This window comes from Agelaius phoeniceus, chromosome 6, assembly GCF_051311805.1.
Source record: "Agelaius phoeniceus isolate bAgePho1 chromosome 6, bAgePho1.hap1, whole genome shotgun sequence".
Lineage (NCBI taxonomy): Eukaryota > Metazoa > Chordata > Aves > Passeriformes > Icteridae > Agelaius > Agelaius phoeniceus.
In genome coordinates this window covers 2519659-3060000 of record NC_135270.1, presented here as the reverse complement: position 1 = coordinate 3060000, position 540342 = coordinate 2519659, and the positions used below count along the sequence as shown (strand labels likewise).

Genomic DNA, 540342 nt, shown 5'->3' with positions numbered 1-540342 from the left:
GGTAAAAACTGGGAAAAAACCCAAACAGTTTTCTGCGTCATTCCCCAGAAGCTACTATATGTAAAACCAGGACATTTTTAGATGTAGACAAGGCTATTTCTTCTTGACTCTTCCAAGAAACTTTCATCTATTCTAGTCCTGCAAGCTTGGCTGCTCTGTTCATTGGGCCTTTTCCTGCGCTCAAGTAAAGTTATTATCCTTTTTTTTATATACTGCACTTCGTGCCCTTGTGAACCTGTTGAAATGTAGTGAAAGAGAGTTGAAAAGTACCACTGGCTCCTAAAAATAGTTCTGACTACGAGGCAGAAAGGGGGAACTCCGGTTTTATTCAGTGCTAAAGATAACACCATACAGAATGATAGACTCCTCTGAATTGTTTGTTCCCCTTCAGCTATTGTTTGCCCAGCACTGAATGAGCCTCTTAGCCGCACTTGAGGGCCTGTCACAGGTAGGCAACCAACAGAGATAATTCCCAGCCTATGCTTGATTGCCCCCTTATAGACATTCACTCATGATTCTGAAAGGCCTCAGACACTGTTGAATAAACTCCTACTCGCTTCCATAAACTTTTTCTCCCATTGAATTTTCCGGGGATGTGAGCAGCTCCCAGCCCGGCCCGAGGATGCCTCTGAATGCACTCCTGTTCTGAATCAAAGCTTGACAACCCCAGGCTCTTTATTGAACCAGAGAAGAAAACGGGGCCATCCCTCCATGGGAGGAATGTGCTTTCTTCTGCAGGTGAAGGCGCTCTCAGCAGCATTTGAGTGCTGGGGTGTGTGTGTGAAAGCCAGGGAGAGACTGTACTCTTCTTTAAAACTTTGCTTGCACTTTGTTGTCTCTGCTGCTACATCGTGCCTTCTGGCTAGAGGTACTTTATGGTACTTCTGTTCCTTTTATGCACTGCTTTGAGTGACTTGAGATTGCTTCAAATGCATGCTCAGCCTTTAAAATTTTAATTTCTAAGTAAAGGGGGAAATTCTGCTGGCTTTACTGCCAAAACAATACTGTTTCATTAGGGCAGGAGTGGTTCAATATCTAATTTTCTCATCTGTGTAGGGCTTTGCCCACAAAATCTTGTATATTCAAATGCACCTGGTTCAGACTGATCCTGAATGACACATACCTATCCTTAGCATAATCCACCCATATAATCTTCTTTAAAAAAACCCAAACAGCAGAAAAACAGCAAACAAAACATTTTCACAGAGCTTGTAAACATTACTTACAGTGTGTTAGGACCTTTCTTAAAACATACATGGAATCACTGGCAAAAGATCAATAGTAAAACTTCGCTATTTACAGATACTATTATTGTATCCAATAATTCTTCATGATTTTTCCAAGTTAGTCCTTTCTAAAAAGCTACCAACGAGGGAAAACAAATCAGGTTGCACAGCAAATGACACAATTTTTCTTTCTGTTTCTAATGGTGTATCAATAATATTTCAAAATCTTGGCAACCCAGCCACGAGTCAACTGCAGTTGACATGTAAAAAATGTTCAACAAAAGGGATGAGTGGCACAACAGACAAGTCAAGACTTGTGCATTTACCATCACAGTCAGTCCTGGTCAGTAACAAAAAAGAGATGTCTGCATAATTTAATCTGTTCTCTGGTCACCTATGTTTCACATGTACTGGGTATTGTAATAGTTTACCATGGGATCAATCCTGCAATTCCTTTCTCCATTTCTTCTGGAAGAATGCCACCCAACTCTTCAAAACACTCAACTCTTCCTGACAGCAGGGGCAGTAGCTGTATTTTCTTTTGTATCCTATGGTATTGGAAAGAACACTGGTCCTCAACAAATTAATATTAATGGCAGGTCAGCCACTGTAGTGACGAATGAAGCAACATTTTAGTCACTGTTTTCAGAGCCAATATCTTAACATCCCAGGTGCAACACTGAGCAGATACTGAAGTTCCTAACACTGAATAAAATTAGTTGGAGGCTAAACTATGAGAAAATCCTTTCCTGGGCACAGATGCTTCAAAACCACCACCAGGCACAATCAGCCTCCTGAGAACATGCTTTAGGGAGCTGCTCTTTTCCTCTCACAGGAGGCTGAGAGTGCCTAATACAGTCTGAAGTTTTGCTGATGAAATCCACCAATCTATCAGCAAATCCATAGGAGCGGTTTGGCAGCCCTGGAGAGGGAAGGTGGGGTCACCAAGCCCTCCCTGCAGCATTGCATCATGCACTCTGACATGCACTGAGCTCCTCGGGAGGAGTTTAACCCCCCCAGCCTCTGCAACAGCTCTCCCTGGGCACAAGGTAACTTGAAATACTGAAGGGACTTTGGAACATATGGTTTGGACTTCCTCTGTTCCAAGAGGATCATAGGAATTCTATAGGAAGCAGACCTGAATTAAATCCCGTTCAAAAAGTCTGTTTCTGAAAATCTAGAGATGTCTATTTTATAGGTGCAGGGTTTGATTCCTAACTACTTTCTCTCTTCTAATTATCAACTTTGACACAAATTCTGCTACTACTTGAAGCACTAAGAAGCAGACAACGTGAATCTTGCCTTGCTGGGTTATCTACAACCTGTTCTTCAAAAATCACCTGTATGGATGGTGGGGGGGAGAAATAACAGGGAGAGGAAGAGCAATTTTCATTAGGTCCACGAACAGCTTGTGGCAGAGCAGACAAACAAAAATACAGCACAAGAGGTATAGCACAAGAACAGACTAAGTCCATTTAACATTCCCTGCTAGTGCAGCTAAGATAATATTTTCAGGCAGATTTACACTCTTTTTGAAGTTAATTAATTGACTAGTATTTTGCTCTTCATTCTGGCTCACGTTATTTAGTTTGAAATAAGGCAATAATTCTCATTACAAAGGACAGAACAAACCCTTTCATAGTTGGGAGGCTCATAACACTGAAATTTAAGGCCATACAGTGTTGTTCATCCCAGGGAAATTTGCATATTAATCCAAAAATTTTCCAGCTCTTCTCCCTCAGCTTCAGTGATACTGATTTCTCTGGAGCACCTGCATGGAGCTGTGGGGGGTCAGACAGTGGCCTGCTCCTGATTCAGGACTTTTGTTTCCTAGTCTGACAGGCACCAACCCAAAGCCGAGAGAAGAAAAGAATGGAAAACATTATCCGTAAAGAAAAGATGGATTTGAGCCTGCAGATGTTATTGCTCATCTGCTAGCTCTGCACCAACACCTTGCTTGTTAAAAAAAAACCCCATAACCAACCACAAAACAAGCAGTCATACCTAAGGGCCAGGTTTCAAACTTTGACCAAACCAAAGGCTGATTTATTAAGCATCTTGGCCGGTTGTCATGATTTTATGGAAAAAAAGCAGAACTGTGATCATTAATGAACATCTAAAGGGGTGCATTACTGGTTTTATTTGTAGTTGACTCAAGGCTCTAAAATGATGTAACAAGGGATCATTTTTTAATCCATGCCCCATTTGTTTCACTGCTCTGTCAGGGATTCTAAATGGAAAACGAGTGCTTTGCAAAATCTCTGCAATTCTTTGCTTGGATGTTTGTTTCCAAAGCTTGCTTGTCTGATTAGTGAGGCAAATGACACGCAGAATAAAAGAGGAGTGTAACATTAGTTCTTTGAACAGCTAAACATCTTCCTGTCTCAGTGATTATTTCTCTACTTTTATTTTAATTTTAATTTTTTTAGCAATAATTTCCTAATTTACATTGCCACCATGTGACCTATAGGGAAAAAAGTCCCTTCATTCCCACTTGACCAAGATCAAAAGCCAATTACAATCTGACTCTTTGATCCATTTAAGCACATAAACCAGGAATAATTCATAATTGCCCAATTTCAGCATCTCTCTGAATTGTGACACTCATGGTTTTTAAACCCAAAAAGAGGTTTTAGGTGTGTATCAATATGGCAGTGGTGGAAGATGAAAAGACTGACTTGCCAAGCAAAGTCCAGCTCTATAGAACAAGAGAAGCTGTATTGCTCCTGGGGCTCCTGGAGCAGCAATTAAGACAAAGCCACAATTAAAGAATATATCTGCTGTAACGTGTTACAATTATAATATTATAATAATATTATAATTACAATTGGTGACTGCTAACAGCTGTGAAATACATTTCAAGGTGGTTTTGGTTCTGCTTTTTTTCAATCAGCCATCATCCTTACACTAATAATTAAATACTACCTGTTAAAAGTATTGAGGTAGCATAAATTCTGCCTTAATGAACATGCCTACCTATATATTAAAATTCTTGATTTCATTAATAGGATAAAGACCAAACAGTGGTTGTAAGGTAAATTGCATGAATAATTTACAGGAGTACAAATAGCACGTTGTCTGCTACAGAATAACAGTTCATGAAAAGCATTACCAGCGGTCAGCAGCTCAGTTAGGAAAGATTTCATCTTTTTTAGAAGGAAAACTTACAAGCAAGTTGAATACAGGGCAGAGCTGTAAGTCAATAAACTTTAGTCTCAAATCATAGAAGGTTTGAGATCTAAAAGTACCCTAACAAAATTTTGAGTTTTCTTTAATAAATACTCACTTTTCACCTGAAAAAAAAAATGGGGAAAACTCAATTTTACCATGAAAAAATTCCTCAAAGTTCTCCAGCCAGTGCATGCAGGATAGCACAAGCTGGAAGCTCTTAACTGATGTTTCTGGGCTGTAATTAGTCAGTGGCACATGCCAAAATCTGAGCTGTAATGAGTCAGTGGCACATGCCAAATGTGCTGGTAGGTGATGTCATACTGGGTTTGCAGATGCTTTCTCTGAGTCAAATGAAACGTGGCACGTCCTTGATGCAACACCACTTCAGCATTCTGGGGTTTTGCTTATTTTTATTGCAGTTTATTTTTATTTCTGCTGGGCTCAGGCAGAGTTAATATTTGCCCTGCCAGGTGCTTTTCCTCCTCAGCCCCTGGCTGGCAGTGAAGGGTGCAGCACCCCAGCCTCCCCTCCCAACATCTGTCTCAAACAGCTGCAAAGAGAGGGGGCCCTCAGGAGAACAGGAGCACACCCCCAGCATTCCCCCGGTTTGAACTCCACGATTTTCCCAGTGATTGCAGCTCTTGTGGAGCTGCAGTTATTTTCTCACAGAGAGCAGATGACAGGGCAGAGACTGCAAGAGCTGGCACTGCCTTCAGCACAAAGCAAAGCAGAGTTGTCAGCACCCAACCATCTGCTGAGAGACAAGACAATTCAAAAGAAACAGCCAAGAAAAGCAGGTGCTGCACAAGCTACTTACTGCCTGCTCATTTAGCCTCATAAAACCAACTCTGAAGAGCTCTGGCTTTTCAGATTTGGCAGTGGAATCTGGCACTTTGGCAGTGATGCTGGTGCAGAGAGCACGAGCGCTGCCCTTGACTCTGTTTGCTAGAATCCAGCATGGAGTATTTCTGGCATTGATAACAAGAAGTGTCACTTTGGCCCAGCTCTGTGGTAAACTACCAAGGCTTTGCTGCTAAACTATTCATTTTATGGAATCCAGTGGCCAAGAAGGCAGGGTTTATTCCCCTAAGGAGCAGTAAGGTCTGAATCTCTGCTTTTGTACAGTTTTTGTGAGTGAGTCAGCAGCTGAAGGTAAAGCAGGATGAGGTGTCTCTCAGAGCTGAAAACTTCTTTCCCAAACACTTTGGACTACAAGCAGAGATCATACAAATAATAAACCTCTGTCATCAAGTCCTGTTTTCCTCACTTGAGTCTACACACCCATCTGGAGAAGTGATGAAGGAAGCTGTGGGAACAAGATTTGATGTCTGGGAGAGCCTGCTCAGGCAAAGATGTGAACTGTGCAACTTCTCCATCTGCTAGGAATGATCCTTGCTGTTCATCTGCTGTGGTTCCATAACTGTGAGCTGGAGGGACCTGTATTAACAGCTTATGCTTCTGAATGCTTCCTCGTGTATATCCAGTGGATCCCCATTGCTCTGTGTGTCTCCATTTATTCAGAAATGAGGAGGAAGCAAAAAATGTCTGAGTGTGTGCCAGTGTCTAAGAAACTTCACACGTCAAGGGTTTTCAGGTGCCTATTTTCAGCCTAAGAAAATAAGTTCCCCTTTCCATCTTCCACATCCAAATCACCTCCACCCTCATCACAGACTGTTGATCTGCTTTACAGTGCTAGGATAATTTCATTTTTGACAGCCAGCCTATCAGCAAGGGATCCTTAGTCACCAAACCCTGATGCACAACCTTAGAAAGGCACGACCCAGACTGCATGTTGCAGAAATTATATCATAGCCCTGCCTCCCAAAGCAGCCTGGAACTCACTTCTCCTCAAAACATGGCCAGCTCATTGTGCTTGATTTGAAAATGCTTCGCTCAGGGTGGAGTTTATGCCTGACACAGACCAGATAAACTCCCGTCAGTGCCTCACAATACTTTTTTTTTTTTTTAATTTAATCTTTAAAAGGACAGGCTGCTGGTTAACTGAGAGTCCCCTGCTTGATTGACAGTATCTGTCAGAGGCAATGAACTCCACTTGAACATTGCCTTTATGTTCCTGTGTAAAGTTGTTCAACTGTGACCCTTCCATCTGTTCCAGCTAATCTGAAAGTCATTTAGGCCCGCTTCTCCATTCATCCCAAACACAGCACATTCTCCTGTTAACACACATATGCAAAGTTGTCAGGCTGTCAGCCACGTAAGGGCTTTTTTTCCCCTCTTCTTCTTTTTTTTTTTTTTTCCAGACTCCCACAACATCTGTGTATACATTTCCTCGCAACGATTGTAATCGCGAAAAAATAAAACCAGAAACTGGCTCAAATCTTGCTAATTATAATGAACATAGCAGTAAATGACCCAGCATCACTTCAGAAAATATTCACAGGGGTTCTTTAAGGAAAGGTCATCAGGTAGCTGACTCCAATGTGCATGTGCAAACCTCCATATTTTAAACACTCGAACAAGTTATTGCCTTGAAGGTGTAAGATCTTTACCAAATATGTGTTTTAAGATTTTCAGACTGCTACTCATAAACAGCTGCTCAAACCTACTTCAAATACCTAAGTTTGTCATCTCCTATTTGATTTGCAATTTTAAAATGCATATGAACTTATGAAAAATTGTCTGGAAATTCTTAACAATGTGGTACTCTCAGTTAATTTGCTCTTTAAAATTCATCTTACACCAGTAGGAAACTATTCCACTCACAATGTCAGCACAGTTAGCATTTATCTTGAGAACAACTAATAAATCACCTGTTCCTTGCACACAAAGTTAATGCTGACAATATAGTTGACTTTAAATTCAGGAGAGTAAGTATTCATTATGGTCCTGCTCAGATATTGCTGCAAAACTATGAAATACATCCAACAAAACTAAGAAAAACCCAAGAGGCAATTTCTGATGAGTCCAAGGAAATACAAAGGGAAGGTTCTCACCCAATCAATTTGTTATTGCCACAGAAGAAAATATTTTTAGAGACTTCGTAATTCATTATTCACTTCTGGTACATGCACACACCAAAATCTTTACAAAAGACCGGGTTTTTTACAAAAAAAAAAAAAAAAAAAAGCATAATACCAACTCTTGTAAACTACTTCCATAATAAAGAGGAGAAAAGTGCTAAAATTTATGGAATAAAAACAAAATCACAATCAGAGGGGGAAAAAAACAATATAGGAATTACTATGGAGTTTGTTGTGCTTCTCAGAAAGATCATGGCTGTGTGCTGTACACACCCACACTGTGCCTCCAGTAATTTATTATATGGGATGTGTACTTCTGGTAGAATCTTGACTTCTTGGTAAATGTTAGCACAAAATGAGTGACACTTGTAGCAAACCTTTGTTCTCGTGGCTGATTTCTCTGACAGAAGTTATACAGAAGAATAGAATTAGGAAAAAGAAGGAAAAAAAACCCAACAGAAAAAAAAGCCCCAAATCTCCCCAGCCTACTGTTCAGCTCTGTCATACAGAAGTAAAGAAACTAGACCTCCTATTCATGTATTACCCACTCTGGTTGTCATGCAAGCTTTTTGGCCATTCTCATTGTACTTGAATGGTGGTAAAGTAATAAAGGCAATGGGATGAACTTCTCTTTTTTTTTTCCTTTCTTTTTTTTTTTTTTTGCACTCACAAGAAAAAAGTGTTCTGGATTCCTGTTATGATGTGATGGAGGCTCAGCAGTGAAAGTCTGCCAGCCTCACATTACAGACTGAATAGTACAAGTTTAAGTACAAGGTTGCCATTTGTGCTATGATTTCTTTTAATTCTTTTAAATAATGTGCCTTGAGCTTACATGAATTATCAGCAATAAACTGAAGTAATCCTTATGTGCCCAAATGCTTTCCTGCTACAATTATAGGAATACTGCTTGTAAAACCTGATCTAACAAACTACTTCAAAGTTGCAGGTTTAATTGCAAAATGCTCAAAAATTACTCCAAAAGGCTTGTCTGTCTTTTCATGCATATAGTCTCTGCTTACAATAGAGAGCCTCTTCACCTATCCATCAGCAAAGACTTTAGGATGAAGTTCCTCTGCTGTCTTTTGAGCTCTGGAGAACAGACAGAAAATCTGAACTGGCCAGGTCTGCAGAAAAAATGTCTCCTTTTAGGGTGTTGAAATGGCAGCTTGTGCTGATGTGGGACACACTTTCAGATGTGTTTATTTCTCTCGCTGTGAAGTCCTTGAGGCAGCCAGCCTGGCCACCTGTCCAGGTGGGGCTTTGACTGATGAGTGCAGTCTTGATTTGCCACAAGTACCATTAATGGAGAAGCTTTGCCTTTATTCACCATTAATACCATCAATGAGGAAGCTTTGACAGTGCTCCCCAACACTTCTGGACCTAAAAACTTGGTGTAGAGACACCTCCTGTTTGCTGTGGCACTGCTCTTCATATCTTCTTGCATTGCTAATGGTCAAATTAATGTCTCAGGGGTCTAATAATGCAGGTTTTCTAATTAACCCAGGAAAGTGCCATTAAAAATACAGTTAAAATAGCTTCCTATTTTCCTTGACATGAAAATCATGCTGGACTTCAGGGATGGGTTCTGAGTGCTGCCTGATATGTATTGAGCTTTTGCTTTACCACCTGGGGATCACTGTTGCTTTCCTTTTATTTAGGATAAGGGAAAAGTAAAATGAGTTTGCCATAACACAGGGCAATAATTTCAAGAGAGAAGATGTCACAAAAAGGAATTAAATTTCCTTAGAGATGGAAGAGAAGGTGGATTTTCACGAGTAAGGGATCTATGCATATATAAAAGACCTTTAGGGAGAATGTGTGTTTTTGTGTTTTCCCAAAATCTCAGAACAGTAAAAAACAACTACTATAGCACAGTGAGAGAGAAGTTATGACAAAACTGATATTGGAAGTCCAAGAAGGCTGCAAAGAACAAAAAGTATCTAAGATTCACTGAAATCTATGGCTCATGCCAAGTTCGAACCATAAAAATTCAAAATTCCAGTTTGAATTTTTGGAGTACTCATGCTGGTTGTTTTTCCAAACATCAACACTTTGTAGGAATATGTAGCAAATTGTTAGTGTGTTTAGTCTGAAAGAAAAATTCATGGATTTACAGTCCCAGGGAAGAGGCCCTGAAGGGGAGTTCATGGGGAAAGAGAAAAGAGAAAAGGGAGAGGTTCCAGCTGATAATAAATCTCATTTGTAGACATATGTTTTACTCTGACAGCAGCACTCCTGGCTTTTCTAGGGTCTGGTTATTTCTCTGTGTCAGAAAATGAGTACTGAACATGCAAGGTGCAAATTACCCTTTGGCTTTTTACCCTGTCTAGCTTGTATTGAATCTTTGCCCAGTCCTCACTGTGGAAAAAAAAGGTTATTTTATTTTACCCTTATTCTTTATGATACTACTTTTATCTGAACACACAACGGATAAAATTATAAGAAAATCTGTTTGTAAACATTACTATGTCATCTAGTCTGAACTCTCAATGATGAAAATTAGAAAATGCCTTAAAAAACAAACCTTTTTTAAAAAAAAATAGAAATTCTTATTATTTGCCTTTTGAATTTTGCCCCTAAAAAAAACCTTCAATAAATGTTTCAAGATTTATTTCACAGTCAAAAGGCCCAAAAGTGTACATTTAAATGAAAAGAGAAAGAAGGCAGCAACTTCTTTGTAACTCTATGACTCCAAGAGCTGGGGACTAGAAAAAGAACAATAACAAAATACAGATTTTCTGAGCTGAGACTGGGGAGCTTGAAAGTCAGTGAGTCCATTCCCTTCCATACAGCAACTAATGGGAGGAGATAAAATCATTCAGCTCTTTGCATGATCCTGTCATACCCACAGAAAGAAAGGTTTTTCAGTGGACCAATGTCTGTCTTTAAAAACCAATTCTGCACAACAGAAATTTTAGAAATAGAAACCATTTTAGATATGTTCACCCACTGAAAAGGAGAAACCAGAAAGTGAATTCTTCGACTTTCATTAGCAGTTCTTGCAATTTTTGAATGTGTAGTGACATTACAGAAGTATTTCTTGTGGCCCACAGAAAATGATACAAATCTGCTGATATTTTCCCATGCCCAGATTTAGGTGTTTAATCTTTGCACTCTGAATTGCCACTGACACTCATTTTTGAGCTGATCACCTCAGGAACTTCTTGCATCTCATCTGCATGTAACAAACGAATCCCTAGTGAGGAACAGTTCTGTATCTCTGTTTGCCTGCCCTGGTGCTTAATTTTTAATATTTTTTTAAAGAAATTGGTTTGATCCAAAAGAGAACTGGAAATAAAGAAAGGTACATATATTGCCCAGGTTTGCCTGCATATTTACAAAAATCAACATTTTCAGCTACAATGCTATTTTTGCTTTGTATAAACTGAGCTCCAGGACACTCCCTGAATCTTCAAACAGCAAGGTGAAATACTTTCTCTTATTATTCACATTCAGCTCAAAATCAGAAAACAAAACTGGCATTGGAAAACAAAATTTGTTACAGTTTGAATGTGATCACATCACAATAACAACTGCACTGTATATCTGACAGACATTTTAAGGCACAAAGAAAACTCTTTAGTAAAGACATGGATGTGCAGTAGAGACAGTGGAAATAATTATCCTATTAAAAAAAAGTTTAATCTAAAATCCCAAATTAAGTTTGGTTAAAATCCTGTATTTGTCACTTGAGGACGGCTGAGCTGCAAAAGAAATGTGGATGGGAGGGAATAATCTGTAGTGCAAGCAGAGCCAATTGAAGGATGCTAAAACAAACAGTCCTAAAAGCCAAGGAAGCTGAAATAATGACAGAAATGAGATGTAGGAATATCAGCCATGTTAACTCACATGCACCATGATCAGTCAATACCATCATCAATGTCCTTCCTGTTTAAACACTCATTATTGTTTTTGCATGTGACAAGTTACTTGCAGTGACTTTAAGATATTTGAGAACTTGGAAAAACAGATGCTGGGTGAAGTACAAGCATGAATTAATTACTGCAAAACTTCAAATATCACACAGCAATCACTTTATTTTACATCTTCTTTAAAACCTACAGTGGACGTTATTATGGAAATAAATGCTTTCTGGGATATTTAAGCCATATTTAATCTTTTCTCTTGACTTCCAGTGAGACTGGTTTTTTTTAATGAAAGCTGATATCCTTACACAATGACATGACTCCAGGAGCTGTGGCTCCTGACAAAAAGCACCACTTTGAAGAAATTATCCAATCCATGAGAACAGCTGGTTGCACTGGGTAATAACTAGTAACATGATCTGTCTCACTGAATAACTTTGAACACAAGTATTTTTTAGCTCTAAAGGATGGTTTTAAGACCTAAATATAAGTTACAGACACAGAAGTCAGTTTAATACATAAAATTTAATAAAAGAAATAGGAAAAACAGTAAAGACACGAGGCAAATAGCCATAGTGCTTTACTCACTCTTGAGCTTTACTCACAGGAGTATTTGCTGCTGCTCCTGTGAGAAACATTCACTCACTGTCTGTTCATCAATCCCACTTCCTTTCTCCCAGCACAGCACAGAATCCCCCTGGGAAGCACCCTGTTAATTTAAATGCCACTTTCCCATGTCAAGCCACACAAACAGACTCATTTCTGGAGCTGGAACAGGCTCTCTTCTGAAGAGAACACGCTGAAGGGCAGAACTGGCAGAGCAGCAAAGGTGCTCACACTGGAGCTCACATCCAGGAGGGAAATTTGGTAGAAATCCCAGGTTTCAATAAAGGAAGATCTTGATGAAATATATATATATATGTCCAGAGATTTCTTCCTCAGCCCAGTGGGAACCATCAAATGGGTTTGGGGAGCCTGTTCCAATGGGTCTCTGCTCTCTTCTGAACAGAAGCCTCAGCACTTGTCAGACCTCAGTTTTCCAGGGATTCACCTGGACACCCTCTCTTCTTTCACACATGTTAAATAATGAATTCACCCACTAATCTTTTGGCATGTTGACACAGATTTATTGCCAGCTTTTACCAGTGTCACAATCCGTCCCTACGAATGGGGTTCGTGATGGTTCATGGACTGATCTCAGGCTGCAAAAAACCAACACGGCACAGGGGGTTTGCAATGATAATCAAAACAAATGCACCTTTATTGAATGACCACAGCAAAATGGGATAGAGGGATTAAGGGAGAGAAAAATATAGAGAAAGAGAGAGAAAAGAGAGAGAGAGAAAGAGGGGGATAGAGCTACCAAACGTAGAGACGAAGTCCTTTGGTCCAGTCCAGTCGAGGATCCGCCTGTTACGTCGGGGAGATCTCGAAGTCTCTCGCTAACTCAGAGGTTTTTATTATGATAACTCTATTGGAAATTGTGAGGGGGGGGAAACAGATACAATAAGGAATAGATGTAACAGGTAGTCCATGTTCTCAGCAGTAAACGAGAGCCATTGTTTTCTTGGTCCAGCGGTCACAACCTGCAGGCAAAGATCTCGCTTTGGTCAGCTTGCCTCCCCCACACACCTGCCCCGGGCTGGGGGTTTCAGTGCCAGTCCTTGGAAGGAGCAGAGGGCCCTTTTCACATGGGGGTTTCGTGTCTCAGTCCTTGATGGAGAGGCTCCTTACATCTCAGTCTGTCTGTCACGGTGGTTGTAAAACAAGTGAGAGTCTTCTGAGGGGGACCACCTGAAACTCAGGAGAATCCAGCCAGGCCGAGAGGTGGGACAGCTCCCAAGGCTGTTGTTGCAAAAAGGGCACAGTGCCCCCTTCTTCTTCTCATTGGGCTCAGTGTAGCATGCAGCAAACAACACCTGTGAAAACAATAACTTAGCACTGTGCTCTCAGGTCTCGGGCCCGTGGCGTGTGTGACTTTCTCCTACAGAGAAGACAGGGGGGTCTTCTCTTCAGTGGTCCTCAAATGATGATTGTGAGGCAGATGAGGGAAAATTCAGACAGACTCTCACACCAGTCAAGTAGCCAGAGTGTCTAAGAGCCTTTGCTGGAGTCACAGCATGAGCCAGAGGCACTGGGAGGGAGCATCCTGGAGCTGCAGCAGGGCCAACATCCAGCACAAGTCACAGCAAGAGTCACAACTGGGCTTGTCAGGCTGAGCAATGAACACAAGCACAGCCTCATCCCACCAAACTGAAACAACCCAGCCTCCTAAACATATGGAGAAAATCATTTTAGAACAGCAGTAGCATTTAAAAAAATAAACTCGTGTCCAGGAACACGCAGTTCCGACTCAATTTTAGCACAGCCCTTCCTCCAACACCCAGGCAAAGAAAACATCAGAAAATTTTGTTTCAAATTACCAAAGTTGTTAGGTCTTCGAATCTATTTTCTTGAGCTAACCAGAGATGGAGTGTGTTTTCCAAATCCTTCACCCAGAGACAGAGCAGATTTGTAATCTCCATGAGGTCCCTGTGCCCCACAGATGTGTTTTGGCCACCTGAAGGTTCTGCTTTGCCTGCCCTGTCTGCAGTTCTTTGCAATCATTCCTCCTCTGCTGTCTGAAGTTACACACTGTGGTACAATATCTGAGCAAGTGACTAAATCCTTCTGGTACTTCCTTTTGTGAGTGGAAGCTAATGAATTGATTTGGGGAGCACTTTTGCCCAAGAAACTCAACAAGATTCATTTTGCCCAAGATTACAAGCAGTTTATAGCTGCCCAGGATCTGATGCTAATCAGAAACTCCAGTGTTGGTGATTTTTATATTACTTCTCCAATTACTGCAATGAGACAATTTTTTATATTACTTATCCAATTACTTTTATATTACTTATCCAATTACTGCAATGAGGTCTAACAGTCTTACATAATTGACTGCTCAACACAAAAAAGCCTAAATTCAAAGGCAAATGCAACAGAGGACTATTGGGAGGAAAAAAACCTCGACCAAGCACAAGTTTTGTTTGTATCTCTCACTTTAGATTCATTCATGCAACATCCAGAAGTAACAGGTATCTGTAGTACACAGGCACAGCAGCAGCAGGGCTGTCTCTGAATCACAGCCTAGAAATTGTTTGGGTTTTGAGCTAAACTTTCTCCTCTAAGAATTTTTAATTAAAAAAAAAAAAATTAAATTTTTAATTAACAAAAAAAAAAAAGCCCAGCCTGGTATCAATTAGCACCATCACCCCCCTCCTCCTCCTACCCCTGTCCCCCTATCTAGTTTGTAAAGCCCCATTTAATATATTTTCTTAAAGCTGTGTAGTGGTTTCAAGGACCTCTGCAGGGGGAAGCAGCCAGGCAGGTTCTGTGACGCTGGTGCTGGGTGGCAGCAGCACAGGGTGGGAAACATTGAACTTCATCCTCAACAAGTATCAAAAGGAGACTTCATTAAAGCCAAAGATTTTTTGCAGTGAGGTAACAGCTTATAGTGTATTGCAAAGAGATATGAGAAAGGGCAGATTTTTCTTATCTTTTGTTATTGGAATTGACCCTCAGGGTCCTTAGGCCTTGGTGAGAGCTTAAGCAAGCTTAGATCAAGGAAGGATTTTGAAATTGAATTTATTCAGATTAGCAAAACCTTCCATGAGAGGATTTACTCTCAACAAGCTGTTGCCAACTCGGAGCTTAGAAAGCCCAGCACATTTTACTGATTTACAATCAACTTTTTTTTTTTTTTTTAAACCCAAGGCTAGCCTCATTAAAATGTTTGCCATCAACATTCACACAGTAGCAAAGATTCCCTGCCAAATGTTTATTTATGGGTGTTTTCCTTGCTTGTTCAGATAATTTTCATTCAGATGACGTTTCGGGGTTTTAGGAAGAAGACATTGTAAATAATGATACAGGGGGAAGTATGAGAGGAGGAATGCAGTAATGAAAAAGTGCTCTATTAAAATGAAAGCTGCTTCTCAGTCACTACTTCATTTCACAATAAAAACATATCCAGGCTGCACATAAAAAACTTTGCTCTTGCACTTGATGTATTGATTTTGATGTTTCTAGCTCTAAAAAAGGGAATTATATGTTCCCATTTCTGTGCTGTGACATGCATGGAGCTCTCTCTCAGTCCCAGCTGTTTCATTTCAGCAGGGAAATAAAAGTGTAATGAGCTCCAAGAGAAACCCAAGCCGTGCTCAAACCCCCCAGCATTTCAGCATCCACTTTGCAGGGACAGGACTTTGTCTCACAGCTCCCAAACCCAATTTGCATGGTTGAAATTCATGATGTGCTTGCCCTGGGAAATCTCTTCAGGCAGAGGAAGAAGGTGCAGCAGGACTTGCTCAGAGGTCACTCCTGGATGGCTCTGCCAGCTCTGTGCCACCCCTGTGTTCTGCAGAAATTCCATTTTGGCAGAGTGGGAAACCTCCCCACCCCTGGGGAGGGCTTGAGGACACAAATGCAGGAACTCACCTGTTGGGTTCAGCATTGTTTTGGTGCCTCAGACAACAACTGAACTGCAACAGTCTGGCTCAGTCAGCTTCTGTTAACACACTCTAAACAGTACTTTTATTTTTTTTTTCAATTAAAAAGTTAAAGCCAGAGCAATACTGAACTGTTTGTTGGAGCTCCTCAGTCTTGTGGCTTCCTTCTTGGCTGAACCTTAGAAATGTGTTTTGCATTTCAATGCTAGCTGTGAAAATCCATCAGGGAAAAATAAAAATATATTAATACTGAAATAGTGTATTAATATAATAATATTATATTAATATATTAATATATTATATTATGTATTAATTATAAATATAAATATTAAATATATTTAATATTTTCTATAAACTAAATTATATATTAATATTGTTAATATAATATAATTATATATTATATATTTATATATAATATAATATATATAATATAATAATATTAATATATATAATTAATTGTGTATTAATATAAGGTGAAATGGTGCAAGGAGCCAAACTCTGCAGCACTTGCTAAGAGCTCTTACACTGAGTGAATGCAGGAACTATTTTACCCAGATTTAATTTCCTCAGCACATTCAAATTTCTCCACACGTATCAGTGCTTATTTTATTTCTCCAGCTAAACTGGTTTTCTTTGACTTAGAGCTTTAGAGTTTCTTAGTATAAAAAGGAAAAATAAGTATGAACCTTTCTTAGTGTGGAAGATTTTTTGTAGTATTTATCCTGAATTATATCTGTTTTGAGAAACAAACAAGCATAATTTTATAAAGCCTCATCAGAAAAATCTTCCAATATCAATCCATAAAATGTTTTCACACCTTTAAAGTGTTTTGGGTCTTTTTAACCTGAAAAATATGAGAAAAGTATATTTAACAAGGAACACTTCTACATAAACAAAGCTCAAAACTTGTAGAATATTAGAATCAAGAATCAAATAGAATCAAGAATCAAATCGAATCAAGAATAACTACTTGATTTTATTTAATAATCCATTGTTTTCATGTATTTCTGATTCTGATTTAAATTTGTTCCTTGGAAATGAAAGGATTAACAATGAAATTTTATCAAGTAAAGACACAGAAAGCTTTTTTTTTTTTTTTTTTAATGGAAGCTTTTAAGAGAAACTACTACAAAGGACTTTGAAGTCAAATCTTACATGCAGCTCCCTTAAAGATGGACTGGTAAAGGCACTTGTGAACTAGAACAATTAATGAGATCTCAGCCTTTGCACCTCTGGTGTCTGCAACAGTCCTGCTGCCAGAGAGCTTTCTTCTTGTGATTAAAAAGCAAGTAAACCTTCTGTAAAAATGTACATAAATTTTCTTTGCATTACCAAAAAAACTGTAAATTTTTAATTAACAGAATTTATTTTTTCCTGCAGACAAATGGGATTTTCTTTTTAAGCATGCATATATTTTGCACTACCAGCAATTTCTGAAAAATCATCTTCCCTGATGCATGGTGTGTGCTGAGAATATGCTTAAGGTACATGGGATTCCCCTTTGCCCTCTGCCAAAGTGTGCCCATGCATGTGTTAGGGGAGCCAGGTTTGGAAACTGCTGCAAATTCGAATTTTGTGTACTTGCCTAGCCCTAAGCCCATTGTGCGTGGCATTAGGCCATTTCTTGTCAGAAAGATTACTGTTGTATGTATACTACCTCAAATGGTCTTTTTGTGACCTTGCTTTGCGCCCTGAAACAAATGAAGCAGGTTTCTGGCAGAGGTTTTTGGGGTTTTTTTTTCCCCCTGATGGGCATATTAGGAGTGGGGGGGAGAAGAAGGACAAAAAAAAAAAAAAATCATCATTACACATGCGGTGCACCAAGGCACACAGAGTTCCTTGTGAGCCCACTGAGAGAAGCAGGCACAAAGAAATAGTCATTGCAGCTACAATGGGGGAGATCTAGTATGCATTTCCAAGGAATCACATTTTGGGGAGAATTACAGAATAATTACACATATGCTTAGATCATGAGCATTCAATGAAGCGGACAATATTTTGAGGATTTAAGATGTTGGTGTTGTGGTCGTCTCTAAGAAACCAGGATAATTCAGACATTCAAATGCAAAAATGCACCATTTGGAGAGTGTAATGCGCTCTGTTCTGGTCAGTGTTACAAATTCGGAAAGGATTCCCCGGCTGCAGACATCAGCCACTTAATACTTAAATCTGTTTCCAAATGTAAAGCATACAACAAAAGTCCTTTGCATTAATGAAATGGATCCTAACACCAGTGGAGTGACACATTTCATTAACGTGTCACATTACAGATGTAAAATATAATTACAACAGATATGCCTGTCCTACAGCTTGATAAAACCCGTGGATGAAATGTTGTTTAACTGATTATGCAATAAACCTCCATCTCAGTCCCGTCATTTTCTGGCTGTAGACTGAGCTAATTTCATGCCAACATGCTGAATTTCTCAGCCTTGCAGCTACACTTAGGCCTGGCTCAGCCACATCAATTTGATTTCTGCTGGTACAACAAAAATATCAGGCCATGATAATTGTCAACTGCTAATTAATTGTAAGGAAGCGCCAGCAAATGAGTGCAAATATATTTTGGGTTTCCCTACCAGCATCACAGCATAAGCCATTGCCACTCAGGCTGGCTGTGCTTTTAAATACAGAGAAATGCTACTGCACATGTTTAAAAAACTTCATGTTGTTTTCTCTCATATTTCATAAAAGCAGAGCCACTGAGACACTGAGTACAGCAGAGAATCAGAATCTAACTCTTATTTCTTTTCACCTTCTACTTTCTTCAAGTCTGTTTCAATACTCTTTAAAACATGGGACAGGTTTTGATCTTCTACTTCCTTCAGATATCTTCCAATACTATTTAAAATATGGAGCAGGTTTTGCTTCTCTGCATCTGGTCTCATTATAGCTGAGAGCAAAAGAACAGCATAATCAGTATGCAAATGAGTGTTACAGCATCACTCATGTGAGCCAGGGTGTTCTGCAGTCACCAAAGGAAAAACAAATGTATTATTATTGCTGTTATTGTTATTACTATATCTAAAATATGCTAAAATTACTATATCTAAAATATGCCTTTGCAAATTGGTGAAACCATGGCTGTAGTCTGAAATCTTGTCCTTGGAGGAGCACGCTGCAGAATTTATGGGGCTGTTGGTGTGACGAGAGCCTGCTTGGAAAATGATGAAGTCTGGCTGAGTGTATGTCATTGTGGCTTCTGCAAACATTTACTTCTGGGAAGTCCTGATACAGAGCTAGTTTATGGCAAGAACAGCCTTCAGACTGAGGCACGGGAGGGCTGGAAACCCAAGAGGGGATTTTCCACAGGGAACCCCATTCTGGGGTTACAGAGGCAGCGCAAAGTCGAGCTCAGTGTTTGAAGGCTGAGCCACCACAAAATGCAGCCTAAGCAGAACAGTTACACCCCTTCAGAGCTTCTGTCCAGGCAATACAATGAATCTGAGACAATTCCTCTAGCTCTTCTCCCAAATCACACCACCAACATAAAATAATAAGGTCTTTTCCAAGAAATTAGGAGAGATTTCCCTTCATTTATACTGTGGTTCAATTAGCCTCTCTGATCCCCTTTGATTGTGGGCTTTAGCACTTCTCTTGGTGCATTAGCATTGAGGTTTAAAACTTTTGCTTCAAATTAATCTAATTAAATTTATGAAAGCAAATTAAACTCAACTTATTAAATGTACTAAACAAAAATTATCCACCGAACTGTCTTACAAGTCACAGGATTTTAGAGCCTGAAGAACCTGCTAAAAATCTCCTACTTGGATCATTCTAGACTTGAGGGGTTTTAACACTTTTCAGTGGACTTTTTATATCTTTGTGTTTCTTGGCAGAAGAAAAGAAATTAATAGACCTCATAAAACTCTTTAAAAAACAACAAAGAACAAAACAACAAAAAAGAGAACCCAAACCCACACGACTTTATATTTCTCTGACAGTGCTGATGTAATTCTGCCTATCAGGAGATAAGGTCACTGGGCAGCAGTGAAGCATCATTTTTGAAACTTTGAAATTTTTATGAAGCACAGGCATTATGTGTACATGAAGTACTCAAAAAGAAAGGAAAAGATGGCAAAGCTGGTAACCAGCAACAGGTCCCTACTGTGTGCAAGAATATGGAACTCTCAACTTGTAAAGTTTATTTAAAATCCTGATTTTGTTTTAAACTGCCATAATAAGTGAACAGTAATTATAATCAGGAATAATAAAATAATAATAATAATTTAAAAATTCAGGACCCTGTGGACCATCAGGTTCATATGAGCTGTGAAATTCAAGTGTAGGTCACAAAATAATATACATATTATTTGTGTGAATAATATACATAAAGGTAAGCAATTCCCTTGATGCAAAAATTGTAAATGCCCTTGAAAAAATAAACAATTATCTTTCTATAATAGAACATAGAGAAAAACATGGTCTAGTATACATTCAGTCCTTGCTAAAACAAAAAGGAAATAAAAAGAGGAATATACTAAATAAAATAACAAAAAAGTTGAACTTCATGATTAAAATAAGTTGATAAACATAAGGTTACATCTGTAGCATTCTATTACACGAGGATATAAACCAGGCAGAATTCACTTGACATAAATGTTTGGATTGAAGAAGCTTCTGCTGTGAACATGAAAGTGGAACAGGCATTTGCAGTAGCAAAGAGCAGCTTGCCAGTGCTGTGATTCCCCACTGATGAGACTGTGCCAAAGACTTGGCTGATGCACCATCCTAATGGATGGACTCATTTTCCCCCCAGGATCTTCATGTTTCTCTCTAAAATGTAAAACCCAAGGGCTTTTCTCAATACATATATTTTTAATTTGGCTATGCTTTGCTGGCAGCACCCCTTCACAGGATTTAGATTGATTTAGAATATGTGTTGATTTAGAGTATGACTGTGTTGCTTAAGTTTCTTTATGTTTCTGCTTATTATTAACCGTAAGTCATGAAAGAATGATGAGTTAATTACTTTAAAAAGAATGTTTTTATTTCCTTGTAGTCATGTCACACTTTCATCCACCATAGTTTATTTGCATACTTTTTATGTACTTTACTGTGTTACAGTGACTTTCAAGCAGCACCATGCATACTTCCTTAGATGCTACCAGAGCTGAGAAATATCAATAAAAACCTTAATTACTGGGACCTTAGTCTGGGGAGACCTAAGGCAAGATTTTTAAGCCATCCATTATCAATTCAAGCTCCCCTGTTTCAGCAGTGACTGAACAGCCCTCTTACCTCCTTTGTGTTTGTGGAGTCACATCTCAGCCATTGTCATTCCAGCCCAAAATGCAGCATGGGCTGAACCCCCACCTTGCTGCTCTCGCTGTAGTGGAAGGATGAGAGAGATGATGGGGAGCAAGGGAAAGGGGGAGAGTCATCCTCCATTGCCACCATACAGTGCCTGGAGCTCTTTCTGCCAGCACATTCCATTGCCAGAGGCCAAACCCATCCCATTCCAGTATTCCAGCCAGTATTCCCTGTGCTCACACCAGACATGGCAGACAACAGGCAGGGGTTTATAGGGAGCATTTACACATACTCCTAGGAGTGTTCCCTCCCACCTGTTGATCCTAGACATCTTTGCCCCCACTAGGTCCAATAGGAATAAATTCCATGTAAATGTACAAGACAGAGGTAAATCTGATCATATCAGCCTAAATGAAACAGCAGCCACTCATTCTGATGGGACTGTATTCAATCCTTCCTGTGGTAACTGCAGACTTTGAAGCAAAAGCTCCACAAGTAGTGGAGATCTGTACAGTCATCTGTAAAACCTCACTCTTCCTACTGTGCCTAACAATATTTTGGTGATATTAACCTTAGCACAGCACTGGAGTAGATGTCTGAGCAATTTATGTTTTCCATCAGCATTGCTTTTTGCACTGTGCTGAAAGATTATGGAAAGGGAAGAAGCAGGACATCAATCAAGGCTCAGCTGTCAGACAAGAGGAATTAATTTGGGAGTCTGATTTAATTTCATTTTCACAGAGAGTAAAACTGCTATGCAGTTTTGTAGCTCAAGCCTTCCCACAGGAGTTATTTGTTAGGCCCTGCAATGCTTTTGCTTAGTCCAGCTTTATGTTTTAGGAGCTGCTGACCTGAGTGAGGTTTCTCCTTATGCACACCAGCACAGGCAGCCAACTCCAACCCTTCCAGTCCCAACTGAAGTGCTCCATGGGAGGAGATACACAGCTATCTACCAGCAAACAGAGCAGTGGTCCCTGTCTCACACTTGCTGGGTCTCTGTTGTTGCCTCAGAAAAGCCAGATCCATTTCTTCCTCTTACTCAGACCTTCCTTTTGATTAACAGCTAAAAGAATTTCCCTGTTCAATCATGAACTGGTTAACTAAATAAAACTTCTGCTAGAAATGCAGAAGAACACTAGAAACTCAACATCCTCAGAAAACAAGAAGTGCAACACATTCTAAAAAGGATTTATTGAGGTCTCAATATGTCTTGGCTGTTCTTTGACCCAAAAATATCTGGTGGCTTGGGAAAGCATATTTGCATTATCACATCCCCACTGGCAAACAAGACTCCATAGGCTCTACTGTGGCTTCCACATTCTCCATAAAAAGAGACAGGAAAGCTCTCCCAGCACGGCTCAGTTTGCTCTCTGTGTGTCAGCCAGTCAGGATACATATTTCACCAAGCACAAAAGCAATGTCATGTACTCCTTCCACAGAGCCACAGGAAAGTGCAAGGGCAACTCTGACAGAATCACCATCACCTCTGTCAGAGATCACCAAAGAAGTTTCCTCAGCAATGAAATTCAGGCTACAAGGAGTCTGAAGCTTTCTAAGGTCACTCAGAAACATCCTGTTCATTATTATGGGTTCAGGCAATGGCCAGATCTGCCTGGCACACACGAGTTCCACACTGTAAAGTAAAGAATGTGATACCCATCCAAACCCACCTGCCTATTTGTTAGGATGCTCTTTGCAGATGGTCCCTGTAATGTACTGGAAAAGTCCGTGACCTAGAAAGATTTGGAGTTGCATCTCTGCCTAGCACTAACTAACACAGCCCCATGTTTATTCAAACAGCCTGAAGGTAGAATCATGGAATGGTTTGGGTTGGGAGGCACATTCAAAGATCCTCTAGTCCAACCTCCAAGATGAGCAAGATCTAGCCTTGCAAATATTTGTGTGCCTTCCAAATACCCAAAGCCCTGAACATTGCATTCTTGTTCAATCTGAAATGTTTAATCACGTTTACTCTGAAATCTAATAAATCACCCCTCAGATGCAAACCAGCAAACAGTTAAAGTAGAAAAGCTCTGTGTGACTTCAGGTCTGTTCCAAGCGATGACCAACCCAAAACATAAAATACAAATTTCTCCACAACACCATCTTGCTGTGGAACAAAGGGCGCTGCAGCACTCCACAATTTGGCTGGCTTTTCACGCTCTCCCTATTCTTCCAGGGAAATCTTAAGCCATGAAATTTCTTTTTTGTTAACGCAAAGACATGGTAATGTCAAGCATTCATGACCATAAGCATGGAAAATTGATGAAATTACAGTGTGTTCAGGAAAATAATGCAGTGATGACAGAAAGAATCTCTGCTTGTATCTGTGTCCTGGTGGCAGCTTTTTGAACAGGTGAACATTTTTTCCTCCCTCTATGCAAAACATCTCTTTGCATGAATACATCAAATAGATGCCCAGGGAGAAAGGTCAAAGGGAAATACTCACACAAATAATTAAGATATGAAGAGACAGTGTATTAGGTTCAATCATGCTTTTTCCACTGTCTCATTCAGTTGAGGTGCACCTTCCAACATGACACAGGACACTGTCTGCAAGGCTCTATAAAAATGGAAAGCAACAGAGCTGGGCTTCTTGTGCCCCAAAACCAGGACAGGCAGAGGGTGGATAAACAGGGTATCCCTCTTCCAGAGGTCCTCACAACCCAGCAAGGGCCATCTGGAAGCTCCACAACCCCATATTCTGGGCACTGCTTATTTGGTCCTGCAGCTACAGTGGGATCTTCACACACCCTGGTCCCACAGAGTGGCCAGGTGAATAAATAAATAAATGAATACATCAGGCCCAACAGTCACGTGTGACACTATCTTGGGCAGCTCTTGAAAGAGTCAAGAGCTGGTTGAAACATTAATTACACTAAGAATTCCATCAGTAACATTAAAGGCTAAAATTAAAACTAGAAGACTAGGGGGAAAAGAAAGAGAGTTAAATGAAACAATAAGGAAAACTAGAGAGAATGAATACAGGTGAACACTTTACTCTAAGAGTCTGCCAGGATCCCCTCAGACTGGGGGGAGCACTTGGCTATGTCCCCAGTCCAGCTCTCCTATCAATGGGAGTTCCTCCCCACAAAGAGTGCTCCCCTAATTTGTGTGTCAGTTTGCTCTGCTTGGGGACAGAGTCTTCTCTGCTAAAGAGCAAAGCTCACAAGCCCTTCTGACCAGCACCTAGCTTTCATCATAGACCAGCAATGTGGAGAACTTGGTCATAAATGGGAATACTACTCCCTCAAGGATGGGATTGCTTTGCTGGGAAGATATCCACCATAGTAACTTCAGACACTCACACAGACAGGGTCTCCTCCTTTAAGGGTACCCCAGGAAAAGGCATTTTCTTCTGGTTTTTTTTCCTAAATTATTCTTTCCATGATGGCCACACCCTGATTTTAAAAGAATGGTTGCAAAGAATCACAATGACCATGCTGAAAGCATAAAATTAATCTAATAGCAACACAGTTTCTTCTAATTCAAATTAATCAGGGCAGGAAATACTTCCAGATATTTCTCGGAAATCCTAGCAGTAATATGTAGTTTCTTAAAATTTTTCAGTCTTACATGAATGTCTAGATTTCAGATTTCCCACAAAGGCATCTTTTCCCCAGGCAGACAGAACACACTCCTGTTTATGTGTCCTTTCTGTCCAGTAGGTGCACAAGTATTTAGGAAGGGGTCACACAGTCACAGCCTCCCTCCCATGCCCTGGACAGCTCAGCTGCAGCTACTGAACACACAGACTGAGGCAAACCTGCCACCATTTGCCTCCTCTTTGGCTTCAAACAGGAGACTGCATGTCACAGAAGCTCATGCCCATATTCATGTTGGGGAAAATAAATGCATGACTAAATTTCCCCATGGTTCAGTTGCTGCAGGCTGACACAAACCTAAGCTTTGGTTTTAAGGCAGCTCTTCATTTGCCACAAATTTGCTTCTCCTTCAGTCTCTGGGCAGGGACACTGCAGTGAATCAGGGCAACCCAAAGAGGGGGAGAGAAAATCATGCATCTGACTCCATGGATATCAGAAGGCTAATTCATTACATTACTATACTATATTATTCTATATTATATCACACTACATCTAAACTGAATCTGCACAAGCACCCAACTGCACTGAAGTGCTCAGAATCTCATGGTTGTCACACACACACACACACAGGCCCTGACAGGCCAAGGGAACAAAACACCATCACTATGGGTGAACCATCTCCATATTGCACCTCTGTGGCACAAACACAGGCACAGCAAGTGAGATAAGAACTGTTTGGATCATTCTTTTCTCTGCTTCTCTCACTGCTTGTCCCAGGTTCAGGGAATATGAATCCCACAGGGCCCTGCAAAGCTGCAGTTCCCTGGGCCAGTTTCCATCCAGCCCCCAGGTCTGATGCATCCCAAGGTTTCCTTGCTAAGGATATCTTTCTGGGCTTCTTAGCCAAGCCAGCTGATTTGCAGGCAGCTGCCATCATACTGCTACTACTTTTTAAAAATCATAAATCCTTCTTGTTGTCTTTTTGGTTGAAGTCACCTCTTAATGATTTCCTGCACACGTCTGGGGAACGGGACTATTTTCTTAAAAATCTGGAATCCATATATAAGCAGAAGGCTCCAGAAGCAGATGTACCTCACATCTAAAGCTCTGCCATGAACTGGAGAGAAGCAGCACCACAACTCCAGATCCCAAATCTTACCCAAGCCCTGCATTTGGAGACAGCAGGAGTGAAACTCTGCCATGCCAGGCAGTCGTGCTTTACCTCCCCCAGGCTCCAAGCAGCTTCCCGAAGCACAAGGCAAATGCAAACAGGGAGAAGTCCTGTACAAAATAAACAGGAGCTGAAGGCAGGGCGGGCTGCACAAGTGCTGCAGGAATGAAAGGCAAGCTGTGTTTTCCATCCTCACCATCGCTCCGCTGTGCTCATGCTCATGTTGCCCTCTCGTGGCTGCTGGGACAAAGAAGCAGCCCCTACCTCAACCCACTTAGGACGGAACTGTGATCATAGATGTATTTTTGGAAGTTTAAGGCCAGCTTTTTAGCCCTAAGAGTAATCCATTAGAGCAAGGATTTGTTACGCTGGTGATTCTACAAACATCCTTACATCTTTCACAGAAGGTTCTGTGGGGTTGGAAGGGACCTTCAAGCTCACATAGCTCCAGCTCCCCTGCCAAACCACACCAGTTTGTCCAGAACACCATCCAGCCCAGCTTCCCTGGGCCTCACTGCCCTCACAGGGAAGGATTTTTTCTGAATATCTCATCTAAATCCACCCTCCTTCCCCTTAAAGCCATTTCCCCCATCCTGTCACTCCATGTCCTTGTCCAAAGCCCTTCTTCCTGTCCCCATGGCAGCCTCATCTGCTCCCACACACACAGCACCATCACCTTTGTGATGCACACTGAGCACATTCATACTGATTTTGCTGCTTTGCTCCACTGCTTTATCCCAGCACGAAAATTCAAAGGCTTCTCTCACTGACACAAATGAGTTTCCTCAGATCAAGTGCAAGCAAGGGAAGCCCCTCAAGCTCCCAGCTGAGGTTCCTCTGTCAGTGCCAGGGAAGCCATGGAAAGCACTGTCACACCAGAGACCATTCAGCAGTAGGAACTGGTCTGTAAGGGCACCACCACCACCAACAGCACCCAGGGCCTCAGGGCTTCTGTCAGGCAGTGACTGCCACTCTCCCTTCTCCCAAAAGCCATTCAAGCTCTCAAAGCCCTACAGCCTCCTCTAATGCCCACGGATTTCACCCGCAATTAGCTGGCTTACCAAATACTCTAGAGATGAGCCTTAATCTCCTGGTGGGTCAGTGATTAAGGTACAAAGTGTGAATAAGCCCTTATAATCAGAGGACGCTTAATATACATGAGGCATAGATACTGTATGCAAAATAAACTTTGTTTCAGCAACAAAAAGAGCATCAGGATGTGGTGCTCAGGGGGGGAAAGAAAAGCAGTTTCATTTCTGAGAGGTTTTAGTTCTTACTAAAAGCTGTCTAAGTTAATTCAGGAAGACAGATAATTGCTACAGATGGACAGAGTGCCAGAAGAAACGGGATCCAAAAAACCACAAAATTGTCAGAACTGGACAAGACCCACTATTCATCAATTTTGAGCCCTGAGAATACAGTGAAATTATTTTTCCTAAACTATTTCTATAGCGGATGCTGTTGCATTTCTCTCTGTAAACACAAAGAAAATAAATAAATAAATAAATAAATAAATAAATAAATAAATAAATAAATAAATAATGTTTACAAATAAGCACAAAGAAACTAAATAAATAAATAAATAATGTTCGCAAATAAGCACAAACCTTTAAAAAAAAAAACCAGTGCTGTGTGACACTGACCAAGAAAAAAAGAAATTCACATAAAAAAATAAGTATGAAAGCACATTAATTTATGTCCCCACAAAAAACTAAGAGAGAAGAGAACCTTCCTATATTTGCTAAAGCAATGTTAAAGCTTCCACAGCTAAAGCCACTAAGTAGGCACTGTTTACAATTTGATTCCACCACTACTTAAGAGACTCAGGAAGTTAACTTGAAGAGTTTCCACTTCAGAATTCCCTTTTAAATATTTCTCCCTGTAAGGTTTGACATTTCTTAGAGCTCTCGCTTCTGCAAATGCATGGGACAGCACAGAGCAGACACCTGGGACAGTAAATGGAATGAAGTCTCTCTGGTCTAGATGGATGGAAGAGGAATCAGAAAATGTCTCAATTCTTCCCAGTTTGTTTCAAAGCAGCTAACAAATTTTTTGGGGGGGAGAGAAAATTAATCTTGTTAATTGGCAAGGCATGACATATTCAAATGTTCAGAATCACAAGTCCGTGGCTTTATCCAAACTCACTGTGACGTAAAAGAGAACCTGTAACCAGCCCCAAGCCTTCCTTTTTGATACTGGGCTGATACTCTGTGAACCCACAGACATTTTTCTTCATAGATTACTAATTAAAACTTGAACTAAATTTACACCAAGACTGAAAATTTGAGGGAGGAGTGTATGACAGAACCAAGGGCCACCAGCTGCAAGAAAGCACCCATAAACATGGAGCACCTTGGTGAGCTCTTGGGTCACTACAGGCTGATAACTCTACCCTAATAAACCACTCCAAGTAGAGATATGGTCTTTTCACTTTTCTGCAGCATGAGGAGAAAATTGGTGAGTTTAGAGTGAGCACGTGGTTGCCTTTTTCATAGCACTGTTGTCATCATTGTGGCAGCATTGTTTTCTCCAGCCCTGCCAATGAAATTTGATCTCAGTCTGAAGCAGTCAGTGGTGGCTGAAACGCTGCAGTGTTCATGGAGTGCACAGGCCAGCTCTCAAACAATGCGTTTCATTGATAGGCAGTGGACGTGAGGTTTTGTTTCAGAAGCCAAATCCTCCCCCACAAGAAGAAACATTCCTTTCTTAAGTGTTCTGGCAAAAATTACTGTGCACAACACTGCTGAGAAGCTGGGCAGAGTCTGCAGGTTCATGAGGACTTGGGAACCACCTTGAGACTTTTTGTCCCCCTGCATTGAGTTGTCTGGGGCTGACACAACTTTGCAGCACTCTCTTTGATTTTGATTTAAAGCTGTCCTCAAAAACCCATTTCAAGTTAGTTATGAGCAAACCTCTGCAGCACTTCAGCTGAACTACAGCAGAAACAATTCGTCACAGCAACAGCTGGAACAAGATGTGTCAGCAAGATGAATGTCTTGTTCATGCACACTGCAATGCTGATCAGCACCAGAGGGAAAAAAAAAAAAACAGTCTGTTTCCAGCATGTTTTAGGCAAGAAGAAATAGCAGTGAAACATTTTATGTCAGTAAAGATGGATAAATGGATGTATCTTATCAGATTTCTTAAAATAATCCTGGGCTAAGTAGAGCAGAAAGCTCCTGAACCAAGTCAAGTCTATTCTCAAGATCATTAAATGATGATCAGGCAGATGTCATCCAAACATCCAAAAATCTCCATTGGGAGGCTACCTCTTTCTGACAGAAGTAAGTAGAAGAATTGGACTTCTCAAAGTGTTCACTCTGAGATCATTTTTTAGATTTCATAATTATTTAGCACCTATTTTAATTGCCAAGTACTATCCCTACGTAGTCTTAAAATTTGCCCAGGTCTTTATTGCCCAGTGAGATTGTGGCAGGCTTTGCACTGAAATTTCACACACCATGCCAAAGTAACTATGGTTCCACAGAAGCAGAGCACAGAGCACATCTTTTACTTTCTGGAAGTTAACATACACCTCTATTGGTCTCCAGGCATTAGGTAAGTACAGAAACAGACCAGTCTCTGCAGCTTTTGGCTCTGTGCACTCACTGAATTCCAGAAAAAGAGGAAAAACCCCCAACATTTTTGGACCTTTACCAAACATCTTGTGGCCAAATGTGATTGAAAGCAAATTTTGCCTGATTTTAAGTTTTGTTTTGAAACATTTGGTCTGGTTCTGAAATCCTTGAACTTTCTGTTCAAGGAAACTCCTTGCAACTACCACCCTTTGCTAGGAGCATTGTTGCTATTTGTTCTTCACCTAACTTACTTACCCTTTACTAATTAAGCTTACTATTTGTGTAGATTTACCTTTTTTATCTCACTCTTCCCCTGAGTGCATCTGTGTTCCTATCCAGCACAAACCCAAGGCTGGCCCAGGGCATTATTTTCAGATGAGTTTCAAATCATGTAAAATTTGAACTTGACTGATATGGGAAGTGCATAAGGCATACTTGTGTTTGGGAGATTAGAGGGAAGGCAGAGATGTCCCATTTGACTTTTGCCATGAGTGGAAGATGAAACCATTGCAACTTCTTGCCCTTGGCTCTGATGTGCAGGACAAGCAGAGGAACAGAGGAAGGCATCTCCTTTTACAGCTGGATTTGTTATTACTTCTAGATTAATTCATTCAGTAGGATTCTCTTCATCTCCTTCATGTTCCTTCTGCCTTTCTCTCCATTCCTTTGCAACTCTCAAATGCCCTGAACATTAAAAAGTCAGTTAATATTACCTTGAACAAGTCACTCAAGTTTGAACACTAATTCTTAGACCTAAGAGATATAGATACACATACACAGATATCTCTATCCCATATAAATGTCTGAAAAGAGTCATGTATTGTGAAGCTATAATTCTATTTTTTTAGCAGCATACAAAATCAACATTAAACGCCTTTCTGCTAGCTTTCCTGACTCACAGGTATCACAGCTCAAGATTTTTTCCCCTAGCATCTTAATCCTCCATCCTGCACCATGGATTTAGAAGGAGACAAGATAACCAGGGCAGCTGCCTTCAAGCTTCATGTGCTTCAGCATGGTACAACCACCAAAACTGTAAAATCAGTGCAAACACACACGGGCAGGCTTGCTCTCTTTTTGCCTTCTAAAACTTCACGAGGAAGTTTTACAAGGTGTCTGCAGAATGCAAATTACCACACATCCAGTCCAACCCTCCTGCTTTGCTGCTGCCCTAATCAGCTTTGCCAGTTGCATCCATGCAGTAAAAGAATCCTGATTCCCTTGAACTCAGCACCCCCAGGCTGGGGATGACAGGGTGGGAGTGTGCCACCTCAGATTGTCTCAGTGGTAAAGATTTGTGGGAAGTAATCGGGATCAAAAGGCATTTGCTTAAATTAGCCTTATCATTATGACACAGAGCCCAAGAAATCTTCACAAGGGAGAAAGTTTTCCCTTGAAACTTTGAGCTCTAGGGGTATTCAGGCCCTAAAAATTTCCAAAATTCTCCTCGTAAGTAGTTTCAATGTACATATGTCATTAAATATCATCCCCAGTGTATTTGTCAAGAATTTAAAAAAAAATTAGAAAATTCCAACTTTTTGCCCTTCCTAACAGAAATCATTCCATTTTGACCACCTGATGGGCCCTTGGGGTTAATTAGAAAATCCCCATCAAGAGCTCAGAGGCCAATATCAGCTGTCAAAATCCCACATTCCCCTCTTTCACCTCTTTCAAGTGCAAAACAACCTGTGTCTGAAGATGTGCCAGAGAATAAAAGGGCACACCACAACCACTGTGGGCTCTGACTTAGACCTATTCATGGCCTCACCACTATGAATACAGCAAAATCTCAAATGAAAGTTTTAATCTCCCCACTGCATTCAATCCAAAGAGAAAAGGGCTTCCCTTTTAACAATTTCCCCCCTTAAATCTTTTGTGCTGCCGTGCTCCTGAAAAAGCTGAGATTTTGCTCAGCCCCAGCGAGGGCTTTTGCCACAGAAAGCACTGCACCTAACCCCTTTGTGCTGACATAAGAGTAAAGGTCTGCTTAGACCAAAAGTAACTCATGCAAAAGGCCTTCAGAGGGTCTAAACACAAACTGAACAAGATCAGAGTTAAAAGTGCAGGCATCTGATCTCACCCAGTTTGCCTTCCGTGCTCCTTTCCCTTGTTTCCCAAAGGTGTGTGGTAAATACAAAGACGAGTGGGGAAAAACAAACATTGGCCATAAAAAAAAAATATATATATATATATATAAAATAAAATCAGATGTTCTAATGCTGGAAGATGAAGACAGAAAAGCCCTGTTATTCCATGTCCTCTGCATCTCTGCATCTGTGTCAGGATGAGATGAGATCTCTCTCACATGTTCAGGTGAACACACCAGACCAGAAAAGTGCAGGCTTGCTGTTACCCCAGCCATCACCAGCTGCTTTCCTCTCCCTGCAAGCAGACCCCACTGACAGGAAAGTCAGCAATAACTTCATTTTGCACTCAATTTCATGAATGCAGGAAAACAGCAAAGCCTATGATTTCATTAATGGCTCAGCCACGTGCAGGCACATTAATGGCCTGAAATGAAAACCAGAGCAAACACTGAGCATCTTCAGATGTGCTACTCCGTCTTTTGGGGTGCTTTTTTGCCATTTTACCACAAACACACTTTCCATCCCACTTCACTTAGAGCAGATCATTCTTGGCCCAGTGCCCCCAGCCTCCCTGGTTGTGCCCAGCCCCTCTCTCACCCACGGGGGCAAGGAGCTTTTCTATCCTGGAGGGACTCCAGCACTCCTTCTCCCCCCTTCCAGGGATTCTTGTTTTTTTCTCCTGGTGAGCAGCAACACCTACATTGTATGGGCAGAGACAGGGAGCATTCACAGCCCTCAGCAAGCCATTCACTCCAGGGCAGCTGGAGAGGCTCAGGGCTCGCCTTGCCCTCTTCACTCTTGGATGAGTTTTGTGCAAAGCTGGGGCTTGGGGTCCTTTCCATCCCAGAGCCAAGCAATTAGTGAGAGGTGGAAAAAGGAGAGAAAGTGTTTTGTCTTTCTTCACTGTTTGTTCTTTTTATGTTTGTTTGGAGCTAAATTATGTTATCTGGTTGCACTGGAAGGATGTAAAAGCATACTTGGGGAGGAAAAAGGAAATGAGGCTTGATTAATTAATACGTCCTTGGGCTTTTTGCTTTTATACTAAAGGTTTGCAAATAGCATCTCCTATTCATGGAGCAGTGAGTGGAACTGCTGCTAGAAGAGAGGCCACTGGCCAAGCAAGATTAGGGGTGTTTTAATTTAGTATTGCCCTACTTCAGACAGTGACTCACCTCTTTTCAGAGAATGTTTTTGCAGATCAGAGTTCTAAAGATCCTAAGAGGCTGCTAACAACTTTTGTCCCCTGAGATTTGTGCTGTACTGACCAGGATCACATTCTAAAGCAGCACTGTGGACCTTTTAACAATAAAACCTATGAAAAAAACTGAGAAAGAAAGTTTTAAAAATATCCCCCCCTCACAGCTTTACCCATCATCCCATCTCCTTTCTACTTTATTTGCTGTTGATGCAAAACCCTTGGATTTCCAATTGCATGTTATCATCATGCTTTATTTCTATTAGAGATGCACCAAATACCTCCCACCCCCTCAAAATTACATGGGCCACCCTTCCCTAGGAAGTTTAAATTTTGGTGTTCTATTTGGTGAACGAGATCCTATAAAAATGGAATAAACAGTGTGCTTTGTTTCTGGTGAGCCAAGCACTAAGATCAGTGAATTGGTTTCGTTGGTTTGTTAGGGATATAATTCATCATCTGTTTTTAGGAAAATATGAAAGTAAAAATATCCATCATTAGTGCAAAATGAAAACATACACACCAGGGATGAATTACATCCTTGGGTTTTCCTTTGGAGAAGCTGACTGTGCTAAGCCACTGAAATAGCACAGTGTGATCACATTGTGATGAATCCAGTAAGGCAGGATAATTTAATGTAAGTGTCATGGTACAGCCACTTCCTACTGGTGGCCAAGGCAATGTGCTTCACACCCAAATACAATCACTACAAAATAATTTCACTAGAAAATTGATCAATAGAAAATGCTGTTGTTTTCCATATGACAGCAAAATTTTTTTGTCCTCCTTTTACCTTTGCTAATACTAAAATAATAAAATATAATTAAATAATTATATCTTTAGGACCAAATAAATAATGTGAGAACTAATTACAGAAAATAATTTTGTCCTGTTGTTTTCCATAGTAACATAGTATTTTGCTATTCAAACCTAAAAATAAAAGTAAGTAATGGCAGATGTTTCTGGATGATTTAGAAGGCTGTGCAGCCTTGTCCTGGTTGACACTGAGCAGCAATCAGGAATATCCCTGTCAATCCAGAGTAAGAGTCAAACAGTTGGTAAAACACAGAACTCCAAAGAGTGAAACACTCCCTTCATTCCCATTGCACAGACAAATGGGGGCAAAGAAGGAGCCTGGAGGCCTCACTCAGATGGTGGCTCACTGTTGCCAGGTCAGGTGCAGTAAATACAGAGCACATGGGAGTCTTTCTTCACAGCTTGTGTAACTGAGTAGAAAGTTCAGTTTGAAGGCTTCAGTTCAGCTCTTTCCATCCTCTCTCCTTTCTAGATCCTGAATTTATCAGACACCATTAAAAATCAGCAATTACAGCTGATGTATGCAGGCTTTAAGGAGAGTAGCTATAAATAAGCTGGTAAATTGTGTTTTGTGATCCTGTTTGTTACATAATTAGAGACCTGATGGTACAGGACAGCAAATGGAAGCAGAGACTCATTGACCTGGATATTGAGAAATATCTCCAGTGTTTATTCTCAAGGGGCATTTTAGGTGTTCATTGGACAATTAAGCTGCCAATTAATTGACACAGGCAGTCTCTTGGTGATCTCCAGACAGCCCTTGTTGGAGCCCAGGACATTGCTCTGGCTGCCCTGGAGATCCTGGCTCAGGGGGCTCAGGGACCTTGGCATGGAGTCAAAGACACCTGTGCCTTTGATTATAGCCCATGGAAACAATTCCCAACTTTGTGTGAGGAGTTATGAGCCACAGGAGTTTGAGTAGAATGATAGTGAATTTGTCCCAGGGTGAAAAAGTAGAATTTTGGGGTTTTAGAATGGGGGTTCAAGAGACAGGGCGTGTCCTGTCCTTCTTCTCCTTCTTCTTGTCCTCCATCTTCTGCTGTGATGGTGACACTTCTGGATTGGTTTAGAGTAGAGACAGACTGTCTAACATAGGTGATGGGTATTGGGAAATTATTGTAAATAAAGCACATGTAGTTTGTAGTATGAAAAGCCAACACCACCCCAAGGGCAGGGACTGTGCCACAGCCCAACCTGCTGGACAGATCTCAGCAGGTCAGAGAAGGAATGGAATAGATAAGAGAAAATAAACAGCCTTGAAAAGCAGAGCTGAGGAATCTCAACTTCTTCTTTGGTTGCAAGGCTGGGGAAAAAACCTCTTTAGTGCCTCAGGAGCCATTTCAGCAACACAAAACCCAAGAAGCCCCCACCTCCTGGCCCGTGCCTGGTGAGGCTGTCCCCATCCACCCCTCAGGTCAGTCCTGGTGGCAGCAGAGTGTGGCACTTCCTTTGAGGGTTCCCGGAGCACAGCATTTAAATAAAATGTCACACACAGCAGAGCAGGAATGCCCAACTCCCAGAGGCAGCAAAGCTGCTCTGTGCAGCTGCTGATGGGAACCCCAAGTCCAGGAAGCCAGAACAAAGGAGACCAGAGGGGCCACTTGGATAAATTCTCAAGAAGGTTCAACCTCCAGGAAAGTCCAGGGACAAGCGACAGCTCCAACAGAATAACAGCAACTTAAAAACAGGGGAGGCTACTAGGGAGGATATGTGACCATGTTCACAAGAGTTCTTCTTCCCAAAACACCTGATACCAAAAATTTCCCTCTGATGTATAACCCTCCCTTTTCATTTTTAATTCTTATAGAATTTAGGGGTTCTTCTTCCCCATTGTTTCTTTCATCTCTTAATGTCTAATTTCTTTTATCAGCAAACCCAAAGTTTATTTGTAAAAGCAAATATCTTTTTCCATTCATCAATCAGTGGAATCCTTCCCATTTTTTTATTTTATATTCCAGAGCTATAGTTTTATCTACCAGCAGACCCACAGCTTGTTTGTAAAGACAAATCCACTATTATTCTCATAAGGAAGGTTCTAGAGAAAGGGGTGGGGTTGCAATTGATGGCCAGGGCAAGAGGGCAGTACTTCCAGGATTGGCAGGGAAAGGTGTGGAAATCAGGGAGATTGACACGGGGGCTGACATAAAATTAGGTGGAAAAATAGTAGTAAACAACTTCAGGGCAACACCATTGGGGAAACCAAAGGGGGTACATGGAACAAACAACTTAAACTCACCTTAAGAGTACAACAGAAAAACAAATCTACCACAGTGAATGATTTGGGAGATAGGACAGAAACACAATTGTGATCAGCATCTAGTCGCTACAGCAAAGTCAAAATCTTGGGAACCCTGGGAGGAAAGGCATAGTATCAGCAGAGTGGGATTTGCTGGGATACGCCCTAGCAAAGGAATCAGTGTGGCCAAAATTACAACTCACTTGGCCCTAGGGCAGGATTTTAACAGATATCTTACATTAAAAACAACCCTTTCATCCTGTTCAAGGGAAAAAAAAACTCTCAGGACAGCTCTACTTTTACCTGATTTCAATAAATGATTGAGATCTCGGTGAAAGGCAAAAACCCATAAAATTTTATTGCAGATTTTATGCAATTACTTTTGGCCTCCAGAAAACTTGAATTATTCTTCTAGTATGACACAAAGATTAGATTTGGCAATTAATATTCTAAATATTACTCCTGTAAGTCCTTTTTCCTAAAACTTTTGAGGATCTGTCAGCTCAAAAAAAAAAAAAAAAAGGTATATTCTCTCAGAATTGAGTTTGATGAGTACTGAAGGGAGGTAGAGAATCAAGAGTACCTTTGACTTGGATCCTTTACTGGATCTGTGACTAAGTCAATAATCTGTTGCCATTGACTTTGGACTTCCATTTAGCCACCATTTGAATATCACTGCCAAAACTTTCTGTCTGGATGTGATCAGAGCAACCCTTCCACTCTTCTGTAGTTTCTACATCCTTGAAGTGGTGAATGGCACTTTGCTGTTTTGTGCATGCAAAATGTTTTAGGTGAGATTGTGCCGCAGGTGTGGCACAAACTCCACTCCTTCCAGGAGAGATTCTCTGTGAAATAAAGACAATTTAGTGAAAACTCTAAAGCTCACAGTGATGGGCACAGTATAAAAACAACAGATAAAGACAAAGTGAGCAATGTGGCAGGGAATTGCCAGGGGATCTGCCTGTTTGCAGAATGTCTCCTGTTTGCACATGAGCACTGCTGAGAAGCCAGAGCCCTTGCTTGGGACTGGTTTAATTTATACGCCCTCAGAATGAGGTCATATCCATATCATGCATGATCTCTATTAGCTTTCCAGATGCCTTAACCTGAGAAGGTTCAAGCTCTTCAAGAGCTATTCACACTTGGCAGATTGATATAGTCACTGACAATTCACTGCCATCCAAGTGTATCTGGGAACACAAAGCTCACATAAATATTGTCGGGCATATCCCATTGTCAGTCACTCACTTCTGCCCCTCAGCTTCCTGCAGCCCTGAGAGGAAGATCATTTCTCTCAGTGTCCTATGTCTGACTGAGCCAGCAGGCACAAAGTGGCTTCCTTTTAACCAGCTCAGAATGTCAGACACAGGTTTGTTCAGCCAATAAACAATGTGAAACCTCTGAGGCCGGGTGGGCAGAGACTGGTGAGGAAGCCTGGAACAGCTCCTAGTGCTGTTCCTACCCTGGAAAAGCTCCAGGAGGAAGCAGGAAGGCCTATTGATGTTTTTTCTTCTTTAGACCTGCCTGCTTGCTCAACCTAAGCCCTTACCCAAGACAACTGTGAGCAGAGCACAGGGTTTTCGTGCTGTACTCATGGCTTTCCAGCCCAGAAATTCCCTTGCTCTGGGTTTACTACTCCCACCTGAGCTCCCCTCTCTCTGTGACAGCTCTCAGATAGGAAGGTGTGAAAGGAATAATAAAGGATGAGAAAAACAGGAGAAATAAGTGTGCAGAACTCATGGCTTTCAAACTTAGCCTGGACCAAATTTTCTGACTGATAAGTCTGGTTGGAAAAGGTCGGATGTGCTCCATTCCAAATTTGCTGAGTAGTCTTTCTTGCAATTGCCTGACATGCATCTCTCTCACACACTAATTTGGCCTGAAAAGAGTAATCAAATTAAATTAATATATGCTCTTAGCTGCACTAATTCCTTTTATTCAGTCATAAGCCCCTGTTTAAAAAAAATACTTTCTTTTTCCCTTGTTGAACTTCCAGGTGAGTTAATGAATGAAACTGGTTCACAAAGAAGGAAAATGAGTGGCAGAACTGCCACAAGTGAAACCACAGACTCATGTGGCCCAAACAGGAGTGTAATTCCACATTCCAGCACTGCTGGCAAAGCTCATCCTCTTTGTCTGAGCATCACCTTCATTTTCAGCTGGGCAGCCTGGACACACTGGTTTATTGGAAGCACACGAAACAACCTGGGCACTGCCCATGCAACATTTTATTTTTTCATCCTAATTATTGTCACATGTACTGTTATTTGGCAATTTTGACGTGGCAGACACACACAAAAAAAAGCCTCTTTTCTGCTGCTCCCCTCTAATGCAATGGGAGTTACTGGAAGTAAAGTCAGTTAATATCTAAACTGCAAAAATTGTATGCTGAGTACCAAATGCACAAGGGAGAAACAAGAAATCCCAAGCTAAAGCTTTCCTTTAAACTGTAAGCACAAGTAATTTAAAGTCTGTTTCTGGTAAAGTATGGAAACAAGTAAATCTATTACTTCACTGTCAAAAAACCTTCTTGATTTAAGTACTATGAGCACTATAGCCAGACCTGATAGAAGGAACAAGAGAGGCTGAGTGAAATTTATCCACTTACATCATTTTGTGTTGCAAAATGGGAGCATGAGAAGAACCCAGGTGTCACTGTGATATCTTCTGAAAAATCCCTTCACCAGGATCTCTTCTCCTGGGAAGCTTCAGCTTCTCCCTCTTTTGCTGCTTTGGAATGTGATTTGGAGAATGGTTTACCCAGCATGTGAATTGTTTTAACTTAATGACCAATCATGGTCCAGCTGTGGGAGGCTCCTTGAGGCTCTGAGGAGTCACAAGTTTTTATTATTCATTCTCGTTAAGCCTTTTGTCTGTATCCTTCTCTTTCTTTAGTATAGTTTCAGTACAGCATTCTTTTAATACAATATAATGTAATATAACATATATAATGTAATATAATGTAATATTGTAATATAATGTAATAATGTAATATGATGCAATATGATACGATATAATATAATATGATACGATATAATATAATGTAATGTAATGTAATGTAATGTAATGTAATGTAATATAATATAATATAATATAATATAATATAATATAATATAATATAATATAATATAATATAAATAATATCAGCCTTCTGGGAGCATGGAGTCAGATTCCTCCATTCCCTCACCCTGGAGACCCTCACAAACCCCACTCCCAGGAGCCTTGGTGCCCTGAACTGTCTTCAGGCACCTCTTCCTTCCATGGCATCCAGGTAGGCAGAAGTCCTGGCCTTGCCTGAAGTGCCCCTGGCTAATCCAGAGGGGCACATTGCATCCCCCAGGGCAGTCAGACAGACACAGAGGGTCCATTCCCTTTGCCTTCCCCCGGATTAAACCACCAGCCCCACATCAATCACTGGCTGTAAAAGACATGGAGTAATTGGACCAGGAGGTTGTCAGCAGGCTGAGGGCTTCTGTTCACAAAACAGATGTCTTGGCTTTTCCTTGGTCTTGTTTATTCCTCATAAATACCAGAGCAAGGCAGCAGAGTCACCATTCTCTCGTTACCACGTTCTGTTAATCAGGCATGACATCTGCTTGTATGGCCCAACCTTCTGCAGGTCCCAGACACTGCCCTTCCACAAGAATTAACCACAAAAATGCTGCAGTGGGGCTGCTTTATGACCTTGGAGAGGATCAATTTGTTCTGTGCTTTCAGACACTGATCTTGCAGCAGCAAACATACAGACACTATAGCAGGTTTGGGTTTTTTTACATAAATAAGGGGTTTTGACCACCACCTTTCCTTTTTCAGGGGCAGTTTGTCAAGATCTCTTGCCTAATTCCCAGCTTCATACAGAGACAGCACTGAACTGAGGAACGGCACATCCTTCCCAAATGGCTCTGAAAAGCAATCAGCAGAGTGAAAGCCAAGTTAAAATAATAATTAAACCAGGAGCATAAATAAAATAATAATTAAAATTAATAATAATGATTAAAATAAATAATAATTAACATGAATAATAATTAATAATTAATACATTTATTGTTATTATGATTCTATATATAATACTATATAATTATAATATATATAAAATATATAATATATAATATATATAATATATAATATATATAATACTATATAATTATATATATAATACCATATAATTATTTATATATTAATTTTTATATTATAATGATTTATAATATATTTATATATTAATATATAATTATTATTACAAATATATAATGATTATAATAAATTAATAAATGAATAATAATTATATAAATAATTATTTTTAAATAATAATTAAAGTAAAAATAATAATTAAACCAGGAGCCTGGTGGGCTAAAACCAGGAAAGAAAAGGAAAAAGCAAAAAAAAAGGAGAAAAAATGAGAGAAAGAAAACAGGCAAAACAAAATCAGGAGTTAAAAGAAGTAACCAAAGAATTCAAGAAATAATTATGAAGTAACAAATTACAGCCTGAACTCGAATCATGGCAGAGAGGACCCATGGGTTTGGCTTATGCAGAAACCAGCAACAAGGACCAAGAAGGGGATGAGGCAGGAAGAACCCCATTTTCCATCTTTGTGCACACTTCCAAGTGACCCACAAATCACAATATTCCTGCCTAGAGTGCAAACTCCTCCTGCCCTGTCATTTGCCTTGGCATAATTATAATCTGTGACATTCAGCCTGATTCCCCCAAGTATCTGGATTCAGAGGTTTCATCAGGAATAGCCCCTGTGAGCCTCCTCAGCCCCTCACTGAAGGGGGTAGGTGACACATCTCCTATCCCCACTGTCTGTGATGGAAATCTTTATTTTAGCAGGAGCAACTGACCTCAGAGTGAACACCTTGGTGCTCTGCAGTGGGGGCAGGTTCAGCACACAAAACCCTGACATCTTGAATCTCAGTGGATGCTTTAAAACTCAAGTGAATCCAAGAAGCAGCCCAGATCTCCTGCAAATACTCAACTGACTCTGGAAAATGTGCACCTGGGGGTTGCCTCCCACTCTTCACACGGACTCTGCTCTGCTGTGACTCCATCCTGACACCCTTGCTGCAAGTTTTACATTTTGCCTAATTAGGATGTGTGTTTTTCTTGCTGACAGAATGTCTACAGACTCCAATAAGAGCAAGATTTGGACCATTTTTTGAAGCTTCTCCCTACGGTGCCTTGTGAATTTTACACACTTCTGTCCTCAGACTGGTTCAAAACCAGTCTCAGTATCTGTGTGCAAACATAACATTCTTTGCCACTCAAGCACTACAGGTGTATAGATAGTAAAGGAAAAAAATAATCAAAACCAAACATTACACTATTATTAACTGCATTTTATACATGCATTGGAGATGCACAGTATTTAGGAAAATTAAGGAAAAGATGGGATGTGATAGAAAAATATTTGTGTGACCTCCCCATGTATTGTCCTCTGTAGGGGTGTGCCCCAGGTGTCATCTACAAAAGTGAAATGGAGAGGCTTGGTAGGAGGGGAAACAAATTTTAAAAAAAGGGGTTTTTTCCTTTTTTTCCTCTTTTTTTTTTCCTTTTTTCCCTCTTTGAGCCTCTGCTTGGTGCCAGCACTGATGTTAGACCCACTCCTCGCTCAGCACTCTGTGAAGTGCAGGTGGCCAGCAGGACTGGGATCTTCCACTCCCATGTCTCACAGGATAACCAGGCTCTCAGCACTTACATTTCAAGGGCATTCAAGTCTCTCCTAGTTCTCCATCTCTGCACAGAGCTCCACTGCAGTCCAACATTGACTCCCCCTACACACGCTGCAATTTTGTTTAGGCTTCCTTTTTATTAAATATCAAAAACTGTAAAGGATGCCATTGTTAGAATTACAATGAGAGCAGCATCAAACACAAAAATGGAAGTGTAGCTAGACATCAGAACACAGGTTTGTTTCAGGATGGTGTCAGGCTCCCCAGTGAACAAGTTTAGCTTTCAGTTTTGCACATCAGGGTTGGGGGGAAAACGGCTTGAGGAGCCCCATAGAGGTGCCTTTGCTTCCCTGACTTCTCACACAATATTCTTTCAAATGAATTTAAGGCTTTTTTTGTCCAAATCCCCGCAAAAGTAACCACACTGCAGTTTTTCTACTATTATGCAAATAGATTAATCAGCCAACGCTCCAGTGAGAATTAATTTATATTTGAATCAAATGAGGCCTTGGATTCTTTATAACCCAGCCCCCAGGCCAAGGCCTGGGCTAGGTAGCAACCTCATATTATTCATTTGACGAAATGTGAACTGACATAAATACCATGGCTAACTTTCAATCCGATTACCCCGTTACCTCACATCAATGCTCTCCCAGCCATCAGCCCACAGCGTCCCTCCTTTCAGCAGCACAGCCAACAAGTGACAACTCCTCCCTGATAAACAAGCACCCACGCTGCCACCTCGGACCCCCACTCTTAACCCATCATTCCTGCTCAATGGCCCTTATTCAGCAAGGTACTTTATTTTGTTTGTAGGAATCAGGGCGCTAAACAACACAAAAATACTGTTTTGCCAGGGCTGTGATTCAAAGCTGCCCTTTCAGAGCTGCTGAGCACTTGAGGCACGAACAATAAACATCCAAAAAAAAAAAAATATATGGGAGCATCGTGTCCAGCCATACATAGGATATTTATAACAGTCATGCACACAATTTAATACTGTCACTGACATCTGTTATCTTTCATACTCTCCTTAACCCTTAAAAAAAAATTAAAACAATGTTTGGGGCTACTATGTCCAAAGGTCAATGTAAAGTGAACCCACATTTTAGACAGCACCCTTATACTAAACTCATGTTGACAACCACTAAATTCTTTCTATTGCCTTGCACAGGAACTTGTTTTTTTAAAAAGGCTTCCCTCCCCCCCACTTTAAAACTGTAAGCATTTAAAAAGCTTGGCTAAACAATCCACCAGGTGTGAGAAAAGCCTTTTCTGTGCAAGCAGCTCTGTGTCAGAAACCTACACTTTGTAATTAGATTAGCAAGCAAGGACTGAATAGCTCTGATCAAAACATCCCCCCTCTGCATATTGTTTATAGTGCATAACTGATAACTAAGCTTCTCTAGTCATGGTTAAAATCTACTTAAAAACAGGAGTCCTGTGCACTCTGGAATTTAAATGAAGAGGAAAAGAAAACAAAGTGTACATTCTTAAAAAGCTGTATGTAATTACTTGCCTTTCTTGCTTAAGTGCAGCTTGATTTGAAAATATGTCATAAAACAAGCCCTATGATTTACCAGCAGCTCCTCATGAAAACATTACTTAAAACACAGCTAAGAAAGTTAGAGATGTGGGGGTTTTACCTTAAAAACATTCTTCATGGTGAACTTGGGAAGAGAAGGAGGAAAAGCCTCTTGGGCCACATGGCCCCAGCACTGAGGGACATCCCAGATCCCTGTCAGCAGAGCCAAAACCTCCTCAGCCCAGGAGGATGGCTTGACTTGTCTGTCTTTGTGGATTTTTCCATGTGGCCAGGTAATCTGCTTGTGGACTGGATCAGTTTCCCAAGGTAAAGAGCAAGTTTGAATGTGCTGACATCCTGGACACGCTAAAAGTGGGGTGAAGAAGAGTTGCAGTAGGTTAGAGAGCACATCATCCCTCCTGTTCCTCCAGAGCAGGGACCTACACTCACCTGGATATGATGCTAAATGGAAAATAAGGTGCTCCCTAAACCTTTCCTACAGAGCTTTTATATTTTTTCTTGGAAATGGTGAGACTGTTTCACAGCCCTGTTTCATCTGCCCAGAGTGCAAATATCCCAGTTATGAATTTCAAACCCAGCCAGTCCAGTCTGACATCGGTCCCCTTTGGCACTGTGGGACCAGGTGCAAGTCCTTCCTTGTGTGCACCAATCTTTCCAAAGAGAGACCTCTGATTACTGGTGCTTCCTGCTGAGGTCAGCACACCCCATAAATCCCATTGTTACTTCATTCTTCCTAAAGCAATCTTTTAAATATTAGGGCTGGACAACCAGAACTGAGACCAAAAAGCTGCCTTTTCTTTGGCCAGTAGATGCTGTGGAAATAGCAGAAGATAACAAGACCTTCTCTGTTTCTTCTCTCACAGATCTGGACACAGTTACTATATACACAGCAGTGGATGGAAAATTTTCCATGCTGTCCAGCCTGCTCCTGCTTTAAGTGCAGAAGCAGGGAAAAGGCCCAGACATGAATTGTCCTGGCACAGAAGTCCAGCCTCATTGCTTGAACTCTGCTGAGAGAGAGGGTCTGATCACAGTCAGCAATGTAGTCCTGTCTCTACACCTTCCCTCCTGCTGATCTATTTACCTGTAAGAGCAGGAGACATTCACCAAAAAAGGAGGATATAAATTTTTCTGTGTACTACCATTAGGGAAAGTTAGATGAATGGTGATAGGTGAGGGACTAAGTTTCAGTTTAAGACCTAAGACACCAGAGAAATTCCCCTTATCTAGTACATTCGTGAATCAGGAGGTTGCAAATGCAGCTTAAAGCTACAATTATTTCCTCTCTCCTGAGCTTTCTGGGTCTGACAAGTCACAGCCAGAGTATGGGGCCTCAAAAGAGCCCTGTCCTGTGCCAGGACAACACAACCTTACCAGATTTCATCAAGTCAAACTTTAAATCTGATAATCCACCTGATGCCCCTAAAGATCTTAATAGAGACATGTAATTTTATGTTCTCCACCCTCTTACATTTTTAATGGACAAGGAAAAACAGAGAAAAAAAAAACTATAAAAATCATGACATGATGAGAGCCAAAAATGGGAATGCAACCACTAAACCATGGTTTTTTGTAAAGTAGTTCTCATTGCTACAGGTATGACGAGAAACCTGAGAAAAGCTGTTTCACCTTATGAAGATCCTCTTCAAATATCCTGGCTGTCTCATTCTAAACTTCAGTTGTCTTTGGCATTTCCCCCTGCAGTACCAAAACACTCCTGACAGAGTCCTGAAAGGAGACAAGTACATTCTAATTCTGCTAGGGCTTAACCCCACCGCATTGAAATTACCATGAGTTTTGCCCCTGACTTCAGCCCTGACAGAACGAGCAACATTCTCAGGCCAAAGGCATGGGGAAAAGCTTTCCTACAACTCTCTTTGCATGCTCACCCTCTCCTTAGTCCCAGAGATTTCTGTTTTGCTTTCAGAGAGCTGAAGGCACAAATGAGCAACACACAGCAATGTGTGTGTCTGTCTGATCTTGGGGCTGCTGGAACACAAGTAGGGAGTTTTTCTTCTGTTTGTCCAAAAGAAAAACAATTTTCTGAGAGGGGATGTGCTTTCTGCAGGTTGGGAAAGCTCCCAGGAGAGAGGCCTTGGCTATTTCAAGAAAGATTCTCAAGGGCCAGGATGCCATCAGCTTTTCTCGATGATGAAATGGAAGAGCCCTTCATCTCTGGACATCAGGAAGCTGCACTGCCTGCAAAGCAAAGCCCAGCAGAAGGGTGGTCCTGTTCTAGTCTCCAGGATAAGCAAAGTGTTCTCTGAAGAGAACAGCTCTTTCTCATGAGTGGAGATCCAGTGGAAAATCCCCTGGCTCTGCTATCTATATATCTATATATCTATATATCTATATATCTATATATCTATATATCCATACATCTATATATCTATATATCTGTATATCTATATATCTATATATCTGTATATCTATATATCCGTATATCTATATATCCGTATATCTATATATCTGTATATCTATTTATCTGTATATCTGTATATCTATATATCTATATATCTATATATCTATATATCCATATATCTATATATCTGTGTATCTATATATCTATATATCTGTATATCTATATATCTGTATATCTATTTATCTGTATATCTGTATATCTATATATCTGTATATCTATATATCTATATATCCATATATCCATATATCCACATATCTGTATATATCTATATATCTGTGTATCTATATATCTATATATCTGTATATCTATTTATCTGTATATCTGTATATTTATATATCTATATATCTATATATCCATATATCTATATATCTATATATCATCTATATATCTATATCTCTATATCTGTATATATCTATATACCTGTATATCCATATATCCATATATCTATATATCTACATATCTGTATAGCTATGTATCTGTAAATCTATATATCTAGATATCTAGATATCTGTAAATCTATATATCTAGATATCTATATAATCCAATCATCCTGAATTTAGATAGCTACCCTTAAGAATCCTGAAGAGATGTCCATGACACCTAAAACTATGAAGCTGTTAATTCCTTGGGCATTATTGCTCCTTGGTTTTCTGTACCTGAAATTTGTGCCTGTACTTGGTGAAAGCATCCCCATGGGACACAGAAACACAGCAATTTTCATTCACCTCACTTCCCATTTTACACAAAGGAGCTGGGAGCAGAGCACATGGACCGCATGGACCAGGGCTTGCTGACTCGTTCCTCCGTGTTTCTGTGAAGGTGAAACATGAGGGGTAGTTTGTCATTCTTCTGTCAGAGCCGCAGAGATCAAACACACTCCCCATCAGCATCCACAAGAGCAGCTTGGTATGTCTGGAAATCAAGCATTCTGTCTTTATCACAGAGGTCCACACAGTTGCTCTCATCATCTGTGGATGCAGCACCTTGTAGACATGGACATGGCTGTGCTCAGGGCTTGGTCTGTGACCGAACCACTGAACTGCAAACCCATCACCTTAAGGAACAAGGTCACAAATGCAATACTTACAAGAAAAAAACACTAAATGCCCAGGGAATATGATGATCAAAACACCTTGGAAATCACTTTTTTTTTTTTTAAGCTATTCCCCCATTTCAGTTGTGAGAGCATTAAAGTATCCCAGTGTCCCCCTACACCAGGACACCCAACAAGGAAATTTTGCACTTGTGTTTACTAAAGAACTGTTACACAGTGTTTGAGTTTCCTTTCCTTCCTTATCACACAGCTTTGGGTCCCTCCAAATGAATCACAGGATTTAAGGACCTTTCAGCACCTTCACATAGGACTCAGAGAGAAAAACACTCACCCCACAACCCCACAGCTGTTTTCCCCACTAAATCATGAAGTCTGAAGGTATTTTCACCTAGAAGGAGCAAATTGAGCCTCCCAGGCTATCACCATCCTTCTGGCTACCAGCACCTCCCTCTGGGGAGGCCTTTCCATTGGGAAAAGTGCTTACTTTTCTCATCAGCATCAGCTTACTACTCTCATCAGCATCTCTCCTCTGAGTCTCCCAGCCCAAAGGAAGTGAAGCATCAGCTGGCTGGCATGGAAGAATTCAAGGGGTGGAGGGTTAATGCCCTTTTAAGAAAAGGTGTACAAACAAGAGAAGGTCCTGGTTTTATCCCACAGGTAGTCAAACAGTAAATCTGTTCTTTCTCTGAGACACAGGAGTCCTTGTGTGATGTTCCATCAGGCAAGGGGGTAGAGAGCAGCCTTTAGATCCATTCTTGTGGCAGACATCAAGGGAGTGTGTTGGCTCCAGGACCTCAGTTCAAGGTGACAGCAAACTCTCAGATTTTGTGAAATCCACCCCAGGACATACTCATTCTCCTGCTGAACTGTGCTGGGAGTCCTGTCCTGCAAAGAAAGTTGTCCTTCCTGTCATAACCTGGAGGGTGAGGAACAGAACTGGGTCTTAGAGGAAAACTTTCCAGTCACAGCACTTATGAGTGCCCACTGCAAAGAGATTTCAGCAGATCAGTCAGCAGAGAAATTTGCCACTGCCATAGGCAAAGGATCACAATTCAGTTTGCAGGAAAGAGGCAGAAGTCCTCTTAAGAAAATATTTGAAAGACAAAAGGATTTTTAATTCTTCTGACCTCCTTGAGCAACATGAGAGAAACACGTTTTTGAGAAAATAAACGGGCAAGTTTTGTGTTCTGTCATCCTCTTCCACATTTCATCTGTACAGTCTAATTTGGAAATCCTTGGGGCAGAAACCACAACTGAAACAAGCAGGACCCTGCCCACCAACATCTGAAATCCAAACTGCCTCTGTCCAATTCCCAGAAAGGTTCTACTGGGCCAAGAAATCATGAAATTGAGGCAGCAAATAAACCATCACGTTGTATTTTGCAAATCCTAGCTCTCCAAAATGTGCCAGTCTCATCTGGTGAAAGGAGTTGTTTCTAAGGAAGTTGTGTGGTTGTTTATTAGACAGATCAATGGAGAAGAAAGAAGAGGGATTGTTCAGCCCCAGATTATTTTTTTAAAACAAAGGTGGAGGTTGGGGAAAGCCATAAAAGGACGCAATGGACAAAAATAATCAAATTGGGAAGAAAGGCTGCAAATCAAACGGGCTTGGAAGGAGTTAGTAAAGCGCGAGCAAGAGCCAGGGACTAAACTAAAGTTAATTACTTTTGACATGATCAGATCATCTGGTTGCATTTCAGGCTGTGTGCACTCCGGGCTGGCCAGCATGAATGGCGAGGCTAAAGAAAGTAACTCTCCCCTCGAGGTCCCTTTGCCAAGTCTGGGCTGTGCACTCTGTCCGAGATCCCTCTTTCTTTGCGCCGAGAGAGAGAGGGGGAGAGGAGAGAGAAACACAGTTAACCACCTGTCAGGGCTGAGGACACAATAAGGCAGCCCCCAAAAGAGCTTTTCATGCATGCGTAATATATTTGTTCAGCTATTCACTTAATGAAGCTGATAAATGTGATGCAAAACAATAGTCAAGTTAATCTATTTAGTAAAATGTTTTGAGACTCTCAGGCGATGTTAAGGAGGGTAGTGTGCTCGGGGACATTTTCATTTCAATACGCTCATCTCTCCCCTCTTAGGGGGGTTTCAAGCAACCTATGTGAATATAATTTCTTATAAATGTGTCTTTAATGGGTTTAATTCACCCTTGCCAGCTGTTTTTTTAGCTATTTTGTAAGAGCAAAACAAACGTGCCAGGCTTGGAAAGCTAGTTAAAATTAGTTTCGGTCACTGGGGCCAAGCTATATTTCCTGCAAACCATCTGCTTGATTGGCACAATAGAAGGATTTTCAAGAAAAGGGGGGATCTAGAAGAGCTTTGAACGAACCAACAGTTACTGTTCCTTGTGCTTGAATTCTAAAGGTGAAGACTTAGGTGTCTTAATACAGCCTCGCCCCCGCAGCCTCCATTCAAGCTGCCGGCGTGGTCCATGAGCATCGTTAGGGGGCTGGGACACAGCGGGGAAGGAGCATCCCTCCCCCTCTCCGGCGGAAAAAAAAAAGAGAAAAAAGGAGAAAAAAAGAAAAAAAAATGAAAAGGGAGTGTGTGTGGGGGGGTGGGGGAAGGAATAAAAAAAACAACCTTAGAGGCGCCAACCCACCGCTTTCGGGAGGGAGGAAGGAGCGGGCGCCGTGGGCCGGGCAGCCCTGGGGTGTTCGGCCGGTCCCTGGGGCATTGGCTCCGGGAGGGGCAGCGGGAATTGCGGCTCCCAGCCGCCTGCGGGAAGCGGCCCGGCAGGGAAAGGGACAGGGACACAGGGACACAGGGATAGGGGCAGGGACAGGGACAGGGACACAGGGACAGGGACAGGGGCACAGGGACAGGGACAGGGACACAGGGACAGGGACACAGGGACACAGGGACAGGGACAGGGACAAGGGCAGGGACACAGGGACAGGGACAGGGACACAGGGACAGGGACAGGGCACTGGGACAGGGACAGGGACACAGGGACAGGGACAGAGACACAGGGGCAGGGGCAGGGACACAGGGACAGGGACAGGGACACAGGGACAGGGACAGGGACAAGGGCAGGGACACAGGGACAGGGACAGGGACACAGGGACAGGGACACAGGGACACAGAGACACAGGGACACGGGGACACAGGGACACAGGTACAGGGACAGGGACACTGGGACAGGGACTGGGACAGGGACACAGGGACAGGGACAGGGCACTGGGACAGGGGCAGGGACACAGGGACAGGGACAGAGACACAGGGGCAGGGGCAGGGACACAGGGACACAGGGACACAGGGAAACAGGGAAACAGGGGCAGGGACACAGGGACAGGGGCAGGGACACAGGGACAGGGACAGGGACACAGGGACACAGGGACACAGGGGCAGTGACACAGGGACAGGGACACAGGGACAGGGACAGGGACAGGGACAGGGGCAGGGGCACAGGGACAGGGGCAGGGGCACAGGGACAGGGACAGGGACACAGGGACAGGGACACAGGGACAGGGACACAGGGACACAGAGACACAGGGACATGGGGACACAGGGACACAGGGACAGGGACAGGGACACTGGGACAGGGACTGGGACAGGGGCAGGGACACAGGGACAGGGACAGAGACACAGGGGCAGGGGCAGGGACACAGGGACACAGGGACACAGGGACACAGGGACACAGGGAAACAGGGGCAGGGACACAGGGACAGGGGCAGGGACACAGGGACAGGGACAGTGACACAGGGACACAGGGACACAGGGACACAGGGACAGTGACACAGGGACACAGGGACACAGGGACACAGGGACACAGGAACAGAGGGACACAGTGACACAGGATGACAGTGACACAGGATCACAGGGACACAGGGGCACAGGGACAGGGACCGGGGCAGGGACACAGGGACACAGGGACACAGGGACACAGGGGCATGGGCAGGGACAGGGACACAGGGACAGGGACACAGGGACACAGGGACACAGGGACAGGGACACAGGGACACAGGGACAGTGACACAGGGACAGGGACACAGGGACACAGGGACACAGGGACACAGGATGACAGTGACACAGGATCACAGGGACACAGGGACACAGGATCACAGGGACACAGGGGCACAGGGACAGGGACCGGGGCAGGGACACAGGGACACAGGGACACAGGGACACAGGGACACAGGGGCATGGGCAGGGACAGGGACACAGGGACAGGGACACAGGGACACAGGGACACAGGGACACAGTGACACAGGGACACAGGGACACAGGGACACAGGGACAGTGACACAGGGACACAGGATGACAGTGACACAGGATCACAGGGACACAGGGACACAGGATCACAGGGACACAGGGACACAGGGACACAGGGGCTGTCCCGTCCCGCGTGGGGCCGTGCCGTGGCGCTGATTGAGACGTCCGGGGATGCGGGAGAGCCGCGGGGCTCCGAGCGCGGCTCCGGCCGCCGGGGGGGCGCCGGCCCGGCCCTGCCCAGCCCTTTGGTGTCCGGATTTGCAGTGCTGGCTCTCCCAATTTCATGCGGATTACCGGCCTCGGACCGGGACACACGCAGCTTCAGCCCTTACCTCCCCCTCCCTGCCCCACCCGCAGGCAGTTTTCAGTTTGGGCTCTTTTCCTATTTTTTTTTTTCCTTGACAAAGAAAGTGAGTGACTTTTAAGAAATAAATTTGAAGATAACGACATTAAAATGAATGGCAGGAAACACAAAACTGCCCGAGCATAGGTCAAACGGCATTAGTCACAGGTTTTATCCTGAGACATTAGAATTCCCTTTCTCTTAAATGATCACTGCCTTTGAAAAGAAACTTCCAAAGGAGATCTCTTAAAATAAGATCCTTTCGTCTGATTTCTTGGTTTCTTATGGTCTATCTTCCCTTTCAATAGATGTCTAGTCCCTTTTGCCGTGGTGCTTAAGGAATTCTTTATGAGTGTGCTCAGACGCATCGCAAGGAACCGGGACCACGCGTGCCCCAGCATGCGTTTGACCCAACCTTCCAGAAAATGTCAGCCCCTCTTCTTTAAAACCAGAGAAATTAGCAGCAGTTGGTCTATAGCGAGACAAAATGCCCCCAATGTATATGTAAAGAAAGGAGTAAATCATCTCAAAAGAAACCTATAATGACTGTAAAAAACGAAGTGTTCCCGGAACAGCCCGGGCGGAGCTCGTTCGGGAAACGCCGGGATCGGGGGGCGGCTGGAGAGGGGCAGGGGGCAGGGATGGCACCGGCAGCTGGCGGGGTGCCAGGTAATTATTTCACTGGGCAGGACCCGTTCGCTTTTGCCACTCGCTACCGTCCTAAGCGACTCCCCGAGACCAGCGCTGCTCAGAAGCGGGGCTGGAGATAATCCCGGAGCCGGGCCGGGGTGCGGGGCGAGCTGAGCGGGGCAGGGGCAGGTGCCGCCGCTCGTCCGAGCCCCCCGCGCTCTGCCCACGCCTTCCTCCCCCTTCTTCTGTACCTGCTAAGCACCAAGACCAACAAAACCTCCAGCGAGGTTTTATTTCAAAGCGATGCTTTCAGGCGGCGGACGGACCTTCCGAGCCAGGTCTGCAGGTGCTCGTCCGCTGGGGGCCGGCGAACAGCACCGGGAAAGCTTGTCAGGATCATCAGAGTTTCCAGGGCTGATTCCGTCCTCTCCGATAAATAACTTTTTGATTTGAATCAAGGGAGAGGTTTAACAGACTTTCTTTCTTCCCTAATGTGATATAAATCGCAGATGCACTTTTATTGAATGGTTAAAGCATCGACATGGAGATAATCAACACAAAACGTCCGGACAAAAACCATCGAGAGAAATAAAGCTGGTTAATAAGATTTTTGAGAAAGCTTTGTGTTAAAAAGTAAAAAGGGAAAACAGCTGAAGGTGACAGTTAGTTCATGGTTAATAGGATAAAGGCTGCATGGTTGAGCTGCACACTTCTGCTTGCAAAGGTTCAGACACACCAAAGGGCTGAATAGGGTGCTTTTAAAACATAGGACATTTAACACATCTGTTATAGTCTTTAACAGAGAAATCAGGTAAAACCGCTCTCAATAGTCGCTTTCATCACGCACCTCCAAAGGAAACTAACTACACTTGCGCCTATTTCCACCACAAACAAAACCTCTCTGCCAGAAAAACCCCTATTTTCTACTTTCCCCTGAGACGATGCCGCTCGTCCCTCGCACCAAAGTTAGGGGACTCCGGGCTCTGTGGCAGAGACACCTTCCGAAATCGCGCACACACGCAGATAAAAAGCGATTTCAGGTGAATTTGGCTGCTTCGAGCCATCGACACCGACAGAGCCCAGAGTAGCTCGGACAGCTTCAGCCAAAAGGATCCAAATGCTCCAAAGCCGTCTTCATTTTCACGGCTGGAGGGTGGCGATTCCCGCTGTTTTGAATGTAGAGAAGCTACAGAGGAGCAGCAGACTGCTGGTCCCCCAAAGGTGCCCAGATCTCTGCTGTGTGCGATATTCAGATTTTGTGGGAGCAGAGTTCTCGCCGACCACACCAAGGCTCGCATTTCGGTCTGGGCAAACCTCTCTCCCGAGCACAAGTACACGAGACTTTTACGAAGCTCGGATCTCGAAAGGAGAGGTGGACACCGCAAATATGCCTTATTCCGGACCTTTGATGTGCAGATAGAAAACCAACCCCATCTATACCAATACAACCCCACTAATTCCGCCTCACACTAATAGCAGGAGCAGAATATGTTCAAACTGCGGTGGGACACACTCTCCAAACGTGTTTCTCCCTCAACAGAGCTTAGTTCCGCGTTTTGTAATTCGTATTTTCAAATCCACAAAACCCGTGCTTTTCTGAGAGTCCGCAGATAAGTTTCTATGAATATTTATTGATTTATTTCCTAAACTCAGCAGGGGAGCGGCAAATAAATTTAGTGCTTTCTTTAAATAATTCCCTTTCTACGAGGCAAGATGTCATTTGAAACTTTTAAATAGGCATTTAATTAGCCTGTGTGTGTTGCCTCTGAACAAAACCCTGCTGGGAGCCTTTGGAGCGCTGTATTCCAAAGAGGCGGTCAATATGCAAAATTGATGACTACACTTTCTTTGTGGCGGGGCCATTGTGCCCCGGTTGCTTATGAAGTCTAATCCAATCATAAATTGCAGCCCCGGACCAATGGAGAAGCCGGGAGCTCGCCCTGAATGAAGCTCAAGTGGAGAACTTTGTTGAACCCCATTGTTGGGGCTGTCACTTTTGAAAGAGCCTCAGCGGGGCTGACCACTATAAAACCCATGGTCCACGAGGAAGGGGCAGAGAGAACTCCGCCGGACTCGCTGGCTGGATCTTTACCGACCCAGGTTCGCAAAGCAGAAAACAAAAGCAAACAAACAAACGAGGCGGCGGCGAGCGGCCCCAGCGCGGCCCCTGCGATGATGTTCCCCAGCCTCATCGCCCCTCCGGCCGTCTACCCCAGCCTCCTGCGGCCCACCCCCACCCTCACCTTGCCTCAGTCGCTGCAGTCGGCTTTTTCCAGCCATACCAGCTTCCTGGTGGAAGATCTGATCCGCATCAGCAGGCCCACCAGCTACCTGCCCAGGACTGCGCCCCCGCCCAGCATGTCCCCGCCGAGCTCGGCGGCCCGGACGGACGCGGGGACGCCGGAGCTGCCCAGCTCCGCCACCGCCGGCTCCAGGAGGATCTGTTCGCCGCAGACTTCCAGCAGCGACTCCACTTTCCTCAAGTTCGGAGTCAACGCCATCCTGTCCTCCACGCCCCGAGCCGGTAAGCGGGGACAGCCCGAGCGTCGCCAGCGGGGCTGGGGACACAGCGGGACGGGGTGGCGGCCGGGGGAGCGCAGGGAGCCGCGTTAGGAGAGGGCGGCAGGAGCCGGTGCCGAGCTGCAGAGCCCTCCTCGGGCATCGCTCGGCTCGCAGAGCCCTCGGGCATCGCTCGGCTTGCAGAGCCCTCCTCTGGCATCGCTCGGCGGCCGGGACGGACGGGAGGAGCAGGCGGAGGGAGGGGTCCCAGAGCCGAGGGGTGCCAGAGCCCGGCCGTGTCTTCTGGCTGAGCCTGTCCTCGCTTTGTGGGGCGCCGCTTTGCTGGCAAAACCAGCGAAAGCGCCTCTTTCCCTCGGCCCTTCCAAGTTCGGTCTGATGCCTTTATTTTTTTCTAAAAGTACCCAGCGTTGGTCTCCAGACCGAGCGACAGAACCCAGCCTCGCCATCGGTCGAATCCAACTGGCGGTTACCTTCCGATTAATTTGATTTTATTTATTTACTAGAAACCTCCCCTGCGTTGCTTCAGAGCGTCCCGCCAAAGACTTTCTCCTTCCCGTACTTTGAAGGCTCCTTCCAGCCCTTCCTCCGATCCTCCTATTTCCCAGGTGGGTGTTGGAAGCGTCCCTGTGTGCCGGCGCATCAGCCCGCTGGTTTCTCCCCGTCCCCGCGTCCCCCCCGGCGGGGTTATGCCGCAGTTCAGAGGTTGGAGGGAGTACAACATTCAAGCATCAGTCGCGCCAATTTGCTGCCCGATTTAGCACAGGCAGTGACTGCCTGACATTCCCTGCCCGCTCCCCCCGCCGATCCGCAAATTAGCCGGGATTGTCACGGTCCCGAGGCGAGGCGGGTCCCCGCTCCCTCCCTCCCTCCCTCCTTGGCTCCCTCCCTCTCTCCCGCCCGGCCCGGGGATGTTTCAGCACCACGAGTTGCGGTCAGCTCCGCGCAGGGACACAGGGAAGAGGGAAAAGGGGAGAGGGAAAAGGGACGGAGGCTCTCGGTGTCCCCCAAAGCTCTCAGCGGAGCGCTGCGACTGCCTCACCCTCTGCTCCATCACCCTCTGCTCCATCACCCTCTGCTCCATCACCTCCGCCGCCTACCCACCCTTCGCTCCTCCGCCTCCCCGTCCAACAACACGGGGAAAGGAGAGAAAGCAAGGCCAGGGAGCTGTGGTTGCTGCAGCGCCGAAATATTGTGGTGGTGAGAGAACAATTTGTGGGGTTTTCTAAATTTTAATATTTTTTTTTTAATGTTAATCTAATTACACAAACAAGCTATGAATTTAAAAAGAAAACAGGGAAAGGGAGAGAGAAAAAAAAAATAACCCAAGCTCTTCTATTCATCCTCTGGATAATGGAATTTGCTTCCTTTCTCCAGCATGTGAATAGCCTAACAAAAACAACTTGAGCTTTATAAATAGCTTTTCATGTCCATTTAATGAAAATGATTTGGGGAAAGAGACGATTGTGCCATCAGTATTCTCCCGAGGAGCCTGGCATGCCGTTGTGTTTAGTTTGAAAGTGTAAATCTCTTTTGTTCCAATAATATATGGCGTTAGCTGCTTGTCCTCAGTCTTTTTCTGTTAGTTCATTACTACACAATTACCATTCACGCTTCATTAGCATCTCTGTCTCTCTTGGGGAGGTTCCCCCCCTCCTTTTTTTTTAAGGCGAAACTCTGCCCTTTTTTATCATACTAATGCCATTGGGAACCAGGCAGTGTGCTAATTAGCTGCAACTTTTCATGTCTTCGAATTGAATTCTCCAACTTTGGAGCAGGGGGGAGGGAGAGAGAAGAGATTATTATAAAAAGATGAATACTGATTGATCAAAACTGCATCTGAAGAGGAGTGGTTTTGTTCGGAATCAGAAAAGTCCTCATTTTCATCTCCAGCATAATAAAGCATCTGAAATGATAAAAGCAGCTGGAAAAAAAAAAAAAAAAAAAAAAAAAAGAAATCGAATGCTTCTGAGTGGGAGGGAGAGCTTTTTTATTATACCTCTATCTTAGCCGGTACGCCTCGCTTTGCCTTTTCAGGCCGGGGGACCTTTGAATCTCCCAACAAAACCGGCCACCACTGACCCATTTTCTCCATGTGAGCTGATAGATCTAATCCCGGCCACCGCTGCCTGAAAGGGGACGCTCGGATAAGCCCAAAGCTCCTTTTTCGCGGGTCGGTGAGGGCAGGGAGGGATGGCGGGGGCCGGTCCCGCCGGCTGAGCGCAGCGTGTCCGTGTGTCCGTCCCGCAGCTGCCTCCGCCGTGGTGCCCATCCCCGGCACCTTCTCGTGGCCGCTGGCTGCCCGCGGCAAGCCCCGCCGGGGGATGCTGCGCCGCGCCGTCTTCTCGGACGTGCAGCGCAAGGCGCTGGAGAAGATGTTCCAGAAGCAGAAGTACATCAGCAAACCCGACAGGAAGAAGCTGGCGGCCAAGCTGGGCCTCAAGGACTCGCAGGTGAGAGGGAGGGCTGGGGCTCTGTGGGGATCCCCCACTGGCCGGGGGCTGCTTGAGAGAAACAGGGGAGAAGGGGATGGGAGCAGGGAGAGCACCCGAAGCCAAAAATGTCACCATTCCCAGCTGGGTGAATAGGACCAGCCTGATTGCCCCTGAGCTCTCTCCTAGGCTCCTCCAAAGATCAGATTCTATGTTTCCTGTTAGCTTTGCACAGGGTTTTGAGGATGCAGCCAAAACACCACCTTTTCTGGTGCCTGTTTCGCTGAACCGTTTCGCTCCTTTGTTGCTTTGTCCCCTAGGTGAAGATCTGGTTCCAGAACAGGAGGATGAAATGGAGGAACTCCAAAGAAAGAGAGCTCCTCTCCTCTGGTGGCTGCAGAGAACAGACCCTACCCACCAAGTTCAACCCTCACCCAGACCTCAGTGATGTAGGCAAGAAGTGCTCAGGAGAGGAGGAGGAGGAGGAGGAGGAGGAAGTTCCCCCTGTGTGCCCGCCCAGCCCCCAGCACCCCCTGACCTACCACCAGTCCCCAGAACATCTGCACCTGAGGGACAGACTGGACTCCCAGATGTCTCCTTCTCCATCCCACTCCAGCAGCCCCAGCAAACCCTCAGACTTCTCAGACTCAGAGGAGGAGGATGATGAAGGGGAGGAAGAAGAGGAGGAGATAACGGTATCTTAGATCGCTTGCCTCCCCCTACCATCACACGAGGACACTGCAAAGATGTAAATAAACCAGAGTGCTATAAATTGAAGAGGTGCTGTCCCACCCCAATGTCCACATGCTGCTCCAGTGCAGGTTCTTTATCACAATAGCTGCGAGACCTCCTTCTCACTGGCATTCCTCATTTGTTGCCCTGTGTAGAGGTTTTCATGTTCATGATATCTGCCCAGCTTTTCATAACTCTCTCTGCTTAGCAATCAATGGTTGCTCAATCAGCTGCCTTCTTCCAAAAAACAGACAACAGGCAGCTCCTGGCCATACACTAGGGAGGAAAGGGAAATTTCCCTGTAGGAAAGGAAACAGATTAAAAAAAATAATCAAAAATACAATATAGACAGCATGACAATTTCTGTTAGCTTTCAAGTGAATTTCCAGCTACAAATTACTTCAGCTGCTACTGAAGACTTGTCTGACCTAGCAACACTTTCTTCCAAAATAAATAACCTTGAGGGACCCAGAGCAAGCTCTGCCTCCCTCCTCACCCCAAATGGCACCTTGCTTGTGCAACAAATCCATCAAAATCCCTGGAATGACTTTGAAGGTATAATGCAAGCATGCCCTGTGTAATGGAGATCTTATATATTTATGATTTTTGTCTTAATTTATTCATCAATATTGTGTTCAAAGCACTGTCCAACCCACCTTCTTGCCTACGTTTGTGCTGATTTTCCACTTTGCTTCTCCTATCCATGGTGTGGACAGAGGAAAGTGGATACATCTCTTTGATTTTTAACTGAACTTTGCTGTCTTTGCACAGCTTATATGAACTGTACACTATTTTGTACACTTACTCTGTATGGGTGTTTTATACCAAGGTTATTGTCAATGATTATAACAACAGCTCAACAATGCTTCTCTCTTTTATTTTTAATTAAATGACAGCTAAACTACAGGTGAATGCAGCTGTGTAATTGTGTAACTTATAAAGAAACACTTTTATTTTGTATTTTACCATGTACAGACTCTAAATATGTATATATATTAAAGTGGATGATTGTCAAATAAAAGAAAAAAGTAGATTTCCAAATTTGATCATTTGGTAGTACGTGGTTCTAGATAACAGGTTGTTATAGTTTGTGTCTTTATCAGTTTCTAAGTAAGTGACTTTACAAGAATATCTCTCTGCCTTTTAGCTGGGGAACAACTCTTCACACATCATTGGGATACTATGGTTTATAGACTGGGAGCAGGTAATTCATTAATTCATCAATTCTTACAGGGTAGAGAAACAGAATGAAAGAGACAAATGTAACTCTTCAGCCTCAGGTCCAGCCAAGGATCATTATTGTAACACCAGGCAAATCCTTAACCACCCACCTGCTTTTTGTTTTTACATTTTTGTGATACACTACCGAAATATCAGTGGGTTTTGCCTAGCAGAGTTTTTCTGAAACAGAGATTTCATTCCAAAATTGCATTTATTTTCTGCCCCATGATCTTAATGCCCACCATTCATAACACACCAAAACAAAAGGAACAAATGCAGCAGATGTCCCCTGGATCCAGATCTCCCTCTGTGAGAGGAGAGCTCTCCCCACTTCACTGCCACAGCCACAAGGGAAGGTGTGAAAGGAAGAAGAGACCTACAAAAATCATCTAGCCCAGCTTCAAGGCTGGCCAAAAATTAAAAGTGCTATTAAAGGGCATTGTCCAAAAGCCTCCTGAACGCTGCCAGGCACAGGGCATGACTGCCCCCTGCTAGAAAAGCTGGTCCAGGTCTTTAACCTCTTTCCAATTGAGCTGGGACACATTGTCACATTTCTCATCTTCTACCTCTCTGACACCTTGAAGCCATTAGCAATTGATAACATACAGGTGGAATGGAAAAAGAGATGGAAAAGACACAGACAGTATTTATCCCACAGAATACAGTGAAACAGCAAAAGGGCTTGTTGGGTTTGGGTTTGTTGTGTTGCTGTTTTGTAAAAGCCACGCACAAAGGAAAAGCTAAACAAGGAATTCATTCACTGCTTCCCACGGGCAGGCAGGTGTTCAGCCCTCCCAGGAGAGCAGGGTCCCATCACACAGAATGCTTACTTGGGAAGACAAACACCATCACTCCAAACATCCCTCCTCTTCCTCCTTCCCCCCACTTTATGATGCCACATGGTCTGGAATGTCCCTGTGGTCACTGGGGTCCCCTGTCCTGGCTGTGTCCCCTCCCAGGCACCCCCAGCTCCCTCAGCAGTGGGGCTCACAGAAAGCAGAGGAGGCCTTGGCTCTGTGCAGCCCTGCCCAGCAACAACAAAACCATCTCTGTGTGATCAACATTATTATTAATGTCTAAACTATTATTAATTCAGCACAAACCCAAAGTACAGCCCCTGACCAGCCACTGCTTCAGTCTTTCTTCACAGGACAGCTTCTCATACCCCTCCTAGGTTTAGCCAAGCTTAGCCTTGCTAAATACAACTTTGTACACCCCACCAAGGTCCTTGTACTCCTTGGTGGTATTTGGCCCCTTCCCATGGTCAGTATTTATCTTTTTTTCTGGTGTTTAAGCACATCCCAGAGCTCCCTGCTAAGCTAGGGTGGTCTCTTGCTCTGCTTTCTCCCTCTCCCTTTGTAGGGGTGGGACTGTTCCTGAGTAACTCCCAGCTCTCACAAGCTGCCTGTGCTCCCCATGGATGCTTCCCACAGACCCTCACAGCTGGGCTCTGAGCACATGGAAGCTTCAGGAGTGGAAGTTTCAGTGCTTCTGAAATCCGGAGGTTTTGTCCTGTCCGCTGTCTTCAGTGTTCTTAGCAGGATCTGAAACTTCACAATGTTGTTATCATTATATCCAAGGCCACCACTGATAGCTGTGCAGTAAAGTAAATACTATCAGGCAGGTTGTGAGCACTAAATGCAGCCAGCAATGGGCTGTTCTGAGTCAGCATGTCCAGCATCTGCAGCAGGAAGCATTTCTCAGAGCTTTCCAGGATCCTCTTGGATGATTTGGGCACTCCTGTGCAGACACAGATTGTTCAACAGTTGTCACAGGCATCTTTTATGGAAAATCCTTTCCTTAGGATTTTTTCTCCTGAGAAGCTGAGAAGCCTCAGGAATAAAATGCAAACAATGGTTAGCTGCTGCTGTGGAATGCTACAGGTGGATCTGGGATTGGTCTCATGTTGGATGTTTGTAATTAATGGCCAATCACAGTCAGCTGGCTCGGACACAGAGCCCGAGCCACAAACCTTTGTTATCATTCTTTCTGATTCTATTCTATTCTTAGCCAGCCTTCTGATGAACCCTTTTCTTCTATACTTTTAGTATAGTTTAATGTAATATATATCATAAAATAATAAATCAGCCTTGTGAAACATGGAGTCAGATCCTTGTCTCTTCCCTCAACCTGAGACCCCTGTGAACACAGTCACAAAGAGTCAGGACTGATTTGGGACTGGAGGTTGGTGGTCTGGCAGAAAGTGTGAAGCTGAAAACTGCAATAGCACTGTCAGAAATCCTGTTGTGGATGAGGTTTAGTGGCTCACACAGATCTGAGCTCATGAGCTTGTTCCTTCCCCCCTGGGCTTGGGCTTTGTGTCCTGACTCCTCTTTTGCACTGGGTGGTGCTGGTTCATCACAATCCCGATGGAAAGGCACTCAGGACTGGTGAGGTCTCGGGTTTTGGTTGATAATTGCTGCCCCAAGATGTGCAGGGTGTCTCTGCTCCAGCCCAGGCAACTGCAGAACGAGTCTGGACTCTTCACTGTTTGGTCTTGAGGTTGTTTATTAATTCTTATCTATCAAATTTTCTTTCTGCTCAGCAGGGCAGCCACAGGCACTCTGACCACCCCTGAGGTGGTGTTGTCCTTTCATACTACAAACTACATATAACATATTGACACTAAATTCCCAATACCTATCACCCATGTTAGACAGTGCACCTCTACTCTAAACCAATCCCAAAGTGCCAACAGCACTGCAGAAAGTGGAGAACAAGAAGAAGAAGAAGAAGAAAGGCTGGACATGCCCAGATTCCTCCATCTTGTCCCCATAACCCCCATACCAAAAATCCTAAAATCTACATTTTCACCCTGTGATCATTTTATTATTATACTATTTAAACTTCTGTGACTTTCATGACCTCATACAAAGCTGGCAACTTGCTCCAGGGGTCAGAATCAAATCCCCAGGTGTTCTGGGCTGCATGCCAGGGTCCTCAGCAACTCTGGACACCCAGAGGGATGTACTGAGTTCCGACAGTGAGGGAGGCATCAAATGCAGTTTGTTAGAGAGAGCACTGCAAGGTGGGAACACCTTCTGTCCCTTAGATGCTGAGCATCACCCACACACAGCATCCACGGGTGTGGGCATTCCAGGTATGACAGGAGGGGTTTTCTCACAGCAGAAGGGCTCTATTAACCCTTTCTGCTGTCAGACAGAAAGGATGTACCCATGAGGCCTTCCTGCTGCAGGGTTGGACAAAGGACACACAGATGGCTCAGCCCCATTGCCAGCAAGAGCTGCTTGTCTCTGTTAGAGTGGCCTGAGCTGGACAAGGGCTCTATGGCCAAGCCCTGGCCACACTCAGGCTCCCTGACATTCAGAGCACCAGAGCCTTGACCTACAAAGGGCTTCCAGTCAGGATCTCAGTGGAAGCACGGCCTCTTCCCATCTGCCTGTGGATCCCATCTCATGTGGGATCCTTCAGACCTCCTAATTTGGCTAGCCCCACATGGGTGAACTTCCTGGAGGAGAAATTTTCCATATTTAGCCAGAGCATGGTCTCCACCCCCTGTAACATCTCTCAAACAGCCTCTGAGCAAATCAGACATACCTGTGACTGAGCAAGCTGCTCTCACAGAAAATGTCCCAGCTCATTGCAGGGGGTTGGACAAGAGGACCTTTAAAGGTCCTTTCCAGCCCAAACCATCCTATGATTGAGGAAGGAGAGAGGAACATGGATTTCTGTGTGTGGCTAAACCAACCAAGCTGATGATGATGGGGAAGGATTTAGAAGCTGTCCTCAGCTGCTGTGCTCTGCTCTAACCCCCAGAAGCCCAGATTAAACATCCACATTGGTCACCACAGAGCTCAGAGTCAGAATCCTGGTGAAAGGGACAGAAAGTGAGGGATGCAGGATGGGAGCCTGCAGGGTACCAGGAGCAATTTCCTCTCTGGTTCTTGAGGGGACCACTCCAGAGCAGCAGTGGAAAAGGGCAGAGGAATGAGAGAGGTGTCAATACATCTCACAGGCCAGAGGCTGAGTTTATAGAAGGACTCCAGAGAATTTCCCATTTCCACTGCAGAAAGGAAGGAGGTCAGCACTGATCCCATGGCACTGAGAAATGATGAGATGCATCCAGGAAGGACATAAAGTGAAACAGGATGTTGGAAACAAAAAAAAGTAGGAAAATAAAGGTTAAAGAGAAGATGAGGTAAAGAAAAGATAAGTGTAGATAAGATAAGACAGTGTGCATAGAGCAGAGAAAAGAATAATGCAGGAAAGGGACAGGGCAGCCAAAAAAAGGAAAGGAAGAATTCCTGAGAGATAATAAAAATTTTGGCAGTCCAGTATGGATTCAAAAATTGTCCAGGATCACGGCTGAAGCATTTTCCAGGACCAAGTCTAGGACATGCACTTCTGTGAATCAAAGGAAGCTTACAGAACACAGAAAAATATGCTTGAGCATGTCCAAGGCAATTCTGCCTGGAAAACTGCTGTGGGGGACAGACAATGCCCACATTACCAAAGACCATTAAGAGTCACTTTTGGATTGAACAAACAATCATCAGTTTTCAGCAGAGCTTCTCTTTCTATTTTCTTTGACATTTTCTACACGTGAACCTGTCCTACCAACATGAATCATTCAAACTGTCAAAAAAGAAATATGAAGCAGTAAGTCTCCAGGAAAAACACCCCAAACTCCCTGGATTTTAAGTGCAGAGGTCTTTCCATTTATCCTTTTTGAATAGAGAACTTTTACTTTTTTTTTTTTTTTTTTTTAGTCAGAGTATTTATTTGTCAGGAGGATAACAGTTTCCTACATATTCATTCCTGTATAACCATAATGTCTCTATCATATGGGTGAAAATGGGGACACTGTGTGGAATGTGAAGGTTGTCCAGAGGGGTGGGAGATGCCCCTGGGAACATTCCAGGCTAGACTGGATGGACAGGTGAGGGCTGTTGGCACCTCCTCACCAGCACTTAATAAAGCCAACAAAACCAAAGGAGCGAACCCCATGATCTGCAAATGAAAAAATTATAAAATGGCGACTGGGAAGGGACAAAAAGTTCTGGGGAGCCACAAATCTGAATAAATAAGCATTAATTTTATTGAATCATGAATAATTTAAGACTGGTACAATCATCAGCTTTATTCTCCATGACACGGGGTGGGGAAGGGGTAGAAACAGGGAGAGTGAGAAAGGGGAGGCATGATCTCAAACAGACCATTCACAAATTCCAATCCTAAATGAGAACTGAAAATTAAATAGGGAGAGGAGCAAATGGAAAACATCATAAACGTACACAAAATACTCAATTCCTAGTTTTCTCTTTAAAAATGGCTAGAAAAAATTCATCAAAATGCAGCACTTTTAATCAAATATTTACATTTCTATGTTACAATGAAAAAATGTACATCTTATAGAACATATTTCATAAACTGTTCCACTGGAAACGACTAGATCAAAACAGCAACCTTCCATTTAATATCAACAAAGATTTTTTTGCTTTGTTTTTGTATATTATTTTTTTCTTGAAAGAAAATTGCCACATTTAGACAAGATTTCATACACATAATATCGAAGTTAAGCATCAACAATGAAATATCAAGTTTGCTTCTTTCAAAATGTACAAAAAGGCTAACCAACCCCCTCCCTCCCCTTCCCCAAATAAATCACATCTCATTTATGGCCTGTATCATTCTTGGCAGTTCTGAAGGAAAGAAAATGGTTTATTCTCTCAATTTATAACTCAACATGAATGTTGCATAGAATCTTGCATTTCTTGTTGACATTTTTTTTTAAACAAGCCAACTTTGTAAGAAGGAGAAAAAAGGAAGGGAAAAAAAATAGAAAAAAGGAAGTGTTTTGAAAAAGCCTTAAATGAGAAGAAAGTCACCTAAAGAAAGACTTAATCTATGAAAAGTCTTGATAAAAACTAAGACGTGTGCACAACAGGTAACCCTGCTTCCCGAAGTTTCAGAAAAGACATGGAATATTGTGATGCTCAGAATGACTAGCCTATTCAAAATTGCCTCTCTCACTTTAAGCCAAGCTAGTGTCAATAAAAAAAGAAGAGATAATAGAAATTTCTTCCTGAGCTTAAGCACAGGATTAAACATGAGAAAAAAAAAAAATACCCCGTTCCCCACAAATAAAACACTACTTTAAACATGTCTTTTAGCACTCAGTTAAAGGTCAACCAAGACATTTTCTAGGATATTAAGTCCATTTAAAGCCCTAGCCCTGCAACTGTTTTTTTTTTTTTACAGGCACACGCTCTGTCTGCATGGATTCAGTTGGGGGATTAGGTACCAAAATTCACAGTAGTAGCAGGTAAAGTCAGTGCTGGGAAGCAGAATTGTCAAGACTACTGGAAAAATTAACTTCTCTCAAACTCATCATCAGCATGCTATGGATTTGATTCCATACAGATCTAACCCATTTTTTTACAGTACCAAGAACTGGATTAGGAAAATTGGCTTTAATTTAATGGAGTAACCTTTGTTACTCCACTCAGTGAAATAATGAAATCAGAGTTCGTAAGGTTAAAACAGTAACAACACCAAGCTCTTCCCCCCATCATTAAAATATTTAAATTTTTCCTTTTACAATATTTTTCTTTAAAAAAAAAAAAGTCATCAGCACTTAGAAGTTGTAACAGGAGCAGATTCAAGACCAGCTTAGTAAGACAAAGTACAGTTATATTACAGAAAGTCATGAGGTATAATAAAACCATCCTCTCAAGCTGAGCCACAGAAGCATGAACTTGTTTGTTATGGTCCTTTAAACCCACAAGCTATTGAGAAAGTGTTTGCAGTAAGATTTCTTTCTGTACATTGAAAAACCAGCATATTCCTGTAATTTATTAGAGTTGAAAAGCTTCTTTGTCCCTTCTGCATGGATAAAACAGCTCTTCAGTGATTCGTTAGCTGGGGATTGATATGAACCTGAAACGTTATCTCATTTCCCTCCTTTTTCTGTCACATTTAAACAAATTCTAGTATCTCATACAAACAATATTCACAGCAACTTATGATATTTCAAGAGATGACTTTAGCCCTGTTTCTTTAAATAAAATCCCATAATGTACAGCACTAATTTAATCAAACACAATTAGTACAAAATAAGGCATCGCTTTTAAAAGTCAGCACCAGAGGAGAGCTGGAAAGGCTCGTACAGATCCCTCCTGAGGAGTGAGGTGTTGGCTGAGGTACAGCTGATGTGCTGGGGGGGATGGTGTCACCAGGAAAGTGCAGCTCTTTGGGAGGTGTTCTTGCTCCCCAGCACAAGTACAAGCCTGAACACTGATCGTGTAGGTGTGTGCGTTCACAGAGGAGGGGAAACCAAAGCAGGTTCACAGCTCTGCCACAGCTCAAGAGCATGGCACAGCTAAACTCAAAGGACACAGTACTCAGTACCTTATCTTTTTTTTTTTTTTTTTCCCAGACCTGAATACTGCTGAAATGCTATTTTTTAATTTTTTTTAAACTTTGCAATTAAAAAGAAAATTCATGGAAGTATTATCACCAGAGTAGCACTGGAACTGCCACAGAGCTGAATTCTAATTAACCCCGTTGTGGTTGTGCTGATTGGAATGAAACCTCTGAACAAAAGCCGAAGTTTTCTAAAAACAGCTGTCACATTTCATGGCAAGAATTAAAACCTGAAAGTCTGACTCATCCCTTTGCAGGGGTGCAGCTCACCTCTGTGTACAGAGCTCACCATGCCCGTGCACTGCCAAGGGTCCTCTGGAGCTGCAGGACTCCATGGGGCACAGCCCTGCCACTGACTTCTGTGAAGGAGGGAAGCCCCCTCTCCTCAGGGTGGATCAGTGGGGTGTAAACACCACAGAAGTCAGCCCAGCTGGTGGTGTGGATGTAAGTGGGAAGAGAATTGGGCCCTGACTAGCAAAAGGCTACCTGATTTTTCATTTGTAGCAGGATTGATTGCTACACAGTGTTTGAAAAAAAACCTGATTTGTTCAGACTGTATACATATTTTTATATATTCCTATTTATATATATAATCTTTATAAACACACAATGAAAGAAAACCAAGGTCTCAGACTGGCAAGGAGAGCAGCGCTTTTTGTTTTAGTTTTTTTTTTTCCTTTTCTCTTTTTTTTTAATATTTATTCAAACTTCCCTGTTTTGCAGCTTTGCCTTCATTGAGTATTATTAGGAGGCAGGTTATAGATATTGTTATAGCACCAGAACTATATGAAGCTGAGTTTAACCCACAAAGCTGACTGGTAAAAGTCCAGCCCTCACGTGAATGTGTTTGGTCAGAAGCAGCATAGGCAAATATTCCCTCTCCCCTCTCTTTCCAGACAGTACATGGCACAAAGCTGCTTGCTTCACAGCTGTGAAACTGCCCCTCACCCCAGTCCCTTCAACTTGGTAATGATGATTATTTTTAACATCTTCAGGATCTTAGGCATGAGAGCTTACAGCAACTAAAAAGAAGGAAACAAAGGAGTAGTGCAGTTCTCATCATTGTCAAAAGAAAAACAATAAAAAGGTCACTTGGGTTGCCTGCACCCAGGTTCAAGATTGCTCCAAGTGTCTTGTTCTTGCAGCTCTTAATACTGAGATCCCAGCCCAGGAAGGTGTTCTTTTCATCAGTCTGTGATCAGGGCTCTTGCCAAGAGGAAACAGCTTCTGTCTGAGGGAGATCACAACGTGGACTCCAGAGAGGAATCCAGGATGTCATCGTGATGGCTGTTGCTGTTGGAGTCGCTGTCATAACTCTGGGGACTGGAGTAGTTGGCTGCCTCCTGGAGTCTCATTAGCATGTTCATCTGCAGAGCCAAGGAAGTTCATGATTATTTGTATTTTTGGGGTAGGAACAACATTAACTCCACATGACAGCTACAGCGGCGTTGGCTTTGCCAGTGGGCAAGGAAGGAAAGGGAGGAAGGAGCAGGGGCAACAACACTGAGACTCAGAACAGAGGTACTGACAGTGATTTACTGGGATTTCCCTAGAAACAAGGCAAATGGAAGAGTTGGGGAGCTTACCAGAGGATCTCCTTCAGCATCACTCACTGGAACTTGTTTGCTGGTGGAGCCTTCCCGGGACACGGAGTAGCCATCGAAGCCCACGTCCTCAGGCCTCAGCTGGAGCAGGGGAGGCCACTCGTGGTGCTGGGGGCTGGCTGCCCAGGGGTAGGTGTCCATCACCCACTTGGCAGGATCCTCCCAGGGCGCTCTCCTCCCATACAACTGAAAGAGCACAAAGCCATGTCAAACATTCCGACCATCTCAGCCACTGCCTACCTAACCAAAATGAATGTGCCACGGCTCTTGTGCTGCAGGAAACACTTTGCAAGCAGGACTGAATGGGAGAGTTTCCTTGCCCTAAACACACACACACAAAGCCCTTTGTCATGGCACTGATTTGGAAGGAGCTGACCACCTTCTCCAAGACTGCAGTGCCCTTCCCTTGGCAGCTGAAGGAAGAAATGCCTGAAAATAACATCACCTAATTAAGTCAACTGAAACAACGTCAGCACACAAAAGAAGCCATCAGTGCTGACATCTGGATTGCACTGGCAGCTGCCTTACAAACTGCCATGCATGGAATGTGGAGGAGGAAACGTGAGATCTGTCATCAGGCAAGAATGATGGATGTCAAGGCATAAAGTTTTCCATCAGATTTTTTTTGTGTTCAACCAAGAAAAAGCACCAGCAGCATTTGTCCATGCTCAGGTTCCTAAGTAGGCAAACTCTGCTTCAAAAACATTTTTCTGGATGGAACAGACTGCACTAGTGAATAATCCCAATGTATCCTCCCTGTTCTATTTTATTTGTCTTAGCTATTCATTGTCTTAACATCCATTTGAATGCTTCATGACTTCCAAAAGCATAAATACAACTGCAAGTGGCTTTAAAACATTTATTTCCACTTTATAAATATCACCATCAACATCCTTCAGCAACTGGTGCTTGTCTCTGACATTTTGTCACTGTCCCCTTCCTGTACAAACAACGGTCTAGCAAAGACATTCACCAGCTCTCTGATGGATCTAGGAATATCTCACTCTCCTCAATACTATTTCTCCATGGTATGTTTTTTGTGGGTTTAGATTCTGCATGCACAAAGCATTGAAGTGCTGTGAGGCAGGAGGAGCAGAGGCTCCAGCAGATGGTGCTAGGCAATCTGAAACAGACCCTTCATCCTTCAGCCCTGCTACTTGATCTTCCCAGCTGCATTTCCTATTTTAACCTTATTCTCAAACTTACAATGATACATGTCATTTGTATCATTAAGTGGTGAGGATTTTGTATTTTTCGCACCTTTTCTCCTGCAAAACTCTGAGTGGATCTGAGCTCAGGAGGGATTAAATGACTCACCAACCATGGCAACCAGGTCTGTCCACCCCTCCCACTGGCACATTTTCCAGGGAGCAAGTCATGGGACAAGGATGCAACAGGTTGCTCCACAAAGCATGAAAGAAAAATCACTGGAGTATGAGTGACAGTGGCAGGAAGCCACAGGGACTCTGTGTCCTCTTTTTGCTGGTGCTGCTTTCTGTACTGATACACCAAGCAGGAAGAACTTGGGTTTTATACAACCTTCTAATTTCCACATCCCTGTTTCGAAGAACAAAACAAGCCAGCTCCTGTGGGAGCAATTATTGTAAGGATTCATTTGGTTTGTTTGCATTTGACCCAAAATAATTCTCTAAATGAGAAACAGAAATGTAAAAAATAGCTGAGAGCAGATCCACAGAGATCAGAGCAAAATTAGGAGTCCACCTTTCCTTTCTGGAAGGCAATTTCAGGAAAGGAGATGTGCTCTCAGAGGAGTCTTTGTGGGTGTGAGGGAGAGAAAACAGCCCCAGATGAAACCCACCTTTCTAGCATTAGCTTGTTCATTAGCACCACTCTGGCTACTCCTCAAGTACTAAAGTGCATCTTCTTATCCATCAACCAAACAAAAGAGGAATTATTTAAATAGGGATGAATTAGTGCAATTTGGGGAAATGGGGCTGAAGGGTATAGAGAATCTAAAGCACAGTGAGAAACTGAAGTCCTCACACCTGGAAAGATGGAGATACTGGGCAGAACAAGGAAGCAAAAGGATGGTTTTATCAATTACCCTCTCTCCACTTCCTTTACTAATTTTCCAATGGTTTCTACACGTACTGATCAATGATATGAGAGCTCCAAAACCCAGTAGAAGGAGCCCATCATTACTGTGAGTATCAGTTCTCTCCATTTCAAGAGCAAGCAAAATCACCTGCTCTCCTTTCTCTTGTTTTAGGTTGGAAAGATTCCTGGTTCCCATTACCTTCCTTTAAAACAAGTTGCATGTAAAATGGTTCTCTTGTTCTATTTCTAGCAAAGTTCCTGAGTGTGTTTTGTACTCCAGGACCTATTGTTTTCCTTATGGCTAATAGTCTACACAATTGTAGACTAATTCCCAAAAAGAATGAGGTCTGCAAGTACTGGCAAATTTCAAATGGCAGCTGCCCAAATTGTACCCAAAACTTGGAGAATTCATGTATTTCACAATTTTTTAAGAAGCCATTAGTAAAAGATTAGTTCTAAACCATATTTTAAAGTAGGTGCTGATGGGCTTATTCTGTGAACAAAGAGCTGATTATTAAGAAACCTCTTTTTTTCTCCTACCTAAATGGCAAGTCCATAGCAATTCTCTGCTGAACCCTCCTCCTCCTGATTCCAACAAATGTCATAGGGACACCAAAAACTATTCTAAATTGCCAGATTGTCTGTGTTTAGTAATTGAGTCACAATCAATGATGATTTCACTCCATCCTCTGAAAGAATTATGAAGGAATCTAGTAAAAAATAATCTTAAATACTGAGAAGTTTTCAAAATGTCACTGATACTGCTCCTGTCACTCATGTATACATTCCCTCCATGCAAAGCTTTGTTCCTATGCTGAAAGATTTGATTTCCAAAGGAAAATCCTGTGTAACACAGTTAATGATGACAAGCCTATTTCTCTGATGCACAGGATAATTTTAAGGTCTGCATTTGGAACTCAATATTGAAAAGTATTTGTACGTCTAACTCCCCCTACTGCAAACATCAGCAGTTTGGCATCTAATCACTTCTTCCCCTCTCCACTTCAAAAGTGCTTGAAGAGACTAATTCTGCCTGAAGTTATTGACAACTCTGGTTACATTTTCATAGACATGTGAGGTTGTATCTACAGAAAATGTTGCCACCACTGAGTTTTGTTGCCTTTTGAACAGATGCCATTCTAGACCTATGATTTTTCCCTGTGCCTGCTCACCTGTAGCCCTTCCCTTACTGCCTCCAGAAGATATGGAATGATGGAGTAGTTCCACAAGTCAGTGAACCAAACTCTAGAACCATCTACATCTATTGGACACGAAAGGAAGAGCCGTGGACCTGGAGAGGGAAATTCAGATATTACACTCAAATCACAAGCACAGTAAGCATCAAAAAAAAGGTGATGACATCTAAAAATAGGGTTTTAAGGAAAGTCTTTTTTATGTGACACAGCACAAGGAAGTACACAAGGAAATAAAATACATATATTTATATATGCCTGGGCAGAGCACTTACCAATAGTAACATCAGAGGAGCTGTGAGCCTCCAAGAATTTGTTCAGATGTTGCCAGACCTTGGGAATCCAATCAATAATCTTAACCAGCTCTGCATTCCTCATCCTGCCACTGATCTCTGTTTCAATCAGTTTTCTTCTCAGGAAGCGGCCGAGAAAGCCTTTGACTGGCTCAGTGTGGTTTGCACACAGCACCCATCTATGGCACAACAGCAGAAATGGACTTTATTTCTCTTCTGTGCTACTAAAGGTAACTATTCCTGACTACATTTCTCTTCTTATTTCCAGATTATCAGGATCAAAAGGGGCTATTCCAGTCACACGTGTTTTTCAGCAAAGGTTACTTTGGAATATTTCACTAGATGAGCCAGTTTTTATTGTATATTGTTTCAGCTTATTTCTCAATAATCTGCTTTGCCTAAATATTGTCTTGCTGAAAATCTGGTAGAAAATCAAATATCTTAACAATCCTCTATAAAATAAAAGTTTTATGAACCCAGTTCCTTTAATGACAACACCATAACCAAGCTGAGCATGTCAGGGCAGCAACAACATGCTGAACAAATGGCATTTCACTCTCACTTTGCTATTTCAGCTGATAAGAACAATTGCAAATGACTCAGTAGCCATTACTCCTCTGCCAGCCCACAAACATAAACGAGAGACATGAATAAACAGTACCTGAAATTATGGTGAAGTTGAAGATTAGGTGTGGAGGAGGTGGCTTGGTTCATTGTTCCAATAATATACGGACTATTGGGAGAAAAAAAATCGAGCAAATCAAACTTGTGAACTTTGAAAAGCAAGTTTTAAGTAAAACCTGAACATTAAGAAAGGTCATTCAAAACTCTTTTGTCAAAGAAGGTTTTGTAGTTACTTATCACCAAATTCTCTACTGAGATTCTGTGAACATCAAATTCTGGAAGCAAACCAGAAGTCCCAAAACAGGACCTTCCACTACAAATGGGGCTTTACTACTAATGATCTACATCATGAAGCACATACAACTAGTTTTAAATTACTTATTTCAGAAAAATAGATTATTCTACGAAAGAAAAAAGCACTGAAGCACTGTCCACAATATGGACAACCTGGTCATCTTCCTCTACATTACTAAATTAATGCAGACTTTGTTTTTGTGTGACTGGATTTTGCAGGAGCGGTGCTCTGAGTACAGGATTAACATTTGCAATGTGTTTTGATACTATTTCTTTACCATTTGTGGTACTTGCAGTTTAGGAGTCCATTAAAGATCTCTCCTAGGGAGCTAACATGGTGCAAATTATCCAAAATGATGACAAGAGGCATATCCACAGCATTATTTTCACTGTTGCACTGGTCTGCCAGGTTGGACAGGTACTGGCGGAGTTCCTGCAAAGCAGATATAAAGAAAAGAAGCAAAAAATATTTTTTTTTTCTTCACATTTCTTAAAAAAATCAATTAAGATAAATAAGCTTGGTAACAAAATCTAAAGCAAAAGAGTCTGACATCTAACAAGTCACATTTCTCATTAACAATTTCTCATTTTCTATGAGAAAACACAAGATATGGTTTTCTTTCTCTTTTGCAGGTAATGGTGAAGACCCAGAGACTGTGCCAGAAATCCTGTGTGAGATAAGGGCTTAAAGAGGGGTAATATTTTGTAATTTAGCTTGTGCTTTTTATTCATCAATGTCAGACCTAAGAGGTCTGAAATGTATGTTTTGTTTCTTTTCAGGAACTGGATCAACTCTCTCCATACTAAACCAAACTCTGCATTCCAGCTAGATTTGTTGTATCATCTTGCAACTGTTTTTCCATCAAAATACAGATGACAACATTAATCTGGAACAAGCCATCCCTTATCACAGGCCAAATTTGGATGCCTTCAGCAATGCTGCAATGAAGGATGAGCTTTTGGTGCTGCTGATGAGTGGTTGAAATGCTCTCAGCAGCTTTAAAGCATGTCTGAAATCATACCAGTGGCTTACAACCACAATTCCAACCATCCCTTTCCTCCAGAGGAAAATATGCCTAAGGCCATCAAATACACAGATTTTTATTTTTTTTTCCTTTTCTTTAATCTAGATGATCACTGGAAATATATTCATCAAAACCAGCAGCACATAAAAAAGCAAAGACACGCCTTACCTGCCCAGGAATGTGTCTGCACAACAGCCCCTCCAAACCCAGCACACGATTACAATGCTGATACCTGCAGCTGCAGAAGCTCCTGACAGCCTGGAGATGCATTTGAGGGTTTTGGGAAAAATGCCCACATGCAATAAGGATTGCTTAAGTCTCTGGGAATTTTATGCAGGTGTTTAACTTCCTGGGCAATTCTCAGGCTCCTAAACACTTGAAAATCACAACACCTTTAGGTGTTTAAATACACACCTGGAAGCCTGCTGTTCCAGACCCATAATCAAGTGAATCTGAAAACCTTTGAGTATTGTTTCCTTCAGGATAAACATAATGCCTTGAGAGTGAAGGTGAGTTCAAAATGCCCGGCTGGGAAAGGTCTCTCACGGTGGGCGGTGCGGGAGGGTTTGCGCGCGCTCACCTTGCTGGATTTGTGGTCCACGTTGAAGGTGGCGATGATGCCCTCAGCCAGCTCCCTGCCCTCCCTGAGCACCATGTACTCAGACAGCCTGTTGGCCAGGTAGGTTTTGCCCGTGCCACTGGGGCCCGACAGGATGATCCTCCTGTGCTCCATCAGCAGGGACACGTAGCGCTGCAGGATGGCCTTGGGGATCAGCGACTCGAACACCAGCCCGTCCAGGCTGTTCTCACAGACACCTGCAGCAGGGAAACAGCCTCTGTCAGGGGCACTTCCAGTTCTTAGCCAAATGGACCTGAGCAAGCTGCTCTCCACTTCAGAGCTCAACACCTTCCCCAGCCCAGTATCCCTCACGGCTGAGAGAGGCACACATATGTCACAGACATATTTTTATGAAAAATCCTTTCCTTAGGATTTTTTCTCCTGAGAAGCTGAGAAGCCTCAGGAACAAAATGTAAACAATGGTTATCTGCTGCTGTGGAATGCAACAGGTAGATCTGGGATTGGCCCATGTGGTTGTTTCTAATTAATGGCCAATCACAGTCAGCTGGCTCGGACTCTCTGTCCGAGACACAAAGCCTTTGTTATCATTCCTTCTTTTTCTATTCTTAGCCAGCCTTCTTATGAAATCCTTTCTTCTTTTCTTTTAGTATAGTTTTAATATAATATATATCATAAAATAATAAATCAAGCCTTCTGAAACATGGAGTCAGATCCTCGTCTCTTCCCTCATCCTCAGACCCCTGTGAACACGGTCACACACATAAAGTGGAAAACAAGTGCAGGGGTGACCCATGGCCCTAGCCTGGATCCTCCTCCAACCTGTTTAAGTCTTCAGCTGCATCCCTGAGGCCCTTTGGAAGCTGCCACACCAAAAGATTCCAGGCTACACTTTTCATGCACAAGCCATCCATTTTACAGCATTTCACCACGCATTCACCCCGAATGTACCTGTTTACTTTTGGATCATCAGACAAAAAAAAACCCCAGCTATCATCAACTCCCCCTACTTTCCCAAATGCTTGTAATTAAACTCCTCCTCTGTATGCTGATAGTTATCTCCTTTAACAGAAAACTCGTACTGATAAGCATTTATGCCATGTCAGCAGTCACTTTAGGCAGAATTGGCTTAGGGAAAATACACAGTGCTTCAAAATAAATAGCAGGAAGGGAAGTTGGCAGATCACCCAGAGAAATGTTTGCACCTCAGTGGTTACTTGGAATATTAAATATTTATATAGGCAGCTTTATATCTCAAAGGTATATGTCAGTGATTTTCCACAAATTGATTAAATACATTTCTATTTTATTGAAAACTGTTATCACTTGTGAACCTTCAAGGCACATGTCGAGTCAGTGCAAGTTAAATGTAAACTCAAACTGCAGCCTTACAGACACAGTTAGACCTTATGCTATATTTCATTCAGGATTTATGACTGGACAAGGCATTTTATGTAAGTAGAATATCCTGGGTTCATGTCAAGCCTCAGTAAGTTGATGTATTTCACAGTTTATTTTGTCTTCCTGCCCACTGCTTTGCTATACAAGGTAACCTGGTTCTTATATCAATATTCAAAAATCTGCTTTCAGTCAAATTTCCAAGTTGATCTGCAGAATGTTTGGCACTGCTCTCAAATACCATCTGTCTGCAGATTTCACAGGTCTAACTTTGAGCAAACTGATATATGTTCAAAATGCAGCAGTTGAGAGTTTTACCCCTGAACTTAGTTTCATAGCATAGTTTTCACAAAAAAGTTTTTCCCTGAGAAACGAAACGAGAAACACAAATACTAAATTTTTATCAGTCTTACAGAATAAAATTGATGGGAATTCTGAAAACCATACATTTTGAGAAATCCACATTTTACAGAGTTTCATAAAATTTGGGCTCCCTCCTTCCTGAGGGACTTAAGGAGGGACCAATCAAGCAAATGAGTCAAGATCTATTTTTTTTTTAACCCCTACATGAAGGAAATAACAACTATAGCTGTGATAAAGAGCCAATGAAATTTTGAGGCTTGACTCATTTGGAAAGCACTTTGCTGCTCAAACAGCTCCACTGCATCCTTTGTGATGTGAGGTCTCCTCCAGGACAACTGAAGATCTGTGGAGTGTGTACCTTTCCCTAGAGTTACAGGTTGAAAACTTGCTGAAATTACAGACTTAGCATGCCCCAAGTGCCGACTTTATCAAACGAAAACAGCGGGAAGTAAATAAACGGTAGGAACAGGAACAAGCAGCGCAATAAAAAGTCTCTACTCCTCTGAGCTCCTTGACACAGCAAGTTCTGATAAACCTCAACAGTGAGAACTCCAGCAGGCAGGTCAGGTGAGCTTACCTTTGATGGTAACTGAGATGGTGTTGTTTTCTCCCACCAGGTAGCCACAGGGCAGCAGCTCGGGGGTCTCGGCGCTGCTGGTGCGCCTGATTTCCCCGATGCTGTAGCCCAGAACACTGTCTGAGTTCAGCCCCAGCTGGCTCAAGGGATCCACGTGGATGATGTACTCCTGGGGGGGGAAAGGGACACAGGAGCTCAGGTGTAGCAGACCCCAGAGAGTTGACCAAGACTCCATGAAGGGCTGAGACTTAAGGGTAGGTATTGCTGGGTCATGATGAGACAGCAAAATAAGCCCCTGTCTTCTGCCTCTTGGACCTTAGCTTATCTCTGTAACCCCAAAAGTCACTTTCCCCTAACCCCTACTATTGGACAGGTTTGGATCCCTCTGCACCCTATTAATGCACAAAGTTCAGCACAGCCTGGCACCACCAGAAGCCCCTGGAGCTGAGAGATTTTGTACCCACTGACCTTGAACAGGCGCCTCACAACCCCATCCAGGACATCCCACTTGGTCTTCCCACTGACTCCAATGCAGCCTATGAGGAAGGAGCGAGGCCTGGAATCCTAAAGGCACAGGAATAACTCTATCAGACAAGTGTGATTAATGGATTTAAAATGCTGGCTTCCCTGCCCCCTCCCCTTTTACTTCTAAACGATGGTGCATCCTTACTGCTCTATATGGTGAATTCTGAATGGAATATGGAATTCTTTTCACATGATAAACATTTTCTACAGTGTTGGAGTCACAAATCTAAACAATACTTAGGTGGCTGTGACATTACATTAAAGGTATTTATTAATCAATTCATGAACAATTAAAAAATCTCTGAGAGGATTACAGTTTAGCAAAGAGACAGAAAGTCTCTTAGGAATATTCTAGACAGAAAAGTAGATGCCAAGTTCATTCTTCCATGGCTTCACAATCAAAGATGTTACATTTGCTAGGTTTATCCTATTTATTTTCAGAAATTCTGCTGTGGGCACAGAAATCTATATATATATAGATAAACTATACATGGCTCTAATGTATACATGGCTCTAGTAATATAGAAATAGACTTTATATTTATATTCTATATTTTATGTATCACAGAATTTTGCATTTTTAAAGTGATTTTTAATAATAATAAAATAAAAGAAATCAGAATAAATATAATTTTTCTGTTTTTCTACAGCTACACTCACTGTGAAACATTAACTGAAAACTAATTTCTGTCATAAGATTTGAAGTGTTACTAAAACTTGCTGTGATTGCAGTCAACCAGCAGCAGTTTTACTATTTATCCAGGGTTGTAATAATTAATGCAAAATAGGTATTTAATGGAAAGAGCAGCTGAGTCCATTTTATTTCTGATCATTCAGATTTTTGCCCATCCCTCAGGAAGACATGAAGTTACTTATTAAACACACTTTTACAGCTGCTCAAAATTGTGAGATAGCAAGGCCATTGCTTGTCAAGGACTGTGTAATGCATTCAAGCACGTTAAACACACAAGATAGGATGCAACTTTACATTATTTGCAATTTATTTGGGTATTTAGGACTCTTTCATGTATTTGTGGATGGAAAACATCTGAAAGATGTCATTCTAAACAGGGCACTTGTGCCAGAGGGGACAACCTAAACTAGAATGATATGGTTCAGATCTCCCAGTTTGGATTTGTTAATTTGTTAACTCTCTACCATAAGATTGGTGCTTATGGCATTTTGGTCCCTCTCAGCAGCTCCAAGGAAGCTGCAGGTAGCCAAGTGCCCTCTCTATCCCTATCAACACACAAATGAACCATTTTCCTGAGAAAAACCTTGCAAGTTCTTTGCAAACTTGAGTTCCCTCACACATTCTGAAGTCACCTACATTTCAAAGCTGGGGATGAAACACAACTCACCTCCTTCCATTTCACCTCGTCCTGGAAGTTGACGACTATTTTGACGTGCCTGCCTCCTTCCTTCCGGGCAGAGCCATCTCCAGTGTCATCCAAGAGCATGTCTGTGGACAGGAAACATCAGCAGCCTCACAGCTGGAGCTCAATTACAATGGGGACTATGCTGGTTTATTGTAGTCAAACACAACACGTCTGGGCTTCACACGCCCCGAGGTAAAACACGAGAACCAGGCTGACTGACTTCCCCGCCACACAGCCCTCTCAAAAAGGGAAGGTCATTGAAAATGATTAGCCAGTTACTCTGGATTTTCCTTCCTATGATATATCCCCTGGGAAATGTGCACCATTAAATGGCTTTAAACAGGACTTTTCAGAGCTGAGGTCATAATTGGACACCTCTGACCGAGGGTGTAGCAGACCTACGATGATATTTAAAAGAGGGCTCTGTGCCAGCTCGTGACATATTTCCACACCTCAGCTGTTAATAATCCTCACGCTCTCATTTTTCCATGGCTAACCAACCCAAGCCTTCCAAGTGCAGGATAAAACCTGCCCCAGCACCCTTCTCATTCAGCTCACCGAGACTGGTTGACTCCGTGAGGTTCAGGCTGTGTTGAGAGAGACCCACGGAGTGTCTGGGAGAGGAGGAGATGGAAACCTGAGACTGAGCCCTGCTGCAGCTGCCGTGGTTTTCAGACTTCAGCCGATCGTTCTCTGCTTTTAACTTTTCAATCTCGCTCTGCAAGAGACAAGTCAGACGTTAGAAGGCACAGTGAAAACATGATTATAAGACAGCAACGTAAGAAAATTAAGGATAAATGGCAGTTTAGCAGAAATGCTGTTTCCATCGTGTTTTAATTATTAAAATGTCTGTTCTGTGAAACTTTTCAAAGTATCCTAAAATACCTCAGTATGTGGGAATTAACTAACACTGAAATGCAATGACCTTAGGGCAGAGAGCATGGAAACATCCTGGCCTGTATTAGGTGTGGCCAGCAGGAACAGGGAGGTCATTCTGTCCCTGTGCTCAGCACTGCTGAGGGCACACCTGGAGTGCTGTGCCCAGTTCTGGGCCCTCAGTTTGGGAAGGATGTTGAGATGCTCGAGCACATCCAGAGGAGGCAACGAGGCTGGTGAGGGGCTGGGAACACAAACCCTGTGAGGAAGGTTTGAAGGAGCTGGGGTTTTTTAGCCTGGAGAAGAGGAGACTCAGGGGTGACCTTATTGCTCTCTACACCTTCCTGAAGGGAGGCTGCAGACAGGGGGGGTTGGTCTCTGACAGAACCAGAGGACACAGTCTCAAGCTACATCAGGGAAGGCACAGGTTGGATATCAGGAAAAAATTTTTCACCGAAAGAATAACAAAGTACTGGAATGCTCTTCCCAGGGAGGTGGTAGAATCACCATCTCTGGGTGTGTTTAAAAAAAGACTGGATGTGGCACTGGGTGCTACAGTCTGGTTGAGGTGTTAGGGCACAGGTTGGACTCGATGATCTTAGAGGTCTCTTCCAACCTCATTATTCTGTGATTCTGTGATTTTGACAGCCAACAAAATGCTGTCCCCAAAACGCTGTCCCCCAAAATCCCGTCCTGGGGCTGAAACAGCCGCAGCCCAGGGCAGCGATGTCAGGCGTTCAAGCTGACTTTTAATGAAGGTCTGACCCTGGCACAGGCTGCAGGGTGTGAGGGGCTGCTCCTCACCTGCATCCTGTTCATGGCCTCGCGCAGCTGGTCCAGCTGGTGGGCAGAGCTGAGGGCCTCCAGGCGGATGTCTGTCAGCTTCATCTCCTTGTCCCGCAGCTCGTTGCGCAGCTGCAGCACCGTCTCGGCCTCGCTGTCCGTGCACTCCGAAATGCTGCGCGACACCAACAAACACACACTCCTTCCTCTGCTGCTGCTGCTGCTGCTGCTTCTCCAGGATTTGTTAGCAGCAGAGGAGTTATTCTTTTTATTCTGCTTGAAGCAGGTAGCAGTTTTGGCTTATTGAATTAAGTCAGATATTAAACAGGCCATGGAAATTTTAGAGTCTGATGAAATAAAGATGTCTGAGGGTTAATTTTTTAATCAGCATCTGAAAGAGAATTCTCTGAAATCACCTACTATTGGATAGTCTTCATTTTTTTATGGTAGTTGCTATAAAGGAAAACTTCTAAAGCCAAAATCTAAATAAATTAAGGGGGTGCAGGCATTTAACAGCAGTTGGTTGGAGATTGATGAGTTCACAGACAGATTTAAAGCTCACCAGGTGTGCACAGCTGGGTTTCCCTGAACTGCTCTGGAGGGTGTTGGAACTCTACACCTATTCAAGCATGATGAATTCCTGCTCGCTTTAAAGAACTTATGCTTAAAAAATTTATGGTGGCATTTTCCTTCCCTCCACCCACAAAAAAAAACAAAACAACAAAACCAAACCTGAGTGAGTAACAACATTTCAGCACATTTGTAACTGTATCTGTATAAAGATCAACCACACAGCTGCACGCTTTAGGGGCAATTTTACCTAACATGTCTCTCCCTAAATCAGTTTCATGAGAGATGTTTTCCCCACCAAAAAGCCAGTAAGCCAAGACACACCAGTTTTACTTGTGCTCTATCCTTTCCCCAGTTCACATATTTACTCTTTGTTCGTGTTTATCCTTTTGGCTTCCATAGCAAGGTGAGATGTACCCACACAGCATTTTGGCTGATGACAGATGGGATCATCATTTGACAATTTTCTGGCCTGAGAGCTGTAAGGCACAACTTGCTGTAGCCACCAGAAACACACTGAGTTAGGCTCAAGAGACAGAAGAAGCTTTGAAACAAAAATCATGGGGGGATTATCTTCTGCTACTGACATTTCATCACTGTTATACAGCTGGAAACTATTGCTATTGTTTTCACTCCTTCATGTGAAAACAAGTGGAGGGGAACTACTCCAATGCATTTGTTCTGGAATCAGGCTGGAAGCTCTGCACCACCTCCCAAGGTCAGGAGGCTGTCTGCTAATTACAGGTTTCACAACACTGCCTGTTACAGCTTTCTGTATTTATTTAACCTGCTCAAGTGACAAAGCTACTGATGAAATTAACATAAAAGCCGTTTCACTAAATTTTCCACGTACATTCTAAAATGTGAGTTCAGACTGAAAACAGCCTGGCAAGGGAATTGTTAAACTTTATTTCACAGGTGGCCATGGAAAGGACCAGGCACAGGTGGCTGGGAAGCTACAGAAGGAAAGAGGAGTGGATCATCTCCATCCACCAGGCACAAGCAGTTAGATGAGTTCATCTGTATCACTAACCCACAGTGTTCGAATTCCTTTCCTTTATCTGTATTTGTCAATAGAATTGGGAACTTATCACAGCAGATGAATACAGTATGTGCTGTGTTTAGACAAGAGAAACAAGATCCCAGATTTGACCTGGTTTGTTTAATTAACAGCAAGAGATCAAATTAATTTGGCACCTCAAGGTCACCCTGGTTATAAATATTCTTGATACTCAGTACATTCTGCTGAGAGAGCAACCCAATGAAATATTTACACTTCGGTACTGACACAATGATTTTTGGCTTCCTGGACACTAATGGAAAGGTACTGGGTTGGGAGTCAGCTCAAGCATCTTTAAATCTTTGAATACATGAATTCAGCATTTCTGTCCTCTGCCTTTCCTCTACCAATGCAGCAAGATGCCTTTCATGCCGTTTTCTGTCTAAAAATTACAAAAAATCACTTACAGGGAATTGGAATGGGAAGCTCTCAGCAGTGGTGTTGAAACAGTGGTGTTGTGGTGTGGTAGCTTTGGTGAGGAAGGTAAGGAAGAATCAGTCATCTCCTCAATGTCTGAATGAGAAGATGCTGACTTGGGAGATTTCTTTTTCCCAAAAGCTTGCTTGAAGGAGCTGCGTAACTGGGAAAAAAACAAAAGACCACAGCAGCACATCCATCATTAAGAGTGAAACCAGGCAAAAAAAGCCACAGAGTAAAAACTCTCAACATGCAAATACTCCAGATGCTACAGCCATACTCACATACACAGTAACATGGGTGAAAAAAAAAAATTAAAAAAAAAAAAGCTTTTTTTTCCCGTAACTATTTTATCAGATTAATAAGGTCAATAGGAGTGGCTATGGATGCTTCCTATTTTTTAAGAGCTATATGACAGCAAACTCTGTTGAGTGCAACAAGCTTTCCAGCAGCACGGTGACAGCTTGCAGCTGTGCTGGCACAGGGCCCAGGCCAGGTTAATGGTGCTGGAAGGGTTAGTGGTGTCAATGGGGGGTTAGCTGCCGAGTTTAAAGAAGGTCCTCCTTACCTCATTGACCTGCCGGAAGAAGTGCAAGCAAAAGGAAGTGGGGGAAGGAAAAAAGACATGTTTTAACAGATAAAGCCACTGATAAGGGAAGTTTTGGATTTCTGAGACAAACACGACCAATGATTAACAAAGACAAACAGTTACTTTAAAACCAGAACCCTGTATTTTCCAAGACCAGGTGTCTCAAACCACATACAGCCACTGTTTTACATTACCTGAGGAAGACACCAGATCCAAACTCTTTAACTATTTAAATTACATTTTTTACTTAGCTCAGGCAGAGTGCTTTGGCTAAGAGCCAAGTTAATAATGTATTTTTCCTTGCAGGAACAGGTATTTCACCACGTGAAAAAACTGCAACTTCTCTACCTACCTGCGACTAAAATAACCTTTAGTAATGTGACTGGCATTTTCCAAACAAGAATTAATATTCAAGTCATTATAAACTGCTGCGACCCCAAAGTTACAATTCAACAGGCAGTGCTCAAGAAGCATTTGGACAGTGTTCTTAGATATATAGTTTCACTTTTAGGGAGCCCTAAAAGTGAAACCCCCATGGAATCCAGGTCTGGACTTGATGATCCCCATGGCTCCCCTCTCACTCAGGATACTCCATGTACACCTTTTAATGCCACTGTAAAAATTGCATACATACACAGGCTGGCTTAGTATGAGCTAAAACCAGTTTTTTTAAGCTAGACAAAGACTCCTACAATGAGAAATGTTGAAACTCTGATGTTTCAGCTCTGAATGGACATCTGCATTGCTTCTACACAGAACACAAAGACCTTGGCTGAGAACTTCTTCAGCACTGGTGGAATAAAGAATGTGTGAATCAGATTCAACTCCCATATTCTTCGTTGTAGTGTTTTAATTTCCAATCTTCATTTCACAGCAATGATGCACTCATTTTTAATAACAACATAAAAATACTGTCCTGTTTCTTCTACTTCATGAAAATTTTATTTATTTAACTTTATAATAAAAAAATGTTCCCTTAATCTTCTTCAAAAATAGTTTTCTGATGAGTGAGAAATGTGGGCCTGATGTAAGACCATATCCACCAGGTTACAGTAACAAAAAATAGAAGCTAAACAAGAATTTAAAAAAGTGTTTATCTTAACCAAGACTTAATGACTACAAAAGTTTTGTGTCACAAACTAAGGTTGCTAGAAATTTAAAAATTACAGCAATTTACTTTGTCTATATACTAACTTACAGTACAAGAAGGATTTGGACAAGATGCTATTTCCATTCTACCAATTATTTAAGGGGCAGAGTGGAAATGCCTCTTTTATGAAGCAGCTGGCAATACCAAGAGATACCGCAATGAAACCTCTGAGATAAGAGAGAAACAAAAATAAGAACTTGTTCAGGAAGCTCTTTCTTACAGTTCAGGAGTTTCATCAACATTTCTGAGAGAATACTGAGCAGATAGCTTTTACCAGCTCTAACCACATTTTGCATCTCTACAGATTTATCTGTACACCCAAGAGATACAGGGAGATTTAAATTCAGTGGGAAGAAAGGGGTGGATTGTTGTACTGACTACAATAAAGGATCTAGGGACTTCAGTCCAAACTACAATCAGACTAGGTCACTAAGGAAGTTATGGTCTAATTGAAAATGGAGTTGAAGATAATGTACCTTTCCTCCAGTACAGGGTACCTTGTACATAGTACATGATGAGCAAAGAGGGAAAAATGGGAAAGGACAGGTAAGTAATGCAAAAACTTCCAAAAGAGATGTCCATCACGAAAAATTTTCAAAGATCAGTATTTTTTATATTATTCTTAGCAGTCCAAGTTAATTCTGGACAAAGAGTTCTTAAACTGTTTAATATGTTCACTTATAAGAAAGCCCTACAAGATAAAATCAAAAGAAAACCCACAAGAATGATCTTCTCTTGTGAGCTTGTTTTCCTTTAATGACAGATGTCACATTTTCCTAAAGGGACTGGACACCCTATTAGCCAGACCTGATCTTTGACAGCTGTCAAGCTAAAATTCAATCCTATGCAGAGTCAGCACAAGGACATACATCACTTACAAATCAGTTAAGCCTTCACAGGAGAGTTTACCATGATTTAAGGAGTGCACAGTCCTTGTGCTATCCTGCTGCACAAGGCAGGAAGGAGCTGCATTTCACCAGACATCTTTTATAAAAAATCCTTTCCTTGGGATTTTTTTCTCCTGAGAAGCTGAGAGGCCTCAGGAACAAAATGTAAATAATGGTTATCTGCTGCTGTGGAATGCAACAGGTGTATCTGTGATTGGTCTCATGTTGGATGTTTCTAATTAATGGCCAATCACCATCTGGCTGGCTCGGACTCTCTGTCTGAGCCACAAGCCTTTGTTATCATTCTTTCTTTTTCTATTCTTAGCCAGCCTTCTGATAAAATCCTTTCTTCTATTCTTTTAGTATAGTTTTAATATAATATAGATCAAAAAATAATAAATCAAGCTTTCTGAAACATGGAGTCAGATCCTTGTCTCTTCCCTCTTCCTGTGACCCCTGTGAACACGGTCACACCGTGCATGTCCTGACAATTTCACAAAAACCTCACACAGTCTCCTACAACATACTCACCCAGTTCTTCCTCTTCTTTTTCTTGGAGTCACTGTCGATGTTGCTGCCCACGCTGGAGTGGCTGGTGGCACTGTTGATGCTGGAGACACTGTCTGAGGAGTGCTGCCTCCGGATCCGCAGGTCCGCGGGCTGGGCAGCTCCAGGACCTGGATATCAATGCAGGCAGTGTCAAAATTAGCTAGGAAATTGGATGAATGGCATTAATAATGCAATCCTGAAGATACATTTTGGGAAACCGGCACTCTGGCAAGCCCTTATCCCAATGGATGGATTGTGGATTTCAAATCCTTGTTTCTTGTGACAAGATTAAAATCGGAGATGCTTCAAACTTTTCCTTCAGCAATTTATCACAGTGTAAATTAGTGGGTTACTCTGGTCTCTGAGCCACCCTGATGGTTACATCAGCTGTTACCCAGAGGACTGAGGTCTCACTGGAGAGCCCTGGAGTCTGTGTATGTGGTGCTTGTCTCTCACCTTTGCAGTTCAGCTCAGGTGTGTTGATCACTCCATTGATGGCAGCCTGAGCAGCAGCATTTTGTTTCTTCAGGAGTTCAATTGTCTTCCTTAACTCATTCAGTTCTGAGTCCTTGAATAAGGGGAAAAAAACATATGATAGTACACAGGAGAAGAAAACCAAAGAAGCTGCTTTTCCATCTAAGTTTTGATAGTTCATAGTGACTTTATGGAATATATATGTACAAGGAGGTGAAAATGAGGTTTGGGATACCTGGGGAAGCACACCCTCAACAGGGTGCAAAACAGCTTAGGTATTATGATACCAAAAAAAATGCATGTATTCTGTAATGCAGAAATAATGTCTATTCAAGCATACTGTCCCCAAAAACACAATGCTGCCAGTCTTGTGAGTATTCTTCTTGGTGTTTCTTTCAAACATGCCCATGTATGGATGCATTGGGATGAAATGTATTACAGAAATATTCAACAATCAACAGGAATAACCTGATCAGTTGCCACAAAATCCCAGTTCAGAAAATTAGTGTTTTATACAAATTATTTTTTACATTTTACTCTGTCACCACAAATGAGGGAGCTAAGTCAAATTGACTTATGCTTGTGACTTTTTCCCCCACACAACTACAGAAGGAGCAGGGGCAACAATGCTGGGAACAGAAGTGAAGACTTCCAAATGCTTTTGAAGCTTGCCTTTTGCTCTGCTGTCATGGTCAGGCTCTGCAGTCGGATTGTCATGTTCCCCAGGCTCTGCTCAAACGCTGCCACCAGGTGAGCCTGAAATCAAACCACACAGGAGGAGTCAGTTCTCTTCCCCCAAAAAGGAGTATTTCTGCAGGTATTTAATCAGTCCACCCAGTGCATGGCATTGTTTGTTGTGTAAATGGTGCAGAGAAAACAACACTGCCTAGAAAAGGTCAAATGAGTAGAGCACACATTATGGAAATGCTTGCCAACAATAAAACATAAATCAAGTTTTCGTATAGAGAAGAGTAAGGCAGAAATTTCCCTCCAACTCAATCAGTATTTTCCTTTGTGGATAATTAAGGCAAAAAGCTGTTGGCAGTCACAGGGGTGGAGGTTCTCACTGTGTTTATCCCACCAGGAGAGCAGATGCTTTGTTAGAATGATGCACCTGCATCTAACTCCAAGACTTCTCCCCTGTTTGAGTGCACCTCACTTCCAGCCAAGGTCAGCTTGCTACACATCATCCAAAATTCCTGCTGCTTGGCCACTTACCCTCTTTTCTTTTCCCAAGGAAAGAAAAAAAAAAAAGTGCTTCCTGAGAAAAAGATTCTACATTCTTCTCCCAAGAAGCATGGAGAACACAGTGTCCATTACATGAAAGACATCAGCTAGGAATTGAAAATGACTGAGAAGCAAAAGGAAGGAAAAGTAGATTGGGAAGATGGAAAAGAATGTAAGAAACTGTATTTCTACAGCCATGACATGGCACTGTTTTCTAGGTGTTCATATGTATACATAACTGATCACAGGTGTACTTCAATATGCATTTGTCTCATTAGCCATAATAATCTACACTAACCATTAAAAAAATAGCTTCATTTATCTATTAAAAATAATTCTACGTGCACAATGACAAGTCAAATGGTGAAATCTTTCCAAGCAGAAAAAGATATTTTCTCACCTAAAAAATACAGAATAGCAAAACCTTTCACAGACTCATTCAGCAGCAGCACACAGTTGACTTATCCTAAATAACTGTTCTCACATTCACAAAGAAAACAAACATGAGCAGTACAATAACATGGGGATGTGCAGCTCTCATTCCCATCAGCCCCTATGAAAATAAGCAGAGCTGAGACTGTGAGAAAATGGCAAAAAGTAATTCAAAACCTAACACTACACACGTAGGAAAATCTAAATATTTATTTTAAAAACACCGAGTGCACAGCTTCTGTTGGGGAGGATGAACAGGGAACAACAAAGCTGATATTCAGGGATCCTCAGCAATACTTTTCAAAAGCAAAAAATTAATGGGCAAGCAGGAGTGCATGGATTAGTAACAGATACAAACCCTTAATGCTTTGACCTGAGCCTTAAAAACCAGTTGCTCTTTCAAAACTGGATCTTGCAATTATTCCTATCTTGAAATCATGCAGTGAGCTAAGGAAAAAAATGTAATCTTCATTTTCTATAGCGGGAGCAAAATGTTTTCAAATTCATGCCCTTGATAGCTTGAGAAGCATCAACAACTGCAGTGTCTATGCAAGGAAATTCAGGAAAAAACCTGTTAACTGAAGAGATTAATTTAAATTGTTGAAGTTTGAATTGCCTTTTTTAAAAGGAATCATGAATAAAGGAAATGTCCAAGTGTCTTAACTAACAGCATTTATTAGTCTCGATCTTTTTGGGAACAGACCCTGCCTTTTACATGGAAAAAGGATGTTCTCTGGAAAGAAGTGGCTAAAGACTGAAATTTAATAGTGGGACAGTTATAGCAACATCTTTGTTGCCAATTTATGGACAGATCAGGAAGATCAGGGGCAGGCTCAAGTCTAAGAAGTTTAAATAGCATGAATAAAACACTGTAAGATTTTAGCAAAGTGAACTAAGCAAAAATGGAATATTATCAAAATAATAAATTATATGCTTTGTTATTTTTGGGTTGGTTTTTTTTTTTTTTTTTGAGAAAAGCCCACAAGAAAAACCCACAAAAACCCAAATGACCCCAATCTAAACAAAACCATACAGGAGTGCACACTAAAAACTGTTCTCCACAAAGAGAGTGGTAGTAACCACAGAGAAATTCTTGGGCAGATGAAGAGCAGCTGGGCCAGGCAGTGAGCAGCCCGTGCTGAGCACCAGCCCAGTGACCCTGAACTGTGGGAAGGAGAATGCAATAAAGCCACAGCAGAGCCAAATGAGCTGCTCAGCTGACAAGGTCTTTGTTTGAAGGACACAAGCTGGGTTATTTAACAACATCATTAAAAACCCATGCAAGAAAATCTGGTCCTGCTTTCCCACAAGTAAAAGAATCTTCTGGGGGAAAACCAATTCCTGTATCCATCCCCTTTGTATTTGAAAGGCAAAGATAAGATTTAACTTTTGAAAGATGTTGAAACTGTTTTCTTTTTCTCTTGGGACAGTAACTAAGTGGTTTCATTCAGCCAAAGCCCTTTTATTTGACTTCCCTGTAGTAACTGTGTTCTTAGTTTTCTGGCCCCATTTTCAAGCTGGATGAAGCACTGTGATGCCTGGAGTGGACAGCACAGATTTCCCCTCAAATCTTTCCTGTGATGCTGCTCAGGTGAACCTGTCCTTTCCTGTCCCAAGCTTTGCACTGCCCCAGTTCCCAGAGCTGATGGACAGGGAAACCCCCCTCAAGCAGCACAAGTTCTGATGTTTATTCATTCCCATAAACCAGGATGTCAGGATGATCTGATCTGCTATTCATCTCCAGCTTATTTACTCTAGGATTGCTTATTTTCCTTGCAAGCTTCTGTGTTGCAGACTCCTGCTATCTGTGACTGCAGCACAGAACACACAAATAAACTTGCTCAGGGTCATACAGTACTGCCTCAACACCTCCTGGATTCCAAGTATTTTTCTTTCCCTGAGTGTCTTAAATTACTTATCCCTCAAATTCCTGAAAGGAACAAGCAGAAGTATTGTCTACACTGACAAAAAATCAGGTATCTCAGTTCTTCAGGCTTAACTTTAAATCAGTTTCCAAAGCCCCTTATGCCAGTATTATTTATCATGCCACATCTTTATGCAACAGAAAAACATAATGAATTTCAGTCCAAGTTTCTATCAACTTTTATTCCTACCAATTAAAATCTTTATCTGTATCTCATCCTACCCAAATGTCAAAGCAAGACATTGTTTTTTAAAAAAAGACCCTGTCCTCAATGATCTTCTCAGGACCCTAAGATGGCTTACACAGCTACAAAGCCAAATTCTTCTTATTATAACTCAGTTTTTAAAGAAAAGTGTAAGATAATTTATATCATTTAGTAGGGCAGAGGATGCTATTTTTGGACATGTCAAGAAATACAGTTATTTCTTTAAACACATCAGTAATACAAACTGAATGCTATATACATGAAATCTTTTTGTCACTTCAAGGACCTGGGTGGTAATTGTTGCATTAGATGCATTCCAGGTTAATGTTTGCCCTCAGAGCTGTACTCACATTAGCAGTCAGCTGAGTTGTCAGAGCTGACACTTTTTCTTGGGATGCATCCAATTCTCTCCGCAGCTTGCGAATCTGAGGGTTTCAAGAGAGCACTTCAGTGCATCACAGCAAGGAGAAATAAAACAGCAGCACAGAGAATGCACAGTGGCACTTCTGCTTGTCAAAGAGGATGTGCTCTTACCTCTGACTGGCACTTCTCTTCAGGCTGTAAAATAAAAGGAATTATGTGAGGATATTGCAACATAACCAGCCTGACACATTGATGCAAATTATCTTTTTGTATTTCAAGAATTCTAATATGAACTCCACATTTATGGAAATTATCTTTTTGTATTTCAAGAATTCTAATATGAACTCCCTATTTTGGATTCCCTCATCCATATTCAGTCTAATTTAGCCTCCTAATTTATTTACTCTCAAGGAAAAAGAAAATAGGCTGCTGGAGGTACTTCCTTCTGCAGGAAGGAATTTGGGCTCCACCTCAGCCTGCTGACCAGTGCATGTCAGTCATGGAAGAGTGAAGAAGTGCTGGCTCTGTCCACAAGGGACTGCAGGAGGCTCTGAGGAACCAGGACTGCCACAGAACTTGGCTGATCCTGGGCAATTCCCTTCATCCCACACTCAGCTCTCCATGGGAAGGAGGTCGCATTTTTGCATTCTAAAGTGATGTGAAAAAAAAAAAAAAAATTAAAAAATTAAAAATTCCTCCCATTTGGGTGCTGCCAAGGCACTGTGGCAATGAAAAAGTGGGCACACACAGCCAGCTGTGAGGATGCCAAGTGGATGCTCTGAGCATCCACTGTGGTCAGCATGACAGAGTTGTGGCTGCTATGGCCTGTTTCTAACCACAGCTATCAGCTAAGGACAAGCATGGGGTAGGAAGTCACACACTCCACTGTTTCTAAGAAAACATGCCCACTTCCAGCCACCAGGAAAATTACACCCATCCCAACACTCTATTGCAGCAAGCACAGGAACCTGAAGCTCTGAGTGCTCCCCTGCTGTTTTCAAACTCCAGCAAGCCTTATTTTAGGATCAGATAACCAAAATGAATACATACTTGTGGGGAAAGTGTTACTGGCACAGTGACTAAATTACCTTTTTTTAGAATTATTAATATTTGTGCATTGAAAAGTGAACTTCTTTAGTAGTAAATCATTAATATAAGGATGGGATGACTTTATTTAGCAAATTTTGGGATGCTGTAAGTAACAAAGTTAAAATCTCCTCATATCTACTAAGGTGCTTTGTAGCAAAACCTCCCTAGCATGGCATAAAACACAGACTCCAAAAATCAGTGGCTGCTTTTAGGCCATTGAAGTCTGTGTTTAATGTGCTAAATATCCACAGGCATCTTCAAGAACATAAACATTCCTTTTCCTAGCTAGCATTCAGAACACAGTCAAATGAAAACTGCTTTTTTCCTGCTCCTTGAATGGCAAAACTAGCGCAGCAAGACCAGCCAATTCAATAATTTTGATGAATAAATATACACTTAATTTCATTATACTCACTGTGGAATAAATAGATGATGTACTGGACACCAAAGAGAGAGAAGAACCATGCACTAAAAGAAAGAAAATAAACACAATGAATTTAAGTGCACTAACCACAGGGTGGAATCATCATAAATCATCCCCTGTAAACAACCAATCTGCTGCAGAAATACTTTCACAATCCACAATTTCACCATCCATCATAAACTTAATTATATTATTGTACCAATAATGTATGGTTTGAAGCATGCATTGCCAGCTGATACAATCCATAACCCTGGATTTGGTAAAGCTGTTTCAAAATTCTCATAATACTTGTTTTTTTGGGGGAAATTAGGTGTGGCCAAAACTTTACAAAAGTTTTGACGAAGGTCTGTTCAGAGATAAATATTTCTCTGGATAGTTTATATTAAAATTTTTGCAAAAGGGCTTTCTCAAGACTAAAAAAAACCCCAAGAAATGCAGAAGAGATTACAAAATTAAATCTAAGTATTTTATCTTTAGTTTTAGGTGAGACTGAGGTTTGTTGGTTTTTTTTAAGCAACAGACCAAGATGGGAATGTCCTGAGGAAACCACAACTCCCAGCTCCAGTGTGTAACCAGATGCTCCAGGAGAAGATGTGGAGGACCCAAGGAAAAAAAAACATTGTCCAATTCTGGGGCTGTGAATTCTCCTCTAAATGCAGCTGTGTCTTCCTTCTGCTGACTTAAGGGAGCTGCATCAGTGCATCAATGAGCCCAATGTTCCTTTTCTCTGCAGGGTTTCTTGGTGTTTCTTTAAAGCGAGGACGTTTTTTTAACAAGGCAAAGTTTGTTCTCTCATAAAAAATTAACAGTGAAAACATAGCTACAAAACTTTCTGGAAAAGGATTCGTTTCAAGCAATTTTTGCATTTCAATTCAATAAAGGACATACATATACACTGATGACCTAGATGATCTTCAGAGGTTCCTTCCAACCCTAACTATTCTGTGATTCTCAAGGTTGTTGCCATCCTGATGCCTGTTACATCAGGATTTACATACAAATATAGCATCATCTCATTCTTTATTACATATTGAAAAAAGTACCTGAAGCTATTCTTTCTGTGACTGAAACATGCAAAATTACTTTCCCCTTATTTTTAGTTTTAGAAACAAATAGTCCTGAACTGAAACTTTCATTCAAAATTCAGGTAACTGAACACAAATCATATGAAATAGCATAAAATAATTTTTTCTTTCTTCTAAGTCCTCCAGCAAAAAAAAAAAAAAAAGTTTAGAAAAGCTGCCATTTTGCTTTAATTACCTAGAGCCATTCTACATTTGTAATAAATGGGTTCTGCTTTCCCACTGACATTATATCCTAAGGCAATACTGGAAAGAGAAGTAAACAAAGTCTAAGTTGGCTTCTGAAGGAATTTAAGATAATTTAGAAAACCCACAAGAAAGTGAAAAAAAACCCTCACATCCATTTGCTTTCTCTGGGTAATCATATTTTCAATTAAAATGATCTTTCTAGTTACACATTAAGGACTATCCTGCACAAAGAACATAAAATAAGTGGTGTGAGTCAGAGCCAGGCTCTGTCTAATGGTGTGCTCCAGCCCTGGCTGCAACCACAGCCCATGTTTGCTGAAAAGAATGAAAAGAGGAGACAGATACACAGTGATTATTCCCCAGGTACATCTTTGCACCCTCTGGGAATCAGCAGAGAGGGAAATTCCAGGGGTGGAAACTGCAGTCAGACCATTATTTTGGCTGCTGTGACCTGTCTACCATTAACTCCCTTAACTGCTACTGAATCCACTGACACATTTTGTCTGCAATGAAAAATTCTCTTGAGTTCAGAAATATAATTCTTTGCAGCTGTTTTAGACCTGCTACTGAATTAGTAAGTTCCTTGAGTGCCTCCATGCCATTGTGCTAACAGAAGGAATGGATGACCAATCTCTTCATAACAAACAAAAATTCAACACACATTGCTTCCACCATCACTTTCCACGCTGAAGACTTCTACTTTAATTTTATATCACAGATGTTCTGTGCTTAAGATCTCCTTCTCACTTTTCTTTACTTGCATTTTCCCCGTAAGATTCTTAAGATGGAAAGTCCAAAGTGAGGCAATATTGCACAAGGCCACAAATGTGCAATTCAGAGAGGGAATATAATATATTTTCTGGTCTGCTTCCCTATGTTCTTCCTTGTTGAATTTTTTTCCTTATAGAGATATAACCAAAAAAGAGCCCTACCAGCTGCCCAGAGAGGAAACAGAAACTTTATCATGGACTTGGTCAGACACAACACAGAGTTAGCATCAGCTGGAATTTTTAAGATCACATTGGGACTTTAATATAGGAGAGAAGATGCAAAATAAGAAAAAAAGGGGGAAGAACATATAACTCTGGGAATCCTACTCCTGCCTTGTGAAACACCAACATCACATAGAATCACAGATTTATTTGGGTTGGAAAAGACCTCTAAGATGAAGCCAGCACTGCCAAGGCCATCAGTAAACCATGTCCCTAAGGACCACACAGACACAGGAATGGTGACTCATGTGCACCATTTGAATGTGCACATAATTTCAGATTTCTCATTTTAAGGACAACTGAGGAGTTAATATACTTGTGCAATTTCTTTTTAAAGGATCTGCAGATGGCTACTTGAAGGCTATTTAATTAGGAGCCTGAAGGCAGTCATGCTCCTGATGCAATTCCTGTTTCTTGCAGCCAGCATGCAACTGCATGCAGCCCACAATCCCAAATTGGTCTGGAGCTATTATTTTAAAGCACTGTAAATGCACAGGCAAGCATGTATCATTTTTAATGCTAGAAAAGAAAGGCTCTAGCTGTGACCATCTGCCCAGAGAGCAGAAAGAAAAACTGGTATTGCAGTCAGTGGCACAAAAAGGAATAACAATTTATATTCCAATGATAAAGAATTTAACTTTGCTTTTCTCTTGGAGGCTGAAGTATCAGGGTGGAGCCAGTGGCAGCCCAGCTCCTGGGGAAGACTGTTGGCTGGAAAAGTGGGGAAACTGGAGAGCCAGGAGAGCACTCAGTTCTTATGCTGTGTTTTTTCCCCAGGAGGTTCTGGTGAGTTTGGAGGCTGCTCCTGCTGGCCCTGTCTGTCACAAGAGTTACTGCAAGGCTGAGCAACCTCCCCACCTACCTGCTGTGCTGTGAGAGAACATGACTGTACTTCATACCCAGAGACAGGAGAAGAAAAGGCTTGAAAGAATAAATCCTGGCCCTGCTTTGAGGTTAATGAGAAACAAATGCCTTGTAATACTATGTGCTAGGAAATAATTAAGAAGTAGGTTGGTAAGCTTCATTTAAGACCTGGATTTGCTTCATTGACACTGGATGATTGTATAAAATCAATTTGTTCATTAATCACATTTAAATTTCTATAATACTTTTAAATCTATTCTCTCAAGGTGAAGGCAAACCTCTGCTATATTCAGAAACACTTAACCACTTAGACCCTGAGAAATAAGCAGGAGCTATAAGCAGGTTAGCTTAGTAGTAAGCCTTCTCTACAGCCAGGGAAATGATGGAAGGCCTTCCTCCTGAAGACAAAAGTACAGAGACTACACCTAAACATTCAATCCATATGGTAAAATATTATTATCCTTTTAGGTGTCAAAAATTGAGGAAAATCTGAAAGGGATCTTCAGCATGTCCCTTGTAGGGTCAAATTAGTTCCTCAGATACAAAAGTGGTATTTTCCAACCACTTGCAAGTCCATAACTTAGTGGATATTTCTTGGACTTCATTTTTATTACTTTTTTCAAATGAATAAAAAGCACTTCATAGAACATTTCACCTACGTTTTTTTAGATTTTCCTTTTCTTCTTTTTTTTTTTAATGGTTTGTCTTCAAACATGCAATACTTATTGAATGTTTATCCAAACCAGGCTCTCTGCTGGAAAAGAACTTCTGAACTACAAGAGAGAGTTTAACCTCCAATGTGCCAAAATGGACTTGCTGCAATCTTGAGCACAGTTAAAAGACTAAGGCTACAATTTTTTGGAGGATGCCTTCAATAAAACCCAAGCAAATTTTGCTGCAGTAGCTCTTCTGGTAAATCACTGAAGTGTAACACAGATACAGAGACTCAAATTCCTTCCCAGATTATACTGACTGACTGAGCATCTGGCAGCCTTTGACTGTTTCTGATCATTCAGCTTTCTGAGAGCAAACAAAGGTTAATTCCTGCCATGACCCAGCTTTTAGCCCTGTAGCATTATTATAATAATTTTCAACCCCTAATAAAAATCCTTAGCCACAGACCTCTAAAATACAATAAAATTGTATTTTATTGTATTGAAGTTAGACTAACTAAATTCAATAACCAATTAATTAATTAATCTTTCCAGAGACACATCCAATACATATTCTCTACCTTCTCCAATGGCAAAAAACCATGATGGGATAACTAGAATCTCCAGGAAGACACTTTGCAGCTCTCAAAGGTTTCTGCAAGCACTGAAGTGTGGCTCCCATGCAGGCCTGGTTCTGGGGCAGCAACAACCATGGGGCACTGGTATTAACAGTGCTGAGTAAGAGCAGGTCTCCAGAAGCACAGGAAAGAGCCATCAAAGGCTTGTGAAGTGCAACCAAGATCCTCCCAACCCTTGCCAGAAAGGAGATTTAAGACTCAAAGGGTTAACGTTGAAAATGCTTCCTATGAACCCCTCCACGCTTGACTTTTCAAAGTGCAATGCCTGAGGATTTTAATGTGTGCTCACAGCTGCTCCTCCTACAGCTGCAAGGATGCCTGATCAGGAGCAACCAAACTAAATATTCCTTTCTAGGTAAATGCTTTTTCTTACCATTTTAACATGGGTTCTTTTTATCGGGTGTGGTTACATATTTGAAAAGATGATGAAGCACTAAACAGACAAGCCTAGATGTTTCAAAGAACTACTCAATGCCCCTTGGAATATCTGTTGTATCAAGCCAGGACATTCAGCAGAAATGAAAAGCAAAGGCTATTTGAGTACAGTTTAAATACTGGAAAAATTACTGGGAGAGAAACAGTCCAACTGATCACTTATCTATACTATAAGCAGAAATGTGGAAGTGCAAGTTCAGAATACCCCTAGTGAAGAAACACTGATGTGCTGACTCTAAGCTTGAAATAGTCCTTCTGAGAGCACAAAAAATTAAGCACAGGTTATGTTTAAGCCATTTCTTGAACAGTCAAGGTCTAGGTACAACACTTATTTCCTGTGTCTGACCAACACAATCACTGAAAAAACATCATTCTCTCTGTCATCATTCACATCTGTCTCTGTGACCAGTGACAGGACCCAAGGGAATGTCCTCAAGTTGTGTCAGGGAGGTTCAGGTTGGATATCAGGAAAAGGCTCTTCACCCAAAGGGTGACTGGGCACTGAACAGGCTCCCCAGGGAAGCAGTCACAGCAGCAAGGCTGGCAGAGTTTAAGAAGTGTTTGGACAACGCTCTCAGGCACATGGGGTGATTGTTGGGGTGCCCTGGGCAGGGCCAGGAGTTGGATTTGATGATCCCAGTGGGTCTCTTCCAACACCCTGATTCTACAATCAGAACAGCCACAAACAGGACTATGGTTTTAGCTAACACTGAGAGCTCCACACTGAGAAAGCTGTGCTTGAACAGAGAAGGGCCCAGTTCCTGTGCAAAGGCCACCCTCTGTGTTGGCAGTTCTGGACACTGAGAATTTCAGACTTTCTGTGTTGAGAGACTCTGACTCCCAGGAGAGCACTGTATTTGACCTGAGGCCATGGAAAAGGCTTCAAAAATTGTTTGATAGCACTGGGATTACAGGTGTGTAGTTGATTAGAAGTGTGTAATGTCACAGGGTGGGAAAACATAGAGTTTGGGGTTTTGGAATATGGTAATATATATATAAAGTAAGATGGAAGTTTTAGGGCAGAGGCTGATGCTTCTTCTTTACCTTCTTATTCCTTCCTCTTCCTGGGTTTGGGTGGTATTTTGTAATTGCACAGAAAAGTCCACATTGCAGACTTTGAGTGATTAGTCACTGGGTTAAAAGTGAAAATAATTTAGGTGTCATTTCTTAATTGGATAGGTTAGCCTTAAAAGACCTTGTACAGAAAGATAGATAGCCATTTTGTAGCTTGTTAGTAGAACACTGCAGAACTCAACTTTTGGGTTTCTGTGGTTGAGGTGACCCCAAGGTATTAAAAAGTCCTTTTTTTCTTAGCCTTGTGACTGAAGAAGTCAAGATTAGTTGGTTTTGTTTTTCAAGGCTGTTTATTTTTCTTTTCTATGACATTCCTTCTCTGACCTGCTGAGATCTGTCCAGCAGGTCGGGTTGTGGCACAGTGCCTGCCCTTGGGGTGGTGTCAGCTTTTTATACTACAGACTATGTGTATTTTATTTACAATAATTTTCCAATATCTATCACCTATGTTAGACAGTTTGTCTCTACTCTAAACCAATCTAGAAGTGTCACCATCACAGCAGAAGATGGAAGGCAAGAAGAAGGAGAAGAAGGACAGGACACACCCAGATTCCTCCATCTTGCTCTTTGAACTCCCATTCTAAAACCCCAAAATTCTGCTTTTCCACACTGTGATAAATTCACTATCATTCTACTCAAACCCTTGTGGCTTGTATCTCCTCACACAAAGTTGGCAATTTTCTCCATGGGCTAAAATAGAAGGCACAGGTGTCTTTGACTCGGTGCCAAGGTTTTTGAGCTCTTTGCCAGGGTCTCGAATCACCCAGGGCAGCCAGAGGAATGTCCTGGCTCTTGACAACGACTTGTAACACAGACAAGAAACAATGAACGCCCTGAGTGCGAACATGGAGCACCGTCTGTAGCGCCTCAACCGCGACCTTGGCGGAAGAAGCAGAAGAAGCAGCCAAACCCCGGCCCCCGTGAGCACGCCCAGCCCCGTGGGCCCGCACTGACCCTCCTCGAAGCCGTCGCGGAAGGAGCCGGAGCGGCTCATGGTGCGGCTCTTGTCGTCCAGGGACACGGAGCTGTTGCGGAGGCGCGTGTCGCCGTAGGGCTCGTAGGCGCCGTCGGCGTTGGACAGGCTGTGCGTGCGCAGCATGCTGGGGTTGGACAGGCTCATCTGCGCCGCGCTCGTGGGGCTCGCTGCAAAGCAAGCAACAAACACACGTGTTGCTGCGGCGGTTTGCAAGCAGTCCCGACATGGGAAGAAACGAGTGTCTTGAGGAATCTTCACCCCGTGTTTCAGAAGGTTGATTTTGTTATTTTATGATATATGTTATATTAAAAGAGAATGATATATTAAAGCTATACTAAAAGAATAGAAGAAAGGATTTCATCAGGAGGCGGGAAAGGGAAGGGGAAAGGGAAGGGGAAAGGGAAGGGGAAAGGGAAGGGGAAAGGGAAGGGGAAAGGGAAGGGGAAAGGGAAGGGGAAAGGGAAGGGGAAAGGGAAGGGGAAAGGGAAGGGGAAAGGGAAGGGGAAAGGGAAGGGGAAAGGGAAGGGGAAAGGGGAAAGGAAAGGTTAAGGGAAGGGAAGGGGAAAGGGAAAAGGGAAAAGGGAAAAGGGATGGAAAAGGGAAAAGGGATCTTGTGACTGACCAGACAGTCTGAGACAGCTGGACTGTGGTTGGCCATTAATTAGAAACAACCACATGAGACCAACCACAGATGTGTTTTGCGGAGATAAACAAAACTCTACAACTCTGTGCAAGTTGTAAAGCCGGTATGTTTATTACAGCGCTGGACGCATGTGGAGATTGCTTTCTTTAAAAGACATGCGTACTTTTGGGGATGTCAGGTCTTTTTTTATCTTCTTCTTAAATACATATGCATACAATTTCACAATAGTTTCATACATATTCATTTTTACTAATTTCACATGACATTTGCTGCTAGTTCTTTATCAGAAATAATTTCTAGGTCAGGTTGACCTGCTCTTACAGCAGTCTCTGTCCCTCTTTATCACTCTTTGTCTCTCTCTCCCTTATCTCTGTCTTTCACTGAAGCAGTTTCTCTGAGCTTAGGCTTTTGCAGTCAGGCTAAATAGCTATGTCTTCAAATTATAGACTCAACTCAAAGACGTACATTTCACTTAAACCAAAATGGATTTCTACTCTGGAGAATTTCTACTCTGTCTCAGATGCACCTGTTGCATTCCCCAGCAGCAGACAATTATCGTTTACATTTTGTTCCTGAGGCCTCTCAGCTTCTCAGGAGAAAAATCCTGGCGAAGGGATTTTTCAGAAAATATCATGGCTACACATTGTCACTGTCACACTATCTAAAAAACCCCTTCACCAGGATTTCGTCTCCTGGGAAGATGAGAAGTCTCAGCTTCTCCATCTTTTGCCTGCTCTGGAATGTGGGCTGGAGATTGTTTAGCCAAACATGTGAATTGTTTTTAATTGATGGCCAATCACAGTCCAGCTGTGTCAGACTCTCTGAGTCAGTCACGAGCATTTATTATTCATTTTTGTTAAACCTTCTGATGTATGCTTTCTCCTTCTTTAGTACAGTTTTAGTATAGAATTCTTTAATATAACATAGTGTCATAAAATAATAAATCAGCCTTCTGAGAACATGGGAGTAAAATTCTCATCTCTTCCCTCGTCCTGGGGACCCTCACAAACACCACACACACCCTTAGTGCCACCAACACGGCCTCTCCTGTTCTCCTTCTGTCATCCTCCACCAGCAAAGGTGCTTCCCCCCCGCCCTCCACTTCAAGACACAAATTTTTGGTATTGTCTTCTCCAGGCGCCATTGGTTTTCAAGTAAGGGGTATGCAAACAAGGCTAGTGGATGTGGAAACTCAAGTCAATTAAGGTCATTTTAAAAACTGTCTGTGTGTCCATAATGTCCATGTGTCCGTAATTCCACAAACAAGCTGAGTCACCTCACTAACACCTCCCAGGCATGGGAGAATGAAAGAAAATTATCTTGTCATAAACTAATGCATTAATCAGTTAATTAATTAATTAATTAATTTGGAACTGTTCTTCCACAAAAATTGTAGTATTTTGTCTCTCTAGAGCAGGACTTACCTTCTTCAAAGCCTTCGAGTTCTAAGAAAATGACATTTTTCTATGTATTTTAGTCACAAATATAAAGAGCTTTAGTTTCCTAATAATTACAGTTCAGAACTTTCAGCTATGATGTCCTGAGAACTGTAAATTACTAATTTTGCCTTAAAAGCCAATATTCTTCGAGCCAGTGTTTAGAGTACAAAAGTACTGTAACCTCACATTTCTCAAAAGAGCTTTTGTGCTAAAATTATGCCTGCTATTTACTAAGAATTAGTTCATTTGTGGGGAAAAAGAGAGAACAAAATCATTGCTCATCTGGTTCCTCTTGGTGTGCTGTCCTTGCCTGGTTTTACATAGACCACCAACTGATACAGACTATTGTAGAAAACAGGATAATTCAGTTCACAGATTCTTGACTTCCATATCATCATTTGCTCTTAAATTAAATCCAATGACCTTTCTTAACTCCAATATCTCTAAGCTCTCATCTTAAAAACATAGAAAACATAGGAAAACATATTTTCTTTTTTTTTTTTTTTTTTGGTGTTCATTGCAGTTTGTGGCCAAAGAGCTTTTGAAGCTAATACAAATAATCTCCAACATGGTACATAAAGAGTTAAGTTTCTGGGCTTATGACAACACTTTTTGGTTATTTTTTTTTAATTTCATGAATTTTCCTGACAGTTTGCTAGCTGTTGGAAATGCAGCCATGCTGTGTGTAAATTCAGCTGAAATTTTGCTAAGTGTCAGTTTATTTAAAGCCACGTATTGAAAGTGTTTCTTTCCAGAACACCCAAGGAAAGGCTCTAGAATGTCATTACTGCAACTCAAAACGACACTAGAAATAAGTGACTGTGCAATCTGCTCCAAATTCCCATAAGAAGTTCACAAGTGCAAGCTTAACTATTTTGCACATAATTATTATCTATAAATTAGTTACTGTAAACAATATATTTATTCTAAACAACAATATTAATTATTATGGAGGGGCTTTTGAAAGTCATAAACAAACAGGTATTTTCTTTCCAAAAGTTCCTTCAAGATTAAATTTACAAACCTGAAGAAACTGAAAGCAATGAAGTCATATTTAAGCAGCCCAACAGAGATGAGCACCACTAGCACTTTAAATCAGGTTATTTCAACTGCTGATACAGTCAACTAGAACCTGCAATGCTTCATGGATCCTGCCAATCAGCATTTATTGTTTCCTTAATTTAAAATGTGTTTATCAAAGACATTAGGTGAAGGAATGGCAGTTTTTCTGACTTGAAACTCCCCTGATTTTTATATACTGCTTGACTGAGCTTTCTGCAATTTTCCAACGAGCCATTTGAAAAAGATAAAATACCAAACTGATGAGATTGGCACACACAGTATGTAAAATGCTTGGATTTTAGAGGATTATAGATGTTGCAACATCTGCAGGCAACATCATATGTCCTCTAAGCACCCCAATGGGTGATACCAACCAACAGCTCTACTTAACATTTTATAAACCTCACAGTTTATATTAAAGAATCTGATTAGTCCCAGAGAATCAAAGTTACTGCAAGAATGGCACCTTTGGGCATAGGAGATAATAATGCTAATTCGTCACACTCATTTCAGTGAGAGTGCTTCCACAGGTTCAATGTGGGCCTTGGAGCTGCTGAAAGGAAATTATCTTGTGCAACATGCTGCTTTCAGGACACACAATGCATTGCTGTGATTATTCAAACAGATAATTATTCACCAAGCTGCGAGAAGTTAAATCTGGTTCCAGAGGGTGATGTTATGCTGGATCCAGATGAAAATGGAGAATTGGCAGCAGTATCCTGCAGGCCTCCTGCTGAATGGGACCGGAGCCATTCCTTTGCATCCTCTTGACTACGGAGCTGGGAGGATGGAGTATACCTGCAAAAACAAACAGGTTTTTCACCATGAACTTTATTTTTTATCTGGCTTTTTTGTTAAAAAAGAAAAAAAGACAACAAAAAAAAAAAAAAAAAAAACCAACCATGAAATGTCACAAGGCTTGGGGTGGGAGAGAGAGAGAAAGAAAAAAAGAATCCTCATATGAAATTAAAGGATTAAATAATCTAAACCAAATAGAATTCTGGATTAAGGAGCTGCTCCAAGCTCTTCTAACATGTTCCTAATTCATTTCGCCTCTCTTTGGTGGGGGGAAAGACCAAACCACAAACTTCATTCCAATGGCTTCAGATGTAACCAAACCAGAGTGAACCAAAAGTTACAGGTAGAAGTTGTGCTGTGTAGCACTGTAGGATAAAATGTAGTGTGTGCTACATCACATGATTTAAAAATAAAACTGTAACTTGGAAAACCTTTCCCTCAGTTATGCCAAAATTCTAACACTATTTAAATACTTTGGTACATCAGTAACCTTAGCTGACTCTTTGTGATATTATAACCAAATTCAAGTCAACAAAGCCATTATCAGGATTTTTTTAAACAAGCTGTGACCCAATATTTCATATTCCAGAGACATCCAAATAAGGTCTGTGGAGGCGTATCCCATTTAGTTCAAAACCAACAGCACTGAAACATCATAAAGCAGACTATGTTTAGCCTTTTCTGAAGGGAAAGAAAATAGCAGAAACGTGGTCTATGCCAACATCAGTGGCAAAAAAAAACCCCTGGCTTCAGCTTAGGTTTCATTTATTGTGTCTATGTGTGAAAAATAGGTATGTTAGGACAGGTGTTCTGTGAGCTACGTGATAGGGCACAGGTACCAACAGCCAGAGCTTCATGGAAACACTTCTCTGCTGATGGAATTCAGTGTCTGTCTTGGGCTATGCCATTGCCTTTGGACAAATATTTATGAGTTCTTAGCTCTCCTTCCAAAAACTTACAGCCCTATTATTTGCTGATATTATCTATTTAATTAATTTGATTCCCTTCAAGTAAATGCCCTGCAGTAAGATATCACTTATTAAGATTATTTTAAATCAATGGGAACACTGCAATAATTTTAAAAGTCAATCTGCTTTCAAAAAATGCATTCATTCTTCTGCTTATGCCTCAACACTTCAGCAGCAATCCCTGACAATCTGCATCTCTTAAACTTTGCATATAAATCAGTTTATTTAGAAAGGGGCTTTAAGCAGTCATGTTACCTTAACACACTACAGATTTATTTTTATTGTCAGCATTAATACCTACCTCTTCAGCACTCAAATGTTTTGATCTTAGAAGAGAGTATTTATTAGAGACACAGTTGACCATAGAAACATTAAAACAAATTGCCATTTTAAGAAAGGCTTTAGTACTCAGCTTCATGGGACAAGGCTGCTCTGAAGAACAAGATGCACAGCACAGAAAAAAATCACAGATGCAGTCTCGAGGCAGTGATCACAGATGCTGCATTAAGCAATTCAGAATCTGAATTTTCTTAATTGTCAGAGATACCTTCTGTAAATTCTCTAACATGTAAAGCATTTAATTAGCATAGCTAATAGTAATTCTGGTTAGAATTGCTTGTATCAATGGGGGAAAAAAAAGTATGTTATAAAAATCACTACCTCACAGATGTACAAAATATGTGAGAAGACAACAGCTTAAAGTACATTTGATGATTTTTTTTGTTATTTTCTATGAGAGTAGAGAATAAGGTATAGATTAAATAGATTATAAATTATAATATATAGATTAAGGTATTATGATGCATTTTAAAAAAAAATTTAATATGTCCAATTTCATCCTGAAAGTTTTGGTGTTATCTTGTAAATCTTTTCTATTTATATCACAACACAAGGTTCTCAAGGTTAAAAAAACTATTTCAGGTCATTCCATGTAATAGGCACAGAAACAACAACATTTCTGTTTTTAAATCAAGCCCAGGGATGGTTTGAGATGCTTTCCAGCAAGTAAGCCAGCAAAAGCCACAGTTCTTGCTCAAGCAGTGAGGCCACTGGATGAAAAAAGCTCAGTTGTCAATGGCTTTCTTTGAGGATTGAAAGAAAGCAAGAAAGAAGGAAGCAAAAAGGGAAGCAAAAAGGGAAGCAAAAAGGGAAGCAAAAGGGAGAAGAGAGGGAGAAGAGAGGGAGAAGAGAGGGAGAAGAGAGGGAGAAGAGAGGGAGAAGAGAGGGAGAAGAGAGGGAGAAGAGAGGGAGAAGAGAGGGAGAAGAGAGGGAGAAGAGAGGGAGAAGAGAGGGAGAAGAGAGGGAGAAGAGAGGGAGAAGAGAGGGAGAAGAGAGGGAGAAGAGAGGGAGAAGAGAGGGAGAAGAGAGGGAGAAGAGAGGGAGAAGAGAGGGAGAAGAGAGGGAGAAGAGAGGGAGAAGAGAGGGAGAAGAGAGGGAGAAGAGAGGGAGAAGAGAGGGAGAAGAGAGGGAGAAGAGAGGGAGAAGAGAGGGAGAAGAGAGGGAGAAGAGAGGGAGAAGAGAGGGAGAAGAGAGGGAGAAGAGAGGGAGAAGAGAGGGAGAAGAGAGGGAGAAGAGAGGGAGAAGAGAGGGAGAAGAGAGGGAGAAGAGAGGGAGAAGAGAGGGAGAAGAGAGGGAGAAGAGAGGGAGAAGAGAGGGAGAAGAGAGGGAGAAGAGAGGGAGAAGAGAGGGAGAAGAGAGGGAGAAGAGCGGGAGAAGAGCGGGAGAAGAGCGGGAGAAGAGTGGGAGAAGAGCGGGAGAAAAAAGGGAAAAGGAAGAAAAAAAGAAGAAGGGAAGAAGAAGGGAAGAAGAAGGGAAGAAGAAGGGAAGAAGAAGGGAAGAAGAAGGGAAGAGCATTGTTGCCACCTCTTGCAAACTGCGACCATCACCACCAGCCACAACAGAAACACAAAGCAAACTCCAAAGCCACCACAGAAGATATTAAACCATGTGGAAACACCAATACCTGAGTCCCTTCTTAGGCAAAGTGTTCCTATCAAGATGTGGGTCGCTGCAGAAAAGTTAAAAGAAAAGAACTTCAGAGAAGAACAAAAGGGAAGGAATCAGATCAGGACGAAGGACGCACAAACATCTGCATCACCTTTTCAGAGGAAAAGGTGCTGGGGCCTCCCTACAGAAACATGCACAGACCTCCTCACCAGGTGGGGTTTGCACAAACATGCAGCTGCTACCATGCCAGTGAACCACATCTCTTCACAACCTCACTTCACTGTTTCTCCTAGCCACAATGAACAAAAATGGCTCTTTAGACATCAAATGGGTGTTTAAAAATACACTTTTCAGCAGGCTATTGGTAAAACCTCATGGGAATATTCAAGTCCAAACCACCTTCCCATCATTTCTTTCAGCAGACACCCTTTAGGGAATGCACCTAATTACTGTAAAGAGGTATTGAGCCCAGACTGTTTGAATTTCCAAATCTTAGCCTAAGTTCCATTAGCAAAGTATAATAGACCGATCAGTTGCCCAAAACTCAACTATTTCAGTTTATGTTTTTACAACTGATGAGCAGAGCTTGTTAATTTGTTTTTAAAGAAAATACCCCCGTGGTAAGTAAATGAATTAAATTACAACCCTTATAGCTAAGTTACAGTATGGGACTAGGATAAAAATGACATCAGTGAGAAAAGGTGAGCTTGAATGTTTAGATTTGTGTCATCTTTTCCCAACTTTAACATTCATTTGTACAAGGATGACTGTAAAGTACCAAAGTACTTGGAAAACACTCATGAGCCAAGCTGCAGTAAGAGACTGACGACACTGAATGACACAGGGACTTCACAACAAAAGGGACAGGCCAGAAAGGCAGTGGGAAAAGCAGCATGCCAGAGGAATGCTGAAATGCTAGTGAGAGTTTAGATTTGCAGGAAAAAAAAAAAAAAAAAAAAAAGGGCACGAGTTTCAAATTGCCTTTGGCAAAGATATGAAGGGTGGGTTAAAAATAGCCCCCCAAACCAAAGGGCATTCCCAGAAATGAGAGCAACACCAAAAACATGCCAACTGTGCTGTATGCCACTCTCCAGATTGATTTGGGTGGGGAGATGGGTGTTTGCAGGGACTCTCACTGGCATGTCTTTGTGTCAGTTCACACCTGGATGATGAACACAACAGAGCACTCAACTGAGCACAGTCTGGCACAAAACAATTTGCTTCACTGAGATGGGCAACAAAACCTGCAGCCTTGAGCATACTCCTGTCCTGAGACAGCATTACCTGTCCTGTCTCCTGGGCAAAGTATTTCGGCAGAATTTGGGGCTAGCAGCAGGGGAAGAAAGAGGGCTAGAAAGAGCAGTCCAACAAGACAGAAAACAAGAGAAGGACTATTAGAATGAAAAGATGAAGGAACAAAAAGGAATTATAATAAAACACAAACAGAACCCCAAACTGTCAGAACATTACATTCAGGTGCAATTTTCTCCATTGAGACGCAGCTACAAATGTCTTGCTAGCCGAACTCATCACTACTGGTCAGGACATAGCTGAAATCCAGTGCTTGGAAGGGTTCTGCTTGCACCTACAAGAGGTCCCTCAGAGACCTGCAGAGCTCACCCCAGTGTCAGCTTCAGCTCAGTGTGCCACCAATCCAGCTCTGATACTGGAAAATCCCTGTTCCCTCCTTCCTGCTCAGCCTCCTCCCAGGTCCTACCCTGTGTCCACACAGGTACCAGTGAATCTCATTGTACACAGAGCTGGGGAAGTGATCAGTCTGAAATACAATTCAGCTGATTGTTTTTCACTTGGAACCAGCTTCCAATAGGATTCACTAAGCATTCACACGAATGCTTGTGCTGAAATATTGTAGTGAACAACTGGAGATAGGACAACACAGCAGGGAGAGGATGAGAAGGGATCAAGTGACTACAGAGATGGGGACTTGTCTTTTCAGCATCACCTCCAGTTTGAAAGTCATCAAATTCTACAATCAAAAAGCTTAACAGGAAATGGTTGACTTTTGAAATCAAAATTGGAGGGTTTTTAAAAATACCACTACCAGCTCAATTAACAGTAGATCTTTGGAAGGATCTGGTAGTGAAAAAAAGTTGTCACATTGGCTGCAACAGCAAAACAAAAACCTGTTCTGAACCCATCCTCCTGCTCTGACCTGGGCTCCTTTCTGGGAATAACTTATCTGTATGTTCTAGTCTGCACTGCCTGCTAAGAGGCATTACTTGATCTGTATCTGGCTACTGCTGCCAGGACTTCATTCCCACTGGAGATACAAACATATGGAAAGAAGAGAAAAACCCACTAACCTTTCAGACAACGTGGTCTTAACACTGTTGGTTCGGACGAAGGGAGTCAGGGAATCATCCTTGGAGGCTGGAATCAAGCCACTGGAGGAGTTGTGGCTCAGCCCACCTCCACTGCTCAGGGAGATGTCTATGGACTCACAGCTGGTGTGAAGGCTGCTGACAGACTGGTATCCCATGCCATCCTTGCTAACTGCAGAAGAACTACTGGCGTTGGTACCCCATGTCAAGCTGTTGGAAGGAGCTGAGTGTGCAGAGCTGGGGCTGGAAGCCAGTGGAGACTGGTTGAGATCTGTGTTTTTACCATAGAGGGGACTGCTGCCCCCACTGCTCAGCACACCACTGCCAGATGGGGAGTCAAGGTTACCCTGCTGGTTCATGGTAGCATGAGGGTTGGAGATGACTACTGAGTTTTTCATATTTTCAGCTGTTGTGATGGGAACTTGTTTACTAGGCTTGCCACCAAAAAGTCTGTAAAAAAGAAGACAGCATGAAAAATACATAAAATGGAACAGTAAACACAAGGATATCTTATATTTCATCTTAGCTTCAGAAAACCAGTACTGAGTACCTGATCCTAGATTGTACATATGCAACTATACATTTATAATCTCCTTGTGTTCACTGTCCCTTTCAACAAAGCCCAGAGGTAACTACAACAGCTCCAAATCTATCTCAGGTGTGTCACCTTTGAATCACCAACCAATACTTCCACAAAGCTAAAATACAGCTCCACAGAACTAAGATATAACCACATCCTCTTCTATTCCTTAAAGAAAAAGGACACCAGAGAAACAATCTGATGTATGGAATACTAGAGATTGGAAGCTTGCTGACCAGGTAAATTCTGCACAAATCACCAAATGCTCTGCACAGAAGCAGCTTTTGCTGGGATGCAACAAAGTACTCATACCAAATGTAGGCTTGCTTCATTCCAAGCTGGCTGGAAACGGTATTTTTTAGTGGAGAATGTGATGCTACCTGCTTTTTGGCACCTGGAACTGGCTAGTAAAAAGCTAGGTGAGTTCCAGAAGTTGAGGAGGGAGGAGATGGAGGAGGCTGACCACAGCATCACTGCTGCCTGTGATGCAGCTCACTGCCAAGGAAGCAAAGACCCCCACTCCCTCAAAAACAGTCAGTGGAAAACTTCTCAGAAGTGCCCAAGTGCCTCAGTAGTAAACTAATCAATCATTCCAAAACTGATCTTCAAAATTAGGAAGGAAGAGTATCTTCCACTCCAGCTTCAAACTCCACCCCAAAACACTGCTTTTGTTTCTGCCTCTTGGCTCCTGTAACTACCTTTGGAACCTTGGTTTTCCTCACACATACCTGCACAGATTTGCTTTTCTATCATTCACTGTGGATGAAACCTTTCAGAATAGAGGACTACAGCACTTAGACACAAGTGCTCCTGAAGCCTTAGGGGTAGGCGTGCTCCAGGCAGAACTTTCTCTGCTTTGGAGCATGTCCAGGTTGTTGGGACACCTGGACACTAAGTCCCACTGTCCATCACTTCCCAGAAACACAGTCTGTGCTAGAGCTGGGCACCTGCAGCACCTGGAGCAAGCCCACATTTTCAAAGAAAGAGCTCCTGTTGCCCAGCTATAGCAGGGAGAGGGAAGAGTGGACACATAGGAGCTATGAAACCATCAAGCTGATGTTGCCTCTCATTCCCAGAGCTCGGGAGGAGAAGCTGATCTGTTTCCCTTCCTCTCCAAGGACTTATTTTTGGGTTTAAGTAGTCAAGAGGCTTCCTCACCAGAGTTTTAGGCAGCAGCAGTAGGAAGCCTTGCTAGGGCCCAGCTTCTGCCAGCAGTGGTGGAATGAATGCTGTGAATGGCCCAGCAGCAGTGTCCAGGCTGCATAGGTGCTTCCTGCAGCTCCAGTGCATGAAACACACCTGAGCTGGGCAGCTGCTGCTGCATACTTGCCACAAGGCACCTGGACAACACTTCCAACTGAGAGGGCAGGTTTAGATCAGACATAAGGAAGAAATTCTTCCTTGTGAGGGCGGTGAGGCCTTGGCACACGCTGCCCAGGGAAGCTGGGGCTGCCCCATCTCTGGAAGTGTTCAAAGCCAGGAGGGGTGGGCCTTTGAACGAGCTGGGATAGTGGAAGGTCTCTCTGCCCATGGCAGGGGAATCAGAATAAAATGATTTTCAGGGTCCCTTCTGACCCAAACCAGTCCATGATTCCATGGCTCTCAGCAGCTATACAAGCTTAGGGCATTCCCCAAGGTATTCCTGTGCCAGAGCATACAACCTCTTCAGCTGCACTGGGGAAGCCACTCTGAAAGAAAGCATCCCAGAGCTCAAAAAACTCCAAATACCCACACAACAGTTTGATAAACTGTTTTTCAGCTACCCCCTTATGTATGACAACATGGAAGTTATATATATTAGTGAACTTATAGGTAAATCTGTACCATTACAAAGGTATGGATTCTAATTCAGCGTGTAACACCAAAAAAAATATACAGGGCCAAGAGGAAATATGCAAAAAACAATGTCTGCAACTCAACTACAAAAATTAAGCTCAAAATCTTCTTTACTGTCATCCTAGAAATCAGTAATAAGCAGACGAGGCCCAATTCAACTCTGATGCATCTCAACACATGACAACTTTGACAGGCTGGTGAAAATTCAAGTGTGAAATTGTAAATCAAATGGGGGAATAGTTAAATTGAGCCTCAGTGTCTGCTCTTTGAAGTTTCATGTATTTCTAATGTAGCATTTCAATTACACAGCCAGCAATGCAGCTTTTTAGTAATAAAAAATTCCCAATCACATTCCTGAGGCACACTGAAATCACTGAAAACACTGAAAATCTGCATTTATCATTGTGTATCCTATAGAAGTGAAAGGGCTACTGGAGTTTTTAAGTAGCCATTGATGAAAATTACATGTTCCAAAGTACATGGCTTATCTATTGTTAACCAGGTACAAAATAAAGTATCTTCAATTGTCCTCACACAGACTCTTCAAATAAAACCACCCATCTAAAAGCAGTTTACAGCATCAGCCTAAGCTGCCATCACAGCCATTATGCTTGCACTGGTGCTTCAGATGGAATGTGGCTTTCTCACATCACTGGAAGCAGGATGATGGAGCATAACTGTATGGGTATTATGGGCGTCACGACAAAATGAAATGCAAAACACTGCAACTTGAAACACACAAGCTACTCAAATTCAGTTGAAAAATAATATTAACAGAACTTTTCACCAATATCAAGGCTCTGATATATACTGCATCAACAATTAGCTCCTCACTAACTATTTGTTAATGTTAGTGTGGGGGGTACTCTCGGAGAAACAGAAGACAGAGAGGATTTTTGTCCAAAAAATAGTATTAAATAAGAAAATTTAACCCAGCTTAGACAGTAATTTTATTTAGGGTTCTTCTTCACAGGCTAAAATGTTGAGTCTTGCAACATACTGGGCTAATCCACACAAGCTATAATAGTTTGCTTTGGGTGAATCCAAGTGTGGCAGGTCAATGCCACTGTCATCATGAAAATCTGAGATAACCCTCCAGCTGTTGGTTTATTTGATCCACGACTGGAATATTTCCAGGTTTGTTACATATACATCTGTGCAAGAACTCTTCAGTAACCTTCAGGTAAGAAAATTCTTATATCTGTGATATCTGCACAGATGAAAGCCTCCAGGTATGGCTTCTGCAACAAGGTGACTCAGATTGTAATTGCCAAAGCTTCTGCCAGACAGGTTTGGTTTTTTTCCTGAACGTTAGACTTCTGCTGCTGTCGCGTGACGCCCTACGTATCCACAACACTGGCCAAGCTGTTTATGTGAAATTAAATGTAAATACCAAGACCCTGAAGTAGGACACTACATAGAAAGTGCTGCACCGAAGCCAGCCGGGCCTGGCTGGCAGAGTGCTGCTCATTGAGCTCCCACTAACACCACTGCAGAAGCGAGGAATTTGTTGCCTACCTGCGCAGGGTGGGAGAGGCCACATCGGGGTACTTGACTCCTTGCTGGTGGGTACTCTGAGCTCCGCTAGCAGCAGGCTGTGATGCAGGGTTCACTTTAACAGAATTACATGAAGCCACGCTTTCGTTGTCAGACGAAATCCCTTTCTCTTTATCAGTCTGATTGACTAATCCTGGCAGAGAGCTTCCAAGGATTACCTTGGCAGGCTCTCTGATTTTAGGGACAGGCAGCCCAGCTGACTTGCTGCTTATGTTGGAGTCTATGCTACTCGTGCTAGATCTATTCCCAGCTCCACTTCTGCTACTGGATTTACTGGGCCGGGGTAAGCTACGGTACTGAAGATTAGTTCGTGCACTAAGTGCTAAGTAGCCATCATCCTGGTTCTGGGAGCCATCAACACTAGTCTTCCGACCAGTGGTCCTACCCATGAGTCCAGATGACTTGGGGATCTTTCCCAAGGTAGCCGATCTACTGGTGAGAGTTGCCCCACTGGCAGTGATTATGGTCATGCCTACGGCTGACCCGCTCTGTTTCTTAAATCCAAATGTATTAGCATTAGCAGCAGCTGTCCTAGAGTTACTTGTGGGAAGCTTTTTGGATTCATCACCACTGCTGCGTCCTGCATCTGATGGGGAACGTTTAACATGTCCAGCTTTAGGAGATAGTCTACCCTTTTCTGATACCTTGGCGTCATCAGTTTTCCCTACAAAAATAGAAAAAGAATTCTAATATTTAATGACTTGAAAACATCAAGCAAATGATGAAACTCAAAGCAGCATGAAAAGCAAAAGCGTGTTAGCCACTGCAGTGCGGTTCAAAGTTATGATCCAGTCTGCACTGAGCTTACATGCCACTCTAGTGAGTTACACATGCAGACTTGCCAAAGAAAGTATGTGGTGCCTTTGCCTTTGAGAATATGAAAAGCAGAACAGCCTCACGTAATAGTGACAGATAAGAAAAAAAAGTTTCTCTCTGTAGCTACCACAGATCGATCATTTCTATCATTACGCACTAGTAGTGTTAGGTTGATAGTATAATTTCCCTAAAAGGCATTGTTAAAGCATTTGTATTGTTCAAAACAGTATATAACGTTAACTTTTTGATATACAATTGTGTACAAGACCTAATAAAAAGAGAGATATTAAATTATATTGCTTGATTATGCAAATTCAATCAATTTTCATTCACACATCTGCAAGTGCTAAAATCATTAATACACTTAAAAGAAAATTCAGAAATCATGTTTAGTATAAACAAACATGCTTATTTAGTAAGGGGGGCAGGGGGAAATCTCCTCAACCATATATATTGTATGCTCTTGGTTAACAGTGATTTTCAAAAACAGTGATTTTAATATAAAAAATTATATTATTTATTCTTCACACAGCAATACTGTGCCAAATAAATAGTTCGGCTTAAGACCAGAGTTTTTCATGAAAACAACTGGCAGGGTGTACTAATTCGAAATACACATTTTCAGACAGAAATAGAAATGTGGACGTACAAGATGCTGCTTAGGTTAAAGCAATGCCTAAAAATACAGACAGGATTACCTGAAGTTCAAGTTCTGCCTGTGCAAAGTACTTAAAACTGTTTTCACACCGAACACATTTTTGGCTTGTTTACATCTCACGCCTTTTCTCACCTGTTCCAGGTGTCTTTAACGTGCCTGAGGTGGTTGAAGGTTTGGGCCTTGGTGTGGTAATGCCAACCTGAGCTGACATGCCCCGTCGCCAGGAGCCCGTCTGGGCAATAACAGTGTTCTTCCTACCAGAAGTGCTTTTATCAGACTCATCCGACACATCAGAGGGGTTCCGCCTCCATTTGGATCCCGGCTCCATTTTTATGCCGCTATCAGATCCCCCATCGGATTTCTTGACTTCATCACCCGACCACAAGGAATTCCGCTCCACCTGGGAATGCTTCTCTGCGTCGGTCTAGGACAGATAAGGAATTGCAAGGCAACTTTCAGAGCAAGTCTTTCTTTTAAGAAGCTTTGTAAGTAGGAACCATCACCCTGATTAATCAGCTCAGCAGTCATCTCTGAGTACCAACACACATTACATGCTTTTGATGAAGAAATGTCACAGCAAGAAATTAACCCCAGCAATATTTTTTGAATATGCTTTATAAGAAAAATACAAAAAAACACAACAGCCACGCTCCTTGGAATAAATAAAGGGGAAAAAAACCCCTACTTGATGTATAAAGGACATATTCAGCTCCATGACATTTATAATCCTCCATCTCAAATTTCTGACAAACCCTTTTACTGCAATGCCAAAAAAGCATTTCAAACCTGTGCAGCCAGCCTTCCTTTGTTCCTGCTGCTTTCTTATCTCTTGTCTGGCAATCTGATCTCCAGAGCATGAGGAGGCAGCTTTTGGAACAGATCCGAATATGTGGAATGCTCTTAATTCTAACCTAACATGGTAGAAGGACACCCAAGGACTGAAGAAAAACTTTCTAACAATACTTGAGACTGACTTCAATACATAAATTACTTTAGTTTCTCTTGCAGACTGTTTTTCCCCTACTCTTTGCACAGATTGATAGTGTTACCAGTCTCTTATGGAGAATTTTGCTAAGCTCAATATTAAATAGAAAAATTTCTCATTAGCAAACCTTTGCCAAAATGTCAGAAATACCTAAATTAAATATATTACCCTACATATATGTGTATACTTTATACATTCCCCATGCATTAATATTCCCCACTGCTAAGGATTACTCTTCTAGAATTCTACTCCTGTCAAATGCCGTTGATTAAATTTGGTGAATATGGTAACACAACAACCAACCATTTTGTGATCAAGCAATGACAAATATCCACACATTTGACTCTGATCAGGATAAAAAATTCATAGCTGAAGTGTTCTCCAAGCACCATGAAAGAGACTGACAATTCAGCACCTGACTGCAGTTCCCAAGTACAGCCTGATGGGTTTTGGTGAGGTTTGATGCCAACCTTCTGCCCTGCAGCCTCAGCAGAAGGTGAATGTGCTCAGAACTGTGTGGTAGGCAAAAGGAATAATTTATTTAAAAGGAAATTATTTTAAATATCCCAAAGCATTATAAAGCTCACAGCCTTTATTCCTTTTGGAAAATCAGAAAAACACAGCACAGGAGAAGCTGTAGGATTATTTACCACGCTTTTCAGCTTTTAAGTTCCTAAAGAATGTTTGAAGTTTATGACTTTCCTTTACCTATCAGATCACACCATTAATATTAAAGAATTCAGGGGAACTGTGGTTGAATTTCCTCTGCTTTTTACTGTAACTAATTTTTTTTAAAGCCTGAAAAACTAGTTAAGCAATCAGTGTGTGAAAGCTGACACCACATATCACAACGGTCTTTCTTCAGTCAGGAAACAGGGCTTGAGTTATTTATCTACATATTGAGTCATTAGACTAACATGCATTTTGAATTATGGATTTAGGTAATATTATATTCTTGTATTTTCCTTGTGCTACGCAAATGTTGTTTCCCTACCTCTCCATTCAAAGAGAGCAACCCAGTGTAGGCTTGAGTGGATCTCTGCTTTCTAACTCCCTTCTCTTCCTGTGCCTGCCAGGTTTGGGGCTGGTGGGTCACCTTTCTATTTCTGACCATCAGTAGGTGTGCAATAAATTCACAGTGTGACTGTTCCTACGTCTTGTGCCTCTCCAAAATCACCATTTCATGCAAACAGCTCCTACATTCACAAATCTTGGAAGAGAGCACAGGCAAAAAGTACACAATAATCAACCAGCAAAGCCACCTCAAAGACACCATTCCTCACGTGGTCACTTCAGTATCTTGTTCCAAGCTCCTTGTCTGGAATTGTGTGTATGCACTGCTAGTGTTCAAGAACAAGAAATACACCTACCTGCTAGCAAAGGCCTTATTTTAGTTTTGGTTGACTAGGAAATATTCCTGTACCTTCTATTTCCCCTCCCCTAATCTGTAGGGTTAGTACAGCCAGTCTCCAGAGAGAGAACAGCACTGCAAGAAGTCCTCTCTACCTTTGCCCTCCTGCCTTTCATTCTACTGCTACACCCACAGCCAAAGCTTTCCTGCAGCCTTTGAAATGCTGCACCTCCACCTCTGAAACCCTCTGGCCAGAGATGTTTCTGTTTAATGGTAAACACTGAGAACAGCACAGAAACATGACTAAGGAATCAAAAGCAAAACACAGTGAAACCTGGCTTGGGGATTGCAGCTGAAACTCCACCCACCCAGGAGGGTGAAAGTGGAAATACTCCTGGCTGGAGGTCATGGCAAGACACAGCGAGCACAAGCTGAGAGCAAAGCCTCAGCTAGGAGCAAACCACCAGGATTTCTCAACTCACTCATAAAGTTTTTGTAAATCTGAAGCTGTGAACAGATCAAACCCATCTTTCCTGAGAGGATGTCTTATCCAACTGCTTAGGGATGCTGCAGTTTTCTATTTAAAGGAACCTTTCTATCTTCCAATCTTTTTACAATCACATGATTGAATTTGTTACTTGGTCTCCTTCTCCCATCTTATTTCAGTTAAATAAGTTATTTTCAAATGCCCACCAGGTCTTAATTTCTCTTAAAAGAATGCATATGATGTGACTTTAAAGGCACACCTATACGTAGTACTGTGATAAAGGTAACTTAATTCTGTGCAATAAAAAGGAAAAATACTAGGGTGCCAAAACTCCTGTAACTACATTAAAGTGGTTTGGTACTTGGCATAATCACAGCAGGACATGGGAATGTGGCATGGCAAATTCTGGTTCCCATCACTAGCTTGTTCAGAAACAACTTGCAAACATCTTCACTGCATTGCTATGAAGAGGATGCAGCTATGAATGTCTCTGAAGATTGAGTTAATATCATATTTAAGTCCTGTTTCTCAAAGATGGGGAAACTGCAGCTTCTGGAGTATAGGGTACTCATCAGCCCTGAAAATCAGAGGGAAATCTCAACGGAGATTTTTTCCTACTGCAAGTATGCCTTTCTTTGCAGAGATGATTCTGCCTGAGTTACTGATTTTATCAGCACACACTGACATGTTCGGACTCTCTCCCTTTGATGTTGCTGCATTATTTGCTTGGACTCCCAGCTGCACTTGTATTAGCTTCAAGCTCCCTCCTTAATTAACTGAAATCCAACTCCTGTACCCTCTCAAAGAGATGTGACAGAATCACAACAGCTCAAAAGCACCTACTGTTTAGGAGAACCAAAGCAAAGGACACCCTCAGAAGAAAAGTCCACATCCTTCTACAAATGTGTGCTAGTCCTTTGTGGCTTTGTGGCTTTCCTTCCTGGGGAAGGAAAACCTGGGCACTGGCCATCACAGAGTCCTTCAGGAGAGACAGAAAAGGTGTCTCTGCAGCATTCACTGCATCATGAGCTCTGAGGTTTACAATGGGCAGCAAAAAATTAACCCTGCAAGCCATGCATTTCAGCACTCCAAGCTCTTTTCATTCCCCTGGCTGACAAGATTCAGGTAGTTTGTTCCACTGAAAATGAACTATTTTATGGGCAATAATTTGCAGATAACAGAAGACCTGGAATAAGGATTGTCATTCATGAAAACTGAGGAGAGAAGCAGGTCAGAGACACACAGCACACCAAAAAACTGCAAACACCACTTGCACATTCTTGGCTCCCAGTTTCCTCTGCCAATAACTATGCTCTACTGCCTGAACAAGCTCCAGCTGCTTTTCTTCTGGTGTCTGTCTGCACCCTCTTGGATACTGTAATAGTTGTGGAGGAGGAAGAGGAGTTTGTCAACACAGATTTTGATCTCTCAGAGGTGTTTCCAAGAATCTGATCCATCAGAAGATAGAAGTCACATGAGTTTCTATTTTTTTTCCTTAGGTCAATGTTTAGTCACATCTCCCTAAGTCTTCCTTTTTTTTCCCCCCCCAACAGTATTACAATGTTGAGACAGTAACAATTGTCAAAAAATACTTCCAGTTGCCCATCTTACTCTGAAAAACATGCTTGATGGATCTTAACTCCTCTCAGCTTGTATGGGACTTGTATTAGCAGTTCCAAGTGCCTGTGCAGTGGCTGATAGGCAAACAGAGGCTACCTGGAAACCCTTTGTGCAGGCTCAAATATGCACTGCATGGCAAGGGAACAAAGACTGCTCTGTGCTTGCACCACAGCTCTGGAGACAGAGCCATACTTCACAGCAACCACAGGTCTCCACCAAAACTGATGTCAAAAACAGATTTAGGAGGCACTGATGAAAAGGACTGGAGAAGATTAAAAGAGGGAAGGAACAGAGGAGCAGGTCACACCGAGATCCCTCTCCTGCACCTGCAGCACTGCCAGGTCACCACATCCCAGTGGCTGCAGCACACAGCGCCCCAGTCCCTCCAGCAGGACCAGAACAAAGCTGGACTTTTTAGTCCTGCACTTTCCCAAACAAAAATCTATGGAATTGGTAAAAAAAGAAAAATGCAGTTTGTATTAGTGCAAATCTCTGTGTTATGTAGTTTGTTTGATCAATCAAAAACTGTTAGATGCCTTCACTTGTTCCACCCTCTTTGGATGTGTGGTGTCTGAGCACAAAGTGTACATGTATCCCCTGCTGATGGAGGCAAAGTTTATCCTCCTACGAAATGCTGGCAGCCACAGAAAGCCTTCAATTACACACAGCTCTGGATATTTAATAAAATCAATTTCATTTGCATAACATGCTTACATTTCTGATGAAAGCATATAGAACCTTTGAACTTTGATGTTTACTTTATTGTATTCTATTATTTAAAACAAAAAGGTAATACCATTTCATATTCTATATGAAAAACATAATACCATTTCATTCTATATATTTATATAGATATTTCAAAAATATCTCTATAAAATCCCATTTACATCTGTTTTCCGTGCAGCAGTGCCTCTAGGAAGACAAGACCCAATTGTTGTGACATCACCATGGCAGAGATGCCTTGGGTTCCACCCACAGAGGAAATATTTGCAAATGCCATGGATGACAAGGTGGTTATTACTGACACTGTCTATACAGAAGGCTGGCTGTGTGTTCAATTCAGCAACCTAAAACTGTCACAGACATCTTTTATGGAAAACAATTTCCTTAGGATTTTTCCTCCTGAGAAGCTGAGAGGCCTCAGGAACAAAATGTAAACAATGGTTATCTGCTGCTGTGGAATGCAACAGGTGGGTATGTGATTAGTCTCATGTGGTTATTTCTAATTAATGGCCAATCACAGCCCAGCTGGCTCGGACAGAGAGCCCAAGCCACAAACATTTGTTATCATTCTTTCCTATTCTATTCTATCCAGCCTTCTGATTAAATCCTTTCTCCTATTCTTTTAGTATAGTTTGAATGTAATATATATCATAAAATAATAAATCAAGCCTTCTGAAACATGGAGTCAGATCCTCATCTCTTCCCTCAACCAAGAATCCCTGTGAACACGGTCACATAAAGCAATTACACCTCCTGCACAGAGAAAATAACAAATATCAAGGTTAGCTGAATAAAGCGAAGCTCTTACCTGTGCATCTAAGTTCTTGCGGGAGGAGGCAGGAGTGTTGGCATAGGAGCTGATGGAGGAGCTGGTGTTAATGTCATCAGTACTGAGATTGTCTATGGTGTCACTGATCCCACTGCTGACAGAGCTGCTGTCATCCCAGCTGGAGAAAAAGCACAGCAGAGGGAGAAAACAAGGGTCAAAAGACAAGACATCATTCAAAAGGAAGACTGTATTATTTCTACAACCCTTAGCCCACTTGTGGTTGCCAGAAAGGCCAGGGCACGCTGTCACCAAGCCAAGGCACCAGTGACACAGCTCTTCCTGACTCAGCTGAAATGTGTGTCTTCTCTGTCTGAAATCTGTGTCCCCAGAGCAGGGGAAAGCACTGGCATGAAGGGATATTACCAGGGAATTTTTTCCTGGGGGGTGGTGAGGCCCTGGCACAGGCTGTCCAGGGAAGCTGTGGCTGCCACATCTCTGGAAAGTGTCCAAGGCCAGGCTGGATGGGGCTCTGAGCCAGCTGGGATAGTGGAAGGTGTCCCTGCCCATGGCAGGGGGCTGGAACAAGATGAGCTTTAAGGTCTCTTCCACCCCAAATCATTCTGTGATTGTGTGATCTCCAAGCAGGCACAGCACTGACTCGCTAAGCTGTAACACAGAGGTGGAACTTAAATGCAAGGAAAAAAAAAATTCACCCTGAAGCAACCTTTTGTACCTGGGTGTTCCACAGACCTGGATCTACCACCAACAGTATCACCAGCCTCAAAGAACTTTAGCAACTACAAGTTCAGTTCTTCAGATGGCAAATAACCTTCCTGAGCCTCAGTGCCCTTTTCAAGAAGAGCAACTATTCAGGACTACCTTCTTCCAGCATGTGATAGCTTCAACATTTTCCAGTAAATGAGAAATGTCTGAGTGGAAGTTTAGAACAAACAAAGCACCAACAAAACAAAACCAAAACCAACTAAACAAAAAAACCAACCAACCAACCAACCAAAAAAAAGACCTTGCCTGAATCAATTTGAGTGTTAGAACAAAAAGAATCAAAATGATCTAAAAATGGAGCCAGATGCTCCAACTTGTAAAATGCCTGTAAAAGTAAGCTGCTCAAGGAAGAGATTTATGTACTGGCTTACAAGTGCTCCATCTCCAAGAACAATGAAGCTGGGACTGAAATATTATCCTGGAAGGAGCTCTGTGAAGACATTTCAGTCCACTGTCCACTGGATAACTATTGCCGGAAATCTGGAAATGTAAATATATATATATATATATATATATATATATATATATATCACAGGTCATTTGCAAAAGATTAAGGGCTCATCACCTGGCAGCTCTCTAGCTATTTATAACCTCAGCTTCAGATTTTGGGAGCTCCAGACTCTCCTCCCTGTTGCATTTCTGTTTGCTTTACCAACTTGTAACAAAGAGATTGCAGAGAGGTTTCTGGCTGGGCAGTGAAAGCTATATTCACAAATGAATATACTGAGCAGTTAACATTTGCATTTAAACCTGAACTGTCTTAACCTGTGATAAGAGAACTGTGTAAAGAAAGGCAAACTACCTCTGTTTGCTTGAACTTTATTCATAGCTTCACCACTGATTTGCTATAGCCTTTCTACATAAACTTTGTCAGCTTTGAAATGGAAAGCATTTCATTTTTTCCCACTTAGCACTACAAAACGCCTTCCTGCGTGACTTTTAACGTTGCTTTAATAATTTTAATTGCTTTTCCTTACTTGGGAGTGCTATGTTCACCCACACCTGTACAAGGCCTTTTAGGGAACTGAGCACAGCTTGAAGAGCAGCACAATTTGCTGAACCACAAATGAAGTGTGGCCATGGGGACATCCTCCTCTGCATGTCACAGGAAGGGTTACAGCTGGTAGCTGCTCCTTGCTTCTTGGGTTTTGGTTGATAATTGCTGCCCTGAGATGTGCAGGATGTCTCTGCTCCGGCCCACACAACTGCAGAACGAGTCTGGACTCTTCACTGTTTGGTCTTGAGGTTGTTTATTAATTCTTATCTATAAAATTTTCTTTCTGCTCAGCAGGGCAGCCACAGGCACTCTGACCACCCCTGAGGTGCTGTTGTCCTTTTATACTGCAAACTATGTATAACATATTGACACTAAATTCCCAATACCTATCACCCATGTTAGACAGTGCACCTCTACTCTAAACCAATCCCAAAGTGCCAACAGCACTGCAGAAAGTGGAGAACAGGAAGAAGAAAGAGAAAGGCTGGACACGCCCAAGTTCCTCCATCTTGTCCCCATAGCCCCCATACCAAAAATCCTAAAATCTACATTTTCACCCTGTGATAATTTTGTTCTTACACTGTCCAAACCTGTGTGACTTTCATGACCTCACACAAAGCTGGCAACTTGCTGCAGGGGTCAGAATCAAATCCCCAGGTGTTCTGGGCTGCATGCCAGGGTCCTTGGCAACTCTGGACACCCAGAGGGATGTACTGAGTTCTGACACTTGCTGGCTGCTCTGCTCCCAGGGAAGGGCCTCACCAAGGTGTCAGCACAGTCCCTTCTCCCACATCCCTGTGGATGAGCCAGCTGGGAGGCTCAGATCAGCAGCTCCAGCAAGCCAGGAAAGGCAATGTGGGGTGCTCAGGCACACTGCTGTGCTGGCACAGGGACACACCAGAACACACTGCTGGCCCCTGCCACAGGCCCTCCTGGATGGAGCCCTGGGCCCACATCTTCATCACCCTTCACATCTTCATCTTTTCTCCAGCTCATGAGAATTCACTGCAGCCAGCCCTGACTGACCCTCAGGAGTGTCCCAGCTACAGGAATTCCAAGAAGATTTTCCAAAGGCTATTGGATAAACCTGCAGACACTCCAGCTCTTGTGATTGGAAAGGAATGCTGCAGTCTACACTGTTGGTGATGCTACAATTCAAAGGAAAGAGATACATTTTTCCCAGATTTGCCTTCACCTGGATAAAAGGTGCAATACAAACTAGAAATCCATGTTAAAATAAAATTCACAATGTGAGACCTCCTGAATCTGAGAAAGCCAGGCAGGCAAATGTGACACACCAGTCTTATTTGCTGTTTTTAAAGATCTTTTCCAGCATAACTGAATGAAAGATGTGCTGCCCATGCCAAGAAATGCTAGGGGGAAAATTGAAAATCTGGAAAAGGATTGAAAGATTTTTTTGAAGCACTTTTTTATTTAGAGTAGGCAATTAAAAATCACAAGGCAAAATATTAAAAGCCATATTACTTCTAAATTTCAGTTCTGAAAACAGGTCCTATAACTGATATTTATTTCTCTTTCCAAACCTACCACATAAAGCATTTACAATTCCTAGGTAAGTCTACAAATAAGGCACCAAAATAGTTAATGAAATCACTGAATAAAAAAATAAACTTCTTGTTTTCCACAGTTCTGTGTAGCAACAAACTTATTTTCTATTTCTGAAGCTATAAAAAATAACTATCATAACTAATAATATCATCAATGCCAATGCTTTCTATGTTTAATAGTTTTGTTTCCTTCTTATGGAGATATGGCAGTGGGCAGAAAAAAATATTAAGTTCAATAATTTTTTTCTGTTTGACTCCTAGTCCCATCTTCAATGTATAGGAACTGAAACATTTCATTTTTGAGCACTCACAATTCTTAAACTACCATAGGCCCCAGTTAATCAGCACCTAAAGAATGTGTTTAATGTTAATCATAAGTAGTTTTTCTGCCATCAGCCAGTCCTGTTGGCTTCAGTTGGGCAATCTAAGGCATTATGAAAATATTTGAGTGCCCTTCTGAACTGGGACATGTGCCTGAGGACAAAGGTAGAAGCATGCACCTGAATACATTGATGGTTGTGGCTTCCCTTCCTGTGTATCCTGGGCTTTAGGTCCTTTATGTTCTGGTGGAAACTATGAACTATTCCAACTCTGCATTTTCAAGCTCACTAATCTGTTAGTAAATTTAAAAAGATTAGCTGTTCTGAGGTCTGAAGACAGGTGTCTGGATAGATTTTGGGTGCCACAAGCCAAGCAGCACAGCTCCCGTGCTGGCATGCTGGTGACACTGGTGCCCAAGCTGTTCTGACAAGGCAGGATGTGTAAACCCACATATCTGCCTAAACCCAGAGAGCTTTGTTTAATAAATATCACTTCAGCTCAGTCTCTAGCTAGAAAAAACACAACAGCATGTAAGAAAACATGAAAACACCTTAAGAAACTGAAAATAATTTTGTAAACCTACATAAACCATTACTGATGCTGCTCTTTGAAACAGCACTAGAAAGGGCTGCTAGAATTCACTGAAATCTCTAAAATAAATGCCAATGAAAGCCACTTTATGAGCACCCAGCATATACAGCTACAAAGTAATGCAATGAACCCACACATTCTGGTTAAGGCTCCTCCATGGGACAGGACCAGTCACAAACTGAGGCTTTTGTTTCAGCTGCTCCTGACACCACCCCAAGCCCTCCACGTAAATCAGTTCGTTTTTACCTGGATCCGGTGCCTTGATGGTTAAAGTCAAAAGTGAGGAAGCAGAATGGGGCATCTAACAGCCCTAATTATGGTGTTCTTGGCTCCCAGAGCCCAGATAGCATCTTTGTAATTTAGCTGGTGCAATTAAAAATTTCTGATGTCAGCAAAAGTCTACTCAACCCTAACCTGAAGCTGAAATGTTTGGGTTTTCCTTTCTTTATTTGATCAATCACCTGAAACTTTACTTTGATTACTGAAAATTGCAAATTAAAAAAAAAAAATTAAAATCTTAAAAGTGTATTACATATGAAAATTATACAACCACCTACTTGAAACTCAAGTAGGTGGTTGTATAATTTGAAACCCCTACCACCACTTGGAAACTGCCAGGATGCTGCCTCCTGCTCTCCATGCAACCCAGCACCCCAAGCAGCTTCCTGAGCCTCCCCACCTCTCTCTGCTCCCCCTGCTACTACACATTGCCCCTGGGCAGCCCCAGATAACAGCTCCAAGCTGCTTTTTCAAACAGCTTTGCAAAGCTGTTAGGCTCAGACTTGTATTTTTCCACAGTCTATCAGCACTTTTCCATCTTGCATAATCATCATCCACACAATTGGCTCTCCTTTGTCAACTTGGACAGCACGGAAAGTTATTCTGTGATCCTCAGGACAGCCCCTCTCAGTGCAGAAATCCTCCCCCTTTGCAAAGGAATCATTAAAATCCTTCTAAATAAAGCTATTGTTGAAGGCTGAAAATGCACCTTTCTCTACGGATGGGTGTGGAGTTTAATTTTGTTGGATCTTCACTCAAAACCAAAATTACAATGAGCTGCTGAAAAATACATTTGTCCAAGAAAGGGCCTTGGGGCTCTACAATATTTCAAGTGGAAACATGGCAATTATCCTCTTCTATTTAAAAATTTAACTATTTATGAGTTGATAGGTGAACAACAACAACAACAACAAAAAAGATCAAGGTACAAAACGATTGAAACTTCCCAGCATCTTCAAAGATTTAAAAGGAAAAATTAAATGTGCTATAACATGAGACAGTAAATACCACAGCTTCCACTGTTTTCTCCTGGGATTTCCTACAGTAGTGAGAACTGGGCCAGAAACCCAGAAAGCACCCACAGACCCTTGCACAGTTTTCCTTTCAAACTGCTCTGAAACTGAAACATAACCACTTGCAAAAGAATGGATGGCAATCTACCTCAAGAGAAGTTAATTTAATTAATGTGTTTTACACTGCTATTAATCACCCACCTCCCCCATGTCTCCAGTTACTCTCTTCTTACATCTCACTATAGGTATTTTAACATAAACCACTTTGTTTCTTACCAAAAGAGGAGCCCAGGGACAGGACTGTTACCTTGAAACACTTAGGGAAGTCAGACCAAGAAAAGCAAACCAGGAAAAAAGAATACAGAGCAGTTCCAGTTGTTCTTTCTGGAGCAGAATCTAATCCTTTAAAAGACATTTTTTTGGTGCAGAGTTGAAGTGCTGGAAGTGTGCTGTGAGCTACTCAGACATTTTCATGTTTAGTGACTATTGGGGTTACTGCCAGCAAGCTGAACTGCAGCTCTCTGTCAGGCTCTGTTTAGAATTCATCCAAGATAAGGTTTCAGGATTTACATTTAAAATACCTATTTGTAAAGGGAATAACTCACAGAACAAAATTATTCAGTGTTGAAAAATCCGGGTAAGAAAAGATTTGGAGAAGCTAAAAAACTGCAAATGCTCTTTTCATTTAATCTTCTTAGATCAGTGCTAATAACCTTACAAAAATAACACTGGATTTTATTTTGTCCCTTAAAATCTAACCAGGAATTTGACCAAGCCATTGACAAACTTGAACACAGCTGAGCACACACACACACAACACACATACAAAGGACCTCCTAAAAATCCACCTGATCTCAAGGAGTTAGAAAACCCTAAATTTTCATGAACTGATTTGACTTCCCACCGAAATTCATCACACATCTTGCTCTGAAGCTGAAATTCCAAAAGGTCCCTTCTCCACCTAGACCTTTGCTCCACGGCTGTCTGGGGTCACCAGCCAGCACAACCCTATTCAGTTGCAAAATGCCTGACTGGTGGAACTTGTTTTTTTGGCCATTGTTCACAAACAGGGTTCCTCTGGTACCTCCACAGCCTCGGGGAAGGGGAGAAAAGCAAGGCACTGCATGTGACCCAGGTGCTGGAGGAACTCCCAGCTAAGTCTGCAAAATTTACTGTACAGAACTACAACCAGCTGCCAGCCCCTTTTTCGTGCATTCACAAGCTATAAACCGTATTTTCCCAGCTACTATTGTGTCTGAAGACTTGCTGTGTTTGTACAGCTGTTTACAGAGCAGCTCTACACTGAGTGCACAGGGCACCCCTTGGCCAGCTGCACTCTCACCTCCCTGATCTGGAAGCCATGGGAGTGATGCTCGTCCCTGCTCATGTCTCTGTCACTAGGATGACTCCAGAGAAAGCTGCAAACAAAATCGGGGTCTTCATATCACAATAAGGTCAGTGTTAAATCTCAGTCATCACCTTAAAAAAAAGTGCTTTGTTTGTTCTGCCTTTGTTTCCACGACAGTAAGAAGTGCTGAGAAGAGTCTTCTAATCAAAGTCAGAAATCCTTGTTTGCATACAGAAAAGAAATCCCTGTGAAGTGTCCACATGACAGCAATGGCCTGGACAAATGCAGAGGTGAGGCCAAGCGCAGAGCACTGTGGATTCAGGGATGGACTGGCCCAGCTCCCTGCAGTCCCCCAGCATGAGGGAATGGGGAGGAGGCCCCTGGCAAAGCTCTGGGTGTAGGTCACCACTGCAATCTGCTCCCTCTCAGCAAGGTCCCAGCCCAAACACCTCCTCACTGCAGGCAGGCAGAGAGGGTGGCCTGCCCAGGGGATAGAGCTGTGAAAACCAACTACCTGATTTTGGAGGGTTTTTACCCTGCCTTACTTACCAGTACTTTTTTCTTACTACTCACTTACTTCTCCCCCAAAAGCAGATACTCTGGATCACATCACCTCCTCGTACAAAGACACAATTTGAGACTTAAAGAAGGGGGAAGCAGCCACTGAACACAGAGACAGTTTCTGGCACCCACCTCAAGCTCCTCCAACACTGGGCTGAGCTGGTGAGAGCTCAGCACCTCACCAGCAGTTACTGGCACCTGGCAGAGGCTCCAAAACATCATAAAAACAGGGTTAAACACCGAGAAGAAAAAGAACAGATTAGCTAAATTCTTACAGGAATGATGTAACAAAAGCATGGCTACTTTTCTTCCCATCATCTTCTAATCCATCCTAACACTAGACTTGTGTAACCCCACAAATCTTTCAGGCCTGCAGACTGTAACCCCAAGCAAGAAACACACAGGCACAACCTGAAGACAAGACATATATATGCACAAAAACTCAAAGCAATTCTGCTTTTCCCCACTCAGAAGATGCTGCAAAGCTTCCACATAAATTGATCAAGGTCAAAACCTGTGCACAGCACAAGTGATTTCACACCTGAGAACTGCTCCTGTCTCACAGCAGCATCAGCTGGAGCTGAGCACATGGAGACAAAAGATAATGCACATGGTTGTCCCATCAGGAAAAAAGGAGAAAAACATCAGAAATTGTCTTTCTGAAGGCATGACAGCCTGCTGAAATACGCCTTAAAATAAAGGCTGAACTTGGCAATAAAAATGTGTTAATTTGATCACAGGGCACAGCACTATCACTCAGGAAACCAAAGCACTGAAAAACAAGAGTTGTTATCCCACCAGTGATTTACAGAACAAACAGACACATAATCAAGTCAAATGGTTTATTTTGTGCTGCTGGGAAGATGTCAGCTACTACCAACCCTGAAAGCAGTTTTTTGTCCTAGCAGAACTGCAACACTCTAGATAGTAACTCCTGGTTCATGTGAGCCTTTAAAATTAGGCTTATTTGGGAGGAACTACAAAAAGGAAAGAGATCTTACAACCTTACTCAAAACAAATCAGCAAGCCACCAGAAATTTGCACAGGAGTGAGAATAAGAACTGGATATTATGTACTAAAAAGCAAGTGCACTCTGGGCTGGGATCTGGCCTGAAACATCACACACGCCTTTGTTTCCTTGCAGGGTGAGCTCATTCCCACAGAGGCTCCTCCTTTGCACAGAAACCAGACTTAGAGTGCTAAAATATAACAAAGCCCCACAGTTTTCTGAGGCTAAAAGCCTGAAACACTAGTGGAAAGATAGCCAGCTAGATTGCAACCTTTGAATATCAATAAACCTCAGAGAATCACAAAATTAAGGCAGAAAAAGCAAACACAGCAATAGCTGTCAGTCCTCACATAGGAAATTTTCTACCATGTTATTCAAATATTTGCAATCTCTTAAAAATGTATTGAATTCATGCAGCATACAGAGATTGAAAAGAAACACTGCAGGGAGAAAGCTGCTCAGATTTATCCATCATCTAATGTGTTTCCACTGCCACCAGTATTTGCACAGTTAAACCTCCCTTACTCAAAGGTGTAACACAACACGCTCCCGTGTTTTCAAAAGTGCAGAAAATCTCTTACCTTGCAATATTCCCCAGCCAAAGCACTTCTCCACCTTGTTGCCCATGAAGAATTCCAGGAAAGGGGCTCAGATTTATTTTGCAGGTTGATACCTTCATTAGGCTACCATCCAATGCCCCCCCTTAAATAAACCAGCCTGTAACTTGACTATCTAGGAAGAGACTTGGAAAAAAAAAAAAAAAAGTTGGAGCAAGGTTGTTTTCCAATAGAGACCTCCACACGGAGTCAGCAGCTCTGAGAGACACTGCAAAGTAAAACCCGGCTAGAAGGTGATCATCAGAAACTTCCCCTGGAAAGAAATCTGATCCCTCAACAAAATTAACCTCTGAAGTGCTGAAAAAGCGAGAGGTCAAGGCTTGGTGCCGGGACCAGGTCATGTGTGAAAGCTGGGAGCTGATGGCAGTGACCAGGCAGGCTGGTGCCTCCGGGTCAGGAACTGCATCCCACCAAGGAAAAGCTCATGCCAGCAGCCCTGCCCTCGGAGGTACCAAATGGCACTGGTTGATCCCAGCTGAAAGACTGCAACCTGTAAAAGCATTTTTCCCCACTCTGCTTCTACAGAGGGGTTCAACAATGTGACTGCTGAAGCAAGTGTTGTTTTATGTGAATGTAGCAGGAGACATACCTAAAATGTTTTAATACAAAAGATTTGGAATGCTGGTAATCTTTCTTTATTTTTTTTTTTTTAATGCCGGGGGAGTGGTAGTACAGAAAAATATTTTCAATAGGAATGGTAAAGAAAATAGCAATTTATCCACTGGTATCTCCAATTAAGAACTTAAGAAACTGAGACAAGATATGTAATATTAATCTGACTCTTGTTTATTTAGCACTGTAGAGCAAGAGGGATTATTACTTCCCCTTATTTCAAACAGAATAGAGATGGCTATTTAGAAATATGAGGTTGATAAAAAAATCTGGTGTTAACATTCAAAATTCTTATTTTAATCCAATATAAATATTTTCTGACAGGATTCTACCAAGACCTCTGCATTCTGATGAACATGTGGGATGGCTTTTTTTTTTTCTAGTATGGGAAATCACAGCAGCTGAGTAGTGCCAGGATTTCTGTTGCCAGCGAGATCACCAGCAAGGGATCCTGTTCTGGAAAGGAGGTGGGAAGCCTTTAGGATGGAGAAAATGGACAGGGCACGATGCTGTTGCCTTAGCCTCACCTCAAGAAAATCATGGATCATTCAGCCCAAAACCAAAAAGAAAAGTAGGAAGTGAGAAGTCAACTACACCATTATATATTTATTAACTCAGGTTGAGTACCCTTGTCTTAAATAAAACATACCTTTCAGCACAACACTGCAACGTTGGTTGAAAGAGTTAAAATGCAAGAATTCAAAGGTTATAAAACAAAGACTTTGTGGAGATACTCTGCTGCCAAAACCTTCACATAAATGAGTCTCAGTCTGAGCTTGCCTTTTTACACTGGAGCCTGTATTTTAGTGGCTACTGTGTAACTATGGCAACACAGAGGACGGGTAATTTAGAGGCTGGTGGATGTGACAACTTGCAATTTTGAACAATGCTAATAATAAAAGTGGCTTGGGAAAAGCATCATTTAACACAAACCTTTGTGGTTCAAAATTAAAAAGGCCTGTTCATAAATTTTTTAGATTTTTTTTTCAGCTGGATGATTATCTACATTATGTTAGTCTGATGAGTAAAAAAAGGTAGAAACATGACTCTTGTGCTTTTTGGTTCATCTGCACCTTAGAGTGCAGCCAACCCACTGCCTTTGTGATGTACAAATGCAAAGCTGCTGATGTCACTATCTTTGCTGAAGATTAGACAAGAATCACATGGCTTTTTTAAAAGAAACCTATGTATGGCCCATAAAGAAAGAGGGAGAAGATCCTCATGGAATGTTATTTCTCCTTTTTTGCCTCTGGTGCATTTTAACCGCTACCCTTTACCAAACAATCCTGCAAACTGCTTCTCATTCTTTATTTTAATTGCTGAATAGTGAGCAGACTTAATGCTCAGATATGACAGGTACTTAAAAGAATCACAACTGCAACAGTAAAGCTTTCTATTCACCCCTAACACCCTTCCTGTCTTCCTTTTACAATTGATGTTTCTCAATTATCTGCCCATGCAGTTGTATAGGAAATTAGGGACTGACCCACTGCTAATGGCAAGTAAGAATAGCCAGAAACACTCAATTTTTTTTTTTAAAATCATATCTGAAATTGTAATCTAGGGGGCAAAAAAATCAGGACACTCCATCTGTTGAATCACCAGCTCCAAATAAAGGCAAAATCACAATATTAAGGAACAGCACTGTACTAACATCCATCTACAGCCACATTGTCCTTCCCTTCCCTGGCAGTCATTCCACTGCAAAGCAGGGATTTTGCAATGTAATACCCATAAGGCTAAATACAGAGGGATACTTCCAGATGAATTTTACATGTAGCAATAATCACAGTTTTATGGGTCAGGAAGTTCAGAAGATTAGTGTGTTATGGCTGCAGCGCACAAAAGCGTTTGTGTTAGAAGTTTCACATAGCAATGGGGTGAGATAAGCTGTGAACAGCTTTACATGAAGTTCTTTTATGGTAGTTAAAGTTGGGGAGAAGTAAAGAGACCCCACAGTATTGATTTACCCAAAGAACAGCTGCTTAGAAAAGGCTGCAAAGTGTCCTAATACTCAATGTCATAAAAGCACTGCACCTCCAAGCCCTTGTTCCTTCCCCCACACCCGTGTGCTATTCCCATTAACCTCATGCAAAACTGTGATCCTGGGCAGAAGTGAAATAAATCTGCTTGCAGCAGAACAAAAACTTATCAAAGAAATGCCTCCTTCCATTTTATTTGCAAAGGCCCAAACCCACAATTATGGGTTTGCATTCTAGGTTAAGGCAGCTCAAATCTTGCTGCATTTCAAATACTCCCTTGGACAACACCAAAATGCCTGAAAATTGTGGGTTTATTGCAATACACCAAATCCTTTTTGTTTTTGTTCCTCAGTAGCTGAGATTTGTCAGTTAGAGCCTTATAAAATGTTTGCATCTGATAACTGGAATGCTTATAAAAGTAATAGAGGCAGCATAGCCTTTAAAGATATCCCACTTCACAGTCTTTGGAACCTGCCAGATAACGTGTGGCAGGAGGCATCTGCCACATCTTGCCTGGAAGAGACTCCATTACCACTGGGCAAACCAATGTCTTAAAATAATCTCAACAGCAATTTTTTTAAGATTTGTTTTTCATTTCTTTCCTCCTAAAGGACATTAAGATTATATAAATAAAAAAAACCCCAACATTTGTAACACAAAACATATTCTGAACAGACTCAAACATGCTTTTGAACACACTTCTACCCTTTGAAGTAGAGCACATGGAACAAAAATACACCTTTTTAAAGCACTTTCATTGACTGAGTATCTGCATGAGAAAATAAAAGCAGGATTACAGCAGCACTGCTGCACCATTACAACTCTTACAGATGATACTACAGGGCTAGAACTCCATGTATGACCTATGCATTAAATGTTTAAAAAATCAAACAAAAACAACAAAGAAGCCCCGACTTACTGAACTCATGTGTAATTGTTAATCCTAGGAAGGTATTTCTACCTAAAATCAGAGGAACACTGGCAGCAACATAAACTCTTAGGAGGAGGTGTAGTAGAAAATAAACCCTATCTGCTACAACCATGTGGGTTTTAAGTGAGGTTCCAAAGGGAGCCTGGAAGACAGGAAAAGTAGGACTGGAAAATGAAGCTTCATTTTTAATTCCTCTTATTCTTCAGAGGCACTGAGTTTGCAGAGATGTGTGCTCTGAAACACTCCTCACATCCTTAAATCTCAATGGGAAGAACCCTCTGTTGCCTCAGGCTTTCCTGAGAGCAGATAATTATATTATGGTGGTGCTGTGTGGATTTATTTATTTTTATAAGTGAACACATGAAGGGGGTATACTTGGGGGTTTTGTTTGAATCACTCAGATGGCATCACACAGAAGGAGAAAGTAAAAAGGAACCATCAGTGAGTGCTGCTGCATGGGCATGTATTGCAATGCACAGGAACTGGAGAAAGGGGATTCTGACCCCCAGGAGACTGTGAATTTGAGCAGAAAACTCAAATACAGGGTGTATTAATAATTATTGCACAGTGTGAGATAGATTTAGCATCCCCCTCCAAGGAGCTGCTTTTCACTGGGCAACCATTAAGGAATACCCCAGCTTCCTCCAGCAAGGTGAGATCCATGCCTGGTGGAGAAGAAAAGACTATTTGTGTGTGTGTGTGTGATGTATGATTAAAAATGGTTTTATAGCATTTTAACATGTACTTCAAAGATTGTTTAAGAAATGCCAGTAGCCTGCACAGAGCACTTGTGTTGACACAGTTGTGAGGCAAACTTTTCACTATGCCCACTTGAAATGAATAAGCACATCAGAGTGAAAAAACACAAATGGCCACTTTCTAAAAAGCAAAAGAAAGGCAGGGAACTGGAGAAAATCCAATAAAAATGGAGGATGTTGAACAGCAATTTAGCTTGCATATTCTTATCTGAGAGGAATTCCAAATGAATGCTGAATCCAGGGCTTATACATGGATGATCCAAAATGTTTCTATATTTAAACACATTACCAAGTCTCAAACTCCTTGAGTGAGAAATATTACCAACATATTAACTATATACACATGTATTTGCCTTTGCATCTATGATTTCTATGCTAATATTGCCAGATATAACAAATAAACCCAACTAAAATTATATAAGACGAATAGCCCATTAGTAAGAACAGTCAATATAAAATGGACAAAAATCTGATCTTAAAGTGCAGTTCATGTGGTGAAACACAAGAATGATGTATCATTACCATTGTTTTAAATGCAGTTTTCTTCATCTCCTTCTCCAAACTATAAAAATCAGCGCTCCTTCCTAAGAACATAACACTGCCAAGCATGATTTTAACACACATGCCACTCACTAAGGAAAAAAATGTAATTCTTCCAATCTAGACTGCTGAATAGAGTAAGAGGAACTGCTACAATGTTCTAGGACTTAACTGTCTCCTGCAACCATTAAGGTTTTAAGTTTGATCCCTACCAAATGGAATTATAAACACTGTGCAGCTGGCATGAATTCTTTTTCTCAGGACTCTGAAAAAAAAATGCTTTGGGGGTGAATCTATGACAGATGTCCATATTTCATTTACAGTTTGTTTTCTGAGCTTTCTAACATCATGTCTGTGCCAACAAGCAATATAGTGGAGAACAGGAACAGATATGAAAGAAGCTGCACAAATCATCACCCAGGAGCAGTGAGGTAGAGAACAGCTCAGAAAGAGAGAAAATTTGAATTGCAGGTTCTGTTTTGGCCAGCAGGTACAGGGCTCTGTGTCAGAGGATGCATTCAGGCCCAAGAAGGATATGCCAAGTGTGATAGCTACAGAATTAGATATTTCTGACTGAACAAGCAGCTCTCCAAGGGGTTGTAGTATGGTTTTGAGAAGCCCTATAAAACTTGATTTAGCCTTCCTACCCTCATTGCCCCAATAAAATACTAAAATCATTACTGTGAAATCAATAGCAGTCATTAACCATGGCAGGGCACCCACTGTAAAACCACTGCTGTCATCTGTATGTATCTTGTTCAGTTGTGATCAATAGAGTTTACCCATCTTAATTGCTTCAGCCTTCCCCTAATTAGAGCTGTCTCTGAATTTACAGTTGTTTATTGTTGCTGTGGATGTTTTTAAGCTTGCACATCCCACCAGAAAAGAAAACTCATTTATTCTAATGAAAATGCCACTACTACATCAAGTTAGCATCATTTTGTAGTGTTTGCAAATCCTCTGTCTCACTGAGTCTACAAACATTCAAACCATATAAACACTTCAACTGCACAATCTGCAAAGAACAGGGACACAAACTCTCAACTTCAACAAAAAATTATTTTCCTTTAGTTTTGTGAGTCCATTTGTGTTTTTTTCTTATAAAACAAAAGAATCTACTCCACCCATCCTACACTAGGATGTTGCATAGACTGTATCTGAGCCAAAAGGCATCACTCCTTCTCAGGTTACCTTGCAAAGTATTTCCACTCTTTTGGGTGTGCTTTTTCATGTGAACTGTTTGGTTTTTTTTTTAATTTTTATTGTTTCTGTCCGTCAAATAGACTAACTTGCCATTTGCAAATTCACAGTAAGACTCTGAATGAAATACAGAATTTTGGACATTTCCCCTCCCTGCCACTGTTATCTATGCCTGGTTATGTAAACTAAGGGTTTTTTAGATTTATAATATTCCTAACACAAAATTAACTGACTCAAACCACTTACCTACAAGACAGCAGCTCTAACCAGTGCATGCTTTTAAACAAAAGTTTCTCCTAGCTCTCAGGTATTGTTTAAAATGCTGACAACTCTTATGGACTCATTGCTCTAGAAACAAAATAGAGATTCTTAATTAAGCAACAAAAAAGCCCAAGCATAAACGATAAGGCACTAAATTTAAATGAATATTTTAAAATTGCAGCTGATTATTAAAATATTTAAATATTTTATTTACATATTTAAAAACACAGCTGTGTGTTCTCCATGAAACTCCTTATCCCATAATCTGTGGTGCACACAACTTGCCCAGGTGAACTTCTGGCCTCAGCTAAGCCCTAACAAAATCGTAGCTGAAAATCACCTGAGGATGGTCCTTCAGATCAGCTGCATTTCAGAGAGCTGCCCAGCTTCACAGGGGCTTGACTGGAGGAAAATTCAGCTGGCAGACTTGCTTTTAGCAAAAGGTCAACTTTTGAACTACTCCACCAGTTCCATTGCTCAAAGATGACTCACATATAGAGAAAACATCAAGGTACCAATGAAACCTGCTCTTGCTGACCAGAAGATACACACGTTTAGATTGCAGTAGGACAGGGGAAAACTGATGGCAATAACAACTGAATATTGACATGGAGAGCTACTGCATGTAACAGAAAACAGAGCTGTGTTCTTTTGAAACAGAACTCATTCCAAATGCCTGTGCCTTGCAGGGCCCAGATTATCTGATGCCTGACATCGTCTTCTGATACTTGGAAAATTAACAAATTAACCAGGTAATGAACTTTTATATTATATTGTTACAGTTTCCTAACAGGTAAATATTTCCTTCATATCCCTTATGAACTATGTTAAATATTTAGTCTGAATGCCATATAACCTGATAAGCATTTTTTCCAGGGAGTAACTCTGCCCACATTATCCCACCTCTCCAAAGAGCCAGGTTGCACCTGTTTGACCTCCCCCCCTTCCCCAACTCAGAATAAAACTACTAAATTCTGTGCTCTAGTAAAAGGCCCAGCAATGTTCACAAGCATGCACCTAGTAATTAACCAACAAGGGGTTAATTATTATCATGCCTCATGGCATTATCAGGCAACCTTTTGTTTCATTTTATTTTCTTTACAATCAGGTGCAAGGACAGATGTTGTCAGAGCCAGAAGTGACACTAATCCTGGGCTTCTTCCACAATTGCCCTCGGTATTCCTGCTTATCTCAGGCCTGTCTGGCTCTTTATTCTATCAGCTATTTATTTGCACGTGAAAACGTTGCAATATTCATTTCCATGCTGCATCATTTTACACATGAAAATGCTGAAGACAAGACCTAAGACGTGCATTACTGGCTGTGTGCACAGCGTAATTAACATGCATACGATCTGTATGCAAATCATGCCATTGGAAATAGTGACTATTAGCATAACAAGCACTTATTATTTATTGAGATGCAACTAGAGCAGGCATCCTGCTGGGGTCTGACTTCCTCAGTCACAACTGCACCACCTTTTCTTTCTTTTCTTTCGTTGGCACCATCTTTTCTCTCTTGGTTTCCACATTCTCCTCTCTCCTGCTGATGACCAGCACAGCAAACAGGGAGCCTCCCTCCTGAGCCTTTCTCTAGGGCTGGAATCCTTCAGTGCTGAATTACCCTCGAGCATCAGAACTGAACTCCTGCCCAAATCACCCCTTCACCCACATTATCTCATTCCCAACTGATAACAAGTTTAAAGCAGCACCCACCTAGGCTTCTTTCTCTATCTTTTTTTTCTTTTTTTTTAAGGAATAAAATGTGAGAAAACAAAAGCTCAACTGTGCAAAGTCATAAACCTTTCCAGTATCATGTCTACTCCTCCTATCCCACTTCAGAAGAATTTAACCTTTTAATCGTCCCAGCCATGAAATATAACAGGAAAACACAATTTTACTATTTTTCAGCAGGTAAGCAAGGCTTGCTTGCTAGATCATTTCATCAGCCACGCCTGCTGAGAGCTCTGGGTCACTGCTGCCAGCACTGCTTCCCTACCCCACTGAATTCCCAGGGTCTCTGCAGGACTCCTTAACCTTTCCCAGTATTTCTGTGAGAGCAAAAACTGTTCCTGGCCCAGTAATCCCTTCCCCAGCCCTGTTTGTTCTCTCAGAGGCTACACCCACTGCTTCAGAGATGGCTGTGTTACAGAAATGAACTAATTAGCAGGGGGAATGAGTTCAATTATTTATCACTTTGCCAAAACTGACATGTTTGGCCTGAAATTTTCCAAGCTGCATGCCAACCTAAGGATTGGCTTTGGTCTTGGTTAAAAACAGAACAATTCCCGAGAGCCATTAGAAAATAAGATATGATTTTTGTATTGAGTTGTACTGATCATCCCTGAGATTTTTCTATTGAGTTGTACTGGTCTTCCCTGAGAAACCTTGTCCTGCAATACAGAACATTTATTTGGTTCTGGAGGGCCCTGGAAAACAAGAGAGGGTAAGACATGAAAAGGGAAGCCAAGAATGTGAAGAGTAACTGGAAAAAGAAAAGAAAAGTGAAAACCAATTTAGATGGAAAGTCTGGAGCCGAATGTTGGGCCTGCTGGAGGTGGTGGTTCACTGCTCTACAGTGATAAATGGCTGTAACTCAGGGAACCAGCACAGAATCATACAACTCTTTGGGTTCAAAGGGCCCTTAAAGAGATCATCTCATTCAACCCCACTGCCATGGGCAGGGCCACCTTCCACTAGACCAGGTTGCTATGGGCCCCATCCAGCCGGGCCTTGAACACTTCCAAGGATGAACATTCACAGCCTGTGCCAGGGCCTCACCACCCTCACAGTAAAGGACTTCTACCAAATATCCCTTCTAAACCCACCCTGTCAGAGTGAAGCCATTCCCCCTTGTTAAAGTCCCTCTCCTGTAGCCCCTTTAGGCACTGAAGGGACTCTCAGCTCTCCATGGAGCCTTCTCTTCTCCAGGCTGAACAACCACAGCTCCCTCAGTCTGCCTTGATCAGAGACACCTTTACACCACAGTGGTGGCACATAGCTGAGAAGTGACCAGAAATGTCCAGAAGTGACTGGATTCCTGTCAGAAATTTATTTTGTTAAGAAGAGGCTTTAAGGCACTGTCACACTATCTCTGGTTCATCAAGCTTTTAGCTAAAACTCTCCAACTGCCAGCTCTGATACTGCTAGAGCAAACATCTCTGCTTTAGAGAAATTTGGAATTCTTTTATTAAATTTCCTGTTGGTTTATGAAAAAATGTTGCTTCACAACACTAAGACAACTCCCTTGGACCCCTGTTAATTTTCATAGTTAAATTAGCTGGGGGAGATGTGGGAGTTCAAGGACTTCAACCTGAATTCTTTCCATCCCACTTCCTGTTCTGATAGCTCCCCAGTAGTCAAGAGTCCAATCAACACCTTTCAGTATCTTGTGTTGATATTATTTCCAGCAAATAATTTGGCAGGAGAGACAGTGAGAAATATTCTTACAGAAACAACCCTAACACAGGAAGCCAAAACAGAGATCCTTGCTCCAGTCAGGCACAGAAGCGACCTCAACTAAACCTTGTACATTGTGACCTTAATCATTACATCACAACACTGTAAGGAAAAAAACAAGAACAAAACCCAAGCCCTTATTCTCTGTTTTATCCATGTACAATAATGAAATCATTCTAAACCAGCCTGTCGTTTCTCTGTCCTATTTAAACATTGGCAGAGTGTGGCCACCTGGTTAAGGCTGAGCTGTGAAATGGTGGCTCACTTTGCTATCAGAGACCTAAACTAGGACTGATAAACACAGCTCTGTTTCAGTGAATTCCTCTACAATTAAGGAGTGGTCATTGGATATATCTGTTTGGAGACTTCAGTGAACTGAACCACACAAGGGAAGACAGGATGAAAGGACAAAAGTCAGTAGGTGTATCCTGTCCTCCACCTCAGTTAAAAAACCAGATTACTAATTAGATTAATGCACACATTCATATTTAGCATTTTAACAGGCACACCTAAGAAACTGAAGAAACTCCTTGCCTTTGAGATTAATTAAGAAATAAACAAAGATTCATCTGGAAAACCCCTTCTTGGCTATTCCCTCCGCTTTCCCTCTCATGTGTGATTGTGCTTTGGTTCAAATAGATTTTTAAAGAAACAAGGAACAGAGTTCTCAGAGATTAGTTTATAAGATAGTAAGTCCACAGAAGCTTTTCTTCTAATCACCCTGTTCTTCTTGTCTGCCTTGAATCCATGCTAGGAAAGTTATAGCTACAGTTCACTACTGTTCCTGAAAATGTCCAAAGAAAGTTTCATTCTCCTCCCATGATCTCACCCTGTCTTGCTTAGCCAAGTCATAAGTTACCTTTGGCTCTTATTTTTTAATTTCTAAAATAATCCCTTGTTCCTAAACGATTTGATAGCATACACGTTGCCATAATAATTTCAACCACATCACGATACATTGCAAACCCCTCATATTAAGGATGTTCAAATCTGGAGGTGAAATCAGAGCCCAATGTCAAAAAATAAGAGAAGAATGTACCCAAAGTGGGGAGCAACTTAAAGATTCAAACACATTTCATGGGCAAAGCTGGGCTGCAGTAATTTGCTGAGGATACAGGTAGAGGTGATGAAATTACAAGGCATTGTTTGGAAAGAGATGGATGGCTGCAAAGGGCAGCAAACTGGTGGCATAGAGGGGATGATGCAGGACAGATAAAATAACTCACAGAAAAGAATGACCAGAATTGTGCTGGTGGAAAGAGGGAAACATATGGTATGACTCACAGAAAAGTGATTTTATCAGTCACATGTTTAGCTCACTACAGCTGATGTAAAGTCAGCCCATACAAACACGATATGAGAAATGAGAATGTCACTAAAATCAAGAATTTGTCAGAAGTAACAGCAGAAAGGGACCAAAACTTTTAAGTCACAGCGTGGAGGACACCTCTGATTTTGCCCTCTGGGTGTTGGTGGTCAAGCCACCAGCACACTTAGACCTAAAGGAATAACAAACAACTTCTTGCTGCCATATGGCATTTTGGCTTTTAACCTCTATTAACAAAGAAATTACTCAGTGGTTATAGTTAGAAGCCAACAAAGAATTTCAACAGAAATAGAAGCATGAAAGTCACAGACTGACTTCAGTTTGAAATCAGTCTTTTGATTTCAGAAAATTTCTGTCTTTCCTTTGCGTGCACATTTAAGACATTAGAAATGTGTAAATGCAGATTTCTTTCTACCACCTGATCCCTCTCATGAGTCCTTTGCTTCAGAAATACTCTCAAAGCACAAATGAATAAATTCTCTCCCTAGGAGTAGACAGAGGATACACACAGTCCCAAACCATGGGTCAAGTGGAATTTAAGGCTTCCCTGCGTGAATGTAACCTCTGTGAACTTGACCTGGCATGGTATACTCGTATTTCTTTCCCGTAGGCTCATGTTGGTGATTCTTCCTTCTCCTTTTCCCTCTCATCTTTTTCCACAGAGATACACAGTTGCCTATAAATACATCTCCAGCCATTTCCTGATAATATTCTATTCATCCCTTCTGCATTCAAAACAGTTTCAGTTCTGCAAATGCAATATTATGTTTCAGATGTCCCTGAAAACAAAAATTAAGTCTTTGCATAAAAATGCAAATGAAACATGAAACTATGCATGTGCATATCAGATGGTATCAAATAACATGAATGGTTTCAAAGAAATGTTTAAAGCATTAAGTCATGTTATGAAGAGTATTTCTAGCTGCAAGTCTCATAACAAGAATAAATCAACCTTGACAATGAACATGAAAGAGAGAATGAAACCTTTTTGAACACTCAAGGTGGTTTGCTCATTTCCCCCAAACCAAAACGAATGAATTAGTTGATATATCTGAAAATTAACTTAAACTAACAACATAATCAGGAAAGATAAACTTTAAAGTTAAAATTAGATTAAAAATATTAAAATATTACTTGGGGCTGATGAGAGCACATGGTAACTCCACAGTAGCTGCCGAGCTGAGCCTTTGTACGTTAAGGAACAACAAAAAAAATAACATATTGTTAAAAAGAGCTGACCTCAGCCCTTGGACTTTGCTCAGGCACTAATCAGACTTCCAATGTTTAGCATTTATCCCCTGGCTACTTATTGACCATCTATACCTGGACACACATAAACACAGCCTCTAGCAAAAGGGTGGTTACTGAGGCTCCCTGTGCTAACCCTGCACACAGGTTTCACGCATTCCAATGCCACTTATGTCCAATTAATTGGCCTCAAACTGCAGCAACCAGTTTAAATAAAATTAGAGGTTTTATTTATAGTAAGAATATATTTTAAAAAATCGTTGAGTAATAAAAACAAATTACACAACTTCTCATAATACTGCAGTAGCAGCACAATGTCACTCCAAGTGTTTCCACTGTGGAGTGTGCAATTATTTATCCTGGCCAAATGTATATTTAACTGCATATACTTAAGCAACATAAGAACATCATGTGGAAGCCTTAATGCCTGTTTATACAACAGCAGAGTGTTTTTAAGCCCCATGGAGCTGTGTAGCACTGAGCAGTTTAAGCCTCAGGATGTTGGAGCTCAGTGCAGAAAGATCAGGAGCAAAGTGACTGCTTGTTCTGTGGAGCCTCAACGTCACTGTGAATCTTATTAGCTGTCATAAAAAGGTCACAAAGTCACCTTATCATACTGCTGAAAAATCCCTACGTCGTGAGGAGGCTGAGGAATTAAGAGAAACAGGATAGGATCTACAGATAAGAAGTGTATGGACCCCCAGTATGGAATATCTAGTTGGACACCAAGGAAATTATCATGACACCAAGGAATGATGTGACATAAGCTGCAGCTCCAAGAATCCTGGGGCAGCAAATAAATAGTTACAGTCTTTTGTCCCTGTCCCTCCACTCAGTGACTGGTAAAATGCAGCACAGCTGCTGCACAGAGGGGGAATTTCCTTCCATTGGGCACAGACATTCATTCCACATGGTCCATACACTCTGTCCTCTGCACTTCTGCCTGTGGACATACATGGGAAATGGGACATTCCCTGCTCTTTGAAAACCCAGCTATAAGTGACATATCAGGCCTGTGGCAGAAGGAAAAGAGTGCACCTCTTTGTGAAGTGCCATGGAAACAGGGAAGGAACCTTCATTTTAGCTGAAGGCATCTTCTGCCTCCACAAGTGCCAGGTCAGGGATGCTTTTACTTTCTTTGGTATCAGTAAGCCCAAAAGCACCCCCTGCTTACTTCATTACCTTCTAAAAACATAAGAGCTGCCATTCAGGACAGCTGAAGCAGATAACTGCAAAATACACAGAATTTCAAATATGAGCCTAAAGTTGTAGATACCATGGAGTTTCTTCTGCCATGCTGCAGGTGTGGATATTTATTGGACATACCAGTGTAGTAGTACCATCCAGCTTCAGACATTTAACTGTCCAATGTAGGAGTCTCATTGCCGTGTATATGCAATGGATCAAAGCATCCAGATATTCTGAATTCCTTGGAGGGGTCTCACTGATGGAGACCCTTCACCCCACCTGCAGTGTTTGAAATCTCTTCACTGGAGGGGACAAAAATGGGAATAAACGATGGACGAAAGAAAGAAAGAAAGCTCAGAAGAGCATGCAGAAAGGCAAACACATGCATCTTACATTTGGACTCGGAATTCTGATATGATTTTCTAAACAATACCATTACAGGAAACATTCACCTGCTAAAAAGGGTGCTTAGATCCTGGCTATTAACATTAATATTTCTATTACCATGGAAGCAAATACTAACAAACTAGTGTTATAATCACAGGATAATGCATAGCTGTATACCAGAAGGAAAAACAAATAAATATTAAAATTTACAATTATGGACAACAAAGACAAACTAAGATCAAAAGGTGAATGTTTAAGTTTTCCAGCAATGCAATATTTAGTAATAAACACAACATTTGCAAAAAATCACCAGTCCAGAAATATGCTTCACAGCCACAATGAGCTTCCACGCTCCTCAAACCCCCAAACTGGGATTCTGCTTTGGGAGGCTGACAGCTGTCTGCTATTAGTTTTATCTATTCAATCTCCAAATCCCAAACTCAGAGGTTACTGGTGTAGGTCAGTTGTGAGACTGTGTTGACTCTCTTGCCATTTGACATGGAAAACCAAACAACAAAGTCTGCTCTGTGTCAGCAAGCATTTCACATTCTTCGGTTTGTCATGCAAAGCACAAAGACCCTGATACAGTTCAAAATGCTCTTTGTATCTACAATCTTGTTTACCCTTGGAATACAAGCTTAATTTCCCACATGTCTAAAGTGTTTTGAAAGCCACTTCATGCAACAGAAAAGACAGTGCTAATCTCTGGCAGTGGAACCAGAAATAGAGGGTTTCAGAAGAGCCTCTAAAACAGCACTGACATCAACTTTACCCTTATATACTTGGAGCGCGGGTGTGTGAAAGGAAGCATCTCTTCAGGAAAATCTAGATGTAAATTATTCATCTGCTTTAATCAGGCAGTTTTCCCTGTTTACACAGAATCAGCACCAACAGTTCTGGAAAAGGCAAGGTCCCTTCACCTGTGCAGCCTTCCAGGGAAGCACAAACTGTTTGCATGGGCAAAAAGAAAAGCCTGGCTTAGTCACCATGAGTTGCTCCCTTGAGGGCACCTCCCACCTTCTTTAGCTTTGTAGTGAACAGCAGCTGCTGGCCTAAACATTTTATTTAGATGCTACAGGAAAGATGTAAATATGCCCTTAAAATATAAAGGAGTGCAGAGTGAGAATCACAGCTACAAAAGCAAGGGGCATGACACCAGGGGAGAGGTTTCAACTAGAAATGCAGCTCCTAAAGCCTAGGTCCAGACTATCTCTTACATATGTTTACATCTAATCAAAACAGGCAATTCTGAAGAGGATTAGAACTTGAGTGATAACCAAGCATGTGAAGATTGCCCAATCAAATTACTTTGGAGGGAAGAGCTTGCAGTTGTAGGGTGTTTTGTTTGGTTGGGTTTAGTACTGAGTGGTAAATTCTGAGAAGTGGCACCTTCTCATATGAAGAATTCTTGAAAAAGGCAAAGAACTGCTCTCAGTGCCTTGTCAGCCTGTGGAGATACTAAACCAGGTATTAGAGAATACCTGAGTACCCGAGTAAGAGAAGAACAGGATAATTCTTGGCTTCTTGAATGCACACAGGTCCATACTGCAGTAAAACCTGCTCTTTTTTTGTGGCCATGAATACACAAAGAAGGAACTGTCCCCAAGGAAAACCAATTCTAATTTTACAAAAAGTTAGTTAACTTATAGGTATAAAACTGCTTTGCAGCTAGCCCCCACAAGTCAGTCATACATCTGCTATTGCTACATGATGTGGTATTTTGGAGCCTGGATAGAATTTTCTACACAAACACAATCTCAGCTGAAAAATTATCAACTTCCTTAAGTCATCCCCTCCTCAAAACTCTCTCTAGCCTTCCAACAGCTTCCAACCTCACTAAGTTGGTTGTTGGAATCACACTCTTAGCTGCCATCGTGCAATGAGTAAAATTAGACCAAGCCTAAGAAACAAACGAAACTTTCAAACCTGTTTCCATTCCATTATTCCTCCCTGAACAGAACTAACGCTACCAAATCCTACAGAAGCACTGCCCAGAATACTTCATCCAGTGTACCACATGTACATCCCCCAAAACAATGTGTAAAAAGAAAAACATTGTGTCTGCTGAACAAACTCACACAAAGCTTGTATTACGGAATGAAAATATTTGCTTCTAGACCTGACGAAAACTTCACAAGTAGTTTGTTGTCTTTTAGACCACTGAAACAGATCTGTCAAAGACACTGCTTCCCTTGACTAACCTTGGCATGTTTGTATGTGGAGTGTCCTTTTCTTCCTTGTGGTAATGCTCATTTCTGCCCCCTGGTACGGCTGCTACACCTTTGTTTTGAACTACTAGTTGTTGCTTAACTTTGCAATTACTCTATGGAATCTAAAACCACTTTGGATTGCAGCTTGTGAAAAGATTCCATGGAAAATAAAAGTATATGGTATTGTGATTCTAATCAGCAGATCCCAGGGCCATAAACTTCAAAGAATCTTTGCAATGTGAATGTCTCCTGCTTCTGAGAGTCAGTTTTCAAGATAAATGTGGGATCTTTCAAAGACAGAGAGATGGATATCTACAGGTACCAAGGTACATTTCGCATATTTAGAAGCAATAGCACATTTTTCTCATTTAGTGATAAAATCCAAACAGATGGTCAAACAGGGCAGCTAATCTGCTGGGCATGAATCATCTCACCAGTCCTGTGACTTTGCTGTTAAGCAACTCTAGATGGGCATATATACACAAACTGCAGTGACTCACAGCAGAGACACAGCGAGCAAGGAATGCTCAAAACCACTTTTTATCCGTACTATCCTAAAAAAACATAGAGAGGTTAAGTTATTTTTAGGAAATTATACTTATTTAGTGTACAGGATCCTTATACAGGGGTGTTTCACTGTCCCAGTAAGGAAAAGAAATGGGCAAAGTGGAGCTTGTAATTTATCTTAATTGTAGCAACTTAATTCAAGTGCAACTGCCAGGATGTTCTGGAAGTGAACTGATGGCATGGAATCTTCCAGGCAGAGTGGAAATAGTGTGGCAGCAGCTTCCTCAGCTGAGACCTCCTGAGGTCTGTAGGTGATTTCAGTGGATGTAGTTACTCCTTCTCCTGACAGAAGGGACATCCTCCCCCTGCAAACCCATTGACACAGAACACCAGAGGGATCTCCCTGCAATTCCTTTACAGGGAAACTCCACAAACATGTCAACACTCCTGAGACAGCACTGCAGGGCAGGGAGATGCAGCAGGGGAAGGACATGATGGGAATTCCACTGCCATTACGAGGCAGGAATATCTATTTCTACACATTATTATAGCAATGGGGTCCACCTGAAGCTGAAGATATAACCCAGTCATGTTCTAACAATTCAGGATGAAGACTACCCAGTCAATGTGTCTATAGATATCTATTCCAGCACCATTTTCTCTGGTTTGCCCCTTTTCTAATGTATTGTGGTGCCACTGCTAGAGCAGTAGAATCCAGCAATGATGAGATGGGGAGTGATGGAGTAGTTCTGCTACACCTTCATTTAACTTCAGCTTCACTGTCTCAATTAAGAAGAAAAACTGAAACCACAGTCAGGACTTTGAGCTGTCTTATCCTACCATAAAACTACATAAAGGATATCTTAACAAAAATTTCCTTTTTTTCATTCCCTTATTTTCCTTATTTCCATTGTCTACAATAAATTAGCACGTAACAAAAAAAAAAAGGGAAATTTGGTGCAGCTTATAGGAAATTTGATGCAAACTTCTTAAGCAACATCCATCAGCACCATGATTCTAATTCTGCTTTCAGTGGAATCTGCCTCCTCCAAAAAGCAGTGACATCTTCTCTCCTCACTTTTCAAAACAGGCCAGTATTTCCCCCAACTTGATGACTTGCTTCAGCTTGCTTTTCAGCCCTTCTGAAGTGTGATCCAAATCCCCTTGGTTGTGAAGGCAATCCAACAATCTCCCTCCACCACCAAGAACTAGCCCATCTTTTAGTAATCTCATCACTGTAGCAGGATTCAAGAAATTAAATTGCAATTAGTGAATTTAAACACGTGCCAGACACAGGAGTTTACTCCACAAATGTGAAATACTGGCTATTACCTGAGTCAAGACACATGAATAATTTTAATCTGTTTTTATAAAATGCAAAATAGCAGCAAAATACTATTCTTCAGCTATTTTTGAAAGCCATAATTTTTACCATTTGTACTGCACTTAATGACATTCTTATTAATAGCAAAGTATGAGTGCTCTGCATGGAATGTCCTCTGGCTTTCTGCTTGGTTTCTGCTCCACTTCCAATTCTTCTTTCCTGTCCACCTCCTGTCCAGGGTCCACAGTCTCCCCTGGGATTACTCAAAGATCTTTCCAAAAGCAGGAAATACTTCTAAAATGCTGACTGCCAGGAAGCAGCTTCAGTCACAAATCTGCCTAGGAGTTAATCTGAATGTGGGCTTGTTTTTAACCAAGCTGCATTCATCAGATGTGATCAGGATACAGACACACTTTTGAAGAGCAAGCTCAGCACTGTTTTTACTGTTTTACCTACAGTCCATCAATGCTGTAGCTGCTGGAAGCACCAAGACAACACAATCCACTCCTGACAAGACATTACAATCAGGAGCTGGAAAAAGCCTTCTATGGCTTTATGCAGAGCCAGGTAATGCATGCACCCTCAAATGGAACTGTAAAAGGGAAGCAGCCAAAGTTAATCATGCTCAGCAGTGGGTTTTGAAGCACTTCATCGGTGATGATTTTTGAAAGGTCATATAGACACTTCGCTCATAGCATTAAAGTTACTCTTGACAAGCTCACATCAGACTCTCCTGTCCCAGCCACAGGTTTGTGATAAATCAGGTCTGAATAACCTCCTCTAAATAACAGCTTACACAGGTAAGCAACTACAGAAAGATTAATTCAGATCTAATTTACCTACACATATTACAAACTCAAGCTATATATATGAAGGCAAGGGCCAGATTTAGTCTCAGATGGAGCAGCTGTGTCTGACAATGTGAAATCAACTTAAATAACCAGATGGCACACGTCATGTCCATATATACAGAATTGACAAAACAATAGGATATTTATTTCCAACCTTGAAAAAATAATCCCAAACTAAATTTAAAAAACAATCACAAACTAAATAAAAAGGTATTTTAATGCCTTTTTAAATTTAAAATGCCTTTGTTCTAGGCAAACTGAAATTCTCTTGAAGCCAGAAAGTAAGCTCAGCTGTGTTGTGCAATGATTCCATTAACCTTGCAATCAAGCATTAAATTCAATGCCCTTGTCTGGATTTCCCTGCTGCAGGGGAAAATGTAAGGTCTGTGCTTTACCTTACCAGAGCCAATGAGTAAAAGCCTCACAACTAAACTTCTGCAACTAATAGCATAAGAAACTGAAGTTGCTAGCATATTGCAAAAATTCTTCTGATAACTTTTTAATGATTAACCTCATGCTCACAGGTTCACAGTCTTTCACACTTGTTCTCCCATGCATTCAATTAACATCTGCTTTGAACAAGTTAAATTGAATCTTAATATGTTTTCTGCATGTACCAATAAAGCAACTCAGCACCTCTGCTCACTGCCTCACAGAATGAAGAAAACAATTATGCACAGTTTTATTCAACTCCTTTTCCTGAGGCCCACTTTCACCCCAGAAAACACCTTGAACTAAGATTAATTTTTTGTTTAAACTGCACATCATGGTCACCCAGCAAGCAAAGAGGAGCTCTTTTTAAATCATTGCCCTACTGTCAGAAACCCCTCATCTCCTGCATAAGGTATTGTATTCTAAATGGAAAAGACTAAATAATCAAAGCAACACATCATAGTATTACTAGCTCTGGGACCAAGGGTAATTTTTCTGCCACGCAGAGTGTTCATTGTGTGTAAAGTCTGTCCCCCTCCAAGCGAACAGAAAGGATGGTTTTCAAAGCTGAAACAAATGACAACCTAGGGATTGCACTTCAGCCCCATTCTAGGTGTAGTACATTTAAACACAAATAATCCCTCTTGTCAAATGTTCCTAATTGGTGCCTGATGTGTGGCATCTTCAGGAAAGGAGCTCAGCAAACAAGAAGTGTTGCAAGCACAGAAAATATTGGATGAGGGAAGGAACCAATGACAGGAATTGGTTCCTATCACTGACCCTCCAGAAAAGCTGTTACTTAAACAACAATATACTTTATCTTAGACAAACGCTGAATTTTAAACAGATGCTTTTGCTACTGTGGCAATATTGGTTCAGAAGCCACAGCAGCAGAAGAAGATGACACTTGATTCCTCTCCAGCTGCATCACAAGGCGGCAACACCCTCACCCATAGGACAGCAGTGAGTGCTGGTTGGGTTTCAAGCTGCAAATTTCAGAAAGAGATATGAGCTCCTGGAAAAATCCAGGCATATTTTACAACTGGCAAGCATATGTTGACCTGTAATTCAAACTGAGCTGGGATTCTCTGAGAGGTTTTAGTTCTTTTGTTTACATTTGACATCCTGCTCTTTGCTAATATCGCAAGGACACCAAAGCAGATTTAGTTCTAAATCTTGGCAGATTTAGATTTAGTTTGCTTAGAAAACAAGGCTAGATTCTCCATCACTTGTGTTTCCTTAGTAATATATGCATCACAGTGAATAAAGTATCAGTAATACCAAGCTCAGTCATGTCCTGGGAATGACTTAGAGATAGCAAAAAGAAAAAAACCTCTTAATTCAAAAATTGGTTTGAGCATGCACCTCAAAAGTCATTTTTTATACTTAGAGGCCCCTCATGGAAGAAAAAGGATACAGGTCACTTACTGCATCAGCAGTAATACTGATCAGGCTATGGAAGGGAAGAAGCAGCCATATGCTGACCTTGTTAAAAGCAACAGTATTTAACCCATTTATATCAACATTAATAGAATATTTCACTGGGTTCCTTTGTGACTGCACTCCCATGAATTATGGATTTCCAGTCCTCTAATTCTTGACATTTGGCCTTCACTGTTCACATTGAATCACTGGAACTGGAGGAGAATCAATGGACATGAGTAGAGAACTTGGTCATTTCTATTTCAAGCACTACTAAAACAGGAGTTCAACACTTTCTTGTGCTGTGTCCCATCCACAAAAACACTGGGGAGATTCCAGCAAAGCACTCAGGAGACACAAAACCAGCATTTCTCCCAACACCTCTATGAACACAAAACCTAAAATACTTGGGTGTAAGAGCCTGAGATGAGAGATGTGGGACCCCAGGCAGCTCTTCAAAATGCTGTTTATTGTGTACAGCAGTCCAGGGCCGTGGGTGACAGAGCCATGCCTACAGCTGTCAGCTCCAGCTACAGGCAAGCCTGAAGACCCTTTACTTCTGGTTACAATGCATTATTTATATTTCTTTGCTGACTATCTTAATACATAACAACCAATCAGCATCATCTACAACACCTTTGCTATTACCTACAGCCTATCATAACCACCATCAATACCATATTATGGTCAATATTATCCAATCACATGAGTTAGTATGTTACAGTTTAAGCTTAAAGTAGTTTTTCAGTTTTCTTGCAGTGGAAAATTCTTCGACCTTTCTTCTGCTTGACATACCAGCTTGTTTGTTTGTCTGTGGTATCTTTCTGCTTTTCCTAAGACCTATTTCTGCTTGGTAAAAACATCTTTTTTGGTAGTGGCCAACATATCCTTTACTCTAGTCATAAAACAGAGGAGATTCCTTCCAACTCAACTTAGCCTTTGCTTTCTTAATTGTGGTGTTACATGTTAGTTAAATGGTTTGCTCTGTCTCACCCCTTGAAAACATAGGGTTTGTTCCAAGCCTGTGATCCTCCCCGAAGTATCATGGATCTGCAATCCCATTGGCCCAAGTCTTATTCTGTGCCCACTTTGAACGTCCCTGTTAAGCTGTGGGGGGAGGATCTCCTGGCCCTTTTTCCCTTGGCTCTCCCTGTCTCCCCCTTCTCCCTCAGAAGCCAGGCTGCTCCTGGGAGTGGGACCCCCAATAAATCCTCATCTAATGAGCACCCTCAGAAGCTGTGTGGAGTCTCCTTGCCTGCCTGCTGTCACCAGGGAACACACAGCTTAGGGGGCCCCCAGGGACCCGCTGGCCTTCCCCCCAAATGAACTGCATCAGTCCAACAATTGTCAATTTAGACATCTGCTGTTCTTCTATATCAAAACCTGCTTCCACCTCTATTCCGTTCTGTATGGGGATAGAATATAAGGAAATAAAGATAGTGTAGGAAGTAATCTCACCCCTAAGGAGTTGCAGCTGGGCCAATTATCAAAGATTAGGAGCAGGCCTGACTTTAACAGGCCACAGCTGTAACCAATGAGAAGAAGAGTGCTATAAAAGAATGGGGTGGCTGGGTGAGAAGGGAACTGGAGTGTGTTAGCTACTTGGTGAAGAACAAAGAGTCAATGCTCTGAGGAGCTGCCCACGAGAAACACCAAGAGGGCATGGAACTTTTGTGATAAGGAGACAACAGCATGGAACCCCTGCAACGACAACACCGTTCTCAGGCTCTACATTCAGAGAGCTTTCTACCAAGCACACATATCCGTGAAACTTTCTCGCCAAACTTTCATCTTTTCCAACGCCCCGGAGAAATTCCCACCCGGGTGCCGAGGGCCGGATCGCCGAGGGTTTGTGCCGCCCCCTCCCTCCCTACCTGTCGGCGTCGCCGAGCCGGAGGGCGGTGCCGCGCTGCAGCGTCTCGCGCACCGTGGCCATGCCGTCGGGCAGCCGGTTCAGCCGCCGCGTGTACAGCCCCAGCCCACCGTCCGTCAGGTACCTGGGGACAAAACACCCTGCTCAGTATCACAGCACAAATCCACACGTCATAACAGCACCGGTGTCGTGGTTTCCCCGTTTTTACGTTACACAAGCAAAACGTTCACTCTTGATTATGTCAGAGTTCTCCTCCGTTGGGTTCTCCATTTCACTTTGCACGCTCTCCCATCACCAAGGCTTGAATTTCAACGTAAATGTGATGAAGGATACTTAAAGAAATTTAGGGGGATAGAATATAAGAAAATAAAGATAGTCTAGAAAGTAATCTTACCCCTAAGGAGTTGCAGCTGGGCCCATTATCAAAGATTAGGAACAAGCGACAGCTGTACCCAATGAGAAGAAGAGTGCTATAAAAGAGTGGGTTGGTGTTGAAAAGGAAACTGGAATCACTTGTCTGCTTTGTGAAGAAGAAAGAGTCAGTGCTCTGAGGAGATGCCCATGAGAAAACACCAAGAAGGTGTGAAATTTTTGCAATAAGGAGACAACAACCCCTGCAATAAGATAGCAACAAAGAAAACCTAACTTTCATTAAGGATACCTATATGGAAGTAATTAAATATTTGTGAGTCCTATCATTAATGTTCCCTTCTTGCCCAAAATATACATGGTTTGTAACGCCCTGAATTTTTCTGCATGGGCTAAAACACAATCAAAATTTCAAAACTTCTACAAGTTATGCGCAAAAATCACATTGACTTAATCTCTAGACTTTGTCAATGAACAACAAACCTAAAGTATTCCACAACTTGCAGACATCATCATGGATGAAAAGTTTTTTTCAGCCTTCTTAGGCATTAGTAAGTGCCAGGTGTACCTACGGCGCCTCAGAAATTGCTAAGACAGCACATTTCTTACCTTCTGGTTTAGACAAATGAACAATTAATGTTAAATTGCACAGAGATGGCACGTAGCGAGCCCCGTGTTACCACCATCAGCTCATGCAGGTGTAGGTGAGCAGCACTGGCAGCTGGGTGAACACACTGTGAGGATTTTCACACACCTGAGACTGAAACAGCTCCAACAACCCCGGCACTAGGCTCACTGTTTCCAGCAGGCTGCTGGACAAGCACCATACCCCACAGAGACAGCAGCTGGCAGGACTGCATCTCCTCAATCCCTTAGCCACTCTTAGTAAATCGACAGCAGACCGCAGAATAATGTCCAGATACTCAGGACACCTTCCTCTGGCTTAAGAAGGCACACAGCTTTCTCTCTGATAGTGAGACAACCCTCACCCACAGCAGGAAAGAGGAGATGCTCCGAGCTGCAGGCAGCAGTGTCTCTGCTGGCAAGATCTCACTGTGCACGTGTGCTTTACCCAACCCAAATTTGATTCCTACATTTATAAAAATGGGATGGTGAGCAGTTGGGAAGCCTTGGCCAATCTGCTGATTTATTAGTGTATAAATCTGTACAGAGCCATCCCAGCAGCAACCCAGGAGTCTCTGTAGAGTCTAACAAAGAGGTTGCCAAGATCATCAAGTCTATTCCCCATCCAGCAAATCCATGGGGACTCTCCCAACCCATAAACAAAGAGTGTAAAAAGCACAAGGAAGAGTTGCACTGTAGCAGGTAGAATTTGCCTCAGGTTTGGCATTCTAACCTGTGTTTGACAGTTTATAAATATTTTATCATGGAAAAATATGTTTTTTCCTTAAGCTACCAAAATAAGGGGGAAGAAGAGAAAAATGGCTTCAGACCATAGTGTTCTACAAACACGCAAAGAGTATTTTGCAAAAACATCTAATGTACATGCACTAATTACTTTACTGCAGCTACTTGTCTGCACAAGTTTCTGTATGAAAACTCTTTGCACGTGCTGGAGTTGCTGGCTTTGCTGTCAGATTCTTGGCATCTTGGTCCTTTGATACAAAAAGATCTGTTACAGCTGAAATAGATTGTTTTTCATACCTATCACTCAGAACATGTGGAAATTAATGTAGTACTCTTAAGAGTTAGCCATGCTGAAATCAATGCCTTTTCACCAGAATCAGCGAATTTCATCTTCTACACAGAAGCCCAGCAAGCTAAAAGATTAGAGTAACACTGCAGGAGCTCAAATTGGAACTGGTTTCAAGCACTGATAAATCTCACATGAGCCAATGGAAGCTGGATGGCTTTAGCACCTCTGACAACTAGATCATGACACTTTCCTAAACAAGTCCATTGTTCATGGCTGTGAAAAAGCACAGCCAGAAACAATGACTTTTACCCCCATACCAATAAGACAAGTTTCTTACATGCCAGAACAACACAGGATACACTTCTGTATTTTGAAACAGGCTTGTGTAATCACAGTTTGAAAGCTTTATATCTTATTTTTATTTCACACAATATCCTCTACCCAGGAATGTTTAATTCAGAAAAGATGCCCAAACCAATGATGCCTGAAGTCCTGCATGCAACAGCAAGGTGAAGGAACAAGGAAAGGCACTAGCCTCTGAAGTCTGTGGAGAAAAACACATTTAAAATAAATGAAAAAAAAACCCGTGTAATTATCCATTGGTTAGCACAGAGGAGATTTAAAGCTCCTGGTGCCACAAACCTCCAGCCATTGCTTTCATTTCCTTCCTCTCCATCCCTTCAAACTTCGCCTGCTTGGCTTTAAGAAACTATCTTGCCCTTATGCATACATTATTATTGCTGCAGATTTTTGCTTTATGGGAAAGAAGAATATAATGAGGGCACATTTTCCTAAAAGAAGTCTTCCAATGTTTTACTCAATGGGAAACAAGACCAAGGAAATATTATCCTGTATATAACTGTAACAGTATTCAGAGTTATTGGAATTTATTGTGCTATCACATCCACACAATGTGGAACCCAAGAATACTGGCCTCTCCTCTACAATGACACACTGCAGTTCAAACAACTGTACTAGGCCTAAGTGTAATTTATCTAACTTTTCATATTAAAAACCATTACAAAATTTACACTAAAAGCCTTGCTAGCTTCATGACTGCTAAGAATTCTGCAAGCACGTTCAGTGAAAAAACAAACAGGACTTGAAAGTATTCTTTTACCTGCCCCAAAATAAGAAAAAGTTTAAATATATTATCTAGGGAAAAGTATAGTATACAGACTCTGAGTTTTATAGAGATAGGTAATTGTACAAAAAACTTAATCTCACAGCTGCTTTATGAATGGTACCAACAGCCAGGGAGGAATGACTGCTTTAATGAAGCTCAATATAATAATATTTAATAAATGGAAAGTGAAACAGTGATGAAATTGGTTAAAAGGAGTTTCTGATCTTTCCAGGAATTAATGTACAAATACTCATCACTATAGCTTCGCTCTTCATCAGCAAGGGAAAAAGACCCAACCAAATTTCTGTCAATATGAAAAGACTCAGGTTAAACAAGAGCAGTATTATGCATTTCTAACATACAATTAGTACTTCTAGCCCACTTTCTAGGTGACATTTTTTTCCTATTAGAAAGTGGCTCCCTGCCCTGCATTACAGGCATAAAGTAATTTACTTTGGACAACCTGGACCTTTAAGCTTCTCTTTTCTTTAGCCAAATACACCCTTTCTGTGCCTCTCAAATTTTGAGTACCATAACAAGCCCTTCCAAGCATAGTATTTTTAGGGTATTTCTGCTGCTGAAGTGATTTATTCCCCTTTCCTGAAAGGCACACTGAAGAAACAGGAATGGGTCATGCCAAGGATCAGCAAAATCCAGTGGGCTGAATCACTTGACTCCTGTCTGCACTCCCTGCTTGCTGACAGATGCAGCCAGCCAACAGCACACTTACTTTTATGGTCAGACAGCTCTACCACTTCATATATATTCATTTCGCTCCTTAATGCATGAATATGAATTTTCCAAGTTTGAAAACAAACAGCCAAGGGAAAAGCATTCTTTATTTAAGGATTAGGAAGAGAAGGAGCAGCAGGTAAATCAGCAACACATAACAGACCAGGCAAGCCTACCCTGATCTGCTCTGGATCCTGCAGCTCCATAATCCCAATCCCACAAGCAGGAGAACAGCAACATGCCTCAAATGGGACCTGACTGGCAGCTCAGGAGCTCTTGCCTTCATCTTGGTGCTTTGGGTTACAGGCTGGTGTGGAAAAAGCTGCCCAGCTGTCTCCTGGGCAGAGAACTTGCCCAGCAATCCAAGAGCTTGAAACTTTAGGAAACAAAAAGCTTGAGGGAATTATTTCATACATCAACATTGGCTTTGACAGGAGGAAATGTTCTCTTATTGATGTAGCAGTAACACTGTTATCCCTAATGCTTTCCTTTAAATCTCCATTTTCGCTAGGCTTCATCTGTCTCGTCATTACAGTCAGTTAAACGAGATCAAGAGGCTTAATGAGCTTTGAGTATCAAAGAACAACTCTGACTTTGCCAGTGCTAAAAACCCACAGCAGAGAGTTCCCCAGTGCTGTTTCTGAAATACGCTGGATGGGATCACAACCATCCTGTTATTGCAACTATATGCCCTAAATCTGACTTAAAAAGAAATGCTACCCCAGCAGCTGGATGGTGACAACTGCAAATTTCTCAGTTTAGTATCAATTTGATCTGTATTTTTCATGTAACACCGGCATTAAACCATATGGGCTTTTCCCATGTTTATATCCCCCAAAGTCTTTCCAATCACTATTCTTGCCTGACTTGAGTCAGTACTTGGTAAGTACTTGATCTCTCTAGCCAAAGGGTTGGACACAGACACTGTCTACAAGCCTGTGGTTGGTTTAAATTCCATTATTGATCCCTGTGAATTTCAACAAGAACATTCAAGAACAGGATTAGGTCCTGAACTTGCAGGTAGGGACTCCAATACAATGCCTTAATCTCTAATATTAGACCCTAATATTACATTTCAGATTCATAGAAAGGCAAACCTATTGCTCATTTAATAAAATGGAATTTATATTTAAGGTAGCCTATAGTTTAGAAATTAATAGACTTTTATCCATAATCAGTAACTATTTATAATTAACAAACTAATGAATGAAATATGAATTGTTTTGCAGATGCTTAACCCAAACATAAGGAGGACCTGAACAAATTACCTGCAGACTCAAAAATCCTAATCACTGCTGGAAAGGAGGAGATACCTGTTCCACCAACAGGTAAGACAGGAAAAATGAGAATATGCAAAACTTAATCAGTATATATTAGTTTCATAGTTTATTTAGAGAAACCTCTCACGTGTAAATCACTGATGGTGATTTGGTGCTGCTTATTCAGTCTAGAAGCAAAACAAGTTCATCTCATTACCTACTTAATGCTCAGAGCTTTTTCCATGAAGAAAAAAAAAAAAGAGAATCTGCAGAAATAAGTGGCTTCTCTGAAATCAATACTCTTCTGTCTGGAGTTATATTAAAGCTGCCTGGCACATATGTCCTTCAGCAGCCATCAAATAACAATTTTTGGGCACCACTGTCCAAGGCTATTTTTTTTTCCTATGTCTTCTTAGCTTCATGCAGTCTGCAGGCAAGGAATTCCAAGGACAGTGCAGCCTATGAGGGAGTTGGGTGGCTGCTGCTCCTCCACATCCATCCTCTGTCAGAACAACAGCTTCTGACAGAGCTTTTGAAGAAACCAGTTTTGTGTGGAATGAGCAGTCTTAGATATCCATAGTCAAAGAGAAGCTGTCAATATTGGACTGCAAGGAAGTGTCTCTCATATGGCTGCAGCCATTCCTGCTCCAGAGGAGAGTCTCTCCAGTGCATGATCCTCTTTCCAACACTCACTCCATCTGTCAGCCAAGGGCACCTTCACCACAAATTCACCTTCACCTCAAGGAGGAGGCCTGCTCCACCACGGCTTTTAAAACTCCTTTTAAAATCTAATCAGCCCAGACAGACTGGGCTGGAGTAAGACTGGAAAACAAGACAAGAGGTCAAATCCTTTCAGGTGTGCAAATGCCACTCTGCACCCCAGGGAAACACAGGTGGAAACTCACACCCACCAAGCAGCTGAAGGCCCACCAGAACCAGGCAGTTGTTCAATGGGGCTTTGCCCGTGCCAATTTTAATTTCAATGCCCAAATTCTTTCTCAGAGTCCATTTCAATTGAAAATCACAGAACTAAGCTATAGAATAAGTGATCCATTTTTCACCACCCTCTTCAATTCAGGAGAGGAAAGACCAGTGACCAAACAGGATTTAAGGAGGGGGTGCAGCTTCTCTAGAGGTTCTCAGTAGTGTCAACAGCAGAGCAAGAGTAACTCCACAGAGATTTTGGATTACTCCCTCCTGCCCACTCTTTCCCTGCAGTCATCCACATCAACACAGTGTGAATGACTGCATCCCCCTCTACTGGCTAGCCCCGGACTGGGACCTTATTTTGTCCCTTAGAAGCTGTCCCTTCACTCAAATTACAACAACCTGCTGGCACTGATGCAGCAGTTCAAACACTGCTGAGGTGTTTCTTACAGAAGAAAGCCCAAAACGGGATAACTGCTATTGAATGGTATTTTGGTAATTGTTAACAGTAGGTCAGTGTGTAGAAGTAAACAAAAATAAAAAACCACAGCTATTGCATTCACTCTCTTGATTAACACTACATATGACCAAATATATACTGGGGAAAAAAAAAGCTGATGTATAAGGTTATAACTCATATAACTATGTTGTCTTCCTATGCTGAATCATGCTGCAAGAAAGGTTCTGTGAGAGTGTGTGATCTGAAATATCACTTCAGATAAATGATAAACGCTGTCCTATTGATGAAGCTGACACAAGAACTATTCCTGAAATGAGTGCAATATTTAAGAATACTTAAAACACTATAGAAAAGTAAAAAAATTGAATATGCTTGTGCAATATCATACTCCTATCGCCTGAAAAGAACTGCAAGTATAGTTCTTGGAATAAGAATACTATCTTTATTTAAACATCTGCCAGAATTTTTTTCTTTTCATTTTTACAGCACCAGGTAATCTCTGACTTTAAATCTAAACTCAGTTGCAACCTTGTTTGCTATAAAGTCAGAAGTTAATGTTTCCTTATTCCTTTTCATGAAAGTCAAACTTTTGAGTTTGCTTGCCTGACCCCTTCATTATTGCTGTTAATTATCCTTTTACCATATACAGATACAATTCTGCAATGTTGAAAAGATCACAATGTAGCAATAGCCAGCCCTAGCAAGATGAAAGGCAGTTCAAATAAACACTCTGCTCAAACACAGAAGAAAAATAACATAAACCTCCTAATGAGTCTTAGACATGTTGAAGTGCTAGAGCCATAAAAGGAATGCAGTTTCACTCATCCACTGCATTTAGAGGAAAGCTTATCACTAAAACCATATCATTTAAAGAGCAGTGTCCAGTAAATGACTAATACACAGTAACCCAAAGTGTACAGAAAAAATACAGTGGTAATAACTATGGAAAGAGATAGGTCAGAAAAGCCTAGAGATAGAGGAACCTTGAACCAATGCACAGGGCACCCAAATTCTCACTCAGACCAAGATTAGATCAGGCACCCCTGATTTCCAGCCAGCCACAAGTTACCTGGAGCGGGAACCACTCCTGCTGCAGACAGCTTAGAAGGAAAGGGTTTCCCTCACTTGCTGTTACCAACAACAAACTCTCATTAGCAGCAAATTGCAGAGGCCTCCTCCTCCTGTGAAAACTCAGCCCAAGGGAGGTCTGTTATACCACCTGTGACCCTGACATCTAAAGAAAATGCGTCACTGTCTGACTTTTAAATATGACAAAACCACGGAACAGCTGCAAGAATCCTACAAATACCAACTACACTTGAACATTCTGTGAAATCAGTCCTCAACTTCAGCTCTTTTATGCCTCCCAACAGATGTAACTCCTAAATGTAAGCCTACTTCAGAACTCTTCTTCAATGATGGTTGTGGTCCATGAAGGGCACAGTGTTTCTGGATGAGTTTGAGACCTGAGCAGAAGCAGGGGCAGAGTCTGAGTCCCCAGCCCAAAGTGGCCTGGTCTCCCTTTTAGCATCCTTCATGCATGTTCCAAATCCAACTGCTCCCAGTGCTTGTAAAACAATCTCCAGGGAGCATAAAGGTTTGAATAAACAAGAAGCAATCATAACTCTATGAGGATTGTGCATGCAAACACATTAAGAGGTTATGGAAACAGATGTGGGATGGGAATATATCACCACCAAATCATCAAATATGGGAAGATTAATAAAATAGTAAAATGTATCCCCCAACAATAACCACTGCACCCACAGGAGGTGGAGAATTTTAGCACAGTGCCCTGGCCATTGTTAGAACACAGCTGGAACAGCCATGCTTCTGCAAAAAATTATTTTGGCAAAGGCGTGTTTGCAGACCCAAAGCCATTTCCTGAGAAAACTTGTGACCAGCACTAATCAGTATATCCATGCTGTTAATTCTGCATAGAAAGCTGCACACTTCAGGTGATGAAAACAGGGACAGAGCATTAATCAAATGAAAAGAAAATAATTACAAAAGGCTCTTTTTTTGGATCAACAGCCCTGTTGCTGCATTCCAGTAAGAGATATAAAGGAAATTAACTCTACATCTCATTAGAGAAAACTGCGGCTAAGGAGACCAAAAAAAAAAAGGTAGGAATATGTATGTTAGTAGCCAGAGGGAGACTGAAGTGGACAAAAACCTTCTGAACAAATGCAAAAAAGTCCATGAGAATTAATGTCCTCCACCTGGGACAATCTTTGGGGTGAGAGGGGAGGCAATTCTGGGCTCTGAGGTGCCACCTTCCAATGAGGCTCTGAGCCTCCAGCTTAGCCAGCCACCAAAAGGAGCGGGCTGCAGGCTCGCTCCCCAGCTCACACAAATCCTGCTCCTGTTGCTTCATCACTGGGTTATGTTTTAGACCCTGCAAAAAGGCAACTCCTTACCTTTGATCCACCCCCTGGAGACTTGCTTAGTTTAAGAGCTGTCCTCTGTCCCTTTGGCAAAGATTCTCTTCCTTAACCCTAAGAAAGCAATCTTGGTGTCTGCCAGAGCTCTGCTTGAGCAGACTCATTAAGGGAGGCCAAATGAAGCTTCCCATGACCCAGTAAATTTCAGAGAAAGCACCAGGATCACAGGGCTAAACTAGTTTTTCTTGGCTATTGGATTTATTTTGGCTGTAACAAATATTTTGGCTTCCTTCCCTATCAGTTTGCCAATGAAAACACAGATCCAAGGTTTTCAGACTCCGGGATTGTAGCAACTCTGAAAAATGACAAAGTGAAACACATAGCAGCTAATAAAGAGCTATTCATGCTCTAAATACCCTCTTGTGCTGCTCTGCACAGAGTGTAGCTGGGCTTCTGGAAATGTTGAGCCTGTTTGCCCTACCATTGATCTTGGTGATTTGCTCTGCAGCAAGTCACACGGATACTTTCCCTACAAGCAACCTCTCTGATTTCTAAGCAGTTTATTACTCCTCTCCCACAAAAACACAACGCCATCCTATTTTTTCTTACTATTTGAATTAAACACACATTGGGGAACATAACTTACAGAAGAGGCTACCAAACATCTGCTCACGCTAGAGATGGCAACCCAGTGTCATTAGGGGTCACCAAAGGTAACAACCTTGTTTTTTATTCTTCTCCATTAATATTGGAATGCTGTTATTGCAATTTAAAACTGCAATATTCCCTTCTCACATGATTACCCTCCACAGACTGCAACCCCAGGCTTGTGGGGCTGCTTGCAGCAAGGCTTCCTCCAAATGCCCACGAGTGCAGCAAGTAAGGAACCCCAAACTGCCCATCTCCAAACCCTGTCTACAACCTGGAAATGGAGCTGCATCTTTCCAACAATGGATTTACCTACAATACCAATTGGAAATTAGTCAATGACTCCAACAGTGCTATATGAATTGACAAATCAACTCACACTATTTAGCAAAACAGACTCCTGTAGCTAAAGGCAAAAGATGTGGAAAAGAAAAACTTACTTGTACGCACTTCTTGTCCTAAGAACCTTAAATTGAGATCTCACTTATCAGTATGTAGATACTACATGAGTAAAAAGTGAAAAGTATCTCACTCCTTTAAAAACTAGTGGGGAAAAAGAGTCAGATACTCAGTTAAAGATACCCCAGCACTGAAGGCCAGGAGTGAGGTAGGGCAGAGTGTATGACTCTTGGGCTATGTTAATCATTCTGGGTATATAACTCACTGTTTTGGTGACAGAGGTACCAACTGGCAAAAGCATTTTCTTGCCCAGAATCTGAACACCACTCTTGTACTTTCAGACTATGGAGACTCCCAATATTTACCCTGCAGGATGACCAGACATAGAAAAGGAAATGATACACAGAGATGAGCAAAGGTACAGATTTCTCTGCCTAAATCATTCATAAATTTGACAGCTTTTCGATTTCTTTCCTTTTCCTCAACCTGGAATCTGAATTTTATACACTAAGTAAAGGTCTGCAAAGAGTAGGGCTCCTCTCTGAGCAGCAGAAGTCTGAGCTGACACAGTTCTGCCAGGGATAATTCTCAACTACCACTCAAGGTGTTTTATGGAAACCACAGTGCTACTTAGAATGTGCTTTCCTCGCTTCCAGACCAAAACTACAGCCACAAATTTAAATAGAATTCATAGTCCAGAGGAAAAGCAGTAACTGTTCCTACAAAAAACATTACAAAATCCAGGTGTAAGTTGATGTATATGAGAAAACACACAAGGTGCTTTAGAGATTTGATGCATTATTAATGCAGCAAGAGCTACTGGTGTTTTATCTGAAACAGAATTTCACACTGATTTTTGCATCAGCTACTTTACTATATGCTTCCCTAATGAAGCATATAAAGAAGGTGTTGGACTTCTCAAAAAGTGTGAAAATATCCAAATATTCATAACAGGCAGAATTAATGGAGGCTTCCAGATGGTGTAACTGAACTGGTTAAGTTAATCACAAAGCAGCAGCTGGATTCCAGTAAGTGACATTATGTCTTTTAAAAAAGCAAACAGCACTAGAAATGTCACTAATAAAAACAAATTACAAAAAAGCAAAAGATGCAAGATGGTCAGACCAAAAAAAACCAGCAGCACCAAAAAAAACCTAAACCAAACCAACAAACAAACAAACAAACCAACCCAAAAACAAACCCCACAGAAACAAAGAAACAAACAAAAAAACCCCACCAAACCAAACAAGAAAAAACAAACAAAACACCAAACCATTTAAATCCCAAAGATAATTTTTAACATCAGTCCAATGCTAATGTACTTGAGCTAAGAAAAAATTACTTTTATAGTAGGAACTGCAAATAGACTAATTGAAAACTGACTCTGGAGCAAAGAACAAATGCTTTTTCCACTCAAGGCAGAGATAAAATATTGATGTAAAACCTTGTTGATAATTGTCTGTCACTTCATATTTCTGCACACTGACTTGTTCTTTAAATGTTTTCTTGCTTTGCTACCATTTTACCCAGCACCGAGATGCAAACTCATTTCCTTCCAGCAAAATAGCCTGTCAGAGTTGAGGCAGCAAAAGAGTTCAGCTAAGTACAAAACGTGCCTCACTCCCTCCATCTCGTGGGCACGAATCAATGTTGCAACCTCTGTGAGTCTTGACTCTGGAAAACGTTTAATCACATGCCTGAATATCTTCACATCTAGGAATACTTTCTTAATATGGGCTTAAAAACTTGAATTTTGTTCAAACCCCTCTGTGCTAACGGGTTGTCTTTCCAAAGACCTGTTAAAACTAGTAGAACATCTTTGGTGTTGGCTTTCATTTCTTGAAATAATCACGGAAATACAGGGCTATAAACAGAATGGAAGAGTTGTTGAGTTTGCTGAGATCCCCAGGACAAGGTGAGAGATGAGAATCTGACTCCATGTTCTCAGAAGGCTGATTAATTTTATGTACTTCTATTAAAGAAATCTGTACTAAAACTATACTAAAGAAAGAGAGAAGGATACAGACAGAAGGCTTAACAAGAATGATAATGAAAAACTCATGACTGACTCCTCAGAGACCCGACAAAGCTGATGGTGATTGGTCATTGAGTAAAAACAATTCACATGGAACCAATCAAACATGCACCTGTTGGTAAACGATCTCCAGACCACATTCAAAGCAGCAAACACAGAAGAAGCAAATGAGAGAATATTATTATATAATATTAAGCAAATTTTAGTATTATATAATATTAACCAAATGAAATAATATTATCGTATATTATGAGATAATATTTTCCCTAAGGTGTCTCATCTTCCCAGGAGATGCAAATGAGATAAAATTATCATATAATATTAAGCAAATTTTACAGATAATACTATTATATAATATCTATAGATATATTAATTCTATCTATAGATATAATAGATATTATATAATATTAAGTAAATGAGATAATATAATAGATATAGATACATCTATTATATATCTATAGATCTAATAGATGATATTATACAATGTTAAGAAAATTAGATAACATGTAATATTAAGCAAATTTTATAGATAATATGATTATATAATATAGATCTATCTATTATATATCTATAGATCTAATAGATAATATTGTTATATTATATTAAGCAAATTTTAATATTATATACTATTAACCAAATGAGATATTATAATATGATAGATATAGATACATCTATTATACATCTATAGATATAATAGATAATATTATTATATAATGTTAAGCAAATTAGATAATATGATAAAACATATTATGAGATAATATTTTCTTTAAGGCTTCTCATCTTCCCGGGAGAAGCAAATGAGATAATATTATTACATAATGCAGTAATCCTTGGCAATACAACAATATAATATTAAGCAAATTTTATAGATAATGTTATATAGTACATATAGATATATCTATTATATATCTATAGATATAATAGATAATATTATTTTGTAATATTAAGCAAAGGAGATTATATTAATATATAATATTAAGCAAATTTTAATATTATATTATATATATATTATCTCATTTCGTTGATATTATGAGATAATATTTTCTCTGAGGCTTCTCATTTTCCCAGGAGAAGAAACGCCGGCGAAGGGATTTTTCGGAGCACACAACAGCGACAAAGAGTCACGAGAAGTTCGAACTCACCCGCTGGTGATGTCGTCAGCCCTGATGTTCTTGCCCAGCACGTCGCCGTCGCTCATGTAGCCGGTGGCGTCCATGGCGATGCCCTCGAGGTCGATGTCGTCGCCGGCCTTGTCGGCGATGTCCACGTGGCAGAGGCCGCTGCCGCGCGTGGCCAGCTGCCGCCGCAGCGGCGCCGGGTACAGGTAGCGCGCGGCGCCCGGCTCGGCGCTGACGAAGCGGCCGGCGCTGCCCCGCGGCGGGTAGGCGCTGCCCGGGGAGGGCAGGTAGGCGCTGCCTGGGGAGGGTGCGTAGCCGCTGCCCGTGGACGGCGCGTCGCCCGCCTGCAGCCGCGGGCTGGACTGGCCCAGCCGCCAGGACAGCGGCGTCGGCCGCCCCGTCAGGCTGAGGATGCTGCGGCCACTGATCTCGGTGGTGACGTTGGTGTCAAACGTGGTCTCCAAGGTGCTTGAAGGGAGAGACGTGGATAAAACCCCTTAGCTTTTATAGGTTTCCAATCCTGTACTGCTTTAGCACATAACTCTAAACTCCATATAAAGTTAGCTGGCTGACTTCACATTTTGGTCTAATTTTAGTATTGTTTATTCTAGTTATTGGTATTGTAGTTGTTAGCATTGTTTTTGGACTAATCAAGCACATGGTTTACAAGCTAACTTCAAGCTCATCTTCCCCTCCTCAAGTCTACCATTTGGAAGCCCTTAGTGCTCCAATGGGTGACATGGATGCCTCAGTGCAAAACACCGACCCTCCTGAAAAGGAGGAACCAATTTACCAACTGTGGTTCGGCAAGCATTCTGTGCCCCAAACTCAGTGCTCTTCATTTTAAACAAAACAAGGGGGAGATGTTGCGGTGTGATGTCATGGTTTGTCTCAGATACCTCAGGTTTCTCCCTGTAGACTTGCCCAGGTGTGCCAATCACCTCTCCCTCCCCCTCCCTTGGCCCCTGCTGAGTGCTGTCAGTGATTGGCAGAGTTCAAGAGATGCCGTCCACCCCTGGGGGACATTGGGCCATTCAGGTGTCATTTGTCCCTTGAGACTTCCACTCTCTTACCTGGTTGGTGGGATCCCTACCCCTTCCCTCCCCCTCTCCCCGGGGTTCAAAGGAACAGCAACCACACGGTTCGGTTTGAGAGGTTCTCTTAGAGCTGTTACAGGATTCAGAGGCCTGTGGGCCAGGAACAAAGCTCTGGACCCAAACCCTCCAGCAGAACCAACTCCTTTCCTTCACCATCACCTTTAGGCTTCTCCCCTGAGGTAAACCTGAGCTCCTGCATGCCTGGACTTGCCTCCAAGCGCCCAGCTGCAGCATCCAGCTAGCCAAAGGTGTCTCTCTGGTAGACAAAAAGATCCTTCTAGACCCAAAATTCAAAGACACCTCACTGCCTCAGGCCCCGAAAAGTATAAACAAAGGTGAATTGAGGGGAGCAAACTGGGGGAATATGACTTCATTACCTGAAGCTGCAATTGGAGAATTATCTGCCAATATGTAAATGGACCAAACTTATCACTGTCTGAAAAACTCGTGGCCATCGTCCATCTTGGGTGTAGCCTCTGGAAGGCTTCTGACTGCCCAAGGGGTTTGAAGGCCTTTAATAAATACCCACTTTTTTCCCTTAATCTTGTCAAGTGTTTGTTCCAGGTAGCAACCCCAAGGCCTCAGATGCACTGGATCAAATGTGGCTCTTACATGGAATGCTGTGTGAGATTTCAGGTGCTTCCAAGGCCCTGAACACTCACCAAGTTACTGGCTGTATGTAACAGCACCAAAAATTGACTGCTGCAGCACTGGGGGAGATCCTTTCTTTTCACTTTTCAGGTCTCTCCCCAATGATCCTAAAGAGACTCTTGCACCCAGGCAACCAGGTGCTCTGACACATACATGTCAAAAGACTTAAGCAGGACTTTTTAATGGATTATCCACGGTTTCAAAGTGTAACTTTCTCATCTTCAAGCACACAACTTCATTACACTATGGTTTTGCCAGTCCAGGCAAGAGACCAATAAGCTGCTAAAGGAAAACCTGCTGAAGTTCTATTTTTCTGATATATTTCCTTTTATTGTCTGCATTCATGATAATTTTAACTCTGGAGATGTGTCCAGCACCAAATGGAAGCTATTTCTTCAAGATGAAGAGGAGCAAATGAAAAAAGTAAGAAGAAAGGTCCAATTTTTTTTCTTCAGGATATATTTTGTATAATAACAAATCAATAGTGAAATATGAACTGCTTTGAAGATGTTCAAACCAAAACCAGAAAAAACAATAAATGACTCATATATTCATGAGTTATATATATATTTTTAAATATTGTTAATATTTATATATGAAACCCTAAAAATGGGACTACACCATGAGTTTTCAGGTGATGTGTACAGATTGCAAGACTACACCCTAAATACTCATAACTGAATTGTAGTGAATTTATTTGAGGCTAATCCATAGCTGCAACTTCTCTTACCCACACGAGCACCTCTTTTCCTTTCCTGCTCAACTAAGTGCCACTTTTTTTTACTTATTGTGGATATTAGTCAAAATAAACAGCATTGTACCATTCCCGATGTTACATATAAGCAAAAAACCTCTGTATTCTCTGGTTAAAGCAATTAAACCATGGAGAGCTGTCACATTATTGACATTTGCAAAAAAAAAAAACAGCTTTGGGAGTTCATCTTTGCAAGCTCTGCTTCAGTTTCAGACACAAGGACAAAACACAAAGTGTTCCCCCAATAAACTCATGTAGGGCTGGGGTACATAAGGCACCAAGCATTAGGTAGGACCCCGACCTCATCATGGGCCAAACATAAAAAAAACAAAGCTTATTCTCCAAAATGTCCTGTTCAACACTGCAGAGATCTAACTCACATAATGTTTAAATGTAATAGCAATCTTTGTTTATTTTCAGCATATTTTAAATATTGCTGAAGATTTCCAAATGCTGCTTTACAAAAATAAAAAGCAGTTACATTCAGGGGATGACAAATTCTTCTAATATTGTTAGTTTGCCTAAAGTTTGGTCAGGAATTTAAGTTATGCACTTGATAATATGGGTCAAGCACAGTTCACCTCTTATTTAAACAAAATATTACACATAGCGGGGAGAGAGGTGTAATGCACTGAAGTTACTCAACAGTAAAAAGAAACATTTTAAACTGTAACTTATATTCAAACATCACCTCACACATTTAACAAGAAGTGATTATTCTTGACCTTTGAGTCAATACACACCCCATCCCATCACTTCAATTCCTCTTCATACATCTCAGTAACTAGCAAACATTATTCAAATTCTGTGCATTAAAGACAAAAATTACAAGATCAGTATCTCTCACTGTCAGTGTTAATAATTTTTCTAAGGATGCAGCCCAGGTGTAAGAGACGTAAAGTAGGAGCAGAATTCACAGAATCACTGGAATGGAAGAGACCTCCAAGATCAAGTCCAACCCATGTCCTAACACCTCGACTAAAGCCTGGCACCCAGTGCCACATCCAGTCTCTTTTTAAACACACCCAGGGATGCTGACTCCATTTTCCATTTTGTTGGGAGCCCAGAGGTGCCCCTACCTGTGGGTGACCTGGGTTCCCCGCAAGCTGGACATGGTTTCCTCCAGGTTCTGCCGCAGGTCAGCGATGTTCTTCACCGTCCGCAGCCGCCGCGTCTCTGGATCCTCTCCTGCAGGCAAAGGAAGCCATGAGTAAGGAGCAGGCAGGGAACAGCACAGAACTGAGCTGCTGGCCATGCCTGACTCAAATGCACTTTTTCTGACTTTCTAAGCTGGTTTGACTGAGATTCCATTGCCCTCAGCAGGCACCTGCCGTCATCACATCGTGACTGAAATGAGCCCTGCAGGGTTACCCTCATTGCTGCCTTTGAGATGTTGCTGACCCAGTTTAAATTCTGGTTAACTTTCAACCTCATTAGAATACACACTCCATCAATACCACCCTTTCCATCTCATATATTGATGCAATTAACATTAACCTGACACAGGCAATTTCTCCAATGCTGTGTTTTCACCAGATCTTCTTTGTCCTACAGTAACAGCTTTCCACAAACTAAACTGTGCTGACTGGGTGGCTGCTCCATGCTGAGTGATTTTTCAGGTAAAAGAACAAAAGGTTTTGCTGGTCAACATAACACAGTTACTGTTCCTAAAATGTGCTACATGACACAAAGTTGGGGGATGACTTAGTTTTCACGGCATTTAGAAATCCTGTTCTTGAAATACTTTGTTCTAAAACACACTCATGTCCTGCTCCTTAAAAGTAGAGTTTATGTACACAAAAAATAAAGTCTTCCTACTGTTTCAGCATAATTTCATTTTATCAAATTAATAATTTAATTAGTGCTTCAGCATAATTTATTTACGTGCTCTCAGCTGTCAATTCAGAAATGCTTTGGTCACTACCTCAGCTGAGCTTTATAGAGTTAAATCCTCTAAGAGGCTAAAGAGAAGTGAATTTCTAGCAGTGCCAGCCTATTCTTTGTAAGCTGAAAGCTGGAACAGTAAACCTCCAAAAAACTGTCACAAAGCTTCTGTTGGGCACAGAAGGAAATTATTTCATTCTAAAGGGTTTACAACTCATGGCTAAAGAAAATACTACAGTAAATGTAAAACTTTTCACATTTTGTATCAGCCTTCTCTGTACATGTGATGCATTTTTGAGTTGTTAGGATGCTGGGCACCCTCACAATTGCTAGTTTAGATGGATATCTATATATTACACACATAGAAATGTGAAGAACCAGATAAAAAAAGCTGTTGTTGGAACTTTCTACATTCTCTGCTTTAAATTTCATGCTTCTAAAAGATGTCACGTTGGTGGCACAGAAAAACCCACTCACACACTCTTGCCTGCAAAGCAGCAGTGCTACAAACTACTCACCAAAGTGCTTAGTGCCCATGTGGGCATTTTTCATTTAATCTTTCATTTCATTTAGTCTCTACTCTCTGGGAAACCACCTCCTTGAGTTACAATTCACTTAAGCCAGAGGGTCAAACAATTATGGTCTGGCTGGACTGAAAACATCCACCTAACAAGACTGATTACTTTAGCCAGTGGGTCTCTGGGACAGAAAACATTTTCTATACTCATGGATCTACAAATTTTTGTAGTAAAAACCATAAAATATTTATAGGCCTTGAGCTTAACAAATGTCACAGCGCTCTTTTACAGATCATTTCTCTCACATATGTGAAGGCAAATGGTAGGTAACTTCTTAGGAAAACACACAGGAGACAAACTAAAGCAATTTCTACTGAGATCACTCTTATGCCTAAATTGATACCAAATTTTCACTTAAATGACATTCCACTGCTTAAATTGAAAGTATACTTTAGAGACAGATATTGGACAGTTGGCCCCTAGAGTTCAATTCTGAAATCACTTAGCTCCTTATGAGCAGGCAGCATCCTTAAACAATTCTGCTTCCATTTTTCTCTACTTATGCTCTCTTCTGTTTTATATGTGCTTTTAAATCAACAGCATCAATAGCTGCTATGCAGGGAGAGAAGATATCTGTGCCTTATTTCTTATAATGCATTTGTGCTGAGGGACTGTTTTGTTTAGTTTGCTTTGTTTCCCCCAAGGCCCCTCCATGGATGCTGCTGTCTGGTCTGGCTGTGCACAGCTGAGGTTTGCATCTCCCTTGTTTGAGTTTTTCAGCTGTCTTCTGCCTCTGGATCCCAAAACTTACATATTCTAGTTGAGTAATAGTTTGTACTTACAAAACATCTGTCATTAGAGACTGAGTATCTTTTGTGATCTAGAAACACTTCTCAGTTTGCAGGCTGAAATACATCCAGCCCAGCCAATATGATGATTAAGAGGTAATGCTGAAAAAGTTTCAGCAGCTGGACACTGCATTTCTTACTTGCAACTCTCATATTTAAATATGAACCCAAAAACGTTCTCAGGGATTTTACCCCTTGTGCTTTTTACGTACTTAATCCACCTATGTGTAAATCGTACACACAGGTAGGTTCACTTAGGCATTCCTGCAGCCCTTTTCCTCTCCAGTGGCTCTGCCTCTCACCTTTGCCATCAGCACACAGGTAGTATTGATAGAATTTGCAATGCAGCATGAAATGAATCTCATTGTGAAACTTTCAGCCACATCACTTTTCCAAGGAGGGCATTCAGTTTCAAACCCCACATTAAACTGGGGGACACCAAGACTAAGTAGATGGAAAAAAAAAAAAAACCTGAGAGATTCTACAGATGAGATATCCTGCAATAGCACACAGTAAGCAAAGTCATAGATATTGCTGAAATGGGCATAGGAGATCAGACTGTGACTTTAAAAATACATTTTAGACCACATTAGTAGAATCTAGTATATTCTAACCAAATATGGTTGCTGAAAATCACTTTGTTATATCGGTAAGCTTAATTTATTTTTCTAACTAGCATATACTTACAGTAGCAGGAATTCTAGATACATATACCAGGTACTTTCTAATTTAGACTACTCATATTCTAGCCACAACCTGCTTCAGCTTCTGTATGCTGGGCAGTTGGATTTTGGTGCCCTATTGGTGCAAAGGTTGTTTCTCAAATTCATCAGATTCATATGAGTGATAGTAAGATTCCTCCAAATCAAAACATCAAGGAAATGAACACAGTCTGTTCTATAAGCTCTGAAATGAAGTTTTTAAAACCAGACAATGCATATGAAATGCTTGAGAATGCTTAGGATCCTTATAGTAGTTTAAGCCTAATAAATGCTGCACATCTCATTAAGCAGGCAGAATTCCTGGTGATTTCAAGAAATTTGGGGAGCACACCTGTGCTGAACTTAAGCATCTAGAGTTCAAAGTATTGACACCCAGTTCACTGCTGAAGAGCTGACAGAAATAGAGTTATTAAGAATGAAAGCAGTAGGAATAAATCAACTTGCTCTAGCCCATTCATGTTTAACCAGACCACAGTCAGTAATGGGTCATGCTGCAAGACTTACCTGAGAGGTCCTCGAGGGCAGGCTGGGCAGTTTTGACATAAAGAGCAGAATCCATGCTGACCCCTCCTGTGCTGGCCTCGGCTGTTACGTTCCCTTCATTGTCTGTCTGAGATCTGGAAAGCAAAACAAAACAGGGATGTGCAGCCACTCTCCATCCAAAGTACCTCAAGGATAACAACGAGTGCACCTGCCCTCAGCCACTCTGTCCCACTCTCCAGAACACACCAGCAGACTGGTTTTACATAATTCATTAGTCCCATGTTGAATTATGTCCTAGAAATGGAAACAAGCACTCAGCTGTAAAAAATAAAAAATTCATAGTCGAAGATAGGCTTCACAGCTCATCAGATGGAGTCTCTTAAAACACTTGGATTTCCAGATGTATCTTAATTATCAATAACATCAGTTGTTGTAGCTAATCTGATCCTCTCCAATAAAGCCTGTATTTCATGAAGATAAAGCAGGGAGCATCATGTATTGCATGAAGACAAAGCATGTGATGTCATGTTACACTCCTGCTAGGTTCTCTTCAACATCACTTCCATGTTAAGAGAAATGACTGGGCAAAACCAACTTCAAACTCCAATTTATTGTCTGATGTTATGGCTGCCAGGTAATGAAAGGTGATCTAAGGATCTACTGTCAGATTTGACTAAGATACTGTGACTCATTTCACTGTACAAGTTGTGCTGTGTTGTGCTCACAGAGCCACACCAACAGGCAGCTGGAAGTTCTCCTGCCCCAAGGGTAAGTGCTGCTGTAAAAAAGTAAAAAGACACAGTGGGGAATTACTATTGCAGTGCTCTGAATTTCACCTGACTCTTGTAGCAGGATGCTGTGCCTGGAGTGGGGGTAAACCAACTGGAACCATGCCCTGTTTACAGAGTTGTCTGGGGCAGAAGGAGAAGGGGCCTTTTGCTGCTTTTGGTGTTGAACAACGCTGAAACCAGCCTGACTCACCAAGGCCAGAGCTCAGCCTCCCCACAGGGAGGGGAAGATGGGGCAGACCTGGTAAAGCACCTGAGAAAGGAACCAGCAGTGACACCACTGATAACTGGGGATGCTGGGCTGGCACAGCTGGCCAGGACACACATGGCTGATGTCACTTTGTACTAGAAAAGGCCAGGACACACATGGCTGATGTCACTTTGTACTAGAAAAGGCCAATCCCACTCTTTATTGGCAGGGTCTTCTAACACACCCCTCCTTGGAGTGTGTGCAGAGTCCTCCTGGAGTGGGGACATCCTGCAGGGTGAGCAAAAGAGATGTGCTCACATTGGTATGGGTGAATAACATCAATCTCCACTGAATAATTGCTTTTAATATAACTTCAACATCATTGCTTTGATATTGATTCAAAAATAGTTAATTATACTATACTAGTAATCATGGCTGCCTGTACTGTGTAGCAAACAATTCTGATTGAAAACTATTAGTCTAATCATTATCAAAATAAATAATTTATTCTCATATAAATATATCTGGTTTGCCATCCTTAATCCTACGGGACAGTTGAGTTATATGAAGTTAAATTACATCTATATAATCCTTCAGACATGAACAAAGTTGACAAAGTCTGGTGCTATCAGTTTTTGTGAAAATCCATGAATTGCCTACACTCTTGAAGCAAGAGGCATCTCCATGATTTAGCATTTACCTTGCTGCTTCTACCCACTGGAAGTGTCCAGAATGCCCCTCCTGAGCACCCCAGTCCTGCAGCCCCCAGGGATGTGTCCTGTGGGCCCTGATGAAGGAGGGATGATGAGGAGGACTCCATCTTATCAGAGGGTTAATTAATTACCTTATCATTCTTTATCATATTATTCTATACTATATTACACTTTATTACATTACATCTAAGCTGAATCTGCCAAGCACTCACTTGGCACACACCTGCACTGCACCACACTGAAGGCTAATTAATCACTTTATCAGAAGGCTAATTAATTACTTTATCATACTTTATCATATTATTCTATACTATATTATACTTTATTACATTACATCTAAGCTGAATCTGCCAAGCACTCAACCCTGCACACAACTGCACTGCACTGAAGGCTAATTAATCACTTTATCAGAAGGCTAATTACTTTATAATACTATATTATTCTATGTAATAGAGTAACATAGTATTATAAATACTTTTTAATATTCTGTGTTACTCTATATAATACTATATTACACTGCATTACGTTACACCTAAGCTGAATCTGCCAAGCACTCATTCTGCACTCACCTGCTCACACTGCCCAGAATCTCGTGGCTGTCACCCACAGTCCCCCCCCACACACACACACACACACACCTGGCCCTGACAGGCCAAGGGAACAGAACACCATCACTGTGGGTGAACAATCTCCATGTTGCATTCTGCTGTGGCACAAACACGGGCACAGCAAATGAGATAAGAACTGTTTTCCCATCAAGAGGATGCGAATCCCAGAAACCCTTGGGAAGAACTGTGCCTTAGCTTCTCCGTGTGAGGAGGAGCGTGGTGGCGGCGCCGTACCTGTACATGAAGGGCGCGACGGTGGCGGTGTTGGGGTGGCTGTATTGCTGCTGGGGCTGAGGTAGCTGCACGCTCACGGTGTTGCTGCCCGTGGTGTGCGTGCTCACCGCGGGCCCGTTCACGGCCTGGCTGCTGCTGCTGCCGTGCAGGCCCCCCGCGCCCTTCCCCTCGGAGGAAGCCAGGCTGGAGGAGGAGCTGGAATGACGGCTGTCCAGCTGGGACTTCTGATGCGAGAGCCCCGAGCCGGCCTTCCCGCCACGGCTCCTCTCGCCTTCCTTGGCAGGAACAGGGGCACTTGAGGATTTCCCTGTGGTGTTTTTCATTCCTGGTTTTGGTATTCCGCTGTGAGAAGGGGCAGAGGCCTCCTTCTTGGCACTGTTCAGCTTCCCTCCTTTGGGGATAAAGCTTGCGATCTTGGAGGACTTTTTTGGCATCTCTGTTGTTGTTAGTGCTGTCTGTTCTTCTTTAGGTTCCTCCTTCAGCTCCAGCTTCTCCGTGATGGATGTTCTCTTTGTAATGTCTTTACTTTTATCCTTTTCTTTCTCTTTTTGTTTCTCTTTCTCCTTCTCACTACCCTTTGGAGAACTTTTCTTATTAGTCAGTGCGCGGCTGAAAGTCCTTTGTGCGATTCCCTTGAGTGCAATTTTGGGGCTGCTGGACATGGATCCCGGGTTGTTCACATTCTGGCTGGTGGCATCGATCTCTTCGCTCTCCTCAAAGCTGAGAAGCGCCTCCAGCTTTTCACAGCTGTTGTCCCGAGAGCCCGGACACTCCGGCGTTGTCCCGGACACTCCTGCTTTGGAGCCCCCCTTGCTGTTGAAGAGTTTTAGTTTTTCCAGCATGGATTTCTGACTGTTGGGAGGTGCTTTGGTGATTTCCGAGGGAGGCTTTGGAGGCTCCACTGCCGGCTGCTTCACGGATAGCATGGAAGACGTCGCTGTGTGCTTGGCACTGAGGGACTTGCTGCGCCAAGGTTTAATAGCAGAGCTGGGCTGAGGGATGGCTGAGGAGTTATTGCAAGGAACAGCACTCCCGCAGCTTTGAACTGAGGATGAGACATTTTCATTCATTCCTGTGGGCTGGGAGGCTGTGCTGTCTGCAGGCTCTGGAAAAAAAACACAGAAAACAACCCAATAAATCAACATGGTAGTACCTGGTATTAGAGCTACTGTGAGATTCTGTCTGTAATGAAACATCAAGAATTTCACACCGATAACATTAAAAAGACACATCAGTATTTTCAATATCAGTGAAACCCAGAGAAAATAAAAGCCAGCTTTCTTTTCCTACCCAGCAGAGCAGCAATGAGCTCCTACTGTATAATTTACATTTACTTGCTGTTTCAAGAAAAAGAAGGAAGAAAAGGAATCTCTTCCAATTCAAACCAAAATGTGTTCTGCAATGTGCTCTCCCTTATTAAGTCCACAATACGTTTTCATTAGCAAGAACAGAGCACTATTTTGTAACTAAGGGTTCCCTCTGTTTTTGGCAAAATACTCGCTGTCCAAGTTTGATTCTTAGAAAAACCTCAAACATAAAAAAATGCAGGAGTAAGGAAAAAAAAGTAAAACTAAAATCCTTTCAGTTATTAGGGGTGGGGGTGGTAATATCTTCACAATGCAAAGGTAGAAGAAAACTCCACGTACAAAAATAAAACCAATTGTACCCTTTTGTAAAGAACCTAAATTAAGTACTACTACATATCCTAATACAGCTGTAAGAGAAACTTGTGGCAGTTACTGTACAGCCCTCCCCCACAGAGAAAACAAATCCATTATTTAGTTAGTTTCTTCTAATGTCATTTGTTCTTATTAAGAAATTAGTTCCGAGCCTAAAGAGAGCTTGAAAAATCACACTCACCTACCAGTGGCCACTTCTCCTCTGAACCAGTTCCTCTTTGCAGAGTTTCCCTTTTGGAGATGTTACTCTCTCAATTATCACAAATATGTTTTCTGTTAAACTGCTCATGTTTCCAATTAAATTTTGTCATCTGTGTCTGTTCGCCTGCCCAGCAGCCTGCTGGGGATTAACGGCTCTTACCTATATTTCCCTGCCCTCTAGCACGAAAGTAAACTGTGTACAGAGCTGCATTTTTTTAATTCAAAAATCAACAGCAGTGGAGAGCGTGCGTTCTCGGCAGCAGGAGCAGCCCTGTGAATCCAGCCCTGTAAATCACGAGCTGCTGCAGCCACACAGGGACTGTTTTACTTCACTTTCAGTTGCTCAGTGAAGATACGGCTCTGTTAACCTCCCTCCTCTGATCCAAACCAGATCTACTGAAGATTTCAGTCACATACATCTTCCTGACTTAGCACAGAATTGAGTTTCTAACAATATTGGAGACTCCTTAATAATATACTCAGCCATTTCACATGGTTATGGACGAAGTGGAATAGCAGGAACTAATGGTACTTTTAAAACTATTACTGAAGACAGAAGGTTTCCAGGACTCTTAACCAGGAACTATTTGCTAGTCCTTTTCCTATGGCCAAGTACCCACATGGAGCTGGAAGGAATCAGGAGCTGGATTACAGACACAGACAGGACTTACACTGCTTTTAAACTTGTGCCAGCCTGCTGACTTCCAGGGCATTGCTCCTGTTTGACAGAGAAGGAAAATCAAGCCACCAAATATCTCAAACATTGATATCTGGCTTATTGCTGCTCTACTCAAGCCTGCTGAATCCAACCCAATGTGTTAAGGAGGACCAGAAAGATAACGGCACAGGAGTCAGAGAATCATTAAGGTTGGAAAAGACAACCAAGATCGAGTCCAACCATTAACACCAGACAGCCAAGCCCACCACTAACCACATCCCTAAGCACCACACCTACACCTTTCTCTGAGCCCTTCCAGGGATTCCACCACTGTGGGAGGAGTCCCCGTGAGCTCCAGTGTGAGCAGCAGCAGTGACCTGACACAGTGCCCTGACACAGAGAGGAAGGAAGGTGACAACCTCTTCACAAGCTGCCAGCAGAGCTCCTCACTCTGCTTTCAGAAGCTGCACCACTGCTCTTTCCTTCGTGCCTCTTACCATACACTGCTTCTTTGTTTTTGTTTTCATTTCCTGAAGTCCTCCTGCTCATCACAGTCTACTTCCCATCCCCACACCGCACCAGGCTCCTTTTGCACACTCAGAACAAGCAAGCCTTTGTCTCAGCCTGCCTTCCACAGAAGACGTCCAGCACTGAAGTGAAAGCTTCATGAAAATCCCAACTGTGCATATTGTACAGTTAATTTGTATAGATTATTTTTTTAAATAGTAATAGCCCATCTCAATATTGAGATATTGCCATAGGAACTGGAGATTGACGGTACTTTCAACACTAAGTTTTTTAACCCACATCTTCTGGCCTCATCATGCTAAACAAATCTCAGCACATAGAACAGCCATGCCCAGAAATCATCATAGCTGTCTGGGATTCATGAACATGCCTAGGATGGATTTACAACCAGGCCCTGGGAGGGACCCAATGCTCTGAGCAATATGGGCAGGGAAGCCTTCGCTTGCTCAGAAAAACAGGACTGGGGCAATAGAAGGGTGACAAAATAAAAATGACCAGTAAGGGTTGTGTCAATAAAGTAGAAGAGCTGGTTGTACACCCTGCTAGTACAACATATTCTCACACAGGTACTTCACAACAGTTTGAGAACAATACAGGAAACGTGTGTTTGGGATGGACAAAGCCAGCCTGCATTCCCCAGCACTCAGAGCCTACACAGAGTCACTCACCTGAGACAGGAGGGACCTGAGAGCCAGGTCCATAACCTGGCTGAGAAACCTGACCCTGTTTCAGACACTGAGCTGGCTGTTGGGTCACTGCACAGCAGCAGAGGCCACCACATCCAAACAGGGCTCTGACCAGCTCCACAACGTTCTTCTGGAAGTGAATGGAAGGGGTTGCTTGACTTGGGACCTCAACTACATCCTAACAGCACAGATGAGTGCTCCAGTTCACAGACCTCAGGGAAAAGACGCTTGGCTTGGATCAAGTGAAATGGCTTGCTTTCCAAATCCCAATGCATTGCTCAAAATTTATTTCCCAGCAAAATCCAGAACTTCTCAATTTCTCCTTTTTTTGTAATTATTTTTTAATGTTTTCAGGAAATCTTTTTATTTTTTTATTTATGTTTGGTCACTGACTAAAATATGTTTTTCCCAGTTTATTTGTTTATAAACACAACGCTCTCTTTGTCCCAACACCCCCACATCCACCCTCCTGTCTGGAAGTGAATTTTGCTTCTGTTGCCAGTGGCGTAGGAGGAGCACAGAGCAGCTCCATTTACAAACATGTCAGAGAAACCAGAATTAGGACAATACTATGACTGTAACATCAAAAAAAATAGAATATATTGCAACAGTAATGTAATTTTCAGAGTTTCTACTTAACGTTCACTTTCCACAAAGTGAATTCTGTGAATACTGGATGCTATGCACCTGAAATGAATAAAAAATATTCACAAAGCCTACAGTTAAGCAGCAACACTTTGAGAAAGGAAAGAAGGTACTTTCTTACACAGCTGCAGTGGATTTTGATTTGTACTTGGGTCAAACACAGTGAAATTAGAAATTGAACATCCTCAAGTGATTTATTACATTGCACCACACACAGTTACTGCAAGAAATTAAAGGTTCACCCTGAAACACATGAAAAATTGCTCCAGCTTAAGAAAACTTCAGTTTTTGAGACTCTCTGTTTCTTCCTTATGAACAAGCGCTGGCTCTTTTACTCCTCTGGCCAAGTTTGGTAAGCAAAAGGAATTCTGCTGCCAGAATGCAGCTTCAAATGCTGGGTTTCCTAATGAAGCAGCAACATCAATTCGTGGAGCACACATCAGCATGCAGAGGGGAAAGTTTTATTCAGCATAGCATAGACCCTTCTTTCATGAAAAGGGGAGCAGGTTTCATGCATTCAGTTAATAAGCTTATTATTTCCCATGTGTTCCTTTGTGAGGGAGGTATTTTCTTTCTTCAGCAACCTGCATTAACTAAAACTGACTATAAAAGAAATGTTTTCAAACTCAAGCTACAGTCTACAATAAATAATGATCACTTTCCTCTTTTCAAAGTCAAATCTTGGCCTGAAATCTATTTTGTTCCTAGTATTCCTGTTAAAAAAGATGTTGGTGGTCCAGTTCCAATGCCAATACACACTGCAGCATGGGTAAATCTGATTTCAGCTGCTCCTGCAAAGACTGAGCTGCATCTGCAAACCCACCCGTGTGTGAAGAAGAAAAAAAAAAGAATCGGAAAGCTTATGATTTAATTCTTCCACAGAAGTCTTTGAGAGCTTATGTTATAATAAGGTCAGGAGAAAATATATGCAATTTCCCATCATTTGTCATGTTCACTCTAAGTAAGTGGACTTTGATTTGCTATAACTGAAAACTTTCAAAATCCATCATTATAAGCATGAAAGGCAACACACAGACAAAGGATGTTCTCATAGTTACTCTCCTTAGGAGGGTCAAGAACTTAAAAGCATTTTTTACCCATTTTTGAATGAACAAACTTTTATTTTTTATTTCACAACTATGGGAAAAGTTCTAATGAAGAGAAATATCTTTTAGTGCAGCCCATAGATTAGATAACAGCTGTGAAAGTAAATCCACAACCAGATTCTAATTTAGGAAATAAAAGCAGCTCTGCTCTATGACATTGCAGCGTCAGAACTGCAGAAACCACTGTGGCAGTTTCATCATATCCCAGCTAGAAGAATAAATGGTGAATCTTGACCCTTCCCATCCACCCACCAGAAGATTCTCCTTTAAAGCACTATACATAAAGCCCTACAGAGAAGAACTTCTTAGCTGAGTTGTTCTCTTCTCCAATGACCATTTATCAAACCCTCTAAGTATGGAAATGTCTGCATTCCTGCCAGGAGCCAACTGTAAAAATCCCAATCTTTCCATAACCCAAACCACAAGCAGGTAGAGCAGAACATTCCCAACAAGAGCAACCTGGCACTCAGTCCCTCCTCAAAATAAGCACAACTCTTGTGGCCCACAGAAATTTCCATTTCCATTGCAACACTGGGAGACCTGCAGCTGGCTGAGCTACCATCAAGGGGTGGGCATGGCCTCCACCCACAGGATGACTGAAGCTTTCTGTTCTCTCTTCTATTCTGCACCACAAAAAAACCCAACAGAAATTATCTTTTTAAAGCAGAGATTGCCAGATAGGGAAATTCTGCATAACCCGAGAAAAACCTGAATAGGGAATATTTTTGCTTTGCTGAGGATGAAACCTTAGAATCATAGCTGGAACTATATTGGAAGAGACCTTAAAGATCATCTCCCTGCCATGGGCAGGAGCACCTTCCACTAGACCAGGATGCTCAGGACCCTTTCTAACTGAGCAGAATTGTTTCCTTCAACTTCTGCCCACTGATTTTCCCTTCAACTGTGACTGAATTCACTGTAACACAACAGAAAAATTACCTTTACTCTGTGACATTTTTCTTCCCTTCCATCATATCTACTTCTCCAATCCCAGTGCTGTAAGCTGTGTAACTTCAACAGCAGTTCCAGGCATTCACAGAAATATGTTCTATCCCTGAAAGCCCTCACCAAAGCCCAGGGATATGTCAGAAACTCAGCTCCCACGTTTCTGCCAAGCTGCCTCCATTCACACAGAGCTCCAGCACATGGAACAAGGGTTCTGCTGTTGGCTGGCTCACTTAGCCAAGACTCAGCATTTTTGCTGAGGTGAGGGGAAATGAAACTGGAGCACAGGCAGCCCCTTTTCTCATTGTCTCGCCATAACCAACTAAGACATTTGAATTCCTTGTTGTTTTTGTTTAGCTACTGTAAAATTCAAAATGCTGTTGACATGAATGCCTAAAAAAGGTTGGAGGGACCTCTGTTGAGCACATACCAGTTAGATGATCACAAAAATAACGAAACCAAGTTTACTGTGCCATTCAAAACAAGTTGCACGCTCCATTTTATACTAGACAAACACCATTCTTGTTCATTCTTCTCCATTTCCTTCTATTTGTACAATTTAATCCCCCAAGACATCTCATAACAGACTTATTTAAAAGCATTAATGAATTCCAGGCAGGAAGCTGTTACTGAGTCTTTCATTAGACTTTATACTTCAAGAGGACTATATGTACACTTAGCAACCTTGCTCTGACACATCTCTCCTGCAGGTTGTATGAAATTGGCACTGTGAAAATCAGTGGGCTGGGAACTGCAGTCAGGAAATATTGCCCATTTGTATCAAAACCAAATGACAGACACATACTGCAATTTATGGTGGGGTCTTCTTCCTTTCTGCTCTCTGCTGCCAGCCACAGATTCTTCAGGAATATTTGGTTATGGATGAGGAACAGGCAAAAGGCTCAGCAGAGAAGCCACAAATGGAAGGGCCCAGGGAGGCTGAAAGTGCTCCTACCCAAGGAGAAGGGGCTTCTACAGAGGTGGTAGAAACATGCTGGCATTTGGGGAAGTCTGGGATGTAGCACCACTGCTCTTTGCTTTCCCACGATTTAATAGTGAACCTTTGTTTCCATGGCTGCTTTTCTGGCACACTGCACCCAACAATAAATTTATGAGAAATTGTAAATATTTATTTTAAAAGGAAACATATAGGCACTACAGAGGCCATGAAATGCTGGACCAGCTCTTCAGCTGGTATAAATTAACATGGTTCCACCACCTCCAACGCAGCCATGCAGATGTACACTGGGCAAGAAGCAGCTTCTCAAGGTTAAATTTTACTTCAAAGCTCAGGATCTTTATCCTCATGAACTGTACTGTTAAGAACATGTCACTGCCTAGTATTTTTAGGGTATTTTTTTCCCTGAAACTTTGTTTAAATACATTTTTGCCTCATTTTATGTATTTCTAAAGCTTATACCAACTATGTTCTAAGTCCTGTGGTCTTGTAAAGCTCCACTTCAGCCATGATTAAGCCTACAGCCAGGCTTTGTCTTGGTAGAAGAAGACATATTTTTAAATGCCAGATTCAGCCAGCTGAACAGTTGTAAAATTAAGCACAAATATGATTCACTGCAGACTCCTATCTTGCCCTATACACATGCCATGCTGCTTGCTATTTCCTGTCTTTAAGCTGTTTGATGGGCACACACCCAACATAAATATGTCACTGAGGATTTACTGAGATGAGCCAATCTTTCAAAAGCATCTTTGATTAGAAAAGTGAAAGGGTGCAAACAATACCACAGGATACACATCTATCTCAGCTGGCCAAAGATGAGTATTTTGTTTGACACTAATGACTCTTACAAGGGTCACCTTCTGACACAAGGCAGGAGCCTTATCTCAGAGGAATTTCTCAGCCTTAATACGTTTGGTAAACTGGAGAAATAAACTTGAGACACTAAGACTTCATTCACGGAGGCTGAATGAAGAGGTGTGTGCTGAGAAAGAAGAAATTGAATGCCTAAATCTAAAAGGTCAAACAACAACTGTGCAACTCCACTGCAGCAAAAGGAGTCGCAGCAGAATGCAGCTGCACACTCCATAATGTGGAATACAAATGTCACTCAGAAATGTAAAGGAATACTAAAGGAATACAAATGTCACTCAGAAATGCTTTAGGAGCATCACATATGGAATCAGAGGTTTTGAGAATCATAGAATAGAAGACATAGAACTTAACTACTCCATGCTGTTCGGCAGCAAAATAAGGCATCAGGTGGAGTGCTGTGTCCAGCTCCAGCACCCCTCTAAAAGAGACTAACAGACTGGAAAGGAGCCAGTAGAGACCCTCAAGACATAAAAGAGATTTATCACATTAAAGGGATTTATCACAAGGAACCTATAAGAAAAAGGATGGAGCAGTAAAGATAGCTTAGTCTAGAAGAGAAAAGGCTGAAGGGAGACATTTTAAGCCTTCAAATACATGAAGGCTCTTATAAACAGGACAGAGATCAAGGAAGAGCAAAAATATGCCTTATTTTTAGGCAGACAGAATGGTTTTAGATGTATGTTTTTAATAGCTACTTTAAAGACCAAATGGACACTGGAAGGGATACAGTTGAAGAGATGGTCACATTGCTGTCATGAGACATTTCAGAACAGACTTGTGAACACCTGTCAGCTGGCTGAATCTGGCATTTAGAAATATGTCCTCTTCTACCAAGACAAAGCCTGGCTGAAGGCTTAGTCATGGCTGAAGTGGAGCTTTACAAGACCACAGGACTTTGAACATAGTTGGTATAAGCTTTAGAAATTCATAAAACAATGAAGAAATTTTTCCTCCATGGATACAGTTGATTTTCCTTCAGAGCTGGAGCACAGACTCCCCATGTTCTTTACGGCAGCAATTCTACAAACATTTAGTGTAAGCTGCAAACTTGTGAAAATTTTAAGCAGAGTTCTTTAAACAGAGCTAAAGCCAGGAGCCATATCTGTACTTCAGAGTCGTGACTCAGCAAAAGAAAGTACCAGGTTCCTCAGCATATCAGATAACCTCACAGTCCTTCCTTTCTCTCTGTGTTTTTGTTTTTACTCTTGCATCATCAAATTCGTGGTCACTGTACTATATGCAAGGCAAAATAAATCACCCTGAGCATTTGGTAAATACTTGCAATGTATATTGTATTCATAAAAGTGGATAGGGTTACTCCAGCATCTGCTTTTGGTAATGCACACAGCAGAACAACAGAAATCACCCATTACTCTGGTAATGGATTTATTGAGACAAATCCTGTAAATTCATTTTACATGTCAGATTTACAGGGAAAACCCTTGGTCAATAAACCAGAGCATCTCTTGAATGCCAGCACAGAGGCAGCACCCTAAACACGAAGTAGAATATGATGTTTGCTTCATGTCTGACCTAAATGAAGAACTGAAACATTTTTACAGGGTAGGATGACTGAAATTTAAGTAATTATCACATTTTCACAGTGTTGAGAAACTCACATTTATTTCCCAGTGAAAATTTGAAAGTGTGGGCAAACTGGTTTCATATTTTATGGATTTATGCCTCTTTAAAATAGAAAATCTTTTCTACTTTTGCAACCCTTTTAATCTTAGTGAATTTTGCACACTCTTATCAAGTCATCATTTCAAAAGCAAATATAAGATTCATTCAACACTAGATTCATTTCTCAATAAATTATTAAATTCATTTCTAAAGAAAGAGAAAATAAAATAATAAAAAAATAATACTTCCCCCAAGATGGATATAGAACAAGAGTGAAAGTAACTGTTTCAAAATGTCAAAGAAAGGGAATTTTTTCTAAGCCTATAAGAACATAATTTTCAGTCATTAAGAAAGTTATAGCTACCCAAAATAATAAATAAGAAAAAATTAACTTACTGTTCTATGCTGCACAAGCCAATTGTTTCATTCTGTAAAATGAATTCCCACCTTTCTGACATCCATATACTGTTCATTCATAAGCACAGGGATCTTTCAATCTCAGGAACTCTACCTGTTTTTGCTAGTCTCAAGTGAACTGTTCAGATCTTTCTGCTGCTCCTGGTTTCCAAAGCTTTCCTCACTCCTGTCCCCAGTCCTTCCCAGCAGCCTCGCAGAGCTGGGCCCAGCACCAACCCACTGGCACAGCTAAAAACAGGCTCAGGGATGAGCTGGCAGCTGGTACCAAAAGGGTCAATGCCTTTTCAGTATCAACTGTAGTGCAAGAGAGTCCTCAGCTGGAAATCCTCAGCCTACAGAGGACATGGGTTGAGACACCAGGCTTAAAATTTCACATTTATAGCCTATCTGTGTGCCACTGGATCCTACAGTGACTCACTCATCAGGGAGCACTGCAAAAACTAACTATGGGTGTGTGTGGACTCTCCCTTCTACAGGGCATCAAGGACCTGAACACTTCAGCACTAGCCAGTCTTTGATTAGTAAAAGATGTAATTCAAAATATTAGACCTATTGTAACAATGGTTACGTAATACCAGAATCACAGGACAGTGGCTGGGTTGGAAGGGACCTGAATGATGATCCAGTCCCACCTCCTGCCATGGCTACACCTTCCACTATCCCCTTTTGTTCTCATATACAGCAAGATTTCTACTGTCATTACATTGCAAGGGTTCCATATGGCCAGAGTTTTGTGCCTACTTGATGTTTCTTGCAGGCAGCTCCTCCAGGCACTGACTCCTCCTTGTCCTCACAGCAGCCAAATGACTCCAGTTCCCCCTTGGCCAACCAATCCACTCTTTTATAACACTCTTATTATTGGCTACAGCTGCAGCCTGTTAACATCAGGCCTGCTCCTAATCTGAAATAATTGGCTCAGCTGCAACTTGTTAGGGGGTAAGATCCCTTTCTATACTACCTTTAAGTCCTATCCCTCTACAATTCCCCCTTTTTTATTATGGAGTTGCAGCATTTCTAGAAGGACATGTTCAAATAAATTAACATTATGACACATTCATATATTTCATTCAGAGCTAATAATCAGACAAATGTTCAGACAACATATTATGGTACAAATATATATGTATTTTTGAGTGTTGGTTCAGTTTTGCAGCTTTTCTCAGTTTATAAAGTACCTATCTTCAAAATCTTTTATACTCATATTTAACAAACACTAATAGCTGCAATTGATATATTTTACCAACAGTTTAGTATTCAAGTCCTTTTTACCTGAATCCACAGGGTCATATAGTTGAGTCCTATATCCCTGAATCCATGGGGTCATATAGCCAAGTCCTTTTACTCCCAAATCACGTCAGGGTCACCATTTGTTCTCATATATAGCAAGATTTCTATTGTCATTATATTACAAGGGTTCCATATGGCCAGAGTTTTGTACCTCCTTGATGTTTCTTGCAGGCAGCTCCTCCAGGCACTGACTCTTCCTTGCCCTCACAGCAGCCAACTGGCTCCAGTTCCCCCTTGGCCAACCAATCCACTCTTTTATAACACTCTTCTGATTGGCTACAGGTGTGACCTGTTAAAGTCAGGCCTGCTCCTAATCCTTAATAATTGGCTCAGCTGCAACTCTTTAGGGGGTAAGACTACTTTCTATACTACCTTTATTTACTTAACTTCTATCCCCCTAGACCCTTTTGCTCCAGGTCCCATTCAGCTTGGCCTTGAACCCTTCCAGGGATAGGGCAGCCACAGCAAAACCCTGTGCCAGTGCCTCACCACCCTCACAGGAAAACATTTCTTCCTAATATCTAATCTAAACCCACCTTCTGTCAGTTCCAAGTCACTCCCCCATTACCCTGTCACAAGCTGCCCTTGTCAAACAGCCTGTGGTAAAAAAAAAGAGTCTGTTCAGCCATCCCAGTGACCTTCTGCTAGCCCTAGGTCAGCTGGCTCCATGCCACAGGAATTGCATCCAACATCCCAGCTTCCATCCTGATAACTACCCCTGCACCTGAAGACATAAAAAGCCTTCTCTTTCCCATCCAGGCTGAATGCTTCTATAAATGGGTAGAAAAAAATTTTAAATGCCCTAAGACAAATTTCTATCATGCTCAGAGCTCTTTTTTCACCACTTCTGAGTTTTGTAGTTCTTATACTACTACTGGGTACAAAGGCAAAAGCCTGGGTTTTGTCTCTCTTTATAATTATTAATTTATTTGGAGCGGAAAAACTGCATGAGGTTAAACAGAATGTTTCCAGCAAGGAAGTTTGTGCAATGTCACTACATTATCCTTTACTTGGTACAGAAGCCAAATCCAATCATTCAGAACATCAAATATTTCATCTCATTTTACATAAAGCTACAAAAGAAGACTTGTCCTCCATTTTAATGTGCTTGAATGAAAGATTTTTCTTTCAGGTAAATTTTCCAGATCATTTATGTTGATCTTAAAGACAAAAGGGCTCAGTAATTTCTGAGCCAAAACTGGAACCTCAGTCTGAACACCAGCTCTGGGCAAATATTAATTTTTGACCCATTATGTCTGATTTAATCTCTTCCAATGGCTAAACACCCTCATTCTTAAAATTTCTATCCAATTTGTGGTCTTAATTGATCCAATATCAAATTCCTGGGAAATGGATACCCACACACTATCTGTTGAGATAAGGAAGAATTGTTATTGCTATAAATGTCACTGCAGGTATTTTGTAGGTAAAAAGGGAGCCTTGTAACCTTTCTTTTAGACAAAGAGCATAAATTAACCCTTCAAATACCAACCAGCAAAAGAGATTTTCCAAAGCTCTATTTAGGCAGAGCTCTTTCTGTTTTATCAGCATCCCCCTGTTTCAAAGCCCATTTGAATACTATGAATATCTCAGCCTTCAAGACATTACCCACACGAACTCTGAGTTTTCATCTCCTTATACACATTTCTCGCCTTGCTTTACATGAAGATGAGAGTTTTTCCTCTCAGTTGCTAAAGTAGCCCTTTTCAATTGAATCTGAGGGTTTGACATAATCCAAATCTGCCATTTTAAATGACCTTAAGCAATGCTGAGTTCAAGACAAGCTCAGTATCGCACAGAACCAAGTCCTGGGAGGGTATTGTCATGCATTTTTATATCAGTACAGGATTGAATATGAAACATTTTTATCATCAGGAGTAGAAATTCCAATGGCTCATTTCCAGATTTAGGATTTTCTACTCTTTCACAAGAGGGCATTTAGAGGAATAAATATGGATTTCCCAGTTGACATGAAGATACTGATTTAACTCTGAAGAGCCTTTCCTGCTGAAGCTCTGACAAGATCTGCCATGGCCTCTTGGACTGTGCCCTTGAACCTGGTGCCCTGGCCTCCTGAACCTGATAAATATAACTGCCTACACACATTTTTAGCACACATGTGGCATGTGTAACCATACACCAGTTTGCTCACTGCAGTGGGGCTGACATTTCCTTGCTAACATTTTACTGATGGCAGTCAGTCCTATTTTCATAACATGAAGTTAAAAAGAGGAAAGAAATTCCTTAACTGTCCTTCAAAATGCCTTAGTAACTCTTCCTATTTCAGTAGTTTACACTTAAGAAAAAATTTAGAAGGAAATAATATTTGTAGGCATCAAAATGTGGTAAGCAGTGTAGGTCACAAGAACCCTCTGGAGATATTTCTCCCAAGCTTCACCTGAAAGCAGGAGATGGGGATAGCCTGGGTAACCTGAGATGAGATTAGCCAGGGCCCTGTCAAGGCAAGTCCTAAATACTTCCAAGCAAGTGAAATCTGACCCCTTCTCTGGACAAACTTCTCATATTCTTCTTTATTCCTATTTCCAGACTTTTGATTTCCCCTAAAGGAATGTGTGCCCCTGGAACTGTCATCACACATCCTTGTGAACATAGTGACTACCCTTTACATATAAAAAGACATTTATTAAATACATACAGTGTTCCAAGTTAAAAAGGTTTACCCAAAATTTGAAAGAAATAAAATTAAAAAAAAGAAAAGAAATGAAATAAAATAAATAAAATAAAATAAAATAAAATAAAATAAAATAAAATAAAATAAAATAAAATAAAATAAAATAAAATAAAATGAGAGGAACACACACTTTTCTGATCTCCTGCCCATATGGACACTGCTATGAAAACAGTTATTTATTTCTTCTCACTATCTGAATCTGTAGGCATGTATTCTTGGGTTTTTTTTCCTTTTTCTGATCTAAGAGAAACCTGACATCAACCTACCTTCTTTATAAACCTGAGTAATAAACACTTCCTTTGATTTCAAGCAGAAATGGGCAAAGTCTGGTAATACGGTTTTTTTCTACTGAGATTTTATTTAACATTCAATCCACAGGAATACTGTAATTTTTCCCACAGATGTCTACTGCCCTCTGTAGGATTATTTTAAATAAAATATTAGGAACAAAGTAGAAGAAAAAAATTTTAAAAAAAGCATGTAAGCCTGTCACAGTACTGTATCACATCATCAACATGGTGGAGGTGGCTTATTAAGTTGATGTCTCTTACAGCTTCATAATTTCATTGATTTTACAGATATGTCACCAGTAATAAGTAGAATATTCCCATCCAACACCATCAGACTTTTGAGACTGCAAAATGCAAACTGAATGCCTGAAGAACAGTGGAGACAATGGGTATATGAGGGTGTTCAGAGCTACTCAAAAATCCCCACCATTTTGCAGAACTGCAGGCTGCTTTCAGAGCATGTCTCAAGAGACTCTCTACTGTGAGCAAGCAAAACACTGACATAAACTCAGGAGAAAACCTACTGTATCAAACTCTTTACTGAAGTTGTAGGTTTTGATATATTTAAGCTTCCTTCTTGATACCACCTAGGATGCAGTTCTGGTCCTCACTGCCATGGATAAAAAGTAGATTAATGTATGCTAAATTGCATATGGTTTTTTGCATTCCATTTGCAGATCAAATTTTGGCTGTATTTTATCTGGTGATCCTGTCAGCCAATTAGAAAGATGTGGTAATGAGGAACCTCAAATACTAACTGCACACAGGCATAGAAATGCAATGTTCATTTGCTTCTCTACATTCATTAGAAAAGTTTTTGATGACTTAGATGAGTTCAGTAGTGACATGGGAAGTGTCTGGTGCCTTCCATGCCATAGGAAACCTGTGTTGTTCAAGGACATTAAAGGACAAGGAAGTAAACCAAAGCTATTCCTACGTAAGCATGGGCTAAGTAATTCTGACAATTCAGAAGAGAATTGGCTCCAGTTGCATGAAGGGATTAGGAGGACATAAAAAACCCCAAAACCCACAAGCCTAACTGCTCAATTCCCCACAAAACAAAAAATGCAATTAAGACTTCAATGGCATTTTTCTTTAAAAAAAACCCTGCAACACCAATTACACATATAAAAATATCCTCTCTGGAATGTAACTGCAATTATAAATGGCTAATCACTGTGACAATAAATAAAAAAACATACTACAGCACGTTATCATTTTATGATGTGAGGAATGAGGGTCCTGAAATTCCTGTGAGTTCAGGTAAATTCCCTATAAGAGAGGAATTTTGCACATAAACTGAGGCTCAAAGAAGGACCTCAAAGAAGGAACCAGGTGTCTGAGTGATCCTTACTAGAGGACACTTATCTCTTCTCTATGTATTGAAAGTGGTGTCAGACAGCATGTGGAGACTGAGAAAAATAAAATACTGAGGACACAAGGTCAGCTGTGGGGAAGAGAAGATTTGCATCTCTTCCCATGTTCCTTTGCTAAGAGCACGTGTGCACCTCACGTCAAACACATGCATCCATCCAAGAGCTTCATCTCTTTCTGCAGTGGTGCAATAACTTTTGAAATTACACAAATCCTTTCCCCAAGTTTTCTAGGAAATCAGTGGTCTCATCAGTAACTGATTTACAGAATCTTGTGAATAATCTGGGTTATTTATTTCCCAGTAGCTGGCTGTTCTTCCATGCTCCATTTGCTGTCCTTTTCCTTTCTGATGCTTTCTGTTTCAATTAATGCACTTTCATCGCCACAAGACACAGACCATTTACTAACAAGACAATTTGCATTTGGAGGGAAAGGCCACAGATTAATAAAAGCTAAAAATTACAACCTACCTTCTGTAAGAAATGATTTAAACATTCAAACACTGAAGGCCACCTTCTATCACAAGGTGACCAATCATGCCAAAAGAAGCTGATTTTTATTTTTGCCATTTCCTTCCTCAAAAACACAACAGAGCAGGTACTGGGTAAAGAGATGAAAACTTACCAAACCTGGCACACAGCACAGTCATGTAAGTCTCATTTTCTTAGGCAAAACACAGGATATGGGTCAGAAAACCTGAATTGTCCTAGCACTTTGACAATAAACTTTGCCTGGCAATGTTACAATTAACTTCAAAATAAGCCAAAATTTTGTCCAACCAATTGCTTTTGTTTCTCATGGATGCAGGCCAACTTTGTGTCATGATTATACTTTTAAGAAAAGTTCAAGTTCAACTTTACATAAGTTTTTTTTTTAAGACCATAATTTATGACTGGAAATTTTGACCCGAGCAAAATTCTGAGTAGTTAATGCAACTTATGTAGATTGTCATCCTAAGAGCCAGCCTTGTTTCCTTTAGTCATTTGTAACATTTGTAGGAAGCAGTTCATCTCATTGCTTCTTCAGCAACCAGTTTATCTTTCTCAGGAGATGAATTATAGTGAGGAATGAGGGTTCCCAGAACTGACTGTCTAAAAGCAGTTGATATTTAAGTTAGTTGACAAATTATTGTTATTTCTCTGTATGCATAAGGATTTCTCTCTTTCTTTTTCTTTTCTGAAGACCAAAACCAGTACTTTACCTTCCTTATTTAGTAATCTTGGTTAACTGAGAAAACAGCTAAAATAGATGGAAGTCCTCTCCAGCCTGCAGCATAACCTCACACATCCTATATGGAGCAGGGATCATCAAGGGATCATCACCAACCCATGTGCAGGACAAAACAAATCCCACTCACCTCTCCCCACTCCAGTGCTTAGGGGACATGAGCAGAAAAATATTCACAAGAAGGACAAAGAAAGAGGCTGGGAAGATATTACACAGGAAAACAAGGTTTCTACTGCTCACACTAGAACCTGTTAGCTTGTTCTTTGAACTGAAAGCAAGACTTAATTCAGATGTAGAGACAACTATTACATGCTGATGTTACAGTTAAACCATTACTGTTTACACAGTGTACCATCCTAAAAGAGTACACATTGATTTACCAAGGTAGAATATTGCTAAACTATTTGCTTATTATGCTAATATATTAATCTGTAATATAATTATATTAGACAGAGGTGAATTTTATTTTTCTGTTGTACAAAACATGATCAGGGTGCTTCAGAATGTCCCTGGAGAATGCTGGGGGTCCTCTGCTGCCACCATAACTTTTTTGGGGTAACATTCCAAAACCTACTGACACGCAGCCCTCGGATAACAATTTCCAGAGAAGGAAGAGCAGAGTTTCCTGGAAAGAACCAAGCATGAGAACTACAGAGAAGCTGACCCAGACCAGTGCCTTTCCCTGGAGCAAAATGCTCATTACAGTTTATCAGAACCTCTGCACGGCCAGCGAGGAGACTTGAGCCTGAAGGCTGCCACTGTCAAGTGAGTGCAAGGAGCCTGTGCTGAGGCCCAGAGCTGGCTCCTCTTTGTCAGCAGAATGACTTTGGGAATGTGGGGTTTGCTGCCAGCCCATGCTGACAATCTGACTGTGCCAGGCTGGAGAGATGTGCTCAGTTCTCACCAGCCACAGCCCCCAGCCCCACTCTGAGCTACAAACTGAGGCTAATGAATGCTGGCAGATCACTGAATTAGTGAATGGACACAAAGTCAGTAAATGTCATTCAAAAAAGCTCTGCTTCACACACAGCATGGCTCTGAGTGTTCCTGATGTGCTGAAGTGATGAACATCACTTCACTGCAACGTTTATAAAACATAACATGTTCCTGCCTTCACACACAACACTAGATGATTCCTGAAATTAGATTGGAATTGTGTAATTTTGTCTCTTACAGGATGGTCCACAACAGCAATGGAAATGAAAGCAAATTGTACTATTTATCATATAAAAACTTTGCAGAAATCTTCAGTGGTCATTTTTCATTCTTGTCAAACTAATCATCAAAATGCCTTGTTTTATGATTAATTCCTTCCCCCTTATCTGTGCTTGAAGCAAAATGAAAAAAACACGGTTCACCAGTGCCAGGACATTTTAAAGTTATTTTTTGGACGTACCTTCAGGCCAGCAAGTCACAACTTCAGATATATTAAAGGAGGACTATACTTTTTTCAAGAAGAGACAGCTGGCTTTTGGATTATAGATGTCATCTTTACAACACACAACTCTGAGACAGTCTGAAATCCAATTCCCTCCGAATTGAAGCCATCGTTAGGGAAAATCCAAATTGTTCATTGCTTACCTTTGTCATTGCCACTTGTTGGGGTGGGAGGGAGAAGGCCAGGCTTGGATTTGTCATAGTTGTTAAAGCTCTGGCTGCGTCGGTTGTTGGCACTGATGGAACCACGAGCTTTGGCCTCGCTGCCCGCAGCGGACACCCTCATGGTGGGACCTGGAAGTCTGGTGGAAGAATTTACAGCAGGTTTAAACACAGGTAAAAAGCAGTCCTGGGCAAGAAACTACGGGACACCATGCATAAGCTGAAAATGAAAGTATCAACAGCACAAGTGTAGGCTCATAGGGGTGTTTCTACTTCCGCCAAGAACAAATCAAAGGATCATCTTAGATGAAAACTGTATGTCAAACAAGCTGCAGTCTGAAGTGTTTTACACCAGAAAAAAAGCCCTGAGACAAAATCAACAGTCACCTGCCATAAGTCTGGTAATGAGAAACAGTTGCAGGTAAATTCAGAGGAGCAAGACTAAGTGAGACATTACTGTTCTTAAACCAGACTGCCGGACACTTCATCACATGCTGGCCACATAAAAGCTACCCTTATTTCAGAAAAAACAATGAGATGGAACTTGGCAGCCTTTTTCCTTCTAGAGAAGCACATCACATCTCTGCCCTGACAACTACAAAGCTCAGCAGCCAAGCCCAGCAAGACTTTAACCCGATTTAATTATTTGAGCCCATATAAATCACACAAAGCTTCAGTACCCTCTCCTAGAGTAACCACATTATCAGTGAGCTGGTATTAGCCTCTGGTTTAAACTGGGCATCTGCCTCTTCCAGCATTTTCTTACCATAGCCTGTACTTACCAGATTAAGCTGATTAACTAGGAAAAAAAAAATGTAGTTATTCTGAAGTAAGTCAACAAACTTTTATGCTTTTCAGGCAAAAAGGAAGGTGGAAGACTTCTTTAAAAAGCCTGATAGAATCAGGAAAGCCACTGGCATCACATCTCAGAACACTTCAAAGCCAACATTCACACACAGAATCTTTTTAAAGCTTCTTCATGTAAAATACAAAAATCTATTCAAATAACTTGTGCCAATAATAAAGCAAAAGGAAGAACTCCCAGTTGTCAGAGAAAGTGGGGATGCAACTGGCCAAATCACCATTGTGCCTCTAGAAGAAGGAAGAGAAGCCAGGAAGGAACCTGGCAGGGCTTCCTAAATAAACTGATTTATCCAGGACCAGTGAAGAAATAGGAAATATGAAAAGAAACACGGAGAAAAAGCCAAAATGTCAGCAGCTGCATGCACATGCTTTCAAAGCTCAAAAGAGTCTAAGACATGAGGGCATCATTCAAATACAAACCCAAAAATTAATTTACAAGCTCAAAGCACCACAGATTCAGCACAGCACATCATGGTTCTGAGGTTGACTTTTAGACCAGTTTCTCAAATTCTCCAGCTTTTTCCAGCACTGGGGGGTGCTAAAAAGTTGTCCATACTCATCATTGCAGCAAAGGGTCCATGAGAAAACCCCAAAGGGGCTTCATCCACTGCAGAGGAGACCGCAGGGGAAGAAGCTGAGGGCAACCAGTGACAAATAAAACTTTTTGAGAAAGTCACCAAGACAAGGAAGTTCATGAAAAGTTCATTTTGTTTGACAGAAAACTAGCTAGGTTTTCTACAAGGTACCTCAGCCCGAAGCTGCCACCCAGTTTTGAAACACTGAGCATGGGGCACCCACCCCAGGATGGCTGCAAGGGCCCCAGTATGGGAGAGGAGCTTTCCAGCAGCAGGGAAGGGACAAGCTTCCTCTAGGGATGGATGAGAAAAGGCTCCCTACACATATCCACACAGGTTTTGCAAAGCTGTCACATTTTAAAGTAAACAAAGCTCCTCAAACCGTGTGACCACTTAGGAAGTGACAAGTTTTCCATCTGAGGCAGTATTGTCACTGCCAATAAAAACACACAAGGAATAAAAAACCTAGGTGCCAAAAGCACTCTTGAAGATATCCTTTCTCTTAGACTTTTTCCCCCCACCCTGTAGTTTAACTAACTGCTTTTAAGCCCCTGCTTTTGGTATTAGGTCAGGATACTTCACTGCAGTGTCTGTGAAATCTAAGGAAAAAATCAGGTTCAGGGAGACACTTCTGAGAGAAGGTACTGAGCTTGGAGAACAAACTCTTTTACTACTCTTCAGCACCTCTGTTAAGCAAATATGAACTGTCAAGCCATAATTAAGATCAAGGGAGATCATGAAAAGGAAATGTGAAACTTTAACAGGGATTACTCTGCAGAGGTTCACTGTAAGCATATAAGAAATAAGATGTGGGAAATAAATCTAAATTATACAGCAGAAAAAACAATCTATACAAACTGAATAAAGATCATAAGCTATAGCTCAGAAGCTTAGCAAAAATGATATGGTATAATTTACCAATGTAAAACTATATTCTAGTCAAACCTTTACATATAACAGTAAAATAACAAGATTATTACCCAGATTAATAACCACAGCAACCCTTGGGATCACTGAGATGAGATGGACAGATGAACTGGCATGCAAATCATGCTGGGATCCAGGGAGAAAAGGGACTGAAGTGCCCCTGATTCCCTTCCAGGGAGGTCACAGGAGCTGGGTGTGAGAGCACTGGGGACAGCAGGGGCTCTGATCAGCAAGAGCCACACAGTGCTGCTGGGGCTCACAGCATGCAGGTGACACTCTCCTCACCAGGAAGAGATCTTCAAGGTCATTTCCAATCCAAAACATTCTGTGACTCTATGATTTCAATAATGCAGGTCAAAATATAATTGACACAGTGGGGCAAGAACTCCCAGAACCATGTTTTGTTCTCAAAAGCAAAAGCTCCTAAGAACAAAAAAAAATCAAATTATTTCCTTCAGGGCCAAAATGCATTCCACACCTCAAAAAAAAAAAAATTAAAAAAAAAATCCTAAAACTTTCCCATTTCAGCCGTTTGTAAAGGCCTAGTTACAAACTGTGTTTCACAGGAACCCTAAACATGCACCCAGAAATATTGCAAAAGGATTATTCATGCTTTGCAGAAGATGAAGAAATGCTAACCTAGAAGACCTTTTCTGACCAAGAGTGAATCGGATGATTTTGCTTTGAGATGAGTCCCTGGGAGATGCACTGTGACAGGAAAGAAAAAGCGGAAGAGAACATTGAACAAAGAAACTTTTTGGTTTTTTTTCTTTAAAGCCACTGAACTTAGTAACTGGTTTTAGGGAAAATATGGGGTTTTTTATGAATTTCACAAGAATATAAAGCTTCTTGCCCAAGTATGACTTCAGGTCAAAACCACTACAGTCTGAAATTAATTTTTACAGAGTAATGAACATGCAAATCTGCATGCAACCCCCAACTCTATTCCTCTTTTCCTTCTCCCTCCTTTATTATATATATTTTCTTTAGAATCTGAGCAATTTGACTTGGTTGATCTTCAAATATGACATTGAAGATCTTCAGGATATGTATATTTGTCAAGTATTTGAAACCCAGCCCAATCTACACAATGGACTGCAAACAGCAAAACAGTGTTCAGCATCTCTGCATGTTTGTCAGAAAACTTGCAGAAATCTCTTGAAACACATCTTTATTTTACGGTAATTACTTCCTGTTCATACATGCTGTAGGAATACTATGTTTTTCAACTATACAAAACTATTGTTTACACCCAAATGAGCATAATTTGTGCAAAAAGACATAAAAGCCAAACCCAAATAACCTCTGGGTGATCCCACTTGGAAGGCTTCAGTGAAACTGTTTATATCCCTCACAGGGCAGCACTTCAGCCAGCATTCACCTCAAGGTGTGTTAACACAAGCAAGCTTCAATGTGAGATTTGTAAGAACAAGAAGCCTTCATTCTTTAGGAATTGTGCAAATATGATTTCTGCTTTTAATTATCTCTCTTATCCCCACTAAACCCTCCCTGTTTTAGCAAGGGTCAGACCAGTAGAAGGCTGCACATGCATTTAGTGTGGTACTGCCTCAGAAGACTGTTTTTATTCCAAACTGGCCAGAGCACTCCTAGTATTAAAGACATTCGAGGAACAAAACCCTTTTCTATTCATCTGTACTCTGATCTAGGAGTGCCAACAAACACCAGTGATGGAAGTTATTTTTCATGTAAAGCCAGCAGCATATTATTTTTGACCAAAAAGTTTAGATTTGATTTTGATTGCCAATAGAGCTGTTATGAGCTCTATTTCTTTTAGCAGTGTCAGAGTAACCCTTCCCCACAGTGGAAGGTAACCCTTCCATTTCTTTGTGAGGACTGAAACTCTTGTAATCTGAGAACTGAAGTTGGTTTTCATATGCCTTAAATGTATGTTTTCTAAGGGAAACAATGTGCATGCTTTGTGAGGAGATAGAAGCAAAAGGAATAGTGAGGAAAACATCCTTTTACAATCCTGTGGTTACTTGGTCCAGCAGGGATGTCACACCCATTGGGCCGCACATTTCCAGCACTGAGAACATATTTAAACACACGTGTTTTGATTTCCAAAGGCTTGAAGTCAATTGCTACCCAGCATTCCATTCCCAACACACTTTATTCTAGAGCAGAACTAAAGAAAGGAGTTTCTTTGGCTTTTTAAGACCTGCAATAAGAAGGGAAAAAAAAAAAAAAAAAAAAAAAGATATAAAGAACGAAAAAAAAAAACCAACTTGAAGGAGATTTCCCCACCTGGACTGCATTTCTGGTTGTGCTTTTAACTGCTGCTGCACAGCTTGTGGGGGCTGTTGACACGGAGTGTGGAGCGGAGCTGGCACCTGCTGCTGAGGCAGCCCCAGCTGGCACTGGGATGGGGGCCCTGCTTGCTGGGATGGATGGTGCTGGGGCTGCTGCTGCTGCTGCTTGTAGCGAGACAGGCTGAAGAACAGGCCCAGGATGGCCTTTAGATTCCCATTCCTGATTTCTGTAAGGCAAAGGGGAGAAGTCACTCGTCAGCCATCAGTGGGGGTTTTCTCTCCAACAGTGCAATAGTGGGTCAGCCTCTGCATCCCCAGAATACTGTCTGAACTGAGTCCTTTGGGATATCCTTTAGGAGAAGTTTCTTTCTGCACATCTAATTGGCATTACAGTTGATTGCCAGTGAGCACCAAGGACAAATAAATAACTAATCTCTTCCCTGCGGTGACTGAGCAATATCTCACATTTCCACTGTGTTAATGAATGCCAGTGTGCTTAAAAAGCAAGTCCTTTTAAATCTTTCCTTTAAGCTAACAGAACCCAAAACAGAGCCCCCACAACAACAATTGTATTAAGGACAGCATGCTGTAAATGATTTCTCAGTCCTAAACTTGCACAAGGAGGAAACTACTGCGCTCTCACATTGGCATCACAGTATTTTGACATTTCTGGAATATCAAAATAATCGTTTCCACTAAGAAAATTTGATGCAAGTTTTGCACTAGAAAATATGGTTATTGGGTGACACAGCTGTATTCAAACATAATTACCAGCTTTGATACTATCACAAGCTGATAAGGGATGGGCACCCAATGTACCTAAAGACAGCTTGACAGTCAAGGTATAAACTTTTCAATTCCTGAATGTCATCCTGCTCTTCTATGCAATATCAAATGCAAAAATGTAAAAGCAAACAGAAATACAAAGATGAAGAGTTGCATCAGACCATGCACTTAACCACTGTATCGTAACTAATACTCCAGAGGGCAAATCCTTCCTTGCAGACAACCTTAACGTGCTGTGACTTAATTATTTATCGTGTTTAATTTCCTAAATTAAAAAAGTGAATTAAAAAAGCTACAATCAAACGGCTGAACTTCTGCCTGTGTTGTACAGATCACTTGAACCAAATCTGACTGTTGCCCTGTGAGAAAGTAAGAAGAAAAGCACATGTGTTAAGACAGTGGCCAAGCACAAAGGCAAGAAGCAGAATTTTCATGTGTTTCCAGTTCCAGCTGAAAGGTTGCTCTGAGTTTGTGATGGGCCCCACTCCATCCTTTACTCCCTCTCCCAGCCACATTTCTGCTCACTTTGCTCATCTTTGCTGTGTAAACAAGCTTCTGCTCCTAATCCTAAGCACTTTACCCAGCAGATCTGAAGCTCAAGGTATAAAACTGTTCTTTACCCATTCTGTACCAACTTCCACCTTTGGTTCCCTTGTCTACCTGCACCTCAGTCTACTTTCCCTTCACAGACACTAATATAATTTACTTTCTTTCTGAAATTTGTCTCAACCCATGCCCACATCTTCAGAGAACATTAGCCCTTCTCTAAGTGGTCCTGACCCAGGATATTCCTTTCCTCTCATATTCCTTGACTCAGTTTCCCCAGCCATTTTTTATTCCCTGCAGCCTGGTCCCTCCATCAGTGCTGTCCCCCACCACTGACCCCCCAATCCCTTGTTTAAAAGATTATCATTCCCAGGGCCCTCCAGCAGCCATTTTCAGCCTTCCTTTGTTTTCTTGGCTAATTTTAGTCTCTTCCTGAACAGTGGGGTCCCAATAATTCCTGCCTGTTCCCCCTTTTCCCTGCCCACTCCTGCTCCCATGCAGTGCCATGCACAAACCCATCCTCCTCTCACTGCACCAGGTTCCTTCTCTAATCTGCAGGTTCTCTTCAATAATCTCTGTTTAGCTTAGGAGGACAGGGATGGAAGTAAAACAGACACAAAATACAGCAGAACACAGTAAAAAGGATTTCCTTATCTCCAGCAAAGAACTCAAATTACTCATGGGAGCTGTAAGGAAGGTAGCATCCAATCACAGGTCAAAGCATAACTAAACAGATCCAGAGGCACTGGGAAGCTTAACTGCACAAATACAGGTCAGATATAAAAGAAATTACCATGGACCTGTTTGTTTAAATTTAGCAAAGCTATATGCAACTGGAAACTGATTTCTATGTGAAGTGAAAGGCAATTATAACAATAACCCACCTACAATGTGTTGCTGCCCATTTTCTGCTGCATTTATCAGAAGGGCAACCTGCTTTTGACTAAATAATCAAAAGAACACTTTTAATGAGTTACAGCAGTCTCTTCCCCTCTGGATTTGAAAAAAAACCATTTTAAATCAGACTTTCAGCGGTACCTCTGTTTCTTTTATCTTAAAAACTGAGGTAATTCTGGCAGTTCTACCTTGCATTTTGTACAAAAGGAATATTTCAAAGACTACTTCAGCCTCACTGCACTCTGCACATCAGCAGTCTCAAATGCTTCCTGCTTCAAGTCCTCTCCAGCCCATGGTCAGCTCCAGTATCATATTGACTTAGATAAGGACAAGGATGTCACCCAGCCATTCTAAACGTGGAGCCAAAAATTACTGTCCTGGATACTGGAAACAAACACTCCAAACACTTGAAACTGGAATTTGGTTTTCATAGGAAACCCCCAAATCCACTCTTCAGAGATTTTCATCCTGGCATATCCCTGCTGGTGCTTGTTTCCCCTACATCACTGCTTGCTCCAGGATGTGTTCAGCTGATCATTATCCAGCTCATCTGTTATCCAAAGGATGTGCAGCTGCTTATGTGTGATATCAGTTTGGGTTTCTAATGTACATTTATGTCCTCCAATATCTTCAATATCTTGAGAGAAGGAGATATTGTGTGAAGGAGAGCAAGCTTCTCTGGGCAGTTGCAATTCCAGGAGTCTAAAACAGGTCTAAGGGCAGGGGTATAGGAAGACAGTTCAAAGAATGGACAATAAAAATGTGCAGCAAGAAGTGAAAAGAGATCTCCAGCTCTCAATAGTTTTCTTCAGTAACTAGAAATGGGGATTTTAGATTTTAAAAAATCTTTGATAAGGGGATGCCTTTTTGCCTTCATGTTTCTGGGGAAAGGGGCCTCTAGCACAGCATGGCCATCATCAGTGATTGCAGATCCTCAGCATCTCCACTGCATAAAGCCATCAAAACAGACTCTGTGTCAGTGGCACACACATATCAAAGCAGGATTTTTCAACACTGGAAGGATGTACACGTGCAGTCCCAAATTATTTCAACATTTAGGAGTCATCCAAATTCCAGTTTTGAGTCATTAACTTCCATCCACACTGAAGCTGCACTGTTGAAAAATACGTGCTCTTAACAAACCCAGGGGACTTCAGTGATTATTCCCTTTTGGAAGCAATCACAACCTTTTCCTTCCTCCTAGATGAGGATCTGCCAGTGAAGTAAATAAAGTTATTTGCAGTTGACCTAGCAGGTCTTGGCAACTCACACAGAAACACTGGCTGGTCTGGTAACAACATTCTTCACTTTAAATGGTTCTGTGTTCCTCAACTACAGGAACAACTAGAAAGAGAAATTCACTTTACTGTTGCATTCAAGTCTTTTAACTTATTTTATAAAAATATATTCATTCCCTCCCCTTCTCTTTCTTCCTTCAGCGTTAGTGGTGGAGCCAGTAAATGCTCTCATTTATATGCTGGCAGCAAACATTACAGGTCCCTTCTTAGCTTCCATGTGATTTAATACACTGATTCCTAGATGGTGTCAAAGAAAGGCAGAAATCCCAAATCAGGGAAGCCATGGGATAACATGTGTCCTGCTGGGCCTGGCTTGTGCCTTGGCAGGAGAGCCATGAGCATTAATCATGCTGTCCCTTGCCCAGTGTGAGCAGCACCACGCTGCCAGCTCTGTACACCCAGGCATTTCTCTCATCACTGACCTGCCATTCCACTTGGATTTTACCTTCTAGTGAGACAGGTAAATGATGTGGATGTATTTTTACAATATTTCCATGCTAAGGTCAAAATTGGCCTTTACAACTGACTCAGCCGCATTTTCTTTTTTTACTCATTTCCTGGCAAACGAATTCTCTGCTGTTTGAAGTTTTAGCTCATGCTTTCTTTTCTTGACATGAGAATCCTTCTGATTGTAACCAAGCAACTGAGGCATGTAATGCTGGCAGCACTCAGGTAGACCACAGTAAAGCTTCTCTTTGGAGGAAAATTTTTGTTATTGCTGTTCTAATCCAGCCTAAGAACACACCTAACACTCAGCCTCCTCTTCTGCTAGCTGTGGTGCACTCAGGTTAGAACACCAAATATCTGCTATTTTGCTGCAGCCTCCTCCTCCAAACTAAGTTTGTGAAGAGACTCAGTCATCAAATGTAACTTTGAAGTCTCACCTGATGCCACACATTCAATTATGTGTTTTGCAAAGCACTGATGGAGATGTCATATCATATATTCAGCTACTGAACCCAACTGCTTTTCCAGCATATTTAAATGAAAGTACAAGTGAAAGCTGGTGTTGAGGATGACACAAATCTGTTTGATCTCCTAATAAGATAATAGCTAAACAGCTTCTGAGCCAACAGGTACCACACATCCTGGCATAAAGGAACAGAGTTAACCTAGTTTGGTTTCAGAAAATTCTGATGCTCTTCAAAGGCAGAGTGATTAATTAGAGGTCAAAATGTCTTGTTTTGTTTTGTTTTGACTCAAAACATTTGGATTTGACTGTTTTTTGCACTTGGAAACAGGAAGCAGGATGGTTGTTCAGGTAAGAGAATAATTGAAGAATACAGAAATAATTTTTTTCTCTGAAAGGGCAAACAACTGACAGCAGTTCACTTATATCTGTAAAATATACACTGATCAATGTGCAAATTATAGAACTGAGACAAGAAATTTCTGGTTTTCAACAGAAAGTAGTAAAGAAGTGACTGAACTCCAATTTGGTCTCAATGATTACTTTTACAAGTCAGCTGTGTAGAAATTAGATACATATTTTATCTACCTTTCACACTGAGATGGGGAAAAAAGAAATAAGGATTGTCAGAAGTTTAAATTGACCTTATTAATCTTCCATTACACTCCATGTTCTAGTTGCAATCACAGGTAGCAATTCAGGTTCCTCATTTAACATGAAATCTTAGCCAACCAATGGACTCACCTTCTGCTGACAGCCCCTGGATGTTAATCCCCTTAGCAGCCAAGAAACTCAGGCATGCATCTATGTTTTCAATCTGTTCAAGAACAAACAAAACAAACAGAAGAAAAGGAGACACAAAAAGAAGATACATTGTAATAATTATTTACTTCCATCTACCACCACCCTTGAGTGCGCTCAGTCTTTGCATCCCATAAAAAAGTCCCTTTGCTCGTGATGTGGAAACAACAGCATGAAACCCTCTCAGTTACTGAGGTCCTAAATGGATTATTGCATTGATTATAAACTGACTGTTCCACGGGTCAGGGCTTTCTGTTCTTTGCATCTGCATGAAGCAGGTTAGCTCCAGCCCCAGTTTCTTACTAGAGGGTCAAGGATGTTCCGCGCCAGGATTCGTAACCGACAACAAGTGCGAGAAAACATGAAACCGAAAATAAACATGGAGGCCATTTGTTTGAGAAGGCAGATTGCCACTTGCTCTGAGGCTGACAGCTGGCAGAAGCTTCCAGCCACAGCAGGAGCTGAACACAAGAGCTGTAAGTGGAAACCCCGGCCGGAATGCAGGGGAGCGCGTTCCCCGCGGCATTCCCCGCGAGGCAGGAACGCCAGGCCGCGCTGGGCGCTCGCTGAGGGGCACCTCACAGGTGGGACAATGGGAACAGCCCTCATGGCATCAAATCAGCTTTCACCAGTGAGGGACTTGTGCACAACGGGTCTGCCTGAAAGGTGCTCTACACAACCCTGTTGCTAGACACAGACTGGACTCAAACCTACCTGAGAAAGTGAACTCCAGAGGGGCTGAACGAGTCAGGAATGTTTTCCACTCTATCTCAACATTACAGTAAGAATCTTGGAGTAGCCTCACACCTGATTTCCCACCAAGCTCCCACTGAAGCTCTGCTGTCATAACCAGGAGATGCAGGGAGATGCCAGCCCCCACCCCAGCCCAAAGCACTTCCATGCAAAAGCCTGAGCTTGGACACCTCGAGGGGCTGCAAGGAACATTTGAGGAAATACCATGTTTTGTGTGTGGTTACACAAAAAACTCTTGGATGATACTGTTGAGCAACTCTTTTATTTAACCATGGTAATCAGCAAGTGATAAAATAAAGTCTTTGTGTTTGAACATCTCTCAAACATTAATTTATTAATTCCTGAAACATTGCCACCAAACACTTCATCCACCATATGGATAAGGAAGGAGACAGACACCAAGCCCCACACTTGGTCTCACATAACTACCTTTATTCTGTGAAGCATGGAGACATCAAAAGGAAACATGAAAAATCCAGCTGCCCTGGCAGCTCCTGCGTGCCCTCCAAAAAAATACACAACTGAGGGCTAAGGCAGCAGTTTAGAACTTGAGCTCCCAGCACCTGACCTGAGCTCCCTGTCCTTCCCAAAGTAATAAAAAAAGTACCAGGGAAGCTGCCAGGAAACCTCCCACATGGACTTCTCTCAGGGCATATTAATTTATTGTCTATAACTACAACAATAAAAACATTTTCTTCTATCAGGGGTGGAGGTTAAGTTATTGGCATTGCTGAACTGTGATTTCAACAATTAAAAACACTTTTATCAACCTCATTATACTTTGAGATATAATATAAAGTACACAAAGTATATAGTATACTTTGAGTAAATGATATACTCCAAAACCCAGAGAGGGACCAAAGAATACATTTCCTGTACTGCTCAGACCTTAAGGCTTGGAGCAGGGTGCAGTTCAAAGGTTCATTTATCCACAGTTCAACATGATCCAACAGTCAATTGACACATTTCCTTCTTCAGTACTCAACAAGCCTTTCAAGTTTCCAACACAGCTCTTTTATTGAGGTGATTGGGGATTTGGCTGGAAAACCAAAGTTCACCTTTTCAAGAATAAACACCACATAAAAGGATCAATCCATTCCTACTACCTGCACTTAACAAGCTGCATCATTCCAAGAACATTTCCAGACTTCCACAGCTGTGGGTAGATGCCTCCTCTCCAAATAAGCAGGTTAGTGACTAAAGATAAGCAATATCTCACCCTCACTCCAGAGCTGCAGCAGCTCTCTCAGTCCTGCTCTGCTTGCTTCTCTTCCCATGCCCCTCACCTTTGCATAAACTCTCTTTTAGGACAGAATGAGCACAAGATTAAGATTTACATCTGGGTAGTGAGATCCTCATCCATATCCTCATTCTTGGTGCTATATAGCAATCTTTGGTGAGGTCCTAATCTCATCCCCTTCAGATTCAGGGAGTCCCTTTAAAATAATTCCATTTCTCCTGTGGCATAACCCCCCAGTTTTTCTGAGCATTGTAGCCACTGAATTAAGGTAAATCACTCCCATCCTCAGACTGATGGATGGCTCTCCATCACAGGTCTGTATCTGAACCATAATCGAGCAACCTGGAACCTCAGTGCCACACAAAAGGTCAGAGGGACTGCCTTGCCACACCAGTGGTAATTCCTGGCTAAAAGCTGGGACAAACAAGGGCTCTTGGTGCTCTACTGGTCTGGAAAACACCCTAATTTCATCAGGCATGACAAAACAAAGTGGGAGTAACAGGGATGTGCAAAGGTACATTCAGAAAATAAAGAACTAGGATGTACAGCACTGCACACGTGAGAAATTCACTAAAACAATAAAACCAAAAGATATTAATAAAAATATATAAAAAACTGAAATATTTAATGACTGTCTAAGATTTACACAGTATCTGTGGTATTAACAACATTACATGGCAGCATGGCAGGAATGAGAGGAATTGATTGATTTTGAAGGAAAAATAGAGCGTGAAAAGGAAAACAGAAGGAAATTAGAGAAAATCCAAGAAGCAAGTAGAACACTGAATGCAAGACTGTAGCTGAAATTATTAAAATTTACTGCTGGTAAGAATTCAAGGTCCTTCCCACACAACAATGGCTGAGTCAAGAACCCTGACTTGGCTGAATCAGTCTAATGCATCAGAATTCATGTTGCTGGTTGAAGAGATGACTTCCCAGCAATGCAGCATGTCATGAATTTCACTCATAAAAGCTCCAAGGAAGAATTCCTGCCCTGGTCCCTGCTGTTTTAACTACTAACAATACAAAAATATTATTTTATGGAGAAATACGACCCCAGTGCAGACAGGGCTGGAGACAAACAAGCAATGATTAATTAGACCATTTAGATGTGCATTGGAGAGAAGTGAAGTTTCTGAACAGATCTCAGCTAGATGGTAGGAGAAAATTCTTCCCTGTGAGGGTGGTGAGGCCCTGGCACAGAACTGTGGCTGCTCCATCCCTGGAATTGTTCAAGGCCAGATTGGACAGGGCTTGGAGCAACCTGGGACAGTGAAAGGTGTCCCTGCCCATGACAGGGAACTGGAACAAGATGGTCTTTAAAGTCCCTTCCAACCCAAACCATTCTATGATTCTAAGCAAAACCCCAATGACTCTGCATCCTGGTGACTTCCAACACAAAGTACAGTTGCCTCCTGGTAATTACAGCATGCAGCAGCAAATCATCACCCAGACTCTATAGGCCCCTTTTCTGCCAAGTCCACATATTGCTTAAACCCTTTAGGCAGATGTGAAAGGACCAGATTTGCCAAAGGGGAGTGGATATTTTCTGTTGCACTGTGAGCTACAATTGTTTTTTTGGCCGAGAATTCTGATTTCTCATTTGCTTGGTCAGCAACGTTTAACACAGCAGAAGCAAAGCAGGAAAGATGGCAGCTGGATGCTCTCAATCCCTGCCTACCCACAACAGGGGAAAGCTGTGCAAAAGAAGGAAAACCAAGCACAGCCACCCACAGTGATTGTCTCACTCAGAAACTTTACTGGGGTATCCAAAACTAAACCTCCCAGACAAAATATTCAAATGAATTTGCAATTTTAGATCATCACATTTAAACTATTCCAGGTGTAATCGACTATCAACATGTCCTATCAGTCCCACATCCTTTTATGATGGGTATTTATTCTGAAATGTCCCTAAATGCCAACCAAGGACAGCTGAGCCCACACCAGAGGGGCTGGCAGCCTCTGGGGTTCTTCCTCCTGCTTTCTTTTAATTAGGAGATTATAAGAAAAAAACTCCAACAACACTGTGAAATTAAATTTCTGCTCAGACATAACATATCAAGTGTCATCATTCTCATATTCAGAGAAGGAAAAGCTACCTGAAAACTTCCTCTTAACATGAATAACCTGACAAGGTGGGAACAGAAGGCATCGTGGCTAAGTGCTGCACATGGAGAACTGCCCAGGACCAGATAATCACACAAGACTTTGTGCTTGTCATACAGCAGCAATTCCAATTTCTATTCTTGCCAGTGCTGGAGAGAAAACATGCCCTGGCCTGTATGAGCAGAACAGGATATGCCAGAACCAAATTAAAAAAAAAAAACAAACCCAAGCCAAAATATCCCCATCCTGCAGCCTATAAATGGAGCCCCACAGGTGGGCACTGATGTGTTGAACGCTGAATACCTCAGACAAAAAGCTGAGTATGGACACAGCCCCCAGGCAAAGCTGTCTGTCCAACTCTGCCAAGTCAAATACACAAGGTGAAGGATAACTAGTGCTGTCCCTGGCACAGACACGGGTGTTTTTCTAAACAAAAAACAGAATTGAACTTGTTGTAGGCTCCCTCGCTTACAAACCAGGGGAGGTTTCTCATATTGTGATGCAAGGCCTCTGCTCCCAACTTTTACAGTGATAAATGGGGAGTTTTGATGAGCTTATCCAGAAAACCCACTTCTTATACTGAGTGCTTATGTAGCCTGTGGCTCAATTTTATGCATAGTATATTAATTTTCAAAGAAAAAAAGAATGAATGCACATGGAAGTTTTTATGGCCTCACAAACCTTTATGCAATCTTCCAGCTGACTTCACATACAGTGCAGAAACAAGGAAATAGCCTAAGAAACACAAGCTGTTCCTTAGGACAAAATTTATTCCTTGTCTGTATTTTTGAATAAGGCATTTACCCTCATATTTTATATCCAAAAGTTTGGAGAGAGCCTTAAAATCTTAACTCATTACACTGACAATCCTTAGAATCCTGGAATTTTGGGGGAGGAAGGGCTCTCCATTCCAATAATATCTCATTTCCTCTATTTCCTAAACATAATTATATATAAAAAATACCAAAGCAGAACTGCAAATTCCATTTGTCCCAGAAGGATAGAAATACTAACTCTTATTGCTCTGTTTAAAATAAATCTTCATTAGCAGTTATCCCATTCAAAATGTATCTTTTTAAAAAGAAAATAATACATTGCTCCCAGCGTTCATCTGCTGCTCCTGACTACTTGGATAAAACTATCTCCCAAAATTAAGTTTAAGGATTTTGACAGAACTTGGTGGGCACCTTAGAAATAAAAATAAAATAAAATAAAAATAAAATAAAATAAATAAAATAAAATAAAAATAAAAGATATAATGGAAGGGTAAATGAAGCTAATCTGTATTCTAAAGCCAGGCTGTGGCAGATATACCCACAGAAACCAAAATCTGCTCAAATATACATGAAGAGTTGAGTCTTCTCTTAAAATTGCCTTGCTTTGGGGTTTTAAAGACAAGGAGAGTCTGGGCATTTGTCTAAGGCTGGAGAACCAGCTTAAGCCTCATCTCATGCATCCTCTTCTCTTTGACCCTGGTAAAACCTGTGCTATCCTGTGTTTGCAGTTCTTCCTGCGGAAATAATGGGACAAATATTCAACATTCACTCCCAACATGCCCAGTGTGAATAGAAATGAGGGCAGTAAACCCCACAGAGAAAACTGTGCTTCACACTGGCCAAAATTCCTAAGGACAGCAAAGAGCATCCAAGGGGCACATTGCGTTGTGGATGGATTCAGGCCATCCAGGGCAACTCCCAAGGTTTGCCAAAGCTGATCTGCTCAGGGACAGACACATGGAGGGTTGTAGAAATGCTCCTGTGCTTTATTCAGCTTTCTTTCAGGTCTGTTTTTTCAGGTTTATTTATTTCAAACTGAAATTTTCCCATGGGGAAAAACAAAAGTAAAGAGCATTTTCTTTGAAAAATATTCCTGGAAATATTATTTTTTGATTAGCTCTTCAGAATCAGACCTTTGAAAAGTTGAAGTGGGTAATTTGTGAATTTGGGTTTGTGAGACGTTCTAAATTATGATTAAGCAACAACTTTGCAAAACAAGTATCAACAAAGAGTCCTGCCTCTGGAGAATCATCAATTTAGGATATAGATGAAACTGTCCTGACAATATTTTAGCACATACCACAATAACTGTATTTCTTGGCACTGAATCTCTGTCCCTGTGTAACTGAAAAGAGGAAAAGCTGGGGAGAAGCCATGGCTGTGCTCAATAAACCCATAATTAGGACAGCAGTGACTCTCATGGATGCATCATTTCCACCTTCCCTGGCTGCCCATGGAAGACCCTTTTCTTCTATCTGGGGCTCCCAGGCTACAAGTTATGTTCTGTGCAGCTGGGAAAAGGGAGAGAACAGTTTAGATCAGACATCAGGAAGAAATCCTTGCCTGTGAGGGTGGTGAGGCCCTGGCACAGGGTGCCCAGAGCTGCTCCATCCCTCCAAGTGTCCAAGGCCAGGCTGGACAGGGCTTGGAGCCACCTGGGATAGAGGAAGGTGTCCCTGTCCATGGCAGGGGGGTTGGAACCATGTGGTCTTCACAATCCCTTCCAACCCAAATAATTTCATCATTCCATGATTCAATCTAAAATGACACCAATATCTAGCAAAGGTGGACTTCTTCCTAAAACATCCTTGAACTTTACATAAACCAATATTTTTCAGAGTGCACAAATGCTCAAAAGGAAGGACTGACACCAACACCACCCAGTGCACCAAGGGCAGGCTGCTCTGTCCCCAAACACCAGCTCAGATGCTGAAGGCTCTGTGTATCAGTAACCTGAACTTGCAGCAGGAATCCAGAATTTAATGAAACTTGCTCAGAAAGAAGCTCCTGCAATGCAGTCACTGGCAGTTGTTCATTTCTAAAAAAGGTCCCTGGGCAGGGAGCAGTGGCCAGAGCCCGTTCCCAGGCACTGAGCTCCCTCCCCACTGGCATTCCTGTGTCTGCAGGCCTGGGGCTCCCAGCCTCACCTGTTCCCAAGGGATTTGTTCCAGTGCCACCAACACACATGTGCCCCCTCCTTCCTTGCACCTGGGTAACGTCTCCTACTGAAATTCCCCTGCATAGCTGCTCAGAACAAGTGCAATAATACCACTTGTGTATGTAAAAATAGCTCTGCACAAAAACCCAGAAGAATAAAATGCTCTGGATACGCACTACCATCAAGGAATAGCTGATTAAAACAACCATTGTCACTCATTACACTGTATCAGCAATGGCTGCAAATGAAAGATCTGTGACAGGACACAGAGACAAAAAGTTGATTTCTCTGGGCTGTTTAATTCTTTGTGACAGCTGTGATCTGTTTACACAGATATTCCACAGTGAAGAGCTTATCACTGCATCTCCCATAAAAGAAACACCCAGGCAGGAGAAGTAATTTCCATACAAACAATCTTAATCCTTCAGCACCAAGCTGAAGGAGAATAATAAATTAATTTTTACTTCTACCTGTCCTCAAGTCAACCAAACTTCTTCTTCTTCGTTAGAAAAGGTTCTAATCGTCCACGATTTCACAGTTTTCCCCATTTATGCCAAGCACAATAAGAAGCTGTGTGTTTGCAAAGTATTGCATAAAAGGTACATTAATGTAATAATTTTATATCAGCAATGGTCATGGCAGAAAATGATGCTAAGGGTGCTTCTAGACTTTGGTATAGGTGTAAATATACAAGTGGAAGCTACAGACACCCCCACATACACATGTGGAATGACCCTGGCCCCTCAATCCATTTGCTGTTTCATGAATACAGGGTGGGCAGAACCATAGGTATTCAAAATGCAGTAATTCCATTTAACTGTGACATAAATGATCAAACAGAATCTAATTCTGTCTTTATACTGAAGCTTGTACATTGCATTTTTTCAATAAAAATTACTTTGTTGCTCTTTATTGAACTTCACACTGTTTCAGAGACAGATGATGCACAAATTCTTGCATCACTGTAAAGGGTGAAGAATTGAGAGCAGCCCACTGGGGACCACAAAGGAGATCCTTCATGGGACTGAAATGAGAGTGTCAGCAGCAATGTCCCCAGGGGCACCCTACACACCCATCCAGTGCAGGAGGCCTTATCACACTGCCTTATCACCCATCCCCACAAGCAGAAAGAGCTCTGGAAGCCACCCCTTCCAGAAATGAAACAAATCTCTGCTTGGTGACACTGCCATGCCTCGTGGCAGGGAGATGTACATATTGGTCTTTCCTGATCTGGTCCAGCTCCATTTATCCTGCTATTTCCTAGGCAGGATGGTGGGGGGGCCCAGTGGGGGGCTTGTGGTTTATTTGGACTGCAAGCTCTGCAGCACAGAAATCTCTGATCCAACCACACCTGTCTCACTGATTACCATGCACAAATGGGCAGCATAACAACAGCCTGGGTATCTGGGAAATACCAGAGTCAGTAAAATCAGTCTTTATTGGAGAAAGAGACATATAAACTGAGGCTGAAGGACAGCTAAGTACAAGCAACCTGGCAGATCTCATCTGTAGTAAATCATTCTTGTCTACATCACAATGTGGGTTCACACATGACCAACAGGAACCCTGAGAGCCTAAAGAAAATTCTTTTAACACTCTGGAACTTGCTGTTTGGCCATGTCCCTGCATGGGCTGGTGTCTGGCACAGCACTGGGGGATGTCCCCCCCTCAGATGACCTTCAGCTGTGTGGAACTGCACCACAGGTTAGGGCCAGGAGACACCCATCTGTTACTATGGCAGCATCAAACCAAATTAAATTTCCAAACATGTGCTCCTGGTGAGTTACAAGCTCCTCAGGCAAAGTGGGGGAAGGCTCAGATGATGGGAAAGTTCCCCTTAACTACATTTGCTCAGCCTTGGAGTTGGATTACTTGAAAATACACAGCTATATTTAACCCCTGGCATACATTTCCAAAAATCCTACGCTAGGAATTCACAGAGAAAAAACATGCTTGTGATGCTTTTGATCTTCCAGCAGGGCTGCTCCCCTGAATTAGCAGCACATGCCCTGGCAGCAGAGCCCTCCTTGGCTTTGGGTGTCAAGGGGGCTGGAGCAACAGCCTGGCAGATTTATTCCCCCTAAACTATGGCAATGTTTGGACAGCACTGGCTGTGTAAAACTGCCCCAAACCTTCAGAGGAGCAGATTAAAGTTCTGTCTCTGCTCTCGAAGAGCAGAGACAGGATTATTTTCCATGAGAAAACAAGCAACAAAAAATTATTTTTTTTTAAATACAGCAGCTATTTTTAGTTATTTGTACATAACAGAGCAGCTCCCTCCCTTAGTGGATATTACACACACACACACAGAGCTGCTCAGGTCATGCAGATGGTTTCAGCTCATATTATTCCTCCCAGCCATGAATGTGTGAGCCCAGCTATCTCCTGTAAGTATGAGCCACACCATGGCAGCACTCACACCCATTACATCAATTCCTTAAACTGCTCTGGAGAAAAAGAACACAGAAATATGGATGACACATGCCATACGAACCAATTAGTAATGGAGATTTCAACACCTATGCTCTTTCAACAATAAAAGAATAATGTATGGAGCTGGCAAGGATCACACTGAGGAGGGGAGTGGATACCCTTCTCCAGCAGTAGTGTTCAAGTCAAAACCAAGGTCCCCACCATGCTGGAAAATTTCCATACAAACTGTTCCTTAGGTGTCACACACATTACAAAACAGCTCATTATCAGAGCACAAGAAATCAGTCAAATATTAAAATAATAGTCAAATTCCCATCACTGGAAGTAAGGTTTCCTTGAAAACAAAGTTACTGTACTGAAAACACGACCTTCATCCCAACTTCCATACAGTTCTTGGGAAGAAGTGCTGGCTCTGATCCACACTGCAGTCAGTACAAGACCCTTTGTTAGCAAGGCAAACAGCAGGAGGAAGGCTGAGTGATATCAGTTTACCACTGCAGCTTGGTATCTGCACCAGAAAGAGATGACTCCTAAACACTTCCTGTCAGCACATTAAAAAAATAAATACCTCCCTTTTGCTGTTTGAGAACACATACTTACAGACACAAAGTGATCCTGAAAAATATTAAAGGCCAAGCACCAGCCCACAGGCGAACCACAGTAATTTCCTGCCCTATTTATAGGAGGTGCTGTGGTGTTTGTTAAGCACCTTTCTGCTGCTCCAAATTCTTGTCCTGGGTGTCCCACAACTTCCCCAGACAGGGGGAGATGAAAGTCTGGTGTATCCACCCACAGGTTCTCCAGCTCTCTTCCTTTCAGCACGTTTCAGCTTTGCTATATTCATGCATGTATAATGTAGCATAGACAGCTCATCCACTTTGGGTTTTGCTCATCATTTTACAAATGTAAGTGGGATGAACCCTTTTACAAGAGGTAACATTCAGCACTTGCAAAGGCACCCACATGAATAAGAATAATCTGCAATACCTAGGAGGGCAGGTACAAACCTCCCATAATCTGCAAGATGCCACACATTAAACTCTAAAATCACGCCCTAAACAAGAAGCAAATAAGAAAAAAAAAGGAAAAATATCTCTATTTTTCTATAAACAAACCATATTAGCAGAGATAGCCCTACTCAGGTTTATTCACCCAAGTCTTCTTTTCAGAAGTGTGCAGGAGAGAAAACTGGCCTTGATTTATTGACCTTCAGCCAGTTATCAAGGACTATGCCAACATTTTCTGGGGTTTTTATTAAAAACCCAAATGCTGCAATGTTCTCCAAATGTTCTTGGTCCCAGAGCCTGTGCTCCATACAAGCACATCCTCTCTTACCCACATTATTTTCTGCATGCAGCTGAAACTAATCACCAGAATTGCAGGCTTTTGTTTAGACAAATATCTACAGTATGAAAATATAGAGGTTTGGGGGGAAAAAAAGGCCCTGAAACAGATTTTATGCAGAGGACGAGCTATAGAATAGTGTATAATAGATTATAGAAAAGCCAGCCAACTCTTATCTGGAGCAAAGGAAGACAGGGAGACTCCCCTCAGCAGAACTACCCAGACAGGATGATGATGGGAGGACAGGTTCTCACCTAAGTAATTTTTCACGGAGCCAGTGGGGTCCTTGTCATGTCATTTTTGGCACTGGGACAAGGCTGATAAGCACTGATGGTCCCACATGGTTCTGCAGCACTAAACTTCACTTGACAAGGCTTATTAGCACTGGCTTGGAGCCTGACAGACCCAAGCTGTCTCTAATGCTCAGTTTGGGCCAATTTGCCTGATGCTCTCCAACACAGGGAACGAGGCAGAGAGGCCAGGTCTGGCTCTGCAGAGAGCTCCCTCAGGTTTGGCACCACCAGCTTGGGACTGTGCCACATGGAAGTGAAGACACTTCTTGATGGATTTGGGAAGGCACAGGTTTGGTCCAGCTTTCTAAGCTGACACACCTGGCAGGGAGTGAGCTGATTCTTCACAGCTCGGCTCACATGTGTCTGCTCACGGCACTGGGACTCTGCAAAGGGAAAAGAGGATGGCAGGAGGCTTCCTTCTCTCTGAGACCTGCTGGATTTCTATACAATGAGCAAAGGTAAATCTCCATTTATTGGGAGATTTTTATATTTTTTTTACATCCCCCCAAATCTCCTCATCAACATGTCTGTCCTATCTCCCTAAACACTGCAAGTAACTACTGCACCAACACCACCCCTGTGAGGATTCCTATGCTCTGCCTTAGAAGAATCATGGAATGATTTGGGTTGGAAGCAGCCTCAAAGATCTTCTGGTTACATCTTTCACCACCCCACGTTTCTCCAAGCTGGCCTTGAACACTTCCAGGGATGGGGCAGCCACAGCTTCTCTGGGAAACAACACTCTTTTTTACAGTCAGACAACAAAGAGCTCTGTAACCATGTGCACCTGATAAAAGCAAGCCATAAGCATAATTCTCATTTTTCTCACATGAGGAAAACTGCAGGTCTGATGAGTGGGGGGTCAGTCCCACCCACTGCAGCCTCCTGAATGAGCAAGTGGAGTAACATCAGAGGAGGCAGCACGGACCAAATGTGTCCTTCCAGCCCTGTCCAGCATTCCTGACCCAGCACGTGCCCCCTGCATGCCTCTGGTTATAACTTGATCCAGCTTTCAAAAGCAACATGCATCCCACTATCCAACAGAGCAGCACTTTCTCTCCATTGAGAACAATGACTTGAAGTGACTTTTTTAGCTGCAACGTCCTGGAACTGGTTACAGACTCTGGTCCTGAATGAAATTCAGTTCTTAAGACACACTTGTGGAACATTAAATTATAGTAATTGTCAAAATTTCCTCATTATTTATACTCCAGACAGCTGCTGTGGCTACAGTGAGAACAGCAACCACCCTCTTCAAAGCAGCAAAAAGGAGCACTGATAAATCTTCCTGATGGCTTGCTTTCTACAGAGTGCTTGCTCCATGCTTTCAACAAGATTGATAACTTCCAAGATCCAGCAAAAAGCCAAGAGAGAAGAGCAGAACAGAGTGTGAGTTTTGACTTAGGACGTCAAGCTCTCCTTAAATCTTTAGTTCATTTTACTACATGAGTGGCTGTGCTCATGCTGAAGTCATGAAGGTAGGGGCAGACAGGAACACTCATAAAAATAAAAAAAAAACATTAAAAAAGCTTCCCACAGAGAAGAGATATCCAAGTGTCCCAAAGCAAGTATTTGCAATGCCAAAGGAAGACAATAGAATTTATGCTGCAAAATGACTTTTTCTCAAGATACTTCAAACAAGGTTACTTCTTTCTGTATCATAAATTTTAAAAACTCTTCATTTCAATGCATTTTAAAAACAAGTTTTTTATTATTTGTGTTCTTCATAAAATTCTGCTATACCTTTAGCTTCAGCAATACTCACAGCAAATATACTCCTGAGGTATGATTATACTTTTAATTTTCCTGGACTGATTTCTGGTTCTCCAGGTTTGAATATTAAATACAAGCAAGATACAAACCAACTTCTTATCTGTCAACAAATTGCACCTTGAATTTTATGACATTTTTTCATTTCATTCATACTGCTCATTTACTTAGTTTCATTTCAAAAGATATAGAAACTCTTAATCATACTTTCAAGTATCTAATTCTTTTTTCTATATATTTCTGTTTAATTATGTGATATTTCAGAAATATAAAGTAGCAATATAAAAATAATCTCAATTGTAAATATGTGATATATTATAAGGCCTGATCCAACTACTGTGCAGTACAACAGGGCAAGAACTGTAATATTAATGTTCTGAAGATTATACTTTTAGTCCACTACTGTGAAAAATTAATTAAAAATTGTTACTAAAAGTCTCAGACATTGAAGTCTGAGACTGTCACTCAGCCACTCACACACAAACAACAGACCACTTTACTACTTACCATTTGAGACCTGTTTTTTGGGCAGCCATTGATGTCTTCAATCTTTTCATTTGCTGAAAGGCAAAAAAAAAAAAAAAAGAGGCAATAAAGCAAAAAACCTAAACCAAGGGCATTTATTCCAATGATTCCTTGAGCACCTGCTGCCAGCTCAGTGAAGGGGTTTGGGATTGTGGCCGTCCCGTCCAAGGGAACGTGTGAAACACTGAGAGCCACAAAAAGGAAAAAAGCAGCTGGGGTTCTCCACTGGGTCCTGCCTCCAGAGACAGCTGGGGCAGAAGGCAACTGCTCTGACAACCTCTTGTACAGTGACAGGGAATTCCTTTCAACTGCAAGAAGATGTGAGCTCTGGAAGCTGAATCACTGCTGGGTGCAAAAGTGAGCACTGCACATACAGAGATGTTAGCATGGCAGAAGGTTTGTTTGCAGAGTGAATATAGGTTTGAAATCCAAATGGTAAATTTATGATCAATACTAATATTTTTTTTTTCTTTCTTTCTTTTTTAAAGCACAAATCATGAAACAACTTTCAAGATTCTTGGCCATGGCTCACATGCTACCCCAGCCTGCAGAAGAGCAGAGTTTGCATCTTTAGAAGAGCACAGTTTGCATCTTTAAGGTCAGAGGTAAAACAATGAAATCCCTGAGGTGGACAATGGTCAAGAATCTTGACCATTGTCCAATCTTGCCTTAGAGTCTGAGTTTGCTCTGTTTCACCTTTCAGCCTTGGATGCTGAAATGACTTTGTGTTTGAGTCTGAAGAACCAGTTACAACCAAAGTCCAGTTTCCCATAGCTATTTTACTGTAATAAAGGCAGGCACTCACATCCCATTTGATTCATGCATTAAAAGCTGTATTTTGTTCATGTGTTCTCAGGACACCAGTCAGAACTCCATCCACTTCACGGATCCCCTCTGTCAGGAGGACCACATTTGGCACAATGTTCCAGTAGCAGTCATAGCCATGAGAAACAAAGCAGTAACAGAGCTTCACTCTTGCCTGATAGCTCCCATTTTACACACCCATGACACAATGCAATGAGAAACTGATGCTAATCTGAGAGAGACTGCAGCTGAATTCACAGTGTGCTCCCCATCAGCCTCTACACATGAAAAGCACACGCTGCTTCCAGGAATGCCATCTCAGGTTTGGCCATACAGAAACAGAGATTAATTCACTAAATGCTATTTTCCAAGTCCTGTGCACCCATCTCGTAATATTAAATTTATTACACTTTTAAAAATTGATAATTGTACTGCTATAAATTGGCACCATTCACAGCTACTTGAAAGCAGACTAATGAACTTGTGAAGGAGGTGTCTCTTGTTTGGGACACATGGACAGAGATACCTCCAAGAACCCAGGCCATACCCAGTGTGCCTGCATTCATGGATTTAAATACAGCTGCTGTGTTTATATGGCATTACTAAGGCATATAGGACTTACATGTTCTTTTACAGGCTCATAAATTTTGAACTGAAATGAACCAGGATGGTGTGAATGCATTTTAATTGACTTGGGAATAGCTGCTTTTGCACATAGCACACCATAACATAAAAAAAAACCAAAAAGCAAAAAACCTCTCCTGCACTGCATATCAAAGCTTTCTTACTATGTAGTTAGGAAAAAAAGCTTGGATTTTGCAGGCTACAGAAAAAGCTGCTTCTGTGTGTGAAAGCCCTCCTCATCTTTGTGACAATGAGATGCAGCTGCCTAAAGCCATACACAGCAGAAACAAATTACTTTTCTGCACTATTAATTTGCTGGATTAAACTCAGAATGTTTAAATATGACCTTTCTTCCACATGAAAAAGGTTCTTCAAAAAAGAAATCCTTCCCCTCATACTTCAACTTTTGAAACCTTGCAGACCTTATCTTAAATATTAGCCAAAAGGCAGCTATAAAAATGACCAGAAAAAACAACCTGCAAAGGTGATCAAAGCAATAACTGGTTATGTACTTTAGAAGGAATAATTTGAATTTCATAAGGGTTTTCACGTGTCAATACTCAAAGAGCTACATTTAAATATTTGGTGGAAGGAACCAAGTCCACATTTTGATGGTGGTATTCTTGCACACATGCTCTCATGCAGAAGTTTCCTACAACTGTGTTAAGGCAGGGTAGCAAGACAGGCATGAAAGGAATCAACACCTAACTGCTCCTGGGTTTCCAAAACCCCTTCCTATTAAAGGAAAGGGCTATAGGAAGGAGCATTGTTCAAAGTGAATGCCTGTCAACACGCAGTCATCAATTCATTCATGGCCTGTTTTTACACCTCTGTAACTGCACGGGCAGGTCTGCAGTGCTACTGAGATACAGTGCTGCTCTACAGCAGAGAGACAAAATCTTTTTGAACATATCCCAGTAGAATCACTGGAAGATGTTTCACTGTGTCACCCCACAACAGGGCTTGCAGATCCCTACCTCAAACCCAGCAGCAGCTCCCTTACAGCATCTCAAACACACATCATAAATATGCATGCACTGATGTCCTGCTCCTTCATTGCCTGCTTCTTAATTTGCATCTCAAATCTGTCAGTTTGCTCCTAACAATGGCTGTCCTAATTCCCATTAGCAGCTTTCCCATTCCATCCATCTCCATTGGCCCATGCATGTGTTTTGTGGCATCCCCAGATGGATGAGCTTCTGAAGGAACTAATGAAGGATCCAGGCCCAAGGGAAGAGGGACAATATGCAGCTCCACATGGAGAAAATTGTTCAGAACTTTCATTACCCACGAGCATTAATGCACTAATTTAAGAGAACTAAAGGCTTTGGATAAAATAACTGAGCCTGCACTTGAGATTTGTCCTAATGGTAAGTGATTTTCCTCATCTGAAAACTCGTTATCAAACATTTCTTTTTCTGCCACACAAAAATTACATCCTTTCTCCTTTCCCAGCTGTATATATGGATCTCCCAAATCCAACTGGAGGCAGGAGGTTCAACACAGGAGGCAACATCACTGTGAATTATATTCAGACCAGTACCCAAGAGGTATTAGAAATAGTGAGGGCTAACAGCATCCTAGCAGAAAAAAAAATAAAAAATCTCATGAGTTGTTTTTTCTAACATTCAGCCATGTGGAGAAATACTGCTGTGTCAGGAGATCTTATCAGCAACATCCAATATTTTCCCACTACAAGACAAGGCTTTTTCAAATTAATTACCAAAGCCTCTGAAGGAAAATGATCTACATAATTCCATGGAGTTTGATGGATAGCCCCCCATGCACTCTGTGTTAGTGTAGAAGATGAAAACAGGGATTGTCTGACTGAGCTGGTGGATACTTGACACAAACACAGAAAGTCACTCACCTACAACTTGGATTATTTCAGCTAGCAGGACTCCATCAGTCACATCTTGCTGTAGATCTTTTATCAATCTCTTGTGACCAGATTTTGCCAGATAGTGATTAGCCCAATCCGTATAAATCTGTTAGGAGACAGACAAACAAAACCAAACTGTTACTCAACCTGAAAAATGACAAGTCTTTGTTTATCTCAGTATCCATAAGGCTGGTTTCAGACCACTGCCTTTTTCTTTCCCCTCTTCTAAACAAGTCAACAGCATCAAAATTCAAGGCTTTGAATATGGACTTTTTTATTCAGCAACCTGACATCAAAGCCCAAGGCAGATGACAGTGAGCTCCTGGACATGTTACAGCTTGAATGGACCATCAGGAGGCCAGTGGAATATTCTACAGCAGCAGTGAGTGTGCACAAGAGATTTCAATTACCACCCAAGCTTTGGTTCTTTTCCCAAAAAAGCTTCTGGTAGATATTAGCCATACAGCAGATTCATTGTGAGGAAACTCCTTTATTGTATTAGCAAAGAAACGTTTAAAGGTCCTAAACATCCACCAATTTTAATAAATTCCATCTCAGAGGTTAAACAGGCCCATTAAATCACTTTTAATCTATTATGCAAACTTCCAGCTCTTGGAATTTATTTCAAAATGTATTACCTGAAAACTAAGCAGACCAAGCAGCCAAAATCTCTCTTTAATTTGCATTAAGCACTGGTTATCATATGCCAGCACAACTTATTCAAGATCTCCAGAAAACCTATAAAAACTTTTCATGCTAGGTTATCAAAAAGAAGCTAAATTATTTCATTATGAATTAAATAACACTATTCTTTGCATAGGAAAATATTCTGAATTAAGATTTTGTAAAATTACCTATTATGTTCCCAAAAAACAGGGTAAAAACAATTAAATATCAGGATTTTACCTTTTAAATATATAAATATTAATGTTCATCCCTACTCTGAAGAGTGTCTAGAATATTGGAAACACATTCATCCCAAGCCAGTCTATCAGTAAGCAGATGTAGATTCCATGTGCTTCCAGGGGCACGAGCCATCCCAACCCTCAGAGAGCCTACAAATGCCTCCACACCAGCCTGAGAGTCACTGCCCCAGAGGGAACAACAGTAGTGAGACCCCAAAAACCCAGGGAAAGGCCTCCCTGTGCACTGCCCAGGAAATGCTGCTTTCCTTCACATCTACTGAGCAATGGGAAGAAGGGAGCGCAAGGAGAGGTGTGGCTCTCCAGGCTGACCAGCTCCAGCTTCAGGAGAGGTGCTGCAGCCCTCTGACCATCTCCATGCACCTCCTCTGCACTCCAGAGCTCCACACCCTCCTCATCCCGTGGGCCCAGGGCTGAGCAGTGCACATCCTCTCACTAACTGACCCACAGCTCCTCACTCCAGAGGCATCCCCAGCCTTGCATTTCTGTCACCGTGATATTGTCCGAAAAATCCCTTCGCCAGCATTCCTTCTCCTGGGAAGCTGGGAAGCTTCAGCTTCTTCCTGTTTTGCTGCTTTGGAATGTGATTTGGAGAATTGTTTACCCAGCTTGTGAATTGTTTTAACTTAATGACCAATCACAGCCAGCTGTGTCGGACTCTGAGTCTGTCACAGGTTTTTATTATCATTCTTGTTTTAGCCTCCTGATGTCCCCTTTCTCTTTCTTTAGTATAGTTTTAGTATATAATTTTCATATATAATTTTCATATATAATATAATATGATATGATATAACATCTAATAGCATATAATGTCATATAACATCTCATAGCATATAAAGTCATATAATATAACATCTCATAGCATATAATGTCATATAATATAACATATCATATCATAAAATAACAAATCAGCCTTCTGAGAACATGGAGTCAAATTCTCATCTCTCACCTCATCCTGGGGACCCAACACCACAACACATTTTCAGTGTGGTGATGATGTCCTCTCTCATAGGAATCAAAAGCCAGCTTTTTACCAAGTTTGGGGGGCAAGTATTTGCCACAAGACAGAGCAAGCTGGATGTAATACAAGGATTGTGATTTCATACTCCTGCTGCACTTGCTGATAAAATAAATGTTCATGTGATAAAATGAAGAGCTGAGGTTTTTGTTATAGTCTTCATAGACTATAGTCTAGTTTTTGTTATCAGGTCTTCCTTTGTGGTTTTTTTTAACCTGTAAAACACAACTGGTAGCAGGCATGAACAAATCACTTAATATCTGAAAGATATGCCCCTATTTTCCACCATTTATCCTTTACTTTCCCCTTCAGAGCAGCAGGATGTGCATTTCCTATGCCAACAGCATCATGGCTTGAACAGAAAAAAACACTGGAACAACCCCAGGAAAAAAAAAGCCCCAGAGCTGAAAAACATCTCAATGAAATAAAGGCTGAGTACACAGGAGTGATTTCCCCAGCTGAACAAGAAAAGGGGCAGAAAACCCACGCTGCACAAACCAGACATTGTGTTCCTTAGCTCCTTTCAGAAGAAAACATTTTCCATAACAGGAAAATATTTTAAAAGATTCAACGACTCCAAGGAACTGGGGTTGGCTTAACCTACTTTTCTGCCACGTGGTTCTAGCTTTCTTATCTAGGAGTGAAGACATATGAGGAAACAGGTTATAAACCATTTACTTTGCAAGTGCAAGGGTCCAACCCCCCCCACGCCTTCAATTCAGCTGACAAGGAACTTATCAAACACAATAACCATGTTTCCTTTAATGGGAAGGCTGCAATGAATGTCCTAATTTGTCACTGAAGGACTTTCAGAAAAGTTAAGATTAAACTTCAATGCATCAGTTCAATCCTGGATCATTTCCATGATGCAGGCAGACAAATCCTGGGATCAGCCCTACAGTTAGAACAGGAGCAGACCCCTCCTGGCAGAGCCTAAAATCACAGCAAGACCTTGAGAGCTAGTAAGGATTGATTTTTTGAGTCAAGTAACAGGATGAGAATGCTTGGCTGGCATTGTAAAACTGCTATCCTGCACCTGCTTCCTACTGCCCTAATTCCTGTTCATTATATTCTGATATTCATATATTCAAACAGAACTGCATCAAAGAAATCCCTGAACTCCCTTAATTCCTCCTGGTAAAGGAGACAACTTGAAAAACCCCAAATACCTGCTGCCTGGTTCACTGCCTATGATAACACCTAAAGAAATTCCCTCTGATAGCAAATTATTCCTGTAAACCCCACTTTGGGTACTGAAGTCAGCCTGCTACAAGCAGAGCTTTTATGCTCATTATGAAATGCACACCAGTATGGAGGAACTATTTGTTTCTGGAGTATTTAAGGGTGTGGAATATTCTTTCATTCCACCAGTTGATTAGGAGAGCATTTCACAGATATAATAAACCTGTGTTGCTCTTAAAAATGTTATCACACAACATTATTTTGCAATATGTGTAGCATGCAAATTATTATTTTTTAGCTGCCTGGGCTATGTATTTGCAATCTCTGAAGCATTCCTAGGCATACAGTGTTACCCAGGCTTGTTGGAGTAGCTCCTCGTGGTCACCACTGATTTTTATGGCACATATTAAGCTAATAACTGAAGCTTTCCAGGATGTTTTTGAAACCTGCTTGTTACAAGTCTTTGTAATGTACCACACAAATAGATTTCTAACGTTTCTTTTCCTTTTCCATACAAACAAGTGGAAAAAAATAATTGCACAATGGCTGCTATTTCTAGACACATGAAATACGTTTCAAAGCACACAGTGTTTTCAAATATTCAAAACCAGGCAAATAATTGGAAAAACAATAATAAAAGAAGCAAGAAAACACTGCTGAGAAACTTGCCATTTCCCTATCTTTGCACATCAATTATGAGTGTTCCTCAGGTATTTTTGAATATTCACATGAAAATTACCTGAACAGTTGTCTAATTAAAAATATACAAATCTTAATATGAAATATTAAACCCACTACAACCCAGGAGACATTGCCTTATTATACACACCAGCATGGGCTTTTAAAACTTTTCAGTGATTTCACACAGTAGGAAAATCACTGGAGGCAGCTTCTTTACTTTGGTTAGTAAAATCAAGTGACCATGGTGATTTGGGCATTATCACCATAAGCAGATCTTTCTGTCCAAGGCAGGTTAATGTTTAACTCAGGTCTAAGTCCCAGCTTCTGTTGAAGGTGGACTCAGCTGTTTGGTAGCTTTTTTTTCCCTCTGTTGTAGTGTATGATCTTAGGAATCCAGTTTTCTGGGAACAAATTAAAAACTTATGTGAAAGATCTTTTCCTTCTCACTTCTTCTCTGCCCCTTTGATCCACCAGATTTGAAATAAGAGCATTACAGTTAAGGATCAATTTTGGAGATATTCAGTACATAATGAGTCATAGCTAAAACACTAAAATGTAGCGCAAAACCCACCGAGGTTTGGGGGAAAAAGAATCCAAATTCTAAAGAAATTGAACTCTGTCTGTAAAGAAAAAGGCCTGAACACTGTCATCCATCAACAAGATTGAAGAATTTTGAAACTTAGTGGGGTTTCTCCCCACTGCCCTTTCCTTGGCCTCACAGCTGCATCTTTAAAGCACATTTCAGATGAGAGAAGGATCTTGCTTTCCAGCCAGGAGACCCTGGAATCCTCTGGCACTCCCAGGCTCCTGCAGCATTTCTGGCTGTGCTGAGAGAGCACACCCAGCACACCTGAGCCCACCTGCCCTGTACCTGAGCACTGCATCAGTACAAAAGGTGCCTTCTGCAGAAGTGCTCGGGTGTTCCAGCCCACACAGCCACCCCCAAGCCCCTGAAGAAGGCTGGGGAGCAGAACTGACCAGCAAAACCAGGATAGAAACCATGAATAAAGTCATGGGAGCAATGAATCCAGGAAGATCCTTTAGAGGATCAGTGTATCCCTGGGACTGCAATTAGGTTAAGGTGCCAGGTCTTATCAGTTTATATTGGTTTTGCCTGAGGGTCAGTATTCTGAAATACACTCATGAAAAGCAAAGGATTCTGCTTGAAAAGAATGTCTCTCTTCCATGCAAGTAGAAAATATGCCTGTATCTCTTCCTTGTTTCTCATTTACACACACACACACAAATCTAATTATAATCAATGCCCAAGTAAATTTTCAAATCTTTCTCTCCTTCCCTTACCATGTCCGTTCCGAATTAATCAGACTCTGATTGTTTTCTCCCAATAATTATCATGAATCAGGCCCTCATGAATCTGGTAACAGCTGAAGAATATCTTTTTGACATCATGCAGCATAATTAGAGCAGAGCAAGGCTTGTTTCATGATTGAATAGCAGGGTTAGTCACACTGATGAGCTCCCATTCCAGAAGAGCCACCACAATGCAGTGCCTGTGCTGCTGCTAACCAAACCACATTGCCTGCTGACCTTCTCAGGGGAAACAAAAACCACCCCAAAACCTAAAAATAGCCACAACACACTGAGATGACCCAAGGGGAATGCCTGCAGTCCTTACAACACTGAGGGGTTTTGGAAAAGCCCCACAGATACTCACTGCTGCCCAGTGTCATGGGGCTTGCACATGTGGAGTCATAAAATCCCAATTTTTCACTGGCAACACTAATTGCAATCTCCTGTTGGTCCATGCTCCAGTCCAACACAATGATCTCACTAACAGATACCACACTGCAAAGCCCAGAGCTGAACAGCTAGAGTCAAAGATTTGGCTGAAAAGCTCATCCCTCTGAAGCATCTCTGGCTCCAAGGAAGCACAGGAAGGATAATGGATATTTTGAAAGTGCAGAGAGATTATGGCCCTGACAATATTTTGCTGAGTTACTGGCAAAAAGGACAACAAGGAAGCAAATGGTAAAAAAAAAAATTAAAAATCAAGTTTAACAGCATTTGTCACACATCTTTTTTTAAAGTTTTCTTACAATTTGTGGCCTCAGTTGCCCCTAAATGGTTCTTAAACCCTGTAGAAGTCTCTATCTGTACATCTGTACCAAGACACAAATTCCACTAAAAGGGTAATGCTGACTCCTCCAGAATGAATTAAACTTTGCACTGCCATCCAAAAACACTCTGGCATGGCTTTTTCCCCAATATAAATCCTTGCAAAACAAAACAAACCAAAACAAATGCTTAAAAAGCAGGACACAGGCTTAATAACATGTCACTCCATTTCTCTGTGACAACTTTAAGGTGTCAGTGGGCTTTGAGCAAAGAGTTCTGCCTGCTCCTTTTCTTTTAGGATGAGGGTCTGAGGACAGCAGGAGTCAAAGCAAACACACATTGTCCTTAGGGGTGCCCTTGAGTCCCCAGTGACTCCCAGCCCAGAAGGAAAGGACACATGAGGCAAGGACTGAATCACTTCTCCTCCCTGGTCCAAGATCCTGGAAACATCTGGAAAGCCGGGATGGAGGGCTGGAGCTTTGTTTACTCAATCCTACCAAGCACCTTGGCACCAAAGGCAGCTAACAGAGGGAGGAAACCACGGGAAACTCCAAGCCTGGGGCAGTGATGGGCTGAATTGCAGGTGGATTCCCTTCAGCAGGCAGGTGAGAGAGCAGCATTGCCTCCCTGGAATGTCACCTATGGACAACAGGCTGCATGGGGCTTTGGGTGACCTGCTCTGGTGGAGAGTGCCCCTGCCCATGGCAGGGGGGTGGAATGAGATCATCTTTAAGGTCCCTTCCAACCCAAACCACTCTCTGGTTGTATGATTTGCAATCCCCTAAACACAGCTGTCACACACATATGCACATAGACCTACCAATTAGTGTCTAACATGATGCCAGGACTCTCAATGACCTGAAGTGCTGGAACTTTGGAGTTATCATCAACTATTGAGAATTGACCCACAACCATCTGCAATTCCCACATTTCTGGGGAAACAGAGATAACTCTGCTTCTTTTTTTTTTTTTTAAATTTCTTAAGGCAACCCAACTAAATTATTCCTTCTACTCAGATGTGCAAGTGTTTGTTGCAACTGCTTTGAATTATTACCCAGCTGGTGGGGATATTCTTCTGAATATTACATCTTACTGGACACTTGTGTACATAAATTAGCCCTTGGAAGTTAAATAGATAAATGGATAATTTAAACACCACTGGGACTACTTATTTCTCTCTCTTTAAAGCCTTATTCCCAGCTGAGGAGGGCTTTTCTCATGCATATGACTACTATTCAAAAGCAATGGGCTGACTCACAGCACACAGAGCCAAGCATATGTGTCAATTTTAGTAGGCCTGCAACCTTTCCAGGAATAGAGCCTTGGACTGTGAACACTTCAGAGCAGGCACTGAGTGTGTTTAGAGCAGATCTTTGGTGGATACTTAACAAGCATCGTGCTTTCAATTGCCCAGCTGGCACCTTTCCTACTCCTTCCCCACTGAATATTCTACTACATTTAATATAAAAGAGGAGCAAAAGAGAGAATTCCTTTTTTTCACCCCAGTTGCAAAGCTTCTGAGCCCTGTCACTGACAGGTGCTGCCTACACAGAGGGCTGGATATTTCACAGCAGAGCAGCAGTTTCCTGTGGAGCAGCCTCCAAGGTGAAGCAAGGACAGTGACTGTGCTGGCATCCGGGCACACTGCACCCTCAATGCTCCCATTATCCATCCACACATCCCTGTCAAGCTGGAGCCACACACACCATGCCAAGCAGGTGCCACTCTCTGATTCCCCCTTGCAAAAACCCCCACCAAGTCCTGAATAAAATGAGAATTGCACTCACACCTGCAGCGATTCCTTGGCGGACCCCAAAGTGAAATAGAGTTCAGTTTGCTGAGCTGATTGGCAAAACCCACTCCCAGTCACATTTGGCTGCAGTGAAACAACTGAACTCATCTCACACCAACAAATTATCATCTACCTCAGAGAACAAAAGCAGCAAATGCACTATTTTTTTTTCAGTGTTTTCTAAAAAAGTCACCTGAAGTGCATAGCAAGTCATTTTCAAATATCACAGTTGGCATAGACAAAATATACCCATTTACATCTACTACCACACACAAACAGCAAGAGAAGAGGGCTTATCTGGAATGGTGGCACATATCTACTCCGAAGAGAAACCACAGAAAATCCTAAGAAGCTGCAGAAGGAAAAAAAAACAAAACAAAACAAAACAAAACCAAAATAACACTTCTAAGGCTGAAGTTAGTAACTGTTCAACAGCACCACTGCCATGATCCAGGAGCCAAGAGCTGCTTACTCTTTTATAATGGTCACAGGAAAATTTACTTCTCCCACGAACAGGGACCTGGAAGGTCATACCACTTATTGGCATATTTAATGTGAATATATCTGCTGGAGTCCAGCTTGCTCTTCCTTCTCAAGGGGTCCACAGTTAAATGATTATATATATGCTGGCATGTGAAGAAGCTTGGGTGGTTAATTTTAGCTGAAGACATGCATGCACAGTGCTCAGATTTCTGACACAGTCAAACTGTACAAATCCCACCCCTCCTGCAGCTCTTCCCTTACACCCCCACTGCTCCCTTCTCTCTGTGTCTAACACAGAGCTCCAATGTTTGGCATCAATTTCAAACAGGATCAGTATATTTTACAATATCAAAGCTATTTACAGCAAGAGTAAAGTTTGGCAGGTCTTTTGTGTTGGACACTGCAGGCATTAAAAGAATGATTAAAGAAATTGTTGGGGTTTTGTTTGACTGTTTTGTTCTGTTGTTGTTTTGGGCTGTTTGGGGTTTTTTACACAATCAGGAGGCTTTTAACCTACTATAGAGACAATCCCCTTCCTATAAATGCTTCTAAAATCTACTGAAATTTATGCTCTGAAAGGGAACCCAAGATTTTGCATAATAAAAACCACCAGGTACACCTTTTTTTAGACCTTCAGAGCATATTTGAAGGTTTTAGCCATCACAAATGCAAGCTAAAAAGCATCAGGCTGAATGAGACCTGGTGCAGCAAGGGCTGCCTGCCCTCTGGCCAGACCCCACCATGTGCAAGTCAGCCTCAATTCCATGGCCTGACCACTGTTGCTGGCATTCCTTAAAAATACAGAGAATTGGCACTTGTAAGATGCTTGGCTGGAATTCTTTATATTAAAAAAAAAAAAAAAATAGCACAGGCGATGCTGCCAAGGTGAGAAGCACCGGCTGCCTCACCTCCCCTCTTGCCAAGCTGAAGGATAGATGTCTGACATTTTCACTGTTGATTTTTCAAAAGGCACATGCCTGCCAAAGTCAGATCCATGGGGCTCTTTCAAGTGCTCCATGAAAAGCAAACAGCCTGGGAGCCACAGTGTCTCCACATCAGCTCTCCCCCCAGCAAAGGGGGTGTTTGTTTTGGGGAGGTGGGGGACGAGAGGGGCTTTGATGGAGTTTGAGGAGAACATGAAGGAGCTGCTTTACCCAAACAGGCTCTGATGTGCTCAGGACTGTGCTGTGAGCAACAGCTCTGCCAGTGCAGACAGGCTGAGTGGGAGAAGGGGGGAGTTTGCACGTGTTCCCCCCAAAACTCTGACCACTGAAGATGGGAGAAGGACCTAACTCCAGGGTGCTGCAGCCTTACAGCTTCTGCTGTGAGCACCCAACACTCAGTGTGAGCAGTTCCCAAAACTCCATGTACCCTTGGCTTGTGACACTAAATGTGTCTTCTAAACTTTTCTAATAAAGACAGATTCATTTTCTCCATTTGGAAAAGATATGAGAGACTGTTCCAAACAGCTGCTGTAATTTCATTGGTATTTTTCACCTGGGGTCACAAATCTGTGTGTTTGCAGTATCATCTCCTCTGGGCAGAGAGCCATGGCTGCAGGAGGGATCAGAACAGATGAACCATCACTGCTGGATTGGACTCTGAGAAACAAAGGGCAAGGAAAAGATTCCAGGAGATAATAATCTGAAGAGGGCTGGAAATGGAACCTGATTTGCCATGTAGCATTTTAAGAACAAAGTCACTCCTCTATTCCATTTTCTCTTGATTGCTTAGAGGATTAATTCATCAAAACAACTTTCACAGATGTGAAGCCACTCCAAGTAAAAATAAAATTGGTTTCTAAGGCACGCCATACTAAACCCTTTCAACTCCTAGCAGTGCATGAAGATGAAAGTTATCTGATCCAAACACCGAGGCCAGGAAACATTGCAAAAGCTTTTCTTAATTTTTAACAAAATCAGTTTGCTGTGGGGATTAGGGAATTACAGAAATTGGCCTTGGTCTCGCAGCAAATCCTAGCCCTCTTTTAGCCAAGAAGGACCAGCCAACATTTCCCTTTGGGTCTGCTTAGTGCATGATGGACAAAAATGAGACTTCAAAAGCAGGGCCTGGGTAGGCTCAGTCCATATCAACACTGCAGTCACCAGCCAAATCTCCTCCTCTCCCACAAACAGAGCATCTAATGCCACTCAAAAAAGAGTAAAAGTCAGCTGCACTTCCTCCCTCACTCCAGAAAATGTAATTTAGTTCAGTGTCCAAGGCTTTTCAGGAGAGGCAGTGCCTCTGGGGCTGCCAGAAGCTGGCGAGAGGCAGAGCTCTCTGACACCTGGAACAACATAAAGCAACAGGCAACCAACACATGGATGAAAAATCACTGCAGCTGAGCTAGGAAGGCCAACAATTCACCACTTTATCTGCCAAGCAAGATCAATGCAAAATCTGGAGATGGAAAAGGAGGAAACAAGACCCAAACTCGAGCAAGGACTTGACCACATGATTGCTTCAAGCATGTACTCAGGTCTCAGTTACTGAGTGCACATTTAACTCTTCTCAACAGGAACACTGAAGAACTGGACAGTAATGAAGTTGGTAGTTAAAGAATTCCATATTAATTCCATTATTTCTAAAGCTTATTGATGATAAGAGTAAGAACGAGAAAGAGCCAATTACCTTTCCAAAGACTTTTTTTATATTCTGGCCATGTTTCTAACACACCTCCAGCTACTGGGCACTGTCAGAAATGGGACAGTTGGCTAGACAAATCCTAAGTGTGACCTACTTTAAGCTGCATTTTTAAGATAGTGAAAAATATTTTGTGACAGCTGAGCATTAATTTGCGTGGCAGAGACTCCATCCCAAAAGAAACACAAAAAGACCAAGAATCTCAGAAGGACCCAGCTTTTCCCATTAGAGCTCATCTTCCTCCTAGCCATCAAAATCAAAAACCAATCTTTCAGAAAACTTCAGATAGTTTAAACAAAACTAAATAAGTGCCAGATCTCCAGCATTTTTAAAATCTGGTCCTCACTTTTCAGTAGAGAAAAAGGAAATATGAATAAATATTTGTATCAACATACAGATGACAGGATGCAGCCCACATAGGTCTCTGGCCCTAAAAGTTTTGTTAATGAGATCTTGAGGTAAAATTCTTGCATTTGAATATACTAACAACCATCTATACATGGGTGGAAGCATTTTTGGTTTTGTTATGTCATTCACTATATTGCCACACAGCCCAGAAATCAGGCTACAGAAAAAAGCCTCCTGCATACCTGGGATCACAAGGGGTTCACCATATTTCACAGGAAATGAGGTCATCTTTATAAATTGTTCCTGCTAAGCACTTACAAGTTGTTTCTTTTTTCCTTCCCCAAACAAAAAAATAGAGTGCTGAATTAATTTCCACAAACATAGCAAACCTAATCTAATGGTCTTGCAGTTGGCCATCTGTTTCACAGATACAAATCTAACTGAATCTCCCACTGGCTGATAACTTTCTAAATTACATTAAATTGTCAATGCTGACCCTGCTCCCAGCTTAGTTCCTCCTGCCTCCATTTAGGAGGCTGGGAGTGATTTCTGTACCATGATCTATATGCCAATTAGACAGAAGAAAATTGGCAATAGATAAAGCTACACATTTGGCACTAGATCAGATTTAAAGGGGCAGAGAAAGGCAATGTCCCCAGCTATGATGCAGACTAAGGGAATATAGAAAAAAAAGCTATAGAGTGCAGATGTTACAGAAAAAATTTTAGTTCTCCCTTCTCCACTACAGTCTGTGTCACAAAGACCTTCTCAATCAAATGTACTTCTTTATTTATAAATAATTAAGGAATACCCCTCCTAATGGGAAGGAGCAAACCTCTGTAGCTAAGTTTAGCTTAGCACTGTACAAAAAATTAGTAATCTTATCCCTGAAGGCCACTTACAGGCAGTCTGGCCAAGACCCCAGTTACCAATTCCCTGCCTTTGGGATGAAGAATGATTCCCTGCATGATACAAGAGGAAAATTCTGCTTTTTCATCTCCCACTGACCTTATGCCTTGTTGGGGAAGGAGGGAGGGGGGATGCCACTTCCACCAGAGCCAGCTGGTGGGCACTGCTGCAGGCAGGATGCTCATAGACTCACAAAACCACTGGCCTGATCTCTGATGGCAAATCCTATGCTCCTAATTAGAGAGGTTCACTGAAGTGACACCAGCCTGTGCTTTCATTGATCTGGCAGCTAAAATCAATGCTGTAGGGTTTTGTTAGAAATTCTGATACTGAACTTTTAATGCCTCATTTTACATTAAAAAAAAAAACCCAAAAATCTGGTAAAGTAAAACTTACAGTAGACCAGAATTAATAATTTAAAAATATATTTTACGGCTGATCAGGAAGTGACAGTACAGGCACAATTCCCACAGGTACAGGAGATTTGGGCATCTCTGTCTGAGAGCTTCCTCACACAGCCATCATCCACTTATAGGCCTCCTGTACCTTCCTGAAAAAAAATCATTCAACCAAAAGGAATAATTCTTGCACTGCTTCTGAAGCTTTCTACAGAAATATATATATATATATATATAGCACAGTCCTTTAATAGAACTGTCACGAGGCAGATCAACTGCAGGCTTCATCTATTTCCAGCAGAAAGAGTTTTACCATAAAGATATTTAATGGGAATTTCCATTAAACAGCATGGAATGCTGTTTAATGTTTCCATTAAACAGACCTGCACGAGGCTAAGACTATTATCAGTTCCTTATGATTTTTCTTCGTACATCCCTTTTTAAAATGCAGACGGTTGAAATACTTTTATTATTAAAAGTCCTTCAAGAATTATAAGGCAGCAAGGAGGATGATCAAAAGACCTGCAAGCTCTGGAAAATTTAGAAAGCACAAGGCAATGACAGCAGCCTATCCTCACTGGGGCCTCCATCACTCAAATTCAAATGTAATTTTACACACACCTACACAGTCCCTTTCTCTGTTTGATATCCTGCATTTAGTCCTGCTTTTGCCTGAACACCTACACCTAGGAAAGTGTTACTCCAGCAAACTTACATTGCTAATATCAGCTGAGTAAAAGGTTTAGCAAGAAGAAAAATTATATGGAATTTACAGGTTATAAACTCCTGCAACTAATCCTTGTGGTCATTTTACTGGGATTCATAGAAATCAAACATTTGACCTTATTTAAAAAAAAAAAAAACACACACAACAACTTGGTAAATGCTCAGTTTTCCTTCAGATGAGAACATTCATTTTGATCCATGCTACAGACTGGTCAAATGTTCCCACAGGATGCAGATGAAAACCCACCTCTGTATGAAAGTAAGCATGGTTTAAAATAACATCAGATAAGAGTGGTGGCTTAGTTGCAGATAAAATCAGAGCAATTTACTGGCAATCATCTGAAGGACAGATCCTCCACACAAGGCTTAGGGACACCAGCAACATCAGCTACTCTTTTCTGCCTGGAGCAAGGGTTGGAGGAATGCAGAACAAAGAGCATGCTGCCAGTTTGAAAAAGAAGAAGAAGAAAAAAAAAAAAGTGAATTATGCACCCATATAAAATGTTGATTCAGAAATTAACCGCAGAGATACTAATACTAGGAAGGGGAAAAAAGGAAAAAAGAGCTATCAGGACTGGCTGCCTGTTATCCAGATTGAAAAACTATTATTTATAGCAATACAGTTACTCACCTGGTTCTTTGTTAACTACAGTTCAAGCTCTGTAATCTTAAAACTTCAGAAATAAACCAAAAAAAGAAAATTTAAAAAGGAAAAAAGAATGCTGCAGCAGCTGTTGTAGCACTATATTGGGATTTTAGGTTACAAGTCACTTTTTGCAAAAGGCAGCCTAAGAGCATCATCTAAAAGCTAAATTGCAACAAATTGATTAAACTGTGGGGAAATGGTTGAGTTGTGAATGAAAATTAAAGCTACTATTAAAACAACCTGAAAGAAAGAGCAGCTCACCACTTGGATTTGGGATTGGTTGTTTGTTTGAGGTTTTTCTGGTTTTGTGAGTGGGTTTTTTTGTCTGATTTTGTTGGTGTTTTTTGAACAAAACAATTCTATTGCTGAATTTCCTACAGCTGTCATTTTTGCAGTGTTTGTTTTATACCTTTGGCAACCCTTTTGTTGAAAATTCTGTTTATGCAATTCCACAATGATTACGAGGTTAGAAACTCATTTTTATCTCCACAAATAACCTGCAGGAGGTATCTGGGAAGGTTTTCTCCTGAGCCATCACTGCTGGACTCTCGAGGGGCAAGACTGCCAGGCATCATCAGCCTTTCACCCGTGGCTATATCTGGAACTAGAACATGCTCAGCAGCCCCAGCAAAGTGACAAATCCTTGCATGGAATACAGGCTGTGACACCCTGGGAACGTTGGCAGGACGGGTCCATGCAGATGACAATCAGTGGTTCAGGGCCAGCCCCATTGCTCTCAAACATGGACATCATTTGAAGGAGGTGAGTGACACTTCCAGGCACATTCAAGGGAGTGCAGGCTCGTCCCCATCAGAGTGACTCTGACACAAAGGCCAATAAAGAGAAAACATCTTAGTGAACTGTATTGCAGCTGACTAAGGCAGCAGCTGCTCTGCTCCACAGGGCAAATTTATGTCTCCAGGAGGTGTTGGGAAAAATGGATCCTTAGGGGAATTACTGTCAGCTCATCCTCTCTCACCACAATGCTATCTAAGAGATCCTGAAGAAAAAACCAAGCAAATCAGAGCACAATTTAGCTTTTAAATCATTGAGAAGTTCACAGATTTACTCAGAGTTGCACACAGAGGTACTTCTGAAGAGCACAGAGAAACACCAGGAACTAACATTTCCCAGCACACACTGTAAAGAATATTAGTGAGTTGGAACAGTAGTGCCTTCAAAAGATACAGATCTCTTTATTATGATTCAGAAGCTCCTAGAGGATTTGAAGGATGCATGTTTTGGCATGAGGTCCTCAAACCTCATTTTATTAGTGCATAAGGGAAAAATTTACTACTACTACTACTACTACGACAACACAGTTGGCCAAAGAAATAATTATTGAGTATGAACTAGCTTAAGCAATAACTGGCAAAAATCGGGATTACTTGAAAAATGAGCAGTCTTACATACTGAGATATTGAGTTGCACAAAATCAAACGAGTGAAAAAAGCCCCAAGAGTCCATGTGGTATAAAACACAGCATGGAATACTGCTGCTGTTTGGTACACTAAATCAGACTAAGGGACTAAGTCTGTGCAGTTTTGTGTGCTGACATTTGTCCAGCTCTCAGCAACACATTCTGAACTAAGCATTTACAGACAGTATAACTGTATTTAGTACATCTGTTCCTCTATTTCTACACTATCCGTTTTTCCTTTTTTTTTAGTATAACTAGTAGTAAATAGCACGTTAAAGTATTCTGATGGTCTAAATGAGTTTTTGTAGTGTTTTAAACACTTGTGTCTATTTAGTGTGACCCTTTATGTTTGCTCTTTATATAAAGTAGGATGTGACAAAGCTTGGATAAAGGATAAGGGTTAGGGGAGGGCTTTGCACATTTTTAATGACACCTGCTTTGCACTGACAACATTTTGTTCTCCCAGCTCTCTGCAGATGCTTGTATCAAAAAGCAAATAACCCGAAGATCAGATTAGCAGCCTGGTATTTCCACGAGGGCAGCTAAGACTGGCAGACCTGTGAAAGTACTGAGAAGCCCTGAGACCAACCTCCACCCCCAAGAAGGATTAAACACAATTAGCATCAGGAAAGCAGATGTCTAACAAAGTAATAAACCGTAATTTTTACACAAGGTTAAAAATTTCCCTCTCCTTTCCTCTGTTCAGCAAATGATCCATGGCTCCCAAATGTATCTCTTTGCTGCTTTACAACACCTCGAGACTCCCTCATTCTCTCATCAGTCAATTCACTGGCAATCACTTGTCAGTGAAAAAGGAAAAAAGCAAATCAACAAAAAAGCTTGTTGAGCAAACGTCAGGGAACATTAAATTAACCAGTCAAAGATCAGCAATGAACAGCTGACACCAAATTGAACCCAACACATGGCCCCATTCACATTATTGTTAAACACACATAGCCAATCGCTCTGCCTTCAAAATTACATTAAAGGATCTTTATTTTATCAAACAAAAATATTTGCTTGTGGATGAATAGCCAGCCTAACATTAAGTACATCATAAAAAGTAAACTATTGCTTTCATGCAGTTTGGATTAAGGGTACTGTTTTACCTCTGAGTACAAACTAAATTATTAAGCATCATTATTAAGCATTTTCTCTTTAGCTCAAAGAGACCCTAAGTATATTTCTGTGTACTTCTATTTGTGTACAAAGTGCATAATCTTACAGGAAGGCCTCCCAAGCACCCACTCAAGACTGTATGAACTTTCTTGCCTGCTTGGTGGAGTCACCTTACATCCCCAGTACATCAAGGGAGGAGGTGATCTCCAGTGCAGGGCAGCAAAGCCTCTCACAGCTCATGGGGACACCACCTGGCCTTGGCAGAACAGGTCCCAAAATGACCCAACCATCAGCAGCACCTTTATGCTTGCTTCTCCCAAAACAAGGATTTCAGCTTCTCCCATCAGCACCCACCTTCCCCCAAGAGCACGCCCATCATGAGTAGAAATGGCATTTGGCATTGCCCACTGCAGAATGGGAAAATCAAATAGCACACAGTACAAATGCATTAAAGGAAGTGAGAAACCTGATGGCTTTCTCCCCTGGCAGCAAGGGCCATTCTGTGCTGGAGCTGTTAGTCAGTTAAGGACAGGTTATATGGGGACAGAGACAGAACTGGATGTGGATGTGAGGGCAAGGAACCTAATTAAATACGTCCATTCTCTCTCAACACAGGAAAAAGCCAACCAGGCAATATTTGCAGTATTTTAAACACAGAGTGTTGAAATGACACATGGAAAAAAATCATATTTACAAGAGACTAAGGTACCCAGACTGGCAGGTGTGTTTCCTTTTATTCCTTGAAAAGGACTTGTTCAGCACTGAGTAAATCTCTCTATGCCTGTCACCCCTCCCACTCCTTGTCTTATTTAGGTAATAATTCTTAGACATGTTTATACTGCACACCTCCAGAACAAGAGCTGCCACTTTAAGTTTCAGCAACACCTCAAGCAACTTGGTTGTGATCTCAGTAAATCCATCTAGGCAATCTACTTAAAATTTAAATAAAGTTTTTCAAAAGGGCACAAATTTGCCTCCTGAATCCGTATTTAGTCATGAAAATGTTTCCACAGAAGGCCAGAACAGATTACCTATTCCCCACAGACATCTCATCCTCATCAATCCCAGTATCCTGCATCATGGACCCTCTCCTAATGGAAATGCTCCACTGCAATGTCTTAAACCAAAATCAAACAACAAATAATATTTCTACCTTCTGAATCCTAAGGCATGTATCACAAGAGAACAAAGCAGCACCTGCATGGTTTTGGAAGTCTCTGCCAAAACCAAGCCACAGTCAGGTAAGCCTTTGGAAGTGCTGGTCTTTTCACATGCCCTGGACTGAATCCACTGGTGGAGAATTCTGATCCCAGATTATTTACCTGCATTTTGGTCATAACAAAAAAACAAAACAAAACAACAACAACAACAACAAAAAAACCCAACACCAAAAAACCTCCAAAGATCTCTTTAAAAAAGGAAACACGGAAACAGCCCGCATGGCAAATCTCTGAATGCAGAGCAGAGAGGAGAAAATCCATTGCCTTACAATGGCCAACTGTTTCACAGGTGATCATTATCACATTCCAGTGTGGGCACAGGGGTGAGATGCCAGAACACTGACACCACTCCACCACTGAAACCGGATACTCAGGAGTGCTCTAGAAGCTCTCCAGTGCTTCATTGTAAAAGATACTGATGGAAAAAAAAAAAAGATATATAAAGAGATATACAGCTATTGCTTAGTTCAGAAGCCTCGTTAAACCCTTCCCCACCAAAACCATCTTCTCTCCTTCACTTTAACAGTACTCACCCTGATAAAAGTTCTGTAGGGTCGTGGTTCTTAGCCAACAAGGTTAGGATGGTTATAATAAAATTAGCAGCTGCACAGATAATCTATAAGGAATTTATGTTTGTCGTTTGAAAATAAAAAAGCAAATCCACTACAACAATAAACAAGTGTATTTGAAGTAAGACTTTCCAGACAGAAAAGTCATCTGAGCAGTCACAGCCTCAGCATGATGGCCCTAATAATGAACTATCTGCTAAAAAAAGAAGGCAAGTACTGGTAGCATGACAGACTTAATCCTTACTCACATGCAAAATTTTTAAATTAAGGACATATTAAAACCCTTGTGCAATGTGTAATGCCCTGGGAAGACTTCACCTGAAACATCTCATCTCATTCTTGCCACCTGTATTCAAGAAGGAAGAATTCAGAGCAGAAATGGTACCAGAAAATTACCTTGGAAATCAGGAGAAAGTCTTGAGAAAGAAAACTCTTAGAATTATGTTTATTTGAACTTCATAGTAAGAGGTTCTTTGCCCAGAACACTAAGGAGGAGGAGGAACAGAGCAGCCAGCAGACGTGCTGGCAACATCCCCCCAAAGGCACACAAACAGGCTGTGAAGTCAGAGCAGATGAGGCTGGAGGAGAATCAGGGGCATCTTTCCACCAAGCACCATTGCAAGAGCCAAGTGGTTTTCAGATTTTATAGCCATGGAAATAATGAAATTGTTACACTAATCAGAACACCGTAACAGTGAAGCCTGACATTGATTAAAACAAGAAACCCTCGTTCTCACATGCTATGAAATACCATCTGCATCTATCCCTGTGTGGGATAAGATGACTGCAGAGCAAGACTTTGCACAAAACCACATACAACAGGGAGTAAAAGAAAGAGTAAGGCTTTTAGAAAAGTGTATGGAATTTTTAATCATTCCTCAGTGTCCTGTGAGGGAAAGAAGTAAATAAGCCAAAATCAAGCTGCAATCCCAAAATGCATCCTGTACCAGAACAGGAATGCTTTTTGAAGGATCACCTACCTCAAATCCCTTTCCAGTCTGTTTGCTGCCTTAATCCCAGAACAGAATTAAATGAGGCTCAAACCTCTACACGTGAATTCTAAATTGAGACAGACAAACATATTAATCTGGAATATTTCAGAAAGCCTAAACCAAGCAACATACATCATCTATGTATATTTTTAGATTTCCATTTCTGAAACTCTTTACATAAGGATTTTTTAAATGATATCTGCATTGAAATGTGACGTGCATAGTTTGTAACAAAGCAGTTATAATACAGCACTTATTTATCTTAAGATATAAACATCTGAATATGCACATTAAGTCATTTTCATGTGTTTGTTTTCAGCTTACTTTGATTTCTGTAATGACATCAACTCCTTACATAACCAATACTGTGGCATTTGCTGGGTCCCCAGGACGAAGGAGGAACTGATGAATCAGACTCCATGTTCTTAGAAGGCTAATTTATTATTATATTATATTATATTATATTATATTATATTATATTATATTATATTATATTATATTATATTATATACTATGCTATACTAAAGAATAGAGAAAGGATACAGACAGAAGTTTACAAAGAATGATAATAAAAACTTGTGACTGCTTCCAGAGTCCCAACACAGCTGTTGGTGATTGGTCATTAACTCAAAACAATTCACATGAAACCAATCAAACATGCACCTGTTGGATAAACAATCTCCATCCACATTCCAAAGCAGCAAAACACAGGAGAAGCAATCAGATAATTATTATTTTCATTTTTCTCTGAGGCTTCTCAGCTTCCCAGGAGAAGAATCCTGGGCAAAGGGATTTCTCCAGAAAATATGACAGCGACATAATACAATTTAAGATATTTAGATTTTTATAATATTTAAGTATCTATGTATTGTACAGAAAAAATACACACTGTGCTGGGTTGTCCCTGGCACGTGTATGCACACACACACTTGTCCTTGTGTCTGGGAATTTAATTGTGTGATACAAGTGCTGTCATAAATGATCCAAGTCACTCCTAGAAGGTGTGTGGAGCTTCCCTCTTTGAAAGAGAGCCTGTTTCAGTTCCTGCTGTGGTGATAGGAGAACCCTGCTGTATTTTGATGTCTATACAGAGAATACTCATTTGCCCACATTGTCCTTTTTATTTTTCCTGGTTAGGGGTGCCAAGAAAACAGATTTTTCTCTATCATGGTCAACCCAACAGCCCTTTATTCCTTTGCACTGATCTTTTGTAAGTGATACCACAAGTGTGTGTAAGATTGTGGCTGAGGTTTCACCTGCCTCCTGATAGTTTCAGTGCTTTCACAGCTCCTTATCTCTCCTGACACCTGGCAGGAACAGGTCTGCCTTTTGCACAGCCTTATGATGCTGCAGGTCACAGTTCTGTTGTCCTCTCCTGACTTTTTGCTGACTGATCCTCGTGAAAAGAGGTGTGTGCTCTTGCCACAACACACTGTCAGCTCACAGGCTTCTCTGGGAAAAGAACATTTCCTTAGCTGTGTGATTAAACAGAAGTGTGGGGAATGTATGATTTCATGCAACAGCCTTTTTCAGATGGATCCTAACCTATGAAACACTGGATTATGCTTTACTATTTATTTTAATCTCTGTAGAGTGCCAGCAACTAAGCCTTCAATCTGGACATCTAACAAATGGCTGAAGTTCCACACTTTTTGGCTTGGAAAAGCTGGGTAACAGACTATGATCCAATTCCAACACCAAGTCAATAGTCAGCTGCAAGATAATGCTATGATCATTCCAATAAACTGCTTATAAGCACTACCAGAGATGGCAAAAGCTTAGGGGACTGCAGGAATTTTTGCCCTTAATGAAAAGTATTGCTAAATCAGCTAGCAAAAATAGGCCTATCAAATCATAACTTTGCAAATCTCTTATCAGCCCAGTCAATTCTTCTCTCTCAGTTTTTAAGTTAAGCACTTGAAAATCTCTTCCAGAATGAAGTGTTTCTTCCAAATAAGTATGTTCCCTTTGCTGTATTCTCCACACCAGCCCAGAAGGCACACAGAGATAAGAGAATTAAAGGGAAATGTTTAATAGAAGGAGAAGTCAGATGTAAACCAGGACTGAAATTTTACACATAGAGATAAACTTTTTAAGACTCTCTTCACAGAGAAAATTTTGAATTAGCTCACTATTTTACAAGAATAACGTTTCCCCCCCCTTTTTTTTTTTTGCATGGACATGTTTTAAAAATCCAGTGGTTTACCCAGCCTGTTAACTTGTGCAAACCTCAGGTGCTGATCCAGCTGGCACCACTCACCCTGGCACATGTCTGGGGAGGTGCAGAGCAGGAGTCATTCCTTTCTTCCCAGCCCATATGGACATGGTCCATCTCCTCCTGCACCTCCTGCCCTTCAGCAGGAGCAATTTTCCTGCTCCTTGGATCTCAGGGTCTCCTATGGAGCAAGGCAAGGATAGAAACACTAAGGGGCATCCACACCCAGAGCCTGTCTGTGGCTGTGGAAATGAGAATTTGGTCCTGCTCAAAGGTGACAGCACAAATGTTAAGTGCAAACACACAGACCTTTCTTTTCTCTCATGTTATTCCACATTTTAAAATCAAAGCTGAAAATAATCATGGGGAGAGAAAAGTCATGAAAGAATTATATCTGCTTAATAGTAAGTACCATTCAATTTTTTTAAACTGAAAACAGAAACTGAAAAAATAAAGTTGACAGCAAAAGCTGAGCAGCCTTCAGTTTTCTCCAGCTCTGTATAATCCATAAGTCTGATCTCAAATGAGAAAAAACAAAAGGTACAGAAGTTACAAATAAACTACATCAATAAAAACCTAAAACGCTCAAATTTTTGTGCATCTAAAACCAGTTTTTGAAACACTATTGTGGTACATTTCACAATAAAATGCTACAGCCTCTGCTGACGTTACTGTGGCTCTTCAGTCAAGTTCCTTTTACTCCATTCAAAGAAACAAATCTTTCAATACAGGCTTATCCTGGGGTCATTTATTACACCATGTCAGGCACAGAATGTTTCATCTTGAGAACACATATATAGGGTTTTCTTTCATTAGTTTCTTATGAGCTAAAAAACCGAATGAACAAACAAAAAAGAAAAAAAACCCAACAAAACAAAACAAGCCCAAACACCAAAAAACCCCAATCTAACACAAACCAACCAAACCACAAAAAAAAAAAACCCAGCCTGGAAAGGTTATCTACTGCCAGTAACATACTGACAGGTTAGTTAACATGTTTTTACTGATACAATGGCAGGAAAAACCTCATAAAAGGCTGCAACATTCTCATATTTGTATACGTTGTATACACACGCTACAAGGCTGGGGGCTCCTAGGATATGAACGGGACAATTTGAACTTGGCAGAAAGAAACAGGATCACATGCTTTTTACAACCCCTTGTGAATTGTCAAAGCCATAAAACAGTGAGTGGGAACCATCCTTGTATTGATTACATCAGAAAAAGGTGTTTGCATTAGGGTGTGAAGCTGACTCAGAACAGTTGAACAAAGAGAAGGAGCCAGTCTACCCTGAAATATTGTTAGTCTCAAATGTAAAGTGGAAATAAAATCAAAATGAAACGTTTGTTTTTAGAAACCCAGGAATAAGGAACTCTGAGGTCAAAACAATTCTGTTTATCAGCTGTGCACAAGTCACTCAGCACAAATAGGAGCAAGCTACACAATTCATTCTTTTTCTCCCATGAGTTGGCAATACCTCAGCAAGTGGACATAGTCTATTCAGCAAGAAAATTCTCTTGGTTACTGTCTGGCCGCTCCTCTGAATATCCAGTAATAACATCCAGAGAGACTGGCAAGAAACCTGACATGATTGCCCAGGAAACATACACACGATGAAAGCAACCTTGTAGTTTGCAGCTAATTCAAGATGACAAGATGGCAGCTGAATGGATTCTATCATGTGTGACAAAAATTAGGCCACCCTCCCCCAAAATTATTCAAGGATAATATTATGAAAAAGGAGCTACCAACACAAAGTTTCAGCAGAATTAAATACTTATTCCACATTGCACCCTTATGGCAACATGACAATTTTTATGAACTTATCTGAGTAAGTCTTGCAGGATCTGATATTTGGAGATTCTGTGATAACAGCAGGCAGATAGATTTATCCCTGGCTGCCTGAAAAGCCCTTAATTACAAATCTGAAAAAAACCCTAAGTTTCCATACTCTGAATCCTACAGTTTCAACCACCAAGTGATTTCTGCCATCACCACCCAAAACTCTCAGCAGAATGTACCTGACTTTTGTCGGCATAGCAGCCATAATCAGCTCACCCTGAGCAATGACTGGCAAGCATTTTCTCATTCTTTTTTCCACAAAAACCACAGAAAGGAAGGAGGAGGAGAGAAGGCAGAAAGGCAAGGTCTAGGTATTTACTTTGACACTCACTTAGCTGAGGATTATATATATATACACACAGGAAAGACATACTAATATAATATAATATAATATAATATAATATAATATAATATAATATAATATAATATAATATAATATAATATAATATAATATAATATAATATAATATAATATAATATATAATGTGTATATCATTAATATATTGTATATATTAATTATAATTAATAGTATATATTATATAATGTGCATATTATATATAATATATGTATTATACTATATATACATATTATATAAATATATATACATATATATTATTTTAAAATAATATACAAATAGTCCTTAAATACATCATAGATATTATTTCTATATATAATTTTATAATATATAAAATAATACATATTATTATATATAACATATTGTTATATATAATAAATTATATATAATTATATATATATAATTTTTATTTATAAAATTATGCTCAGCTGAGTGTCAAAGTAAAATAATATCTATAATAAATATAAATAAATATAAGTAATGTATAAATAAACTACATACACACACACACACACGTATATATATATGTGTGTATATATATATATATATTAATGCTGTCTTTCCTTGATCCACTTTATCAAGACAGACCAACCAAGGAAGAGTTCTGCACAAAGCTGAGCCAGAACCCTGCCAGGCCCCCACAAGGCAAACCTCTGTAATTCCCCAATTCCAGGGGCAATAAATATCTGCTGCTGGACAGGGAATGTGAGTCCAGCAGGGGTATGGGGTGAAGGATTTTATCTTTTCTCCTCCTGTCCATGGAGTGGGTAAGTCCAGCACTTTTCTTCCACTCTGAGCATCACTTGGATTTTGTTGGACACCACCAAGTATTTGATTTCTCGCATCTCCTTTTCTCTGTTTGAATTCATAGCTCAGTTCTCGCTGGTGCTGCTGGCGCAGCCCACGGGGGGCGGGTTTAAAGGCCAATGTATATGCAAAGACCTTGCGATACACCTGTGTACATAAGCTCTTTCTGCCTCCTAAAGGGCTCTTTGCATATGAAAAGCGAGAGAAAGGACTCACTTCAACCTCCCGCCCAAAATACTTGGCTTCAGCTGGAGCCAGGCTTGGGCAACCCCCACACAAAGCCGCCAACTTCCACCGCCTGCTCGCAAATTCATTATTCCAGGGGCTACTCATGCGTGAAATATCCGAAACTATCTGATCCCCCCCACGTGAAGGGCTGCTGCTGTGTGCAGAGCTGAATACTCCTTCACTAACACGTGTTTATCACCTCATTCTTGCGAGGAAAGTATGTAAAAACAGAGATTGTTACATTACCAGCCGCGCTATAAATTTCTTGGATTGCAGAGCCTGATAGGAAGAGGTGCTGGGAACCTTTAACTCCCACGTGGACTTCAACAGAGTTTTCACACATAAAGGCTAAAGGATTAGACCTGCAGCAAATCCTGCGGCTTTATTATAAACTTCTCAAGAAAATAAATCTTTCCTCTAAAAACTGCATAGAAATGTAATTTTCTTTGTTTAAATAATCTGCCAGAGAAGCAGAGAAAACACATTTAAAGCTATCTTGGACAGCCACTGTCTTGAGATTCTTTACATCAAATAGCATAAAAAAAAAAAAAGCTGCTGATGAGAAGTCTCTCCAAGTTTTGATCAGAGTTCATATCTTGGTACGGACAGTAATTCAAGCAGACAGGCATATATGTTTTCAGGGTTTTCTGAGCTGATTTATGCTGCAGGAATGGAGCAGCCACACACTTTATACTTACAATGTGCAGTGGGGTTTTTTTACTTTTCAGGAAAGGAGAAGAAAGAAAAGGGGATGGGGGGAAAGAGGAGGGGGAATGTAAAACAAAAACTTATTGAGCAAACAAAACTCCAAACGCTCCCAGGCGACAAAATTATTCCAGCAAAACTGAAAGAGAGAAAATTGCTTCCAGGAAGAAGAAAACGAGAGGAAAGACAGTAAATAAATGAAGATGAGGGGAGAGGGCTACACACATAACTGAAACGAGCATTACTACAGAGATGAAACATCAAGCGGACCTAAACAAGCCCAAAACATGATTTAAAAAGCAACGAATCCGGCTGCGACTCCGTAGCAAAAGAGCATCGGCTCGGAGAGCGCATCGGTCCAGCAGCAGCCCTGCCACCCTAGGCAGCCCTGCTCGCTAATGAGAACCGTGCGAAGGGAATTCTCCCTCCACCGGCGGCAGTCCCGGGCTGTTCCGGGCTGTTCCCGAGGTCCTTACCAGCTTCATGGTGCTGTTGTTGTGCTCCCAGCGCCACAGCATCACGCTCATGCTGGGGCCGGCACCTGCCGCGCCCCGGGGCTGCCCGCGAGTGCCCCGGGCCGGGCCCGGCCATGCCGGGGACACACACGGGACACACGGGCGGTCCCTGCGGCCGGGGGAGGATCCTCGCACCCCGGCCCGGGGAGGGGTTTAGCACAGAGGCGGGGAACTCGGGGGAAACAGCCCAGAAGCATTGGAAAACGGAGATAAACCCAGCGCCCAGCCGCGTTTTGGCGAGATGCTTAAGGGTTTTAAAGCAGAACTGCGAATTTACAGGGGTTTCTTCCCATTTGCACAGGCTGGCTCTGTTAAAAACAGAGGTTCTGCATTTGGCCCTGCTTCCACTCAAAACTGGGTTTATACTTCAGTCTGCTAGGGTGGGAAAGGACCAGGCTTGCCCTGAGTGAAAGGGAAGAATATTCCGCCTTAAAAATGATTCAACAGGTGGAACATGGCAGATCGGCTTCAGGAACATAAACAAGAGAATAAGGAGAGTGTTTAGAATAATTAGCATAGCACAGTCTGCCACATCGTATTTGAGCTACAGCTCTTAAAGATCTTTGTAAATGCCAGGCTGTTCCATAGGTGCTCTCCTGCAGCTCCTTGCCCGGCAAGCAGCCCAGACAGGACACTCGGCCGGGGGAGCATTCGTGCCTGCTCTTGCCCAAGGTCCCGTGAAATCACCATGAAATCAGTGGCAGCCACACTCCTCACCCTTCTGCTCTGCAGAAGGTGCTACACCCGATAAAGGCTAGGGAAATATGAGGAATTAAACCAGGAATTCCCCAGGGTACCCTTTTCACACCCTCTCTCCAAATACAAAGTTCTCCAAAGAGAACTTTGCTGGCTGCAGGAGAGGAGGCAAGAAATTACCACAGGCATAACCCATAGCCAATGGATCCAGAACCCATGAGCATTTCAATATAATTTTCTAATTGTTAAATCATTTAATAATCCAGTAAAAAGATATTAAAACATTAAAAAAATTTTCAAATGGACCAAAATGTAGTCAAAGTGATTGCTTTCCTATCTGAAAATTCCCCTTTTGTATGATTTTACTGGCAAGGCTGCTTCATGTATCCACTCAGTATGTTGCTGAAAAATACAATAAATCAGTAAATTGGCATTTGAAACTCTGTAAATACCCTTTTCCATAAGAAAAAAAAACCACATGCCTTCTTACTGAAGTCGTTTCCCTAACAGTTATGCTTCCACAACTTAAAGAATTTATTTTTTCAGTCTGTAATTTTTCTCTTGTTCTAGTTTATTATTTTAAGTGATAATGAAGAAGGAATAATTATTGAAACAAACAATCATATATTCCTGCACTGCAAAAGTAATTGCCCTACCAAGTCTGGTGGCTTGAATAGCTATGCACAGAGAAAGAGCTGCATGTTGGAAGCACTCAAAGACTTTATGCACACAGGTTACCTTTGAACCATAGAAGTAAAATCTGAATCCTCTTCTGAGAATAAAGAACTCTTGTTCTTTCCCTTCAGGCCAACGTGGACCAAAGCCCTAGCACAGCCAAATCTTCCCAGCCAACCCTCTACGTAAGCAAGTACCCTGCTGAAAGGTCATTCCTACAACACTCACAAGAGGGGAAGGTCACAGCCCATTCCAGGGCTTGAACATAAGATGTATGGTCTTCAGGAGGGTCACAGGCTGAGACAAAAACCTGCTGACAGACTCGTGAATGAGGGAATGAATGCGTGCACTGGGAGGGAGAAGCCTGGGTGTGCTGCCAGAAGGATTTTCTGAGAGCATCTCACAGCACCTTGGAGGAGCTGCCGGTGCCTGCGGCGCGATCCTCGCTGAGCCGCACTTTGTCCCCTCCCTGCTGCTGGCCCCAGAGGGAGCATCCAAGGGCTTCCCATCCACCTGCTGGCATCTGCCTGAGTATCGTGACATGATGGAGCTCTGCTTCCAAAAAACACACCAGCTTCAGGCAAAAAAACCAAGGGAACTGAGACAAGTGGAGCTTTACGCTTGCAGGATTACGGCCCGTACAAAGGGCCAAGACAACCCACAGCACAAGTCAGCCTTGCCTCAGACACTTCCTAAGCCTCTTAAAAGGCTGTTGATGATCTGCTCTGCCAGTTTGAACGGCCAAATACTTTCATTCAACACTCAACCTGGTGCCAGAATCAGGAACTGTAAGAAACAAAGGAGAGACCGCAGAAAATGGCAGATTTTTGTCTACCATCACAGGGAAAAACTCCATTTCTGGGACCCAGGGAACAGAGTAGAGCCAAACTGCCTCAGCTACAAAAGGCAGATTAAAAGACCAGATATGGATGGAAGGACTCTCCAGCCAGCCAGTCTTGTTCCTTTGAACACAGTTTGCTGTTTTTACATTAACTGAAGTGTGGCTCATGCTTGAGTATTTTCTCATTTTATCCCTGTTTGAGCCAGCTGAGCACACTGAATGTGGACAGAGACACATGTAATCAGCCTGAAATACTAATAAAGCAAAGCTCCTGAGGTTAAAGCGTAAGCTCTGTGCCTCCCAATCACTTTTTAAGCTAATTAATATCCTTAACTAAAATCTGTGTTGCTTTTAGATACTTTTATTTAATGGATTTTCCCAAGCCAGCCTTGATTTAGGATGAAGATCCCTTGCTGATAGCGTTGCCAGGTGTAACCGGAATTTATTTCTTCCATGAAAAAGTAAGACTTTGGAGCTGCCTTTCATCTTCCTATCTCCCTTTCAGGCTCCCACAGCACAGTGAAAGAGATAAGGTCAGGACTGAAGCTGGTAAAATCCATGCATGACCTCTTGCCCCCTGGCAGAATCACGGCAGGAGTTCCTCCCCACTTGCAGTGCCCGGCTTTGCTGATGGATTCAGGAGATGCCTTTCCCATACAATGCCCAATTTCAAAAGAGAACAAGGACCAAATATTTGCTTATATTTGAATCCTTTAAAACCATAACGCATTCAAGCTCTCTAAGCCTTTATTATGATCTTCAGCAACACATACATGATGACATGGGGTCAATATTAAGTTGAACCTTCAGGAAAGGACATTTTTTACAGCCCTAATGGCCATCTAAACTTCCCTATTAAAGTGCTGAACAATACACTTGTTATTCAGCAGCAAGCCTTCAATGACACAGAAACACGTGTCCCCAGCAAACCCCGTGCTCTAATGAGACGTGATTCCAGATTCCAACACTTTCCAAATAAAACTGCTGGAAAAACAGGAGGAAACAGGTGTTGGAGGCATTGTGAATGAACTCAGTGCACACAGTCCTTGTCCGTGCAAGGTTTACTATAAAGAAAGCTTGGGGAAATCCGCTCAGTAATAATTCATTGTTTGCCTATGAAAAATATGTGTGCTAACAACTTGCTCTGCTGTCATTAAACAAAGCCACACTCCTGTACTTACCCATTACTTTTGCTTTTTAAACACATTTTGCTGGTTTTTTGTTTGATTTTTTTTTGTTTGTTTTGTTGTTTTTTGGGGGTTTTTTTAATCTGGAAAAGAAAGCATATTAAGGAGTTTTATTACTGCATTTAAATTCATTTTGGTCAAAAAGACTACAATCTTCTGTTCACTGAAAGCTGGGGTTTTATTTGTTTTTTATTATATAACATATGTCTTCCTTCTTCCTTTCATGCATTATAGAATGGAAATATCTACAAATTATAATCTTGAAAGCATCCTAGCAATCTTGAAGCTGTCAATAACAGTATTTTGCTAAGCATGACGTGGGAGAGAACAGGAGCCTAGCTCATGGAATCATAACAGATGCTCAACCATTTTCATTCCAAAAAAGCCCTCAAAATGGCGTTGAGCAGGAGCCTCTGAATTCAACATTTTCTAAACCAGCAGAAGAGATGCCTTGCAGTGAGTAGCACCATTAGAGGACCCAATGAAGGAGCTGCCCACATGGTTACTCTTGATTTTCAGCAGTTGTTGGGAGGTTCTGGAGGACACAGCCACAGCTGGTGCTGGGTACCATGTCAAAGAGAATGAGATGGCCTTGATAGTCAGAACCTCCCACCAGTCCCAGACAGAAGTACAAAAAGAGACAGAAACTCAATTAATCAACAGCTGAAACAGACAGTATTATTACTGGCAAATGAGCATCCTTTCTCTGGAAAACATGTCTTGTTAAACTGGTATTTTCTGCTGAGTTCACAGGAGCTTACGAAAGTGATATCACAGATGTGATTCTGTGAGGAGGCTCTTGCCTCATTTTCACCTGGCATGGTGAAAACCAGAATAATAACAAATCAACCCAGCAAACATCTGGTGGACTGAAAAGGAGTTAACAAGTTTAAAAATGTATGTGAGAGATTATCCTTACAGAAATAAGCAGCTTGACTGTGTTTCACAGGAATAATTTTCAGCCCTACTTTTCAGAGCAAGCCCTAGAAGGGGCTACAAAATTTGTTGTTGGCACATCAGCAATGGAAGAAGTACATGGTAAAAAGAAGAGGAAGCTCAAAGCAAGAGAAGCTCTATAATGGCTAGAACCATGAAAAGGTGTTAACACAGCAAATGCAATCTTGGAAGGAGGAGAACCTAAGAATGTCACGGAGCAAATGACTCTCCATGAGTTCAGTGCACCTGGAGAGAGCATCAGAGCCGTGATGTGCCACCAGGATGATGGGTTTGTGCTCTGGTGTAGGGGTGATGCAATACTTGCACATAAGAACAGAGGGTTATCAAACAAGAACAGGCTTTATCACCTGCTGGTTGTGTAAAACAGTTCAACAGGTTGAACCTTTGGAGAGGCTTCAGAGAGAAGCCGTGAGAATGACTTAAGGACTGAAAAATGCAGATCACAAGATCCAAACAGCTCCTTTTCATTTGTCAGAGAAGAGAAAGGGCAAACATTATATCATAACATGAACTAATTAAAAAAAAATGAAAGCAAGTCAGCAGAAGTCATGTGGACTGTTTTATGGAGGAAATCAGAGTGAATTATCACATTTATTGCTGTCTTATTTATCATCAAAGGTTATTTCTAAGTTGCCGATTAAAGTGTATCAGTCAGCCACAGATCTGTTCCGGCTGACCTCGATTCTTTACTACCACCTGACTCCTGCCAAAAACCCAATGTAACATACAGCAGCTGTCAAGGATTCAAGGAATATACAAGTAATGGAAACATTCCTGTGCTCTATCCTAAATCCCAGTCTGCTGGTACTCAACAGCTCACCAGTGCACCAAGAAATTGCTGGGTGTCCTAGGGTGACTTTATCATGCTCGTATCCCCAGCTGTGTGTTCTGTTAATGCTGGATATTACATTCTCTGCCTTCAAGACTGGTTCTGAGAGCAAAGGTGGGGAGGAGAAGCAGCACAGAGTTTGTTATCAGAGGCTGCACTCACTCCTCTACATTCTGCACTGCCCTGTGTTGGCTGGGCACTGATGGAGCAGAACAGAGCCCTCCTTTGCCTTTAGCTGGTTCAGCTGGCTGAGGCAGAGTTTTCCCTGGACTGTCTTTTTTTCTTTCCCTTTTCTTGGGCCTGTTCAAACCTGCTCTGGTCTGGGAGCTGGGGAGCACCCAGAGCTTGCACTTTGTGGGGCCTGCTCTGGGCAGCAGCCTCTCCCAGTGCCAGAGGGGTTGATAACACAGCGAGCACCCACAGGAGAGACTTTCTGCATTTGTCATCTCTTCAGAGCGGCCAATGAGCTCTGTCATCTGGTATTGTTCATTTTCTGTGCTGGGGAGTGCTTTGCCTCTTAAATAAACAGGCTTTTTCCACTTCTCTCCCAGGAAATTTTTCCCAAACCGGTTGGGGAGAGGAGCTATGTGGGTTGGCTTTCTGGGGGGACCCTTTTGGAGGTTTTCTGCCAAATTGACCCTAAACCAGGTCTGGGGAACTTAAAAAAAAAAAAAATTCTTGATTCAGAACACAATGTGTTGGGGAAAAAAGCTGCTAAATAAAGTAACAACAATACCAGTACACTGAATATGGACTGGTTAAGCAATGCTGACAGTGTTAACAAGGCCACTGAGATGATGGAGAGCAGTAAATTCTCACTGCGGCCTGAGGGACACAAGCGCTCAAACCGTCACTTCCAACCACCCTGGTCCCACAGTCCAAAGGTCTGAAAAGGACAGTAATCCAGGGATTATCCTTGCCAAGGAAACCTAAGGGTCCTCCTCCAAAAGTCATAGGGCAGTGTTGTCTTTGGATTGGAGCATAATCCCAGCCCACACTTCCAGCTCTGTGACCTGACATGCCCTTCCCCAGTTTGCCAATATGTAAAAAATAATAGTCTTGATATCAAACAAAAATAGATTGACTTACTATATTTGAGATTAATTCTTGAGTCATATTATTATAATAAGCAGACTAAAATACAGACAGGAAAATGTTATTTGCTCTGTTACTGCTGAGTCTTTGCCAACTACCCTGAACAGCAAGAATTTAAAATTAACTAAGCAATTCTACTTAAGCAGCTGCAGAATAGTACAACAAAAGTGATTCAATTAGTCTGTAGACAGAGCTGCTCAGTGCTAACAAAGGATTTCTCACCCCACAACTTCTGAAACCTGTCCCACAAAAGACTACATACCAAGAGTTAATTAAAAAGTAGCTGTTACTCATAGCCTTGATCAGCCACCTGGAACACGTGATAACAACTGGTATCCACCAGATCCATTTGCCAAACTCTTTATACTTCACTTTTAAATGAAGTGGCTGCTAATTCAAGAGCACAAAATTCTGTGACCCAAAGAGCCTATGTGGCAGATTTGAGTTGAAATTTGTATTATGAAATCACTTATGCATACAAATACAGAAGTACTGAAATATATATGATGACTTTATTAGGGGTGCATTTATTAGGGGTGGCCTTCAGTACCTGAAGTGAGGCTAGAAGACAGATGGAAAAAGACTTTTTGACATGGGGAAATGACTTCAAAATCAGAGTAGGTTTAGAATGGATATTAAGGAAGAAATTCTTTACTGTGAGGGTGGTGAGACCCTAGCAGGGGTTGCCCAGAGAAGCTGTGGCTGCCCCATCCCTGGAAGTGTCCAAGGCCAGGTTGGATGGGGCTCTGAGCAATCTGGTCTGGTGAGAGGTGTCCCTGCCCAGGGCTGAGGGCTTGGAAGAATCTGATCTTTATGGTCCCTTCCAACCCAGGCCATCCTATGGATCTATTTAGAGTTGAATCCATTGAGCAGTTTACCTGTAAAAGCTGCACTTATTAACCTATTATTGGTGTAAGTGCCATAATCAGGTCTTCCCAACTAATTTGATTTCAAAGATGTATTTCCAGTGTCCACAGAAGGTTCTGGATGCTGCTGTTCTCCTCACACTTAGGTTTCCAGCACTGCCTTCTGGACCTGCATCTTCATTCCTAAACAAGTAAATACAATGCCCAGGCTTGTTTTGAGCCTGTTGACAATGGCATGGAACAATGCTAATGGATTAAAAAGGGCCATGCCATTAGTTTTTGGTTGTTTATTAGAGCACCAGCTTTGAAAGCTTCCATGCTTTGCTCATGGCTTTGAGTCAGAGGCTGATTTCACCATGGGCAGCCCTGCACAGCTCCCCTTGCTGTTCCTGCTGAACCCAGAGAGGGGAGGGAGCTGCTGCCAGCCCCAGAACCACCTTCTGAGTGCCCCCCTGAAGGTACAGATGACTTCAGGGATGCACCATTCCCCCTTCAGTCATCAGCCATAATCAGCTCCCTGAAGGCTGCAAGCTGGAGATGCAGGTTATGAAATGCAGTCTAGTATTTCCATGATAAAATGATGCTTCTTACCCTGCAAGCTGGTCAAAGACCACCACCACTGGGGACAGCAGAGCTGGGGTAGATCTCATCTCTTACCCAAAGTGACCACTGACATGATGAAGAAAAGCTCTTAGTGCAGGCTTGTAACCAGAGCAAGGCACATTGCAGCTGCTGCACAGCAAGAGCTACATTTGAAAACCCACACATTATAAATTAATGCACACGGGAAAACAGAGGCAAATCCCTGCTAGGGATGCCCAAGTACCCAAGCTGGATGCCCAAAAAGACTCTCCTCTCTCTCCTCAATAAATTCACATTTCATTCAGCAGCCCAACCAAAATTGATTTTTAGTGCCCATGAGAGTTCTATACCCTCAGTGAACCTTCTACTTGAGCTAAGAAATTAAGCTATAGTGAGAAACTGAGAAACATTTGTTTGTTGTCTTTTGGGGTTTTTTGTTGCTGTTTTTAATACAGGGGACACTTGTGAAAAACTCAATTACTTGATATGATCATACATAGCAAAAAGTAATTATTCTTCCTCTGCATACTCAGATTCTGCTGAGTTGAATGCACCAATTCTTCAATTTTTCATAGAATAACACTCATTGTGCATGTCATGGGGGAATGACAGGCTGCAGCCAGAGCAGCACTAATTTGACATTACAAAACAAAGATACAAGGAATTAAATAATTAGAGCCTTAATGACAGAGTACAATGCATGTCTCCTTTGATAATCTCTCCAACTCTGAAGATGAAAGCAGGGTAGAAATGTGCACACAAGATGTTCAATAACTGAGAGTCTCAAAGTGTAGTGGAGCACATTGTGGTGCACCCTCCCATAGTATTCCAGCATGATAAAAGATCAGCCTTTTAGAGTAAAAAGGTCTCCAATTGTCTGGGCTCCTCCTGCTCCTTGGTACCTCCCTTCCAGCTGCTCTCCCCTCACCTCCTCTGCCAGCCTCCCCTTGGCAGCCACAACTTCTCTTGCTCTACTACTGTTTGATAACAGCAGAAGTGACAAGAAGTAACATACTTCATGTTTCCCCCTACTCTTCAAGATCATAAAAAAAAATAAATTAATATATATATAATCTATTAAGTCCATTGACCGGTGTCACGGTTTGAGGCTGGCCAGTGAATGCCCCCATGAAAATACACTCTCCCTGGTGTCTGCTGTGAGAGGGGACCAGGAATAGAGCAAAGCAGGCTCCCACTTAGAAATAAAGAAGAGAAAACTTTATTAACCTACAACCACATGTAAAAAGAAACACACAGAAAGAATGAAAACCTTCCAAAAACATTTCCTCCTCCACCAAATTTCCAACACATTCATCCTTCAGATCACCAGCTCTCAGTCCATCACCACCCTTTAGACAATCAATTCTCAGTTCATCAAGGAGAGAGGAGTCCCTCTTGTGCCATAGGCTTCCCCTGGAAACACAGTTGAGCCCTCGTGTGTTTCCTGTCACACATGGCACTGCCCAGAGATCATTTGCCATCCTGACATCTTCCTTCCATGCCCAGTGCTCTCACCACTGCACATGCACCAGAGCTGCTGCTTTTTCCTAAAATTTGCCTCCTTTTGGTTTTTTTTAGTTATTATTTCAAATATTATCCTTTCTGCTTGCTTTCAACTTTTCTTTCTGCCACATCATCAACCTTGTCAAGTTAGGGGGAAAAAAATATCAAGATCCATTCAAGCTCAAAAGAGTTTGCAGCAGTCTAAAAGTCAACTAAAGATATTACTTAGCTACTTTTTATCTACTTTTTCCCTATACTCTAAAATTGAGGACAGAAACAGAAATAGTAAAAACAAAAAATAAGTTAAGATGCTGATATTTATCATGAAAGACTGCTCTAGGCTGTATCAAATATAAATGCAAATTCTTATTCACAATGCTGGATACAGACAGCCAAATCTCAGCTACTTTAAAAGAGAGAGCTTCCACTAAAGGGTAAACAAATTATGAGCCTCCTAAGACAGGCGTTTTGCAAACAAGTTTTATCTAAGAAAAGCTTTTCTAGTCCCTGGAGTTGATATCCAATTAATGCTTCTAGTATTCTAAAGGCATTATCACTTGCTTGAAAATAAACATAAAAATTCTGCTAACAAAACTTGGTTTGTGTTTTTGATGGATTAGTAAAATAGCACAGAGCTATGAATATAGATTTTTACTTTAATATTATTTTCCCACATATTATCATCATCAAGGATTACTTCCACGGCTCACTGGCACTGTTATTCTTCTGTATCTCAAAATATGAGACAAACAGAAAATATGAATAAATAAAAAGAAGCTACAGCATGCCCCACTGTAAACAACCAGAAGCATTTTGCTGAGTTCACCTTATATTGCACTAATGAACAGAACACATCCTCACCCCATAAATGTCAAAAAGAGTTTTACTATCATTCAAATCACTCTTAGAATTGGACTATATTTTCGTGATGGGGCAAAGAAGTGCATGTTACTTTAATCTGCTCCCCAGATTGGCCCAATCTAGACTATGACCTACAGCCCGGTCTGACTTGAACTAAATAATTAGCATTTACTAAGATAACTCAGTTACCAGTCTCAATTTAAGATGCCTATCTAAGAGCATACCATCAGCATTTTGGGATTCACTGAAACTGTTAATAGGTTTTCAGTTATAAAGTTACATTAAAATACCATTTCCCCCTACTTGCACCATTTCCTATCGCTTGTGTGTCTAGCTTATATCTCGGTACTAAAAATTATTGCTGGCCTGTTCTCAATGTACCTTAATATCATAACTAAAGAAAAAAAAAAGAAAAATCCAATTAAGATTTACGGGATCCGACTCTTCCTTGCCTTTTAGTTTGACCACATAATTTAGCATTTCACTTTAATATTCAATTAGTGCAACTAGCACTTACATAAGCTGCAAGGTATAAAAGAATCAGACCTGATTAAATTAAATATTTCTCATTTTTATTAAGCATTCTTTCACCGGTGCCAGACCATGCCCCAAAGAGAAGATTCTAATACTGCTTTTAAGCTATTTAGAGATTTTAAAATATTGTCAAACTATGCTCTGAATGTCCTAAAATGTGGTAGTCATGAGCACAGTGTTATTTTCAGAGGCAAGGAGCCTCTGAAAACAAGATTGGTTTCCAACCTCTAGTCTGGTTACACAGAGTTCAAATCACAGACCAAGAAAAAAAATATAGAAGACTCTGCTGCTACTGTTACAGCCCTTCACTAGGGTGAATAGGAAAAATAAATAAACCTGAGAACAAGCTATTATTAGTTTTCCTGTGCAGATAAACATTATTAATGCTGCTTGGTTTACTCTCCAAGCACTTGGCCCAAAAGAAGGAGCATTGCACTGATCTGTGCCTTGGAAACGTGGAGGTTTGGTTCATCCAAGTCCCAAGAACAGGAAAGAGAAGAGGAGGGAAGAGAGTGACATAAAAAGAGACATCTGCCTGAAGATGCCTTCCAAAAATTGTGTGTCCTGCTCATATGGTTTGGGAATGCATTGTCCTTTTGCCACAGACACAGAGCATTCCTGGACAATAAAAAGTGGGGGACCTCTTTGGCTGAATGGAACAGGGCAGCTCAGACTGCCTGAGCTGGGGCTGGCAGGCTTTGTCTGCACCCAAAACATTCAGTCACACATTGCTCCCTCATGCTAAGAGGGTTTAAATCTAAAGGGCAAGCCCAACAAAAGTGTCCTTAAATAAGCTCATTTCAGCCCACTTTTACCTGTCACCAAGAGCCAGCTCAGCTAAACCCCTGACCTGCAGCATCCTCTGAGCACAGCCCAACAGCACCAGGGGGACTCTTACTCGTGCCAGGGGTGCCTGCACTCTGCTCACTGCCTACCTGAGAGGCCCCACACTCACGTGGGCAGTAAAACACACCTAAAAGCCATCCTGAACCAGCTCCAGCAACCACCTGCATGTCACCACCTTTTACCTGCTGCTTCCAGGGGGAGCAGAACCTTGGATGAAGGAGACCAAGAAGGTGTCCACCAGAGGACTGGGAAGAACAATGATCTTTAAAGACCTTCTGGTGTGCTGGCAGAACCATAGAAAAGACTAGAAATGTTCAATTACAAAGTCTTTGAAAAAAAAAAATACACCTGAAATTCAATATATTTCCTTTCACCCCTTTTCACTGCACATTACAACCAGGAATTGCTGCAAGCAGCATTTGTGCCACCGTGATCCAATTCATTTTCCAAATACTGTGAGGGTTAAGCACATATGAACCAGAAAGAAAGAAAAAACAAACCAACCATCACACATGAGAAATAAGGCCTGGCTTCCATTTCAAGGAATATCAATAACTGAAATTGTTAACAAGTGACTGACAAAAATTGTTCTGCTTCCTGCTGGTTTAACTGCTTCTAGGCAAAATTATGATTACTGCTAATAAGCCTAGAAATCTAATAAGCCTTAATAACAATACAGAACAGCAAGTCACAAAACAACTACACTTTGCAGTCAGAATGGTTCCCCTGCAGTCAAAAATACAATGTGAATGTGGCTTGAAAGAGCCAAGTGAAATTAGCACTTGAGATCCATGGGGGAAGGGACTTTGCACACAAGGGCACCATTTAGTTGTATTTCAGGTCCTGTTAAACTGGCTCACACTACCATATAAACTGGAAATCCAAAGATGATAGCTATAAGGACAGTGTAGCTGCTTCAGAAATATTTTTTCCTCCATTAAAATTATTTTTCATTCATTAAGAAGGATCATGGTTTGGATTGGAAGAGACCTTAAAGACCATCAAGTTCTAACACCTCTGCCGAGGACAGTGACAACTTCCACCAGGCCCAGTTGCTTAAAGCCCCATCCAACCTGGCCTTGAACACTTCCAGGAAAAACTTCCAGACCTGACAACACAATGGAGATTTTTTTCAGCCATAATTCCAAGCAAAAGCTTGTGACTTTAATGGATTTTCATCTTCTCTCCAAAAACAGAGAGAGTTGTGGCACAGTTCATGGCAGCTACAACAGAGGGAAAGAGACTTTTAGGTCAGATCCCTATCACAGGTCAGATCAAATTTCTATATGTGACAAAGCTGATCTTAGCTCCAAAGTGCTGCCTGCAAGAGAATTGGCTTAGCAAATAACCTAAGCCAATTCTCCTCTGAAAAACACTATAAAGCTCTGAAATGCTCCAGCAGATGCATATGCTTTCTAGAGACAGAGAATCTACAGATTAAGCTACAGAATGTGGCTTTGTTAGTGAACAGGAGGGGCTGAACAGCGATCTGCTTTTTTTTTTCTTGGTAACTACAACTTAATCTGTATTCCCCTGCTAAAAGGATTGCAATAAAACCCTTTGTAATGAAAGGACAATTAAGTCACATTATGTGCAAAAAGCCATCATTTGTTAATGATCCACTAATTTCAGCAAGATAAGACACTAATCACTTATGGTAATCAAATTTGCCCTGGTAATGCAGTGACCGGACCCTGCTGCAGCAACTCAGAGAAGTTCATTAGCTCTGCACCCAGATGCCACCAGGTCACAGCGTGTCCCTGATGAGGACACTCCGAGGCTGGGAGGACACCACGGCACCTCCTGCTCCATTTTTGTACCAGAAAAGGCAGATTCTGGATTCGTCAGTCATACTTATTGCACGAGTTTCCAGCCACACAACTACTGGTGTCTGGCAGTTCAGAATATGATGATGCCCAAAGAAAGGCTCAATTATGTATTTTTTTACATCATCTATTCCCGAAATAAATGACAGTCATAAAATACTGCGGATTTTTTTTCCCCGACATTGAAAGAATTATCTATAATAAAAGCATATCCATAATAAATTTAATCTATATCTAATGGATACTTAATCCCATGCAACTCATCCGAGAAAGCAAAGTTAGGTGTGCTTTGGTTCTGTCCAGCACCACCAGGTGGCAATAGCAGCCCAGCGAACCCATCCCACAGCACAGCAGCGGCACCAGCTGCTTTATTCCCCTTTTCCTTTTCACTCAGCCCTACCCCGAGCTTTTTATAACTCAAACTCAGCGTCAGACTAAGCATCTATACTAAAAAGGGCACCTACTCCTGCCTCATGAGCTAGTCCAAAGACTGGGTCCAACCTAAGCAGCTCCCAGGAACCCATGACTGACACTTCCAATCTGGCAAATCCTGCTGTTCTGTGCTAAAGGCATAGCTGCCTCATTCAGATACCCATCACATTCCCTTGATTTCTGCAAACTGACACCCCTCCGATGTATTTTGGCTCAAAGAGAGAACAGCATGCAAGACTCCACTCATTCCCTATCCAAACACTGCATATATGCCCCAAACCACATGATATATGGAAAAGCAGGAGAAAGAAAAACACTTTTTAATAACTTAGAAATGATAGAAGTACACCAGGCCTGGATTTGAACAGAAAGTTAGATCCAAAAAGTGGTTTATATTATTCAGATTTCAGCAAGTTCTTTCTGTAAGTGAGTTAGGACTGTATGGTCTTGCTTTACCAGTCATCTTAAGTTCAAGGAAGAGGCAGAGGTGATTTGGTGCATGGAAATTAATTGCCATTGTAAACACAAGTTGCAGACATCAATCACACTGAATGATGATGCTGTAAATCAAAGAGCAATCTGGCTTCATCCAGTATCCCAGGATTGCAGTTTCTAAACTTTGTAACAGCCTAGTAAACAGATCTGTGGGGTTTTTTTCTTAATGGAGCTGTAGGAATAACATAATCCTAGACAAATTCATATATAATGTTAAATCTCTGATCTGACCTCACCACTATCCTTTCTGGAATTATAATAAGGTAAGAAAAACGAGTGACTGATCTACACCTGCTTTTCAGACTTACAGTTCTAAGTAAGCTCAATTTCCTCAGACCACCAGGAACTTCCAGCTCTGGCCCCAGAGCTCAGCATTCCCTCCCTAACAGCCATTCTTCTGACCTGCAAGGTTTCACCCACTGACCTGAGTCAAACACTATTTTATATGACCCTAAAAGAGAACCTGGGATAATTTCCATTGTAACCACTGTTCTCTGCTATGATTTTCTGGTAAAAGAGCTTTTTAATCAAAAGTCTCATCCCTGCACTGGAAAGGGAAATGTGACTGAAGGTGGTAGAAAAAAAAAAGAGGAAGGGGAATTACATTCTCTTGGCTTCCACCCATCACTGTAGACTTCTAAAACTGAGTGTGTTCATGCTTAGGATGGATTTATATTCTGGTAGTCAAAACCCACAGCATCTTCTTATCAGAGGAACACCTGCTCAAATGCAAGTTACACACTAGGACTTTTTGTCCCAAATTGCTTTGATCTTTAATTTCAGCTCCAGTATTGTCTGTATGTCTATTCATAAAGCTAAATTATGACTTGAACTGCAAAATTCATTCTAGCTCCTTCAGAATTTGAAACACTGAATCAGAATATGAAATTAGCCACTGCCTCCAGCTGCAATACATTTCTTATTTCTCATTTTCACCCACACTCATTGGAAACCTAGTTCAAATGACAACCTGAAAATTGGTTTTAATCTCAACTAGTACATGGAGGTTCCTCCTCCCTGCCTTTTTGTTCCTTATAAGCACCCAAAACAATGACAGGAGTGGCAGGAGATGAGCCAAATACCTCTCCAAGGTACTCCAAGGCACCACACATCTGAGCAACAGGTGTCGAGCTCTGCCAAACAAAACCAGACACCAAAAACCCAGAACACTCTTTAATTTGATTTAATTCTTTTGAGCATTTAATTATTTTCATTCTTTTCAGCCTCAGGCCTAATTCTGCAGCTGTACAGGGCATCCACTGATACTTCTGTGCCATTCCTGAGCCAGAGGGGCAACATTTCCCTTTCAGCCTCTTGAGTGGCAGCAATGCAATGTGGTGGAACCAGGCAGAGCTCCACAAAGAGGGGAACAGCAGCAAGCACTGCACCACTACAGATCTTCCTGAGGGAGAGTCCTGCTCATCAAACCTGGCTTCCTTTTGTGACAGGGTAACTCACCTGGTTGATCAAGAGAAACCAGCTGATGTAATCTTTTGGGATTTCAGTAAAGCTTTTGGTACTGTCTCTCAGAGTGACCTTCTGGACCTTCTGTTTATCCAGCACACAGCTGGATAAACACATCGTGTGGTGGGTGAGCAACTGGCTCACCTGTTGGGTGCAAAGAGTGGCAATGAATGGGGTGGCACCAGACTTTCACCAACGGAGCACTGCAGGGCCCCATCTGAGGCCCTGTGCTCTTCAACATCTTCACTAATGACTTGGATGCAGACTCAAAGGAATACTAAGCGAGTTTGCAATGATACAAAGCTGGAAGGAGCCTGCAGGGAGGCCCTGTAGGGAGATCTGGGCAGATGAGAGGACAGGGCAACCACCATCCATGTGGAGCTCAACAAGGGAAAGCGCTGGATTCTGCACTGGGGTGTACAGCCCTGGATGCACAGGGAGCCTGGGGAATGAGACACTGGACAGCAGAGCCACAGAAAGGGACCTGGGCTCCTCTGGATGGCAAGTGAGTGTGGGGACATCAGCAGTGCCCTGCAGCAGGAGGGCCAGCCCTGTCCTGGGGACATCAGCACAGCCAGGAGGGCCAGGCCTGTCCTGGGGACATCAGCACAGCCAGGAGAGCCAGGCCTGCCCTGTCCTGGGGACATCAGCACAGCCAGGAGGGCCAGGCCTGTCCTGGGGACATCAGGCACAGCCAGGAGGGCCAGGCCTGTCCTGGGGACATCAGCAGTGCCCTGCAGCAGGAGGGCCAGGCCTGTCCTGGGGACATCAGGCACAGCCAGGAGGGCCAGGCCTGTCCTGGGGACATCAGCACAGCCAGGAGGGCCAGGCCTGTCCTGAGGCACAGCCAGGAGGGCCAGGCCTGTCCTGGGGACATCAGCACAGCCAGAAGGGCCAGGCCTGTCCTGGGGACATCAGCACAGCCAGGAGAGCCAGCCCTGTCCTGGGGACATCAGCACAGCCAGGAGGGCCAGGCCTGTCCTGGGGACATCAGCAGAGCCAGGAGGGCCGGCCCTGTCCTGGGGACATCAGCACAGCCAGGAGGGCCAGGCCTGTCCTGGGGACATCAGCACAGCCAGGAGGCCCAGCCCTGTCCTGGGGACATCAGCACAGCCAGGAGGGCCAGCCCTGTCCTGGGGCACAGCCAGGAGGGCCAGGCCTGTCCTGAGGAACTTTTGGGCACCACAAGGTAAAAAAGCCATGAAGCTGTCAGAGAGTGTCCATGAGGATTGTGAGAGGCCTTGGGGGAAGCTCAAGTGCGAGCAGGGGCTGAGGGCACTGGGTCTGTTCAGCCTGGAGAAGAGGGGGCTGAGGAGAATCCTCAGCAGGGTCTGCAACCTCCCTGTGAGGGGAAGAGGAGGGGCAGGCACTGATCTCTGCTCTGTCACAGGGGACAGGAGCTGAGGGAATGGCCTGAAGCTGTGTCAGGGAGGTTCAGGTAAGGTGTTAGAAAAGGCTCTTCACCCAGAGGGTGGCTGGGCACTGGAACAGCCTCAGAGCACCACGCCTGGCACAGCTCAAGAAGCGTTTGGAAAACACTCTTCAGGCCCCTGCTGTGATTCTGGGGGTGTCCTGTGCAGGGCTGGGAGTTGGACTTGATGATCCTTTTGGGTCCCTTCCAACTCAGCATATTCTGTTACTCTGTGGATCAGGCTGCCCAGGGAGGTGATGCAGTGCTCCCCTCTGGAAGTATTCAAAATCCACCTGGACACGTTCAGGTGTAACCTGCTCTAGGTGATCTGTTCAGGTGTAATCTGCTCTCTGCCTTGGCAGAGGAGCTGGACCAGATGAGCTTCAGAAGTTCCTTCCAACCTTAACTATTCTGTGATAAAAAGACCACACAAGTCAGGCTTTGTTCTGTGTTCAAATCTGCAGAGCTAAATGCAAAGCCAACCTGCAGTAGCTCTAGATCTCTGGAAAAGAAGCTATTTTTAAACAGCAGTAGCAATGTGGACTGCATAAATTAGCATAATCTCAGCCTTCACAGATAGTTCTCAGCTGTTTTACATACTACAAATCAACACTCTGCAGATTCCTCACTTCTACTAACGTGGTCAATCATGCATTTCATGAGGCTTAAAATCTCCTTTTTTCATCCTACAAAATCTCAACGGCCTTTTTATACATTCTCCTTTTCCTTTTCAGAGCAGCACTATCACAGGCTCAGGTTCCATTACAAATCTCACAAGGTTTCATGTGTAACTGGTGGTTCTGTGGATGCCTAAATGCAGGACATCCTCTTATTTTCTCAGCTGATATGATTTTTTCCTCATGGGCAGATGGCATAGAAGGGGAGTGCAGATGGAAACCCACAGCCCACAAACTCCTCATTATAATTTGAAATAGTGCTAGCAGCTCTTTGATTCTCATCTTCTCTTCAAATTATTTTCAGCAATAAAGGATGAACTGCTGTTTTCAGAAAGCACAGCCAAAAGTAATGATATCTGTTTATAGCTGAGAACCTTCTAACAATGTGACTTCTATTTTCACAAGTTTTATTAAAATCTATAAATCGTTGCTGAAAAGGACTTCAAATTGAGTATCTCTTGCTTTGATTCAAGTATTACCTTAAGAAGAAAGATCAATAAGAAAATAACAGATCACACATGCACGAAGGTTTAGAAGTCCCACAGTTAGCTATTTAAGGTAATCCATGGCTCCAGGTATCACTTTACCTGAGCTGCTTGGAATTATAATGGATTTATCTCTGCAGAACAGCTGTGAGATAAGGGAGCTGCCGGTGATAAACTGCAGCAGGGAGCAAGAGGGTGACAGTGATGCTGGTGGCCTGTGGCTCACAGACTCCTCACCCTGCATCCTCCCTGCCCTTTAGGACTGAAACCCCTCCTGGCAGAAAGGCAGGATGAGGGTGCTATAGAAACTCGTGTTATCATTTCTTCAAGCTGTTTCACAGCATGTCCAGTCTGCTGGAACTGACTTTCCCAACCTTCCGACCGGTTGGAAAAGTCCTAAAAACAGCAAAATAAAAATATCTGTGGTGGAAAATAGCAAGGAATGAAAAATAATAAGAACTAGAGATCACGCTTGTATCCCTGAAAAGTTTGTATTAACCAATGGAAAAGCATTAAAATAACTAAACTTATCCCTTAGCTATAAAAAGAAAACAAACAATACTTGAGACACCCAAGTGACATGGTTGGTGAGGATTTACAAACTCACAGACAGCTCTCTCACACAGCATAAAGGAAAAGCTGGCTAATTTGTTCCTGTTCCAGAAACCTGGAGTCAGGTCACAAATAGCCTCTTTTGTTCCAAGTTTTGACCTGGTGCCTGACAACCAATTATTAAACCACACTGCTCTAGCTCAGCTGGAAAGGAACCTTCTAAACCATCTCATAAAATGGTTTCTGTCTATTTAAAAGATGGATACACGTTGCTTAACTGTATTTTCAGCTTGCAAGAGTAAAGGCTTTTTCTCAGATGGCTGAATTTATTTGCATATTAAATATCAAAAAACATCCAGATGTTCAACCTAGTTGTGATATACATACTCTACGACATCAACAATTTGCCTATATAATGCAGGGCTATAATCTTCCTCAGCATTCAGGCATGCTAATGATCTTACACAGGGACCACAGAAGATGAAAGAATTAAATATTTCATCACCAAAGACAATTTCTCTTTCCTGCATTCATGGAAGAAGATTATGGGAGGTCATCGTCTTAGAGGTTTCCCTTTCACATCAAAAAAAGACAATAATCAGTTTTCACTAGGGAACACTTGTCCTTTCTCCTGCACCCCATGACTTTCCTGTCCCATCCACCAGACACAGCACTGGTATCAACCAAGTAGCTACATAGTATTGTCTACCCCAAAGGTTTATAAAGGGCAATAGAAACGCTCAAATTTGAGATGCAGCCCTTAAGGACTTATCTGTGTCAAAAGAACCTAACACACGTTTTATCTCCAGCTTAATGGCTTGCACTTGAAACTGATCAGGGTCTTCAAAAGTGACCATTTGAAACTGCTGTTTCAAGAGAAAACTCAGCTCGAGCTTGACAGAATAAATAATTTCCAGAGGAAGAGAAGGCTCCATTGAAAGTGCCTTGAGGAAGCCCTGATTCTGTGAAATCCATCAATATCCCACAGCTCATCCAAAGGCACGTTTAGAGCCTCTGGCACTAGAGGCTCATCACCCAGGGAAAGGCAAAGAGAATTTTGGCAGAGGATGAGATACTGTGCCAGCATTTCTGATGCAGTAAAAGTGACTCTACCACACATCTGCCTCTCTGAGAGAGGCTGAATCTGCCTGTGACAAGGTCAATTTTGAGAAAGGTTGGTATTAAAAGATTATGCTCCCTCCATCCTCTCACTGAGGTTATGCTAATTATTGCAGGGGAGCAAAGGAATTCTTTGATCCTCCAAGTCCTCCTTCCCTCACAAGCTGACTCTGGCTGCTGGCACAGCACCCAGAGGAACAGCACAGCATATCCTAATTCCATAATTGTGGAATTAGCCATTTTCAACCTTGAAATTTAACCCTAAGAAATTGAGAATGCAGTAATCCACATAATCCAGGCCTCTACACCTGTCCCTCTTCCAACTAATCTCACCACCCTTCACCATGACACATCTTAATTTAGAGTCTTGCCTGCTAAGGTCAGTGAGTAAGTGGATGCTCAGGAGTTGCAACAAGTATTTGTCACACGGTGAGACCAATTGCTTTGTGAACTCTGAGAGACACAGAAATATCAGCAGTGAGCAGAGCCCTTTGCCAGCCATGCACACACAGCCTTTACAAAGGTTCTGAGAGGCAGCAAGGGGAAGGGATAGATGAAGAAATAAAGGCGTGGAGCACAGCCCTGGATAATGCGATCTGCTGGTATTAAGTTTTCTCCTGAAGGAGTTAAGTATATACCAGCTGCTCTACATTAAACCGAGCTGGCATTTTAAATCATGCAAATCAGCTGAGCTCCCATCCCTTTCAGCCCAGCATTTAGCAGCATTGCTGCAAACGGTGCAAAGTGTGGGCCAAACAAGCCCTGCCATTCCAGCTGCTGGCAGGGAGGAGGGGAGGAGGCAGGGCAGGCAGTGGCTCTGGGTGATGCTGCAGCTATTCACAAGATGGTTTGCAAGAGCCTCCTTCCACCATAGGTATTGTCTGCGTGACCAAAACGTGCCCCTGGGGCTTTTATTTGTTGAAAATTCATTTAATATATGCTAATGAGAACCACTGAAAAATTATTTAAAATTCAATTATTTGCCAGTGGAACACTGAAATTTCAAATTTCTCTTTGCCTGATGCTGCACATTAAACACTGAGTGGATCTGACAGGTCATTGGCCCAGAAATGCTGACACAGCAGCCAAGGGTGGCACCAGTCCCCTCCATAATCTCCAATGCCAGTGGACATTTCTCAGACTGTGAGGGGAAGAGATGAAAATCTGTGTTTATCCAACACAAACCCCTCTTCTGCTGAATCTGAGAGCACTCAGGAGGCAATAAGGAGGGCTAAATCCTCCTTAGTTCACACTGCTGTGGCCAAGAGATTAAGTTTCAGCACAAAGCTGAAATTGTGAGTGAAGGATCTGATATTAAGAAGTCTAGGAGCTCCATAGACTATTTAAAAACATCATTTCAGGTTCCTCGTCTACCTGCTCAACAAGGGAAAGGTGGAATTCATGTTTGTGTTAAAAACAGGCTAAACTGCCTTGCTATCCAACCTGATATAAACCAACCCAGCAGTGGTGGTGACCCAGGGGCATGACATCCCACCACACCATCCTGCATCTTGGTGGTTGCACCAGCCACCAGTCTACATGGTCCAAACCCTCCTAGGGGAAGGCCAAAAGGCATCTTACAGGCAGGAGAGGAAAGGAAAGGAAAATCTACATTGCTGCAGTGTGGAAAGTTGCTATCTGACTGCTTGGAAACAGGATCCTAGGCAACCGCTGCTCTTCCTCTTGAAAAGCAGAAAAAGGTTTGATTCAGTGAAATAAAGCAAATTCATTACAATTCCCCTGGAGATGCTCCAGAGGGATGAAGAGGATGCTGCTGCCTCCCCTTCCCAGCTGCACACTAGAGGACCTGGCCCCTTTTTGCCAGCTTTCTTTGGCACTGCCCATCTGGCACGTTACTGTGGAGGACCAGACAGAGCCCTGTGTGCTCCAGAGCCCATCCCAGAGGAGTAAGATGCAGTGATGCCAAAAATACTCCTTCCCAAAATAATCCATCCCAGTTGAGCCTCAGACAAGTCTGGAATACATGTGGCTGTCCTGAGAAGCAGACTGACCTCTGGTTATTGAGCAAGAAAAGCTTAATTTCTAAAATATTACATCAAATGGTCAATGCACATTTGATCTTGACACAACACCTGACATTTTTCCATTTGTTTTGAAGATGTAAATATCCATACATCTCTGGCAAATGGAGAATAATTTAAAACTGAATCAAATTTGTCTTACCAGACTGATCCATTAGTTATTGTCTCCACCAGTTGCAATCAAAGTTGCACATTGATCACTGTGGATCAAAATGCCAGCACTGAAACTACCTGTAGTTTCCAACAGTGGACACAGCTCAAGTGGAGATGGCTGAAGAAAAAGGAATCTGCTCCTCAACACTTGTTTCAAGATATGCAAGTATAACAAAGTCTTAGCACCCATATTCACCATAAAATATCACACAAGCTCGATCAGCAACATGAAATCCCACCAGGGTATTCATTTTGTCTACCAGTAGGCAAATATATAGAACTAAGAGATGGCAGAAAAAGATAATAAAATAATTTTTGGTCAGCATTTTCAGAAGATAAGCAATCCTATCAGGGAAGATCCCCTCATGGTGTGAAACAAAAAGGTATTACTACAACAGCCTTCACGACTGAGAATGTCACTCCATGAGACAAAAAGTACATAAAATTACAATTCCAGCCTGTCACACACCTCTCCCACTTCTCCCAAGAGCAAAGCATGGGTGTCCTCAGACAGCTGTTCCAGAGGATGTTCTTCCTAAACAACTCTGAGAAATCTAGTTCCTTTGGCTAAAAGGCCTTGTCAGCCCCTACAAGGTTATTTGGGAGATGAGGGAGAACATGCAAATGATCAGGGAAGCTGGGTCAGTCCTTTTGTTTGGAGAAAGTGTCACCAAGCCAACAAGAGCTACTGCTGCAGCCAGAGCACAAGTCAGCCTGTCAAGGGCTGCTTCAGGGTTTCTCTTTATTTATTTATGGATTATTTACTTCATGAGAAAGCCTGGATGTGCATGACTAGCTTGCTTTCTTCAGCAGGTGAGACAAACATCTCCAGGTTTCTCCAAGAAGGCTTCACAGCAAATCCACTTTTGGATTATACCATGGCTGTCGCTACACACAGGACAAGACAGAAGAGATGGACCAAGATTAGTGACAGGACAGGTAAAATAAAGACACTTAGGGAGACTCCTTCCCACTGAGAAAGAGAGGATAAGGCAACTTACAGCCACTACTGTAGAGACAAAAAAAAATCCATGCAAGGAAAAGAACTTAACATCCAAGACAAGGGATGAACACAAGCTAAAAAATGCAAGTAAACAAGACACTGTCAAAATATGATGATATGACAGTCCAAAACTCAACATGCACGGGGGAAAAAGTCCTGGTAAAAGTGAATTTTCAAATACAGAAGTTGGATACCTTTCCCTTTCAGGCATTGTTTTCCCACACATTGCTTCCAATTCTGAAATAACCCAAAATTAAAATGAAAAATAATCCAAGGATAACACAACTAAAAATACTTTCAACAGGCAAAAAAAGGTGGAATCAGAAGAAAACTTCAGAATTCAGCCTGTTTTAAAATAAGAAGTGACCTGTTTTCTCATTTATTTTAATAGGTGGTTTATTTGTTTTAAGTTTTAGCAGTTATTTCCATGCCTTTGCAAAACTGAAGAAACTAAGACTGTTTCCACAAACTATTTCAGAAAAAACAATTTACAGATAAAATTAGAGGCATACAACTAAGTGCCAAGTGTTTGACTGAATTCCAGTTCTTGGTGAATGGAAAACCAGCAGCTTCCTGTTACAAAATGTACCAACAGTTCATGTCTAATAATACACATCATAGCCAACCATTTATATACTTCAAGTATAGATGTTTCTAAAAATAATATTAAAGCAGGGTATTTTTAGCCAGGTGAATTTCTCAGGAGAATGAGATTCTACATTTTGCAGCAAAGAAAAAAATAGATTAATGGGTTAAAATTTTCAGAGCATCTCTTGATTTATATCAAAATAAAAAGTAGAAGATGATTTAGCTCCAAAGTTTCAAGAAGCAAAAAAATAAATGGGAAAAAAGGTCAAGAGCAGAACACACACCTTTTCACTAAAGGCCCAGCTATTGCTTAATTCACAAATATATCTTCTCAAACAGCACTTACAATATTTATCCTGTTGCAAACTTGGAAAGTTCAAGCAAAATAATTATTGATTTAAGCACCTCCTTAGTTTCTTCCACGTTGGTAAGAAGAGGGAACTTGTAGGCTAGAAGCATTAAAATACTCTACAAATTGTTCAGAGATTTAAATCTAGTGGTGAGACAATCTGGAAAGTAAAATTACAGAGTAGACAATGTTTCTCCAAGGACTCTTAAAAGCAAATTAAAACCAGCCAATACCAATCCTTAATTTCCAAAACCCAGAACTTAATCCACACTATCTCAGTAAATAAAGGCTTTATTTTCTGATACCCTCTGGACAAGCAAAAAGAGCACAAGCAGTGTTGGTTTGGGGTATTTGGATTTTTTGTTTTGTTGGGTTTTTTTTACTTCCTAGATACTTGAATCTTGGGAAAGGTTAATTATTTGTTTATTAGACTTCTTGATAATCAGGTTTTTTTTTCTTTTTGAGAAGTACAGCTCAGGTTCAGTGCCAGCAGATTTCAAAAGCAATATCTGTTGTTCTCCTCTATCAATATGCTTGTACCTCTTTCTGCTCGGTGTCATCGTGCATCAAGTGTCACAGCAGAAGGTGATAAAAATCACTTGCTAAAGCAGGGACAAAAGAGTGAGAGTGTTCACTTCAGAAATTCAACTTAATGGAGTGAACTAACAGTTCCAAGGACAGAAGGAGAACACATGGACACCATATGCATGAGCATTTTGAGCTGTTAACAAGTAGCAGCAAAGGAGAAAGATAATCTAGTATCAAGGGACTAGCTAGTAATTTTCTATAGAGCTGCGGACTTTCTGACCTTGGCTACATTTCTTTGTCCCTTAGCCATCCACTTCACAAATGTTCTCCAAAAAATAAGAACAATATCCCTACCTCTAAGGTGCTTTAGGTTAAGCATATTCAAATTTTCAAGCCAGATAGATAGATAGATAGATAGATAGATAGACTGTCACAAGTAAGAGGGAGAAAAAAACCATTTTCCAATATGACAAAAAAACAAATGGAGCTTTGAACAAAGTCACTTTATGCAAAGTAACCCTTTGCATATTCTAAATGAAAACCCAATGATTAAAGAACCTCCTGAACTTACAGTGCAATGTTACACCTGTAGTTCAAATGCAAGGCTACAGAAAAGGTAGCTCTTTATATCAAAAGACAAATCACTGGAAAATCCATGTTCATAATCACAGTAAAACATGTGATTTGGAATTGTTATCTTGTTTTCTACCTGAGAACATTTCATCTAGAGCAAACCCTCCCCTGCCCCCCAACAATTAAATATTTTTCAATATGTATCTAGAAATATATCAAACCCACAGCAATCATAAACAGAAGAAGAATTTGGCTACTTAGTAGCCTTAAATTGCCTACAGTGGGTGTAAAAAAAAAAATCCATCATAAAGATCCAGCACAGGCTTTTTTGCAAGAATGACTTAGGCACATAACTATAATCATACCAACAAGCTCATTAGCACCAATTTCAAATTTATTTTTTGCTTATTTATTTTGATCATCTGAATCTATAGTTTTCCTCATCTTCTCCCAACTACAGTAAAATCTATCCATTGTTCATATCCTAAACGTGACTCCATTTGGTTTCTTGCAGCTGCAAAAAGCAATCTTTTATGTGAAAGTTATCAGTATAATGGACCATATTTCCCATAATTTCATTCATAATTAGCTCAGCAGTCATAGCAAGACCAAATTTCACACGACTGAGGCAGCTCATGCAATGGCACTGAAACCAGTTGATGTTCATCTGACTTTAAATTGGGTCCAGATAAAGATTTGCTTGATCCCTATCCCTTCTGCAAGCTGGTTTGGCATGAGAACTGTGAAACACACACAAAAATGGCTAATGCACGTGAGAAGGGAAGGCATCATTTCTCTGCAATATGCTCCATTAATCCTCCTGTCTGTGAAGCTTCACATTGGCAAGATAGTGATATGGAGGTTTAAACAGTAGAGTTAATTAAAATACAGAAAAATAATTACTCATATCTGAACTGTGTGGCTTCATTTGGATTGCTAATGGCATGGGCACAAGGGGAGTGAGGCAGAGAAGAGAAACCAAGAGCCCACAGATCATGGGTCACATGTGGCTCATCAAACATCTGATGTGAGCCTAACTCTGAGGTCTGGGAAAATACTGGAGGAACCTGTTAAGTTAACCTGTTTGAGAGCAGTTGACTGAACTCCCTGGGATGTGCCAGCAGCGTGCCACCAACCTGGGAATGGCTGTCCACTCCATTTCTATCAGGGAGCTGTAACAGAGCTTCCACACTCTTGTCATTACTTGGACTACCCAATGGGAAATGAGGCAAAAAACAGAGATGTTTTTAACCTCAACAGGTGTGGCAAACGCTCCTGGAACACAACCCAGGTGTAGATAGTCTTGAAAAATTAGGAAAGAATCACTAGTTAAAAAAAATTTAGAAAATATCTAGAACACCCCAGAACTAGACCACCCCAGATCCAGGCTGCCAGACTCAACAAGATCTTCACAAACTGGGAAAGCAATATGAAGAAAAATCTAGTGTAAGACTAGAAAATAGGGACATCTAGAACACCCTAGAACTAGACCACCCCAGATCCAGGCTGCCAAACTCAACAAGATCTTCACAAACTGGGAAAGCAATATGAAGAAAAATCTAGCTGAGCGAGGTAGCTTGATTTCAGACAAAATCTAACCAGTTTTAAATGGAATTATTTTTAAAAAGGGTCTAGGGAAAATAAAGAGTTCTGTAGACAGCATAAGGAGTTGCAAGAGTTGTAGAAATCCTAGGCTTTGCCTAGTGCAGTGAAAGAGAAAAGTGAGGGAGAACATCACACTCTGTCAGCACCTGCTTGCCATGTCCACCAGAAGATCTTTCAGCAAATGAATATTGCAAAGAAGTTTACAAAGAAATACCAATTCCTAGCCCCTCCCCTCCCAGCCAAACAAAGCACAATTACAGGTAATTGCTGAACACACATACTTCAAACCCAGGTTAAACAGACGTCTCTTAACTTGCAAGTGTTTTAGTGCAAGGGTGGGACCAACCATTTAGCAAGGTCCTGGTGCCTTCAGTGCTGCTTCAGCTACTGAAGGTACAAACAGTGATTATTTTATTTTATTTTTTAGGTTCTCTGGAGAAAGAAAATCAAGAATTTGGAGAATACAACATAGCAGCAATAAACACAGTAATGAAATCCAGGATCTCCTTCAGTGACATTCACAATGGCATCTTCCTTCTTGCATCTGCATGAACAATTAACCACAACCAGGGACTCCTAATGGGTAATGATTTCTTTCTTAAATAACTAATGCAAATTTAGTAGCCAAATGCATCCAACTTTCTCAGAATCACTGAGAAACACCATTCTGTAGATGAGAGATGAGAATCTTGCTATCTACTCGACAGAAGTTTCTCTGGTAACAAAGTTAAATATTTCCAAAACAATCCTCTCTAAATATGGGTAGTACAATTTATTGGCGGTGTTTTCAAATTAGACAAAATAAGCACCAGTGCAACAGTCAGATACTGTTGTGCACAACACAGGGGATTTAATATGGAAAAATAGAGTGTGTATATCAGTAACAGTAAAACAGGAATGATACTGCCATGATTCATCCACCTAAGATTTCCGACTAGCATTTACAATGGGCTTGATGCTAAAATTCTCAGACCTTTCTTTGGAAAGTGCCCCTGAAATACTCTGAAGTGTGCTTTTTATAAATTGCACAGCATTTTAAAAAACACACTGCCCTTATAAAGCCTTAAGGCACAAAACTTCCAGTTATATAAAATCCAGCTAACACACGTAAAACCATATCAAGAGGAATAAAATCAGCAAAACATTTAGAAGTTTTCACTGATACCACATTTGTGAGCGGGACATCTTGAATTTCAGCAGGTTTTTGTTTTTAAATTGGTGCTTTAATGAATACCACCTGCAGTGCTCACATTCTCAGGTTCTAGAAAGGTACCACCTGGCACCAAAAAAGCTCATGAAGCTTTGCAGTGGTGTGTAAGTGGCTTGAAACATGCTAACCCAGCACGAGAACATGGTATCCTCATATGCTGGCTTCTGGACTATGCTCTAGACTCTTCTGCAGAATAATCAGTCCAATAAGCCACTAAATTTTGTATTATGTAGTGCAAAAAGGACTCACTTCAACGGGATTAAGAACACCTCCCTGAAATACTCTCAGAACCAAGAGAATTAGTCCAAGTGACACAATCTCTCTCTCGTTCTCCCTCCACCCACACAGGAGGATATCCTTTCTTGTGGGCTGAAAATTCTGCAGAGGGACCAAGATCTACAGAGGATAGGAGCCAGAACACTGGGCAATGGTCCAGCTTGTGGATCTAAACTATAAATTCTACTGTAAGAATATCACAGGTATTGCCAGGTGCCTGCCCAATAAAATGGTGAGGGTCACATTGGTGCTTCAGATAAACCCCCCAGAGGAGCAAAGTGGTCACCCTCAGATTCTCAAGCTATTCAGACCTGGTGCAGTGTTCAAGTCTAAACCTTACCATGGTTATTATCAGAAAGCACTTTTGCACCTGAATGTAGCTGAAGGTCTTCCAAGATAAAAGCTTCAGCTGCTGACCTATCAGCTGGCAGCTGTCCATCCATCCTGTTCCTCCTCCCTTGGCAGGGAGGAACAGTAGGAAAAGGAATGAACAGTGCCCTTGACACAACACATCTGGAAAAATCTCCCTCTGGATACAGACTGCCATTCCAAACGATCACCTTGAATGGCAAAACCCTGCCTGCTTTTGTGGGCAGAAGGATCAAAGCTCAAAGGATCAGCAAAATTGCTGAACAACAATAAAAAAACAACAACAACAAAAAAAGACTGTGTTTATTCAAGAATAATAGGTAGTGGAAAAAGCCTCACTGGTTCACACCTTAAAAGGTGCTGGTCATCTGCTCAGACTGCCAGCCAGAGGAGATTACTGAGAATGCAAAGCTTAAGATTTCTCCTGCTGCTGAAGAAATTAAAAATGTAAAATTATCTGACATTTCCTTAGCCAAAATCTTTCCCTGGTCAAATATAACAAGTTAGCATCAAGACCCTTTCATCATCAGGCTACAAAAAATGGGGTTTGTTCCACGTCCTTGTAAGGGTTAAAACCACCATAGTGTTGCCCTTAGTGCTGCAAAGGCTCCCACTGGCAGATCTCTGTGAGCATAATCTGTTACAAGATGAGAGAGTATTTCTGAATAGCAACCACTTTTTCAGCAATGTAGATTTCCATGCAGAAACCCTGGCACGTGTGAGAGAAAGGGCAGCAGATAATGAGATTTTGCTGACGTTTCATAATCACAGGGACAGACTCAGGCGCGAGTGAGAGAGAGCACTTGATTATCTTGGAAGGGCAAGACGTGATGCACAGGTTGGTCTGTCTGCTGCCACTTCCCTGCATCCCTGCTTGGCTGTCTCCTGTTCCTGCTCTCAGTCCCTCAGGAACTGCTCCAGTCATATCTGTCTGGCCTGAGCAGCCCAATACGTCACCCTGTCTACCAGCAAGGAAAGTGCAGCACATCCTGAAATCAGGGCATGCGGTCAAACACATCCCATCAGTAGGCACACTTGTCTGAAGGGAATAGGGTTACCAGGCCACACACTTCACAATCTAGGTGGTAGGGATGATCCATTATTTCTCAAAGAAGGAAAAAAAACCTAGTGAGTCTCTGTCATCATTTCCCTCTCTCAGCATAATGGTATCACCTTCCACCGGGCTCAGATACTGGCAGAAGCAGCGTGTAACGTTTATGGCTGTTGCCAAAATACATCCCAGGGCTGTACAGCCATCTCTGGAGCACAGCAGTCAATTGTGCTTGCTGCAGCAGCCCATCTGCTCTGCTCCCTCCCTAGCACAGTCACACACACGCTGTGCCCACGCTGCTGCAAAGCTCACCAGGGCACGGCAGCCCAGGGCAGCCCCAGCCACACTGACAACCCCGGACAACCACAGAAATCGAACCAGTTGAGCATCTCTCCTCCCTATACAGCAAGCAGCACATATAAAAATACATTAGAAGGCTGACACAGATTAAAGGGAAACCTAAAATGTGTATATTGATGATGTGCTGCATCTATGATGTCATGCATGTATAGCATTATACAGGCAATTCTACTTAAGTGTTCATTTCCTCCATAATCTGTTTAATTCAAATGCACTGAATGACATGCACATTGTAATCCAGCATCAAGCACTGCCTCCCATTCACTCCCCACAGAACGTTCACACAACTAGTGCTCTGGTACAGTACACGACCCAACACAAAACACATTAATGACAAGCAGCAATCCTCAGCCCCAGGCACACGAGCCAGCCCTTACACTTAGCACCTACAGAAAGCACACAAAGAACACACCCCACAAACAACATCTCTACCATCTCCCTCCTGTAAATCCCCCCCGGTTCAAGCAGAGGGGATGGAGAAGGCAGCACAGGCAAGCAGCACACGCAGCCCCATCCCTCAGCACCCCACCATCAGCTCCATCATGCTGACAGAATTACACATGCCACTGTGTGGAATATAAAACATCCCACCACTGCACAGAGATGTTGGCACACACACACACACAAACACACATCCCTTCCCTGCAATTCCATGCTATTTACCCCAGAAAACCTGCTGCACACTCCACACAGACATAAATTCGCACATACACCTCCCCAGCATTTGGTGCCTGCTAACCTGTGTGTCAAATCCATTTTCTAGCGAGCTACTCTTCCTTGCTGGGAGGCCGTCTCCCGCGTTTTCTTGTCCGTTGGATGATTTGAGAGGAATCTGGCTGGAATACAATGGCTTCGTCACCTCCACCTTGTTCCCAAACTTCAGGTAACAGGGCTGTGGGATGGTCCTGGCTGTCGGGACATGCAGGATTGGAGCAGCGCTGTGGACGGGTTTAGGTAGTCCCGATTTCATTTTGGAGGCTACCAGGATGGCTGGCATTTTCTCTTTCTGCTTTCCTAACACGTTTCTGTCAGCAGCAGCAAGAGCAGAGACAGCAGGCAGGGAGAGAGAAAATGACACGTTGGGGAAGCTGTTCTGCTCTAAAGCAGCCTGGTCACTGCAGAGATCTCCAAAATCAGCTTAGAATTTAAAATCAACAATAAAACCAATTAAAAAAATTAAAAAAAAAAAAGAGAAAGGAAAAAAGAAAAAAAAAGAAGCAAAAATACACCACTTTCAGTCTAAAATATCTCCCAGCTTTATACTAGCCTTCCACCTGTTTCTTCTAATTTTATTTTCAGTTCCTTACCACTGTCCTCTTTCCTATTTCTGCTATGTAACTTGCTTCTTCCTTTCTCTATCTGACTCCTGCAATTTTCTTGCCTGGAAATGAAAGACTTTCACTCCATTATCTTGTCACTGCATCTCCAAAGTGAGGCAGCCTTTGGGAGAAAAAAAAAAAAAAAAAAAAAAAAAGGAACCTGCTGCTGCATATGCTTCCCCTTCCGTAAGCACTAGAGAGTGAGCGAGCAGGATTTCCAGCTTAAGATGTCCTTCTTCAGTCTTAGCCAAGAAGCAGATGTAGCTCAGTGTGTTAATGACTGATGCCCTTGGATACAAGCCTTAGAGAATCAAGCTTCTTAAGCCTAAATAGCTGTGAACAGGACAACGCTGCCGGAGCAGAAGGAGAAACGTCCGCTGACAGCGATTTTTTAAATCAAAATATGTCAGCGGCCACAAAATTTCCCGGCTCCCCCAGTGCTGAGCATAAAATCCTGGAAGGCGGGAGGGGGAATGGGGGGTGGGAAAAGCGATTAAAAATGAAAGCGATTCAGCGGCGAGAGGGAAGGGAAAGCAGCAGGCGGCAGCTCAGGGTCCCTCCCGCAGTGGAGCGGGCTCGGGCATCCCGGGGGGGCCGCGACCAGCAGGGCGGGAGGGAGGCGGCGGCTGCCCGGCACCGAGCGGGCAGGGCGGGCCCCGATTGGCCCTGCCCGCTCCCAGCAGCGACAACACTAAAAAATGAAATAATTAAAGAAATAAAGAAATAAATCTCACCCTCTCTCCGCAGGGGGAGGAGCGGCGGAGGGGTCCGGAGCGATGGATGCTCCGGAGAATGGATGGATGGATGGATAAATGCATGGATGGATGGATGGATGGACGGACGGACGCTCCGGGGGCGCGGCACGGAGCGAACCGGGGATCGGTTTCTTTTTGAAATTTGAATAAATAAATAAATAAATTCGAATCAAAACACCTGGAGGTGACTTATTGTTGGTGGCCGTTCGGGAAAAACTCCCGCTGCCAGGAATTTGAATAAGCACAGTGAGTAATCCGGCCCTATTATAGCAACTCTTGGCTCTGGGGAGGCTCTCAGTGTCGCAGGTCCCTCCCCACGCTGCCAGGATCCCTTACAAGCCCCGGAGCCCGTGTTCCTGCTCATCCTGACACATTCCGAGCTGCACACATTCCCCTTGCTGTGCACACCTGCACCAGCCCGGCCCCTGGGAGATGGATTATCTCAAATCAGGGCACCAAGCCATGCCTTGGACTGCATGGGGGGCTCAGCACCAGGACAGACAGTGCCACAGTGCCCAGTTAGGGCTCTGACTTGTCCCTCACTACAAGAAAGACATTGAGGGGCTAGAGTGAGTGCAGAGAAGGGAATGAAGCTGGGAATGGAGCACAAGTCTGATGAGAAGCGGCTGAGGGAGCTGGGAGGGCTCAGCCTGGAGAAAAGGATGCTCAGGGGGGACCCTCTGGCTCTCTACAACTCAGTGGGAGGAGACTGTAGCAAAGTGGGAGTCGGGCTCTGCTCCCAAGCCACAACTGACGAGAGGAAATGGCCTCAAGTTGTGCCAGGGTAGGTTCAGATGGGATATTAGAAAAAATTTCTTCACTGAAAGGATTGTCAGGCACTGGAACAGGCTGCTCAGGGAAGCGGTCACAAAACACATGGATAAGGCACTTGGGGACATGGTTTAGTGGTTATATGGCAGTGCTGGATAACAGTTGGATTTGAGCATCTTGGAGGTCTTTTCCAACCTTAACAATTCTATGATTATAGGAGGGTGTCTCAGAATAACATTCACAAAACCAACAGGAGACATGGAAGCAAAAGGTGCATTTCAATCAAATCTTCATCACAGTTCCAATTAATTGCCTTATTTCCCTAGTAGGGCCACTTCCTTCAGCTCCTTATTCCCACCTCATCCACTCCCCAAGTACTGAACCACTAAGCCACTGCCTGGGTGGCAAGGACAAGAGTGATCCCAGCAAGAAGAGAGTGGTTTGGGTTGGAAGGGATCTTAAAGATTAGAAGTTCCAACCCCCTGCCATGGGCAGGGACACCTTCCACTAGTCCAGGTTGCTCAAAGCTCCATCCAACCCAGCCTCAAACACTTCCAGGGATGGGGGATCCAGAGAAGCAATGAACCTGCACTTGAAATGTCTGAAATACACACTGGGTGAAGTGACTCAGCAGGACAGAGGAAGCCCAGCCCCACTGCCCCTGCCCCATATCCTGGCTGTGAGCAGTGCTTGGGGAAGGGAGGCTCAATCACACTCAGTCATTCATGGCAAGGGGAGCTGGGACCTGCCTATTTACCACTCAGTCTTTTCAGGAAGTTTTAAATGAGCAAACCTCAGGTTTTTAGAGCTGAGACTCTTTCAGACAGAAAAAAAAAAGAGGCATTTCTTGGATTGTATGGTAGGTGTCTCCGGGATGAAAGACAGCATTGCTGGATCCTTCTGCAGATGCCATCCTCAATGACTTCCCCAAGGTTACACAGTGACCAAGTGGCAGAACTAAAAACTAAAGTCAGAAATCGTGCTGTACTTGTTATCAAGTACTCTTCTTCCTCTAACATTGCAATGTAAAATGTAACTCAAGTTCCCACATAAAGCTCACATGTTTAGTCTTGGCTGTTGCTGGGATTTTTCAGCACATCTGCTTTCACGTGTACCACTTCTGCAGGCTGCTCTGTAGTAACTACAGAAAGGTGAGTTTTATGGTAGCTAGTTTTTTAAGTAACTGCCTCCACCTCAATTTCTTCATACACCAATTTCAGATGGGAAAGCACACATCCCTCATCATCCACCTCACTGAGTTCCCACCAAGACAAATCTTCTAATGTTCTGCCATAACTGTCCACAATGTCAGCTTAAACACAGCTATATAGAACATTTCAAAACCCTACAAGTCAATAAAGAATGTAAATTTACCATCTGAGAGGACTGGTAGTCCTTGGAGCAGAAATGTGTCAGATGCTCCAACACCATTTCCATCGTTCCATGCTGAGAACTCAGCCCTGCTGGCTTAGAGAAGGTTGGGCTCCAGTAAGAACATCTTGAAAAAGATCCAGGCCTGAAAACCAGGCTAATTTTAGATCTGTAATAAAATACAGTAAGGTTTAAAAGCTATTAGAAGATCTAACTGACAGCTTTACATTCTGTTCTTCACACGTTTTATGAAGTTCAGGCCACCAATCCCTGCTGCACCCAACTTGCCAGTTTTTGTTGTCCTGTTTTTATCTTGGAAAACTGGCTAGGGCATGGGATACCAAACCAGCCACAAAGTTAATTTGACCAAAAGAAAAGGATTCATTTCATTGCTCCTGTAACAATTATGGAATCTGATCCTTTGATGATGGTGGATTAAATAATCCACAGTTCCTTTGGACACTCAAAGGAGTTTTACTGATTTCTCAGTGTTCAGTCCAACCTACTGAATATGATTTCTTCTGGATACACTCAGTCTATGATCCTGACAGATATTTTGCCAAATCAGTGGACGTGTTCTTCATCAAAGCTTAATGTGAATTCCTGACAACACATTTGAAGAGTGACCTAGAATTACTGCTTCTCTCATGGATTCAGTTTGCATCTAATAATCCTTTGTCATCTAAACCCTAGGGGAGTTTTTATGTTATACATATTATGCTTCATATATCTAAACATCACAGCATAATGGCACTGAAATGCTGCTGTATCCAGTGGCAGTGTAGTCACATGAGATCATAAATTATATCACTTTACAGGCTCTATCTGCAAAGACTGGCAACATCAATTTTGGTCTGTCTTTGGAATTGACAAGTTTTTGGGTTGTCTGTGTTTTTAGTTTTGGGTTGTTTTTGTTGTTGCTATTGCTTAATAAATTAATTTTTATCTAGTTTTAAGGGTAGGATTTTTAGAAGAAACTACTTCTCTTAGACGGTCAAAGGGATCTGGGAACCTCTCTTATCTTTGAAAAGCCCTATCAGTTTTCCCTTCCCTGTTTTGAGTCACCCAAATTTCTGTGTCTAAGGTAGGAGTAAGTAATCTTAAAAAAGGAGCCTAATTATCTAAACAAAAAGCAAGAGCCTCATTCCTTCCCAGAAATGTTGGGTAAGCCTCTGACTAGGAGAAATTCCCTTGCAGCTTTAAGTCTGATGAGTATCTTTGCCTGAATAACCACAACATCCCCTCCTTATCTGCCTGTAGTCGAGGGAGCATCCACCCACTCCCCAAATGGGGAAATATGGGAGGAAAGATGCTAGAAACAAGCAGTTCCCTGTTAGAAAAAAAAAAAAAAAACAAACCAAAAAACCAAAAACCACAACAGTACAATGAAACCACAACAAACCCTACTGATTTGGCTTACACAGCTGATTTTGAAGCTCAGAAAGTATCACTGCTTTGGACTCAAAGCAGTGTGTGACTGTGACTGCTCAGCACCATGGAGTGTCAGCTCAAGTGCCAAGACTCTGGTGTTGAGAACTGGCTTAATACTCTCAAAATTTTAGTGAGCAGGCTCATGTGAACTCAAGAACTTAACACACCAGAGGGAAACTATTTGAATGGCCTGTAGTTCAAGAGCTTGTAGGCAAGTCAGCACATTGCCCAAAATAAAGCCAGTAAAGAGAACAAAAGCCCAGAGTTGACTGCCCTTGAACAGATGATCTTTATGAATGAGATGAACATTTCTGGAACAGTAAAACCATTGAAGCTGCCTCCACAGCTCACACATTATCAATTAACAGCAAAACAGGGTCTCTATACCCAAGTGGAAAGAAAATGTCTGTATGAATTGCATGTGGGTATTGCAAATAAAATTAAAAGCTTGATGAAATATTGCAATAAGATCAGAGAATGAGATCTTCCCTTCAACTTGTGGTTAACATTCATCCTCAACAAAGCCAAATGTTACATTAGCCTAAATGGAAAAACCATGTAGAATTATGCTATCAATTAGAACACCTCATTAGCTGGTCTGGTGATTCAGAACTGCTGATGGAATTGAACTCAAGGCTTGAAAATACCTTGATCAAGTCTATCCTCGGCTTTTAGGCATTAAGGATGGATCTGCAATCTCCCAGCAAAATAATTTCAAGCCAAGGTGAATATCCCTAAAATGTGTGTCAGATTCTGACACAGTGTCAGAATGAGAGGGTTGAATTGTTCTCTCCAACCCATTCTCATCAAGCTTCACTGCTGCCAGGCAGCTGTCATATAGACTGTGGGCATGCTCAGCCTTGGCACAGCTCCATCAGCTTAACTGGAGTTACGACAGGAATAAATATGAATCTATTTTTGGTACTGCAGGCATTTTGCACATTCACATCCATCTTTTGTTCCCCATCAGTATCAAATATGGAAAGGGCTGATCTGTACATTCATATTACCATTCTATGGAAGAACCCATAAGGGTGTAGAGGAGTACAGGTGTAAACCCCATAATTTTTTGTTGTGTTCCCCTGTGGGGAACAGTAGAGATTAGAAGGAGGAATGTGGATAGAAGCATTATATAATTTGGCATCCTCTCACCACAGCAATTATAATCTGTACATGTGAGTTCTTTATATAGAGCAGTGAGAAGAGGAGGAAACCTTGGTTCTGTTCCCAGTTCTTTTGACAGAAATCTTGTCTGCATTACACTAATTCTGATCTAAAATTCCACTTGTAGTCCCCTGACATGCTTCTAATTCACACTGGGTTTAATTCTACTTCATTTTATAATGGTGTAAAATTTTTAAAAATATACAAGCCAAGTTCCACCTGGACAAGAACATTTGTTCCACTCATTTTCAGAAAATACACAGGAATTTTCACTGGCCACACTAGTGATACAAGCAAATGCTCTTGCATGGTGACAGAAAATGGCACCATTTAAAATTGGCATCTTCTGAACAATGCTCACATTTAATCCCATTTCTGTACCAGAGTGCTGCATGGTTTTGTAACATGAGCCTGGAGTAGCACTGCACTCCATAGCTTCATAAGTTTCTATTGTCACAGCAAATGCAAACTCACAGCTTTGAATTCATTATGCTCCCATTGCTTTTGGATTTGTAGCCTTATCAGTTTCCCACAATCCAATAAAAACTGGGCCCTGCTGTCTTGAGACACTCACTGATAGGGGTTCTGTGATGGCCTTTGAAAAGGTCCATCTCTGACTTGGCATGTAAAGTTCATTCCTCAGACTTAAACTCATCAGGAACAGGGCTGAAAGGGATGAGGAATGCAAGAGTTTATTTGAATTCATGCTTTCTGTGGTGGTGTAAGATGTAGATGCTTACTGTTTGTCTGTGCCACGGTCACAGCAGCGACCACAGTGTAAAGCATATACACATGAATAATCTTTATGATCCTAACAGAGGAGCTCTGTCAGGCCAGCCCATAGCTCACCTTGACTTGCACATCTCTGTGTCTGTGACTGCAACAATGGGCATCATCTCTCCATGCCACTAACAGCACCTGGAATAAATCTTGCAGCACTGTTTTGGAAAGAGACTTGCAGATCACGTCTTCCCAACAGGGACGCGCACCTGGGTATTCTTAATCTATTCATGTGTCCTTTGTTTCCACGAGGTTAATGGTACTAGCTCCTATATTATTTTATGCCTGACTTGACATTGCCTATGGCTTGGTGTGTTTGGAAAAGCAAAGAAAACATCTGTGACTAATGAGCATATCACAGAAAGAAAGGTGATGACGATGATGATGTTATAAATACCACAAGCTACTCTTGACTTTAAGAACCATCATGTTAACATGAAATATGAAGGAGAGGACCTAAAAGAATGCTCTCTTCCCTCTGCTGCTGTTCTCCCTTCCCCTCTTGAGAAGTGGCATGTTAAAAATAGCCAGCACTTACAAGCTAACAACCTCACATCATCAGGTAGTCACCTTCTGTAACCTTGCTGGCACATTTCAAATGAACCTGCTCCATCATCTGGAAGAGTTGTCAGAGCCTAAAGGCAGAAACCATCTGAGAAGCAGATTGGAAGAAAAGGCTGTATTTCAAAGCCTTTTTACAACTGGATCTGCTTAAGCATTCCAACCCACCCTCAGCTGCCATCAGTCTCTCCCACATCAGCAGTTCTGAACAAACACAAATTGGCCAGATTATCATTAAGCAACTTCAGCTATTTTGTAAAGAGCAAAGTTTCACTACTCAAACTAAGTGGATGGGACCAGATTTTCACTTGCCCTAAATCAGTGTAGTTTCTCCACAGCCAACATCAGAATTTGCCTTCCAAATTCGAAGTATTTATCAAAATCTTCTTTACAGAATGATCCAATCCTACAATACACTCACATTATCTCCATTCCCCTCAGTACAAATTTCCTGACAATTTCTAATAAAAATGAGCCCAAGCATCCATTTCAGCTGGTGCTGCACCGTGCAGCTCTGGAGCCATGGAATAAGTGCTTGTGGTGCTCACCTACTGGCAGCTGATACCAGGGAATGATGATTATCATCCTACACTTCCAGTTTTTGCTAAGTACACTTCACAACCCAAGCCTGCAGGCAGCCACTCTTCCCTAGAACCCAAAACAAAAAGGGAGCATTTCCATGGGGCAAATGTTCAGCAGCAGCTCTGCACTGGAAGTCACCTGCAATGCACCACAGAATGGCACTAATTGCAATAATATGAACACCAGCTACTTCTGAACATGTTAGCAGAAAAAAAAATAATATACAAACCTAGATTGTTCACTGTGGTATCAAAGGAAACCCAGAAAGTGCCTAACATAATGCCCTGAAATCAATGCTGCTTACCTCCACAGCTCCTTTAAAGAAAGATCTGTCCTGAGTTGATGTTTATGGAAAATAAAAGCACACCCTAGACACCCCTAAATTTTGGGGTAATGGTTCTATTGAAATTCTTAAATCAAAAAGTTCAGGGAAATTTCTTCAGATTTACACAGACATAAGTCAACCATCAACCCAACAGCCAGGACCATTCTTAAGAGCCAACATCCCCAAAACCAACCTCCATTTCCACTGGGATGATCTAGCAAGGGAATTTGATGAGGATTACCTAACCCATAAACTGGGGTGGGGGAGAGGCAAGTAGGAATAATTTATTTTATTTTAAAAACCCTAAAAACCACATGTCCGTTGAGGGAGAGGTTTACTTGCACCTGCTGAATATCACACTCAGTTTTAAACCAGAAAGCTTAAATAATCACTTTGCAAGGAAATGTACAGGAAACAGTTATTCTTTAATCTCTCTATTAACCTAGCACAAAATAATCAAATTTAAAGTGCTGCAGGGCCACTGTGCAGCCTCATGCATGGCAGGATCAAGCTTCCCTTCTTGAATTTCCTTGTGTTTCCTTTGTTCTCCCATTAGTAAACTGATAACAAACCCTCCTGTGCTGTTCTAACACTGATTTTTTTCAAGCATTTTTAATATCCACCACCCAAAACTGACATTAAAACCTACTCATGAATGCTGTCCTAATATTTTGTTTCCTACCAAATCAAAGGAGGTTCCCACTGTAACGATTAGTGACACGTTTGTTGCCCTAAACAGCTTTGATATTTCAACATTTAATCAATTTTAATTTTTTTAAGGTGACAGGTTTCCTGCCACCCTGAGTTTTACCCATGATGCTGTACTGAATTCAATGGTTTACAGCTACAGTATGAAAACCTGACAGCCTTGCATTTATGTTACACACCCCATCAATAAGATTTTTAATAGCACTGCTCTCACTGTCTGGAATATTTTGGGAAGGTATCAGTGTCAAAACAACCCATGGCCATATTGGAGATCTGGCTGATGTTTATCACTGGACAACAAACAACACACTGAAAACATAACACTGAGAGAGAAATTTTCTGAATTTTGCATTTCCCCTTGAAATTTTAGCAGCAAGGACACTGTAACACACAACCTTTTCCCAAATAAATGGCACACAGATGATAGAATGATTTTCCTGTGTTTTGAGACATAATCACTTCCTGTATGAGAATTAACATGAGCTTTGTTTCTTCCAGCGGTAGAACAACCTGCATTCAAGCTTGCCCAGCTGTCTAGAAACTCAACTGATTCCACAGGAAAAGCAGGTGTAGTCAATCATTCCTGTGATTCACAACATTAGGACATGACTGGCTGTTGGCAAGTGGGTCAGCTCCTCACAAGCAAAGCCCTTCTCAGCTGCTGCTTCCTTCCATCCCCGCTGGCACACGAAACAACGCTGCTACAGCTGCTGAATTTCAAAAGGCATCCATCTGTTTAACTTCCTAAAATGACTTTAAAGAGTGGGATATAACAAACACATCTGCTACCCTCAGCATGTTAAAAAAGATCATCTGGAAATTAACTGGGAAATTATAAATCTTTTTAGATGGGGATTCACAGTCAAGTTCCAATGCACGTGTAACATCTGCTCCACCTTCAATTATAGCTCAAAGCTTTGCACCTCTGGCTTGCTGAAGAATCAAGGCAAAGTTTAGCTGTAACCAGCTCTGTATCTCCTTATCTCACTGCTGGAGTTTGTTCAGGCCAGCTGGGCATCCATCTATTCAGTTTTGTCACTCCTGAAAGGCTCGACTGGATAAAGCCTTGAGCACTTGCTCTGATCTCATGGTTGACCCTGCTCTGATTAGAGGTCTGAAGACCTCCTGAAGACCCTTTCAATCTGAATTAACCCAACTATTTCCAAATACAATAAAAGAGAAAAAAAATTAAAATTCCATTAGTACCTACTGGAAGAACACCAAGTAGAAACCAGCTATGAGCAACAACCTGGTTGATCACAAGAAAATGCTGAGGCAGGAGGGCCAGCAGAAGACACCTGCAGATCAGATTTTAGCAGGAAAATGTTAGCATGTGTTAAAGTGTGATCCTCCTTTTGGTTCTTCTCTCACATCTCTCACAAACACAAATGTGTAATCACTTTGAATTATGTGAACAGATACTTACATCTAGGATTTGCAATTTACATTAACCTCGCTTGCATTAACAGCGATTTTGACACCAAATGCAAACCACAGAGCACATTTTCACCCTTCACAACATATGTGTACCCTGCAGCACCAGGACACCTCAGTAAGCTCCTTGGCTACCTGCTGCACTCTCAGCAGACTCTTCAGGCAGCCCAATTCCATCTCCAGAGTGCAGGCAGAGCTGGTGGCACACCAGCCAGGAGAGACGTGCATCTTCCATGGGCACCAGGAGGGCTGGCAGGAGCACAGTGAGCCCTGAGAGATCCCTCACAAGGAGCTGCCATATCCACTGGGGAGGAGAGAGGAATTTACAAGGACACAGAACAAAAGCAGCCCTGGGGAATTTGTTACCACCAAACTGGGAACCAGGTGAGGTGTGCTGGCTAAGGGCCTGTAACAGGAATTAGTGTTTGACACTCAGTATTGGAGCAAAACTCTGAAGTGCAGCACTCAGCAGCAGTGCCAACGCTGTTCTGCATGTATACAAATGAGAAACCAATTTTTCTGTGCTGTAAATAGCTTGTGCAATTAATAGCAGTTAGCTTTTCCTGTCTTTTTCCAATTACAGACTCAGGAAAAAAGGGCATATTAAGTTACCTCTGGACCACCTACTGTTAGAAGTGCAATTTGAGAATGAGCTGCTACTGCTAATTATCAAAATTAAAACCTGAAATAGCAACGTTCACTTTTAAAAGTGAGATGATTTCCTATTGCAGGCATAACTTTCCACTGCTCTTTCCTGCCAACAGTTATCACATTTGTATGAGACTTCTGGACTGAAACTTTGAACACAGAAATGCCATCATCCAGAAAACCTTTCAAAACATTTTGGGTCACCATTTTGGGTCTTTCAAAACAAAGCCATTTATTTACCCTTGGCTAATTACCTTTTAGTCTCTCTGCACAGACACAAAATATTTGTGTTTCTATTTTGTCTTTTCTTTTACGTTTTCAGACAGCTGCAGCCATTTCCAAAATCATCATTATATTTCCACCATGATGTTGGGAAAAAAATTCCTCCTGGACAGTACCACTGTTAGTACAACAATAAAAAAATTACAGCTGTGTATGCATATGCATGTGCACACACACACATGTAGTGTGAGCTGAATAAAAATGTGGTGATGTCTAATTTGACCTGAGAAAACCAGAACAGCACGTCGACATAAACAGGAAAAATTCGACAATATTTGCAGCACAGCATCACCAATTCCAATCTCTCTTACTCTGTGCTGAACAAGCATGTCCAATTCAAAGGAATAATTATCATGCTGAAAAGAATCAGAACACTAGCAAATACCAAAGCTTTAACTTGGTATTAGCAAAGATCAATGAGAATTCATCACTGTAAGCCCACCACGAGCACTTGCTGCCCAAACACGCTGGGACAGGACTGTGCCTACACCACCCATGCTGATCACAGGAAGTCCAAACTTCATTAGGAAAGAATTAAATAGCACATATCATTCTTCTAAACATCATTATTGACTTTTAAAACCCACTGAGAGACTCCTCACTCCAATACCTCATTCTCAGCTGCTGACCATTTTATCCAATTTTGACACTCTCTTATGAGCACACAGTGCCAGTGCCCACCCCAGGCTGAGGATTTTGGAATGCTTTAGCCAAAAGACCAGAACCAAGGTAGAACCACATGTCATCACTCAGCCACGTCCAAAAAGCACCAGTGACCTTTGCTTCAACAGCTCAGGCACTCCAGAGCTTTGAACAAGGAACTCATGGTTGGGCAGGGTGGTTGTGTTTGTGCCAGAATAAAGTTTAACGTGTTTTTTTTTTTCTGAAAACACACACAACACAGCTGATTTTAAAATCACTTCACTTTACACAGGGTCTGTAAGAATGCTGAAATTCAGCAGTTGAGGTCTGCTGAGCCTGTGCTCCTGAGCACTTCACTGCTCCCAGGAGTGAGGGACCAGGCCCACAGCTGAGCTGAGCACTGCCCAGTGCAGGGGGAGCAGAAGAAACAAAAGGAGGATTCTGAGCAGCAGGGAGCATAACAAGGCTCAAAGAGAAAACCTGTATCTGGGGCTGAGAGCATGGATTACGGAAAGACATGGAGATGGAAACTGGTTCTAAAGAGGAAGGTGTGAAGAGCAGAGCCAATGATGGGAACAGGACTGGGATGAACACCCAGATATAAAGAGAGAGCATTAGGACATGCAAGCTCTGAACCTCTGAACATACACAGTGTATGCCCAAAATCAGGTTCACATTTCATGAGTGAAGCTAGTAAAATACTAATTTTAACTTTCCCAGTGTTTCAGGCCCATATTTATGAAGCAGAGATTACAGCACTGCTATAACCCACCAAACCTCATCCAGAGATCAGGTGAAGGCACATTACTGCCAGGACAGTATTTAGATATTAAACTGATCAGCACAATGCACTGGGAAGCACACACAAGGAAAAATCCACGAGGGTGTCAGGAGGGAAGAAAAATACAAATTTTGCCATTAGGGAGGAATTTAGTTAAGTACAGTAAATAAAGCTGAGAGTCTCACATACTACATATTGTTCTTTCTTAATTAAATATACTATTAAATAACTGGTTGCTAACTTGCTGCTCTTTAAGGCCAGCACTGGAAAAAACAGTGTATGATCATGCCCTTAAAATTGAATCATCATGACAAATAGGTTTTATGTCACAAAATGTAAAAAGCAAGTGTCTGGGATTTTGTATTTGGCATTTCCTAAACTTTGGGTTCTTAACCTTCATATTTCAGCAACCCTAATATTCTTTTAACACTTCATTTGTTCAACAAGTTTGATATTGTTTCCCAGTGTAGATTGGATGGCATATCAAAGAGTTTCAGACTCTTGCACAGAAGATTTCCAGCAACTGTTTGCATCCAGGGAAATCAGGAGATCTGCACACAGCCCACACACCCCATCCCAGTGCTCCACACAAACACCCCTGCATCCTGTCCCAACCCTTTCAGCACAGACACAAAGGGATCACAAAACATCCTGAGCTGGAATGGATCACTGAAGCTCAGCATCCCACCACAGGCACAGCAGCAACTGCAAGGTCATCTCTGCACAGCACTGCTGGGATGAGTCCCACACAGCTCTGTCCCCAAGGAAGGAGCAGGCACAATATCCCTGGCTGGGGGCTCTGTACAAATCACCAACAGGACAGGACTGCTGGGAATGTGCCTTGAGCTGTTTGATTTTCCAGCATCACTCTCATTCCATGGTTATGACAATGGGAAGATGCCACCAGCTCACATCCCAAGAACTTAATGCTACAACTCACTTTATAAGTTTTTTGACCAATCACACAAAGCAAAAGCACATTGACAGTAGTTCCATCCAATCACCATAAGCACAGGTACCTTTGGTTAAACAATGCTTGCTGATTTCAAACACAATACCTGCTTGTAAGCCTTCAAACACAATGCACAGAGCTCCATTATTAAGCTTTAACCTTCCTAATATCTCACTAGATAAACTTTTCTGCAGCTTAGGGAGTTATTCTAGACAAGCATTAATACACAGACCATTGTTCTATTTGTCCTTGCTTTTCTACAGTTTAAATAATTTTTCTGCTGACCAATCTCATGGCTGCTGCTCAGCTCTGATCACAGCTCTGCTGTCTCTGAGGCCTGCCTTTTGCAGCTTTCCCCAAACCCTCTGATTTTGTGGATTCCCACAGCACGGGGCCAGCTGTGCCTGCTATCATCTGAAGAGGGTGAGAGCACATCCCCAGCCCAGCCAGGACCACATCCCCAGCCCTCAGAGCTGCAGAGGCAGTGGCTGTGCCAGGCACGCCCCAGCGCCCATCACGCCCTTTGCGCAGCTCCCGTCCCTCTGCCCCAGCCTGGCCTGCCATGTCCCTGCAAAGGGTCACCAAGCCTCTGACCCAGGCCCCACGGCAGCCAGGCCAGTTCCATGTGACAGCCTGGCACCCTGTCAGCCAGGTCTGGCTGGACAGCCACAGGCAGGGGGGACAAACAGCAGATGGCTTTTCCTATCTCCACAGCAATTTAATCGCGGCGGCCGTGACGCCACTGGCGTGCTCCACGCCACCTCCAGTGCCCTGCTGCAAGGTGAGCGAGCTGCTCTCCCCAAGGGCAGCCCTTGTGACCAGCCAGGAAGTGTTTGAAGTGGAGTCAGGACACGAGCCATGTATGAAATGCCTGCTTGACCAGCTCAGGCAAAAAGGGAAAGCGCTTGTACTGCAGGAGAGTTGTGAACCCTGGAAGTCAAGGACATGGGATGAGCCCAGTGCCACTGCTGAGCTCCCCTGTAAATGTAGGTGAGCTGGCCTGACAGTCTGGCAAACACCTCAAATCAGGCTGCCCAAAATAGAAACAAGTAAAACTAGTTGCTGCTTTGAAGATGTATTTCTTCGCTTTCTCTTTGTGAACTGTAAAAGCAGATGGGAATGTCTGCACACTGTCCAGGGCAATGTGACAGCTCTGTTAACAGAAGCACCTCAGATATTGAGATGTCACCAAACAGAGATTTCATTTAAGCATGGGAGCATTCTCCATCTATGTAATTAATGCTGATCTACATTTGTGTGACCCAAAGCCAGGTTCCTCTGCACTAAAGGGGATGTGGGAAAGCCACAGCTGCAGGCAAATCCTGCAAAAAAGGAAGGTAAAGGCAGCATCTATACTCCTAGTAAAGAACAAAGACTATCAAGTGTGTTGTCTTTTCCCAGCCTTGATTGAAATTAGGAAACAAACAAAAAAAGTTTAAGCTGGTTGTGTTTTGCTAAGTTGGTCAGAGCATGGTGTTGATAACACCACGGATGTGGGTTCAATCCCTCTATGGGCCATTCAGTTAAGAATTGGATTCAATGACCCTTGTGAGTCCCTTCCAACTCAGAGCATTCTGTGAATCTGTGTTTTCAGCTCCTTAGCAAGACAAAACTAAAACCTCCAATGTACAATAGTTGATTTTATATCTCCTGAAGGGTATAGCTAACATCAGTTCTCCAGGCTAGTCTACAAACTTGGGCTCTTTGACATATCCTGGGGACTTACACACATGGATGCAGCAGCAGCTAAAGAAAACAGCTGTAATTATTCCCAAACCTCTATAAATCACAACAGGGGAGCAGATAGAGAGCCAAAGTTTGACAAATGGAAAAGACAAAACCATTGGAAAAAACCTTCTGGGGTGTGTAAGCAAGCTAATGAAGAGTAGAAATAAATAAAGTATTATAGATAGGTTATATATAAAAATATCTGTAAAGCAATCTAAAATAACAGCTCTCCCTTTTGATGTTACTGTCTGTTTTGGATTCATGTTTGGGGCACTACCGAGCCCCAAACAAATGAGATATGAATTGGGGAGGGTTACGCAGATAACATTGTTAGGGAAGGAAAAAATAAAGGAAGGTTCTGTTTATCTTTCCTTTTACTCTCAATATTTTGATTCCCTGTCCCATAAACAGGAGGGTGAGGGAACTCAAAAGCTGTTAGTGAGTTTGAAAACTTAGTTCTGGTTCCCTTGATCCAAAAATTCCACAAAATGTTCCTCTTCCTCTCCACATTATGCTTTACCACCTAGAGGCAGAGCACAAAGGGCAGCAGCTCCCAACATGTGTGTGCACAGGCACAAACCTTTGTGTGGCAGAGCTGTGCTGGGAGCAGATAATTACAGCAAATAAAAGGCAGCTCTGCTTATAACAATGTGGAAGCAAATCCAATTGCTAAGGACACTGGCTGAAAACAGCCCTCAGAAACAAAGAAGCAGCCACATTAGAGCAATCTTTCATACTTGTGTAAAATAAGTAATTGAGTCACAGACAGGGTAAATCCTGGGAGCACAAAGAAAGATCACAAGTCGAAGCTGGAAGCTGTCCCAAAGGTCCCATATTTAAGCTCCCGTTCTGTTTGCCATTCTTCCCACTCCGGGTTTAAGCACAGCATCAAAGCTCCTTATTAGTCTGTAATCAAGGCCATTAGAGCTCTCAAATTCAACCTGAAGACTCGCTGGGCAAAACCTGGCAAGGCAGCAATAACGATCCCCTCTGAGCAATCAGAGTATTGCTCCTCACCATGCTGATAGAAAACTGTCCCTTTGTGCCCAGGGGCCTGCCAGAGGGCTCACTTGAGAGAAAATGTTATCTTACACACTATAAATACGTGAAAATAAGATTAGAGGCAGCTGTTGTGACAGCAATTTGCCCTGTCAATATACCCCTCACACTCTGCTCAGGTTTTTAGCTCTCTAGTGACTCAGAAGCAAGAGTGACATTGCCAAACCCCACCATGTCCCTGCATTTCCCATCCACTTGTAGTATCCAAGGATGCCCTCACCCTCACCTGACTTCACTTTGGCTATCAGGGATGGAGTCAAGCATCCCACAGCTATTTGGGAACTATGCAGAACAGGACAGCTTCTTCATTGTCCTCGTGTGGCCCTGTGACATCACAGCCAATGTTAAGCAGAAGCAATGTTAACAATACCAAAGTCTCTTACAAAAGTACACATTTGAAACATTTCCAATTAAAACTAAGTACAGTCACTTATCAATTTTAACTCCTGCCACATTATTACATATTGCTAAAAATCCTCAGCATTCTCACAGATAATTGTCTGCACTCATTATTTCCAGGAAGAAAGAAGTTACTGAGTGGGAAGAAAAAAAAAATTGTTCTTACATTACTCCAGGTTGCATGCTTAATAGAGCTCTTTCCAAGAAAACCCAGTGGTTATTTTTATTTATACTGTGAGTTGATTGCTATAGATGAAGATCCAAAATGGGTGGCAACTACCATGTAGCTGCTACAACATGCAAGAGGTGAACACTGCAAAATGTGACTACTGCCCATTGATGGGCAAAGTATGGCCTACTGATTTCCTAAAGAAAACCAGAAAACATTGGCACATTAGCTCACCTCACAGCCAGAATTTCACTGGACGCTCTTGAGAGCTACATATTTCACCCTGAGGTAACATATTTCACCCTGATTTTAAAATACAGGTAATGGGAGACAACATCCTTGAGTAGTAAGTTCCAGATTTGAATAATGATGCACAGAAAACCTAAATCAAGGTTTTTAAGCTTTTTTAAGCTTTCAGTTTCTGGAAGCAACTTCCCAAGGATGACTCAGTGTCTGTAAAGTAATTGTTCTTCTCTGAGATGAGATAACCTTGGGGAGATGCAGCAAGCACTGAGTGATGGTGTGACACAAGGTTCACCTAATCCTTTGGACCTGGTATGGAAGGGTTGACTTCTGTAGCCATGATATTTTATGAAAAATCCTTCTGCTAGGACTTTTTTCTCCTGAGAAGCTGAGAGGCCTCAGAAATGAAATGTAACCAATGGTTATCTGCTGCTGTGGAATGCAACAGGTGCATCTGGGATTGGTCTCATGTGGTTGTTTCTAATTAATGGCCAATCACAGTCAGCTGGCTCAGACTCTCTGGTCAGTCACAAGATTTTATTATCATTCCTCTTTCAAGCCTTCTGATGAAATCCTTTCTTCTATTCTTTTAGTATAGTTTAATATAATCTTATATATCTTAATATAAAATTAATATAAATATAATAGTATAGTTTTATATATATCATAAAATAATAAATCAGCCTTCTGAAACACGGAGTCAGATCCTCATCTCTTCCCATGTCGGGACTGCCTGCAAAACTCCACAGCCTTCAGCTGCAGTTCCTGAATGATGGGGTCTAGAGAGGTCTGGCTGTGGCAGCCTGAAGCAGCAGCAATGAGCCAGCAGTGATGGTGGGAAGGAAGGAGGCAGCAATGCCTCAAGCAGATTGCAGTGCCTGTGTCCCTGCCACCTGTGCAGAGCAGGGGGGAAGCCTGCACCCTCCCAGGGCACAGCCCTGGCACCATGCACTACGCTCCCACGCACACTCCCACTCCCAGATGGCCTTCACACAACCCTTCCAACACAAATTATTTTAGGATTTTAGCAATTCAGCCACTGAGCCCAGATTTTTGTCTCGCAGTCAGGAGTGCGACTCTCTTTCCTTTAAAAACCAGGGGAAAAAACCTTGAACAGACAAAGGTCCCTGCCAAACCAGAAATAATCATAATAAAATATTCCTGCTTCTACAGCAAGTCACCTAAAGCATTCAAAATACCACCAATGAGTTTGGTCTGCTCACAGCTCTGGATTTACACCTGCTGCTTTTCCTTGGCCTGAGTCTGGCAGGAAACAAAAGCAGGAATGGAAATCATCCCTGTGCAGGCAAGTAGAGGAAATTAAGGGAAACAAGAGAAGGAACAGTGCAACAAAAGGCACATGTGATGTCACCCCAATTTTTATTGTTGCTTACCATGTAGAAGATGGCACTGGCACTCCAGTAAAAGGCAGCTACAGACCTTCCGCCCAGTTTAGTGATGAGTTCTCTTAAGCTCAAGAACCTATAATTCAGGACACTTTTTTTTCAAGACATTGATATTAGAGCATATCACCACATCTACCCTGCAAATCAATGTATTGAGGAGCTGGTTTTGCTTTAAACCTACCGAAGTGAGGCAAGAAACACAGTGAGCTGCAGGAGAGAATTCTCTCAATTTCTGTCCTTCCTGGAAAGAGAAGATTGGGCTAAAAGATTATTCAGATAAATTGAACTGTCTTAGAGACAGGGATCAGACCTTAGTGAGCCCTCAGGTAACTAAATGCCTGTAGCAGTAAGCTCCTGGCAACATAAACATTACACAAACATTTCTGAAGCCTAGAACAGAAAGACAAGAGCTTTTAAAAGCAAGCCTGCTTGATGTTAATAATGGATATACAATCCTTTCATTATATAATTTGCAATTTTCTCGTTGAATTCTTGAAAACTGTGACTGAAACTTCAGAAACAATCTGCATTGTCCACCCCATCCCATGACACTGACTCAGAGACAGAACAGAAGAAGTCACAGGACCAGCTGTGTGCCCCACTCCCAATGCACACGTGATTCCAGCTCGCCATAAGCCAGGCTTTGAGCTGCTGCACTTCAGAGAGAGCCATGCACAGGGCAAAGGAAACATCTGTGCTGCCCTAAACCAAAACAGCCCCTCTGAACTGCAGTGGCCCAGCCTCTCCCCATTCACCCCACCCCAAATCAGGCCTGGAGTGGTGACCCTGAGCTGTCCCAGCATCAGTCACACGGTGACTCACAGCTCTCTGATGCATCATCCTGTAATGTATTTTAGATCATTTGTAACCCTCCCCTCTGCCCAAATGTGCCCTGCTGTGTGCCAAGGCTGCTGGGTTCAGGGGGCACTCACTGCACAGCTGAATCACCCTCTGCCAGCACTGGCTGCTGTCATTGTCCCAGCCCTGACTCTGCCCTTGCCCTGCTGTCTCCCCACACTGGCCTGTGTGGAGCTGCTATGGAAGCTCCTGGAACCCTTTAAGGCTCCATCTTTATGGAAGCTCCTGGAACCTTTAGGGCTGGAACCCTTGAAGGCTACTCTTCATTAGCTTGCTTACACATCCCAGAAGGTTTTTTCCAATGGTTTTGTCTGAGGGAAGGCTGTGGGAGAAAGGGTGTGAGCAGAGCTTCATGGGCAAAGGCTTTACCTGCAAAACAAGCTGTCCACCAGAAGAGTCAGCAGAAAGCCAAACTTTACCATGAGCACAGATGCCCCTCCAAGCATGTTAAAAGCAAATCCTTTCTACTGACTCTGTTAACTTCAATATCTAAACCCCTAGGTCAGGCTTTTGAGGAGGAGGCAAGTCCCAGTTCTTGTGCTATCCCAGCAGTCCCATGGTACAGAGAAACAAGGAGCAAAAATAAATGTGAGTGAGTGACAGATTCACATCTGAGGCTGACATCTAGCTATAACATCAGGTAAGTGCAGGATCAACATGACTGAGAGGCATCAAAGGAAAGGAGATATAGTGCAGGACCAATTCTTCTCTCCCTCAAGGGCAAAAAGTATTTTTAAAAAGGCTCAAGTACCAAAGGACAAAAAAACCCAGGTTATATCCCTTTTTCAAAAAAAGACTGTGCTCTTAAACTGGATGTTATGATAAGGAGTAGCCTTGTGACACTGAAAGGACTAAAAATGGCACAACTGATAACACACAGAACTCTCTTTTCTATATTCAGCTCAGCCCCACAGTTCTGTACACCGATCACTGAGGTTTGTGTTCTCCTACCTCCAGGCCCTTTGCTCTTGCTCCTTAAACTCCAGATCAATCTCTGATCCCCATGCCATGCTGTCAGGAACAAGTGGCACAAGGCTGGCCTAACATTTCTTTTCCTTTCTGGCCTGCAATTACACAAATCACACCTTTACAGCTTTTCCATCACTGCTTGCCCATTTATTTCTCAATGCACTTTACCCAGGCTTGCCCAAAGTTTCACTTCCTGGCAGACATGAATAGTGAAGTGAATCAGGCTGAGAATATCACAAAGAAATGTTTCAATACCAGTAATTTTTGTGAATAGTGAAGTAACTCAAACATCAGGCTGTGAATACAGCAAGGAAATCTTTCAATACCAGTAATTTTTGCACTCGAGCTGAAAAAAACCCAGGATGGAAAACACTTACTGCCTGAGTTTTGCAAAACAGCGGGGCTTCTCTACCACTCCAGTGCAAACCATGCATTTTGGGAACAGTCAGCTATTCCCACTGCTCCCAGCTGGCATGTTCCATGCCATAACTCAGCCTCTGCTGAGCAGTTTGCTGACCTTGCATCCTGTTTAAAGCAGTCGCTCTGTCAGTCACTCACTGTCACCAACACGGTGACAGCAAAAAGCCATCACTTTGTGCAAGCCTTCTTCTTCTTCCTCCTCCCTGACAGCCACAAGAGCCAGGCCCAGAGCACACCCACCCCTTCCAGGGGATGAACAATGTGCTGGCTCCTGAAACTCAGCACAGGACGATTTCCCAACATTAAAAAAATAAAAAAAAAAATACCATGCCATTACAAATGGCCATTTTGGGGCAAAAGCTGGAGTTGGGCACATCTTATCTTAACATGAGCAGCATAGACATTCTGGAGAATATCCATAAGAGAGATGGGAGTCTGGCCAAACACAGGGAGGGCTTTGCTAAGATGACAGGATGAGGCGCTTAAGCGTGTGTATTTGAAGATGAGAAGGCTGCAGGGGGGATCTTCTTGTGCTCTCTAAGTACCTTAAGGGGGATCACAAGGATCTGGTGGATGGATAAATTTGAACTAAGCAGCAACAGAACAACATGTGGACAATCCCAGGCTTTAAAATAGAAGCAATTTATATTAAACAAAACCGTGGTGGTTTAGCTAAAGGGAGCTGATATCTAGCCATGTAGGATTTTTTTTGTTGTTGTTTTTTTTTTTTTTTTTTGGTCCAGGAGATTTCTGCAGCATAAAAATAAGGCAGTAGTCAAGAAAATAAAAACAGATTGCTTGGATAGCAGTGATATCTATGGATATGTATGGGACTTAGATGCTTAAACACCATAGTTGTACTCATGCATGCAGGGTTTATGTTTAACATAAGTAAGGAATCTCCTTTTCTCAGGTTACTACATGGAGTTGGAGGGATAGTAGCCTGTGGTAGAAAAAAATTAATATAGCCCTAAGAAACAGATGATGTGGAATATTTTTCTAGCACCCAATTGCACAGAATAATTTCTAACTCACAGACAGAAGCACCAAAGACACACTTATTGTATCATCCTGAAATGACAGAAGAGCAAGAAGTTAAAGTGTCTCTCACCTGCCTGTCAAAGTCTAAACCTCAGGGGCATAGAGACCCCATCACACAGAGTCTGATCCCTCCCAGAGGGCCACTGTCCCCTCTGCCAACACTGAACACTGCAGCACAATCAAAGTACCCCCATCTTTCTTTATCTGCACCTTGCAGATGCTCTTAACACGCTTTTACTGAATGCTCAATGTCCAGCCGGTGCTGGAGAGTAAAAGCAGAAAAAAATCTTTAAGCCCATTGTAAGGGTTAACAGTTTTAAACTAAAAGGGGCCTGGTTTAGATTAGACATGAAGAAGATGCTTTTTGTGATGAAATACTGGCACAGGTTTCCCAGAGAGATGGTGGATGCCCCATCCCTGGAAATATTCAGGGCCAAGTTGGGTGAGGCTCTGTCACCCCAGGACAGGCTCTGAGCAGCCTGGTCTAGTTGAAGATGTCCCTTCTCATTGCAGGTGTTGGACTAGACGACCTCTGAAAGTACCTTCCAACCCAAACCTGTTATTTTTCCCTCTCAAAAACCACAACAGGCTGCAAATATTATGTGCCATGTGCAGAGTGACTTACTGGAATCCCTTCTGAAGAGAAAGTCTTGCCAGTGGCCAAAAGCTGGTGTTTTATTTGTGTTGGACTGGGAGTTTTGTGCCGGCTCCCTGCACTCATTGAGATGAAATTTGAATCTGCTGCCGCCGTTTCACCTCGGGTGCCTTGACTTTCTTGTACTAAACAGGAAACCCTTGTCAATACAAAACTATTTGCACTGGCCTCCCTAGCCTGTGCTGTGTCTAGATAATTCAGCCTAATGAGGGATTATTTCCTGTGTTCGTGGCTGACAACACCCAAAGACATTCTGGGATTGCGTGCTGATAAAAACTGAACTATATTAAGCTGATGGCACAGAGCTGTTAATTTTAAGTAGAGAATAGAGGAGGGAATGGATCCTGCTCCATGCCATCCAAAAGTCACTGAGATTTGTGCTTGAGCCAGGAAATTCAAACAAAAACAGGCTTTCTGTTTTAGGACTGACATCTCCACTAAACCCACTGAGCTCCTTAAGCTTACCTATGTGCTGAAATGCAGAGGGGTAGCAGAAGCAATATGTGTGTGTGTAGGCTACAGGCTAATGAGAGCGTGACTTTTGTCCTCACTGGATGCAGCTGGGCTAAAATTAACTCTATTCCCAATATGCAACAGCAAAGGTCAGTCCAAACAAAAGGTAAGGGGCAGATCTCCAGCAAAACTAACCAGAGCTTCTGGGCAGTTTCAGAGCTGCTGGAAGGAGCAGGAGGGTCACAGGAGGGACACAGCCTCTCTCACAGGCACCTGGTGAGTGTGAAGTAAGGCCCAGCCTTTCCTTGCTCCACCAAAGGCAGTTGAGCCCAGACCTAAGCCAGAGGGGTTAATAACAATTATCATATATTATACATAATACACATATTATGTATTAATAATAATATTATATACATATTAATACATAATGTTATATGCATAATATTATGATATTAATATGTATATGTATTATGTATAATATGTATTATGTATTATACATACTACACACATATTCTACACAATACATATACACATTAATATCATAATTTAATTTCTTTCCCCTTTTCAGAATATGGGCCAGTTTTCCAGTGTCTCATGTGGAGATTATGGATGACTAACTTGCTCACCAGCAACTAAATCAGGGCTTGAGCCAATATGCTGCAGAGTGTAACATATTTATAGCCTTTGGGATGTAACAGTGAGCCATCCTTCCATGGAGCAGAAATATCCACTGTGCTTGAAGAAGAAAGATGGCCCTGTATAAACAAGTCTATGTAGGTTCCAGATGAAGGAAATGAAGAGTGGCAACACAGCACCTCCCATCATTCCAGCCAGCTGTCAGTCCAGCTAGGAAAACAACAGGATCAAAAGGAAGCCATTTTTTCCTTGTGCACTCATGCACAGAAGACATTTTCTTATCGTAATTAGTTCCATTGTGCAGTATCATCATTAGGATATGCAGATTATTAAAGCCAAACCAAATACTTTGGTTATTCTCCATCCACATATGCCCTTCACTGGTCTTTATAGGGCAGATTTTGAAGGCTCCCTATCATTTCCAGCTGCACTGCTGTTCACTTCTACAAAGAAACAGAGAGCTGCATGAGACACAGAATAAAAAACCCCAAATCCTAAACTTTGTAATAGAGTTGTTGGGCCACCTCCTTGGACCAAGTACAGAACTTCAGACTCTCTAGGAGCATCTTCAGGTCTATTTAGGAAAGAATGGAAGAATGATGACCCAGCCTCCAGGCAGGTAGCTTGGCAGCTCTATTAAAAATACACTGATGCCTTGAGGAGAAGCTGACAGGTTAATGAAACAGGAAAAGTGCAACAGCCTGGGGAACACAGGACTTCATCCCACCTCCCATCAGCTGTTACTATGCAAAACTGGAACTAAAGCTAAAAAAGCACCACATAAGCTTAATTACTTCCCATATTTTTGATGGATGTGACTATTTCTTTCAATCACACAAGACATGTTCTCTACTTCTCTGCTGCAGTTTCTACACATCAATTCTCTAGCTGCTGTTTCCAAGGCAATCCCACACTAGAATTTCAATGGTTTGAAGGAACTCATAGGGTTCAGTCATACAAGGCATGCTGAGTTGGTCTCTAATCCCATGCTGAAGGAATTATGAGTGTGAAAAGCAGAAAAGTGAAAGTATCAAATAAAAAAATAGCATGAGTCTTGTGGTACCTTCAAAGCCAAAAACAGATGGCCAGGATGCTTGAAGGGTGTATTAGTTGAGAAGTTAGCTTGAGAAAAGATCACCTTGGATGTAACACAAATCTATCTAGGACACAGAGTGGATGCAGAAGGAATGATTATTTGAAGAAAATATGATTATGCTGAAAGCCAGGACCAGCTAAAACTCCCTTTGCCATCAAGGCAAGAAACAGCACTGCTACAGCACACTGAGATCATCCAACGGTGTGTACCTAAAATAGTTCAGGTGAATCACATCCTAAAAATGCTTATTTCTCTTCCTTAACTATAAAAGGAGCCCTAAGGCAGTCAGTTCCACTGCATATGTCTATGCTGCAAGGTTTAAAGAAAGATGAATTCATTTCTCACTAAAAGCAGTTCCATCCAGAATCACAGAAAGTTCCCCAAGTTACACAGCAGTGAGATACCTGAGGAAATTACTGCCCTGAAACTGGAAATGGGGGTCTGCTGTCTTGATAATAAAAGTAGCTATCAGACCTCTTTGTCCATGTTTAAAAAAATTAAGTCATCACAGTGTTGCTATAGCAAAAAGGCAATTACCAATATGTGAGTGTCCTAGGTTACAATATAAAGGTGTATTCCATCCCCATCCTCAAGAGCTGCTGAAACCAGGAGGGCACTGTTTTTTCCTTATTTCCTGTTCCTGGGCCCATCAATGCCTTGCCACATGACTCAGAGATAACTCCCTCCTGACTCACAGAATGATACCTGCCCATTGGGAGATGCTCCACCCGGGGGGGGAGGAGCTAAGCATCCCCACCTGGATATAATCCGGGGTTTGGGACACGACAAGCAGCCCTGACCCACTGCTTTCCAGAGGACAAGAGCATCAGATGGTTTCTACAGGATCACTACTTCAACAAGAGCATTTCACCTGGACTGCATTTCACCTAACCAGCAGGGTGTCTGCTTGTATTCTGACTCTGTCAGTGCTTTTTCTTTTGTATTATTTCATGTATTTTTGGTTTTTTTTAATTTTTTTTCCCTTCCCTATTCTTAATAAATTGTATTTGTGACTTGGAGTCTCTTGGTTTTACTTTCAGACCAGAACAGTAAGAAACCAGATGACTTGATTCTACTGAAGAAAAATTCCCCCAGTGAAGTTACAATTTCCACTCTCACCAAATACATGGAGTTTTAAAGGAGAAAACAGAACAATATTCTATACAGCCACTGGCCATTTCTTCAAGATAAACTCACTTGTTAATGCAAAACCGTGCACCTCACAATAAATACAGATAAAAGGGTGAGAAGTGAAGAGCACCCAACTGTAAGTCCTAGGCTCTACAGCAAGGTCAGTGAATGTGAAGAGAGCACTGCTGCTGATAATGCTGCTTGTTTCAATGCAGTCTCCAGATTCCAAGCCTGGTAGCTCTTACAAGCATTCAATTTCCCAAGTCATAGCATAATTTAAAAATGCTACTAGGAAGGAAAATACACTTGACTGCACACGCTTGGTTAATTCCCAGAAACGCTGCTTCTCTCTATGACTTTTTTGGATGCTGGAACCTGTTCCTGTAATTCAAAAGTAAACAATGACTCAGGAAGGCTGTTCAGGCAGAAATCAAGCTGGAGCCCTGCGAGGAGCAGGCACTGGCCCGTGGGTTCCCCAGCGTGACCCATGGGGCAGCCTCTGGGCCAGCAGGCAGCTCCTGCCAAAAGCATCCAAGCCCTGCACATCCCAAGCAGCAACCTTGGAATGATGAACAGCCACCAGCAGCCTGCTGACAGGGCAGTCAGCCTACAGACACCAAGTCAGGCTTACTACCCCAGGATCTGCTCAGAGCCCTGCTCCAAGATCAGCAAGGACCTTCGCCTTCTAAGGGTCTGGCTCACCTCAAGCAGTTTCTTTGATGCTTTTCCTAAGCATCAAAGCACCTTCCTCCATTGCAGGAGGAAGGAAAGGGTGGAAGAGGCTTTCATCCCCTCAAAACAATAGACTGTGACCCAACCAGAATATCTTCTGTTTTACCAGAGTTAAAAATGATGTTCCATACAGACAAACAGAAAGTGCAGCGTTCTCGTTTCAGAGTCTGACACAGCAATGAAAGGACAGCGAGGATTTGAGGAGCCTATGCCAAGTTCAGTTCCATCACACAAAGTCCTTACTCCCAGGAATTCCTAGGCAGCTGGCAAGAGAGCACACTGACACTGGGCAAGGAAACAGAGGTGAGATTTCCCTGACATTGCTTGCATAGGTTAAAAGCAATCAGCTCCTATTTCTATTTTGAGCTCTTCCAATCCCAGCTTGTCGTGGGCTGCTTGTAGAATCACTGCCAACAGCCCAAAACTGTGTGAGCCTGTCATGATAGACCACAACCTGGGACAAGCTGTGACAGTGGCTGCTCTGCAAAGGGCCACAGGGGAAGCCCTGACTGCAACCCAGGGTTAAGAGGCAGCACTCAGCACCTGCAATGCTGCATTTTTAATGACCAATGAACTTCCATCTCAAGATGAACTGCCCATTCACTTAAAGCTGCTTTCTGTTTCCCTGGGTACAAGGAAAAACCAGACCCTGCCAGCTTTATCTCTGCTCATGAATCACATCCCAGTCTTTCTAGTCTCCTTGACTACAGCTAAATAAAACAGTGGCAGGAATCGTTCGCTGGCCGTTGAGTGCCTGAAACAAGGCAGCGACTGCATTGCAGCTGGGAAGTTTTATGGCAGGAAATATTGGGATGTGTGTTTCGTGCCCTGGGTTGTGGCATAAAGGGCATCAAGGGGTGCCCAAGGCTGCAGGATATGCTGAGGTAGAGCTAGAGGATGGAGCAGGATGAAGGGAGCCAAGGAAAACTGGTCCTTGGTGGATGTTGCTGCAGCACAGCAGAGGGATGAAGTGCCCCAGGAGCTGGTGAACAGGGGGGTGCACAACTGGCTGGGTTCACTTATTTATCAGTACAAACATTGCCTGCACCAGCACCAATCAATGATCCTTGTAGGTCCCTTCCAACTCAGAATATTCTGTGAGTCTGTCACCAAAATACCAGACCATGTCACACAAGCTGGGCTCAATCTTTATTTATTTATATAATTTATTATAATATATTTATTATAACATATATATATTATATATTATAATATATAATAATATATTATATATTATATTATATATATTAAAATATATTGTATATATTACAATATATATAATATAATACATAATATATATTTATGGCGTCTCTTCCAGTCAGGATACTCCACGTTTCTAAATCTGGAGATGAGACTGATGGACATGGGGACCTGAACTCCCACAAGTGATGATTGGAACAAGGAAAACCTGGCTTCTGAATTAATATCTCATCTCCTAAGTCCCAAAGTAATTTTTGCTTAGTGGATTAAGTAGCTCCTACTGCAGACACTGCCTCGTGCAAGGCTTCAGTTTCATTTCAGGTGCAGGGTCTCATCAGCCACTTCAACACACATCCAGAACAGCCTACAAAGTCTGTGGTGATAACCAAGAAACAATCCTCAAGAAACAATCATCTGAGTAGCTTTTCACATCATTGAAGGGGCAAAATACTGGCTGTGTTTCCTCCTGTTCTGAAGCTGAGTAGTTTATTCCCATTTCAAATAAATCCAAAAGGGCAAACCATTTTTTTCCTGAACTCCTAGGTCTCAATGAACATGAACTTAAGAAAGATAAAACCTCCTGATGCATTCTCTTAACCATCCACACCAGTAAGTCTTTGTACACAACCTAAATGGAGTATGTAAAGCCTCAGAGCAGGGAAACAGGATTATAAAGGGATTTTGGAGGAAAACTAATTCCTAAGAGCAAGTTGCACACCAATTTTCCTACATTGCCCTTGCATAACTAAATCTGTGTCCACAGAAAACTAGCACTGCATGAATGAAGCAACCTCTTGAGAAACAACCACACGAAAACTACTAAAACAGGACATGTCAAAATTATTGCCAGGAGAGCTCTAAATCTTTGCCATATATTTTGCAGCGTTTGCCTAGGGTTGACCCCAGTGCAATATTTATAAAATACAACTGCCAGAGAGCTAGAGCACTTCCTTTCAGCAATCCCAAGGTGGTATGCAAGCTGGGGTTTTTCAGATCAGTGTTGAATCCTGGAACTTTGGAGGATGGAGTCGACCCACACGCAGTAGAGATATATTAAAAAAGCCTCCAGCAATAACAATTTCCTCCCCAGGAACATTTGCAAGTTTTCAAACTCAGACCTAAGGCTGTCAAGGCTGTGCTTTCATCAGTCTACAGTAAACAGAGTGACACAATAATTTTGAATATTAACTGATTCCTCTAATTTCTCAATATGGTTTAAATCCACATGCTCCTAAAGAAACAGACCCCCCAAGGCAGCACACTGAGTTATTTGCTCTCAGCCAAGAATCCAGCTATAAAGGACAACAATCCTGCTTAAAAGTCAAAGGGAGCTATTTGTCACTGGAGCTCATTGTGAATGCACAGAAACATGGAAGTTAATTTTATCCTGAAAACTATCCCAGAATGTGTGGAGCCTGACAGCCACTTTTGGCACCTGAGATGCTCAAAGGAAATGCCCTGCCTTTAGAAACTAAGTGTTGCTTCTGGATCCTGGTGCTCTTTTTTCTGCAAGTGAAAGCATCATGCATTTAGCAGAAGCAGTTCACTTTTATAGCTGCTGTGAACTAAATTAACAAAGGTCTCTCATGTAAACATAGGCTCCACCAAATAAATACTCCCAAACTGCTGCAGTACAAGTATTATCCTCAATGAAAATTAAAGTCTTTTCTTGAAACAGTAAAAGATAAAATGTTCTGGGATGTCATCCAGAGGGTTTGGAGGGATCATGTATCCAGGTTACATAGATCTAAGTAAGGTTACTTTGGTTTAAAAAAAATTAAAGGTGATCCAAAAGAAATACAAATTATATTAGGTTGGAACTCCCACGTTCCTACAAGAAATGTTGAAAACTAAATACTGCCTTAGCCATGCATAATTCTTATACTTCTTGAAGTATAGCCCTGTCTCTTACAGATGCAGAGGGGTTTTTTTAGAGGAGTGAGCATAATTTTGCCAACTGTAACAGACCAGCCACAAAACCCAGCTCAAGACTCTGCAGTGCACCAAGAGCTCTGCCACTGAGCAGCTTGCCTCTGCTGTTCAGCTGCTTAAGCACTGTGACACTGAGAGTGCCTCCCACAGTAATTCTCTCCAATGTTGGCTCATTCCTGACCAAGTCAGCAACTTCTAACTTCTCAGGCAGGCCATCCAGTGTCAACACTTTACCTGCAAGCTACCTTCAAGTCTTATTCCAAAGATCTTTGGAATCAAAATCTTGTTAAACTGAGATTTTTCAAAATCTATTTCATGTTCTAAACTCATTTTCCACACTGTACTGCGTGTTTCTGGTGGTTTTTTGGAGAACATAAATGCAACAGCTATAGCTATAATAAGCACCATGTAGTAGCTATATAGACCTAGTTAAGAAAACACAGTCTGAGGGATTGCATTCTCTCCAAAGCACCCTAACAAAGTCCACAGAGCTGAATTTTTTCAGAAATAATTATCTGAGATACCAGACTTTTTTCTTTTCCCCGTGGATTTGATTGTCAGTGTGACAGAATATAAGGAAATCATCACCCATCCTGTAAGCAAAAAAACCACCAGACAAAGGGACACTGATGCCCTTCTCCTTTGGGGGTTCACAATGCCATCCCTTCCTCTCCTGCTGTGCAGCTTGGGGTGTCCTCCTGCACCTTTCAGCCAGCTGAATCCAGTATCTTCACCAAGCCCTTCAGCTTGCCTGAATGGCAGGAGTTCTATTACACTGAGCCACTTTTGCCCAGCACCAAGTGTGAAATTTTGTCACCCAATTAAAGCGTCCCTTGGCCACAGGAACGAACAGCAGGGCAATTGGAAATGTTTCCTCGAGAGCAGAGATGTTGTGTCAGCTGCAAACTTCCCTCTCTCCATGCCCAGAGTCAGAGGCTGAAGTGTTATCTCATGGAACAACAGGGACTCCTAAACACATGGTCAGCCAGGTCATCCCAGGGCAAGTCTGGTTCAATTACTTTTTATTTTAAAACCCCAAAGCCCTTTGCTGTGCAGTGCTGTACTTTCTGACTTTGTCACAGGATAGCTGCTACAATTTCTAGGTCAGTAGGACTCCAGCACTGCCCTTGGGCTCTATTTTCACAAGGCTCAATACAGTTAAGTGTCAGACACACCACAGTAAATAGTTCCTATTGTCTGTTGCTTTAGGGAGCCACTGGTTTCACATAAAAATATCACTACTTTCACTAACAGATATTGATAGAGGTCTGGAAATGATCATTCACAATCTGAAATGCATCTGCCCTCAGACAATGAGAAAGTGAGGAATTAGTGACCCGTGCTGTGGCATCTGCTTGGCATGGTGCTCACGCACACGAGCCAGACTGACAGACTGACAGACCACTGCAGCAGCAGAGCTGGCTGTAGCCAGGTGGGAACTCCAGTTCCTCAGCACTGCCTTCAACACACACTGCACTCAGCCTCAGGGCTAAGTTTACAGCAGGAGATAGGAAAAATACTAATAGTATTGGTAAAATACTAGAAAAATATAACTAATAACTAAATAATGCATTTATGACATTGACTTTTTTTTTCCTCTCCCTTCCCTTTAAATCAGATTAAACTAATGGGCAAAATCCCTCATTATAGGTGTCATGTCTAATGCAATTCCCAGAGTAGCACTGCACTCTTCCTCCCTAAAGAGAAGAAAAACACACATTGTGCAGCTCATAGAGATGATTCCTTTGTTCACTCTTAGTACATTTTCAAAACTGGACTTCCCCTTTAGCTGCTTTGGGGATTTATCACAACCAATGCACAGGACCAGGCTTCAGTCAGTTTAGATTATCTTTCAAAATCTTCACAAAGGGCAAATTCCCAAATCCCAGAGAAGAAAATTAACATTCCATGTCTGTTGCTGAGATACCTGGAAATATTAAGAGATTATTTCTCAAAAGCTAGGACAATTTTCAAGCATTTCCCCTTAATTTATTTATGTCCCTTATTACGTCTCATCTGTAAAAATCCAAAGATTTGAAAATGCTGAAGAACATCTCCCATAAAAATATGGAAATCTACTTGGAGATTAGGATCATCATGATCATCCAAATCACCAGAGACAACCTTGCCAGAGCTAGGTTTCAAGGAAAGCTCATCTCTTGATAGGCAGAGTCCAGGCAGTAATTTGTGTCAGGGCTGATTTTAGTCAGGCTTCTGTCTGAAAACATCCAAATTATTAATTAGCTCATGTACAAAGAGTGACAAAAAAAACCTCACTAATACATGAGCTCTGTCAGAGATCTTTCAGTAGGAGACTAAGTTACATCCCACCAGGGAGGAAATTCTCCTGGTTTTAACATTTATTTTACTTTCTGATTAGAAAGAACAGGCAAAGACATTCTACTGGTACCTTGGTCCTAGAGAACTGATACCATCAGATTTTAGAGAAGGAATTCTAGCAATTGTTTGGTTTCCTTTCCCTTTTCTCAGCTCTCCATTTCCTATTGGCAATTCCCAGAGTGATACAGGACTATTTCCAGAATGAAGTAACAATCCATGTCTCTTTCTTGAGGATTCCATGACATGGAACACAAAGTAGGACAAATCAAACCTGATTTTGCTGCAGGAAGGCAAAATATCCCCATCTCTATTCCAAGCTGTGATACTGTTCCCTTTAAATCTTAGGGAGAACAGGTAACCACTTGCTCCACTTACAGCAGCCTCTGAAAGCTTTGGGCTTTCATCCTGTTCAGCTTGCTAAAGGCAACACACTGAAAAGCCAGAGTGACATCTTCTCAAGTAGGAAGCTGAGTAATTAAACAGCTAAAATTCTTTAGCTCATTTTCAGTTAGTTCTTTCAGAGAATCTAATTTTTACTTTGAAACTGAAGAGCCCTGTATTGCAACAGTGTTCACAGGGGTCTTAGGATGAGGGAAGAGATGAGGATCTGACTCCATGTTTCAGAAGGCTGATTTATTATTTTATGGTAGATATTACATTAAAACTATACTAAAAGAATAGAAGAAAAGGTTTCATCAGAAGGCTGGCTAAGAATAGAATCAGAAAGAATGATAATAAAGGTTTGTGTCTTGGACAGAGAGTCCGAGCCAGCTGACTGTGATTGGCCATTAATTAGAAACAACCCCATGAGACCAATCCCAGATGCACCTGTTGCATTCCACAGCAGCAGATAACCATTGGTTACATTTTGTTCCTGAGGCCTCTCAGCTTCTCAGGAGGAAAAATCCTAAAGAAAGGATATTCCATAAAAGATGTCTGCGACACTGTATACTGTGTAATTTACTAAATCACCTCTGGTTCAGATGTAGGAGGCTTTCTGCTTCATAAAGGCACAGTTTTAAATCCTAATACCACCCTGATGTGCTGAACTGCTGATCTGTGATGCACAGTTAGGTGGGAAGCTCTGCCATCCCTGGAAATCCCCAGCTGCCAGCCTTCCACACCTACTGGAGCAGAAGGGATGAATTTCTGATGCAAACCCATGAAAAATGTATGTGTTTTGCTAGGGGAGAAATGGAGCAGAGAGTCTGGAGATGCAAAATGAGCCATAAGGAGCCACCACCACCATTGCTACCCCTGCACCGACAGCAGGCTGTGTGTGGTGGGTTTGCTTTTTATAAGACACCTCCACCTATGTTTCAGGGAAATGTCTACAGATTGGTAAAATAAAGGCCAATGAAGAAATAATCTGGTTTGTTACAGCAGCTATACATCAAAGGGTCAGACTGTGTCAGCAGTCTGCACACACACACACCCCACACATATCCTTCCTCCACTCACATAATGCACATGACATATATATTTACATATGTAAAGACAGATTTATTATATACATATTAAAGGGGGGAAATGTGCCTCTCATGCTGTGTCAGTTGACTTGGCTAAGCCTGTTGAAGGCTGCAGCTCCTATTTAATGCTTGAAGGAGATTTTGGTAATGAAGGCTCTGGATGAGGAAGCAGTGGTATTCATGACACTAAAAAATACTTGGGCTTATCCAGCTTTGAAATTACTATAATAGGACAAAATAGAGGAGTCAAATGGGCAACTGACAGCAACAACAAGCAGCCTTCACAATTCAAGCCTTAATTATGTGGAATGCACTGGCTAGAGAAGATGACCCCAATTTCACTAAATATTCCAGCACATGGAATATTTACACTTTCTACTCCATGTCAAAAAGGTTATTTCTGCTCCTCAAAATACAGTAACAGTAGTTATTTTCTGATTACTTCAAGAAAGAAATTTCCTGAATCTGATTTGATATTCAGCTTTTCAGGTTTTTTTTTTTTTTCCCTCTAGGATGTTTCTTGTTTACTTTACTTATTCATTAGTAGTTTCCTTACACATTGCCTAGATTATAAAGCAGAGAATGGCAAAGCAAATAAATAGAGATTAAATAAAGCTGCGGCAAAGTCAGGTCTTTAAGAATTAAATCCAGCCTCTAAACTGCAGAGGCAACTCTTCAAAAGTCACACTAAGCAGAGTATGTACATTTGCAGCCCAACTTCCATTTAAAGTGGATGACAAGTTTAGCAAGGATAATACCCTTCAAATGCTGGCTGATTGGAGAGGCAAGGACATTTGCTCAATTTGCCCATAGCATTATCTTCCTGCCTTGCTGGGAGTTGATGTCCTGCTGTGAGCTTACAATAAGTTTTCCTTCTGAAGTCCCTGATGTGGGAGCATTTTTCTTTAAGATCATGGGAAAGTTTGGAGGTTTTTATTTGAAATCACTGCAGCAAAAAAGTAAAGAAGATTAATTGGGTTAGCTGCACGATTCATCTTGCTGCTTTTGGCTAATTCACATCAGTCAGCATATCCTAGAAGACAGTCTTTAAATCTCACAAATGTCCTTGTTAATTATTATACCATATGATAAAAGGCAAATATTTTTGAGTGCTGAAAAAAAGTGGCACAGCATTTTAACCCATACACACTTTTTTTTTTTTCCAGATTATTAATCTGGTGTTAATCTACCTTCAAATTTACACCCAAAGTTAAAATATCCTGCTACTTTTCCTTCTGATTCCCAAGAACTCAACAACCAGGATGCACAGCAATGCATGGATCTGATCTAGCACCGTTTCCAGTGCAAACTTCCCCTTGCAGCAGCAGGTTCCAAGCAGATGGTGCCTGGATAGAGCCAATTGCTGCCCAAGTAAACCAGGGCATCCTGACAGCTCCAGCCAACAGGCTGCACAGCAACCCCCAGAGAGCTCACGAGGCAAAGCCCAGCCTTGGGGAAAGGCTAATGCTTTCCAGGGAACTTGCTAGGACTGACATGCTCATGGGAATCAAAGCCCACTGTGACTTGGAAAAACACCAATGGACTTTTGAATGTGGCCCATCACAAAATTTTCCTATTAATAATCAGGCAGCTTATTACTTGGCAGTGAGAGAGATCAGATATTTGATTTTCCTGACTGGTCACAAAACAGGTTAGTAATTAAAGAAAATTCCTAGTGCTACACAGGAATACATTATTAATACATCTATTTTTTCTAAGTGCAGTATTTACTCTTTTATTACTCTACATCTCATGTTACAAAGATCATTTCCTCCCTTTTACAGATTAACTAACTATATGCTGTGTCGCAGACATCTTTTATGAAAAATCTTTAAGATTTTTCCTCTTGAGAAGCTGAGAGGCTTCAGGAACAAAATATAAACATTGATTATCTGCTGCTGTGGAATGCAACAAGTAGATCTGTGATTGGGCCATGTTGGATGTTTGTAATTAATGGCCAATCACAGCCCAGCTGGCTCAGACAGAGAGCCGAGCCACAAACCTTTGTTATCATTCTTTGCTATTCTATTCTTAGCCAGCCTTCTGATGAAACTTTTTCTTTTATTCTTTTAGTATAGTTTTAATGTAATATATACCATAAAATAATAAATCAAGCCTTCTGAAACATGGAGTCAGATCCTCATCTCTTCCCTCATCCAAGAACCCCTGTGAACACGGTCACAATGCAGGACATGATTCTTCACTGTAAAAGCAGAGGGTAAGAGACAGCCAGGGACAGCTCCAGGCAGAGGGACACCTGGAGCACTCTGCCCTGGGAAAGCTGTATTAACCCTTTCTGTCAGGCTGCCCTTCCTCCCACACCTCCCCAGCAGAGCCATGCAGCCCCTGTGCCGCAGCTCCAGGCAGGGCAGGTCACCAGGGGCCACTGCCCCGCAGGGATGGGGATGAGGTTTATTGCTCTGAGCTGCTTTTTCTGCTGGGAAAAGGGAAAGAGCATTACTGGAGCCAGGATGGGAGCAGGGAGATGGCCCAGAGCCAGAGCCCAGCTTGAATTCCTGCCCCACAGGTGCCAGGGCAGGACCAGCCTGACGTCCTCAGCAGGCAGGAAAAGCAAAACATGGGCAGCAGGTTCACTGCATTCATCTGAACAATCTGCACTCCACAGCACACTTGCTAAATATTTTATCACTTCTGATTAATTGATGGATTTTAAATTTTTCAATATACTCATGTTTAGTTCTAAGTTCTTGGCAAGAAACAAAGGACTGACATAGTTTAGTAACCTGCACTCTGTGAACGCTGTACCCACCTCTCTTTATAGTCAAGGCCATGAACATCCAAACCACAGGAGCAGTTCCAATCAATTGAATTTTTTGTTGAACTATTCTAAAAGATACCTGGCATTTCTGAGCCACAGTTTTCCCAAGATTTCTATGTATGTTACAAACATGAAGGAATGTCTGCAATATCTACTATATATAGCAGCTTGGGGCGCTTTCACTCCACAGCACAGGGAAGGGAAGATAGAAAAAACTGCTGCTTGTACATCCTTAGCCTGCACAATTAATGAGCTGAGACTAAAGCTCCTCTTAATCCCCAGTCTCGTATCTGATTGAAGTACACTGGGGATAACTCCTTTCTTTTTTAAACTTGTTGGTACATACAGCTAGGTTGTATCTTTTTTTGTAAAAAAGAACAAAACCAGCCAAACAAAACCCCACAGAGTAGCAAATGGGATCCAGTTTCCTTCTGTTTACCACCTTACTGTGTTCCAGAAGGGCTGAAAGATAATTAATTTATTCTATGGTTTAGGGGGAATTGGAGTTGGCTGCTGGTCCATAACCATATTTATGTCGACAGCTTTTGGGAACTCAATTCATTCTTGAACATCATCTTTATGCAGGGGTTTGTCTGCCTGTTTTTGCTGAGACAGTTTCTTCATAGAAAACAGACTCTCACAGTATAATCCACGTGATCACAGCCTCATCTGGACATACAGAGATGGCTTTAATTCGTCCTTTTTTCCATATTCCTGGAGATCAGGTAGGGTTTGTACACCTGGCAAGAGATACCATCAGCTACAATCAGCATGCAATATGGGCAGACACAAGCAAAAAGGGATGGAAAAGCAAGGCACACGTCCCTGTTTTATAGACGTGGAATGGAGACACTGAGGAGCAGGGATGTGCAGAACAGCTCCTTGAAATCCTTTCACCTTGGACCCAACCACTGCTGCCCGTGTTTGCCACAAAGCAAGCGCGACCCAAAGCATCATCCACAAGCACTCACACTTTCTATGGCCTGCACTGTAACTTTCAGGCATTTACACTCGAGTTCCTCCATTCTTCCTGTGTCTTTAACGAGAGGCTCCCCCCACGAGAGAGGTTGGCACCATCCCACATGGCGTGCTGAGCCAGAGCATTCCTGCACAGCCCTCCCTCCCACTGCCATGAGCAGCCAGGCTGGTGTGGAGCGGCCCCCCGGGTTTCAGCCACTCTGATCCACCCTACACGAATACAGAAACATCCTTTGACTGACAAATTCAAGCTGACAGTCGGTCGGACTCCTCCTGTACTCATCTGCACGAGCTTTCACATCTAATACTACTTCAAATGCAGAAATTTAACTACAGGGGTCTTCACTTTCATTTGGGAAACAAAGCTGCAGCTCTGTATCCCCGCTCTTTATTTTGAGGCTGGGTTTGGCAGAGGGGTTTCTGTTGTTGTTCTGCCTTACTCAGGGCCTCAGCAGTGCACTCCTGATTAACTGCTCCAGATCCAGCAGCACAGGCTAAGCAGGTGATTTCCTTACTGCAGAACATGCTGCAGGGATGGAGAACAGGGATTCCATCTCTCTGAGTTTATGGCTGAAGCATTCTGGAGACAATTCCTCATGTCCCTGAGGGCAGATGAAAATGAAACGCCCTTCCTTGGGTGAAGGTGCTGTTATCCCACTACTACCACCATGCTTGTATTTCACTACTAATTGATGCTTGGAGCAGTGGTAATGAGCTCTGAAATTAGCTGGCTCACCTATCCCTTGGCCAGGACAAGCTGGAGAAAGATCACTAGATGGGAAGATGCATGAGGGGCACAAGAACCAAGGAACAGAGCAATGTACCCAAGAAAAAACGTCTCTGCATTCTCCTCCCCTGATGCAGGAACACTCAAATACACAGAAGAGTGCTCACACCAAAATGAACTACACAGAGCTAAGAGGTTCCCATCAAGTGATCTAATGATCCCTGGGCAGGCTGCCCTGCTGAGATACAGGGATAGAGATCCAGCTGCTAGGAAACCAGCTCCATTTGCTGCACGCTTCAACTAAAGGGCATAGGAAGCAGAAACATATGCTCCATCAAAACCAGAGCCACAGCAGCACTCAGAAGTAACCAAACCATATGGTAACTGCTTTTAAATATAAAGTGAAGGGCATTCTATTAATGGTGATGTAATGCTGTAATCTCTAGTTTATACCCTGATTGATCTCGGGTGCTTGCAAAGATGATTGAAGCAACACTGAATATATTCCCAATTTTGTTGCTCATTCAGATCTGTTTCATGGTTCTTTGTAGGCAGCTACAACTTCTATGCATATTTCTCATCAGATGTATGCTATTCCCCCTTGCTCATCAATTATGTGCATTAACTCTTTAATGACTTGCAGCTTGAAATCTTCAAGCCCTGTTTGCCCTATTTTTAGTTTTGACTGGCACAGTCCGAGCAAGAAGTTGCAAAGTAATAGTGTTAATAAAGATTTATGAAAGCTGCACATTAAATTATTTAAGTCTTCACCACATGAAGGTTTTTTTATTGGACTGTGAAACATATGTAAAGTCTTAGCACATTCTAGAAATACATACAGCAGCACAATTATTCTGTAGATATTCATTGACTGAGCAGAGCCACCTTGACTTTGATCACAGAATGACAGAATGGTTTGGGTTGGAAGGCACCTTAATACAGATTCTCTGGCAGCTCAGATTTATATCAAAATTATTTAATCAATATTTAGCAGCTAAAGCAGCCACTGTCACAAAAACATGTAAAAATTGATTTGTACAACCTGCAAGGATGATGCAGTACCAGAAATAATTCCAGGGAAAAAAGAAATCTAACGTCCTAAAACCAGCTTAGGGCAAGAACTTTTTTCCTCAGTGGCAGCAAAGAGGGAGAAGTGATTTCTTGATTTGCCAACATAATGCTCCTGTAGGAATGAAGCTGCAAGTTGACCTAAAGGGAAAAGTCAGCACGAGTTCATGCACCATTGTTTGAAGAGCAGACCAGACTACTTGCACAGCAAAACTGCTGCTTCAAATCCACAAATGGCAGCCAGACACACGCTAACACAGCAGTTTTATGACACAGGAATACATTAACATTTATCAAACCAAACCACAATTAACTGGGTGCCATCAGGAAAAAAAAGTTTTCCTGGCCGCAGTGGAACAAGAAAAGATCTCCTGTGGATTTGTGCCCTACATCCATACACACACCCCTCCATCCATCATTACCAGTCCTTGCTCTTTGTCCTTCTCAGGGACATTCCCAGTAATCACTCCCACCACCTCAGCCCCCATTTCCCACAAAGCTCTGAAGACTTGAACTACTTCTCTACCACCTTACTGCTCCTGTTGAGACCCCTCTCCCTGGCAGCATCTTTATTTCCCTTAAACTATCCAGCATTTCTTCCACATGTTCTTGAGCAGCCTCCAGGGTCCTCATCACATCCTGAGGTTGCATTTCCCTCATGGAGAAGATCATTTTGAACACCTTCCCTCCAGACAGCCAGCGACCTTCATTAGCCTCACTGAGCCATTTCTAGAGATTGGATACATCTGCTCTGCTTTCAGGTGGATTTGAAACTGGGAAACGGGGTCTAAAGGTACTGGAAGAAGGCAGAGGAGAAAAGATGAACTAGCAGAAAAAAGGAGAAATGGAATTCCTCTAAACAAACTTAAGTTCCTTATGAATTAGCTTAAATACACAAAAGAAGGTGAGGAGCGGGTGAATCAGTAACACAGCACTTCCCAGTAAAACAAAAGCACATCAGGAGCAGGGAGGCTCCCTGAGCAAAGGCTCTGAAGAGCTGAGAAGGTCCCAGAAACAAGATTTTCTGAGATTTCACACCCATTGCCCTAAAGAGTGTGACTCCTACCCAGTTCCACTGCATTTGGCAATGTGTTGCAGTACTTCATGCATGCAGGAGCCAGAGTGTTTGCAATGACTAACCTTGCAGGTCCTGTCTGCTTTTACTCTAAAATATTCAGCTTGTTCAGCAACTTTTTTTGGTCATTCAGCCTTATCTGTTCTGAAGCAATAGGCTGTGCCTATCTTGAGGATTTTTATCATCTTTCAGTTCAGCTCCTCATCAGCTGAGGAGGATTTTTATTGGAGGAGATGGCTTGTGACATCCCACAGCTGGCAATCCCATACATATATCTGTCAAGGTGCACCTTGACAAAGTCCAGCTCTTGATCCTGCTTCATCTCACAAAATGGAACTGACAATAAGAGAAGGGCAAGAGGAGGTTTCTATCCTTTGGCTACTGGCAACTAAAATCCAAAGGCTTATCTGGGACTTATCAGCCTCCCTGACTCTGCACTGGCCACAGATCCAAAGGCACTGCTGGAGTCACCCCCAGAAACAATTCAGCCTCTGCTGGCACTGAAAACACAAACCCAGGACAACAATGGGGACAGTTTTGGGTGTTCACTGCAGTACAGGAAAGGGAAGTGAAATCCAAGAATTAAATGGAGTTTCTACTGGAGTGAAACCACTTTCCCCAACCATTTGACCGCAGAGCACAGACCTTCACGCTTTAAACTACAACACAGAAAACCACAGCAGGAATTCTTCCCTGTGGATGGCAGAAAGCCATTGCTGGTGGTTGTCTGGGATTAGAGCTGGGGTCTTGCATATCTCTCTTAAAACTACCTACTTATGGTCCAGATTTACATCTAACAGTCTTCAGCAGCAAACTTTTCTATAAGGTTCAAAAATCGTGCATTAAAACACAATAAACTTACTACTTTAAATGTATTCCCAATTGCATCAAGTGACTGTTTACTTTTCCCTGTCTTAATTCCCCAGAACAGGCTTGAAATAAGAAGGATCTACCCAGGTTAAAAAGTTCCCACCTTAATGATATGGGGCCCCCAGCATAAGAAGCCAGGGACCTCTTGGAACGAGTCCAGAGGAGGCTACAAAGATGATCAGAGGGCTGGAGCCTCTCTGCTGCAGAGACAGCTGAGGGAGCTGGGCTGCTCAATTTGGGGAAGAGTCTGGGGAGACTTTAGAGACCCTTCCAGTACTTAGAGGGGTCACAAGAGAGCCAGAGAGGGACTTTGGACAAAGGCATGCACAGAACAAGGGGGAATGGCTTTAAACTGACAGAAGGCCAGTTTAGGTTAGATATTAAGAAGAAATTCTTCCCTTGAGGTAGGTGAGGCCCTGGCAGTCCCTTGCCCTGACAGCTGAAAGTGTTCAATGCCAGGCTGGACATGACATGGAGCAGCCTGGTCTAGGGAAGGACTCCCTGCTCATGGCAGGGGGAGCATGGAACTGGATGATCTTTAAGGTACCTTTCAACCCAAACCATTCTGGGATTCCAGGTAATTCAAGAATTTGCGTGACATGCTCTACCTGTAGGCTGCACTGAACCTGGCTGTGAGCCTGTAGACCACGTACAGCCCTTCTGCAGCACCCTGAATTCCCCAGCAGCAGCAGATTTTACCAGGCTGACTGTACTGAGCTGTGTTCTCTCTGATCACTGAGCAGTCATCAGCCAGAAGAGATGGGAGGCTCCTGTGAGCTCCTGGGTATCACGAGCTATGGGACTGCTGGCTTCAGCTAGGAGCTTAACATGACAGCCTAAAGGAAAGAATGTATTTTTTTCCTATAGGAAGAGTTTCTAAAATGCTCATTTCTGAAAATCCAGAAGGCTACTGATGTGTTTGAGGCTGTGGGGCAGAGAGGGGTGTCAGCAGCAACTGTCCAAGCTGTTCCTGCAATCCATATGGATTTCACAGGCTGTCCGTGGAGGTGATTCCTCTGCTGCACAGGCAGCTGCTCAGAACAGCCCTGGAAGCAGCCACAGGATGAAACCCTTCCCTGGAAACACATTTCTGTCAGCCTAGGGCTCAGCCTTGGCAGAAATACCCCTGCTATCACTTCCTGTTCTCACTACTGCTGTGGCAGCACAGGTAAATTGATTCTTAGTGTTGTTAGCTCAATACTTCCATGGGTTTATATGATGGGGGGAGAGGGCAAAAATAGGAATTATGGAGAAAGAAAAGCTTTCCATTTATTGGCTTGTTAGCTTACTGTGCAGATAAAATATGCACATTCTGTATTAGGCCTTTGTTGGCATGCATGGAGCACAAAGAACTAAAAAAGCACTAATTACCAGGAGCTAAGATTAGTCTCTCCTGGCCTGTGGTAAATACGAAGATGAGTTTTAATAGCAGAGCAAGGAGATTAAGCAACATGAATTCTGACAAGAGCCACAAGAAAAAGGCAAGTAAATTACCCCTTGTGATCCAAAAATACACAATGAAGAATTCATTATGGCTTCCCATGAAAAAGCCACAGCTTCTTTCTTCATAAAAATTCAGCCTGGGACAAAGATGCACTTATCACATCTACCCTGCATTTGCAAAGAAACTCCACACTGATCTCCAGAACTCCTGTGAGCTTGTGATCAGGACAGACATTTGTTCAGTGCTAGCACTGCTGCTGAATCAATGCCCTCGTGGTGTATTTTTCCTTTCAGCGCCCCAGTAGCACTGACACCAGCTGCTGTGTCACTGCACAAAGTTGCCACACAAGAGGAAAGCCCGTGGCCCACCGCTGAACATTTCCCTTCTAAACACTTACTGCTTAAAATGAAAGAGCTCCATCAGACAGAGCAAGCAGAGCTAAGAACAACCATAAATGTGCAAGGGTCTCAGCACAACAGAAAAAGGCACATTTGTTATGTGGCTGTGCCACAGCTCTGGTATAAGGAACAGGCATATGTAAATATATATATATAAAATAAATTAGACCCTTAAGAACATCTTGCTTCTAGAAACTGCCATGGATGACAAAGTTCAGCAATTTTGGAGAGTCTGAGATGTGCTAGCCTACAAGCAGATGGAAGCAGAGCTGGAAGCCGGCTCAGCAGGGTAGGAGAGAGGGAGAAGCAATGAGGCAGGTTGCAGAAGGAGAATATTCTAATTTTCCAGCAGCGGAAACGTTTTTTAGCATCTTCACAGATGTTGGCCAATTTACACAGCTCAGGAGAAATACAAGTTAGGAAATAATCTGGAGCATTTGGAACAGTATTCAGCTCTTGTGTATGGTGCTCATTTCCCTTTGAGTCTGTTCAGTAAAGCACTAACAAAGCTGGTTTCCTTTGGCTTTTTGTTTATTGTAGGAATTGCTGGAGTTCAGTAAAATGTGAGCTTCCTTTAACTTATATTTTTTCTTGTTTTATGTGGTAGATGCACAGGCAGGTTTAAGAGAGAAGGGGATCCCGCTGCAATTTTTTTTGTTGGCAAAAATAAGTAATCAGAGAGCTCACCAGGGACATAATGGCTAGAGTAGGCAAAAATATTAAATAAAATAAAATAGATTCAGAATGTGTGAGAAGGACTTGGACAAGGATGTTGGATAGGGCAGGCAGGCAGGAGAAAAGACCAAGTCCCACTTCCTTAGATTAGAATGGATGACTTTGGAAGGGATGCAAGGTTACAATGAGGAAAGCTGAAGGAGATACACCTCACCCACACATAACTGATGGCTGCAACTCAAGGTGAGTGCAGACAAATGTCTTCTAATTCATGTTTATTAAGAGGCTGAAGTAATTTGTCTCAAAAAGTTTTGTCAATTGGACAGCTGGGTGTTTAAAATGGGCCATAATTAACAGACAAGCATATTCAGTATTATTCTCCAAGCTTTCAGCGGTGAAGATTTCTTTCATGTGGCTACAAGAAATGAAGAGGATTCAAAATTTTTGCAATCTTTCTGTGGCTTTGCTACCAACTTATAGTATAAGGCAACAGAAGTTAAATCTTTTCACTCCAGAGCTCCAAAGCAGTTTTCTTGTCTAAGCTCATTTAAAAATCCTGCTGGCTTTGCTTCATTTTCGTTCCCACCAACACGATGTTCCTCCAAGACAGAAAAGCAAAATGCAGCTGCTCAAGGCAGAACATTGAGCAACAAGGGAAGGTTCAGCCTGAACCTCACCAAAATGTCCATGCCCTCACTAACATTTAAAGCATACACAAAAGGCAATAAACACCTAGTTCAAAAATACCAAATAACCCAAAATACCAGTCAGCTCCACACAGCTAGCAGGCCAAAAGACAAAGTGGCATGGAATGGAAGAAAATCAGGTTGGGATAAAGTTGTGTCTTTCTCATAAGAAATATAATTTAAAATATATATTTTTTTTTAAATCAACCAAAACAACATTTCTTTTTTTCAAATACATACTAATGATGCTTTCCTATGTTTTTCCTCCTTAAATAGCATGTCCTTTGCATGCACTCGCTTTATTGATTTCCTGCAAGCAACCTCCTTCCTACAGTACATTCCTGCTCTCACTTCTCTCCCCCACATGAAATCTCTGTCAAAATTCATCACCTGGATGATCTTGAACCTCCCAGACTAGAAACAAAACTATCTTGGCACAGTTGTCCAGCGTGCCTACCAGACAAGAAGATGCCAATCAAGAATTTGCCAGGCTCAGAATTTGCCCTTTCTTCAGCTGCCTTGCAGGTGTTTCCAATTAGAATGAAATCATTGAGTCCAAAGCTCTGTGTTAAGTGGCTTTCCTGGTTCGCTGAGATGTTTTGGACACTCACAGGTAACTGTGTGACCTGGTTCCATTTCTGCACCTCTTCCCAGCCACAGCTTTCCAAAGCACAGGAAGTGCATTCATTTCCATGCATTAACCAGCATCCTCTGGCCAGTGTTGTGCCTCCATGAAATTGATTTATTAAAGCTCACCACCGGCAATTTAGTAAAAGAAAGATGTATTTGGGGCACAAAGGAGAGAAGCAAATAAGAGCAGAATAATTCTTCTGCCTCTTCATCACACCTTTCAAAAAAAACCCCAGAGCATTCATCATACAAAGGATGTGTCCTCCCAGTAACAGCATAGTCCTCATACATATGCACACTTATTCCAGACCATAGTTAATTACTTCCCCAGTAAAATTATTTCTGTGCAAATTTAAATAATTTGTTCCTAGCTTAGTGAAATGAAACACATGCATGAAGAATAACTGTATTCCCAAACAACCAGACCAGATGCTAATATATCTCATTTGTTGTGAGAAAAATGGAAAGTGTATTGCAAAAAAAAAAAAAAAAAAATAGAGAAAATGACAGCATTTCTAGATCTCCAAGCCTGAGTAGATGCAGGAAGCCCTGAAACAAACAACTGGGGGGATATCAGACCACTTTCTTAGGATGTATTGAAGGTGATGCCTACATTGCAGTTCATAAAAACAAATTAAACCCAACCCATAAACTCCTCACTCCTGGAAGCCCCACTGCAAATGTAAATCTGGACAAAACAGAAGGGAAGCAAGTTTGTGTGAATCTCAAATTATGTTAAACATTTTTTCCTACAAGTCTCCTTCATACAGGTGCTCACAATTTCACTGCAGTAAGCACAGCCCACGCTAGAAAGCAGTGATGATGGCTGCTTAAATACATGTTCTTCCAGCAACTGCAATAAGGGGATTTAATCACAGAATTCTTCAAGTGATTTATGATTCATTTCTGCATCTCAATCTAAGCACTGAAAAGCCTCAGCCCTCATTTTTCCTCAACAAATGTGCAATTTGATGCATAAATGAATATTCAGCTGATGAAGCGAACAAAAGCATCTTAGAGAACACCAGACTGCAAATGCAGCTCCATTTTGGGAGCCAGGAGAGGCAGATAATTACTTTCTCAGTCTGCCATCACTGGGGAGCATGGGCAAGGCTGGAGATGACACAAGAGCCATGCCAGAGCCAGCCCAGGGCACAGATAATGCCCCACAGACCCAAATTCCACTGCATTAAAAACTGCATTAAATCCCCCTGTGCCAGCCCCACACACAGACTGTGATTAACCCAGGACTCCTGATGGAAATGTGCATTTTTAGTTAACATCCCAGTGACCTGGCAGAAGTAACAACCATCCTGATTTACCCCTGCAGAACAGGGAGCACCAATGCCACCTCACATATGCTGATGGCAAAATGACAACTTTGGGCAGGAAAATCTGTACAAGTATGTCCAAATACAACTCCATATATACTTTCCAATTCCTCCTGGGATGCACAAAAATGGTTTTTAAACAAAAGCCTGACCAGAGACACTGAAATTCTGCACAATGCACAGTTCTACACAATATTTACACCCAAGAAGCACATGGCAGACACGCTGTGTAGTGAAGGAAAAAGTAGGAAGTGATCTTTAATTAAAAGGTTGGAGATAAAATTACTCCAGCTGTTGAAGCAAGGTTTAATTCTATTTCTGTCATGCTGCACTGGATTAAATAGCTTGGAAGTGTTCACATTACAAGGTTAAAATGCAAACAGCTTGGTCAGGACAGTTTGAAGGTGTCAGCTACAAAATTGGGAATAATTTTGTCCCTTCAAGTCTTCTCCATGTTGTGTCCTTGAGGAATCCCCCAGAACAACACACACCAATGAGCAAAGCAGGATCACTTTGCTGCATGTCAAAAACCAACAGTCTTTTGAATTCTAAGAGCATCACATGTACCTTAGGAGACAACATAATTAATGGGGTTTGCCTGCCCTTCAACTTGAAAAACCTGGAGAGTGCAGGTCCAGGCCACACAAAGAGCACACTCTCTGTCATTAGGACTTTTAAAAGCTCCTCAGATTAGACACAGATAAAAAAATCATCCAATACTATTAAACATTGCAGGAATGTTTACAGATATGTATGTAAGGATGTATAAGGATATATAAGGATGCATGTGCTGCATCCTTAAACATCTCCCATTGGCCAAAATGGAGAGTTTGAGATTGAGAAAACAGGGTTAGATTTTATTAGGCTGCTCCAAGACAACCTGTATTACTGTAATGTGGATCTTGTAACAGTTTTGGAATGACCCAGCAATTATTAACAACATTCTCTAATTCTTTATTGACATTCTCCAGATGGCCTAAAAGCCTAATTTTAGAAGCATGAAGGCAGATCTTATTTATTTGAACTCACTGCTTCTAGATCTCCCTTATTCATTCACCACAAATGAAGAAATCTTTGCTAAGGGACGATATGGACATTTAAAAAAAAAAAAAAAAAAAGGAAATAAATCAAGCTAGCTCTAAATCCTTGTAGTTATTTAGCTATCTCACTCTCCAGGAGTTTCTTAAATGCTGTAATCACCAGTGACCTTCCCTGTCATTTAAGGCTCTTAAACGTGCAGGGAAGGTCAGAGCCAGTAAATTGCAGCACCCTTGACTGAAGCACATTGATCAAGGCCAGTTTAGTGCTTGCTTAGTTTAGCAGATAAAAGTGTGGCAGTCAGCACTTCTAAATAAATTATTCGATTTCCAGATAGTGATGTGTGATTTTTCATAAACATGATGACTCAGTATCTGAAAGAGAGGAAAACAAAAGAAAATCTCAGGAGTTTTATGGAGTATTATGCCAAAGCATAATTTAGCCTGTCTTTTTAGTAGATTAAAAAATCCCTGAAGAATTGGATAAAAAAACTCCTTGAAACAGCACCAGTAACAATCAGAATGGTTTGGCACAGACCAAAGATACAAGATGCAGGAAAGCACGAGCCTGAAGTTTGAAGCACTGATGTGTGGAAACACAAATGCTCTGTTCAAGTGTTTGATGTGATGCTATGTTTAGATACTATTAAAAGATGAAGATCTGAAAAAGGCATTTGAAGACTCCTTTTATTTACAAGTAGCAATTTGCTTTTCTTTCCAATACATGAGCTTTAAGATCAGGTGAATTATGAAAAAAAATATTGTGGTTTGTAGTTTTATTAGGTATGTTTTTGTCAGTGTTTCCAGTAAATGTATCTCCTGTTACCTGGCACTGGGTGATAGCACACTCTGCTCTTTGTTATGACAGCCTGACCCCAGGGGATGTCTATCTAAAATTCAACCTTTAAAAAAAAAAACAAAACATAAAAAACAAAACTTGCTGTAACTTTTGAAAACAGCTGTGTTAGCACTGACAACCATTCCTGGCTGGGACCAATTTTCCCTACAAAGTTTAACAGCTTCTGCCTGGAGTTTTTGCTTGAACCAAAGACAAAAAAAGAAGCTTTACCTGCCAGGTTTAGCTGCTGTGATAGCAAAGCCTCAAACATCAAAGTCCAACAGGGTTCATAAATGGGATTAAACTCCCACCAGAGACATGGCTGCAGCTGGAGCCACCCATACCAGGCACCAGAATTTAGTTGTGAAGGCTTCAAAAACAGCCAAGAAGAAACCATTGCCTCATTTGGCACCAGAAAATCCAAAGATGAGGTGAATCCAGAGAAAACTGGGCTTGCATTGCTCTGCTGCTCACATGAGGGTTTGTTTTAATGGGCATTCCCACTATTCCTGCATCCCCTCAGACCTTCCTGTCTCAGCAGCCACAAATCAGAGGATGTTGGGGAAGGACGTTCCAGCATCCCCTCACTGAAGGAAGATGCTGTGGTGGGTATGGCACACTCATAAGATTTAACTGATTTCCCCATCAGAGGCACCAATTATAGCATCAGGCACCACAGCCTAACAGGAAGAACAGAAACCAGCTAAGGAAATTAGCTGAGAATTTACTTGCTGAGAATTTAATCTGATAAAAGCCAAAATACTTTACTCCTTTGTGTCAAACTACCAAAGTTATAGATGAGAAATTTTATTTAAGAACATGGTATACTCAGGTGCCTTGCCCTGACTGTATGCTACTCATACAGAGATGAATTCTGCAGAAATTGTTTCTTGATTGCTCCTTAAAACCTTAATATCTCTTTATTTTTGTGGCAACTACTGCCATTCACTCTGCAAATTCCTGTCCCTTTCTGCGTGTTTGACTTGATCATATAAAAGAAACTGCAACTTTTATACTCAGTAAAGGGGCAATAATGCAGACAGAGAATTTAATTATTTAATGTGTTTCATATTGAATTGGGGACACTGATCCTCCTATGCCTAGTGCTGTATTTATTCCTTCCCACCTGTAAACCATTTATCAAAATTTCCAAAGCTTACTGCACTTGCAGTAATACATGACCAATAACAGAAGGTTAACTTTAGGAAAGAATAAGAGAAAGTACACCTTGCCTAGGGCTAGATGAATTTCACACCAACATTTTGCAACACCACCCAGTCTGAAGAAGAGTGTGTCCCACTGATGCCTCAGGTTTTAGCTTTTATCTTTTTCAGACTCTGTGCTGCTTTAGTGTGTGGGTCTGGGCTTCACATGAGGGGATGGTGAGCTCTGTGCACAGAGCAGGGAGACAAAACAATTCCTGCTCCAGCTGGGCACCAAGGACAAATGATCCAAATCTCAGCCCCAAGAGCACAAACAACAGCAAAATGAAGAGAGAAAAACAAGAAGGGTGATAGGACTTCATGGGCTGGAGCTGGAATTGGACAATGAACTCCAATATGCAAATGGAGCAGAACTGATGAAAGTGAGAGACCCCATGACTGGTGGTCCATTTTTTTGTGACCATTTTGTGTCCACCTGGGGTGGGCTCTTGTGCTTATTTATTAATAAATCCAATGAATAAATCCAGCTTTATTCTTTAGCTCTGCCCAGCCTCTGTTCTAGGTCAGCCTGCACAAGGCATCCCCATGCTCTCTGGTCCTCGCTCCACGCGCTCTTCTCGAAAACAGACGCTTCAAAAAATACTGCCAGGATTCCCCTGTGTGCCAGACAGGAATGGCAAACACTGCCCCTGCAGAGTCAGCTGTGGCCTTCCATCCATCAGGTGATGGTCACAAAGGTCCACAGGGAAGAAGGGAGCTCTGTCCTCTTTCTGAGGAAGAGAGGAGACCACGATTCAGGAATACGCTTTAGCACAGGCTCACTTTTAAGTAAATCCTCAAATACCAATTCAGTCAAGAGGAAGCAAAAGGTGCAGATGTGCTTCACCAAGCATGGGTAATATTTCCTTTCCAAAGGTCATGTTTGGACCTTTTCATGCTTTTTAGCTCCACTGATACCAAATGTTTTTTCAGGCAATTGCACTTAATAATTTCGTCCAGTGAAGGGCTGGAATAGAAACTTGGCATATCTGCTAACTTCTGCAAGGTGCCCTTGCTCTTGTAACTGCAGATATCACGTTTCAGATACAGTAAAGAAGAAAAAATACTGTTAATAATTAAGAAAAATATCATTAAATCATTACATTTGAAGATTCACTGTCATTTGACAGGACATTCTTCAGCAGATTATTAAAATCTAAGGGATTTACCAGACACTTGAGGTGAAGACTTTTTCTCACACCAAGTCTAAGGAATGGGAATAAACCTAAAAATCACACCCAGAAATTTACAAAACTGTGAACTTTTGGTTGGAGTATTTGATGGAGAGGTTTGCTTTTATAAAAATCCATTTAATTCAAATCTAGAGGCAAACCATCAATGCTGAAGTTCCTCAGTGCCCGAGTTTTCTTCAGCCACAAGTTTTGATCACTGTCTTTTGTCAGACATGGAACTTACACACTGAAAGATTACAATTTTCAAGAAAATCTGACCAGATATTATGCACCCTAAGTGGATTTTGCCTACAAGTCAACAAGTCATAATTTAGAAAAAAACAGATCAAATATGACAAGCAGTAAAAACTCGGTTTAAAACTATTCAGATTTCTTCAACTCATACAGAGAAACACAGTGTAGTTTTCCACTTGGAGAGGTCAAAGCTTCACTTACCCTAATGACTGTCACTGTTCTGAAGAATATAAGAGCTGCTACAGCTTTCCACCTAGCAAATGATGGGCTTCAGATAATCTCAACCCCTTAAAAAAAGTTATGATTTACCAAAAATACAGAAAATGGCCCCGTTCAGAGACAAAAAAAGCTCAACATCCACATGAGAAGCTCAGACCTGCAGCAGCCCATCCCTTCATACAGATGACTAAGCACCAAGGAGTCAGCAGTGCAGACCTGGGGGAGCTGCCAGCTCTCTCCTTATCAACACCCAGTACATGGATGCCCCAGGATTCCAGATAAGCCTCAGGGAACATCAAGATAAGAAAACAGCACTCTTCCTCCCTCGAAAACCTCCTGTCATCTTGACCACAGAAAGCAAAAGGTTCTCCGTGGACACCTGAATATAAAACTTTAAACCGGGTAGAGAATTGAAACTCACAAAACCCAACCAACAGATCTGAGTATTTACATCTGTATATATACAGCCAGTGCATATGTATCTTGGAACAGATTTGTAAATGTTTCCACTGGGTACTGCTTGTAAAATTTCAGGGTTTGGAAAAGTGCCCCGGCTGCTACATCACTGCCTCTGCTGCCAAGGTAAGAAGGGGGCTAATAAAATAAGCATTAGCAGGAGAGCACAGTGTGAAAAGCAAGTTTGGTAGAAAGAGGTTTAATGCTTTTCAGTATCAACCACAAAAGGAAACGAGTGGGGAAGAGAAGAGAAGAGGAAAGGAGCAGCAGGTGGCTCGAAAAATGATGCATTCAGACCGATGACAACTTTTCACAGCAAAGACATCACAACTAGAAACAGAGATGCTGAAAGCCCAACTCACATTTTATACACCACCTGCTGTGAAAGATGTTCTTCCAGCACAATTAAGATAAATTTTTAGAAGTCAATTTTTAATTAAAAGACCATAAAACTCACAAGGTCTAAAACTTGAGTAAGGTTTATTCCATGTTTTGATTTTTGTCGCATTTATCCTCTTAAGTGTTTTCAAAAACGTACAGTGTGAGTAGCAGTGCAGATGCAGGAGGCAGCCCTGGAGGTTACCTCCATTTCAGGGAGGATTATGGCTGTGAAGAGGCCATCAGCATCTCTTTAGCCCTCCTCCCCATAACCCCATTTGGCACTGTCTTCTCCCAAAAACATTAGAAACCACAGTTTCCAAGCTTCCAAACTTTCCAAGTTTCCACACTGTGTGCAGCACTGAGAAGTGCTCTGCTTGTGCTGGGTGGAAGTTGTAGCAGCCCCTGATTCTCACCTGGGCAATGAAGTTAAAAAAGGCTTTAAGAAATGATTGGCAGTGGCTTATTCCTGCAAATAAGACAAAACTCCAGTTCCTGTAATAAGGACAGCAGAGCTTCATCTTCAATTCATCCCCAAATGTGTTAAAAAACATCTTTGTCCTCAGCTGCACAAGTAAACTGTGACACAGTGTATTGAAGATCAGGCAGTATATATGAAAATGATCCTTAATTCAAATGGACAACAGATAAAAAAAGAGCCTTTAAAGCTTCTAAATTGTTTATGATAAATAACTATGTGCCTGTACATGTTCATTTCAAAAAAATATTGGACGAATGAGTAGAGTTGCACAAGGAAGCAAACATCATCCAACACAGTACAGAGGCCTATCAGAAAATTTTCCTTTGCTTTTCTACACCCACTCATGTGCAATTAACTTTGTTTTCTTTTTAAGCAAGGAGAAAACAGCTACAGAGATAGCATTAATCTTTGCTTGACTAATTCCAGATCCAGAGATGACCTCTGTACACACTTGCAGCTAAAACCAGCATACCAATTCCACTGGAGAAGCATTAACACAGTAATTTTACAGAGATTTATACACCAAAATAAAACCAGAGGAAAACCATTGGAAAAAGGACTCCTATAAAACAAAGTTGCTTCACTGTGCCTGCACTATGAGAGGATGTACACCACCAACACAGAAATGGGACATTAAAGCCTATTTCATCCAGTGATAATGTGCATTTGTGGAGCATTATAAAGTCAGAGAGCTGATGGCTCAAATCTGGAAAAACAGCAACACTTGCACCACAGCAGTTTGCACATGGGTCACTGCCAGCCTTCACTGTCCTGCAGAACATGTGAAACCAGAAACTCCACCTTTAATTCTTTATTCTCCCATCAGCTGGGCCAGCACAAGCATCACCCACAGAACAGATCCTGTTTCCTCAGCCCCTTGCTCCTGCCCTGTGTCATTCCCCCCATCACACAGAGAGCCAGGTGGCAAAGGAGAGTGGCTAACTCAGCTGAGGACAGACCAGAACACAAAAACCCAGCCATTTCTCTTGGATTACTGTTACCTTGTGTCAGGTCCTCATCCCATGTCAGTGCTCAGCTGCAGATACCCTCATGCTGGCAAAGTGGAGGAGGCAACAGGAATGCAAACAGGCTGCCAGGGAAAGTGGGACTGTTTCTCTTGGCAACACCAGCTTAAGCCAGTTAAGAACAACTATTATTTAAGGCCATAATAATTGCAAGATAAGGTATCTTTTGAGATATGTTTGTTTGGTTTCCTACTTTCATTTTAGCCAAAAAGAATAGAAAAGTCAAATTTTAGTAAAAAAAAAAATAACCCATTGGAATCCAACGAGTTACTTTAAAATCAAATGTTGTTCTTTCAGTCATCACCATCAGTGTTCCATGCAGCTTCCTTGGTAGGATACCTTCAGGAAGAACAGCCAATCTTCCCAGCTGCTTTTTGAGCTGCAGAAGTTGCTCCAGTACCGAAAGGGACCCTTCACATCACAGGAAGCACAAAAGCCACATCTCAGGGCTGTTAACTGCAACTGCAGGAAAGGATTCTCCTGGCATCAGAGCAGTGGCAGGAACCAATGCCAGCCTTATCCTGGATGGGACCACAAAACAGATTAACAAGGTTCTTTATGTCCTCTGTGTCTCATGCACATTTGTTCTGGGTGTTGCAATACTACATCACTGCAACCAGTGATAGCTACCTACCCCCAGCTGAAGCAGTTCCCTTTGGAAGTAAAGAAATTAATGTTTTCACAGGCCAAAAATTCATACAATTCTCCTCAGGAACACAATTCCTTACAGAGTCACTTTTAAAGGCATGCACCAGTCTCAAGAAGAATTTGCTCAGCTTTCTGACACTGGTATTTCCCATGCAGGCATGTATGCAAGAGCCATTCCCCTGAGCCACCCAGGGACCTGAGGTGGCCATGGATGTCTCCAGCTGCCCACAGAAATGGGCACATGGGCTGACCCGCCCCAGCAGTGAACAAACCTCGTGCTGAGCACCACAGACAGGTATTTGCCTCCTCACATTGATGGAGGCTTCTTGAGATGGCAGTAACTGGGAGGTGAAGTCACCATCTGGGCTCAATCACAATCAAGAGTGACATTAGTGACTTCAAAGAACCCCAAATTCCAGTGGACATGTATGGAATACAGGGTGCCCCCGATGCAGGGAATGATTGGCACCTGACTCCATGAACAAGAACAGTATCCACCAAACTATTCCCACCTCCAGTTGCTGTTCTTGCCAAAGTTTTCCAAGGATTCCAGTTCTCAGAGGTGACAAGTCATTTGTGCAGGGTAACAAACATTTCTCACTAATAAAGAGGCAAATACTCATCTCTCACAGTGACAATACTGCACACCAGTGAGCCACAGTCACAAAAAACAAAGAAGCATTTAAGTTTGGCAGACCTTGGATCTTCTGTGACCTTCACCAAATCCTTGAGAAGAGCACAGGTCTGACACAAGTGTACCAGCCCAGGGCCAAGAATCCACTGGGTTTTTAGCCTGAGTAAAACACTTGTGTACAACAAGGCATCAGCTCTCACATGAAACACACACCCTTGTCCCTGGCAGGAGGACAGTGGGGACTCCAATAAAAATATAGAAGGAAAGAGAAAGATAAAAAAATTAGTGAAAAAATTACTGAATCCTTCAAGAAATTGGCTGCCTCCACAAATGCTACTACCTACAGAGCAAACATATTTTCCATGGTTTTGTGATGCCAGTGCCTCACCCGAACATTCTGTGACTAATGGGCATCTGGAAAATCATGTGCTGTGTGTCCAGAATACACAGATACAGCACAGCATGTGGAGAGGTCTGATAACTGCAGCAACTCCAGTGTTTACCTTTTAGCTTGCTTTTAAAAACCATTTCAGTCTTCCATTAGATAATTACAGGTTTCATATTCTCACTTTCAAGGTTTATTTTCAAAACACTTCTGTCACTAAAGCAATTTCTAAGTTATCTACTTGCCAAAAGCAATTTAGGGACTTTCACATGACAGCAGTGAAGCTTAGGAAGTATTCCTTTCTTGCATACAAAATAGTGGTATTTAACTACTTTTCCCTCTCAATATTGTAAAAATAAGCATGTAAATCAACCTGCTATTTTAGAACTACTGAGAAAGTGCTTTACTTTTATAATGATGCTCACCTAAAGTACACTCAAGGTAAACGAGAGATTTTGCACATTCACTACAAGGGTGAAAATATGTATGATGCTGACAAAAGTAGAGAACAAGGTGCAGAGCTATTAGAAACAATGTTTAGATTGAAAAAATGTATCAGAGACACAGAACAAATGCTGCAATTTTATTCTTTTTCTCAAGATGTTTAAGGAGCAACACTGAGATACTTGGTTAGTTTTTTTCCCCCTCTCATCCTTTATCAGAAAATACCAGAAATTTTAATTCAATATACTCTTTTTCTTTCCTAGAAACCTTCTTAACAGAAACCATCCCCAAAATGCCTTGAGAGAATTGATTACAAACTGAGCTGCCTCCATACTCATCCAACCTTTCAGTAAATTGTTCTTCAGATGCTAATATTAAATAGGAGAAAACCCCTCAATTAAAACAGATATGCAAATAAAGACCCTATCAACTCTCAGATAACTTTTGTTTTGTTTTTTTTTTAAATAGAAGATGAATGTTACCTTAGGATTCAGGTATTAACAAACAGAAAACTTGTTAAAACCCATTTTCAGATAAGGACGAGGCTGAACATTTCTTGTCAAAAAGACAGGAATGTTCCAGATCACCAACTGGTTTCAAAAATAAACCCCAGGATATTTCTCAAGACGTGTTTAGGTTGGTCAGTTCTGTCTAACCCACATAAATCAAACACAGACCCGTTGGTGTCTGTGTGTTCACGGCATGTGCACGTATGGGTTCAGAATCATCAGGCTGACATCTGCTCCATCAGGGAACACAGAAATGGCCAGCCCATGGCTTGGGTGGATGTCTGAGAGCCCACCCCAAGAGCATCACGTTGGACAAGTCCAACAACCATCAGTTAAAATCCCCAGTCTGGCAGAGCAGGACAGCTCTACCTCGGAACTGTTACACTTGGAAAATTGCACTTTTTTGGCCTCTTTTGCATTTCTACTCTGGAGAGCAATTCTCCAAGCCAGTTTAATCCAGGCACTGCCTGTCTCTTGGGTGGGATGAAGACCAAGTACTTAGGAAGAGTGTCTGATAGACAACTGAGACGTCATCCCCTGCTCCACCTCCTAGTCTGAAGGAAAAATTACTTCTGGGGAGACAATGCAGCATGAGCCAAGAGGCAGAGGGATGGAAGCTGCTCCCAACACAGGCATGACCAGGAAAGCAGCAGAAAGCCTCAGCAGGGTCTTCTTGAGCTCTAGCTGGTCTCACCCCAGACAGGCTCTCTGTGCACAAGTCACAGGGCAGCTGAGCATCCTGTGAAAAGCAGGGAAGGTGGGAAAGCTGCTGGAACTTCCATCAGCTGGGATGCCCTGGCAGCCCCCTCTGCCAGCCCAGCTTGGGTAGCAATGGCAATAGTGCAAACCCTACCTAAACCTGAGCACCACGGGGATGGGGGGTGGCACAGAAACCTTTGCTCAGTACAGTGCTGAGGGCCAAGGACCACAGATGTAGGTGAACACTGCTGTCCCCTGCCCAAAACCCAAGGTACCAACTGCACCTGCAGCAGGAACCTGCTCTGCAACAAACAACTCCAGCTGAGAGGAAATGGTGAACCACATTTTCTGTGGTTTTAGCTGATATCTGTTTCTCTTTGTTCAATGATTTTGTTCAATGTTTCTTTTTGTTCAGCTGTTCTTCAGTCTAAACTTTTCCACATACTACACTAAAAACAAAATCCCGATTGTTGTTTTCTTTATAACGGGCATCAAACTTCTTTTTGCTGCCTTGGTTTTAAAAAGCCATGAAGTTATTCGTTTTTGAGGTGATGCAAAACTAAACATGCTGCTCTGAAAAAGCAGGCTGTAATAATTTTTCACTATCTGGCTCCTTTTCAAAGCACACGTCATTCTTTTGTTCTTCCTGCAGTATATTCTCATGGCAGCAGCAACCATGCTGATCCTAGGCATTAATTACTGTTTAGGAGAATGGAAAGGAGGAGGGCAAAGAGAATGGAGAGAGCAAAGAAAACAACACTACACATTTCCACAAAAAACCTCACGGTGATATTTGAAAAAGCAGCTTACAAACACCTACCTACACAGTGCTTGTTTGGAGATTTATCTGCTCCTTTTAAGAATCTAACCTTGTAACAATGATCTTTAGTTGCTCAGTCTAAAGAAGATATTGGCATCAAAATCTAATTTTAGATACAAAAAAAAAAAAAAAAGGCCAGAAAAAAAAAATCACAGCTAAATCAATATACATACACACACACACACATATATATATTTATGGAACCCATTTGCCTGGGTTATTTTGAAAATTCCCCAGAGAGGTCTACTATTAATCTAAATTAAGATCTATTTCTACATGAGAGAGAATAATTAGAATTAGCCTGGGTATTAATGAGTTTCCAATGCCTCTCCAGGTGCAAGTGACAATTTTTAGACACATAATGACAAGGTATTTAATTCACACAACAAGGGGAGCCACAGACTCCTGCCATGATCTTGTAACCATGAACTACATGCTAGAGGTTTTCACATGAAGAAGCTGGAATCTGTGGAGTTGTGTTTTTTTAAGCATATTAATAGTTCAGTAGTTATTAGTGCAGAACAGTAATTACTCAATCACTCACTAAGTCCATTTTGAAAGATCCCCACAGCAGCCAATGTTTCCTACTCTACTCCACCCTCAGAATTGCTATTTAACTTGTATTGAGCAATACTCTCTTTGAGGTGAAGGTTGGAATCAGGCCTGGGAAAAAATTATTATTTGAAGAACATAAAAATTTGATGTGTTTGGCACTCAAAAGAGTACAGAATGATCCCAGGCCCCACAGGGTGGGATTTATGCTATCACTGTTTGTGTTCCATATCCAGCTGATGCTGAGAGCCAGCTGAAGTTCAAAGCTGAGAGCCTTGGCTTACAATCTCAGGTACAATAATGTGCTAATACTGCTATATATGTGTTCTAAATTGGATATGCCTCACACTCAACCAGCTCAGAGCAGGTGCAAAACAAGCCAAAGGTTATCTGTGAAAAATCAATAGAGAACTAAGTTATTTATACAGATGGTTATAAAGAAGATTTTCAGTGGAGGAGAACTGAAATTTTAGTGACCTTACCACGTTTGAGCACAGCCTTTAGGTTTCCAAACTATACAAAAGCATACATGCAGTCATTATATACACGTCTCCATGCTATGGTTATGTAACTTGACTGTAATGAGAGAAACCATTGGCACAAGAAGAAACTGAGGAATCCAGAGTATCCAGGAGAAAGATCTGAAGGAAATATCATCCAAAATTCTTTCACATCTCCAGCTGCTTTTCAAGGGACGGTATCGTCCAGAATCTGGATTGAAAACGAAACACAGATGTTGCATAATGTCTGTGTATAAATACTTCAGAATTTGTTCCTGCATGCAGTATCCTAAACAGCATCCCAAGTCCCAGATACTGTATGCACATATGTATGAAAGCACAGATGTGTGTGATCACAGGCAGCCTTTAAATTGAGTCAAATAGAAACTTTGTACTCTCTTGTACAGCCTGCTTTGCTCCTGTCTCGACTTTCACCCATCCTGGGGTTTAGCAGAAGGATGTGTGAGCTCTTGGTCGCTCTTGAACTCTGACAACGGGTACATTTCAGACCCCTTGGTCTTGCCAGACTCCTTCAGTTCATCTTCAGGACATTTAATCAAGTTTATGGATAACACCAGAGCAACACAGCTTGCAAGGCAGGTGACAAGGGCTGTGAATTTACATCCCAAGACAGCAGCAGGACATTCTGTATTTCCCTACGGTTTTTATATCTATATATCTCAGTACTTTTCATTTGAAATAGATTCTAACACAACATCACCACAGCATAAAGCAGCACTTGATTTACAAGCTGTATTCCTGCGATGTGACATCCATCAAGGAAAAAATAGACATATTTTCTAGGATCAACAGAACAGTTAATAAGAGCATAAATTACAAAAAACATTCATCTAAGCAAGCTAATCTATCATGCTAATCTTGAAGCATTAAGTGTAAAATACAACACTTAAGAGGCCAAGAATGTCAAACATGCACACTGATAATCGTTTGAACCAGTCTTGCTATGCCAGATCCAACTCTGCCAGTTTTCCATCAACCATAAAACACAGATAGAAACTTCAATAATTATGGCATGCAGAAAATATCATATTATTTGTGTGCTGATAGATTATATATTAGCATAGGAATAGGTTTGAGGGATAAAACTTTATGATGAAAAGAATTCAAATTCAAAACAATTCGTATCTGCTCCAGACTTCTAAATCACTTGCAGCTGGTAAACACTATTACCAGAAGTACAAAGACACCATAAGGCTTTGTTCTGAGGTACTAAAACCTGGTCTTGTGAGAGAACACATAACCAAGCTGATCCAAGAAAACGGACTTTGGAAAACAAAAAGTCAGCGTTTTCCTTCACAAGGTACAAAGTCCTAGAAAAGATATGATGTAGCCCAATACTGTGAAAGAAACTGATTTTTTGTAAATGGTATCTGCTCTCCAGTCTTCCTCTACAAAGGATACAACTTATCAACCCACTTGTATTTCTCTTCCCCCTTGACTGGGGTGGAAAATTCTCTTCTTGCTTGCAGAAACTCTCAGCCAGGGTAGTGCTTCTCAGGCAGTCACAGCTCCCAGCAGTTTGCTGGCCATTTATTGTGTGATTCATACCCAGACCCTTATCAAATAGGGGTATGAGTCAGCAGTTCAAGGAAAGACAGAAGGAACATCATTTTAATGATTATTTACTGAAAATTAGACTTTCTCATAGATAAAATGGCATGACAAAAGCCTCATGGTGATAATTTGAAAGCCAAACAACCTCCAACAAAATGCTATTACTGGAATATCTCTGAAGTCACTGCTGATGAGAAAAAGGTTGCTATTCCCCTAAAAGTGGAGTCACTGTCTTAGTCACCAACCTTGGGCAGACCCAAGGGGCCAGACAACTGCATTCAGGTTAAAGACCAATCCAAACCCCTTTGTGTGTTAAGATTTGATCCTGCGAGTCAAAATTTCATTTGCATTTCTTGCAATGCAAGTTATTAACACTGGAACAGCTTATCATAAACCTGGTAATTACTCCTCTTCTCCATGTGGCTCAAAGAAGCCTCCAAGGGCTCAATGTGATGATTGTGATGATTTTTTTTTTTCTTCCATGCAGGAGGAACAATGAAAGAAGGGCAAGGCTGCTATACCGGGGGAGCTACAAGCAAGAAAGCTCCGTGTTTCAGTGATTGACTGGGTTTTTCCATTTTTTGAGGAAGAAAATATAGAGGGCAATGAAAGTTCATAAGATGCAATAACTTATTTTTAACTACATTTCTACCTAAAACAATACTGGAGACCTGTGAAACAGCACTGGAGTATCCAACTCATCTGTGGGTCCTGTGCCTCTACATCCCTTTTTTGTCACCCTGGGCTGTTCACATACGTGGTATGTGAGAATGCTGCCTCATTTTAGCCATATACTCTGTTAAAACAGACAAACACACACACACCCCCCTCCCCAGAAAAGCAACAACCACATGATCTTAATTCTTGTTCCTGTGATTGCTTCCTTGGCAGCATAGGTTCAGCTCCTAGAGATCTCCAGAAGCTACACACATTTAAAGCACCACAGCTCCCCTCAGTGAAGCAGTGACCAGACTGAAGGTGCCCTTTACAATTTAGAATCACAGAATGGTTTGGATTAAAAGGCACCCCTAAAGATCATCCCCTTCCAGCCCCCCTGCCATGGGCAGGGACACCTTCCACTATCCCAGGCTGCCCAGAGCCCCGTCCAAACTGGCCTTGAACACTTCCTGGGATGGGGCATCCACAGCTTTTCTGGGCAACCTGTGCCAGGACCTCACCACCCTCAGAGAGAGGAATTTCTTCCAAATCTCCAATCTAACCCTGCCCTCTGCCAGTTTGAAGCCGTTCCCCCTTGTCCCAAGCCCCTCCCCAGCTCCCTTGTAGCTCCCTTAGGTACTGGGAGGCTGCTTGATCCTGTTCCTCTAGGTGAGTTTTATGGGTGCATTTCAGACAAAAATAGGTCAAAGACCTCTTGGTTGCCCACCAAAGCACACGATATAAAGAGGGAAGCACAGTTTCCAGGGATTATTTCAAAGGACTGTGAGCTGAAGTTCCTCACAGAGCTCATAAGTACAAGGCACGGGGACAAACATAAAAAACCTTCACCAACAGAGCCACCCTTTCATTCCAGATAAATTGAATCAAAGGAGTGTGTGTGCATTAGAAGTGGCTGCTGAATCACAGCAGCATCGGGAGGGTAATTGCTCCATCAGGAAAAGTCAAAATGGAGGCTTAATAAAATGAGAACTACTATCAGTCAATAGTTTGGAAATTATTCAAATTGTTGGTGCAGAGGAAATGAAAAGGCTTTGTGGTCTTCTGATTGAAACATTTTACTACCTTGGGTAAATGGAAATGGAAGCTTCATTTTATAACTCCAGCCATTACAATAGCAAATTGAACTGTATTCCCTTCAGGTTTATTTCATCATAATTTGATTTTTAAGAGGAAGAAGCTAAGTATTGCTCATGGATAGAAACACTCATATCACAACTGAATGTTTACTCTGAATGCAGTATGCACATAAAACACTTTCTGGACAGACTTTGCTCTTCAACTCTTATACACCACTGCTAGCCTTCACCAGTAAACAAAAAATAATTAAATATTATAATAAAATTATTTTGAGAGAGCAAAATTAACTTCACCTCTAAGTTTCCAGAAGACCTTGCATTTTGTACATTGTGTACAAAGAAAGCTAAATGAAACTGAATCAGCTTTGCACGTTCTTTGAAGACTACTTAATTGAAAGGATCATACCACAAGTGTTATTTCACAACTAAGTATTACAGATACTCTTGATTAAAAAAAAATAATAAAAATTGGTTTTATTCGGGCTTTTTTTCCCCCTTAAACAGACACAAGACTATACATGCCTGCCTAGTCAAACAGGAATATTTCATACAGCAAGGACTGCTGGGGCATGGATGTGGTTTTAGTGCTGGACCCATTACTGCTGGGTTCATGGGTGGACTTTCCAACCTGAGTGACTCCACGACCCGTGAATTTACTCATCTGTAAGGAATGCTCACATATTTATATTTAAATTCATAAAGAAATAGTGATGGATAGTCACAGCTATGCTAATTGAAGCTTAATTCCCTCTTTCTGTCATTTCTGACTTTAAAAGCAGAGAGAGCAGAAGACGCTTTATAAAATCCCTTATGGGTGATCATAAAACACATTTTGTGAGGTCTTGAAAAGCTCAGGAATTCATGCATTTTCATGTCTGAAGAATAAACAAGTGGAAAATGCAGTAATGAATCAAGACATGTAAGTGAATTATCTCAAAGGTCACTGTATTTATGGTGCTCATTATACATTAATAAAATATGCTTAATGAACATCCCTCCAATTATGACTGCATCATGTCCCACAGCAAAAGCAGCAATCACAAATGTGTGAATAGAATTAAGCCTCCCCATAACTTCCCAAATTAAGCTTGAGTGTGAATATTGTATCAGAGCCAGATCAGGGCATTTAATACTGCACAAGTACACTTAATTCAACATTACAAAATACTAAATGACTTGATAGTATCTATGGGCCTTAACTCAGACCTATTAACTTATCCTTTCTGAAATCATTAGTAAAATGTGGCATTAATAAATGTCTCAGTGCCTTTGCAAACAACAAATGACTCATGATGCTTGCTATCAATTATAACAATGAAGAATACTCTGAATGTGTAATTTTCTTTTAATTTAACATCTGCAAAATTGATTTAGAAATCTATGTAGCCCATTAGGCAAGACAAAGACATAAAACCAGGGAAAAAAGATGTTTTTATCCCTTCTTCCCTCACTCCACCTGGAAGCATGGAAAAGCCAAGTGTAAGAATTTGCTAATTCAGATTGTGCAGGACTTCCTCAGTGTTTAACAGGTATTTATCACGTGTGATATTTCTATTCGAGTCTTCCATGCATAGATTAAGGGAGGTTCATGCTAAAACTATGCAAGTGAAACAAGCACAAGTGTTTGCTTAATGGGAAAGGACCTAAAATCCAGAGGAAGTTTCAGCTTAACACAAATAGAAAAGAACTGCACAGGAAATCTTTCCTTTACTTGAGACTGGAGTTAAATAATTTAACTAAGAAAAGACTCTTATTTCTCAGGTCACTTGGTTTAATTATTAAAATTTCACAGTGAAGAGAAATAAATTAATAAATTTCCCTTCATTTGAATAGAAAATAGCTGTTTCTTCGAAGAAAACCCACTATACTTGCTATAATTTTTTAAAATTGGATGTCATATAGTAAAAATACCTGGTCTAATCCCATCGTTTTCTTCCCCAAGACAAAGTATTATATGCTACAACTCCAGAAAAAAGTTCTCAGTACACATGAAATTTGTTCAACATTTTCTTTAATAAAAAAGTTAGCTTCAAATAATTTTAAAAATAGCCATACTCTTTATCACTAGGTCTGTTACCTCTTTGAAAGAATACTTAATAAAACAAAACACTTGGTTATAAATAAAATGACACGGACTCATTTGAATGCTGCACTAACAATTGCAAAAAATAAAACATCCACTGCCTGAACACCAATTCATTCTTCTTTTGTTCTCCAACAACGCTGAGCAACCAACTATAAATTAGGTTAAGAAAACCGCACACAAGCTTTGTCAGGGATGTCCATTTATGAATCAAAACTAAAGGAAACAGGCTGAACTCCGAGGGAGCTAAAAGGCAATTTAATTGCATACACAAATCCTCTAATCCCAAGGACATGTAATTAGCTGCTCCCAAGCCTGCACCTCGCTGCTGTCAGAGGAACGCTGGAATGCCTGCTAACTCAAACCATATCTAAGGGAGCCTCTCAGCTGAAAGAAAATAGCAGATAATTACGTGTCTGGAAAAAGAACCCACTGTGTGCAAGACATCCCAGCGTTTGCACAAGCCCCTGTGCACGGGGCTGATGCTCTGCCACAGCTCTGTGCCATGGCCCAGGGCTGGGATGCCCAGGGGAGGCAAAGGGGCACGAGGGGAAGCTCAAGTGTGAGCAGGGGCTGAGGGCACTGGGTCTGTTCAGCCTGGAGAGGAGGAGACTGAGGGGAAACCTCAGCAGGGTCTGCAACCTCCCTGTGAGGGGAAGAGGAGGGGCAGGCACTGATCTCTGCTCTGTCACAGGGGACAGGAGCTGAGGAATGGCCTGAAGCTGAGTCAGGTTTGGGTTGGATATCAGGAAAATGTTCTTCACCCAAATGTTCCAGTGGCTGGGCACTGAACAGGCTGCCCAGGGAAGTGCTCAGAGCCCCAAGCACTGGCACGGCTCAAGAAGCATTTGGACAATACTCTCGAGCACATAGTGTCACTCTTGGGAATATCCTCTGCAGGGCCAGGAGCTGCACTCAGTGGGTCCTTTCCAGCTTGTTCTGTGATTTTGTGATTCTGACATGCACCCATCATCCTGCTGAGCTTTAAGCAAGCTCGTCCCATCTCCTGGCCTCCTCCTGCCATGCGTGGCACAGTAAACATATGATGCATCTATGGTTGACTCACAATTCTTTCCTTTTTACTTTTTAAGAGTAGAATAACTCATATATCCATTATTTGGCTCAATCCATCAGCCCTTTACCCCATCAACAAGGAAGCAGACTAGGGCAGCCAGCCACATGCAATGGGCAAACACCTTGTGATGCAGCTGCTGCAGAGGTGGTGGCTATGTCAGTGCCCCTGTCATTTACTCACACCCCACATCCCAGAGTAACAAAAAAAGCACAACTCTCACTGCCACTCCATCTGAAGCTCTCCAGCTAAGCTGACACAGCCTCAGAAGTTGAAAGACAGAGCAAGTTCAAAATCTGACAGATAAGGTTCCTTCAGCCTGGAGCATCACTTACAGACACTGCTGGTCTGTGTGCCACAGCCTTCCAACAGTGACAGATCCAGTAACCATCAGGTAGCATTAGCAGCTAATTACACATCTCCTTACGCTTTAATTAGAGATATGCAAATACACCAGACCTGACCCTGCTACATGAAAAGCTGAAAGTGATGTTTGAACTATGGAGTGGTGCAGAAAATCTCCAGGTGGGATGTGCTGAAAGCGTGGATATGGTATCAATACAACGATCAATAAATAAAACAAGATGGAACGTTTTTTTAATGACTTATTCTTTTCTCTCCTTCCCATCCATATTGTAAGTAGTACCCTGCTCTCACTTCCATTATCTGGCAAAACACTCAACTGGAAAACAAGTGTACATTTCATGACCCCCCCTAACCTGGCTCTACCCCAAAAGGCAACCAGACCAATCCAACATGAGAGACCTGCCTGGGATATTAGCAAGCAGCAAATACTTCCCAAAGCACTTCCTCCTGTTCCATGTGCTGCCTTCACATGCACAGTCCTGCCCTCCTCCACACTCAGTGCTCCCATTAATGGTAAAAGCATTTGTTATTTGGTGTTGATTGATTAACTCTAATGGAAATACTTATACATATTGTGAGAAGAACACATACCAAAGCTTTAAAAAAAAAAGATAGAGCAAGGTCCTCTCAGGACACTATGATGGGAAACAGACTAAGAAACCTAGTTTGGAAACAAATACACTGATGGCAACCAGGAACTTTTAACAAGTTGTTTGCCTAGACTCTCTAGTTGACATCTTTCTTGTTAAAATGTACCTGGGATTAAACACTGCTAAATATATTGCCAAATCAAATCAATTAAAAGTGCTGAAAACATAATTTGCCATTTTGCATTACAGTACATTTCTATTAGTCCTCTGTTGCTCACTTTGATAAGAAACCTTAGGAATCTCTACCCTATAACTCAAATGCTTCCTTTACGTGGATTTTGCTTGGAATTCACAAGGCAGGTTGAAATCATTCACAACAACTTGTCCCAAGTTACTATTCTATACCGACTTACTTCAAAATTAGCATATTATCCAGAAACAGAATTGTCGCTAATTTGAATTTCCACAACTCGCTGCTAAGAAAGAAAGGCAAAGAAGCCTTATTATTATATAATAATTAACTTATTTTAAGTTATTATGCTGTAGCTTAATAACAAAATCACTCTCTGGCAGGAAGGCAGCAAACAGGATGCACAACATCCTGCACAACATGCAAGACAGCTTTTGCTTACAAATCAGAAATTTGGTCTTGAACTACAAAACTTTGGGTCTTAGCAATGTTAAATGGTAAATCTACCATTTTGGGTACTGGCAGACATTTTTCTACAAAACACTGAAATTCTTTTCTGTAGTGTTTAGCAGTGCTAAAAAGTCAAGAACACCTGATGTACCCTTTACAAGAGGATTTTCTATTTATCCATGACAAGTTTTTAATAGCAAGAGACAAGTTGCAAAGCTCATCCACAGAGCTGCTCTTTCACCCCACTGCTGTGATACCCACTGATTTTCTAAAAACTGATAAAACTCAGTGCCAGAAAGACAAACTGGATCAATCACTGCACAGACCTTCCTATTGACACAAACATGTTACCTAATGATCACTGGAAAATTCCAATTATCACAGCTGCACAATCTCTTCAGCAAATAGATTATCCACTCAAACCTAATTTTGGTTAAACCATCCCTGGTGATGACTTGGAATTGAATACACGAACACAGCATAAATCCAAAAACATGCTTTTTCACAGGCAAATCCAGAGAGCAAAAAAATGAGGCAGTGGTGGTTTTGGACTCCCCAGCAGCAGCATGGCTCACACTCTCAGCTGGCCCCATCCCAAGCTGTTACTGGAATGAATCCTTGCACAAGCCCGTCGGGTGTCGCAATCCCTGGATCCCAGGGCAAGCCAAAGTGGCTCCTCTCCTGTTGGCAGGATTTCATTTGACTCCAGTGTCTGCTGGCTGTGCCACTCACCTGGAAGCAAGGCACAAAGTTCTCACACCAGGTAGAACCCCAGATTTTTGTTTGTTTTCCAAGGCTGTGGAAAAGAAGAGGCTAATGAAACCCTATCCTGAACACTGCATCCAAATGCTCTTGGACCACTCAAGCAGGTGTGTGCTCACACCTCACCTTCTGAGGATGGGAGTCCAAAACAGGTACTCTGGCATGGAGAATAAACATCTAAACCCCTACAGTAGTGACTGGAAATCTCCAGCCTCTCATTTTTCATGGGCAATGGCGATTGCACCATCATTTGTTCAGATTTCCAAACTGGAATTAAGGCAATTTATTTATTAAAGAGAAAGATAAATCTTGTTTTCTCTTTCTTTCATCCCTTGCCCTTCCCCATCGGACAGAGCAGATTTTAAAAAGCCTCCTTTAATTGATAACCCATGGCAGAAATTATGTCAGCTTTCTTCCAAACAAGTATCATTTGTTTTTCATCCTCTAGATGAGAGACACATGCTAGTGCAAATCAGTGATAAAGCTGTAAGTCAGCCTCCAAAGTTACAAGTACTGGCACAGCCCTTTAGAGTGAGATTAATGCCAAAATAAAAAGAAATATTCAGATTCCCCACAGTTTTGGTAATTAATTTGATTCTAACCACCCTTTAGCTCCGCTAAAGTTTCGTGGTGTGACAAGGAGAGCAACCACTGTGAATGGTAGGATGCATGTGGGGAGTAGATTTGTAACCTTAATAGCTCCCCTTAGTAACACTTTCAGGTCAAATATTAGATACAGAGAATCCTTTGTGGTATGAAACACACACTAGTCTAGATGACAAAGCACTCAGGTATCAGTAAAAAGATAAAAGCACAAGCAAAGCTTTTAGTTGCTTGACAACTGAAATCCCAGTGATATCCCAAGGTTAGTCAAACTGAACAGGGGGCAGATCCCCAGCTGCAGCTTAAACAACAGCACTACAAAATCAGCCTTGATTTCTCCCTCAGGTAGGATGTAGGTGCAATTTGGTGTTCAATGCAATGAGAAGATCCAAAATTCTTGATACAGACAGAAGTGCATTCAGAGGCTGGTTCAAGTTTGTCTGAAACTGCTGTGTCCTGCTTAGAAGAGAGAACTTTCTCCTGATGCTCACATAAATAACAGCAAATGCCAATTACAACAGTGTTAATTTTTACAAGTATTAACCCTTCAAAGCCATAATCCTATTGCAATCAAATATATCCAAGGACAATGTCAATGCCTGGTTTTCTTACACGTTAATGCCATGTCCCAAGAAAACAAACAAAAAAAAAAAAATAATAAAAATAAGGGCACCAAATGCTACTGAGCCCAAAGATAGAAAATGATACCTTGACATACCCACATACCCAGTGAAGAGTTACTTTCAGGTAACCATCTTTATTTCATTAAATCAAGTCAGATACTGTGCACTATTATATCTAGAAGAATAGAAGATAAAATTAGTAAGTGAAACCCATTGTTAGAGATTCAATTTTAAAAAAGGTACAAAATGCATATGACAACGCTGTGTTCCAAGATAAAGGTGAGTAGTAAGAGCATGGCATAACTCAAAAACGTGAATCTAGCAGAAGAAATGAAAACCAGCAACAGAATTCTATGTGGGAATAGATCAGGCTGAACACTGAGAACAGAGGATCTACAGTAACATCACACCAGCTCCTTTGGTTAATGATGTTATATTTCCAAAGTTCACATCCAGTTACAAATTAAGGTAGTAATGCAATGGGAGTTGCAATTTAAGTTTGGTTTTAGAGTGATTTTCCTCACAGCATCATCACTACACAACCAACTGAACAACCTTTTGCTGAATAGTAAGATTCTCAGTAAGGTTAACATATTTGAGACATCTAATTTGTAATTTTTCTCAAGAGCAAATTAATCTGCAGATAAATTATTTCAAATGACCTTCAAATACAACCACAGTCAAATTAACTCCAACTCCATTCCCAGCTCCTCTGATCTTCCTTGGACTCATGCCTTTGAGTTTGGAAATCCATTTTTCACAGTCAGCCTAAATACCAAATAAGATGCATCTAACAGTTTCAAGGAAGTTACAAGGCAAGTTCTGAAAAGCATTGGCCTCAAACCCAAGACTAGGTAAAAACACAACAGAGGCTGGGTTTCCAACTCAACAATTTTAGTTGAGTTAGACAACAATAAATTACATACACTTCTTTATTCTCTTCAAGGCAATCCTTCTTGACAACAGAGTGCCCAAAATCCTGCTTCTGTCTTAAGGAAGCTTATCAGTTAGCATTTCCTTGGGTCAACTTCTGTGTGTTTAAGGAAGTCAGGAGTATTTTTAATATGTTAAATTTAATTTTTTTAATGCAATGTGTAAAACAAATGACCCAGTAACAGATAAAGAGTAAAACATCCTTATTCCAATTTCATGCTAAGAAGTCCTACAGCCAATGCATTCAATGTTGCGCATGTCAATGTTAAGCCCTAACAAAGTGAGGGTGTTTAAGAGATTAAAAAGTGCCTATATATCTTTCTTCCCTTTACAAAATAGTTTGCCATATGAAACACATTCCTTTAAATCAGTATCTGCTCTGCTACTACTTAATGTATTGAGTTTAATAAAATCTGGGGAAAAGGATGGCATTTTCTGGAAAAAGCTTTCAAGATTCAGACAAGTGCTCACTCCAGCAATGTGCAGAGACACCTGTGTAATTTCCTCCTCCATAACCCTATTAAATTTCTAGCTATTATAAATTCAGTAAACCTCAGTGAAGAAAGAACAAAAGCTCCCTGGGAATCTTGACCAAAAAAACCCCAAAAAGGTATGAAGTGAAACAATTCCCTTTCTAATTGACGGAGCAGTGTGCAAAACCCTGCAAAATGATTGAAAATATTAAGCTATACATAATAGACCATAACAAATGGCACATAAAAAAGCACATATTGGCCTAGCTGGTCAGAGCATGGTGCTGGTAACACCAAGGTCATGGCCTTGATGCCAGTATGGATCATCCACTGAAGAGCTGGACTTGATGACCCTTGAGGGTCCTTTCCAGCCTGGAATACCCTGTGATATCAGCATCACACGTCTGTAGAACAACAGGAACCCTGGTTTCTGTGCTCCTGTGTAGACTGGAGATTTTTCAGTCCCCACTTGTTTACAGTGATTTTTGCTTTATTTAAACAAAATACCTGAATTTTTAAACACAGTAATGACAGGTCCCAAGGCAGACCTTCCACTCTTGCCCTGCAACCTTCTCCACCAGGTACTTAGATAAGAGGCACAGTCACTCTAAAACAACTAGGGGGGAATATACCTGAAAATCAACAATGAGCATACAGGTGATTGCACAGCCAGCTGTGAAAAACGCCAGTCACTTGTTTTTAAAATTTAAAAAGCTTAATAGTAATAAAATGGTTACAAAAATAGTAATACAATTAGAGTAATAATAATTTGGACAAATTGAATTAGGACAATATGAGACAATAGAAACAAAGAGTTATGGACAGTCTGGGTACCTCTTTCTGGGCAGCACAAGCCCGAAAAAGGACCCACGTTAACAGAGGATTAACCCTTAAAAGCAATAACCTGTTGCATATTCATACACCTCATCCATGATGGATAAATTCCATTCAAACACAGGATTCTCTCTGGGCAGTGTCAGCTTCTTCCTCTGAATCCTAACAGTGCCTTTGAGGCGGGAAGAAGTTCATTTCTTCTGATAATGGGACAATAAATTCTCTGAAAGATTTAGCTGTCCTGTGGCTGCAAGTCCTTTCTTTTAAAAAAACTATCCTACATAGCACAGTTTCTATTTGAACATTTTTTATGACCTAAAGCTATATTTAACACACTACTTAAGAGAATACAGCATCGCTTTCTAACACATTTAATATTCATTTTAATATTTGCAAACAGCCAATCATAAAATACATGCATTTTTCACACAGCCAAACTGGAAAAAATAGTGCCTCTGCTTTTTCACTCCTGGAATATATATTGAGTTATAAAATTAAGTATTTTTTCTGGGGTTGTTTATTTTTTCCTTTTCTTTTTCTCCCTTCCCTTTTTCCCTCTTGAAGCCACGACCCTGCTGACATGGGAGCTATTTAACTGGAAGCAGGTGAGAACAGAGAAGGTTTCTGCAGCCCGCACCTACCGCACCCCAGCACGCGTTCCAGCTCCCAGCAGCGCCACCAGAACTATTTACCCAAGGAAATAGCTGTGATAAGGGGACAAAAATAGCCCGAAATGATGGCAAGCATGTTGTTGATAGACACGCTGCTGCGAAGAGAGGAAATGGAGCTGTCAGGAAGAGGGAGCGCAGAGCAGGCAGTGCGAGGTGCGGCGCGCTCCTGCCCCGGCCAGCTCCATGGAAAAATATCACCGTGAACATCACCAAATCACCTCTGGAGAGCTGCCCTCCATCCACACAGGGCTGCTGCCAGGACAGAGCTCTCCCATCCCCTCCGCTCCCAGAATCTGAAAATGAAAATCAGCTGCATGCACAGGTACCCCTGGGATGCGGGGTAAAAGCCCTGTCCACGCCCCACGCTCCGGGGCAGCCCGAGAGATTCATTATGGAGCCCTGAGCATTTCGAATAAAACCCATTTGTGGATCTGACAGCTTATGAGGAAGGACATTAATGCCCTTTGAAACTGGTTTTGTGGGCATTCACAGCCTCTGTGCAGGGGAAAGGACAAAATCAAAACAAAGTCACCCAAGTCCCCACAGTACACAAAGAGAGAAACAGGTGCTTGCCTCATCTGAAATTAAATCCCTTATTTTGCCTATTAAATGGTATCCATGCCCATATTGGGCAATCAAAACATGATTTTTGTCTTTTGTTTCTTTGAATATTGACTTTTTCAATATTCAATTTTCAACAGCAAGTACCATTTATTGCTGCAGAACAGAAATAGCAGAGCGCCTTCATATTCCAAGGGAAAACAGCACAAAATATAGCAAATACTGACTGTGAAAGAGGGCAGGTTCAGATTGGGTATTAGGAAGGAATTGTTCCCTGGCAGGGTGGGCAGGCCCTGGCACAGGGTGCCCAGAGCAGCTGTGGCTGCCCCTGGATCCCTGGAAGTGTCCTGGCCAGGCTGGACAGGGCTTGGAGCAGCCTGGGATAGTGGAAGCTGTCCCTGCCATGGCCTGGGAGCTGGACTGGATGATCTTTGGGGTGCCTTCCAATCCAAACCATTCCATGATAAGATATTGAGACATTGCTGCTCCATAATTAACTTCTATTGTTTGGGAAAAGTGCTTCTGTTTGAGGGAAAGCCTTAAGCAGATCCCAATTCCAGCCAAAGGCAGCGATACTTTGGCACTCACTCACTCCAAATAACTTCACTGTGGTTTTTTCATCCACACCTGAGCTGCAGGAGCTGGTCCAACTGCTCAAGTCAGTGAACACTGCACTGAATTAATGAAGGCTTGTATGTTATCTGTAGTAACTGTGTCCATCAGTGATATGAAGTGCAGAAAGGCAGTAACTGGGAAATGGAGAGCTGGATACTTGACATTTTAATAAAGAGAACCTGCATTTAGACAGTGAATGTGGTAGGTAAGGGGATAGGCTGCTACCATTTCTCCTTTAAAGCGAGAATAAAATGGTAGAACATCATTTAAATTATTTACATCACAATTTCAAGTATGACAGAGCATTCTGTTGTGCTGCTGTTGCCTTCCTTTAATCCCTAAAAGCAACTGCACAACAGATAGTTTTAGAATAGATTTTTTTGAGTACACATGTGTAAGTACGAACAGCAAAAACGTTTGCAATTTTTATTTGCAGTCATTTGAAGTAGTAAAAATTATTTTGGGAAACACTGTGTCTCTTCTACTACACAGAGACCATGCAAAAGTTTAGATGTTAGATGAATATCATCTTCAGGAATTTATGAATAGTAGCTGTATTTTAAACAGCTACTACACTTGCTATTATAATTTCAAAGTGATTTCCCTGTAATTTTTGCAAGATGTGGCAGAATTTTAATTACAACTTCTAAGGGATTGATTTGTCCATCACAACATGTAGGTAATTTGTCTCCTTCCCATTTCAGAAAAATGAGCTCTGAGGCATTCAAGTGTGGGAGCTCCACATCCTACTGAGGGTAGGTAGCTCTGCCATACAATCTCCCCTTAAAAGGCAGGAAAATGAAAGGACATTTCACATGCTGTTAAATATATATAAATATATATTTTTAATATGTATATACATACACACACACACTGTTTACCACCATTAAAACACTTCATCTATTGTCTGGCATGATGCATTGTATGGAGAGACTGTCCAGATGAAAAAGAGTTGCTTTCCTAAGCAGAAGTTTATATTGTATAAACATTTCCATATAAAGAACGTGCATGGAATTTCCAATGTCTTATTCTAAATGAAGACTGCCCTTAGCCATTGCCTTAACAATGCCCTAATAATTCTGCTGGGCTCAGCTAAAAACAAAGAAGTCCATGTTCTGACTGTATATCAGATGTGCTGGGAAATCCAAATCCCACAAAAAGAGAGGGAAAATCCAAGATTCTGAACAATGGAGCACTGTGTTACCTGTGAGCTGTCACAGCTCTGATACCTGCCAATCTCTTCCACAGGTGATTGTTCAAACACATATGAATATGAAAATATGAATATGAAACTCAGGCCAGGAGCACTGGATCCACAGTAAAGAACTAATAATTCTAGAAAAAGCCTTCAACATGTGCAGTCAGTCTGTCCCAGAGGCAATGTGTTACCTTATCAGATGATTATGAGTATTTGAGAAATATTACAAGCACACCCTCAAATCTATGCTTTACCCCTTTAAATAAAATAAAGCAAAAATTACAAAGACCATTTCAGATGCTTTAATGCATTTCTTTAAGTGCAATAGAAACCAGGCTGCCCCTTCATCAGCATCAAAGTCCAAATTGGATCAAGGAGTGTGGAGGTAATAACGGCAGCAACAGATCCCCTTCCTACTCCTTTCATGGTTAAGTGAAGTTTGTTCCTTTTTTATTTTCTAAGTATGGTTAGGCGCCTCAAGCATGCCTGTTAGGATGGAAAAAGCGTGCAAATCCCAGACCTAGGACCCTGCCAAAAGTCTCTTTAGACAGTCAAGGCGGCCAGAAGTATGCTCAGAGCTTGCCAGAGCCATATTGGGTGGCTAAAATTAAATAAACAGTTAATAAAAAGATTTTGAATCAACCTAAATAAATACAAACTTATAGCTTAACTGCCTTATCTGCTTTATAAAAGAGGATCCAAGACAGCAACGAAGCCTTTGAAATGCTTTGACACCCACAAGTTCTGGACAGCAGATTTAAACAGAGGAGTACTTGCTATTATCTCTTTCATAAAACAAGGCTTACATTTGGAATAAAGAAAATAACCATTGACTGCTCTGACAGTGATTCCTCTTCTTTAAAACACATACTCGCTCTGCCCCCTGTTGTCAGCAAATTACACCTCAGTCCTACCAGCAAGAGGTCAGTCAATAGCAGGTCCTCAGTGCCAGAAATACCCAGAATTAGCTAAAACAAAAGGCAGCATGCCCCAGAAGTATTTTAGGAATACATTTCTGCATAGTGAAAAATGTCCCATAATCATTATTTGCGTGCTTGAGGCAGTTTGTTTTCTCTGCTCGGTATTTTATTGGTTTTGGAAAAATATTACCATGAACACCAAGTGTACACAACTGGCTGGTGCTTTTTGGATATTAAAAAATATTAGCTCTAGGAAGGAAAAAATATGCTCTAGGAAGAAAAAAAAATGTTTGAAGAAATAAAAGATGAGTTTTATGAAGGTTCAGAAGCCTTTTCTTTTACTTTACCTCTGAATCCTTATACTGAATAAAGATCAGTGCTCTGAGTTCAGCCATTTAGCTGCAATTGCTCTTCTCAGCTGCAATGTGAGTTCACAGCCCAGTTTTCATAGGCAAAACGAGGGCACTGATTTGTCACTGATGTTTTTCCACATCACAAAATCACGCAAACTCACTGTGGCCAGCCTGCAGTGAGGAGATCAAAACCAGATCTGCACCCACCAGGATCACTCAGGGAGCTCCCCAGACTTCTCTTCTGGCCTGGAGAGCTTCTGAGCTACTCAGACCTTCCCTGGCACCTGGGAAAATGAGGATAAGTAAGGGGAAAAGAACTTTTGGGTGACCAAACATGATCCACCAGAAAAGGAATAATCAAGGTCTTAGATCATGGCATTCCTAATGAACACGTTGCTCTCCCTTCAAAAATAAAGGGCTGATAAAACAAACTCACCAGCAACAGAAATACACATTTCCTACCTCCAAGTACAGTTAACAATAATATTTGCACTCCTGTGTCCTTCTTGGAATAAAATTGTTTAAATAGGCAGAAGGAACGGCTTAGTGGGCTAATCTCAAGTGAAATACTCCTTAAATCCACAGGTTTAAACACCAGTGGGGTCATTCACTTTTCTCCTTTCCAGGACAGAACAGATGAACATAGTTCAGGGATAGCTGTGGCTTCCAGGTGCAAAAGGAGACTTTTCACAGCCCACCAGAGAAACTAGAAATCAGTTACATCTATCCTAAAAATCAACGTTTGTCTGTTGCCTCAGAGTTTATTTTCCAGTTGTGCTCCTTTTTCCCCCCAAGTACCATTCCTTCTCTTAGAAAGCAAGTTATTTACCTTCAGTACTCAGGCTTCATTTTCCACAAACACTTCTAAATGTTCCTGATCTATTATTTTGAAGCCACTTGAGTTGCTCACTCGAAATCCAGACCAGGACTAGCATCTGTATATATTTATTTACAAGCACCCTCACTAACTGCACTTTGGCAGTGATTTTGATCAACCCTATTTTGTGAAACTGTACCTAGCAAAAAAGAATAACACAATATAGAAATCATAGAAAAAAACCCAAATGAAATCACATTGGAGAAGTTAGTGATACCTGCTTTCTATTAATTTACAGTTATCTGCTTTTAAACACCTTTTGGTGCATCTCAATGTTTCCTCATGGGAAAACAGGAGAACTCTAAAGCATCATCAAGAAATACATAATGCTTTTGCCTGTTGTATTAAAGTGTCCATAAATATCAAAACAATAGATCCAATAGCAGTTTTGGTATTTATTTCTCCATCCCTCAGGAGACTGTGGCCGTTGGCACCTTCTAGCTCCCTGACCAGAAAGCAGAGTGGAGATGGATATAGAAATTAATGTGCGAGTCCACTGTTTGAATAAAACCTAAGGATTTTCTCTCCTTTATACATTTTTAGCTAATACACTCTTTTGAAGTGCTTATTTAGAAAATATCCACAGCATAACAGGCAAGAGCTTTTCTATAATCCTGCTCTGTGATGCAGTCAATTTGTCTGGTTTAAAACACATGTAGAGCAAATTGTGCTTAATATATCAGTCTTTCTATGTAAACCTTATGTTTGGAAGCTAGTGCTGAAGATGAGGAGGGTTCATGCAGGGGGATGATTTAGTAGATATTCCTGATTACATGCAATCCTTAACTTTAATTGCAAAATATCTGAATTACCTTAAAATCTGCATTATGGAGCTGGCAAAAAAAGCATTGCACAGGTCTCTGTCTGCCTTTTCCTTGTTTGGACACTTGCACTACAAACTCAAATTACATCCCCAAGCAGGGAATCAGAAAGGAACACCTCTCATTTTGTTGCTGTAAACCAATTAGTTGGCCACATTTGTAGAGGAAAAATTAAGTTTTAAAACTGGGTGGCTGGTTGCTATATGGCTTCTCATATTTTGTCTTATATACTACCACAACCACTTCTTTAACTTAGTTTAACACAACACTGCTAAAATACACAAATCAGGACTTTAACAAGAAATCTGTTTCTGCAGCAGCTAAAGCCAAAAGAAAATGTGACTTTTTAACACCTGAGCAGCAGTTTTCCAACATAAGTAAACCAATTTAGCAGTTTCCAGAAGCAGGACTGGCACAGCAGCTGCTCCCACAGCATTTCACAGTTCCTTTCCTGCTGTTTTAACCTCTTGTGCAGGCTTGGACAACAAAACCATCACTACAAGGGGTGTCCAGAGCTCCTGTTTCCTTCAAGGGAAGCAATGAGGGTGGCTCCATTCCCCCCAAAAGGGAAACCCTAGAGCTGTAATGGATGCACACACCTGGTTTTATTAGCAGATCACCAGCTCACCACACAATCCTAGAGTGCTCTGGATGGAAGGGACCTCAGAGCTCATCTCATTCTGAGCCCCTGCCATGGGCAGGGACACCTTTCACAATCCCAGGTTACTCAGAGCCTTGTCCAGCCTGGTCTTGGACACTTGCAGGGATCCAGGGGCAGCCACAGCTTCTCTGGGCACCCTGTGCCAGGGCCTGCCCACCCTCCTAGGGAAGAATCCCTGTCACAGACATCTTTTATGGAAAATCCTTTCTTTAGGATTTTTCCTCCTGAGAAGCTGAGAGGCCTCAGGAACAAAATGCAAACAATGGTTATCTGCTGCTGTGGAATGCAACAGGTGCATCTGGGATTGGTCTCATGGGGTTGTTTCTAATTAATGGCCAATCACAGTCAGCTGGATCAGACTCTCTGTCTGAGCCACAAACCTTTGTTATCATTCTTTCCTATTCTATTCTTAGCCAGCCTTCTGATGAAACCTTTTCTTCTATTCTTTTAGTATAGTTTTAATGTAATATATATAATAAAATAATAAATCAAGCCTTCTGAAACATGGAGTCAGATCCTCCTCTCTTCCCCAATCCGAAAACCCCTGTGAACACGGTCACAAATCCCTTCCCAATATCTGACACAAACCCGCCCTCTAGGGAGAGGGCTTCACTCCAATTCACCAGAGGAAAGCAAAGCACAACTTCCAGCTTCCAGGACAGGGAACACACAGGAACCATAATGCAAAATACTGCCAAAGTTTCTGAGAAAGAAATAAACTAAAATAAAAACTGACTTTAATGCTGGTTCAAAACTACCTGCTACCACATTTTGTGACTTAAGGGTACCACAAGTCCAGGACACATTACAATCATTTCAGAAATTCAGGTATTTCCTGTCTAAAGCTTTGTTTAAAATCTTTCATCAATGTTTCATCTATATTTTGATATTCTTATTTAAATTTTCTACCATTAGCTAAGCCTGGTGGGCCCTTCAGCCTCACTTCTCATCCACTTCAATACACAAAACTGGGCTCAGGGTGTGTTTTTGTTCCAGTAGCTGCCAAAGGCAGAGGTAGAGTCAAACCCAGCTCGCCGTGTGTTGCAGAGAAGCCTTTCAGCACACTCTAATTTCCCAACTGCAATTTTCTAAAGTGTTTCCCAAATTAACTCAACAGAATAGCTTTCTATGGGATTCCCAACAGATATACCCAGCCAGCCCTTCTACATTGCCTTTCCCCTGCCATGCTATTTGCTTGTCATTAACTCCTGTCCTGGGAATAGCACAGAAGGCAGAGGAGGAAATGATGCCTCGTTATTATCCCTCCCCACAGCAAGGGGCCAGAAACATTTGTGCTGCTCTTAGCAAATGCTGTCTCAGTCCTGCAGAGACAAGGGCTCATCCCAAAGAGGCAACACCAGCCACATCTGCATGGACCACTGCAAAGACTGAGACAGCCCTACAGACATGGGGCCAGATGCACAAAAACAGGACACAGCAGTTTGGAGAAATTATCACTGTGTTCTAAAGAGACACTGATTTAATGAGCTGCTTAAAAGATCCTCTTTGGAGATCAACTAAAGCTAAATACAAACAACATCCTTCAGAGAGCAGGGGAAAAAAAAAGTTTAATTCAGGAAAGCCCTGAATCCTTCCCTTCTTCGATGTAAAACCAAGTTTTAAGATTTAACACCATAAATCAGCTGGGCTAGCCACAGGCATCAGTTTTGTACTGCTTGCTTGGCTGTTTTCCCTCCAGTAATTTAGGAGGGGGGAAAAGAAAAAAATAACCAGAACCAAACCCAAAGCTCAATAGCAATCCTTAAATATCAAACCAGGCTGGATTTAGCTGCCAAGGTCCTTTCCTTGGGTTTGACTTCAAAAGGTGATTTCTGGTTACAAGTCAAGCGAACAATGTGATTCAGCCACCTCTGGAAAAGAAGCACCTGCAAGAGATGAGGGCACCATCCACCACAGGTTTTCCTGAAGGAAAAACCTCCTTCCCTTGATAAACAGCTGTTCTTCAAGTCTTTGGCTATTCTTCCCCCTTTAACCTCTTTTCAGTTTTAAATGGCCTCTGTTGCCCCCAGCAATGAGTTTAACCCAACTTTTCACATTAGAAAACCACAAGTCTGTTTACACAAAGGACTCACCAGACAGGTAAGACCTCAGGATGGGACAGTCACAGAATTACAGGATGGTTTGGCTTGGCAGAACTTTCAGAGGTCATCCCAACAGCAGCACATCTTCAGCTAGATCAGGTTGCTCAGTGTTTCCAGGATGGGGAATCCACCACCCTGAGCAACCTGTGCCAGTGTTTTACCACCCTCAGTGTATGACCATGACCACTGTAAGATGATGGCAGCCCAGAGCCATTTCCAACCAGCTTTTTGCTCCTAACACTTCACTGGCAAGTCAGGCTCTGCACAGCCACTCCTCTGAGCTGGTTTGGTGTCACAGACATCTTTTATGAAAAATCCTTTATGATTTTTCCTCCTGAGAAGCTGAGAGGCCTCAGGAACAAAATGTAACCAATGGTTATCAGCTGTTGTGGAATGCAACAGGTGCATCTGGGATTGGGCTCATGTGGCTGTTTCTAATTCATGGCCAATCACAGTCCAGCTGGCTCAGACTCTCTGTCCAAGACACAAACCTTTGTTATCTTTCCTTCTTTTTCTATTCTTATCCTTCTGATGAAACCCTTTCTTCTATTCTTTTAGTATAGTTTTAATATAATATACATCATAAAATAATAAATCAAGCCTTCTGAAACATGGAGGCAAATCCTCATCTCTTTCCTCATCCTAAGACCCTGCAAACACAATCACAGTTTGGGTACGTATAAATTTTTACAAGACTTTTAACTCCAGCATTACACAACACCTTTCAATCCAAAGCCAAATTAAAAACTTGCCTCTGACTGCTGTTCCAAGTCAACATCTACATATTCTAGTTAAAACCCAAATATCCAGGTTTAACCTGCAATTATTAACTTGGAAGTCATCTCTGAGGCACCAACAGGGCTCTTTTCTGCCTGCTCCTTTTCAGCGAGTTTAGTTTAGTTTACATTAGTTTAATGTATTTTTAAAAAATCAGCATACTTAAACACAGCAGAATAACATGGCTAATTTGGGACAGACTACTGAATGTGGATTATAGCAAAATACACGTTTTATTAGTGTTAATGTGAAGCTCTGCAAATGATCAACGTCTCTCTCAGTACTTGCAGAACCCAGCAGAGGGCAGGTTCTGCCCTTCTAAACAAAATCCTAGCGAGGATGTCTGCTGCCATTCAGACGGAAAATTCCCTCACCTAACGGACCCACCTCGACAGGCACTGGGGAAAGAATTACAATTCAACATTTCCTTTTACAGCTCAATCCCCACCTGCAGCTACATTCCAGGCGATTTACAGGGCAAACTGCTTAACTCAGACCTGCTTCAGTGGGCTTGTGAGTCAAACCAAGCAAGAGCCACAAAGTTGCCTGATTCAGCTGTGATATACAGGCAAATTATACATCCAAGTGTTAATTATAAGTACATTCACCACATATCCTTCCCACAGAGAGCTCTGGAGGCAGGATGCAGGATAAACATCACGTCCCTGCCCGGTAACCTTTAGCAAGAAGGGATCATTTTTGCCCTGTGCCATCACATTTAAAGCTTTTTTATTCAGTAACTGATGTATTTTATAAGGAAAGACATCCTCCAATTAGAGACTCAAAAGATGTGCATGGATCAGGGCAAAGAGAATTAATACTTAAAGAGGATCCACCTCTCCTCACAGTCATGTTTAAGGGTCTCTCTAAGGAGGTCTTTTCAATATTTTAGCAATGTTTTGTATTCTATTACTTATACCACAACATGAGGAAAGCAACGACACCAACAAGGCAACTCTGTCCTGCTTGTTCAAGTCACCTGTGCCACACCTGCCCTCTGACACACAGAGTCCACCAGGCTTTGCATTTATCAACCCATTTGCAAATTGAACATCCCAAGAGCAGTGCTATTGAGAGAAAGTATCCTGTAAAAAACGCAGAGATGTTTTACAAATCCACCGGATGAAAACCGCCAGTCTAGATGCTTCTTTGGGTGCCTGGGTTAGAATTTCTTTTGTAATTTAAAACAGATTCATAATTACTCGGGGGGGAAAAAAAAATAAATTGTTAACATGCTTTAGTATCAGGACACAAATTCCACTAAGTAAATTCCATTTGAAATAAATAATAATAAAAATAAATAAAATTAAAAAAAATATATATATATAAAATAAATAAATGTGTTAAGTATCTGCAAATACCTGCAGAATTACTGAAGCACAGCCCTGACCAGGGCTAGGGGACAAAGTGACAGACTGTGCCCCAGCAGACAAGTGAGAACAGTCTGAGTTCTGCATGGAGAAGCCTTGGGGAGCACTCCAGGACAGTGACAAGAATTATTTTGAGCTAACAAACCTCTTAGTTTGAATACTGAGAATATAACCACCCTATGGAGGTGGGATAGCCTCTGGGGTATGCTGCATTGGAAGGAGAAAGAGCTGAGTTAACCTTCCTGGGCACATTTGCTCCTGAATCAGAATTTTGGAAAAAGCAGCAGCTCTAATCTGAGATTATGCCTTTTAGCTGGGATGTACTGCTGACTCCTTTATTCCCCTACCCTTGTAACAGCCAGAATGACAGAGGCTCTGTGTGAGCACCTACAAGAGTGATAAGGGATGGGAAAAAAGCCTCCCCTCCCTTTTCTTAGAGATTAACCAGTAAACTGTGATACTTTTAAACTAAAATCAGCCTTCATATGCATTATCAAGTGTTACCAGCTACCAAGGAAGTCTGTAAGAACCCTACAGCATGGAATAATTCAGTTAGCACTGTCACCGTTTCCCTGCAAAAAAAAGAAAACACATACATGCAGCGAACGCTGCTGTTGGTTGCAGCTGTGTCTCATACACACAGGAGATTTCTCAAGGGTTTTATGGCAAATGAGCAAGCTGAGGATTCTGCCAAAGGTTGTATTTATCACTTTTGGGTGGCTGGAGAGAGACCTGTCTCCAGATTACCTCATCGTTCCTCACGGATCGCAGTGAGCGAGCGCTGTGTGTCAATAAAAGGCAGCAGCATCTAAACCAGCCGGCAAGTGTTAAACATGAAATGTCCTTCCCCCACTGCTCTTCTGTTCATTTTGAAAGAGGAGATGCCAGACAGCATTTCAATCAATTTTCAGAAGTTTAAGTAAGAACAAAAAGATTAAGAATGCTAAGCTATCAACAGCTATAAAGTACAAATTCTCACTGCCACAAGCTCTTCTCACACTTTCCATCCATCTGTTTGCTTTCCAGCCTTGCTGCTGGAAAGTACCTTTGTGGCAAAAAAACCCCACAACCTGGGGACACCTGGTGGTCACTGATGTGTGCCCCCCTGCCATCTGCACCCCCTCAGCTGCCCAGGGCTCCCCCAAGTTCCCCCTGCCCTGCTGCCCTCCCAGCACCCCCAGCCCGCTCCCCTTTAGCGTGGTCATTAATAATTCACCAGCTGCAAGAGACAAAGAAAACGCTCTGGTGACACCACCTTGGGGCTGCTGAGATTTCACCAGGATTGTGAAGCTCAGGGAAATACCCTAAACATGGAGCTTATGAATCTGGTACACAGCAAAGAGCAGAAATTCAAAATTAGGCATAGACACAACCTTTTAATTGGCAGTATGGATCAGAAGAAGAGAAATGAGCAGCCAGACCTGAAACAAACCCACACTTAGGAGTGCAGCCTGTCACAGCTGTCAGGATAAAATGAATTTACAGGTTATACTTCTTTGAAGCAAATTGCTGTAATATAATTTACTACTTTGAACTGCCTTAGTGCTGGGAATTTAAAATAATCTCAACAGGCATATTGCCTTGTGGTTGTTATTTTGACAGAAAGTCTGTTATATTATTATTTATAACCAATTAGAGCACTAATTACTGTTTATACTGCTTTATTAAGTTCTGGAAAATACTGGGTAAAGGAAAGAGAACAAGCTATGGAGATTGAAGCAGTAGTTTTGATCATTTAATTAGGCTGGCTATGAGGGTCTTAAAAACTGTCAGAGATGACAGACCTGGGAAAGGGAAAATGTGACACCTCAGCTGCGACTGGAAACTACAGAAAACACACGTTTAGTTTTTAATTAATGGGCTTGGGAGACTGCTACAGGCTACAACCTGCAGATTCCATTAGATCTGCTGTACTAAGTAGAGTTGGACTCAACTACTGTGTGCACAAGAGGCCACCAAGAAAACCTGGAGGAATTGGTTTTGCTTCAGCAGATGGCCCCACTTCCCTCAGAGCAGCGAGCAGATGTCCACACATGGTGTTAGCATGGCTGGCATCCTTGAGCCAGGTGCCTTTAAGACACAATTGTGCAGAACTGCAAGGAACCTCTTACACCTCTATATTCACATAAGCATACCAGCAAATCCTCCAAGAAAATTAAATTACCCCCTAACCTCTCAAGCAAGCAGATCATCCAGCTCTTGCAGATGAAAAGTATTTTGTCAATAAGCAGTTTTCCATGGATTGCTGCAAAAGAGCAGTGTTGTGTGAAACCGGCAGATAACCAAGTTATAGATTCAGCATGATTTTATTTGATAACACCAAAATCAGACCCCAGCATGTGAGAATGTAATACCCTCTAAATTTCCTGTTCATTGGTGGCATGAATGGCAACAGTTCTCCCTTCAGATTCCTCCCTGACAAGGTCTTGCAAGAGGTTAGTCAGCTTTCTGAAACAGCCCATTGTGGGAGACAGAGTCAGGGCAGGACTGCATCGAGATCTTCCTCAGAACACTCCCAAAGCACTAAACACCTGACCTTCAGGATTTCAGTGGATTTACAGTACTTAAAAACTGTCCTGCCATAAAACATTTAGTGGAGGGCTTAAATTGGAACTGCCCTTGGTAGAAACAGCAAATTCCTCTCCAGCCAAGCGACTCCTGCCAGACACACATCACTGTCAGTCTTTGGTCACACAGCTTCTTATACAAGGGTTGGGGTTGGGAGGGACCTTTAAAGGTCACCTTGTCCAACCCCTAAGGAGGTGAGGGACTAAGGGTCAGGGCCCTGACCAGCCTAACCTTGAATGTTTTTTCTCTGGCTGGTATTTTGCCATCTTCACTGCAAAATAACAATCTTTTTTCTAGCCTGATCTACCCTCTTTCAATTTAAAACAATATTACTTCTTGTTCTATCACTGCAGGCTCCATTCAAAAGTCTGTCCCCATCTTTCTTATAAGCCCTCCTAAAGTACTGAAAGGCTGCAATAAGTTCTCCTGGAGCCTCTTCTTCTGCAGGTGATCAACCCTAGTCTCTCAATCTGTCCTCATACAAGAGATCATCCCTCTAGTCATTTTTTGTTCCTGAAGAGTGGCTCTAAGGAACCAGATAAAGCTCTCTCTGGGAGGTTTTAAACAGGTTGTTCCTCTCCTGGCTAGCAGAGCACTGGGCCAAGAGAATGGTCTTGGCATTGAATACTTGAGGTCATTAAAGAGTTCTTTTTAAAAAGGTGCACCATACTTTTAATTGAGTCTGTCTTCAACAGCTTCCAGGTAACTTGAAAAATTGACACTACCAATATAAATTAGTCTGGCAGCATCAGCAGCCTGGTTTTGTTCTTTATACACAATGGATCTATGTATATTGTTCTACAGGTAATTACTACCAGAATGGTTATTAATAGACACGTAACCGCTACAAAATTAGTCAGTGATTGTTTCTGTGTGCATCTGCTCTTCCACAAGATGTATTGGCTTTGCATTAAACTAGCTCAAGAGAAGTAAAATGGAATAGAAAGTGCTCAGGGAACTCCTTGGCAGGAGATAAGCACAGGAGCCAATATTGATTGCATTGGTTTTCCAAAGCACATTAGCATCAAGTGAATGCAGCTGACCTTGGGAGCCTGCAGGAGTCACAGGAAGGAGTCACTTTAGGCACGAGATTGGGTAAGTGCTGTGTGCTCAGCAAAAGGCCTGAACAATTTCACAATTATACTTCTTGTACCTTGTAGCACACCAGAAATGGCAAAGCTTTTGGTCTGTGCTAACAGTTGGACTCTGTGACCTTAGAGGTATTCTCCAACCTAAAGGACTCTGTGATTCTATGACTCAAGACAAAAGCAATAATTCCTCCTAGTTTTACTCACAGGGGTTTCTATTTCAATGACTGAATGCTGCTTCATGCTGTTAAGAGTACATTAAGAGAGAATGCCTGTAAAAGGGATATATTCCTGTTTACTGCCTTTTGAAGGTTATTTCTTTGCATTTCCTGAAATTATTGTAAGAGGAGAAATAATAATAAAAAATCATCTAATCCCAGTGCACATTTAGATCATCTCCTCTCGCCTCTGTCTTTTACATCCATAAATAAGGACATAAAACACAAAGAGAAAGAGGTGATTGCTGCCACACGGAATGAAGGCAAGGAAACTGGTTTAGCTCATTTCTGGAAGTTCATTTCACAGCTGAATTCCTTTTTATTATTAACTTTTCATTTGGCCATAGCTAAAATTATTTAGATCCACATAAATCTGGGGACTCATTGCCACTGCAGCTCTCTAAGTACCCAGCTGTGTGAGAGACCAGGGGCTGGCTGTAACTTCAGCCCACAGACATTAATCCTATTCTCCATCTACTAAAAAGATGTTTAAAAAAGAAATGTATCTTGCTGTTTTTCATAAGCAGCATGAAGCCAACCTTTTGGTGACATACTGTGTCTTTCTGTGATTAATAAGTATGATGGCTTGTTAATTAGTTGGCTAATCACTTTCCACACCTATCATCATCATTTCAAAGAGCAAGTAATTTATTGGACTACAGACAAAATCAAGTAAGAAAATGTTCATTTGATGGCACAACAAGGTCCACTGAGCATTTTTTAAAAATTATTTTCTGCCCTTTTTCAAAAACATGAATACTTTACAAGGATAAACTAAAGAGGCCTGAAGTCAAGTGTTCAATGAAGGTAACATATTTTACATGGAGCTTCAACATTAGGATAAAGTTTATATTTTTTAAAATTATATTAGAGCAAGAGTAGCATCTCTATATAGAGGGAAAGCATTTTGAGAATTACTAATGCCATAAAATTTATATAAAGTCAATTTTCTTAGAAGAATGCCATGCTGCACAGGCATTTTATATAAAGCAGTGCTTTCTCCTCTAAGCTCCCCAGATGACTTTCAGGAGTCAGCCCAAATGGGAAAAATTGTGTCATCTTAGACAGTAAACATGGGCCTTAAGTAAGATACCAGGTGGCTTGGAGCTCAAATCAATGATAGCATCCAATTATTACAAAATAAAATGACCCTCTGAAGAAAATGGCTCCCATGGGCACCACAAATCAGAGGGACATGTTTTCTTCTGGCATGTTCTGCATTTTAAGTCCCTACAAATGTTACTAATCATCTGTCATCCTGCATGAAAATAGATGATACCTGCTGAAGGCACCCACTGAATTCGTGAGTAAGCATATTATGTGTATTCTCTGTGATGTCTCTTTGCCATCTCCAAACAGGTGACCAAGTGGCAGCTTTAATAAATTACTTTCAGTATTACAGCACAGCTGCTTTTTGTTTCCATTTACAAACATGGGAAAGGCTGACAACTTCCCTGCATTTCTCTGTACCAGCTGAAGTTCTCAGAGTTACAATATATAAACATTGTGTGCTTAAATTCCCAGGGTACCTGAATGGTACAGGCACCTTCAGTTTGTCTCTAGTTTCCAGGAAAGCAGATGATGCTTCAATAATGTGCTTCTCTCCTCCTTCTGTGGCTGTGTAGTCCCTCTTTGCTGTTGCAGGTTTGTAAGTCTATGCTCTACAAAGATGCTCAGCAAAGTTTCATGCTTATCCACAAATATATAAAATCATGCCAAGGTACAACACAAATTAAATTGAGAGAGCCTTAAAACTTTGGCAGGAATTTTAAGGTTTGACAGAGGCTGATTGTGAGTCAGGTGAGTGAAACCAATACCACAGGCCACAATTTGAGTTTGTTGCAATATCCAGAGCTAAGGATTGGGATATCACATCTGTTCTGTGAGTCAGCTCAGCTTGCCACTGGTGTAGCTAACAGCTGGCTGGCACCAGGAGCCAGGATTTTCCTGATTCAGACTGGAAAGAACAGGTTTAGAACGTAACATGAAGAGGAGGAAAAAAAAAAGAGTTCACTACTCTTCAAGTTAATACAATTATTAGAACAGCACAGGAGGAGGTTCCTCTTGCCACAGCAGCAGCAAAGCCTGGTTTGTAGCAAATTTCAGCATCTTAGTTTTACCAATTCTACTCTTACTGTGTCCAAAGGGGAAAGTCAATTCCTTAAGGAGTCCCACTGACTGAGCAAAGAGACAACCTGAACTGATTGCTATTAAAAAAAATTTTAAAAAAATATTATTTAGAGATTACTCATGCTTGTTAGTACCTTAATACCTTTATTTCCTGACAATAAATAAATCCATTAAATGGCTAACAGAAGTTCTGTGACCCAGTTCCTGTTTAGAAAGCAATGTTGCAATTACACTGATATACTTTCAGTATGCAGAATCAAGCTAATCTTTTTTGACTCAAGGAAACATCAGCTCTTACTGCACTTTATGCCAACAAACACCAGCAGTTCAATGATACAAACAAGTCTTATCTCAGCACCATTGCCACTGCCACTGGGAATGAATTAATTGCAAGAGCAAATTAAACCTTAACCATTTCAGTGAGCTGAATTGTGAATGCTGTTCCATTGCTCATTTTAGCACTAACACATGAAGCTGCTCAAAGCCATTAAAACACATGCAGTAATAAGACACAGGAAGATTAAAACAAGGCTGGGCTCTTCCTGCTCAGATACAGGGACTGGTTTGGGTCTGTTTCTTTTACCAAGCCACTAATGTACAAAACCTGCATACACTTCCCTGAATTTTTAATTTTCTCCTGCCCATCCAGTTACAGCAATGGTTGGGTAATGGGGATGCAGAGGTGAAGATGGACAGGAAGCACAACTGCCTGAATTTCACTGCAGAACTCTGTGTCCAGCTGTAGGGGAGACATCACAGACCATTCTCCTGGCTTTCAGGTAATCCAATTTGCACACATATCAGAGATGCAGGATAAGGAAGTCTGGCTTCATGACTGCTTACTGCCATAATCTCCTGATAAACCTTCACTGAAAATGTGAAATGTACCCCCCCCCCCCCCCCAGCACGATAAGAATATTTGAACCCAGGGTTTCAGGCACCCAGATACAGTTACTGTGTTCATAGCCTTGTATGCAGGAAATAGGTGTAACAGAGAGCGTGTAGGAAGAAAAGCATGACCCTGTGTGTCCATACATGAAAAACATCCCCCCAACCCTTGTTTCAGCCCTTTTCTTTGATCTCTTCCTCTAAATAATACACTTTTCAGAATTATTATTATTTCAAACTCTATCAAAAAATATCTGCTTCCAACTTAATTTTACACCATTGAATCATAATGAGCCCACACATTGCTGTTCAGCTATTATATTTAGACTCAACCCTTTGGTTATAGTATATCATAATACAATGTACATGTAACTTTCCTCCTACTTCATGTATGCAATATATAAGAGACTAGCAGCTTGCAGTTCTGCTGTTTTCCCTCCAGGGATCTAAAAATGTTTTATAATGGGGAATTTAACTTCAAAGTGCTTCTGTGAATGAGATGCAGCTCTTGATATTTCCCCCCGTTCCATATACAATGAAGCTATAGCAGAGAAGGATTACATCAAAGGTCAGGCACAAGTTCACTGATGTAAGCTGAAAGAGTCCTTCCCTCTTGCCTCAAGTGCAATTCTTATTCAGCATGGAGTATATTCAGGTAAATGAACTGATCCCTGAAGGATTTCCAGGCCTTAAACTACTTCAAGCTGCAGAGACCTTTTGGCTGGAGTGATTTCTTGCACTCCAAGTGTTGGTATTTGAATTTATGGAAAAGAGCAGAATTAATTTCTACTTCTATTGTCACGGAACACGTGCAGAGAAGATGGGGCGCTCTGCCAACAGCAAAAGGGAGGATGTTTCAGCCATGTACCCTGGCAGCTCTGCAGCACCAAAAGGGATAGAAAAGAAGCTGCAGCAGCAGTATAAAGTGCCCTATTTCCACTGCAAACAATTTTCTTCAGAGGAGGTTTCAGGCTTATGTACTGCAGGAGAGATGAGAAGCCCCTCAGGTCAGCTAGCCTCAGTGAAAAGAGATGGGTCCAAAAGAGCCTGAAATTTCAGCTCTCTTATACACAGCTACCTTGAACAAGTCAAAGCATATGTCAAAGTATCCCACAACCATCATTATTTCTCATTAAGCTCTTTGATTCCCACGAATTCCCTGTTTATTTGTTGGTTTGGTGGTTTTTTTCCCCTGTCATTAAGCCTCTTTAGAGGAATATTTCCCAAACTGCAGCTTCCTAGAAGCAAAATTTTTGCTCGCTTCTCCCTCGGTTGAAATACATTTCCTGGACTTTGGTAAACAAACAAATGAATGAAAATCGATGGTAACAGATGCCATAAAGCACTGATATCCCACTGCCAGAGTTCCAGCACCAGGTCATGCCCCCAGGGATTCACCCAGGGATGACCTCACCTCACTCACTTAATGAACAAGCCACATATGAACAGGAGAGAGTCATTTGTGAGGATGTTACCATACTCAGGACACAAATTCCTCCAGCTGGGTGCCCAGGCATGTTTGCTTGCACTGCCACAGCACTGCATTTCAAATGCCAACAGGGAATAAAACTGTGCACCACCAGACCCTGCCATCAAAGCAGTTGGCTCAATCTGAACCATGATTTATTAATAAGGAATAAAGAGAATGCAAATAAACTAATTATAAAACGGGGTTTCTAAGAGCCAAATTCCCAAAGTAAAATTTTAAGCAATGTTCAACGATTATCCATCTAATTAGGAGCACGTAGTCAAACACCAGCAGCCTGATAGGCAACTTCAGTGCAGTCAACATTTTAAACACAGACCCCTGAACATGTGGCATGGCAGCAGTGCAGGAGCCAGGTGCTGTGTGCTCAGCCTAAAAATAAAAAGCACCTGAACCAATGTAGACAATTCCATCCTATCCAGAGAGAACACCAAGAGAGCCCAGTGCACACTCTGCCCTTGCACTCTCCAGCGCGCCCTTCATGGATCCCACAGGATGGGGCATCAAGTCCATTTTCAGCTCACATCCTTTTGGATGGACTGGATAGCATACTCTGCACTCCCATGTTTTACTGACACTCAAAAATTCATACAGTAACGAAAGAATCTGCTTCCAGGGACAGCAAAGTCATTTAAAATAACTATGTTTTATGGTCACAGAAAATGGAAACACATCTCAGAAGCTGATGCAGATGTACTCAGAGGAGATGCCAGCTGTACTGCATGGTCAGAAGACCATCTAGCTGTGCTGCCCATGTGCAGAACAAAGTTTTAGCTACAAGAGCAATACACAGGTGATTTACATTAGAGATTTCAACAACTCCTATTTTTTCCATCTGTAAGTAGAAAGGCTCACTAAGCCAGCTCTTTAAATGCTGCAAACCTGCTAAGACTTCTGAAGTCTTCTTCATTTTGATGGCATCCAGAGCACCGGTTCAGTAAACAATATTTATTAAGAATAAATATTTAGTAAAAAATAATAATTCAGTAGATAATATTTAGTAAGCAATCATAATTCAGAAAATAACAATTTTTTAAAAATAAAAAATGTCAAACACCAAGTTTTACAGGTTAAATCCTTCCAATTTCAGCAGCATTCAGCAGCAGTTAGCCAGGCATGACATGCATTTAGAACATCAGTAGATCACTCTCAACATCCACCAAAGCACAGTATTCTGAGGGAAAACAAGTCCAACTACATAGGCTGCCAAATTGGTTTGAACTCCACCAACCAGGTGCTGACCAAATGAGATATTAAGGCCTGCATTTTCATTTTAAACTCTGCTATTTCAGAAAGGCAATGCTTCATATCCAGTCAGGCTTAGGAACATCTACAGCAACATACATTGAAAAGCCTACAGCTTAGATAAATTATACTATTTCATAGTTTAGAGGCACAGAATCATTTGCCAGATTGCAAATGTTATACTACATACAAAGGATACATGAAAAAACAAAAATCTTTAAACAGATTAATTTAAGAGAAAACACAAACAGAATTTACCATCTTTTTAAACTGTTCACTGAATTCTTATTTACAAAGACATGATGGGGAATCTTCAGGGTTACAGCACACAACAGCTGTCTCTATAGAAAGTGCCAGTCTTGATGTTAACAAGATGATAAATTGACTGATCAGTGTTTAAGTAGTATTAAACTGAACTGAATTATACAAAGATCCAGACATAGAGAATGGATAAAAGCTCTTACTGTTGAGTACAGCTATTGGGCTGGAGGGTGAGGAGAGAAAAGGACAAACAGTAGTGAGGGTGTGCCCGACACAGGCCAGCAAAGGCACCCTTTGAGAGCCAAAATAAAGGACACCCAAAGCTCCATGGATGGGAAATGCTCCTGTATAGGCTTGATGTAGATCCAGCTGGCTCCTGGGAAACAGAGTTGAGACTACAAGGTTCCTGTAAAATACAGCTGGAAGAGACCTGCACTCTGATCCCTGCTGATGGCCAAGACCTCAGGGCAGCTGAAGCTTCTGGAGCAATGGCAATCAAGACATTTTTTAAAGCAGGAAAAAGCCCAGACTGCAGATCCCATACCCAGTTACTGCTTACAGCTGCACTGATGCCACATGCCATGCCCATGAGTTCTGCCCTGCAGAGAAAAGCTGCTCTGAGGCAGGAGCACACATTCCCTTCCACAGGCACCAGCATCCCTCTGGACCCCACCACAACTGCAGACATCACAGTGTGACGAGTGGAACACAACCTGCTTTATTCAAATTGGACAAGCTATAGAACACTAACATTTCTGCTTCCCTTTCTAAATGCCTGCAATACCATAATTGGCATTATATTTGACATTTGTGACCGACTACAGTCACATTTCCATTAATGGCAATGTGTTGAGCCTGTAGCAGAGGTAAGCACGGATTTTTGTACCTATTTAATGCTTCAACGACACAGAAATAATCAGGGTGCCAACATATGATAAAATGGTTCAGCTGCCTTATTTTTAATTAAAGTACAGTGCAGCTGACTTCTGTGGAAGAATATCCATCTTCCACAACTGCACAGATTCACTTATTTTCCTAGGAAAAATTCACATTAATTTAAGGCCTCTTGCCTCAAACAGATTCATCTCAGGTAGTGTAATGGCAATAGATTCCTTCTGCAGGGAGAGACACCATCTTCTTTCTTTCTAAAAAGACAGCACATAAAACTACACTCCATCAAGTAAATAATTAAGACAAGGAGCATAAACTGAGGTTAGAAAAAATGCTGTATGTAAAATTACACCGTGCCCTGAAATTTGCAGCTTCCTACAGCAGAGGCATAACTCCTGCACAAACAGCTAAGCTGGGCTTCCAAACCTTGACTAAGATCTTTAGCCTTGCTGAGAAGTGAAGGAATGAAAAGTATTTGCATAAGCTTGTAACTTGAGCAAGCATAATGTAGGTGAAGGATGGGAATACAAAGCAGTTTTCAACAAGACAGAGCTATTCTGAAACACAAAGCTACTTGTTAATTTTAAAAAGATGACACATGCCCTGAGAAGTCATTTAAGACAACAGAGTTTAGAAAAAAATACATACACCTCCTACATGTTTTAGAATAATTGTTCTTGCCTTCCAAAAGCAACAGTCCCACAAGGCAATCCTGGTACAGCTGGTGTTGGGAATGGAATGCTAATCCTGAAAGCACAGTGTCTGCATGTGAATGAGCCCCTCTTTGGGTCCCTAACATTTCATAATTTTTGATAAACGCCATAAACAGGAGCATTTTATCCAACACTGCTGAAACACCTCCTCCCATCTCGGCAGTTTATACAAAGGAATATTATTTGTCTCCCTCATTACAGGCTGGAAATTTCAAAGTCTGTTTTTAGCTAATGGTGAGTCCTAGTATTTTCCATATCAAAGAAAGAAATCCATTTTGCAACTCCTCACATCACTAGTTTGTGCAAGAATTAGGTTGCTTCTGTCTGACCACAAAGTAAAATCAATCAGCAACACTGAAGTTCCTTCCTATATATTTCAGCTCACCACCAAAAAAACCCCCAAATGCTGCAATATCTTTTGCCTACTTTCCACTGCAATCCACTCCATCATCCAGGCTGCTCATATGTAGTAATCTGTTCTTGAGAACTGTAATTGCACAGTGGGAAACTCAATAAGCCTGTATCTTATCTGAAAGAGAGGCTGGTAATTGCCTGAAAGAAATGGATCTTTTTGTGGAAGGATATAAGACAGTGTCAGATGTATTGTTAGCCACTATGTTAAAAAAAAAAATTAAAAAGAAAAAAAGAAAGAAAGAAGAGAAAGCATGTTACTTTTGTGAGGTTTGGGGAGCCGTTGTGTGGATTGGTTGGTTTGGGGTTTTTTTAAGATTAACATTTAGCAAAGACTGACAAAAAGCCTGTAACTTTGCTAAAAAAAATGCCAGCCAACTCCTTTTCTGGTCAAAATAAACACCTGGTTTCAGAGTTATTAAGTATTTTGGAAGCTCAACACTGCAAAAAGAATGCTGGCAGATCAATACATACTCTCACTACCAAACTAATCTTCACTGGCTTCTGAATAATTCAGGCTCATTAGACTTCCAAGCTGTCTGGCCTAAAGGTTACATGAGATGTGCATCAATCTGTCAGAAAGGTGGCAAACAATTTCATCCCTCTTCCATCCACATACACTCATATCTGTACAATAATAATGATAATTTCAAAGCCTTTAGTTAAATCATAATTAGCCTGCAACCCTCTGTCTGAAATATACTGAATATATTTGTTAAAACAAAAAACCAAAAAAACAACAACAAAAAAATTTAATACCCCACAAAACACATATGGGGAGCAAGGGGAATACAAGAAAAAGACTCTTAGATGTTATTTTGTACAGGAGCTACAGTGGGGGGTTTTAATTAGGAGAAGTAATGATATGTTTAAAGAAACATTAAGCCAACAGGAAGACTGAAGTAACCATATTTGATTTACCGACTGTATTACTTAAGTCTTGCATTTACCAGTGAGCTTTAGATATTCCTGCCTTTTGTTCCATTGCCACTCTACCAGCACTGGCAAAGACTCAATTGCCCTGAACAAGCCCAGGACAGCACTGCTTTGGCTCCTCAGACTAACAGCAGTGATGACTGTCACCACATTTCTCTTCACAGGGAAAAACAAAGCACAACTTCCCAAGAATATTCTGGGTTTCACATTCTCTGAACCTCAGAGAAAGGAAAAACAATTCTTATTTCATTTGCTGCTCCTGTGCTGCTCACAAGTGGAATGCATTGTGGAAGATTGTTTACCTGCAGGGAATTGGTAACTGGATTCTGGTGTGAGTGCTGTGATTCCCTGCCCAATTGGATCCAGGTGTGTGTGGGGACTGTCACTGACAGTCACAGATGCTGTGCAGGGAGTGCAGCTGAGTGCTTGGCAGATTCAGTTTGGATGTAATGTAATATAGTGTAATATAACATAGAATAATATAGTACTCCAAAAATAAATAGTTAAAAATAGTATTAAAATATAGTATCCTAAAAAAAAAAAAAGTAGTTAATTAGCCTTCTGATAAGATGGAGTCCACCTCATCATTCCTTCCTTCGTTGTTGGTCCTGCATTTCCAATGGATCACTCTCAGGTACAGACCCCTCTGCTACAGTTAGCAAGCCCTAAATCACACCACTATAACCTTTCCTTCTGCAGTATAAAGACACATCACTAAATTACTAATGGATGTGGTCCAAGCATTTTTATTTTCTGAAACATTGCCACACCATAGCCAAAAAATAATTCACAGATGATATTTGAGCTATGGCCATGCCTCAGTGGTAGGAGGTGCAGTCTTGATTGCCCCCAAAGCCTGGTTATACACCACATTCAGGTGCCTACCCCTGATAAGAAGTTTTCTCTAACTCCTCATTGTACATGTAAAGTCAATTTTCCAGTAAGTATTTCCCAAAGATGGAGCTTCCCCATGCAAAACAGCAAACAAAGCAGACAACAGTGAGAACACTGCAGAAGCTGGTGTCCAACAGGCAGGGCCACTGCTCATTCTCTGATAAAATACTCTCTGAGGGGCATTTATAAAAGTTCAAAGACTGTAAAATGATAAACTAACCTGAAATTTCAAACAACAAATCCCACCTATAGTACTGGTCTCCACAGTGGGTCACAGAAATGAAAGACTTGATATGCAGTGCTAAATTTTATCACCTCACAGGCTGGACTCAGTTGATTTACCTCTTGAAGGAAAAAAAAAAAGGAAGAAAATAGATAAGCACTTATGGTCAATAAGCAATTGGCTGGCTTGAGCTAGCAGAAATTACATGATAAAACTCCTTGAACTGTGCTTAGCTGGATGTTTATCACTAAATATTAGAAATGTCAATTATCTTGGATTATCAAAAGTTCTGGAAACATGGATGTAAGGAAGCACCTAAGTAAGAGAAACACAGGTTTTCAGAGACTGGTCCTGCAGTAATCTCTGTTCCTGCTCATCAGTTTCTTTGCAGGAGGGTAATGTGGTTACCACAGTCCCCAAATAAAAAAGAAGATGAGCACCATACCCATTCTAGTGTGAAATCCTATTTGATATTTAAAAAAAAAAAAAATAAAAAATCTGGAACAATTTGTAAAAGAGCAGCACTAACCTTGGAAAGCAGAGATCTTGTCTCCAGTGGACAAATCACACATCATTTCAAGCTATGATTCTAGTTAAATGCAATAAATGACTTGAAAAATTGACCCTCAATTTGTTGGTTGCCAAAAGTGAACTGACAGTGAGAGCTTCCTTCAAAACCAAGCATGCACTTCCCTGAATGAGGATACCTGAGGTGTTTTGGTATCTACTAAGCTCACAGTACTGGCCAATTACAAACTTAGTTGATCCAGGATAAATGCTGGTCTGAGGAAGAAAACTTTGCTCTTTCCTTTCTGTTAACAGCTGTTAAGGGCAATAAGGTGGCTTTTACCACATATCTGATCAATGTTGACATTTTCGATAGATTCTGTGGCCTCAAACAGCTAAAAGTATTCAAATATTTTCCCCCCTACTGCCATAAAACTGAGCACAGGCCAGAAGACATCTATTTCCATTTGTAAGGTCTCTCCCACACTGGAGCTTCACATCTCTCTTCTGGTCAAGAAGTCTCATCTCACACGTTTGAACCATTTAACTGATGCTGCTAAGTTCCAGGCACAATTAAACTGTCCAAAAATCCAGCCCTTCTTCCACATCCCACCATTTGGGCCATTGTTTGGAAAGCATGACCTCTTAAATTCCTTAAGGTGCTACCTTACCTACACCCCTACAACACTTCCTTCCTCTTCTCTTAAAACCCTATCTTGTCAAACACATTTGGAATTACTGCAAGTACAGGGGAAGATTAAAAGGGGTCTAAGCTCCAAGCTTCAAGGATATTTCTGCTCCACACAAACACTTTCAAAGAGCACATTGTACTCATGTGTATTCCAGTGGTTGATTATTTTTCTGCTAACTGCTTTTAGTTATGGTCTAGGAGCAGGAACAAGCTCCTTTTATTACTCCAAGTCTTGGACAATGATATAGGTGAAAATGGGGTAACATCTCATTCAAACTAATCTTTGCCAACATGCTACTGTAGGACATTTAAGATTTAACCCTTGATCAAAAAGCAAAATTTAATGGGGCAGACTTTGGTTGGTTGGTTTTTTTGCAGGCATTTATATCAGTTTCTGTTAAAGTCTCTATAACTCCCTGGAGGAAGGACTCAGGTTCTGCATTTCTACTTCTCAGGCTTTGCAAGCACCGAGCTTCCTGCCTTCATCCAGCCCCCAAACTCTGGGCAAGGCTATGACCCCAAGGCTGAACCGACTCAACCCTATAAACCTTCCTTTCAAAATCCCCTACAGCTGTCTCTTCATTCAAGAAGTACTCTTCAATCCCATTACTGCTTAAATCCTTCATAATCCAATCAACCTCGGCAGCATCGTGTCCGATCCCTCTGTCAACACTGTAACCCTGAAATATTTCATGTGGGGAAAGCTCAGCACTACTTTCCATTTCCAGAAAAACCATAACTGACCCAGCTCTCTTCTGGATTCATCTTCATTCAGCACAACCCCATTAGAAACATCAACTGGATCTTCCAGATATCTTTATTTTACATAGGGCAAAAAGAAAAATTAAACTTTTCCAGCTATTTCTAAGGAAACAAAACATAATTCAGATGAGTAGATTGGCTTACTTTACACACTATTTTTGTAGTAGTGTTAAGAAACTAGTGTAAGATACATAAAGGAAGTAAATTGAAGCTTTACAATATTTTTATCAAGATTTCATCGTTTCTTCTATTGATTTTTTCTTATTTTGACTTAACTGCAAACTAAAGAGAATCATAAAGTCATTTAGGGTGGAAAACAGTTTTAAGATCAACTGTAAAATGGCCTCTACTTCTTTAATTTAGTTATTAGAAATATGACCCTTTAAGAAAGAATACATTTATTAGCTTTTATTATCTATGAGCTTTTCCCCTAGGTATTCATATTCTTTAGGGCAAGCTCCTACTTTAGGGTAGTCCAAGACCAGCAGAGAGGTCCAAAGGTGCTCCCAGGTCCAAGACACCAAGGATTTTGTAAACCTGTGACGAGTTCCTGCTTCCCCTTAGGTTTAGTACTCAGCTTCCCTTCAGGTTTAGTACAGGATGATCATATCCATTTATCATCCTTGCAGCCCAAAAGAGAACACAATCCTGTAACCATAGAAACATGGATGTTCCTGCGGACATTTTCTGCCTATTATATTTTAAAAAAAGAGAACGGAGCCTTATTTGCTCTCTCCGCAACACTGTCACAACCCCAGCCGAAATGAAAAATCCCGTGCTCATTTTAAACCAGGGCAGCAGCTCACAGCCCCTTTCCTTCCCTCTCTTCAGAGATAAATACAGCAGGGCTTGGCCTGGGAACCTTGAACCCTGGGATCTATAAAATTGTCATTTACCACAATTAATAGCTGAGCAATCAACCAGAAACTCGACAGCCACTGCCATGTGTCAGCCATCCACCCCTGTGCAGAGCAGCCCTACAATCCATGATGGAGCAGGAACAGTCCCCATCTGGGGCAATGTTTTTCACCCCTCCTCTTAAAGAATTGCTTTATTAAAATAAGCAGAGTGCAGCTGCATAATGCTAGTCTTGGTAGAACTAAATCCTATGAGAAACAGTAGGCATGCTTACCACATATTACAAATCTAAAAAATATTAAATCATTATTCACTGTTTGAAGATATGGGTTTCTCATTTAACCATGAAAAGCTAGCACATTTTAAAAAAAAATATTTTCATACTATCCATGGCCAAGCAGTGAAAGCCAAAGCATGCTGACAGAGCCTTCAGTTAGGAGTGATGTGGAAGGAGCTTTAGGGGCTATTAAAAGAAAAATAACACATCAAATTAGATCTGAGGACATTAGCAGCAACAGCTGTTTTGTGTGTTGCCAGAAAATGCTTTCACTCACATCCTGAAATATTCAACAACCTAAATACTACACAGTCCCTTTAAATCCCTAAAAAGTCAAGGTATTGCCTGGGAAAGGAAAGGGCTTTGCTCCTTACACAATTATGCATTTACTAAAGTCAGATGCTTGGAAGAATAATAATCTACCCATCCCCCCACCACCACCCTCTGGCAATATAATTTAATAATTGTAAATCAGTAAAGCATTATAAACAACTCCAGGATATACAACACAGGCTTTACTGAGCATAAGACTTCAAGGTAATTAAGGACAACGATTGATACAAACCTACAAGTCACAGATAATTACAAAAATGGACACTAGTCAATATTAACATGGAAAAATTAGGGAAACTAGGCACAGAGAAGTTAAACTGTTAGAATTATGCAGCTCCTGAGGAACTTCAATGATGTCTATTTTCTGTCTCATGCAATACATCTCACAACATAGAATATTCCCATAAGCTCCTGAATGGGTGTGCCACATTGCAATGATAAACTTGCTACCCCTGGATCTCATAGATCTGCAGTTCTTCATATTTTCATGTTAAGCTGTTTCACTACTGCACATTATAAAACATACAAACCCCTTTTTTTTTCACTGAGGAGCCATTTAGTCCTTAGAACAAAAGCTGTTCTCTGTAATTCAGCCTTTTTCAACACTGCAAGAAAATTCTGTTAGTATTCATTCCCAAAGTGCCTAATCAGTCAGTATTAAACAAAGCAACAAAAAATCAAAAAGGCTTTTTGAAATTAAAATATGAACTATTTATCCACCCTCTGTGAAAGAAACTTTCTTATGTCTCCACTGACCAGTTCTGGACATTGAGAAAAAGGGCGAAATTTTTTTATTTTATATTTTCGCTCTGCCCATTAGATGCAAACCCCTTGGGACAAAACCAAACCAAATTCTATGTAGTTAGTCTAAATTGCTCAATAAAGTTGAATTGTTTTGTGAGCATTTTATGCTCTATATGAAATTGCCACCTACAGACTTCAGGGCAGCTACTTGCAGGCAGCCAATGCTTAACAAGCAAATTTTACATGTTTAAAAAGGCTTTTGGCTGCCTGTGAAAATCATTTCCCAGCAGAGAAACAGGTGCCCTTGGTTAACAGAAAAGCAACAGGAACAACATCTAATTAAGATCACAGTGGAGCTGCAAATGCTGTGAAGGGACAAATATTCTTCCAAGTCAAATGGCAATAATTCATGGAACCAAACCTTAACACACACACAGACCCAAAGAGAAGCAGTTCTGCTTAAGAACTATTATGTCCATATTTTATTTCTTTCAACAGGCCAAATAATTGAGTTTTTAGTTTTTGGTTTGATACTAGTCATAGTTCTTTTTAGTACCATGAATAAAGTGCTTTACAGAGGTGCTGGTAAATAGCTAAGAAGTGCATTTGGCAACTTCTTGTTCAGAAATTAATGTTAATATGATGCATTCAATATTAAAATAATTTAATATTAGAACTTTTTAATATTAGAACTTGTTGAGCAGTCCCAACAAATATCAATCAAACTACCAGCAATAAACCCCAACCCCATCATTTCAGCTTCTCATCTACCTTACCAAAATCAAGTTCTGCATTACAGCATGTGTCTCAAACATGTTTCTTGCACGGCTGTGTTACCTCAAAATTCCTTTATTGCCATAACAGATAAAGAAGCTACAACCAAACAAATGTACTTGAAGGCAAAAAACCCTCTCTAGCCTAATAAATACAAGTCAGGATGTAAATATATCATCAAGAGCTTCACTAACTGCAAGCAGTTTCACCCCAGGAGAGAGCAGTAACTTCTCCCATTGGATTTTGGCCTAAAATGTTTGTAGCATGATTCTTTTCACAGGCTTAAATACAGGGTCTGGGGGTTTAGTTTTTCATTTGCTTGCCTGTTTTTAAATAGCACAAAGTGATGCTGTTTTCATAGTGACACAGTGAAGGCATTCTTCACAACATTTCATTTGAGCAACAGCCTCCCCCGAGGAGCTGCTCCCCTTTCTGAATGGAGCCAATCTCGGCACAGAGGTTCCCTCCATTGTTGGAAACTGGATGCCAGAGGATGTAGAAAACCCTCATTTCTTACAGAAAGCAGGTACACAGCACTGAGAAAACCCCTAAAGCTCAAAACCATGCCATGCCTCTCAGGATGGGGCACAAAACCCAAGTCAGGAGAGGAAGCTGCACAGAGGAGAAGGGCAGAAGGGATCCCTGTCCTTTCAGCTTTCCCTCCCAAACCCTGGCCATTAAGTTTCAAGCTGAGTGAAATAACTTGTTATGGATTAAATCTAATGCTCTCAGCACCATGCAAGTACTGAATTAAAAGCACCATGGGAGGTACTCCAACTTCTGATAAGACTTTTGCAATGTTAACACCTTCCCTTCTGATAACATCCTTGATTCACACTTAGATTACCTGACTTCATTTTCCAGGGGTTGATTTCTGTTATAGCTTTTCTGCCATTCAGTGTTTTCTCAGACTGAAGTTAGTAATATACTATAATCAAGCCACCTTCATTTATTCCTTTTGATAGGCAGAACATAAAATCTCTATGTCAAAACAATCCACAACCAATCCCTTCAGCCCCAGCATTGACTGAAAACTGAATAGGTTAGATAAAGAAGAACAGAGATTGTTATGTCTTTATATCAAACAATAGAGATAACCCCCATGTTAGATGCACACCTCAAATCTGAAGGTCTACATGTTTTGGCCTAAAATGCACATTTCTTTCTTCTTTTTTTTTTTTTTCTTTGTGATCAAAGAGCAGCTTTCTACCACCTCCTTTGCAAACCTTGACATTTACATAAAATATTTAACAACAATCATAACTGGGAGGTAAACTGATTATGACCATATAAATGTACATTCACACCTTGAAACACAAAGGAATACAAGCTGTGTGGGACAAGAACTAGAACAAGAACTAGAAACAGCAATATTTTATTACACTTCTAAGTCCCCAGCTCCAATTAGGATAAATATAAATCTAGAACTTGGCCTTTTTATTGCCCATTAATAGAGGGTGACACAAAAAATGTCTCAGACTCCAAGGAATCAGATGGAGCCATGGGCACAACCTTTGTGGAAACACTTCTGTGTCCCAGGTGAGGCACACCTGGGAGAGCTCTGGCAATGCTGGTGGTGGGATCACAGCAGTGCAGGAAATATTTCATTCACACAGCAGGATGGCAGACTAAAATTGCACCAGGTCTCCTACCATCAGGAAGAGGAGCAAAGGGGATGAGATCAGCACAAAACAGATATGGACCTGCTGGACTGAGTGCAGAGCAGGCCACAGAAATGCCCACAGGAGTGGAGCATCTCTGCTCTGGGGACAAGCTGAGAGGGATGGGGATGTTGGGAAGAGAAGGCACACCAGAGAGCCAGGGAAGGACTCTGGACAGAAGCATGCAGTAATAGGACAAGGGATAATGGCTTTAAACTGAAAGAAGGGAGGGACAGATTAGATATTAGGAAGAAATCCTTCCCTGTGAGGGTGGTGAGGCCCTGGCACAGGGTGCTCAGTGAAGCTGTGGCTGCTCCATGCCTGGAGGTGTTCACAGCCAGGTTGGATGGGGCTTGGAGCAGCCTGGGATAGAGGAAAGTGTCCCTGCTCATGGCAGGGAGTGTGGAACTGGATGATCTTTAAAGTCCCTTCCATCACAAATCACTCTCTGGCTCTATCAAAGTGTATTTTCAGCTTCTACACAACTTGGCCCTACATCCCCTCCCTGAGCCAAACAGTGACCACCACCAGGTGTGGTGGTGTTTTCAGGGGTCCCAGGATGAGGGAAGAGATGAGAATCTTCACTCCATGGTTCAGAAGGCTCATTTACTATTTTATGATATATATTGTATTAAAAGAAAATGATACATTAAAACTGTACTAAAAGAATAGAAGAAAGAATTTCATCTGAAGGCTTGCAAGGAATAGAAAGGAATGGAATGATAATAAAATCTTGTGACTGACCAGTGTCCAAGACAGCCAGACTGTGACTGGCCATTAATTAAAAACAACCCAGATGCACTTGTTGCACATTACAGCAGCAGATAACCATTGCTTACATTTCATTTCTGAGGCCCTCAGCTTCTCAGGCGAAAAAATCCTAGCAAAAGGATTTTCCATAAAATATGTCTGTGACAACCAGGGTGGCATCCAGGAGTACCTTTTGCCTAGAGAAGAGAAGGAGGGACAATAATCCCTTTTGTCAGGACCACTCAGCAGGGAAGCAGTTAAAATCTGCAGGGAAGGCTGTGGCTGGATACAGCCCCAGGATGAAGGCAGAGCCTTCATTGTGTGTTTGGGCTACCTGGGGGCTGCAGCCATAGGACAAGGCAGGACAACTCCATGATTTCCACCATCCACCTTCTGATGTTTGGGGGTTTCTACAGTTAAACCCCAGTTCTGGCAATATTCAAAGAGCAGGGAAAGTTTGCAAATGTGTATGAGTGCATTTATGGGTCAAAAAATGGTAGGTCTATATTTTATTTTGTTTTTAAGTCTTTCTATCAACTTCATGTGAAAGCAGGACAGTGGGGTTTTCTGAATGCCTCAGGATTTGGCCCAAGGAGAAACATTTCCGAGGCTGGGATTGGGCACTCAGGTCTAAGCAGAAAACTGCCATAATAAACATGAAGGGTTTTGCATCCTCCTTGCAGCAAACACAATGCTCATTTACATTCATGCAGTACAAGATAGTTCCATCTAAAATTGGCTTTTCCCCCCCATTAGAATCCTACAGGGCTTGATTAATTACTGCTAATGAGAATGAATTTCTTTTCTTAATTTACATGCTACCTGTTAGTTTACTTTCAGATTTATTTTTGCTATCAAACCATTCTCCTTTGGGAAAATGACCATCATTATCACAGAGTCCTCCCAGGAGCACAAAATAACAGCTGTCACTTTGGGTCACCATAGCAACACTACTGTAACCACATCAGATTTGGTTCAACAGGAGAGGAAAAATAAATATATACACACAAATGTACATGCAGAGGTGATGGTAATAAGAGATTCATAACACAGTTTCAGAAAATTCTCATTTCACTGACCATGTGCTTCTCCCTCCTTTGGCCAAAATAACTCATTAAAGGTCAGTTCATCCCTTGCCACCAGGGATGCAGTTGTCCTGTGGGGCATTCATTTTTAAAAAAAGCCCTGCCAAATACTGTCAGAAATGCCATCATATCACAGGAGAGCAAATAGGTGATCTAGTCACACACTGGAGCCTGGGGTTCCCAAGGGATTTGCCCATTTAAGTCCCATTAATGTTAATGGGGAATTATGTGCAGAGTATGAAGACATTTGAGTGAGAAAAGAAGCTCATAAGAGCAAATCTATCATTATAAGCAAAAATTAAAAGTTTGCCATTATTTTCAGTGGGAGAAAGGTTGGATCAATATTTATAGAAACAAATGCCCAAAAGGTAAATTCTAAAAATCAAAGATCTGGCTTTTTTAGTCATTACTTCTCAACACAAAACACTGCCTTTATTTTTTCTCACTTTTTTCTGCTAGGATATATTTTTTATGTGGAAGAAGGCAAAGTGTTTTACGACTACTGCATTATGGTTCATTAATGAACTAACAGAATGAGTTCTGAATCTTTTTTCTTCCATTTCTTGCTGACAGTTTCTGGCCTGATGCCTTCCCTTTGGTTAAGAAGAAGAGAATAGAGCAGCTTTGGGAGGGGAAGTCTCCGCACAGATGAAGCTGGCTATGAAAAGCTGTCTTTGCTCAGCCCCAGCTGGATGAAGATGAACCCTCCAAAGGCTGCAGGTTGTGCTGGCAGCACCAGGAACCAAAGAGCTCCCTAAAGGCAGATTTCTCTGACTCTCTTCCTAAGAGAGAAACCCAAACATCCACAGTCATAGGGACCAGGTCTGGGCTTTGATACCCTGTGGCTTTGTCCTGGGATCAGAGGTTCTGTGTCCTGTTCAGCCACATACATAGGGAAAGGTGTACATGAATTGCTTATAAAACCCAAAAATCACAACTGCTTTCAGTTCACACTCAGCAGACAGCAACAGATCAGAGTGAAACATCACCAGGATTTGCTGTTGGGACTGCAAGGTCTTCACTATCAATTCTCTGTACCACTACATACAAGACACAGCTGGATCAGCCTCAGAGGCAATTAAGAAAGCCCTCATTAGAGTTTATTAGCCAAATCCCAGCCAGGAACTAAGCTTATATGTACTTATTTAAGACACAGTTACAACAAAAGTTGCATTGATAAACCCTCAGCCAGGGTGAGAAATCTCAGTTGTCTCCATGCTTTCATTGACATGCAATAATTATGGTTAATAGTTGCTAAATGGCTTCTAACAAACCTCTCACAATAATTTATCATAATTAACATAACCTTAGACATGCTTCAAGCTTTTGGTCCTCAGCTCATTATTTATGGGTCTTTCAAAATTGTTCCAGTACATTAATTTTTCAATTTTTAAGCAAATCTATACGCAAAGCCTATCAAGTGCTGAAAGAATTACAGTTCCCAGTTTATAAGTGTGGGTAATATACATGTACATTCATAGCTTAGACTTCTTTTTGAAGCAGTATTGAGTCATTAATTCATGATCTAGAGAAGTTATGAGTCAGGTAGGGCCTGCTTTGCAAGAAAGGTGTAACAATGCATACCTAAAAAGGAGCACAATTGGTAGACAGTGGAAAAACTGAAAAAACATAAATAACAAACACTTTAAATATTTTCCATATAGGGTCATGTTAATAGTACTTTCACATTATCACAGAGAAGAATAACTATGAATGTTGCTCTGTAATACTGCTGAATGCTTCTCCAACACTTTCATCCCACTTTAAGCTCAAAAATCAGTTAACAACACAGAAAAATACATATAAAGTAGGGTCAATTTCATATGGAAAAAGAGAAAGCTCTGTAAGGATGTTCAAGTAAAAATTAGCAAGATACAGAAATGACAAATTCAGAGGGACTGTAAGTATGAATTTCTGTGGGACTTTCCACCCCTTTCTTCAATTTAACCAGGTTTATCATTCTAGCATACAGTACTACACAAAGCCACCCAAACTAGGAATGACCAAAAATTAGTCTAAGAATACCCAGAAACTACCAAATCAGCACATGATTCTGTGATTAATCTGAACAAATACGATCCTGAACATTCATTTTAACTATCTGATTGCCTAAAAACCCTGGGTAAAGCTTCAGTTGTGTTTAAAAGTTATTAATTCAGTTCGCTCACTCAGGACAGCCAAGGAGGCAGCCTCCTCTGTAAGGAGGCAGCCAGGTTAGAGGAAAGCTGCTCCTCAGTACAGCAGAGCCCAAATACTCACTGGAGTCAGCCCAGACTAGATCAGGCCCACCCCAAAGCCACAGCCTAGCTGAACCCTTAGTTCCTTTCCAAATTCAAAATATCTAGAAGTACTTTGGTTAGCGAATCAAGAGAAGTCAGTGCCCAAAGAGAAGAGCAGTCAGTCATAACCTCTGTTAACAGGACTGGAATTGGAGGTCCTTGTCCCAGTGAGACCTCCTGCAGCTCCTGTTCCAGCAGCCACAGGGTGGTAAATCAGGCAGCCCAGTTTATCAGCACACAACAAAACAGAATTAAACTCTCTGCCTTTTCCCGATTACAAAGCACCCTTCTGGGAAGGAAAGGCCTTTGCTGCTTTGTAAGGCAGACATTTCACCAGGAGATGGCTATTAGCCAGCATATATCTCTGTCACTTTTTCGAGATAATCTGGTTAAACAGCTACATCATCTTATGTTTTTGTTTCCACTATACACATGAAAATTAGCTTAGAGACTAAGCGGGCTAATTTACATTTTTAGGGATATGTTTTATCATTGTGTGCAGATAGGATTTGCAGTCTCTGTGCTGAATGCATTGTGTCACTAACCCACTCTCTGTTCTCTGCCCAAAGAAAGAAAAAAAAAGGGCATTTGCATCATGTGAGCAGAGAACATAGCCCTGCTTTTTGCTGGAAGAAGAAAAGCCTCAAATTATCACCCCTACCTAGTAAAGCCAGGGAAAACTGAGGAATAATACATGCTGAAAGCAAAATTTCCTCAACACTAATAAAAAGGCAGGAGAAAGTAGAAACTTTCATTTTTTTTGGGCACTGCCTTTGTGACTGCACTCTCATGAAAGTGACATGAGTCCCACAAGAAAGAAACACAGCATCATTTTTTCCCCACAATGGCAGGTGGTTGTAGGTGTAAATAAAAAGGAGTGATTTGCTGAAGGCTTGTTGCCAATCTTGTCACTAGCAGTAGCAAGTGTATGAGAATTGTACTTGGTGCTTACCTTCAGGCCAAGCTTTGAAAAGTGGATCTGAGATGTGAAACAGCAAAGCACCAATGTATATTTATCATAACTCAAGGGGAAAAAAAAGAAAACTGAAGGAAGGGGATAAAATACAAAAAGCCTGTCTCAGTTTTATTTCATTCTCTTTACTTTAAAAAGGGAAGAATGAGGAAATTACCTCCAATTTACTTAATTTAATAGCTACGACCAAGGAATGTGAAAAGGTTCAAATAGAAGGTACAAATGGATGCAGGTGCTGTCACCAGATTTCCAGCACTGTTCATCAAGGGAGGGGTTCACCTTCTTTGACCTTCCTTTTTTGATTAACAAACCTGTAGAAGCCCTTTCTGTCATTCTTGGCATCATTTTCCAGGTTCAGCTCCAGCTCCACCTTGGCCTTCTCACCCCCTCCTCAAACAACTAAACTTTTTCTCTGTGCTCTTCCCAGCTCACCTATCCTGGTTTCCACTGTGATTTTGCTTCTTTCCCTTTAGTTTGACCAGCAGGTCCCTACTCAGCCACACACATACACACATGTGTAAAGGATCAAGCAAAATGTCTATGCATTCCCACACATCAGAAACAGCACTCAGTAGCCTGATTTATACTGAATTTACACAACAAAACACAAGCACTGGGAGAGCTGCATCTTTTGCAGAGCAGAGAAACGGAAAGAATAAGCAGTTTTAGCCATGACTATACACACATGTTAGACTGGCACAAAATTACAATTCTATTTCATAGACATTTTGTAGCACCACTGTTTGATCTTGTTCAACTTGCCAAAGTGGAAAACTCCTGCAGGGGTCAATCCAGCAACCAAGACAGGAGTGTTGGGAAGAAGAGAAGCCAGCTGCTCCAGGTGCTGACAGGAAGCTGAAACCTTTCCAGCCTTTAGCTGGGTGTCACCAGATCACAGACTGGTTGGGCTTGGAAGGGACCTTCAAGACCATCTAGTTTCAACTCCCTGGTTCCACAAGACCAGGTTTAGCCAAGCCCCATTTAAGCTGGCTTTGAACACTTCCAGGGATGCAGCTTCTCTGGGCAACCAGTGTCAGGGCCTCACCACCTTTGCAGTGAAGAATTTCTCCCTAATTTCCAATCTAATCCTGCTCTCTTTGGTTTTATAGACCTTTACTGCAAACAAACAGCATCCACGAGAATGCTGCAACGCCAAGAAATCAATAATTTGTGCCACAGAGTTATGGGTGCGTATTTTTTAATCCTCCTTTCCACACATCTGCTACAAACCCCAGCAGTCTCCCTTTTTCTGCAAACTTTGCATTCATTGGAGGATCTTGGGCTGACATCCACCCCACAACTCGAGACACAAGCCATTAGGGCTATTTATTAAGTTTTGCATCTCAATTAGTCACACTTCATGAGATCTTACTTTAAGATTAATAAAATAACATTGGAAGGCAAGAGTTCCATCGTCATAATGATTTAGCACACACACCAGAGATGGAAGTATAAATAATTAAACCTACCAATCTGAAAAACAAATCTGACAAATCGCTTCAACTGTCACCAAAAAAGACAATTTCGAGTTAATTTAACGTCTAATACCAAAAACACTGACAACAGTATAACACTGTGTCAAAATACAAGAAAAATTGTTTATTCATGGAGTCTGATCTTGCATGTCAGATGCCACATTTTAAATATCATTGAGCTATCTCAAACTGGTCCCCCCTGCATTGCTCTTTTCCATTTTTGTAGTGAAATGGTATAACTTATCCACAAAACTTGTAAGTAAAAAGAAATTCCCATATGTAGCATTTAATTGACCAATTTTGTCTACCAGCCCTTCTACACAATCCCCTTCCTAACTCCATTTGCTTTCCTGCTGTGAAAATTCAAATAGACTAATAGGCTTCTCTGTCTCTGCTAACAAGAGAATGTTGTATTTAAGCTCTTATTTAAATGCAATTACTGTATCAGATTCAGTGCTTTTCACTAGGTTATTCAATGTGTCCTTTGCAACAAAAGTTATGTAGGCATTTCAAGTTTAAATAAAGGTTAGGGCCAAGGCTGAAACAAGAAAATATTTTTTAAACAGAATCACAATGAAATATTTACTGATAGAGGGGGAAAAGGCTTTGTTTAGATTCAAAAAATATGATACAGTTTGATATAGTTCACATTAAAGTCAAGTAAAAACATCAACAAACAAGTTTTCTAACGGAGCTTATGTTCCTGGGAATGTTTTGCCAGTTAAAGTGGCAACACTGCATCAAACACAAATACATGAGGACACAGAAAAAAAGAGAGCTGACCTAATTCTAGAAGGTGCAATAGCAAAAACACCTGTCAATAAAATTTCAGTTACTCAAGAGCATCAGCCACAATTCCTGTGACTGCAGGTGCAAAACAATTTAATATTATTTTCAGCTATTTGTGCCTTGCTTCTCACAGCACCAAAAATGAATTTAAAATACATACTTCAGGCAACATTCCAAACACAGTTGTCTAATTAGAGGGAAGTACTTCCAGTCCAGGGAAATAAACCCACCATCCACAGGAGTACTGGCAAAGGGAGGCAGGAGCTGCAGAGGGGGGCTGGAGGAGGACCTCAGAAGGGTGATGAATACTGGGACACAGCTACAATTTGTGATAACATTTAACCCTCTGCCCTCAATTTAGGCTCTCTAAGACATTAAATGAATACCAATATGTCAATAAAGCAGGACAAACACAAGCCCAGAGAGAACAACAAAACCCCTGCCCCTAAGAGCATCCATCCCTCTTTGTCTTCCAGATTACAGGAGAAGCCAGGGAATCAGAAGTCTTTAATCCACCAGCGAGAGCTGCTGGGGAAGAGTTAAAGCAGCAGAGCCACCTGCAGCAGCAGCAGCTCATCTGCTCGCCCCATGCAGCAGCCCTGCAGGTCACTGCACTTGCAGAAAAATCAAAAAACTAAAAAGACAAATCTGTCTGCTAGCCAGTATCTGTCACCACCGCAGCTGTATTACACAGCAGTTGGCACAGATGAAGTAATTCCTTGTTAAGGAAGGATTTATAAAATATGCAGGACATTAACTGAGCATACACAGCTACTACTTGAGATTATAAATTCATTAACCTAGACACAATCACTGGGTAGAAGGCAGGCAAGAGTACCAGTCTGGTTTCCCTTCACTTTGTGCAGAATTTGCACTATTTGAGACAAGTGCAGAGACCGTGGTGTCAGAATGGAATTCTCAGGTTAATGCAAATTAGGGGGTGCAGTATCAATACACAGAACAGAGTCCAGCACAGTAAAAAACTTCAGTAAAAAACTTCAGTTAAGCGCTGAACTGCCTTAACATGCCCAAGAGCACAATTGCTAACACCTCCAACATCCATTACTGCAACCATTTGGCCTGCAGAACTCCCTAAGGAATGGACAGTGCCAAATCCCATCTTCCAAACATGACTATTTGAAGCTGCTTAAACATCTATCACGCCTCTGCCCAAATGCTGCTGTAAGATGTCCAGGTCTTCTCAAGAGCTTCTTTCCTGCTGCCATTATCAAGTCTTAGTTTGATTTGTGATGCTGTGGCAGGCCGTGCCTTAGCATCTTCTGCATGGGTGGGTAAGAAATGAGGGAGCACCAGCAGTTGGCCACTGGGCTTCAGAGACAGGGAGGAAAGCCACCTTTGTTTGATCCAGGGAGCAGCTGAGAAGAGCCCAGCTCAAAAAAAAAAATCCCTCTCTTCCAACCTGCCTTGGACAGCTGGACTGAGACACCACAGCCCTTCTCAGTCAGGCTGAACGTGGCTCCTGCTTGCAGCCACCGGTCCTGCAGATACCTCTTATCACTCCTTAATTAACAGCAGCAATTTGCTCACTATAACTCCCAGACCTGTGCTGGGTTGGTTTTGTTGTTCATCAGTTTGGGTTTTTTTTTTCTTTTTTTTTTTTTTTAAGAGCTGACATTGAAGGGCTAACATTTTATTCTTCAGCTCCAATTAAAGGCTGCCGAAATCCGTCATGGTCTCGCCTCCCTGCATGAGGAGTCAGCTCTTATCTCTCAGTGGGGGGAAGTGAAAATGGGCTCGGTTGCCTAGAAACCTGAATGAGCATCTCCTAAGTGAAAAGCAACTTCTGGACTGTTAATTCGGGAATGGAGAGTCCAGGCAAGAGCACGGTGCCAGTCACTCAGCTTTCAACACCCACAGGGTGACATTTCCCAAGGAGAATGAAGGGAAATAAACACTGGCCTAAGACTCACAAGAGCCCAGGAGTTTTTAAACCAGGTAGTTGCAGATGCTGCAAGCAGGGCACCCATCAGTGTCTCCATGCTGCTGGGCCACAGGGGTTTGCACAGCCCACACCCACAAGGATTTGCTCGTTCATTCAGTCTGGGTGTGGCACCACACGTACCTATTGGCTGGGAGAGAATCCAAAACTGAGCCAAAGGACACAGCACTTATCTGGAAGTGGATGCACAATAAAAACTCATTACATACAGTATTATCTATTTTGAAACATGCCTGTGTTTGTCTGCCTTCATTATATTTTATGCAGAGATCAAACTTATTTTTAATACAAGAAAAAAAACAACTCTTATCTGTATTACAGCATTTATCATGCAGGTACTGAATATGCTTCTTCTTAACTTACAAAGAAAGCCATGATTAAGAGCCTTGCAGGAAAACTTGCTATGAAATTTAGTATTAGATCTCAAATGTGTTCCCATCTGAAAAGTTTTCATTAGTGAAAGCAAAATCTTCAAGATATTCCTATAAAGTTAATCCAAACCTATATACTGGCCATGGTGACAGCTATGCAATAGAAGTGAGTAATATCAAAAATATTGGAAGATTGGAAGCAGAAGGAGAGACACGAGAAGGGAAGCAAAGGTCTATTTCCAGCCCTTGCACCCAGCAACTGCAGGTGAAGTGGATTATTTAATAAATATATGCAAGTCTAGAATCACTACAGACCTACAATATTTGAATTTATTTTGGAGAAAAGCAAATAATTGGCCTCAGTTCACATAACTCTTGCATTCCTCCATTGTTTTGTGGTTTTTTAAAATATCTTTCCTCTTCTTGCAGAAATACTAAAGATAAATACGCAAAGGGTTCTGCAGTATTCAGATATTAGAGACCAAAACACAGCTAAAGTGAAAATCTCCCATCAGCATAAGAAATTGCATCCTGCCTGCTCATCTACTTGATGGGGATTTTTTCCTTTAAAAATGTCTTTTTCCCCTCCTTCTTTCCTCAAGTTACTTCATTCTAACATTTTTCTTGTTACAACAGACTCAATAACGTGCATGTAACTAAAGAAACCCACCTGGTTTTGCTCCCTTCCCTGACCTCCAGCACTGGAAACAAGACCTAATATCACATGCCACTAAATCACTGACCTCTGCCTTTTGGAGCTGATGACAGCTCAGATCATGGCAAACTCAGTCTGTGGTAATAACTGCTCCCAGGGCAAATCTTTTATTTACCATTTATCCTCAAAACCAGCAGGCACAATGCAAAACCCCTGATATTAACCACTGCCATCAGCACTCTGACAAAGCAGACAAAACACAATAAAGCTTATAAGCACAGAGCCTGTTCTGATATTTATTCTGCAATCCCTGTCCTAAACCGGACTCAGAGTGGTTTGGCTTGGAAGGGACCTTGGAGATCCTCCCATTCCAGGGACACCTTCCACCAGACCAGGCTGCTCCAAGCCCCTGGAGTGGCCTTGAGCAGCTCCAGGGATGGAGCACCCACAACTCCAGTTTATATCTGATTTAAACCAACCCTCTTGCCATGCCAGGTCATACAGGGAAGACAGCAAGCTCTTCACCATGCCTTCATGAGGGAGAGACAATGGGCAGAGAGAAAATAAACCTCACTGCAATACAGGCTCACTGCCTGTACTGCAGACCCCTACACACACCTGCAGAGCAAAAAAATTCCCACTTCTCCTTCCCTTCTTCCCTCAAACTTCTGAGGGCCATGAGGAAGAGCTGCTTGAAAAGAGCAGCAGACCCCAGGCTGCAGTCCCAGCTGCAGGCAAGCAGTTCCCAGCCTGCTCCCCAGAGATGGCATTATCAGCCTGGGCAGCCAAGGTGGGAGCACGAGGCACTGGGAAGGCAAGGAAGGAGAAATCAAATGAAAAATATCGCAGCAGCTGGTCAGTGAGACTCGATTTTCCAAGTCTAATCTCAGTTTGTGCAGTCAATGGGGGAGAAATGGCACAATTTGCATAACAACAGCCAGGGGAACTGAATAGTGGCAAATCAATTCTGTGAAAGAAGATAAACCAGAATACACCTAATATATTAGCAGCAAGGTAGAATTCAATTCCCATCATGTCTGATGATATTGATTAAAACTGACACTTTTTTATTATTATTATTCCTCTTTCACTTAGGACATGGAAACAACTGAGCCATATAACAATGCAGTTGTTTTACACAAATGGAAACACACTTGGCCACTGAATAATGTAAAGTCCACATCCATTAGGAGTAACAGCCCTAAAAATATTAGGGCTGGCTATTTTACCATGTTACAAAGACACAAGCTCGCTGAGGTTCAAGGAGGGATTTGGTGATTTTAATTTATACCCCACAGGAGAGATGGAAATAGCATGAATAGCTGAAAGGAAGTATTAGGTTTTATTTATGGATGAGTTTTAAATAATCAGCAAGCACAATATCTCTGACTTCCTTCCAAATTATTTAGAGATTTGACTATCAGTGCTGACTTGCTTTTGAATTTAAAATAACCTTCACAATCACTACTGGGCTAAATACAAAAATTTCCTGACAATGTACATTTGTCTATAGTTAAAGCAAATTCTTTTTAACTCAAACAAAATCCTCCTTCCCCCTTTCTCGGTCACCAGTGTTATTATCTCAGTTAATAATCTCATTTTTAAAGATGCTATTACAGCTGAATGAGAATTGCTGGTCTGACAAGAGAAGCACATTCAGTATGTGGAAAAAAAAAAGGAAGCAGCTCCTAGTGATGCTGCTGCTTGCATCTAAGCAAAAGGAAAAAAAGAAAAAAATACAAGTCTGGATGCTGAAAAGTCCACATTACTTTTGACTGAAGAATCTGCTACAAAATTTATTTTCAGATTTAGAAAAATGAAGTATTGTGTGTGTGTGGTTTTGACTGCAGTGCATGTCATCATAGAGCACAGACACAAAGACTGATGAAAATCTCAGCCAGTACTGCTGATGTCACTGATCTGCTCTGCATAGCACTTGAAAGGGACAGTAAACACAGCTGAATCTTGTCAATGCCACAACTTTTGACTTTATTACCATTGCAAAGAGATACCCGGCTCGGTCCCACCTTCCCCACTGCAGATTTAGAAGTGTTTCCCTGAATCACAGAAAAGAGCCAGAAGCTCCACTTAGTGCCTCCTTGAATACTAAACACCCCACTGGTCTACACCAGATCTTGTCCTTGGTCTCCAGGAGAGTGACCTGCCACAGAGATGTGCCAGAAAAGGCAGATTGCTGCAGCTCCTGGGGCTGAGGTGTCCTAAGGGGGTGCTGCAGAAGATGGGGGGCTCTCAGGGGGGTTTGCAGAGGAGCAGGGTCCCACCCTTGCCCTACAGTCCCCAGTGGGACAGACAGGCACCACCCTGCCCTTGCACATCCTTCCAAATGTGTCCTGGAGCATGCTGGGTGTGCACAAGGGATTCCAGACACATACATGTCCAAACCTGCCCTGTAATAACATTCCTTTCAACGGGCAGCAGACTTACATTAATATATATTAGTTTCTGTAACTAACTCGAGTAGAGATGTGACATTTGCTCCCTGAAGTGAAATTACACGTTTATATACATCCTATCTGGTCTCCCATCTCATTTTTTCACGACAGTTCAGCTGTCACATTCTCTCTTTCACTCTAGAATGAAAGGAAACAGATCTTCTGGGTTTAACAATGAGAAGGCAAAAATTAAAAAACCCCAAGAACAAGCCAATGTCAGTAGCAGGGCACTGAGCTCAGTTTATGCATCAAAAAGTCCAGGCACAAGACTGTTTTGCACAAAATGGATTGTGCTTTTCCAGCTTGCTTCTGATAGCTCCTCAATCCTTCACTAAACTACCCTGCAGGAAAATGGGTGGTAATATACAAAAGATTTTATCTTTTTTGTTTGTTTTACAATTGAAAAATACAAGGCCTAAATTTTGGGTAATATTCTAATGTAATTCTTGCCACCTCATACCTACACAGACTCAAAAGCAGCTTGGAATCTAGACTTCATAAAGTCTGAGATTTCTGCTCTTTTGGTCTTGGTTGTTGACTTTTCCTTTTTTAAATAAAAGTCCAGCACTGTGCTGTACAGGACAGAAGCATCCCACTGTATCTCCACTAAACAACTACAAATCCATAAGAGGAAACACAAAATACTCCTAATTTTCTTTGCACTTACATCAGTTGGAATAAATGAAAAACATGAAAAAACAACACTTCTAATGTCATTAAAATATGGTGATGAGTAAACCAACCTGAACAAAGGGAATTCATTATCTGGATGACTTTTTGTGTTCACACAATCTGGATGAATAATTTATAGGGGAAATTTCTAAGTTACCAAGAATAGATTTTAGTTCATCCACAGTTTGGAGATAACACCAACACAGTTACTCTCTGAACTATTAGGAGTTCCTAAGTTAAAAGTATTGATTATTATGAGAGACAAAAATGTAACTAAATTTCTCAATTCACTGGAAAACCACATGGGGTTCTTTCCCCACTAGGATAGATGACCTCAACTTTTAGAGCTTAGAGAATCACAGAATATTCCGAGTTGGAAAGGACCCAGCAGGACCATCGAGTCCAACTCCTGAATGAGTGACACATCCAAGGGTCAAACCCACACCCCTGGTGTTACTTGGTACCATGCCCTGACCAACTGAGGCAATCTCAGGATCTCTTCATCATTTTCAATCCCCCAACCTCTTCATCATCTGCAGAATGCAGCTGCACTTCCCTCTCACACCCATCCTAAGCTCCACCCAGTCAGCCCCTTTACAAACTCTGCAGCTTGTGCCCACCAACAGAGGGAACAATACCTTTTCTTCACTGGGGCAGCAAGGAAGGGGATGTAACTTGCAGAAGTTGCTGAGAAGACAACATAATACTGTGCTAACACCACTTTTGCCTTTCCTCAAAGTTCCCTACATCATTACCACTCCCTCTGTAGGGATCACATTCTGCCAGGTCACCCCAGCCCCTGAGTCAGATCACCTTTCTCACCCAACTAAGGAAAGAACTGGAAGTTAGCAGGAGAAAACTGGCTATATAATCGATCTGATTTACTTTAAAGTCACTAAAGATCAAAGAGGGAAAGGTAAAACTCTTTGATCAGGTTGGCAAAAGGGGCAGGAGGACTGTTCTGGCAGACAGCAAGGCATGGCTTTAGAAACTCACTCCAGTGAGGAAACTGCACTGCCAGGTCTCAGCACAGCTCTGCTTCCCTCTGATCCCCCTGCAGCTTCTTTCACTCTGCATGGTATGAACACAGTGTAAAATAACCTCAAGCAATGTGTATAATTCCATATGGTACAGATCCAAACAGGAGTGATGACATTTCCTCAAAAACCCTACTCCTAAAAATATTCATGCCCTTACATCCTTCATTCTTACCAAAGGCATAAGCATGTGATTGATTAAAATACAATGATTTCTGGAGGATTAATTAAGAAGGCACATAACAAAGGTGCAAATAAATGAAAATTTCTAATAAAGATCCAATTTTTAAAAATCTATATTATTTTACTGTTTGTTCAAATAGATGCTTCCATTCATGACATTTGAACTGGTGACTCAAGACTGGCTATAAAGGTACATTCCAGATTATTTCTGCAGCACCCCACATCCTGTGAATTAGCAGGACTTTAAATAATTTAAGGTTTAAATAAGTGGAGGTACTGCAACACAAATCCCATGGTTTGCAGGATGCTTTGTTGTCATGACTCATTTTATTACTGCTCTGTTAGCAGCAAAGTGTTCTTCCAAGAAATCAACTTGGTGATTTTAAAAACTGGTACTACACTTAGGAACTTGATTAAATGAGAATAATTCCTTTCTATTGTGATCAACCAACCAAGATAATAATAGCAAGAACCTTAAGAGACTGGAAAATTTCTTCACTTATAGAATTTCAAAATATATGCATATTAACATGCCTCAACCTCTCATGAAGAATATTAAAAAGAATAGTTCATATTAGCATGAAGCTACAGTTTCAAGTAACAAAGATTACAGTTTATTTTTTTAATAAATACTACAGTTCATTTTACAAAGTGTTTGTGAAAATTTGGAGATAATTAACTAGTTCAATCAGTTCTGCTTTTGGGTCTTAAATCTAACAGTGGTATTAATATATTGTCCCAAAGAGTTAAATTCTCACCAGATTAAAAACAGTGCAGTTAAATCTCTTTCTGACTGAAGAAGAGGGAAGAAGGAGTCAATTCCCCTGTAGTTAATGGAGTCAAATTAGGGTAAAGGAAAAAAAACTGAAACCCATTTTCTTGTGTTTGTGCAGATACAACAAAGTCTTCATCACCTTAACACCAGCAGAAGATGTTCAAGTGCCTTGATCCTGGGAACATTAGATGTTTTCAGGAAAGCCAGGGAATTCTCCTTTAAATCAGTCTCCAAAGATGAAGATTACAGCCATTAAATGTATGGAGAAACAAGGAAAGAAAACCAACGCCGAATAATTCCAGACCACCGTGACTGCTTTGACACCTTTAGTTTGAGAATTAAAACCTTTTTAGCAGGCAGGTGTGAAGGAGGGACCAAAAGCTGACTGACAGCCAGTCCCCTCACACCCTGGTGCACCGAGAGGAAGAGGTTGTGATGGCTTAGTGCATTTAAAGAGGACCCTACTACCATCCACTGCTCAGCACATTAGGGAGAACATCACCTTGTTCAACAGCTCCAGAGTGCTCTGAGTAGCACAATCAATGGCAGCACAGCAAAGCTTGGGCTTTGGAGAATATGGAGTTATGCAGCTGCTTCTTCCACTGCCTAGGTGACTTCTGATTTTCATAAAAACCTGCTCCAGATTCCTTCCATTCTAGCCAGGGGAAACTCAATATATTCTGGAGAAATAATTCTGACCTGGCTACAAAAATCCATTTACATCATTTAGTGACACTGGAACAGCTGACAAAGGGAGGTGGATAAGTGGATGTTTTACTGCAGCTGTGGTGAGCAGCAGGCTGGGGCTGTTTGCAGGGAAGAAAATACTGAGAAACAACATGGAAAATCAGAGCAATAGACAAGCTAACCTTTATAGCTATCCTTCAGCATCAGTCAGGGACTTACCTAGAAATACTCCTGCCAGATTAGTTACTGCAACACCCTCAGCCACCAGCTTCCTAAATGGTTAGTTCACTGAATACATTTACAGTGAATAATAATCAACTTCTCAGCTTCTTATGACTTGGGTTTTCATGCCTGAATCATGTATCACATTAATTCAAACACATTTTTACTGTTAAAGTGGCTTAAAAGTGAGGATCAAATGCAAACACAAAACAACACAGATATAAGAAGTGATCCTGATGGCAGGTTTGAGTAGGTGAAATATTAGTAAGTGATACTACTGACAAGCACGAAAGTATTCTATTATATAATACTGGGCTCCTTCTTTCCCACTGGAAACTCTAATGAAAACTGATTTTTTGGTTTTGTTTTTAAGTCTCACAATACAAGAAGCCACACTTCCAAAGTCTTCCCTCAATTCAGATGCATTATACTAGCTCCCCTTCTAAGTGTCTTCATGGTTCTGGCTGAGCTTATTTTACTGAAGGATTTTTGAGCAACAAAACAGGCAGACAAGTAAAAGCAGAAAGTTAAAAGAATCAAAGCTTTAGAGGAGTCAAAGAGCAGTCCTGGTGAATCTGCAATTTTCTGGTGCATCATTCTGCATCAGATGAGTAATCCATCGTTTGGGATGGCTTCCAAGAATGGACCATCTGCTCTCAGCATGACCACGCTCCTGGAAGCTGCACAGAATCTTTAACCTTCTCCTTGACAGCTCTGGAGAGATATAATAATAAGGTTTCTAGAAAGAACAAAGCCAAGAAATTGTAAGCTGCTTTGCCTGAAATACCATCTCTTCACAGGTTCAGTGCATCTAACTTGCATTAGTGGCCTTCTGCCACACATAAGTGGCATTTGACACAGAGAAAACAAATTATACTGACTGGAGAGAATGGGATTTTTAGCCATGAGATCACAAGGCTAAAACAATAAAATCACACATAAGTGATTGAGGGAATTTGCATATGCACAGTTTCTGAATTCTTCCTAATTTCACGCACATGTCCTGTCACAAATGCCTCAAAGAACAGCAAGGCAACCTCAGAATGAAAAATCCTCACATCTATCCCCCTGCCCTGAGTGCAAGGAAGGCTACAGGACAAAAGCCCCTAACCTTAATGCTCCTGCAAGGCAGCTCCATGGAAGGGGCCAGATCTCAAAGAGGAAAACAAACAAGCCAGCCACTTCTTATAAGCTGTCCTGCACTGGCAAATCCAGGCAGCTGGCTAAAGACACAGGAAATCAAATTCCCACCTCAACAAACAGAGGAGGTGATGCTGTTCCCATAACCCCAGCCACAGCTCCACATCCTCCCCTCTGCCAGCACAGGCATTCACCTGACATCAAACTAGTGAAACCTAGGAAACTAAATGAGGTTTCAGGTTTTCACTAAGAGGAAAAAGACCTCATGGAGGAGTCTCTAGCCAGGGGGAAAAAGATAAAATGCAACATTTTTGTCAGCAGCTGCCAGCAGGTCACCTCAGCTGTATTTTTAAAATACACCTAAGAGTTGACTCTTACACAGCTGAAAGTTGCACACAAGGATTTTAACAGCCTGTGGTTTCTAGCTGTGGGCAAGAAAAACCATGGGATCAAGTAGCTGAAGAGGAGAAGGCTCAACTGCCCCCTTTGGTAATAAGAGTATACCCAATATCTTCACTGCTTCCCCTCAAGACCAGCTGGGTTTGAGAGACCCTGAATAGGTGGATCTCACATCACCAGAGCAGCACACTCCATACAAAGCTCATAAAGCCAAGTGGAAGTGGGCTACAAGAAAGCATCTATCCATAGAGGGTTTTTTACAAGAGGCCAAACTATTTCCTGAACTAGAAGAAAAGGCTTTGGGCATCAGCATTCCAAAATGAGAGAGAACAATCCATATTTGCTAAGTGTGCCCTTAAGCATGCAGTTAGAAAGCCAAAGGCAATGCCCATGCTTTGCTCACATTTTGCAACTTCCAAGTGGAACACAAGATCACTGGAACAAAACATGCAAGATCAGTTGCCTTTCATCAAGTCACACAAAGCACATACACGGTGTCCTTAATTATTTCAGCTCTAACTGTAAAGACTGAGGCTGAAAGAAGCAATTGCAGCATCACACTTCTCTTGCTAAAGGAAGCAGCTCACACTTCAGGGCTGGAGGACCCCAGACAGGTGATGCTGCCAGGCAGGGCTCCATCCAGCCCCTGCTCTGCTCCTGGCCATTGACACAAACCTTCCACCGTGCAGCTCCAGGCAAAATGATTAGAAATTGTTTCTTCCACAGCTGAAGTGGAAGCTTGCATCCTCCTGACTACGATACAATCAGGACAAAACAACATTTCCAGAACAGCCTTCTCATAATGTTCCTGAAGTTACAGGGGTAGGAGATGCCACTTCTGCCAAAGGGAGAAGGGAAGCAGGAGAGCACACCACAGGGTGCAGGGACATGTGTGGGACAAGGAGCTCTAACTGCAGGAATCTGGGGTGTAAGGATGAGAAGACAAGGGCAGTGATGCAGTAAGCAAGATGTGCTTTAAGACAGACATCCAGCTACTGCAGAAATGGAGTGGAAGAGAAGGAGAAATCACTGAATTATCCATGTATGAAATCAGGTGCTGAAGCAGCAGGAATATGTGCACAGGTGGGATTTAGAACTGGAGTTAGAGAAAAGACGGAGAAAAAACACAGCCTTTATTTTTAGGGAGCTTAATAGAATCTTACAGAACATTTCTTCTTTGGCTCTTGTGTCACAAACAGAAAAGAGGAGCTGGTCCCCTTGGTGCCTTCACAGTGTTTCAGTCAGGGCAGCACATCTCCTGACCAGCCACAGCAGTGCCACTCAGGGTCCAGCTCCAAGGACCCTCAAGTCTCAGCCCTTGCTACCAGTCCTTGTTTCAAATCATCAGTTATTGGACATCTCAACTATGGCTCAGTACTCTTGCAAAATGCAGTATTTTAGGTGTTAAAGGGAAAAAAGGAATTAGTGGACATGAAAGGGGGAAAATTCAACACAGACTTTTGAAAACGTACCTAGCCTGCACATCACTCTCCCTCTTTCACAGTCATTTCCAATTAGTAGCTTTGGAGCTAGATAAGATAAATTTAGATAGATAGATAAATTTAGATAAATTTATCCTGCCAGAAAAAATTCTCCTCTGGCAGGAGAACAGGCCACCAGACTCCTCAAGGTCCCAGCTCTCCTCCCCTATTGCTATCAGGGCTCCCATTAGAGGCAACACATCCTGCCCTGATTAAAACATGGCCTACACAAGTCTTACACCAGCCTCAGTCTGCCAAATGCAAAAGACCTGCTCTTGATTTGTAGCAAAGAAAATGAGAGGAGGAGGGAGTTAAGAGCTGAAGAGAAAAAAAAGCAAAATAACAAGGGGATGGAGAAACCACAGAAATACTCAGTTCTTGAGCTGCAGGACTCTCTTTCATACCTGTAAGCATTGACCCTAAAAGATAATTCATTATCTTAGGAATCTAAAATCCTATTTTCCATTTTGAAAATGCTTTGCTGTCTTAAAGACAAAGGTTCTCCATCCTTGGATTAATCTCAAGCTACAAGGATTAGCTTATCACAGAATCAGGCATGATCCATGTACACAGCTGCATCCTTCCCAAAGCACAGCAGAAGGCAAAAAGGACACAATGAATATGTAAAAACCCTGTTTACTGTTATGAGCAATCATCTTATTTGCCCTTCCTTTTGTTACATATAATATTAACACTCATTTTTTGTGCTCTTCTACACTGCTGAGTCTTGATTAATCAATCTTGTAAAAACTTGTCTTCAGTGACTCATCATCTGCTTCTACCTTTTGAGCTCTACTGAAAGCATCCTGATCACAAAACAAAACAATTCAGTACAGAGTACATTACTGCCTCCAAACTGTGAGGAAAAAACCCACAAAGAAACCCATTTTGGATCACTGCAGCTCCAAGGTCTACATCATTCATATGTGGCAGTCAGCAACTACCCCCTCAGAGGCAAGGGCTCAAAATTGTTACTGTAAGTACCAGCAGTGATTGTTTAATGCTTTGGATTATTGCACAGCAGCTTTACAGGACATTAGTTACGACTGCTACACAGTTGGTGGTTTGTTTTCTGAAGCACCACAGCTGACTATTTCCTTTACTCTTTTCCTCTTAATAGATAAACCATCAGAAAGTAATAATAAATTGTATTCCACCAGCCACTGTGAGTTGTCAGGTAATAAATTCCCTACAAATATCAATGGAAACTACCAGGCTTAAAGCCATGCTCATACTGAAAGCAACACTAAGAATACAGAGAGCTGGAGCTTTGGGGGTGTTTTTCAAGACCTGAAATATTTTGCATCCATTGGTCTCCAAGAGCTACAGGATCTACTCCATCCAGGATATGCCTAGCAAAGGTATCCACCTCCTAATCAATACTTTCTCTCAGTCCTTGCAGCTGAAACAAGAGCATATGGTGCACGTGGATATTGATATTCTGCTCCCAACACCAGCTCTGCTCCAGCCCTCGTAGGTGCCCTCAAGTGGTAAATTGGCTTTTGCCAGGCACAGTCGCGCTGCTCTCCTGGCAGCGTTTCCTGTGGCAGGGGAACAAACGGGCTCCTGCTCCGTGTGTTCCCAAGCCAGGATGCCAATCTTTGGACACCAGCCTTTGGCACCAGGCCAGATGGATGCTTTCTGCTGTTCCTCTGCTTTATGGGCTTGAATAGCAAGAGCCTATGAACTGCAAAATCACAATAGTGTTATCGACTGAAGTAAAAAACACTGGTCCACCTCACAGCATGAAATAGCCACAGTTTTAGAAGAGACCTTAGAGATAAGTACATGAGAGGGGGAAAAAAGGAAATCAGGATATAAAACTAGAGAAATCAATGTAACTTACCACCCAAATCACACACCTGAAGTAAATGGACACACACACTGCTGCACCATCTTAAAGAATATAAGCATGGCTTACATCCCGCATTTGTGGAACAGAGTGAGGGCCTTGCAGGTTTAGCATCTCTTCAGATCTGGGAAATAACTACCCAAAATCCCTTAAAAGAGCTGTGACATTTGTCTTCCAGCAGTTCCTAAGGTTGTCCCCACAAGCAGGTGTTATTTTCTGAGCAGAAAAGTCTCCCACTTCTTCCCACTATCCAGTATTTATGCCCACACTCCAAGCTTCAACGATTCCCCCAGATCTACTTTACCCATCTACAGCTACGGTTTGTTACCTGAATTTAAAGGATATTAATTTACAGAAAATGCATGTAATTCAGGCTGGATTTGTTACCTTTCCTAGTGCATCCAGGCACAGACACAAAGGGAAGAGTAACCTCTCTTGGACAAGCTGTACATCAGCAGTCACGGAGCCTGCTACACCCTGATACGATCCTGTGCACAAATAACAACAGTCTGCGCCTGTCTGGCACATTTACCCACAGAAATCTGGCATATGTTTTACTGTGAATAATTAGGAGAAACACACAGAACTCTCTTATTTCAAGGTAGCTTTTGTTACAGCTCCATTCCTGCAGACTTTTAAAATGAGGGTAAGATGACAAGGTACGAGACTATCAAAATGTAATTGAGCAAGAGGCTGAAACAGATGAGTGGGTAGGAATTGGAGTAAATAAAGCCTCCACACAAGCTAAAGAAAATCAAACAAAGCAGATACCAAACTGTACTTTGGAAATCTGTTCATCTGTACAGGCATGGATGGCTATTTCACAGTTTCTCCCTGCTTTCTTCCTAAAGTGGTTTAGATCCTGAAGTTTCATAACATAACCTGAATCCGGATTCAATATTACATAAGTAAATCTTGATATAAATAAAGACATTTTTTGAAACATATAGTGGTTTTCCTTTATAGCAAAGGATTTTTAGGTGAAGAAACTTTTCCAAGGACAGGAAGATAATCCACTCAAAACCTTAAGGAATATGCCTGATTTCCTATTTGGTTACTTTAGTGCTGACTCTCATCATTATAGATGCAGCTTCTGCCATATTTAGAACCTTGACAATTTATTTAATTTTTTTTAAATAAACCCTGAGAACACACCAGATTTCACCCCAGGGAAGAACTAGGAGCCTGCTGTTACCAAGCTCATACCCTGAACATGCACACAGAACTGCTGTGATTCACAATTTTGAAATGCTAAAGGAAAGCCCTGCGGATGCTCCATTGGTGTGCGAGTTGAGGCCTTTTTGTTTGGTTGCTGTTGGCTTTGTTGCCTTTTTTTAAAAATAACATTACAGTCTCATGTGGTAGCCTTGGAAATAGTGAAATACTGAGATACACACATGCTATGAAACATTGTTTTCAAAAACCTGGCATCGGCAAGGCTTTTTCTGGCACCAAGTAACTAAGGGTGCTGGAGAAACCCTCAGCTGCTCATTCCTGCTCCTCCCATCCTTTGAACATCAGCGTTCAGGCAGACAGGCTGAGAACAAAGACCAGCTCTCTGTATGTCCCCAAAGGGTGGCTTGTGCCCACACCGAGGGGTGGCAGCCAGCCCAGCAGAGCAGCGGTCCTGCCCCAGTGCCAGTCACAAAAGCAGCGCGTGTCCTGCCGTGCCTTGGACACTGCCCCTTGGAAATTCAGGGGTTGGTTTTCCAGACTCTTCACTTACACTGAGAAAGACTTCCATGCATATGCTGGGGGGAAAAAAAAAATAGATTCAAAACTAGAAACATCAACATCTGACCAGGACCAAGCATCATAACCACAGCCCGGCAGGAAGAAAGCAATTTGATTAGGCTGGTTCAACTGAGAGAAGCTGTGATAGGAGACACACAACTTGGACAAGAAATACGTGAGGCTTATGCATATCACACTTTTCTACACCATATGTTTTGTTCCAGGCAATTTTTAACAGGATAGTCACTGGTGCTGCAAGATCTGAATTTGGAAAGCGTTTAATCATCCCATTCTGAACATCTATGATGGTAGTGATGAGTTACATGAATCAGGGTTGGTGTCTAATCAGCATAATTAATCTCATTCAGTGATTAACCCAAAGAGGAAAGAGCTCCTTTAGGCACAGGTAAAACAGCACATGAGTCATTATTTGGCAGTAGCAGTAGAGAGTTTAAAAATGCAAGTTGTACTTTGTTGGAAGGCTCACACTCAGTCTAAAGGGGAAACAGATTATTAAGTGCTAGGACAGAAACTTGAAGCAGTCTTTCCCCAACCACCAGAAACCAAGACACCACTGCTACTAAAAGCTCTGCTAATTAGTGAAATACTAGAAAGTGTTCTGGGGACACAGCAACCAAACACTGCACTGACACAGGCCAGCTCTGCTCCAAGTACTGCGGGCAAGGACTCTGCAGGTGGTTTTACACATCATGCTACACTTCAAGCCTTGGTCACTGGTCCCTCACATGGAGTTACTATAAAAATGCTCTCATTAATATCCACACAAAAAATTATGTCTTTCACAGTGCCAGGACCCATTTCAGCCTGGTTTCTTCATATAGAAAATTCAGAAATCCCTCATGCAACTTCAAAGCTGTATGTCCTAGAATACAGTCCAGTTTCAGCACAACACCACCACCACCATTGCCATCTATTCCTATAAATTTAAGGTAGCAAAAGCTGGCACAGCCACCAGAGGAAGCAGCCTGCCCTTACAAACACAGTGGTGTATTTGTATACCCTCACATCTTTCTGTTTGCTGCACCATGTGGCTGAAAAAGCAAATTGGATGAATCGACCCAGGGGAAAAAAAAACATTTTGAGGGTAAGGAAGGTTACCTTAAAGTATATGTGCACTTAGAGTATATATGAAATGTCACAGTTTGTTCCAGAAAAATGAGAAACTGTTGGAAGGGGGAAAAAAAAAAAAAGGTAAGACAGGTCACATCTGTCACCTGAGAGTTGTCCAGCCCCCATTTCAAGTGGCTGTTTGCCAAGTGAGGCAATAGCTGTGGTGACACAATAGCTATTTGAAACACACATTAGCAGGGAAAGGTTCCCAGGGCTTCCTCACAACGTCACACCATCCACAGCCTTAGCAGCCAGCCTGTACACTTAACAGCCACAGAAATAATTGACTCACAATTAGTGATTTATCCCCCCTTTGACCTGATGAGGAGTGAGCAGCAGCAACCAGCAAACTTTGGATAAAAGTATTTACACCTATCACTGACTCATTGCTTTCCTGGTGGCAATAAGACATCTTCTGTTTCATCTTCAGAGCACTAATATCCATCACATCTCATTTTTATTTCTTAACTTCCTTTAGGGCAGACACAAACATTGGAACTCCTATATAAGCAACTATCACAGAGCATGCAGCTGACGAGAGAACTCTCCCCATTTTATTCAGATCAATACCAATTACTACTCCTGTTACAATTAAATCACACCTTGATCAACTCTTCATTCAGGAATGTGCTCACCACATTCCTCAGACTTTGCTGAGGTGCATAAACACTACTGGATCAAGCAGTAGACAGGGAAGGGAGGAACAAAACCTGTTGAACAAAATCTGTTGAGGATTCTTGCTGGCCATCACCAGGGGTCACAGCAGCAGCAGAGACCCCCATTAGGTAACACCCCACGTCTTGTTGGGCGTTGCACATGAAAATGTGAAGAGCTGTTCCAGATTTCCTACATAACTCCAAAGGAGAGATGTTCAAGTTTTTTAACATGCATCTAAAGTCTCAGCCCTCAATTTCTTTTTTCCCCCCACAGCTGTGAAATTACTATTGAAAACTTAAAAGGTTTTGGGAAATATCACAAAAACATTAAAAAGGACAGTTCAGGGAAGGTAAAGGGTCTGTAACAGCTAAAAGTTGTGAGTGTGTATGACTCAGAGACACCCATATTGAGAGCACCTCTGCTCTGTGGGGTGTTCTGGAAGCATTTTCCTTTTAACTGAGAGCATGCAGCTCTGCCTGCCCCTTCCAGGGAAACAGCCAGAACTGGACCAGAACTGCTCTGGGGCACTTCATGAATAAACACAAGAGTATAGAGGATTAGATCTGGCCCTGTACCCACACAAGAGAAGCAGGGGAGTGTGAACAGGAACCCATGGCAAGCATGAGGATAAAGCCAGAGCATCAGCACTGCCACTGATAAACAGCAACCCAAAGGGCTCACAGCAAGACAGGCTGCAGACAGGCTGCAGAGACCACAGCATGGCCCCCAAAAAACTGTGTAGTACCTCTAAACATGATCCTCTGTCCCTGAAGACAATCCTGATGGGCAGTTTCACTACAGCTGGTGCAGCATCACTGGAAAAATCTCTAGATAAAGACACAAACCCATTCTGGACACCCCCACCCCCTGCAGCTCTCATGTTCCTCATTTATGTATTTGACATTTTTCAGCTCTTCGGACAGGGATTTTTAAAATTATTATTTATGTTCTGCATTTTCTTGTTTTATTGATGGGAGATGAGGGGAAAGATGATAGCAGCAATGAAAGTTTAAAAATCCCCACACCAGTTCCAGAGAATCCAGGAAAACTGGAGCCTCTGTGTCTTTATCATCGTTATCCTCTCAGTAGGTGAGAGAATTCACTCTTCAAGGAGGACTGTGAAAAGATACAGCTCCCAACTGGTTGTACAGAATCTTGAAACCCTAAAGAAGATTTTTAAAACAACAGCCAAGGGACATGGAGAAGCAAAGCAGCAGGACCTGCTGCAGGGGACAAGTATGAAGAAAGATGATTATTCCAGCTCAAAAAAAAAAAAATAAAGAGATTAACTGTCAAAGGGGAAAAAAATAAAAAGAGTCACTCTTAACTCATGCAAGGCCATGTCAGAGAGCAAAAGTCATTTACCACATTTTCAACTTCAAGTGACTGTGCAAGAGGCAGGGGTGGATTCCAGGCTCCATGATTTATAGCAAGGCTCAGAGGATGAACAGACACTGATGGTGAAAGGCAGATCCAGCACCAGGATTTCTTCTCATTGCCTTTGATTACAGCCCAAAACACAATGTATGCCCAACCACTCCTTTTTGTTGGTGGGGTTTTTTTGTTTGGTTTGGTGTTTATGTATTTGCATAAAAAGCACAATGTCAAAGGTACAAATCAGGAATGTATACCTTGAATATGCTATCTTGAAGCCTCAAAAAGTTATTTTAAACTGACTGGGATTTGGATGCTAGCAATTAGACAAGAAACAGATGCCTCACTACAAGCAAGAGCAATAAGTGTAAGAACAATTACCATTTTGTGAGAGAGTGCAACACACACCAGGAAAAAGCATTTTTAATTTGTCAGAGCTAATATTTATCCAAGTTGACAAATAATTTACTTGGTTGATTACAAAGTTCTGAAGCTTTGGGTTGAATCTGTACACAGCAAAAAGCTCCCTGCAGCAGCAAAAGAATTTTCAGTGTCAACTAACAAATGGAAGGAAATTCAAAACCACAAAGAAAAGATTTGAATAAGAAGCATACCATAGCAGGGGGGTTTGTTCTTCCTCCATATGAACCCTCTCAATAATCTCTACAGTTACCATAAAAAAAAATAATAACCAGACAACATGGCTTTCTTCTGAAGGATTTCTCAAATTCTCTGATAACATTCAGCCACATGCAATCAAGAGACTATCAACACTGATCTGATCTTGCCTGCACAAGGTTGTAATTTGTGCTGTTTGTCTTCTGGGTATTACCTACTGTCAGCACAGAACAGCTTTAGGTTTAAAATTACCAGCCTCATTTAGTCTCTGGGCTGTGAATGTAGACAGGCTAGTTATATCACAGTACAACAGCAGCAATAATAGTTGTAATGGCCAATATGCATTTAATTTTAGATTAAAGCAAGACACGACAAATATAAGTGACAAAATCCCTGCCCTACTGAGAGGGCATTTGCACACCACCATCGCTTGGGGTTGTTATTGCACATGCACAGTTTTGTCTCAAATACAGCTAGAGATGAAGGTGTTGGCTTTCTGTCACTGACTGCTTCCAAGTCAAGCAATTTACCTTTTCTAGTGGAGCACATTAACTAACCTATCATGTATTATATGCACACACCTTCCTTTTACAACCAAACTGCAGCAATGCTTAAACAATTTTTTCTTTGTCATATGGTTCCCAATCCCTGTATAAATCCCCCCAAGTTCTGAATCCCACTAATTACTGTTACCTTATGGATTTGTGTAGAACATTAATGAATCCTGTCATCAAAACCACAGCCAAACAGCTGGGGCAATGACAACAATAGCTTAAATCCCTTATTGTCAATTTTCCACTTCATTGGATTTGATAGCACAAGGCAGTGGCAACCCTCTGAAACCAAGCAGGGTCATGCAGGTGCAAGTCCACACTGAATACAACATATGCAGAGGTCATACAACTTAGCTTGTCCCATTCCTTCCCAATTTGACACAAGCTGTTGTACTGTTTTCTTACCCTCATTTAAAAAAAATAAATTATCACCTTCAATTTCTGCAGCACCTTGAACAATTGTAGCTCATCAGACATTGTGTATCTAAAGAAATGTTTTAAAGTGTGCATCCAGAGGTATTAAAACAGAAGAATAAGAGTTTGGAGAGAGCACATGCATCACAGGTTATTCACAGACCAGAGGATAGCATGCACTATTTTTCACACATACTTCACAAAAAGGTTAATTGTGCAATATATTTTCAACATCCAGTTCCTGGCTTGAGCCTATTTGCTACCTCCACCAAATCAAGTAAAACAAAGTAACACATATGAAAATTACTGTTCACTCCCTTTAAAGATGCATTGCCTTCATTACCCTAAGGTGAAACAGGTGTATCTAGTTCAGGATGCTTAGTTTGCTGAATATACCCAAAGTTCAACCAACCTTTGCAAATCTACAACATAAAATTCTTCAGATATCCACATGTTTTCTTAAAAAGCCATTTCATAAAGAGAAAAAAAAACCTCCACTCACGCTCACTGCAGAATGTCACAGGTTCAGCAGTTCAACTAATTCCTTCCGTGTCTACTTGACTTTAAGATTTTAACACACACATGCACATCATGTAATTGTAGGTACAATACTTCCCCTTATTATTTAATCCCCTGAAGCTATAACTGAAAAATGCTAATATTACCTTGCATGCTTGAAGCAGCTTGTTAAAGAAAGGCAATTTTCTCATGTGTCAAAAGATTCCAGTCCCATGAGATCCTCTGGTTAATTCATAAAGTAATTTAATCATAATTAAAGCAAAATTGCATCTTACCCAACCATCACATTTTGCAAGACAGATTTAGCAAAAAAATAAAGCATTTACACTGCCAGCAGGAATAAGGAAAAGGCACATTAACAGGAGATGGGGGGGAATTAAAGGTGAGAGGCTGTCAGCTCTTCTAGAAGAAACAGAGAACCTCAGAGGGTCCAGGCTCTCCCCATCTCCCAGCGAGCTCATGGCTACATGGGCCACTCTCATCTGTACAAGACAGATGACTTATCTGGCATGAAATGAAAATTAAAAATTATTTACTTGGGGAACTCGCTCACCCCCAATTCATCACAGCAAGACCAAAGCACAGCTTCTGCTGTTCCTCCCCAGAGAGCAGCCAGAAACAAGGTGGGCACTTGGTTTTCTGATGGGTTATATTCAACACAGAAGAAACCACATCCCCAAGGATGACATTAAAATCTAGATAACTGGAATTGGACCCAATACCTAGTGCCAGTTTCCTGGATGGGGTGAATCAAAAATAAATACAGCATGCAAGACAGCAAGCCTCGGCATTAAACCACAACATCTCATGAAGGGAAACAGAATAAGCTTTTTGTGATTAAAGGTTGTGTTCTTTTGTTGCCATTTTGGGGGGGGGGGGGGGTTTAAATTACTGAAAACTGACATGTATTTCAAATACAGTAATTAGCTATAATCTTGTTTATAGAAAGTGTCAGGAGTCAGAAAATCTACATTGAAACCATCATGTTTCTGAAAATTATGGTATTTCCCTCTCTAGTAGCTACAGAAGAGTGAAACCTCAAGACTACACCGGAATTCAATGAAAGCAGATTCAAATAGAGCACCCAGAAAGATACAGGCTAGATAGGGAAATTCTGCCTAATTCTAATGCACACACTGCAGGTGGGTGGGGGTGAAAAAGCCACAAAAAGCCCCAGATAAACACTAAAATAAGAACCAATTATTTTGGTAAAACTGCTGTTTTACCTCACTTACACAAAAGAGCAGCAGCCATGCCAGACGGAGCCAAACTTTATACTCACTAATAGCAGGTCCTTTCCAGAGAACAGCAGCACAGGCAAAACTAGATTATATTCCAAGATTCAACATTTGTTAAAGCTCCATTTTACCAATTTTTTTTTTTTTTTTTGGTAAGAACCCAAGCCTCAAACCACAAAGCTCCTCCTGGGCAAAGTCAAAGCCACGCTTTCCCCATGGCTGCACCCGAGTCAGATGAACAAAGCTTCCAGAGAGCACGGATGAGACAAAAAGATCTGAACAAGAAACCCATCAGCCTCTTGGGACCATTTCCTCAGGGATGCTCATCACAGAGGTCTCCCACACCTTAATATTTTTAAAGCCCTCCCACAGACCTAGTTCATGCACCCATTTAGAGATACTCATTTTCCTAAACCCACAGACAGCCCTCACCTTGCTAAAAACACCTACAGCACCGCAACAAAGACTTTAATTCACTAACAAGACTCACGTCCAGCTTTGGAGATCCATTTTTTTAGTTCACCTGCCCCTTGTTCCTGGCTCATACAAGATGGTGGAGGTTTAGAAGGGGTCGTGTTCTTTCCAAACAGGTGCCTTTAGATTCCTCAGCCACTCTCTACGAAGGAACAGCAATTCAAGATACCAGGGCTTCAAACTGCAGAGGGGCCTTCCAGACATCAAGAAAAGCTTGTGCTTTGGATATCTCACTGTTTCATCAAGAATAGGATGTATTTCTGACTTTCCTTCTGAAAACTCAACGCTGCATTCCATGAACACCAAGAACTTGAAAGGTGTAGTCCACAAAGAACTAACAACCATGGAAAAATAATACAGGATACTGTCACACTGCACACACTGTGACACTTGTGAAATGGACCAAAATGAGAACACCTTTCACATCTTCCATTATTTTTAAATAGAAAATATCCATATAAATTATTTTTTTGAGAATCATTGTTACGATTCGGAAACATTATTTACTCAGAGGTCTTGTTCTTCTTGAAGATTTCAATATAAATCATTACTTTCAACTGTACCAACTCTATTCAGCTATTTCAACTGTAATTTGTAAAGTCTTGAATAGAAGGCCAGCAAGCATTAAAATAACTGGGTTTGATGTTAAGCTATTCAAGTCTTACTTAATTTTTACTGCAAGGTTCATAGAGCCTGTTTCAGAGATACTTGGCTTCTTGAAAAGAAATCTAAAGTAAGTACTGTGGATATTAAACCTGTGCTATCTGCTACTTTCAGACTGATGACAACAACTCTGAAAAAATATTTAAAATATGTATCACTGTTATTACCTTGTTTAGAGTGGAGATGATATTTAGAGTTCAGGAATGGTAGCAAGCAGACAAAAGGGACACGAGGTCTCGGGCACATTTGCTGACACTGTCACTGACCCACCTGTAAATGCTCTAAAGGGGGCTCACTCCACCCTCCCCTGGGAGATTATTAGCAGTCCACCACACTGAAGGCCTAATAAATCACTGTCAGGGTATGCCTACAGTTATTCATCTTGTTTTTGTTGATGTTTGTTCCATATTACCTAATAATCTGAATCCATCTCGAGTAACTGCTCTAATCAGTCTTTTTTATGCTCAGCTGCTGCTAGCAAGTTAAACACTGCATTCATCCCAGGTCCTTGGAAGGCATTTCAACCTGACATGTACATTTTCTGTACCGCTGAACGAGGGCAGGAACAAGCTCTGCCTACCTTAAGAAAGGAAAAGCGCAGCCTCCATCTGGCTGAGACACAAGTGATTTGTTTTATTTTAACCCAAATGTTCCCTTTCAGATCAAGGTCACAATTCAAAAGTTAAAGATCCTGATTTGCCTGACTGGTAGATCTATGAAATCAATTGATAATTTATTAACATTGATTTTGGACCCAGGGCACTGAGCCTCTCATACTTCTCAGAATGCATCTGAAAGATGCCAGAATGAAGTTGACATACACAACAGCCCTCCCATGCCCAGTGCTTGCACAGGGGAAATTTGACACAGAAACTTGGGAATATAGAAGAATTATCTCAGCAACTTGAAGCCTGAAAAGGCAAGGGACCAGTCCTGTCTTTGACACATTGTTTAGTCAACACATATAGGATTCTTATTTCCAAGTCTTAACAGGACAGCATCATTAATCTATATTGGGAGGGAGTTACAAGTTCTCACATCCTTCCAGACAGACTACAGCACAGTTGCCCCCTTCCCCTCAGGAGAGAACATTTTAAGCCCAAGCCTGAACTTTGTTAACATGGCAGCCCTCTTCACATAAAGAGCTAATCCCACAGTGTTCAGCAGCAAAACCACCAGGATATTTTTGCTGTAATAACAGGCTGCAGTAATTAGCTGGTACACCTTAGCCACAATCAGGCACAGTAAATAAAATTATGGCTCAGCAGTAGCCTTGTCACCAGCTTGGGCACTGGGAGGGCTGAGCTACTCAGGGGAACAGTAACTTCATCCTTCCATCTGCAGGTGCACTGTTTCAAAAGCTGAGAAGTTGTTCTGCCTTTACATTAAATGAACTTGAATTTCAAGCCTCTGTTTCCCTAGCAGGGAGACTCTTCCACACCTGGCTGTACCCATCTGAAGTTATTTCTCTTGGGTGGCATGAGCAAACACCAAAACCTTCACACGAATTATGCTTCAGCAGTAGATGACAGATGACCTAGATGGGCTTTCAAATTAAGGCCTGTTCAATATGTTCATCTGGAAATGTACCACCAAATGATTACCACATCTTTATTACCAACAAGTTACTCTGAAAAAGCCACATTTAACAGACTGGTTTACACAGTGAACCAGAACTGTGTCCAAACACAAAGAAAGGGCCTATCAGCAACTTCAAGAAAACAAAAACAGCATTTCCCCAAGAATATGGCATGTAAGCATCAGGAATAGCCAATGTCCATCTAGACAGTCCTAAAACCAAGTGAAGATTCCAGGCTTGTGCTTTTCATGTTTGTTTCCTATTGCTGGCTGTACTGAAGGCCAAGAGAGTCTCAGATTGGGGCCAGAAGGGATCAGGCTCTGCTAATCCAACAGCCAAGCATCTCACAGCATATACAAGCATGGGCAGGCTGGGGCTACAGGATGTCATTTGCTAACTGGGAACCAATGTGCAGAAGGATAACGCACTTTTTCATCACACAAGAAATGAACCCAGTTTACTGGCCTGACCCTAACCCTGAGAAAGCATGTTGGGACAGATGCTGGGGTCTCCAGGTTCTTCTACTGAACTGAAAACAACAGGTAATGAAAGCTTTGAAAAGGAAAAAATCAGATATTTTCATTTAAAGCAAACACCCATACAGGTTAGGTACCTCAAGTGAACTCAGCAACTGAGGGATTAATCAAAGTATTTATTGGCCAAAAGATTATATTAAACATTTGGACCATGCTGTTAATTAAACTAGTTTAGAGAGCATGACAACGCCCATTTTTCATCTTTATGGAATATCATCAGCTGTCATCCAGAACTTGAGGCTACATGATGTTTCCAAACCAAGTTTATTTTAGGTGTAACACTTGCTCTGGGTTTTGGTCCCAAACTAAGTGCCCAAAGCACTTGACACCAGACATGGGGATCATGAGTGTTCACAGAAACCAGTTCAGCCAAACTGACAACAAAGGCTCAGAAAACAGTAAAAACCTGCATCACTTCATGCTCTGTAATTTACTGTCACCATTACATCCTCAACCCATATTTTTCCTATGCAAAAAGCAAACTGACAAAGTATAGGAGCCCTAAAAACAAATCCACAAGTGCCTGAGACTCTGCAATGGTCCCTTGTGCACCAGGGTCAGCCAGTGGGGGGAACTCAAGAGATAACCTTTATAATTTACAACCCCATCCTTCCTCATTAAAAAACAACCACAGAGAAAGGATGGTGTCCAAATACACCATCCAAGCCCCAGTGGCAGCAACCTGGCCATCATCTCTCAACTCAAACCCAGCACCACGGGCTGCTTGAGCTGAACTGGGAGAACCCACACCTCTGTAACCCCCACTGGACACACATCTGGCACCACACACAACTTTTAAGATGTATGTAATAACATGCCTTGTTTATCAGCATAAATGCTGGGCTGAACTAGATGATGAGCAACAGCTGCCAAATCTGTGCCAAAATAGTGGCACAAAATAAATATTTAGTGATTAGCCTTGTTCCCCATAAGGAAGAAAAAAAAAAACTACACATTTGTGTGAGGCAGGAAGCTTTCCAGGGCTGACTTCTATCTTAAAAATACCAACCATTTCTATAAAACAACATTTTGAGACTCTAAAGGTCTTGTCTTTACTGCTAGCAGTGTAGTACAAAACAGTTTGTAGGAGAGTAAAATTATGGCAAAGAAATGTTGCTGTACCAGCTGGGGCTTTCCCAAGCTGTTCTGCAATTATCCCTGTACTGAACCTTGCTGAAATCTTATTTTCTGTAGGTTGGTTTGCACTGGGGCTGCTGCTGACAATAGAAATTGAGGTTTCAGAAGTAAAACAGTATCTAATTTAGGCCCAGAGACTTTACTATGGATTGTGATGCACAAAAATGAGAAAACACAGCTTGACTTTAAGAACATATTGCAGCTTTGCTCAGTTGGCAGTATCTGACACATTTTTCTTTTTTCCTAATTTGCAACCACAAATGTCTTCTTTAATGGAATTCCAGTGGTTATTTTAACTAAAACAATTTCTAACTGTCACTAAAAAAACATTGTCCTCTCCAATGAACGTTCTTTACAAATACTCTGATGATCAGTCTTTCCCTGGTCTCCATGCAGGATGAAGACACAAGTTACACAGAACAAAGGTTACTGAAATCAGCCCCAAATTTTCCAAGGTCTCCACATGATAAAAATCACTGAACCATGCTAGAGTAAGCAGATGGTGGTAAAAACAAATTGGTTTTGCTTCTCTTTTGATCAAAAGATAAAGTGGCATTTGGTTTGAGTTTTTTAAAATAAAAATAAGTGGGACTTGTACAACATTTCTATACAATTAGTCTTGTACACACAGCTTAGATAGCTCATCAAAGGACACCTACATTCCTGTTGGGATACAAGACAAGGCACAGCCACTCTCCTTTGCTCTCAGTGCCTTGAAGGAATTTGGGAAGCCCTGATCCTCCTCAGTTACTGCTCTCCTTACACAGCAGTGCTCTGAGCATCTCCTGCCACTGGGCTAACTGCATCCAGAAGCAATGCTGATGGCAGGTGAACAACTCCCAGTTCCCAAGAAAAGATTCTTCAGCAAATGCAGGAGCTGGCTCTTTTTCCAGCTGCTATTTTCCAGCCTTGCCCAGTGTAATGGGGCAGCTGCAGCCTGAGTTCCAGCAGAGCCACTGCAGACACGCACCTGCCAGTGCTCAGGCAATGCTTTCCCCTTGGAAAGGCCTGTGTGAGGATGCTGCTATCAGAAGCCTTTCCTTGTTGTCTGCATGAAAGCCCTTTGCAGGGGATAGGTGCTGAAATGATCCTTTTTAGTATGCTGTTGAGTATTTTGTTATGGATCACACCATCTGTCCAAGCTAGTGAATGCAAATGACTCCATCAATTTTTCAAGTATAAGCTTAAAAAAAAAAAAAGGCATGTGATAGTAAAAAATCCCATACAAGCACTTTCCACTGCACAGCTATTATTTGAAATCTACCACTGAAAATGCAAGATTGTTTCAAAAGCAAGCTCCAAATTCCTAAAAAAGATCCCCATCATTTCTAACCTCATCAGTCTTTGCATGAAAACAATGCTCTTGGCTTTGTCATCTAAATATTAGCAGATACAGTACAAAGTATTTTGTTGATAATAATGTGCTTACAGCTTATTACACTGAGTTAATTAAAACCTGAATAAAATAAAATCTGGAAATTCTGCATATCTAATTTGTCCACTAAAGCAGCTTGGGTAATAACAGCTAGCTCTGTAAGAGCATTAGGCTATCACAATGCAGCATATGATTCTGTTCCAGCTCTATTCATTTCCCAGAGAAATGGGAAAAGCTGCATGGCTTTATGGACAAACCATTAGCTGGTCATCTCTAGGGAAATGGTTCATCAGAGCATTTTGGCTCCAGACAGATTAGATCTCAGTCTGCTTCTCCTTCAGCAGAATGCAGCAGCACAGAGACCACAGAAGGGATGTCCCATTTGGGGCAGCCAGAGCCCGAATGTTCTGGGAGTCAAAAGCCAGCAGCAGCTTATAACAACCACAAGTAGAAAGGTGCTGTCAGAGGGCTGGTCCATCCAGCAATTCAGTTCCTGTAGCATTCAGCCTAAAATGTGGGCTTCAGGGAGCTCTGCAGCACCAGGCTATGCTTCCAAAGGGAAAGGCAGGGAAGGGAAGTGTACCAGCCAGACTGGAACTTCAAACAGGCATGCAGAAATACCAAACACCTCAGCCTGCAAGGGATTCCAACTGGATGTGGCATCTTTTCTGCTCTGCCTTAATGCCCCACTCAGAGAAACCCTTGGAATGCCCTTCTGTGGTGACACAGCCACATCAAGTCTGAAATTCCTGTGTCTAACGCATTAAATACATTTTAATACATTAAATAATTGTGTGCACACGTGAACAGGCAGACAAACACCGAACCATGCTGTCCACCCAAGGTTTTACAGCCTTGGAGCATCAGCTGGGTCCAGCCTGACATCACTCACTTGCATTGATAATTCACACCAGCTGAGGACTGATCCCTGGAGAACCTTGATTGCCATAAGTTATGTTTGCTGCCTGCACCCTCTCCTACACTGCTCTTATCCAGCACAATGTCTCACTGCTGCCATGCCAGCCCCACCTTGCTCCTAAGACAGAATTTGGCTCCAAAAAACTATAAATAGTCAAAAAAAAGGTTCAAATTAGCATCTGAATGATATTCAGTCGCACCTGTATTGTAACCACCTAAAAATGACTTTATGAAATTCAGTCCACATAGAACTATAAGAGGAATTTAATGTTTCCTTTAGAGTGGAACAAAGCAAAATAAGGAAAATTCTCCTGCTCACTGTGTTATAGTCAGAAGAAAAAAAATATTTAACCAGAGCTCAAATACCTCAAATTTAATAAGCCCAAGTCTAAAAGCCTTGGACCATTTCATGAGTTCTACTCCTGACTAACTGAACTTTATCCTTCAAATTTTCAGAAATTAGAAGAGAAAAAGGCAAGAGCAAGTGTGATTAAATGACATTTAAACTGACACACACTTAGTGCTTTTAATGGATTTTATTTCTCTCTAAATTCCACTCCCAAGTACTCCTTCAGCATGCACTGTAGAGATAAAGTGAAAATCCTGATATAAAAACCCTGATTGCTTTGGAAAAGCTTGGTTAGAACCTTTCGGGAACATGCAGGTTCAAATAGTGCACACCAACAGCAGATCTCTGCAGTCAGAAAGGAGCTGAAAACCCAACCCAGCTCACAACAATTTCTGCCAACATCACTTCCTACTCTCCAGAACACAAAAAAACCCCACACTGTTTGTAAGCAATGATGAATTCCAAAAGATGGAAAGGGAATAATTGCAGTAAGGATCTACAAGACATGAACAGAAATATTCCCATACTTAGTTTCCTACCTCTCATGCTTCCTGCATCAGCTTACCCAGGACACCAAGGTCATGTGGCAGCTCCTAGAGAGTTAAGGTCCATGTGTTTTTTCAAATTCATATCCCACTAACCACAAAAACGATCAGGAAAAGCTAATACAACTTTGTAGAAAGTATGTACATCGCAGCAAGACAAGAACTTCAGGCATTGCTCCTCTGCACAGGGTAGTACAAAGAACTCTGACAAGCTGATGATTATAAATATTCTCTGCAGCTACATCTCTCTTTTTCCCCAGAGATGCAGGAAGAGCACCCAAAGAGAAGCAGAGACAGGCATTGCAAGTTGCCAAGATCCTTTTGATGGTTGCCAGTTGCCATCAGCTTCTCAGCCTCAGGCCTTGCTCTTGCTGTTGGCAATTAAGTTCATTTAAACCCAGAATAAAAAGAGGCAAATTTGGATTTTTGAATTGCTTTTGATATAAATGCTGCAGTGAAATGCATAGGAGCCTCCTACTGGTCAGTTGGGATCATTCTGCTGCTCTGAATGGTATCAGGTTGCCTCTTCTTTATAGGCTTCAGATTAAATTTACTGACAGGTAGTTTATTCTTTAATTTCTCCTCTAAGGGAACCAAAACTTGCCACAGTCTTCCCAATGCAACCTCATGGGAAGGCCTCCAGCACACAGAGGTTCAAGCAGGAGAACAGGAACCCTTGGGAAGCTGTGGCTCAACAATGGCCTCTCCCATCACCTGGAGATCAGCACCAGCCCAGCAAGTTTTCCCTGCAGGAAGGGACTGGATGAAGACAGGACCACAGAAAGGAGTGAAACTGAAATTGGACCATGGAACTGAGCGAAACTGAAGCAAGGACAAAAAGCCGTGAAGAGCCCTAAATCCTGGGCACACCAAGGTTTACAAAGCAAAATGTCACCTGGTGGTAAATAAAGAAACATCCACAACTCTCACCTTGGGGAAAAAGACTGAAGAGAGTACATGCCATCCCCAAATTCTGAGTTCTTCAGCTGCAACTACAGTTCACTTGCATTTTGGAGCCAATTAGATAAGGTAGGTGTAAAATTCAAACCCAGCATCTGCATATCTGATCAACCATGAGAGACTTAGCTATTGATTATATGTAGGTTATTATTTTACCACTTATCATTATAATGTTCTATTACATTATCATCGTGATCATCCTCTCTCTCTCACTCCTCCCAGTCAATAAAACATTGTAATCTAATCATGCCATGGAGTAAAAACTGTGCAGGGAAAGGAACAAAGGAACAAAACACCCTGCTCCCTCTGAGTGCTGTCTGTACATCCTGAGCATTGATAAAGGTGCTGATCCTGTACTACTTGAAGATAATGTCCTGTCCCAGACGCTTTTTTTTTCCCAAGTCAGCAGAATAATGGCTCATGATGTGAGTGAAGAGTCCCCTGTGGCACCCTGGGGACCCGCTGGCTGTCCCAAACAAGTCCCTCTCTCCAGCACAAAGTAACACCAGCCCAGCTTTTCTAGACTCTTCCAAAGCCAGACTTGAACAGCAATGAGCCGGAGCTCAACCTGCTTGGCTCAACAGACACTATTTAAAAGAAGGCCAAAAATGCCAGCCTCAATTTGTTGGGGTTAATGCGCATTTTTTAGCTATTTCAACCAGGCAGTAGAGAGGAAGCTTTCCAGGGGTCTAGGAGAGGCAGGGTTTGATGCACAGTGACAGAGAGCTCACAGGTAAAGTTAGAAGCTCTGAGCAGGACTCTGGAGGGACCAGCAGAGCTGTCTGGGTGGTACCCTGCACCAAAAGGGGCCACAGCCTTGTCCATCAGGGGTGTCAGGACAGCTCGTGTGTACAAGGACTAGCTGCAAGCCCTCTGCCACAGCACACAGGAGGGGTACTTGCTCTTGCTGCAGATATGTGTGTCTCCACACATCTGTCTCAGTGCCTCTGTCTCACTTGGCTTCAGAGAAACCAACCCTATTTTTTTTTATCTGGAGTGGGGAGGTAGGGGCATTTAAATTATGCCCAAGATGCATTACAGGTTTATTTCACAACCAAGCAATTCATAGCCACTCTCTATTTAGATTAAAAAAAATAAAATTCAGATATTCTTAAGTCCAAGACATAAATATTACACAATCAAAGATCCTGCAGTTCATTATTGCCATTATTGACTAACTCTTTGTATGCATGTCTTTTTTTCTCCCCTACTGGTACTATAGCAGTTCTTATGTGGTCAAGCTGACTTTTGACATTGAAAAAACTGTATTACTTATCTTAACATCAAATCCACAGGATAGGGAAAAAAAAAATAAAACAGCAACATATTACAAATGCATAGGTGCAAACAAAGCCAAGGCAGAGGCTTCTCACACCACATTTTCTAGAATTAGCTTTGTTTGCCATTAATATAGTTGATTTATAGTCAATGTCTTCTCTGTGCTGTTCTGATTTAAACATCATTTTAATTTAACTACCCTTTTTTTCCATGGGGATTTCTTGTTAAAATTCCATTCACAACACAGCAATTTCTCTAAATTACACTGATGTAGGGATGAACCGATCTTATCAGCATCACTGAACGAGCAGAGCTCTTAATACAGGGGGTTTCATTATTTTTGCTGTGACATGACTTGCATCAAGCCTATTTACAAACACTAAACTGGTCTGAAGACCAGCAGCCAGACAGGTTGGCAGAAAGACTTGACAGCAGAGCCTCAAGCTTGTGTCTCTGCATTAGAAAATACAAGGAAAGCAGAAGAAGCAAAACACACAGCATTACCAAGAAAAGAGCAAGCAGTTAACCAGAAATTACAGAACTGGAGATGTACAGTTACCCAGATAAACCAAACAGTTTACAAATAAAAATATTCAATAAGACAAACATAAGCCTTGTGCATAGACCCTCCTAAAAGAACAGAGGATTTTCTCAGAACTAAGGCCTCCAGGAAGTGTTATTTAATATTCCCTTACAAGTTCAGATAGGCAAACCACAGCAACAGCCAGGAAGGAAGGGACCTCCTTTGATATCATAAAATGGGAAGATAGGGGGGTTTATATCTTGCAACTTGTACAAACTGATCTTGGACACCAGCAGAACAGACTGCAGTGCTTACTCCTGTGCTCCAAACATGATGCTTCTTGTCAGGCAGGAATGAGATAATACAGAAAAAAAGACATTTGTTAGGGGCTTTGTTCAATCCACTGCTGTTTCACACAGGTTTTTCTTCTACTTTTTTTTTTCTTTCTAAACTAATACAGTCAACCTTTTTTTATTTTTCTTTCAAAGCAAAAGGAAAGCCAAGTCATAGGTAGATAAGCAGAATACTCACTCAACCTCTCTTTTCTAATATTTCATGGTTCACAGTTGTCCTCTGTGGATGCCATGGGACAGAGAGAGAGAAACAGCAAGCGTTTCTCATAGGGGCTTGTGAGAACTTTTAGGGAGTTGGAAAGATGTGATAACTTGTTAAGTATAAACAATTTGCAAGTGGTATTTTTCTACTTTCTCTGTTCTTCTCAAGGACAGTGTGTGAGGAAGATGTTTCTGTTAGCCAATTGAATAGAACCTACCATATCACTCCATAAAAACTGCACATTCCCTTGGAATAAAGCTTCTTTGTCTTTTCTACAATCCTGCCTCCCGCCTGCTCCTGTCTCAATCTCGGCACAAGAGTGACAGTCCTAGGGTGACTTCATCATGCTCATATCCCCAGCTGTGTCTTCTGTTAATGCTGGATATTACATTCTCTGCCTTCAAGACTGGTTCTGAGAGCAAAGGTGGGGAGAAGAAGAAGCAGCACAGAGTTTGTTATCAGAGGCTGCACTCACTCCTCCACATTCTGCACTGCCCTGTGTTGGCTGGGCACTGATGGAGCAGAACAGAGCCCTCCTTTGCCTTTTAGCTGGTTCAGCTGGCTGAGGCAGAGTTTTCCCTGGACTCTTTTTTCTTTCCCTTTTCTTGGGCCTGTTCAAACCTGCTCTGGTCTGGGAGCTGGGGAGCACCCAGAGCTTGCACTTTGTGGGGGCTGCTCTGGGCAGCAGCCTCTCCCAGTGCCAGAGGGGTTGATAACAGAGCGAGCACCCACAGGAGAGACTTTCTGCATTTGTCATCTCTTCAGAGCGGCCAATGAGCTCTGTCATCTGGTATTGTTCATTTTCTGTGCTGGGGAGTGCTTTGCCTCTTAAATAAACAGGCTTTTTCCACTTCTCTCCCAGGAAATTTTCCCCAAACCGGTTGGGGAGAGGAGCCATGTGGGTTGGCTTTCTGGGGGGATCCTTTTGGAGGTTTTCTGCCAAATTCACCCTAAACCAGGACAACAGTTTACAGTCATAACAGGACTTTGAATCTCAACAGCAGCCAGCATCATTCTGGTACCATTTAAAACCTCCCTAATGCCAGCAGGAGGGAGCTAACAAGAACTCAGGTGTTTACAGCCCAGAGCAGCAAGGAAAGCATTGGAGCAGAGAGCATATAGCAGAGAGCTATAAGCTATTTCCTGCCTTATCAAGGAGAGAGAAAAAATTAAACAGAAATTGACTGGTGGCCTTCAAGTTTCCTAGAAACATCTCTTCAGAAGCAATTGCAATGATGTTTCAAAAATGTGCCCTTGGAACATGGATAGAACAGTGATGTTTCAAAACCATGCCCTTGGAAGATGGACAGGACAGTCTCTCAGCCTCCCATAAGAACAATTCAAGATAAATAATACCACACAATTGCTTAAGAGGAAAGAAAAGACAAAGCTTAAAAGCTCTATCAGTTTTCAGTACCAATCTGCCACTAGAAAAAAAAGTCTTTCATCTTGCATGCAGGTGACATTTGAGAGACAGGTACACACTGGGTATGCAGGTTAAAGCTCGCCTCATTAAATTTCAATTTTTGGCCACTACTGACTGACAGTATCCAACTGTTTCTATGCTTAAACTCAAGCCACCTAAATCAGCAGCAATTTCATAACATATGCTCCAAGTAAAGGTCTACAAGTACTCCCACAGTCAAGCTAAGTCTGGCAGGACTTGTGAATTTTTTTTTTTTCATCCCCAGTTTCACCTTGAAAGCAGCTGAATATCAATGAAATAAAAATATCATAATCCCTTCTATTTTCTGTACACATCATGAAGATTGAGAGGCCATTAAATAAAAAATGCCAATATGACTAAAATAGCTGTGTTAAGTAATGCAGAAAACAGACCAGATAGAAACATCTTGCAATTTTGATCAATAGCAATTTCCCCTTGTATGTTTATCCATCAATGTTTTTATTGAAAAAGACCTTTCTTTATGATGTTCAGTCTCCAGTAGAGAAAACAGTGTATTTAATTTTAGTAAAGTGTAAACAAATCTCATTTACTAGACACAGGAGGCTAAAAGGGAATTTGAAGGTTGGTTGCAGTAAGATCTAAGATGGGCAGTCATGTTAACTCTGTAAGACAATTAGGCTGAGACTCATTCTCATCTTCCAGATTCCACTAGAAATTACCATTGCTCTTGAAATGCTTGATAGCTACAGCAGATTATTAATTCTGACTTGCTGTGGGATTTTAGAAGTGACCCTGACATCCATCAGCCTGCACCCTACTCAGCACTTCTCTTCCTACTCTGCAGTGCCTGAACCAGTCATGGGCATTAACCACACACCTTAATTATGCCCCCAGATTGAAGAGAATTGGGCTGAGCAGATATTTGCTATTTACTTAGAGGAAAGGGTGTTAAAGGATTTCTCTTGTCTGAGAAATATTCTGTAGTTTGAAATACAAGGATTGCAGAAAAAATGATGTTTTTTAAGAGTACCTTGCTATCCTGCAGTAAAACGAGTCTGTCAGCAAATCAAACTCAACACTGAACTTCAAAGTAACTGGGTACTTCAACAGAATAGAAATAGCATTTATTTACATTGATACATAAAACAAGCATCTCAGACTTGTTGGAGGCATTTTAACATCATTTAAATAGAGGCACTTTGCAATCTTAGCATTTTGCAATGTGTTAACAGTACTTAGTAGATTCTTAAAAAGACAAATATAAACTATTAATATTTTATGTGCCAAGATTTTCAGAAGTCTTTGGGGCTATTGATTACTTAAACCCATTAAGTGCTATTTTGATCTTAAATAGCTGGAGATATCTGCAAAGACATTCAAGCTAAGTGGTAATGGCTATTTTGAGAACAGGCAGTTTTCTGGCAGCTAGCATTACTTATAATGAACTTTTCACTTTAGAAGCCACTAATCAGTAAACAATAGCTGTTAGGGCAGTTTTGTCCAGTTCTGTCTTTTTTTTTTTTCCCTCCTGATTCAAACATGTGTGAGTCTAGTTCTTACCAGGAGCACAGACCAAAAGACAGCCATAAAATTTATGGCATGAATTTTCTAACTGTGTCATTTCTGATTACACTTGTAGAAATGGCTGAAGATAAGACTTTAAGTTTGCTTTCAACAGTAAAAACAGATCATACCACAACAGGGATGAAGAAAGAGGGAGTAGCTTATTTAACTATATTTTGTCTACCAATTCTTCAATATTTGCTTTAAAAGAGAAAAAAAAAAACAATTTATGCATTTCCACCTGGTGAACAAAGAATCATCATCTAAAAAATTAAAATAGCATTAATTCAAATAATACACTGAATATTTGTAATTTACATCTTCATTTTCATATTCATGCCAATGGTCAATTCAGAAAGAAATATGGTACATGCATGGAACTGAGTGAAAAATACTTCTACTCCTTTGAGAAAATGAAGGCAGCAACTGCTGTCCATGCTTTGACCTGGTAAATATTTAGTCCTGCAGTTAATATATGAAAAAAAATTCTTTTCACATTCCCAAAATGAAGTGCCTAAAGAGTTAAGAGAGAATGGCACAGATTTGGTGTTTTGTGCTTGAGGGTTTCTGTTTGTTGGGAGGTTGTGTGGTTTGCTTCTTTTTGAGAAACCAGGAGCGCAAACCAAATTTCATTGCAAGAACAGAAAGTCTGCCACCTGCCTTATTGGGAGCCATGTGAGGTCACTAGTGTTTATCTCCCTCCAGCCTTCAGTGAAGTCAAGGTAAGCACTTGAATCTCAGGAGCTGCATTTTTTCTATATAAATCCTTTCCTGTTATCCACAGAAGATTGCATGTTGTACAGGGAATCAAATCAAGAGTGTGTACTTCACCAAAATTGTCTTTTGAAGGGAAAAAACCAATCTGAGTGAAAACATATTGAAGTTAAAGATCTACACAACAAACAAACCTAGATCTTTCTTCTACAGACAAGAATTATTCTGAAGGTAAAGGATCACTACAAAGAAACTAGGAAAAAAATGAAAACTTACATTATTTTGAGCAGTACAGCCTTATTGTTCTGTATCTGATCCACAACTGATTCCTGGTTGCTACACAAGGCAATCTGCAATCTCACATATAATTTTACCAGCACAAGAAATGGGACTAAGTAATTTCCCTACCAAAAAAAAACAAAGCCCAAAAGCACAAACAAACAAGCCATCCTAAAAAGACATTAATAGTGAGATCAGCTTATGATTGCAAAAACCCAGAACGCAAAAACTGTGTTACAGAAACTTTAATGTGAAGGATCTCCTCTGAAGTTGGCTCAATTTGTCCCACTGAAAGGCAGAGGAGAACACTCTGCAATGTGGTGCAAGGAGAGGTGGTAACCCCACACCACCTTAAAAAACAAACAAAAACTAAAAAACCAAACCAAAACCAGAGAGAAAATTGCTTTCTCCTGATTATTGATTCTGCTACAACTGGATTTGTTTTGTTTTATGCAGATGTAGTAAGCAGTATATATGCCAGTAAGATCAGTATTCAAAAGGTAAAAAAGAAGGTCACTTCATAGTCAGCATTTATCAGAGTAAAGCAAAAAAAGGAGTCTATTACTACAGCAAAATAACATCACCTATTTCTATACCAGGTTACAAAAAGACCTTGATTTTCTGCAGGTGATGTATTTTAGTAGCAATGCTGGGGATTGTGGTTATCCTCCAGTTGAGGATTGCTTTAGTCACAGCACAACATGTATTTCAAACACCTTCAGAAAGTGATTGATGATATGAAATTCAAAACCTTAACCCCTCAAAAAACAGATAATATGCTTACTGGCTTAAAAAAAAACCCACAGCAGCCCAGAAGCTGCCTCTATGACAAGGAGCAACTGCATTTTCTTTTTTCTCTCCCAGCTCTGAGGTGCCTCAGATTCTACTGGGAATATTAACAAAGCAGTATTTAGAGCTGCTCCACACCTGTACACATGAAAGTAGCTCCGTTTTTGTTTTACAATTACCTTTCAGAATAACTGTTTACCCGTGTCCTGCTCACAGCTGATTCATCTCATTGATCACACTGCACTGTGACACTGACGACTCAGTCCCATTGTGCTTTAGACTTCTCATTAAAAAACTGAGTTAATTAATGCAAAACAAACTACTCAGGAAGCCTCCAGTTTATAAGGTTAAAAACAAGGACTTGAAGAGGCTTTTTTCTGGCTGGGCTTAAGGTGGAATAAAGGCATAGCATTGACACCAACTATGTTTATTGAAGTTTTAAACACAGAATCTGTAAAAAATGTTACCCCACTACATCTTAACTGCAGGCACTCAACACACAAGATTTGTATTTGATGTTCTCCTACGACTACAATCCTTCCTGCAAGTCCCTGAAGGCATTTGACTTCAACACCTGTACCCATCTCTTTCAGAGTTCTGCCTAATATGAGAATCTTCACTTCATCTGAGAAAAAGGCAGCAGCCCTGATGTCCCAGCCCTCATTTCCCTTCCCCAGGTTTCCCTCCCTCAGTGCCCTTAACAGGGCCAGCTGGCTCAGAAGAAATCACAACACAAGCTAACCTGCTCCAAGTTCAGAGTGCTTGACAGCAAAACAAAAAAGAACAAATTGAGCTATAAGTCCCTATAAAAATCCTGCAAAAAAAGCCACCACTTGAAATCACTTGGAAATGGTGATTTTAAAGGGCATTTCATGGATGTCAAACTCAAAGCTCTGGTTCTTGCCAGGTGTTTTTCTGGTGTTTCTCCCCAGAGATTGTGGCCCCTCCTCATGCCACAGAAACCCAACCATCAGAGCACACTTCCACCTGCAGCAAAACCTCAGAGCAGGACTGAGCTTCACCGCAAGCAGCAGCAGGGTTTAAAAACCACAGGTCTGTTATTGCAACCTTTGCTGCTGGAGCCAAGAGGTTCCCATGCCCTCCCAAGGAGCTCCCTGAGTTATCCAAGCTCGCAGCAGAACACACAAGGAGGGTGCAGAGAGCTGCTCAGGTCAGGCTTTCCTTCCATGCAGAGGCAGCCTGCAGAAGGGGGGATGGCACACAGCAGGGCAGGAAAGGTCAGGAACAAGAGAGCTCTGAGATAAATTGGCTTCAGGCTCCTTGGAAAGAGAGAAGCCACCTACCAGCACCCCTGGGAAGAAAGAGGAGGCTGGATTTTAAAAGCACTTTTAATCCTTGTTAATGATAATTGAGCTATTTATTATATGCATATATAAAATTAAACAAATCAGGGCTCACGAAGCAAAGACAAACTGGTCTAACCTCCATCCCCATGTAACCTCAGATATAATTGGTACCATGGGACTTTCCTAGCTCTCAATCAATTTCTTCTCCCAGAAGGGCAGGGTGCTGCTCTTTTTAAAATAGTGTATAACAGAACATTTGAAATATGTTCTGACCAAAGACACGACCAAAGACAACACCTTTAAGTGCTCTGAAAGCACTAACCATTATTTTCTAAAAGAAATAAATTACTAAAGGAGGGGGGAAAACCCCAAATTTTCATCAAAAAAGATTAGGAAGACCCACACCCTTTCCACCAAATCAGTAAGCACTGAGACAGCAATAAGAGAAAGGAAATTGAGAGTAATTTCTTGTACAGGATTGCTGTTTTGCTTGACACACAGGAAGCAGGGAAATGTTATTTATGACACCAACAGGAAAGAAGAGAATAACTTCTGATGCCAGGTACTATTGCTATTTTCACTTCTATTAACATAATGGACATAAATTTGAGACATTTAATGATTCACTAAATCCCACAAAAGGAGGCAGCCTACTGCTCCCAGCAGCAGTGCTTCCCTAGAGCTTGTGCCAAGCTGTTAAGAGAGCAGCAAACCCAAGTGCTTTATAAATATTTCTGCAGGACTGTAAATACCCAGTTCAGTGGGGAATACCTGTGTACACACAGGAAATACCAAAGCTAATGCAACATAAATTGGAGGAAAAAAACCCCCTGTGCTACCCAGAACTGCTCTGTCTCAAATGCTCTCTTCTCAGGTGTCCACTGTGCAGCTACTCTGCACAATTCCATGTTAGATACAGGTAACTTAATTTGGAGTATCCCCAGTGCTGAGTCCAGCTTCTGATCACATATCCTCACCAACCCAGCTCCAGCCTCCAAACACCTGAGGTTTTTTCATGCTGAGATGTTCTAGAATTCCTCTTTTGTCAAGAATTGAGGGCCAGGACAGTGGTAAAGGCCAAGGGGAAGCACCAGCATTTGGAGAACTTGCAGCCATTCATTCACCTGCCTCATCACAGCCCAGGCAGAAACAAAAAGGATGAAATAGCTTTGAGCAATGTGTTTCCCAAAACAGTGCTAATTTACACTGACTGCTTTAAGGTTATTTGGGAATCATGGGGAGGGTGTAGAAAAAGGGTCAGAGAAGCTGTTCTGTGTTGGGAAAGGGGTCCCTTCATTCAGATTTTTGCAATATTGACACCATGGACCCTTGACCATCATCTCACAGCAGGGACTACACAAGGGAATGTAGCAGGACTTTGTATTTCCAGTATTACAGCCCTTGTTTCCAGTTCCTTCTTACCTTAATCTCTAGCTCCAAACCCACTAATTATTTACAGTCCTTCCCTGACACCTGTAGTGTTAATATTTCTATTCACAAGCTATTGCTAACATCTTCCAACTTATCTTCTCCTTAATCATCCATCCTACATTTTAGATGTAATCCACTACATGGAAATAGCTGTTCTGAGTGATATAATTTTCTCTATTTGTGTTTACACAAAGGACTGTTCATTTCACATTCAGGATCTAACACACAGATAAGACTTACTGCAGAGGCATAGCTGGGAAAACTCACTAAATAAAGGAGCTTGGGATGCCTGTGCCGGTTTTCTCTGGAGTAGAGTTAATTTTTTTCACAGCAGCTGATATGGAGGTACAGTTTGGATTTGTGCTGGGAACAGTGCTGATAATGCAGGGATGTTTGAGATGCTGCTGAGCAGTGCTTGCACAGAGTCAAGTTCTTCCTGCTCCTCCTGCCACCCACCAGCCAAGCACAAAAAGTTGGGAAAGGAAACAGGTGGGACAGCTGATCCCAGCTGACCCAAGGGACCTTAGGGTGTCATGCTCAGCATATTAAGCTGGGGGGGCACATTTGGAGTGATGCCAGACAGGAGCAAAATTTTTCTTAAGAAGGAAAACACAAAAGTAGAGCACTTACTTTAAATCATTGCTGTACAATGAGACATGCTAAATGTTTCCCAAAGTCATCATTCAGCCCATACTGGAAAGAATATTAGGCACACAAAAGATGCACCAGCCCAGTTCAGACTTGGACATTCACTCACAGAAGTTACACTGTAGATAAAGCTTGGCCTTTTCCATTACCTACAAGGTTAATCTCTATTCCACAACCCCATTTATAGGGTTAGCTATGTGAAAAGTAACAATCTCATCTAAAAGAGACATCCAGCAAGGAATTGGTTTCTTATTTTCCCCTGAAAACAGGGAATTCTTGCCAGAAGGGGCAAGACAAGTGTTAGTTCTTGCTGGGGGCTGCACTAAGTGCAGATCTACTAGAGGTACTGTAAGTAAGGAACACTGCAAACACATGCACCCAAAAATGCAGTGGTAATCAAATAAATGACTCATGCACACCAACAACAAAAAACAATAAAATCAGAACAGCCTCTGGACCTCCCCTTGAACACCAGACAGATCCTTGCACAAGCAGTGAGTCCATATTACAGACAACAAGCTTCACAAGAAAATGTGTGCCACAACAAGTCACCCACACTGGGATTGTTGCCATTTCCTTCCAGGTTTCCCCATCTTTTCCAACAGGAATCTAGATAATTTTTTTTTTATTTACAAGAAGAGCAAACACACCCCATTAGCAAAACTATCAATGACATCATTAGTTTGTTTCTACAGCCCATAATTATGTGTACAACAGACCACAGGCTAGCACCAAAAGCAGGAGGTCATGGATTCCAGCTTTTATACTTTTGGCACCACAAGCAAGGAAAATACTGGGGGGAAAGACCTTTCCAGCAAACCCTGAACAACCTGAACACAAAAAAAAACCCAAACCAGTATCAGCAGGAAGAGACAAGTAACTGCCTGAAAATAGGAAAAAAGTTCCTGAAATAATATTCTGAACTTGGAATTGCCTATAGCCAGAAAGACCCACTCCAAAGACACTACTCCCACCTTAGTCACTGTAAGTGCATTTATACAAATAAACTTAATTTGATTGGTCATCTGTGACCACTAGAATAAGACTTATTTTAACCTTCTAAACTTTGGGTTTACTCTTCATCACTGAGAACGTGTCTGAGCTTAATCTGAAGTGAATATTAGCCCTAGGCCTCCAATTACACTGTCACACTTCTGGTGTTAAAACATAAGGGGCTAATTTTGTATGGAAGGAAGTTCCAAAAAGGCACAAACAAGTCACAACCCAAACACTAAGTTATGAGTACAACTCAACAAGCAGTCATTGCACATCACCCACTGTGATTCTCCACAAAGGTGGGCTCTATTCCACAGAAGAACTCCATCCTTAGATCTTACACAAAATTAATGGAAAAATAAAGCCCCTGCACAGAAGAAATATGAAAAGTATCATTAAGGATACTAGAGGTTCTTAAATTTTGGACAGGAGTGGCAGCAAATTGAGCATTTTTCTATTTTTAAGACATAGCACTTGTCACTTCATTGTACTTGTGGCCTACATGACTATCTTCTTTTAAAAAAAAGATTTCCAAGTACAAATTTAAATGGCAAATGTGTTATTTTCATTGCAACCATAACCTTTAAAATAAGTAGGTACTTAATGACAGAGCAACTGTCCAAATCTTCTAGTGACACTGGAATGAAGAAGCAACAAGCTACAATTTGTTGGGGTTTTCTTTAAAGCTCATTATTTCTTCCAGTATTTGAAACAGCTGGTAAAAGTAATCATTTGGCAAGGTCTGTCAAGGGATTTTTTAAAAAGTGTATTTGCTGGGGTAGATTACATACTTCAAACCAAAATGAAAGGCTGAAACATACAAATATTTATGAAAGAACAGGGGGTTTCAGAGTTTCAAATTGTGCAATAAATATGCATGCACACACATTAGTTCAGATGAACACATCCCTTCCATTTTATGCTCCACTATTTAACTCTTTTCACAGATGCATCTTCAGAACCTTAGAGAGTCACTGAAATGCTGTGGACACGCAACACAGTTCTGTATATCAGAATAATAATAATGCATTAATTTATTAATAATAATGTCAACACTATCAATAATAATACCAATACTATTCATAATCATATTAATCAGTAAACCACCCACCACCCACTCCCTGAAGACCTCAGGAACAAACATGCTGGTGCTCTACACTGATGTGAGAAAGCCCACACCACACATACCACCCAAGGAGACTGCTTTGTTCCCATGTGCCCATACATAAGGACAGCTTTCAAGACTTGCTGGCATTGTTTGAAATGCTTTCTAAAGCCATGTCGTGGAAACTCAGCATTTTCCTTTCTTCTGGAGAGCCACTATTTAAATTTCATCTGGGACAGGGATTTGCACAGACCAAACAATTTTTGGTGCACGGAGATTATGCACATCTTTGTGATAAGAGGGAAAGGAAGACAAAAGATTCACCAGAAGACATACAGGAGGAATTACTGCAAGCCCTGGATGAGCTTGGAATCCAGCTGCAACAGGAGACACAAACAACATGGGATAAGTGGAGCTGTGTATCATTAGCCTCATTGACAGACACTCAGTTTAAAAACAACACCAAGCCTGGCAAGCAAAATTTTAAGTTTCTGCTTGTACTTAAGAGAATATCACTAGAGAGTTTGCACCAACTTGTTCTCCAGCAGAAGGCTACAAATAAGATGTTTTCCTGCTCTCAGAAATCCATTCAAACAAAATACTTCTTCGGCAACATCCTTGTCACACCATTCAAGGAAAACACATCATTCCTAAGGACACAATGACACTCCCAGTCTTATCCCATCAGTTCAGATGAGCATTAAAAAGTTTTGACTGACTTGGATGCACCACTGAACAAAGCCTAATCTTAAATGAACAGATATAGAAAGAGGAGTGCTAAGTAAGTTCTCACTCTGGTTCATTCCTTGCCATTACAGAGCCATGGAATTACAGGTATCAGCTGACCCCTGGAATTCAGAGGTAACTCAGAAAGTCTTATTTGAGACTACTTAAACATTCAAACCTTGCAGCAATGGCTACACTGGGAACCTGAGTGGCAACAACCACAGATTAAGTGTTTCTAGATATGGGGCTCTTATCTTCCCATACATCACCCTTGTACTTGGAATGCTACTTAGCAAAATACTCATAATCTTTCAAAGGCCTAGAATGATGACCCAATAAAACCAGAATACAATTAGGAAAGAAACTAAAGAGCAAAGACTTTAGTCTAACCTCAATATATCCAGCATTTACTAGAAGCAGTGTAATAGATGGGCCAGAAAAATACTTTTTATGGCTTTCTCCCAGGAGCCCACAACTCCTGGATCTGTGCCTACACCAGACCTCACCACCAAACAACAGAGATGCAAGATCTGTGTGTTAAAGCAGGTGAGAAGAGCCACAAGGATCTGATGGGGAACCTGCTGACAGTACATGATCAAAATTGCACAAATTGATAAAACTGTCAGGCTAACTTTCAAAATGCGTGTTCAAGGACAAGTCATACACGTTTTTCTTGCCTAAGACAGGTATTTCAGCTACCAACCACACAGGTTAAGCAAGAAGGAAACACTTCTTTATCTACTGGCTTTTGTATTACTCACTCACTGGTGTGTATTTTAAATCAACTGGTGTTACTAAAATGGATTCCTTTATGTGGTGAAATAATATGAGCAATAACACACAAGTTTCTCTGCTAGAATAGCTGCCTCTAGTGCAGCCATTAGAGTGCTCAGATTGGCAACAGACACAGTGCTCATCTTCCAGGGGCATCCCACCCACGCCTTGAATTCACTAAGAAAAAATGTATTTCTTTAGGAAAACAGACCCTGTCAGAATCAACATCACAAGTTAGCAATTCCCCATCCAACAGGGAATCTTGTCAGCTGAATGAGGATTTTAGACTAAGCCATTAACTTGTGAAGGCTCAGAACAGAGAGCTCCCCAGTGCCACATTTAAAGCAGTGTGACCATCGTGCAATTTGTGAAAGCAGTGCAATAGGCCAGTTCTGCTTTCCAAACCACTGCCAGACTTGTTCCCATGCACAGCAGCACTCATCCCCAAGCATTTTAATGAAAAATCAACTATTTCTGATGGAAAAGATAGGCACTGTTCTGTGGCTGATATCCATAGGATTTCTCATGTTCTTCTGTGCTTCACTCCTTGCCTCTAAGCCATTCATTGCAAATGACTCTGCTGCTGGGAAAAGTGTACCTTTGGAAATGCAAGGCTGGAAAACCCTGGAGTTTCATGGAAAGGATTGTTCTATTTGCATAGTAGCTCCAGCAAGCATGACCACTGGGCATCACCTTTCTCAGGCCTCTCCAAATGTATCTTAGGAGCTTACTCTGGTCTAAAACAGCCAGGATACTTCAAGGACAAGTTCAAAAAGAACAGGAGCAAAAATAAAGCCCCTTATGCAAGAGCTCAAATGAAAAAATCCATTTTTCATTGGAGCATATTAGCATAATCACAAGACCTTACTTTTGTGAGAAAATTCTTCTGTTGATCACAGAGAGAAACTCATGGCAGACTCAGAAGAGTCTAACTCAGACTTATAAATTCCAAGTCCCTGGGAAATAACACAGACTTCAATATCACCACTGCCTGTCTCCAGCAAAATGCAAATTAGGTTGTGAAAAAGAATACAAACCCCTTTCCTTCTCTGAAAACCAACAAAACCTGACAATTTTGTGTCTCAGCTTTTTTTCTTTAGCTTACTGTCCTCTGTTGCTGAGGTTTGGATGAACTACTGGGGTCATGGAGTACAAACACAACTGATGTTTGTCAGCCAAAAATTAGAAAGGTTATACCTAAAACCCCCAGGAGAATACATGCTGAAACACAGTGAGCCACCACAAAGCTGTTCCATGCCAAGCTTCTTGGTTCTCCACTTGAAGGAAGGAAAAGGAAGGAAGGAACTGAGGCAATTATTGTCCCAAAAACAGTAGTGCATCTTTATAGGCAGAAAGATCCAGGCAAAACCAGCACCTTTTGTTTCTGGTTTCAGTTTGGTGGGCACCTTTCCACAAAGAAACAATGGAGTCCCTATCCCAGAGCTCTCACCGCGTATTCAGACAAACAAAGATGGAGTTTGCAAAGACACAAACTTTGCACAATTTAACACGGTTTTTCATTTGCCTTGTGTGAATACTTTTGAAATGCAGGTCAGAGCCAAATAGTCAAGGCAAAAAGAAATAACAATTTGAGCTTTTTTAGTGAGAGCACTGTATTGTTTCTCTGCTGTTCTTGCCTATCTGCAAAACTTGTTCCAACTGTGTTTTTCCTCCATGAAGCACAAGATTTGCTACTCAACAACCTTCCCATTCCAAGGCTGCAGAGAGAAAGGAGTAAATTTATATAATTCTTCCTTTGTATGAGGATTTCCACAGTGGTGTGAATTTTGTTTAAATTCATTTTCAAAAAAAAAATTTCCCTGCTCCTGTAGCCCTGAGCTCATACCCCAGCACGCAGCAGCTTTAGAAAAAACTTCTAGAATATATCACCTTTAGTACAATATTCATAGAAGGCTCAAAATACTTAAGAGGAAGGAATGAATGAAAGGCTTTTACATAGTCACAGCCCTGTTCCATTGAACTTGCATCCCTCCCATCATCATCTCATAGCTCAGTTTTACTGAAATACTCCTCCATCTTCTCTGTTGGCCTCTGCTTTTATCCAGAGCTTTTCTGGATAAAAATCTCCTCTGGTTCTGGGGGAACAGATATCCCCCTCCTGCCTAACCACTTACATCACTGAGGAACTCATCCCCTTGATTGCCCTAACAGTACATTAGCAGTTAAAAATATATATATTCTACTATTAGGCTTGTGTGCCTGAAAGAGCAGATGATGCCCACTTAAGCAGCTTTTCTACACTCAGATCCCCCATCAATTTCAATGCAAATTCCCCACAGAGAATGACTACAAAGACTGGGCTCCTGCAAATATTTATAGCATAATTCAACACGGTTAATGAAGTAACCGTGACACAAACCAGAAAGAATACCAGTTTAATATGTCAGTCCTTAGCCACATGAATAGAAATTAATATATACACATAGATATCATCTAAATCATGAAACAACTACAGGCTCTGCATTGCTAAACAGTGCAGCTGTAACAACACAAAAAAACCCTTGAATCTTGAAAGGTAAAGATGTTTAACAGTAGAAAAACAGTAGATAAAAAAACAGTAGAAAAGCTAAATTTCACTTTAGGGGGAAAAAAAAAGTGGAAAATCAGCATAGGTGACCTAATCTATGGTTCAGTTTTTCTTGAGTAGATACAGTGATATGTAAACTACTTAAATGCCAGCAAAAATGAAAAAAAAAATTCTTCAGGTTAAATGCCATTGACCAAAACAAAATAAAATACAGCAATTGAAGGACATGTACTCACATGAACATATCCAAGTATGATAATAGTACCCACCTCCTAATTTCCAAGCATCAGTTTTACACTTTTTAAACATTGCCTGAGAGATAAGTGCCTGGTACTGAGTGCTTATCAGTGCACACATTAGCAATTTCAAGCAGTTTTGCTCAGGAAAAACAAGATTTCTGAGCTGCAGTCTTCTCATTTTTATAAGCATCTGCTATCTTTATTGCTTAAGGATTTAACATTCAAAAGGGTATATACAGCATCTAGTGATTTAAAAGATTTTCTTCCTCACAGGAAAATCCTTAAAAAATATGCTTCTGCATTCATATGCTTGCATTACAGTTGTATTATGGAAACTGACAGAAATTAACCTAAAACCTTATATTCTACTCCCATGACTTCATAAAAGTCATACTTCAATCTACTACTCCTATCCCTGCTTTAAAAAAAAAAAAACAAACTGGAATATTATATACAATGTGTGAAGTCAATGATATTAATTCCCTAATTAGATATTCTTTTCCCATTACCCAAAAAATTGGTATTTGATGCAATGGAAGTGTGCACAACACATGATTAATCACTGTCAACAATGTGAAAGGTTGCAAAGATAACTACTCATCGGTATAGAATCTGGGCACGCAGCCAGAAAGGAAAAAAAAAACCCCACACACATGGATATCATGGATATTAAGTTATCATCAATGGCTACGAACAGTTCTGGGCTTCCAAAGTTCAGCACTGCAACATCTGACACGCAGCCTGGATGTGCCTCACAAAGGCCTTGATTTCAGAGGGGTTTGCCTGCATGATGCTCTCTGGGAACAAGCAGAGCACTGCCACATATGCTGAGTGACAACGTGCCTGGACTGCAGACACTCCAGTTAAGATATCGGAGCCCAAGACTCAATTTTGAGCCACTTGCTGAAGTGCACAGTCACAGTTCCCACTCAGACATTAAGGATGAAATGAACCTATTAAACAGTCACCACATTGTTTTATGGCAGTTTTGACATTATCTGCAAAGGAGACAACAGTACATTAACAAATAAAAACAAACAATCCTTATCTAGCCATTAAACATGAATCAAGACTGAATGCTTTCATTATTTAGAGGCTGTAAAAAAATTCTAAATTGAAATCCACTTTCTAGTTTAATAGGAATGGATATAGAAATGGAAAATAACTCATAACATAAAAAGCACTCTAGATTACTAATCTTAATTGGCAACAAAAGATTATCACTGAAGTTCATCATAGCAATTGACTTGCAATAGAATAATTTCAGAAGAAAATTAGCCATTCCAAACTTCCAGATGAATTTGGTCACAATAACTGGACACCCCTTAAGTTGGCTAAAAACATGTGCAAGCTTTAAGGAAACACAATTCGCCCCTGTTGTACCCTCTGAGGACCACACTAACAGACTTGGCATCACCTCTCTTCAAAATGCCCAAAGCCAGCTGGGGCAGCAGCTCCAACACACTCTGGGGCACTTGTGGCAGTGTGGGGCTGTTGGCTGGTGTCCATGGGGGGTTTGTCAGGGATGGGGTCTGTCCCCCTGCCCCCAGGAACAGGTGCACCTGAGCAGCTGCTGGGTGCATGAAGCACATCTACCAGCACCTGCCAGGCTGAGACAGCACAGACTCTGTCCTCCTCTCTCCATTCCCTGCCTTAGACTCCCACACCCCAGACAAGATTCACTGAAAAATAAGGAAACCCACTTTTCTCTCCCTGAATATTTGAAATACACCTGCTGAGAAGGCTTACTGTAGAAGTTGCTATCAGAACTAGTACTGTAACCCAAAGAAGCAGGACACGAGAGACCTTTATTACTATGCTCTCATCCAAAATCATGAGCTCTATTAAATAAATTAGTGGTTTATTGGAAGATACCTAGCAAGATAAACTAATCAGCATCTATGATTTGTTTATACACACACCCCTCTTAAGACATTCAAAACATCCTGGAACAAACTTAATCCTAAATCCTTCTGCATTTGATAGTGACCAGCTTTATCAGTCATGATCCATCACCCTATGGCAGAGGAAATGACAGGGAGGAGAGGACAGCAGTTCCTGCTTCATCATCTTCAAAACCATGTACACCTGATGTAGATTAGACAGAGTTCTTGAGCTGTCCTTGCTCCCCAGGAGCACAAGGCAGCAGCAGAGAGGGATCACCTCCATTTCCACACACACCTCTGCCTCTGTGGGATATTTCCCTCAGCCCAGTTTCTCTTTTCAGGGCACACCAAAACTCTGTACAGACAGGAATTGTCTGCACCTCAAGGCACACATCGAAAGCCACTATGGAACAGTAAAAAAGAAAAAAGCTACTATGTATGGAGCAGCACAGTCTTAACAGGCTGCAGAGTATTGTGGTTTTGTTGTGCTTTGTAAGAGGTTTTTTTTTTGTTTGTTTAGGGGGTTTTGCTATTGTTTAGAAATAAGGACACTTCAATTTTGAAGCAGATTTCCTCATATGAGGTGAATGCTTGCATCATACTTGCTTTCCATGTGTCTTGGGTTCTTTCCTGCAAGACTCAAAGAAGTGTTTTTCATCATTTATCAAGATTATCCATTTCCAACTTCTGTTTTACTAACAGCAGCAAAAATCCCAAATAAAAAACAAAACCAGCACTGCAAGAACAAGCCAGTTCTCCTCCAGCTTCCCATCCTTCATCACTCTTCTATTGGCTGATCTTTGGCAGAAAGACCTTGGAGCTACACTGCCTAAAAGTCACACAAGGCCACGCTGACAGCTTGATTAATTTGAAAATTATGCCCAACTCCAAAAGGAGAAAAACAACCACACACACAAAAATTAGCTTAATCCAAGAGGAGCCCAATAGTGGGAGCTGTGTGTCTCAGATATTCTCATCTGCACAGGGCAGCACTGAAGGGGTCCCCCAAACAAGTTAGCCCATGAAATATGAAGCTGCAGCAGGACAGTGGCAGACACATCAGTCCTACCCATGTCACACACTCAGATTGTGAAGGGTTCTTTTGGCTGAACTTTTCAGTAAAGCTCCAGAGATGTTTCACTATTGGAGCATCCCAGGCTGGGCCAATTATCACCATCCAGCTGCAGCACTTCCCAACCCAGATCCTGCCAAAACAACCTAGAGAACCAGGGAGGGAGGATTTTCTTTCATACCTCAGCACCTCACACACTCCCCTCCTGAACCACCTTTCCTGCTATTATTTAAAATTGCAAACTAACAAACATTCTCCTCTGTAGGACTGAGGGGACTTTTGGGGTCTGTTTGGCCAGCTCTGGACCCCAGCTCCAATGACAAAGACAAAAGCAAAAGGTGGAAGGTGCTCTTCTTCTCAGGACTATTGTCCCACAGCTTTATTGTGGAACACCTCTGGGGAAAAGAGTATTTAGTCAAGCATCTTAAAGGAAAAGGAGTTTGAGGACAGGCTAGTCCTATTGCCAAGCCTGAGCTCCAGCAGTCAGCATATTAATCAAAATGATGCCAGTCTGGAAGGCAAATTCAAGAGACAACAACCAGGGAGGTATTGGTGCCCAGGAGGAAAAGAGGTTGTCAGACACATGGCAGGAGATTTAATGGGATACAACTGATAGAAGGGGCAAGGGGAGGGAGGGCAAGACCACCACCACTACCAGGGCTCTGGGGGGAGAGGGGAGAATGGAACAAACCATGTGATACAAACAAACTACTCGGTTTGCAATATAAAAACTACTCAGAGCAAAAATCCCAATCACCCAGTGCAAAGCAATAGCTAAAGAAAGAACTTAGTGCAATACAACAGTCCTCTGTGAAGAGATATGCTTGTATGCATGGAAAAATCCAGCAGCTACAAACCAAAAATATATTACCTACAAATAAAGACAGGCAAGTACAGAAGACTTAAAACATTGTGTTTATGCCATTATTGATCACAATGGATGTTACAAAATCTGGATTTCCTGCTAATGTCACTCAGTGTGTGTCTTCATCCTCATTGTGATTCTGTCAATGCATTAGACACATTGACTTCACATTCAGCCCCTGTAAATACAGTGCATGACATTAGACCACCCACCATCAATTCCAAGTTCCAGGCTCTCAGGAAAGCAATCATCTGCCTATCTATGCAGAAAGGCCCTTGCCTGTACATGCTTCCATCTACTTTGGCATTTCCATGTGCTGTGCTGCACTTCAGGTTACTCTATAGTTTACACAAGGTGAAAAATCTCCCCCCACACTCACCTTTCATCCTCTGCCAGCTGGTCTATTATGCCATGTCATCTGAGTTTTAAAAGGATGCACCCATGTATTTATTTTCCCCACCTGATAAATATTTATGAATATTTTATTCCAGCCCTGACATATACACACTATAACTAATCCTCCTTTTATTTAGTCAAGCATCTTAAAGGAAAAGGAGTTTGAAGACAGGCTAGTCCTATTGCCAAGCCTGAGTTCCAGCAGTCAGCATATTAATCAAAATGATGCCAGTCTGGAAGGCAAATTCAAGAGACAACAACAACAACAACAACCCAGCACGTAAGATTAATAGGAGTTTCACATCAATAGAGTGCAGTATTTAAAGCCTGCAAAAATTAAATGTTTGAAATAAACATCTCTTCTGGTGTTTTGTGGGGGTTTTCTCATTCACAGAATGTGAGCTATCAGCCCAAACAACATTAAAGCTCAAACATTATGCAATTAAGAGATAGCTGACACAACTTTCATTCATTTCTAATATCTTATGTTGATTTTGATCAAGGCTGATATGGGAAGGCACACTTTCAATAACTGAATTAGCATCATCTAGTTTTTGTTTGATCAGCTTAACATTCACGTATCAACCAATGGAGCAATAACAGAACAACTGAGGTCCAGTTAATGCTCATATCACAAAACAATTTTACAGCAATCCAACTCGCCTTACCCTAAGCCTTACAATTCTGTGATTTCTCCAGTTTCTAGCCACTATCATTCCTACTGTGGTCACAGGATTCACTTAAAAAATGTGAGTATCATAGTACTAAATGGACAACATTTTAAAAATTCACTACCTTGCTTGACACGATACAGCAAACACCAATGAAGAAAACAAGGCATCTGAATTGGGAGACTTCAGAGAGAGAGACCGTGAAATAACACAGGCAATTCCATCTGCCTTGCTACATTTTTGGAGTAGTCATATTGGATGTATGCTGCTTATCCAAAACAAATCCTCCAAGTTCCTGAGGATCTGATAGTCACTGCTGTCATCACAGTGAAGAACTGAAAGACTTTAGAAAATAAACTGCAAGCTAAACGCTTGCAGCACATAGAATTCTCATTTTCCACCTCTAAGTGGAAAGTTTTTCATAACAAGCCTACCTTGTCTCTATTGATTTCTCAACTGTTATCAGATGTCAGAAGCTACTCTCTTGCCCCTCAGCTCCCTTGAATACAACTCCTTTTTTTAGTGCAGAATACTTGAAAAACAGCTACGCAAGTCTGAGTACATATTTATTACCATCAATGTGCGATAGCCTCAAGAGACATCCACGCATCATTATCTGTTAGCAAGAAAAGGAATCACAGTCCTCAATACCAGGCTATTTTTTCCCTAATGCTGCAAGGACAAGCTAATTTGTAAGCCAGATCATTTCTTTCTCAAGGATGAATGACAGTCTTCTGCAAAGAAGGGATTTTTAGAATTCTACCACAAAAAAGGGAAGATTTTTTTTCACTCTACCACAAAGTCATGTCCACCCTCTCACTGCCTTTTACTTCCATGGGAATGCTGCAGGAGTCCCTCAGTCTCCCAGAAATGGGTCTGGCTCCCATCAGAAGCTGCAGCAGACTCCTGAGCAGCTGGGGAAAGGTTGAGGCATCTGCACTGGCTCCATCTCCCCATAATGCTGTGCACAGGGACTGTGGGTCACTGTCACACCCTTGCTCTGGGTTACCCTGCATTGCCAGATGAGGAGCAGAAACAGAGAGGGCACTGACTGGCAAAAGGGTTTGTGCAAGAAAAGGCAAGGAACTCAGATGTATTATCCCTTCCAGTCCCTCCTCTGCCCAGGGAAATGGCCACTTGATCTAGAAAACAATAATAAGGTTCTGCATTACAAAGGGAATTCAGCCTGGAGAATGAATTCACTTAGTCCAGCAGCCTCCTACCAGTTATTTTAGAGTTAGACCAAAGACCTTAAGCAATTTTAGAAGAAAATACCCATTTTCATCTGTAACATACCTACTTTCCTGCCAGGTTCTGCTGCATTTTAAGTATTCCTCTTAACAATCCTTTGAAAGTAACACAGGAACATGAATGGAAACACAGACATATGATGCTTTTCAAGCAGGAATACCTAAGAAACACACATTTGTAACACTCCCCAAGAATTTCTTCATCTGCACTACACCAGTAAATATGCTTATAAAGTTATATGCTTAAAGTTGTCTGTTGTACAGGATCTACACCTTAACAGAGAAACCTAATTTCTCTGTTAAAGAATACACTACAACTTTGCTGCTACTGGAAGATGTCACTAATATTTGCTTCCTAAAGTTATGAACTGCTGCAGTGTGCAAGCATAAATAAATCTATACCCCATCTGTCAAACTAGACTATAATCAACCAGAAAAACCCCTAACACCAAGTGTCTAAAAATAAATACTGACAAATGCATGTCTATCTCTCCCTAATGCCTCCCTTCTGGAAGACCCTTGAGTCTGGAAGACTTCAATATTTGTAATACACCCTAAAATTAGTAAAGAAGTCTGAATTATCACAGAGACTACTTCCTGTACACTCCTTCCTCCTTTTCCCCACTCCCTTCACCAGGAATATCACAATAGATAGCAGACCTCAGGGATAGCAGATTTGCTCCCAGGCACAGACATAACGAGAGGCAATGTCTGACTGCTCAGTCTGAATTTCCCAGCCATTTAGGTTTTGAAGTATTTTATACCATGGCCCACACATTATTCCAAGTGACAATTACTTCAAAGCCAGAGGGTAGCCATTTGCATAATAATGAACATTTTTCTAAGGAGGTGTGCAGGAAACTACACACTAATGAGTTAGTAGGTATATTATCTGAAAGTCACACTTGCTTTACAAAAATAATTAAAAACACAACCTCTAGTGTTTACCTTCTTGTACCTTTTATGTAACAAACAGAGACACCTATCCTATTAAATGCACAGGATATAGAAGTAATTTTTGCAACACTTATTGCTGGCCATGGGTCTGTGTACAAATCACCAACAGGATGGGACTGCTGAGGAATGCACCTCAGTTTCCTAAAACCTCTAATTTTAATGATTCCCACAACACTGAGGCATGTGACACAACAGTAATTTCCATTGAACTTTTCCCAAGTGTAAGGGCTGGCTCCTGAAGCAGTGCATCAGGTGAAATGCATCCCATGGCACAGAAAACTTGGTTTGCTGCATCTTAATCACAGAAAGAATGAGGGAAATGCAGCAACTCCTGGTAAACCACCGTAAAAGAAGGGAATGAGAGACAAAGTGAATTTCACAGCTGCAGAAGCATCTCCAGGAATACTCTGGTATTAGGGGTAAATTTTCTTACAATCTAACTAGTAACAGAAGAATTTTTTTACTAAGTAGAGAGCTCTCTTTAGCATCCTACAACTCTTTTTAATATCAGAAGTTCACTTTATTTTGAAACAAGTGTTCTTGTATTCCAAAGAATACACCCTATACTACATAGCACTTACCTGTATTTACTGCTTAAGCCTTTTGGTTTCATTATCTTTCAAATTAGATTGATGAAGCCATTAGGATCACAGCTATAAAATCTTCCTTTATACCACAGGATGTGGAAAACTGGAGTAAGAGGCTCACTAATGCACTGAGCCACAGCTACAGCATCATGTCCAGTTTTCACTCTTTAGCCCCCATTTACAAGGGCCACAGACAAGGCACCCCAAAGGCAGCTAGAGGAGACAGAATACATAATCCACCCCAGACTGGAGATTTTCCACAGAACCAAGACGTCTGGCTAAATTTTGAAATATCCCAGCTAATTTATGACCATTAATACTCACAGTCACCCAAAGTAAGAACAATAATAATACACCATGCCTTAGGGTTTGAAAGCCTGTTGTCAGCAGCAGCAGCTGGATTTCTTCCCTAGACACAAGGCAAGCAGCTGATGCATCACCATATTGCTGGGTTTCTGTCCAGCCCTGAAAGATCAGCTATTGATCAGTGCCACTGGCACTACAGCACACCAGACACTGCTGCAGGATTTGAATGAGCAGGTCACACCAGTGCAGTCCTAATCTACCATCAGAGAAGAGGGGGGGGAAAAAAAATCAGTTTAAAACTTCAATGCTGTGTAGGTACACACAAATGCAAGTAGGGGAGTTCTTCCAGGCAGGAGCAGAGTCAGGGGTGCCATATAAACTCCTTATTATCACTGATCCTCACTTCTTTCAGACTGGAAATAGCCAACTGTTCCATATTGTGCAGGACAATTTCAGCAAACAGAAATAACTTCTGACTGGTTTTGTACTGTCCTATTAAGAGCATCTGCACTTATCTGCTGTGTAATTTGTTTACCATGCAAACATTTTCAGAGGCATGCATGCCAGAAGTTAGGAATAAACCCTCAAGAATAATTGTTCTGCTTTTTGTTCATGTGGGGGAAGGTGAATATCAGGCTCCCCCAAGCATATTGTAAAACAAAAATAGAGGATGGGAGTGATTAAGGTAGAGACCCAAAACTCTGTGTCCTGCTCAAGGAGTGCCATCAGCAAATTTGCAAAAGGTGCCACAGATGCTTTCCACAGAGATTTCCAGAGTCCTATCCTTGTAGAACAATGCCTCATTCACATTTCTCCCATCATTTCAGAGCCACAGCATCAGCAGCAGTTGTTGATGCATCTCATCAGCTCCTTGCTTTCATCTCCTGATCAACTTCATTCCCTCCCTCCCAAAGAGGCTTTAAAGCCACAGTTCATGTGGAAAGCCATGACTGTCCTGCATGGCTTAAGCCACCTGCTTGCCCATGGGTATTTCTTCCACATTCTTGGAACTTCAGCTGAAACTCCTCAGTCAGGAAACTTTTGAGCTAATGAACTCCACTTGGTATGAGGAAGAGAAATAGCATATGTACCTGTGCCACATATAGTTTACTCACTGTACAAAACAGAGGTAAAGCTCAAAAATGTGGCCAAGCCTAAGACCCCAAGAAATGACACAGGAGCATTTTTCATTGCACAGTAACACAGACATGGGGAAAGGTCAGGGCAAAGAGATGAAAGACTGACAGAATTACATGAGTCACTTCTAGTGGAGACTATGCCAGAGTCCTCAGGCACATGAAATCCACCACTTGCAGTCTAATCTTTGATTGGTTGATATCACCACAGATCCTTTGTATCACATCCTAACAAACTTGCACGAGTTGGAGAAAAATCACCCTTCAATCTTAAAAAGTTCATGGATTCTTTTAACTAGACAAACATTACAAGAGACATCAGCTGAATAAGCAAGATCCTTTGTTTATATTATATAAACATTTTTGACAATATGGAAAATTTCTTCATGCCCAGGGTCTGACTGGGAGAGGGCTGGCAATACCAAACCACACTCCTATGACTCTCTCATTAAAACCATGGTAGAAAGAAGTTCCAGATAAAATAGAAGAATGAAATACCTTGTAGCAACCATTAAGGTGAAAATCTGCCTCACTAAAACAAACACAACTAACTGGTTTCTTTGAGCCAATTTCTCAGTGAAGAGTGGTTTAAAATTGTCACAGACAACACACCCACAAAAAAGGGTTACAGAAGCATCTTTTAGAGCAGGAAGCTTATGACCTTAAAGCAGAAGCCAAGCCCTGGACACACCACCAAGGCACATCCATGTAACTAAAATCTCCCAAATCTGATACTATGATAAGGTTTAAAGTAAATTTATTAGCCATCTTCATTACTGTAGTAAAAACATAAAATCCTGACATGAACTAAAATTCTACAGAGATTGTTATGTTTAAAGAAGGTTTTAAATATCTGAAAAATCAAGGAGAAGCTGACATTTTCTCTGTTCTCCCACTCAGTGGATTTTTATTGCATGTGTATTTCCATAAAAACCCAGTTAGTTAAATTATCAAAACACCACAACACAGCTTGCTGTAATTTCATAAGCTAAGTCTTGCTGCAATTTATAAGTGGTTACACTTGAGTGCTTCCACACTGGCTCAGCAGCACAGCACCCAACTGCATTAATGTTTCAGCACAAAATTCTGTTAATAAACACAGTACTCAGCCACCATCACTCTGCTGTAAAGAGCACAAGCTCTCAGTATAAGCAGGTCAATACATGTGAGACTACTTATGCTCTTTAAGCTGACTTTGATATAAAGGTAGCAGCAGAGCATCCTCAAACAAACGGGAAGTTTATCAATAATAAGGAAGGAAAAACACAAACCCAGGAGAAAGCTAAAGCATATGGCTTCAGTCACGGGTATCACAACGACTGCTCCAACAAAAACAAGTCAAGAGAAAAAGACGCCCCCTGAAAACAGTGTTAGTCTGCTTGTAACACTGTAACACTGCAGCTCACACATTCTTCATTCAAAATAAAAAGAAAAAAAAAAAAAGAAGAGCTGAGGGTGTTTACTGTCAAGTAGCAAAAGGGGAAAAACATACTAGAAGACCACCATCAGTTTGGCTTTCCAAGTCCAGCACCAGATGCACTCTGCCTCTGTGGCAGCACGCCCAGAGAGCCTGAACTGATATTTCAAAGTCCAGGGTGACAATTATTTTACTGTCAAACCAAAAATGCCCCTTAACCCACACACAAAAGCAATCATAGAAGCCTGTGAGGTGCACTGATCTCTAAGCCTGGGAGGTGTGCTACTACCACGCCACTTTCTGTGCTGCTGACAACAAAACACAATCCTTCCTGAAACAAACCAGCCCAGGACACCAGGCAAGAGCAAATAAATCTCTAATAAAAAATTAAAATCACAAGTCAAGCAGAGACAATTGTTCAGTTAGACAAAAGAGCACATCTAAGCATAAAATAGACAGAGATCCTTCCAGAGTCTGAATGCATTTCACAGTTCCATTTTACTCATCGTTCAGTCAGGCAGAGCAGAAGACACTTCTGTCACTATTGCATACACATTTCTTTAGGATGTCCCACTAATTTAGAGCTATGGACCTGAATGAAAAGTCAAGAGGAAGGAGGAATGAAGGATGAAAATGAACTGAAGAAATTTTTCATTTCAATCATGAGGAGAAAATGCATTTAATCAGAACACAGGGCAGCACTAAATTTTTCATAACACAGGACATGAAAATGTACCTCATTAGATTATTTCAGCAGCAGTTTTTACCTTTTCTTCTTCAAAGAAAAGAAAAAGTAAATACCTGAATTCACTGCTCACGAGCAATCATCCATTTTATACCAAAACAATACTCTACATACAAACTTTAGAGACAAAAGGTCTGCAGCATCACCTGTATTACTCTTGTATAAAGACTCTCTTGCCAAGGTCACATTCTGGCATAAAGCCTGCTCACTGTTCACATTAGTATTCATGTTGGTAATCCTGCTACCTTCAGATGGCCAGCTTACACGGCTGTTAAACCTGATCAAATTCTTCACTTGAACATTACCAGTTACATGGAATTTAGCTATGTAATTCCCACTAGAACCAACTTAAGATATGTAGATGGCTGAATTGCTATCCCAAAGATTAATATGAGTCCTCTTAAAGTCAGCCTGGGAAGCTGTGATGACTGAAAAGAACCTGCTTTGGCTGATTTCAGCAAAGTCAGATGCAGCCTGGTTTTGAGTTCTTGAAGATCAGCCAACACATAAAAAGCAAAACCCCATCCTTCTAAAAAACAAGCACAAATGCTAAATCTTGTCTCTGTTTAATCAATACAGCTACTAAGTTGATACTTGAAAATACACTTTAAAAAAAACCAAACAAACAGGAAACTAAGCTTTATTTGTACACCACAAATGCAGACCCAGCATTCTCTATTCTACTTGGGAAAGACAAACCAGATCCATCATTGAGGGGTGTACATACACAGACAGATTCTTACTGCTTCAGAAACACTAAACAGTGGTTGACTTTATGTCCATAAATATATTGGTGATAAAAAGGAAAATGTACTCACCTGATTAAAAATGAGCTTCATCTTTTTTCTTCCAGCACAAGCCTCATTTTCAGTAACAAAAAAATGTCTATTGATAATTAATTTTAATGGCCTTTGATCACACATACACCTTTCCCTGTCAGAAATCTAAGAACTTTAAGCTTAGAAACACTAAAGTTTACATTACTATTCAATTCCATAATAACAACAACTGAGTTGCATCAACATTATCATTATTCCAAACTGATTTTTCCCAGTAAGCAGAAGTCTAAGCAAAGCTCTCATCAGTAACCTTTCCCTGAAAAATTCTATAGGAAATGAAATGCAATACTCTATTAGGACTTGTTTTGCAAACAGAAGTGAGAGAGCTCACCCAAGCATGCAGAGTCATTAAAATGGATCTTACATATATCATTATAAATTTAATAATCTCCATGACGGCTAGAGTTCAAGTTAAAATGAATGTCAGCAAAGCATGACCAATTGATGTTATCCCAGCTGCCACTGAGCCTCACTTGGGGTTATATTATACATTCAGAGGCCCCGTGCTACATGTGCACCAAACACCCAGAGCCAGGAGCAGATGGGAGATGTAGGCTCCCATACCTATCAGCAAGGAGAGACAGACATAATTGCATATTAATTTTGGTGCATCAAAACAATTACAGCAGACTTCGCTGTCACAGGTCACAAATGTTTTTCCCATCACACCCCAAATGCAGGATAATGTTGGACACTTCAGAAGGGGGAGGAAAAGTGTTCCAGCAGCCTCCAGAAATTAAGTCAATAGACGGATTTTGTTTCAACCCTTATTGATTTACTTCGGTCCCAAAATGCTTCCTTGAAAAAAGCAGAAGGAAGACCTTGGCAGCTTGTCAGTTAATAGATCATGCTTGCTGCAATTAAGATACATCCAGGAGTTTTATTTTGTTCCCCAAATGCCATTTCTCTCCAAGCAAGCAGCTGCATTTTATCCAATTGCTGAAAGTTTTCCAGGCTGCTTAGATTTCTAATGGGGTGACAGAGAAACCACTTTTATTCTTCAGCAGACCTGATGAAACTGACACAAACCTCCCTCTCCCTGAAATTAGACAGTGCTGTTGAACAGCAAAATAATAACTGAGGGTCAATTTCTTTTTTTCTAACTCAGTTTTCAACTGAAATAAAAATCATACAGGGGAAAGGAGCTCTCCACCCAGAGCTGAACACAGCATTTTCTATTGCCCATCAACTCTGCATGGAGGACAACATCAATGATTTATACAGCAGAAACATGTCAAGCTGTAGTAGTGTGCTTGACTGGTGCCAACAAAACAACTTCAGAGTCCCAGTTGTTCACAAGCTACAGCTTTGTCTGGGACAGGGACTTCACTAAGGTCAATTTAGTGCCCCAGCCCATTAGGATGGGATAACTCAGCACCACCCTGTCACACAGAGCTGCCACAAAGCACTTGTGCAAATTAAGGGCCAACAGCTGACACTGAGCACGTTCCACCGTACATTTTGATCCAAGCCAAAATTACATCTGGCAACTACGGCAAAATGCAAACAGTTCCACCAGGACAATGAGGACACTGACAAGTGCACAACATCCTCAACAAATGAGAACACCAAACACCAAGAAAGCATTTTTCAAACCACTCCACTAATGATATCAACAGGAAAAAAAGAAGCTAAACTTACAACAAATCAATAATCTGACCAGACTCAGTAAGAGTCAGTATACTTCATTTGCACTGTATGGCTCTTCATCAACAAACAGCCAGAACTCGAGAGATCTCTCCCTTCTTTCACTCATATCACAATTTCCCCTTCCCTCAGCTCTTTGCTCCATACATTGGAAGAAGAGAAAGACAAACATTTTCCAAAACATATAATCAAGAGATCTACAGCTGGCTGAGCATAGCAAGCAGCAAGTACAAGTGATAAAAGCATTATGAAGAGCTATTCTGCCACTTGCAACTCCTTCAGTAATTTAAGCAGAAAGTGCTCCCACCTTTTGTCACTTACCCTTTTTTGATCTTCCAGTCCATGTGTCACAATCTTTCTTTTCTGATGTTGGCCGGATTCAGATCCAGATTCCATTTCCCTGCTGCAAAGACTCCTCCAGCCTCTTTAAGCTTTCTCTAAAAATCCATAGCATAAACAGCAAAAAGCTAAAAATAATTTAAAAAAAGGCGAGACAATTCCTTCAAACCTCGTCCATTGTCTTTCATCATTCTTCTAAATTCCCATTTGCCATCACTGCTCATTATCCTAACAAGCAGCCATTCTGGGAGCCTCTGTATCCTATAGCAGCTCAGATGAAGGTTTCCATGTAAGTGCCTTAGAGGAGGATGACAGAGCTGAATCCAAACCCACTGGTTTGTGCCACATTACTGCTCCATCAGCAGCCTTCTCAGTGCATTCCTGGCACAGATAATTTATATGTCAATAAAGGTGTAAATGTGCATTTAATCCACTGTGTTGATATTATCAGCATCCCTCTCATGGGCCGCCTTCCTCCCATAAATCAATGTAAACACTTCGCAGTGATAATTGCCTTTTGCAAATCTAGCAGGTGTTAATTACGTAAAATCATCCATGCACACTTGTCATCTTCTTCTATGTATTCAAACAAATACCTAAAGAGGGAGGGGAGGAAAAAAAAAAAAGCAGTTTTTACCAGTGTGAAAGAAAACATAGCTGCTGATGTTCTTTGTCCACCACCAGGAGCCCCAAGCCAGAGCTGATACAATAATTTACATGTTTTGAACGTGTTACACTCCTCACCCAAGCTACTCCAAATGCTCTGATGCCTGTTTAGAGTTTTACCTTGCCTTTGGGACTTCTTGCACAAAACCAGCCCAGAATGACAATACTGTACATCAGAGCTGAACCTACTGCAGCAACACTGACTGAAGCCTGCAAGGATCAACTCAAAACTCAGCTTTCCAGGGTTCAGAGTGCCAGACCTAAAGCCAAATCCATTATTCTTCTCTGGGGTCCCCTACCCAGGCATCTTTCTCCACAGTCTGTAAAGTTAATGAGTGCCACCTCCCAACATCCTGAGCATGATCATGCAGGAACAAACTGGTTCTGTTATTGCTTGGGAAGGAAAACTGAGCAGAGCCTGAAATCACAGCTTAACAGGTCAACCAGCTTAAAATGCTGTTCTTTTTGTACTGGGAAGCACAAGTTTACTAAAAGAGACAAAGTCTCCTGGGTTAATTTGTAAGGTGGGATCAATATCAGCAGGCTTCAATATGCAGGCACCAGGAAAAACACATTTACTACACTGAATTCCATACTAAAAAGGCTAAACATTAAATCAATTTCAGCCACCTTAGCTGAGCATGGTATAAGAGCACATATGCAGCTGCATGTTATAAGCCTGGTAAGCACCAAAAAACCCAAACCTGTGTCCTATGTAACAAAGGAACTAATAAATAAGAACATCATCAGACAAGACACTCTCCCACCTCTGAAGGATAAACAGCATAAAAAATAGATTTCCCACAAGACAGAGGAAATGCTTGTTCTGCATGCTGACGTCCCTTGTTATGCCAAGGCAAAGATCTTGACAAGACAACAGGTAGAAATGCTGCTTTTGCCTCTCACTGCTCCTCACCAGGAAGGCAGCTCTCTTTCTTCTAAAGAGCACAGGAAAGAACACAGCTGATTGCAGCAATGCTTTGCCATTTGAAAGTAATCTGAAAAACACACCTAACCCATTTTACAGAGAAACAGGAGGTTTCCAATTCTATTTTGAACCAGAATGTCCTCCTGATCTGTGGTTTCAAACCTGCCAATAGCCACAGAAAACAGACACATACCTTGAAGGCACTTCATGGCCTCCAACCTTAGCAACAAATATCACAAGCAAAAAAAACCCCAAATTTTATAAATATCCTTAAGCCCCACCGAGGAAAACTTTTCCCCTCCAGTGACTTCACTGTGATGTGACACATGAGACTGCATCAGTCACATCGTGTAATGCCATGCTGGAATAGCATGACATAACCAGTGCAACTAAGGACAACACGAAAGGTCCCCTCAACTAGGGGAGGGAAAAAAAAAGAAGAAGAAAGTGCAGTCTCTGGAAGTTCCTGTGCATCCAATGTTCCAGCTTTAACCATCATGGAAACTGCCTCTCTAGGGAAACACATGAGGATCTATTTGTATGTAGTACTTAGCACATGCCTGCAACCTCAGACCATGTGTTATAGGTATTTAGTGTCACTGCCTGAGTTAGCTACATTAAGCCTCATATATTAAAAAATATATATATTAACATGAGGAAAAAATTCATCCTGAGGCTTAAAAAAGCATTTCAAGTCAGCCACAAACCAAAACATTTTTGAATATCTAGACTTAGTTTTATTTTTACTACCTCCAGTAAAATAAGTTTCACTTTTTAATCTCTCTGTATATCTGACTGTGGAAATTGATTTATTTACAAATTTCATGTAATGCCAATTAATCGGCATTAAATACAAAACAAAAACTTCAAGGAAGAAAAGGTAAGGTTTGCTGGGGCAATCACCACATAGCCAGAGACACCGAAACCAACAAGAAACCCAAAAACCGGTGTTACCCCATTCTCCTCCCATCATAGCAACATCCAAAGCCCCAGTCGGGCTCTAGACCGTGCCGGGCTGCAGCTGGACCATCCTCCCTGAATGAGCAGCTCGAGGAGCTGAGAGCCTGCACCTGACCATGGCTTAAGCACATTAACACTCTCAATGAACCACAGGTGAGCTGATATTCTTAAATTTAAGCCATAAGGGCTCCACCTGGGTACGTCCTCCCAGGGTCCATCCTCAACACACACGCCCCAAAAGGTCCCCACCTGCACAGAATGTCGCTCGCATTTACCTCGCTGGATACCCAGATCCTCAAGGACGCCGCCTGGCCGCCAATCTTCCATTCAAAGTAACGCAAATTAACACAACTTTTGGGGCTTTTCTCCTTAAAATGTAAGCAATCTCGCAACAGCGGGAATGTTTAATTCCCGCAACCGCCCGTGTTTCGGGGACAAGAAAGCAAGCAAATCCACAAGTTCTTTTTTTTCCACACGGGGAGCAGAAGCCCGGCAGCCTGCGAGTCCCACGGCTGCGTGAGGGGCCAGACAAAACCCCGCGGGTGTGGGGACCCCCCGGCCGCGGGCGCCCCTCTGCCCGGCACACAGCCACAGCTAAAGCAGCAGCAACAATGTACAAATAATCACAGAGGGCAGCAGCAGCACCACCACCCGCCCGGTGGCCGGCCCCGCCCGCGCCCGCCCCGCCAGACCGCGCTGAGGGAACGACCCCGACGCCGAGCCCGCAGCGCCGAGCCCCGCACAAGTTGCGGCCCCGCCACCGCAGCGAGCGCGGAGGAGCCGCTCCCGCGCAGCGAGGCGGGCGGTGCCGGCCCCGCCGAGCCGCGCCGCGGATGGGGCAGAGCCCCCCGGGAACCCCTCCCGCCCCAAGCCGCTCCCCGGCGGGCAGGGCTCGCTGCCGGCCGCCGCCGGGGCGCGGGGCTCCGCCCGGCCGGGGCCGCGTCCCTCCCGCCGCCGGAGCAGGCGCGCCGGGACAAACTTTCGCATCCCTCCTGCGCGCCGGGCCGGGCTCCCCGCGCCCGCCGCGTCCCGCCGGTACCTGCCGGGGCTGCCGCGGCGGGGCGGGCGGCTCTGGGCGCTGCTGCTCCCGCGGGCCGGCGGCCCATGCGCCCGGGCCAGGGCAAGGGGCCGCCCTGCGCGCCCGGCTCCGGCTCCAGCGTCGCCGCTCAGCGCCGCCGCCACAACTCACTCTGGCGTCGCCAGGACAACGAGCGCCCGCCCTTCGCCGAGCCCCCTCCCTCCTTCCCTCCCTCCCGCCCTCCCCGCGGCGCCGCCCAGCGCGGGGGCTCCCACGTGGGGCCGCCACGCCAATGGAAGGCGGGTTGCGGCCGGCGGAGAGCCGCTCTCCAGGCGGGAGGCAGCGGACGCCAGCCCCTCGCCGCCACCCCTCGGCCACCTGCCCCTTCGGCTCGCCCGCGTCACCTGCCCTAAGAGAGCCCTGGAGGCCGCGGCGTCGGCAGCAGAGCGCCGCGGGCAGGCTTTGGGACACAGCGTGTGGTGTCCCTCGTCTGCCCAGCCCATGTCCTACAGCCCGTCCCCGTGCCTTGGGATCCTGCACTGCTGCAGGACCGCGGGCACACAGGTCCGGGGGTGCCACAGCAGTAGGATCCTGTTGAGGGGCTGTTGATGTCTGAGGGCAGTGAGCTGGTTGTGCTTCACCGCCTGCTCTGACTGCAGCCCAAGGAAGCAAAAGTGCGATACCACACAGCTGTGTTGGTCGCACAGCACTATTAATGCAATATATTGGTAGTAGCAAACGTGTCTTGATTAGGTGTGTATTCAAAAATCTAATGTAAACGTGGTATCACCCTCTCGTTAGTGCAGGTCCTTGCATTGCTTGGAGCTGGGCCAGCTGCTCCAGAGCCCCACAGGCTTTAACAAGCCAGAGCTAATAAGCCAGGCTGGGTGTAAGTTCACTCCTCGCAGAGCCACTTAGGAGGCTCAGCACCAGTTCTGGAAATTACAAATAGCTGCACTCCAGAAGGTTCAGCAGAAGCCTTCTTTGGTCTGACTTGATTTTCTAGCCCAGCAGCCTTGGTGACCCTGCCCAGCCCACACATCTTCTGTGGGGGAGCAAAAAAGGAGTGCTAGCAAATATTATCACAGATGCAAAAAAAGGGGGGTTTATACAGAAGGATTTGGCCCCAAACTGAAATGCACTTTTTGTAGTGGGAGTGCTGTAACACACTGTGTTAGGAGCAGAATGTTACTGTCCAAGTCTGGGCTGGCTGGAGGCCACAGAAATAGGATAATGTTGAGGGACTGCTGATTTCTGAGGGCAGAGAGCTGGTCATGCTTCATCACCTGCTCTGACTACAGCCTGAGGAACCAAGAGGGGCTCCTGCCATCCACTCTCCACCAGAGACCAGCAAGAAAAGGAGTGGCTCCTGTTCTATGGCAGTATAGATTCAGAAGCATCACCTTTCACCCTTCCTGTTCTGTTGTTACCTTATTACAAAAGTTTCATACCTTCTTGGTGATTTATCATGGGCAGCTCCTCACAGCAATGACTCCTTCTTCTTCCTCACAGCACAGCCAACAAACTCCAACTGCCTCCTCACCCCCTTAACCCACTCTTTTATAGCACTCGTCTTCTTATTGGACACAGCTGTGGCCTGTTAAGGACAGGCCTGTTCCTAATCTTTGGTGATTAGCACAGCTGCACCTCCTCAGGTGTGAGACTACCTTCTGCACTATCTTTCTTTTCTTACATTCTATCCCCCCACACTAGCTTAGATAGGAATATCACCAGTGCAGCTTTCCAAGGCATTTTCCTCATTTTCTCTCTACACTTGCTAGTTCATCCTGTGACTCCTTCTGTAGCACCTCTTTCCTGAGCAGAGAAAATTCAATTCTACCCTAAATAAAATTGTGGCTACAGTCTTGCCCTGCTTTTAGCTTTATCCTCAAAGCTTGATTCATCAGAGCTTTCAGGCCAGTATTTGCTACATCTACCAGTAAATAAAATTTACATCTTATTCAGACCATTTCTTTAGTTCTGTACTTTAAATGTCAAAGTACGTGGCCTCTGTAAAAAGTAACCTATGAACTTAGGTTGCCTGAGGTTTTCTTTAAGCTTACCTGGAAAAACAAGATGTCACAAACACCTGGGCTGCTGTGGCTCTTGGGACCTTTGGGGACAATGTGTCTTGCAGAAAGCTTCCTTGCTGTGACTCTCAGTCTGGCCCGTGTTCCAAGGCCTTTTCAAGCATTTTAAGGGACTTGCTGACTGCCAGCTCCCCTGGAAGATGGCATTTCTGTCAATGTGTGACCCAACTCCCATTTTTTTATACCAATACAACAGGGATGAGAAATTAAGCCAAACTGGTTCTTTGGCAAATTCAGGTGGTATTTTAGTATGGTAAGAGATGGTTTATAATACATTACTTCGAACCTCTGCCTCTACTGTAACATTTTTATGTTTAGAAAAATCTTCTTTTAAAATATGTGGCTAGAGGTAGAAAAGAAGATTAGAACAGCCTTGTCTGTGATAAAGGAAAATTTCAATTCAACGGGACTGCTGTAAAGGCCCTTATTTATTTTTCTCAGCAGTTGCATTCACTCGCTTGCCTGGAGCTTTAGTTGTTGTGGAGGTTTTCTTCTGTAAATTCTTCAAAGTGATGGATTTTCTCTTTGAAAGAATGCTTGACTGTAGAAAACTACAGAAGTGTAACCTTTTTTTTTTTTTTTTCCCTGTGCACATGTGATGCTTTGAGCTTTGAAAAGATGTGTGTACTGCTCTTTTGTTAATTTGCATGCCAGGAGCCTAAAAATTTGCATTACTGGCTTCATGCTCCGCAACTGAAAGCAAGGACAGTGATCTCCCACTCTTTCTAGCTAAAGGTCATCTGAAATACATGTTCCTCTCTGGCTCAGACTAGTGAGACATTCAGCATTTCATTAATCAAAGAAGTACAAGGCTTATTTTTATTGATTAAATGCTATGGTTGTAACAAGAAGCACTAGTGTACAAGGTGTTGCACATATGCACCCTCCCCAGTGCTTACAATTTAGACAAAAGGCAAGAGAAAAACAGCAGGATTTTAATTTCTGTTTTAGAAGCAGAAAGCTATGGCACAGAGCTGATGAGGAGAATTTGCCAAGATCACATCTCCCAACTGAATCAGCATCTTAACCACAAGCTATTCCTGCTCTTGCTGGTTCTTATCCTTTTGATGTATTCCAGCTTCTTAGATAGGTAAAAGTAATCCTGTATAAAGTTACAGCCCTGGACTCTAAAAACATAATGATCAAAGTCCAAGTTCTCATTGGACATTAACACAGAAATAATTCTCTTATTTAAGAGTCCACACACAACCAAAGGTAACAGCAATTGTCCTGTAAAAATCAGCAACAAAGTGCTTTAAATGCACACCTTTAGTCCAGGGATAATGTCAATCAAATCCCAGTACAATTCCTATGAAAAAGGAATTTAGTATTTTCATTTAGTACTTAGTATTGTCACAGAAAGGAAAAGATTGTGCAGCAGCCTGGGACTCGTGACTCCTGAATTTGCCAGCTCTGTGTCATCTAAGCTCACCCTGGGTTGTGTGGAAGCACACCAGGTTCCCACAGGATAAAGTCTAATGCCAGCCATGCGTTGTAAATGTGTTAAATCAAAGGTTGCCTTTTACCCCCAATTCTCTAGAAGCTGTGCTGAACAAGGCCTTCCTCTTGGTTAGAGCTCAGAGGCAGCAAGTCCTCGGTGCCTGAGTGCCCACTGGCACTGGCCATGCTTTGGGGCTCTGATCTCAGCTTGGACAGCAGATCTGGCCTGATGCATTTTAATCACCATTGCAGTACAAGGCTCCTTCAGTGCTGTGGAAGCTGTGATGCCATAAACCCACGCTTTGCCATGAGCATTTAGAAATATGAGGCTTCCTCTGCAAGGGCCTTTTTCCTGACACTGCTAAATGTCAGAGAAAGTTCAGTTCTAACACATTAAAAGATGCCTTAAAATACTGAATATTATTCATACTCTCAAAGAACTAGTTTTTATTTTAAGTGAAAAATGCTTCATAATTAGAAAACAAAACATTCATGAAGAGCTACATGCAATTCATCATCTGAAGAATTTAAATCATTTAGCTTCAGATAATTCAGCTTTGATCCATAGAGTGTAAGAGTCAACATTTCCTGAGGTGTTTCCACAGACTTTTGAGGACAATGTTGAGTTCATTTCTCTGTGTGTCTGCTGCAGGGTCTGGTAAAACATTCTGTTACAAAACTGATGGCTGCAATGGTAGGAGCATTTAGATAGCAAAAAACCAGGGATGTTAAACTAAAATAGCAAAGCTTCTATTAATTTTTCAGGCTCCCTTATGAACCTTTTAGCTTTTGGCTGTAGCTAATCAATTTGAATGTTCACATAAGTTCCGACTTTAGGCAATGAATTTTTAAAAATGTCTTATTTTGCATTTCTAAGTTGTTATTGTGTAATGCATGTACATGAGGAAAAGTTTTCGCTTTTGCAGATAGAATGCATCTTTGGAATCTATTTTGCCTCTCTCACACCAATATAACCTTTGAAAGATTAACTCTTGAGATAGCTAACAGGTTTCCTTTAGGCAGCCAGATCCCGTCACTCTTTATTGTATTCTTTGGCATGAGGGGGATTGGTTTTCCTTTTTAAATAGGAAAGATTTCTTTAATTAACATTCAGGTTTGGAAGATGAAATCAAGTGCTGATCAATTGAATGCAACAGGTATATAATATCCTAGAAGCAGTTTCACCCATTTACCTCTCCTGTGATCTGAAAACCATTGAGACTAAAGAGAAAGTTCAAACACTAAATTTAAACAACAGCTTTGAAAGAAAAAAAAACAAAACAGCTGTTCTCTAAGAATTATGTCCCCTATACTTGTTAAAAGGTGGGCTCATGGACCTTCTTGGTAAGAAATATTTAGTAAGAAATATTTCTTTGGTAAGAAATATCCTCACTCATGGCTCCTAAACACTAAGAATTTATTTCACAGTGCCTTATATTTCAGTGTAAATATTCTAGGACAACCCTCTGTCTGCTGCTCTTATTGTTAGCTCACATCTCTGTCATCCTCAGAGTTGTCAGTGTGCATTTCCATGGTTAGAATGTTTATTTCTTCAAAGTAACTGGCTCCCTCCATGGACAGCCAGCACCTTCCATGGTCACTCATTACTGTAATGAAACACCTTTGCAAACATTACGTTAGGATTGGGCTGAGCTGTATTTTGGATTTGTGCTGAACATGCAATAATATAGATATTAATAGTAATATTGATAATATAGAGGTATTTTTGTTATGCCTGAGCAGGGCTTACACAGAGACAAGGCCTTTTCTGCTTTTTGTATGGCCATGCTGGTGAGGAATTTGGGGAGCTGGGAAGAGACACAGCCAAAACAGGTGACCCCAACTGACCAAAGGGATATTGCAGACCATGTGAAATTGAGCTCAGGATATAAAGTGGGGAGAAGAAGGAGGAAGGGAGATGTTTGGGGTGATGGGGTTTGTCTTCCCAAGTAACTGCTGCACATGATGGGGCCCTGCTCTCCTGGAGGTGACTGAATACCTGCCTGCCCATGGGAAGCAGGGAATTAATTCTTGTTTTGCTTTGCTTGTGTGCATGGTTTTGCTTTCCCTAAGAAACTGTCTTTATCTTATCAACCCACGAGTTTTTACTCTTCTGATTCTCTCCCTGATCCCACAGCTGGGGCAGTGAGGGGCTTGGCTGCTGACTGAGGTTAAACCACAACAGTCCTTTTTCTCCTCACAGATTTCAAGATTTGAGCTCTCTGTTTTGCTCGAACAGGACACCTTCAGAGTGCCCTGGGAGCGCCACATTCAAAGGAGTTCTCCAGAACACATTTTCTGTGTTTTCTTTTATCTGAATGAAATGTGCCTCAGAAGTTAGTCACGTATGCTGCAAAAGGCTGTAGACTGTGTACAAACATGTTTAATGAAGCTGAATACTGCAAGCATAAGCAGCAAAAATATTTTGTTTACTTAACATTTATACACACTCAAGTAAAAGCTTGTTACGTTTGGTTGGCTAAGCTTGTTTTCAAAAGGGTCCTAGAAGGCTGAAAAAATTAAATAAATCAACATATGCATAACAACACAATCATTCATATTAGCATTCTAGTTAAGTCAATGATTAATTCTTCTTTGAGGATGAAGTGGTGGTAAAACAACCCTAGCCTAATATCTAGTAGCAATATTACAGTCAACTCAAAATTCCAGATTATATCAACACATGCCTATGTAATACAGGAGAAACTTTCAGACCTGAAGTTTAAAGAGAAATCTGAATAACCATATGCTTATTTGAGTATTTAAATATAGGTTGAAACTAGCTGCTCTCCACCACTGGCTTGTAGATATCTGCTCTATCTGCAAATAAAAAGGTCAGTAAACTTTCCTACTGACTTTAAATGGCTGAACTGGAAGAGCAGGATAGTGTCACAGCAGCAGCAGAAAGGGGAATTCCTGAAATACATTGGCTCTTGTCAGAAATGAATATGAACTCCAGTGGGAAGATGAGAGACACTACAACAGTATCTTTTTGAAAACATGGCTGGCTGCTCTGTCTTGGACAATCTGGGTATCTGGAATGTTGTAACTGAGCTTTGAATGGTGAGGTTTTTCCCTGCTGATGAAGAGTTCTCCATCCTATTTATCAGTAAAGATTGCAATACCACAGAGCATTGCCCAGCCAGGGGCTGTAAGATCAGCACTGGAGAGAAAACCGAAACCTTGTGCAGCAGGTCAGTCTTTCCATGCTGACTCAGAAGACAGGAAACTGAGCCTTTCCTCTTGGAGACAGTGAAAGATGCTATGGGATGCCTCATGTGGATCAAGAGGGTGATCACAAATGCCTGGAAAAAGCAGCTTCCCACAGATTTCAGTTAGTGGCTACAGCCAAGAGGGAATTTCTTCTTCAGCAGGCCCAATATCCAAACCCAGAAGTTGAGGTGGCAACCCTTATTTCCTTGCTCTGACTCTCCTCAAATATGTGTACTCCAAGGTTTCCAAAAGGCTTACTTTACAGCCCCATGAGGCCTATTAACAGTTCTTACTCTGCTCTCCCCTCTGTCCAATCTTCTTCCTAGGGAAAAAGAAGTTGCTGAGATTGACCTGGACAGTCTTACAGCTTCAGGGATGGAAACAGAGGCAGCTGAGTTAATGGATGACCTAGTGACTCCAGATGGAAGTTGGTAGGCAAATATATTCTATGCCTGGATAAATCACTGAGAAACCTGATCTGATGTCCTTGTGTGGAGCAAAAGTTTGGACTAGAGATCTTCTGAGGCCATTCTAACCTGAGTTATCCAATCATTCTATGAAAATGAGGAATCTGCTTTACAGAAACCAGTGCAGATCTTAGGGTACAGAAGATGGTTCCCATTTAGAAAACAAATTATGTATTTTGAAAAGATCATATTAGGCCAATTATTTTACAGTCTGAAGTGATATAAACCTGATGGAGGAACTTCTGTTTTCCTAATGTGAGCCTATAGAGAGAGCAGTGTGAATCTTTCAGCATTGATGCAGTCCTACAAAATTCAGCTGGATATAACTAGGACCACATTTTTAATTGGGGAAGCACAGAATAGAAGATTAAAAACATTGCTAAGAAGTTTTTACATTAACTTTGTTAATATGAAAAAGATTATTTTAAAAATTTGCAACCTCATGTTATCTGTACATCAAAGGAAAATATATTTGCCTTGATTCTAAGGTAAGTTTATATGATTATAAAGATCTTCATGAACAGGTGAGGTAAAAAAGAGAGAGGTTGTGAGTTCACATTTTTGCTTTAATATTTTCCACTTCTATACCCTCTTTTATCTAAGGATTTCAAAGCACTCTTTGGACATTAATGAATTAAGCCTCACAGCAGTCCTGAGAGAAAAGGTAATGATTTAAAGATTGAAATTCAAAGAGATGAATGGATATAAATGGGAAATAGCCTTCTTAAAATATCATATACTATTCAGACCATATGGAAAATCCTCTGTTTTCCTCTTTCTATCTATCCCATGTGCCTTCAAGGCAATTCACAGTACTGGGAAAATTGGTAAGAAGTGTTTACAACTGTTTATATACAGACAGATTGGATGCAATGACAACATGATAGCAGAAATAAACAGGGACTAGATCAGACTGAAAAAAAAAGTGTTGTTTTGAACATGTTAAACTTAATTTCGGCCTTTAGAGAGAACAGATTTTACGGAACACTTTTGTACTGAAATGGATTTCCTTTACAAATTACCACATGCAGGACTGTATGAGGCCACTTAGCCAAGACAGTAGAGTTGGAGAAATGCTCTCCTGCTCACAATCAAATCCAGTCTCTGAACACAGAGGGCACAGCAAGGGAAGGAGTCACTGGAATGCTCAATATACAGGACATCTAAATGCACTTACCTCTTTAATGGCCAGCTGCATTCCTGTGCCTTTGCTAACCTGACAAGGTTTGTCTGTAAATAATTCTATGGGTAGCTGGCAGAATTCATCCCAAAGGATGCGGTATCGCGTGCAGTGATAAAAACAGCACCTTTCAGAAAGGAGGCAAAGCCTTTGATGCACAGGGACATGGGATTTCAGGAGGTCTGTGAAGTCTTGCAACTTTTCTTCCCCTTTTATGTTTCCATTGGTCACAGATACACTTTCCTCTCAAGTCCGTTTGCAGTTCTCCGAGCTGTAAAAATTCATAAGCAGGACCCAAAGGGGAAGTGCCTTGTATCTTCCAAGGAGAATATGTCCTGTAATCATGTAATGAGAGATGCCTCTTGATGTACGGCTTTCATTCAGTGCAAGAGTCAACAGTCATGTTAAGGGCATGTAATTTCCCAACTCAGAGGTTCTTGCTGTCATGAGGCACAAGGAAATTAACCTCTTTGCAATTCAATTTTTTTTCCAAATTGTTTTTTTTTTATTCATACTTTGAACAAAGTAGAAACTGAGAAATATCTGCTTACAGAGAAAACAGCTTCACATCAATCAAGAAAACCTGCAATTACCAGTGAGAGCTCATTTCACACTCTATAAAAAGCAAACAAGACCTAAGTTATAATGCATGCATATTAGCCTTTATTTACAATTATAATAATCAAGCTTCAAGATAAACATCTAGGAGCAATTTTTCTTTCCTGTTGGAGAAACTTCTGAACTATCCCTCTGAAACTTTCCTAAAGTCTTAGAAAGTAAAAGCACATGTACCAAGTCATGCCAAAATACAGTTTTGTTCAAAGTTCTATCCCTAGCAGAGCTCAGTAACCAAAGTGTGTGAGGAGATAAAGGAGCAAACCAAACACAGTTATATTTATGTACTGTATAGTCCTAGTCTCCAGCAATTTGTGGCTCATAGCCTGAGCCAGGCAATGCCTCTTGTTCTTGTATCAGGAAAGAGAGTAAGTGAATACTCCCAAGGCTTTTTCTGAAAATAAACAGCTGGGCATCACAGGCACCCAGGCATCCCACACCATTTCCTCATCTCTTTCCACTGAAATAGGTGAAACTGTGTGTGAATTCCCACAGGGATGCAGGAGAAGACAAAGCAAAACTCCTCTCATCGCTGTCCAGGGAAAGGACAAGAAGAAATGGGCCTGAGCTGAAATACAGGAAATTCTGGTTCAATATTATTTAAGTCTTGGTTTGGTTTTCTGGGGTTTTTTTGATGTGTTTGTTGGGTTGATTTTGCCTTTTTTTTTTTTATTTTTACCTAAAGTGTGATCGAATGCAGGAGCAGGTTGCTGATGTGGCTGGCTCTGTTTGAGCAGGGGGCTAAACTAGATGAACTCCAGAGATGCCTGCCACCCTCACCTTCCACTCAGTGAAATACCCTTGGATAGCAAATAGTTGTGTGTTGCAAAAGGTCTAGACTCAAAGAATTTATATTCTTTCTGGAAAAAGGTCTCTTTTTTTCCCCCTAAACCTTTTGTGTAGCAGATGCTTGTGCACCAGCAGTTTGTCATCAAGAGAACCTGAATTTTTCTGCCACAGAAGTACAAGCAAAAACTTGAACTAAAAGTTTTAATGACTGGTAATGAATATAAGATCAAAACAATCTCTTTGCTCCTGCAGTATATAGATTATAAGTAGGCAAAATAATACAGAGAGAAGGAAAGAAATGGAAGCTTTTGAGAGATCTGCAAAATTCAAGCACCCAAACTGGGCTTCACCACAAAAATCTTGGCTGCTGGATAACTCTGAGACCCTACAGTAGCACGCACAAATAACTAAAACGTGCATCAAAGACAGTTTTAATCAGATTTTGAAGAATAAAGGAATAAAGGTTACATGTTTGGTCCCAAGACAGGTTAGCTGGATATTGAGTTGTCTTCTTGTTCACTCCTGCTGCTGTCAAATCCACCTGCTATGGTCTTTCCCTTTTTTTGTAAACTGTAAAATCATCAATGGTTGCTGGTTATTACACCTTGTCCTACTTAAACACCATATAATCAAATTTTCATTTCAGATAACAGGAACTGTCTTTCTTTGTTTGTGAGTACCTGCTCCCATGCTAATTGAATCAGTTCAAGCAGTTACAGAAAATTCAAGCCCCTCTGAATATTAACCAGAATTTACTGAAGCGCCAAACAAACCTAATACATTTCTTTTACACTGGCAGTCCTAACCTGTGGCACGTTTAAATGCAGAAGATATGCAGGGAGGAGGGAAGAACAGTTGCAGGTGAAGCCCAGCTGGGAGATGTGCACTGAGCACCTCTGTGTATGAACCGGCTGTCACCACAAGAGCTGAGTGAACCAGGAGCATGAGGAAGAGCAGGAGGCAGGGCATGGGCTGGGCCTGCCCTCTGCAGTGCTCATCACCCCATGCCTCAGGGGAACATCTTTGCCCTTTCATACGCTGCTGAGGCTGAAGAAGAGTAGGAAAAAAAATCAAGAGAACCTCAAGGTCCAAGGTAACCACAATTGGATGATGTTTATTTTGGCTAAGTTCTTCTTTACAGTCAATGTCTCCTAGGCTTTTTGAAGGAAGGAATCTTTTTCTTTCTTGAAGATTGAAATAAAATTAATACCAATAAAAAGTCCCTATATTTCTTTGGTAATTTCACTTGAAATTTAACTGCTACTGCTTATGCCTCATAGGGGGGAAATTTCTCTATGGGAACTGCATGCAGAGACCAGGTTCTTGAACACAAAAATAATCCATACCTTAAATTGCTGGATCAATCCTGTAAATACAAACATGCTTGCTTTCCCCACTTCCCAACTTAATTTGTTCATTTATTCTGGCTTAATTTTATTATTTTTCTGTCTGGGTGGGGGAGAGGGGGAGTGGAGCAAAGAATGTTATGACTATTGACCTGAGACGGTCTCCTGGAAATAATCTAACAGCAGGGAACAGCAAGTCCTTTTCAAAACCAATGAAGCAAAAAAATGCTGTAGACCAAGCTATTGGGAGAGATTTGAGGAAGGGGAGGGGGGAAAAAATTATGATAAAGAAGGAAGAGAAGGGATAAAACTGCACCTTAGACTCATACTTACTATCTCCTTTAGAAGAAGCCCACGTATTTCCGAGGCCATCACTTTTATGGGATCTCTGTTGTAACTACCCCTTGTTTCAAAGAGATGCTGTTTTTAGCAGGAGTCAGGTGCCATGCTTAGGTTTATGAGTGCAGAAGTTTTGCTCACAGTGTGCAGTGCTCCACAGCCTTGGATTTCCCTTGATCTGTCTCTCCTCACAACGCCCCATGGTAGCTTGGAAAGACAAGACAGTATTTCTGTAGAGCTAATATCTGTTTATGTCCTTCTTCAGGGGAGCTCCATGGATTCTCACTGCCTGAGACATGACGATTCTGAAGTCTTCACATGTTTATTTAAATGCATTTTAATTTGGCAAAGCTAATAGGAACAAACGAGCAAGCAAACAACAAACCATATTCCCAGTCCTAATGAGATCAGCAGCATTGCCAGGACCATGTTCCCTGTGAAATTATGGCCTTGGAGAGGCCCTGAGGGTGAGGAGGACCTTGCTCAGATATGTTTTGTTACTTTAAGATGCTACTGCCAGTCCCAGCTGGGCCACACACTACAGCAAAGGTGTAGTGGAACACCTTTGTATTACATGTGGTCCTACGAACACATGTAATACAGATAATAACAATTTGCTTTCTACAGATGCTTTTTTTCTCTATAAAAAACCCTTTTGTTTTAGAATTATAATGGACAATACTGGTATGTTGTTGAATCTGTACCTAACATTAGTTAAAAATATAACAAAGTACCTAGAAAAGTTCTCAAATAAACAACACTCACATTCTTAAAGAACTTTAGAAAGACTGTAAGTGATGGTTGTATGAGAGAAACTCCCCACTCAGGATTGGGGTTTTGTTTGTGTTTAATGATCTTTGGTTCTTTTTGCTGATCTTTCATTCTTTTTGTGCATGTGCACAGGCACATGGAATGTCTTCTCACTCAAATACAAAACCCTTGATGTTAATTCATCTTTTGAGTTAATCCATTTCCACTGAAAGCCAAGAGCCTGAAATTATTATTGTTGGGGATGACAGCTGGGGGCCCCCTTCAGGAACCCATGGCAGTGGGTTTGACTTTCCTGATTCCTCATCATTTTCCCCAGATCAGGCCCACTAATCTAAACTGTACATAAACAAAGGGAGGTTATTGTTTGTGAGCATTAGAAAGTCCAAAGCTGAAGCTGTGTATGAAGTCTGGCTGTTATTTATGGTATTTGTTGGTGAAACAGACGCTGTTTTCCCACCACTTCATAAAGGAGAGTGAAGTCCTGCTCTGAACTGTCAGAAATCATCTATTCTTTTTACTCAGATACGTGTAGCCACTACTCACACAGAGAAACTTTGTGAAAAAGTTAGCACATTTACATTTTTAACTATGATATCACACTTCAGGATTCTTTTTCTAAGGACAAATTCCATGCTTATTTCAAGAAGTAAAAACCAAAACAGAAGAGGTAGGTTTTAAGAACTTTATATAGTTATCTATAAAAGGAATTTCCTCTACTATATCAAAGGCAGATGTTCTGCAGAAACACCAGCACTAATGTGAGGGAAAAAAATCTGAACTATTGATGAAATAGTGAGGATACTTTTTCCTATGTTTAGATATCAAATAAATAGCCAAGAAAATGTAATGAAAAAAAAAAAAAAAAGAAGAAAAAGACTAAACAAAAAAGCCACAAACCACCTTTTGGAAGGAAAGCAAGCATGTGTAATGGAAGCCCAAAGGGTAATATATTCAGAAGCTGTAAGTGCTGAAAATGAAGGCTTAGAATGAAAGCAGCTCTTCAGCCATAACTCTACTGTCACTAACATACTAACATAAAGCTATAATCTTTTTTTCCTATGTTCTCATTATTATCCAAGCATTAAGTGTCAGTTAAGAAGATGTAAGAGAGCAGGAATTTTCAGTGGGGTGGAAATCTTTCGTCACCTGTTTTCTTATGTATAGGAACGTTACAATTTTGTCATGGCTTTTAACTAATCTTGGGTTTACTGCTGCTGCTGTGACAACCTTTTAAGGAGGTAGAATGTGAAATGAAATGATACTGTTACACTCTAATAGACTGAAAAGACTTTTTAAACCCAAAATAGCAGTTTCAATATTAACACTGGAAGGGTTGAAGCCCATATCTGTGATGAATTTGTGAAAGAAGAAGGAGCAAATATGCTAGCAACCAGGAAGAGACACTACTTCAAGCTTCTGGTAGGTAAAATGCAACTGCCTGGAGTCAAAGAATTAATTTACTTACAGATTTTCTCATTAGTACTAGAAGGAATATTATATTTTTACCTATTTTACAGAAGATAAAATAGAAGCACTGTGAAGGGAAATGATTTATGAAAAAGGTTCTCCTCATCCACCATCTGCCATTCTTTCATAATATAGCTCCTGTAACAATAGTCTCAGAGGTGTTCAAAACACTGTTTAGGAATAAAATATTAATCAGAGCAAGAAAGAAAACAAAATATATCCATGAGTTAGCAGGCAATTTCAACCTGTTGTTTCTTTCACTGCGTAACCAGATGTTTACAAGGTTTCAGAGTTAAGGCAGATTATGGATTTTAGTAGGATACCTGAATTTTGAACTGACCAGAGAAGAAATTTGGATTCACTGTATCCATTTAATTCCTCTTAGAGTGAAAAGACTGTTTGGCTGCAATTGCTAGGATGTGTACAACATTTTATTCTTTTTCAAAAGGATGCAGGAAATGATAAATATTGAGGTACTTTAATTTAAATAGCATTTCTTCAGTGTTTCCATGAGACATAAATGTACTTGACCAGAAGGGAATAAAATGGCTTTCCCTGTCCTAGAAGAATACAAAGTTGAGTTCACACAAAAATTTGTAGCTCAAAATAAACCATGTCCTGCTTGCTCAAACAGACAAAAATAGAAATTGTCTTTGGGGGTAACTTCTTACTAAGTTTCTATATTCAGGGTCTCCTACCTTGTTTAGTTGTACCTAATACAGGACAATCTATTATATTTTACTGCAGATACTAGATTTTTCATCCACTATTTAGGACCCTAGTGCACAAGAACTAATACCTCATTGACAAAAACTCTGTTTACTGAGCAAACTTATTTGGTGCTCTTTTACATGGCTCTTAAAGGGACAAGGGCCCCTTTCTTCTCCATCCCTCTCCCTACAACTGGAGAAATCATTAATACAGCAGAAAATCTTCAAAAATAAGTTCTTCTATGTATGGAGAGAGCTCTTTGCATAGCATGAGCTGGGGGATGAAACAACCTAGTCCTTATTTAACCACAAACATTTTCTTAAGAAACAGCCCAGATCATCGTGTTCAAGTTGTCATCACTCACACAAGAAAAATTACATTACACCTCTTTGAGAGAAAGTGATCTAAAAGTATCAACAGTAGAGTCTCAACTATGTTAACAGCAAAGACTTAACTGCTTATTATACATTAATCAATCTTACACAGGGCTTGGGGTTGGGTTTTTTTTTTCAGTTAACAGTAAAATGAAGAAGTAAAATTTAGCACCCAAAGTATTCTCATGGCAGAGAGTTGCTTTGCTCCCTCCTCTGCGGGTAAGCAGGCAATAAAATGCTTCGGTCACCCACAAGGAAAGCACTCAAGGCTGCAGTGGTGCATCCATGCGTTCGGGTATTGTGTTCCAGTTCCTCAATTTCACACTTTGCTAGAAGCACGCAGTGACAGCAAGTTTCAATTACTCACATCTGAATCAATACTGATGAGCCTGAGCTGCAGCATTTGGATCTGCACTTCTGATATGGAGACAGTATCCTTTTGAATGTTCTAATGCTGTCAGGTCATCCTTATTCTGAACCCAGCTTTCTGCACCCTACAGAGACACGTTAAAGCAGGAACACGGCAACAGACACATTGCTTACTACAAATCCTGTAAGTGTGGTAGCTTTGCTTAGCAAAGAAAAGGCATTTATTCCCTTAACCTTAGGAGAAATGAAATGCATCCCCTGCTGCCGTAAGTAATGACAGAAAGCAATGTTTTAAGGTACTAAGTGGTTGCTCTATTTATTCATAACCATGGAAATTACATGTTAGCTTGCTATGTGCACAAATGGATTCACATCCATAAATCACGAGTAATTCAGCAAAGTTTACTGCAGTAGAGTTAACTCATTTTGGGGGCTTGTCAGTTGTGCTAGCATCACCCCCACTGCCTCATGAGAACATGGGAATCAGTCCAAAGGATCATCCAAGGAAGCACAGTCGTGCAGTGTATCACTACAGCAGCCCTTCAGTTGATACAGCAGCAGCTAACTAGTGTAGACTTCCAGCCTGGAGCCATTTCTACATGAATACGGGTCTGAGTTAATACAGCCTGAGCTAAACTCGCTCTTATCTCACCCAGAAACAGCTGAGAGGCCAGGAAGTCCTAGGTCCAGGACTAGGTTTTGTGTTACATTATGATCGGGAAAAGTAACAGCCATAGTCAGTATTTAATGGTCATCTATTCTCTCCCATATTCCCCTTGCTCCAGGAAAACAAAGAAACATTGAAACATGTCTGCTGCTGGAATTCACTCAACATTTCTATAATTATCCCTGCTGAGAAACTCATTTTAGAGAGGGTTGGGTTTTTTTTTCCACAGAGAAGGGAAAACAGATTAATTCCTTGGCAACAAAATTCTAATTAATCAAAAATGTGGCTCTATTCATATTTAGCTTCTTCATTACAATCAAATATCAGATGTTTACTGCTGAAATTATAGTCTTGATTCAATGCAGAATCAGGTGGCTCTCAAGATTTAATTTATAAAAATAAAAATTAAGTTTATTGACTCCGTACGAGTGTTTATCTTGATCTGTGATTCACTGATTACAGACAGAAATTATTCAACATGATGCAGGATTGTCTGCAAACAACTGGAGAAACATGCTTATCTCCAGCCCAACAGCCTGTCACTCACCCTGGCAAACCATCCCCTTGGACTGGCTTTGGACCCGCTCAGCCTCATTCCAGCAATTAGGTGAAGGAAAACAAAATTTGCAAGAGCAATCTGGCCTGAGTGTGAGGGCCACTTAAGGCACTACTAGCACTGCCACCAAGGTAATTGGTGTGATTTTTTCTACACAAAACTTCCATCGTGCCTTTTCCAATACAGAAGTAGCTTTCCATGCCAATACCAACCCATAGTGAGACTGCATTTCCTTTGGGAGCACATCTCTGGTCTCTGAATAGGGAGCTTTTGTCTTTTCATAACTTTTTCATAACTGAATGAACCTGACCTTTCTTCCACCCAAATCTCCTGCTCTAATCAGGACATTGATTAATGTATTTAATTGCTTGAAACTTGTCTGTCAATGCTTGTTTGTGCATACTGTAAATTCTAAAGGAAAGATATTGAGCTTTGCTTACCTGATAGTGTCTCTCTTTGACCATGTGCTCAGATGAAATCCAGCTGTTGAGATGTGAACTAAAAACCAGCAGTGGTGCTGACTTCCACGGGTTTGCTGAATCTGTTCCTCCACAGACTTGTTGAATGTGGAGAAACAGAGAGATGTGTCTGAACCTTGCAATTCCCCCCCCTCATCCCCAAGATAAAAAGCACTTCAGAATTTACCTTTTCTTAATGTGAAGGCAGTAATTTAAATAGATCAAGAAAGCAATAGGTATCTAGGCTAAATGAATAAAGAGGACATATTCTTGTTACTGCAAGCTCAAGAGATGGTAAAAAGCTGAGGTGTTAACATACTCAGTAAGCTGAACCCTAACCCTCCCAGGCCTCTGTAATTTTGATAAGCAGCACCTTCTTTCCCTCAGGATTTTTTTAGTCTTCTAGAAAGAAATACCTCTGCACCATCCCACAAAACTCATCTGGGGAAATCCTCCCTGGTAGGACAGTTGAAGTTCTTCTCTACACTGGGACATTTGAACTTCTCTGTCCTGTTTCCTTAGGACGGCCTGAAGCACAGGAGGACATTTTTCTGTTGCAGCTCTGTCACTTGTGGAGCATAACTGACTTTTTATTAGGTGAGAAGAAGAAAAACATTGCAATGAAAAAATGAGGGAATCCACGTGCCATTCTTCTCTATGCTAAGCAGGTATTTTGTGTGAAGTAATGACTGAGGGCACCAGGAGTCCATTCTCACAGATGAAGGTGCTGTGACACATTCTAATTCTTTTTCACTCTTTGGCCCAATAGATGTTTGCTTATCTATAATGCAGAAAGTTTAAAATAATCCCAGGCACAGCCAGAGGCAGCTGTCTGGGGAGGCTGGAATGAGAGAGAAGCTGGAATGGGCTTGGCTAGGGGGAAGGGACTCAGTACCTAAAGTCCCCAATCAACTGAAGAGAGCAAGGATTCTAGAAGATCTAAGGCCATCTTTCCAATAAGCACCTGGTTGCTGGAAAATCCATCCTTGTGTATTTTGTGGTCGTGAACACCATATGAAAACAGACTTTTTATTTCAGCTGATGCTCCTGGATGCTGCTGTAACTGGACAAGAAACGGCAGGAGGAAACAGGTGTAAAACCAGCTGATTGCTGTCCCAGCCTGGTGACAAACCACAGCATCATTTCGTGCCACAAAGTTCTCTCAAGAGGAGCTTCCCTTCATTAAACTAACACGAAGGCATTCCTGGCTGGTGAGGATGCTCAGGGAGGACAGATAGTCCTTGGAAAAGGTGTCTGCCTGCCTGTTAACAGCCCATTATGCATCATCTCGGAGCTCAGCCTGCCGAGTGTCTTTCCAGGCCCCTGTCATTTTAATGGACAACTCTCCATTGTGGCTAAACACTGTATCAGTCCCTTCAGGGGGAAAAGGAGCCGAGGCTGCACATCGGCCCTACCTGACTGACAGGCCCCATTCTGGAGCACAGCCAGCAGGGAATTGGCAGTGAAAACCCCAGTTCATCATAATCGTCACTGGATGCAGATTTTCCCCGTGTCAGATTATTCAGAAGGCAAAAAAAGGCTCTTTGTTAGAGCACCACACATTTCCCTGCGTTCTCCGAGGGGGAAGAAACAAAACAGAACAAGATAGCTGAGAAATGAATATTCAAATGCATTTAAGGCTCTTGGTTTGTTTTTTTTTTTTTCCTTTCTTCCCAAGAAAACATCCTCAGAGATTTATCATTTCTGTGAAGAACTGGAGGCGCTGCCAAGCAGAGCAAACAGGATTTTATTTTGATGGGCACACCACAATGTGTATTTGTTATCCTCTATGCCTTCCTGGAGCACAAGTATTTTACTGCATTGTACTGCCGATGCCAAAAACCTTATCTGGAATATTGTAATGCCCAGAGAAAATCCTTAATGTATTTGTCTAGTTATTAGCTTTAATTGCTAGCCTTTCAGCAGGAATATAGTGTAAACATAATAAACACAAGTTTCCTTTAATGACAGAGGACTGTAGTTATCTTTTCATGCAGTTTTAGGTTAATGTATATTTGATGATGCACTTTTTTTCCAGTACAAGTATTTCAAAAGAGTGAAACATGGCTTTAATATTAAAAAAGCACTACCCTTTAAAGCTTGATATTAACAAAATTTTTTTATTTCTCTTGACTTCTGTGATATTTTTATCAAAACCTTTACTTCAAGGCATTGGTAAGTGATATTTTACAGTTATTTTACATAACTAAACTTGTTAATTAATCATGACATGAAGTTAAACTGATTTTAACTGCAAGAATTACTAATAGGTATTGAAAAACAGCACTTGAAATATTTTGTCTACAAAATATCATTCAGTCATTGTATGAACTGGAGCCCTCAGGAGCCCACTGCTTGGGGATCATGTACCTTTAAAAAATCCATGAAATTTAAATATCAAGTTAGTAATTCTTCTTGCTTGCTCTCTTGTCCTCACTCACCTCTGCCAGTTCTTCTAGTTAAAAGTAAAGTTTGACTGCCATTAGAATTCAAAGCACTAATTTCATATTAATAACACAAAGCTCTGCAAAAATTCTTAGTCCTCTCATAGGTTAGAATCGCTTTCAAGCAGCCTAACAGGCTTCCAAGCAGAGTGTAAGATCCACTGGGATTTTAACTTGAACAACACAGACTAGAATTTATGGGTAAAACCCTCCTGACCATCTTCTGTTTGCAAGGGTGGACGCATGTGTCAGCACTTGCTATGCCAGCAAGTGATACCTTGGTTGATTTATGCAGCAAGAGATTCAGTGAGAAAGTTATAATGAACCTCTGAGCATATTTAAGGAAAAGCAACTGCCAGAGATTAAGGCAAAGATAATTACTGTTGACGTGTTTAATCCCTTCATGGCAGATGAAATAATTCAGCTTGGTTGAGATGCTACATAAAGAATATAGAGGAGTGTTTCAATAGAGATGGCATTTGGAATAGAAGATGGCAGGTGCAAGTAAAGTTTATTTCGGGTATTATGGGCTTTGTGGTGGATTTATTGCACTCAAGTAGCATTCTCAGAGGGGAAAAAGGAAAAAGGTTATGTGTGCAGTGCTGAACAACTCTCTTTACATGCAAAAGACATAGAAAACTAGCTAATGGTGGGAAAAGTCTGTGTTCAACTCATAACAGAATTTTGCTTTTAATTGCACACAGAAGAAGCTCGGAATCCCCTATTCCCTTTATGCCATTATAATGCATGCCATTTCCAAGAAGCCAGGAATTTTTATTACCCGTTCCACAACATGGAATCCACAGCACAGACAAGCTAAGAGTCTGCCTTTCATATCTACTTATTACAAGCAAGTCTGGATACAGGGCATATGGTGCTGAATAACTTTGGAAAAGCAGAAGGTCATTCTGTAGGCAGTCCTTTCAGCTGGGAAGATGCCAGAAGGAAGGAAAGAGGAATGCTGAGTCCTTGTCCAGTGTGCTCAGCCACACATCACAAACTTAGAGATGATTACAATGCGCACTCGTGTCCCTGGGTGGGTGTCTGCCATGTACTTGTTGTAGGCAGCCTGCAGGAGCACACCCCTTGTGGGTGGGAGTACCCAAGGGCAGGCTTAAAAGAGGGGCAGTGTGGAACTAATGAGCCATCAGAAGTCAGAGCAAGAAGATGAAAAGGTGGCCCAAGTTAGAAAGGCAGAGCTGGACAGAAGGTTTAAGTGAGACATGTGAAGAGCAAACTCAAAGAAACAGCTTTCAAATATGATACGGTACAGAAACTCAGGAAAAGGAGAATTACACTGACATGGAGAAAAGTCTTCAAATAGAAAATACTATTAATGTTCTCAAACTAAATTCCTTCCTGATGCAAATCCTCTGAAACCAGTCATTTTGCAGTAGAGGGAAATGTCTTGATGTGAATGTAACATTATTCCAACTGAATGCGTTATGGCAAACAATTCAGCATGAGAATATTGAGAATCTATTCAGTTGAAGCAGAGGAGTGAAGAGTGTCTGTGCAATGTCAGTGCAGTCTGTGTTGTTAATCCCACAGTACAAAGTATTCTGCTATTGACATGCCATTGAAAATTACATGTGTAATTTCTCAGCTAAAGAACTGAGAGGGGAAGGAATTTGTGAAAGAATCTGCATTTTAAACAAACATTAACTTTTGGATGTGTCTGTGCAGTAGGAATCCTCTTAAATAAAGAACTTAGATGCTGCTTGTTGACAAGAACAAACTGAGATCAGTTCTTAAGAAAAATGCTTCATAGGCTGCTTTAAGAATCCATAATGAATTCCACTACAAATACATGACAGAACAAATACAAAATAAATTAAGCATTTTCAGTTGCACATCTCTTAGGGAAATAAGATCTTCCACAGGCTTCCACAAAGAACAACATAATAGCAATCTTTTGGTTTTTTCCTACACATAAAAACTTGGGTGTATAAATAATTTTTTAAAATGTAATCTTCTACTTCAAGGACATGAAGCAAGTAGACCTTTGCTCCAACTTACCCTTTCAGGAAATAACTCTTGTGAAAGACTTGTGTGTATGTTTCCCTTTGGTAAGCAGAATTCCACTTAATTTCTCAAAAATATTGACTCATTTAAATGGCCATGAGTCTCGACTCCTAGAGGAGATAACTTACCTCTGAAACATTGAAACAACAAAATCTAAAGTACACTAAAATAATTTAGATGGTATTACCCGTGAAATGTTTGACTACAAAAAGTAAAATGCATTTGAAATACAAACATGCTCTTTGCTCGTACTCTAAACTCTTAGTTCTAGATGTTCCAGAGCTGAGAAAGTGCCCTGTGTTTGATCTTAATAAACACATTTCTGAGCTGTTATCTTCCTTTTCTAATAATTCATCCTAGCAGGAAAAATATACCTACAGAAGTGAAGCACTGAAACACTGTATCTTTATTTTTCTTCATACCATGCTATTAATATTCTTGCAGTGTAGTTTCTGGTGCATGCATTAAGTTTTAATTAGCATTCCCTGAAATTAGCATGCCTGAAAAAGGCATTTGTTTGTTTAGGAATCCAGGTTTTCATAATGTTTTGGGTTTGTTTCCTTCTCAGCCTTCACCTCAGAGCTTGACCAGCTGATTTAATTTGCCTAATTTTAAAAGATAGTGTAACAACTGAAAGCAAATAAACTCCAGTTCAATTTAATCAGCCTGTGTTCAATAATGTGCCTTAATATGATTTAATTTTCTGCAGACTAATGAATGCAGGATTAGGTAGGGCTGGAGCAGAGCACTCCATAGGGCCCTGTGGAGCAGGCACTGCCACCGCCTGACCCGGCGCTGTGCCCTGCGCTGGGAGCTGCTCCCACACCCGGATTTGGGGCTGCCAAATGTTCCTCCCCTGTCACTTTTCCCTGCCACCTCAGCAGCTGCCAGGCTGGCACGTGGCAGCAGTGATTCCTCTGGGTGCCTGCATGCAGCAATGATGCAGATTCTATTCGCCATGGGACGCTTCAAAATAGGGCTGCAATTGATTTTCTCTTACTTGCACAAGGCCATGGCTGTGAAGAATTTGAAGGCATGTGTTGCATGAATCTCTCTGATCATGTACAGTCTGTTCATTCACAGCTCTCTGAGTTACAGAGGTTAACTGGGAACTTACAGGTGGAATCAGGCCTTGGTATTGATGGATGGCTCAAATCTTTAAGCTTAGGATCATGGTTACACTCTATTGTTAAGGTTGGCATTGTAGTAGCTATTGTAGCTTTGTTGTTAGTATTAATTTTACCATGTTTTTGTATATGCTTACAGAATATGGTGTGAAAGATGATATCTACCACATTCAATCAAACCATGCTTGTTCAACAGAAAAACGGGGGAAATGTGGAGAGCTTTGTGGATAATTGGCTAGCTGAGAAAGGCCACTTTGATGTGATACCATTGGATAAGGTTAGGGGAAACAAGCTGGGGATTAAGTAGTTAGTGTCCAATCACTGACAAGGGTCATGGTGACCTTTGCTGCAACATGAAGATGGGGGAGAAAATCTTTTGCCAGAAAAATGAAGATAGTCTAGGTAGAATAGCCACAGGAATGTAAACATAGAAACAAAATAATCATTAGAGCATAGAAGTAGGTGTGGTTGATTTAGGTGTGTTTTAACCAATAATGAGCTCAGCTTTTGCAATATGTATAAGCTTCATTAACACCAATATAAATATGTGTGAGCTATCAATAAACTTGGAGATTTGCTGTTCACCATTCCTGACACAGCTGCAGCTGTGTGTGCCTGTGGGGCCAACCCCACAGAGCGCCCGGGATATGCAGCTGCTCTCCATGGAACTGCTCCAGGCCAGCCTGCATGGGGCACTGAGAAACTGGAGAGTGTCCCTGCCCATGGCAGGAGGTGGAACTGGATGAGCTTTAAGGTCCCTTCCAAACCTGTGACAACGTGCTGCTGCCTGTGGAGGTACTGTCTGACAAAAATCCAGATTGCTTTTAGATGTTGTATTTTCAGTCTGCCACATGTCATTTATTTGCCATCATTTCCCAGTTTAATCTTTAAAAGGTTTGGGGTTGTTTTTTTTGTTGTTGTTGTTGTTTTTTGTTTTGTTTGTTTGTTTGTTTGATTGATTTGTAGTTTTTGTTTGTTTTCTTTTTTTTAATCAATCATTTAAAAGCCACTTAGTGCTGCTATAGCCTGTAGAGAATTACAGATGTGATTTTGCTGGGCAAATACCATGATGGGAGCACAGCCGGCCAGCACATCTCTGTGAGGAGCAGCAGCCTCTTGCAGACAGGGAGGAGTAAAACAAGTGTGACCTCTAGTGAACCCAAGTGCTTATGCCACTCCTGCAAGAGGCACAGCCTGAAGTTATCTGCACACTCTGCAAAACTTTACTCATAGCTCAGAAATGAAGATATATTTTTGTTACATCACAGCCCAGAATGAAGACAAGGAGAAGAAAAGGATAAATGTTATAATCCAGATTTCGTCACCATTTTGAATTGAGAGATTAACATTACAGCAGCATAAGGAAACACCATGGTTTCTGACCTCTACCTTGTACTCCTGAAACTACTCTGCCTTCTTTTCATTTTTATTGAAGGCAATCATTTCATTATTTATACTTAAAATACATGAAATATTTAACCCAATCTACTGAGAGATTTATGAAGTATTTGGGGATCTGCTTATATCAGTAACTTCTTGCTTAGAAGTACATACCTACAGAAGGCTGCAGTTTCTCCTTGAAACCCATCAGACATTAAAATTAAGCTGTAATAAATGAGAGGTATCAACTGCCTTTTAAAATTAACTTGAATAAAATAAACATTACCAGAAAACATGTCATTTGAAAGAGACAGATGCAAGGAGCAGCATCACTTGCCAGGGTTCCCACAAGCAGTGTTTCAACAGTGGAACTGGATGCTGAACTCGAGGCACTTCCCTGCAAATCTCTGCTGGCAGCTACGATGTTCAAATTCACAATTCCAGCCCTAGAAAGAGAAATAACAAAGTAGCTCCTTGAGGAAAGCAGCCTAAAATAGCCTGAGCTCTCTGACAGCAGGGCATAAAGTCACAGAAAGTTCAGCTTTCTGAAGGTTGTAGAGATCACAAAATATTTTCAATTCACATTACTATCAGTGATTTTTTATTATTATTATTAACTGGAACTTTACAACAGAGTATTCTTAGAAATGTGGTCACTAAAGCCCCTTGCTCAGGATCACATGCAGAGCTTTTGAGTAACCCCCAGGATGAAGATTCCACCTGGGCATTCTGTAAATGGCCTTATACATGGAATTACCTAATAAGGATGACTCCAATAAAATTCAGTGTGAGCCATCAATTACAATTCCTCTTGACAAAAGTGCAGCACCACATCTAGGAAGCACACCAGCACAAGATGCTGAGCTTTGCTGCCTTGTGATCACACTGAAACAAATCCATTATTGACAACATGTGTTCATTCAAGAAATACAAGTCGAGCAGTGCATGCAGAGCAAACCAGATTAGTGCTCTCTTTAGCCCAATGCATTGCTAAAGTTGTTTCTGGGAGAGGAAAATTTCTACAGGCAGATGAGGAGGGATGCTTAACTAGAATAGAGGCACTGGAAGCACTTAATTTCACAAATTCTTTGCTTATTGACCACTTTATCAGTGATTGGATTGGACCAAACCGCTAGGATATGTCAAACATTCTCTTTAATCCACATGGCAATGCTACAAGTAACTCTTTAGCTGAACCAGCATAGATAAAATCACCTATCACTCTCCAGCTCTGATTTCTGGCATCAGGTGCTGTCTTGATTCAGCACAATACCTGAAAGCAGCAAACATCCCCGACAAAGACCATCACACAAAAGGCTTCAAGGTTATACATTAAAGGGCCCATCATTACCTAGCTGCTGGTGCTTTTGGTTGCCATGTCAGGGACATGAAAATTTTTAATCTTTGTTCTTTTTCCTTTAAGAGGTACCTGGCAGAGAAGGTAATTGCAGTTTCTTATGCAAGTCAAGCAAGAGCAGAGGGAAATACAAACAGTTTCAGTTGGGGGCTGCAAGTGAGAATGCCCTTTATTGCTCCATGTAATTCCATAATCTCAGAAAGGCAAAGGCACTTTCGTGGTAAGGAGCATGGTAAGAGAGGCACAGAAGTTACTAACAGAATAATTATTTCAGTGGATCTAATATCCTTGGAAATTCCTTAAACCTTTACTTTAAAATGGCTGATAGTGTTGTAATGGGCAGTTGTAAAGCTAACTCGAAGGAAAGAAGTCCCCTGAACAAAGGTCACAAGAGTGTGTTGTTTGAACAGAGATAATGGCTTCTTGATTAGGTGATAAAGGTAATTTTCAAAGCTCAACGTAAATTAAATAAATATTCAAATGACAGCTTGAATGTTAAAGCCTGATTTTTTTCCCCCCTGGTTTGATTTTTGAAACACATGAGTGCTCCTTATTCAAGTAACTCAAATTCCATGTAGTCATGCTGGCGTTGTGGGGGTGAAGAAAAAACACACATTATTTTTTTAGTATTTACATTTATACTTCTTGTGAGTCACACACCAGCTCTGGGTTACAACAATCACACCTTCGAGTGCACATTTTATAGAAAGAAACCAATACACAGTAATTGTAACAAAGCATAAACAAAGAGAAAGAGCAAATGTCCACCCAAATCCCACTTTTTAAGGTGTGGCTCATGGGTACTCCAAGAGAATAACCCTTGGCTGCTACATGGCTGGTGATACCAAGGAGTGAAGATCCCTTTGGAGTCAATATTTAAATTTGAGTTTACAAGCTTTCAGACTTCCCTTTCAGAACAAACTGCAGAGTTACATCAAAAGGTTTGGAAATCCTGGCTCTAGTATCAAAACCGGCCGAGACGGGGTGGGTTTAAATCCCAGACTCCTGCCTGCAGAACAAAAGCACTGTAACCTCTGCAATAAGGTCAGGGGCACCCTTATCAGGCTCGACAGCCCCCTGAGGGCAGCGTGCAGCCCGCTGGGCTCGGGCTCTGCTCCCAGGGAACAGGACAAGATGTCTTAAGATGCGACAGGGGGTTTTGGTTGGGCATTAGGAGGAATTTCTTCACAGGGAGGGCGATCAGACATTGGAATAGGGTGCCCAACGAGGTGATGGAGTCACCTGAAGGTGTTTAAGGAAAGCCTGGACGTGGTGCTCACTGCCGTAGCCACGGTCACTGCCATATGTGGGTCATAGATTGGACTTGCTGATCTCAGAGGTCTTTTCCAGCCTAGTTTGGGTCTGTGATTTTGCGATAAGCGGCACCAGACGGCTGCGACCCTTATCTGGGGGGCAACACCACCCCTCGGCCAGGGGCGATCGAGGCGCCTCACCTGAGCCCTCACCGGCTCAGCTGCGCGGGGGAGCCTCTCCCGCCGCTGTCCATCCCCGGCCCGAGGCACAGGCACACCGAGCGCGGTGTGGTTTAACCGCGAAGCGAGGCGTGTTTTAAACACGACGTGCGCGGTGCGCTCCGAGGAGCGCGGCGGCCGCGGGGCCCTCGCGATCTGGCGCCGGAGCGGCGGGCGGGACCCCGTGAGGGGCGCGCGGGGCCCGCGGCCGGCGGGGGAAGGCGCGAGCGGCGCGCGGGGCCCGCGCGGCCCCTGACGGACGAGGACGGGACGGGGCGAGGCGGGCGGCAGCGGCGGGTAAATGGGCTCCGCTAAACCGCCCGGGGCCCCCCGCCCGCTCCGCCCCGCGACGCCGCGGCCGTTGGGGCGGGAGGGCGGCAGGGAGGGAACCCGCCAAAGCCCCGGCCCGAGCCCCGCCGGCGCTCGCCCGGCAGCGGGAGGCGGGAGGAGGAGGGAGAGGCCGCGCAGCGCCGCGCTCCCATTGGCCGCGTGGGGAGCGGCGCCGGGAGCTGATTGGCTGCCGCGCCCGCCCCACCCGCCCGCGGCTGCTCCGCGCGTTGAATTCAAATCGGCACCGGGAGCGGCCCCGCGCTTCGGCCGGGCCGGGGCGGGCAGCGGTGACAGCGCTGGTCCTGGGGGCCGCCGGCGCTCCCGCACCGTGGGGTGCGCGGCGGGAGCGGGAGGGCGCAGGGGTACTGTCTCCCCGTGTTTAAATGCGCCGCCGGCAGTGCCGATGGGCGGTGCTAGGCCGCGGCGGGCGGGGCGGGGCGGGGCGGGGCTGGGGCCGTTGGGCGGCGGGCGGGCGGGCGGGCGCGCGCGGGCCGGGCCGGGAGGCGGCGGGACGAGCCCGGCGGCCGCGGAGGACAGCGGGAACCGGCCCGGAACGGGGCCCCCATCCAGTGCCTCCCTCCCTCCTCCCGCCCTGCAGAGCCGGCGGGACCTGCGATGCGGAGCGGCGCGGCGGGAGCGGCGGGTGTCGCCTCCTGAGGCGGCGGGAGAATGCGGCCGGCGGGCGGGGAGATGGGGGCCGGCGACAAGGTAATTCCTCCGGTGAGCGAGAGCAGCCGCCCCCCGGGGCTGCCGCTTCCCGCGGGGCGGTGACAGCCCCGCTGCCCGCGCTCCGCCCGGCTGGGGGTGAAACCGCTTCGGTCGGAATGATCGCGCGTAGAAACCGCGGGATGGCAGAAACCGAGCGTGTTTTACCTTCGCTTTAATTTCTGTCCTCAACAAGAGCTCCTGAAACTTCATCTCTCGCGACCTTTACCCACGGTGTCCCTGAAGACCTTCTTCCTCCTGGCTGTCCTCTCCTCTCTGTTTTTCCCTTTACGGAAGGTGTGTGTGGAGGAGCAGGGATAGTGATGTTCAGAGCGCGTTTGTCTCGGGCATTCTGTGGTGCCGAGACGGAGAAGCTGCGATTGGGAGAGGGTCCCGCGGAGGTGGGGCGGCGCTGCACCGAGCCCGCTTCCCTCACAATTCCAGGCTGGCCAGCCTGCCCGGAGCCCCGGGCACCGCCCCGAAAGGGGCTCCGGGACCCCGAAAGGAGCTCCGGGGCCACCACAGACCGCAGACCCATTTCTTGGAGGGCTTTGCGGGGCCCACCGCGCATGCGCGGAGACGCGGCGCGAAAAGCAAAGGAGGAATAGGAGGGAAAGGACCGGGAAGCGGATCAGGGAAAGGGCATCGGTCCCGATCCAGCCCGCCCGGGCACCCCTTCCCTTCGCTTTCCCCTCTCCATCCTCTCATGTTCTGTCTCGGCAAACCCGGCGATCACATTCCACACCTTACTCCGCTCCGAAGTTTGTTGGGAGCTTGTTAAAGTTCACTGTAAAAGTTAAGAGCTTGTTAGCCAACAGTTCCATGACTACAAACACCGGGCTGGGCGCCGGAGTTGAGGCGATTATATTATAATTATAATTATTTCTATATATATAAAATTAATTATATTATAATAAAGATAAGTGTTCCCTGACACACAGGCTGGTGTCTATTTAGCTCAACAAGAATTTATAAGCAACATCACACCCGCTCCCGGGTCATTACATGTTTCAGCTATTATTTATAGCTCTCTGCTATGCATTAACGTATGTTCTGATTGTATTTGCCTCAGAGGAAGGAAAAGGAAAATTACCCGAGGAATAAATGCCAGGGGATCCGAGCCTTAAGCTACAGGCACAGAAATGGTTTCAGGGAAGGGACTCATTGGTTCAGAGTAGGACTGGAACCCTTGACTTGGAGCTACCCAAAAAACACGATGGATCTCTATCCCCCTTTGACTATTATTGATATATGGGTCGTGGTACACCTGGGCTTTAACATCACCATTGTTCTTTTCATTGATATGTAGGAAAATGAGCATTCTGAGCCATGCAAAAATGTACTGAAAACCCCTTTGAAACAAGCGTCTACCTCACAGTTGGTACTGACAGAGAGACAGCCTGACTGTCAGCCTCTAACCACACCCCCAAAACCGAAGGAAACCCCTCCAGCAGATCCCTGGACACCTACTTCCAACCTGAAAATGCTGATTAGTGCAGCCAGTCCTGAGATTAGGAGCAGAGAACAGAGAAGGCAACTGTCAGACAGTTCAAGTGAGGTCCTACAGACAAAACACTGTTTGCAGGTATGTTGAAAAGTATTTGTTTTCTTTTTTTTTTTTTGTTAAGTTAGCTGAAGTTAAGTTAGTTTATTCAGTATAAAAATTTTACATTGACACAGCATATCTTTTTTTAAAGTTTTGCTTTTGGAGCATTTACCAACTATAAGTAATGATATTGACTAGCTACATTCAACAGGTAGTGTTGTGGTTTTATTTCACAGCTGCTGAGGACAAAGAGAGAACACTGGCCCTTTGACAGTGCTCACTGTGAAGCTGTTAAATATCTGTGCTTACATAGTGTCAAAAACCTCACAATCTCTTTTCCTTATTCCCATGTAGGAGCACTTATTGGGGGATGAATATGAAAAATCTCAGCCAAGTCGCAAAGAGAAAAGTCTGGGATTACTGTGTCATAAATTCTTAGCTCGGTATCCTGATTACCCCAGCCCTTCACAGAAAAGTTACATTTGCCTTGATGAAGTCACTGAAGAGCTACGTAAGTTGGTGTTCATCCTATTAAATATTTCTTCATGCAAATTTGCCTATAAGCTGCCATTTATGTTAGTATATTTTTGCTCCATACAATTTTGGATGCTTACTCTGATCTCAAATTTATTTAAACCCAGTTTTAAACTGCTAATTCCCAGAGCAATTCTTTTAGAATGCTGATGTTTCCTCAGTGAATTGAACTGAGAAACTCTGAATTCTGTTTCAAATTGAACATCTAAATTAGTGCTTATACCACAAATAACCAGTTGCAGGTTTTTAAATTCAGAGATCATACCTAAGATTAGTGGTTAGATTTTTGCAGCACGAACTAGCATTTCTCAAACTCAGCCCACAGCTTCCTGTCCGATCATGACATGAAAGCAAGAATCTTCTTTCTGTTCTTGATGGTATATTAACTTTCTCATTCTATATCACTATTTTTTATGTTGCACCAATAATTTCTGCAGACTCCACATTTCTAAGATCAAGCTGAAAGTTTTCTTAAATCAAAAAAAGTTATGGAGTTACAGTATTCTACAGCTTATATATGGATAATAGTTTTAAAATTTTAAAAGCTGTATGATTTACATTTTGTATACTTTGTACAAAAGGACATATATTTTAGGAAATGTCTGGTCAAAACCAAGAATTTATCAGACAAATGAGAACAGAAGACTGTCACTGTGATATTTTATGAAAAATCCCTTCGCCAGGATTTCTTCTCCTGGGAAGCTGGGAAGCTTCAGCTTCTCCCTGTTTTGCTGCTTTGGAATGTGATTTGGAGAATTGTTTTAATTTAATGACCAATCCCAGTCCAGCTGTGTTGGACTCTCTGGTCAGTCATGGGTTTTTATTATTCATTCTTGTCTAGCCTTCTGATGTATTCTTTTCTCTATAGTTTAGTAGAATTTTAGTGTATAATTTTCTTTTAATATAACATAATATCATAAAATAATGAATCAGCCTTCTAAGAAATTTGGAGTCAGGTTCATCTCTCACCTCGTCCTGGAGACCCTCACAACACAACAGAAGAGTGTGCTAATAAAATGACATGTAAAAAGAAGTTATAAAACAGTTTCCTACCATGAGTTTCTAAGGTTATTTTAGGACACAATCTCGAATCAATGCAGTGAATAATTAAAAATGCTCTGTTTCTTCTAAAGCCAGATTGAAACCCATGTAATGGCTCTTCTGGCAACAGTAGATTTTATTTCTTAAGGAATGCTAAAAGCCAAGTATAACTCTGGAGCAGCAAGTCCTTGCATATATGAAGCAAGATTTGTTTTCCTTGCTGGCAAACCTGGGAGGGCTATTTTCAGTTTATGCTGTGGAATTGGCAAAAATGATTTGGAAGCATCCCATGAGGAAGGACAGGAGTCTGTGCTGCAGGTAATGCCCGAGGGCAGGTGTGTTGCATGGCAGAGCTGTCAGGTTGACCTTTCCCCTGCAGATGTGGAGCGCAGGCGCATCTATGACATTGTGAACGTGCTGGAGAGCCTGCACATGGTGAGCCGCCTGGCCAGGAACAGATACGTCTGGCACGGGCGCCACAACCTCCCCCAGACCCTGCAGGCCCTGAAAAAGGTGGGGGAAGAGAACAAATACATACAGCAAATCCAGATGATCAAGAGAAGAGAGTACGAGCATGAATTTGATCCTGACGGTGAAAGGAATGAAGAAATGACAAGTTCTTTTGGCTCAAGTGAGCAGTCAGAAATGTCTTTTGTCGAGCTCCCAGGAGTGGAATTTCGTGCTGGTAATAATTCTCTATAATGACAAGAATAATATGTACTTGAAATGATAAATTTCTATGAACACGGGGAAAAAAACATTTATTAGCCTTCCTTTTTTTTTCTGAGGTGGTGCTGCCCCAAAAGCATCACAACTGTTTGTAATGAGAAAAAGTGCTCTGCACTCTTTCACTTGTCTTATTTGTTCAGTTCTTGTAATTTGTTTCTACATCAGGTGAAATTATCAAATACACCAACGTATAATTCAATTGCCATGACCACTGAACTGTTATAGAAACCAGAAGTTACTACTGAATGTTATAGAATCTTGAAACATGAATTACTCAATTTGTTTTATTAATTTAGCTTTCATTCATGGAAGAAATTTTAATTAAGGGTTAAGCATCTTTAGGAATATAAGTTGTCAGACAATGGGAAATGTATATGTGGGGTACATCACTGTCTCTTCTTTGTAGTTAGACTTGGTATCCACCCCTTGTCATGTAGAAACATGATTCTGGAGTCAGCATTGGCCCTAGTCTCTGTGTTATTCTTACAGTTGTTATTACTGACAAATTTCTTCACTCTTTATGTTTGTAGCTGGTGTGTCCCTGAATACTTTAATCCTTTTTCCTGTCTGCTGCAGCATCAGTGAATGGCAGGAAATACAAGTCCTTACGAGTGATGAGTCAGAAATTTGTGATGCTGTTTCTTGTATCAACACCTCAAATAGTGAGCCTTGAAGTTGCTGCTAAAATCCTGATTGGAGAAGATCAGTTAGAAGACTTAGATAAAAGCAAGTTTAAAAGTAAGTACAACAGCCAAGTGTAAGTAAGCTAAATGAATTATCCCAGGACTACTTCATATAAGGAAAAATACTGTCTTATTTTTCCTGCCACAAATGTTTATTTGAGCCTCCAAAAACTCACCAAACACCTTCTGCAGTTTATAATTTTTGTGTGGCTATTGATGCATAATGCCCACCTGAGAGGAGAAGTCCATTAAATCCTCCCTTCTGAAGTATTGTCACAAGCCTCCATATTAGGAACAATTTCTCTTTCCTCAAGCAGCCTGTCAAAGTTTTCAGCATAATTTCACCAAAGATGCCCCAGAATCATGCAAAATCTGTGTTCTGGCCCCATAACTAACTTGGTAGAAATCTAAAGAAATTCTGTAAAAGTCCTGTGACCAACTTGTGTGTTAGAGGAAGTGAAACCCTTTGCTCTAACTGCCAATTATTTCTTCACTCCTTTACCCTTCTCTCAGTTCCCTGCACACTTCTTCCTCTTCCTCTCCATTCAAATGAATGGTATTTCTAGGGCTAGGTCAGTAGACATATAATAATTAAAATTGTGCTGCTTTTGAGGGATAGTTGTGGGTTTCAGTGAAAATTAGACTCTTCCTCAATTCTCAGATTCCTTTGCTTGTTTAGGTTATTTTTTGTTTTGGTTCTGAGTTTTTTTGTGGAATCGTGTCTATGTGAATACTGATCCTTGCTGATTTCAGTTCATTATTTCCTTTCCACTGCCTCACAGCAACACAGAGATGGTGGGTGGCAACTCAGTAGGGTTATTGCTTGCTTTTATTCTCCCATAAGAAGAGCCTGTCTCACAATAAAAGCATTTTCAGGACGTGCCATCTGTCTACCTGTATTTCAAGTATAAATCCCATGTTTTACCACGTTCTTGGTTACGAAGCAAAAAATTCCATGACCTAAGCACATTCCCTGTGCTCTAGAACTCACTTGTAGTTTGACTTTTACCTGAAACTTCTCCCTAACAGCTCAACCTAGAGACAGGGAAGATATGCAGGATGGTTATACTGTTGGATTTTAGTGGGTCTCTGCCCTCTAGTTCCCATGTTTGCCGTTGCATGTGTGTACCTGCCTTTTAATCTACCTATATGTACTACAGAATTTGTGTAGGTTTGATCATTGCACAGAAACTGACTTGTTCTGAAAGCATTCTTTTTTCCATATTTAGCATAATAAACTTTGCAGTGTCTTCTAGATCTGTATCTATGTCTTCTGTTTTACATGTAAACTTTGTATCACAATATTATTTCATTGTATAAATACCTGTTCCACAAAGTTGTTCTTTTGATTGTTCTAAAAGCTTTTTCCTTTTAGCTGCTTAAAGGGTGTTACAATATTTCTTTTCTGATACATGCTACTTGTTAATTGCAGTTGCTACACTTTCCATTTATTTCTTTTATTTCAGCCAAAATTAGAAGACTTTATGACATTGCAAATGTTCTCAGCAGCCTTAAGCTTATCAAAAAAGTTCATGTTACAGAGGAGAGAGGTAGAAAACCAGCATTCAAGTGGACAGGACCTGAGGTCTTGCCAAATACTCAGGGTAGGTGTATGTGTCACTTCCTTTTCTTCTGCTGATGATATTGATTGTTTTTTTCATTTTCTCTACTAGAAATTTTTGACCAAAAGACAGAATAACTAAGCAGAAAATCTTTTACTAGTCACATCACTGTCCTTATCAGCACGGCAACCAGTATCTATTTGCACACAGTAGATGTTCAGCTATTGAGATTCTTGAATTTCCATGTTTGCTGCTGTTGGTACTTCAACAATTATAAGCCAGGCTCAAATAATTGCTTTTAATTACTGAATCTGCATATGATACATATTTTCTTCTTTTTTCTGTTTTCCAGATATAAAACTTGAAGCAACTTCTACAACCTGTTCCCCACCTATTTCAGAGTCCATCACTTCCAAAGAGCAGTGCTCAAAAGCCCTTTTTCCTTCAAAAGGAAAGCAAAACTTCACTCGGCATTCATCTCTAATAAAATTAGTTAAGAGTATAGAGAATGACAGAAGGAAGATCCAGTCTGCTCCAACCAGCCCAGTTAAAATAAGTGCCAGTACGTATCTTTTCAGCATTTTTCTTTTAGAAACTTCTTTTTCTTTGTTTTTAAGTCAGCTATAGTATTGCATTAAATATTTGGGCTTGCCCTCTTCTCACAGGACACATAGATGTGTGGGTGGTGCCTCCTTTCATCTTAAGAGCTGTCAAAAATGCAGGAATGGCTACAAACCTTCTGTTTGTCTAGAATCACTGAATATTGGATCTTCTCTGAACCTGCTTTGTTGTAGAAACTCTGCTTTGGATCATACTATCTGAGCAGTTCTGTATTCCAAAACATGGCCAGAAAATTACCTGGCCGTGTTCATGTTCTTGCTAGGGATCCTCTCTGGGGCCTTTAAAATTTGTTTAATGTAAGCTGATGTCCAGTAGACCAAATCAAATCTGTGCTGAGTTTGAGGATAAGTTATCTCATTAAATGTTACATTACATAATGCAGCCTCCTCAAGTTAAAGTTAAATTTTTACTTTGAATTGATGAACTCACTGTTTTGATTTGTTGTTCTTCTCTTCCAACCAGGTACTTATCAAAGTTTACCAGTTTTCCCAAATACAATAGCTCAGTTTCCAGCAATCACTAAGCACCAGCTGGAAGGACAATCCAAGTAAGTTTGCACAAGTTTACAGGTGAGAACAAGTTAAAGTTATGCTCAGTTTGAGTAGGGCAATAGCCTGCAAAAACCAGTAACCTTGAGTACTGCTGCAGGCTAGTTTTTCATTTGTTTTCTCTTTAGTGGATTGAGAAGTACAGGTTTATGTTAACTCTTTCTATTACAGAAGATAATTTGTCAGAACATTCATTTCTGCATGAAGGAATTAAAACACATTTGGGATTTTTTTGTTTGTTTTTTGCTGAAGGACAGCAGAAGAGATGCAAGTGAAATGTGCCCTGTCCTCGCCTGAGGCTGTCGCCAAGCCTGAGCCCTCTCAGCAGCCAGCTCTGAGCCAGCCCCTCGGGGTGTGCCCTGCAAGCCACAGCTCTGTGTCACCAGTCATCCTACCTCATCCTCAGTCTGGGGTTTCATATGCAATCTATCTGCACCCTTCCCAAGCCCACACGGTGACAACCTACAGCCCAGGCTTCATGTTGCAGCCTCTGCCGTGTGCCAACGTAACTGGAATTAAGAGTAATAATTCAAAAATATTAAATATAATAACCACTGAGGAAGGGGACACTCAGAGAGGTCAGGATGAGCCTACAAAATCCTTGGCAGCTGAAGAAAGACCTGAAATGAAATCAGAAACTTCATCTCAGCGATGCCTTAAAAGATCACAAGCACTACCAGAGAGTAATTTAATTAAAAGGCGTAAAAGTGATGAGGAAAGCCTTGATACTTCTTTGGTAAGTTAAATTAGTTTTAAAATGCCATTTTATGGCTTAGTGGTGTTGCCACCTACTCATTTCCAAAGTGATGTAGGAGCCTGCCAGTGAGTGTAGGCGTTGTAAATAACATCAGGCTTGAAGAGATGGTGTTTCATTTGCTATGCCTGCTGATGTTTGAGGGGGTTGGGGTTTGTATCTAAGAAGACAAAGTGTACAGGTGTAGTGAAAATAAAGCAGCTCACAAAACACTATGTCAAAACTTACTTATTGATACATGATTTTGGAGTAGGACAGGTTGAGAGCAAGGCTGGAAGCAAGAGATCTTCAAGGTCCCTTGAATTCTAGGATTCTGTAAACTTGCTGGCATCCATTCTTGGCTTTAGAGGTGTTAGGAGGGAAAGTGGATGTATGAAAGTCACTGGACAGGGAACATCCCAAAATCCTGATGCCTTCTAAATATTCTCACCCAGTGCTGGTTTGTTGTAGGCATAATAGAACAGCACATGAAGAGAATAAGAAGTTCAGATAAACTTGATGTATGGAGAGATTGGGGCTGGATTGCTTTCTACTCCTCAGTTGCTGATTGTTTTAGCATCTCTGTAAATTATAAATCTGCTGTTAATTCAGCTTGCTGAAACAGTCATCATATGTTTGGGTGTGTTATGACAGCACATGCTATCCAACATCCACCAGCTGGGAAGAAACAAGATGTGATAACATGGACCTGGCTGTCCTAGTGACCAGAAACTTTTAAAGTACAAACTTGGGAATGAGGAGGAAGTAAAAAGATTTCTTTCCAGTTTTTAAGAATATGTAACTATTGTTGTAGGGCTCTAATTGACATTGTTAAGCCTTACAACACCTGCCTTTCTCTTTGTATGTGCTTTCTTCAAAGGGAGAATCCACTAAGAATGAAAAACCACCTTCCAATAGCTCACAAACTAATCATGAACTAGACAATGTCCAGGAAGAGAGACAGAATGAAACCAAAACAGTAGATCAAAACATTGCAAGTTGCTGTGACCAATGTACAAAAGAAAATACTCCAGAAGATGAAGATAAAATCAAAACAAAACAAGACATACCTGTGGCATTTGCCATTCCTGCTCCTGAGGTAAGATTTGTCTTGCCATTCCCTGGGAAAACACTACTTGGAGTCTCTGCAAAAGAAACAAATCCACAATGAACTACACCTACATAGGTTGTCTTTGGCTGAATTCATTTTGGTGTGCTGTTAAAATCTTATTTTGTAGGAATGTAGGATTTCTGTTTCTGCATTGAGTACACAAAAGAGAGGACATAAAGAGGCTTTCAGGCTTCCATTGGAATGAAGGTCACACTAAGGAGCTGAGGGCAATATTGAGATCCCTTACCTCCCCCATCCTTTCTTTGCATATACTTAGTGTCAAGTGCTTTGAAACAGAATCACATGAAACTCTCTTCACCAGTAAAATTCAGTACTCTGCAGTTAAGACTGATTGCTGTAGAGAACCTGAACAGTTCTGTTGACAAAAACAGAATATGTAAATGTAAAAGTTTTGTCATCCAATATTTGTTTTACAAAAAATACAATCCAAAAATGAGGTGATGTGATGATTTACCGGGTCCAGAATGTTTCTTCTGGAAAAATAGCATTCAGTATCAGGGTTTCTTTTCCATCTGGTCAAATTGCACTGTGTTAATCCCAGGTGGAATTCCAGTTCCCCACCAAGAGTATCAGCTGGAAATGGAGCCTGCTGACTTCTGAGTGGTTTTAATTGAAAGAGCATGTCCTTGAGTGTGTTGTCTCTTTTCAGACAGAGAGTAGTACAGGCATGGGATATGGCATCCTGGGGACATGGAGGATAAAGAATAAGAACAAGGCAAGGGAGGGTTGCAGTTTTGGAGAAGACTTTTGGGGTTTGTTTATGACATGTTTGGGCTAAAGGCGTGCTGTCTCTTTCTCAGACTTTTTTTCCATCTGGTTATCTTATTCCTCTGACTCACTGCACCCATGGCAACAAGGCAGAGTGCTCCACAAAGGAGAAGGCTGGGGTGTGTTCTCTGCAGCACACAGCCTACAGCTCTCCCATCACTGGTGAGTCTTCAGGGAAGCAGGCACAGGGGGCCAGCTCAAGGGGCCAGGGCCAGCTTGTCCTGATTCCTTTCAACACTTGATGTTTCTGTTCCAGGTGTCATTCCAATGCCAGCCTCAGAACTGAAGACAGTCAATATTCCTGCTTTTCATATAACACCCTTGAACATAATGCTGTCTCCAAATTCCATAGCTGCTGCACCTGTACTGAGCAACTCCTGCCTCAATTCGAGCAGTACCAGCTCTGCCCCAAACCCAAGCTCTTCAGCTCTCAACTTTATGCTGCAACACATAGGACTAATACCTGCTGGTGTGCAAGTTCCTGCAAATCCCCCTCTACAGCATGTGCCAGTCTCTTCCCAATCAGAAAATATCAGCCATAGCTCAGGGAGCACAAATGTGCAAGAAGGGAAGGTGAGTTACAACATTGCAACTCCACCATGGTGGGTTGAGTGGGAAGTGCAGTGCAGTAATTCCCTTACAGCAGGTAAAATTTATAAATAAACATTTCTTTTTGATCTTTAGAAATCAGCACTGCCCAAAAAGAGCTAGCAGTGAAGGCCAGCCTAAGTACAGTAGAAATGAGAGGTTAGCAAGGAAGATAAATGACTTATTTGTGGTGGAAGTGGAGCCAGCTGGAAGATGACAAGATGTGAAGAAACAACTGTTTTAGAAGGAGGATTTTACATATCTGAGAGATATTTTAATAATCACAAACTGCTATTGTGCTTATTAAAAAATTGTTCCTTTGTTATTTTCTTTCCTTCTTGTTACTTCCCTACTCTACCCTCAAGTTCTTGTGTTTCATAATAGCTAATTCTTTTAATGGGATAGGACTGTACAGGATTGTAAATATTCCCCCCCCCAGGAAGTTTCTCTGTGTATTTTATGTAATACTGTATTGCCTAATATCTGTTTGTCTTAAAAAAGAAGGGGATTAGAAAAATTATTTTTATGTGATTATATATATATATAAAGGAATGCAGGTATACCCTTCTCAGTAAAACGTTCAGTTTTTAAATTTCAAGGGAAAAAAAAAGTTTGCTAACATCCCGCAGAAATTTAGAAGTAGTAGAACTTACTTTTTATTGCCCCATAAATGAAAGTAACTTTGTCTTTTCTCTTCAGTTCCTTCAGCCAAAGGAACCTCAGGAGCCTCAGGCAGTTACCGAGAACTTTTTCCGCACACCAGGAGGGCCAAACACAGAACCTGCACTATCTGCAAACTCAGATGGTACCCAGAGAACCTCTCAAGGAACTTTATATATTCCTCAACGAAAACTTGAAGTTTCAGAAGACTAATTTTGGGATAGGGAATTTCTGATTGTGTTAGCAGGCAAAATTGCTGGTAACACACTGCACACATCTGGCATTGTATGATGGACAATGGTTTGGACATGTATTGCCATGACCTCAATGCTGGAATAGCCTTAATTGATGCTTTAGAAAATAAAACTGACTCTTAAGGAGAAAGTTAATGCCTAATGAATTTTTCCAAAAGGCTTACCTAAAGTATTTTAACAGCAAAGTTATGTATCTAGTGGGGTTTTTCGTGAGTGTGTGTTGATTTCTTCTATGCAAAGTAAGCTGAAATTGTCTTTGTACAGAAAGGTACAGTCTATCAGTCAGTACATATTTTGCACCAAAAAAAAAAAAAAGTACTGTGAGTGTGTAAATATTTTATGTCTTAGCAAAGAGGCCACAGGTAAAATGTTTTGCTTCTGTGTTTAATAATGCTCTTTTGTAAAGTTAGTAAGAAGCACAAAAAAAAAACTCCCAAATTTTCTTAATCATTTTTATATAAGTTAAGAATTATTTATACTGTATTTTTAAATTGATTTGTTCAGATTAAACTTACATAAAACTCTACAGTGACTTTTTCTGTTTGATCAGATTAGATTACCTAAGTTACACATTGCATATGCATATATTGCATATTCACTGGCATCTCTCAATTCTTTTTTTGTCAGGCAGGGGTTGCTGTGTTCTGAAGGAAGGGGGGGAATGGTGTTTTGTGAAAAAGTGAATTAAGTAACTGAGTGTAACTCCTGAACTCTTATCAGCAGATATTACAACTCCTAAAAACAGTAACTCAGAACATCAAGTCAGTCACACAGGAACGTGTGTCCAAATGTCACAGAAGTTTTAAACAGGCTCAATCAAACCACTTGAATTCAAATATGGTCAGCAGTGTCTCTCATACAGTGAAGGAGAAAGATGACTCTTCATACAGTTCAGATAACAAGTAATAGCTGACAAATTGAATAAAAATACAGTTTATCTTCTTTCCCAGGTGAAATGTGCCTGGTAGAACCTGGGATAGAAGAAATGGCAGCAAAGCGCACAATTCAGGCTTGGACTGCACAAAAAAATATTAAAACAGCTACCACAGTAAAACAAACTCATCTGCTCTTTAATAATGCAAAGTTCTAATACAAAATACACCTGACAGAATATTTCACTATTGAAATATTCCTAAATGAGGGGAAAAGAAGAATAAAAGCTGGAAGAGGGAAGAATTCTCACTAGAGCACTGAGTAGATTTTTCTTTTCCAACACGATAACTGATCTTCCTTACCCCTGCTCTCAACTTCATTCTGGAAATACAAAGGTAAAGGTTTTAGAAACTTGCTTTACTCAGCAGAAACAAACCACCCCTTTTATTTCTGAGCACCACAGCTGACAGACTAAGAAACTACAGTATTTAGGTCTTGTCACACATGGTGCTGAGAAAGCTGAGCATGTTTTCTGACTTTCTGCCCAGTGTCCCTTGGCTCCTGACACACTGCAGTTGTTTTTTCACCAGCACTTTTCTTCCTGTGTGCTGGTTTTGCAGGCTGAAAAGCTGCTGCTGTCTCAGCTCCAAGGGTCTCCTGCCCCAGCAGACCTGCATTTGTGTCTGGCAGCCCAGCTCACTGCTCTTCCCACCTTGCCTCCCCTCCCCTGGAACGTGCCCTGAGTGCCTGATGTGCTCTGGGGAAGCCCCTCTGAGCCCCAGGCTGGTTTGCTTTGCAATTGCTGTGCTCCAGCTCTCAGGGCAGGGCTTTTTAATCCCTTCCACTGATCTGTAGAAAACTACTTTCTCACTCCAGTTCATGCATATGCAATTCCAGTTGCATATCTTGAGTCTTTTCTTCCAAGCCCAGGTCCTGCTAACCACAGTTGACCTGGAATGATAGGAACCTGTATAGATCCAGCTGTTTCTTGGAGCTGTAAAGAGCCTTTCAACAATCCTTACAGGGGCACACAGAAATTACAGGAATTACAATCCTTACAGGGGCACACAGAAATTACAGGAATTACAATCCTTACAGGGGCACACAGAAATTACACAGCAGCACAGAAATCAGGCAGCACCCAACACCAGGAAAATTAAAAGTTCATCGCCTGCATTTTTCCCTTCAATCCTCTGTCAAAACCAAAGGGAAAATACTTACATTTTGGGGCAAAAAGAGTTCCCTGCAGTTGGGTATGGTGCAAATCTATCCAAGTACATGTTCTATAGAATAAGAGTGAACATTACAGAAGGTTCATCCCTCTCAAATGTCAGGGGACCTAATGTAAGTCACCAAGGGCACAAACACAAAGATTTAAGAAGCTTCTCAGTGCTTCCCATGTATTCCAAGAGGGAGTTCAGGCCTGCCCCAACTCCTCCTTGCTGCCCTCTTACAAGGAGCCCTCATACCCCACACTGCACTGTCCCCTCTGCATTGGGTTTTATCTGATATAGAATAGTTCCATTAACTATCTGGGGAGAACCACCCAGAAGAGATGGAGTTCAGCTCCTCTGCTCAGGAAAGAAATAGTCCTTCATTTTACACCAAGGACAAGTCTCTGCATTATAAAACCTGTGCCAGACTCAACAGCAAACATATTTATAACTTCCTAAGAGTTTTCTCAGTAGCCTCAGTTAACAGACCCCTAAATTCTAAAGTCTGATGTGGATTTGGCATCTAATTTTCTTATGCTTCCATGAAAGTCCCCAAGTTGAGACTTTAAGCTTGAGAGTTCTGGTGTTTAACCCCTGGGATGGGCCCTTTCATACACAGCAAAGTCCATGATCCTGAACAAAGTTGCTAAATTCAGGCATCTGCTCAGAAAAATGAGAATTAGCTTCTAAACCTCAAAATTAGAGGTTTAGAATTAGCTTCTAAACCTTTTTTACAGGGCTCTTAAAATAAAGCCCTGTAAAAAAGTTCTTCCTTTACTGCCCACACCTCACACATCTGCAGCCTCATCCATTACCAAGGGGCTCAGTCAGGCGTGGCAAAGAAACCTGCAATAATTACACAGGCTAAATATTATACATATTATCTACCCACCTTAATGCCTAAAACCAGTAAGAAATGAAAGATTTAGGTAAAAGCATAATCCCCTGTATCCTAGAAGGCAAACCATTAGTATCTCTCAAACCATGAACTGTAGAATGAAATGCTACTTAGTTTAAAACTGTTGTTTTCCTGGAGGGGCTACATACAAGTATTATTATTTTTAACAATTATTTTGGTAAATTACTTTTGGCAACGTGACCATTAATAACAAGATCGCCATTTCAAGAGCTGTTGTTTTATGATTCACATTTAGAGCAACTATAAAACTTTAATCTTTATTTCTGATTTGTTAGGCTGCAGTCAGGAATGTCCTTTAGGTGTAACCCGAGGGGCTGCATTGTTGTCCACCTACTCACAAGCAGACATAAGGGAACAAAATGCCAGGCTTTTGTCAGAGGCTATTTTCAGCTTGGTGATAGCAATGGCATTGCTCAGATCCCTGAAACTCTCACTCCCCTCCCCTCCCAGCTTATAGGGCTGGCAGAAGTGGTCACTGCATTTAAAGAGAGCAGGAACCCCTCCTGTTCAAACCCTTTGAGACCCAAGAAAAGAAGGAGAAAATTCAAGCGGCTCCGGTGAGTAGAGTCCCACGGGTTCTGCCAAAAAGGGTTTGGGTATTTTTTTATTCCTAACAGAAGCAATTTGTTGCCTGACAAAGAAAACCACTTCTGTAGGTATAGTACAGAAATATGAGTCCTACAGAGCAGTGTCTTATGTTTGGAGTAGCCAGTAGAAAGAGAGATTCTTCTGGCTCAGCCAGGCAAGCAGCTACAGGTGCTGCAAGAGCAGGGCTGGGGGGATCTTCATTAGAGACACTCGTTTGGACTAGGCAAGACTGGGTACCAGAAGCTTCAAAATGTTTGAATATTTTCTTACAAAGCTACAGAATTATTTGTCTGCGGCAAACAGTCGGTTTTTAGAAAGCGCACGTACACAGCATACACATTTGCGTGCTTCCATAATGGTATCCCAGAAGTAAAAAAAAAACAAAACAAATCCCCCAAAATCTTCAACATATTTAATGTTGGTGACCAATTGGTTTCATGACAAATAAGAAGAAAACTTCTGTGCAGACCTGACAAGAAATGGCTAGCTAAGAATGCAGGATGAAAGAATTATTCCCAAATCCATCACTCAAGCATTCTAAGAGAGCATGATTGGTCAAATCTTCAGGGAAAAAAAAAAAAAAACAAAACCAAAATTCGAATAAAGAAATAAATAAATACATATGTGTTTTTACTATGAAAAGTTTTCTGCCTAAAGGTGAAAGTATTTCAGAGAATAAAGCCCTGCACATAGATAAAATAATTCTGTGTCTTATCTCAGTCATCACACTGCTATTTTAAAGTCTGTAACAGTTTTGCCTGGCACTTAAAGAACTTGGTGCAGGGATAAGCATTTAGAGAAGGATCTTGTGGAAGGAATAGTGAAAGCTGATAGTCCAGGATTAGGCCTGGAAAATTGAATGTGTCACTTGTACAGCAGGATGCAGCTTTCCACAGCCACATGGATGAGACTGAACCATGAGTGTCAATGTACAAGCATGTGAATGTGGGGTGTGGCTGGTTTCTAAGTCAGAATGAAGTACCTTAGTCTAGTGTCAGATACTGTATTTTTTGGAGGTGCAATCTTAAATTTCTGCAAAAGTGTGCATCGAAGAAGTTTCAAAGGAAATGTGGCATCACTAGGCTTGAAAATAATAGAAAAAGTGGAAGAACAGAGATGAAAGCAAGGGAATGGGGCACTATCAGCTCTCAGCCATGAACGTGTGCTTCACATCAAGTCAGTTAAAATCTTTTGTTTCAAAGTGCCACATGTAACTTAGCGTGACCAGTGTCAATGAAAAAAAATCAATATTTACTTTCCAGTGTTGGAATTCCCATACCTTGACCTCTCTGTACTGCTTACTGCAGATGTAAAGGGAAAATGCTGGTTATTATGAGATTGTGGTGGAAGCTCAATGTATGACACTGACTAATAAGATTTACCTGTAGCCACAGCCCGTGAATGCATTGGAATATCAGAAATACGATTACAAATACATAACAAGATCACATCTCCATCAAATGAGCTCAGGCATCAAACACAAGCCTTCCCCCCTGTTGTGAATCTCTCGTGCTGAGGGAGAAGCATGTTCCACAAGGGGCTGGATTTTGACAGAAACACCTCCAGGCTGTTCGAGATGCAGTGGCATCTCAAATACAGACACATCAAAAGAAAACCTCACCGTGAGTGTCAGTTGCAGAGAAAAGCCACAGCAGCATTTTATTGCTGTTATCTAAAGGAAGACATATCTTGTTATCCCCACGGTGCTGGTGGGGTGAGTACCACTAGGGACGGTCAAATGAGTCATGGTGGTCACAGGACAGGTCACAGCAGAGCTGTGATTAGATACCAGAGTGAAGTTCTGGCTGCACTGGCATTCCCACAGACTTCAGCTGGGAAACCAATTTCAAACAGGGCCTTGATACTTTGCATTTCAGTGTAGACAGCGATGTGTGAGTTTTGTATTTTTATTGCTTGTGTGTTAGGTAAGGAATCAAGGAATGAGTTTTCTTATCCTCTGAGTCTGGACCAAGCAGCTTAGCTGGGAATAAAACACAGAGAGATGCAAGGCACACCCTGCCCACCGCTCCCCACTTCTACTGCCAGTGGTCACAAAGATCAATATCCCCCATTCTGTTTATCCCCTTCACAGCCATCCTGCAGCACATGTGGCAAGGAGATAACCCTGCCAGTCACACAAAACACAACTCTGCAGTCCATTCAGATAAGACCTGAGCTCTAGACTGTCAAATGCACGAGCACATAGAAGGGAAAACCTTGTGTTTAGCAAGGAAGCACCAGAATTAATTTCAATTAATCCATTAATTAATTACATTTTTCACCTGCAGCACAGTCAGGCATTAGCACTGCCTTTTACTCCTCCACATTTCATCAGGCCCGTACTGCATCCACCACCCATTTAGATCAATGGATCAAAATACAATTTTGGATTTTATCCTTATCAAAGGCACTTTGATTAGAGAGAGGCCCTCTGTGGCAGTGATGTGACACCCAGATTTGTACAGTATGACTAACAGCCCAGAAGAAGACAGCTCACAACTGTGCAGAGCATACCAACACTTCAAAGGTTTCCTTGCTCCAAAGGCCAGCCTACAAAGCAGTGATACAAGCTCTAAGAAATGGGAGGCATGAATCCTTGGCTGCACATCTGATGTATAAATTCTGCTCCATATAGAAGCTGCATTCTGAAGAATGACACAAGCTGCTGAACAGCATTTGAGCAAGCCCAAGAACACTCCTCCAGCTTAACAGCACCCTGAGTGCCCACACATCACAACTAACACTCAGAAGTTTCTGTGTCACACATTTCTTACCTTTAGGATCAGTCTGCTCTACTTCCCACCTGATCACCAGAATATAACAAGTACCATGTGATGAGCAGATATGAAAAGCTAACCAGATTAAGACAACAAAGTTCAGGGCATTTCATGGGGGTTTAGACACTGACACCCAATGAAATTATGGGAAGTGGAGACTTTGGATCTATTTTTTTTCTGGTGACAAATGGGAGACTGAGTTCTATTTCTATTGAAAGGATGGAGCTTTACCCACTGCATAATTTAGATGAGTACAAAACTGTGAGTGCCACACCCTCTGTGGAGATTACCTTCTCATGGTGACCCTGCTGCACAGGCAGCATCCCCAGGGGTGGCCAGTCAGCTCCAGAGGGATGAGCAAAGGCTGGACAGGAAGAGCACGGATGTGCCCTGGTCCCTCACCCAGCTGTTCCTCCAGCCAGCACAGACATCATGGATGCACTGCTGCTCTTACACCAGCATCCTTACAGAAATATATCTGCCATGCCTTTCTTCTTTCTCCTACAGCTTCCCATCAGGTGATGCCAAAAAAACATGGAAAATGTGTATGCATGCCCAGTCATGTTACTATAATTAGCCTCAGGAACCATGATCCTTCTAAGAGCTTTAACCACAGCTCTTGACAGCACCAGGTTCACTATCACACTTTATCAGACTTTTTCAGAGATTATTTTTTCCCCTTCAGCTGATGATGTAATTGGAGTTACTTTCCAACCACCATCCTTGCTGCCACAGTTTTGGAGGCTTGGTGTGCCTTTGGGGAGACAGAAGAGAGAGGAAAGCAGCTTTACAGAGACCAGAGGTACAAACCACTCTCCTCCCAGCCAGCTGTCAGTGCTGCCTCAGCTGGGAAGGGATTCCACTGGAAACCTGATTTGAAAGCGAACACTGTAGACACAAAAATCTCATTTTAAGTTTCAAGGAAGTGTCACAAAACTGTTTTTTATCCACAGTTGCTCTTCCTTCTTTCAAAATGTTTGAAGCATCATTTGAACTGTTTTCATAAGAGAAAGAAAAAAATGGCACCAATACAAAACTGCTTTAAAAACAGAAGAAAATATAGAATGGTAGAGTAGAATAAGATTTTCACTACTTGAAAGATTCCTTTATCTCACATTTAAAAGAAATTGAAAAACCAATTTAACAGTGCTGTTCAGTAAAGGCTTCACTTGAGTGAGAAAGATCAAATTCATCATCTGTTCATTGTGCCCAGTTAGTTTTGTTCCTTATTTCAGCTACATCAGGTTTTTTGCTTCTCAATTGTTACATTACAGATAAACAGAAGAAAGCTGAGTTTTCATTTCCTTTCCTGCACTATTACTGTTTTGGAACTGCCAGAGCAGTTCTGCTCCTGAGCAGCCTCCCAAGAGAGCTGGGGGGGTCTGGGAGAGATTCATGCTGCTGCTGTGTGACAGCAGAAGGCTGAGGCTGGGCTGGCTGAGCTGGGGAGGGTGTCCAGCTGAGCAGAAATCAGCCTCACAACGAGGAGGAGAGGCTGGACCTTGCACGAGGATGACAGGCACACTATCTAGTGAAGGTAGCAGTCACAACAGTGACTATTTAATGACACAGGGCTAAGGATATGCTAATAACTGCTGTGGTGAGGCAGAGATGTTTGGGTGTGCTGGTATCTGCACAGTTACCAAACACAGACAGCAACACCTGCCCCCATTGCCATGTCTCCAGTGCTATTGTCTCAGTGTGTGTCCCTTCCTTTTGCTGGACAGACAACTCTTTCCTACCACTGCAGGATTTTTGGTCTTAGCTGTCAGAAAGGATTCCCCTCAGGGTGCAGAGCTGGCATGTAGACATTGCTCATTTCATTCTGAAATTCAGAAGTGCAGAAGTCACTGAGATGATGATAAGCACAGGACATTAATCCAATGTAAATATATAATAAAATGTTACTCTAAAATGCAACTATTTGAAGATATCAGCTCTGTTACATTACTGCTGTGATAAATTCCCCTCTCTCTATCACCTGACCTCAGAAGAAAATTCTCAGGTAGCAGGCCTGATTCAGCCTTCAAAATCCTCCTCTTAGTTACCTTTTGGTGAATTTAATCAAACACAAATAGCACAAGCAGGCTTCAAAATAACTATAATAAGAAGGTGACTGGTTTTCCAAGAAGGAGGAGGAAGGCCCGTGCCAGGAGCTTGGAATACCCTGATAATTTGGTGTGCAGATGACAAGATGACGTCCCAGTCTTTCCAGAAACGATGACTCAAACAAGAAAACAGAAGGGCAGCCTGGGGGCTGGGGTTGTTCCAGGTGTGTGACAGCACAATCACAAGGAAAAGCACTCAGCCTGACATCAGGAGACCTGGGCTGGGTTCCTGCCCTCCTGTGTGACCTTGGCAAGGCACTCCAGTGCTAAGTGGAATAGCAAGAACTGGAACAGAAACCATGGCTCTTTTTTTCTCTGTTTAGATTTTAAATGCAATTGACAAAGAAAAAAACCCACACCTTAAGCACCTCAGGAACCTGTCCATTATTACTTTACAATGCTGTGCAGCACAGAGACCTTGTGGGTGTTTCATGAGGAACTCAGAAAAGGTTATGTTGGAGTACAGGAAAGGGCAATGTTGAAAGAAAATGACTATTTGATGGAAAACAAACCCTAGATCCTCTTTTCCAGAAGAGGGTTGAGAGATCCTAGCACCTTTTCACTGAAACACCTTGCAATTCCACATATTTACATATTTATGTGGAATTGCATATTATATTTACATATTCATTCCACATATTTACCATCACAATGTACCAAGCTAAGAAATATCCTTTTTTACGAGAGGGATTTACAGGGATTTAGACTGTCCCTGTCCCCAAAGCACCAAGGTAGCACCCTCACTTCTGCTACCACACAGGTATCAAGTATATTGCAGGTATGCAGTAGGAGTTGACTGGAGAAGGAAGAAAATAATTTTTTTTTTTTAAAGTCAAGCTGTTCCATTTAAAAGAATTCACATTTGCTGTTGCATTTATTTCTGTAATTTGATTTCCTAGGTTAACCCTTCAGCTCAGGATGCCGAACTGGGGCGGAGGAGCCAAGTGTGGGGCCTGTGAAAAGACAGTGTACCATGCTGAGGAAATCCAGTGCAATGGAAGGAGCTTCCACAAGTCATGCTTCCTCTGCAGTAAGCTGGGCTGAATGGTTTCACATCACAACACCCCCATAGCTCTGTGTAACTCTTCCATTAAAGACAGAACATTTATTTTTGTATTACTTGGCAGGTAGTTTTGCTGACTTTTAGCTGGAGCAATCTGCCTCTTGGGCTCCTGGCTTTTGTTTGTCCAAACATGAGAGGATTTTGTCAGGGACATGAAGGTGCTGCAGAATCACAGTATCTAAGCCCATCTCCAGGACACCCTTCCTTCTGTCCCACAGTGTGGGTTTGCTTTGGGTTAAAAAGCCCAGCAGAACTAAACAAACAGCACTCATCAGACAGAAGGATGATTACTTCTTTACCTTTAGGAGATGATTACTTTCACAGTGAATCCTGACATTAATTTGTTTCACACCAAAAAGCTGAAGGACCCTGGTGTCATCAAAACCTCCCACCAACACCCTGCACGTACCTCAGCCTCCTTCCCCTGTTTCATGCAGTCCCATTTCACTTACTCTTCCCCTCCACACTCCTCTTTGATGTTTGGCTTCCAGGAATTTTGCTTTCTCTGCAGAAGAGGCAGAAATTTGTAAAAACAAATCATTTCAGAGAGAAGGTACCAATTCAGCTCTGTTTGCCCTTTGTGGAGAGGGAGAGGGCAAACAATTTGCTAAGAACTAAAGAAAGCTGAAAAGTTTATCTTGCAGACAATACCTGGGATTGGTACCTTTGCAGTACGACTCCCAGCAGGACAGGTTAGGAGCCACTGAATCCAATTTTCTCCCTCCCTTTCTGGAGGGACAGACACTTCTTATTTGGAGGCATCAGACTAATTTTACATGCTTAGCTGATACAGAGCAGCTCTTTGCAGGATGAGACCAAAGGACACACCTGAGCTGTCGTTGCCTTTCTCCAGGTGCCCTAAAAGCGATGCCTAAAAGTCCAAATGATGCCTTTAGTGATGCCTAAAAGGCCAAGTAAGAAAGGATTCCCTCAAAAAATTTTCAGTTAACTGACAACCTTCAGCCAATTCTTACAGAATGGTAAAAGGAAAAGCTCAGTCTCAACTAAAACCTTCTTAATGCTTCCATGTTCTGCCTATAACAATAAATAGTAAATAAAAGTAAAGATCTGTCCTAATAGAGCATAGTTATGAATATTTCTCAAGTGTCGTCTTCATTCTTAGTACAACTGAATTATTTTCTTTTAGTGATTCATGATAAACAACTTACATTCATTAGCTCTATCAAATATTTGGTTTGTTGTGGTGCTTTTCTTGGTTGGTTGTGGTGTGTATTTTGTTTGGGGTTTTTTTTTGTTTGTTTGGTTGGTTGGTTGGTTGGTTGGTTTTTTTAATGTTCCTTTATTTGCCCCTTATTTTAAGTCTGAATTAATTATTAATAGGTTAGACACTTAAAATAGTATTCCCATCAGAAATATGTTTAAGGTCAAAACCTGAAGATGCATCTAAATTGCCCAGCTGGCATATAAAAGGTATGTTAATTGGCTTTACTTTCCCCTATGATTCATATACACTATTCAGTAGCTCTGGATGCCTCAGGATCATGTATCACATTCATGGGCTTTTCTATGAACCATTTATAGGATTTCATTTCTCAACAGAAGGAAACCAATTCTCCCCAGCCTAAACTCAGGCATGGAAACAGTTTAGCTGTACTTTTGTATATTTCTATATAAAACTATTTCAAATATATCCTCTATTTCATATTGTATTTGACCAGGTACACAAAGCGCATCAGTATTTTTTGACCAAAGAGTTCAATTTCAGCAGAATTATAAACTACTCAAAGTAACCTGCTAACACAGGAAGAATCAGACAAGCTAAATTATTTATAACACTCTCCTCTCCATAGTTTTTCCCTACAAGTATTGCAAGACAGAAATCTGTTTCCAGCAGTCCCTCCTTCCCGTGCAGACTCCTGTTTACCTGCAGATTGATGTTTCACTGACAGCTTTTACCCCAAGTGCAGCTGTGGGGGACATTTGGCAGGATCTCACGCCATCAAGCTGGATCTCCTCAGCGCGGGCGGGAGAACAGGATCTGCTGGCAGATGACAGGTCTCAAAGTTATTTCAACAATAGCACTTCAAGAGCTTTTGCTCCATCTGTCGTGGTGAATTGATACCCTCTCCCTGAGGTACCAGAAATAGAAACACTATCTACTGCTAGAGTTTCCATCATCCCTTCACTCCCTTAGCAAATACAATTACCATCTCAAAGCAAGAGTGTAGTACAGAAGTGCCTCATTTTACTTCTGTCAGCTATAAAGGTCTTTGCAAATTATTTCTCCCTCCATGCAACACAGGGAGGAGGAGAGCCACAAAGATAACCAGAGAGCTGGGGATGTATAACTAGTCATACTGCCCCTTAACAGCAACCTGGTCTGGGGCTTGGAACTGCATGATCTTTTAAGTCCCTTCCAACCCAAATCATTCTAGGAGTCTACAATTAAAGCTGCAGAGGTTCCAGGGTGTAAATTCCCTGTGGTGGATAAATTGGATTCAGAGGAGGACATTTAAAGTAAACATGGGGGAAAGGGGCTAATCAACCCCTCAGGTAGCTCCCCCAGAGCTTGCACTTCAGGCCACTTTCAATACTTCTGTATCTCACAGCTTTCTGTTGCAAACGTGAACTCAGCAACTTGGTTTTCCAAGCTACCAATAGCTCATGACAGGAATGCCTTCTGCAGGGTAAGCATTTGTTCTAAGGAACCTGGAGAGAAAGTTCTTGCCTATTTTTCCCCCACTTCTAATCAACCACTGTTGAACAGTGAACAGTTTGTGAGAAGTACTGAAATAGTAATTGTTTAGCATACTGGAAAATCCTGGTTTTCAAGAGAGACTCTGAATTGAAACATCTTCCTCTCTCTGTGGAGTGGAGGCTGTCTCACACTGAGTTCCCCAAGTGGTGCAGCAAACACAGGCACACACTCCTCACTAAGTAGTGAGGAGTGTAGCTACTGTATTTTTTCCCCCCATTCATTACTAGAGGACATAATTTGTAATTTGTATTTGTGTTCCCTGATGAAAGCTGGGCATTCCTATGACACCTTCTGTGCAAAAGTCTGCCAGGCCTTTCTTAGTGAGCTAAGCTAAGCTGTCATTCTCTGTACCAAGGATGATTTGTAAGAGCACTGTTTGGGAATAGCTACAGCCACACTCTGTCATCCTGGAGGAAGCTGACAGAGCTGACACTTGCTTTGCCTCGGTGCCACAGCTCCAACAAACAAATAATGATAAAAAAACCCCAACATGTCCTGTCTGACTCCAGACAGGAGTCGATGTTAAACCCTCTCTCAGAAACACACCATGTCAAAACAGCCTGGGCTGGGCTGAGAAAGCCACCACAGACTCAGAGCAAGTATTCTGAAAGGGCCAGATCAATGTCCCTGCAACCTTCTTTGCCCCCTTTTTTAAGGTTTGGGAGTTCAGGATGGCCAATTTCAATCTCAAGCCCATCTTAAGCTTCACAGATCTAGATTTCCCTGGGGTTGCAGGGTAACTTCAGAGGGGCAAAAGAACAACAGGTTATGTGCACACACACATACCTCCCCCTTACTTCAGCAACAGCTCAGCTTTATACTGACAAGTTTTATACTGACTGGCTCCTTTCCCCACATTTTTAAATCTAAACCAAAAGAAATACTAATTGCAATTATTTTAAACCACATAAATTCAAATTTGAAAAAGCAAATGCTGACATGTGCCTTTCTCTCCCTGTTTTCAGTGGCTTGCAGGAAGGCTCTGGACAGCACTACAGTAGCAGCTCACGAATCTGAAATCTACTGCAAAACCTGTTATGGGAGAAAATATGGCCCCAAAGGGGTTGGCTTTGGCCAAGGGGCTGGATGCCTCAGCACTGACACCGGAGACCACCTGGGCCTGAACCTGCAGCAGTGAGTCAAACCAAGGGACAGCTCCTTTTGCTGATCCTACTTGTCTCTTACCAGGGTGTTTTATATATTGCATTCTGTTTCCATAACAACATCCAGCATAAGGAGCAGAGCAGACTTTCCTACACCCTTTCCTTCCATAGACACTGTAATTTACAGTTTTTAATGATGCTCAGTCTCTTTAAACCTCCTTTACAAATTATACCCTCCTTCAATAGGTAATCATTCTGTAGAAGCAGCCTTTATATGCCACCACACATGTAAATATTCACTGCAATTGCAATCTGCCATTTGTAGCATAGTGGTAAAGTCACATTGACCATAGAAAAAGATTTTTTCTTTTTCCTGTTAGAGGCTAAAATATAGTTAACGTTTTACTCTTAGAGAAATAATCACACTACCCCATACTGTTAGCACTCCTCTCAATGGGGGAAATAACATTTCTAACATTTCTCAACGGGGAAATAACATAATCCTCCCTGTGGTTCTAATAACACTTACAAACACACTGAGAATGTGTTTGAACAAAAAAAAAAAATTCTAGTGGGATACCATCTTCCAAAAGCACATAATTAGCTCTGACAGTTCATTTTTATAGGATTTTCCTGCAACTCTCAAAGTTGCACAATTCTACATCAACAATGCTTCTTCTTCCCTCTGGTGGTCTGCTATAAAGAAACCAATTAACCAATATGCTGTGCAGGAAATAAAAGCTTAAACAATGTATTTAACTGTAGCTCCTTGTGCCATACAAATCCATTACGGGCAGAGCTCTGCACCCAGAACTGTTGCATCCTGTGGATAAAACGAACTGTTTCAGTCCAACTATCTGATAATTCAGAAATCATTCTGTGAAAGGCTTTATGCACAAAGATTTAAAGCACAAAGACCAGAAATAAAAAACAAAGCTACTTTTCTAATGTCCTTTTGACCCCAGGCCAGGTAAGAACCCCAATTCCCTGTCCAAATGTTTCACTGCCTAATAAAAATATGGCATGCAAAACCTGAATTTTTATTTTTAGTTTCATGAGTACCAGCAGATAACAAGTTACAAAGACTAGAGACATCTTTTCCTTTTATTTTCCCTATTTCCTCTCAATGAGAGAAAATTGGTTTTTACTTCAGTTTTCATTAAATATAATCTTTTGTGCACTGCTGCCAATTTTATATGTTTTATCCCAGAACAGGTAATATCAGAGCTTACAGTACCAGCTTCTCAATCATACAACACAGAATTCAATAGAACACTTTGATTTTCTTCTTTTTTTATCCCCTTTTGCATGTCAGAGACGAGCAATTTAGTATCTTTTATGCCTTACTAAAAAAATGATTAAATCCTTTTTCTAAAGAAGATAACATTTTTAAGCAGCTTTAAAAACTTCTGTTTTAGGGGGTCACCAAAGCCTGCTCGCCCCTCAACACCAACTAATGCTTCAAAGTTTGCCAAAAAGATGGTAGATGTGGATAAATGTCCCCGTTGTGGCAAATCAGTGTATGCTGCAGAGAAGATCATGGGAGGAGGAAAAGTAAGTAGTGACTTCAGCACTAGGAAAATAAACCCTATAAAACTATAGCTAAAGGTCCTCGATAATTTAAATTTTCATTCATAAAGAAAAAACACATGGGCAAATTTGCAAATTGCTACCACAGGTTTAAAATCTTGTACTTTTTGTGAATATTTTTCAATTTCTTGCTTCTTACTGATGTCTGAGGACCAAGCACAGATTACTGTACAAGCTGGCTCTTCCTCCATCTCTGGGTATATTTACAAACATTTACGTGTAGTAGCAATTGAAGATATATCAGACAACGTCACTGAAAAAAGGCTAACCCAGAATGACTAAAAATGGAAGCCACAAGACCTACAATTGGTTTTTAACCTTTCCACACCACACAAAGCAGTACTTGTTTCTTGTACCTGCCGGCTGTGCCCTTTCTGTGCCACACAATGAACTGTCTCCCCTTGCTCAGCCTTGGCACAAGACCTGCTTCCGCTGCGCCATTTGTGGGAAGAGTTTAGAATCCACGAACGTCACAGACAAGGATGGAGAGCTCTACTGTAAAGGTGAGAGTCAATCTAAAGTTAGTCTCTTTAGACTCAGGATTGCCATTGTGATTTACCTTGCTGTATGCTTAACACCCCCAGGGAATTTCATTTTTGTCTTTTTTTAACAACCTTCTGAAAGCAAAGAGCTATGGTAACATTGCAGTTGCAGCTTCTACTATTAACATTTAAATTTTAAAGCTATAATTTTTCTACAGATGGCACAACCTCTCAAATCTGTCAGACCTTCTAACAGAGCACTGGCCATATCTGCTAGGCAGGCTCTTGTACCTACACAGTCTTACTCACTAAAATAAAAAATCCACAAAGATACAAATCTTTCGTCCTCCAAATCAGAATTCTTACCAGTAAAGTTTTAAAGATATTTCCACTGCATTGGTGGCACAAAAGATAATGCAAAAATGGTAAAATACACATCTAGATGTTCTTCTCAGATTCACAAAGTTCACAGAATTCCCTTGACTCCTAGAAACAGCTTTAGGGTAAAAAAATTACATGAAGCTTTTATATACAAAGCTAAACTTTACAGAGAACCCTAAAGAAGAATACTGGAGTTCTGTGACTTTGGGTACAGTCTGTCAACCACAAGTGGATCAAATTGGCATATTTGGAGAAATATGCTCACCATCACCACCTAGCAGAGTTCTGATAAACAACTGTGCACACATTAACCAATGCAGAGTTCAAATGGAATTACTTAAATGCCCATCAATAGCTTCTGGGTTCTGCTCCAGCGCTTCTTAAAAATCTCTGGCTTACTTTGTATTACTCATCAGACCAAGTTTTACTAAGCATTTTCAGATAGGAAAGTAGCTTTAATGAAACTATTACTTAGATCTGAAAAAACAGATAACTTCTTAACTTTCTTTGAGATCAGCAGATGCAACTTATGTGTAATTCAAATTGTAATACCAGCCTCACTATTAAGACCTGGATAAACTTATAGGAAATGAAATATTTCAGATTTCCTTCCTTTTTATCAACTTAAATTTGATAGTAATTTAAAAATGAAAACCAAAAAGACATTTACCTCTGAGAGCCTTCAGAGCACCATTTACCTCCCACTCCTTCTTTTGCAGTTTGCTATGCGAAAAACTTCGGTCCCAAAGGAATTGGGTTTGGTGGCCTCACTCAAGTGGAAAAGAAAGAGTGTGAATGAGAAGAAATGGATGCAATAGACTCAAGCTGCTGTTGATGACACCAAGTGATAGCTGTCAAGTAAAACATTAAACAACACATATTGCTAAGTACCTAGGGCATTTGATTAAGATTTTCCTCCCTGCAGGAAAAAAATCATGAGTTGTATCTTAAGACATTCTTAGAGTAGATTAAAGAGGTACAATGATAACAGTAGACTCATGTTTGTGTTTAGTATAAAAAGACAAGGAACCTCATGGAACATCATTGCTTCTTAAACTAGGACTTGTTACATTTTAGACTGGAATTTTAGACTCATAGTGCCCCCTTATGATAGGGATCCCTTCTGGAGTGAAGGGCCCAGTTAGGTTGTATTTTCTTTTTTTCACAATGTTAACCTGTCTGTATTTCCACCAGTCTCCTAGCCGAGTTTTGACTATGCTGGCAACTGTGTTAGAATAAGAAGATGTTATTTGCTTTGAGACGATTAAAAAGGATTTGAAACTCTCTGAGGGAGGTATTTCTAAAAAAACCCAAAATTTTCTCAGGATACAGTGTTATAAGTTTTGTCTGTTTTCAAGCTACAATAAAGTACTTACTGCTTCACATTATTTTTATTTGTGTTTGCTTGTGCTTACACATTCTACAATGCTTCAGATAAATGGATTTCACCAAGATGAATGAAACCCGACACAAGAACTGCATTTCACTACAGTACTTACAGTCTATTCTAGATGGTATCTGGCTTTAATTTCCTGATCTTGAACTCTTTTCCTGCTGGTTTTATTGTTACCTACTTTGACTTACATTCATATCACACTGTATAGCTGGCCCCTCCTTTTCTTGGGAACGTGGCTGACATCAGCTATTACAGATGCAGTAGGGAACAATTCCCTCTTTTTATGTGCATTGCTCTCTTCCATCATAAACTTACCCATTTTCATACCCTAACAGGGCATATATATGTGAAAAACATAAGGCAAAGAGTCAGGCTCCCCCTTATGGTTTTGTGCCCACCCACTCTTAAATACCTCACTGGTCACATATCCCTTGACTCTATTTCAATCTGCAAAAATACACTTACAAGTATGAAAGCTCTATTTTATTACATCTAAACTCTTCAAATACAAAGACTTAATAGAGATTTTCACAGCATAAGCAATAAAATTACAATATAATTGTAATATTAAGTTTTTAAACATGAACTTTCACCTTAATTTTCAAATTTAATTGTCTTTTGTTACCAGAAAAGTAAAGCAAATCTTACCAACATAATTTTGAAATTCTGCCCCAAAAACTTACCTTTAAAAATATATATATTCGTGTCATCTCCCCACATAAAATTTTAAATAGTTTCAGCTCAAACTATACATACACAGACACACAGTGACTGTTCCATATACAAATCTGCTGTATCTTATGTAAGTTTAATATTTGAAACAATAATAAAAAATAAAACCAAGCAGCTTCAGAAGAATTTGTAGAAATTAACAAAATATCTAGTTTTATTTAGCTTTCAGCTCAACTGTTTTAGAAATTAAGCAAAATTTTACACAGAATGAACATTTTTCTCTTTTGCCGGATGAAAAAGTTTGTATTGCTTGGTCCAGTCAATGAAGTTGGGTTTGAACATACCAAAGCAACTGCACTGAAAAAAGTCTGCAAGATTCTGGAAGCATCCAAGGCTGAAAAAAAGAGAAGAATATGCATTCATAAACCTAAGAAAAGAATGAAAAGCATGAAAAATACACTTCACCACGAGACAGCACTTGAGATATTAACCTGTCAAGGCAGACAGCTCAGGAAGAAGAAACAGAAGAGCTCTCAATTAAGCATCATTCCTTTGCTGAACTTTTACAACATGTTTTAGATTAACACATAAGAGTAGATTAAGTTGAACTCAAATAATGCCCCACAGTTAGTAAGATCCCATCTGTTAGTACACCTGAGGAAACAGAGAAACCTTGGTACTGATTTCTCTATTAATAGAGCTAAATACTGCAGGAGAAGTCAGAAAGAGAATTAAGGTATGAACTGGTCCCTTTCTGATCCTACACAACAGACACAGAGACTGATGAAAAAATTTTTGGACAGCACTCCCTCGCCCCAAAAGCAGTGGTTTTGCATTTATGAAGCAGTGAAGCAAATCGGTACTGAAGAGATAACATGTTTAAAATAGAGTGTTTAAAACATTCTAATCATTAATACCCACTTGTATGGAGTCCTCCTGAGTGAAACAGGATGCTTAGAGGATTTTCTCTGTACCAGGAGATTCATTCTTTCATGTGAGGTCAAGCCCAGGAACACAATCTGATTGGGAAAAAAACATAAGTAATGGTTACAACATGAACATCACAAAATCCTGGTGAGCAAAAGATACTAATAAGAAGAGAGCAGGGGGGAAGAGCCTGAACATATCTAACAAATAAGTAACCACTGCTATAACTGATGACTGAAAAGTATGTGTTTAAATGTCACTTGGGCTAAAACAGAACCTGGCAAGGACCAGCTTCCAGAGAAGGCAAGCTTAGTTGGGATGCCTGTGAAGACTGCACTTTCCCAGATGTCTGCAGAAGTATAAGATCTATCACAGTTAAGCATCAATCTCCTCAGATTTTTGTCTACATTCTACCACACAAAATGGTAGAAAAAGACACCTTGATCCACAATGACACTAAATGCCATACAGCAGTATGTTTTCAAATCACTGTGTATGAAACACAGTAGTTGAACTGTGTTAAGTAGTTAATCCTCCCTATATTTTTCCAGCATGATATCCCACTGTCTTGGACATTGCAAAACTCTAGCAGTACACGTCTAAGATTGTGGAGCTTTTTGGTTTTCGGGGTTTTTTTTTACTGAGCAAGATTAAAACAAGTCCTTAGCTCAGTGTGCTTAACACATATTTCAAAGACACCTGTTTCCTAAGAGCTGCTAAACAAGCTGTTTCACAGATGTTTTAAGACAGCTCTTCTCAATTTTGTTTGCATAGCCAAGCTTTTCTCTGAGAAAAACATAAACAAGAAATTTGACAGCCCTCATCAAGATAAAATCCAGGTCATATATTTTTACAGTAGCAGTGGGATTTAATACAGTCTAATGACACATGGCTGAGCTCTGCCACAGAATTTTCAACTCAGGAATAACTGTGTTACTGAGATTTCGTGCAGTTTTGGGGGCATTAATACCAGTTCTATTAGTCAAATAAATTTATTGGCTTTAAATACAACTTTTTATAGGCTTGGAATTTTGAGTAGTAAACCCAGAGCTCAGTTATAGGAATGATTTGCAGACTGTGATTCTACTTCCAACAGAGAAATGCTGAGTGCACAAGCTGAACCTGTGAAACTTCAAGGTCTGCCTTGAGATTTAAGAGAAGCACCTTGCTGTGACAGTAATCAGGGAGAGCAGGCACAGAGTTTTTATGGGAGCAAACCGTCCAGGGAAGAGCTTTAATTTGTCAAGAAGCATAAACTGAAGGAAAATATTACCTGATAAAGCTGAACAGTGAGCCACACAGAGGCCCACAGGGTGTGGAAACAAGCTACTGAGGAGATGTAGGAAACCCAGGGGGAGCAGGACACTGTCTGGGTGAAGTACATCCATGCCCCATCTTGATGGAAATTTGCTGCACAGTGGTTGGACCAATCTGACAAGACACACAATCAGTTAATTGTGTTTTTAAGCCCTTGAGAGCTGAGGAAAGAGTATCTGCATGAAAGTAATATTACATAGCAACATCCTCTAGAAATACTATGTTTCATCCACCCCGTTGCCACCTAAAAGCACCCACACAGATGTGTGAGTGCTTGCTATTCTGGCTGCATAATCTTTACACTCTGTGCTCATGATCCACAGAAAAACATCTTTGTTTTTAAAGGCTGGTGCTATAGCAATTCATCCTCAGCAACTAAATTATAAGGGTTTTCCTCTCCTTTCCAATAAATTTTTTAATTTTACAAAGTAATAGTCCAGGTTCATTAACAAGATAATATACTTTTTTTCTCTTCAGAATTAAAACTACTTTAAAATCAAAAAGAAATGCCTGCATTTAGTATGGATATTTCCAAACTAGAAAGGAAAAAAAAAATCCATCTTTTGCAATAATGTATTTACAAACTTATTTTCTGTTACAGCAAAGGGGATCCAGATTAAAACCTGTCATCTGACCTCCTGCCACATGGCTTCCCCATTTCCTCTCTAACAAAAATGCTTCCTGCTATTTCATTTTCCATTTCCACTACAGCAGCATCTTTGTTGTTGCTCAACACAAATGGAATCAGGTATTTGACCAAAGACTTAGATAGGATGCATTTTCATTTAAGCTACACAGTAACATCACTGCTAAAATAAGGTATCAGTTGTGCAGGTTGTACTTGCTGGAAATGAAATGCTAAAAAATAAAGACCACATAGAGATGGATTTGAAAGCTAAATAAAACTAAATTCATGGATACATACACTGAAGAGTTCCATAAAGCAGCCAGACACCAGTCACTGTCAGGAAAAACAGGAACAACAGGTAGTAATAATGGTTCCCAATGCCTGAAATTGAGGGGGAAAAAAGGAAAAAATAATTTAAAGTTGGACATTTTAAAATTCAGCAGTACTTGCAATTCCACTAAAGTTAGCAGGAATAAAAAGAGTCAAAACCATTTCTTATTTTAACCTCTGCCATCCACAAGAGAGCTTGGCAAGGCTGATCTCTCTCTCAACTTTGTCCTGTAAGCCATCCCAATTTATATAATAGAATTAGTTCTGATAAAGTCAACCAGGATTTGTGTCTCCTTCAGAGCATGCCTTCAGCTGTTTTAGTCTGGTGAGACCTAATTAAGCAACCACAACTCCCTCCCATGCACAATAAAATTGCCTCATATACTGAGAAGTCTAAGCTATTCAATTTGCTGGACCTTGTGTGCTTCAGAATTGAAAATATACATGTAAAAAACCCTAGACCTCTGTCAGAAAAACTGTTACATGAAGGTATTTTTTTTAATTACAATGATAATGCTCAAAGTTTTGAGACAACACATCAGAAAGATGTCTCAACACCTTGTAAATAGCAAACATTGCAAAAATAGCATTTAACACTGGGAAAAAGGCTGTTGGCAAAAAAAAAGGTGAAAAATATATTGTTACAAATGTGAAGCTCTCACCTTCCTATCTTGCTCATCACCAGAAATAAGCCAGAAGAAGAAGAGAGAGGGTGAGATGGAAATGCCCTGCAGGGTTATCTCAGTGGTACAGCTGCTCCACTCAGAACTGTCCCTAACAGTGACAAGGGGCAATGGAAGTTCAGGAGGACACACGAGTCCAGCCCCTTCCTGCAGCTCATTCTCCTCATCCACAGCTACTGCATTAAAATGTCAGACTGTGCACACTTGTCTGCTTCTTTTAGTGTCTACTCCTGGACAGATTGTCCAAAAAAGTTTGTCTAATCCCTTTCTGAACCTGCTGACATTGCCTGTGTCTGCAAACCCTTACAGCAGCAAGCTCCAGAATTTCCCTGCCTGCCGTGTGGAGACATTTTTCCTTTACCAATTTTAAATCCCTAGTTCTACTATGACATGCTTGGCTAATAATTCTGCATTCACTTCAGCCACCATGTTAATAATTTTTTTCTTTCCCTTTTTAAAGTTTCAATCATATCTCCTGTTCCTTCCCTCCCCAAAGAAAGAGTTACAGATTGCATGGTATAGGTTCTTAGGGTGGCCACTCTAACAACCCCTAAATAATCTTATTTGCTTTTCTCTCTTCCATCTAATTTCCCTCTGGCACCTATCAGAGTCCTTCAGTATCAACAGGATATTCTTGTGTCATGTGTGCCCCCTCTTTAAGGAGATAACTGTTATCTCTGCAACTTTTAAAATATGTGGCATTTTCAAATTTGATAGAACAACACACTCTCACCTACACACTGTCCAGTCCACAGAGAATGCTGATCATATCTGGCTACACATGCTTGGCAAGCAAGGCAATGCACAGATCTCAAAGGCTTCCTTACCTAGGTGAGGATGAAGGGAAAGAACATACTCATAGCAGAAGCATCTACTTTGCTCAAAATTTAAGGCATCATCTTACAGTTACCACCACATTTTGCATAATTACTGTGCCATAGACCTCACAACACAGAACATAGATGAGAACCATACACCTTAACTAGGAAAAAAAATACTGAATTTTTAAAAATTAAGATTAGAGTCCAAGGATATCAAAGTATCTCTTATCACCATAAAAGAAATAAAGAAATCTAAACAACATATAACAAACTACTTGTGTAACACTTTAGTGACAAGCAGTGAGGAAAAAGGATTTTTATGGCAGTATTGAGTAAAAGGCAGGTTTACAAAAAAAAAAGTACAAAAGCCCTACTTACAAGACATGATGTGCAAAATGTTCTGAAGTCCAAGCAACCAGCTTCTGCAAGAGCTATAATGTTCTGAAAGATAAAATATTTTGTGCTTGCACTTGGATAACATTTCCATAGGTGCTATGAATATTTCTACATTAGGACTTTTGCAGTTTGTAAGTATTTTTAGTGCCAAGCATGAACAGGAGTAAGAACTCGCTATTTAAAGAGGTGCACAAGAAAAAACAAACCAGTGAAGACTAATGCAGCTTCACCCACACAAGATTACTCAGAAAAGTATTTCTGTGTTGCCAAAATTAATAAATGATGTGAATTAAATATTCCTTAAAATGAGATGGCACCTCTCATATAGTCAGCCAGACTTCAGGGAGATGAAGCCTGCTCCTTTAGAAGGACAGAACGTTTATGAGTCCTGGGGCAATATGTTAAAACTGCAGTTTATTCTCCCTGGCAATTGGAAGAAATACAACCTCAATGAGAGCCATGAGATCACAAAGAAAATGCTTTCCTTAACCCATAGGCTGGAGAGACCAGACACTAAATTCTCTACTGACTGGCTGCCCATGATTTCTTTTGGCTACTATAAAACAGTTAGGAAATAGCATGTGAGTTGCACGATGCTCAAGCACAAAAAAAATTACACACATCCTCAAAGCACATGATAATATTTAAATAATTACTAGCATATGATATATAGGAAAGCACTGGGACTATTTCTTTCTAACCATAGACAACTGAAACAGAAACCATGCAAAACTTATATTTTTTATAAGTGAAGTTCTATGTGAATTCATATCACAGATAACACCAGTGGGTCTGTACAATCTTTGGCCAGAGCTCATATTTTATAGAGGCAAGGAAATTATAGCAGGACAAGGAAGATAAGGAAACAAGCAGTAGAAGGAGAAAATCTCCAAAATCTCTGTTGTTAAACAACATTGCTAAAACCGCTTTAAGGAAGAATATTTCATTGCTTTCCAGTTTAACAAAGCTGCACATGATGACAAGCAACCACCAGAAGTTGCTGATACATGTTGCACCACACCAGCCCTTCCATTTGTTTTTACAAAATCACCTACCTCTTTTCTTTCTTCTTCTGAAGTCTTTATATATCCAGGATCAGTACTCCAGGTTTTATAGAAATAATAGAGAAGACCCATCATGCTGAACACAACAGTGATTTTAAGAATTACATTTGTGTGTGTGGTATGTGATAGTCAGGTTAAGGACTATATTCTTATAACTCATAACATCACTATTTGTCAAACAAGCAAAATATTCTAAAATTAGTTAATACTACTTTACAAGCAAGACACAAGAAGGAAAAAATTTACTTTCACTTTAACAGTGGGATCCTCTCTGTCCTTCCAAGACCATCTTATCAGAGAAATGGAATATTCTGTCCAGTTTGAGTGCTGAAGAAGACTTTTACAGCTGTATAAACCTGCATCACAATATGGCTCCATGTCATCCTCCTTAAAAGTCCTCAAGAATTCTGCTTCTGAATATTTCAGAGGTATGAAACAAATTTGATTTCTTTTTTCCCCTCTGGAGCTTTTGTACTTTAAACAATGCCAGTTAGACATGCAGAGCTATAAAGCTTCTGGTAGCTGTGAGATTCGTTCGGCTGCTGCACCACCCCTCACTCAAACAGGCTCTTACTCAGTCTTACCTTGTCCCATTCATTTCAGCCAAAAGCAACTAAATATACTCATTCAGAAAAATGAAACTGAAAGTCATCCTGAAACTATTTTTGTCACACAAAAAAAAGCCCAAGCACACACTGCTAAACACTTCTGAAGATAATGGGACATTAGGAACACCATTTTTACACTATGAACTAAAACCATCTGTGTATCAGATGACTGGGGAAGAAAAACATGTCAAGATAAACTGTCTCTACACAGCAAAACAGGAATATGCAGTGGGACTAGTTTAATACAAATTAAAGTCATGCATCAACCTTGAGAGCTCAGGCTGCTAAAGAACAGTCCCTGCTGCCACCAAGGACTAGCCAGAGAGCTCAAGTCTGGATTCCATCTCCAGTGACTCCTCAGTCACTTCATGAACTCCAGGGAAAATAATTTTTAAAAATCCAGGATGGCAACCTCCAAAAGATGTTAGTTCATAAGACAAAACAAAAAGTTGTTTTGTCTTATGAACTAACAACACTGCAAACAGTTCTAATTAAAATCAAGGCAACAACTTATGAAATACTGACACAAACACCAGCTGTGTTTGTTCCAATGCAGTTGCAGGGTGCAATTATAGAAGTCAAAATTATGGTGTGTTTCTTGTGGATACTACTGGTCTATTTGCACTGGTACTGGTTTTTTGGAGCTCAGAGAAATCTTTAGTTAGAATGGCTGGATTCTCATTCAGTCCAGAGGAAGTCTGACAGACAAATACAGCTAACTAAAACCCTGAAAACTTTTGAAACACTGTGACCAGCTCCAGAATGAGAACAAGGGATGGACAGTGAAATGGAAACCTATCCCCTGGCCCATCTCACCAAGCTATGGTTAGTACTTCAAGAATACTGCTATGCTCACCATCTTCAGCAGTGTCCAACTCAAATCCCTACCAGTGGAATTTTTTTTCCTTTTAACTTAGATTACACCAATAAAACAAAACTTAAACCTTCACAACAATTGAATAACACCATTTCCATTTATACAAGCATGTGTGTGAATCCCCAGGAGGAATACATTTGATCAGCTCATCAAAGTTAATCCTGATAATTCCATTAAGGACATCTTAATTTGGAACAGTACAAGAGAAAATGTAATTTAAAGGCTGAATTAAAAATTAATTAAAACTGTCTAGCAATACATTGTAGCTGCTTTAGTACAAAATTATTTGCAGTTCTAAGTATCCTCCTAAAGGCTTTTTCACACAACTTAATCGATAAACAGATGCCCACTGTGTAACAAAAGAACGGGGCACTGGAAAGAGAGCACAAACTACTAAAATGTTTTTGTACTCATCACTGAGAAGCCTCTTCAAAGCAAGTAAATGTCAGACAGAAATTAATTCACTGTATACTAAAGATTCAATGTTAACCTGTGAATAAAGACAGGAGACTGGACAGTCTACTTTGCAGGAACACAAAGAAATTTCTTCTGTTTTTTAGGGAGGTGGTGGTAGAAGATGTTGTTTTTAAAGGCAGGAGCATGAATACCACCAACTGTCAAATGCTTATCATTTTAGAAAGAAGAGATGCTTTCAGTATTATTATTAAGATATGTGTTACCCAGTTATAGCACATGACAAAATACATCACTGTACAACAGTCTCAGTGAGGAAGATTAAAGAGTGATGTGTAGATGCTAACAGAAATCATTAGTTTTATAACACCTTCATTCTGATATTCCAGTAACATATGAAATAGGTCAGGTTATAAAGAAGACAAAAATCCATAGACAAAAGAAGGTACAGAATTTTAGTCTGTGTATAATTTTAAAATCACTTTGCCCCTTCCCAATGGGATTAAACCAACCTTACTAGACATTAACAGTCACATGGAATTATCTGGAACCTCTCATCACAGTTTGCACAACCAGGTTTAGATTTACAAGAAACTCCAAGCAGAATTGCATTTCTTGAGTATAAAGGATATCAGGCAGGAACCAGAAAAACCAGGTCATGGACATCCAAAAAACTGAACTTAGCAGAAATGCTGTGGGAAGGTATCTTAGATTCTTGAGCCCCACGAGTTGCCTGAAAGAACATTAAAAAAGAAATAAATATTTTTCAAAATATATTTGAAACATAAATCCCTGGAATATAAATCATCTGATTTGTAACCATAAAAACTTCATGCACATGGTTTAGTTCAAGTTGCTCAAAGCAATCAAGAACTGTCACTCAAAATCATTCTTTCTGCATACATATAGGGGGTTAACAATGCAAAAATAAAACTGAAGAGTGCTCTGCTCCAGCACAATATTATATATCTGAGAAGGGCAGTAGGACTGGTTGAAAAGTCCCATCTCTGTCTATTTGCACACAGATAGCATTACCATATCAGTGACCACTGACTTTGGCAGGGTAAGTGAGAAACAGCTCAGGATAACACTGGGGGGTCTGGGGAGCAGGAGAGGGGATGGCTCATTAAAACTCATTTTGTGACAGAATACAGCAGGAAAAGTTGTGATAAAGGACATTTCTGAGCAGATATCTCAATGTCTACCAGATACAGACCATCAGTAACACTCTGACAATAAAACCAGCTAACAGACTGGGTTTGGGTTTTTTTTTTTCAACTCCTTCAGTGACAAGAAACTATTATTGTGTGCACCTAAATACATTCGATTATTATGGTCACTCATTCTAAAAAGTACATGCATTTAAATTCTCCACACACTGTACAACCGTTTCTCAGGAGGTATCTTTTATGTTAACTGAAACTAAACTTTGAAAGAAGAATTATGCATCAGATGATTTTTAAAGTGTCTTTGCCAAGTAAGTACATAAACAGAGAGAAAAAGCCACAAACCTCACAAACAGAGACATCACAAATAGCAGGCTGAGAAGCAAACCTCCTTTTAAAAGCCAAGAATCAGAACTTAAGTCCATGACGTATCCAATGGCCCACATGAATGTCAAGGAAGATGCTAACATCAGGAAGAGCTGTTAAAATTATTATTGTTAAAATATGACAAAGTACTCAAGCAGGTCTTACTTAAAAGTATTCAGTTCATGTAATGACAAATGCTGAAACACATCAAAAGCAGGGGTGAGGTATGACATAAAACTCCCACCCAAACCACTCCAATGTGCTTTTAAAGAATTCTATTTTGTGCACCCAGTTTCAGAAATTACTCTGGTTAGAGTTAATGTGCATGTCACTCTAAACACAGCATGCTCTGGTTTTATTTCTACTAGTTATTACTCAGGAAATTACCTCATATTTCTCTACTATTTTCAGTAACCTGTTATTTCTCCTGTTTCTCATTTTTTCTTCCTCTTGTAGCATGTAAACCATGAAGTGATTCTGACTTTGGTAAGCGATGTCAAGCGGCCTCTCTCCCTTTAACAACAAATAGGGCTATTTATTTATTTATTACTTTACACATAAATACTCTCACTTTTAACAAAAGCAAGAAATTAATATAGTTAAAAGTTAAAACAAGACTAACTGGGCAGTTACTTCCCAGCCCCACCTCCCCACTATTTTTTTAAGGTAAAGGTAAGCTAAATTCAGAGTGCTAACATGCTTAAATCAGAGCTTTGTAGCTTTGAAAATTGGTACTTGTAGATAGACTGCAGCTGTCTATCTGTTGGACTGCTTCCAATAACATATCTATATAGTCATGGGAATCTATACTTTCAACACTTATGCTATCAGTTTCTACAAATATTAAGTTGAAGCCTTTCATAGGTGATAACCTTTTGAATGTACAAACAGGCATTGCCAACCACCAGCTTTCACAGGAGGACATTCACTTAATTTGAAGTCTTTATGAGTCTGACTAGACACTAAGAAATGTATGTTTTAAAATCTGCCCAAGTCCTCATGACAATGTCTTTAAGTAGAAAACAGCCAAATGAAGAAATGAAAAAGAAATTAAACAAGGTCCTGAGAAAATGAAACTAATTAAACACCCCATGAAAATGAAACAAAAAAGGGTGAGGGAGCAGAATCAAGTCAAAGGACACAATTACTGTTCAGGGAACACAAGGTGTGGCTGTTCATTGCACAAAGGTTGCAAAGAACCTCTGCATTCATACTTTGAGCCACACCTCAAGAAAGGTACTAACTCCCTTTTGGGAAAGACTAAGAACACCTGCTCTTAGCCAAACCCTCCTGCAATTTACATCCAACATGGAGAGGATTGAGATTTTTCTTTACATTCATTTTATACATTCATGCTACATGGGATAAAATATCACAAAGGAAATCCTACCTTAACATTTTTTATGTCCAGGCTGGCACCAGCTTCCAGCAACAGATCCACTGCACTAGTATTTCCTGAGGCTATTGCCCAGTGCAGTGCAGTATTCTTTTGAACATTGTCTACAGCATTGAGAGAGGGGTTGAACTTTAGGAGAAACTTCATGGGTTCTGGTCTAGATGAAAATAAATTATCAGAGTTAACAAACAGGAGATAATCTAGACTGGAAATGAAACTTTTCAACACATAATGCCTTCTCACAACCAGCTCATCAATGGTACATCCATGTTTAGAATTCCTCACCTGCCCCCAAAGTAAGGTAACATCATCATTTCTCCTGATGATGTTACCCTACCATTTTAACAAATATGAGCTACATAACACAGGTTATATCTTCTACAACACCATAGCTTGTATCTCCCCATTTTATTAGTTCTAAATGCATTTTACTGCATCCACACCCATTTGTTTTCATTTTGCAGAAAATACAATAAGACTGCAGATGATTTAGCCACAAACCTAAACTTATTTAAGAAATTCCTTTCACTTTCTTTGCTATATCCAGTGAGCATTCCCAACTCTGGATCTCTGAAACACCTCATATTTTTGTACAAATGGAAGGGAAAATAATGTCAGTTAAAAAAAAAGTAAGGAAAAATTCACCTCACTGCTTCTTGAGTACAATACAATAGACTCTTATTCAGTTATTCTCTACTTACCCAATGGCTTTTTGTGCTGTTAACATTAAAGGTGTTTGTCCATTGAAGTCTGTTGTGTCTATGTTCTAAGAATAAGAAAAACATAACAAGCGATTACCAGTGATCTCAGGAAACAGTGGAATTTGGGGCTATATAACTGATTTAGCTTCAGTAATGAACAGAAAAAAGACAAATCAAAATACATCAGCCAAGAAGGCAACACTCATTTAAAACTCTTTCCTCCTTCTATAAGTCTTGCATGTCATTCCTTTCAGAATACTCTGAGTTTCTATTTAAGGAAATTTTTAAGGGAGAGACTCCACTAAGGATATTTTTAAGTGAATCATGTCAATTGTATTTCTTGTCCTCCTTGCAAAGAAATACTATCAATAAGAAGAACCTTGTAAAGCAATGCTAACCATATTCCTTGTGTAAATAGATGTACATAAAAGATGTAAAGAAAATACATAAAACAGATTTATTAAAACAACAAAGAAGGACTATGTATCTCAAGACATAGGTAAATATCTAGCCTAAATTTTCTTCCTTCTTCACAACAAAGGTTTCCTTGCTTTCTCCCTCCATCCATCATTACATTAGCGCAGATTTACTTAAAAGAATTATTCACATGGATATTTTTAGTACAAGATAGGTGGGCCAACAACTTTATTAAGCCTGTGATATACGCCACTGCACCTACATTGCTGAAGTCAGTTACTCTGCCTAAAAAGAACTTCATAAACTTAGCAAACTTTTAAATCCTAATGCTAGATTGTTTCTCAGAATCACTCTAGATCATATAAGAACTCTCTTGTCATTTTTATTAGCATGTTGTTACACTTGCCATCAATTCTGCTCATTTCACATATAAGCTAAGAGACATCAACTACCATGGATATAAACCAGAAATTTCTAATGAAAATTCAGACCTAGTCTGATCATTTTTTCTGCATTTTTCAATTTATGGAAAACTGCATAGATTATTAGTTACAAAGCTTCATGATGTGTACACATCATATACTGCTTTGTGTTCCCATGTTTAAAAGCCATTGCTTATTTCACAGCACCACAAATCCACACGACCTTAACAACACTCCTAAAATGTAGGTGAATCTGGATGTGGGGGATGACAGGAATAGGGAAGAGCATTAAAAAAAATTATATATACAAATGCCTAAGTTTGTCTGTGCTTCTAGCACATAAAAATAGGTGTAAAATCACTGTTTTTCATCTAGGGAAAAAAAAAAACCCAGTTAATTCTGGAATGCCTCCTATACACAGGCAGCTCCTCATAAGCAGAAAAGAACATTTGGGGCATCAGCAACATACCTGGCCTTTTGCTATGAGGTAGGCTATGATGGGCATGTGTTGGAACAGCACTGCTAAATGAATGCTACTGAATCCTTCCCCATCAATCAGACTGGGATCCGCTCCACATTTCAACAACAACACGACCATCGGAAGGTGTCCTTGTCTACAACAATATGTGAAATGAAACTGTAGAGATGATTTTAAAAATGGATATTTTAATGAAAGCATCGCCTTTGTAATTCTCACAGGCATCCCACAAAATATTTCAGCTTCTCGTGGCTTTATTTAGGAAATCATATTAAATACATACAGCCTAATAAATGAGCCTAGGGTGAAGTGTTGATTTAGACTACAGTTCTTATTTTACAGTAACTTCTCCTGTGAGCAGTCATCCAAGCCTCTGGCTCTGGCAAAAGACTGACAGTCCAGAAGAAAGCACTCATCTTCCAGCAGGAGACTTCTCACTCGGAGAAGTTTTCCCAGAATAATTATTTCAGGTTATGTTTTCTCCAGACAAGCAGTGCTTTGCTCTCTAAATCTCAGAAAATGCTACCACAGCTTTAAATACCGACAGATTTGCAGTTAGGGGTTGCAAGCAGCACTACCTGGTGGCCCAGTGCAGGGGTGTAGAATTCAAATCTCCACCAAGCTGATCCACTACTGCACCTTTGGAAATGTAATATCTGTGTAATAACAGCACAATAAGGTCAGGAACAGACACAATAAAATAGCAAAACCTTACACTAAAGATAACATAGCTAAAGGAGTAAATGACTCTTAATAAAAAAGTCACTGGAGAAGCAAATGGACAAAAGTGGTTTAGCAGTAAGTAATGCTGTTTCAAGAAAATGTTGAAGAAAAAATAGTCATTTAGCAAGGTACTTCTAAAATCAGCTTTCATCTTTGTTACAGAAACAAACCCAGGAAAATCTAACGATTTCATGTACTACATGATTTCACATATAAAGAAATGGGTATACCTTTACATTTCAGTGATATTTTCACTAAGGTAAGTGCACTAAAATTTGAATTCTACCCTTCTCTTCTCAAAGTGATTATAGGTACCAGTGGCAGAATACACTGTGTTACTGTCACAGGGACTCCCAGCTTACTTTACCAGCTCCTGTCTGTTGTTTATTGCTGCCCAGTGAAGAAGAGTCACATTTTCTTTGTCTGGTTGTCGAACATCATATCCTGCTTCTACCAGTTCTTTGCATCGTTCTAGCATTCCATACCTTAAATGAGAAATAAAAAAAATCAATTTACTTATAATTTTTCAGTATTCTCCAGTCTGGAGACATTTACATCCTAAAGAAAAAATACATCTCAGTAAGCATCACCCAGCAGATCCTACTGGAGCAAATTCCACATTGCATTCAATGGAAGTCTTGTAAAAAGAGTGGGGCTGTGCCTTGATGACTAGAACTTTCGACTTAAACAAAACTGCTCGAAATGTTTTTATTTACAGTAGCAACAGCAAGTTATTTTTCTTCTTCCACTACAGGGAGAAAATGAAACTGAAAACGTTTCCTTTGTAAAAATATCCAGCCTGGCTCATATTTGAGGACACTCCCATCTATTTCAACACTCTGCACACTCAGAACATGTACTTACTGGGTAGCCTTGACAATATCACAGGTGCTGGGGTCTTCAGCAACAGGATATGGGCCTGGGAGAACTTTATCTTCATGGACGCTATGGCTCCTGTGCATATGAGGTCGATGAGGCCCATGGCAATGGCTTTTACACTGATGGTTAACAAAACAATTATTAACCACTGTTATTTATCGGCTGCACACCACACACACCTCCCCCTTTACCAGAAGCACTCACTGGGCGCGGTAGGTTCTGTTAATACAAACGAAGATGTTAATTCAAAGCACAGTTAAAGCCTCCTGGCAAGAGACCAATCCTTTCATTTGCGGAGGACAGCAGGGATGGGGTTAAGGTGCATCAGGATAAATTACAGAGGCGTTCAGCACCCTGCAGAGCTGGTTCCCGACACAGCAGCCTCCCCAACAGCGCTACACTCAAGAAACCACAACCTACGGCCTTGGGGAGGGTTTGAAACGCACTTGGCAGCCACGGTGCCACCCGTGCAGCCAGAAACCCGACGCGGGGGAACAGACAAGGCACACGCAGGGCACGACACGGACGGCTCTTGCCCGGGAGCCCCCGCCAGACCCCGGCGGCACCGCGGCCGCCTCGGTGCCGCCCTCGCCACCTGCCCGGGACCCGCGGCCGCGCTCCGCATCCCCGGCCTGGGCAGCGCCGGCTCCCAGCCCCGCTCCAGCCCCGGCGTTGCCTGGGGACTCCCCGCTCACCGCCGGGCCGCTCCCCGCCATGCCCGCGGTCCTGCAGCTTCCTGCTCCCGCTTCCTGGGCACGGCTGCGGGGCGGGGCCGGGCAAACACGGCCCGGGCGGGGCGGCTCCGAGGCGGGGCCGGGGGAGCGCGGGGAGGCCCCCGGGAGCCTTCCCTGAGAGCCTTCCCTGAGAGCCTTGCCTGAGGCTGTCCCTGCCGCTGAGGAACCGCTTGGGCGAGCGGATCGGCGGCTCCCGTGTGCCTGAAATGGTTCCTTCCCTTTTACCCAGGCAACCACACCGAAAAACTCTCTGTTTTCGCTCAGGATCCCCCCCGGGTGGCGGACAAGGCGAATTGTCTGCTGGCGAATGTTTCGGGGCTTGTGCCTCAGAATGTGGAAGCGATCCCTCGGTGAGGGCTCTGGAGCACGTCTGATGAGGAGAGGCTGAGGGAGCTGGGGGAGCTCAGCCTGGAGAAAAGGAGGTTCAGCGGGGACCTTGTACCTCTCCACAATTCCCTGAAAAGAGTAATGTCACCTCCTTGTTGGCCCGGTTCCCAGAGGAGTTCAAGGCCATTTGGCACCAGTTCCATCCCCAGCCGAGCCCCAATGTCCCCTCATAATGACCGCCAGGGTGAGGGAGGGAGCCGCCATTTTAGGGCAAGCTGTGAGGGGCAAGTGGTGAGCCCCCGAAGAAATGGGGATAAACTGGGAAAACACCCAAGCATGTCAAACACCCACAAGCTTCCCAGGTGAGGTGGGACCCTGGCAGCCCTCGGAGTGATGCCATCTCTTCTGGCCTGAGGAGAAACCCCAGCATGGGGTCACCAGAGACCTCCAGCTCTCAAACATCCTGGGGCTGTGGGGACACGGGGACCTCCTGCTCCTGGAGGAAATGTGTCATGACCTTTGGACAACTGACAGTCACCACTCACAGGTCATCAGAAAAGGGATAATTATCACTCCCAGCTCAGCCTCCAGACCAGGGCTGGCACACAGAGCTTTCGCCATCCTGTCACACTGGGGTCCTGGCTGGAAGGATCACAGCTCAGGTCAGGTCTTCAGGGAGAGACTGGGAGAGCCATTCAGGGCACAAGAGCATCAGCAGCCTTCACAAAAGGGAAGAAAACTGAAAGAGTAGGCACATAAATGAAAAAAACCCCAACAATTATTTCCAAAACCCTGTTTTGGTAGGTCAGAGCAGTAAGCAAAAGGTAGCATAGGTTTATTAGATGGCAAATAACAATCAGGTAGGAACCTGGGTGTTTTCCTGTGACTGGTTACTGCATTTTCCATCACCATCAATTGTTTTTAAGGCAGAGGAAGATATTTTTTGGGGGGTACAATAATCCCAGCACCACGGGAGTGACTCTGGCATCTCAACATCTCCCTTGCGCTCCATGCACATGACTTAGGATGCTGTGGACTTGGTTGAAGGCAGAGCCCTGGCTCCCATTACAGGGAAAGAAAGAGGAACAGTTCATCAGGGCTCAACCTGAAATGACATTTTGTCTCTTTTGGTTCTACTCACAGCTTTGGTAAGAGAGCAAAGTCTCTGTTCCTGACCCACACAAGCCCTTTGAATGCACACAGGGACCCGTGTGTCACTTCAGGAGAAACCATTGACACTTTAAAAAGACCTGGTAACTTTCAAGAAACCCTTGTCATTTTCAAAAGGCAGCTGTTGTTTCACTGTTGCATTTCTTGGCTCGGTCAAGCCCCTCCTACCCGCACTACAGCTTGTGCTTGAAGACACAAAAGTACCAGCCCAGAGGAAAGGCAAGGAAAGCTGGACAAAGGCTGAAGGGAGCCCTCTGATTTCCCCTTTTCCCAAGAGGTTTCTTCAGCTGAAGTTGCTGACAAGAGCCGGACTTGACACGCCGCAATGGGTTTGTTGTTGTTTTATTTCCCGGATCCTCAGTCCTGCGTGGGATTCTGTAAGTGGGTGCTGCAGGGGATCCACCAAGGCATCAAAAACGCCTGCCCTGCACCCAAGGGTGGCGCAAGATCTCCTCCAGCTCCGGCCTGGCCGCGGGGTTCCTGGCCAAGCAGCAGCGGATCAGGTGCTGGCACTCTGGGGAGAGAAGGCAGACAGCGCCGGTCACCGGCAGAAGGCTCCCGCCCAGCTGCCCCCGGCGCCCGCAGGGCCCGGGCCGCGCTGCGTGTGCTCGGGGCTGCGCCGGCCTCCCGAGCCGCTCTGCCCCGCGCGAAGAGAGCGGCACGGCGGGACACGGCCGCCTCCTTGGGCCGCGCGGGCCACGCTGAGCCCGTGGGCACGGGCCACCCCCTGCGGCCGGCCCTGGGGGCAGATCAACGGTGCGCGGAGCTGCGTGAGGGCCGCGCCGGGCTGCGCGCCGCCCCCTGCCGAAGCCGCCCTCTTGGGGCCGGAGACCAACCTGGAGAGACCTGCTGCCAGAAGAAGAGCTGCCCCTGCACGATGGCATGGTCGTCCTCGAAGGGGAGGCACCCGCAGACCATGACGTACAGCAGCACGCCCAGGGACCAGACGGTCGCCGCATGGCCGTGGTAGCAGCCCAGACAGATCCACTCGGGCGGGCTGTAGGCGTGCGTTCCTAGGGGAGACGGGCGGCGCTGTCCAGGCGCGGGCTGCTGCCTTCCAGAGCCCGGCGCCAGGCCCCTGGCTGAGGCAGGGGCTGCACCCGCGGCCACAGCTTCCCCCCCCCACCCCGAGGCCACCCGCGTCCCCCAGCCAGCTGGCCAAAGCCAAGGAACCATTCTGCGAGGCAAAGAAGGCCAGCGGAGTTGCCCGGGACCTTGCGGGCCCGCCGAGCCGAGAGGCCCGGAGCCGGCTTTTGCCACCCTGCTCTGTGGGCAGGGCCGACAGCCGGCTCCGGGGGCACGGCGTCTGCCCCGGGCCAAAGGGCAGCCGGCTGAAGGCCGCAGCCCAGGAGGGAGTGGGGCCCTGCAGGGCCTGACACCGGGAGCAGCGCCCGGGCCCTGGGCTCACCGGCAAAGCGCGTGTAGGCCCGCTCCTGGAGGAAGGTGCCGCAACCGAAGTCGATGAGCTTCAGGTCGCCGCTCTCCGGGTCCACGAGGAGGTTCTCCGGCTTGATGTCCCGGTGCAGGACGCCGCAGGCCGTGCAGTGCCGCACGGCCTCCAGCACCTGGACGAAAAGCCAGCGCGCCATCTCCTCGCTCAGGAACCCCTGCTCCAGCAGGAACTGCAGGAGATCCTGCCATGCCTCCGGACGCTCCAGCACCAGCACGAAGCTGTCAGGCAGCTCGAACCAGTCGAGAAGCCGGATGATGTTGTAGCAGCTGGAGCCCACCTTCTCCATCAGCACGATCTCCATGGGCACGCGGGTGCCGTCGGGCTGCGAGGAGGAGAAAATCAGCGCCGGCGGCAGGCCTGATGCTGCCCCGGGGCTGCTGCGCTGCGCCCCGCCTGGGATGGCCCCGCGCCCCCTTGCGCAGCCTCCCTGGTGCTGGGGCTTCCTCCCGCCCGGGGGATGCTTGGGGGTGCCCCTGCCCGGCCCCGCCGCCGCTGTTTGGCCCGGCCGGGCCTGCGATGCTGCGGCTCGCACGCTGAGCCCACGCCCGCTGCCCCCGCCGTGCCCCGCCTCCCGCTCGCAGTCGGCGTCCCGGGATTCTCCCTGCCCGCCCCGGGCCGCTCTGTCCCGCCGGCCCCGCTCCCTCACCAGCTCGTCCCACTGCAGGACGCTCTCCCGGGCCACGTGTTTGATGGCCACCTGCAAGAAGCCATGCAGAGAGGAGGGCTGAGCTCCAGCGCTGCCCCTCCCCAGCGCTGCCCCTCGTCCCACGCCCGGCCGTCGCGGCCACTCACCGGGCTCCCGTCGGAGAGGCGGATGCCCGAGAAAACGGTGCCGCAGCCACCGCTGCCCAGCTGCGGGCCCAGCTGGTAGAGCTCCTGCAGCTCCTTCTTTTGCCCTGCCAAAGGCCGAGAGCGAGCCATCAGCCCCGCGCCCAGGAACCCCCCAGTGCCCGCCAGTGCAGCGGGCCGGGCCCCCGCGGGCCGCGCCGCTCTCACCTGCTCCCTGCTGCGCGCCGGGCAGCGGCCACTCCCCCGCAGCCGACGGGCTGGCGAGCGGCAGAGCCGGGCCCGGGCAGCGCGCACAGGCGGCTGCAGGAGCCCCGCTGCAGCGGGGCACGGCGGCACCGTCGCTGTCCCCGGCCTCGTGGGCTGGACTCTGCTCTTCACCACGGCCGGGGCTGCAGCCCGAGGATTCCTCGCCCAGGGGGGTGCCGGGAGCAGCTGCAAAGCAAGCAGGGCTCTCTGAAGCCGTGCCAGCAGAGGCACTGGAAAGAGCCAGCGACCAGGCTGCTCCCAGGGGCCCTGGCCTGGCCTGGCCGCGCCCCTCAAGAGCGCCGGGGCAGCCTCAGACAGCGCCTCAGGAGATCTCACCTGCTATTGGAGAGCCCTTGGTGGCAGTCGAGGGCTCTCTTGGAACAGCTCCCTGGAGCTGGAGGAGCCTCCTTGGTGTCTCCAGGCTCGTCTCCAGCACCAGGCTCGGGCTGTCGCCGGCTGGCACAAGCGGCACAGCGTCCTGGCAGCTGTGGGATGGCCACTGCTGGCTCCAGGACGCTTGCTGCTCGGCCAGCTTCTCCCGAGAAGGCTCCCCTGGATCGGGCTGGGCTCCCATTTGGACTGCTGGGCTTTCCCCGGCCACGTCAGGGGCCAGGGTTGCGCCCGCGTTGTTGAAGCCCGTGAGTCCAAGGGAGCTGGGAGACCTGTCCACGGGCTCTGCACCTTCTGCAGGCTGACAGGTCTCCCTGAGCCTCTGCGAGGGATGGAGGCTGTCAGAGAGAGCAGAGGCTCCTGGCAGGATGCAGGGTCTCTGACAGCCTGAGGTTCCTGCAGGGATGGCTCTCCCCTGCTGTGCCATCCTTGCAGGCCTTGAGGCTCTCCCAGGGATGGAGAATCGTGCTGGGAGCAGCCTCTTGAAGGGATGGAGGCTTCGGGAGGAGCTGGTCAGGCCACAGCAGGGCAGGTGGCCTCGCTTCACCAGCTCCTGCAGTTGTTTCCACAGCGCCTGCCACATCCCCGAGTAGAGCGGCGCCCGTGTCCCCTTGGGATCCCAGAGCAGCCGCATCAGCTCCTGCAGCTCCTGGGCCAGAGCCACGCAGGGGCCGCAGCTGCAGGGCCTGCCCAGGGGGCTGGCGGGAGCACGCGGCCGCTTGCGCCCAGTGGCCCGAGGCCTGCAGGGCCTGGGAGCCGCAGGGGCTCCTCGCTTCCTGCGTGAGCCTCCGGGCCGGGCCCCGGGGCGCTCGCTCCTCTGCGCTGTCCGTGCCCGCCGGCTCGGTGGGTGCCGGTGGCCAAGGACCCACCAGACGGCCCCAGCGGCCAGCAGCAGGACAAGCACAATCCCCAGGACGCCGCCGTCACTCATGGCTCCGGCACGTCCCATCGCAACTGCACTGGTGGCCGTGGGCGCCGGCCCGGCTTTATGCAGTGCCAGCGCGGTGATGTCACAGTGCTGCGGCCGGCACAGCCCTGGGACATCACAGCCCTGCCTCACGCCAGCGCTCAGCCCCTCTGTGCCCTCAGAGCCCAGCCCGTCTCCGGGAGCAGCAGCACCGGCTCGTGCCTGAAGATGGACACGGCCAGAGAAAGCTGCTGGCAGGGAGAACGGGAGCTCAGCCTGCTGCAAGGCATCGTTCCCTGCAGCGAGGGGCACACCTGGAAGAGCGCTGGTGCCAGCAGCGTCAAGCCCACGGCTCCCGGGACGCTTGTTCCCAGCTGGAAACACCCACTACTGTGTGCCTGAGAAGACAGATCCTCCAGAGACAAAGAGAGTTGAAGTTCCTCTGTCTCTGGGCAGCTCTCCTGAGCTGACTGCCTGTCGAGGGCAGCAAGAGTTTCTTGTTAGCAGCTCACTGACTTCTGCTGTGCCTCTGCTCTAAATAAATCGGGGTTTGCCAACAAGCGCTCATTGTGCTCCCACTGCTCTAGCGTGGACTGGGATTCAGTTTCTTTCTTCCCAAGAGCTGGCCATGTGTTGGGTTTGGATGGGAATGCTGTGCCCCAAACAAGGGTGCTTTGGTTTCTGCTGAGCAAGGCTTGCCCTCTTCAAGGACTTTGCAGTGTCCCTTGGTACACCAGCGCAATGGTTTCCACTGGGAAGGGAAGGATGAGAGTCAAAGACAGAGGCAACGAACGCACCTTAAACACCTTTGCTGTGTCTCTGTCCTTCTTTGGGAGGTGACCATCCACACCCCAGAAGGGAACAAGATTATTTCAATGTCATTTCTGCAATGGGGGTTTTTTCCCATTAATGTATTCAAAACCTCTGTTTATATCGTGCCCTGCATTTCTGGCCACCTTCATCTCCCGCTGAACTTTCACCACGTCAAATTTCTCCCTGCAGTTCCAATTTCTCCCTGCAGTGGCTAGAAGCATCTGTGTATTCTCCTGACCTGGATTCCACAGGGCACACAGCTTCCTTTTCCATCCTCTTTCCCAGAAAAGATGCCTGTCAAGGCAAGCCAGCCTCATGCCTTGCCTGCTTGGCTTCCGACATTTGGGCATCGCCTGCTCCTGTGCCTTAGGAGATGTTTCCAAAGCGACCAGCACGGATGGACCCCAGTAGCTTCAAAACCATTTACCCTGGGTCCTTGCTTAGCAGTTCCCTGAGCAGCCTGGAGTCTGCTCCCTTCATGCTCCAGGCTGAGGCTTTGCTGGCCCTTTTCCTCTTGTCAGAGGTTTGAGCGTCCAATTTATTTGTGGTGGCTATGGCCAAGAGGGTCCCCAATCCCCGCTTGGCCCAAGGCACGTGGGGCTCAGAGGGTAGCCTGGCTCTAGGGGGGCTGAGCTGGAGAGTCCTGGGCTGTGGGGGGCTCCTCCCTTACTGGGAGGAGTTTTCCTGGGGAGGAAGAAGGCTCTGGCATGAGCCACGAGGCCTGGTGTGCATTTGCCTGCTGCCCATGGGAGGGAAACAAAGAGGAAGAGTTCATGGGGGCTCAACGTGAAATGATGTTCTGCTGCTTCAGGTTCTTCTCAGAGCTTTGGAGAGGAGGCATCTCTGTCCCTGATACACGCTGATGCTTGCAATGCACACAGAGAACCGTGTGTCACTTGAGGAGACACACCAAGAAGCCCCTGTCACTTTCAAAGGGCTGCTGTTGTTTCACTGTTGCATTTCTTGGCTCGGTCAAGCCCCTCCTACCCGCACTACAGCTTGTGCTTGGAGACACAAAAGTACCAGCCTGGAGGAAAGGCATGGAAAGCTTGACAAAGGCTGAAGGGAGCCCTCTGATTTCCCCTTTTCCCAAGAGGTTTCTTCAGCTGAAGTTGCTGACAAGAGCCGGACTTGACACGCCGCAATGGGTTTGTTGTTGTTTTATTTCCCGGATCCTCAGTCCTGCGTGGGATTCTGTAAGTGGGTGCTGCAGGGGATCCACCAAGGCATCAAAAACGCCTGCCCTGCACCCAAGGGTGGCGCAAGATCTCCTCCAGCTCCGGCCTGGCCGCGGGGTTCCTGGCCAAGCAGCAGCGGATCAGGTGCTGGCACTCTGGGGAGAGAAGGCAGACAGCGCCGGTCACCGGCAGAAGGCTCCCGCCCAGCTGCCCCCGGCGCCCGCAGGGCCCGGGCCGCGCTGCGTGTGCTCGGGGCTGCGCCGGCCTCCCGAGCCGCTCTGCCCCGCGCGAAGAGAGCGGCACGGCGGGACACGGCCGCCTCCTTGGGCCGCGCGGGCCACGCTGAGCCCGTGGGCACGGGCCACCCCCTGCGGCCGGCCCTGGGGGCAGATCAACGGTGCGCGGAGCTGCGTGAGGGCCGCGCCGAGCTGCGCACCGCCCCCTGCCAAAGCCGCCCTCTTGGGGCCGGAGACCAACCTGGAGAGACCTGCTGCCAGAAGAAGAGCTGCCCCTGCACGATGGCATGGTCGTCCTCGAAGGGGAGGCACCCGCAGACCATGACGTACAGCAGCACGCCCAGGGACCAGACGGTCGCCGCATGGCCGTGGTAGCAGCCCAGACAGATCCACTCGGGCGGGCTGTAGGCGTGCGTTCCTAGGGGAGACGGGCGGCGCTGTCCAGGCGCGGGCTGCTGCCTTCCAGAGCCCGGCGCCAGGCCCCTGGCTGAGGCAGGGGCTGCACCCGCGGCCACAGCTTCCCCCCCCCACCCCGAGGCCACCCGCGTCCCCCAGCCAGCTGGCCAAAGCCAAGGAACCATTCTGCGAGGCAAAGAAGGCCAGCGGAGTTGCCCGGGACCTTGCGGGCCCGCCGAGCCGAGAGGCCCGGAGCCGGCTTTTGCCACCCTGCTCTGTGGGCAGGGCCGACAGCCGGCTCCGGGGGCACGGCGTCTGCCCCGGGCCAAAGGGCAGCCGGCTGAAGGCCGCAGCCCAGGAGGGAGTGGGGCCCTGCAGGGCCTGGCACCGGGAGCAGCGCCCGGGCCCTGGGCTCACCGGCAAAGCGCGTGTAGGCCCGCTCCTGGAGGAAGGTGCCGCAACCGAAGTCGATGAGCTTCAGGTCGCCGCTCTCCGGGTCCACGAGGAGGTTCTCCGGCTTGATGTCCCGGTGCAGGACGCCGCAGGCCGTGCAGTGCCGCACGGCCTCCAGCACCTGGACGAAAAGCCAGCGCGCCATCTCCTCGCTCAGGAACCCCTGCTCCAGCAGGAACTGCAGGAGATCCTGCCATGCCTCCGGACGCTCCAGCACCAGCACGAAGCTGTCAGGCAGCTCGAACCAGTCGAGAAGCCGGATGATGTTGTAGCAGCTGGAGCCCACCTTCTCCATCAGCACGATCTCCATGGGCACGCGGGTGCCGTCGGGCTGCGAGGAGGAGAAAATCAGCGCCGGCGGCAGGCCTGATGCTGCCCCGGGGCTGCTGCGCTGCGCCCCGCCTGGGATGGCCCCGCGCCCCCTTGCGCAGCCTCCCTGGTGCTGGGGCTTCCTCCCGCCCGGGGGATGCTTGGGGGTGCCCCTGCCCGGCCCCGCCGCCGCTGTTTGGCCCGGCCGGGCCTGCGATGCTGCGGCTCGCACGCTGAGCCCACGCCCGCTGCCCCCGCCGTGCCCCGCCTCCCGCTCGCAGTCGGCGTCCCGGGATTCTCCCTGCCCGCCCCGGGCCGCTCTGTCCCGCCGGCCCCGCTCCCTCACCAGCTCGTCCCACTGCAGGACGCTCTCCCGGGCCACGTGTTTGATGGCCACCTGCAAGAAGCCATGCAGAGAGGAGGGCTGAGCTCCAGCGCTGCCCCTCCCCAGCGCTGCCCCTCGTCCCACGCCCGGCCGTCGCGGCCACTCACCGGGCTCCCGTCGGAGAGGCGGATGCCCGAGAAAACGGTGCCGCAGCCACCGCTGCCCAGCTGCGGGCCCAGCTGGTAGAGCTCCTGCAGCTCCTTCTTTTGCCCTGCCAAAGGCCGAGAGCGAGCCATCAGCCCCGCGCCCAGGAACCCCCCAGTGCCCGCCAGTGCAGCGGGCCGGGCCCCCGCGGGCCGCGCCGCTCTCACCTGCTCCCTGCTGCGCGCCGGGCAGCGGCCACTGCCCCGCAGCCGACGGGCTGGCGAGCGGCAGAGCCGGGCCCGGGCAGCGCGCACAGGCGGCTGCAGGAGCCCCGCTGCAGCGGGGCACGGCGGCACCGTCGCTGTCCCCGGCCTCGTGGGCTGGACTCTGCTCTTCACCACGGCCGGGGCTGCAGCCCGAGGATTCCTCGCCCAGGGGGGTGCCGGGAGCAGCTGCAAAGCAAGCAGGGCTCTCTGAAGCCGTGCCAGCAGAGGCACTGGAAAGAGCCAGCGACCAGGCTGCTCCCAGGGGCCCTGGCCTGGCCTGGCCGCGCCCCTCAAGAGCGCCGGGGCAGCCTCAGACAGCGCCTCAGGAGATCTCACCTGCTATTGGAGAGCCCTTGGTGGCAGTCGAGGGCTCTCTTGGAACAGCTCCCTGGAGCTGGAGGAGCCTCCTTGGTGTCTCCAGGCTCGTCTCCAGCACCAGGCTCGGGCTGTCGCCGGCTGGCACAAGCGGCACAGCGTCCTGGCAGCTGTGGGATGGCCACTGCTGGCTCCAGGACGCTTGCTGCTCGGCCAGCTTCTCCCGAGAAGGCTCCCCTGGATCGGGCTGGGCTCCCATTTGGACTGCTGGGCTTTCCCCGGCCACGTCAGGGGCCAGGGTTGCGCCCGCGTTGTTGAAGCCCGTGAGTCCAAGGGAGCTGGGAGACCTGTCCACGGGCTCTGCACCTTCTGCAGGCTGACAGGTCTCCCTGAGCCTCTGCGAGGGATGGAGGCTGTCAGAGAGAGCAGAGGCTCCTGGCAGGATGCAGGGTCTCTGACAGCCTGAGGTTCCTGCAGGGATGGCTCTCCCCTGCTGTGCCATCCTTGCAGGCCTTGAGGCTCTCCCAGGGATGGAGAATCGTGCTGGGAGCAGCCTCTTGAAGGGATGGAGGCTTCGGGAGGAGCTGGTCAGGCCACAGCAGGGCAGGTGGCCTCGCTTCACCAGCTCCTGCAGTTGTTTCCACAGCGCCTGCCACATCCCCGAGTAGAGCGGCGCCCGTGTCCCCTTGGGATCCCAGAGCAGCCGCATCAGCTCCTGCAGCTCCTGGGCCAGAGCCACGCAGGGGCCGCAGCTGCAGGGCCTGCCCAGGGGGCTGGCGGGAGCACGCGGCCGCTTGCGCCGAGTGGCCCGAGGCCTGCAGGGCCTGGGAGCCGCAGGGGCTCCTCGCTTCCTGCGTGAGCCTCCGGGCCGGGCCCCGGGGCGCTCGCTCCTCTGCGCTGTCCGTGCCCGCCGGCTCGGTGGGTGCCGGTGGCCAAGGACCCACCAGACGGCCCCAGCGGCCAGCAGCAGGACAAGCACAATCCCCAGGACGCCGCCGTCACTCATGGCTCCGGCACGTCCCATCGCAACTGCACTGGTGGCCGTGGGCGCCGGCCCGGCTTTATGCAGTGCCAGCGCGGTGATGTCACAGTGCTGCGGCCGGCACAGCCCTGGGACATCACAGCCCTGCCTCACGCCAGCGCTCAGCCCCTCTGTGCCCTCAGAGCCCAGCCCGTCTCCGGGAGCAGCAGCACCGGCTCGTGCCTGAAGATGGACACGGCCAGAGAAAGCTGCTGGCAGGGAGAACGGGAGCTCAGCCTGCTGCAAGGCATCGTTCCCTGCAGCGAGGGGCACACCTGGAAGAGCGCTGGTGCCAGCAGCGTCAAGCCCACGGCTCCCGGGACGCTTGTTCCCAGCTGGAAACACCCACTACTGTGTGCCTGAGAAGACAGATCCTCCAGAGACAAAGAGAGTTGAAGTTCCTCTGTCTCTGGGCAGCTCTCCTGAGCTGACTGCCTGTCGAGGGCAGCAAGAGTTTCTTGTTAGCAGCTCACTGACTTCTGCTGTGCCTCTGCTCTAAATAAATCGGGGTTTGCCAACAAGCGCTCATTGTGCTCCCACTGCTCTAGCGTGGACTGGGATTCAGTTTCTTTCTTCCCAAGAGCTGGCCATGTGTTGGGTTTGGATGGGAATGCTGTGCCCCAAACAAGGGTGCTTTGGTTTCTGCTGAGCAAGGCTTGCCCTCTTCAAGGACTTTGCAGTGTCCCTTGGTACACCAGCGCAATGGTTTCCACTGGGAAGGGAAGGATGAGAGTCAAAGACAGAGGCAACGAACGCACCTTAAACACCTTTGCTGTGTCTCTGTCCTTCTTTGGGAGGTGACCATCCACACCCCAGAAGGGAACAAGATTATTTCAATGTCATTTCTGCAATGGGGGTTTTTTCCCATTAATGTATTCAAAACCTCTGTTTATATCGTGCCCTGCATTTCTGGCCACCTTCATCTCCCGCTGAACTTTCACCACGTCAAATTTCTCCCTGCAGTTCCAATTTCTCCCTGCAGTGGCTAGAAGCATCTGTGTATTCTCCTGACCTGGATTCCACAGGGCACACAGCTTCCTTTTCCATCCTCTTTCCCAGAAAAGATGCCTGTCAAGGCAAGCCAGCCTCATGCCTTGCCTGCTTGGCTTCCGACATTTGGGCATCGCCTGCTCCTGTGCCTTAGGAGATGTTTCCAAAGCGACCAGCACGGATGGACCCCAGTAGCTTCAAAACCATTTACCCTGGGTCCTTGCTTAGCAGTTCCCTGAGCAGCCTGGAGTCTGCTCCCTTCATGCTCCAGGCTGAGGCTTTGCTGGCCCTTTTCCTCTTGTCAGAGGTTTGAGCGTCCAATTTATTTGTGGTGGCTGTGGCCAAGAGGGTCCCCAATCCCCGCTTGGCCCAAGGCACGTGGGGCTCAGAGGGTAGCCTGGCTCTAGGGGGGCTGAGCTGGAGAGTCCTGGGCTGTGGGGGGCTCCTCCCTTACTGGGAGGAGTTTTCCTGGGGAGGAAGAAGGCTCTGGCATGAGCCACGAGGCCTGGTGTGCATTTGCCTGCTGCCCATGGGAGGGAAACAAAGAGGAAGAGTTCATGGGGGCTCAACGTGAAATGATGTTCTGCTGCTTCAGGTTCTTCTCAGAGCTTTGGAGAGGAGGCATCTCTGTCCCTGATACACGCTGATGCTTGCAATGCACACAGAGAACCGTGTGTCACTTGAGGAGACACACCAAGAAGCCCCTGTCACTTTCAAAGGGCTGCTGTTGTTTCACTGTTGCATTTCTTGGCTCGGTCAAGCCCCTCCTACCCGCACTACAGCTTGTGCTTGAAGACACAAAAGTACCAGCCCAGAGGAAAGGCAAGGAAAGCTGGACAAAGGCTGAAGGGAGCCCTCTGATTTCCCCTTTTCCCAAGAGGTTTCTTCAGCTGAAGTTGCTGACAAGAGCCGGACTTGACACGCCGCAATGGGTTTGTTGTTGTTTTATTTCCCGGATCCTCAGTCCTGCGTGGGATTCTGTAAGTGGGTGCTGCAGGGGATCCACCAAGGCATCAAAAACGCCTGCCCTGCACCCAAGGGTGGCGCAAGATCTCCTCCAGCTCCGGCCTGGCCGCGGGGTTCCTGGCCAAGCAGCAGCGGATCAGGTGCTGGCACTCTGGGGAGAGAAGGCAGACAGCGCCGGTCACCGGCAGAAGGCTCCCGCCCAGCTGCCCCCGGCGCCCGCAGGGCCCGGGCCGCGCTGCGTGTGCTCGGGGCTGCGCCGGCCTCCCGAGCCGCTCTGCCCCGCGCGAAGAGAGCGGCACGGCGGGACACGGCCGCCTCCTTGGGCCGCGCGGGCCACGCTGAGCCCGTGGGCACGGGCCACCCCCTGCGGCCGGCCCTGGGGGCAGATCAACGGTGCGCGGAGCTGCGTGAGGGCCGCGCCGGGCTGCGCGCCGCCCCCTGCCGAAGCCGCCCTCTTGGGGCCGGAGACCAACCTGGAGAGACCTGCTGCCAGAAGAAGAGCTGCCCCTGCACGATGGCATGGTCGTCCTCGAAGGGGAGGCACCCGCAGACCATGACGTACAGCAGCACGCCCAGGGACCAGACGGTCGCCGCATGGCCGTGGTAGCAGCCCAGACAGATCCACTCGGGCGGGCTGTAGGCGTGCGTTCCTAGGGGAGACGGGCGGCGCTGTCCAGGCGCGGGCTGCTGCCTTCCAGAGCCCGGCGCCAGGCCCCTGGCTGAGGCAGGGGCTGCACCCGCGGCCACAGCTTCCCCCCCCCACCCCGAGGCCACCCGCGTCCCCCAGCCAGCTGGCCAAAGCCAAGGAACCATTCTGCGAGGCAAAGAAGGCCAGCGGAGTTGCCCGGGACCTTGCGGGCCCGCCGAGCCGAGAGGCCCGGAGCCGGCTTTTGCCACCCTGCTCTGTGGGCAGGGCCGACAGCCGGCTCCGGGGGCACGGCGTCTGCCCCGGGCCAAAGGGCAGCCGGCTGAAGGCCGCAGCCCAGGAGGGAGTGGGGCCCTGCAGGGCCTGACACCGGGAGCAGCGCCCGGGCCCTGGGCTCACCGGCAAAGCGCGTGTAGGCCCGCTCCTGGAGGAAGGTGCCGCAACCGAAGTCGATGAGCTTCAGGTCGCCGCTCTCCGGGTCCACGAGGAGGTTCTCCGGCTTGATGTCCCGGTGCAGGACGCCGCAGGCCGTGCAGTGCCGCACGGCCTCCAGCACCTGGACGAAAAGCCAGCGCGCCATCTCCTCGCTCAGGAACCCCTGCTCCAGCAGGAACTGCAGGAGATCCTGCCATGCCTCCGGACGCTCCAGCACCAGCACGAAGCTGTCAGGCAGCTCGAACCAGTCGAGAAGCCGGATGATGTTGTAGCAGCTGGAGCCCACCTTCTCCATCAGCACGATCTCCATGGGCACGCGGGTGCCGTCGGGCTGCGAGGAGGAGAAAATCAGCGCCGGCGGCAGGCCTGATGCTGCCCCGGGGCTGCTGCGCTGCGCCCCGCCTGGGATGGCCCCGCGCCCCCTTGCGCAGCCTCCCTGGTGCTGGGGCTTCCTCCCGCCCGGGGGATGCTTGGGGGTGCCCCTGCCCGGCCCCGCCGCCGCTGTTTGGCCCGGCCGGGCCTGCGATGCTGCGGCTCGCACGCTGAGCCCACGCCCGCTGCCCCCGCCGTGCCCCGCCTCCCGCTCGCAGTCGGCGTCCCGGGATTCTCCCTGCCCGCCCCGGGCCGCTCTGTCCCGCCGGCCCCGCTCCCTCACCAGCTCGTCCCACTGCAGGACGCTCTCCCGGGCCACGTGTTTGATGGCCACCTGCAAGAAGCCATGCAGAGAGGAGGGCTGAGCTCCAGCGCTGCCCCTCCCCAGCGCTGCCCCTCGTCCCACGCCCGGCCGTCGCGGCCACTCACCGGGCTCCCGTCGGAGAGGCGGATGCCCGAGAAAACGGTGCCGCAGCCACCGCTGCCCAGCTGCGGGCCCAGCTGGTAGAGCTCCTGCAGCTCCTTCTTTTGCCCTGCCAAAGGCCGAGAGCGAGCCATCAGCCCCGCGCCCAGGAACCCCCCAGTGCCCGCCAGTGCAGCGGGCCGGGCCCCCGCGGGCCGCGCCGCTCTCACCTGCTCCCTGCTGCGCGCCGGGCAGCGGCCACTGCCCCGCAGCCGACGGGCTGGCGAGCGGCAGAGCCGGGCCCGGGCAGCGCGCACAGGCGGCTGCAGGAGCCCCGCTGCAGCGGGGCACGGCGGCACCGTCGCTGTCCCCGGCCTCGTGGGCTGGACTCTGCTCTTCACCACGGCCGGGGCTGCAGCCCGAGGATTCCTCGCCCAGGGGGGTGCCGGGAGCAGCTGCAAAGCAAGCAGGGCTCTCTGAAGCCGTGCCAGCAGAGGCACTGGAAAGAGCCAGCGACCAGGCTGCTCCCAGGGGCCCTGGCCTGGCCTGGCCGCGCCCCTCAAGAGCGCCGGGGCAGCCTCAGACAGCGCCTCAGGAGATCTCACCTGCTATTGGAGAGCCCTTGGTGGCAGTCGAGGGCTCTCTTGGAACAGCTCCCTGGAGCTGGAGGAGCCTCCTTGGTGTCTCCAGGCTCGTCTCCAGCACCAGGCTCGGGCTGTCGCCGGCTGGCACAAGCGGCACAGCGTCCTGGCAGCTGTGGGATGGCCACTGCTGGCTCCAGGACGCTTGCTGCTCGGCCAGCTTCTCCCGAGAAGGCTCCCCTGGATCGGGCTGGGCTCCCATTTGGACTGCTGGGCTTTCCCCGGCCACGTCAGGGGCCAGGGTTGCGCCCGCGTTGTTGAAGCCCGTGAGTCCAAGGGAGCTGGGAGACCTGTCCACGGGCTCTGCACCTTCTGCAGGCTGACAGGTCTCCCTGAGCCTCTGCGAGGGATGGAGGCTGTCAGAGAGAGCAGAGGCTCCTGGCAGGATGCAGGGTCTCTGACAGCCTGAGGTTCCTGCAGGGATGGCTCTCCCCTGCTGTGCCATCCTTGCAGGCCTTGAGGCTCTCCCAGGGATGGAGAATCGTGCTGGGAGCAGCCTCTTGAAGGGATGGAGGCTTCGGGAGGAGCTGGTCAGGCCACAGCAGGGCAGGTGGCCTCGCTTCACCAGCTCCTGTAGTTGTTTCCACAGCGCCTGCCACATCCCCGAGTAGAGCGGCGCCCGTGTCCCCTTGGGATCCCAGAGCAGCCGCATCAGCTCCTGCAGCTCCTGGGCCAGAGCCACGCAGGGGCCGCAGCTGCAGGGCCTGCCCAGGGGGCTGGCGGGAGCACGCGGCCGCTTGCGCCGAGTGGCCCGAGGCCTGCAGGGCCTGGGAGCCGCAGGGGCTCCTCGCTTCCTGCGTGAGCCTCCGGGCCGGGCCCCGGGGCGCTCGCTCCTCTGCGCTGTCCGTGCCCGCCGGCTCGGTGGGTGCCGGTGGCCAAGGACCCACCAGACGGCCCCAGCGGCCAGCAGCAGGACAAGCACAATCCCCAGGACGCCGCCGTCACTCATGGCTCCGGCACGTCCCATCGCAACTGCACTGGTGGCCGTGGGCGCCGGCCCGGCTTTATGCAGTGCCAGCGCGGTGATGTCACAGTGCTGCGGCCGGCACAGCCCTGGGACATCACAGCCCTGCCTCACGCCAGCGCTCAGCCCCTCTGTGCCCTCAGAGCCCAGCCCGCCTCCGGGAGCAGCAGCACCGGCTCGTGCCTGAAGATGGACACGGCCAGAGAAAGCTGCTGGCAGGGAGAACGGGAGCTCAGCCTGCTGCAAGGCATCGTTCCCTGCAGCGAGGGCCGCGCCTGGAAGGTTGCTACCCTAATTCAGTTTAAAGACATTCCCTCTTTGAAGCTGCTCTTAAAATTGGACATTCTTGTAAACCTCTCCATCTCTCTTGTCTTTATTACAGGAAAGGGTTTTCTGGTCTCTCTGGGCTCTTCCCTGGTTGAACAAGGCCAGCTCTCTCAACCTGACTCTGTACTAGAGGTGCTTCAGCTCTCTGAGGGTCTTCATGGCTCCCCTGGACTCTCCAACAGGTCTGTCCTTCTCATGTTGGGGCCCCAGAGCTGTGCACAGGGCTCCTGCTGGGGTGTCACAAGAGCAGAGGGAAGGGACCTCCTTCTCGAGCTCCTCCTCACACTGCTCTTCATGCAGCCCAGGATGTGGTTGGCTTTCCAGGCTGCAGGTGCACATTGCTGGGTCATGTTGAGCTTCCCACACCCATGGCCTTCTCCTAAGGGCTCTCAATCCATCTTTTGTCCAGCTTGGATTGGTGCTTGGGATTGCCCTGATCCATACGCAGCACCTTGCCACCTCTGTGGCCCCCCTGCTACTGAAAAGCAAGCCATGCAAAACCAATACAATAATATAGTCAGAAAGTTGTTTCTTGAGAAGTAGCAGAAACATGAAAACAATTTCCTGTGTCAGAGGGCCTATTTGTTAGGGGATTTCAAGGCTGATGATTTTTTTGCTGAAGCTTTAACCTTTCAGTGAAGTCCCTTGGATTGAGGTAGTTTAATAGCTGCTTATTTTTGGCATTTCACAGTACCTTAATAGTAATAGAAGTGTGGAGGGGGTTTTCTTATTGTAGTGCTTTGAGGGCATTTTTTTCTACTCCTCCCACCCTGCTAATAAGATTGTAAGGATATAATACCTTAGTTGTGTAATTAAGTTCAAAAACTGCCTACTTAACACAGTCATTAACAGTAGTAGCTTTGCTTTTAAATTGAGCTGCTAGGCAGATTGGTTTGAAATTTTATTCATCTGATTAATTATGTTTAATGAGTTTTGAATATCTGCTTTAAGAAAAAATATGTATTGAAAATGTCCGTGACCTCTCTGCAGGGTTTTGGGAGTGCCTCAGAAGATCTGAAAATTTGTCATCAATTCATTTGTAACAGTTTAGTTATGCTGACATTTGTGCAAGACTAGTACTGAGTTGTGCCATAATCTGACTTTTATAAATGTTGATTAGTCTCTACCTCTTATATTCTTGATATCCAGCAGGTGGTACTGTTGACACAAAAATATCCTGTATTTTCCAAGTCGATAATCACACTGTCAATTTCCTGTTTTGGTTTGATATTACAGGCAGTTTTATTATTGCTATTGCATGTAAATTAGGAGAGAAAACCAGTTCTGGCTGATAGTTTATAAAGTTACCATGCCTATTTAATTATATAAAAATTAAAACTCATTCATGATTAAATTATAGTTGGATTTTAACATGGAACTGTTCAGTTACTTATCATACCTTGAAATTATTTGAATTTTAAAATTTAGGACTCTTTATTTAAGAGAAGACAAGTGCCCCCATGAAAATATATTCCCCCTTGCTTGCAGAGTTTGATGTAATTCTCTTTATACAGTAAACCCATCTGATTTAATCTTCTTGCAATGTTGATGCAATCCTCTAAGTTCTGTTTGCTATTGCCAAAGCATCCTGTTATCAAATCTCTTATGCTAACCAGGGTCAAGGTCCATCATCTGTCTCATCTTCCCATATCCCATTAGTTTGGGAATCAGAAGTTCTTGCTTTTGCTACAGGCAGGCCTTAAAGCAATAAAGACATGGACTGCTTTGCAGGGAAAGCAAAGGAACAGCTTAGTGCCAGCCAGGCCTTCTGCTGGAAAAGCAACTGCAGCATCTGTGGGTGCTTATGTACATCTTTGTGGCCCTGGTGTTGTCCATCCAGTTGGAATGTCAGTAGGAAGCAAGTGAGTCAATGGTGTCACGGGTCCCATGGGAGCAGGGGCAGCCCTGATGGACAGGGATGTGTGCCTGGTGTCTGTCTGGTTGGGTTAGCAGGGCTCCAGGGCTGGCACTCTCCACAGCAGTTCCACTCCATCAGTCCCACTTTGCTGTTCCTTCTCTGGCTGTAGGGGTACATGCCACCATCATTGCAGAATGGTAAATTAAAGGGGACAATCAATTTCTGTCTGTGAAAGAGCTCTTGTATCTCTGTAAATGCCACTTCCAGTACAGGTGAGTATATTGTGCACTCCTGTTGGTTACAGAGCAGCAGGTCAGG

The 540342-nt window shown here is 42.3% G+C and overlaps 6 protein-coding genes and 2 long non-coding RNA genes across 16 annotated transcripts; 4 read left to right on the top strand and 4 right to left on the bottom strand.

Moving 5' to 3' along the window:
- The first annotated feature begins 53518 nt into the window (after positions 1–53518).
- Positions 53519–57419, top strand: DBX1 (developing brain homeobox 1). The gene is made up of 4 exons (XM_054635878.2): positions 53519–54024; positions 54524–54625; positions 56268–56470; positions 56770–57419. Exons 1-4 carry the CDS (start codon positions 53535–53537, stop codon positions 57151–57153), a joined length of 1179 nt encoding a protein of 392 aa, XP_054491853.2. The 5' UTR covers positions 53519–53534; the 3' UTR covers positions 57154–57419.
- Positions 57420–63437: 6018 nt separating this feature from the next.
- NAV2 (neuron navigator 2) lies at positions 63438–449541 on the bottom strand. Of its 7 annotated transcripts, none has more exons than XM_077179507.1 (40): positions 449383–449541; positions 445772–446385; positions 217767–217884; positions 214451–214503; positions 201011–201083; positions 195825–196056; positions 194199–194267; positions 191176–191333; positions 172403–173507; positions 169891–170003; positions 166494–166602; positions 162937–163380; positions 149800–149922; positions 118240–118378; positions 112398–112689; positions 110753–111455; positions 106801–107268; positions 105761–105826; positions 104493–104537; positions 101401–101561; positions 97598–97786; positions 90708–90760; positions 89375–89398; positions 89191–89265; positions 85725–85808; positions 85035–85146; positions 84561–84706; positions 81394–81566; positions 79378–79531; positions 78256–78415; positions 77680–77780; positions 76263–76358; positions 75795–75963; positions 73460–73695; positions 72133–72287; positions 71598–71669; positions 70919–71115; positions 70623–70741; positions 67375–67578; positions 63438–67155 (listed from the first exon to the last, which is right to left on the bottom strand). In XM_077179507.1, the coding sequence occupies exons 2-40, from the start codon at positions 445844–445846 to the stop codon at positions 67030–67032; spliced, it is 7191 nt and encodes a 2396-aa protein (XP_077035622.1). In that variant the 5' UTR covers positions 445847–446385; positions 449383–449541; the 3' UTR covers positions 63438–67029. The 7 variants fall into 7 exon arrangements, with proteins under 7 accessions (XP_077035622.1, XP_077035620.1, XP_077035624.1 ...); XM_077179505.1 differs by lacking the exons at positions 445772–446385; positions 449383–449541 and adding exons at positions 274370–274655; positions 274938–275580; XM_077179509.1 differs by lacking the exon at positions 194199–194267.
- LOC143694286 (uncharacterized) lies at positions 273631–275879 on the top strand. Its single transcript, XR_013182641.1, has 3 exons — positions 273631–273650; positions 274394–274513; positions 275697–275879. It is a non-coding gene; the product is annotated as an uncharacterized LOC143694286 (long non-coding RNA).
- A 27304-nt stretch (positions 449542–476845) lies between the features above and the next one.
- E2F8 (E2F transcription factor 8) lies at positions 476846–488411 on the top strand. Its single transcript, XM_054635044.2, has 13 exons — positions 476846–477056; positions 478363–478638; positions 478954–479110; positions 480554–480859; positions 481480–481641; positions 483053–483190; positions 483501–483710; positions 484232–484316; positions 484570–485053; positions 485931–486149; positions 486983–487112; positions 487207–487523; positions 488238–488411. The coding sequence occupies exons 1-13, from the start codon at positions 477018–477020 to the stop codon at positions 488409–488411; spliced, it is 2697 nt and encodes an 898-aa protein (XP_054491019.2). The 5' UTR covers positions 476846–477017.
- LOC143694285 (uncharacterized) lies at positions 480733–504362 on the bottom strand. The gene is made up of 4 exons (XR_013182640.1): positions 503763–504362; positions 499880–499993; positions 486121–498499; positions 480733–480870 (listed from the first exon to the last, which is right to left on the bottom strand). It is a non-coding gene; the product is annotated as an uncharacterized LOC143694285 (long non-coding RNA).
- Positions 491901–505610, top strand: CSRP3 (cysteine and glycine rich protein 3). Its single transcript, XM_054635426.2, has 6 exons — positions 491901–492015; positions 497831–497961; positions 501679–501847; positions 503235–503370; positions 503816–503909; positions 504989–505610. Exons 2-6 carry the CDS (start codon positions 497850–497852, stop codon positions 505066–505068), a joined length of 591 nt encoding a protein of 196 aa, XP_054491401.1. The 5' UTR covers positions 491901–492015; positions 497831–497849; the 3' UTR covers positions 505069–505610.
- Positions 505611–506133: 523 nt separating this feature from the next.
- Positions 506134–521942, bottom strand: ZDHHC13 (zDHHC palmitoyltransferase 13). 3 transcript variants are annotated; one of them, XM_077179502.1, is made up of 17 exons: positions 521825–521942; positions 520936–521069; positions 520434–520556; positions 519927–520004; positions 519340–519484; positions 518032–518096; positions 517325–517487; positions 516322–516447; positions 515914–516047; positions 515035–515135; positions 512495–512625; positions 511422–511484; positions 510956–511049; positions 509507–509590; positions 508538–508695; positions 507259–507356; positions 506134–506731 (listed from the first exon to the last, which is right to left on the bottom strand). In XM_077179502.1, the coding sequence occupies exons 2-17, from the start codon at positions 521031–521033 to the stop codon at positions 506596–506598; spliced, it is 1797 nt and encodes a 598-aa protein (XP_077035617.1). In that variant the 5' UTR covers positions 521034–521069; positions 521825–521942; the 3' UTR covers positions 506134–506595. The 3 variants fall into 3 exon arrangements, with proteins under 3 accessions (XP_077035617.1, XP_054490678.2, XP_054490681.2); XM_054634703.2 differs by lacking the exon at positions 521825–521942 and adding an exon at positions 521646–521803; XM_054634706.2 differs by lacking the exons at positions 520936–521069; positions 521825–521942 and having other exon boundaries at positions 520439–520556.
- A 5418-nt stretch (positions 521943–527360) lies between these two features.
- Positions 527361–532407, bottom strand: LOC129121271 (uncharacterized). The gene is made up of 6 exons (XM_077179424.1): positions 531491–532407; positions 531048–531212; positions 530698–530947; positions 530007–530373; positions 529435–529611; positions 527361–529112 (listed from the first exon to the last, which is right to left on the bottom strand). The coding sequence occupies exons 1-6, from the start codon at positions 532405–532407 to the stop codon at positions 529009–529011; spliced, it is 1980 nt and encodes a 659-aa protein (XP_077035539.1). The 3' UTR covers positions 527361–529008.
- Positions 532408–540342: the final 7935 nt, after the last annotated feature.

What these genes read in the sequence shown, in the direction of transcription:
- NAV2 (XM_077179504.1), bottom strand. Translation starts at nt 274,627, where the DNA reads ATGCCAGCCATCCTGGTAGCCTCCAAAATGAAATCGGGACTACCTAAA. An exon ending in CAAAAAACAGGTCTCAAATG is followed by an intron (nt 201,084 to 214,450) that starts GTAAGTAGTAAA and finishes GTTCTTGAACAG; the next exon opens with ATTGAAAACATAGATGCATG. An exon ending in TTGCCCAGGAGACAGGACAG is followed by an intron (nt 104,538 to 105,760) that starts GTAATGCTGTCT and finishes ACTTTTCTGCAG; the next exon opens with CGACCCACATCTTGATAGGA.
- DBX1 (XM_054635878.2), top strand. Translation starts at nt 53,535, where the DNA reads ATGGTCCACGAGGAAGGGGCAGAGAGAACTCCGCCGGACTCGCTGGCT. An exon ending in CCGATCCTCCTATTTCCCAG is followed by an intron (nt 54,626 to 56,267) that starts GTGGGTGTTGGA and finishes TCCGTCCCGCAG; the next exon opens with CTGCCTCCGCCGTGGTGCCC. An exon ending in TGGGCCTCAAGGACTCGCAG is followed by an intron (nt 56,471 to 56,769) that starts GTGAGAGGGAGG and finishes TTTGTCCCCTAG; the next exon opens with GTGAAGATCTGGTTCCAGAA.
- CSRP3 (XM_054635426.2), top strand. Translation starts at nt 497,850, where the DNA reads ATGCCGAACTGGGGCGGAGGAGCCAAGTGTGGGGCCTGTGAAAAGACA. An exon ending in CAAGTCATGCTTCCTCTGCA is followed by an intron (nt 497,962 to 501,678) that starts GTAAGCTGGGCT and finishes CCCTGTTTTCAG; the next exon opens with TGGCTTGCAGGAAGGCTCTG. An exon ending in AGATCATGGGAGGAGGAAAA is followed by an intron (nt 503,371 to 503,815) that starts GTAAGTAGTGAC and finishes CCCCTTGCTCAG; the next exon opens with CCTTGGCACAAGACCTGCTT.
- E2F8 (XM_054635044.2), top strand. Translation starts at nt 477,018, where the DNA reads ATGCGGCCGGCGGGCGGGGAGATGGGGGCCGGCGACAAG. An exon ending in AGATAAAAGCAAGTTTAAAA is followed by an intron (nt 481,642 to 483,052) that starts GTAAGTACAACA and finishes CTTTTATTTCAG; the next exon opens with CCAAAATTAGAAGACTTTAT. An exon ending in TTGCCATTCCTGCTCCTGAG is followed by an intron (nt 486,150 to 486,982) that starts GTAAGATTTGTC and finishes TCTCTTTCTCAG; the next exon opens with ACTTTTTTTCCATCTGGTTA.
- ZDHHC13 (XM_054634703.2), bottom strand. Translation starts at nt 521,666, where the DNA reads ATGGCGGGGAGCGGCCCGGCG. An exon ending in AAATAGTAGAGAAATATGAG is followed by an intron (nt 516,048 to 516,321) that starts GTAATTTCCTGA and finishes TAATTTTAACAG; the next exon opens with CTCTTCCTGATGTTAGCATC. An exon ending in GCTTTATGGAACTCTTCAGT is followed by an intron (nt 508,696 to 509,506) that starts GTATGTATCCAT and finishes GTGTCTTGTCAG; the next exon opens with ATTGGTCCAACCACTGTGCA.
- LOC129121271 (XM_077179424.1), bottom strand. Translation starts at nt 532,407, where the DNA reads ATGAGTGACGGCGGCGTCCTGGGGATTGTGCTTGTCCTGCTGCTGGCC. An exon ending in CGGCGCGCAGCAGGGAGCAG is followed by an intron (nt 530,948 to 531,047) that starts GTGAGAGCGGCG and finishes GGCCTTTGGCAG; the next exon opens with GGCAAAAGAAGGAGCTGCAG. An exon ending in GGCCTACACGCGCTTTGCCG is followed by an intron (nt 529,612 to 530,006) that starts GTGAGCCCAGGG and finishes CGTCTCCCCTAG; the next exon opens with GAACGCACGCCTACAGCCCG.